The sequence below is a fragment of the Camelus bactrianus genome, chromosome 17 (assembly GCF_048773025.1).
Source record: "Camelus bactrianus isolate YW-2024 breed Bactrian camel chromosome 17, ASM4877302v1, whole genome shotgun sequence".
NCBI classification, from domain to species: Eukaryota; Metazoa; Chordata; class Mammalia; order Artiodactyla; family Camelidae; genus Camelus; species Camelus bactrianus.
In genome coordinates this window covers 43,122,697-43,699,412 of record NC_133555.1, presented here as the reverse complement: position 1 = coordinate 43,699,412, position 576,716 = coordinate 43,122,697, and the positions used below count along the sequence as shown (strand labels likewise).

The following is a 576,716-nucleotide window of genomic DNA, read 5'->3' as shown; positions in this document are numbered from 1 at the left end:
AGGTGCTTATAAAACAGCCTTACAAAGGGTACACATGGAACACAAGGCACCTTTAATCCCAATGTCCTTCGGAGAATATATCTATGAAGTGAGGATGTTCAGTTGTTACATGTGACTTTGAAATGTCCCAAATCTTCACCCATTGCGCAGTCCCCTCTGATCACAAAGACCTGATGATGGCTGGCAATTTAGGGTCTTCAATTTGCTAGAAACGAGTACAGATTCTGATGAATGGGATTAGCACAGCAATATTCCATATGCCTCCAAGTTAGCCAGAACTTGTCTTTTTTTTAATGACAGTGAATATAAATTAGAAGTGTCAGACCCACTAAAGTTCATGTTCTTGTGAAAGTTCACTATGAAAAAAAAAAAAAGATATGCCCACTCAGGATCCTTTGGCAAAAGGCCTGAGGCATCATCATTTTTCTTCACTTGTATGAAGGTATTTTTGAAAATCTGTGAACAACTTCAATATTGAGGTCTTTTCTGAGGCTCACACTTTCATATTGTCAACAGTTTCATCTTTCCTCCATTCAGCAGAATTTTTTTTCTCTTTGTGAATTTTCTTTTGAAATTGCTGAGCTATTATCAAGGTATAGTAAACAGAACTCTTCTATGAAGAATGCCTGTTTCAAGTAGGCCCCCAGGCCTTCAGACAGGACAATGGCACAAAATCCGTTAATTATCATTTCTCAGACTGAATGGGGTGAACTTTGACAAAGCACACTTGTAGAAAAGCTATCTTCAATAAGCGCTTCTCCCCACGGGTAGGGTGTTTGACCCCAGGGAACGATACAAACACTAAAGGTATTTTTTCCTTTTTTGCTTATATTTAGAGAGTAATTTTTAAATAGATTACAGAAAGATGTAATACGCTAGAGTGGCTTGCTTCCCTAGCTGAGCTCTTAAAAGCACTCCAGATTGCTAACAATTATAATTATACCTTCATTCGTGGATATTGGAAATAATAGCACTGTTACTACAATGACTGATACCTGCACAAAAATGTAGGAGGTTAAACTGGGACTTTGGAGTGGACACTAATGATGGTTGTGTTGAAACTGACTTAGGCAATATGGAACCTGTGTATAGTAAGAACATGTTGTTTTAATGCAGAATAATTTAAGAATCAAGTGCAAACAGGACTGACCACTCATGAATCATTGATGATGTAGTTAATAGTAAAATAAACTAAAACTTTAGGGAAATTGTCAAAGAATTCAAACATAAATGGTGCTTTTTGTTACTTGACCATCTGAGACAGATGTTTCAATTCCTCTTCACATAATTTCTGTGTACTTAAGACTTCTGGGTTAAAAGAAAAAAATTATCAATATTTTGGTTTCCTTAATTCAAAATCTGTACTTGTCTTGGCATGTAAATAATTTAAAACTTACAAAAATAAGCTTTCTATGAGCCGGCTCCTTTGACCATGAACTAGACTTGAAAGTGGTTGTAGTGGGTGTCTACTGTTTGATATTCAACCCCTCCCATCCTCCATGGCCCACCCTCCCACACACACATTCATACACAGACTCACACACATGCATGCTTTTCTTTCAAATTTACTTGTGTCTCTACCACAGTCATCACACCTGTCTTACTGACCACAGGTGATTGGTACAGAGGTGAATACAAGCCAACGTCAGAAATCATCCCTGGCATTTTTATTTCCTAGATTTAAACTAGAGCTAGAGATGCAATTCTCTCTAGCAATAAAGCCTGAAGCATGAGACTAATAACTCAATGTTTTTTTCACTTTCATTATCATTTGTAAGAAAGAATTCCAACATATTTAAATGGTCCTGCAGAGAAAAGCAAAAATGAGAGACAGAATGAGACTCCTCTGAGCATTTAGTCCAGAAGCTCAGCTTGTTTCCTGACTGCCTGTGGTTATAAAAGACATCACAGTATCTTTACAACTAATGCCAATATTTGCTTATCTCAGCTAAAGTTGGCTTTCTGTATTTTCCAAACCAAAGAGTCCTGGCTAATCCAGTAAGAAAAAAAATGCTTAGTTCTGAATGGAAGGAAAATCAGTTTTGGTTTCTGATAGATCTGAATTTAAATACCAGGTCAAAACTTTGACTGGTCATGTGTTTTAATGTAAGTTACTTGTCCCTCTAAACCTCAGATTTATCTTTGATTAAATAAGAAGTAGGTATAATAGTTCCTAGTTTACTGTTAAGACTAATATGTCACAAGGTATGAAAATTTGAAATGATAGTCCCTGTCTCCTTTTTTATCTAGCTATTTCTAAAATGATCTAAAGAAAAAAAAAAAGACATTTAAGGTGGAGGAAGAATGGAAGTGATTATTTTCCCTCTATTTCTTACTGATTTAAATGATGAGGCATTTTTCTTATAAGTTGACGAGCACCTATTTGTATGCTCCCAATGATAAAAATATTTTTTACTCAAAATTAAATTTCACTGGGTGCAAGTTCCAAAAAATACTGAATATATCATATTTGGATAAACAGAATTCTATGGAATGACTTGCTAAACAAACCAGCAGTAAGCTCTGGAAGAAAATGACCCAGGAAAAAAATAAGCATCTGTAATGTTTCAGGAAAGGAAAATGCCAAGTTAAAGTGAATGGATGGCCATGCCCAGAAACTCACTTTGCGCTCCAACTTTCAGGCTTGGGCAGCAGCCTCTCAGATAATGTTTCCTGCTCATCATGTCTTGCAGAGTGACTTTGTATATTTCACTTAGTCTCCTCCTTGCCTTCCTGGGCTTTCTCCACAGAACAGACGTAGAAAACTGAATACCACCTGGTGAAGATGAACGAACAGTGTGGCGCTGTCTTTGCCAGAAAAGGCGGTGTGAAAAATGGGGACTTGGCTGTGCTGGGGAATGGGGTTTTAGAGCCTTTGATGACAGAAAACCCTTTTTCTTATATATCAGGACAGTCATGGGTGTGCATCACAGAGAACAGGGAATTGATAAACTGGTACCTGCTGTAAACTGATACAATGTCAATTACAGGTAAATAAACTTACCTCACCACTTGACTTTACAGTGGGCAAAATTGTTTCTCATACCTGAGATTACCAGCCTGGGGTAATAATTAGGTGAGAAATTAAATTATCTCAGAGGGCTTACCTGTTTTGCCCAAAGTCACAGCCAGTGAGTGCTGAGGCAGGTTTCAAAGCCAAGCCTTCCAGATCCAGCCAAATTTTATCATCTCCCCAGTGCTGTCCGTGCACCCAAGCACCTCTGAGTCAAGCCACCCCAAGAAGCCCTGAGATGGAGTTTGGGTAATACTCTTTCTTCTTCCACACTGTCTGTTTCCTCTCAGAATTTTCTTCTTTTTATTCCTATTGCTGTTTAATGTACATTCCTTCTCTGCCTTCCTCTCCTTATATTTTTGCACTTTTCTCTACTTTAAAGGTATCTTTTCAACGTATTTGAACAGCTGTACCACCACTGGTTTTCACAACAACCTTCTAATGGAAGAACACCCAATTTTCAGCCCCATTTACCTGTGAGAGAAGCTGATGTGCAGAGATGTTCCACGATCACACGCAGCACAAAGGCAGTATCAGGACCAGGGTCCCGGATGCATGAGGGCAGGCAGAGCCTTAGTGCCTTTCACTGTTTTAAAGGCTTGGTAAGAAAACTAGTTTCACAGCCAGAAAGCAGGTTGTGAATGTGTTCCAGTTCATCCATTCACCCATCCGTCACTGTTACATATCTATCTAACAGAGACTGTTCTTCCTGACTCTGAGATGACAGAGGTAAAAAGATCCAACAGTCCCTGCTATTAAATAACTCACATGTCATGTGAGACATACTTTGGCAGATCGTATGGGGGAAATAATGAAGAACAAGTTGCAGTTCTAAAGAAGTGTACCACCTAGGGAGGAGGCAGGCAGATGCACTTATTAGCGGGGAGGTCATTCGAGGTGAAAGGCCAAGACTTGATGCTAAAGGACTTGGATTGTGTGTGACGTTAGGCAAGTTACTCTCCCTGAGATTTTAGGCGGAGGAAATAGCATAATGGAGGGGAGGGGTATTTGGGTCAACAACAACGTTAAGTACTGTGAGAGTTCTAGCCCTTCCATCCTTTTCTAAATGATGCTACATAAATTCTCTATCCTAGCTCCTACTACAACCCCACCCAGAATGTGGAAACATTCTATATTAAGTTTACATGCATGAATAACATCTACAATAAAAGCTATTAAGTCCACTGAATTCAGTATTCCCAGATCATTTTTATATTGCCCTTTATGCTAATCGGTGCCCAAGGAAATGTATGTGATGCAGAATCTGGAAAATATAGCACCAAACCAGACAAAACTAACTGCAGCACACAACACAGTGTAAATAAAAAATCAGTTGCCTTGTAGAGTCTTCTTTAGACATACTACATTTATTGATGTGCTAAATGAGGCCAGATGAGCAAGATAAATACTGATTAAGAGAACAGAATTGAATTTTAAATTCCAGTTTAAAAAAAAAAGAAAGAAAAAGAGCTAATAATGAACAGTATTGAAGGAATTGATAAGAACTACTAATCTATTTTTAAATACTGCAAAACAGTATTACTCTGTGTTAGATCACTCTAAGTGAGCAAATAAATAGGAAATAAGGGGAAAAAAAGAAAAAAAACACACACAGACACACTCAAAAAACGAAATAGGAAATAAGGTTTACATTTTTCTAGGAAATTGTTGATCTTGACAGTGAGTTTCAAAGAATACTTCTTTTGCCAAAATGGCCACATTTTATACTGACATTGCTGGCCCTCCTCCCACCCCAGACACACTTTTCCATCCATTGTCATTTCGGTTTGGTCATGTTTACCCCCCAGAAGATTTCATCTTCTAAATCCAGAAAAATGCAAACATTTTCACCAGGGTTTCCTAAGTATAAGTTCTGCCTAGGCTTTAGGAGCAAGCAGCCTGGAGCTAAGGATATTTAGGCTCTAAAAGGGAAGAATTGGGGGAATATAGTAAGTATGTTTTAAAAAGTGAAGGATTAGCCTGTGGAAGAGAGATGAGTTTTGTTATCCCGGGCATCAGAAAATAGCCTCAGCACCAGTAGACGAAGGTGGAGGAGGACAGTGTGAGGAGGACAGGGAGAACTTCTAGTGATGCAGCATGATTCAAGCTGAGCGGCGTGGAAGTGGCTGGTTCCCGGTCTTCAGAGGCATTTTTGCAGATGCTTAGTATCTACTGAGTTGGAGTGTGTAAGAAGGGATGAAGTGACAGCTGAAAGGGGGAAACAGAGCAGCAATTTTGAAAACTGTGGGTATTCAACTCATTTTTAATACTTTGATGCCAAAATTGAACTTGCATTCTAAGGTTTTCACCACATGGAAATTAAATGATTTGGATATTTATCCTGTCCTGGCCTGGCACCAGTTGTGGGACCTGAGATGAGTCACTATGTTTCTATATAGGTCTCTGTCTACTGCTGTTGTACTGGTCAGGGTTCTCCAGAGAAACAGAATCAATAGTAGGTGAGATAGAGGAGAGAGAGAGCTGATAGAAACAGAGGTAGAGAGGTAAGAGAATTTTTATTGTGGGAATTGGCTCACTTGACTACGGAGGCTGAAAATTCCCAAAATATACTGTCTGTCAGCTGGGGAACCAGGGAAACTGGCGGTATAATTCAGACAGTCAGAAGACCTGAGAACCAGATTCCTTTGTCTGAGGGCAGGAGAAGATGGATGTCCCAGCTCCAGAACAGAGAGAAAGAGAATTTGCTTTCACCTTTCTCTTCTCTTTGGGCCCTCAATGAATTTGGCTGTGCCTGCCCACCTTGTTGAGAGTGATCTTCTTTATGCCGTTTACTGATTCAAATGCTTCTGGAAACACCCTCACAGATACATCCAGTAATAATGTTTTACCAGCCACCTACACATCCCTTAGCCCAGGCAAGTTGATATATAAAATCAACCATCTCAAGTGTTTTTTAAAAGGTATACTATTTAACACAGTAAAATCCACCCTTTCTAGTGTGTTGTTATGTGAAATTGACAAATACAAGCAGCTGTGTGAGCACCACCACAGTTAAATTATAGAAAAGTTCCATTACTCACCCACTGAACTCTCAGGTGTCCTTCTGTGGTCAACTCTTCCTCCCACCCCTGGTCTCTGGCAGCCACTGAACTGTCTTCTGTCCCGATAGTTCTACTTTTGCAACAGTATCATATAAATGATACCATACAGAATCACACTGTTAGTAATCTTCTGCGTTTGGCGTCTTTCACTTAGCCTACTGCTTTGGGATCATCCTCGTTGTGAATAGTTTGTTCCGTTTTACTGCTGAGTAGTAGTCCCTTGTATGGATGGACTATGGTTGGTTTATCCATCCTCTGAGCCGGGAACCCTTGGATTGTTTCCAGTCTCCTGCGTGAATGGACACTACATCTGCATTCCAGCTGGGAAAATATGAGAGTTCCTGTTGTTCTGCATTTTTACCAGTGGTTGGAATTATCAGCTTATTTTTTTCATTTTATTTTAGCCATTCTAATAGATGTGTGGAGGTGGCTTCTTCTGGTCTTAATTTGCACTTCTCTAATGACTAATGATGCCGAAGACTTTTTTATATCTTTACTTGTCATTCATGTATCTGCTTTAGTATAATTACTTTTTCATGTATTTTACTCATTTCAAAAATGTGTTTTATTTTCTTATTATTGAGTTTTCAGGGTTCTGTATATACTGGATGCAAGTCCTTTGTTAGATACATAATTTGCAAACTTTTTCTCAGTATGTGGCCTGTTATTAATTCTCTTAACAGTGTCTTTTGAAGAGCTACTACTCCTAATTTTCCTGAAGTTTAATGTATTAGTTTTTGTCTTGTGCACCTCGCTTTTGTGTTATATCTAAAGAAGTCTTTGTTCAGTTCAGAGTTAAAAAGATTTTCCCCTTCTGAAAGTTATATAGTGTTAGGTTTCTTCTGAAAGTTATATAGTGTTAGGTTTTATGTTTATGAACCATTTTGGATTTAAGTTTTGTATAAGGTGTGATATATGGATTGCAGTTCATTCATTTGGCTTATGAATATTCATTTATGCTGGCACCATTTGTAGAAAAGACTATCATTTCTCCACTGAATTACCTTTGCACTTTCACAGAAAATGAATTGATCATACATGTGGCTTAATTCCTGGACTCTTTATTTGTTCCATTGATCTGTATGTTTAGCGTTTTAATGGAATAAACATATTAGAAAAGTAAGGAAAAAGGAAAGGAAGGAAAGGAAATAAAAAATGAGAGGAAAGAAATGAAAAGGAAAGGAAAAATATAAGTATGTACCTCTCGATAAGAGCAAATACTGTTTCAGGAAACTTCTTGTTTAGTTAAATGTGTGTGTAAGTATGTGTAGTGTGTGTGTTTATTGAATCATCATGTATAGTACTGTGACCTTTCAGCCACAAATGTGACAATATTGAATTAGATGCTGCTTCCTCCCGTATCTAAGATCTCTAAGATTGATACCTGAGTTGGTCTCCTTCTCACCTGTAAATACAGTGTATATTTTTGCAGGAAACATAAAACAGCTGAAATGATGAATCTATAAGATTTGAATGTATATGAGATAAAGAAATGGGTGCTGTGCTCAATAAGGACCATATCCTCATGTAGAATATCTGACACTTGTTTTACATGTATGCCTTTAGTAAAACTAACCTCATCCCTTTTATTTGCTTTCTGTGATCAACTGATCCATCGATAGATAGATAGATAGATAGTCTCCCAATTCTACTTTCGCTCTTTGCAGTGGTTCATGAAGGTGGCAATTCCCTCTGCCTTTCCCCCAGCACATCAAGATGAGTATGATCTCACTGATGGTATATAAGCTGAATTATCATATGACAGATTCAGAGAGTTTTTTATTGTCATTTAACTTCTTTTTTTTTTTTCTGTGAATGAAGTACTATCATGAGCACTATGCTCTTTTTCATTCTTTCCTTTTTAATCTTTTAGATGACTAGATTGAGCGTGCATGCTTGCAAATTTGAAGGTGAAGCCCACACCCACCATGAAAGGAACCTGAGTTGCTGAGAATTTCATAGGGTGAAACTGTCATTTCAGCTATAGGCAGTGTAACACTGTTCATTTAGGTAATGAAAACTCAGCTTAATTCTTTTTTTTTCTTAGTTAATTTAGGTTTTTTCTGTTACTTACAATGACATAGCCATCGTCCCTTTGACAGCACCCTGATTTCCCCTCTCATCTGTACGTGATTCCATGGACTTCCCCATCTTTATAAATCGTAACACTACACTGCTATTGGTTTAGACCAATAGGACTTGGAGTCAACTTTGATTCTTCTCTTTCTGTCTCCTCATTCAACCCATCAGCAGAATCTCTCTATGCAACCGTTGCAGCATGTGTAGAAATCACCTTCTCATTTTGTGAGCCTGGTCTGAGCCATTGTCATCTCTCCTGTGGATTGCTACAGTTACCCTACAGTTGGTCTCTCTTCTTCCACACTCTTCCACACTTGCTCCCTTAGTTCATTTCTCATCAGAACAACCAGAGGGCGGCTATTTGAAATAAATACTACATCACCTCACCCTCTGCTCAAACCCTGCCAAGGGTGCCAGTCTCAGTATATCCAGAGCCCTTATAATGGCTTTCAAGGTGCAAATTTTTCGGATCCCTGGCATTTCTCTCTGTCATCTCCTCTGTTTTCTCTCATTCTCTGATTTCCAACCACCCTGGCCTGCACACTGTTTCCTTTGCCAGTCACCCACTTACTCCAGATGCACTCATAGTTCACTCCTTTCCTCCTTTCAGTCTCTGCTTAAATGCAAACTCTACTGAGAGAAGACTTTTTTTTTCCACTTACATAAAATATTACCCCTTCCAACACTTCACACCTCCTATACTTTGTTTCATATTTTTCACAACGCTTAACCTCACAGACGTTAGCTTTTTAAATTCATCTGTTGACTCTCTTCCCTCAAATACAGCAGAGCTTTCACTGATGTATCTATAGCACCTAGAGTAGTGGTTGGCACATATGGTACCCACTCAAAAAGCATTTGTTGAGTGCATGAATAAATGGAAAAGAAGAAGAAAATGGGTTGTATACTTTTGAATCATGACTACCTCTAATCGCGGTCATTTCTACCTGAAAGGTCTTGAGGAATTTAACTTAACGTCTGACCCTCAGGTTCCTCCTCTCTCGAGTGGGCATAATATTACTTGCCTGAGGGTGCTGATGTGAGAATTAAATCAAGTTATCCTAGTAAAAATGTTCAGCACAAATTCCTTCCCAAAGATAGATTCAATAAAATTTTGATAAGTCACAGAATGTTGGAAAGAATGTAAACAAAGTCATCTAATGATTTTGAGGGAAAGTATCTTGCAAGATTTTCCAGGCTAATGACATGAGTAAATTCAGATCATCTCCAAGCATTAAATAGAATTCACAATGCCTTAATTCAATTCTCCAAAGCATTAAACATCCATGATTAAGGAAATCTGTGTGTTTTATGACTTACGAAATGAATGTATTTCTTATAAATCCAAAGCATTTGGCTGGAGGCTTGGGAGTCTTTTTGGCTTTTGGCTAACCCCTGGAGAACAATCTTGGTAGAGAGAGGTTGGCACTTTCCGACGAGGACCTTGTCCCCCAGGAAAGGATGCTATAGTTTTTAACATGCAGAGAGGACCCTTTATGGCTGTATTCACATGGAACATGCCTCCCTTGGGGGTGCAGTCATCTCAGACCTGAGTTGCCTTTCCATCACAATAATCTTGAGATATAATTAATCTGGAAATTTTCCTGTCATCCCTAACATCCTTGTCAGTCTTCATCTCCTCTGCTGGATTCTTTTCTCCCTTACCTCCTGACCACACTCTTGTAAGTCTTTCTGTTTTGTGTCCTTAGCTGTGTCCACTTCCTCCATCCCAGACTTACCATTGTGCCCAAAGGAACCCATTTTTCTTCCTTAACATCTTGAAGTTTCTCTTCTCCTTCCAGAATTAACATATGTTTTTCTCTAACGAGGACCTTTGCCCCCCGAAGTTATCTCAAGCCTGTGCTGCTCACACTTTATCTCAGGCTCTGGAGGTGGATAGGAATCCCTCATTCTTTTTTTGTCATAGGACTTTATGCTGCGATGGAAGTGTTCTATATCCATGCTGTCCCACGTGGTAACCACTAGCTAAATGTGACTATGGAGTACTTAGGAAGTGACTTTTTATTGTATTCAATTAATCTGAACTAAAAGGTCAAATGTGGCTAGTGTCTACAGTATTGGACATCACAGTTCCAGACCCTTTCTCCTCCACGCTCCAGTAAAAAGATACTTTTGATTCTAGAGATATCACCCTCTTACCCTTCAACCTCTGTCTAATTCAGTTAATCAGCTGAATAAATAGACTAATTCAGTCCTTTGTCTTCTGGTTTTCTGTCATTATTCCATTTCAAGACCTACCATTGCTCTGGGTAACCTCAACTTTTGCACATGTAACACTTGTTCAACCCCTGATGCCCCGATTCTTCATACTTTTACATTTGATATAATTTACTCTACTCCATAGGTTACTCATGCCTGAAATGTTAAATTCGAACTACGACACCTTCTGCCAACCATGCTACATAGCTGAGAGGAGAGAGCTTAGATAATGACCTGGTTTGCCTCTTAAATGGCCCTTCTACTAGCAGGTGTTCCCTGGTGCTTCAGTTTATATTTGAGAAGTCTTCCTCTCTACGAGTCACCACACGCCTGGTCTATACTATTGCAGCACTTGGTACTGTTCCAGCACAATTCGCTGTAGCGCTCAACAGCACTCACTGTAACTGCCTCTTGATAGGTACACACTTTGTATCTGATGAAGTGTGGTGCTTTGCTTAAATAACAGTTTTTTCCCGTTTATTTATTTATTTTGGTTTGTTTTGGGGGGAAGGTAATTAGGTTTATTTATTATTTTTTTAATGGAGGTACTGGGGATTGAACCCAGGACCTCATGCCTGCTAAGCACACACTCTACCACTGGGCTATACCCTCCCCCCGTAACTGTCTCTTGATTTCTCTATCTTCCCGCTAGAACACGGGAAAAACCGTTCTTATTCATGTACTACTACAGAGCGATCAGATGAGAGCAGACACAAAGAAGGTCCCAATAAATGTGTGAAGGAAGGAGTGGATGAATGGATTCATTTTACTTGCTGAAGGGATGAGGCCCAATAATTTATAAGCAGATCCCTGAAAACTACCTTAGATTCAGAGGAACTATGGACCATGAACTGGATAGAGAAATAGGCCTGTGTTCCATCTCCTGGTGATCACAGAGATCCAGGCTGGATCACAGATGTATCAGAGTAGTTTCTTCTTAATGAGGATGTGTATTTATAACCAGAACTTTACCGACCAGATGAATTTTCTAGGTGATGATTACTAATTTCATCAGAATTGTAGCTATTGCAGAGTTCTTAACCACTCAAGTTCCACAGCTTTTACTAGAATTTACACTTTTGGATTTTCTTGGTTGATTTTTTGTTTGGTTATTTTTAAAAACCACTTTGTTGAGGTGTCATTGGCATATCAAGAGCTGTATATATTTAATGCATACAATGTCACGAGTTTGGGGATAAGTATATGCTGTAAAACCTTCACCACAATCTAGACCATAAATGTCCATTACTACCAGAAGTTTCTCCTGTCTTTACTTCTTTGTGTATATGATAAGAGCACAACAGAAGATCTATGCTCTGAGCACATTTTTAATTATACAGTACAGGTTTGTTAACTACAGGCACTATGCTGTGCAGTAGATCTTGAAGACTCGTTTATCTCACATAACTGAAATTTTGTTCTCTTTGACCAGTACCTCCACATCTCCCCCATCCCACCCACCCCTGGTAACTACCATTCTACTGTCCGCTTTTATGAGTTTGACTATTTTAGATTCCTCGTGTAAGTGGGATCATGTCATATTTTTGTCACAAAAGTGTATGGGTTTTCCCTTTTCTCTACTTCCTCATCAATACTCAGTATCTATTTTTTTAATGATAGCCATCCTAACAGGGGAACAGGTGTCAGGTAATATTGTGGTTTTGTTTGTATTTTCCTGTTAATTAGTGATATTGAACACTTACATACCTGTTGTCCATTTGTATGTCTTTTTTCAAGAAATGTCTATGTGGGTCCTTTGCCCTTTTTTTATTTGGGTTATTTGGTTTTTGTTTGTTTGGTTTTAGTTTTGTGGTTTTTGGGGGTTTTTTGTTTTTTGTTTTGCTATTGAGTTCTATGAGTTTCTTGTATATTTTGAATGTGTCAGATAACTGATTTGCGAATACTTTCTCCCATTCTGTAGGATACCTTTTCACTTCGTTGATCGTTTCTTTTGCTTATAGAAGTTTTGTTGTTGTTGTTGTTTTAGTTTCATATAGTCAGACTTACCTTTGTTTCTGTTGCCTGTGCTTTTGGTCTTAAATGAAATATTGTTGCTCTAATGTGTTGTCTTGGCTTATTCAAGCACAATTGAACAATGCCTTGTTCTTACCAGGAATTTAATATGGTTTCCGTGAATAAATGCAAAAACCAATTTCAGATGAGTTAGAATATCTCTGTCATCTGATCCCTCTACTTTTACAATACTAATAGGTTTAAGATTTCTTTCTTTCTTTTTTTCTGAATAAAGAAACAGACATACTATACTATTTAAGTCTTTGGTTCTGTGGGACCAAGACAGGCCCTTGCTGGTTCTTCCAAAATGTCAGCTCTCCCTTTTTGTACTTCATGGCAATGTGTTTTTAAGTTCTAAGGAGGAATGCTACTTAGGATATTTTCACACAGCGATCTTCCACATATCCACAGGAGGAGGAGGAAGCCTTTGCAAGCTCTAATAATTTCTTAAGAAATTTTGAAAATTATGTTTGTTCTTTGTATTTTATTATTATTATTACTATTGTTATTATTATTATAGTTTGAAAGGAAATACAGTGATCTAACTCCAGTTCTAACCCCACTGTTTCAAAATACCCATCTTTATCAAATAATAAGAATTGTAAATCATAATAACCTAAGATTTTGAGCATTTCCCTTGGAAAAAATCTCTGTTAAATGCTCTGTAATTTATATAATTTAATTATCACATCAACACATAAGTTGAATATTAATATAAGCATTTTGCTGATAAGGAAGCTGAAGCACAGAGAACTTAAACAACTCTACCAATAATAGAAAAATTATACATTTTGGTTGTGAATCCACTCAGTTTAGTTCCAGGGCCCATGCCATTAACCATTGAGCAATATTCTCCTGTGTGCATTACTTGAGTCTCAGATATCTTTTATCCTCTAGTGCAAATATTACATTGTCTTAACTATCATAGGTTTATAGGTTTTGAAACAGTGGAACATCTGGTAGGGCAAGCCTTCTCTCATTGTTCTCTATTATTTTTAAAATACTATTCTATATAATATTTTACTCAGTAATTGTATATTATGGGTATACTCATTTAGAATCAGAGAATGAAGCTCCATAATATAGCCCATAAGGATTCTGAATAGTACTATATTGGATTTATACATTGTTCTAGATAAAATGCTTTCATATATAATTTTGAAGCTTCGTATAAGCAGTATGGTATGTCTCTTTATTAAGACATCTTATATGCTTCTCATAAGGTTTTATATTCTTCTTTATTTAGATCGTCAACATTTCTGGATAATTATGTTTCAAAGAATTTGGTAGTATTTTTGCTATTTTGAATGGCATTATTTGTCCAGTAATTAAAAAAAACAATATTTAAATCAATACACTATTGATAGAATCTATAAAGACTATTGATTGTTCAATTTTAAAATAATTTTAGATTTAAAGAAATTGGATCGATATAGAAGAGGAACATCCCATGTGCCCTTCCCCAAGCTTCCCTTCATGTGAGCATCTTGCGTGTCCATGGTACAGTGATAGAAACCAAGGAATCAGCATCTGCACAGATACTGTCAATCAAAGACTTCGTTGGGTTTCAGCCATTATTAAGGGCCTTTTTCTGTTCCAGGATCCAGAATTGCATTTAGTTTTCTCCTTCATTCTGTGACATTTGTTTTTCGTTGTCTTTCATAACTTTGACATTTTTGAAGAGACCTGAGCAGCACCTTTGTAAGATGCCCTCAGCTAACATGGGCCTGCTAATTTCTCATGATTAAATGGGGATTATGTCTTTTTTGAAGAACAGCACAGAAGTGACATATCCTTGTCAGTATATTATATCAGATTGCATGTTGTAGACATGTCTTACTACTGTTGATATTACTGCCATCACTTGGAAAAGGTGGTATTTAGTGGGTTTCTCCACTGTAAATTTTCTATTTCCCTATTTGTAATAAATAACTATCTTGGGGGAAATACTTGAGACTGTGCAAACACACTCTTTCTCCTCAAATTTTGGCCCACTCATTTTATCATCCATCATTAAATCTTGCCTATAGCAGATATTAATGTGGGGTTTACTTATAATTTTTTATTCCATCATTCCTTCTACATTTGGAATTCTCCTTTAAGGAGGAGCTGTCTCTCTTCTGTATGTATGTATGTATGTATGTATGCATGCATGTATTTATTCAGATATTTATTTATACCAATTTGGATTCATGATATTGGTTTTCTCCATGGTGTTTAGTCCCACACTATTACGGTTTATTTTCTTGCTCAAACTGTTCCAGCTTTGTCTCTTGGGGACACTTCCTGGTTGGCTCCTGTGCCCTTTTTGGTAGGTCCTCATCCCTTTTTTGAGCACTTCCTTACTTTCTTGTACCACAAGATCTTCCAGGATCCCTGCCTCTTCTTTTAGGAGCTCTGGTTCTGTGTGTTGTCTGTTGATACTAAATTTTAGTGTAAGTGTTTATTTAAAAAAAATGTTTAGCAGGATATTTTCTATTATGAAGTGTATCGTGAAAAGTTTCCTAAATATTTTTTATCTTAATCTCAGTTTATCGCCCTCTTTCTCTATCTCCATGTTATAGATAATCTAAGAACATGAATGTGGATTGTGAATGACCTGGATTACATACTAGGGAATGGCAGAAAACTTGAACTTGGTACAGTTCTTCTGATTCAGCATCGTGCTCTCTGTCCACACTGCTGGGCTTGTCATCGCAGGAGGCCTGTAGCACCTGCTCACCACGGTGTGTTAAGCACTTGAGGCTCTGTTCTTTTAAAAGCATGGTGTTTACAACTTCTGTAGCTGCCTGGAAGCTCCCGCTGTGGAGTCCTGACACCAGGCCCATCCTGTCCAAGTTCATATACCTGGTATCAGGTAACAAAGAGAGTCACACTCAGGTTCGCCTTGCTTTGAACAGTGCCCTACCCCGCCATCCCTGAAATATGAATGATCTGATATGTTACATTTCAAACGTTTTTGGTGAAAAACGTTAGCCACTGGGTATCAGAAAGCCTTGAATTTTGTATAAGCTTTGATCAGCCAATAACTTCAAAGAATTACTTGAGGAAGTATGAATATTACAACCTCTGCTTAAGTTACAGACTAAAGATGGACCCCTTTTGTCTGCATCTGTGTATGATCTTCTTAGGTTCAAAATAGTAGCAATAAAAAAGATGGTTCAGGGTTAAAGAGCTACAAAGAAGAGGACACACACACACACACACACCAAGTTTATTGTGGCTGTTATTTTCTGAATCTGTAATAGTTGATGTCCTGACAAGGGTGACTTTATTCCAGAGATAATTTTGAACTTGGTACTGTCAAAGCACCTAGGATGTAGGTCTCTGTAGAAATTTCACAGAATTGGCTCCAAACAGGAGAAACGAATCAATTCTATAACTTGTCAAATCTGAGAGAAATACAAAACTCCAATGTATTTCAACAGCAGCACGAGCTCCAGAGTATGACATTCGCCACAGATTTTATAAGTCACTGAATGTTTTTAATTTTGGTTTCCTCATTATTGAAATAGTTTTAGCAATACTGCCCCCAAAGATAAGGGTTAAATCAGATACTGGAGGCAAAGCCTGGCGTGGATGGACTGCTCTGTTAGTGGTGGGGAGAGCTGCCAGCCTCATCATGATCGACATGAACATCACTGTCATTACTAATATTAACGTTAATTGCAGCCTCTGATGTTTGTGCCTGTCTCTAGACTCAAATTTGGATCTCTTTCTCCTTCTTTGTGAAACAGATTCCACTGACCTGATGCAGCTACACGAGAGATCTTTGCAAATGCTTTGCCAAGACCTGAATTTGGTAACTTGGATGGTGGCGTGATTGAAGAAAGGACAAGAACCCACTTCACTCAGCAACACTTTATAACACAGTCTAAGAGCGGACAATTTCCTACTCATGACAGTTTTATTATTACATCTTTCATCTCAACAGGCAGAATAAACACAACCTTCATAAGAAGTGCTCCAGGTAGGCCAGAAAGTATTACACTGACTTCTGACACAGGAAACACTGCCATTATTAATGTAATCTTGTCGTGTTTGTTTTGTGCTTTGGAAAACCAGCTAACATATTGAATATAAAGTTGTTCTGTAGAAATGTTAATCATCTGTTAAACTATAGTAATACAAATCAGTCTCTTTCCATTCTCTAGATCTTGTTCTCTTTGCCCTACAAACCTTCAGATTATAGATTATTCATTCTTTATACTGAGGAACATGTGACTTCTGCATGAGATTAGAAAACATGCTGAAGTCTGCCTTAAGGTATTCACATAAAAAAACATTTAGTGTAAATTCTCTCATTTATGACACACTAAGGTAAACCTAACACTGAAGAAAAAGTTTTAAAAAATCAATATTATTCTTATCCCATCCCTGTTTGCTCATATCTTTAATTCCATACTAAGGATACAACTCTAGGATTAAAGTTACCGATTGTAGGAATGGACACTGCTGAGACAGCTGTAGCATAATGATTACTCGGTTAATCTTTGAGCTCTGAGTTGGGTTTGCCTGGGTTCATATTCTGCCTTCTTCCCGACCACGTGACTTAGATGAATTATTGAACTTCTCTGTGCTCCATTTATGCAACAGATATTTATTGGGCTCTAACTATCATCTGGCACCTTAGTTCTGAGGATATAATGTTCTATGAAAGAGATAAAAATATGTACCCAAGTAATACTTATTATATACGAGAGGGAGAGATCAACAAATTATAAAGAAATGCATGTCAGGTGGTGTGTCATTGTCAGGGTTCTCCAGAGAAACAGGACCACTAGGATAGGTGTATATATGTGTGTATGTGTGCATTTGTATAGTGAGCAAGGGAAAGAAAGAGGCAGAGAGACAGAGAAATTTATTTTAAGAAATTGGTTCATGTGATTGTTGAGGTTGGCAAGTCCAAAATCTGCAGAGCTGGTCAGCAAGCTGAGGCCCCAGGGAAGAATTCGTGTTGCAGCTGGAATCCAAAGGCCAGCAGGCCAGCAGTGCTTTCTTTTTCGGGCGGTTGTGGGGGAGAGAGAGTCTTTTTTTAAAGGTTTTAAATTGAATGGATGAGGCACACCCCGCCCCCGCCCCCCCCCCCCCCCATTTTGGAGGGTAACCTGTTTTACTCAAAGTCTACTGACTTAAATGTGAATCTTACCTAAACAATACCTACCACATCTTTGACCAGGTGCCTGGCCAAGTTGACACAGGAAATTAACCATCACAAGCCCATCCTTTGTCAACTTGGAGTGCAAACACACCTTCTTAAGCCTCACTTAATTTTGAAATAAAGACAATGACAGGGTTATACTTCCACTGGACATGACAGAACGATCCTGCCTACAACCGAAAATGCACTAACCCTTTCCCAGGAGAGGACACAAAGGGGTTTATCCTTTACTTGATATCGTGTAACTTAAATACTGTAATATAAAGTTAGTACATGTCATATGATAATGAGTAAGAGACGGAAGAAGGCAAAGGTATTTGTTTCACACACACACACACACACATTCATAACAAAATAAGGAAGAAATACTCAGGACAGTTGAGATCCCACTGTAAGTGGTGACAGGATCATAGCTGGTATTTATAACTACCTTCTTTCACGGTCTGTTCCATACTTCCTTTGGCCTCAGCAAGCACCTCAGTTGGTCATGGCTCCTTACTTGGTGAAGAAAAACTTTTAAAAAATCAAAATTATTCTGTGCAATCCTGGTTTTATCACATTCTTAATTCTATGGTGAGGATATAATCCTGTAATTTAAGGTGCTGATTTAGAGGATGATTTAAGAATGTTCATTCCTGGAGGGTCTATGCCACTAGTACTCCTGCCTGAACTGGGTTATTGTAATTTTCCATTGATTTTAATCACGAGGCATAGTAATACCAAGAAAGATACCCTGAGGGGGTCTCTTGTATTCCAAACATGCTGTCCCTCACTGCCATAATTAAGATGTATCACCCCAGCCAGCACAGTAGCTCCTTTCTTTGCCTATTGAATTGGAGAGATGAGAAGCTTATAAGAGCCAGGGGACTGTATTAACTCCAGGTATATACATATATACATACGTATGGAATTGGGAATGTTGTCATAACTAGATAAATTGAGGGAATATCTTTTAAATCCAAAAAATACAAAATTCAACAGTATAATTAAAGAATAATACACCATGACTTTATTACAGAGTTAAGGACTTTCTTCCAGAAATGCAAATGGCAATGTATACCCTGATAAAAAGAATAAGTACCACTGAGATCAGTTATCTGTAAGTCACCACTTGTCACAAAGCCCAGAAAAATTGTGAACTTACTGCACTTTAAGAAGTGCATATGGGAGGAAAAAAGAATAGCAGACCTTTAATCCATTCTCTTTCACAGGGGGAGTCCCAATGAAAGAAAGAAAGAAAGCACAAAAGAAAGTGACCAGTCAAATATTCTTGTAGACTTTTAGTGAAAACCGACCTGAAAACAAGATAATGCTGTTTGCTGGTAAGGAAGACTTTATCTGTGCGATTCTGTTGTCAGGATATACCTGGTTATCAAGGATTTCTTTTGGAAAAGAGCCTGTAGATCTGCAGCACGTGGGTCCATGTAAACTCTGTATCTGAGTATAACATGGAGATATTTCACAACTGCACACCTTGCTCAGAGACCTGTATGTTTGTCTAGACTTAGAGGATGTCCTGATGCTGAAAAGAAGGGAACTGCATGTCCTTGGAAGTCCTAGATGTCTCCCTGCTTTACGTGCTTTGAGATTTGTATTTGTATCCTTGTAATTAGTAAAATTTGATACTGGGTAAGGTTTTGATTCATGTTAGTCTTAAGTGGCAATCTGATCCTTTGTATTATCTCAAATACAAAAATTATTCTGGAAGAATAAAGTGGGAGAATAATCCATGGATTTATTTTAGAATAATTGGAAATATTGACTGGCTATGCCGGATAGCAAATATTATTTTAAATCCATTGTACGAAATTGGTTAATATTGGATGACACAAACACAATAGAGTCAAAAATGGTATTTTAGATTACCTATAATTCAGTAACTCCTATTCGTAAAAGATACCACTCAGCAAGCAAAAGGTAAGCCTCAAAATGGGAGAACATGTTAGCAAGATGGCATATTTTATTTTATGCACTTGTGCTCACTGAGAAAATTAATCACTTTGGAGATTTGATTAACAAGTTCATTTTTAGTCAATCTCATGCTTGATGGTATACTTTTTTATGGTATACATTTATAAAACAGCCTTTTAAAAACAGATTGGAAAGTCATATTCAATTTATTATTATTAAATTTGAAAAACATCAAGTGAGTTTCTTAAATAATGTATGATCTTGCATTTAAAATATTTATGATAAATCATTCGCAATTACAAAAATAACTCATTGCTATGAAGTTAGAATTTTAAAAGATTTTTATTTCTCACAAGCAGTGTGAGTGTCTGTGTTCTTTAAGGTATAGTTGGTCTAATGCTTCCATGATATACCACGTTTAGATGGTTTCCATGGAGACAATTTCTGCTTAAGCTTAGGTGACAATGTAATTTAATTTTAAATGAGTTGAAGGAGGAGATTGTTTATAAAGTGAACAGTAACCATATCCATCCAGCTAATCAGTTTTAAACCCTCAAGTTGGTGGAATCTTTTTTTAGCCATTTTTATTCTTTTTTTCCTATGTCTACTTTGGCCCCATGTCCTCCCTCTTTTTTTTTCCTCTCCACTGCTTCCCATTTCCTTGCCAGTTATCCTATTAGTTTCAGCTTCTGCTTCCACCATTTACTTCTTAGTGAAAATAATCTTTTAAAATTAGTATAAATTATACAGAATTGCTGGAAAATAGGTTTAATTTTTCTAAATGTAATATGTCCTTGTCTTGATGATTTAGTTGTTTGTAGCATTTTACGGTGAATGCAGATACAGAGGACCACTGGGATTACCTTTTCTAGCGTGAGGATTGTTTCCCTCTTACCTCAGCCTAGAAAGAGAAGCTTCAAAAATCCACCTGGGGAGCTGGACAAGTGTGTGTTAGAGTTGGAGGGACCCAGCAGAGTCAGACTCACACCCTAGTAATAGGAGGTTAAGAGGCTGGCTGCTAAAGTCTGAGGCAGCAGAGATGAGATCTGCGATTTGGGAACGAGTTAATTTGCACCAAGAGTAGAAGAAACTTGCAAGTTTTCTATGGAGCAGGGATGGAGAGAAAAATGCCTGGTTAAAAGACAAGGAAAGAAGTAAGACTTTGTGGGCAATGGGACCCCGAGTGAGAAAGCCTGTTAAGAGGTGAAACTGTTACTCAACCAAACTTGGATCCGCTTGCCTGCACATACACAGTACAGCCAACCTACTCACCCTGGGTTGTGGTGAAGCAAAGTGCAGCATTTGTTGCCGGAGCCAGACAAGGTGTCCAGGGCAGCGAGTGCGTCCAGGGCAGCTAGTGCTTAAAAGGCTCAAACTCCCTGTGGAGGCTTTCAGAGAGAAGTTTTTAAAGACAGCGTAAGGGAGAGGGGCTGCGGGGTATGTGATCAGCTAGCAGACATTCTTCTGGTTGGTTGGTGAGGTCATCAGGAGTCAACATCGTCAGCCTTCTGGTTCCAACCAGTCTGTGGTGAACATGCTTGCGGGTATGCGTACAGTTAACTTCTTCCACCTGGAGGAAGGCAGCAGGGGTTCAGTGTCTGCAAAACAGCCCAAAGTTATCTGCAGCCCCTGAGGAGGAACTAAAAGTCCTTGACTTTCTTTAATGACTAAACTATCATTATTTTGTCTTGCTTGACTGTTTTCCTTTCTTTCTGCATTTTCTCACTACTCGAATTAAATGCACCTTTTGGAACTCAGGGAAGCCTAGGAGACTAAAGTTTTCCTACAGACAAGAGGCAGGTGGAGGACTTGGGGGCTGGAGAAACTGTTCCGGGAAGCCTCCATAGCTTGCTGCTTGGTTACAAAACTGTAGCTAAAAGCGTGAGTCCTGACAACCAAAGAATCTGCACGTTAGAGACTTCCCTGGGAAAGGGGGAATCTCCCAAGAACCAATAAAATCACCCCACAGGAAACAGACTCAACTATAAACATGAGCTTCAAGAGGGTAAGAGAGACAGACTTCAAAGGGGAATAATTCAGTAAGACATTCTGTATCCTATATCCCCGTCCCTCCCAGTTCAGCAGTGGAGGGGTTGGGAACTGAAGCCGAATTGGGAAGCAGGAGGCAGGAGGGATTACACTGAAAAGGTCAAGCTTGTCCTCTATTCTCAGCAGATTTTAGACTGTCAGTGGATCTGATCTGGTTGAAAAGAGAAGCCTTGACTTTAAATTATTTGAGAGGACTGGAAATTAAATTATTTTTCATTTATTGAAGTATATAGTCAGTTACTATGTGTCAGTCTCTGGTATACAGCATAATGTCCTAGTCATGCGTATACATCCATATATTCATTTTCATATTATTTTTTATTAAAGGTTATTACAAGATAGCAAATATGGTTCCCTGTGCTATACAGAAGAAATTTGGTTTTTGATCTATTTTTATATATAGTAGTTAACATCTGCAAATCTCAAACTCCCAAATTTATCCCTTCCCACACCCTTTCCCCTCTGGTAACCGTAAGATTGTTTACTATGTCTGAAGTCTGCTTCTGTTTTAGAAGTAAGTTCATTACTGTCCTCTTATCCTTTTCTTAGATTCTACATTTGAGTGATATCATATGGTTTTTTTCTTTCTCTTTCTGGCTTACTTCACTTAGACTAACAATCTCCAGTTCCATCCATATTGCTGCAAAGGGCATTATTTTATTATATTTTATGGCTGAGTAGTATTCTGTTGTATAAATATACCACAACTTCTTTATCCAGTCCTCTGTTGATGGACATTTAGGGTGTTTCTATGTGTTGACTATTGTATATACTGCTGCTGTGAACATTGGGGCGCATGTATCTTTTCAAATTAGAGTTCCCTTTGGATATATACCCAGGAATGGTATTGCTGGATCATACAGTAAGTCTATTTTTAGTTTTTTGAGGAATCTCCACTCTGTTTTCCATAATGGCTTCACCAAACTACATTCCCACCAACAGTGTAGGAGGGTTCCCTTTTCTCCACATCCTCTCTAGCATTTATCATTTGTGGACTTTTTAATGATGGCTGTTCTGACTTGGTGTGAGGTGATACCTCACTGTGGTTTTGATTTGCATTTCTCTGATATTTAGCAATATTCAGTATTTTTCAACATGCCTATTGGCCATTTGTATGTCTTCATTAGAGAATTGCTTGTTTAGGTCCTCTGCCTATTTTTGAGGGAGGTAATTAAGTTTATTTATTTGTTTACTTGATGGAGGTACTGGAGATTAAACCCACGACCTTGTGCATGCTTATCACCAATTGAGCTATATTCTACCCCCTGTTTTTGGATTGCATTGTTTGTTTTTTTATTATTAAGTTGTATGAGCTGTTTATATGTTCTGGAAATTAAGCCTTTGTCATTCACATCATTTGCAAATATTTTCTCCTGTTCCATAGGTTGTCGTTTTGTTTTGCTTAAGGTTTCCTTTGCTGTGCAAAAGCTAATAAGTTCAAATAGGTCCCATTTGTTCATTTTGGCTCTTACTTCTATTGCCTAGGTACACTGCCCTAGGAGAACATTGCTAAGATTTATGTCAGGGAATGTTTTGCCTATGTCTACTTCTAGGAGGTTTATAGTGTTTATAGTCTTATATTTAAGTCTTTAAGCCATTTTGAGTTTATTTTTATTTCTGTATATGGTGTGAGGGAGTGTTCTAACTTCATTGATTTACATGCTGCTGTCCAGTTTTCCCAACACAGCTTGCTGAAGGGACTGTCTTTCCTTCATTGTATATTCTTGCCTCCTTTGTCAAAGATTAATTGACCAAAAGTTTGTGGTTTTATTTCTGGGCTTTCTATTCTGTTGCATTGAACCATATGTCTGTTTTGGTGCCAATACCATGCTGTTTTGATTACTGTAGCTCTGTAGTATTGTCTGAAGTCTGGGAGGGTTATTCCTACAACTTCATTTTTTTTTTTTTTTTTCAGTATTGCTTTGGCAATTCTGGGTCTTTTGTGATTCCATATAAATTTTAGGATTATTTGTTCTAGTTCTGTGGAAAATATCATGGATAATTTGATGGGGATTGCATTAAATCTGTAGATTGCCTTGGGCAGTATGGCCATTTAAACAATATTAATTATTCCAATCCTAAATTATGGAATATCTTTCTATTCTTTAATCATCTTTAATTTCCTTAATCAATGTTTTATAGTTCTCTATGTATAAGTCTTTCACCTCCTTGGTAAGATTTATTCCTAAGTATTTTATTGTTTTGGATGCAATTTTAAAAGAAATTGTTTCTTTGCTCTCTTTTTCTGATATTTCATTGTTAGTGTAAAGAAATGCAATTGATTTCTGTATGTTAATCTTGTATCCTGCTACCTTGCTGAATTCTTTTACCAGCTCTAGGAGTTTTTGTGTGGAGTCTTTAGGGTTTTCTATATATAGGATCACGTCACCTGCATATAGTGACCGTTTTACCTCTTCTCTTCCAATTTGGATCCCTTTTATTTCTTTTTCTTGCCAGATTGCTGTGGCTAGGACTTCCAGTATGGTGCTGAATTAAAGTGGTGAGAGTGGGCATTCTTGTCTTGTTCCAGATTTCAGCCGGAAGGCTTTCAGCTTTTTACCATTGAGTACTATGCTGGCTGTGGATTTGTCATAAATAGCTTTTATTATGTTGAGATGAGCTCCCTCTATATCCACTTTGGTAATAGTTTTTATCATAAATGAGTGTTGAATTTCATCAAATGCTTTTTCTTCATCTATTGAGATGATCATTTCATTTGTGTCCTTCTTTTGTTGATGTGGTTTATCACACTGATTGATTTGGATGTGTTGAACCATCCTAGTGTCCCTGGGATGAATCCAGCTTGATTGTGGTGTATGATCTTTTTATGTGTTGTTAGATTCTGTTTGCTGATATTTTGTGGAGAATGTTCATCAGGGCTATTGGCCTGTAATTTTCTCTTTTGGTAGTGTCTTTGTCTGGTTTTGGTATCAGGGTGATGGTGGCTTCATAGAGTGAGTTTAGGAGTATTCCCTCCTTTTCAGTCTTTTCAAATAGTTTGGGAAGGGTCAGTACAAGTTCTTCTTTGCATGTCTGGTAGACTTACCCCAGTGAAGCCATCTGGTCCTGGACTTTTGTTTCAAGGGAGGTTTTTTTTATTGTGGATTTTCATTTCTAGTGATCAGTCTGTTCAAGTGGTCTATTTCTTCTTGATTCAGTCTTGGTGGACTGTATGTTTCTAGAAACTTGTCCATTTCTTCTAGGTTGTCCAGTTTGTTTCCATACGGTTGTTCAAATGTTCTCTTATGGTTTTTTGTATTTCTGTAGTATTTATTTATAATTTCTCCATTTTCCTTTCCTATTTTTAATTTGTGTTCTCTCTCTTCTTGATGAGCCTGGCCATAGGTCTGTCAATTTTGTTTACTCTTTCAAAGAACCAGCTTTTGGTTTGATTGATTTTTTCTATTGTTTTATCTCTATTTTATTTATTTCCTCCCTGATTATTTCTTTTGTTCTGCTGACTTAGGTTCTTTGCTCTTCTTTTCCTAATTCTTTTAGGTGTTGGGTTAGGTTATTTATTGTAGATTGTTCTTGTTTTTGGAATGAAGACCTGTATCACTATGATACTTCATATCACTTCCCTCTTAGGCCTGCTTTTGCTGAGTCCCATAGATTTTGTGTGATTGTGTGTTCACTGTCATTTGTCTTAAAGTATTTTTTAATTTCTTCTTTGATTTCATCATTTACCTATTGTGTTTTTAGTAGCATATTGTTTAGTCTCCATGTTTAGTTGGGTTTTTTTCTCACTTGTTTTTCTGTGGTTGATTTCTAGTTTCATGCCATTGTGGTCAGAAAAGATGCATGAAATAATTTCTATCCTCTTAAATTTGTTGGGGCTTTTCTTGTTCCCAAGTATTTGGTCTCCTCTAGAGAATGTCCATGCACACTTGGAAAGAATATATATTCTGTTTTGGGGGGGATGCAATATTCTAAAAATATCAAACAAGTCCAACTGTTCTTTTGCCATTTAGTATCTCCATTTCCTTATTGATTTTCTGTCTGTAAGACCTGTCCAATGATGTTAATGGGGTGCTAAAGTCTCCTACTATTTTTATTTTCCCACCAAATTCTCCCTTTATGTCTGTTAATACTTGCCTTATATATTTAGGTAGTCCTATATTGGGTGCATATATGTTAATGAGTGTACTATCCTTATCTTGTATTGCTCCTTTAATTATTATATAGTGTCCTTTATCTTTCTTTATGGCCTTTGTTTTAAGGTCTGTTTTGTCTGATACCAGTATTGCTACTCCTGCTTTCTTGTCATTTCCATTTGCATGAAGTATCTTTTTCCCTCCTCTCACTTTCAATTTATGTGTGTCCTTCACCCTAAAGTAGGTCTCTTGTAGGCAGCATATTGGAGGCTCTTGTTTTATTATCCAGTCTACCACTCTATGTCTTTTGATTGGAGCATTTAGTTTATTGACATTTACAGTGATTATTGATAGATGTGTGTTTTGCCATTTTGAACTTAGTTTTCAGTTGATTTAGTATTTCCTCCTTGTTCCTTTCTTTTTCTTTCTCGTTTGTGGTTTGATTCTGTGTGTGTGTGTGTTATCTTGGTTTCTTTTTGGTTTTTGTGACTCTGTTGTATGCTTTTGATTTGTGGTTACCCTTTTTTTCAAGTATATTAACCCATTACTATATCTGTTTGCTTTAAACTGGTAGTTATATAAGCTCAAACACATCCTAAAAAGAATGAATAAAAGAAAAAAATGTATATTTTCTTGCTCCCCTCTCCCACCTTTTACAATTTTGATGTCCTATTTTACATCTTCATGTTCATTCTCTTGCAGCTCATTATAGTTATCACATGGAAATATAAATTGTTAAATTGAGACTATTCTAATGGATGGAAGGGACCAATGGCATTCTTCGGTTACCTAAGGTAAACAGGAAGGGGTGATGTTTCTTGGCTATGTAGTCACTCAGGGACACAGGAAAAACTAATCTTAGGAGCAAGTTCAGAAAGAACAATGGAGTCTAAGAGGAGTGGTGACTTCAAGTCCTTGTATGATGCTATCTTACTTGTTCTATTTTTTTTCATTCACCAGAGCCATTAAAGAAACATTCCATTTTTTTTAAAGAAACGATATATTTATTCATGGAACAAAATGAATGAATCACAAAATAATTATGTTAATGAAATAATCCAGACAACATCACTATGTGCTGTATGATAACATTTATAAACTTTCAGGTAACAAAAATTTATACATAGCCACAAAAAGTACATCTGTGATTTCCCGAAGCTAGGGTCAGAGGTAAAGTGGGATCGTAAAGGGGCATGATGAATCTGAATTATTCCATTTTAAGCCATCAATCTTTTAGCCATTGCTAGAAAAGTATTCATCTGTTATTTTAGAATTCAAAGGTTTATTTATCTACCCCCTAAATTTAGGGTCCAAGTGATTGTCTAGCCTTTTTTTTTTTTTTTACCATTCTTAAAACTTATTTCTGGTTAAAGTTGTTTTTACTTTGCAGATGGTAAACTATCAAGTGCTACTAAAAGGATAATTATGCTAATCTACTATTTCCATAAATATGGGCTTCTGGATAATTTTTCTTTTAAGTGTTAATTTACTAACAGAGCAGACATGTCATATAATCAATAGAGCAGCATGTTACTGCTATACTGACAAAGCAAAATGCAATATTTGCAAAAATTCTTAATAAAATCACTAGTCTACATAAGACAGGCCACGTTTCCAGAGTGATATCTCCAAATTAGTGCTTGCTCTATAAAAGGGATTTGATGTTCATAAACAAACAAATCATTCAGAAAGTACCTAGTAAATATGGACACACATCACTCTTCTCGAATATATTTAGTGAATAAATCAAGGTTTAGCTTAACAGGAAAGCAAGCAATTTGGTGAATAACAGTGTATCATCTCAATATTTACTAAGACCCTGTTGGTATGACAAATTCTCATTTATTTTAGATAGAGGAAAAAAGTGAGACTAAAATTTTCAGTGCACTAGATGTGCGAATAGTGGCGGTCTTCTGTATTTCCTTATTTGATCTTTCCAAAACCTGTCTCTAAGGGAGTTGTTATTATTTGCCTTTGACCAGTAAAGAATACTTGATCACAACAAATTCTTCAAGTCTCGTTTTGCTTGATAACTCTACAAATCTCAAGAAGTACATCTCCAGCTCCTTAAAATCCCCTCTTTCCTTGGCTTTGGAAATACTGCTCTCTCCTGGTAATTCTACCTCTCAGGGTCTTCTTATTCTTTCTCCCAGTCAGATTCCTGTTAGGTGCATAGTTGAAAGCTTTCCCAAAGAGATAGGGAACAAGAGTAGAGCATCTATGATCACCACTTCTACTGTGACTATACTGCAGCACCCAGCTAGTGTAATATGGCAAGAAAAAATATGAAATCAATAATAATTGAGAAATAATATGTATTTTTGTCTAATGATATTAATGTGAACATAGAAAAACACAAAAACATTAACAAACTATTAGAATTAATAAGTAAAGGTAGCAAGTTTACTATATGAAACTTACTATAAAATTATAATTCTATCAGCAACAAAAAATAGGAAATAAATTGCCTAAAAAATACCATTTCAATCACGTCAAACAGCTCAAATAAAAGAATAAATCTAATGGAAGTTGTGTAAGCCTCTGACCCACAAACTACAGTCATATAAAGAAAAAAATTTTAAATCTAAATAAATAGATGGTCATGTCATGTTCAGATGTTGGAAAACTCAATACTGTTATGATGCAACTCTCCAAAAAATTGATCTATGAACTTAATGAAATCTCAATCAGCATCCCAGCGGCATCGTTAGAAATTGACAGATCAATTCTAAAATGCAAAATGGAATGCAAAAGTTCAAGACTATCAAGGAAAACTTGAAGAGGCAGAACTAATTTAGAATGATTATGCTACAGTCTATTACATATTAATTTAAAGCAAAATTTTTATACCCTTTTTTGTCCAGTTAATTCTCTGTCAAATTATAAATCTGACCTTAAATTCTAGACTTCTCAGAACCCCCAAACAGTTTGGTACCATAATTCAATATTTTCCATTGTGCCAGTAATCATCCTTTTTTATATGTTTGTTATTTGTAATGCTTAAAAATATAAATATTTCAATTATACAGAAAATCCTGTAATATGCATAACAGAGCTAAGTAATCAGACTTAACAAATATTAATATGTATTAATTAATTTTAGTATTAACACTATAGTCTAATAATCTTATTATACCTGTATATTTACATTTGTATATATATAATCACATCTAATGAGAAGAGCCTAAAGAGGATGTGAAGCATTCTACAGTGTCAAACCCACAAAGAATTATCCAACCCAAAATGCCAATAGTGCTTTTGAGAAATCTTCACACATACACACACACACACACGCACACGTGTGTATACACATACATGTATTCTACAGTCTCATTCCTCCTTCGCCCTGAGGGCTGGGATTGTACCTCTAACATGCATTCTAATCTTTTATTTTTCCTTCTCTGTCTCCTGCTATATAATTCTCACTGCAAAAGGCTCACCTTTCGTATTTCCTTGTACTGAATAGTACAAAAACACTTTTAAGGAAGAGGCGGGGATTGGTATTCTTTAAATATCTAGATGTTGTCAGATGCTTTACTTAGACTTATCTCACAATCCCATAAAATTAGCACGTTGATTTCCATTTTCTAAATGGGGAAATTGAGGTCAGAGGGATTTAGTAGCAGGGATCGGATACATAGCAGAGTGATGATTTGAAGTGACAAATGCCTGCCTCCCAAGTTCGCTGTAGTACATCATGTTGTATGGTTGTTGTTAGGACCAAAAGGAGGTGTGGCTGGGATGATTTACTATACTTTTATTATATAGTGTATTATAAAATTATAGGGAATTAGACCAAAGTGAGAAATTAGAGGTCAGCTCTATAAAAGATAGAAATGTGGGTTGAAGGCCAGGGACCCGTTGGAAGAGAATAAGGATTGTAGGAACTGGGAGTGAGGAAGTCTGGAAGGGAATTAGAAGAAAGGCCAGTCACTTCTTTTGTTGTTTGTGTTCTTTGTTTCACTCTTTTTGGAACCTTGAGATCTTGTTCCATCAGGTATAGTTTCTCTCGTTCTTTCCTTCTTTTGGCAATTCCGTTTCTCTCTCACATAATCTAGCACATAATCTAGACAATTGGGATAATAAAAATTCATAGGGTGGCTGAAAAATGAAATGAATTAATATGTAGAAACCACTTGGCAGGACTCAAAAAGTGTTAGCTTTCATTATTGGTCAGGCAATTTTTATTAGTTTTCACTTAGGATGTTCCATATTCCTCCCAAATGAAGTTCTGGCCTCCAGAGTTGCCTACATCAATTATTCTACAGCATCTAGTTTATAAAGTTCCCATCAAATTTACCATATTCTTCCGTGTATTATAGTTGTATGAATTTTCATGGTTGCTATCCAGTGAGAGAACAAGCTTCTTGCTGAGAGATGTTGTATTTCAGATAGCTGTACCAAGAACTATTGCACCGAGAAGAACATCAATAAATACTTGATGAATGAACTAATGTATGCCAGTAGAAACTATATTACCTTTTACTCAGACAGACTTGAATTTAATGTCAGTTTCATCCCTCACTAAGTAGTTTTCCGTCTCATATATAAAATTAGAATAACAATGCAGAAGCGAAGTGAGAATTAAATTTAAAAATGTGTGTGTACACGCAAATCATGGTACCTGGTGTATGAAGGTGATAAATACATGTTAATGTGCTCACACGTTGCGTAAATATTCGGTGAATATGTATAACATGTAAGAATGTTTTCTTCCATGAAAAGTGAAGGAGTCCATCAATTTTCATTATCAATTTCTCTAAATTGTCCAGTATAAGAACTTGGGGAACATACTTTGGTATTGACACTCCGTTTTCTCTGTAATGTGCATTTTTTAATAGTTAATACCTGTACTGCACCGTCTGCATATTTGGAACTCTTGGTTTATCAAAATATTCAGGATGGCTGATGAGTGCCCAGATGACTGTAATGAAGACAGCATTAGAATATGTCACCACGTAACACTGACGACCTTTAGCGAGGAAGTGAGAGATGCTCAGTGTGTTCTCAAACCTTACTAACAAGATGACATTATTTAGATTTTTGTTTCAGTTGCTTAGTTACCAGTCTCTGTAAATCTTTTCATGTTGCTCATAAGAGTTTTTTTTAAAGGAAGCATCCACAGTTTTCCACTTTTTTTTAATGATGACACACATACATACAGACTGAAAGAATAAATCTCTCTTCATAGGGAAGGCATGATTGGAGAAAAGGAATTGTAGGTGATTGGAGGGAGTGACTTTATCTAGGTAAAATTCTGGGGAAAGAGAAGCTAATAGTTACAGAGTATTTTGGAAGAGAGATGAAACAAAACCAAAGCAGGCATTTACCAGCAAAAGAACATGGATTGATACATCCTAACATCACTACAAACGAAACTGGTACACATTTATTAACAACAGAGATAAACTTCTGTTTGGACAGTGACTATTTATTTGATGATTGTTTTGTTTATTGGGTGTTTTTCTCATTGGTTTGTCTGGAAAATCATTAAAGTTTCTATCCTCTGAACATCAGTTAAGTCACTTTTGGTCCACAGGCAATAGAACTTGATTAATACCTCTGACTTAATTTTTTATTCTTATATAACTGAGATTGAAATTAAAGGAGATAATAATATTCTTATTGTGGTAAACTACACATAAATAAAAAATATGTTATTATCTTAACCATGTTTTAAGTGCACAGTTCAGTGGTATTAACTCCGTTCATATTATTGCAGGACCGTCACCACCATCCATCTCCAGAACACTTCTCAGGCAGCAAAACTTAGTCTCTATACCAATTAAATGACAAATCTCTATTTTCCCCTCCTCAGAGTCCCCAGTAACCACCGTTCTACTTTTTGTCTACTTCTTGTCTACTTTCGCTCTCCGTACTTCCTATAGGGGAAATAATACAATATTTGTCTATTGTGGTTGATGTATTTCACTTAGCGTAAGTCCTCGAGGTTCATCCTTGTCATAGCAAATCTGATCATTTTATTCCTATTTAAGGTTGAATAACATTCCACCATATGCATACACCACATTTGGCTTACGCTTTCGTCTGTTGATAGGCACTTGACTTCCTTCCACATGTTAGCTTTTGTCAATAATACTGCTATGGACGTGGATGTACAAATATCTCTTCAAGACCCTGTTCTCAATCCTTTTTGGGTGTAACTCCAGAAGTGGAAATGCTAGCTCACATCATTCTTTTATTTTCAGTGTTTTGAGAAACTACTCTACTGTTTTCCATAGAGGCTGTACCATTTTACATTTTACATTCCCACCAACAGTGCATAAATGTTCCAGTTTCTCCACATCTTCATCAACACTTGTCTTTCTTTCTTCTTCTTCTTCTTCTTCTTTTTTTTTTTTTTTTTTTTTTGTTGTTGTTGTTTTTTTGTGCTTTTTTTTGATACTAGCCTTTCCAAGAGAACATCTGTACTTTTCCAGAAGTCTTCTTCTTCGGGTTCCATGGTTCTTAAACTGGGGGAATCAGGGCGTGCCAGCCTGAGAAAGTTTTCTCTTAGTACTGATGAAGAAGACTGGGCATACTAGGCAGACATTAAAGGACATTTAAGCCCAATAATATCTTTACCAACATACATACATCCACTCATATTTACAGAGATAAACGAGAGGAAATAGCCAGTCACACAGTATTTAAGAACAGTGAACAAGTATGAGACTTCCCAGAACATACAATTTCCCAACTAATAACAGTTTCATTCAATTTGTCAGGGATGATCGCTCATCTGTCTCAGATAGTAAAAGATCATAGAAAGATTTCCAGGCAGAGAAAGGTTTCCATTTAAACAATAAACTCTAGAAACTCTTTCTAGGTAAATGACCTGAAATCTATTCTCTAATTATGACAAATAGGAGACAGCAGCACCACACATTGAGCTCATCAGCACCCTGCATCTCCACTGGAGACAAAATTCAAAGATCATTCATCATTCCAATTGTATTAGCCACCATTTGTCTGCATTATTTTAGCATTAACCTTTCTCACCTAATATCTTTCAACAGAATTTACTTTAAATAGCTCAGCGAGAAGATGGCTAACTTCTTTCAATTTATACATTTGGTGGGGGGTTAGGGGTACATCTAAAGTGACACAAATTATGCATATTATCATTTAAGCTAAAAGATAACCAGTAAAGACTTGAGGATAGCTTGTATCTGATTGATTTGTTTTAGGAGGGGATAAAAGAGACAACAGTATCACATATAGTATGTGATACTTGTATATGTGGGTGTATATGATATACAAACTCCAGTGCATAATATAAAGCATGTAAAATTGATACAAATATGGATGCAAGGGCCAAAATTTAGCTATCAAGTATTTTTTCCCAAGTGAAGACTAAGTTGGCTTCTTTTGCCAGAATAATAACTTTTGTAATCCTTTCTATCTCCTTCTTATTTAGTTAGAGAAGAGGTGACTGGTTGATGGAAGGATTTTCTGTCTCTTAAAGTACTGTTAGGGAGATAGGACTTACTAGATAGCACAGGCGTGCAACTGATGCCTTGCTCTGGTATGAAAAACAGGCAAAAGAAATAGAAGCTCTAATTAAAAGCTTTTGGAGGATTTAGAGTCCAATCTCTTAAGGCACACTTTTTTTTTTTTTCTAAAAGGACAAACAGTAAATGTTCTATTCAGTTTCTAATTCAGTTCTATGGACCATGCTGTCTTTGTCACAATTACTCAATTCTGCCGTTGCAGTTCCAGAAATGTCATAGATGATGTGTGAATGAATGGATGTGGCTGTGTTCCAATAAAACTTTATTTACAGAAACATAAGGTGGGCAGGATTTGGCCTGTGGGTCACAATTTGCTAACTCCTGTTCTATCCTATGGCATGTTGCCACCTTCTGTAGTAAAAAATGTTTTATATTTTTCATCCCAGGAGACAGGCAACAAAGAATGAAATAAACCTGGATTGGAAATACAGGAAGCTTTAATGACATAGAGGTTGTGTTAGTAAAAAATATGCCTATTGCGTTCACAATTAATACAGTGAGTGTCTGTGTGAAAATATGGTTCCTTTACCTGCGCCATGTACAATGTATGTCAAGGTCGTAGAGAGGTTATTGGAGAATCAGACATCGAGCATAACCCTTATCTCCTACCAGATTTACACTTAACCAGATATTTATGATGGGCCTTAGGACAGGATGCTCAAGACATTAATAATCCAGTGCACTTAGTATGTCTTGAAAAGAACAAGTCCAAAGGAGAAGGTACAGTGTCTCCAGGCTTATGCTGTCCTTTGTGTCCTTGTTGTGAGAATGGAGAGGTTCAGAATACATGTGTGTCTGCTGTAGTGCCATACATGAATGTGTGAAGGTGTGTGTATCTGTGTACCCATATCTCTGTGTATTTGTGTACGTCTGTGTGTGTGCATACTTGTGTATATTTAAATACACAGTTACCTTCGCATAATGCAGGGCTTAGGGGTACCAACCCCCTGCATAATTGAAAATCCGAGTATAACTTATAGTTGACCCTCAGTATATAGGGTCCCTCCATATCCACTGTTCTGCATCTGCAGATTCAACCAACCATGGATGCTGTAGTACTGTGGTATTTACTGGTGGAAAAAAGCGGACCCCTACCAATTCCACCAGTGTTGTTCAAGAGTTATTTGTGTGTATTTGTTCCAGAAAAATCTCTGCAGTACAGCAGACTAAAATTTACAGAGCTTTTGGAGAAAATAAAGTAGATGAAAATCATTAAAACCCTATGAAACTTTGTAACCTCAACACTGGAAAAATTTTAAAAATCAAAATAAAACAAAAACCAAGCACAGTTAAATCTTCACTGTCATCAACATCATTATCTCAAATATGTCAACCACCAGATCCTTTGCAACCTTCAACTGGGCTTCTTCCTTCAAAATGAGGTCTTTGAGGTCACTGGCTTGGAAGAAAGTTTCTTTAAAACTAAAAATCTAATCTAGAATGTCGGTGTTTTCACATTCAATTATTTTAATCCTGGGGGAAATATCTTCGCAGTTTCTTCGTCTGTATTCCCAGGTTCTGCATATAATGTAACAATGGAAAGTGTGGCAGGTTTTCAAGCCACTAAAACAATTGTATTTGTTTTCTGTTGCTGTGTAATTAATTATCACAAATTTATGTATTTGAGACAAGGCACATTTATTACCTCACAATTTCTGTGGATCAGAGGCTGACCAGCTAAGCTAGGCTCTCTGCCCAGGGTCTCAGGAGACTGCAGTCCAGGGGTCAGCCAGGTTGTGTTTCTTTGGGGAGCTTGGGATCCTATTCCAAGCTCACATGACTGTTGGCAGAATTTAGTTCCTTGTGATTACACGGCTGAGGACCCCTTCTTCTTACTGGCTGTGTTTGTGGGCTGCTCTCAGCTTCTAGGGGCTGCCCATAACTCCTTGCCATGTGACTCAGCCCCGCTCACTACACTGCAGTTCCTTCTAGGTTAGGAGAATCTCTACTCCAGTGTCCTAAGAGGAAGTCTTACATGACATGACTTAATCACTGGAAATACTATCCCATCACCTTTAAGATACTCTGTTTACTTGAAGAAAGTAACAGGTTCCAATCACATTCAAGAGGAAAGGATTGTATAAATCTGTAAGTCATTGGGGACCACTGTAGTGTGTATTGGCCATACCAGCCAGCCACTACTTTCACTAAGAGAAGGTACTTTTGTAGGACTTGCGCCATTTCAGATTTGTTTTGATATATTGCTGAGTCTTTCTCTTTACATGTGAGGAAATTTACCCTTGAATGTTTCAGGTCACTAATGTATTGCAGAAAACTTTGTATGACCCAGCATACTTTTCATATTATAATCACATCCCTCCTCTGTTTACCAACTGGGTGTGAGGTAATTTGGATTAAAAAATGCAGCAGTGAAACAGCTGTATTTGTCCCACCCTATACTCCAGATAGACTCTGAGTCCTAATGTAACGAGAGAGTGGGTGACAGAAACTGAAAATTTGTCAGGCAGTGGGTATCAATGGGTTGGATGGGATGAGGTAGGATATGTCTTGGGGTTCACTGGCTTGACTTGTTTCATACTCCCTTTATTGTGAGGATTATGAGGATGGAAGGAGTTTTGGGGGCCAAGAAGGTATGTTGCAGGATGTAGGGCTGTATCCTAGATACAGTATGAGAAAAATTTAAACACAGTGTATCTTTTTTTTTTAAACTGTTTTAAAATTTGTTTTTGTTTTTGTTTTGTGGGGGAGTACTTGGGTTTACTTATTTGTTTTATTTTTAGAGTAAGTGCTAGGGATTGAACCCAGGACCTTGTGTACACTACGCATGCACTCTACCACTTGAGCTATACCCTCCCCCCTTCTTTTTTAAATGACTATATTTTTAATGCATGGCTGTGGAAATTGAGGAAACATAAATACCTTTTATATTAATTCTTGTGTTTCAGGTTAATAATGTTAATAAATAACTTAAGGAAATATCAGTTCTTTAGCCTTCCTTCCTCAGTTCTCCCTTGTGAATGGTTTTATATATAGCTGATGTTTATTTTTTATCCAATCTCTAAATATCTGTTTTATAAATGGCATCTTTAATTCCGTAATATTAATGATAATTGTTAACATATCTAGATTCAATTATACCATATAATTTTGACCTTTCATTTACCAGGCTTCCTGTTTATCTGGTTTGCTCATTTTCTTGTCTGGTTTCTGGTTTTTTTGTTTTTTTGTTTTCTGTAGGAAAACTTACACACATTTTAGTGATTATGCCTTTTAAAGTAATCTCTTTTTATTTGCTATTGTGATAATTTTTCTCTGTATTTTTGTGCAGTTCATACAGTTGTAGATTTATTATTTATACTGCTTGAAACTCAGGGCATCTCTTAAACATGAGAATTCCTGCAATTAATTTTCAAAAACCCTACCCATTGTCTCTCTGATTACTGTCACAGCATTGTAACTTCTCTTTCTAGGCTCTGTGTATTTGAATCTTTCTTCTGTACTTTCGTCCTCCCCTCTCTGTACGCTATGTTTCAGTTTTGATTTTTCTTCTAAAGAAATTCAGTGCAATTTAAAAAAAAAAATCTGCCTCTTCCCTTTTGTCATGATGTCTTTTCATGTCTTTAGTTTCAATAATTCCTTTTATTTCTTCAATCATTTAAAACAGAAATTTATTATATTTTCATACAGATCCTACACTCGGGGTTGGATACCTCAGGAGAACGTTTTAAATCAGTCCCACAGGAGAAATACAGAAGGAGAAGATTCCTCAGTCAACCTGTGCTAGCAGGTAGGCATTTTTTCCCCGTAGCTCCTGTGTCCCTTTGTAGGTTCCAGTTTTGGACAGGGGTCTCAATTCCAAGAGCACACCCAGAGGAAGCCCCTGTTTCCTGTCCACACGACATACAAGGGCGCTGAAACCCAAAATCAAATTTGACAGAGGCAAGGACCTACCTACCTTTCTTCCCTTCCTCTCCAGCCCCCAGGGCAGTAATAATAAATAGATGCTTAGAGCTCTGGTGTTCATTTTCTCTTCTTTTCGCACCTGGTGATTTACTTTTCTTATTTAAGTGCTCTTTTATGCCTTTAAAATATGTTTTTGTTATGTTTTACCCGGCGTACCTAAGTATTTGTGGCAAGAGTACTTTCAGATCATCAGAGTGGAAACATTCTTTGTCATTTTTCTGCTTAAAACATGCTAAATTAACATTATTTTGCAAATTTCTTTGCTGTCTGTATTCCTGGGAGGTGACCCTCTCCCTTGTCTACTAACTTTAATATTAGTGCATTTCTTCAAGTGCTTCGTATGTTTCTGCAGTCTCCCCTTCCGCTGGTATTGTTTTCAAGGTCTTTATGCTGAGCTGCGGGGATGTTCCTAGGGCTTAGATTCGAGCTTTCGTCTACAGAGGCCGTATATATTTTATAGGGCTGATTTTCGGCTAATGTCTTGGCTTGGGGTATTCACAGTTTTAGTCACTGAGGTGGGCACTCTGCACCTCGGGCTAGTGCAGGCCTGTGTCTCCCAGCCTTGGCCTGATGCAGTGTCTCTAGACCCCTTACCAACCAGGACATTCATGGTGTTGCTGCTGCTCCTTCTTGTCTTCTTTCCTGGTGTTCATGGGGGGAAAATGTTATTACTTCTCCACTTTATGTGGGTTTCCTGTGAGTGTCCCACCCAAGGTATGTATCTTTTTCCAGTAAACTGAGTTTCTTTTGGCTTCATCTCCCACTTAGAGTGATGGTTTAGAGGTCCACTATCACTAGTGGCGCTTTGAATTTCCTACTTGCTTCGGAGAGTGTGTATCTTATAAATATTTCTTGTTTTATTTTACCTGGCATTTATATGTGTAAGGAGTAGGAGGGAGACAGAGGCTTCCCATTCAACTCAGTTTGCATACTAACCAACCATTAAAAAGTAGTGAATAAGGAAAAACACATATAAGAAACCACAAAGAGGGGACTCCTGCTTCCAAGAAGATTGTTGTAAGTACTGGCAGCTCATCCATCCTACATCTAAAAAAGCCCCAAAGATACAAACCCAGGTACATCACATCATTAAAGAAACCATCTTAAAGATGTAGAAGCAAAGGCGGGGAGACTCTTCCTGGGTGAGCTGACTGAATTAGCCATTGCCAAATCCAGAGATGGGTGGAGACTCAATTTGTCACAGTTAGTGTGTCTTTACTAGGAAAACAATAAACTAGCAGAAATGTGATAGCTACCTAGGCTGGCGTCCCAGAGTGAAACCTAGAACATAGCTAGTTATCTCCAAAATGCTTTTGCTGGGACCAGGGGCAGCACGGGACACTGGAAGCCTAGAATAGAAAAACAGGTCAAAGTCTGTCTCAAGGTCTGTATGAAGGACACAAAGCCTCACTAGAAGGGGAGCCTAAAAGGGAGTTAAAGGGAGTTTCTTTAAACTCATCATAGGTGTTTGTCTCTGGAGAGAGAAAACCAGAGGTGAAGGCAGTCCAACTAAACCTGCAGCCATCCTCCCTCTGGCTCAGTTATGGATTGAATAGAGGTGATCAGCCACCAACCCTGTCTCCCTGATGAAGGAAACAGTAAATTCTGTGTGTGAGGGTGAGAGAGGAGTCATGCAGAGCCTTTTCTTTGACCACAGTGAAATTAAAATAGAAATCAGTAGCTGAAAGTAAGTTTGGAAAACAAGAAACACATTTTTAAAAAAGCCTCTTGATCCAAAAAAAAAAAAAAAGAAAATTCACAGAGAATTCTTTTAAATTTTGAATAAGAGAAAAAAATTTAGGTTACATATCAAAACTTGAGGGAATGTGGCTAAATTTATAACTGTAAATGCATATATGAGAAAAGTAGAAAATCAGTTATTAAAACTCATCTTAGGAAACAAGAAGAATAAGAGCAAACTCAATATCAAAAATTGAAGTAAAGAAGAAAGATTAGAGCAGAAATAAATAAAACAGAACACAGACATGCAATTTAGTGAGCAAAGATTAAAGTAATAAAAGTAGTAACATTGAAAAGCACCTGGCTGAACTATTCAGGAAAAAAGAAAGGCAACACAAATTTCCAGTATCAGGAATGAAAAAAGAAACATCACACTGCAGAAGTTCCAGACATTAAAAAGTTAGTGAAATATATTACACATGACCTTATGCTTACTATTCAAAAAATGAGTGAATTGAAAAAAAAATCTTTGAAATAACTGAACTTCCTACTTGGATAAGAAGAAATAGAAAATGTGACTATTCCTAAACCTCTTTAAAAAACAAATTGATTTAAGATCTTTTCTATAAAGAAAACTTCAAGATGAGATATCTACCCTGGTGAATTTTTTTAATCATGTAAGAAAAAAATAGTACCAAATCTTTTACAAAATCTTTCAGGAAATAAATAGAGAGAACATACTTCCCCACTTACTTTATAAAGCTGGAATAATGCAGACGTAAGAATTTGACAAGGATATTATAACAGAAGAAAATTGGAGGCTGATCTATCTCAGGAAAATATACAGAGACTCCAAAGTATCGTCAAATAATAATGAAATTTAATCAAAATATTATGAAAATTTTATATAAAGATATTATCATGACTCAAATGACATTTATTTCAGGGATTCAGGATTGATTTAACATTTGAAAAGCGATCGATGATATTAATCACATTAACAGAATAAAGGTAAATAAATCTAACCAATTCAATAGATGGAGAAAAATGGTTTGATTCAAAACCAATTAACAACAAACCTTCCAGCAAAGTAGTAAATTTTAAATTAAAAAATGAAACCTTGTTCATGTGACACTCAGAAGCTTGAAATTTCTTTTTATTCTGGTAAAGTTGAAACTCATGCATTGTGACCTTTGATCTTTGCTTAGCATTTTGACAGCCTCAGATGTCACTGGACTCAATTATCTCACTGAATCCTCACAACAACCAGGCAAATTTGTCCAATTCAATTCAATTCACCTTTATGGGCATTCACTTACCACCAAATTGCCAGCGCTGGACTTTTAAGATAATTGTCATCAGTATAGGGAAGGAGGCAAAGAAAATGAAAAGACAACACACAGAATGGGAGAAAATGTTTGCAAATCATCTATCTGATTAAGGACGTAGGTCTGGAATACACGTATAAAGAACACTTACAACTCAATAATAAAAAGACCAATAACCCAACTTAAAAAAGGATGAAGAACTTGATTAGACATTTCTCTAAGGAAGATATACAAATGGCCAACAAGCACATGAAAACATGTTCATCGTCATTAGTCATCAGGGAAACGTAAATCAAAAGCACAATGAAACATCACTTCCCACCCACTCTGATGGATAGGATCAAAAAGTCAGATAACAAGTGTCGACAATGATGTGGAGAAATTGGAACCGTCATACACTCCTGGTGGGAATGAAAAATGTGCAGATATTTTAGTTTTTCAAATGACTGAACTTAGAGCTACCTGGTGACCCTGCAATTCCATTCCCCAGTGTATACCAAGAAAAATGAAAACATGTGTCTACCAAAAATTGCTCACAGTCAAAATAAAAGCTAAAAGGTGGAGACGATCCAAATGTCTATCACCTGATAAATGGATACACAGATGTGGTGTATCCATAAAATGGAACAGCGTTCAGCCACAAAAAGAGACGAAGTGCTGATACGTACTACAATTTGGATGGACCTTAAAAACATTATACTAGGTGAAAGAAAGCAGTTGTAAAATTCCACATATTATATGATACCATTCACTTGAGTGTCTAGAATATGAAACTCTATAGAGACACAAGTAGATTAGTGGTACTTAGGGCTGGGAGTGGGTTGCTTAGGGAGCTATAACTAAGGGTGATAGCCAAAGGGTTCTCTGCGAAGTGATGAAATGTTCTGAAGTTCACTATGGTTTTTATTGCACATACTTGTGAATGAGTATAAACTGTTGAATTCTTCACTTTGAATAGTGAATTGTATATGACATAAATTATATTTCATTAAATGCTTAAAAAAGGAATGTCATATAATTGGAATTGTCAGCAAGAAAGCAAGCACGGTGTTTGATACAAAGCAAAATAATAAAGCAGTATAGTGAGTACTTCTTATTATAAGGTATCAAACCCTGGCGTCTGAAATGGGCTTTACTGTGAAGCCCGTGATCACTAGTTCTATGACTTTAACCGCCAGAGGCTCTTTTGTCACTTGAATAATGGAGAGATCATCACCTACTTTAAAAGTTGTTTTTAGAATTAACTGAGAATGTGTGAATATCATTTGCACAGTGCCTGGCACATAGCAAGTTCTCCACAAATGTGTTAATTTCCCATTCTACCTCCCTGTTCTTTTATAGTGGAGTCGCATGAAAAGCACCACAGTGTCACATGCAAGGGAGTAACAACTTCTGTCAAAAAGGGACCAATAATGTTTCCAAGGGGAGTGAGCTTGGAGATGGGTTGAAGAACGCTAAGAGGTTGGTAGGGGCTGGGGAGAGAGATGGAAGGCAAAGCAAAAGAGGCAGACTTCTCCTGGAGCAATGGGGTGAAAGTGTGTGAAGGATATTCAGCATTGATCTTCTGACTCCAGTGTGAAGCATCTCTACAGCAAAAAGTGGAAATGTAATTTTCTTTCACAGTTTCTATAGGTGGAAACAGTTGTCATTTATGACCCAGAGCCTCATGATATCCTAATTTTGAAGTTAATCCCATTTTAGTCAGAATGATAGGTCCTGACTTTACATTCTCTCCCCGAACCTGCCTCAATGAGACTGTGAGCCTCAGAGTAGGAACTATGTCTAATTTAATACCCAGCAAGACAAAAATATTCATGATCAGAATAAAATGTATTATTTAGGTAAAAATTGTAGAAGATGCATTCATAAATCCTTAGTGCTTTTAAACTGTAAGCATCCTGAAAATGTCTTAAAGAACAAACCATTTTAAAACACATGGCTAGCTGAGACTCTTCAAAAAACCAGGGTTCTTTCCAAATGTTTGGGATGAATAAGAGTGTAGTTTCCGATGCATTTAGAGAGGGGAGGAATGAAAAACAAGAGTTGGTATCAAATATTCATTGGGATATGTAATGCAATGGTTTCTTTCACAGCAGCATAATATTGTAATTCCCCTCCTGTGACTACTCAAAATATAAAATTCTGCAGCAATTCTGAGAGAAGCTCCTTTATAATAAATAGATGATACCTGTGCCTGCCTTTGTAAGAGCACCTAATGGTAGTGCTTCAGTGTTTATCCCTCTTCGCTGCCATAAAAGCATGTTTCAAACATGCTTTTGAGGCTGAATGAGGCTGAAATGTTCAAAGACACCTGACATCTTGAGGCAAGCATATTTAAAAATTATTCCCAATAATAATGAAATCCTAAGCACAAGGTCAAAAAAAAATATGTAGAAGTTTTCTGCAAGTTTATTTCACAGCTTTCCACACACGTCCACAGATGAACAGGGCTATGATTGTGCTCAATGGATTATTCAAAATACATTATCCTTTACATGTTTCAAACGTGTCACTTGAAAGATGCTGCCTGTACATATTCTTAACAAGGTTTTGTGCATGTGCGTTTTTTCTTTGTTTGTATCTCTGTGTGTATGTGTGTGTGGTGTTTGTTGGGAGATGGAAACTTTAGCTAGTTTGCATTCTCCGAGTGGTTTGTTACATTTTTTCCTTGCCTCTTTATTATCTCTTTCTTCCACAATTTAATAAGTATAGTGTTTGGAAATAAATCACATTTTAAATGCATGTTTGTATCATAAATTATATTTTAATGTAACATTTCAGTGGCATATTTTATCTTAATATCATATTTAAGTGTTAAATTTGGTTTCGTCTGTAGTTGGTGTGATTGGTGGCCTGTTTAATCCCTTTGCCTGGACCAAGGCACCCATCCTTCCCTCACCTACTGTGTGTGATGGATGCTAATGACTCCCAGTCTCCTCCTTTCTGGACAGTTGTCCTCGGATCAAGGGAGACATCTCACTCTGGATACCATGGCCCTCATCCACTTGGGAGGACAATGCCTGACCCACATGAGTGTACAAAGTTCTGCCCCTCTTACCTAAAGGCAAGGACAATCATGTGGTAAAATCTGGGTTCCAGAGTGCTTCACGGATTAGACCGAGGCTAGACTTGACCTGAGTTGCCATTGCTCAGTCCTTTCCTTCTTTCTTTCCTAGTCTCTTCCTTCCCTCTCAGGTTTGACCCTTCCCAAGGAGGAGCCCCTTAGTAAATCACTTATAAGCAAATTCCCATCTCAGCCTGTTTCTGGGAAAGCTGATTTAAATCACAGTCCCTCCAAACCACTATTTATGTTTAGGTATATTTGTTCAGTGCTTATTGAGGCTTTATTCTGGAGCCAATGGCTGCTTTAAAGACTTTTTTTAATCCCCTCAACAATCCCATGAGGTGAGTGATACTTCTTTGTTTCTGTACATCCTCATATCAGTTGAAATGGAGCCAGACCAAGACCTCCTCACTAGCACAACAGTTACACACTGGATTTCACGCAGCCACTCCCTCAGGAAATATTTATTGAATGTATAGAAGGCACAAAACATAAATGACTCTAAACATTTTTAAGTCTCCGAGGATAAAATCCTGAGAAAGAGCCATTCTTTGCCCAGAGACTGGGATTTGGGGAGTTACCAGTGTAAAGAAAACACTTCCACAAATTATTAATTAGTTATGTTATGTATTTGTAGTTGTTATATTTTCCAAGCAGTAAATGTACAAGATTGTATGATCATGTAAAATAGGGTTTCTCCACTAGCCAGAGGTATCAAGAGGAATCTTAGATGGGTAAGGGTTATTCAAGTGAAGAAGAGGTTGGTAAAGTTAATTCAAGGAAAATAGATCAGAATATTTGAAATACCCAAGGCAAAGTGGGATACACAGGTACAGGCAACATAAACAAGAAGAAAGAAACATGAATTGAAGCTTCAGATGTCAACAGGTGCCACAGTCACACAGGGCAGGTGCAGAATGGTGAACTTTTAGAAACGATGGAATGTTATCAAATAGTTGTAAACATGAATGTGTAAGCATCAATTATCTGTTGCAGTAGCTTAGGAAGAAAACAGTCTCTGGATCAGGACTTCGGTCTTATGGGCTAATTCCTATGACCACATTCAGCCGGCCCTGTTCACCAGCCATTGGCCTTGCTGGTCTTCCTTGGTTGGGACACTTTGATCCTCCTCCTTATCATCTCATCCTCTTAAACTTGTAACTCATCTTTCAAGAATGCTCTTCCACATGGCTTCTCTCTCGAAAAGGGTACTGTATTTCTTTCCACAATGGCTGTGTTCTAAGAGAGGAAATACAGGAGGAGGTGGAGATCATAAGTGACAGTCGCTTCTGCCATATCCCATTGATCAGAGAAGGTCACAGGGCAGCTCAAGTTCAGTGGATGGGGAAATAGCATCACCTCTTGACAGGCGGTCCATCATGCATATTATATATATAAGGTTGGAAGGTCTTGTTGGCAGCCATCTCTGCAGAGTTTCATACATGACATTAAAAAATACGTTATTAACTTTTGGGGGGTTTTCTGTGAAAAAAATTAGTTACAGAGCCTAGAAGAGACCAGCTACAAAATGTAATTGAGCCTAGAGATAATGGTGGCTTTGTTTAATAAGATGGGAATAGAAAGGCAAGGAAGTGAATTGCTTGTAAAAGAAAAACTTAAGTAGAATTGATAGTACCAGAAAAAAATAGAAATGTCTTTGGTGAGAAGATAGAAATGTATGTGAAAGGTATATATTATTAACGTCAAATTGTTTATATAAATGTCCACTTTTTTCCCATGGGCCTCTGATCATATAGGTGAATTTTTGCAATTTGGAATTATACTGAATCACTCCATTCCTAGAAGTAATTCTTAGATCTGGTGGAAATGTAAATTAGCATTACAATTTGAGAGAATTTTAGTGTTACAATTTGGGAAAAATTTGAGAATATTTTTCAGAAATCAAGGGGCACATACGTGTTGACCCAGCAATTTTACTTTTAGTCGTATGTCCCAGAGAAAACTTTCCATGTGTACACAGAATAGAATGTACCAAGGTATACTTTAAAGCACCATGTATAATAGAAAACCAATGAAAATCACCTAACTATCCTTCAATAGAAAATTGGATAAATAGATTACATTATATACATATTACAGAATATTCTTCAAGCTTTCGTAAGAAGTAGATCTATATGAACTATCATGAAGTAGGACTTATGACATATTTTAAATGAAAAAAATCTTCAAAAATCTTCAGTATTCATTGTGTTTATTTTGTCATATATTTATATACATATATATAATTTACATGGCCAGTGAATGTTACTAGAAAGTCATAAGTGATATGCTAAAAGAAAAGTTAAAAGAGGAATTCTATTTCTACATTATATATTTATTGATTGTTTGGATCTTGAAAATTTATGCATATGTGCTCTTTTGTAAACTCGAGAACGATAAATAAGGAGGAACGTTTTGTGTTAAAGAATTTTAATTTGAAGTAAAACTTTCTCTTTTTTGAGTCTCCGAAGCATCCGTATATATACTCTTTGGATGCATCAACCTTCCTTGGTCCAAATTTTATATTTCTCTCTTCTTTTCATGTTTTCCAAATCTTGTATTACTCATTACAAAATTATTTCCTCTTGAGTGTATAACTGGTGATGTAGGAGAAAAGTTGGACGGTATGCATGCCTTTATGAACAGATTTGGGAAATGAATACTCAGAACCGCAGTTCCCCAGTTCACTTTTATTTCAAGTTAATGAGATTATGCACTCGATAATTACTTTCATCCAGGTCTCTCTTCACTATTACTCAAAGCTAATTTAAAGATATGAATTACTTTTCCTCTCCATCTGAGGCAGTAAGAGAGGTGGACCCTATCCTTTAAAAAGCACTTGAAATCTTCCTTCTAAAAGCATTTCAATTTATCTAGACATGTGTCAGTGAAGTTTTAATTGTTCCCATCTGCTTTCCAAAAGTGGAAGGGTCACCTGTTTATTTTGTGAAATATACTTCTTGAGAATTACTCTGTGTCTAGTCTCCCAGTAAGCCCACCTTCTAGATGGTGGCATGTAGTAATAGGCTGCTGGACCCCATCACTACAGTGCATTTGCATACAAGAATGTTAAATATTTGGGAATAAAATTAACCAACAAAAACCATTACAATTTGATATATTACATAAAGAGTAGCTCTTGCCAGAAGAACATGTTTAGCTTTGCATGAAAGTTGGCCAGTAAGATTAAGTCTAGTCATCAGAATTACATTTTGAAAGTTTAAAATTTCCAATTTGTTGATTGGGTGAAATGTTTTCACAGATGTCTTCACTGACTTCTCCTTCAGCCAGACTGTTTTGACCAATAATTTTCTTATTGCTGAGGAATATATACATTGCAACCATTCCCTCAACAGTGTATGTTTGTATGTATGTATGTTATGTATTTTGAGGGACTTGGTATATTTCCAAGATTAATTTATTGTATGCTGTGAGATAGAAGAAATGTCCAGCCTGGTGACTCTCTTTTAGGTCACGACAATTAACAAACAATAAAAGTAGACACTGATCAAATGTTAAACTCTGATTATAAAAAAAAAAAGATCTGTATTAAGCAACTGATATGAATTATTTATGCTATCATTCTCCAAAGTAATCTGTTAGGTTTTATGAAAAATTAATTATGAAAAGGAGCTTCACCAGTCAAATTACTTTGACAAGCTCTTGGATTAATAAAGTTACACAAAGTGTAAAGGGTCCTTTAGGGCAGGAGCACACAGTATCTAAATATTGCAATACTTTTGGTATAATTAAAGGAGTTATTCAGCATTTGCCACTCTGTAAATGTGGAACTCTTCCAGAGACCACTACTTGGAAGCAGAATTTGGGAATCATAGATAGATAAATAGGTGGATAAAAAAAAAAGAGATAAATTGGATTTGTGAATAAGTTTAAATAACACTACCCTGCCAAACATTTTTTTTGAGACTTGTTATAAAACAATCAGGCAAACATAAATAAGTAAAATTAAGCCATAAAAATGTCTTTATATTTGAACACTTCAAAAATTGTATCAATCAATGGTTACTTACAAAATTCCATATTATAACCTTACTTTGAAATTTTGTACCAAGAAGATAACTCCCTATCTGGTTACTTCATATCCTCCTTCATAAGATAATTAGGTTTCTCTCTTTACAATGTCTTCCAGAAAAGTTAGAACTAGATTTCATATTCAATCACTTCCTAGATTTGCTTAGGAAGTGACTGCAGCACAGAGAAGTCTGAAAGCAGACAAAGAAAAACAAAACATTATATATGTAAGATAATTATTTGAATGAATGCTGACTTCTTAGAAGGAAAAAAAATCATGGAAATCAAAAGACAGGAAAACAAGAGGTTTACAATGCTTAAAGAAAGAAAGTAACACTGCCAATTCATAATTCAGTATCCAGTGAAAAGATTCTTCAAGAATGAAAATGAAATTAAAAACATTTTCAAATAAAATGAACTAAGGGAACACCTGCACCCCAATGTTCATAGCAGCACTGTTTACAATAGCCAAGACATGGAAGCAGCCTAAATGTCCATCAACAGATGATTGGATAAAAAAGATGTGGTATATCTATACAATGGAATACTATTCCTCCATAAAAACTGACAACATAACACCACTTGCAGCAACATGGATGTTCCTGGAGAATGTCATTCTAAGTGAAGTAAGCCAGAAGGAGAAAGAAAAATACTATATGAGATCACTCATATGTGGACTCTAAAAAAAAAAAAGAGAAGAAGAAGAAGAACATAAAAGAACAAAAAAACAGAAACAGACTCATAGACATAGAATACAAACTTGTGGTTGCCAAGGGGGAGAGGGATGGGAAGAGGTAGACTGGGAATTCAAAATTTGTAGATACTGACAGGCATATGTAGAATAGATAAACAAGATTATATGGTATAGCACAGGGAAATATATACAAGATCTTGGGGTAGCCCCCAGTGAAAAAAAAAGTGACAATGAATATATGTATGTTCATGTTTAACTGAAAAATTGTGCTCTACACTAGAATTTGACACAACATTGTAAAATGACTATAACTCAATAAAAAATGTTTTTTAAAAAAATGAACTAAGGGAAATAATCACTAGCAGACCTAAAATACAATAAGCACTAAAAGATGTTCTTCAGTCTGAAGGAACTTGGTTGTCCAGGAAGCAGTGAGAAATATCATATATGATTTTAAAAAACTGGGTAAATATTTTTGCTATTTCTTTTTCTCTTAAACACTTTCAGATTCATTGATTGGTTAAAAGCAAAATTTTAACAGTGTTGTGTGTGCTTTACATTGTATGTTGTTGTAGTACATGTAACTACTCTAAAAGCTTGTTTCTTGGTGAGATGCCAAGGGTAGGAGAAGACAAGTGCTTCTGTTGCAGCAATAGCACAGGCTGGATAAATTTCAAAAAAGCAAGTACATTTTCAGATCTTGGATTTTGGCTAAGGATTAGGTTTATCTCTGACATATGACCTCTTCTGGGTAAAAGAGCAAACGTGTTCCGCCATCATGCAGGGCTAGTGTGAGAATCTGGAAACTTGAATGGTCTGAAAACAGGACTGGTTTTCCCCAGTGAACATCTGCCAAGTTTCCGGCCACTGTGGGAGCCTGGGGAACTTGGCTGGAAGCTTCTAGGAGACAGAATCTTTCAGTCCCACAGTATTTAGGAGATAGAGGCTCGCTATGGGTAGGGCTTGCCTCAAACATGTATTAGCTTTTCCATTTAAGATTGTGTTAGATCAGTGTTCTCAGAAGCACAGCCTGAAACAGAGATTCTTATGAAAGTGATTTATTTGGGGGAATGGTTCGTTCTTATAAGGGGAGTGAGAGAAGCAGGAAGGGGCAGGAGAATCAGCTACAGGCATGTTCTTGGCTGTGGCTGGCTTGAGACTAATCTCACAGGAGCACTGGAGTGTGAGTTCTCCCTCCTTGAGGTGGGATGTCTGTTTTTTGCATCCTCATGTCCATTACTCATTGATTGCTGCCTGTCCCTGCTGGAGTGAAGGGGACCATCCTCTCTGTCTTGCATTCCTAGGGAAGATCTCTAAGAATGGAGGGCAGCTCTGAGGCTGTTGGGGTCAGCACTCGACCTCAGAGATGGACGTACTAGTCTTGTGCAGGAGATCTGCATGGGGCATTGCAGCATCCACTAGAGATAATTATTAGCTTTTCTATGTGTGCTCTTCTTTGATCTTGTGAAGATAAGAAGAATTCTCAGTATAAATATGCTATTTCCTTCCTTCTAAACCATGGGTGACCTTGGAGAAGCACTCACAATTTCAATACACTTTCTATCCAACACTGTAAAGGAGATTCAAAGGATTATTATGAAATTAATAGCCCCCAGAGTTGAGGAAGGGTTTATATCACTAACTACTTGTGGAAGTCCGCTTCTTTTTTGTGTGCATGAGGGTATGTGGATATATCCAAAATTACACATAAACTACATTTTGCAGTAAAGTAATCACAAACGTACCCAGTTTTCAACACATCATATAGTATTAACATTCTAATTATAATGACAGTTGACTGGGTGTATGTATTTCTGTGAGCAATTGTAAAGAAAATGTCTTATTAGTTTGTTTCACTGCTCTTGGTTTTCAATAATATTGTGATTTTGCTGACAGAAACTGATTGCTGAATTGATTGAGGTATCATGGTTTACACATTTTTGTGAACATGTGAAATTATTTTACACTCTTTTTATCCAATAATTCCATTATGAATTAATTACTTTTCATGTTCCTGCTGCATAACATAGCATTTTCCTAAGCATTCTCCAACGTGTACCCCACCCCACCTCCCACTTTTTTTGCGATAAGATTCTGATGGTGCATCTTCAGAAAAGAACTGTATTTAAACAGTAATTTATGAATATAAAGAGTTGATAAATATATTTGGATCCTCCCAATGTAGAAACATATAGGTGTTCATTTTAGTATAGGAAGATCAATGGTCTTCAAGATGATCTTGAGAAGGAAAAGGTGACCACGTTCAGCAAATACGTTTTTTCCTTTTTTCTTTTCTCCAAAAATTGGCCTCAACACAGCAGGAGGATTTTATGTGATTCTTACATTTATACATCCTGTTTTAGCTCTCTGACATTCAACAAATATAATTTTGCTTGCATTCTAATTACTACTTAATATCTCAGAGCCTCTCAATTATGTGTTTTGCTTAATAACTGTTTAACTCGATTTATTTTACAAAATGATTCAAAGAATGTGTCACTAGATTTACCATATATGGAGTTTGCACTCTCCATTTTGGAATTCTTTCATTAGTAAGAAATGGTGGCATTGGTGTCAAAGAAAACTGTTAAATTAATCTTTTATACAGAGGGTTCTATTTCAATTTTATGTTTATTAACAACAGAATTAAAACTTCAATTCTCATTAGAATGACTTAGAACTGCTAGGAGCCCCAGACTCTGTCTGGGTGTTCTAAGTGATACCTTTCACTTGAAATTTGCTGTCCCAGCTATGGGACTTTAGGAAGATTTCTTACATGGTCTGACCATCATCATTCTCTGTAGAAAGCTCTGTCTAGTTCTAATACTTATTGGTCAATGTTCTTCACATAGTAGAAATCAGGATTTGTTCAAATGCAATGAACTTTGTCTCAATGAATAAAACGGATGCATCTGTATATAAAACTGAAAGTTCAGAAGTAGTGCACTTATAGAGTGACTCAGTGTATTAACTATTTCTTCAATGATATGCTTGCTTTTGTCTCTCCTCTCTGCAAAAACTTTTGGGGTAGAGTATTTCTAATTGAAGTATAGGAATAGATACCCCGACCTCTTGTAGATCCAGAATAGGAAAAATCCATCTTTCCTAAACCCCCATAATTCATGTTACAGTGACTATTTACTTAAACTGGGTACATAATCAGAACTAGTTCTTCAGGCAGGTAAATGTCGTGTGTTGATTGATGTAAGATTAATGGAAGAAAACCTGTCCTGGAAAACATGGTAGTTATCAAAGGCTATCGGAAGTGTGTCAAAAGGAAACAAGAACTGATTTGAAAATCTCTCACCAGTCAAAGATTAGATAATTTAAGCATAAAAAAGAATGCTAAGGCTAACAGTTCTGAAAGAGTGTATCACAAGACTCATTTTCCCTGCTTGCCTCCTCAAAGTAGAACTAGATACCGTAGAAATAATTCAACAGACAATGATAAAAGAACTCTGAAAACTTGAAAAAAGAAATGGTGGACTGGCTGGAGACCTCAGAACTTGAGGAACAATGTAATGTGTTCCCTAGGTTTTTTGTTTTGGGTTTTTTTTTTATATGTTTGTTTTTTGTTTTTGTTTTTCCCTGTGCGTCGGGTGTGGGGCTCCTGATAGACCTAAAACCTGAAACTGCCAACAGGCATAAACAAGAAGTCTGCTGTCTCTGGCCAAAAGGACTATGAAAAAGTAGATCCAACAGTGACCTAGTGGGGAGCCTAACCCCTGCTCAGCATCCAGGTTACCTCTGGCTTGGCTGGTCACCTGCAGCCCAGGTGTTAGTGGGGCTCAGCTTCTCCCTACCTTCTACCCAGTGGCATAGGAAGACCCAAGCGTAGGAGCTCCTGACTCCCCTTCCCCACAACAGTAGGTGGTCCAGAGACACCAGATGCCAGACATGCTGAGATGGGAGTGGTAAAATCTCCTCCTCCGACTGTGGAATTGCTTTTTGCTTCATGTATACTGAGGCTTTGTTTTTAGGCACATGTTCATTTACATTGTTACAACTTTCTAATAAAAGTCTTCTTTTTTATCATTTTGAAACTCCTCTTTATTTCTTACAGTATTCTTTGCCTTGAAGTATATTTTATCTGATGTTAATATAGCCAATTCAGCCTTCTTTTTCCTTCTATTTTTTTTACCCAATATATGTCTTTACATTTAAAATGCATCTTTTATAGACAGCCCATTATGAGATTTTTGTCTTTTATATACTCTGATAATCTGTCTTTAAATTGGAGTGTGTAGGCCATTAATATACACTGTAATTATTCACTTCATTAGAATTAGGTCTATCATATTATATATTTTTTACGTCTATTTTTGTGCCTCTGTCCCCCATTTCTTAACTTTTTTCATAATTCTTCTTAAAATTTTTCTTTGAAGTATAGTTGGTTAACAATATTGCAGTGGTTTCACATGTACAGCAAACTGATTCAGTTATTTTTTTCATATTACATTTCATCATAGTTTATTGCAAAATGTTGAATATAATTCCCTGTGCTATACTATAAATCCTTGTTACTTATCTATTTTACATATAGTAGTTGATATCTGCTAATCTCTTACTTCTAATTTGTCTCTCCTTCCCTCCCTCCTCCTGTTGGTAACCATGAATTTGTTTTCTATGTCTGTGAGTCAGTTTCTGTTTTGTATATTGATTCATTTGTGTTATTTTAGATTATTTGAATTATTTTCTATATTCCATTTTAATTTACCTATTGGCTTTTTGACTATAGTCTTTGTATTACATTTTTAGTGGTTTTCTCTAAGAATTAAAATATGCATTCTTAAACTTTCAAAGCCCTCTATCAGTAAATATTGTACCACTTTACAAAATATGTGAGACATCTGTAACCATATAAGTTTCTTCAGCTGGCATCCTTTATGTTACAGTTGTCAAATGTCTTACATTTACATACAGCAAACATTCAACACGACAATGTTAAAATTTGTGTTTAAATAATTATATATATATATTGAAATATATATATTATTTGAAATTTACCCAGTTATTTACTATTTCTGATGTTCTTCATTTATTTTCATTTCTTTCTAAAAGTCTATTTTCCTTTCTGGTAGAATTTCCCTTCAACCTGAGGAACCTCTCGTAGCACTTTTTCCCTCAAATATAAGTCTGATGGCTATAAATGTTTTTAATTTTCTTTTTATCAAAATGTCTTTATTTGGCTTTTATTCCTGAAAGATATTTTTACCAAATACAGAATTCTGAAGCATCAGTTTTTCTTTTTCTTTAAAATTTGTGTTCCATTTTCTTCTGACTTGATGACAATACATGTAAAAAAGAAAAGAAAAATAAACCCTAAAAATACACAGTGAGCATCAGAACCAGACTCAGATATGACACCTATGTTGGATTATTAGAGTATTTATAACTATGATTAACATACTAAGGGCTCTAACAGAAAAATCAGAAATGTGAAAGAATAGATGGGTACTGAAAGTAGAGATGAAAACTATGGGAAAGAATCAAAAAGAAATATCATTAAAAAACCCACAGTAACAGAAATAAAGAATGCCTTTGATGGGCTCATCAGAAGACTCAAGGGAAAAAATCAATGAACTTGAAAATAGGTCAATAGAAATTCCTCACATTGAAAAGCAAAGAACAAAAAGGATTTCTTAAAAAGAAACAGAACATACAGTAACTATGGAACAGTATCAAAAGATGTAACGTATCTGTAATTTGAATAATAGGATTAAAAAGAGAATGTAACAGAAAGAATATTTGAAGGACTAATGGCTGAAAACTTTCCAAAATTAATTTCAAACAGCAAACCAGAAATCTAGAAACATAGAGAACACCAAGCAAGATAAATTCAAAACCACCAATCAATCAACAACAAAAAAACGACACCTAGATATATCAACCAGCCTACAGAAACAAAATAGAAGAGCTTAAAGGAAGCCAGATAAATCCTAGAATTTTATATCCAGTGGAAAATTATGTTTCAGAAGTGAAGAAGGGAAAGGCTCTCTTGAAAAGCAAAAATCAAGGGAATTCTACTTTAAAGGAAATGTTAAAAGGAGTTCTTCAGATGGATGTTAAATGATATAGGTCAGAAACTGATATCTTAATAAAGAAAGGAAAAATGTAAGAGAAGAAAGTGAATTTAAAATAAGATTTTTTTTTAATTTTTAAATGATTTGAAAGATCACTATTTTTATCGTTTCTCGGCCTTTTGGCTAAGATCAAGTGTAAAGATAACTATTTTTAAAGCAATATAATAGTAATAATAATAATGATAACAATAACAAGTGATTATTGCACGTGGGTATGTGAAATGAATGACCACAATATCACAAGTAATGGGAGGAAGGAACTGGAAATAATCTTTCATAAGGTACTTCTATTATAGGTGGAGTTGTATAGTGCTATTTGAATTAGACTTGGATAATTTAAATAAATGTACATTGTAAACTCTAGAGCAACTGCTAAATTTTTTAAGACAAGTATAATGATACAGGAATCAATTCTCTAAGAAGACACAGAATCCTTCATGTATATAAACCTAACAGAACATCAAAATACATGAGGCAGAACTGGTAGAACTGAAAGGAGGAGCAGACAAATACACTATCAGAGTTGGAGTCTTCCGCATTCCTCTTTCAGTAATTGATAGATCAAGAAGGCAGAAAATCAGTAAGGATACAGGTGACTTGAACAGCACTATCCATCACCTTGACCTAATTGACATTTATAGGCTCCCCCTACCAAGAGCAGCAGAACACACATTCTTCTCAAGCTAGCGTGGGATGGTCACCAAAATAGAACACATTCTGGGCCATAAAATATGCTTTAACAAATTTAAAATAATCAAAATCATACAAAATGTATTTTCAGACCACAATGGAATTGAACTAGAAATCAAGAACTAAAATAGCTAAAACCCTCCTCCCCACATACTTAGAAATGAAACAACACATTTCTGAATAAAACATGAGTCTAAGAAGAATTCTCAAGACAAACCAAAAAATATTTTGAACTAAATGAAAATGAACGTACAAGTTACAGGGTATATAATTGTTATCTGCCAGAGGGCCAGTCTAGTTAGAGCTTACTTGGTCATTAGATTTTAACATTGCTTCATAGAAATATTCTCTGACTTGGTTTTTAAGACAAACTGTGTTGTCTGACATTTATTTGGTAAGTTTAATTTTTTCATGTATATCAAGATTACTGATATATTTGTTCTTCTTGGATTTTAATTGATCAGTTTTTCTCTGCTACTTTCATTTTCTACTTCTGGCCTTCCTGGATTTATCAAATTTTCATTATTTTCTCATATTCTTATTTTTTAGTAGTGCTCCTAATAGCTAATATGATACGATATATGTGTCTGTGTGTCTAATGTAACTTAAATACAAATTAACTTTATAGATCCATAATTAATATATTGAAGTCCCTTGGTGCTGGATGTCTTTCTGATTCAGCATTTTTCAGATTTTAGAAAGGTGATGTAGCACATAGCACCTATTATGTGTCATGTAACACCGGGAGGACCATCTGGCGCAGCATCTCAGAATGACCGTACCATCACCGTGTCTGCACTGACCGTGTGGCTGTTGATACTAAGTAGGGCAATAAGGACTCTACATATCCTCACACGTTTGTTCAGTCCACTTTTTGCTGCCAAATTAATTTTACTTCAAATTGAGGGGAAAGATTTTTTAAATAACTGTCATCTTTTTTCATATTTCACAATATCAGATTAAAGGTTATAGACCCGAATTCTTTTGCAGTACATGGACCAAAAAAAAAAAAAAAAAAAACAACAACAACAGCAACAACAAAAAACCCAGACCAAAACAAAAGCACTTTGATTTGAATGTCCCAAATCTATCTTCTATGTTACCCTTTACTAATATTTTAGTTTTATATTGAATTCAAATTCCCCAATGTAATAATTACTATTTTTACAACAACATTTTGTTTAGATTTAGCAAATGTTGCCTATTGTTTGTTTACCATTATTTCCTGCACCCCATTCCCTTCTTCTGTAATCTTCGTTCGTTCTGAGGAAAATATCTTAGTATTTCTTCAGTTAGTCTGTGACTAATAAGCACCTCTAGTCTTTGTAAGTCTAAACATGCTTTCTTTTTCACCTTTATTCTTGAATGATAGTTTAGTGCTCCCTAGACTTCTAGGTTTACACCTTCTCCAAATGCCTTAAAGACAAGTGTTACATTAGGTTTCCATTTTAGTTGATGAAATGTCTTTTGAGTCATGATCTTTGTTTTATAGAAGTTTGGGGATTTTTTTCTGATAAATTTAAAAATATTCTTCACCCTTGGAGCTCATTTGTATTTTCAGTTTGAAAGACTATACTTTTTATGTCTGAATTTTCTGTTTGGTACTTCTTAGGATGTGCCTCTATGTTTCTGTTCTTGCTTTTAAACATCTTTTTCTTTTTTCTGTTGATCATCTGAAAGCCTTTTTCAGATTGTGTTATTTCAAGAGCTTACACTACTAATCCCTCGTGTTTAAAGGGTTTGTTGACCTCTTTGGGTATTACTGGGTGCATCAGTCCAGCCTCTGCTTCCCTACTGCTATCCCTGAATTGATTCTGCACATCAGAGCGCACGTTTGCTGCTATGACCTCCATGATCAGTGACGTCCAGCATCAGCACCATTCCCCTTCCACATTCACCATCACTGCAGACATAGAGGCCCCAGCGGCAGCCCCTTCTCACAGTGTCAAACATGGAATCAGTTATAAGCAGATCAATGAATACTTTCCAATTTCACATTATCATCAATGTTATTACAAATGAACACAGAAATGCTTTCCCCTCACTGAGTCGTTTTCTTTTACATGGAAACCATAACAGAGTGTTTGTACCTCACGACATTAGAACATTTGATGAAATATATTTAGAGTTTCACAGAGAGACATTTTTTCCCTCCAAGAAACACATATGGGATTTCTTGACAGTTCTTAGGTCATGAAGCTTTCAAGTAATATGTACTATACTCAATCCAGGGCTACTGTTCGCCTTTGAAATTTTCACTCTGTTACTGAATTTGTCCTCATTCTCAGGGGCTGTGGAGAACTCATTACAAATGATCATTTGTGCCCCCACCACCCAAAGCCCTCAAAACCGCTGGTCAAAAGATGTGCTTGTTTGTTGCAGAGCAATTTTTCACATAAATGAAATTCTTTTCTCAGAAACCTCTTAGACCTCTGGGTATTGAAATGCAAATAAGGGTTACTTTAGCAAGTTTCTTCAGGTCAGGAATATTCAGATATGTCTCTGAAATCCCTCTACATGTGAGCAAAAGACATTTTCTCTCCTAGATTTGCTTAAAATCTTGTAATGAAGAACGATGGAGGAATTGAGTGTTGCAGCACAATGTAAGTGCTATCATAAAGTGCAGATAAACATTACCGCCAGCCAGACGTTCTGAGTACAGAGGTTCACTCCCTTGCAGGACATGTCTCAGTGGGGCTTCATTTTATATTTGCATTTTGTTTTGTTTAGTAGCCACCTCAAATGACAGACTCATTAAGCTAAAAATTCAAAATAATTCACCTGTGAAAATGTTTCACTACTGCTCTACTGTGTACCCATAGTCATTTTCGGGGAGGTGGGGAGGTAGTAAAAGAAAAATAGAAAGTTACAATGGAAAATTGTAACAAGATTTATGCTATCCTGGTTCAACTGTGAATGTAGTTTCACACATTTTTTTCTGGCTTTTATTAGGCTCAGTAGTGGAACTTACAAAGTACAATGAGTAACGTAACTTTCTATTACTACATAGAGCTGTGTTACAAATTGTCATTTAATTCAGACAGGCATTATAACCAAAAGCAAAAATAAAGGTGTCTAATTTTTTGATGAATAAAAAGTCCTATGAAAGACAGGAGTGTGAAATATGAATAAGTTGCAAGTCTGGATATTCCAATAGAGGACTGAGGAAAGAAGAAAATCTGATAACTAGCATTCATTAATTCATTCATTTATTCAAGAAATATTTATTAAGTGTCTGTGTGGACCAGCTCCTGTTCTAGATGCTGGCGAAGCAGCAGAGAGCAAAACTGGTAAGAATCTATGTTCTTCTGGGACTTAGGTTCTAATGTGAGAGAAAATAATGAAACATTAGCCAGAAAACATGTGGATTATGAACGTGGTCAGTGCGATGGAGAAAGTTGAAGGAAGGAAGTGGGAGTGTCACCAGGCCATGAGTCTACCTGGGACACTCAGGGCCATTCCTCTCTGAGCTGGTGCTGTTTTGAGTTAAAATCCAGTGGAGGTGAGGGATGCAAACCATAGGTCTATCAGGAGGGAGAACATTCCAGGGGAAGGAACAGTAAGTAAGGGCGGGAACTTGTTTGTGCTGTTGACAGACGGCATGGAGATTACTGTGGCCCTAGGGGAGTGAATGAAGGAAGGCAGTGAAATGCAAATAGAAAACTCAAGAGGTTTTTTTTTTTTTCCTCAATATCATGGAGTCATTTCTAATGTGAACCTATTGCCTTAGCATAAATGTTTCTGATTGAAAGGACTGAAGTGCAGATTCTACCTTACCCCGGAAGCTAGCCTCATCTCAACCTACCAGTCCGATTTCTCCTTGTTACCTTCACAACACTCTGTGCTCTAATCTGACGGAATTCTTGCTGTCCCCTAAACTGTCCATGTTCTTTCTGGCCTCCAGTCCTTCCACAAAGAACTTCCTTTGCTTAGAAGGTTTTCCTCCTCTCCCTCACTTTAGCCCAAATAATAGTCTTTCTTAAGAGCTTAAATAAATACAGAGTCTCCTTTGGCTCTTCTTTCCCCCTAGAATTGGTTAGGCTTGCCTCTGTGTGCTACCATGTTACACTGTGGTTAACCCTTTTATCACTTCAGTCACACTGTATGTTAAATGCTGGTCTGCTTATACATGTGCGTGCGTGTGTGTGTGTGTGTGTGTCTTTTCCTATATCCACCCCAATTCTTGGCACAAAGATTTATGAATAAACAAAAAATTCATTTTGCCTTAAAAAGCATGATTATGATTATTTTCACCTAAAAAAATCACGATAAACTCCTTTTGTAATGAAGCTGTCCACTTTGAACTTGGGAACATTATCATATTTAAAAAATGACGTTGGAGGAGGAGGGTATAGTTCAGTGATAGAGTGTGTGCTTAGCATGCACAAGGTCCTGGGTTCAATCCCCATTAACTCCACTAAAAATAATAATAAAATAAACCTAACTACCCCTCCCCCCAAAAAATTAAAAATAAATTTTAAAATGACTTGGAGTTTACTTCTTTAGCATTAGAAAAAGAAAACACACAAATCTAACTACTGAGAAAAATCTTCTGAGAAAGCAATGAAAGCAAAGCAAAGTAGGTTTGCTGCTTGACTTGTGTATCTCAGAGTGAAGAATTCCACTTGAGAAGGAGATGCCTCTAATATGATGGCAGTATTTCTTATGTATTCAAAATATGTCCTGCATCTTACTGAATGCTTACACTTCCAAATTGCCGACACTGTTCTTTGTTGGAAGTACTTGAGTTTTTAAATTACATAGATAAGTATCCTCAAAAACGTGGCATAAGGAGGAAGAAAGTAGCTCCGATTCTCTAATATTTTCATTCCTAAATTAAAATGTTTCATGTAAAACATACTCTTTTATAGTGGCTGTTGCTTTTTCTTATTTCAGCATTTTCGGGTATAGCTATATAGTCTTGCTGGTTAATGCTATAAAATGGTATTCTAAGAATCACAGCCGGAGGGCTTCTGTTGGTTAAATCTATTTCATGCTTTCACTTTCTTCCCTATCTTGTTATTTTGGGCAAAGGTGAAATCCAAACTAGGACCCCTGGAATTAATAATGTTTGCATGTCCATAAATAATTTATGCTGGAACATGTTGACTGCTTACTAAAATATTGCATAGCATTAGCAAAAATATACTGTCTGGGCCAAACATATGACTGGTATGAATAAATAGCTCAATGTAATGCATGAATAAAAAATATACACATATATATTTTTACTGACAGTGATCAAATAGGGATGGTTTAATATGATTCACTTTACATATGTATGTAATATATATGAACATTTATGTAATTTAAATATATGTTTGATTTTGGTTTTGTTTTTTTAGGGTGCAAAATACATTTTATTTTATTTAAACTTTTTTTATTGAGTTATAGTCATTTTACAATGTTGTGTCAAATTCCAGTGTATGGCACAATTTTTCAGTTATACATGAACATACATACATTCATTGTCACATTCTCTTTCACTGTGAGCCACCGCAAGATCTTGTATATATTTCCCTGTGCTACACAGTACAATCTTGTTTATCTATTCTAATTTTGAAATCCCAGTTTGTCCCTTCCCACCCCCTGGCAACCACAAGTTTGTATTCTATGTCTATGAGTCTGTTTTTGTTTTGTATTTATGTTTTTTTTAATTAGATTCCATATATGAGCGATCTCATATGGTATTTTTCTTTCTCTTTCTGGCTTACTTCACTTAGAATGACATTCTCCAGGGACATCCATCTTGCTACAAATGGCATGTTGTCGGTTTTTATGGCTGAGTAGTATTCCATTGTATAAATATACCACAGCTTCTTTATCCAGTTATCTGTTGATGGACATTTAGGCTGTGTAATTTCTCTTGCTTGCTTGCTTTTCTCCTTGCTTGTTTTTGTTTGTTTCCCTCTGTGAAAGTACTGAGTGACCAAATTCAGTTTGAACTTAGAACCCTGGATTCCTTTCTACTCTGTTCTAGTTGAGCTAGTAGTAGTATTTGCAATAACTTATATGAAATGTTATTCCAGTTTCTTTCAGTTTAACTTCTGGAGAAAATCATGAGGGCAGTGAATAGTTTCCTAATACCAGGTCTGAAAACAGCAGGGTACATTTAAGTCTGTCACATGGATAAATATTCCTAAAGTCATCTCTAGGCGATGAACCTCCAGAATCCCTATATGATCTTGTAGCTATCACCCAAGATTGCCTGATACTACTTGCAATGCTTAAAGAATCTCTTTTCAAAACATTCAAAACATCGTGGAATAGATGGAAATGTTCATAACACATCTATGTTGCTCACCTATGGCAAAATAATAGCAAAGGAATCCAGCTGGGCAGTTTGGGGTGTCTTTGTGTGGATCTTTGCACACTAAACATTGAGTCTGTTCAGCAAATATTGCCCAAGGTCAAAAGAACTATCCTAAGAATTATTCATGGTCAGTGCAGCCAGCTGCACACCACAGATCTAAGAGCTGGGTGCAAGGAGGTGTCTTCACATGCCCTTCACATATGTATGTCAGAGTGTATTTTCAACCTATATGATTCCATTTATACGATGTTCAAAACCAGGCAAAAATAATCTAAGGTGATAACATTCACGATAGTAATAACCCTTGAGGTGTGCCTATAGTGGGGGTGGGGCTGTGAGGAAGCCTTTGTGGATACTGGAACCGATCTGCATCTTGATTTTGATGGCAGTGATGTGAACGACCTTGGCGTCCTGTGAAAAATGCATCAACCTGTATAGACTTTAGATGGGTGCATCTTGCTGTATGTAAGCTTTATCTCATGCTCAGCCTGTAACCACATCAACCTGTTTTGGAACCCACCACTCCCTTTTGTTTGCTAGGAATAGAAAGAGAGCTCTGGATGGCAAAACAGGTTGACGTGGTTATAGGCTGAGCATGGTCAGGTCTATGATCTGAAGACAGAATGGAGGCTAATGGAACCAGCTTAGGGTGGGTCAGGAGGCACCCGAAAATAAGAAGCAGAGGAGGGAGAAAATCTAAATGAGCAACGGGAGAGCAGGAACCAGATATCAAGCTAAGGAGCAGCAATAGAGAACAGACAAAAGGGAGAAGGCTCAGGAGGTTTACCCTCACACAGAAAGAGGGAGATATATATATAGTAACTGAAGGCAGGAGGGCAAGTTCCAAGAACTGGAGTCAAGTTAAACACAAGATCTCCTTCTTGAGTAGAAAGGGGCTATCCCCTGTTTTACTTCTACCATGTCGACTTTCTGAAGTTTGAAGGAAAGCACTCCCACATACGCCTGCAGGGTGTACCACTGGATAAATACATTATGAGCATTTGAATGCGCCAGGTCGAGTAATCATCATAGTATCATCAAGAGGTTAGCACTTCCCTCAGAACTTTCTCAGTTTCATAACCCAAGTTACCCCAGTCAGTCAGTCAGGATAGAAGATAGAAGGTAAGCTATTAAGGAGGCACCTGCAAGCAACCAAGCTGTTGCTGGAAATATAACTGTGGCGAGCACCTCAAGAAACACAAGATTTACTTAGATAGCCAGTTCAAGTGCTATGCCTTCATCAGTATTGAGTCTGTTCATTAAATACTGAGCATGATGAAAAGAATAAACTCCCATTCCTTATGTAAGAAGTGACTATATATGTGAAATGGCATGGAAAAGTCCATGCTTAAAATGCAAAGCAGCTTTACAACTGCTACCCAAGTAGTTGTTAATGACATCCATCCATCTTGCTCTCAAAAGTGTCTTGTCTTGTGTGATAAACTGTATGGTCATCCTGCCTACCCAGTGGGTCACCCTACCTGTGCTGCTCACGTGTACATGTACATCATTTTAATGACTATCCTATGGTATTGCAGTGTATTGCTTTTCTCTCTCCCTATCAGTGGCAGTTTCTTTTTTGTACTTTGCCATGTTTTCAGTGAATATTTACTGAGTGACTATATGACTCATTGATAAAAATAGATGATTTCTATACGTTGGTAAAGTGAAAAGTGAACATGGCCAGCCAATATGGGAGAAGGATTGCCTTGACACGTCAGGAAGCTGGGTGGGGAGAGCTTAGGCCAGAGGTGCAAAAGCAAGTGACCACCATAGGCATCCAGAAGAAGCATTCATTAGCTAAACGCATTCTAACCCAGGAAATTAAATATCTCTTAGACACTCCAGGTTATGCTCAGTAAAATTAATGATCCGCCGATAGCCATTCATCTATCTCTTTTCAAAAATAGATAATTATACCATCAAGTTCAGGTCAAGTAGCTTGTTAAGTAGAGTTTATCTGGGGTGGAAGTGTGGAAGAACGGGAAAACCATCCATCACTTGAAGCTGTATTAAGAAAGTTAAGCTCTGGCTGCAGGTGTGTGCTTCATCAGCACGACTGCATACTTTTCTTAACATTTTTAGCTTCAAAGACTCTTAATGGAAACCCAATATGTGTTTATTGCTGACACATGTTAAAAATCTTGCTTATACAGTGCATGGATCTCTCTCCAAAGCCAATAGTCCTACATTGTTTGTTTCCTAATTAGCACAGACGCTATATGAAAAATGCAAGAGACATCTGCTAGGTGGAGAGGCCTATCAGTTTTAATTGATTTTTTTATTGTCCTGAATGGTCCAGAGGTACTGATGGTTTTGACTTGTCTTGTAGATTCCTTTAATGAGCACATTTTCTTGGTGCATTTAACATAACTAATTTAGAGGGTTTTTTTTTTTTAACAACTTCTAGGTTCATCTTACATAGTAAATGGTGGCAGAATTGAATAGTAGCAATCATATTCTTTTCTGCAGTAACCTAGAGTTTGAAATTAAGTCAAGCGATGTCATAAGTGTCCTGATATCAGAAGTGCGTAAGCTACGTAATACAGAAAACTGGTTACCGAATGCTCAATCAACTCTGAAGACCTCTATGCAAATATAGCACAATGGACACAGGCAGGATCCCTGGATAACTTCACAACTCCTCCCAGGTGTTTAGCCAGGCCAAGATTCCAACTGATGTTATAAACTGGTTTTCCATACAGGGCACCACTTAATTATCGCACAGGCCTAAGCCCCTAGAGGTTTCTTTGGATTTTTTTTCTCCTTTTGCAAGTTATCTTGAGTAGTCATTTAGAAACTTTATCTTTTCCACTTATGGAAAGAAAACTACCTTTTTTGGTCTGCATATACTACATAGAGAAGTTATAATTATTGGTCAAGTTCTGGCAATTTTGGAATGTTCTGTGCACAAGTTATTGTTTGACTTTCTGGACTGGTTGCTACAGACAATAGTTTGACTTGCTGGATTGGTAACTGCAGACAGTAGGTTGGATTCCTGGGTTTAAGAGTTTAAAGAAGGGAGTTGTAACATTTGATAATTCTGTGCTGGTTTATTTACCTGTTACTTCTCATCCCCATACCCAACTCTATACCCCACTCTTTTCTGCTGGGACTAGAAGCTCTCAAGCTGGTATGTTCCTTATTTCCTTGCCTGCTGATTTCATGTGAGTTTCTTTCACTAGGAAGCTTGCATGAGATATCAGAATATAGGAGGCAAAATAACGAACAACAACAAAAAAACAGCTTCCTGCTCTTGGCATCAGTCGGATAGCAGTTACTTGCAATCACAGGGACAGCATAGGCAAAGATTGTTCCTGGACTCTAGCAGCCTAAGAAGAGGCGATACTTTTCTGGGAGATTTTTTTAAAAAGGCATCTTCAGTTCCACAGCAGCAGGAGAAGACTTTCAGACTTGCAGAGGTATCAGGCTTTTGATGTTCAGGAATCATCCTTTTTTCCAGTCCTCTCCCTTACTTTTTTGACCTAACTCTTCCTAATCTCTATCTCGATTTCTTTCTGCGGTTACATTCCTTATTTCCTTATGCTGATTTCATGTCAGTCTCCATATATATATTGAGAGAGAGAAAGAGAGAGAGAGAATTTACTTCTATGTACAAGATTCTAACCGATACACTTACAGGTAATTCTCTGGGGCAGATGTTAAGATTTTTAAAATAAGCCTTTAATTTCATTTAATATAAATAGAGTTTATTAATATCAGGTATTTATTATGACTCAATAATGATTGAACTCACTCTTGTCAACAGTGTATTGCCCAAGTAGCCAGGTCACTGAAAAATTTTAACTCTTTATCTCTACTCCTGTGATGAAGATCATTGTCTGTTTCAGGTTTTTCAGATACCTCACAGAGAAGTTCTTCTATTGATTTTCCTAAAGTCTTGCTGTCCACAAACAACCACACTTGTTCAGCAAAGCAATCCATAAGATACACTTGGCTACTCTGGAAAACAAAAGGTGGTCTCCTTTGTTTTTTGATGATTCTCCTTGTTAATGAACCAAATACAATTTTAGGAGATAAGGATTTTTGCTGTTACATCAGCATCCTTTTAAAGCCCCATTTATACAGCACGAGGGTTCTCTCTGAAAGAAATGTGCCATGTGAAGAAATGTAGGTTTTCTAGTTGCCTTTCCTTTCAAATCTATCTTTCATGCTTTGAAAGAAAGCCAAAAAAAAAAAAAAAAAATCCTGTCTCTACCTCTAGTTCTCTGTCTCTTATACACACACACACACACACACACACACACACACACACACACACACAATCTTACTTCATTTCACACATTACACGAGGCTTTTTTTTTTGTATTTAGTAGGTTTTCCTGATTTTATTTTCATCAGAATATACATCCAGGGTTCAATTCCAATAAGATTGAAACAAGGTGTGGGTAGAAGGTAAGATGGCAAGTTTTTGCAGTAATCTTTTCATTAATAGAATCCAATCCCCGCACGTGTTGTCTTAGGAATAAAGCTGGTGTGACAGCAAAAGTGAAAACAACTCATTTCTTTTCAGCCTAATCGACTTAGGGAAAGCAATAATCCTTTGCTAATTTCTTCCATCAGAGCAAGCATATGTTATAAAGAATCACATTTAGAACAAAAATAAGCTACATTAAGTACCAAGAAGTAAAACTGAATGGTTTGCTTTCTGAGCATTATCAGGTTTTCAAGGTTCAAAGAAAAGATCTTTTTGTATGGGGCTGTGTGAACTCTTTTTTAAACAAAGACCGCAAATGCTTGAGAGATTTCAACCATGCTATTTCAGATTATTTCAGTGTGATACTGACTTCATCCCTTACGGACTGTGTTGTTTCAAAATTAAAATCTAAGTCAAGGCAATTTGAGTTGCCAAAAAAAAAAAAATTGTGGAAAAGTTTGTTTCAAGTGAAAGAAATACGTCACATTGTGTCAGCTGGCTTCTCCTGCAAAGCAAACCATCCCCAAACATAGTGCCTTTGTCTTAGCCTGCTCAGGCTGCTCTATCAGAACATACCTTAGACTGGGTGGCTTAAATGAGAGGCATTTAATTTTCATAGTTCTGGAAGCTGGAAGTCCAAGGTGCCAACAGACTCAGTGTTTGGTGAGAGCCTACTTCCTGGTTCATAGGTGGCATCTCCTTTCTGTGTCCTCACGTGGTAAAAGGACCAAGGAACTCTCTGGGGTTTCTTTTATAAGGGCACTAATTCCATTCACGAGGGCCTCATGACCTAATCACCTCCCAGTGCCCCCACCTCCAAATATTCTCAGATTGGAAATTAGTTTCAACAAATGAATTTCAGGGGAACACACACATTCAGTCTATATAACCTTAAAACAAGAAATATTTATAGAGATCAGAAGTCAGCCAATTATGGTTCATTGGCCAGATCTGACCAGTAGCCAGTTTTAGTACAAATCACGAGGTAGGAATGATTTTCACTTTTTTTTTTAATTGAAGTGTAGTCAGTTTACGATGTTGTGTCAATTTCTGATGTACAGCATAATGTCTCAGTCATACATACATTTTCCATTTTCATATTCTTTTTCATCATAGGTTACTGTAAGATACTGAATATAGTTCCCTGTGCTATACAGTATAAACTTGTTGTTTATCTATTTTATATATAATGGTATCTGCAAATCTCTAACTCCCAATTTTAAAGGATTAGAAACAGAGAAGAATATGAAAGGGAGAAGACATAAGACTCTCAAAGCCTAAGTTATTTATTATCTGGCCCTTTCCAGAAAAACTGCCACCTCTGAGTTGGTGCACACTTCCGTTGGTCAGAAACTTGTGCTGGTCTCAGCACTGTGGTGCTCTTGGTTTTTACTAGGCTTCATTACACATCCAAGGTTGGCTGCCTGTCAGTTCCATGGCTCGGTGTCTGTTGACTGGGAGGCTGGTGGTAACGTGGCTATGTGTCCCTTATCATCTGTTAAGTGACCCAGACTTGTTCCCATAGTGGCTGGCAGAGCTCCAGGGAGTACAGAAGTACACAAGGCCACTTGGAACTGTCCCAGCCTGACTTTCTTCACATTCTCCAGACCAAAGTAAGTCACCAGACCAGAGAGCGAGGGATGTGTGGCCGTCTTTGCAGACCGCCCCCTACAGAAACCAAGGGCGTCAAGAGCAGTGGGCCTTAACCTGGATCTGCAGTGAGGAAGAAGAGTGCTCTCAGCACTGCTGCCTCTGCCTGAAGGCTCTCTTGCTTTCAGATTCCTCTTTTTTGCTTTCTCTGTCTTGGTCCTTTGTCTCTGGAGTGGTCTCCATGCCTGCTTCACCCTTAGCCTTCTCAGGCCAAATTTCTCTGCTTCTCTTTACATAGTTGCCAAGTGCTTGTTCCAGACTGGACACCATCAGCTCATACAGTGCTTCTGGGGGAGTTAAGAAAAGGTGTCCTTTTTTTCTGTTAAGCACACTTGGCGAGTGAAATCCAGGCTGAATTTCAGACACAGATGCACAGGATAAACCTGCAGTTGTTTTCAGGAGCCCTTGTCCCAGCCTGTTTCCAGATCTCTATGTCTGCTCACTTTGAGTATCAACTGAGATGGACTCTGGAGAGAATCTGATTGTGTCTTGTTTCAAGTAGCTATTCCCAGTCCAATTATTTGAGGCTCACAGGGTGACAGGTAGCATCTGGGTCCCCTCAACTACCTCCCCTGGAAGAGGGCATCAGCACAAGCTCTGAGAAACAGGACTGGTTAGATTTTTAAAAGGGAATGTAAAGAGGAAGTGAGGAAAAAAGAAAGGCTTGGGCTAATGAGTATATTTTTCTGATGAAAATTGGAAAAACACTGAGTTTTATTTTCTATTTACCTAGAGATTGTAAATGACATGATAACACATTCCTATCTCTGCTGTATACTCTATATGTTATTATATCAAAATAATATATACCATGCTTAGTCTAGAATAAGCCCGGTTAAAGAAATAAGTTTTGCTTCCATAACTTTCTCATCAGTGTACCTGAATATTGGTGTAAAATTTTATATGAGTCTTCTCAATTTATGTATCATTACATCAATGTCTGGAGGAATATAATTACTGGGAAGTATAATAAAATAACACAAAGATGAGCTAAATGTTACAAGACATATCACTTTGCAATGAAAACTGTGTAAAATTTACTAGACAGTTTACTCAAGCATAATTTCACATAATTAAAACATACTGTAAGAGGGGAGGGGAAGCAAGATGGCGGAGTAGAAGGATGCTTGTAGCTCACCCTCTCCCACAAATACACCAAAACACACATCTACGGACCTACTAGAGCACCTGCCGAACTCCAACAGAACATCGCCCTCTTCAAAAGACAAAGATGCCAAAAATCTGGTAGGAGAAAAGTAAAAAAGAAAGAAGAAAAAGCAAAACAGTGTGGGACCGGTCCTCGGGGACAGAGTGGCAAAGGAGGACTGGCGCTCGTTTGCTGGGGCTCCCCTCTCCAACGGAGAGGCCAGCGGGTCAGAGGGGGAGCCTCCGAGGCTCAGATCTGCCCCAAGCACCCCTTGACCGACAGAACTGAGTTAAACGGGCACAAAGGGTCCCCGCGACACCCAGCCCGAGACGCGAGCTGGCAGCTGGGGCCGGGACAGGCTGCCCAAGCCGGGCGGAGGACGGGGGCGGCTGCACTGAGGCAGCCCTGGGGGACACGCCGTGGCTGGGAGGGAACACGGAGCAGAACAACCTCGGCCCCCCATAAACTGTGAAAAAAGCAAAGCAACACAGCTGGTGTGCCCTGGGGGGAGGAGCGCCGTAGCCTTTGTCTCCTCAGACCCGCGCTGCCATTACTGGCACTTCAGGCGAGAAGAGAGGCGGGCGCAGCCACAGCCGCCATCTCCTCCTGTGCGCAGCGCCCAGGTTGGGGAGGGGCCGAGACCTGAATCTGCAACCGGGGGCTCCGCAACCTCCTGGGCAGGACTGAGACTTGTTTATAGCCTGAGGCAGATAGGATCTTTCTGCCCTGGCACCTCAGAGAACTTGCGCCACCAAGACAAACAAGGAGCTGAGATTTGGCACGGAGCAGAGGCAGGGCCGTTCTGCGGTCTTCCCCGAGCCCGCCTTCGGAGCGTCAACCCGAGACAGAGCAGGCAGCTGCACAGAGCAGCAGAGCAGCCGGCGTCCAGAGAGGGCGGGCAGCCACCCACCTTCCTGGCAGGAATGAAGCACCTGACCACAGTGCTGGGAGGGGGCGCGATCCGCCCACCTGCCTCCCTCCAGCACAGCATCTGACTGCAGCATTGGGAGGGGGAGTGACGGGCCCACCCACCAGGTAAGAACTCAGCTCCTGACCCAGTGTTAGGAAGGGGCAGGATCCTCTAGCCAACAGCCGCTGGGAGCAGCACAAACAAGGGCGCCAACATAGGGCCTCTGGAAACAGCAAGCTGAGTTCATGAAACAGAGCAAAGATACAAAGACCTCTCGATAAAATCATTAAGAGCACACCGTCTCCAGGAGAACTCAATAACTGATACTCTTTAAGCCACAGTGCCAGAGAGATATGAGCAATATGAAGAAGCAGAGGAACAACTCCCAATTAAAAGATCAAGAGACATCCCCTGAAAGCACGATCAAGGAAATAGACATTGATGGCCTACTAGATCAAGATTTCAAAAAAGGAGTGATCAAAGTACTGAAGGAACTAAAAGAAATAGGGTTTAGAGATATAAAATATGTCAAAAATGAAATAGAAGCTATAAAGAAGAACCAAGTAGAATTAGTAAACTCATTTGCTGAGATGACAGCTGACCTAAAGGCTGTACAAAGCAGGCCAGATAATGCAGAGGAACGAATAAGTGACCTAGAAGACGGGACAACAGAAAGCACCTAATCAGAACAGCTGAGAGAAAAACAAACAAAAAACAAAACAATATGAGGGACCTATGGGATAATATAAAGCATGCCAATCTACACATTATAGGGGTTCCAGAAGGGGAAGAAAGAACAAAGGGGATTGAAAAGGTATTTGAAAAAAATCATGACTGAAAACTTCCCAAACTTAAAGAAGGAATCAGATATCCAAGTACAGGAGGCTAAGAAGGTCCCAAACAGGAGGAACCCAAACAGACCCACACCAGGACATATCATAATCACGATGGCCAGAGTCAAGGATAAAGAAGTGATCCTAAAGGCAGCAAGAGGACAACAAACAGTCAGTTACAAGGGAACCCCCATAAGGCTCTCAGCTGATTTCTCTACACAAACACTACAGGCCAGAAGGGAGTGGCAAGATATATTCAAAGTCCTGAATGAAAAGAAGATGCAGCCTAGGATACTCTATCCAGCTAGGCTATCCTTTAGACTAGATGGAGAGATAAAGAACTTCACAGACAAGCAAAAAGAGTTTAGCAACACTAAACCCATGCTAAAAGAAATATTCACTGGTCTACTCTAAATAGAAAAGAAGCAGGATGCTACAAAAGTGAGAAACTCATAACTGGAAAGGAGATAAGTGCCATGAATTACAAAAAGAATAAACAAAATTGTAAAAGAAGACATCTAAATCATTAAGAGTGGGAGAGGGAAGAATCAAGGAAAGCCACTATGGAAAACAGTATGGAGATTCCTCAAAAGACTAGGAATAGACTTACCACATGACCCAGGAATCCCGCTCCTGGGCACATATCCAGAAGGAACCCTACTTCAAAATGACACCTGCACCCCAATGTTCATAGCAGCACTATTTACAATAGCCAAGACATGGAAACAGCCTAAATGTCCATAAACAGATGACTGAATAAAGAAGAGGTGGTATATTTATACAATGGAATACTACTCAGCCACAAAAACCAACAACATAACGCCATTTGCAGCAACATGGATGTTCCTGGAGAAGGTCTAAGTGAAGTAAGCCAGAAAGAGAAAGGAAAATACCGTATGAGATCACTTATGTGAGGAATCTTAAAAAAAAAAAAACATAAATACAAAACAGAAACAGACTCATAGATATAGAATATAAACTTGTGGTTGCCAAGGGGGCAGGGAGTGCGAAGGGGCAGACTGGGATTTTAAAATGCAGAATAGATAATCAAGATTATACGTATAGCACAGGGAAAAATATACAAGATATTGTGGTAGCTCATAGAGAAAAAAAATGTGACAATGAATATATATATTTTCATGTATGACTGAAAAATTGTGCTCTACACTAGGATTTGACACAACATTGTAAAATAATTATTACTCAATAAAAAATGTAAAATAAAAAAAGGTTTTTTTAATTTTTAAAAAGTGACTTTTTTGAAATAAAATCACAATGAAAATGAAAAAAAAAAAACATACTATAAGATCTGCTGTGGGTTTTCAACTGATGAAAACATTGAACGGGTTCTGAGTAGGAAGACAGGCAATCTACCTAGTACAGATTTTCTTTTATCTCTCCAAATTCTGTTGGTACTCTTCTGAGTGATCCGTGCTCTGTTTATCCCCTTCCTGCTGGTGCTGAGAAGTCAGTATCCAGCTGCTCTTAAGCTCTCCAATTCCGATGGTCACACGTGACTATCTTCAGCTTCTAAATGTATTATTAAACCACAGTGTGTAGCTTTAAACTACATACAGTATGTATTTAGGGAATCTTGTTTCTGCAAAACACCAGGCACGCCCTCTCATTCTGTTTGCTCAGCATTGTCTAACTTGTTGGGGGAGAGGAAAGGAGAGACTGTACTTGGTTATCTCTTCAGCCAAGAAGGTCAAGAGCTCCTCCAGACCAATTGCTGTGGTTTTGTACCCTCTACCTATGGTAGCAAAATCTCAGCGATCTTACTCTCACAGCGTTCCATGGCCTGCGTTGCATAGACTGGACCCATTTTCATTTTCCTGTGTCCTTTATAAGTTTTTCAAACTACTTTAAGGGTGCTGAAGGGTGAGGGTTTTTTGGCAAACAGACCTGAAACTTTGGATCCCAGTTCTGTGACTTATACAGCTGGGTAAAGTATAAATAAGACACTTATGTGCTCTAAATCACCAATGCCACATCTGCAAAATGGAAGTAAAATATGTGTCCCATAATGCTGTTGGGAAGATTAGAACAATTTTAAATTACTGGAAAGTACTTCATTGCACATTTTAAAGTCTGTATCAGAGAAATCCTTTTCCTTTTTCCCTTTAACATTTTCCCAGAGGTTAACCAGAGACTCTGCAGCTAACAGACAAGGCATGAGCATTTTGATACTATATAAGGGATTAACCTCTCCTTAAATGCTGCATCTTCATGAATCAACCACCTGTAAACGAAGCCCAACACATCTGACCCCACCATTTATTTTTTCTCAGATTACAGGTTACAAAGCATCCAAAGGCAGGCAGCCCAGTATTAGTGCAGAGGCTTCCATGATGCTCTTTGGCACGTCTGCTCTGCCATCTTTAGCTCTTGGTCACAGAGTGGCTATGGAACTTCTGGGCATTGTGTCTGCATTCTAGGTTGGAGGAACCAATGTCAACAGAACCTGTCATTATGTATCTGCATGAAATAGCCTTCTTGCATGTCCAAGCCAGTTGCCTTCTGCTCAAGTCTCATGACCATGCCTATACAATTTTTTGTGTGTTGTCTCTTTTTTAAGGTGATCACACTGCCTTACCAAATAATGTTGGAATTCTGTTAGCAAAAGGGAAATGGAAAGTGGTTATGAGTAGGTAACTAGCAGTTTTTGGACACAGATGCCTACAGACTCAAAGTCTACTTGTCCAGAAACATATATCTCACCGATCTTCTGATGAAGCCGTAATTATGATATTCTCCAAGTAGAATAGTTCAAACTCTGGTAAATACAGTGATGAGTCAAGTTCTGCTCAGGGATTGGGTTGTAAGGGAAAGATACGGATCGTCTCTGTGGAAGGGATGGTGTTCCCTTAAAAAAACGAACACAATAGGACAGCTCCCACACAGTAGATGTAGAACTAGGAAGTATGATGGGGTATCAAGGCTAAGAACTAAAACGCAGCTACAAAGGAAACGGAGATGGTCTTAAGTTTTGGGGCGTGTTTCCCCCCCTTAAACTGCAAGGAGGGTCAGAGTAGATTTACTATTTAAACCAACCTGTATATCGGTAGAGTATTAAGTCTTTGCAGAGCCTGATATGATGGTGTGAGGAATAAAGTCATGAAACAGCGAAAAGAACGCTGGTCCCTTACAAGTTTTCCCCACTTCCTGACACGGGATGAATTAGCAGTTCCTTCTCTCAAAGGAATTGCTCATTGTAACTCCAAGAAGTGTCTGGTGGCAAAGTAAGAGGTGGCTCCCAGGAAGAATGATCGTAAGGAGCTTGCAGGGGGTGGGCTGCAGCTAGGTAGACAGAGTTGAGACAGGCTCCCTCTTTCCCAGGATATGCTAGAAGGTATTTCTTGATTAGATGGAAGCTGATGATGGGATACAGGAGTGATGAGGTCTTAGAAAGAGTCAAGATCTGGATATCAGACCCTGAATTGCCATCAGTAGGAAGATGACCTCATTTCTCCTGGTCACAGTGTCCACTTCTGCTAAATCAAGGCATTATACCAGATCGGCCCCAAGTTCCTTACCTCAGTTTTTTTTTTTTTTCCTAGTAGTTTAAAGTTTAATGTAGATCTGGCAAGACTGGAGAGGGTCCAAAATGCTGGCAGGGTATGGGATGAGCTGCAGACCACCTGCGCCAGGTTGCTCTCCATTGTGGTTTTGAATTGGTTCATCTGGCAGCAGGAGAGAGTACTTCATCTTTGTGCATGTGCACAAGAAGTGATGGTACCAAATAGGTCATCATCAAGTAAGTGTCCTTCTGTTTCCCAGTGGAGACTCTGTTTCATTCATTCTCTAACTGTGTGTCAGAAGATACTCTGGACAAAGCCATGTAGACACAGACTGCTAGAGAAGGCTGGCTGGGATATCATTAGCTATAGTACACATCATAGAAAAATTGCCACCAAGATTTTATTAAAGTGCATATGAAGGAAAATTATGTTTATCTGGAGAATTAAGATGTCCTTGGGAAGGTGGCCTTTGAACTGAGCTTTAAAATATGTGTAGGGGTTTCATGGGTACAGAAGGTGGATGGTGCATTCCGAGTTGAGAGAAGAATGATTGAAAAGCATGGAATTATTTATGATTTGAAAGATTAAAACAGACAGGTGCAGTGCCAGATACATAGTTTTAACTGGGAAAACACTTACAGGTAACTGTCCTTTTTCCTTCCTTCCCTCTTCTTTTCCCCTTCCTTTGGTTTCTTTTTTAAGATATAAGTAAGCTGATTCAAGGAAGGAGAAGGAATTTAATCTAAAATCCCATTGCTCATTAGCAGCAGCTAGAAATTGTGCTGATTCTTGACTTCCAGGCTTCCACTAAAAAAAAAAAAAAAAAAAAAAAAAAAGAGATGGAGTAGATCATGAAGCACCTTGAATTCTACAGCAAACAATGAGACTTACTACTGTAGGGAGTCAGGAGCCAAAGGAATAGCACAACCTGGCTTGGGGTTTAAAAAGGTAATTCCAGAACTCATGAAAAGTATATGACTACAGCTGTGGTAATTATCTGGGCAGGATCTAAGGAATATCACTGAGAAGGGATGGGAGAGGTTGGACACCAACACAATCAAGAAAATTGCCTAAAGAGCTGAATGCCCCATTCATGGGACCTGCAAAGCTTTCCCACAATAAACCACCCGCTATAGGTCTAGTTGTCTATGTGACTCTGCAGTGATGTGGGTGTCACTATGTAAGATCCTAAGGGTGTAGAAAGTAGAACGTGTTTCCTCTTCAGTTTCCATTTATTGGAGAGAAAGTCGGCATACTGAGAGAGTGGTCTTGTTAAATACCGTTTCTTCGTGTTATTTTGATAGAATGCAGACTGGGTAAGATGAGCCTGCGACTATTGTTTCCACTGATACACATGATTGGATACCCATCTCCAGCCTCTGTGCTGAGTGGTTTAATTATTCCCTACCTTCCCTCCCTACTGTCAGATATATCAACCTTCCCGATTCTGCTATCATCCCCATCAAGCCAAACCTCTTTTAGTTTCTCCTAAGTGTTATCTCAGAAAATTAATATATGCATCAAGACCAAAGAGAAACAATGGAATCCTATACCTAGGAAGTACCAGTGACTGCGCTAATTGCTCAGCTCAGTCCTACGTCATTTTATAGCCTGTCCAGCATGCTACCACGAGTCATTCCCCCAAGCATGTTTCCTCTCCTTCCCTAGCTGGTCCCATACTTCTAAGCTTCTGTTTTCTAATTTGGATGAATGAGTGAACTTGGCTGAGGCAATGCATTGTCAAAGCTGATTTATGTTGTTGTCAATCCAAACTGCTTAGCTCTGCAGCTGAAACTAGCCTTACATGCCCATTGTTCAGAGTTCAGAAAAACACCGTCTGTTCTATTGTTCAGCCGTAGTCAGGGTACAGAGTCCCTGTGCCGTCGTTCTTTTCCGCATGCATCATGCTTCCCTACAATAACGGGTGACTCTGCTGCAGAGGGTTTTGGATGCCTCACAGAAAAGCACAGAGCAGTTCTTACAAACGTGCAGCAGTGCGCTGGAGGTGGAGGACGAATATCTGAAAAGCTAGATAGCTCCTAGTCATTTTTATTTTCACGGAATGCATCCAAGCACTAACGAGAGACGCCGGTTTCTTTTTTTCATGATAGCATAAGCCATTAAAACTGTAGGTCTCCTTTTTCAGACAAGACAAAAGAGCTGCAAGTCAGAAATGTCCATAATGAGTGCCCAGTCATTGTCTGGGTGAAGCCCTGAGTGATTCATCCGAAGGTAAAGAACAGGCTTTTTCTATATATGCCTTTCCTGTATCAATCAGAACCCAGACAGGAAACAAAACTATACTCCAATTAGGATAATTTGAGAAATATTTACTTATAAATGAGTTGTCAAAGGTTAAAAAATAGGAGAGTGCACTGATCTTGGGAAATTTTGCTGCTCTTACCACCCCTAGTCCTGAGTGAATGGGGTGGTTACTGGAATCTAGAAGCAGAGAGCTCGGCAGAGGAGTCCACCCAAGGGGAGGAGTGGCTTCTGGCCATAGGACACGGCTAGCCCAGAGGGAGCCTGAGGAACATGTAACTACCTACTCTCCTCTCCTTCTCACATTTACGGGGGCCTCCCGTTGGCTACACACAACCAGGAAGCAGAGATGAAGACACTGCCACAGCTGTAATGGTTACAAATCAGCCTCCGAGACAAAAGTAAGATGAAGTATGGAGAGGGTCAGTCTGAAGAGGCAAGCAAAGGATGTAAATTATTTGTCAGTGTTTCCATTCCTTATGTTCTCCTTAAAGTCACCTTCCCTGGGTGACTGCTCTGAGTTCCACACTCTTGATGCTGGGTCCCCTCAGCACTCCTGAGTCTGGGGAAGCTGCTGGCAGATGCTGTATCTCATGTATGCTGCTGTTTAGAAGACTTCATAGCTTCTTTTTTTTTTTTTTTAAATAGCTTTATTGTGATATGGCCCATGTACAGTAAACAACACATATTTCAGATGTATAATTTGATGAATTTTGGTAGATGTATAAACCTACGAAACCACCACCACAATCAAGATGGCTAACATTTCCATCACTCCCGAAGAGGTGCAAATTTTGAACTCCCAATTTATCCTTTCCCACCTCCTTTACCCCGTGGTAACTGTTTGTAAATAAGTTCATTTGTGTTTTTTTTTTTTTAAGATTCCACATATAAGTGATATCATATGGTATTTTTCTTTCTCTTTCTGGCTTACTTCACTTAGAATGACACTCTCCAGGTCCATCCATGTTGCTGCAAATGACAATATTTTATTATTTTTTATGACTGACTAGTATTCCATTTTATATATACACCACACCGTCTTTATCCAGTCATCTGTCGATGGACATTTGGGTTGGCTATTGGGCATTTGCCTTTGCTATTGTAAATAGTGCTACTGTGAACGTTGGGGTGTGTGCATCTTTTCGAATTGTATTTTCCTCCAGATATATGCCCAGGAGTGGGATTGCTGGATCATACGGTGAGTCTATTTGTGGTTTTTTGAGGAATCTCCATTCTGTCCCGTATAGTGGCTGCGCCAATTTACATTGCCACCAACAGTGTAGGAGGGTTCATTTTTCTCCACACCCTCTCCAGTGTTAATCGTTTGTGTACTTTTGAATGATGGCCATTCTGACTGGTGTGAGGTGATACCTCATTCTAGTTTTGATTTGCATTTCTCTAACAATTAGTGAATATTGAACATCTTTTCATGTGCTTGTTGGACATCTGGATGTCTTCTTTGGAGAGATGTTTATTTAGGTCTTCTGCCCATCTTTTGATTGGGTTGCCTGTTTTTTTGATATTAAACTGTGTGAACTGTTTGTATATTTTGGAAATTAATCCCTTGTTGGTTGCATCATTTGCAGATATTTTCTCCCATTCTGTAGGTTGTCTTTCCATTTTGTTGATGGTATCCTTAGCTGTACAAAACCTTTTAAGTTTAATTAGATTCCATTTGTATATTTTTGCTTTTATTTCCATTGCTCTTTAAAATTGTGTACATCTTGCTTAGAGATATGGAGCTTTCTCCTTGTAGCCAGCTGAAATCTTGGAAAGTGAGTCATTTATAGTAGGCAGCAAGAGTTGGAACAGTGGCCACTAGGTTGTTTAGGGTTACGATAACAGCTGCTGGACTAGAATGATTTATCTTTAGCCTCGGCATTATTCAGAGACTTCATATTACATGGGAGCTGAACACTCCACTGAATGGTTTTGGATGAATTTAATAACAATTCTGCAATTCATACCATTAGGCACAAGAGTAGTCTTAGGGGTGCTTGGTCCTACCTCTGCTGAAGGAGAGGAAGGGATCATCTTCTCCAATGAATTCTCCTTCTCCTAAGAGCATCTTTTTTACTATTATACTATTAGGGGACTGAAAATCCCATCTTTTTTAAACAAATAAATGCTAGCATTGTATGAGCAGCTTGGCGTGCATTTTGAAGATCTTCCCTTGCTTAATGACTTGATAGAATCCCTGGCCTTAAAGATGAGGGTCTCATGTTCCTTGCTGGTTTTAGTAACAGCTTAAATCACAGTTGCTTTTAGCAATGCCTGTATTAATGAAGCAAGAGCCCATATTTCCCCCGTTGTGTGTGGAAAGGTTAGGCTCAAATTCAAAGTGAACGTTTTGTTAGCCTTCCCTTAAGCACTTTGAAAAACATCAAATATGAAAATCCACCAGGAGATGCAGAATCTATTGTAAGAATGATCTTTTTTCTTTCCATTTTATAAAAAAAATCGAACTGAAGAAACTCATGGAGTTTTCCTTTTGCAGTTGGCTTTCAAAAGTTTCTCAGTAAAATGTATTTTAGAAAAAAAAAACAGTGAAGTCATTTTTTTGAGCTTCTTTCTTCCCACATTTGTGCTAACGAACATGAAACAATCACAGCAATGAATTAATTGCTCTAATAACATCTCTCATAATCACATTTTTTCAAGAACAAGGGTATTTTTCCTTCTTGTGTTGAAGAACAGCCAATCGAAATACAGAGGTAATTGTTCTAAAAACTCCTTGCTCTCCCTTTTAATATAATTATTTAAAATATCTAGGGAGAAAAACTAAGACACAATCAGATGAGGAATTAATTACTCTTTTAACTTTGCTTTTACTCCGTTTCATTTATTCACAGTTCTGGAAGGGGCCCTCCTGAGGTCATCATTCCATGTATCTGCCACCTGTCAAGGATGCTTCTAAACCATGCAGACAGATGGGCAGTCTCCTGATGGTTTTGCTCCACCATTTAAGTTTCATTTATTTTTCTTCTTTCTCTCTCTTTCATCATCCCTTGTTCTGCGCATTATGGGCTATTATTACCCAGAAGAATAAATGCGTGTATATAGTTTTTCCATTTTCATTCTTCTCCAGTTCTTCCAATTTCTTAAAGATAATACGTTATGTCAAAAGCATACTTCGTTAAACCTAGAACTTATTTTGGGGAAAGTAGCATATCTTCAAAAGTCTGTTTCCTTTTTGAAGATGTGAACTGAAACATTGCAAGCTGTATAATGAGAGCACTCAGGAAACACTCCAGGGAGAATAAAAAGGGTAAAGACACATGTTGGGAATATTGCATCTTTCCTACCACTGGCCATAAATTACATTTTGAACAATGACATTTATTGGTGAGATTCTTTAGCACCCTGCATGTTTACCACCTTCTAAACATTCCCTTTGAAACATTTTAAAGAGAATAAAAAATAGTCATTCAAAATAAAAGTCACTGTGTTTTTTAACGAGTTGCAGTAATATGCTTTTGAAGAAAATTGTCAAATGAGTGAAAGACACTTTAGGAAAAAGTCCTCTAACTCTTGTCCCATAAAATGAATGACCATTTCAACTACCCATATCCACTTTCTCATCCTTTCTCCTTCTCAGTATTCACGAGTCCAGAGTTTGAATTAAAAACTGAATAGATGTAAGTTACAACCTTGGGTTCACATCTAGGGCCATAATCATTCTGATTTTGGAGAGGGTTTTGAGGTGGAGTCCAGATAATGGTTCTCTATCCACAGACACCATGTAGTCAAAAGCTCCCATGGAACTAAAGTCTAAGGGTTACATATTTCATATGTCAATCTAGATTCATGTTTAAAGACATGTGATATCTCAAGTGTTGCCCTCTACCAATCTTTTGCCTTTGTGTGTGATTATTCTCAAGGGTTAATCCCCTTAGTGATACTACAGTGTCTTTAGCACTGGCTTTTATTAGTTCATTTCTCCACCTGAGAAATTGCAAAGGGAAGCACACTGGAGTTGGGTTCTGTCTGTTGGTTTAAGCTGATTTGATATCAGACCTGCTCCTGAGATAATGAAAAGAGCTACATCAGCTTTTGCTATGAACAAGCGCCTCAGAACACAGTGGCTTACAGCAGCTATTTTCTTTAGCTCAGTTAGGTGAGATGTCCTTTAAGAAGAGGAGAAGGAGAAGACAAATGGAAATACACACAGAGAGGAAGAATGTGGAGTTGGGAGCGGTGCTGCTACATGCCAAGGTAAGTCAAAGATTGCTGGAAAACACCAGAAGTTAGGGGGCAGGCATAAGGTAGATTCTTCTTTATAACTCTCAGAAGGAACCAACCCTGCTGACCCTGTGATTTCAGACTTCTAGCCTCCAGAAATGTGAGAGAATAAATGTCTGTTGTTTCATGCTTCCAATTTGTGGCACTTTGCTATGGCAGCTCCAGGAAGTGAATACGTGGTGGTTTCAGGGTTCCAAAGAGGCGGAGGAGAGAGTAAGCCCAATATTCAAGCAATTTTCAAGTCTTTGGATCACATTTGCTAATGTCCCATGGGCAACAGAATGTCACATGGTTAACGGAAGACTAAAAAATTTAGTCTCCAGCTGTTGTTGAAAGGAGCCGAAAGTTGCATTGCAAAGAGGTATGAAAATACAGGAGAACACCTGGCTGGTTTCTGTCATTCCATCTCTGCCCACTTGACACGTGGCCTCTACCCTGTGATCCGTGGGTAGCACAAGCTAGCATACGGCTCAACTATGCCCCTCAGTGCCTGTTCTCTTCAAGATGCTATGAAGGACATTATAAGATTAACTGGTAAAAAGATCACTTGAATTGACTCTTTTCATTTTCTTTTTTTACTGAAGTGTAGTTGATTTATAATGTATTACTTTCAAGTACACAATATAGTGATTTAATATTCTTACAGATTATACTCAACTTAAAGTTATTATAAAGTATTGGCTATATTCTTCATGCTGTATGTTATATCCTTGTATCTGATTTATTTTATTTCTTGTAGTTTGTACCTCTTAGTCCCCTCCCCTTATTATTCCCTTCCCCACTTGTCTCCCCACGGGTAACCACTAGTTTGTTCCAAATATCTATGAGTCTGTTACTGCTTTGTTATATTCATTCCTTTATTTTTTAGATTCCACATATAAGTGAAAACAAACAGTATTTTTCTGTCTGTATCTGATTTCACTGAGTGTAATATCCTCTGGGTCCATCCATCTCAGTGCAAATGGTAAAATTTCATTCATTCCTTTTTATGATTGAGTAATATTCCATAATGTATATATACATATAAATGTATGTGTACATATATATATATATGTTGGATCATATGGTAGTTATATTTTTTAATTTTTGAGGAACCTCCATACTGTTTTCCATAGTGGCTGCACCAATTTACATTCCCACCAGCAGTGTACAAGGGTTCCCTTTTCTCCACATCCTCAAGAATGTTTACCATTTGTTGTCTTTATGATGATAGCCATTGTGACAAGTGTGAGGTGTTGCCTCATTGTGGTTTTGATTTGCATTTCCCAGATGATTAGCATCTAGGTAGTTGGACTCGCAGACCAGAAATACAGACTTTGGGTAATGAACTGCAATTTAGATTCCCATTGGACATTTGACTGAACAATTACAACCAAACTCTTGTAGTTACCCTATTAACATCTCTTAGAAGATAAATTAAACCTGGAAGTTTCCTAAGGTCATACCTCTGTTTCTTTGACCTTTTGTCTTCTTCTCACATAACTGTATCAGTTTCACAGGAATGCGTAAGTAACAGGTAACAGAGCATCTTTGTCACTGCCAATTTCTTTTGGTGCACTGGGACATTAAGGGAATATTCCCTACAATTTCTTATGTATTTTTGTTCGGATGATGTATCTCTCACTAAGTTTAAACTTCAAAGGACTTTGTTCACTTGAAAATGCTATGAAGGATATTATTAAACCAACTAATAAAATTGTTACAAGGATAATAGGTTGGACAAGATTATTTTATCAATATACATTTATGAATTTATCAACTTTACTCTGATATGTAAGAAAATATTTCCATTCTTGGAAAATCTTCATTGAAGCATATGAGATAAAGGGTCATGATGTACACAGCTTATTTTCAAATGGCTCAGAAAAAAATAGGTAAACATACACATATAGGAAATGTGGTAAAATATTAACAATAGGTAAATAGAAGTAAAAAAAATAGTGTTCTTTTACTACTTCTACTTTTTGCAACATTTTAAACTTTATTATTTAAGTTATATATATAATTATATTAATATATACACAATATATTAAGACATGGTAACATATATTGAAGTTATATATAATAATTGAAAGTTATTTCTAAATGTAAAATTTAACATTAAAAATATTTTGTGTTTTCACAAAATCAAATGGCAAACAAGTCTTGTTGACGCCAGTTTCACTTTGCTTCCTTTTTAACACTGCACCGTTGTTATTTTTTTTCCCTCTGGGAAGAAGGTGACATCACCTTCTGTGGAAAGATTTTTAGCAGGTCAGCTCCATTTTGGAAAGACCAGCTCCTCATGATTTTTTACTCATGCAGAGGGTCTAAGTAGGCAGGCAATCTGTCTGTCAGGCTGCACCAGATGTCCCAGCTATTAAGTTGATCTATGACCCAAGGCCCACACTCTCTCAGAGGCAGGCTAATGGCGGAGAAAAGCAGGTGAGTAAAATGTCAAGAAGAGCGGCAGTGAGGGCTGAGAAGAGTATGCTGATTCGCTTTGTAAACAGGAAGATGGATGGAAAGTAGAAGCATTATGTTCAATGGTCCTCACTGAACATGAAAAATCACTTTTTCTATATTAGTAAATGGCATTAGGTATATTCATACATCCCTTTTATCACAGCCAACACAGTCATGCAGTCACAGACCCGATGATAAAAAAGAAAAATTGTTCGTGTCTTAAATATCTTTTATTCGATAACCGGTTTGTCAAGAAGGCTCAACTTGATGGGGCTTAAAGGTGAAAGAACTTTATTTTTTCCATCACTACTTTGTTGAAGTTCCCATTGCTATCCATTAATGATATCATACGAATTCCACAGCTTCCCATTCACTGGCAGTTATTAAAATTTGGTCCATTTCAAAGCTTCAAAGTCAAACTCAATTTAAAATTCATTTCTTCACCATCCTCTACATAATCCCCCAGCCCCCCAGCCCCAATCACTGCTGCCAGTGCAAGACTGGGCAGAGATGCTGACTGTGGAGTGAGAGAGTGAGATTTTTGTTTCTGAGACCCATACACCTCTTCCAATCCAGCTTATCCAGAGAGCTGCAGCTGGAAAGAGAGGGAGGCACATGTGGAATTTCTTCTTAATTGACAAGGCAAGGTTTTAGTGACCTGTGTTGTCCTCAAAATGGCAGACCTGTAAGCCCTGCCTCTCTCAGATGCATGTTTAACTTGTTACATAGTGAGTGTTACATTGTGGTTTCTCCACTTCACCTTTGCCTGATCCTGAGTCAGGAGATCTAAGTAGAACCAGGTGACCCAAGCTCAGCTACCATTTGACTTATGGGAAACTCATATATTCTTCCCAAACTGCCCACCGCCTCTCTGCCAGGTAACTCTCTCTTCTTTTATCTCCACATAGCCCCAGCAGCAGATGTGCATGTCCCTTGCCAAGCAGGTGTCCATCCAAACAACGGAAAGCCATCTCCCTCCCCATCTTGCAGCCACCCTTCGTCACTTGAAGTCACCTTTAACTTTATTTCAGAAGGACGAGCTGCCTCACTTTTTTTCTATCCACAAACCTTGAAAGACTGCAAAGTCCAAGTCAATTATGACATGATTTTGTATTCACTGTGGAGTTCAGATAAAATAATTTTTCTTCCACATTCTAGTCCAAAAGTGCCCTGAAAATTCCTTGTGGGGAACCCAGAATGCCATCATCATTAGGCAGTAATAAGGCATTTCTTCCATACCTCCATTCTTGCTGGGGTGATGCTGCAGTGGGGGTAAGTGGGGAGCTTGGACTTTCGTCCTTGCTGGGACTAATGACCCCTACTCACCATCCCACCCATCCGCTCCCCATTCCCCACTCCTCTATGTCAGTGGAGACCAGTCCCCTGGTAGTAAGTATTAAGTGTTTATAGATATTTCTATACTTAGCTATTTAAAACTTTATTAAGCATAACTTCTTACTGATGTCTTTAAACCATTAAGATACGAATCATTCTAGCTTCCTTTCTTTGCTCACATATGAATTACCACTCCAGGGGTAAGAAACCTAGCTACCAGCCATCCATTTAGTTAGTTGTTCAGTTTTAATATATATGTATACTGGTTTCCGGCATAAACATAGACAAACAGAGTAGAGAGCCCAGAAATAAACCTACATCCATATGTTCTATTGATCAATAGATATGCCAAGAATACACAATGGGAAAAAGATATGTATATTTAGTTAACTGAATACACAATGGGGAAAGGATAGTCTTTTCAACAAAGGACATTGAGAAAACTGGATCTTGATATGTGAAATAATGAACTTGGATCTTTATCTCACTACATATGTGAAAACCAACTCAAATTGAATTAAAGGCTTAAACATGAAACTAGAAACTGTAAAATTCCTAGAAGAAAACATAGGGGGAAGACTTCATAGCACTGGGCTATTTACAATAGCCAAGATATGGAAGCAACCCAAGTGTCCATCTACAGACAAATGAATAAAGATGTGTATGTACGTGTTCATATATATACACACACAATGTAATATTACTCAACTACAAAATAGAATGAAATTCTGCAATTTGCAGCAATGTGAATGGACCTAGAGAATATTATGCTTAGTGAAATAAGTCAGACAAAGATAAATACTATATGATAGTGTTTATATGTGGAATCTAAAAAATAATAAAAATGAATGTGTATAACAAAATAGAAACAGACTCACTGATACAGAAATCAAACTAGTCATTACCAGTGAGAGGGAAGGAGGGAGGAGCACAGTAAGGGTATGGAATTAAGAGATACAAATTACTATGTATAAAACAGATAAGCAACAAGGAAATATTACATAGCACAGGGAATTATAGCCATTATCTTATAATAATTTTTAATGGAGTACAAACTGTAAAATACTGAATCACTATGTTGTACAGCTGAAACTAATATGACATTGTAAAGCAACTATACTTCAATTTTAAAAAAGACAAGAAAATTAAACAAAATTCACATAGATCAGAAAGGAAGAAATAAAACCATATGTTTTTGCAGATGGCATGATAATCTTCATAGAATTCTCAAAAATACACACACACACACAAAAACCTTTTAAAACTGATAATATAGTTCATCAAGGAAACAGAATACAAGATCCGCATATAAAACTCAACTGTATTTCTATATATTAGCAAGGAACATGTGGAAACTGAAATTAAAAACAAAATATGATTTATAATGGCTCAAATAATGAAATAGTCAGGTGTAAATCTAATAAAAAACATAGAGCACTTGGATTTTGAAAATTCACCCATAATATTTTACTTAGCTATTTATGCTTCTGCTTTCCCACCTTTCAGTTCTTTTCTAGATCTTGTTTAAACATTTTTGTGTGTCAGTATTAACCATTCTTATTTTAAAATGTGACAGATGATTTACAATGAGATCAATAAGTAGTTGAAATAGTGATACGCGTGTCCTTGGAGGTTTGGAATGTAGAACTTAGTTTGGTAGTTAAACACCTTTTCATTATTAAAAAAGCCGGTTCGGGCAGTAGAAGCTAGCACGGTCTCATGGCTTCTCTGTCACTGGGAAGGTTAGATGTCATTGTGACTAGAATCTTCAAACTGCCTCAGAGCTTTCTCCATGATACATCCACATCTTCTACTAAACGTGCTTGAACTTTATCCCTGAGAGAAGAGGGGGGAAAAAAAAGAAAGAAAAAAAGGACGGGGCACTAATGGAAGAAGTTAAGTTGCATGTGTGGGAGGGATGTGACTCAGATTCAGAGATGTGTCTACTGACTCATGACGCCTTTTTCCAAAGAATTACCTGCTCATCCTCAGGACAAAGAGCAGTCAGCTAATTAGTGTCCTTGAAATCCCTCAAAGAAGGAGTTCCAGTAACTGTGACCTTTGTTTTACTTAGACTACTTGATCTCTCCCTCTCGTGGGACTTCAATTTTTGCTTTGTTTTAGTACAGTTTATATAATCGCACCTTCTAAATTATACAATCCTTAAAGGCAAGAGTGTGGCATTATACCTGTTTATGTCCTTTGTGGGCTCGGCACAGCCAAAAGGCTTTGCTCATAGTAAGGGCAAATATTCAAGGAAAGAAAGAACTCTTTATTGCCTATATGCAAAGAAAGCACTGTGTTGTATCCTGGGAACTACACCAGTGAATGAAATAGTCATTTAAGTGTAGAAGTTACGTATCAAAATAAATAACCATATATGCAAATGTAAACTTACAAAGTCTATAACTAATACTAAGGACAATAATTGATTCATATAATATGACTGAGGTGGGAGTGGGAATTATGCCAAGGATCAGAAAACGGCATCTCTGAATAAGTGGTATTTAAATATTTAAGTTGAAATCTGGTCTGAGGAGTTCTCCAGGTAGAAAGTAAAGCAAAAAACATTCTTGCTAGACGGCAACAAGGAAAAACTTCTGTAGAAGGTAGCCAGGGGCTTGAAGGACTGAAATAAGTTAAAATTGGGAGTTTCTCTCTCCACTCCCCACCCCCCATAATCCTTTCCTTTACCTCCTTGTAAGAAGTCCTATCCCTGGGAGGCAGCCTCATCCTTGTTACATCTGAGATCTAAAGCAGCTGGGAACTTCTGTCCATAGTGAGAAACACAGACCTGTAGCCCCCGATTGTCTGAAGAAATATTTCTTTCTGTTAAAAGAAAAACTTCTTATTAGTCCAAAAATGTTGGGAGATTTAAATAAATAGCCAGGTGACTTTGATGTAAAAACTGTTGAAGTATATCCTTTAGTCTAATGGTATTTTTGTCTTCAGTAGGTGACTGCTAACTTTCACTGCCCTAAGCTACAGCCTAGATATTATTTCATGTCATCTTGAGAGTTTCCTTTTTCTCATTTGACAGTTTTAAATCAAGTGCATTAAAACTCTTTTTAGATGTGTTCAAAGTAGAAACAGAGTTAACGAGCATACCACATCAAATTTTAGGAGACCAAAATATGTATGTAAAAAGATTTACTGTGACCGAATTTTATGTGATTTGAAATTAGTTATTGATGAATGTACAGTAAATTGCAGTTTTTCCACATCCTTGATATTATCAAAACCATTTCTCTTTTAAATGACATCTTAAAGACTTTATCATTAAGAAAAATAAAAATCTGTTGAAACCCTAATCAGCCTTGGTATATCCTATAATAACCATACCTGCTATTATTATTATTAGCTACTGATGTTCCGAATAATTTGAAAGCATAAAGAAGATACTTTTGTCACAGTAGAGGTCAGGTCAAGCAGAATGAACAGTAGGCTAAAAAAATAGCACGTTCTAGAGAATTGTGATGACAGTAACATGTCCATTTTCCGTTTCTTTTCTTTCTTTTTTTTTTTTTTCAGTGTGGGAAATTATCTAGACTACTTTTTTGTATTTGCTTTTCAAGTAATTGTCAAACAAGGCCCATAGCTTAGTGTCCTCATAGAAACAGCAGCCCCTATTAGCTTTCTGTTTTTCCTTTAACCATGGTTTACTGGGATGAGTTTGAGAGAACGGAGATGGAAATTGGAGTGGGGAGCACTACCTGAAGCCTGAGAAAACATTTCCATTAGAAATCATCCTGTTCCACATTCCAAAACCCGTCAGGAAGTTATGTAAGATGAAAATCTCATCTACATTTGACAGTGGGTTTTAATAAATAATGGATTTCAGTACTGTTTATTTAGGTTTGGAATAATTTAAAGATCCCTCACTCACACAGGGAGAATATGGTAAATAGATAAGAGTGCTTTGAAAATAATGAGTATAACTATTTGGACCTCAGTATTTAACTAATTTCCACTTTTACCTTGCTTCTACACTTGTACTGTAATTCACAGGTGAATTCCTCTTTCCTTTTACAGCTAAAAGAAAAGAAAGTAGAGATAAGTCAGATAATTTCACCCAGAAAATTCCTGGTGCCGCCATGAACATTCAATATTTGAATATAGGACACTGGAAAGGGCAACTGGGTTCATACTTTGAAACTATCCCATTTCTCATGGAAGAATGGGGAAATAGCTACCTTTATAATCAGTTCTCCTCGACACTCAGGGTGTGAATGAATCACACATTTTGAATTTTTGCTTCACATGTTCTTCAAAATTTTAGGCTATGAGCTAAGAAGAGCAAAGAGATAATTGGATGTAAGTAATATAATTTTGAGTCATACCTGAACATTTTCATGGCTGTGAGACATTAAGTAAGTTATTCATGCTTTTTAGGTGTAGGTTTTCTCAACAATTAAACTCTTGAATATTAAACAATTAAAATTTGAAAAGTATGACTTCAAAATGATTACTTCAGTAAAGTTGCAGGGTACAAAATTAATATACAGAAATATACAGAAATGAGTTCCGTTTCCTTACACTAAAAACAAACTAACAGAAAGAGAAATTAATAAAACTATCCTTGCTACCATTGTATCAAAAAGAATAAAATACCTAGGAATAAATCTAAGGGAATAAAAGATCTGAATTCAGAAAACTGTAAGACATTAATGAAAGAAATTGAAGACAACACAAACAGATGGAAAGATGTACTATGTTTATGGATTGGAAGAATTAATATTGTTAAATATTACCCAAGGCCATAGTACCCAAGGCAAGCAGCAGATTCAGTGCAATCCCTATCAAAATACCAATGTCATTTTTCACAGAACTAGAACAAACAATTCTAAAATTTGTATGGAAACACAAAAGACCACAATGGCCAAAACAATCTTGAGGAAGAACAAGACTGGAAATATCACATTTCCTGATTTCAAATTATACTACAAAGCTACAGACATCAAAACAAAAAATACTGTACGATTTCAATTATACATGGACTCTAAAAAAAAAAACAAATGAACAAACATAGCAAAACAGAGTCATAGATACAGAAAACAAATAGGTGGTTTTGGGAAGGGCCAGAGGGAAGGGCCGTGAAGGGATGAGTAAAATAGATGAGGGAAATTGAGAGGTACAAACATACAGTTAGAAATTAAAGGAATCAAGGGTATGAAATATATAGTGTGAGCAATATAGATAGTAACTATGCAATATTTTTGTATGGTGACAGAAGATAATAAGACTTAGCATGTGCCATATAAAAATATCAAATCACTATGTTGTGTACCAGGAACTAACGTAGCTTTATAGGTATTTATACTTCCAAAACAAACAAACAAACAAACTCATAGAAAAAGATCAGATTTGTGGTTACTAGAAGCTGGGGAGGGGAACATTGGGTGGAGGGGGAGTTGGATGAAGGTAATCAAAGGGTTCAAACTTCCAGTTAGAGGAGAAGTGAGTAGAAGGGATGTCATGTGTAACATGATTAATATAGTTAACACTGTGTGTTATATACAAAGGGTATTAAGAGAGTGAATTCAAGAGTTCTTACACAAGGATAAATATCTTTCATTTTGCATCCACATGAGATGATGGATGTTTACTAAACTTACCGTGGTGATCATTTCATGATCATTAGGTAGGTCATTATTCTGTACACCTTAAACTTACACAGTGCAGTATGTTGGTTATATTTCAGTAAAACTAGGGGGGAAAAAGCCAATCTGTATTTTCCCCTGCTCTACTTCTTTCAAAAATGTAACTTTGTCTTGGTAGCTACAATTTCATTACGGTGGATCTAGTTTTGATTTTCCTTTTTGCATCTTATTTGGGATTTGTTGGCCTTATTAAATCTTTCTTTGGTGTTTTCATCTGTTTTGGAAAATTCATTGCCTTTTCTCTTAAAATACTGCTTTGATCACATTTTATCTCTTTCTCTTTTTTTAAATTAGGAATCCATTTGGAGTAATTTTCAACTGTCATTACTGTCCTTTCCTCATGTTTTCTAGGTCTCCCTGCATTGCATCCTACTAACTTTCTTTTTGTTTTATTATATAACAACTTAACTGAAATGTAATTCATAGACCTTATAGTTTACTAATTTAAAGTGTTTTAATTCAGTGGCTTTCAGTATATTTACCGAGTTTTGCAAACATTACCATAATCCATTTTAGAAAATTTTCATCAACCCAAAAAGAAACTCTGCAACCATTAATAGTCACTCCTCATTCCCTTCAGACTGATCCCCAGCCAGAGAAAACCACTCGCCTACTTTCTGTCTCTGTAGACTTCCTTATTCTAGACACCTATTAAAAATGAAATCAGGCAATGTGAGGATTTTTATGACTTTCACTAAGTAAGCATGAAGTTTTCAATGTCCATCCATTTTTGTATCATATATCAGGACTTCATTCCTTTTCAATGCCAAGTAATATTCCATTAAATGGAGATATATATATATATGTATATGTATATACATACATACACACATACACACACATACACATACATACATACCACTTTCATTTATCCATTCATCAGTTGATGGACTTTTGGTTTGTTCTCACTTTGGGCTATTAGAAATAATGCTACTATGAATATTAGTTTTGGGCAGCCCCAAATTCATGTATTGAAACCCTGACATCCAGTATCTCAGAATGTGGCTGTATTTGGGGATAGGGCCTTTAAAGAAGTGAATGCATTAATACACAGCTCTCCACATCCATTTTAGACTTACAGAATAGTTAATTCTGGTTATCTCTGACCTGGAAGGTATAATCTTTGGAGCTCTTAGGCTCTCTTGAGGAACTGTCTCCTACTAGACTCCTCACTTTGGATAGGTGCTAGCCTTGCATCTCTCCCCTCAGCAGCCACTGAAATTTAAAACAGCATTCACGTTCCATTCATTTGACAAATGTCCTTAGGAGAAAGCTTCTTTAGGGCTTTTTAATTCTTTCATTTCATGCATTTGTATAGAGACCATACTCCCCTCTTGTTGGCTTATTGGTGCCTTTAAGATAGTCTATTCTTTTGTTTTAATTTTGTACTACTCTTTTGTAATGGTTTCATCTGGAATGTCGGGGTGAGTAACCTAAGCTGCCATATCATCAGGAACAAGACAGTTATATCTTTTAATTTTTCCTCCTCTCTGGTCTTTTAAAAGTGGAATCTTTAAAACATTATGTTGTAATACATATTGCCACTACTGAATCTGTATTCTATATCTTCTAACCCTTTTAAATTAAGTGTTTCATATTTTTATTTATTTTTGTTTATTTTTACAGCAATACCTAAATTCAAATTTTTAATTTACTAATTCGTTCATTAGCTAAGCATAACATGTATTTTAAATATCTTCTGAATATTTAATGTAATATATTTTTTACATAGATAATATTTAACCTTCATATCCTACTATAAAAACCATTTTGGATAATGCTAATATTATCATTGGTCCCCATACTTATGCAAAAGTCCTGTTCTCCTTGTCACCTCAATGCTGTGTTCTTAGCTGTAAATACTTTATTTTATTAAGTTTGTTATCTCCTCCTTCCATGGGGTGACTCTCCTTGACTGGTCGTTGATTCTTGTTTGAGCATTCATTATGTTCTTGGATTGTCAGTCAGAGCTAACCATAACTACTCACACAATCAGCCTTTACAGAGCAGTAGGTCAGGCTGCTGGTCTATTTCCTATGGTATTGGAAAACGGAAAGTTATGCTAGTATGTGGGAATCCTTGACAGATCTTATTTGCATACATGCACATCCAGTTTATCAAACACTGGGAAATTGACCCAAATGCTCCCATTTATTGATCTTTCTTAATTGAAGATAGCTTTACTGTCAGTACCAAGGAGACAAGAGGGAGTCTATTCAGAAGACAATTCACCTGGCGTCCTCTAGGGGAACCCAAAGTAAAAATCCTGCAAAATCCTCTATGTCCCCTCCTACTCCCAGTACCTACATCTTTAAGTAGGAAGCAAACACTTATTGTATTAATTAATGAAGTCCTATCTTCTTTTCATCTTTCTAGGAATTCTGAGCAATTCCTGAAACACAGAGAAGTCTACTTTTCACTTTCCAGCAAAAATGATAATTAATTAATTTATTTTAATAGCTTTTGGAAGAAAAGAATAAACTATAGCATGAGTCAGGTCTAATAACTTTAAATCAACATATAACATATTGAAATCAGTAGAAGATAAATTAATGTATATAGAGCATGGATCTATAAATCAGTGAGTTAAGGGTAACTTATTCAATAAGTTATGTTGGTACAATCATTTAACAGTTTGAAAAATTAGGAAAAAATTTTCAGATCATCATGCATAAGAGGCTTCTTTAATCATAAAATGAACAGAAAAAGATTTGACTGTAAAAACTGAGTATTTCATACATCAAAAATAACAGAAATAACTGCAAAACACAGAATTGGGAAAATAAATTTAGAACTTAAGTTTTCACATTGGAAATGCTTGATAAACAAATAAGTACCATGCAAGGTACAAATATCATATTTGAGAATAATTATTTCAGAAAATAGTTGAATATGGTGATAGTATATGTTGGTGTCAACTGGTGAAACAGTTAAATAATAATGGTAATTCAATGATAATTCTTATGATATTAATGTTTAAAAAATTAACTTCTTGTACATGAGTCAGTTTAAACATATCAGATGAAAGAGTCCCTTTGACCTAACATCAAAAATATAAACCATCCAGTAAAAATATTAAGAAAAAATATACACATAAAAATAACTAATATTTGGAAGAATTAAAAGAAACAATAGGAAAATTAAAACATACTTTATTTTGGACCAAGAAGAATGTTATAAATATGTCAGTTTTTTTTCCTAAAATAAAAATGTCTATGTTATTATTGCATCTGCAATGTAATAATAAATATTATACCCACTAGATGAAAGGAGGTATTGAGGGAAGAGACTGTAAATGAAAAAAAAAAATGTAAACATTACTAAAGATTATCCAAGAGGGTATGAACTCCCATAAAATATGAATGATGGAAGAAGTCTAGTTGTATGAAATATTAAAAAGTTAATGGTATTAAACATAATTAAAGCAGATTAATGAATTGAACAAGGGAGTCTAATAATAAGTACATAGGAACTTAGAATATGCACTTCAAAATCACTATGGTAAAGAAAACTATGCAGTCAGTAATGGTGGGTACCAGCACTCTAGAGGGAGATTATGAGGCTGGGTACTTTGACTAAAATCAGGAAACAAGGGCTCCAAGTTTTTAATTAAATAAATATGAAACAGCATTAATCGTGGAATAATTACTTAATCTTCAATACTATACAAGCTTTACCCCTTTGAGCATGTTTGGAAACCTAGGAAATATAAGAAAATAAAGCTACATCAAAATGCACATGATAAAGTCACCTTCTTGGCAAAGATAACACCATAGCCAAAATCAAGTACAAATTGAAAAAAAAAAAAAAGGAATTTCAAACACGTGATAGACAATGAGCAATGTCTTAATATCTGATAATCCTTACAAATCATAAAATAAGGCTGAATTTACCAATGTAAATAACATTTGAAGAAATGATATTTTAGACAATTCACAGGGCAAATATCAATAGCACTTTTAAGAAAAAAATAGTCAACTTTATTAAAACTCCAAAAATGATCAAAGTAACATAAATTGAAGATATGTCATTTTTCAATGAAACACATATTTAAAATTATAATACTCAGTGGGGCAAAAATGTGGGGAAAAGAGCATTTTCACTTACACGTGGTAAACATGTAAACTAGAACGACTTCTATGGATGGTGATTGATCACCACATGTCAACAGCCTCAAAAAAACTGAACTCAGTTTGACCCACCAATTTCACTTTAATTAATTCATCCAAATATTAGAAGTATCTTAGTTCTTTATTGAACAGCATTTATGCCACTCACCAGGATGAGCACATGATTAACATCACCTTTCCCAACACATGCAATAATACCACTGTGAAGTAGGAAACTCCTCGTCTCCTGGTTTTCACGTGCAAACACCGAGGCTCAGAAAAGAAAAACGTATTTCTCAAATGTTGCACAGCTGCTTGGATTAAGAAGCAGCTGCTTTAAATTTATATATTATATAAATAAATAAATTTACGTAAGTATATATACATATATACTTATATACATGTAAGTAATTGTATGTATATATGTAAATACATATATCTATCTCTGTTCATATAAGCTGTTTATATATATATTATCTGAAATTACATCGTCAGAAAATGACTTTATAAGCAATGGGAAGCATCTAAGTGTTTTGAGTAGATGCAGGACAGGGTTAAAGAATGTGTGTGTGTGCGTGCATGTGTGCATGTGTGCATGTGTGTGATGGTTAAAATTGTGGGACAACACCGGAAGGGTCTGACATATTACAAACCGCATGTGAGGAGACATACTTAGAGCCGGGACTGTAATCTGTAGTATTATAATAAATTCTGGGAAAGGAAGAGAGAGAAAGCTTGAAAGGGGTTCCACAGTATAAGAACAGACTTGGTAATTTTTTGACTCTAATATTAAAGGGACCAGAAAAGTGAGGCAGAAATCAACACGATTCATACCCAGAGCAAAGTTTTCTGAAAAGTTTTTTGGAATATTCCTGAGTTTCTCCTTTGATAGTGGTGATACTGAAGCCAGAGAACCAGTTCCTTCCGAAGACATACATTTAGGCAAGAGTAAGAAACGAGTGGGAACTCTTGGCATGGTTGGTTTTTTTTTTTTAAATCTTTACGGGATTCTAATGTTTTCTGGCAAGAATTACAATAATTAGAGCGATGTAAAACAAAAGGAGGGCTTCATTGAATTAGCAATTTAAACCTGTGCTATAGCAGCATCATGTTGAGTTATTACTCATCCTTGCTAATATAGCATTTAACAGGGAATTACACTGTCATGCCAGACCAGTGTTAAAAAAAAAAAAAAACCTAATGGAGCATGATGTAAAAGCTATTATAAAAGATACTGTTAGGAGTGTATGCAGGCTTTCCAATATTACTATTTTGAATTTTCCCACAGGTATCTTCATCAAAGTTGGGGTGGGGTTCAGAGAAAATTGAGAATGGAGAACAGAATTTGAGTGTCTAAGTACTATCTTGAATAAGATTTCAGTGGAAGAACTAAATTATTTTTGTCATCTTTCCTTGGGAAATGTCAAGATGTGTTTTGAAATATGATGCTTCTATGAACCTACTGAATTTTTCTTTCATTTTTTTTACTTTAATGCAATATATTTGGATTCTAGTGCAGGTTTGTTAATGGATTGTTCTTAAACTCTTTGATTGTCCCTAAATGTGAAGTATATTGTTAATCTAAATAAATAGTTTATAGGGAGCCAAGTGGACCCAGTGAGCTGGAGATATGGCACTTAGTTTGGATCTGTAGCAGATGATCCCTGAGTTGTTTGCATCTGTGTACAGGGGGAATTACCTAACCTAACAGCTGGATATCGGCTGATGCTGGGGTAAAAAGTGCTGTGAGTTCTTTCCATGTGTCTAAAGAGAAAGATCACCCATGTTTGGTTTCTCTGGTGATCACTTAGTTTGGTGATCTGTATGAATGAGAAAAGTTGAACAAATATTTGATGGAAATTTTTTTAAAAGTCTTAGAATTTCAAGACTCAGCTTTATCATTATATACTCAAAATTATCTCCTTTGTTCCCCTTCACCTAGCCTTGAAAAATGCCATTCCCATTTCTCTGAATTCCTTTCTCGTGTTCCTCATCCGAGCCCCCCATTCTTACAGTCCTTACACACCAGCTGCCACTTCAATCCCTTTGTTTGCACTGGGACTGCTGCCAGCCTCTGCCTGACTTAGATTCAGCTTTGATGGTGCCAATTGGTGTAATTCAGGGGAAGACTCCTTAGGAAAGAGAATACAAAATTGCAAATAAAATATTAGACATGAAATTAAGCCTTTATTTAGAATAAGAAAATAAATCATGACAAATATATGCTTAAAAAGTTGACAAATGCCACAAACATTATAAGTACAAAAAAGTATTGTTATGAACTGTCTATTATTGCTCTGTAATGCTTTTCCATGCATTTTTGGCTATATATTGGTTGCTTGATTGTCTCTTTATATAGGAATTTTTCTGCACTATCTTTTATAAAGAGAATAGATAGATAATTCAGTACTTTCCCTAGTATGGTTGCTTAAAATCTGTTGTTATTTGTAGTAATAATATAGTAGATGTAGAAGTTTAGGGAATTTTCATTCTACTTTGTAGCTCCTTATGGATAATACCATGTTTTATAAATGTTGTCAAAAAACTTTATCAAATTTATTTTGTTTATGTTGCAAGATTATATTTCACATTTTCTCATGCAATGACTTAAATACATTTTGAAATAACTACACACATAACTACTTTGTTGCCAGTGTCCTCAATTTAGTAGCACATGAAAATTTTGTGTTATCTGCATTGATGTCAATATTTGCATCAAATCAGCAAGAAATTTAATATTTTTCAATGTGTTCTCAAGTTTCATGGTACTTCATTAAGAAGACTTCTCAAACAATTTGATTCTATTCATTGCTTCCATTTTAACGGGAGATTTTCCTCTTAATGAACTACTACTTTCATATGATCTAATATTTGGAGAAGTCACATTTGCTTCTTTATATAAAAATGTTTATAATTTCATTGTTTTGGTGGCTTTACTTTATCATACATTTTAATCTGAATCTTCTTTTTGTTTATTGGTTAAACACGAGAAAAGAAGCTACCATTCATAAGAGCAAATCATAGTTTGTAATTTCTCAGTTTATTTTTTAATTGGAATATTCATTATCTTTCCATACTACAGTTAAAATAGTGTAATTCCAAATAAGCTTCTTCTAAAGTGGATCCCAACAATGTGCAGTGCTACTACAGCACTATCTAACACATGGCAAAGTATGAAAACAGTGGCCTAAACCAACGCAATTAAATTATCTTACTATAGAAATTTTTTTATAAAAACCTGTGAACACACATATAACCATATTGCTAGGGCTCCTACCAGAGCCTTAAAAGGGGTTTATGCAAGAGTTCTGTATCTATGTTTTTGTTTTAGATGCCACATGAGTGAAATTATACAGTATTTACCATTCTCCATCTGACTTATTTCATTTAGCGTAATACCCTCAAAATCCATCCATGTTGTCACAAATGGCAAGATTTTATCTTTTTTTAATGGCTGAGTAATATATACGTGTATGTGTGTGTATGTATATATACATACTGATATATATCATCTTTATCCATCAGTCAGTGGGCATTGGGTTGTTTCTGTATCTTGCCTATTGCAAATAATGCTGTGATGAACATAGGGGGAGCATATATCTTTTCAAATTAGTGCTTTTATATCCTTCGAATATGTACCCAGAAGTGGACTAGCTGGATCATATGGTAGTGCTCTTTTTAACTTTTTGAGGATCTCCATGCTATTTTCCACAGGGGAACCATGAGTCCTTTAATGTCATCACAAATCATCTGCCTCTGGTTCCTCCCCTTTCATGTGATGTAGCTTTTAGTCTGAAAAAGAGAATACAAAGGTTGGTTGGGCTTAGAGAAATTTAAGAAAAAAGTCATTCATCTTGTCAGAAGTGCATCAAAAAGTGTATGTGCAGCAGAGGAGAATATAAGTGAGTATGTCGTTGGGTAGGAGCATAAGGGTAGCGAGAGTAAGTTTGCAGAGGGCTGAGCAAAAATATGAGAAGGTAACGGAGAGCAAGCATTTACATGCATGCACTCAGAATACTTTGTGAAGGTCTTACACTGTGATTGGGAAAGTCTGAGAATAGTCTGGGTCTGTGTGAGAGTGGGAATGCGTTAAGAATCTGAATGAGTAAGGCTATGAATGTGCAAAAAATGTTGAATGTGGCAGAATGTTGCTTTGGAATGCGTTGAACAGTGGATAAGTAAAATAAAGCAAGAAATAAACAAACCAAAAACTCCTATTAACTGTACTGATTTCAGATCCTCTGACTATCACCATGACAACCTACAGTAGATTAAAAAACAAAAAACAAAAAAACAGCCAGAACATTATCAGGAAGGAAGAGAAGTACAAACTACCAATACAAACATTTCCTCCCATTTTAACATGTATTGCATTAGATTTTGCACCATCATTTTTTCAAAATCTTTGATTTTCATTTTGCTTATTTCATCATGCATGAGAATTTGATTTTTTTTTTTCAGATTAATACAGTCGCTCTTGATACCTTGTCATGAAGGATATTTAACATGAAGAGCAGATAAGTCCCCAAATTACGTAACTCTTCCGTATCAACCGGAAGAAAGTTGCAGGTAGGATATTCCAGGATAAAGTGGAATATTTGTTATCACGAGATATGCTCTCATAGAAGGCTGCGGAACCCTTGGAAGACAAAAGTTGCACATACTAAGTGCATCGTCATGATTTTGGTCCCCCCATTTCAGAAAAATTCTTATTGAGGTTCTCAGAATCAATCTCTGCTGCATAAACCAGAAATCCAACTATAGTTGCTTAATGTAGACGGACATTTATGTCACTGTAACGTCAGCTAAATTCAGATGTAAGCAGCGTTGGGCTGGTTTAGAAGCTTTAGGCAGAGACCAGGCTCCTTCATCTTTGCCATCCGTAAGTCATCAACGGCAGATTAAAGTGGCACAAATTCTTTGCGCTTCTCCCATCGAGAGACGAGGTCTGTGTCTCCACTCTGCGAGTCTGAGCAGAATATACGACTACTTTGAATATCAGAATATGGCACAAGTGACACTGTGCCAATTTCTAGGCTCACACCTCAAGGTACTGTCAGTTTCCACTTCCTCATTCTTTAAACTTTGCTCTTAGAGTTCTGAGCTGTCATGTAACAAATCCAACTACCCCATTTGAGAGGTCATCCAAACAGGCTCTGAGACATCTTGGAGGAGGAGAGGGCCCAGCTGGGTTCTACTTTTTAGCCACTCTTACAAAATGCCAGAAGTTGAGAGTAAGTTAACAAGGTTCTTGCAGACTAGCCCTGCTGCCCATGCTCTCACTCAGGTTGTCGGCTCAATTCAGTTCATTGTAGTTGTAGGACTGAGGTCCTTTATTCTCAGCTGGGGGGATTCTCTCAGCACTTTGGGCCGCCTGTATTCCTTCTCACACAGCTCCTCCATCTTTAAACTAGCAACAGTGAGTTGAGTCCTTCTCATACCTTGAATCTCTGACATCTTCTGTCTTCTGCCAGAAAAAGCTCTGTGCTTGAAGGATTGATATATGAAGATCAGGCCCACCCTGATAACACCTGTACTGCCTAATGTATTAGTACAATATACTCACAGGATTGATTTCTCATCATATTCACAAGTTCTGTGGATTGGAGAGAAATGTCTTTAAAAGAAATATTTTTTAAATTCTACCCAACACGCAATTCAATGTTATAATCATTTTTATATGAAATTTTCCACTAAATTGTTCACAAAAATATAGGGTAAAAATAGATATTGGGGAATAACCTTGTTTTTGATTTGTGCTCACCTGGCCTTTGTGGAGTACAGCATCTTTTCAGTAAGTCATCAGGTGAAGGGGTGGTAGGAAAGACAGTCTCAGGCAAAGTTGCTCTTACCTACAGTGGTGTACCAGAGTTTGCTGTTGGGAGTTTAAAAGGGAACCAGACTGCACCGAGGGAGCAACCACAGGCAACTGCTTCTCTCTTTGCAGTTATTGTAGTTGGCTGTGCACCCACAGGCAAGATTATCACACAGAGTGTACCTGGAAATGTTCATGGGTAACAGCTAGAGAACTCCATACTTGCTTTGTCACTCCAGACCTACCTTTCATTTCTTAAAAGTAGCTGCTAAATATTATCCTATATTACTTTTTACATTTTTTTCAATTAAATGGTTGATCATGTCCTTTAATTACAAAGGGAAATTGAAGGAGAATGTTATTAAATAGAAATGGCACATTAGTTACCTATAATGAAAAAACTCAGCAGACTGAATAATGGGACTTCAGCAGGCTCAGACGACAATAGGTAGATTGGAGGCCAGAGTTTTGAATTGCTGCATATAATAAACTTTCCTGTGAGTCTGCTTAAAAAAAGAATTTTTTTTTTCCTGGCTGCACCTGAAGAGCTCTAAGTTTGTCCTCCCTTTGACTTTGAATCTCTGTGTGTAGTGGTTTTCAGAAATTAGCTTTTATGTGATCAAACCACTCGTTTTTGATTCTGGATTCAAAGCTTTTGTAATTATGTTCAGAGCACTGTAAAAAAAAGAGGGGGGGATAAATACATCTTTAATGTATGGAGATTGGGAGATCAGCAGCCAAGTGAAACTGTAGCACAGGAGAAAGTGTGCAGGAGGTCGGGGGAGCCGCTGAAAAGAATAGAAATTAGATGCTGTCAAAAAGGGGCGAAAGAATCGGACTCATCCTAAGAAAAGAGCTGCCAAAGAGGAATTTAGTAATACATCCCTTTATTTGTGGAGGCAGAATATTAGACACTTACAAGAATGTAGACAATTTGAAACCTGGTAATACCTACCACCTACTTCCCCACCTACCAAGTCATCAGAAATCCAATTATTGGGTATTTTAAAAGATCCTATTGCATCCACAGCATTTACTGGGTATAGAGCAGTTCACATTATATTTTTGACTATCCGTGACTGAAAAGGAAGAGGCACGTACAAGGTAATTTAAGTTAGGTTATGGGAGTTTTATTGACCTCCAAAATAAAAGAACCAAGAAGCTGGAGAATTTAAAACTCTTCTAATTAATATGGTGTGAAAGTCAACGTGTATCTTGGAGAAAAGGTTTTGAAACAACTGTGTTTCACATTTGATGGGTTTTTTTTCTTCGATTTCTGAAAAATGTACCTTTTTTTTTTTTTTTTTTTTTTTGCAATAAGCCCCTTGGCATATGCTCATTACCAGGGAAAATAAAACAGTTATATGACTAATTAGACTTCACCTTATCAGTTCAGGAAAAGCCTGACAACTCGCCCCTTGTTATCATAAACTAATGACGCCGCCCCACGTTACAGGAAGCATCAGTAGTGGTTCATTATAGCCGCGTCAGCCTGTCCTGTAAATGTCAAGAGATTAAAGGTGAAAGCGTTAGCTTCACATTTTTTGTAGATGGATTTTTCAAAGTTCAGTGTGGTCAGATTACTTTAAGATGACAGTGACAGTTTCTTATGATACCAAAATGTCTGATAGAAAAGTCTACATACGGATTCAAAAACTTCTATTTGCTCTTGTTTGGATTCATGTCAAGTACTCTGTTTCATTGATTTCTTTTTCTTTTCTTTCTTTCTTTCTTTTTTTTTTTTTTTTTTACTGTAATTGTCTACCGACAGAATAAGGCAGTGTTCTGAGTTGTGCAGACAAATAGCCAATTTTCATGTTTCTCAAACAGTTGATGGTGAATTAACTTTGTGTGCAACACAGTACTGTAATAACCCCCTCACACACAGACACACACACAGACACATACACACACACACACACACACACACACACACAGAGGCAGGCACAATTCTTTTAAGATGTGCACAGCTTTCAGACAGTCTGCTATGCTAGACTTGTTCGCCTTAGCTCAGTTCAGCATCTCCGAAATTTTGTGGTTAAGACTATCTTTCTGTGTGTAACTTGTTGTAGAAATAATGTTCCCTGAAACAAACTATGGGAAAAGCTGTTTTAGATTATGCTTACAGAATACTTGTGACTCATTCAGCCATCCGTGGAAATTATTACCAGCTCACTGGAATCAATTTTTATAATAATGATTTGAAAAGTCTATAGTAACTGTCTCACCAATCTGAGGCATTTACTGGTGTTGAAACCCTTCTCCTCCTCTAGCTCCCTAATGGTTTTTTCGGATTCAATAGGAAGTTAGAGATGAAGTTAGGCTGGGTGAGTCTGGGATTCTAGAAAATTTTCCTCATGCAGAAAATGAAGGAGGTGAACTGAACTGTTTCTAAGATCTTTTGGAGCTTGAAACATGATGTCTTAGTGACCTAACTCTTGTGATTGACAGATTAATGACAAAGAAAAGTCACACTTAATATATGCTTTACTTCATTATTATTTCAATAGCCAGTTATCTCAAAAAAAAATATCATAGATTAAAGGAGATGAGACACATGAAACCACGGGACAAAATAACAACCATAACAGGAGATGAAAAAGAGTAGCTAATATTTCTTGAATAGTATTACTCCCCCCAAAATATTTCTTGAATACCTACTAAGTGTAATACATTCTTCTAAATATGTTACATGATTATTTTACCTAAGCTTCACAGTGCCCCTTATTGTGACTGGCTACTAATAGTTCCCGTATTACAGATGAGACTGAATCTCAGAAAGTTTATGTAAACTACTCTTAAGCTTATACCTAAAAATGAATGTTCCATTTGGGATGCAAATCTAGATCAGGCTGATTTCAGTATCATTTTTTTTCCCATGTTATTATGCTGATATTAGCATAGAAACAACACATTTTAAGTTAAATGAGAGGGAGGAAATGAACGAAAATAACATTCTGAATGAAAAGTACTAAAGAGAACTTGCACGCAGGCACCCATACTACCCACCCCTCAGGTAAGACCAGGATAAACATAAAACCATTTAACTTTTTAGGATATGTTTTCAGGGAGCCGGAATTATGGATTAAAAAAATACTGAGCTGAACATGTAATTTGTATTCCAACAATCAGATTACAAGAGCTCATTTTGTTTTAATTTTCACTTCTCATACTCATATTTTCATTTATTGTAAAAACTGTCTTAATGTTTAAGAAACTACAATATGTCAAAAGAGAACAGAAAATGATGTCATGGCTTTTGTTGAATTCTGGAGGAGTACAGACTACTAGGACAAGACTGAGGCCACTTTGAGGGTGAAAGTAAATAAAGTAAAATAAATAGCTTGTTTTTAGGCATTGAGAAAGTCTTTTTAAAATTTTTCAATTCAGAAATATGATTGCTGTCTTACTGAAGAAGACACTATGAGCATTTTTTAAAAGCAATTACCTATACATTTCCTCTGAATAAGAAGATTTTAAAAATTCTGTCAGTAATACTGTTAACTTTTCAGAGCAAAAAATAAAAGAGCATTTATTTCCAGGATGGTGAGGAACTAGAGAAGCAAATAAATTTTTCACTGAGATGTTATTTGGGTTGCGAGGGAAGATGTCATGGTCATAATAGAGTGTGGTAAAGGGTTAAAATAAATGAGAAGAATTTTTTTTAACCCAGAGGGAGAAGAAAGCCACAAGAAAATAGGTCCACTAATGAATGAGGAAGGGCATGAAATTAATGATGACTCTCAAACGGCTGAGTTATTGAACTCATTTTTTAAATCTGCCTTTAACAAGAGAAATGAAGCAAAGAAATACAGACAATTAAGGAGTAATGAAGACATTGCAAAAACTGCTCTAGCCAACATGGAGATAAGGGAATTCCCTACTTGGCAATCACTGGAAGATGCATATCACCCTGAGTTACTTAGGGAGTTGGCATATTTACCGATCCACGCACATTTATTCTTAGAAAACAAAAGAATGTTCACACGTTGGAGAATATGGAGAAAATGGACATTTGAAGGGTATTAAAAACTTCTGCCCAGGAAGGCCGCTATCAGCAAAGTTAGCATTAAATACCCCTGAAAAATACTAAGAATGGGGAACTGGCAGATTGCCTTCAGTATGAGTGAAGCAGGCCATGTGAGTTCATAGTTTTGCCATCACACACCCACAAAAGAAATTGAAACAAAGAGAGCAAAAGTCAAGCATTTGGACATTAGGATCATTCCTGACTCGGTGAATCACCCAGTTGTGCATGAAATATTAATCATTCAAAGAAAGCGATATAATCATGGTTTGGGAAATAGGTGAAAGTTCATCATGAGAGGTGAAAAAATATGGCGAATTATATCAATGACTAGGGGGCTCAATATGGGCTAATACTGGTTCTGTTTTGTTTTTTAAAAAATTTTTTTTTGATTAGCAAAATGATTAATGAATTGTTTAAAAGATTTTTAAATGGTGTTCTCCTCATAAAGTATGAGAAAACATGCAAAAAGTACCAAGAGGCAAAAGGATCAAAGCAGGACTATAAATCTTGAAGTGGAGGCTTATGCTAAAAGCGGGGAGGTGGGTGGGCTGAGATAAGAGTTCTCAAGAACTCAAGGGCCTTATCTCGAGAACTTGGGCTGCATCTTGAAGTTCAAATGAGACAAAAGTCCGACAGTGTGACTGCAGTCATGATGAAAGAGATCGCTGCTTTTTTCCCCTTTGCTCTTAGCTATCCTTAAATTTTCTCACTGCTAGAAAGACTAGTTGGTGTCTTTTCTCTTTTAATCAATAAGCAGAATGGAAAACCGTGCATACTGAAAACTGCAGACTCATAGCCATGCCATGGGAAAGAAAAAGTAGAAATGAACACAAGAAACCCTGACGATAAATGAGAAACAAGAACTCAGAACTCAGATGACCATGAGAACCCAGGTTAGCTCTGGGCTTTAGACTTGTTTGAAGATATTTAGGGAAAATGCCCAAAATAGAAAGTGTAAAGATTAGGAAAAGGAGATGAAAAATCTTTTAACTGACTAGGTGCAAATAAACACCGATTAACAGAAAAGTGTAAAATCAGAAAATTTGAGATGGAGCTATAGCATAGAACAAGCGGTGATGAGTTGACGTTGCAGAGGAATAACTCATCAGGCACATCACGCACACTTGCTGTTGCGTGGGAAAACTAGGATGTGATTGCAGTGACTTAACCCAGCAGAGACTCGGTGAGCCTTCTGATGCCTCTTCTCTTTTGCTCATGAGATAAAAGGGTATTCTGAATGCCCAGTTCAAGTGTTTTAAGTCTCTGCTATTGATGAAAACTCATCACTTCTCAAAGAGGATGCACTATATATTTTCCTTCTTTTATATATAACCAGAACACCTCCTCAGTGTTAATAGAGCTCTCTGCTGTCACACATTTGCACTGTCTGACACACTGACCATTATCACTACCGCTTGCATCATCCCTCCAGGGCAGGCATTGTTATCCAGGCATCACAAGTAAGGAGAATGACAGCACCTTTAAGTAGCATTTCCTGTGTCACTCAGCAGTGAGATGGTGAGGCCGGCCAACAAACCCAGGTAATAGGGTCCCAAACTCTTTCTCCTGCTCCCCCAGCGCTCCACACTAAGGCTGACTTAGAGTGCAGAATATTCTTGTTCCTCTCACTCTCTGTAAAATCGGTGGTTCCGTCATTCTGATATTGTCCTCAATTGAAAGGCACTGAAATGGGCTCTTGTCAGAGTCCGTGATCTCAAATGAAAGAGCCCAGAGGGACTGCTAGTAATGAAGACATTTCACTCTCCTAAAAGTTCTATGTCAAATTGGTCGAGTGGTCACAATTCTCATCATGGCCTTTGATGACCTGCCCTTGGTTCAGGGCATTTTCGGTAACTCTGTGAACATAGCTACTGTCTGCAACTTCCGTGGCATGACAGTTACAGTTTCTGTGCCAAACAGCTATGTTTTCCCTGAATGAAACTCTGCAAGAGAGATAGGGGAGTTTTGTGCATATCCTTTGCTCAGCAGGTCTGTTTACACATAATACACAGGCACCTCATCTTCACAGCCTGTGATTTCAGATTCTTAATTCGAGGTTTCAGGTGTTTGAACCAGATATCAAATTACTCAGAACATTTGTTGATGAAGACTTTGGTAATGTCATTAGGTTCCCTAGAAGCTCAGTGTCTTCCTTTTTTTTAATTGAAGCATAGTCAGTTTACAGTATTATGTTAATTTCTGGTGTACAGCATAGTGATTCATATATATATATTCCTATGCATATATGAATTCATATATATATATATATATATATATATATATATATATATTCCTTTCCATATTCTTTTCATTATAGGTCATTACAAGGTATTGAATATAGTTCCCTGTGTTATACAGTAGGACTTTGTTGTTTATCTATTCTATGTATAGTAGTTAATATCTGCAAATCTCAAACTCCCAATTTATCCCTCCCCACCTACTTTCCTCCCTGGTAACTGTAAGTTTGTTTTCTGTGTCTGTGAGTCTGTCCCTGTTTTGTAAATAAGTTCATTTGTGTCCTTTTAAAAAAATTAGATTCCACATATAAGTGATAGCATATAGTATTTTTCTTTCTCTTCCTGGCTTTCTTCACTTAGTATGATGACCTCCAGGTCCATCTGTGTCTTGAGCATAGCTTCAAATGAGAACATAATATTAATAAGCCAGGTAGTTAATTCACTCACTCATTCATTCATTCGAAAAATTACTCTACATACATGTGTTAACCTCTGACAGTGTATCAGGAACTACATCCAGCCTGGGGCACAGCACAAAGGCACCTGTCGCTGGGCATCCTTATCCCCTAACTGGTAAATTAAGAGACATTTCACAAGGATTTCCCATTATTTGTCAAAACAGTAACATTTACTGATGACTTACCTATTACATAAAGCAAATTCAAGGGCTTCCTTTTAATAATGTGTTTTTCACATCTGTATTTCTAATATGCTGCCTTAAACATAGAAATAATTGCATTATTGAGCTAGAATAAGAAATAGCTTGCACTGTGGAATACTCTTTTGGGAGTATGTTGCATAAGTGAACTTTGTGGTTAAAACAGAGAAGTAGTAAAGTGGAAAAACACTGGTTGTTGGGAACGCACGTGTATACAGATGCGAGCGCAGCCCCAGCAGTGTGTCACACAGAGCGCCATGGGAGCAGAGTAGGCTGGACAGAGTTCACTACAGAAGGTAGACGTGGAAGAGGTGCGTGAAAGGGGAATCATAATGGCAAACTCTACCAGTTCAGTAGCCTCAGGCAGGGAAATAGATTGGTGTCATGAATATAAGCAGTGGTTCTGTCTGAATGGAATACAGAGTTTGTGAGTAAAGCACTGGAATAAACTGAGGGGGGGGTGTCTGAGGACATTTCTGAAAGCGTGGTAAGCATACATGGACTACATGGTAGGTTTAGTCATTGGCTGGCCCACATACAGCCATAGGAAAGCTCAGGGTATCATCATTTTCACAAGACTCGTTTTGGATCTGCAGTTGTAAGCTAGGTGCTCTGGGGCAAAGCAGCTTCCTGGTTCTCTGAGAGTCAGCGCTCAAGTCTGGGCAATGTTAAGCCCCAAGCTGTAGGTGGCGCTACTTTCAGGGACAGTGAAGTCTAATTCACCACCGTGTCCATCATACACTGAAGGAAGTATAAACTCCCAGGGCTTCAGCCTGAACCATTCTGAATGCTGTGCCTACACGATGCCTTGGATGCCTTCTGCAGCTCCCATACACTTTTCTGTGGCTTTGAGGCTTCGACTCCTCAATTAGAAAGATTCTCATAGGTTCTTAACCCCTTCTCTTTGAGCGTATTTGCATTAACTAAAATGGGGCTTTTACTCAGCTACCTTTCTGAGTGGAACATCTCACCTGTCTTAGGAGGAGCCTAGATGTTTTGCCATGGCTCAGGTTTCTAAAGTGCACAGGAGAAGGTTCTGGATTTTTAAGCAAATTACATTTAGCTCAGGTGAGAAAATCAGGTAAGCCAGTGGGGAATGATCTGTTCAGGAAAGCCTGCACAATCAGAAAGATTCTAGGAATTATGAAATCAGATACTCTGTAAGAGCAATAATAGTAAACAGACATGAATCCTAATTGCTAGTCATTAATGCTCTGGTTTTCCAGGATTCCAAGATGTCTGTATAAAATCAATACTTATGAAGGTTTATTTTGAGGGACAAAAAGAAACATTTACTATTTATTTATTTACTATTTATTATTTATTTATTATTTACTATTTATTATTTATTTATTTACTATTACTATTTACTAATACACTATAAAATCTGGTAATTGAATATACATAAAATTCTATGTAAATGCAGGGGAAAATGGCTTGTAAAACCCCTTCTTTGCTTCCAAAGAGGCCCAGTTTGAATACTAAGCCCTCATATTTTTTGTGTTATGGCTATAAGGAATTCCGCCAATTCCCCAAGTGCCAAAAATCTGTATTATTCCTTCTATTTTGCTTGAAATGTCCTTGCACAGCCAACATGTTCACTCACTTCGCTAACCCCTGCTCACTTCGTAGACTACAGCTGAGATGTTACTTGTTCCCGACAGCCTGACCTGACTCACCAAGAGGGGATTAGGTGTCTCTACTGTGAGATCACATACGGTGCGTGCTTTCCCTCACTTCAGTACATGTCATGCTATATTCACTATCCTTAGTCCCGTGTTCCTTGGTTACCAAAACCTGGAACATGGCTTGGCCTCATCAGTGCTCATAAATACTTGTTGAATGTCTCAAGTAGTTGAACAAATGATTGACTGGATGAATGGATAAATCAGTGAGTTGAAAGATAGATAGATACTGGTTTCTGGCTTTCGAGTATGACTTATACCACTGAGAACGTTATTGTGTGTGAAAAGAACGAAGTCAAGAGAACTGAGTCTCCGATCAAAAGTAACGTAGAAAAGTTAATACTCCATTTTTTTAAAACTTCATTCAAATATTTATTAAATGTCTACCTGTTATGTCAAAAGTGACCCATAATTTTTAAAAATATATTCATTCATTGGACGACTTACATAACAAAATATCCTTGTTTTTTTGCTCCAATAATTTGCTGCTTGTATATTTTAGAAGCTAATAATGAGCTAAACCCTTAAACAAAATTGCTGGTTGTAGTTATAGGACATATGTTTAAAAGCCTGAAAACTATTTTTTTCTCTTTTCTCTCAAAAGAATTTTAAAACGAGGGAATAATTGTCAAACTAGGCCCAACGTGTACTTTGTGAAAAATTAAGCTGCATATACAAATACAAAATAAGTGATTACATGTAAATAGGGAAATCAACCGCCATTCTTTCTGTGTGGAGATCTCACTCGTGGCGCGGTGATCAGCATTCCCATCAGCCATAGACCTGGGGTTAAAACAGAGCTCTGCCGGTACGTGAGATGTTACTGTAAGCTCTCTCATCCACCGAGAACTACAAGAGTTGAAATACTCTGTTTTAGTCGAGAAATTTTTATAAAGTCAAGGAGCAACTGGACACATGTAAACAGCAATATTTATTTTAAATTACAGCTGAGTCTCTGGATTTCTAATAAAAAAAAATCATGTAGAAGATGGAGAAAGGTTTCTGGATGGAAGGAGCATCCCTGAATACGCGGGACTCCATTTCTTATAAAGCCCTTGACTTGTGGGTACCAGAGTGATCACTTTCCCTGATTTGAAGTTGGTTCACTACTTGTCCAAAATGATTTACTCATAGCACTTGCTATACTTACCAAGGTGAGGAAATAAGCAGTTTTCATCCATAGAAACACATGCCTATCTAGGGGAATTCATGCAGTGTCTTTATCAGGACAGGGACAAAAAGAGGAAGAAAAACAGAGAGGATACATGTAAAATCACTAATATAAGTGTTGAGATCTGCAGCCTGAAGTAGATTTGTATTATCACTGCTTATAAATTGCGTGGTATTCTCCACTCCACCTAGAACCAATTTCCAGCTTTTCTTCCATGTATTTCTTCCAGTAAGACTCCTCTGACTTTGGGTTGTGTTGTGCACATTAAACCTTTATTTGTGTTTGGCTTATTTCATGAAAAACACAATTTTACTTCCACTGAGGATGATGCTTATTTTCAGTAGACCTTCTGAGTTTCTAGAGTGACATGTAAAAAACCAAATCTCACGTGGATCAGGAGAATTTTAAAGATGCCATGATGTCTGGCAGGACTATGTAGTCAGGATCTAGAATGCGTATAGCCTTTCTCAAAAGAGTAGAACTGAGTAAGACAAAACTAAAATATGCCATGAAATATTTCACAGTCCAGTTCCAGTTCATCCCCCTCTTCTCACCTGGGATAGCATCACAGCATACATGAGAAAATAAGCCTTCCTTTGTGATCTTTACCTTCAATTTGTAGACATTTGTCTTCGGAGGTCTCGTAATCTTTTTCTTGAGAAGTTTTGGCAGATTAGATCATCACGTACCTACTTAGGATTAGGGGACATTATCCAGATGGAACCAGGTACTACTAACATTTTGACATTATACATATCACAGCCTTCCCTTTTGTACAGAATAAGTAGATGAGAAAAAAATTAAGGAAAATATATTTTCTATTATCTAAATAGCCAAAAGGCAGTGGAATGTGAGCTGTGTTAATATCTAGGGGAAAAGAAATCCAGGCTGTAGAAAGCAAGAATGCATGAATCTTAAGATGAGCGAATACAAGGAATGTTTGACAAATAGTGCAGAATCTTATCTGATGGGAGAGGGGAAAGCACGAGGAAGAGAGGAAGTGGAGGCTAGACTCTATAGGAACATGATGCCTTTGTAAGGATTTTGACAGTTGCTCCAAGTAACATGAGAACTCAATGAAGCATTTTTTTTTAATTGAGATGAAACTCATTGCTTAAAATGATCCATTTTAAAGTGAACAGTTGAATGGCATTTATATTACAATTTTGTGCAACCACCACATCTGTCTAGTTCCAAACATTTTAACCAATCCAAACTAAAATCCTATACACATTAAGCAGTTATTCCCCATTCCTCTCAACCCCAGTCCCTGGTAACCACCAATCTGCCTTCTGCCTCTACAGATTTACATATTCTGGATATTTTATATAAATGGAGTCCTGTAATATGTAACCTTTTGTAACAGGTCCATCCATGCTGTAGCATGAGTCAGCACTTCATTTCTTTTTCATGGCTAAAATATTCCATTGCATGGATATACCACAATCTTGTTTATCCATTCATCTGCTGATGGACATTTGGATTGTTTCTGCCTTTTAGCTATTGTGAATTGTGTTGCCGTAAATATTCATGGACAGTTTTTGTTTGATCATTTGTTTTCCAGTTATTTTGATGTATACCCAAGAGAGGAATTGCCTGGTCATATGGCAATTGTGTGTGAAACTTTTGAGGCACAAAATAAACTTGGTTTCAGTGAAGGATTTTTGGTCAGAAAGGGACCTGATACTTACGATTTTAAAAAATTGTTCTTACCGCTACACAGAGAATAGATTGCAGGGGAGCAATTCAGGAAAGAATTCAGAATTAACTGCAGCCAACTGACTGAGAGATGATACTGCTTTGAAGCAGGATATAAGCAATGGAGAATTGAGAGAAGGGCTCCAACTTGAGATATTAAGGAAAGCCAATGGGATTTGTTAATGGTTTGGACATGTGGGAAAGAAAGGTTGCAAGGATGACTGTAAGATTTCTGGCCTGAGGAATTAGAAGATTGAAATCACCAATTCTAAAAGGGAAACTGAACTGTAAAATAGTAGGTTGAAGGGGGGAAACCAAGGTAAAACTGACCTGACTATTGTATATGTTAAATTAGCAATATCTTCTCAACATCTCTATCATATACCTATCATGATGTAACTAACCACTATGAAACTTAATGCCTAATTTGGTTGTGACTCTCTATGCCAGGAATGTGGGCAGAGCTCAGCTGAGTAGTTCTGCTGGCCTCAACTGGCATCACTCACGTGGCTGAAATAGGCTTTGAGATTAATTGGAATCTGGTTGATCTAGGATACCTCAAATAGGATGAGTCATTCTCCACTTGGTCTTGTCCTCCAATAAGCTAGCATAAATCTTGTGTGTGTGTGTGTGTGTGTGTGTGTGTGTGTGTGTGTGTGTGTGTGTGTGTAAATTTCAGGGCAACAAGAGGGGGGTTGAATCTTTGATGTCTTCTGTGTTCTCAGCATGCAACTTTTATAGGTGTCCCTTTTACTGATGCAATTGGTCAAATAAAGTCACAAGTTCAATCCTGATCCAATGGGATAAAGAAGAAAATTCCACCTCTTGACAGGGCCATCAAGGTCACATTGCAAAGGTATGCAAATCAGGGAAGAATTGGTGGGTTTTTTAAAAAATAATTTACTACACCATCAAAGTGGAGATACTGAGAACATATTAACTTCTATGCATCTAAAGTTTAGGAGAGAAGAGAGGGCTGGAAAGTGAATGTAGATTGATGGAGAGGAAGATCTTTCCAGGTTGAGCTCTGATGTTGTCCTAAAATTAAAAATCAGGAAGGTAGAAAATGGAATAAAATGAATTAGATAATTAGTGAATTAGATGGATCGATCACTGAAGTAGGACACCAAGAGAAATTTACATCCAAGACATTAAATTTCGCCTTGAAATACACCAAAAAATGACTATGCAGTTGTTGTTTATGTCATAGATAATGGTTTTTCTGACAGTTTAGTATCTTTGAAGTTATCTGACCAGTTTGTCATGGTGACTGTTCCCTAGCTAGCCCTAGGCTAAGAGAGGGGTTAGTGGTTTATATGAATACAAAATTCTCCCTGTACTAAGCTCATTAAAAGATCTGCACTTCCATTAATATCCAGGAAAACTAGGCCAGCAATTGTCTGCAATGCTAATGGGAGCTATGAATTTGAATTTTCATTGAAGTAATAAGGCCATGTGTTTTAAACACTGGTAAACCTCAGCCGTGGAGGCAATTGAAAGACATTCATTTTATAGCCAGGTTGAAACGCATAATATTTATTAAACATCTTTCTATACATAAAATCGTTGTGGGTTCTCACAATTATGCAGAATTGAATAAAGCACTTGATCTTGTTTCTCAAATGGATTGCCATTTAAATGAGACAACATAGATGAGATCATACATTTTATAAAATGCCAACGGTAAGGGAAGAGTGATAATGGTCCCGCAAAGACATATGGATGTGAAGCACAGAAAGATATACTTAGCAATAGAGGGGAGAGGCACAGAAAAGAGTAAGCATGGGGGAGGGGGGACAGAGCAAACTCCTTACCAACTCGTAGTATCTATAAACAAATCTCTTGGTCTAGTAAAAACTCCTGCTGCCACTTAGGGTTTCTACAATTTGCCAGGCACCCTCCTAAGTACATCTACGTCAAGTTACTTAGTCTTTCTAGCAACCAGTAAGGTAGGAGCCATTTCTCGTGCCTACACCACACCCAGTCGGTCCTCTCATGTGCACTATGCCAGCACCTCTGCACAAATGCGTGCTGTGGTGGCTCCTTGCGTTCCTACCTTTCCGATTTACCCCTAAAGCCTTAGCCACTCAGCCATCATGCAGATGCCACTTGGAAGTAACGGCCCAGCTTTCCTCCCTCTGGAGGGATCATTTTGGACAAGCATTCCACGTGGTTCATTGGACAGTCCCGGGGGTGAATGAGCTTTAAGTGTTCGCCACAGAAACTGGCTCAGGGATGCTCCTTTAGTTGCTTTCTTCCCTTCCTGTTTCAGTATCCTATTTTTCTCACTGTCCTTTCTGCAGTTACCTCCCCCATAAACTATCTGCCCCTAAATCCATGCCTCCGGTGCTGTTTGTGTAGAATCTAAACTAAGACAGGAACAAACCATTCCACACTTGAACAGACAGGAAAATGAGGTTATAAAAATGTAAGAACTTGATCTAAATTACCTACAGAAATGATTAAGATCCAGATTGGCCCCTGATCTTCCATCATTAAGTAAAACTATCAAAATCAAGGATTTCACTATTTAATTGCTATAGATAAATCAAATATTTATAGACTCGACTATGAAATTCTGTGATTCTAAATTATAATTCTTATGCATAAAATAAGGAAAGAAATATTTCCTTGATAAGAATTTAGGATCTAAAACAGTGAACTTTCTGGGGCAGAAAAGCTCTCTTATTTCTCTACCATTCTTAAAATAAATTACTAAAGAAATATCCCCATATTTTAATCTCTGAATGTTTGTTTAAATTTACAATGCATTGAAAGACCTGAATTTTTGGATTTCTAAGAAGTATTCTTTGTGTTCTCTTACTCTTGCTTAAGGTACTTCCTCCCAAATTTATGGGGACTTCGATGATAATTAGAGCCTGCATTTGTAGGGAATTTTATTCTTTAGAGTGCTTGCACATATGTTATCTCATTTAACTGTTGCACTCAGAAGGTGCATGGAATCATTGTACAGATGAGGAAACTTAATTGCAGTGATTGCATCTTGCCCACACTAATGCACTCAGCATATGGCAGAACCAGGTAATGAATTCAGATCTTTTTGGAATGTAAGGCAGGGCTTTGTCTACTGCTGCATAGCTATTTCTGAAGTTGTTTTTACTACAACCCATGTTGAGAAAAGCAGTAAAGAATGAACTCTCTGGGTGAGCCATGTGGAAAGGAGATGGTTTGAGTGACTTTATAAATAGCTGCTTCCCATTAATTGGTATGTTTTATTCTCTGCATTTCCAAAGCATGTATAGATGCATGAAGAAGATTCGTTCTAATAGAACTTACACGAAAGAAACATGGGGTTGCAGTACCAAGTACTCAAGATTTAGAACCTAACAGAAATAAGCAGTTATGCAACTCTTCCCCTGGTAATTCCTACCATGTATAGTTCTTCAATCTCTTGACTCTCTGCTTATCTTTGAAGTGGTGCTGATAATACTCTATCAAATGAAAATATGAATGAAATTATCTTTGAATCATAAAAGAGTCAAATCATTCATTGCTGTGTGGTTACCTTTTGCTAATTTCAAGCTGCTGGCTCACAACATACTTGAACATGGAAGAGAAGAATCTGTGTATGAGTAGTTAGCATTTGCCCTTTCTTAAAAGTCAGGGGAAGCGCTTTTTAAATTAGTCTTTTCCATCTGAGCAGTTGCAGAGGGCAAGATTTTCTGTGTTTTTCATCTCATCACCCCATCTGAGAAGTGATAAATCCTTTAAATCTGTGTAACATTTTCATGTGGTCTTAACAAGTCAACAATTCCTAGCTCTTACAGCTGATCTACTGTATCCCAAGCTCTGTTCTGATCTGTTGACATAATGTCTCCTTCCTCTCTACAAGTTGTTGATACTTTTTGTAAATTGTGGTTAAAAAAAATGCATAACAAAATTTATCATCTTAACCATGTCTAAGTTTACAGTTCTATAGTGTTAAGCATATATTCACTTTGTCATGCAACTATCACCACCATCCATCCCCATTACTCTTTTTATTCTATAAAATGAACACTCTACACCTGTTAAACAGTAATGCACCACTCCCCTCTTCCGCTAACCCCTGGCAACCATCATTCTACTTTCTGTCTCTTTGAATTGGGCTATTCTAGGAACCTCCTATAAGTGGAATCATACAGCATTTGTCTTTTTGTGACTGGCTTGTTTCACTTAGCATAGTGTCCTCAAGATTCGTCCATATTATAGCATGTATCAGAATTTCCTTCCTTTATTGAGGATGACAAGTACTTCATTGTGTGTATATATCACACTTCGTTTATTCATTTATCCATTGATAGACACTTGGGTTACTCCAACTTTTTTGCTGATGCAAATAGTAATGCTCTGAATGATTATGCAAGTATCTCTTTGAGATCCTGCTTTCAATTCTTTTGGATACAGAGGTGAAATTGCTGGATCCTGTGTTAGTTCTATTTTTAAATTTTTGAGGAACATCTATACTGTTTTCCATAGTGATTGCACAATTTTTTATTCCCATCATTGGTACATAAGAGTTCCAGTTTCTCCATGTTCTCACCAACACTGGTTATTCTTTTTGTTTTTAATAGTAGCTATTCTAATAAGTATAGAGATAATATCTCATTGTAGTTTTAATTTGTATTTCCCTAATGATTAGCAATGTTGAACATCTTTTCATGTGCTTTTTGGCCATTTGTACATCATGTTTGGAGAAATGTCTGTTCAAGTCCTTTGCCCATTTAAAAAAAATATGGACTACTTCCTGCAGTTTCATGTCATTCTTGCACAGCAGCCATGGTACTCTTCTCTGTATCTTTTCAATTTTAGTACATCTGCTGCCAAAGCATGCACCTAAGTGGTTGTTCCTAATGAAAATTTTCACTGTCATATTTTTGTCTTCTCAACAAACCACTATCCACCGACTATGCACCTACTTCCAAAATTTTTCCCCATGAAAACTATAGAAGAAAATTTATATGTATTCTTAAAACTTATTTCTTGTTCATGTTCAAGTCATCAGCTATTTTCATTTCTTTATCCCATTGGTAGTCTTTGAGTTTTTTGGTTTTGGTTTGTTTGGTTTTGTTTGTACTTGTTCGTGTCACTAGGTTTGAAGGGAGGAAAATTTTAAAGTCTGACTTAACCTCTGCCACCTTAAACAGCCTGATCAAAGTAGAGACGAGTAAGGAGCAACACTTCAACCTCGCGTCTAAAGGGGACATAAATCCTGTTACTTTTTTTGTTTGTTTGTCTTAATCAGAAGTTCTTCATTTTCTCACCATTGATGTAAAAATTATTTATGCTTGCACTGCAAGCAACATAAATCATTAACACAAAAGAATACTAAGCAACCTTAGTCAATATCACTTCTTTCTGTGAGACACAGTGGAAATGAAGGAATACAACTTGTCATTGAGCAGAAGTCTCAGAAACATTTATCCAGGGCCTCATTTATTTAGCTCCAGTCACACTGGTCTTTTTATTTTAGGACAAATCAAGCCCTTTCCATCCCAAGAACTTTGTACATCTTTTTCCTTGTCATCATTTCATCCTTTTCATTGAGGTCTTAGCTTAATGGCGCCTCCTCCAAGGCGCCTTCAGACAGCTAAGCCAACGGTGCTGCCTCCTGACATTCGTCTTCTAACATCGCATCCACTGTATCTTCTTCCCAGCACAAATCACTTTCTGAAGTTATCTTACTAATAATTTATTTGTATGCTTGTTCATTGTCAGCTACCTAATAATTTATTTGTATGCTTGTTCATTGTCAGCTACCACTACCACCTATTCAAATATACGTCTTATAATTGCAGAAGCCTATTTTTTACCTCTACACCCTCAGTGCCTAAAGCAGTGCCTAATTAATAGCATATGTTTAATAAATATATGTTGAATGAATACATGGTAACAGTGTCAGTTAGCAAACGTTTTTCTGCAAAAAAACAGTTAGTAAATATTCTAGGCTTTGCAGGCCATGTGGTTTCTGTTGTAACTCTTCAACTCTGCCACTGTAGTATAAAAGCCGTCATAGATAATACACAAACAAATAAACATGATTGTGTTCCAATAATATCTTATTTATAGAAACAGGTGATAGGTTGGGTTTGGCCTCTGGGTCATAGTGTGCTGTTGGCTGAAGTAGATCATTTGTTGTCATCTTTGGTGTCAGGGCACACTTCGATGTTGATTCAGATGCTAGTGTTTGCCAAAAAAATTGTTAGTAATAATAAAGAGCCAAAGATAAATTTAGATTTACTCCACAAATACAGAGAGTAATTAAGGTAAATATTAAGGGGAATATTGGCATTAAAAATAGCAAGAAAATGTTTGAAATCACCTTTAGTGTGCCTCAGAGTCACCGGGGATTGCTGCTCTGCACTCACAGAGTTCCTGATACAGTCAGTCTGGGGTGGTGCCTGCCAGTTTGCGTTTCTATCTAGTTTTAGGTAATGCTGGTGCTGGTGGGATAGAGGCTGGAAAGTGGAAAACAGATGCATGTTAATATGTGATTGACGTGATAGGAGTGAGGAATTAAGGCGTGAATCATGGTAGGGGCTGTGGAAATCATAAGGCACAAATGAGAGGGAATGATCCAGAGGAGTAGCATTAATGAGGATTAAAGATCAATTGGGTGTACAAATAAGGGGGAAATAGGGACCATATGACTATAACATTCTTAGCTGGGAAAACTAGGTAGATGATCAATCCATTATTTGAAGTATGGAACCTGAGTAGTAGGTTTGAAGGAAAGTTCAAAGGTCTTATTTGAATATGGCTTGTTAGTGGTTCCTCCATTCATCCAAGTGGGATTGTCTAGGAGGTTTTGGGAAATATGGGTGAAGCTCAGGAATGACATATACATATACCAAGATATATACTTTTGGTAGCAATCAGCAAACGAATGGTCATTGAAGCCACAGGAAGAAGGTGAAGTAGTCCCTAGGGGATGTGTAAAACAAGAGGAACAAGTTTCAGGAATTCTAAACTATGCCAGGCTAACTGCATTTTCTTTAACAGAAGTACTTGGCTAGTAGTCATATAGCTGCACTTAATTTGGTGTGACATTGCCTGACATAATGTTGGATAAAATGAGCCACTCCCTTTGACATTGTATGGTATTAGTACATGGTTGCATGAATGTAGGTAAAGGATGCTGACACAAGAGCAGAGCAAGTAGAGGATGGCTAATGGTGTACCAGCAGTTTCTTCCCTCAGCTGCGTCCCATTGGCAGAGATGCCAGGATGGATAAATAAATGCTTTTTCCATAAAACTGAAGGAAATGTGCTGAATGACAGAATATTCATGGTAAGGGGAAGTGAAATGTTAAATCATTTCTTACCAGAAGAATTTTTTTAAAAACAAATAAGTCCAGCTCTTCTTTAAAAAAAAAAAATAACAAAAAAGAAGAAAGGAGGAAAAGTGAAACAAAGAACAGATGGAAGTAATATATATCAATACCAAGATGGGAGGCAAAAATTCAACTGTTTATGTAATCTCATTAAGTGTAAATGGACCAAACCTTCCAATGAAAAGGCGGAGAACTTCAGACTGGTTTGACAAAACAGTCAAGACTGAATTGAAGCCTATGCTGTCTACGAAGTAAGTTGGAAACAAGAGGATAGAAAAAGATATGGCATGCACACTGTAACAATAAGAAAACATATTAGACAAATAAGATTTCCGGACAAGAATTGTTATCCAAAAATAAAGTGGGACATTTTATAGTGATAAAAAGAGCAGTTCACCAGGAAGATATACTAATATTAAATGTGAAGATACCTAATAGGAGAGCCTCCAATGTGCACAGTACAGAAAGTATCAGCCTTAGTGGAAGAAATAGGAAAATCTGCAATTAAGCTTATTGACTTCATTCCCCTCTTGTAGTCATTAGTCGAACAACTAGACAAATAATTTTTAAGTATACATAGTGGACTTGAACAACACAAATAGCCTGAACTAATTGATATCTAAAGAATCTCTTCCTTAAGGATCAAAAGCCCCAAGCTTTTGGAGGAAAGGCAGCAAACTTCTAAGAGTTTCTTCTACATTTATCATTTTCCCAGGCATATCAGGAACAGCTATTGGGATATATGCTCTCTTTGGGGCCTCCATATATTTTGTAGCCCACTTCCTATTGAGAGCTATTTTAAGCTTGCCAAAAATTAATAATTTTTGATGAGGCTAGTGTTCTTCAGCAACTTGATTTCTTCAGAATCTTATTAGCTTTCTGACTTACTTACTTCTAGTCAGTTTCATGTGTGGGCAACCACACCAAAAATTCCTTTTGAAACTGTTCTCAGATAGTCTTTCTTTTCCTCACTTCCTAGTTTCCTTGACTTAATAGCAGCTACCTTGAGGAGATGAGGCCTAAATAGAGGACATTACAGATGTGATCACTTTACTGAAGAAAGACTTCTCATTATGTCTTTGTCAAAAAAGAAAAAAAAAACTTTTAAAATTGTATCTCCTGTTATTCAGTATCTAGCATCTGTCAATTTTTCCAATCTTGCAAACCCATAATATGTGATCTCTCTTTATCCATGCATTTCTCCTTCTAAACTGGCTGGCTTTTTTTCTTTATGTGTTGCCAAACAGATCCTATGACAGCTAACACATATTAAAATAATCTATCTATAAATCAATAAAAAATGTTTTAAAAAAATAAAGAAAGAATGTAGGAGAAAGAAAAAAATTAAAATTATAAACAAAAACTTAAAAAAAAAAAACACCTCTGTCAACATTTTTCCCCCAGCTCAGTAATCATTTGATCTGTTTTTCAAGTTACTGCAGCCAAGAGGTTTATCAAACATTTTGCATTTGGACAAATGGATGAAGAGCCATCCAGTTTATTTTATGTGTTGTCTTGTCATCCTCCATTCTATCACTGGGACAATGCTGCACATTGAAGAATATTATTGCAGTGGCATTCCAGTTCTGGCATCACTTTCTGCATTAATAAGGATAAGTCATGCTGGCTGCTGAAACAAGTAATACAGAATCTCATTGTCTTTCAACAGTTAGGGTTATCTTGTGTATGTGCAGCAGTGTGTACGCATGTGCCCAGGCACAAACCGGAAACTAACCCTGGGCAGCAGAAGAAGGTGTGAGGGTATGAGGTTCTACTCTACAGAGAAATTCTGGGGCCAACCCCTTCCATGCTGTGGTTCCATTATATTCAACATGTGGTTTCAACATGACCCTTGTATAATTGAGCTGGAAGGTGGGAGAGAAAGGGGAAAGAAGTGGTTCAGAAGTGGCACACACTTCCACTAATAATATATTGATAAAACTAGCCACCATGGTACTTTATGTAATAGTTCAATGTGGAAAACAAAGAGCACACTAGTGTTTTTAACAGATAATTTCATGTACAGAATTGTTTAAATGGTTACTGAAAGACTAGAAGAAAACAGTGTGAGGGAGAGAAAATGAGGGGAGAGGGAGGGCGAGGGCAGGGGAGGGAGGAGAGAGAGGGAAAAGGGGAACATCCAGCTCTGGCTTGTCCTGGTATCTCTGAGAAGACGGATCTCAGAGGCTGAAAGAAGCTAAAAACTGGAACCAAGTGCCACTTAAACCAAGTACTGCTGCCAGGTGGAAGAGCTATGTTGCTTACAGGAACTATACGCCAACCAAGAAGGAGCTAATCCCTACAATCTCTACTTCTTCTGCCTAGTTCTCTTACTGGCACAAAATAGAAGGAAGCCACCTTAATAGGAAAAATGTAATTGTAGACTCCTGGCCCCAGCATCAGATGACTCTCTAGGAAGTGTGGATTTGGAATTGAGCAACAACAGTTTAATAAGTGGCACCTTGTTTTCTGATCTGTTGCTTATCCAGGTATCCTTGCATCTTGCCCCACTTCTGCTATCTGAGAACTAATAACAGTGACTCACATTATTACACAGAGCATTGTAATTAAAAAGTCAATGGAGTCTCAAATGAAATTCCTTAAGTTCAGATCTCTAATTGGTAACACAGTCGACTGTGGTTACACCAGAAGGAATCTCTTGCACTGCTTTTTCCAGCATATGCATTTCCCAATGCTCTGCATACTTTTAAGGATGGATTTCATACTGGGGGCCCTGATTCTGCCAGTTTTTCCCCCGGTGATGATCGTTGGGTTGGAAAGCCAAAAACGTGATTACTCATTATCTCATTCAAGATAGCATCTTCTCCTGGTTGGCTTGAATTCTGCTCATTTCCAGAGCTGGTTTTGTCCAAATGTCCAATTTCTAGTTCACTCCTGAACAATGTATTTCATGAAGGAAGTTCCACACCCAAGATTATTATATTTTCCAGCTATTGACAAAGTAGATGAGTTCTGCTTAACGAGTCTGCCATTTGTTTATTGCTGTTAAACTATTTCCAGATAATGATAATTTTATTTATTAAGTCACGTGATTTTGTGGGCCGGGAATTTGGGCAGGGCTCAGATGTGCAAGCCTTCTTCTGCTCCATGTTGTATAGACTGGAGCCTCAGTCTGTAGACTCAGTGCTGTTTAACTGGCAGCTGGGTTTGTCTGGAGGGTCCCAGGTGGCTTCATTCATATGGCTCTTGTCTACAAGGCTGGACCTCAAGGTTTGTGAGATCATAGGGATTCTTCAGAGTATTTCTCCAGCAGGATAATGGGGCATTTTACATGGTGCTCAGGTCTCCAAGTGACCAAAAGAGAGGCTATCAGTTGTCTTAAAGGCTAGACTCAGAAATGGAATAAAGCCGCTGTTGGCACAATCAGGGCAAAGGAAGTATTATTTCCTATGTCTTGCATAGGAGGTACTTTTGTAAAGGAGGCACCTTGCCACATACCTAAGCATGCAGACAGAATTAATCAGATTAGCGTATGTTGATGAAGAGACTAATGAGGCATTCTTGAGCAAGTCAGCGTTTTCAGAAATAGAAACCAAGTAGAAACTGGGCTTGGAAACACAAAGTTCTGCTCTTCTGATACTTTCACTTCTAATGAGAGGAAAAATAAGAAACATTACCCATGTGCTCGAACAATTTCTCAAACAGTGGTCTAAAATTGTCTCTAAATTTGGAGATTGCAAAATTGAGCACAGCCATACGTGAAACTTCACATGTGTGCAACCAGGGGAAAGACTATTCAGTTCAAACATGTTTAGATTCCATGCTTTTCTCTCAACAATGCAGAGAATCTGTGATTTTTTAAACAACGGTATACTCATAATCTAATTGGGGCTGCAAAAATCTTATGTCTTTTACCTTCTGTCTGAAGTGTATCCACCACCCTCCCCTTGACTTGCAACACCATTAACTTGTTCCTTGTTTCAGCTCACTAAACCTTCCTGATACATCCCCATCTTTCCTTTAAGAAGCATATTATTATCATTATTATTACTTTGCTTTAGTAAGAGGTGGGAAATAGTCTTCATTATGTAAAATGTGATCTGTGTGGCGTGCTTCTAAAAGTAGAATGTCTGCCAAGTTCTCTAGCAACTTTCCCAGTGTATAATTAAGTAGTCATTTAAACTATAGTTTATGTTTGTGTGAAGGGAGAGTGTGGAACTCAGAAATAGAAGTTGTTGTGGGGTGTTTTTTTCTGTATTTTAAAATTATATGTTAGATTCTAGTTTTGACAGCTATAGCTTTTAAGGTAACAAAACTGAATTTTCAGTTCTATTAACATGGTGGCCAGGATGACCAGAGAAACCCCCTTGATACAGAATACCGAAAAAGTCCTGGATGAAATGTACAGTCTAGTGTGAAATAAGACAACTTTCAGAGGCTAGAGTCTGAGAGAAAAAAGCAGATTTAGAACAGTGCTGAGGATTGATTATTACATATTTCCTGGAGCATCTGATTATCTCTGATGGCCTAGAGCTGAATATTAAAAGGCTATGCTTTTGCGGTAGACTGGGCAGAAGGCCTGAGACTTATGCAATGCAGGTGGATTTGACATGAGACTTTGGCATTAAATCCGTATTTCTGATACCCAGACTGACAGTGAGCTGAAGGAAAAATAATACAGAGAGAGGTGAACAAGATATCTGTGTGTCTCATTCTTGACTTTGAATGGAAGGTAAAGTAAGACAATGTATATGAATTGTGTGTAATTTCAAACAATTACTTTGAAAATTGCTTAAAAAAAGACCTGGTCCTATATAGATTAGAGACAAATTTAAATATCTGTGTAATTAAAATACTCTTAAAGGCAAAAATTTAGTTTAAGGTCATTCCCAACTAGTTAAATGCAGCCAACTAAAGAGTGGAAGCAATACAAATACCCTCTGGAGAAACACAGATTAACCCCAGGAATCAAAAGTCTCTTACAGATGGGGTTTCAATAAGTGTGATTTCATAGTAGCAACAACAACAAGAAGGAAAAAAAATTTAATCCAATATTCAAGAAAGCAAGCTGATATTAACAGAATATAATGAAAGAAAAAAAGTGAGGTCAGATACATTTAGAAAGCAGATCTTGAATTTATCAAAGAGAAAGTATTTCATTTAAATATATTAATATGACTAAAGATCACATTATATACATGAAGGAATGAGTAAAGATTAAACTAACAGATGTATTTATAAAAGACCAGAGTAGCTCTTTTAACAATTACAAGGAATGTGTATATCTAGTTTTAATTTTAATCTAAATTTGTATATACACAACATATATGTAATTGGAAAATCAATAAACACTTTAAATAGCATATTAGACACAGTAGCAGAAATAGTAAAGTGATGATACATCTGATAACACAGCAGACTACAGACGGCAAAAAATATATGACATGTTAAGTGACATTGATGAATGAGACGTCTAAAATAGAGACACATTCAGTTCTGAGAAAGTCTCAAGTGGGAAGAATTAAACATAAATGGAAACATAAATGTGTATTTACCAATATTAAGGAAAGAAATAAACCATCAGATTCAGAATGACCCAAACACCCCCTAAACTCGAACTAAAATTTAAAAATATCAAAGTAAAGTAAAACAACAAAAATACCTACACCAACACATCATAATTTAAATATAGAACAGCAGAGCAACAGGAACTACAAGTAGCCAGAGAAGGTAGCAGATAATGAGAAAACGACAACAAATAAACTGAGAGCTAACTTGCCAAAAATACCAAAAGAAGGCAGAAATCAATCTAATAGTATCGTTAAAATGTAGAAAGAAAAGAATTATGAATCTGGATCACATATTTAACCTTAGGTGAACATAGATTACCTTCCATTAATTTAAATGTTTCATTTACTTAAATAAAATGTGTGCACACGTGTGCCCATGTGTGTAGCGTGTTTGTAGAGGTCTTACACACATCCTTTAGATTTACTTTGATTATTTTTATGCTATGCCTAATTATGGCTCTTAAACTTACTCTGTGATTATTATTGAAATATAAAAATTTAATCAGTATTTGTGTGTTTGCATAGCATTTCATCGAATTGCTAAATTCAAGTTTAATTATAACAGCATATCTAAATTTTTTTGTTTGTTTTCTTTTATTTAGTCTACTGCCTTCACTGTACTGGCACAGATTTCTAGTCCAGTGGTGAACAGGCCATTCAAAATAATGTTTTTGTAAGTCATTTACAGATACTCTATATAAAATTAATGAGATGCTCTTTTATTTCTGTTTTTCTAAGAATTTTTAAATAAATTTCTGATAACTTGTATCAAAAGCTCTTTTTGTATGTTTGGGATGATCATATTATTTTGCATTATGTCCATGGGAGAGGTAGAAGTAGGTCTGTCTTCCTCCTCATTCTAATGTCCTTGTCGGGTTTTGTATCAGATTTCTGCTGTCCTCATACAGTCACCTAAAGACCTCTAATACCCGTCTGGTAGGATTTACCACTGAAGGTGTGTTAGCATGGACATTACTGTGTAGGAATAACTTACTTATAGAATCAACTGAATAGTTGTAGAATAAGTTGATATTTTATTTCTTTTTATGTAAGTTCTTGAAATTTATTTTTTGTCAATTATCAAATGCATTGCCAAGCTTCATAATGTTTTTGCATCTTTTTAATGTTAGTGGAATCAGTATTTATGCCCCCATTTTTTTCTTCCAGATCAATCTTTTTAAAAAAAAGTCTTCCTTGCCAAGAGTTTATGATTTTCAGTGGTCATTTAGAATATAATCTTCTGGCTTTTCTAGTGTTTTTCCTATAATATATTAATATCTAGCTCTATTATTTTCTTCTCTCTATTTTAATTTTCTATGCTGTCTGCTGTAGATGATTGATTTTAACCTTCTTCCTCTTATGAGATATGCATTTAAAACTATATATGTTCTTGTATCCACATTTTTAGCTATTTTCCAACCTTTAAAATAGACTATTTATCTTTTCCTAAAATTAATGTTTAAAATATTGTCTAATTTTCATTATTAGTTAATCTTTTACCCACTCATCATTTAGAAGTGTATTGCTTAATTTCTGATTTTTTAAAATTGAAGTATAGTCAGTTTATGATGTGTTAATTTATGGTATACTGCATAGTGTTTCAGTTATACATGTTTATATACCTTTTCATAGTCTTTTTCATTATATGCTATTACAAGCTATTGAATATAGTTTCCCTGTGCTGTACAGTAGGACCTTGTTGTTTATCTGTTTTATATATAGTAGTATCTGCTAATCCTGAACTCCCAATTTATCCCTCCACCCCTTTCTTCCCCACCAGTAACTAAAAGTTTGTTTTCTATGGCTGTGAGTCTGTTTCTGTTTTGTAAATAAGTTAATTTCCAATTATTTTTTATTTTTTCTGTTACTCTATTTGTTACCAATTTTTAACTTAGTTCCATTTTCATAAGGGAACTTCCCAACAGAATTGCAGTCAGTTGAAGTTTGTTCAAACTTGCTTTGTGGATCAGCATATTGTTAATTATTGTAAATGTTTTATGTGTGCTTGAAATATATGTATTCTACAGTTTTGAGGTGTATAGATTTATATGGCAGTTACATTTATTCATGTTGCTCAAATATAGTACATGATTTTTTTGCATTTATTTAATGACATACAAATGTATGTTAAAATTACTACGGTCAGAAAGAGGAATGCAAAGAAGTACAATGAAACTTACAGGAGTGGTAGATATAATCATTGTGATAGTAGTGATGGTCTCAAGTGTGAACACACATGTTAAAATTTATCAAAAGGTATAGTTTTAACATGCCAAATTTCTTATATATAAACTGTATCTCAGTAAAGTTCTTAAAATGAGCCACTATATTTTCCATTATATTTTCCTACTTAAATCTGTATATGTATATCCCAATATGTATTGACAGATAAATAAATAAGTGCATAAGTAAAGGATCAGACAAGTGTGTTTCTAAGAATACTTCCAATCTGTAACAAATGTCCTCCACTATGGTTCTCGAGGGGACAACACTTTAATGCCCTAAATCATCCATTGTGTTTAATGAATGAACTTCTGTGCATCTAGACAGGCATGAATTTTGCACTATACTCAGGAGAACTTAGAAAGCTGTCACTCAAATTTTTTGTTTTTGTTGTTCTAAGACTCAGATAAATAATTCTGGTTGAGTAAGGCTGATAGAGGCCATAATTCAAGACTCTATTAACAGATTTGCGCAGCTGTCTTAGTACTGTATGTCTGGGTGTAGAGCAGTTATGTTTAGTGATCTTCTTCGTCCGGTGACCTTTTGAAGAATTTTCTTAATGGCAGACAGAACATAGTGTGCTGACACCTAAAATGAATAAAATAGCTACTGGCCACTTCATTTAATTATATTAACTATAAATTTAATAACTCCCCTCAAGAATATCTATAAGTATTTCCTTTAACAAGTGTTTCTCTAGTTTTGAATCTCCTTTACCTGCGTAAAAAACCTTGGACTTTTTGCACTGCCCTCAGTAGGTTTTGTCAGTAAGGAAGAAACTTGATAAGATTCCACTCAAATGCAGCAATCACTATTTGTTATTTTTCAATTTAATTTCATTATAAATTAACTTATCTCCGCACAAGTAGCATTAAAGCTAATAACCCTAAAAAGGATTAAGATTAGAAAGTAATGCTGCCAGTGACAAAGCTCATTAATGGCCCTTATCACTACAAGCTGATGAACTACATCTCGGATAATTGGCCTAATTATAATACATTTGTTTCTTTAGCCAGGTATTCCTTGCTTCACTCTGCTAATTACTTACGGGTCTCAGTTTGGCCAATTAAATTTCTCTTCCCACTCTATCCATTTCTAAAATAGATAGCATATAGCTGGAATGTCAGTATACCTGTGCTGATGATAGTTAAGAATTGCTTCAAGGAGACAAGAAATAGAGAGACAAAAAGAGATACTTCTATCCTAGGGTGTAGGCTGTTAAAAAAAAAAGATACAGAGTGAATAATCATTCTTTTGGGGTTTCTACTTATTTCTTTTAAGTGGAGTTGCTAAAATTTATTTAAAACCAAACTATATAAAAGACCCCTGATATATTCTAGTTTATTCATTTTCATAAAGCACTTTAGTTATTTTATTTTCACAACAAATAACAGAAACATCCAACTAAAAGTGATTTAATGACAAGAAAAGTTAAATTATTTTATATCAGAGGTAGGCAGGATCTCACCTACTTGGCTAACGCTGATGCTGGCAGGTGATATTCTGCAACTCTCCCTCTAACCTGCTAGAATGAGGAGGCATGCCCCACTGGGAGCCCTGCCCACACCCATGCCAACAGCTCTGTGCCACAGCAGTGGGCTGGACAAGAGCCCTGCCCACCTCCACACCACAGGAGGTGGGCACGTGCCTGCCACACAGGGGACTTCCCTCCGTGCCCACCTCTGGTGTCCAGGGGGCATTGCAATTCTAGACCCCATGGGACACCTCCTACACAAGGCCACTCCTTCAAGACTGGGAGGGGTAGCTGATTTGCTGCTACATGGAAACAAACATAGAGGTTGAGGCAAAATGAGGAGACAAAAGAATAAGACAAAACCTCAGAACAAGATCTTAATGAAACAGAGACAAGCCATCTATCTGATAAAGAGTTTAAAGTAATGGTCATAATGGGGCTCACCATACACTGCAGAAGAACGGATAAACACAGTGAGAACATCAACATAGAAACAGAAACTATAAGGAAGTACCAAACAGAAGTCACAGAGCTAGAAAATACAGTAAATGAACTGAAAAATACACTAGAAGTTTCAACAGCAACCTGGATGAAGTAGAAGAACAGATGAGGAGGCTGGATGACAAAACAATGGAACTCATCAAGACAGAGCAAGAGATAGAAAAAAATAAATATTAAAAAGTAAAGATATCTTAAAGGATCTCAGGACAAAATCAAGTAAAACAACATTTGCCTTACAGGGGACCCAGAAGGAGAAGAGAGAGAGAAAGGATCAGAAAAACTATTTGAAGAAATAAGACTGAAAACTTCACTAGTCCCATCTGGGGGAAGGAAACAGACTTTCAGGTTTAGGAAATCCAGATAGTTCCAATTAAGAAGAACTGAAAGATTTGACACAACATTGTAAAATGATTATAAATCAATAAAAAATGTTAAAAAAAAAAAAAAAGAAGAACCGAAAGAGAGCCACACCAAGACACATTATAATTAAAACAGGAAAATTTAAAGATAGAGAATCTTAAAAGTAACAAGACAAAAAGCAGCTTATTATATACAAGGAAATCCTGTAAGGTTATCATCAGGTTTTCTTCAGCAGAAAATTTGCAGGTTAGAAGAGAAGTGGCATGACATATTCAAAATACTGAAAGGAAAACAAACAACTTTAACCAAAAATTCTCTACCTGGCAAGGTCATCATTCACGACTGAAGGAGAGATTGAGTTTTCCAGATAAGCAAAAGCTAAAAAAGAGTTCATCACCACTAAACCAGCCTTACATGCCTTACAAAAGCCTTAAGAAAAATGTTAAAGGGACTTTTTTAAACTGAAAAGAAATGGTAGTGATTAATGATAAGAAAACATGCCAAAGTAAAAATCTCAGTAAAAAAGGTAAATATATATTAAAGGTAATATTAAAGGTACTTATAAAGTAAGTATGAAGGTTAAAAAACAAAAGTGGTGAGATTAACTAAAATTACAATAATTAGATAAGGAATGCATAAAGTAAAAAGATGTTAAAAAAAGGTGACATCAAAAATATAAATGTTGGGAAATAGAAAATGTTTACATTTTACGTTAAAAGTGTAAAGTTCTGGAATGTGTTCAAATTTGCGTTGTTATCGATTCATAACAGACAGCTTATATGCATAGGATATTTTATGTGAACCTCATAGTAACACAAAGCAAAAAATTACAGTAAATACGCAAAAGGAAATAATAAATAAACCTAAACATAATACTAAAGAAACCACAGGGAAGAGAGAAAGAGAAGAAGAAAACAGAGAGGGACTATAGAAACAGACAAAAAACAATCAAAGAGCAGTAAGTGCATACCTATCAATAATTATTTGAAGTGTAAATGGACTAAATTCTCCAAGCCAAAGACAGAGAGTGACTACAGAGATTTCTTTAAATGCGTAATAGTCACATTTGGCTAATGTTTACCATACTGACAATGCACATAGAGCATTTCACACTTCACAAGTAGTTCTGGAAGAAATGCCCCAGTGAATTTCTCCTTCCTGAACAAATCTCTGAGAAGCAAACAGACTGGAATGGCCCGATTGGCTAACCTTTGTCCATCTACCCACTTCCGAGGCCAGGGAACAGGGATTTAGGGAGGCACTGTGATTTCTGGCTCCTGTAGACTCTCAAGAGAAGATAAATAATCCAAGTCACTACACATTTTCAAATACATTATGCTTTTTTGGCGCAACAGCTTTCTGAGACGGATAGTTACTGTACCAGTCTTAGAATGGAAACTGAGACTCACAAAGACAAAGAACTTACTCAGGTTCACTCTGCTGGTAAATACCAATGCCAGGTCTTAAATCCAGCCCTTCTTAATCCAGACTCACTGTAGCCTTCACAATACATCACCCAGTTTCAGCTCAAATATTAAAGCATTAAATATACAGTATACTAACAGAAAGAGACAAGTGGGAAGGTAAAGGATTTGGTTAAAATAATAATATAAAGTAGATTAAATTCATCCAGTTTTATATAGAGACATATGAATTTTTGGAAGAATAAAATATGCCCTGTGAAAGTAGCACAGTCACTTACACATAGTAGGTTCTCAAAAATGTTTGTGGCTGTGTGCTGCAGGTAAGCTTCAGAGGGCTGATGTGGTATTTCCCACATTCTATAAGTAGTGGCCTGTTTTTCTTGGAAAGCAGATGTCAAAGTTAGGGCCTAAGAAGAAATCAAGGGACAGATATACCATAAAAGTCATATTTATCAATCTAGTGGCCTCCTTTCAGGTTTTATTATGTAGGGGTCAGTGTCAGTGGAATATGCAGGCTGACCTCAAAATGGCCATAATTTAAACTATAAAGTGAAATATCCCCATTACAATTTGCTGCTCTTCATCTCAACGAGCAGTGTCCGTAACCAAAGCACATGACATGTGAGATCTGGCGCTAGTGGAGTACGGTGATGACCCGCAGGTTACCAAGCTCCCTGAACAACCCGTTCTTGTTCTTGGCAGTGGTGTTGACGTAGCTGCGGAGTGTGCTGACCGGAAGCCCACGTCTGTAGAGGGTTCCAGGAGAGGTCTGCTCACGTGTCAGTGGCTGGCCCAGGAACATACTTAACAAGGAACTAACTGGAAAAAAGGGGGATAGCACATTAAAGTATTATTACCGTAAGAGCATGAAGTTCATCACTCCAAAAAACTTGCAGTTACTCCTTCTTGGAGTATGTTTCAGGAAAATATTTAGCTGAGAGTGTTTTGCCAATTAGGCTGGAGAAAGGAATATCACAGACAAAGAAATCAGTGAGAAAACTGTAACAGCGTTTCAAAATGCATGCTACGGTAAGAGTGAGAAGACAGAGGACAGGGGTAAGAGACATTAGCAGTGTGGTGAATTGATTCATTCATCCAACCACAGTGAAATATCTGTTAGCAAGTCTTTGAGATGGTAGGTCAAAGAGATGGGGGGAAAAAAACAAAACAAAAACCTGATGTCTCTGTTGCAAGAAGTCACAGACTAGAGTGGAAAAAGATATGATACCTCAACAAATGATAAAATTCACCAGTAACTTCCATGTGGTAAAAATGGTGATGCGGAAGAAGAAACAAAGCATGAGAGTGAGGACGAGGACTGTAGGCCATGTAATGAGAACTGACCAGGCAAAGCAGCAGGTGCCCTGTGCCAGGAGACAAGGGATTGGCTTTTCTGTGCAGGTCTAAGGTGCGGGAACAGTCATGGGCGCCGAGGGTACAGAAAGAGAGACACAATTGAGATCAATACCAAGAAAGCCAAGAAGCTTATTTTTAGTTAATTTTAACACAAAATATTGCATTTGAAGTACCAGGAAAAAACCATGTTCCTACTGATAACGTAGTGGTGAGGAGGGAACATTTATAGCATAATGAACATACACATTTCAAATGTTATGAGTGGCAACCTGACATAAATTGCTTATTACCTTTAGAAATTCGTGATAAATATAATGGACACAGCTGTATGTCATATGCAAAAGTTGTTAAGAGAGTAAATCCTGAGTTCTCATCACAAGGAAAAAATAGGTTTTTTTCTTCTATTTCTTTAATTTTGTATCTATAGGAAGTGATGGATGTTCACTGAATTGGTTGTGGCAGTTAGAAAAAGTAATTAATTCATCAATTTAAAAATCATGCACTAAAAGGGGTCAAGTGAGGCATTTTTGTGAATAAGGAAAGTCAAATATTATTTACAAAAAAATAGGTGCAGGTGGTGAGTCCAGGCGGCCCCACACGCACATTGTGATCGCCGATGACACATTTCTCCTCAGTCCCATCTTTTTCCACTGGTGTGGAAAAAGAAGTAAAAATCAGTGCACTTACTATAGTCCTAGGTGACAGCGAGACGTTTAAAAAGTATATAAAATTAAGAAAGTAGCTTAGTTACTTAGCATTTTCTAAAAACTGAGAATATGTTCTACGTGTGTATCCTATGTGCCAGGCATTATACTCAGGCAGTTCAAAGACATTCGAAGATAAATAGGACATAGTACACTTCCTCAGAAGTCCAATTAAGAATAAAAACACACACATTGACAATTACGTATGAAAAAACTAAAGGCTTTGTTAAAAGCATTTGTCTGTTTACAAAAACACTTTTTCTTACTTTATTCCACTTGATCCTTATGCTAACGCTATGAGACAGCAATTTAGCAATCTTAGAATTATTATCCCCATCTTGTGATACAAATGAGGAAACTGAGCCACAGAGAGGTTTATTGACTGGACCATGGTTAGAATTTTGCAGAACAAGAATTTGGATAGTAGACTGATTTCAGCATTTAAGTAACAATAGTCTTCCAAAAAAGAAATGGATTTTTTTCCCTTATTATTGCAATGGTGAAGATACAAAACGAGACAAAGTGTTTCTAGAAAACCAAAAAAAAACCCAGTCACATCACTCAATGATTCAGTAAATTATCTGGAAATGTCATCCCCATGATGTCATTTATCTGCATCGTTCACCTTGTTTACTGATTCAGCCAGACATTTCGGCATGGCCCCAACATAGACTGACAGCCTAATGTATTGGAAAATATTTCACCCAAGGCTCAAAATGTTCACTTACATGATCTGCCCAGATTGCCGTGCTGCCACTAACACATTATCCTAAAATAAAAAGTATCGGACAAAGGCAACAGGAGAGTATATTTCATCCAGATGGTTAGTAAATTATAAAAATTAGGCTTTGTCCAGTCTTATTTGCATTTTAATGAAGTCAGGGAAGAGAGAAGGTAGTGAGAGTGAAAGAGACAATGAGGGGTCTCTGCAGCCCTTGCTAGGTCTGGAACTCTGGTTACCTTGCAGAGAAACTCAGATACATGTTACGTTGGTTGTTCCTTGCATAACTTCGAATAACTTAAATCTGAAGATTAACGTGAGGGGATGCTACCAAAGGTTGTCCTCAGACTTGATCATCCCAAAGTAAAGAGATAAAGAAATGGATATTTATCAACTGCCTACTGCATGGTGGACCCCTTTACTCATTTAAAACAGTGTAATATAAAGGTGCATTTTCAGATGTGGAATCTGAATCTCAAGGCAGTTACATACCTGTTCATGGCCAAGCTGGAATTAACGATAGAGGAAGTGCTCCCTTAGATCTGGGCCATTCCTGTGATGCTCTTCTGCAGAGGGCTTCTGAGGGTCCTGAGAATGATGCTCACAGAAAAGTGTGGAGGATGAAAGCTGACACAAAAGAAGCAGGGCGACTGAAACACGGAGGAAGGAACAACTCAGGATGACGAAGCAATGAGTGAGTCTGGGAGTTGGCATTAGATGGTGATTTGGGTTTGTACTCACAACTCAAGGATTTGAGGGATCGTGGAAGCAATACAGTTGAACTACACGTTTAAAACTTGAATTCCCTCCATACGGGTCTACTAAGCTATCATCCAGCTGAATAAGTGCCCCTGCTTCAGGCTTCTGCATTATTGGACACCATACCTGTTACCTCTTGTGCCACACCTCACATCCTCTCAACCTCCTCATCCTCCACCCCCTGCCTGCCTTTATCCCATCCACTGCTACAGCAGACAACTTGATGCAGGGGTAAACTGACCATGTGTTGTCTCAGCTGTCCATTTGTATATATGTCTTCCATAGGCATTCTCAAAGACCACAGCCATAGACCTACAGGACCCCTGGCACCCATTCATACACAAACGAGGAAATGTTAGGGACGCAGCACCTCTTGTGGTGCCTGACGGATGGGGCATGGGAGCTAGCAGATACCAGCTCCCTCCCTTGAGCAGGAAATCCTGAGGCAAGTTATCCATGACTCCTGAGAGGGCTCCATCAGGATGGAGTCCAGTTGCTAGAGCAGTGACCTGCTCAGCAATGCACGCTTGCATTTGCTTTCTCTCTTTTCCTCTTCCTACTTGACTTTTTCCCATGCCTGTTCCCTTAGATTCCTTCCTAAAAATAAACTAACAGCATACACCTTTCTGTCTGTGTTTTCTGAGAAGCCCAGACTGAGAGAGGGCACTCATGAGCCAACATGAGAAGAGACCCTTTCCAATCCTGACCTAACACTCAGGGCAGCCTCAAGGCTTTCTGTCCTCATTTACTTGTGTCTGATTAATTTCTACATTCTTAGCACCTGATTCAGACTTTAAGCCCATAAAAGAGAGTCATGGTATCTAATCAGTGGATAGACATAGGAAAAACCAGTGGAACAAACGTAGCCAAGATTAATGTGCTTAAATTAAAGTAATCTCTAAAGTGGAAGAAAAGTGCCCAAGGACTATCTTCTAAAACTAGTTACAAAGTGGGAAAATGAAGAGGCATATATTTTATCTAGTCACCATGATTACACGTTAAGGCTCCAGTAACCGAACACTAGTGCATAATCAATGTATTATTAATCATAAGAATACTGAGTTTTAAAATATTTGATGTTTACACTTTGGGAGCATATTTTAAATAAACAGACTTAAAGACTGGTAATAAAATCCATAGGGGTGCACTCTTTGGATATAGAACCTGATGTGTGAAAATAGGAATATTAGGAAACTGTACGAAGTAAGGTAGAATTCTTGGCATATTAACATATATATGTCTATTTGTTTCTACCCAAGAAAGACAATTTCTAGACTTGGGTCTACACGTGTCCACGTACAAGCTAATCCTGTTGAGACTGGGATGTTATTATGAAAAGATCTCTGAATTTGACACTAGGAAATGTCTACTGGACAATAGCAACTTACCATTGGATTGAACACCTACCAGCTGCAAGCCAGTGCAGTAAAAATGGGTATATTCAAGATCCTAGACTCAAAAAATGGAATTAATTGGACTTTGAGTCAAAGTACTTGGCTTGAGTAGTTTAGTAGCTATGTGTCTTGGACAAGTCACAGACTGTCTGAGGACTCACTCTACTATCGATAGAATAGGGTCTTAATTCTTGATCTGCCTGTCTTACAGGGTTGATGATTGTATCAAATGAAAAAATGTGTGATCAAGGAATTTTAATCATTGAATATCATGTATATTTGAAGTATGATTGCTGACGTGAGCCCTTCCAGATCTAGCACAAGGCTTGACGTTGATATTTTCCAGGCCACCCTGGAGCACGTTACTGTAGAAATGTAGCTTTTTCGATTGAGTCCTCAGAAGATTAAAAAAAATAATTCAAAGGCTGAAGGGACTGATCTACAGGGCGAGATTAAAGGAGGACATACAGTTCATCGTTGTGTTAGGCAGTGCTTGATGGAGGGTCAAGGCTGCAGACAGATTTCAAAGGGGTAAACAGCGAAGATGAGGAAGAATTATTTCAGCTGAAACAAAAAGAAATAAGTAAGACCACGGAAAATGAAATGAAAAGTATCTGGATACCAGAAAATGATCAAAGTTCTCTTATTTCGAGTCTTTCAAGCTAACATGAAAATGCCTAGATTTTTCCATCTTTACTCCATTTTATCATTTAGGTGGTCTCCAAAGACTAACATATATTTCCTGATACTGCTCTTCCTCCCACCCACCCCCATATTAGGTAGATGCCTGTACTGAATTGGTATCTTATCTAAGTTCAAGCATTCATGGGAGAAAATCATCACAAAATATATTTTTTTAAGGTACCCAATTGTTTTCCACTTGCCTTTTCTTTTTTCCCTTACCTACCATGAACTTTTCATTTCATAGTTTCCTGGGGGAATGCTTCTGTGAGTGTACAAGTGGAACTAATTGAAAAGATCAAATTTAATAGAATTTAAACTTAGTGAAGGAGGAGATAAGTTTAGTTGCTGTAGTATCAGGGGAGGCATGACAAAACCAAGTGAGATCCAAGAAACTAAACTGCTCTGTAAATGCTATCAAGGCAGATGACTGTTTTCATTTAACTTGAAATAAGATAGAAGTAATTCAGTATAATTTGTGATAATTTTTTCCATCCAAAGAGGCACACATCAGTATTTTTTCCTGGTGAAGAAATTTGATCCAAAGTGGGAAGAAAAATATTAAATTATTCTCTTTCTGGGGGAAAAAAAAACCATGAGACTACACTTTCTTAAGAATCAATAAATAGTTGGCATTTCCCTAGATCAAGGCAATAGTTTATGTGATCTTCTTTAAAAGGATCAACCATAAGCAGAACCGTGGCACTGAGCTGGTTTGTCTCCAGCATCACTTCGAACATACCCTAAGTCGGTCTGAGCCTTGTGCTTCTCTTTTCACATTTCTGGGAGTAACTTAGATTTCTCCTTTGGCTACATCTCACTGGGCAAGGGCCTGCCGACAGTAATACGTGGTGATGAGGTCTTGCTGTGCAGATTAGAACAGTCCCATGTGTATTCTGTTTTTCCAGGAATACTAGGAATTTTGATACCTAACCCAGTGGGTTCCTCCTCCAGCTCCCATTACACTAAAGTCCTCATGTTTTGGTTGTTTTGATCCTAGCATCTTCATTGCCATCAAAATTAGCCATTCTGTGACTCATTCCATCTGGGAACTGTCACCTTCTTATCTGTAGGGGTTTCATCTTTAATCGCAGTGTTGCCAATAACTAGCTGTGAATTCTTGCATCAGTTAACCGCCCTCTCTGACTCCGTTTCCTCTTGTGTCTAATAAGACAGGATGATCTCAAGCCTTGAGTCACATGACTTTAAACAAGGATTTCTCAACTTCCGCACCATTAGCACTATTAGCATTTCGGGCTGGATCATTCTTTGTTGTAACAGCCCCTGATCTCTACACAGTACGTGCCAGTAGCAAACAGCACCTCTCCACAGACATCAAAAATGTCTCTAGACATTGCCAAATATTTTCTGGGGGGTAAAATCACTCACAGTTGAGAGCCACCGTTCTAACTCAGTATTAAGGAAAGCATTTCATCTTACAAAATGCTAATGTAGGCTTCATGCAATCGACTTGAGAAGCTGACGTAAAATATGAATTGCATGTTTAGGACAATTCCGTTTTCCCCTTACTATTCCTGCAATATAGTAGAGGCTGTCTCTTCCTTTTCTGCCCTGTTTAAACGCTGCTTCTGCCATCACCAGAGATGGTCTGATCAAGGCTTCCCAGACAGCGTGTGCCCTGAGCCAGCCAGTGTCCCCCCGCTGGTGCTGCCACATCAGTGACAGTCTCCTTTCGTGGTTGTGAGCAGGCCACCGTGCTGCAGTGTGAGTCTTTGTGACAGCTGGCCGTGCTCCCTTCTGCCTGAAATTCTACCTGCAAATCGATCCTGCCCCACACCTCAAAGAGGTTCCTGGTTTCCTTTTGGTGGTTACCCCTCCGTGAGAATGGGTGACCGTGAAGGGGAGTCACATCGGTGAAGAACTGTTCCTCCACCTGGACCGTGTCTAAGAGCTGCCATGCCGCTGGGTCCTCTCAGTGTCCGCATCTCTCCACTGTGCTAGTTGGAAAAACTATGAATTATAATCAGTCCATGTGCAGCCTAATGCTATGAAATGCATATTTTAATGTCCACGTCTTATCTTTACACACAGTTTTGGTAATTTAATTCAGTGGATGCTCTGTGAGGTGAACATTAAAAATTATTCATAACCATATTTGATATATTTTCTAATAATAACCATCTATTACATCTATCAGTACGTGTTGAAGACATAATAAAAGCTTTATTTCCATTTTGCCACAGTGTCAACCTTTTGTACTTTTGAAGTCATTGTTTATTTTCTTCGCAGAACACTTTAAGAGGGATTTTTTTTTCATTTGCATCATCGGGGGCAAAATTGTGTCATAAATATAGTTTCCGGAAATGTGATGTGAACGGATTCGTTCAATGTGACAGGCCATGAACTATTTCTGATACGTCGTGCAACTTCTCATATGCACACTAATGTCTCTTAGCATGATTACAGGATTTAATAATTCAGAATTGTTTAATGGCTTGCTAGTATTCCAGAGCCTGCTCCAAGGGCAGGCCAACTGGGACTGGACTGTTATTTCATTATCATTGCGGCCCAGCCCAGCCAGGGCCACGCTGAAACCAAGAAAGACATTTTGTCATTTACCAGGCACATGATGAGACCCTCAGTCTGAAATATAAGAAGCAGAAGTCTGTATCCAGCCACTCATGTCTGTTGTGAATTCCTTAACCCTACGTGCAAAGAACTGCCCCCAAGGAATGTACAATCTAGTGAGAGAAGTAGACTAAGCACGAAACACATACAGGGGGAAATGCAGTGACAGTCCACAGTGTACAGCCCCATCCAGGCCCCGTCCATCCCTAGACGGGATGGTCCACGTAATACTGGAAAATTAACCTTGTCATAAAGAAGGTGACACCAAATGAGATTCATTTTCAAGCAGCAACAAATGGCTCCATCCTTAAAGTCCAACTAGACTATTCTCCATCTCAACAAAAGGGCACTCAAGTTTTCCTGGCTGCTCTCAGATAACATTTTTAAAAGCATCTTTAGTGAAATATAATTCATGTGCCATAAAATTCACTCATTTGAAATGTACAGTTCAGTGAGTGGCCTTTGGCATATTACATCATTAAATTTTTTAAGCTGTAACAAAATGTTTGTAACAAAAATTGCCATTCTTACCATTTTTAAGTGTACAATTCATTGACATTCATTATATTCAGTATTATTCAACCATCACTTTTGTTTCCAAAACTTCTTCATCACACCAAGTAGAAGATCTGTATGCATTAAGTAATAACTCCTCCTTTCTCCCTCCCTCCAGTCCCTGAAGGAGGGGTCTAATCTGTTTTCTGTCTCTATATTTGGGTATACAGGAATGGAACTGCTGAGTCATATGGCAATTCCACATTTAGTTTAACTTTTTGAGGAACTGCTAAATTGATTTCCATAGTGGCTATACCATTTTACACTCCCACCAGCAATGCATGAAGGTTCCAATTTTTCTATATCCTTGTCAACATGTTATTTTTTTATTATGAACAGCCTAGTAGATGTGAGGAAGTATCACATTGCAGTTTTGATATGCGTTTATTTTCTTTCTTGATGTGTGTGATATATATATGTATATATATATATATTTTTTAATTGAAGTATAGTCAGTTTACAGTGTGTCAGTTTCTGGTGTCATAATGCTTCAGTCACACGTGAACATACATGTATGCGTTTTCATATTCTTCATCACCATAAGGTACTACAAGATATTGAATATAGTTCCCTGTGCTATACAGTATGAAGTTGTTGTTTATCTATTTTATATATACTAGTTAGTATCTCCAAATCTCAAACTCCCAGTTTATCCCTTCCTACCTGCTTCCCCCCTGGTAACCATAAGTTTGTTTTCTATGTCTGTGAATCTGTTTCTCTTTTGTAAATAAATTCATTTGTCTTTTTGTTTTTTAAATTCCACATATAAGTGATATCACATGGTGTTTGTCTTTCTCTTTCTGGATTACTTCACTTAGAATAACAATCTCCATATCCATTCATGTTGCTACAGAAGAATAACAATCTCCATGTCCATTCATGTTGCTACAGATGACATTATTTTATTCTTTTTTTATGCCTGAGTAGTATTCCATTGTATACTATGAAATACTGACTTCTTTATCCAGTCATCTGTCAATGGACATTTAGGTTGTTTTCATGTCTTGGCTATTGTACATAGTGCTACTATGAACACTGAGGTACATATGTCTTTTCAAATTAAGATTCTCTCTGGATATATGCCCAGGAATGGGATTACTGGATCATACAATAAGTCCATTTTTCAGTCTTTTGAGGACTCTTCATAATGTTTTCCATAACAGCTGCACCAAACTACATTCCCACCAAAAGTGTAGGAAGGTTCCCTTTTCTCCACACCCTCTCCAGCATTTATTGTTCATGGACTTTTGAATGATGGCCCTTCTGACTGGTGTGAGGTGATACCTTAGTGTAGTTTTGATTTGCATTTCTCTGATAATTAGCAACATTGAGCATATTTTCATGTCCCTGTTGGCCATTTGTATGTCTTCATTGGAGAATAGCTTGTTTAGGTCTTCTGCCCATTTTTGGAGTGAGTTGCTTGTTTTTTTATTATTAAGTTGTATGAGCTGTTTACATATTCTGGAAATTAAGCCCTTGTCAGTCTCATCTTTTGCAAACATTTTCTCTCATTCTGTAGGTTGTCTTTTTGTTTTCCTTATGGTTTCCTTTGCTGTGCAAAAGCTTGTAAGTTTAATTAGGTCCCATTTGTTTATTTTTCCTTTTACTTCTATTACCTGGGTAGACTTCCCTAGGAGAACATTGTTAAGATTTATGTCAGATAATGCTTTGCCTATGTTTTCTTCTAAAAGTTTCATAATCTAGTCTCATATGTAAGTCTTTAAGCCATTTTTAGTTTATTTTTGTGCATGGTGTGAGGGAGCATTGTAACTTCATTGATTTACATGCAGCTGTCCAGTTATCCCAGCACCATTTGCTGAAGAGACTCTCTTCACATTGTATGTTCTTGCCTCCTTTGTCAACAATTAACTGACCAAATTCTGTGGGTTTATTTCTTGGCTCTCTGTTCCATTGAGCCATGTCTGTTTTTGTACCAATACCATGCTATTTTGATTACTGTGGCTCTGTAGTATTTATTGTCTGAAGTCTAGGATGGTTACTCCTCCAGCTTCATTCTTTTTATGCAGTGTTGCTTTGGCAATTCTGGGTCTTTGTGATTCCATATAAATTTTAGGATTATTTGTTCTAGTTCTGTGCAAAATGTCCTAGGTAATTTGGTAGGGATCTCATTAAATCTGTAGATTACTCTGGGTAGTATGACCATTTTAACAATATTAATCCTTCCAATCCAGGAACATGGGATATCTTCCATTTCTTTAAGTCATCTTTGATTTCCTTAATCAATGTTTTGTAGTTCTCTGCATTTAAGTCTTTCACTTCCTTGGTCAGATTTATTCCTAAGTATTTTATTTATTTATTTTTTTGGATGCAATTTTAAAAGGCATTGTTTCTAGTTGACTAGAAACAACTAGTTGAACTAGTTGTTTATTGTATTCTATGATTTTTTTGTATTTCTGTGGTGTTGGTTGTAATTTGATTTGCATTTCTGTAAGGATTAGTGATGTTGAACATCTTGTATGTTTACCGGTTATGTGTGTACCTTCTTTGGAGAAATGTCTGTTCAAATTCTTTGCCTATTTTTAAAAGAGATTTTCTTTTTGTAGTTGAGTCGTACGTGTTCTTTATATATTCTGTGTATTAGCCCTTTATCAGAGATATGGTTTCCAAATATTTTCTCCTGCTCCGTAAGTTGTCATCTCACATTCTTCATAATGTACTTTCAAGCACAAAGTTGTTAACTTTGAAGTCCAGTTTATCTTTCTTTTCTATCGAATAACTTTGAATAAATCAGGCATTAAATAGAAGATGTCATTGGGTACTTGTAGTTTCTACATTTGTTCAGCAACATTATTTTGAGGTTATTCTTCAGACTGCTTACCAAAAACTTCAGGCTTGTGTTAGAGTAACCCAAGATAATGTCAGGCTTTCCAGCCAGATAATCTAACATTTTTATACTTTTCTTTTATGCAGCAAACATTATTTAAGTATACCAATGGCTAAATACTGCATTAGACACTAAGAGAAAACAAGAGATAAAAATATTTTTGATATTAGCCCTACTCTGAAGGAACCCACAGATTATCAGAGGGAATGGATGCATAAAGAACCTCTCAAAAAGGAAAAAATGCTACCATTGACACGTTACAAAGTACTAAAAGAACAGAAATAATAAAGTAACAACATAATTAATTCCAATTGTTGGAGGAGGCAGAGACATGGCATTTAGACAGGATTTTAGATTTACAAGATGGATGATAGGAAAAGAATATTTACTCTAAAGAGGCAAGCTTGATCCAGGTGTAGATCACTGCCCAGTTTATATATTGGTAGCAGCAGTCTGTCTGAAGCCTATCTGTACTCAAAACCTACACTGTTAACAACTGTATTCTGTTGTGGTTGTTACAAGTGAAACTTGCCCTCAACCCTATTGCACATCTAAGAAATTGCAAGCAAGGCTACCTGCTCATAGACAGGAGCCTCTGAAGCACAAGCAAGACATGGAACTCTTTTGAGAGAGACTTTAGATATTATCACTGGTCTGTGAAAACGAATTCTTTTGGAAATATGTGACCACCTAAACCACAATTAAGTAATAAATTAATTCAAAATTTTGTACCACAAGTCAGCATCTCTCCTCTCCCTGTTATCCTTGGCCCCTGCATTCTTCACGTGGGTAACACGTACTTTCTACACTTCACTTAGGACTCCCACCCCAGTAAGTCAGCTGTTCTGCTCTGTGGGTTTGCCTTACCCCGTCCATGGTGCTGATGACATAGCATTAGATTTGCTGTTTATTGTTTTCGTACCTCTGCTGGATGTGAGCTCTGCTAGAACAATCCTTGGAAATTGGTCTATTGTGTTGTAGGCATTCAATGCAAATTTGTTTGATAAAACCATGAACTAAAAATATCTCATCACATTATTAACTGCTGAAGACAGTTGCAGATCTCTTAGAGTTTTTTATGCCTCTGTAGAAACACTTGTAACTTGTTCTCCTTTCTCCCTATTTTTTTTTTTCTAATCTTCTTATTACCTTCTCATACTTTTATGTCTTGGGATTTGATATTTTTTGGCTTTCCATTGTTAAGTGTCCCTCTTTGCTTAAACATAATGAAAAGTGGGAGTTTTACAGTTTCTTGGACTATCCAGCTCAGGAACCTGGCTCATCTAGAATATGAATTTAGATTTTTAATGATGATTATGGAGTTTTTTCTCTCTTATACTCACCATATACTCCTTTGATATTTTTGGAAATTTGATTCTGAAAAATTCTTCTTCTCTCCTGTCCTTTCATCTTATTAATAAACACTCATCTTTTGTTAGTCCAGTATACATTTATTTTTGTCAGTAATGTGAAAAGTACTTTGGTTGATGACACTGGTGATTAAAAGGCAAGTAACTGGACATGCAGATGCTCTTCATGACCTTACTTTCACATGGGAACTAGACAAAACATTCACATGCACAGTATGTGATAGAAAATATATATATATAATTCTTGGCCCCAGCCAGATTATTCTGAAGATATGATCTTGAGGAAGGAAAGTGAAAGTCACTTGACATGAGATATTTACCAAAAAGAAGAATGACAGAATAGGTGCTCTAGTTCGGGGAGTGAAAAAGGAGGGGCACTTTCCTTTTTTGCCCTAATCTTTCATATGTCTTCCTTTGTGGAGGCAACTACATTTCCTTGACCAGACACTGTAGAGAACATTTCAAATAGGATAGTATCTGTATGCTCATGGCAAAAAATATATATATGTCTATAGTTCACTTCCTGCTTTAGGATTCTTTATTTCATGCTTAACTTCTACTCTCCTTGTTGCTTCAGTTCACCTGTATTTTCATTGAGCTCAGCCTAACTGTTACTTGAACTTGGGTAATTCAGAACTTCAGTTCAGCTCATTTCCCTAATAGCTCACTTCTCCATCTACTCGGGAATCACCCACCAGAACACCTGGAAAGAAGGGTTTCTCCACTTTACTTGCCTGATTCAGAGTCAGTCTTCGGCTCCGTGCTTTGGAAATATTAAAATCAATCCAAGCCATTTCTCCAGCTTATACAGTAACATCCAAGGAGTGTTCTCAGCTGGAATTTCCAGTAAACATAGACTGAGTCTTTCAACATTAAAAACAAAACAAAGCAACATGACATTTGAATGTTAAAGGCAGAAACCATCTTTTCATTGCTCTCGGGTTTCTTGGTTATCAGTTTAGGGTTTTTAAAATTCTATACAATCTGCTCCTCAGAAATCAAGGACCTATTTTCTTCTTGTTATTATGTTTTTTGACACACAAAGCATATCTCAAGTTTGATTTTTTTTTTTTCTGCATTTAAAGCCATAGTCCTCTAGTTCAGCTTCATTTTCTAGCTGGATCCTGAAAGTGTCAAGAGAATATCTTTTCCAAGAAACAGGAATTCCTTAATCTTCCAACTTTTTAAAGAAGTATTACATCTTCGGCCTTGAGATTCTTACTTTGTTTGCACAAAGAAATTCAATTTTATTCCTGTTAGAGTAACAACTCAGTGAGTTGTTTTTTGTTGTTGCTGAAACCCAAAATTGAATGAATGTAGAAAACCTCAGAATTAAATGTTTCTGTCAGTGAACATGTAACTGTATCTTGAAACCTTTAGGCTTAGAAAATACTCAGATAATATTTCACTTTGAGAAACTACTTTTTAATTCTCATGTTACGTTGTAGTTACTTGTTTTATTTGGAATAAGTTGAAACGTACCTTTCAGCGTTTCTGTTGGTTGTATCATAGGTATTCGCTTCAGACGTACTACGTATAACCTGTAACATAAATAGGAGAATAATTTAACAGAAGGCTGTAGCTCACATTTGGGTTAAGTAGAGTCTAGGAACCTAGGTCTGTCAAGCTACACATCTTTAACAGAGAAAAACAACCTAACCAAGTATATTTCAAGAAAACAACTAAAGGGGTAGAATAGATGCTTAAAATTCACCGTTATTTCACTTCTTCCCCTTTTCTGCCTTACCTACATCTCCACGCTGTTGCTCATGCTTTAACACAGAAATAATGAACTCACCATACTATGTGCAGTTCCTAAATGTGCAGATTTTGCTAGTCTGACATGGCACCGCTCTGTTTTACCTGAGCCCCAGGCAGCAAGAAGGTTGAAGAAAGAAAGAAGATGCACCCTCAGGTTGAATGGATGGAGCACTCTCATGCCTGAATCTTTGCTATGATCTGTAACAAATGCAACTTGTACTCTTCATCCCTAATTCTTCTTTTAAATGAAGCCCAATACCAAAGAGCTATTTTTAAAGAACTATTGCTGGCCAGCTAGCAACATGTTAAAGGAATCCATCATTTTAAGCATTTGAGAGTGCTGAGTGATGCCCTTTCTTGCCTCGTGAAGCGTGGATAATACACAGAATGCTGACTAGAAACCCTGCCAATCTGGTACCGCCAGATGGTTGGGAGATAGGAATTTATCAATTGGATTGCTACCTTTACCAAATACATCATACTTCTGCTGGTCATTTTTCTTCTTATAATACGCCTCATTAAGTAAACATTTTTAAAGATGCTTGGATAAAAGTGTGCATAAACTGGTCTCTAGGTGTCCTGATTGACTTGCCTCAGCTTCCCCATGAGTCTGACTTTCGCTTGGGGATTTTCTCAGGTCCTTGGACACTCCACTTCTGCGAATCTTTTAGACATGAATAGCACATGTGTGTCCTCTTAGGAAAAGTTGGGGAATATAAGATTGATTTTGGAACATTAAATTCATCTTCTCATGCAGTGTCATTGAGTTAAACCCTTTGATATCTTTATGCCCCAGATCGGGTATAGCTATAAATAGCTGTGGTTAGCTTTTGCATATATGGGATTCAAGAGATTTTGTTAACAGTTAAGTTGAGGTAAGTTGTAAAATTTCAAATAAACTAAATGCAATGCAGTCGTACCATATAATCACATTACTATCATTATCCTATTACCAAATAATTAAGTGACATAAAGTGACAGTGGCATAAATTAAAGTTCCTATTTGTAGCTTAATGTACCACGTGCCCTCATTCAGTAAGATGGATGAAAGTGAAATTGAACTTTGAAGTATTATGGCTATTAGCTTTCATCATGGAATGTGAAGAACTGACCATCACACATCCAGCTGAGCTAGATGATGAACTTTCTTCTAAATCTAGTTCCACAGCTTTGAATTCAATTTTTCCAAAAATTTGATTTAAATAACTGATGAGAACTTTGGACCCCTGATATCATCTGTTATTTTCCTGGAGCACTAAAGATAAGTCATTAAGGTCAGTTAATGGCGGAGCATCTTGGGATGAACAACAGTGGGGAGCAGTTGTCAATCCTAAGTCTGATGGACCTGTAGGGAGAGGGAGTTGGTACAGCACAGAGAGCTGTAAGGCTGGGCTCCTGCTGGGGCATGTGGCCTGTGAGAAGGAGATACACCCAGAGCCAAACCATGACTCAGGAGGAAGAGATCCATGGGGCAAGATACCCAAAACTATTTCTCTTCCTTGTCCTGATCATCTCTTTGTGCCTCCCATTGACTGGACACATCCTGAAATCAGACAACAAGGATGTAAGTTTTGGGTCAGACGCCCAGGTCACAGAATAGAGTGGGGACATAGGAATGGTAGAGTAGATAATTGCAAGTTGCTAAGAGAGTAAATTCTAGAAGTTACAGAAATTCTAAATTCTAAGAGTTACATCACAAGAAAAAAATGGTAACTATGAGGTGATGGATGCTAACTAAACTTATTATAGTAATCACTTTGCAATACATATCTATGTTAAGTAATTATGCCATACACCTTAAATATATAGTTTGTGTGTCAGTTATATCTCAGTAAAGTTGGGAAGAAATAGAAAAGAAGGGGAAAAAAAGTAGATTCTGTGTGGCAGACTATTACCTCGGCTCAAGGACTGGGCTGATTCATAACAGCAGATGGGGCTGGCATGCATCCTTCCCCATTGTAGTCATGAAGGTAAATTTTGCCTGATTTACTTATTACTGTTTATAGAAATTCCATTCATAGAAATACAAAGCTGACTTCTGTTCTCCAGGCCACATATTCTGTAAGCAAAAATAGGGTTACATCAACAGCTTCAAAGTAGATTTTTTATACAACCCACCTAAATATCCATTCTGCAGTATCTCCATTTCTGTTGAAGAAGCTCCTACTTTATGATATGTGAGAGCTTATCAGGACTAGATTGAGGCAAATGAGGCACTCACATCAGAGGTACAATTTTAAAGGGTAGTACAATCTCAGTAATCAAGGTAATTAATATCTTCATGCAATACCTTAGTGCAATATTTTCAGTTACCAAAAGCAACGCAAAAACCCATAATAAATAATCACAATTTTAAATGAAGGTATGATTCAATCCTGCCCTTAGCAATGTTGCCTCACTTGCCTTCCCCTAAATCTTGTCCAGCGGCACAAATAGCTTTCTTCTTCTTTTCCCCAAACTGCACTGTCATGGCAAAAGTTTATTCTAAGTAAGAAACTAAAACACACATGAGACAGGAAGGAGCACAAATAAATAGAAGATAGAGAAAGGATAAGGTCAATTTTAAAGAAAAGTGACATTAGATTATAGCCTAATAGACAGAAGATTTATGAACAGCATCCCAGAAAGGCTCAAAGCTGAGTCACAAATGTAGAATCAAAAAAGTTTCAGCAAATGTGAAAAAGAAATCAGACATCAACAAATGTAAGAGCAAGGAAAATCTGACAGAGAGGAGTATATGCCTATTTGGGGAGTTTTTCCTAAATTATTTTAAGCTAACAAGTGCGCTTTTGTTTCACTCTGTTTTATAGAAGTAGGGCATTTTCACAGTTAAAAATTCAAATAATTGAAGAGACATACGATGAAAACTTCAAAAGAAAAAGCAAGTGATGAGAGAGATGGACCAGGATAAATAAATAGGACAAGAAATGCTACACAAACAAGAGAATAAAGAGAATAAGAAAGAAAATCTTAATTTGATAGATTCTAGGCTTATTGCATAAGTAAAAAGTAAGAACAGAGTAGAATGGAAAGTAGCAAATAGAAAGCAAGAAAAACATCTTAAAAATTAACATTGTAATTGCCAAAATCTTTTAAAATATTTAAGACATGGGTTGAATAAATGCATTTTTAGAGCTAGCAATTAAATTATTTATCTGGAAGGTAAATTCAGTCATATTCTCAGAATCCAGATAACAAAAAGGCAAGGAGAGCTTGTCAGAGTAATTCAGATGAGCTGCCGTGTGAAAGAACTTGGCCTAAAACTCAGCTCCTGTAAGTCAGCTCTTCTTGACCACTCTTCTCTAATTCAGGCCTCAGGAAGCCAAACTTCTTCCATCGTTGGCTCACCGTCTTATGGCTTCCATGTTGCATTGGTCTTTGCCAGTGACATCAACTTGTACCAGAAGCGACACACTCAACTTCATTAACTTCCCATCAACCACAACTAGTCACGTAAACCCTAACTACATCAAAGAGCTGTTAGGACATGACGTTTTACTGTTTACTGTGTTGTGTTGGAAAATGAAATGGTTTAGTGACCGTGTGACCTTGTATCTGCCACAGGAGGTAGATAACTTGAAAGGAGAATTTAGAAGTTTGGGGAAATATCTAAATAATCCATCAACCATCTAATAAGAATTCTACCTGGAGAAGGGCAGAAACAAATGAAAAGAAGAAACCATAAAATGAATTAGAAGGAAAGTTTTCTGGAGTGAAGAAGCAATCATTTAATTGAGGTGACATGTTGAACGGAGAGCAGGATTAATGAGCAGGATTAATTGTCCACGTGTACATGCATTGAAATTCCATAACCTCAGAGACAAAGCAAAAATTATGAACGCTCCCAAAGGGCAGCAGAAAGGTATTCACAAAGAAAAGACTATGTAGACAAACATCCATTTTCTCAAAAACGGTGAGTGTAGAAAGGAATGGAAAAAATGTCCTAAAATTCTAGAGGGGGGAAATCACATATAAACCTAGCATTCTATCCCCAATGAAATGTGAGGACAAAATAAAGATATTTTACCTATCAAAGACATTAGGACTTTCATGATCAAAGCACACTTTATCAGCACATTGATCAGGATGTCACTTTAGCAAAATTAAAAGAAATGTAACATAGGGAATGACATGGACCAAAATAAACAATGACAATTGAGCATGAAACAGAACAGGAAAGCTAGAAAACACTAAAACATAATCTTGCACATTAAACTACAAGTGTAATCATGTTGATTAACTTCAAGAGCATTTAGGATATAAGGCTTCATTTTCTTCTACATGATTTCACCTACACGATTTCATTGTTTTATGAATGAGATATACATGTCCTTAATCATTATATTATGAATTCTATTACTGTTTTTTGAAAATCAAAATACAGGCAAAGCACAGATAATTCATTGTATTTAACAGACAAGAATGTATGTGTATAAACCTTAACACAAAGTACCATACTTACAGTAATTAGAAAGAAGAGGGAGAGGTGGAGGAAATAATGTCTTTCTTTTCTATAATAGCAGGAAATTAGTAGGTACTTTCCAAGTCTGATAAATCAAGAAATAGGCATTCAAGTTTCGTGTTTAATCCTAGAAATGTCAACCTTTGCAAGAAACACAAACAATAATCATATATTCAATATATTGCTGGTGGAGATTGGATGGGAGAAAGTGGGAAAATGGGAAGCAATGTATGAACAGATTTTCTAAACAGGGAGCTAATAAAGCTTGTCTAGAAAACAAGAACCAGAAATGGAGGTGTACATATATGATGTTAAAATGGTAACCAAAGGGAGACTAGAACCAGAATTTTGACTTCTTTTTTTTTAGGAAATGGGATTAAAGGAAAGGTTTTTTTTTTTTAATTATACAGAAAAATTTAGGATTTATATAAAGTCTATTTTAAGATTCTCTTAAGCCAGATAAAGAATATTTGAATAAGTGGTATAAAAGGTCTAATTTGGTGCTAGAAAATATTCATATTTTAAAAAGTAGTACTCAACACTAAATTAATCAATAAATGTTATTTTAACTACTAAAACTGATTGTAAATTATATAGAAAATTATACAAAGTAAGAATGCCCAGAAGCAAGGTATGTCCTACCAGGTAACAAAATCTGTTATAAAGTTGCAGTTAAAAGAATGTGTTAATATTTCAGGAAGACACTCTTTAAAACACAAAATAAGGCACAGAAATAGACTCAAGTAAATATGAAGATATAACATAAAATGGGATTTGTAATTCAAATCGAATGGAAGGAAATGGATTAATTAACAAACTGAGGTACAAAAACCGGAGAGGAATTAAAGCCAATTTACCTTACTTCTTGTTCCAAGATAAAATTTTAATAAACAATGATTTATGAGAGCATGAAAATACTAAAAGAAAATGTGTCAGAACTCAGAAGGCATAGCAAAGTGAGAAAGTGAGAGATGACCATCTTGTTTTTTAAATATGAAGCATTAACCACAAAGTCAAAAGACAGATGATGAAATGGGGAAGTAGTTTTCAACACATACCTTACAGAGGGTTAATTATAGCTTTATATTTATAATCACACATATTCCTTGACATTAATAAGGAACAACAACTCATCTCGAGAAAAAATGAGGAAAAGATATGAAAAGGCATTTCACAGAAAGTAAGATAAATACAGGAATTCATATAAATATATAAAAATAATTTCAATGCAGTCATAATTAAACAAATGTATTTTACATTAACAATGAAATATCACTTTTTACTAAAGAGATTGGCAAAATATAAAATGTTTACTTATGTAAGTGCTGCCAGGTGTGGACGGACTTAATTCTTTCATCCAGTTTCGTGAGAGTATAAATTTTACTTGGAAATTTAGCATTGTTTATCAGAATTTTAAATGTGCGCTCCCTTTGACCCAAATTTTGCTTCTAGGGTCTCTCTTAGAGTAACATGTTTTGTGTGAAAGGCTAGATGTTTTTAGGAGAAGGGTACTCTGTTCATTTTAAACCACTCTAATGTAATTTTATCTTTCAGTACAATCATATTTATTTCGGTCTTGTTCCTTAACCAAACCAATGCACGTATTTCCTGAAGAGTGTTAAGTCAGGGCTGGGGTGGGATGAGGAGGTAATTTGGCATTTTCTTACTGCCAGTGACTTCAAAAAATTCACTCTTAGCAGTAAAAAACATTCTCTGTTAAACAGCTAGAAGATGAGGATCATCCTAGACATTATATATATATGGTTTCCAGTTCTTCTATTCACTCATCAGAGTAGATGATCTTATTTGCATTATGAAGGAAAGTTTGCACACCAAAGGGGAAGAGAGATGACCAGATAACATGGTGGCATATTTGGTATAAGAAAGGAGTGGAGAGAATTTGCATTCCTGCCATGGCTGATGTCTATTTCTTAGCCTGGGGAGAAGAACTCACTATCACCTTATGTTAATCTTCAGGTCAATGCAGTTAGTTTCACCCTGAGAAAAACTGCTGTCTTTAAATTTATATAACTTAACACCAGAAGCCAGAAGTCAGCAGAAGTTAAATTTAAATTTGTAGAAGTATTCTCTTAATCGTCTTGCAGTATAAGAAAGATAAGCTTAGAGACTCTACTTTGAAGCCAGACAGAAGAAAATTCTCCTGACCAAGTTTGCTCAGTGCAGTGGAATATTTACATGAAGGAGATTGGTTAATTCCTATTTATGAAAGTCTGGGTACCAATTAGGATTCTTACAGCCACAAATATCTGAAAATCCAACAGACATGGCTTAAAGAAATAGGAATTTTATAGCCTCATGTAACAAAAAATGGAGAAGCTGACTAAGTCCAGGAGCAGTTAATAAGTTGGTTCAATGATGTCAAGGCTTCTGATCAATTTCTCAGCAACCTTCTCCTCAGGGAGTAAGGTGGCTGCCAGCCAGTAGGCATCATATTCTAGAAAAGGAAAGGGAATCGTACATTTGTGTTTCTCCTTAAGAGTGAAAATAACTTCCCAGTAGCCCTCATAACATGTTTTTGTGTGTGTATCTCATTGACCAGGGGTGTAGTTCATGTTTATATCAAAATACTATACCAAAATAGTATATCAAAATAAGTCACTGGCCAAGTTTCAGGAATCTTCACAGGTAGTTCAATTTAATCAACATTCAATGTATGCGTTTGAAGAGAAGCCCACAAACACGTGAGACCAAGCCTGAGCAACCAGAGTCTGCAAAATTAGTATCGAATCACATTTCTTTTTTAATGCAGAAGAGCAAGGGAGGACTCCTCAAAACTTCTTAAAATTAAGTTTTATGTTTCCAATTCATTTCTAATACAAGTTCTGGTCCCAAGTTTTCAAAATCGACACATTCCTTTCACATTATGTTGGTAATTAACTCTTACAATGATATATCTTATAAATATTTTTAAATTATGTAATTGGTTTTCTAATTCTGATTTCTATACCGATGGGACTAAGATTGTTGGCACAGTCCCCAAATTAACCACGGTTAAATACAAAAGTCACTCTCATCGCTGAGATGACACCACATCTTGTAAATTTCTCATTTCAGTAAATAATTAAATAATATTAATCAGCCTTTTTGTTCACTCCTTTTTCAAATGAAGTTTTAAATTCAGGTGCTTCTACAGTCTCAGTTAATTTCAAAACCTCGGGCCTGAAGAAGCCTAGTAATTTGGAGGGGGAAAAAAATCCCTCTATGGATTTATTTTATTTCTACTGATTGAAATATATTGGTTTTTAGAGGAAATGTCTTTTGCTTCCAAATTATGTACATTGTGCAGCCTCTGTATGTATTTTCCAAGTGATTTAAATGAATTTGAATCAGCTCATTAGGTTCCAGACTGGTACTGAACGTAATGACTCATTCCTAAATTAATATTGTCTACCCTGAACTACTCCTGTCTAAATCACTTTAATCACTGGAAAGATTCATACTTTTCAAAAGGACAGCCAAATTCAAATGAATCCTGCAACAGTTCATTAGGTAATGATGTCATTTATGGTCCCTGGGTCAGCAACTGTGCTCCTGCTTGGCTTTAAAAATGGACTGACTGTGAGCAGATAAACAGGTACTTTGTATGCGTTTGACGTTCGTACATGCACAGAAGGGAGGCATTGTGCTGGCATGAAATATTTCAGTTTGGGACATTGCTACGTCTCAGATCCAGCCTCATTTCTTTCCTTTTCTTAGCTTAGCAGCTTTACTGGACACATGTTCCTGTCTTTCAGAAGCAGTTCATGTGTCAGATGCTTTGTCACATGTCACTGACACCAGCACGTTAAAACGGAGGTTTTAACTGGACTCTAGCTTGAGCACAGTACAAAGCACGCTGTTACGAAGAATGTCGTATCTGATATCCAAATGAAAGCTACTTCAGGAAGATCCTGGAAGCAACAGACCTGATTGCAGTCCTATGCAATAGCAGACAAACAATCTCAGACTTCCTTCTCCCACTGTCCCTTGAAATTAAGAACAACAACAATAAAGGACCAAATGGGAGTTGTTAGCATCTTAGCACATTGATGAGTAATCTTTGAAATCACCGTGTTGAGTGGTTCTTGAATGTGTATCCAGGAATAAATGGCAGGCTAATTCCACATGAATCCAGGGGAAAAGTCCCTTGTCTGCTCCTGGGAGGCTCTCCTTCAAGTGAGATGCACGAGACTACTGACTCCTCTAAGTTCCCAGTGCGTGAAAAAAGACAAGAACTTGAACTGAGGTCTTAATAGTGGGTTCACTAATGTACTAATCTATTAAATCATTCAAATGCATTTAGTATGTAAACTGTCTATCTGAATCTAATGTAATCTTTATAACAATTCTGTGAAGTAGTTTTGATCCTCTTTTACAGATAAGAGCATTTAGAGATGTCAGGTAACCTTCTAACACCTTAGAATGTGTAAGGAATAGAGATGGGATTCAAACCCAGGTCTGTCTGATTTTAAACAATTCCCGTTTCTCTATTTTCCGATAGTTCCCTTGTTGCCAAGACGGGGAAAGGTAGAGTGGAAGATGCAAAAGGTCCAGAAACCATTACTTGTACACAAGGGGCCTCACCCAATATTCTGATGGTCCATTGCTATGTAACAAATTATTCTAAAACATGGTGGCATAAAACATCCATATTCTTATGCTAACATATTATGTGAACCAACAATTTGGACAGAACACAGTTAGGACAGGCGATACCTGCTCCATGACTTCTGGGATCTCAAAGCTGGAAGACTCAAAGTGTGAGGTGGCTTAGTAGCTAGGGCTAAGAATCACTTTGGGTTCTCTTCATTACGTGTTTGATGATGGATGCCGGCAATCTGCTGGGAGCTCAGCTGGAATTCTCAGCTGTGATACCTACATGTTGCCTTTCCACGTGGCCAGGGTTTGCTTGAAGCATGGAGGCTGTGTTCATGAGGGAGCATTTCAGGAGAACGAGGAAGAAGCTGAATCACCTTTTTATGACCCAGCCTAGGAAGCCAATCCATTTCACTTCTGCTTGGGTCACAAGCCTACCTAAATTCAAGAGGAAGGAATGTATAGACACATCTCCCAGGGAATGGAGGGTCAAAGTGGCATTGAGGAGCATGAAGGCTAGGAGTTAATGTTATGGTCATCTTCTGCCACACCCTCTACCTGAATAAAATCATGTAGAGAAGCCATTAGACCAGAGAGAATGTGAGTGACCAAATGCTACAGATATCTCCATAGGCTTACTGATAAAAGGCCCCTGGTAAAACTCTAGAACAGAATTTCATTTCATTTTATTTTTTATTGAAGTATAGTCAGTTTACAATGTGTTAATTTCTGGTGTACAGCATAGTAATTCAGTTATATATATATTACTTTTCATATTATTTGTATTATAAACTGTTACAAGCTATTGAATATAGTTCCCTGTGCAATACAGTATAAATTTGCTGTTTATCTATTTTATATAGAGTAGTTAGTATCTGCAAACCTTGAACTCCCAATTTATCCCACCATCCTCCCTTCCTGCCCCGGTAATCATAAGTTTGTTTTCTATGTCCGTGAGTCTGTTTCTGTTTTGTGAATAAGTTCCTTTGTGTCATTTTTTTTTTAGATTTCACATATAAGTGATATCATATGGTATTTATCTTTCTCTTTCTGGATTACTTTACTTGGTATAATCTCCAGGTCCATCCATGTTGCTGCAAATGGCATTATTTTATTCTTTTTAATGGCTGAGTAGTATATATACAACTTCTTTATCCAGTCATCTGTCAATGGACATTTAGTGGAATGGAATTTTAAACAGCACATTTAAATTGCTATGCAGGTGAGCAGGTAGCTATTTTTCATGTGATCCTTTTCTTTCAATCAGGGAGTTTTTCTTGATTCTGTACACTCTTGTGCACAGAGCAAAATATCTCAAGTAATTCTAGGTTTCCTTAGGCGGAAAAGTTGCCCATATTTCTTTATATTGAATAGAAAAAAATAATTTGAGGAAAGACAGTCTTATGTGTTGCAAAGGAAAAGCCCACGTGAATGTGTGGAATGCCAGTGCTATCTGAGAGAACACAGTATTAAAAACCATAAGAAATGGATTCAGCTACAAACTTGTTTTGTAATAACTTTTTTTAAACATTTTTTTATTGAGTTATAGTCATTTTACAATGTTGTGTCAAATTCCAGTGAAGAGCACAATTTTTCAGTTATACATGAACATACATATATTCATTGTCACATTTTTTTTCGCTGTGAGCTACCATAAGATCTTGTTGTTTTGTAATAACTTTTGATTCGTTTTTTACATAGCTCACAATTAGATTAAGATGTGAACCCCAGAGATATTTCTATAGTGTGACTCTGAAGTGCAGCTAATGCATTTTCTCCTCTTTTAGGGATGATTAAAATAGAAATTAAAATCTCTTTTCAACCTGCCACAGCTCCAAAGTTATCCAGGCTATTTTTTGTTCACTCTGCCAACTGGAACAAGAGTGACAAAATACAAAACATCTATAGGGACCTAAGACGTGATGGTGGTAAGAAAAGTATCTGGTGAGAAGCAGGAACATTCTTTAGACAAGGAGTGTGCCCGTCCAAAGGGATGAATATGTGGGATGTGTACGTGTGAGAAAGAGAGAAAATTATCACCGAGATGCAGTCGGAGTTCTGCCGAAGTGGAGTGGACGTTCTCATTCTAAAGAGGACGCTAATCATTCAGCTGCCTTGTGGGAAAATGACCCCAGTGTTTCCTGGTATACTGAAAGTTTTAAAGAAGCTGGAAATATAGATTTTAACTAAAAATTATACCAATTTTTAAAATATTGATGGCAAATTCATTTTCTATAGCATACTCTAGGAGGGGAGGGCATTCCTTCTTATTCTCATCTCAGTAAAATTCTTTGAACAAGGGTCTATTTCTTTTACTTTCTCCTCTTTTAGAAATGATCACCTCACTGTGTTTGGAAGCCTTCATGTATAAATCAATGTCTTAATCGTGAAATGTCTTAAGAGTGGGACCGACTGTACGTTATTCAGTCGTGTATCACTGCCAACCAACATAAATCTGGCGCCAATATGTTCCTAGTAAAGAATGAAAAAAAAATATTAGGATGTGTTTCAAAGTTAGATGACTTATCCGACTTAATCTAATTCCTAAATGTCAAGGAATTGTCTTCAAGCCTGAAATAACCAAGAATAGTGAATTGTATGAGTCAATCTTTGTTTCTTGGTCATCCCTGATGGAACATAACATATAGTCAGTTGGTCCAGCTGGGTTGAAGTAAATTTGCTTTTCTAATTTTTAATTTCTGAAAAATAATGTATAAATGCATCCTCATTGAAAAAGATTCAAAGAAAAAGACTTAGACATGCTGATACATCAGTGTCTCCCTTCTACTTCCCCAGCCCCAACCCCTTTATCAGGGATAATTGTTGCTTGCATTTAGGTGTGTCCCTTTCTACTTCTTTTTCTCTGTGCTTCTGCGGGCTCATGTCTGCATCGCATTGATTAAATATCCACATGAATCACTCTAATACTGTTCTGAGATCATCGTTTCACAAGTTTTAAAAGTTTCCACTTTTAAGTGGAAAACTGTTGAATTGATAAGTGTTGAACTGCTTTCCTTTCTGTACATATTCTTTTCTGAGATTGTATAGTCTCTCATATTGCCATGTATTTAAAAAATCATTTCCATATTGATAAGTATTTAAGCTTTTCTGAGTATTACACTTACAAACAGACCCGCAGTAACAAATCTTACACATGTATCTAGGCATGTGAATGTGTTTATATGATACCTTTCTAGATGTGTTGTTGGTTTAAAGGAATAAATCCTTTAAAATATTCAATTCACTAAATATTAAATTTCAGTTGCCAGAGCTAACGAACATCCCTTTTAAAAGCTTAACAAATTTAATGTCCCACTGTAAGTAGATGAGAATCTCTGCTTGCTCACCTTCTAGTCAATACAGACATCATCACGGCTTATGAATTTTTTTAATTTAATGAGTGAGAACCCATAATTTATTATCAATTTATCTTTCTCTGAATGCTAGTGATTTTAGGTATAGGTTAATACACTGCTGATCACTTTTTTTTTTCTCTCTTTGTGAATTACCTGTTCCTATTTGTTGAATTATCGACGGGCTCTTTTATTGATTTTTATTACTTTTTATATATTGTACATATTAAGCCATTATTTCTTAAATATATTTAAAGTGTTTCATCCTACCTATACACTTGGCTTTAAATTAAAATTTTAATTTATGCAGGTTAAAATGAGAGAATTAATGTCCGTCTATCTCTAACACTTACTAGCTATGTGATCTTACACAAGCTACTTAATCTCTCTGCGTCTTAATTTCCTCAATTAAAAATGGTAATAACCGTACTATTTGGGCCTTCTGAATGCTGAGCAGATTCAATGTGTTAATACACATAAATCAGGTAGTACTGTGCCTGGCGCACATAAGCAGTCAGTAAATACGAAATGTTATAATTTCAGTGAAGAACCCTGCTTAGTATTCATCAATAACCCTTCAGTTCTCATATCTTTTTAATCACATTTGTGTTGGTGTTCATAAATGATCCTGACTTATAGTTGTGTTCTATACTGAGTTTTATGAATCCTGTCAATCTCATAGAATCAACTGAGCAAGGCAACATATTTCATCAATATTTTTGTTCCAGAAAGGAGGAGGCAGGGATTGATGTTTGAAGATGACTCAGTTGGTCCCAGAGGTTCTCGATTTCACCATCTCTTTAGGAAACATTCCACAACTGGATAAACACATCCATAGCCCCAACCCAACTTTTCCAGTCAATGCTAGTGACAAACGTTTGTGAGCCTGAGAGATGATGCAAGACAGTTGAAGCTATCATAACTGCCTTTCATTCTTCAATATAAAAATATTTCTCCTGAGTGAGTAGAACATAACTTGTCCAATATAAAGGCTTTGGATGAGGTGAGAATTCATTGCCAAAGTCCCACCAGTTTGACTCTTTATCATTTGTCATTCACTCCCAGCCATACAAACTGCTTGGGATGGAAAATACAGATGTGCAGCATTATGTGGTCACAATAAAAAAATCTCGGAGATCTAGCCATTAAAGTAAATTCCACAATATATCTTTATTTTGATGAAAACACTTACTCTGAAAATGAGGTTGATCTATTTCTATGTCAACAGAATAGAAGGGGAACTCAGAGAAGACACTGCACAATATTAAAGCCAGGCAAAAGAAAAATCATTGAATAGAGCCCCTTTTGAAAAAGGGGGAAATATGGAAGTAAATGCTGACCAACTAATAGTTCTTGATTAATGGCATTTGTGATATTTTGGTGAAAGAAAGAAGCAGAATAAGGGGAGATGGAGTAAAAGACAGTGGAGGAGACAATATTTGGAAAATACTGATAAAGGGAAGAAAAATGGAAATGAAAAGATGAAGAAGAATCAGAAAATAACTCATAAACTCAAGGCATTTATCTTTATTTTCTTCTCCAGTCATTCATACAAATAGATAGCATGTTTTCATTTTATTTTATTCTTCTCTTTTATTTAATTACACCACTCCTTGAGGTCTGCATTCTTTCTGATTAATAACCATTATTCAAGACATATTTTAGAGGGAAAGATCTTAACTGAATATAGTGGGAAAATAATGCTTGCAAATTTATCTCCCAAGTTTATGCCTGACTTTTTATGTCTCAAAGCAAAAACTCCATATAGAATCAGCATACCGTAATATTCTGCTGTTTAAAAAGAAAAATGTCGTTCTTTCCTGCTCGTTGCCAGAAGCTTTAGAGTCCCAAACTGCTTTGTGCTAGGTTATACAATCACACTTCTTATCATTTCTCTTTATACACAAGTCTCAGAGTTTCCATTGTTTTTGTCTGAATGTGGGCAGTAGCATTTACCACCACAGTTGTCCTTTTTCCATTCTTTAAGAGAAAATAAAAAATGAAACTTGGGTTAAAACTTCAAGCAAGTTAAATTAGTATGTTGAGAAGCTGGCTTCTCCTGAAGAATGTTTAGTTATGATATCTGTCAGACAACTTTGTAGTTTATGTATTAAAAAGAACGGTGTAATTCCATATACTGGATAGGTACTCAAAACACTGTGATGGGATTATCTCCCAATGAAATAATAACTTAATTGTCACTCTCAATGAAATTTAATTAATTTTCATTTTAAATTCTTATTCATTTTTTGAGAGGAAATAACATATACTCTTTTTTAAACTTTCAGGTTTTTTTTTAAACTTTCGAAAGTTTAAGTTATGTAGAACTAAAAAAAAAAATTTTTTTTGTCAGTGTTGAAGCATGTCACTTCCAGGTATGTTACAGTAGACTTGGAAGTTTCATTTAGCTGATGAAAGGAACCACAAAACCTGGATACAATACTCAAATTTTAAAGGCATCAAGAGCTCTAAGAAAAATATGAACCAGTGAACTAAATTCCAGACAGGAGAGAACCATTCAGAGGTGAACTGAAAATCCCAGCAATTTTTGCTCTGGTAGCATTTACTAATTTTGCTTGTAGGTTAGCTATTGAGAATTGTGGCTCATCCAGGCAGAAGAATTGACCTCAGGAAAGAGAAAACAAATCTGTCACCAGTTATGAGCTAAAGTCAGAAAGAGTAAGAATGGGGAGACCTCCTGGACTGTCATGCACTCTCGTAAAAATTCTGCTTCCTGAAGCTGGATAGCAGACTAAAGAAATAGGCTTAAAAATTCTGAAAGGCAGAAGAGTGTTCTGGTGTTTATGTGGGGTTAAAAAAGAAAAAAAAAAAAAAAAACTTCTATGAAGAGGGGCCAGCTAGCTAGCAGGTGAAATCCAGGCTTGGCCCTGGCAGAAAACCTCAGACCTTAGAAAGAGGCAACCAGAGATGCCGTGACCAAAATGATAACCTAATTTGTATTGAGGTCATCAACCCCAGATTCTCTCTGCCTAACAGAGGATGGCATTAAACCTGTCTGGTTGAGTATTACATAATGTGGAGTCTCTTTTGGTTCTTTTTATGCAATCAAAACAATAAGCTTGAAAAATATCAAGACTACATGACTGGCAATCAGCAATTTAAAAAACAGACAATAGAACAAGACTTGTGGATGTTGGAATTAGCACAAGATGTTCTTTAAAATAATTATCATAAAATATATTCATGAAATAGGCAAAGTATGAGAGAATGAGATAAAGGGATAGAAAATTTCAATCAAAAATTGGGACCTATATAAAACACATTAAATAGACATTTCTGAACTAAAAACATACATATCTGAAATTAAGAACTTTAATAGATGGACTTAACAATAGATTGGATACAGCAAGATTAGTGAATAGAAAAACAGATACATGATAAAACAACAAAACTGATACACAGAAAGAAAAATCTATTATTTACATAAATGGAGTCTCAGAGGGAGAGAAGGCAGAGAATGTGGCAGTAAAAATAGTTGAAGAGATAATGGCCAAAAATTTTCCACAGACTAATTTCTTCTAGTCACATAAATGCAGTGATCCTAAATTTGAACAACATCAATGCAAACTCAAAAAGTTCACTAAACCCCAAGAAGAATCTATCCAAGTCTTATTGCAGGAAACCTTAATCTACATGAAATCTTGGTAGCAGCAAAACAAGAAAGATACATTATTTTCAAAGAAGCAGCAAGACTGAAGCTTACTTTTAAAATAATGGAAGGCAGAAAATGATGGGATGGCATTTTTAAACTGCTGAAAGAATATGAGTAGAATTCAATATCCAGTGGGAAAAACATCTTTCATAAATGAAAGTAAAACATGATTTTCAGGAAAGAAAAACTATTAATTTATATTTTATAATGAATCTATTAGAAAGGAGGCTGAACAACGTAGATGCATTCCTCTGAAGAAATTAGAGAAAGATAGTAATTCAGCTCTTAAACATATGTAGACAACCTATGAAATTAATTAGATCTATAAATACTTAAAAGACTGATCAATAAAAGAATGAAAAATCAGGTTGCCAATATTGGAAACACAAAAAGAAGGCAACACTATGAGCGTCAGACATCACTGATATTATGAGCCACTTAATGAAAGTAATTTATAAAATTAAATGCAATGGGTATTTTTCTGAAAAAAAATAAACTATCAAAGTTAACAGAAGTTGAAAATCTTAATAATTACATATCTGTTAAAGAACTTGAATCTGTTATTAGAAACATCCCCAGACAAAAAACCCCAGACCCATATGGCTTCAACATGAGTTCTTTCAAATATTCAAGAAAGAAATAAGACTAATATCAAACAAACATCTGGAGAGTAGAAAAAAGTGGGAACCCTTCCTAACACTTTTATAAGACCCAGGGAAGCTCATCACCTAAGCTTCACAAGGATGTTAAAGGAATGGAAAATTACAGACTAATTTCTTTTAGTCACATAAATGCAGTGATCCTAAATCCAATCCTCAAAAATCAGATCGAGCAACATATAAATAGGATAATATATCACGAAACGTGTGGTTTATTCCAGGAATGTAAGGTCGGTTTAACATTTGGAAAAATGCATACATATGTTCACCAAAAGATGTGCACATGAATATTCATAGCAGCAGTATTCATAAAGCCAACCTGGAAACTACCCAATGGCCTATCAGCAGTTGAATGAATAAGTAAATGGTGGTATATTCACACAATGCAACACTACAGCAATGAGAATGAACAAAATATAGCCACTCACAAATATAGTATTGAGGGAAACAAGCCAGAAAGAGAAAAGTACCTATTTAAGAAGCAATTTGCATAGCGTACAAAAATAGGCAAAGTAATCCATGATGTTAAAAAGTCTGGATAATGGCTCCCCTGGGGTGGGAGAAAGATCATGATTAGAAGGAAGCAAGAGGAGGGCTTCTGTGTGTCGGTACATTGTGTGATACATTTGTGAAATGTGTTAAGGTTTACACTTACGCTGTGTGCACTTTAATGTATGTATAGTCAGTTCAATGCCAAATTAAGGAATAAACGTATTCTGAATGGGAAAGATGCCTCACTTCAGCACTGTGTGTCTTCCGAAAAAAAAAAGCAGAACATTTAGTCCCCTCTGCCACCTCACCCCTCTCCTCGTCAACTTGATTATTCTGGTGACAACACTCAAGAAAAAATAAGTGGGGGACAAGGTTGTGGGATGTGGAGTATTGGGACTGACTCATTTACTTAATCAAGGACTACCTTTCCTTTTCTCAAATGATTATAGGTTTACGTTTTCAGCAGGTAAAATTACTCACTACAGGATGAGACAGAAGATATCCATCGATCTAAAGAAAAATACAAGATAAGACTGGGGGGAAAATAAACTCTCTAACAAGTCCATTAGAGAAGTAGTTTAACTTTGAACAGCACCATTTACAGAATCAATCTTATAATTTACTCTTTTGGCAGATTTTCAAAGTTTTCAAAATATAGCTAGTTTTATAATTCAAGCCCCACAGCTGTGGTGCTGAGTTAATTTTCTAATTTCTTAGTTAAGAGAGTCAATCTGCATAAACAGCTTCTGAAACAATGGTGGGATATTTCCCCTGTTAAATATCTGCTTAAAGGGGAGTATTCTTTGATCTGTGACTTATAAGGAAGAAAAATAATGAAGCTAAATACAGGTCATTCAAATCAACACATATTTCAGAGCATATAAAGTGTGCTGAGTCCAAGCACTAGAAATGTGGTAGTTAGTATTTTCACAGCAGCTACTAATTTGTATATAAATCAATGAAAGCATAGAATAATAATTGAAACCAATTATATAAGTAACCGAATACATAGGAAAAGAAGAAGCAAGAATTTAAGCTCTTAGTATAGCAAATAACCAGGAAATGCATTAAGATACATTCCTCAGATAGAAAAAAATTAAAATAATCCTCGTAAAAGAAACAGCATTTTGCAAAGTGTTGTGCTTTCGTGGGAAAAAAAAGGGAGGTAGTGTTGACCAGTAAAGGTGGTGGTTCGAAATACATTGTAGAAGGCCTTGACTTGTATATGTCACCGTAGACAAGGGTTTCAAGGGCAGAACCATGATGAGATTTGCCTTTGAGGGAGATGACTCAGGCAATAGCTCTGAGTTGGTTAGGGGCTAGCTGACCAAGAGCAGTGACTGGGTAAACAGAGAATGCCCAAAATGAAGTGCACAGTAGGGCCAAACATTAAGTGATGTTTGGAGGCCAAGTTCTCAGTCTTACTGGTTTTGTGTGTTTGTTCATTGTTTCCATTTGTTTTGCTGATCTACAAATTATGGAGTCCTGGTTTCAGGTCTGGGAGTGAAAATATCTGGAAATCCTTCCAGTATAGCTGTAATAGTCTTTATTTAAAAAAACTTTATTTTCCAGTTACCTCTTTTTCTGATGTACTGTGTGAACATTCCCATCAGACTTCCATACACAGTTGTAGACAATATGGGTGTGCCTTGCTAAGGATGCTAAGATACTAAAACCTTGTTTTTAATCCCATAATAATGGAAATCATGCATATGCCTCAAAAGGAATGAACCATTACTCTCTTGGCTCATCACTCCTCCCCACTGGACAGATGAAGTAATCTTTCAAAACAATATGTCAAGCCACTGCACTGGCTCACCTTACTACCAGTTCTAATGTACTGATATGATGCCATTTAAAGCAAATCATACAAACTTAACTGCATCCTATGAGGAGCTGAAACAAGTTGGACTTTTATCTTAGACTATGAGCTCAGTCTCCCAAGAACCGAGTGGAGGGCTGGCCACATAGCAGAGCGCCAGCTCTTATTGCACTGGGCTGACTGGCAGAACCTGCATCTTTTTAACATACCAGAAGTTTCTGTTTTGGCGTACTATCTAGAAGGACTCTAGAAGCTGTGACTTCTACAGACTGGCCAAGAGCTAGTCCTAGTATAATGTTCATGTCATTACGCTCTTCTTGAACTGAAGTTCTTAAGGCCTGGACATTGACTTACTAAACTTCATAGGGAGTGGCTTTGTCACAGTGCAGTAGAATGTCATACAGGAATATGGAAACCAGAATTTCATACCTGAGTCTATTCAATACCTGGGTTAAGTCACTGGCTTCTTGGACCCTTAGATTTGGCATTTAGGTACATCCTTCTCCCCTTTGAATTACTTTTTACCTAGGGATTTCTGTGAAGGGTTGCATGGTTGTTGGTAAGACTCTTTGAGATTCTTTGAGGAGATCTCTCATGTGAAGCCCTATTGTTTTCTTAAGTCGGAGTCTAGTGGAAGGTTCTAGTTCTAGTTCAAGAAATTATCAGCAAAATAATACTCAGAAAGATACAAAGAGCAAACATCTAAAAATTATGTATATGAGGCACATGGTTCCCTATTTTTCACACTTACTTTCATGTAGGCAACAGTAAAAAAAAAAATCAGCTCTAATGAGGAAACCCTCCCTTAAAAATTGTCGCTTTTGCAAAATGAGAGTTTCTTCTAGATCATTAAGAAAGCCATCAGAGAGCTGGGTTTTTGTAATGATAAACATTAAACACTGATGACTAATTTCTTTGGTCTAGTTTGCATTTTTTTCTTCAAAATCACAGCAAAAACGCTTTATTTTTCTAATTCTGTTGACGTCTTCTTTATAAAGATATTTTCCTTTCAAATCACTCTTGAGATATTAGTTTAATTGCATCAAATAATTGAACTATTTTGCATACACAAATAGCATTTTATTACTTGGCTGTGATATGGCTTCCATCCTGTTAAAAAAATATCCATTGTAATCTAACTGACACAGAAATTAGATAAATGTTAGTTCCAATTTTAAAATCAAGGCACTATTAATACTTCCTAGATCAAATATTGGTAAGCCTATTGAATATTCATTACTTTTCAGATGTCTGATCTATCTAGACATTCATTGCACTCTTTCCCTTTCCTCCTTGATCCACCACTATATCCGCTGTTACATTCACTGTCATTGACGATGGAGTTGGCCAGCTGCCTACTCCTTATGCCCTTCTGCAGGATTGCTTGTTGAGTTTCCCTTTTCGAAAGCAAGGAAATTCTTGGCCAATGAAATGAGAACAGAAGGGACTCATTTCACCAGGGTGCGATCCATCTCCCTCTTCTCTTTATCTCGGTCAAGTTGAGCAGCCAAGTTTGGGGTGGTGACTCTTCCCACTGGAAAACAGTGTCTCCAGAGTGTAAGCAAGAAATAAAACTCTGTCACTTCAAAGACAAAAATAAAAGGAAAGTGGAAGTGCAGGAAAAGAGAAAGGCTTAAAAATCACCCCAGCCAGTAACATGCTATGTAGTTGGGTTGTATTTCTAGAATTACTACCTGTCCTCAAATGCTCGTGAGCTGAAACTTGACAAAGGAGATAAGCCATTGGCTGTACTATTGATTTTATTCACCACATGCATTTTTGCCTTGTTGTCCCAAATGTCCATCATTATATATCGTCTGTGGCTCCTAATACAGATCCATGCACCATGGGCAAAAGTTGGCAATTATCATCCATGATGATGCCATGGTGATGAGGATAATGATGAAGAGGTTATGTCATAGAAAGAGTCCCCAGCAAAAAAAAAAAAAAAAATTACTACGTGTACCAAGTCCTTCTAGAAAATGAGCATGTGCCAAAAGATTTCACACGTTACAGAATAATGAGTCTGGGGTAGACAGTGGTATAAATTGCAGTGCAATTTATGTAATGTAATATAACGTAAATATGAATTTTATGGCCTATAGTTTGGCTTAAAGCTGCTGTTATTGAATGTAAAGTGCCCCTGGGTACCTGCAAATTGCAATGCTTCAGAAATGGAATGTGGTGGGTCCTTTCTCTTGAGATAACTTTCACAGGCCATCAACAAAATGGGCCTACCGATGGAGAGAGGGTAGCCTCTGGGAGGCAGTTGCTAATGTGTTTCTGGACCTTGGATGAGCTTCTTATTTTGAAGAGCTATTGCCAATATCTCTTCCCACCACCAAGCTGTCAGGAGCATTTTGTAATCGTGCTTAGACTAGTACATTTGTGGATATGTCTGCCTGGCTGTTTGGATGATGAGATCACAGGCCTCTGTGTAACTTGAGTAAGAGAACTGGAAAACACTCCTACCTTGCTAAGTGGTTAGGAATTTTTGAAAAAATTTAAAAGGGAAAGAGGAAGGAAAGAGGGAAGATATTACATGACTGTATATCAGACTTCCTTAGCTAAAATAAATCCAGATTATCATTTTAAAGCAGCAATACCTGATAAAAATAAATACAAAGCATTCATAGAATTAAAATTTTACTGATAGTTGCATTAAAAATTAAAACAAAATGGGAGGAATTTTTAATAATACATTTTGGTCAATCCAAAATGATATCATTTCAACATGTAATCAATAAAAAACCCTTTGTGGAGCCATTTACACTTTTTTTGTGCTGTGTGATCTGGGAGGTATTTCACACTTGCAGCACATCTCAGCTCAGGTTAATCACACTTCAGGTGCTTAATTGCCGCATGTGGCCAGCAGCTGCTGTATTGGACACTGCAGCTCCAGAACTCATTATACAATCAGGCCAAAGGTGCCCAGTTAAGACCACGTCACTGCTCAGCTTCTACTACCCCTGTCTTATCTTGCTTTTCTTACCCATTTCTCCCCCAAATACATCAGGTGCACAAAAATCTCAGGCTTTGTTTCTAGGGAGATTGACCTAAACCAATGTTTAGTAAAAGTACTTCGTACTTAATGGTGAATCAGACAAAGTTCTTCTTCTTTTTTTTTTTTTTATTGAAGTAAAGTCGATTATAATGTGTTGATTTCTGGTGCACAGCATAATGTCCCAGTCATGCATATACATACTTATGTTGTTTTCAGATTCTTTTTCATTAAAGGTTATTACAAGATACTGAACATAGTTCCCTGTCCTATACAGAAGAAACTTATTTTAATCTATTTTTATATATAGTGGCTAACATTTGTAAATCTCAACTCCCAAATGTATCCCTTCCCGCCTCCTTTCCCCTAGTAACCATAGGATTGTTTACTATGTCTGTGAGTCTGTTTCTGTTTTGTAGATAAGTTCATAGTGTCCTTTTTTTTTCTTTTTTCTTTTAGATTTCACATATGAGTGATATCATATGGTATTTTTCTTTGTCTTTCTGGCTTACTTCACTTAGAATGACAATCTCCAGGTCCATCCATGTTGCTGCAAATGGCATTGTTTTATTCTTTTTTATAGCTAAGTAGTATTCCATTATACAAATATACCACAGCTTCTTTATCCAGTCCTCTGTCAGTGGACATTTAGGTTGTTTCCATGTCTTGGCTATTGTAAATAGTGCTGCTATGAACATTGGGGTGCATGTATCTTTTCAAATAAGAGTTCCCTCTGAATATATACCCAGAAGTGGGATTGCTGGACCATATGGTAGGTAGGAATCTCCGTACGGTTTTCCATAATGCTGCACCAAACAACATTCCCACCAGCAGTGTAGGAGGGTTCCCTTTTCTCCACACCCTCTCCAGCATTTATCATTCATGGATTTTTGAATGATGGCCATTCTGACTGGTGTGAGGTGATACCTCAAGGTAGTTTTGATTTACATTTCTCTGATAATTAGTGATATTGAGCTTTTTTTCATGTGCCTATTGGCCATTTGTGTGTCTTCATTGGAGAATTGCTTGTGTAGGTCTTCTGCCCATTTTTGAACGGGGTTGTCTGCTTTTTTCTTATTCAGTTGTATGAGATGTTTATATATTCTGGAAATAAAGCCTGTGTCAGTCGCATCATTTGCAAATATTTTCTGCCATTCCATAGGTTGCCATTTTGTTTTGTTTATGGTTTCCTTTGCTATGCAAAAGCTTATAAATTTAATTAGGTCCCATTTGTTTATTTTTGCTCTTATTTATATTGCTTGGGTAGACTGCCCTAGGAGAACATTGCTAAGGTTTATGTCAGAGAATGTTTTCTTCTAGAAGATTTATCATGGTTTGTCTTATATTTAAGTCTTTAACCCATTTTGAGTTTATTTTTGTGTATGGTGTGAGGGAGTGTTCTAACTTGATTGAATTACATGCTGCTGTCCAGTTTTCCCAACACCACTTGCTGAAGAGACTGCAGACTTCTTTTTGTAATACTTCATCCTTGCCATAACTCTTGTCTCCTTTTTCCTCATTACCTACTCATTTTTTCCATATTCCTCTTGTACTGGAAAATATATATTCTGTATGAATTTCCATAGTCAGCAGCAGTTACCTCTTAGTGTCCATTGAAAAGGAGATTCTAAATCACTTGGTAAAGTAACAAACAATAAAAACTTTTGATTTAGATTTTAACTTCCAGTATGGAGCTAACCTGCATGCAAGATGTTTGCCACACTTCTGTCTCTAGAGGGGGCTTTGCCTGTTCTTAATTTCAAATGGGATCCCAAGGCCAGTTATAGGGTTCAGTATGAGTGATAAATGTACTTAGATAAAATGTCAAAACAAAAGCCCTTTCCAAAGACAAGGTTCAAAAAAGAGAAAGAGTTTGACAATTCCCTGTGGGATAAATTTGAATATATCCTTTAGTTTATTCCTTTTTAATATTGCTCACTCGAATTCCATTATGAGGAAAACCAAGTATTTGGTTCCTCTCATCAATAGGGAGCAAAATAAAAGAACTTTATAACCATTCTCCTTTTTGTGTAGCCTAAGCATAGTGATGGACGGATGGCTAACTGTTCCCCAGATGGCAGAAAATTGGCTAACAAGGAAAAATGTGATGCATCCTCAGACAGCAATGGATTCTGGGATAACATTGAAGTTGTCTGTCTGTTAAGGAGCTATGCAATTTTATTATATCATTCCTTTTTTTTTTGCTTGTTTTTTGTTTGTTTATTTTTTAGGCTTGAGCAGAAACAAACTGGCAAGTTGCAAACTTGCTGACTGACAAGTTGGGGAGGACATTGACAGCATTTTAAAATCAGTTCAGTTCAAAAGACATTGAAAGTAGAGAGAAAGGAAACTCTTTCAACCATCTGTGAATTAAAGTCCAAATAGTTCTGCAGTTTGTTCTAATGCTGTCTAGTTTGTGGTAATCTCAATGCACTTTTTCTAAGGAATTCTTCAGACTTGTTGATAACGGGAGAAAGGAGGGTTGGTGAATACATGTTTTTGTTTATTTGTTTCATCAGTAAAGACACTCAATTAAAATAGAGGGCAAAGAAGATAATACAATATGGAAAAAAAGTGAAAAAAGTAAACTAAATTAAAGCAAACCAAGTTGTTTACTGGGAGGCCAGAATATCATTATGAATGAGTATCTTAATTTGTTCAAGCTGCTGTAACAAAATGCTGTAGGCTGAGTGGCTTACAAACAACAGAAATTTACTTATCATAGTTTTAGAGGCTGGAAGTCCAAGATCAAGACACTGATAGGTTTGGTGTCCAGTGAGGGCCCACTTCCTTGTTCACAGACAACCAGCGGTCTTTCCGCCACGTCCTCACATGGTGGAAGGGGCAACCTCTCTTGAGTTGCTTTTGTAAGGGCACAAATCCCATTCGTGACGTTCCACTTTCATGATCTAACCACTTCCCAAACATCATCACATTGGGAATTAGGTTTCAATGTATGAATTTTTAAGGGGACTACAAATATTCAGTCTATAGCAATAAATAATCAAACTTGGAGTTGGAAGATTGGAGTTCTCATCATAACATGTGGCCTTGAGTGAAACATTGGGTCTTTTGGAGCCACATCTTCAAATGGGGGTGTTTAGACTAAACGCTTATTAAGCTCCGCTCCCCATCAGTACTATGGTGCAATGGTTCTAAGTCAGCCGGTATGAAGAAGGTTGCTATTGTACGGCTTCCTTTGCCCTGATTGGAGGTATATTCCTGGTCAGTAGGTATGGTGGAAAGAGTTTTGAGGACAGATAAATCAAAGTTTAAATTCTATACCTACCACTTTAACTATATGACCTTGAGCAAATTACTGGCTCATCTGAAAAATAGAGGTAATAATACCTACTTCCCAGAGTTTTGCTGGTGTCCTTGAACAATGTCTGGAACAAAATAGGCTTTGGGAAAAAAAAGAAATCTTTTCTTTCTTTTCAGTTACTAAGAGGCCATTTTTCTGACACATCTGCCTGGTACAGGAGAAAAATAGTTCTCCACAGGAAACTGGCATCTTCCTTAGCCTGTGCAAAGCAGTGTGGGTAGAAGAGGGGAAACAGGGCTTCAGTCCACACCTGGGAAGCCACCTCTGAGGCTCCAGGGGAAGGCATGTTTTATAAAAGATCTCCCCATACGGCCGGGAACCCAAGGGGACCCCACGGCTGTTTAGGTAAATAAGCAGAGAGAAACAAAGAAATGTTGTTCCTTATAGCAAAAGAAATGCAGAGAAATAATGCAGGGCACCGCAGGGGAGGAGGGGGAGGAGAGAGAAGGGAAAAACCAATGCACAGATCTGTCTGACTCGTCAGTAGGAATCTCGGCAGCTTTTTCATGTGGGATCAGGGCACAAGTGACTTTCAGCAAGGTTGGCGTTTTGATCCAATGGCAGAAGAAAAGACTTGGAGCTTTTCCACATCAAAATGGCAAAAAGAATACTGCCTTTTATTTCTCATCATGTAAAATACAGCCATTGGCATTAACGTCCTCCTTCTCTGGCACTTTTTTAGTGGCGTGTGAGCGCATCGAGTTGTGATGGTTTATTTATTTATTATTGTTTTTGCATGTTTTGTCTGGATAAAGTTAGATGTCTTCTATGTCAAATTACCATTATGTTGAATATCTCCTGTTTAATGTGTCCAGGCAAATAGCTTTTTTTTTTTAATTTGAGCAATCTGCATATGCATATTGTTTCTCTATCTTATTATAATACTGTTTGGGAAGGCTGATTCTTGAATACCTGATGGGAATACAATTACCCTGGTGAGGTCTGGTTTAAATTATCAGAAAACTTTCTAAATGTGTTTACATGCTGGTTTGTATAAATTAATCATTGGAACAAGAGTTAAGGATTTAGCAGAAAGGTTGTATGTCTTCTTAACTAGATCTCCTTGTTTTCCTTTTACATGTAGTGCCGGAGTGTTCTCTGTTTACTCTGTGCTGTGTCTAGACTGCTGACGCCCTGTCACAGAGGGGGAAGTAAAGCAGGAGGGAACCGATGTTGAGGGGAATTACTTCAAGGCAGAAAGAGGTTGAGCACTTTTAAAGAAAATCTGATTTTTACTGAACATATCAATATTAAATAGAATTTCATTACTTTTCATAAAATTTATTTAGCATTAAGCACTCCATTTCTAACATGAGCCTTAGGTTAGCTGTTTCAGATTAATGATAAGCTGCTTGAAGAATAATAGTCAGTGATGAGTGAAGGAACGTAGGTTGTCCGTCATCCTGTATAATCATTCTTCCATGTATTCATTCATTCAAGAAAACATTTACTGACCACCTGCTAGATACCAGGCAAGGAGCCAGAGGCCAAACATGTAGTGACAGTGATGACACAGCCTGTGTCGTCCAGGAACCCCCAGCTTAGCAGGACAGGTAGATAAATGAGCAATTACCATTGACTTTTGCGTGGCTCAAAGCTGAAGAGCAAGCCCCCTGCTAAAAGCCACAGTGTTCTGACCGTAATTAATATGCCTTGCTCCTCCTTTCGGACACATACAGATCTTTGGGTTTTAAAACCTTCTTACGTGCAGAAAGACACGAGTATGCTGCACTCTCATTGAGATTTGTCTTGCACTACCTGTGTTCTAATTAGTGCTGTTCCTATTCTGTAAAAATGCCAAATAAACTCAAAGGAAGAGAGGAAGGGAGGGGATGGGGAAAGGAGGGGGAGAGTCATTCCACTGTAGTTGGAATGGACAGGACTTGGGGTCAGAAACATCTAGAATTTAATTCCCTGTCATCAGTTTCTGGTTGTGTGACTTTGAAGGAAAAACCTTTAAGCTTTCAGGGGCTTATTTCCTTATTTATACTACAAGGAAGGGGATACATATGCCACAGGGTTGCTGTGAGGATTAGAAGAGGTGCTACGTGCGTGAATACTGGCAGAGCTTATAACACTGAGATACAGTCGAGGCAGGAGGTCCATGTGAAAAAGGCACAGTCCAACATACGCGTCAGTATTGGACTGCGTAGGTCATAGAACTGAGTCAGAGTCCCAGTCGCCATCCCTGTTGAAAGCCTTCTTGGACTGCTCCATCTGTCCAAATTCTACTGAAATTTCAAAGCGCAGCTTTGGCTCCCTTCTGTCGTGGAAAATGTCCTTTCATATCCCAGCCCCCCTAGAGCTCCTTTTTTCTGAGCAACCCCAAATCAAGTCCGTCATTTGTGAGATGAATAAATCCACGCCCGGGGAGTTTAAGGTGACAAGCTTAATGGAAGAAATAAGAACTAGACTCTGAAAGACAAATACTGCATGATATCATTCATATGTGGAATCTAAAAAAGACAACATATCAGTGAATGTAACAGAAAAGAAGCAGACTCACAGATGTCAAGAAGGAACTAGTGGTTGCCAGTAGGGAGAGGGAAGTGGGGAGGGGCAAGATGGGGGGGTTACAAACTACTGGGTGTAAGACAGGCTCAAGCATGTATTGTCCAACACAGAGTAGAGCCAACAATTTGTAATAACTATAAATGGAAAGTAACCTTTACAAATTATATTTTATTTTATTTTTAGCTTTTTTGTTGGTTTGGTTTGGGGGTTTTTTTTGGGGGGGGTAATTAGGTTTATTTATTTATTTATATTTATTTAATGGAGGTACTAGGGATTTAACCCAGGACGTCATGCATGCTAAGCACGCGTTCTACCACTGAGCTAAACCCTTCCCCCACTACAAATTGTATTTTTTAAAAAGACATTCATTCAAAAGAGTGTCTTGGTGAAGAACATGCACAGCCTGTCCCATTTGTCATCATAAATATTGACTTATGTGCAATGTAGCCATTTAATAAAAAGCTAGTGTTAGAAATAAGAACTAGAGTCCTTACCATCCTTTGCTAAGAGAGTGCATCCTTAAGCTAGTTAAGAGCTCCTTCTTCCATCTGTGGAGCGGGGGTAGAACTCCTCCTGAGTATTCAGCGAACAACTGAGTGTCCATAGCGTGAATTTAACTGAGCTTGGCTTCCTTTCTACATTAGTTCCTAAGGCTACCGTAACAAATGCCTACCAACGGGTGGCTTAAAAAAAGGAAATCTGTTTTCTCACAGTTCAGAAGCCTGGAAATCCAAAATCAAGATGTCAATACAGTTGATTCTTTTTGGAGGTTCTGGGGGAGAGTGTGTTCTGTCCCAGCTTCTGGTGACAACAAGCGAGCAGTCCTTGACCTTCCTTAGCCTGTAGCTATTATCACTCCAGCCCCGTCTCTGTCTCCACCTGGTCTTCTCCACAGTTCTTCACACTTCTGTGTGTCTCCTTGGTGTCTCTGTTTCAAATCTCTCTCTTCTTTCTCTAATAAAGGCACTGTCACTGGATTTAGGGCCCTAATCCAGAACAACCACTTTTTCACCTGATTTTATCTGCAAAGGCCTATTTCCGAAAGAGGTCACAATCTGAGGTTCCTAGCAAGGGTGAATTTGGTGGAGGAGGACTACCCAAAGCAATGCACTTTAATTCTGTTGCCCTCCCCGCAGAGCATCTTACACAATGTTGGGCATGGAGAAGGTGTCCAACAGGAAGTACGGGGTTATCATGAGCCTGAGATTTTCTAAGAAAATCCTTGACTCCATAGCCAAAGACTATATTTCTTAATCCTCAAATATGCTGTCTGAGAAAATCACTCAGTTATTCACAGACCAGAAGAAACCATTAGCACGGCAAGTCTGGAAGTGGACTGTAAAACCCAAACCCTACTTAGTATTGGTGATGGCAAACAGCATAAAGGCAAGAGCCAGGAACACTTTCTGCCTAAAGTGTACCCCAAGGCCAGAGTTTCTTTATACTCTGAAAATGGGCCTAAAAGCTAGAACTGTATCCACATGCAAGCAGGAATAATTTTTCAAGTGAATTAGATTTGTTTTTTTTTTAACTCACGTCTCAATACTTTCATTTCAGCCATAGTCTGTGCATTCTCTGCCCATGGTGTTGTCAGTGTCCTTTCCACATTTGGAGGTTGTGAACTACAGAGGACTGAGTGAATCCTAGCATCCTCTTTATCAAAGATGGTGAGTCCATACAGTTTTTTATCTTGTCATCACAGTTTCTCTTGTGAAGATGTAGGAGCATTTGAACATCTAACCCTTCTGGGGAATTGCAAAGATATGCTTTTGCAAGCTGACCTTTGCAAAAGCTGTTTGTGGTTTAACAGCCCCTCTCACTTATCCTCCAAAACACCACCTCTGTTTCTAAATATTGTAGTGGAACTTGCTAATATTAATGTTTAAAACAATATATGCAGACAGTAACATGTTGAGGTTGAAAGTTTATTATTGAATAAGGGATTCAGCCTAGGAACATATTCTAACAATGTATTCATGAGGGTAATTCATATGGAATATATAGGACCATCTTTGGGGACTGCTGATAGAGTTCATGCCTTCATTTCTGGCCTAAAATCTACAGTCCTTGGTATGCAAAGCAAGGTCTTGCATGATCCATTTCTCATTTGCCATCTTCCTGCCTATCTCTGCCTACTACAACTCTTTCATAATTATCCATCTCTGGAAACTGATGAATGTGGACCATTCTTTGCATAGACCAAGCGCCCTGATCTCCATGCCTTTGTACGTACTTAGTTTTCTCCCTGGGATGTCTTCTCTTCCTTTGGGTTATGTGTTATGTGTAGTGAAAGATACATGTGTTTCCAGGAGAAAAATATCTGTACTGTGTCTCTTAAGTATATAAAATTAGATTAATTATAGTTCTTGGTTATAAACAAAAATGGGACACTAGCTCACTGAATGAGGAATGGTTAGGTAGGTGTCTCCAGAGGTGGAAGGAAAAGCTCCCAGCTCCACTCTTCTGCCACTGCCTTGTGTTGGCTGCATCGCCAGAGTGTAGATGTTCCAGTAGAAGAAAACAGTCACTTCTGTCATTCTTTTCTAGGAGAGAAAAGAAACTTTCCCCAGAGCCCCCAGCAAATAGCCAGTCACATTGCTGTGAATAAGATTGTGCCTTAAACTCCCCATTTCTGAACCAAATACCAGATTTTCAGAATTTCCACAGTCTAATTATTTCAGGTAAATAGATGTTGAGATTTCAGCAGATAAACTTTCTCCTCTTCTGAAATGTAACTGTTACCTACCAATTAACCTGTGAATCCTCAGCCATTCCCTCCTTTATAGTTCTGTGGTAGGGTGCATTACTATTATACTGTTTAAAATAATTTTTGGTGGAACAATTATGTCACTGTCCATTGTTACGCATATAAATGTGTTTGCAAATAAAGAAATGTCAGTATTTGATTGTGGGATTTAGGACCATGCTATCTAGGAATCTGTGAAGACAATGGAAATAGCTCTAGTGAATTAATTGATAATACAAAATTTATCCAAGCTAAATTAATGAATAACAAAGGCAAATTGACTATTGATATTGTAACTAAAAGGGAATAACTCTTCTAGACAAGTATGAAACACATGCCATTAATAAGAAATATTGTTTAAAAATATTCAGTGACAAATACCCACAAACAGTGCTAGCCTGTCTCTGTTCAGTTGATGCTGGAACATGCTGGAAAGATTATTAACCCCCCAATATCAGTTTTGACATTGGCTGTTGAGGTAGGCAGTTTACTGGAAGACAGAAAAATGTGATTCTCATCTCACTCCTTAGATTTACAGGACCTGAGACCTTGGGAAAGTTACTTAACTATTCTGAAGTTTTCCCAATTGAAAAATTACCTGGCTCACATACAATCACATGACACAATGCACACAAAGTGTTTTGTAAATTGTATAATGAAGATCTTGCCCTATGATGACAATGATGATGATGATAATGATCACTATTATTATCTGGTACATCAACTCAATGAAAAGTTTCTGAAAACCTGTCCTTTATCTGTCCTCTGTTAATTACAAGGAATATCATCTCTTCCAACATGTACAGCTTAGGAGACATATGAACAAAAGCCTACATTTCAGGAAGGTGTTCAGATCCCATGTTTAAAGAACAAGTTGTTCAGGACAAATCAGTGTGATATAGACGCTAAGTACAGTGTTCTACAGCACCTTACATTACTGCTCAATAAACGTACTCAAAATTCTGCATGCACTTTCCCTTTCTAGTCTTGTAAAATCTCCAGATCATCCTGGACCACGTCATATCTGTTATTTCCCAAATACCTTAACTTTATCCCTTCCCCTCAGACATTACTGTACCTCTTTCATCGTCCTTCATCCAGATTACAATTTTCTTGATGGATTTTGGTTCTCCCATGGTTTCTCCTTCTGACCCACCTTCCCTGATTTTTTTCCTGCATGGAATGCCCCTTCTAAAATTCAACTTTGTCATCGTTTCCTTCCATAAGCACTTTCATAACCCCTTATGGGCTATGGATAAATCTGTTTCTTAACTGGCTTACATGGTCCTGTATCTGACTTCTCAGTCCATTGCCACAACTCTCACATGGTGAGCACCAACCCATCCATGTTGGCCGAAAGTTGCAGTTTCCCTATGAACAGTCTGCTTTGAAAGCATCTTTTATTACCCCTTTCAACTGAGGAGCATTCATCATTAAGACTTAAATGAACCTAATCTCAGGTATTTACGTCTTCTCCAAACAGGACTAAGCTCTTACTCTTAGAGGATTCTCCTTAATGTAATCTTAGTTTTTAATGTTGAGTACTACGCAGGGGCCTGCACATCCACAATGACTCCAGAAACCTCCCTGAAGTTCTCAACACGCAAAGGACTTCAGCTATAACAGCAAGAAATAGCACACTTGGTTTTAGGGAGCAGAGGGTCCTAATATACATCCTCAAAGTCCCTCTTTACTGACTGTTCTGGCTAATCATAATGTGAGCCATTTGCAGTCCCCTATGAGATGCCAAGTAATTTCTTTGCAAATGACGCACAGGGGACAACTAGGGAATGAATTCAGGAAAACGATTCTGCCGTATTTTGTACCTGCAAATATGGGATAAAGCTGTGAATAGCATCATTGGAGGGTTGCAGTGATCAGGAATTTCAATTTTAAAAAAGTAACGCATTGAATTTCACCCAAACTTTTATCCACTGCTTCTCAAGTAGGATCAAAAACTAAATGCAGATTTGGCATTTTACATCAATCTGTATTTGACTTAAGACTATACCAAATAAAAGATAGAGCTGAATATTTTTGTTCAGAGCTGGAAAACCTACACTTCTTTTCAAAGGCTTGTAACTGAAAACTCGCTTCTATATTTCAGTCAAAGTTTTCTAAAAGGAATTTTTCTTCCGGCCAGAGATTTTACAAGAAAATGTTCAAATGGAAAAAAAAAAAAAAAAAAAGAAAAAGGGAAAGCTTTTAACAGAAAGTTAATAGGGTGGCTTAAATGGAACCCGAGATGGAAGCAGTCGCCCCCTTAATGTGACTCTCTATGGAACTTCAAAAGGAAAGACAGCGGGACAGTCACGCACTAAATGCAGGGATGAGGGTGGGCTGCTGCTGTCATGAGCTGGGGATGGTTACTTCATTTCTGAATGTATTTTCTCTGCAACTAAAGCAGTTGCCTGTGGTATTTAGATTATTTAAGCACCAAAATAGTCATTGGCTGGAAAATTAGCATGCCTCTCAGTGGACCCTGTTCTCTGCTTTGCAGAGAGGACAATCAGGTCGAGTTGTCAGTTTTCATCATAGAGAAAATGTGCTCCTAAGAACACAAGATATTAGAGACACTTTCTTGTACTCTCAGAAAAATACCTGATCGTGTGACATTTTCCATTCTGTTTCCAACCTTTGTCATGACAATAAGAGCTCCAAATGTGACTGTTGGTTATCTAAATGCCACTGATGGTCCTTTACGTGGATAAAAATGAATGTTGATGGAATAGCCACTTGTTGTGTAAACAGTGTAGCTCTCTGCTTGGTATGAGGCGACACTGAATATTATTTCAGCCTGAGTTAGAATTCATCCTTAGTCTTGCCCAAAGCCTGAAACATAAAATTCTGTTGAGTATTTTTACTGATTCATTCACTTTTACTGATTCATTCATTACGGAATCTACCTGTCATGGGCTTTTTAATTTGGCTTCAGCTCTGTTCATTGTTGAATAATTTTGTATAGGAACACAAAATACAAAATCTAATAACCCAGTAGAGTTTTTACTCAGAATAATATTTATCTGCACTTGATGTACATCTAAATGTTTAATAAGGAATATATCTAAGCTATTGCTGCTATATTCCTATTGTCATCGAAACTTCTCCTAACCAAAAAACTCAGAAGGGGCACAGCCAAGCTGAGCTCTCAGAGCCAGGGAAAGAATGTTCCACTGACTAAGAGCAACGAGAGATGGAGGTTCAGTGAGCTAGATCGTGGGCTAAAGAAAAGCCAGATCCCTCTTTGTGTGCCAAGGACAAGCTCAGGTTCAAGTCAGGAGGGCTCAAATCCAGGTGGAAGCAAGAAAGCAGACATGTATAGAGAGCAGAGCACGTTCAGGGGGAAGTGCAGGCCTCCCAGTGGTATTGCTGTTGGTAGAGTGGTATAGGGTATCTTAAGTGGCACTGTCTGAAAAGGCACAGGGATAGAGCAGGTATGAACTTCTTTATTCAAACAATTGTTTGGAAAAGAAACAGCCAGACCTGAGGGTATCAAGGAGCAAGGGCTGAAATCTGTGCAAGGGTATCTTTTACTGCTCACGCCAGTTACTGACTGTACATCCATATGCAACTGTGGCCCACGCCACAGAAAGCGACTTCCTTAAGGAAGTCCTTCTGAAAGTGAGCTTGCTACACTGATTACAGAGCTTGAACTTCACGTGAACTGTTTACCTGCTGTATGACCTTGGGCAAAGGTGTTTGTTTGTTCTTAACATCTCTTCCTCAGTTTTCTCATTTCCCAAATGGGAATGATAATAGTGCATCTCCCATAATGTTATCATTAATATTAGATAAGTCAATGTACGTAAGTAGATCATAGTTCTCAGAACTAACGGGTACGTGGGATGACAGGAGCGCCTGGCATCTGGAATCTCTCCAAATACATCTCTCGTTTTCCCAGCTTGTCTATTCTGTCCTACTGCCTGGCATTGCAGGAGAGGGGGTAGGGGGGGATGTGCTATCAGCAGAAGGAAATTTTTCATAGTCATGTGATACTTATATCCCAGAAACCTTCAGGAGGAAGAACCCTAAACTAAAAATGAGATAGATTGAATGAAGATTTTAAGAACCAAATGTTTTTAAACACACAGCTCAAACCCAGTCAAAGACCTCTCCTTGGTTTTCTGACAGTAGAAGTCTCATGCCCTCTTTGGTGAAAAATAGTATTAACTCTAAGTCTCTATTATTTTTGTTTAAACCCAATGTGAGAATACAATAAGGAAAGTATGAAACATGTAGAAGCTCTGAAAATATGACACATAGGTAAAGGTAAAAATTATATAATAGAAGCAGATCCACAGAAATTCTAATATTAAAATTTAAAAACAATGTATCGAAAATAAGTATTATAAATTTGGTGAAGAAATTATTAAAAATGAGCAAAAATGGACCAATGATGAAGAATTACAGCAGAGGAAAATGAAACGGGAAAGTAAATGTATAGAAATATGTATTATATATGTATGCATATGATATAGGAATATTATATATCATTCTCAAATCATACGGAAAAACTATAAAGCCCTAATGAGAGAAATCAAAGAACAAAATCCACTGGAAGGTATTCCACATACATGTTTAGGAAGGTCAGTATTGTCAGATATCAGTTCTTAACAAATTATCTATAGATTCAACATAATCCTAATCAAAATTCCAGCAAAGTGTTTTGTGGATATCAAAGAACTGGTTCTGATGTTTATATGGAGAGGCAAAGATTCCAGAATAGCCAACATAATCCTGAAGGGGAAGAGCAAAGTCCAAGAACTGACACTACCAATTTACCAAAAAGCTACAGTAGTAACCAACACATTGTGATACTAATAAAAGAATAGAAACATAGGTTGAAATAGATGTCCCAGAAAAGAAACACACACAAATATAGTCAACTGATTTTGTAAAAAGAGCAAAGGCAATTCAATGGAGGAAGGATAATTTTTTAAATAAATGATATTGAAACAATTGTACAATATCCAAATAAACAAACAAAACAATCTAGACACAGACCTTACGCCTTTAACAAAAATCACCTTACAAAGGATCATAAACCTAGATATAAAATCCAAACTATAAAACTCATTAGAAATAACATGAGAAAACCTAGGTGACCTCAGATTTGACAATGACTTCTTAAACACAACACTAAAATTCATAAATTGGACTCCATTAAAATTAAAAATGACTGTTCTGCAAAACAGAGGAGAATGAGAAGACAAGCAAAACACATTTTGACAAAGGAGAGAATATTTGCAAACAAGCATTTGCAAAGGACTGGTATCCAAAAATATATAAAAACTCTTAAAACTCAACAATGAGAAAGCAAACAACTAGATTAAAAATGGGCCAGACACCTCACCAAGTAAGATACACAGATGGCAAATAAGCATATGAAAAGATGCTCCACATCATATGTGCTTAGGGAGGTGCAAATTAAAACAACAAAGTGATACCTAGAGAGTATTATGCTAAATGAAATGAGACAGAGAGAGAAGAATACTGTATGATTTCACTTCTATGTGGAATCTAAAAAACAAAAGAAATGAACAAACATGACAAAACAGAAACAGTTTCATAGACACAGAGAACAAATGAGTGGTTGTCAGAAGGGACAGGGGTGGGAAGAGGAAATAGGTGAGAAAAACAATGTAATATCACTGCACATCTATTGGAACAGTCAGAATCCAAAACACTGATGACACCAAATGCTGGTGAAGATATGGAGCAACAGGAACTCTCATTGATTGATAGTGGAGATGCAGTATGGTATAGCTATTTCAGAAGACAGTTCGGCCACTGCTAACTAACTAAACATGCACTTACCATATGATTTAGCAACCATGCTCCTTTTTACCCAAAGGAGTTGAAAACCTATATCCACACAGAAAACTGCACATGAATGTTTATTTATAACTGCTAAAGCTTAGAAGAAATCAAGATGTTCTTCAATACAGTTCTATGCGTCTCTGTTTTCCTCTTGCATTTGTCATCTTTGGAGTATATTTAGCCAGAATTTATTAACCAAAAAAAAAAAAAGAAAGAAAAAAGTAGTAACAAATGTCTCACTAGGCATTCTGGGTTTAGCTTCAGACATGAGAAAACAGTGGAGTTTAATAATACTCCTCCTGGAGTCTCTTCTGCTGAGCAAGAGATCCTCTCCATCGCATTAGCCCTCCAGACGGTTCTCCAAATTCTAAATTTACTATTAAGAAGGCCAAGGCATCTAGACTACGAAAAGAGAAAATAGGTTTATGATGATAATTTACTTGCATTCATGATTTTTTTCCTACTCAGAAAGGTAGCTGAGTGTCAGAACTCCATAGACCCTGGGCCCACAAGAAGCCAGGCCTTATCATGGCACTCACAGCCCCTTACTAGCTGCAAGTCCCTCAATGTCTGAGCCTCAGTTTTCCTTCCTGTGAAATGGGATGCTGATATCTACCTCACAAGCTGTTGTGGGAGTAAATGCAATGCCTGTTAAGCACCTGACACATACAAAAGGCTCAGTGAACCATAATTTGCATTGTTATTGTTACAATACTAATCATTACTACAGGAAAAGAGTTTGTCACTGTTCAGATTCACATACTTTTGGTAATGGCTGGGCTTCTGCCCAGGACAAATTACATACTGCTCTTAGAACTGCCAGTGGGTTGATGGGTAGTATATTTACTGTAATCACTTTAATGCTTTGGTGGCTAACAGATCTCTTGGGATACTTGGTTAAAATGCAGGTCTCTGGGTTCCGACTACAGAGCTTTTGATTCATAAGGCCCTGCCATGGGACCTGCAGATCGAAGTGGTAAGAAGCAATCTTCTTATTCAGGTGATTCCAGGAACATAATTGAGGAAATACTGCTTTGGTTCCACAGTGAGCCCTGTAGTCTACATTTGTTATTTTATTTAATCTTCACAATAAATTTAGGGGATACAAACTGGAAAAAATCAAGCTGAAAAATTTTAGATCTATTTAAATATATCCAAAAAAAGAGGGTGTTTCAAACCATCGCTTAACCTGCTCACAGCAGTTCTGTATGGAGGAGTTAGAGGCTTGCCAGACCTTGGCAGAGGGTCACACGTCAACTCAGGTTTGCTTAATCTGGGTCCTCTTGAGTAATACCCACCAGGTCCTCAGAGATGGTTTATCTAGGGGATTCTGACGCACAGAGCAGGCCTCACCAGCATTTGAAACTGTGCGGCCACACAGGGCTCTGCATGAAGAGGGCCTCTGTGTTTAGAAGAGTCCTGTGCTTGGTTTAATAATCTGCTGTTGCCATCTTGAAGTTTTCAGTAATTTTTGAACAAGGGGGTCTCGCATTTCATTCAGCGCTGGGCTCTACCAGTGTGGATCTGATCCTGTTGAGAAGCTTGATGATATCAACAAGTTAAATTACTCTCAGGTGCCAAGTAAAGGAACCGAGTCTCACATATGGGTTCAGAATTTCAGATGTGGGTTCGTCCGCCCAACATCACACTGGTCAAAATGAACAGAGCCAGAATTCAAATTCAGGTTGGCAATTGGTCATGAGACCCTGATTTTGCAAGTAACTGCAGAGGTCAACTGGGGAAAGGTGTGCCTCCAGGAGAAGGCGCCAGGCAGAGCTGGAATCAAAGGGCCTCAGCTGAGTGGGCAGGGATGACTATTCTTTAAGTCATGGTAACTGGTCCTGGAAAAACACAACTAGCAAAGCTATGCCCTCCATCCTGATTGAGTTCTGCTCAAATTCTTCCTGCCGTAGCTTTAAGCCCATTTCCCTGGGCTGCTGCCCCAGGAGAGCGAAAGACATCCAACCACATTCCTTGTTTTCATCCTTATTTTATCTTATTTATTTATTTATTTTTATTTATTTTTCGAGTGAGAACAAAGCAATTTTATTCGTATTTCCCTTTTACATGCGGATCCTGATCAGAAAAGAGAGAGATAAGACTGGTTTTGCACATTTACTCCAAGAAGATATTCGGGCCCACACTATGTCATTTATACAGATTCTCATATTAGACTCATTCTCACCACTCTGACTTCTTGAACTTGACTTTCAGCAGGGGCACCCTTATTTTAGACTTAAAGATATTACTTAATTTTGGTCCTACTGACATGATTAAAGCAGGGGGAAAAATACATATTATATCTTTTTATATGCACCACCGTCCTCCTTTGTTTTACATTTAACCTGCAAAGCATGGCAGGATAAACTCCACCTTTTTCTCCTTCCTTCATCTGCAATGGCATTTCTCAAGGGTATTTTTAAAGTCCAAATGGAAAAAATAACACAGCCCTCTGTGAAAGAAGAGGAAAGAAATGCCAAGTGATTAAGAACTGTTTTACCTCCCCCCCCACCCCCGCAATCTCTATCTGAAACAAAAGCATTTGGCTTTGTTTCATTTATAAGTAGAACTAAGCAAACTCAGCAACACCTATAACTTTCAAGCCCTAAACTTCTCTCCCTACAAATCAGAAGTACAGTACAGACCTTACAGACAAAACGGGAAGCTAACACATATGAGATAGTGTGGCGAGGAATGGGCAACGAGAAATTTGCAAGCAGATAAAAGTTTGGTTTTCATGAAACATTTGAGAATTGTGTCACCTCGGGATTTTTTTTTTTTTTTCTTGAGCTTCTCTCAGTCTGTTTCTTCATTCCAGAAATGGCAATTGTATTAGATATACCAGAAGTTAGGTTTTAAATTTAAGTACAGAGGGGTTGGGAGTGGATAGAACAGTGTTATTAATTACCCTTGCTGGGACATGTTGGCCTGTTGCACTTCCCCCTGATTAGGGCTTGCTTCCATCGTGGGAGCTGGTGGTGGGAATGATGGCAAAATGAGGAAGTGAGCAGGGCTGAGAACAAACCAAAACACCGAGGTGTGTGGGGAAAACCAGTTGGAGAAGGGATTTCAGGCTGGTTACCAAGTGAGGAGGCCAGAAGAAGGTTTGAAAGCTGGAGGAGCAGAGCCAGGGGGACTCTAAGGGCCAACCTGTCTCATCTATATGGATGGGGCAGGTCCAGGATTATTTGCCATATAGCAAGCTTCACCCTCACTCCCAGTTCCTGGCACTTTAGAAACTCCTGCCAGTCCTTTGCAGTTATACATGAACATTGTTTAGTTACCCGGGGAAATACTATGTCTAGGGGAAGTGTCCAAGGGGCGAGTAGGACGCCTGTGACCTTGGATGACAGTCATCCTGGGAAGATTCTCCCAGACAGTGTTCTTAAACTGCAGCATGCATCAGAATCTCTTGGGGAGGTTCATTAAAATTCACTGCAGGGCCCGTGGTCACAGTTTCTGATTCACTAGGTCTGAGGTAGGACCTGAGAATGAACATTTCTAATGGCTCGCAGGTGAGGCTGTTGCTACTAGTCCAGGGAACACATTTTGAAAACCACTGCTTAAAGAAATTAGTTTTAAACTGAAATTGGAAGCACCTGTTAGAGCTCTGAGATTAGCATATGGATGACTATTGATAATGTATCTCATCTACAAGTGTCCTGTTTGCAGTGTCCAGCTCCAAGTGCCATCAAACTGTCATCGGAATTTACTGGACACTGATGGTTCCCAAAATGCAGTCTTAAAGTTGGTATTAATCTTCCAAATTTGAAATCTTTCTTTTTATGTCTTAGGTGTTTGATCCCCCCTCCCCCCGACCCCCACTTCAAAGGCCTATTTTGCTTTGCTTTCAGCAAAAGTTGCTTAGAGAAAAAGGGGTAACATCTTTACATGGGAGTATAACCTTTTAAAAACCATTACAGAACACAGCTGAGCCTCTGAAAGGTACATTAGGAGGACAGCTGTGGAGGAGGCATTTTTAAAGAAATCTTCAAGCCTACAATTTGAAGGCCCTTTTAACCACCTCCTGTGTCCCAAAGACCTCAAGCTTTCATTATTACAGATAAAATGATGTCTCCAGGTTTTTCCTTTGATTGCCTAGAACTTTGACATACCAACACATGAACTCCTGTTTATTTTTTTTTTCTTTTTATTTCGAACTCCTTGGAGCTGTACTTCCAGTTAGCTCTAGGCAGTCTGCAGTTAATGCATGTGAGGATGGTCAGTGGACCCTGACCATCTTTCAAAAGAGTGAAACAGCATTCGTGTGACATTAAGAATATTGTCAGAGTGTGAAGCCTAAAACAAGAATGTGATATCCTGAGTAAGCTATTTAATCCTGTCTATTATTTTCATCTCAACCCAGTGGGTTAAGATGGCAGATTTCTGTGGGAATGGTTTGCTTAAACTCTGGGGCAATGCTGATACTATGCTTTGCCATAATTCATAACTAGACAGGAAAAAAAGCATGAGTCTACTGTTGTGGTTCTATTGGATGAAAACCAAGGCTTAGTAACCGGTCAGTGCAAGATACATTTTGGTCTAGTATGCCTACACTACATCTTGTTTCCTACCAAATAGTCAGGCACATTCTCCTCTGATTCCTTAATAGATTCCTGTAGCAAATAGGCAGAGAAACAAGCTGTCAGCAACTCTATCAATTTAAAGAGAGCAAGAATTGCAAAGTGTTATTTCCTTACCAGCTTTTCCAGGCTACCAGATTATTCTTTGTGTGCCTTGCAACTATCAGAGCTAAATATGATATTTACATTTTTTAATAGCAAACATAGGATGGGCAGGAACTAATCAAAATAGATGCTGGTTATGCACAGCTAGTGTGGATATCCTGGAGCATATTAGCTGAGTATCCATTCTGTTTAGAGTAATGTTAAACCAGAAGAAAGCATCCTCTTCATCATTATCTTTATCACAACCACTGACATGTTTTGTGCTTTTACATTTTGCAGTACTGGTTTAGGATCAATATACAGGGCTAAGCACATCTCCTGCCTCCCCACCTTCTATCCCTTAATTCATGTCAAAGTTGGAGTATGTTGACTAAAACAAATAGACGGTCAGATAGTTCTCCAGCAAAGACGAGATTATTCAGGATCAGCAGAGAATTACAATTCAGGGTCTGCAAACATGGCAAGTCTTGTGCAAATCCCCGCAGGTCAAAGGAAGGAGAACTCTTATAGAGGGGAAAGGAGGGTGGGAGAGCTGTAAATGCAGAGTCCTTGGCTTTCCATACACTGAGTTCTTGCCAAGAAAGAATAGGAGTCTTTTGTCTTCCTGTTGGGCTCCACCATTACTGCAGGGCATGAGAGCTCCCCAGTTTGGCCTCCCATCTCTATTTAATGGAGGTCAGTTTATTAATGTTTTACAAGAATAGATGCTGAAGACTCTCTAACAGATGAAACTTTGATAGGACCCAGCTGTTTATGGAAACATCTTAAAACAAACTGAGAAGATGTCTGTGAAAATGGCAGTAGAAGATAGTAACTCCACTGGTACTTTCAAACTAGAGATTACAGAGACCTGGGTTAGGATGAGATTAACCTGGGAGTAGTTCATCAAGTGGCCCCCACGTTCCATGCAGGTTCTAATCAGCCAGGGCAGTATGTGAGCACTGGGATCAGTGAGGCAAGCAAGTGCTCTCTGTAGGGGGAAAGAAAAGAGGGAAAAGAGAACAGACGTATGCAGACATAAGCTAACTTGTATGTGCCCATGTAGAGCATATGTCCCTTCCTTCTTCCAAGATTGGTGAAGGTAGATCAAACTACATACAGGGGAAGCCAGTAGAATCTCAAATAGAAAGATGAGTGCATAAGTAAAGACAAATTCCGAACAAAGTCTATGAAAAAGTGATAGAAAGTGACAATTATGTGTCTCAGAACTATAGATACTGCAGATAAAATAAGACAACATCATGAAAAATGGTGTGCCTATTTATTCAACAACATAGCCAAAATGCTCAAATTCTTTGAAAATGCTCCTGGCAAAAGCTGAAATTAAATGAAAAAAAAAGAAAAAAAGAGGCCCTATATCTGTTAGAGAAATTGTCAAAAATATTCCCATACAAAACCTTCAAGGCCAAATGATTTTACTGGTGAATTTTACCAATTATATTTAAGGAAAAATTAATATAAGCTGTACACAAATGGTTTCGTAAAGTAAAAGGGAGAGAAACATATTCTGACTTGCTGTATGAAGCCAGAAAAATCCTGATACCAAACCCGACAATCACAAGAATACAACTATTAATCAGTATATCTTCACAAAATCTTATCAAATCATATTCAACTTATTTTAAAAATGGATATTATGCCATGATTGAACAGCATCAATCCCAGGAATACAAGATCAAATTAATTTTGAAAAACAAATAAATTTCACCGTCATGACAGGAGAAAAACCAAATGCTCATCCCAACAGATGCAGAATAAGCATTTTTAAAAATCTATCAACCATTCCTAATAAAATATCTCAGCTAGCAAACTAAAACAGGAAAACATCATCCTTAACCGTATAAAGGGCACAGATAAAAGACTTACAGTTAATAAATAAATTAATGATAAAAAACAATGCATGGGAACAATAAGGTTGGGAGCAGACAAAGATATTTCCTCTTTTCTTGGACAGTGTGTCACCAAGCAGGACCCTATAGGACAGAGCCCTCCCCCATATCCTGTGCTGTAGCTCCTCTCTGAATGATCCAGATAATAGTATCCCCTGCATGTGTCCTGAGTTTTTTCAATGCTCAAAACCACCACCAAATTGAAGAAATGAACCACTTGATGATTGTGAGCACGTGGCACTCAGAGATTGATAGTGTTGCCCGCCCTGTTTCCTCACCACCAGCCAATCAGAGAACTGCGCACGAGCTGACCACGTGCCCCTCCACCCCCTCCCTCACCTGCCTTTAATTAAGCTTTGCTGAAAGCCTTCAGGGAGCTCAGGTTTTCCTCAGCCAGCTCCACCTCCAGCTCCTTTCTCGACCCTAGGGGCCCTGCTGGCAACCTCGCTCTGCCCCAAACTTCGAGGTTTCGGTGTGTTTGGCCTCACAGTGCGTCGGGCACGGACTTGCCTCCGCTAACAGTTTTGGTCAAGCGGGTCCCAGAGTCTGTGCCCGCCGCGGGTCGACCCCGGCCCGGGCCCCTCCCCCGGGTGGCAGCAGCGGCCGGGGCTCACTTCGCTCAGGGCGTCTCGGAGGGCCCTCCCCGAAAGGCGCAGGCCGTCCCGGCGCGAGGCTGTTTGGAGCCAGAACCTTCCAGAGCTGCGTCCACACGCCGGGTCGCCTGAGGGTGAGTGACCCCAGCCCCCGCAGGCTGGGAATTCTCTCCGCTGTCGGGGCCTGTCCGCACGGGGAGGGGGCCGCTCTGGGCTCAGGGCCGGCCGCTCCGCGTCCTGTTTGGAGCTCTCCAGGCCCTGCTGTTTGGGGGCCCCGGCCTAGGAGTACAGGCGGAATTTTTAGACGACGTCTCCTCAGGTTTGCCGTCTGTGCGACCGGAGCTGCTTTGCGGCTTGTGCTTCTGTGGGCCTGGTTTTGGGGTGAGCCACGCGGCTTGCGCAGGAGGGAAAATCCCGCCCGCTCCTTCCCGGCGGCTTCCCCGGCGGGGCCGGCGCCACGCTGGGTCCGGCCTCCTTCCGGAGCTGGGCTCTGCGTTTGGAGGCCTCCGTCTGGGCGTGGGAGTGGAATTTGGGGGCTACACCTAGTTAAAGCTTTGTTTGTGGGACCGTGTTTGTTGTTTGCACGTGTGTCAGAACTGGCACTGACCGGTTGAGACGTCTCTGAGTAACAGGATCACGTGTGAGGACACCAGGGTGTCCTTCCTTGTTGGTTGGCCTCGCCCGGGGCAGAGCCTTGGTCGGGACTTTGCCTCGTCCAGCCTCGTCTCTGAAGGGGCGCTGGTTGGGGTTCTCCCCTTTTGGGCTGGCGGGGCTTTGGTTGGGAATCTCGCTGTGGGGGCTAGGGAACTGTGACGCTGAGAGACAGCTTTCAGTTGTTTGCTTGGTATTTGGTAACATCAGCTGTGAATAATTGTGTGGATGATCAGAGCTCTGTTCCATTTTATATATATAGTCTTCCCAGAGTGTTATTTCGCAAAACCGGGAGATCTTCAGCTATGCTGCCTTAAATGAAAGAAAATGATATTTTTATTGTAACACTTTGTGACCTTAGGACTCCCAGATATCGGGAAAACAATGGCCCTAATGACTCTGCTGTTGTATCAAAGTGGGCCTTCTGCAGTTTGGCTTTTATCTTGGGTGTGTCCAAAGTCTGTTCTCTCTTCCTGGTTGTGCTGAAAGTGGGGCATGCGAATGTGAGTGAATATATTTATATATATTTTATTATCCATTACTGTTTTTTCTTTAAACTGAAGTGGATATTTGGGAACTGGAAAAAAAAAAACAAAACTGAAAATAGCCACGATGTTTGGGTTTGGTATAACAGAGGAGGAATTTGCGTTTCACTTCCTGTGCCTTTGAGATGTAAATGATCTACCTGGGCTCACAAGGAAAAAAAGGTTTTTTTTAAAACTCAAGCAGGAAAACAGATCTCTAGTTCTGTCTTTATGTAAAAATTAACATGTAAAAGAATTCTATTTAATTGACTTAAAAGTAAGCACTCAAATTAAATACTTCTAAGTATAAAAGAAGCTAGATAACAAATTTCAGGCTCATGTGATCTAGGAAATATTCAATACTAAGTTAATATCTGATATGAAAGCTAGTTTAAGCTTGTTGGTATAATCAACCCAGACATCTCTTTTACTGTACCTAAGTTTACTGAAGGTCAGTGGGTTCATGTTGTTTCTGTTGCCGAGTTTGTCTGCAGGAAAATAAATTTTAGTTAACTTGCTATGATAAAATGCTTATAAGTAAATTAAATGCAAATGGCATAGGAGCTTTTCAGGTGAACTCTTTAGAAATAATTCTGTTTTAGGAATGTCTACTTAAAAATGATCTCTCCGTACATTTGGTAACTTGAAATTTTAGAGTTGTGCTAACTTAAGTTAAATAATGGACATTTATTATATAGCTAGGTCATTCCCAAACAAAATAAGAAACTGAAATATTTACTAAACATTGGCTTCCCTTTACAGAGAAACTAAAGGTGTTTAAGACTATTAAATATTTTCACTGCCACACTGAAATATTTTCTATAAACACATGTTTTTAGAAATTATTGGTATTTATGTTTGCCAATCTACAGAATGCTAATGTAAAAGACAGTTCATAATTGCTTACTTCTTGGTTTTCACTAGAAATTAAGGTTTATGTATATATATATATTTATTGAAGTACAGTCAGTTTACAATGTTGTCAATTTCTGGTACAGCACAATGCTTCAGCCATACATGAACATACATGTATTCGTTTTCATATTCTTTTTCACCATAAGTTAATACAAGATACGGAATATAGTTCCCTGCACTATACAGTATGAATGGATTTTGTGAGAATCCTCCGTATTTCAAAGTGAGAGATACTCTGCCAGCGTTCAGTAGGTGTTCTGTGCAATTCAGTGGGTTTGTAGATGTAATTGTTGGTGTATTTGTGGGAGAGGGTGAACTGTGAGTCTAAGGTGCCATCTTGACACCTCCTCTAGAAATTAAGGTTTCTAAGAATTGAAGATTCTAATTATATATGTCATTAAAGCTATACAAAATAATAAAGGAAACATCAGTATACAGTAGGAAAGTAGGATATATATTTTGAGTAAAAAGCATGAGGAATGAAACTGCTTTTTTTAAGTAAACAGTTTATAGAAGGGGAGACCTAAAGGAATTTTGTGCATGGTCGGGCTCAAATTAGATTTAAACTTAATTAGTTGGGGGAGGGAGTTATAGCTCAGTGGTAGAGCACATGTTTAACATGCATGAGGCCATGGTTCAATCTCCACTACCTCCGTTAAATAAAATAACAATAATAAATAAATAAACTTAATTACCTTCCCTCCCAAAAAAACAAACAAATAAAAAAACTTAATTAGGTGAATGAATTTTGTTATTAAAAGTAGTGTGGTGCAGGACCAGATTTGGCTCCTGTCTGTTAACAGAACAGGTTTACTAAGAATGCTTCTGATAACAGATTGTGTGAAACTTTTTGATATTTTTGACAAACTTCTTATCAAATTCTAATTAAAGTTATTTTGACTTCAACTAACTTTGGAGTGCTTCGGAGGGCCCCTGAGGCACCTCAGAGAAAAATATTTAACTAGGATTGGTTGGCATGTTAAAATACACAAAAAGAATTGTCAAATGAGTGATACGAATGTTATTAATGTAGATATTCCAGAAATTATATAAAGTTTCTGAAATTTAGATATGTCTTGGTACAATGTTATCAGTCATAATTCTAGTTGTTATAATAAAATGTATGTCACAGTGACTTGATTAACCATCTTTGTCAGAAACGCCATAGTCAGATCTTTAACCTTGCCTTTTTAAGTCTTTTGTCACTTATAGACAGCTCAACTGATGCTTTGCAAAACTGCTTCATCTTCAAGAAGATTCATAAAAAGAAATTTTTGATAAGTACAGGTTTCCTTTAAATCATACTGCTGAACTGGGTAAAATATTCAAAAAGTCTAATGAGGTAATAGCTCAGTGGTAGAGTGCCTGCTTAGCATGCACGAGGTCCTGGGTTCAGTCCCCAGTTCCTCCATTGAATAAATAAATAAACTTGATTACCTCCCCGCAAAATAAAGAAACAAACAAAAATCTAGTGAAAACTCCAATTTCCTAAAACTGTCATTAAATAGGGTTAATTACGTAGGTTTGAGTAAACTGATGAATATGGTTATAATTTTTTGGTTTTGTCTGAAATATTACTAGGTCTTAACTTGTGTTTTTTAAATTGAACTGTTTACCAACTATTTGTCTCCCTATCAGTATTGAAAGTTACTGTTTTACTTCCAACCGCGCTGTTACCCCCAATGTTTGGGATAGAAAGAGAATTCTCTAACGGAGTTGTCACAGAATATAACTATCATGATGTGTAACAATGCTGGCTGTAAGACTATTGCTAAAAGCACTTGTACAGTGCTTGTGTAACAATTGGGTATAAGTGATAAGATGTATGGCTTATAAATTGTTTCCCCACTGACATACCTCTGAGCCTGTTCACGATATCTAATTAGTTTTCCCTCAGCATGAATAACCAGGCAAATATAAAGGAGGCCCAGCACCGAGGGACATGATCTGACCCTGGGGCAGGAGCCATCACCCCAGCATGGAGGGATGGGTATTCTGATCCTCAGTGCTTTCTACTGAAAGATTTGTAATCAGAAGGGGGAAATGATGGGGGAAATCTGCACATACTGAGGTATGGGGATGTCGTTCTGGCTTATACGCAGTTTAACTTAATGATCAAAGTGTCCTGTTTTATGACCTTTTTGGGTATGCATTGTACATCTGCTTTTGTCTGGAGGAAGGGAATGCATTTGAAAATCCAAATGGAGTAGCTGTGATTCAGACATTCAAGGTAAAACTATGTGGCCATCGTGGATGTGGTTTCAAACATGTTTTTGTATTGTTGAGAACTTGAATTTTCTGAGCTGTGTCTTACTCGGGAGACCACCGACCGTTCTCAAAGCAATGTCTGCTGGCAGCTGCAACCTTATAACCTCAAGGTCTCTTCTTTGAACTGTTAAGTCTTTAGACAATAAAATTGCTTTAGATCAGATGTTAGCCCAAAAAAACCCACCATGTAATGACCAATAGCTCCTGTTATGTATATGTTTTTTAATACATTTTTATTGAAGTATAGTTAGTTTACAGTGTTGTGTCAATTTCTTGTGTACAGCACAATACTTCATTCATATAGGAATATACATATATTCGTTTTCGCATTTTTCACCATAGGTTACTACAAGATATTGGATATAGTTCCCTGTGCTATACACTATAAACTTGTTGTTTATTTATTTTATGTATATTAGTTAGTATCTGCGAATCTAGAACTCCCAATTTATCCCTTCCCACCCCCTTACCCCAGTAACCATAAGTTTGTTTTCTATGTCTGAGTCTGTTTTTGTTTTGTAAATAAGTTCACTTTTCTTTTCTTTTTTTTTTCCTCTTTTTTAAAATTCCACGTGTAAGTGATAACATGGTATTTTTCTTTTTCTTTCTGGCTTACTTAGAATGACTTTCGCCAGGTCCATCCATGTTGCTGCAAGTGGCATTATTTTATTATTTATTATGGCTGAGTAGTATTCCATTATATAAATATACCACAGCTTTACCCAGTCATCTGTTGGTGGACATTTAGATTGTTTCCATGTCTTGGCTATTGTAAATAGTGCTGCTACTATAAACATTGGGATGCATGTGTCTTTTTGAATTAAGGTTCCGTCTGGATATATGCCCAGGAATGGGATTGCTGGATCATAGGATAAGTCTGTATTCAGTTTTGAGGAATCTCCATACTGATTGCCATAACGGCTGCATCAAATGACATTCCCACCAGCAGTGTAGGAGGGTTCCCTTTTCTCCACACCCTCTCCAACATTTATCATTCATGGACTTTTGAATGATGTCCATTCTGATTGGTGTGAGGTGATACCTCATTGTAGTTTTGTTTTAGATTTCTCTGATAATTAGCGATGTTGAGCATTTTTTTCATGTGTCTATTGGCCATCTGTATGTCTTACTGGAGAATTGCTTGTTTAGATCTTCTGCCCACTTTTGGATGGGGTTGTTTGTTTTTATCTTATTAAGTTGTATGAGCTGTTTATATATTCTGGAGATTAAGCCCTGTGAGTCTCATCATTTGCAAATATTTTCTCCCATTCTGTAGATTGTCATTTTGTTTTGCTTATGGTTTCCTTTGCTGTGCAAAAGCTTTTAAGTTTAATTAGGTCTCATTTGTTAATTTTTGCTTTTATTTCTATTGCTTGGGTAGACTGCCCTAGGAGAACATTGCTGAGATTTATGTCAGATTGTATATGTTAATATCACATCAGAAAGAGGTTAAAACCTGCTCAGATAAAAGTACACAACTGACTACCTGATACAAGTCTTCCCCAAAGTGCCAGGTCCGGACTGGCTTTCAGGCTTAGTCTTCTGAATTCCTCAGAGAATGGGGAATGAGATCCATTTTATTTTTATAATGCTTTTAAATCTAAAAAGAGATTATGGTAAATAGTTATCTCTGGAGAGGATGAGTTTTGGGGTAGGGGTAGGAAATGTATTTGGTCTCTACCATTTTATTGACAGCCATACCAGCACAATTAACTTGAATTAGAAAACATCAGATCTCCAGAATAAACACCTACAATTCCTCGGTACCCATCTCCTTCCTCTCCTTCTTGGGTTGGTCTTCTGGTTCTCATTGGCTTTCATAGTTGTCTTGACTTTTTAAATGTCCTGTTCTCATAGACTTTATTTTCTCAGATCAGACGCCTGGAATTACAGTCATTGGTACCCATGAGGATGGGCTTCCTGGGACTAACCTCCAATTTGGTGGAGTCCTATTGAAATGCCAATCAAAGTTCCAGGCAGCAGGGGAAGAAGGCTTCCCTGGAGCATTTATATTCTGAAATGTAAATTATGGTTTGCCTTGACTTCCACTGCAATCTTTAAGATGTCCTCCTCCCTTTGTTCAGAGAAAATTCTCAGTGCAGCTGGGAATGCTATTTCCAATTAACGGGCAAATCTGCTTGTAAGGAAAGCAAGACTATTAAATTCTTGGAGTTAAACTTAGAGGGTTTTTTCCCTCACAGGCCATGTCAGCTTCACTGTACCTTGAAAGAATCAGGATTTTGGTGAAATATGATACATTCAGAATAAAATAAAAATTTACTAGGAATTATACCTATTAAGGCTTAGGAATCATGAACAGGCAACTCATGCCAGCTTATTCCTGTTTGTCTACCATCTTAATTAAAGACTGTTTTATTAATACAAATAGATGAGTCTATTTTGTAATTCAAGTTGTCAACTTAAATATTTATTTTTTCTCTAAGAGATGTTAGAAATAATGAGAAGTAATCTTCTTTGAGGAAAATCAAAGTTATATGTACTCACTGACACATAGAAACACTGACTTCCCTGTCTACATCCCTTTTGTGTCTTTCTCCATTTGTGGCCGGCTGAACTATTAGCTTCACAACTCATCCCTCCTTCTGGATGCACCTTCGCTGCGTCATTTTGCCATCTCTTTGACCAAGGTAGAACCATGTTCATTACTGCCTGATTTTGGCCAATGAAATATTTGCAGACCTGACGCAATCAAGACTCAACGAAGACTCTCCTTGAAAATGTTCGACAACCAACTCTCACCTTATTAAGCAGAGGGTGGAGAATCAGTTGTCAACAACATGAGGGAAAACCTTCTGATTTGTTACATTTGCTATTTTCCATGGTATCAATAGTTCACTGCTGCCAGCTTCAGGCTACCCAGGAGATGCTGCTGAGTCAACTCGGGAAAGAAACTTAGAGTCACATACCATTTATAGTATTTCTACCACACAGAGAGAGTAGACCTTAATAACCTTAATATTCTAAATACTAAGAATGCAGAAAGACAATGAAGGTGGTGCATTTTGAATATTTATCTTCCTTTATAATTTAATTAATTTTGACCATATCCTCTTATAATTTAAATTTTAGTAATGGCTGTTTTTAACTACCAACTCACAAAAGGCTGAAAATATAACAATGAACTCTTTATAAATAAGTACAACCCGCTGTAGCTCACCCCTGCTTGAGATGAACTTTGCAGGTTGGCCAGCTCTCCTGCACTTCTTTCAACAGCACTGAGAAGAGCATGCCTAGCCAAGGCCACTGGTTCAAGGAGGATACACACACAGGGAGCAGTGTCTCCCAGCTCACTCACTGACCTGCAGTGTGAAGCAGAACCACAGGTGCTGCAGATCCACGGAAATGAACAGTTGCTACTTGAGCCGACTGAGTTTGGGGGTCACTGGTTATATAGCATGATTGGAGTGGTACATGACTAATATCCAAACTTCCTTCTGAAAGGTTAAAAACAATATATTCTTGTTATTATAAAAGCTAGCATGATATTTATTATTATCTAAACCTATCATTATTATATGTTTTTGTATTTTCTGTGGAACTTAGTCTAAAAAGATATAAAGGTATATATATCCTAGATCATCTGGCTGGCCAGTTTATTGTCAGAGATTATCTTGTAAGTTTAGTGACTATGTCTAATTGGTATTGGTGATTATTTTGATGCGCAGTGAATATCCATGGTAACAACATTTAACTATTAATGTGTTGGTAAGCAAACCAGACTGACAGAGTAGGGCCTGTTGTAATGCCAACTTGATCAAAGTCACCCCGGGCCTTCAGCTGTATTAAATGACCAGTAACATACTCTTCTTTGCACAATGATAGTTCACAACAGAAGGATGGTCCCACAGGATCCAACTTCTGTGTTTAAGTTCTTTAACAAAGTGAGACATTGTTTTGACATCATACACATGGCAATGCAACCAGCCACTAGAAATAATTTTACTGCAGCCGTCTTCTATGAAAAGAATAGAAAGGAGTTTAGTATGCAGTGATCTGTATGCAAAATGGAGATCATTGCACACAGTGTATCCATAGCTTATGGACAAATAATAGTTTACTAATGGTTTAAAAAAAGGAGAAAGAGCACTTCCCCATCAGTAGGACCGTACAAGTATGCTAGCCTCAAAAGCACGTGTGCATCAACGAGCAATTTCATATTCACATCACAGCCAAAACTTTTTGTGCCAGAAAAATAGCACTTCTTCCAACTCTCAGAGCTCCCACCCTGGTCTGAGTGACCAGCAACCCCCACCTGCCCCCTCCCTGGGCACCACCACATCTGCCTTGTTTCCTGTCCTGATCTTGCTAAAACAATTCAAATCAGGCCACTCCTCTGCTCAGAACCTGATGAAGCCTTTCTGTCTCACTAAAAGTAAAGGCACCATTTTCTGAAAGGGCCTCCGAGCCTCCCCAGGATCCTTCTCCCCATTCTCTCATATCCTGAGAGTGCAGGTCACACCCTGGACGATCAGGCTCCATGCTGCTGGGGTGGAAGCTTTTGTTCTTGCCATTCCCGCTGCTGTGAGTTTGCTTTCCACATTAGTACTCCCACGGTCTTCCTTATATCCTCCAGGTTTTAATAAAATCAGTGGCTCAGTGAGGCCTTCTCTGACCTATTTACTTAAAATTAAACACACTTCCTTGAACTTTCAATCCCCTTCCCTTCATTACCTGCGTCAATACAAATATAGTAAAACTGTATGTTATACTAATTTATTCTGTTTATGATCTCTTTCCTTCCATGAGAATATAAGCTCCCTGTGGGCAGGAATTTGGATCTATTCTGTTCACTATGGTATTTTTAGGACCTAGGACAGTGTCTGCACGTAATAGACACTAATTGCTTAAAAAAATAGTTGCAGATTAAATAAGTCCTTGATTATAAAGTTGAGGGTTTGATGAGATCATCTATGTACAGGATTTGGCACTGTGTCTTTTTTATTACATAGAAACTTCCCCCAAAATATTAGTAACAATCATAATTTTCTTTTTCTTATTGAAAGTCAAATGTAGGTGATAACATGTAGAAGAAGAAAGTGTGGCTTAAAACTTAAGAGACAGGCACATTTTAAAGTGTTCTAAATAAATCTCCAACAGACCTGATGATTTTTCAAAACTATTTGAAGCTTTGGACTTAACGTTAGAAAATAGCAAATTTCAGATTCGCTCAGATCTCTTCTCCATTTAAATTCTCAAGGGAAAGTAAATAAAGTGACAGATGAAACAAATGTGATGAAAGGCTTACATTCTTGGGTACTTCTCCTTATGTTCGAACTCAGTGAAGAGCTGACTTGTCTCTGAATCCTTTGCCAACAAATAAACACATTTTCCTTTGCTGGCTCCGGTTCCTACCCGGCTCAGTAACTCCGCAGTGTTGCAAGGCCCTCTGGTTTTTTCTTCTGTCCCTCAATGAACTCACTACTCACGTGTTTCTAGCTGTTGCCTGAGCTCAGATTATATCCAGTTCTCTTTCAACGGTTGTACGTTCCTTGCTGTCTCTAAAATATCCTTATATCTAAACATCATAACTCTGCTAGGAATATGAAACTCTCTCACCAAGATGTCAGTTGCCCAAGTGGTTCTGCTGTCTTTGTTTCTTCTTTACTCTTGTTGATGTGAAATGCTTCATCAAAGATCTTAACTTCTTTTTCCCTTTGTAATAATTCGTGGATCTCTTGTGTCCCTTTCTTTTTGCACCTGTGTTTGCAATAGAGTGTATTAAAATACATTTCCCATCGTTTTCTGACTGTTAATGCTATTATACAATATATCTGCTATGTAAAGTATATGGAGAATAAATGCCTAATATCCATAGACCTGGAAAAAACATCAGAAAGAAGTTGAAGCCCCTTGTGTACAAATCTGCAAACATATTCTTTTTCTACAAATGACAATTCATTTCCTGAATTTATTTGTTTCTCATGCATGACTTTTCAGTATTAAAGTTTAAACTTGTTTATATTTTCTTCCTTAAACAAGTACTTTTTTAATATATTTTACATTTTATGTAAAGGTTATCATGCTGTTTTTGCTTTCAGAATTACTCTTTGGTGATTCATCCATGGTGATGTGTGTAGCTCCAGTTTATTCTTTTTCACTGCTGTAGACTATTCTGTCACAGAAATAGACCACAGTTTATTTTTACAGTTTGCAACAGACTCGTCTGGTCTCCTTATTGCTGTATGCTTTAATGTCTAATCTACCTGACAGCCTCAATAATCTTTCATACTTGTCTTCTGAGTTAGTCTCTTGCCCAGCTCAAGAACATAAGCAGCTCTGCATCGCCTGTAATAACAACACTAGTTCTCCTACAGCTAGAATTTGAGACTTCACCACATTATTTCAATACCAACATTCTCCGAAATATTTTCTCTATACCTTGGTGAAACCCATCCTATTTCCATCTCCAAATAATATCCAGCTACAAGTACACCACAGAAAACTAGCCATCAAAATAATTTTTTCTTTCTTGCCTTTAGCTGTTTCCTTGTTATTTTAAAATAATGATTTGACTCAAAAATATGGTTTTTCATGACTTATACCTGATTTAAACCTGTTCCTCTACTTGAATCCCTAACTTTTTCTTTCTTACCCCTGTAACATGCTTCTTACACAAGTGGTCAGTCATACTTATCATGTAAATATTCTTTTTCATGAATATGCAGTAAAGTACCCATTCTGTTCAATAATTATTTACCAGGCATCTGCTGGGAATGGGTGGAATACAAAGATAGGTACAGAATAAAACCTAGCCTCTGTCCTTGGAGACTCAGACTAATTATATGTCCATAAAGAGACAGGGACAGCTCAGCGAGTCAGTATTGTGTGCAGACTTTCTGTAAGATGTTATGTAAGTGTAGACAAAGGCTCCTTTCCCGTCTTTTGGAGAAAAGGAAGAACAGGCACGTGGGAGCTAATAATACACGTGAAATGATGGACAGCCAGTGAAGAAGGTGGAATGGGATGTGAATGGAAGTCATATCAAGCAAAGAAAGAAACATGAACAAAAATCTCATGAACTATAAACCACATCACATACGTACAATGTGCAGTGGAAGTGGCAAGTTTTGAAACTTGAGAGTGAGGCAGTGATCAAACATTGTACTTCCCTCCTGGGAGTGTTACGAGACTCAATGAGTTAACATATATAAAGTGCTTAGAACAGTGCCTGACTCCCAGTAAACACTCTATAATTGTTAGCCAAATGATAGAAGGCCTTGAGTGCCAGGTGACAGGATTTGGATCCTGGAGGGAGTTTGAAGGGTTTTACAAGAAAATGGCATGGGAAATTTTGCTTTTGAGACAGAGTACTCTGAAGGCATTGTGAAGGGGTAAGACAGGAGGCAGGGAAATTAATGAAGAGGTTGCAGTTTCTCCTAAGAGATGGCAAGTCAAGGGCAGAAGCAGCAGCAATGAAGATGAGGAGGAGGTGGCTTCAACAGCCTTTTAAGCTGGCAAGTACGGGAATTGAGGAAGAAGCAGGTAGAAGAAGGTGTCATCAGTTGAAACAAAGAAACTCTCTTTGATTTGAAAGCATTTCCTGCTCATTCCTCACTAAACTGTCTAATCCATGGTCCTCAGGAGTGTGCATGCTCAACAAACGGGGCTGATTATGACTGAGACTCTGAAACAATGCTCTCTAATGAGCTGTATTATGACATGTGACATTAATGGATCATGTGCATTGGAAGTGGTGACAGCAGTTATTCGTCCAGTCCCACAATCATGTGTTTTGCTACTTAAAGAAAAGCAGGCATTAACTTTCAAAAACGAAAACATGCTTCTGACAGTGATTCCTGAATTGAGACTGAAAGACGCTTGTTTTGATTGAAACAGTTTTGTCTCCAGAATCGTATCCTAATTGTGGCTGTCAGATTCATGTTCTTTAATTGTTCTGTGAGATGAATACATGCTTTTTAAAGGCAGTTTTATAATTCCCCTCAAAATACAATCGGGAATGTATCATTGCAGTTTCTTAACATGGAGACCAAGGCCTAACTAGCCATTTCAAGTCAATAGCCATTCATTCAACTTTCTTTGCCTTCTACGTTTGCTATGTGCAAGGAAGTGTTTTAGGAAGTGGTAAAACAAGTATAAAAAGCAAAAATTCCATTTTGCATTAGGTCACAGTTAAACCAGAACAAAAGACAGCTGAAGTAGAGAAGAACCTGATTGCGGCAGAAATATGCACAGGACAGGAGCATAGTCTGCTAACCGTGTGCGGTCTAGGAAAGGCTGGAGCACTGCAGGGCTTTACGGTGAAAGTGGGAAGACCTGAGGTACGTTTTCAAGAGAATCTCTGCAGTGTGGAGAATAAATTGAACAAAACCAGTAAGTGAGGCAGAGAAATAAGACATGCAGCTGTTTGATTGCCTAGTTGAGTAGGAATTAGTACCTTTACTAAGGCAGTGATACAGAATATGGGGGGAAAGAGAGGATGGCCGAAGACGCTTTGGAGTGGAGCAGAAGACAGTGGTGTCCTGTTGAGCAAGCGGTGGTCTAGGCATGTGACTGCCATGGGAGCCAACTGGCTGGACAGTTACGTGTCGGGGGAGGTGAGAGGCATGGTGGGTAAGAGCAAGCTCAGCCTGAATTTGAATCCTAGAATTTCTGCTTGTTTAGCTGTGTGTCCATGGGCTTGTTAGCTTATACATTATTCTCGCCCATCATTTTTCATGTCACAATAGTCATCAGAGACCTTTGTCTCTAGAGGAAATTAGACCAGTCCGGTTGCATCAGTTACCATCCCTGGAGCGTTACCTCTCTGGTGTCTACTTCGAGGTATTGTGGGGATCTAGTAAGTTAAAATATGATGGTGCTTAAAACAGCGTCTGACTCAGGAAGCACAATGTGAGTGTTGGGGATCATTATCTTATTCCAGCATCCGAGTACATGGTTCTGGTAGCATCATGATGCAGTTCTCAGAATTTTCAGACAAGCTTCATCTTGTACATCGTAAACGTGGGTGATGCTTTCCTGCCAGGAGAGAGTGGCACCTAGGGAGAGGCTGGCACTTTGCATGGCTCTGAACACCCTAACCTTGCTCCTACACACCAGAACGTCTTTCTCCCTTTTAATTAAGGCCTTACTCAGCATCATTCAGAAAGGCCCCTCATGCTTAATCTGTGACTCATAGTCCAACCCTTTGAACAGTACAAATGTTTCCTCTGTAGGAAGGAACAGATGCTCTGGTGGAAAACAAGTAGGGGGTAAATAAAGCAGGGAGCGTCCTAAATGTGGTGGGAGTTGGGGCTAAAGAAAAAGATGGACTCTATTTTTTATCGTTACTTGGACTTTGGTTTTTATACTAGCAAAATGCCTTGTTTTAATTTCTGGGTTTTTTTTTTTGAGGGGGGAGGTTGGAGGAGGAGTGAACTTGCTGATTCTGTAGCAAAACGTGGGCAGGGGTGGGGGAGTGGTTTAATTTGTTGTACGGACTTGGTACCTGGCTACAGTGTTTTTTATGAAATCTATTTGGATCCTATGCTGGAAATTTGGAAGCCTATGTACAAAAATCATTTTTTACATTTTCATAGATTAGCTTACACACAAGTTTTCATAGAGATGCTACCTTATACAAGCCCCTTAATTTTCACGACATAGCAATCATCAGAGGCCTTTGTGTCCGAAAAAAAGAAAAACAGCCAGATTTGCATCAGTCGCTATCCCCTGGAGTGTGGCTCTACCATAGGATGCTATACAGGGTGGAAGGGCTTCTCTCCAGGTAGCAATAAAAGAGTTATCAACTCACACTGGTACTCCTCTGGGACCCAGAAAGAAAAAAAAATAATCTGAGTCTGGCACCTAGGTACTTTCCTGAGCGGGTTGTCATGGCAACAGGGTATAGCAACTGTTCTCAGGATTCTGGGACCTTGGCAGTCCTCATGTGTTCCTCTGCCTCAGCTTCTATGTATGCACAGACATATGGGCACCGGAACTGGAGCCAGGGTTGAGACGAGGATTTGGAATTCATGCCAGGATTCCTCTGGGTTACAGGGGACCTCAGCCGACCTCATGCAGTCTAGCTTGCTCGGTGCCTCCACTGAGAGCATGACCTATCTGGTTCCATTGCCTGCTGGGGCTCAGTTGCTCCAGCTGTAAAATAAGGGGCTTGGACTCGGCCAGCGCAAAGGTTAATGTCAGCTCCAGAATGTTTTGAATCTCAGTAATTTTATACAGTTTGCTTTTGGAGTCTTTTTAAGTGAGCTTGAATATGCTGTTGGATTGAAAAAAAAAAATGACCTTCATTAGTATTATTGATGCAATTATCTACTCTTGATCAAGGACTTTATTCAGGGAAAGCAGTAAACTCATCATGTGTAACATACATATTTAAGAAGGCAAGACACATAATTACTGTGTGTGTACGTGTGTGTGCTCACAGAAGCTTGTGTGCAAGGATATGCATGTGACTAGCTCTCTTATAAAAAGAATTTAAGATTTTTTTTAAAAGGCACCAAAATAGGACCTCTGAGAGAGTAGAGATACTCCAATATTCATGTATTTTCATTCTTTCATTAGTGGTTTCATTTATTTGATTCATGACTGTATGACATGGAATGCTGTATTAACTGTATGTGTGTGTGTGAGAGACTGTATGTACCAAATAAGGCTGCAGCTTAAACTGTCTTCCTCTAACATTCAGAAATGGCTGTAATTTTTATGAGCTCAGTAATTGCATCAACCTTGCACGTTATTTTATCCTTTGCACTTTGGACAGTATTTGACAAATGGTAGATAACTAGTAAATATTTGGGGGATGAATGAATGACTGTATCAATGAAATAGAGTAGGCCTAGTTGAGTTTCTTTACATCTGCTAAAAGTGGCTCTTGGGAAAGAATACTCTAAGCGTTACCATTGTCTGTTGCTGTGTAACAAACCTAAAACACAGTGACCAAAAAAAATCACTTAAAATTGTATGCTGATGAATTCTGTAAATCAGGAATTCAAGAAGGAAGGTACAGTGGCTACAAAGGAGGTGACTCTTTTCTGCCTCTAATGTGGGGAGCCTCAGCCGTGATGACTAACTGCTGAGGGCTGGAAGATCTGGGGCTGAGGGATCCACTTCCAAGATGGATTCCTCACTTGTAAGTTTGGTGCCTTGAGCAGGGATTGCTGGAAGTCATGGCTCAGCTGCGACTGTTGACCAGAGCTCCTATGTGGGGCTGGAGTTTCTCTCAGCATGGGGACCGGCTTTGGAGAGGAAGATCTGGAGCATCAAAACAGAAGCTGCAGGACTTCATTTGACTTAGCCTTGAAAGAAATAGTGTCACTTCTGCCATATTTTATTGGTATTAGGTGAGTTACTAAACCCAGTTCAGACTCAGGAGTGACAGTGCACAGTCCCAGTTGTACTGAGATGAGTGACCGGAGGTGGCAGGGAGGCTGGCAGAGTACTAGGGACTCTTAAAAAATATGACGCCAGTCTGATTTTCGTTCCTTTGTCCTTGGTCTGCGTTCTCTCTGAAAGCTTTTAGAGTGTTCTTTGTGTCTTCTTTGTTCTGGGATTTCAGCTCATTATGTGGAAGCATGCATTTCTCCTTATTAGTCCTGCTTAGCATTCTAGAGTCACTTCAATCTTAGGGTTTTTTTTTTTTTTTCCTTTTTTAATTATGGGGAATTTATCTTGATCAGATACTTCCTACCTTCCACTTTTTGATTCCTGGAACAGTATTCAGTTTTTGGCACTCCTACTTTGATTCTCCCTGGCTTTCCTTTTATCATGAACTACCATCTTCTAAGAAAATTCTTTCATCTCATCTTTCACCTTAATAACCAAAGTTTCATCTGTGTCTTTCTGGATATTTGTATGAATACCAGACTCTTCTATTGAATATTCTATTTTATCTGCTAAGTATTTGATACCAAAAGATTTCTGCTTGTTTCTAATTTAAGACTTTTCCTAACTTCATGTTGCCAATATGTTCCCCTTTGGAGGTATATTTATTGTACTTACGTAAAATAATCATCTATTTGATTTTCTTTTTTCTGCAAAGTGTCTGTAACTTTCTGGTGTCTAGTCATTTTCGCCTGAGTCATTACTGACTTGATGATAATGTATAATGTGATAGGTCTAAGGTCTGAGCTTGGTGTGCGTGCCAGCTGAGGACAAGGAATGAGCCCAAGACACCACAGAATGACTTGGATGTTCTTCTGTACTGTCACACTCACAGGCAGTTCTGCTCGTCAGGAAATCACCTCTACATTTTAAGAAAAAAAAAAACACATGTATTATGAACAGTTATTTTCCATAGCTGTTACCCTTCAGCCATGGGAATTAGAGGGAAGGGGCTAAAGTAATAAAAACTCAAGAGTTGTTTTTATAAACCCTTCACCCCAACAGATAGTCTGTGCTGCTTTCATACTGACCGCTCTACACTAACAGCCTGACCAATGCAACTTCTGTGGGAAAAGATCAGGAAATAACTCTTTAAATGCCTCAACTGCCTCAAGTCCACAGCGCACTCCACTGCATACATGCACACACACACACACACACACACACACACACAGCCTCACACACAACAGAGCACGATGAAGGCTTCATGTCTTCCCTTAAGCCTCTCATCCTTTTATTTCCCTAATTTCTCTAGGGTTGATTTAAAGGGAGGAGGCCAGCAGCCCATGTTAATTTTCCATCTCATCAAAAATGGAAAGCTCCTTCAGTATTTTTTTCTAATTAAATATATTTCTATGTAACATAACAAATGATAGTGTAATGTAAATATAAAATGTAATAACAAAATATCCTTTCTCCTAAGTGCTCCAGCCATCAACATCTCCAGTGATAGAAATTTCACTTCAGATACAATAATAATCCTATTTATCATCATCACCATTGTTTTCATAGTTATTATTATAAACACTCATTTATTCGTTATTTCCTGTGTGCTATATTCTGTAATAATTCCTGAACATACATAATCACTAGAAATCTAGGACCTCTAGATAGTTTCGTTAATAAAGTCATATGCAAAGCTTCAGAATTCAACGGTCTAAAATAAAATAAAAAAGAAAAGAAAAGCAGTGAGGAACCCAGTTCTTGATCCTAATCTGTAAAGACACAAATGGAAGCTTCTGATAAATCCATCTCTTGCTTCCTCAGCTGTTGGCCCTCCCACATTCTCCAGACTCTCGTCCCACAATCTCCTCCCACCACTGCTTTTTTTTTTTTTTTTCCTTATTGGCTTAACTTCTTTGCTGAGTTCTTCCCATTTTACTCCTGAGTCTTAGGTCCAGTTCTTTTCATCTTAGCAATGGAAACATTCTCTTTGGTAGATTTAAGGAAGGGAACATCTCTGAGTGATTTCTCATTAATACATTTCCATTACATACATACAATTTCATTTGGCTCTTAACTATTTCTCATGTGAGGACAGCTAGTCTCAGAGAGGTCAGATTGCTTGCCCAAGTTATAATACACTGTGTTGAAAATGAAGAAGTGAGGGTTTAGAGACAGATCATCTGATGGTGATGCCCAGGCTTTTAACTACTCTACAGCATTGCTACGCTTCCTCCTAAGGTACATCCCTAAGAAGTACACCAAGGTTCAGACTCTCACATACACTCTCTTCATTTGAATGCTTCTGTCAAGGGAGACATTGTACTTTAAAGAACCTTTCGGAGCGCTTGAGTTTGCTTCTGCTTGCTCAAGTGTATCTCCATTCCCAGAGAGCTGCTCACCTGAGGTCACCAAAGCAGTTTTAGTCTACATAATTTAATAGATCCGTTACCAGTGTAACAGCTATTAACAGCCCATAGTAATTATTCAGGCAAGGCTAGACACTCTTGTACTAAGGCTTTTATCATGGAATTTTAAGTCATTAGATTAATAAATAATCAACTACCTACCAGCAGTGTTCACTCTGAAAGACCGCACTTCAAATGCCCTGGTGCGTTATTAAATATAATTAAGTTATCCAACTGCAGAACCAAAGCAGCATTTCTCAGAATCCTGCTGTGGCCTTGAACTTACAGCAAACTCAAGAAACTCAGTGCTTTTTGTCTGACACCAGGATTCAGTTTCTAGTGAAGTTAAGAATGAAGTCTGTCTGCTCATTCAAGAGACACCCCTGCAGAACCCTCCCTACCTGTAGACATATTTGGTAAAGTGAGGAACCAAAAGGAAAAAAATGGGTCTTGTATGATATGATACTTTTGTACCTGTGGGCCAAATCTCTAACAGCAGAGGAGAAGCAAAAATTTGGGACAATGACCTAGAGAATCTCTTACCTGCCTTCCTAAGCAATTGCAGTCAGTGTAAAGCAGAAATAAACCAGCTACGTTTTCATTTCTGAAAGGAAATACAAGGAGAATTGAGAACACTCAATTCCAGTGTTCAGAATCTGCAAATCTGTGAAGAGTTTAAGTCCAAATGGCAGGCTCTTTTTATTTGTTTGCCCTCTGCAATATTCTAGATCGAAACAGTTGGCTACCCTGGTACTCAGTAGCTAATGAATGAAGAAGAAATGAACTTTTTATTTTGGTACCATTTTTGTTATTTACAAAGTAAATGCACTTTACTGACATTAGGCCCTAATAAAAGTGGAAGGAATTCGTACTATTGTCGCTTTACAAATAACCAGGGCACACAAAAAATAGTGTGGAGGAAAAAACATGGGCTTAATACTGATAGTAGACCTCATTTTGGCAGAAGCTTAAAAATGAGAAACCAAAAGTGATTGTACAGGGGTAAAAAAACCTGAACAGTGTGACCAGTAAGAATTTGCTTTAGCGTGTCTTAAAATACAGTCGACACAGGAAGTTCACAGTAATTAGCATTACCTGCTTATAAGGAGCCTGGTGCTGACCTTAGTTCTGTTATATTGAACTGTTGCCATGACCTTATAAGGTAGTCACTAATTTCAGGTTTCTTGAAGGTCACTTTGTTAGGTCATAAGCTTTGGCCTGACTCCAGACTCCAGAGTCTATGCTCTAGACACTATAACATATGCGAGATGTTAAGGGAAAGGTGCTGTGGGAAAATTCAAACAGGTATTGCTCACACAGAATCTTGGTTAACGGGCAGGCACTCCTATGGACTGAATGTGTCTCCCCACAATTCATGTGCTGAAGCCCTTAACCCCAATGTGATGGTTTTGGAGGCGGGGACTTTGGGAAGAAAGTAGGCTTAGATGAAGTCACGGAGGGTGGGATCCCCATGGTAGGATTAGTGCATTTATAAGAAGAGGCACTAGAGTCATTCTAGAAGGTGGTTATCTGCAAGCTAGGAAGAGGACCTCACCAGAAACTGAATCTGCTGCCACCTTGACCCAGGGTGTCCCAGCTTCTAGAACTATGAGAAATAAATGTCTGTTGTTCAAGCCCCCCAGCCTATTTTCTTATTTTCTTATAGCAGCCTCTGCTGACTAAGGCAGCTGCTGGGTGTCCCATGTGTGTTTAAGTATGTGTGTGTTTGGGAAGCTGTCTGAGGAAAGTGGGGAGTTCCAAGTTCAAGATTTTGGAGGAAAATATCAAGCAAGGTTAAATAGATTTTTTTTATTGCAAACCTTATCAGAGACTTGAATAAGGTGAACAATTATTTTGTAAGAGGGGAGTTTTGAGGGTAGGGTTTTCCAAAGATATTTGACTTGGACTGTCCTTCTGGGAAGGAGCATCCCTTATAAGTTGCTTTCACTTTGCTCTGGCATCTTAGGGTTTAACCATCTCTGAGTGGATGGCAGCCAGAAGTTCACTACCAACAACAGGTGCACATGTGCCATCAAGATGTCCGTTTCAGCCTGTCCCCTAGCGGTCACACCAACCTCTGTTTGAAAGTACGGCACACATACCAGCTTCAGCCCTGAGAGAGCTGGAGAGAGAGAGAAAGGCATGAGGCAGCCAGCTGCAGGAGCAAGCGGTGGCTCAGAGAGGCACGCAGAATCACGGGCGGTCCTTAATGGGCACTCGCTGCCCCAGCAGAAGGGAAGGGGGAGATTTAATGGAGCTCGCTGTGTCTGTTGCTGTGCAAGTCCCATCTCTGGGGAAGTGACTGGCACGGCAATGTCAGATGTCAGTGGTGCAGACATTTGGCAGATGTGGTGGTGTTGCATTTACCAGAGTGCCGTCTCTGAGAGAAAATCCGAATGCATGAGCGTGAGAGTGTGTGTGGATGGGGCTGGATGTGGGCATATGCTGTTTCTTAGATCCATTGCCCACAAAGCATGGGCAGAGTTTAAAAGGTGGAATTTGACATGGTATTTGCTGCACACTGATACAGTTTAATTTTTACAGTCGCATTTTTTTAAGCCAAATCCCCACACATACACACTCGCACCTACATGAAAGAAATCAAATTGCCCCTGGCACCCACGAGAAAGAAGTGCTCTTACTCTGCTTCCAAAGCAGTTGTCAAATCTCCGGTAATATCTCAAACCAGAGCCTTGCCTTTTATGTGACAAGGACTCTTAAAAGCCTGATAGCTTGTTCTAGGGGGAAAAAAGTAGAAAATGGAAAGATGGAGTTTATTTGAAGTTGAAGTTGAGAGAAAAGGAGAGGCAGAAGATTCATACACATACATGAAACTTCATCCTCATTCTGCCTTTCTCTCCTCTGTCAGGTGGAGTGGTGCCCCCAAGTAGGGCTGGACTCAAAGCAGGTGCTCAGAGTACTTGAACTGGATTAAATTAATTGAGTTGAGTCTAATTGAATCAAATAGAATCAGATAGATTCCGAGTCTTCACCTCTGTCCGAGGAAAGTTTATTTAGGGTTGATCTTGGACATAAGGATGCACCTGAAGCAAATGGGCAGGGAGATTTGTGTCCCAGGCAAGAGTTGCTAGCAAGCAAGAAGTCTATAGGTCCTTGAGCAAGAGCAAGATCAGAAGCAAAATTTCAGATAGACAGATCTGAATGAGAAAATAACGTAGAATTTTATGTTCAGGGCAAACTTTGTTGGTGACGGGGCTGGGTTATTAGAGTAGAATATTTATGATGGTCGAGGGATCGTAACCAGGGGCCCTGATGTTCAGAGGAGGCAGCCCATCATGGGGACCAAGATATTCCAAACTTGAGCAGAGGTGACCAAGAGAACTCTTGGGCAGACGAAATGAGAATAAGTGGGTGGTTTGAGGCACTGATCTTGAAAATCCTCCCCTCTCGTGTAGTACCTAAGCCAGAACACAAGTGAGATTGCTGCTTTCCTGTGCAGATACGGGATTGAAACACATGAGCCAAAAAACCCCACTTGTATTCATATTAGCTCAGTTGATTTTCACAAAAATAATTGCTACATTATTTTTGCTACTTATTTTCACATTCAGAAAGGGGAACTCGTTTGAATGTGGAAAACAGTGCAGCCCTGCACTTTTGTATTAAATAAATCACAGAGCTCCAAATCTGGCATGCTCTTGGAAGATAAGAATCCATTTTTGCACCTCAAGTCTGTATTGTATGGGCCCCAGAGCAATTATAAATGTGCTAGAATCATTTAAAACTCTCCAGCATTGAATGACCCTGGGCCAGCTACTGCTGAACCTTCCGAACCTTCCATTCTCTCTCTCTGTCTCTCGAGAAATTTTGCCAAGAGTAATTGCCAGCACTTACCTGATGGTCACTCTGTGACAGGTACTGTTCTAGATAGCGTGTATGAATTCACCTTTTTTAATCCCCACAATCTCCCAGTAATTGACTACAACAATCTCCATTTTAAAGATGAGAAATGGAGGTGTGGAAGGTCACACTGCTCCTAAGAGAGGACACCAGTATTTGAATCCAGGCCATCTGGTTTCTATTTATTTAGCCAGCCAAGTATGCTTCCTCCCAGGTAAAGTAATTCTTAAGTAGTATAATAAAGGTGAAATGCAAAACAGGCATACAGTAAGACCCATAAATGTTGTTTTTCCTCTGGTCTTGTCCAGGACTTACCTCCTAACTTCACCCCAGATTACAGTCAGGGGAAGAAAGACTGCAGCATAGGTGGGTGTTGACTCCCCTGGTGACTCTGTCAGAACTCCAAAGTCAAGAACCTTTTGTTCCGTGAACCCACTTCACAGTTTTATAGCACTCATCCCCCGGAGGTTCCTTCTGGACTTCTGACTTAATTCAAACGTGAGGGACTGCAAGGTGTTTTGCTCTTGTTCTTTGAAGAGTTCTGTTTACAACGCCCCTAGGAGTTTATGATTATGTCAGACGTGTCGAGTTTGGTTGAAAATGGTTGGGGGTCTCTGAAGGCTGTTTTCTTCCAGTGTTTGCTTGGATGGTCACGGCCTGGCTAGGTCAGCAGATAACCTCCTGACGGCAAGGACATTCTGCTTCTTGAGTTTCTGACTGTAATTTCCAAAGCTGAGGTCTGAGTGTGATGTTCCACTGCATTCTGGTCCTTTACCTGCTAAGCTCACGTGCTCCATCTCTGTGTTGCCTCCTTCTTACCCACTGGGGCTTGTCTCAAGATAGCTCTGGCATTAATTATAACTTTCACCGGTGTCTTAAGACTGTGAAAAATGTCAGGTCAATTCAGAACCACTCAATGTCCCCCCAGATTAGGGTGAGTTTAAAGGTTTGAGTGGCTTTTCTTTCATAATCAAAGATGAGAACTAGACTTAAAAGTGCCATCAGTTTTTTTTTTCATAGCTATGTAACTATAACCTCTGTGCATGCTTATGAACCATTTCAAAGCAATTTAGTACAGTGGAAAATCAGAGAAATAAGTTAGGATGAGTATATCTATGAGGAACTTAAAGATTCATGTTTTATTTGAATAAAAGTAGAAAGTAGAAATTCTGTAGTGTTTTAAAAGCATGAAGAGAATACTGCCTCACTACCCCCATGGATTATGACACTTCCAGTTGGACTTTTTGGAAAATCCATTAGTCTCTGAACTGATATTCAAACTTTTATAGCTGCATTTCATGGGGAGGGGATTCGTACCTGTTTTTTTCCGAGATCATTCCAATGTCTTGTGACATAGTGAATTAAATGTACAGAGCTAGAAAAAATAGATGTGAATTCAATGTTTATGTCTATACTGAATGGAAATTTGGCCCATGTATATTTTTTTTTAAATCATTCATTCAAAGCCCTTTGCTCAGTGTGTGAAGTGTGCCAAGCACAATGCCAAGGTGCTAAGAATGGTATGAAACCTCAGATCCTTTCCTTGGGACCAAAGTCCTCGGGAGGAGCCTTTCACCGGCTCTGCATCGATTCCTCCGCTTGCGAGCCTCTCAGGCTGGCCATCTACTCCCGTCGCTCTACTTTCTTGTCACTCTAAGTGGCTTCTCCAACTCTCACCTGTCCCTCCCTTTCTCTGGACTTCACTGAAGGTAAGGAAGTGATGGGATGGGGTTTGATACGTTTCTCATGTCTGGGAAGAATCTAGACTCTCTTTTAGCATAATAAGACTCACGAGTGACAGGTAGAGAAAATTCATCATCACAATGCAAGGTGCCTGATCGAATGCTTGATGCTCCTGTATGATTTCACACATCCGTGACAGCCTCAGCCTTTGCATTCCTCCATCCAGGATTAGAAACAGACATGGTAGGTATGATTCCCTATCTTATGTTGAAGATCTTGCACCAAAAGAGTCAGACTTGAAAGTTGTCAGGAAGGAGGAGAATGGAGGGGACCACAAGAAGAAGTGTGGAGCCCCTTGCTGACTTAAAGCAGGTGGCCGCTGAGTATACTTTCAGAATCTAGAATGAAGGTCCTGTGCTAGGGAGAGAGAAAAGTCACGTGTACGCTGAGATGGCAAAAGCGGTTTCAGAATCTCTAGCATCCAGTGGACTATGTGTAGCTTGTAATTTAACTTTTGAACATAAGGTAAAGAACAGGTTAAACATGCTTTAGGAACCTCTTTGTGCCCCACTGCCTAACAGTTTTATAGAATCAGTACCACTCTGTTCCTCTGTGATATAACCAACCAACTCAATAACCAACTTTTCAGGTTAAGATGTGAAAGTCAGTCAACTTTACTAAGCTGTGGATAATAGATTAAATACTACTTTGCCAAAGTTAAAGAAGCAGGTGCCTTGTAAAGGGAGGGAATTAGCATGATGGTACCAGAAGACCTAAGTTAAAGAGAATTACAGCAAATATCAGTTCAGCTCTGAACTTTGCGTAAGGAAGAATGAATGAAATAAACCATGAAGGTATTTAACAGGTTAGTGGAGCCTGATTGGTGGCACAGAGGGAGGGAACTTTAAAGATTAAATTATTCCATCCCATTTATTCTGATGAATCTGTAAAGTTAACTCTCCAATTGAAGTTAATTGCAATGGAAATTTAACATTATAAATCAATTTTTCCCTAAATATTTCTTGGTGTCATTGGCTCAGAAATATTTAAATACAGTGCTCATTTCTGCTTAAGGATCCACAGCTCATGGGAGATATAGCTGCTGCTGCTTCTCTGAGGTCTGGCATCGCCCTAATTTTCCTATTTTCTTACTTTGCACAAATCCTCAGTTTGGGCATTTGCTAGGGTAGAACCTCTTTTAGTACACTAACATTTGTCCCTAAAGTGAGAGGGGATGCTTTTCAGTTCAACACACTCCTTTTTTCACTTAAGATTTTCTGAAATGGATTAAGAGAAATTTGCTCTGAATTTCAGATTATGTAAACTGGATCTCAGGTTACTTAAAATGAAATAGTCTATACTGGCTCCAGAGTCCATAATCAATCATTTTGACCAAGAATATAATTGAAAATATTTCTATGTACCATGTAATGTTCTTACAAGATCAGCTTGGAAGACAGGAATATGTTCTGGGAAAACCTTGCTTCACATCTGTAGAATCTCTCAGATGCTTACCATTATTTAGGCCACTATGAGGGAGAATTTTGTTTTTAACCCTCAAATTATGCAAATATCCATCTTACCAGTGGGTCTAGTTTATGTCCTGTGGATCCTGAGCGACTCATCCAGCATATCTGTTAGGCATGGAGGCTCCATGAGTCCAGGGAATTGCAGACTCACCCAAGAAGGAACTTGACAGACCTGAAACAACCTGCAAATTGTTTACATAGGCCATCCTGTAACCCCACTGTCTTGGAGGATCCTTCCACATGTGATCTTGCAGACCAAGAGAACACTCCCAAGGTCTCAGGATCTACCTAAACGCAAGTGAACATCCTTGGTTCAGTCTAGCTGAAGGCCATCCAAAACTGGACCATATGTCACAAAACAAGAGCAGGGTTCTCCCTAATCCACCTTTATTCTGTGTTGGCCTCCAGTACGATGTGTATAGGGAGATTACCTATATTTTTATTTTAAGGATTATATTTTGAGGGAACATATAAGGAGCATTTTTACAGAGTGACTCTAAAATTTCTGTATCTTTCATGCAAAGTACCTCTTCTCCTCCAAGATTCTCAGGAAAGTAATACATAACTCTGGGATTCAGAATTCCACATTTTCCCAGGCTCTGCAGGTGCCTGGTGCTCCAATGCAGATACCCAAGTAAGGGATAAGTTAGACCAGGTGACTCAGACTTAAAAGTCTAAGTAGGTCTTCATACATCTTCACTCTCCTTTTCACTTTCCACATTACCCCCACCACAAAGGAAGGAAAATTAAGCAAGTAAAGAAACAAACAAATGATACCCAAACACACAGAAACAAAAAACACTGAATCTAAATGTGAGGCCAGAAACCTCAGCCATGTCTTCAAAGATAGTTGGCTTGGGCCAGATTGGGATCTGAGCCCGTACTGTCACCGAAACCTCGGAGTGAAAAAGAGAGGCAAGAGGATGGTTATCTTTCCCAATGAAGGTGTACAGTCTGCCCAGATCCAAAGCATGACATTCAAGAGAAGGAAGGAACATGGTCTTCTTTCTTCAAGGCACAGTGACTCCACCCTGCCAGGAGCACAGGACTAACCAAGGCTCTGATGATAAAATGGGCAACTCTATCTGTTTTGGTTGGAGAGTTAAAGGCAGGCCTGATACATGAAGAGAAAGCAAATTAACCTTGGAAGAATGCCTTCTCTTTTCTTTTAATCCACTTAGCTTGATGCTCAAGCTTATGTTTAATCACCGAGGGGGCAGTCAGAGGATTCTCAAGATGTCCTGCTTCTATGATGAGGCGTTTCCCCAACTTTGATCACAGCACTTCTGTATTTTCCCCGTTGCCATACATAGTTCAGTACAGAACAACCACGACAGCACAGCCCAAAGGAAAGACAACACACAGGAGAGGATTTGCTTTTCCTTTCACATATATGTTAAAGGCAGATGTGGCACCCGAGCCTTTTAGTTGGACTAATACAGACACCCCAGGGTCCCACAATGGGAAATAAGCAAACCCAAGTTCAGTATGTGTGAAGTGTCTGTGAATTGTCCCATCCAAGTACTAACCAGGCCCGACTCTGCTTAGCTTCCAAGATCAGAAGAGATCTGATATGTTCAGGGTGGTATGGCAGTAGACCAAGGTGTCTGTGAATTCTAGATTGAGGTTACTGGCCCAGATGAGATCAGACTAGAGGATTGTCAGTTCCAGAGCTGAAGGAAAGCCTTCTCTGTACATAACCAGATTTGTTCTTTATATTCCAAGGTGCTATTTCTGCAAGTGCTGTCATCCCCAAGTAAAATTCCACGCTGGGGGCTTAGATATAGGACACAGAACTGCGGTTGGCCTTTCCCCAAACTGTCCCTTGGTCTTTCGTAAGTAAGCACACCTAACATCAGCACATTTGCTCTTTTTCTTTTCTAATTGTTTCTTCTTCTTTCCAAGGCAGTAATTTTTTTCTTTACCACCTGCTAACACTGAAAGATGTGGCGATGCTAGAAAATAATATAGGAAGCTAACATTTGCTCCCTTTCATACTGAAATCTTTTTCTGTTCTTCTCATTTCCTTCTTCCATTTTCCACCCCTCCTTCTACCTGTCAACTCTCGATTTCTTTTCCGAGATGTAATACATTCCTTAGCTGCTGTGACTGTGGTTCTCTCAGTTCCTTCACATGTTAGGCTGTATCAAAGAATGAAGCAGGAGTGTAGCTCCCATGGAAATAAAGAATAATTACTGAAATTTTTGCTACATTCCTTATGTTACAGTCTCTTTCTTTCCTATGATTCAAGGACATGCTTATTCGTAATCTTTTATTTATTTTTCCTGGATGTTATAACACCTATTTTGTTCCCTCTTGAGACATTTATCAGGGTGTATAATGTGTCATGCCAAAACTTAATGACTTAAAACAGTAACCATCTGTTAAACCCACAAGTCTATGCATCATGAGTTGGTACTGGGCTCAACTGAACAGTTCTACTTCTCTGACCAGGGTTGGTTAATCTCAGCTGGCCTCATCCATTTGTCAGGGATCAGCTTCCATGATGGCCCGGATGGAACGACTTGTTTCACTTGCCCTCCTGCAGGCTAGCCCAGGCCTGCCCACACGCAGTCCAGGGTAGGATATCCCCAGGCTGAGAAATGCAAGGTCTCTAGAAGCCGAGACTCAGATCTTGAAAAATGACATTTGGCTGCATTTTATTGAACAATTCAAGTCAAAGTTTAGAAGATGGAAGGAGACTTAGACTCCACCTTTTGATGGGAGGATAGAAGTTGGCAAGCATTTTTGTGATCCACCACAGAACAGTGGAGGTGGTTCAGTGCAGCTCTGATATTTAAGGTTGGAGTCAGAGCCCATGTTTCACAACTGATTAACTCTGTACACGTTGCTCACTCCTCTGCAGTTCCATTTCCACATGTAAAATGGAGGTAATAATAGTGTGTATGACGTAGAGTTCCATTTCCACATGTAAAATGGAGGTAATAATAGTATGTATGACGTAGAGTTGTTTAAGATAAGTAAGAATTTATACTCACATGTAATATGAGCATAGCACTGTGCCTGATGCACAGTAAGGAAATGTATTTGAGCCATTGCTATACTATTATAATTATTTTTATTATTAGAGCTTTGAGGTGTGGCTCTTCATTTAGATATATGATGGATAATCTGTAATTTTTTCAAGGCCTTGTGAATTACATTGAACCCCACAAGCACCTTTGATTTGAAGAAATATTATTCTTATATTTGTTAACCACAGACATACTTGACCTTGGGATGGTAAATGTAACTTTAATCTCCTTCTGACTGCATGACAGATGCAATTTATTGATTTTGGCAACTTTTTCCTAGGTTTTTCTGAACAGACCTCCAGAAAGCTACTACCAGTTGACCAAGGGTGGTACAATAGATAAAAATATTCTTATTATACTAAAGAGGGGGTCGGAAGGCAAGGGCACACTGGTAATTAGTCTATCTAACTAGACTAATTAGAACCATTTAGTCAATCTAAAGAAAGAAAATAAATTGCAAAAACAAAGACGACTCTTCATAAAAGGTCACCAGGAAAAGTCAGGCTAATTATGAGAGTGCAGCCTGGCTTGTGGATAAGAATGTGTAGGCACCTATTCTGGACATTAGACAGATCATAACCTTATCTCCGTTCATACCACTGACTGTCACTGAGTCCAGGTCAAGGAACAACGAATAATAAAATATCGTATAATGTTTAGAAGATTTAGCAAAGAATTTATTCAGGAATGACTTTGGGCAAGCCCCTTAATCTCTCCGAATCTGATTACTCATCTGTTAAATGGAAGTAATAAAACAGAGCTGCTGATAAATTCAGGACTCCCTGGGGAGGAGTTGTAAAGAAACCAATTATGACACTTGTAAGAAATAAGACACCAAGAACGCAGTTCAGCTCTGTGTCTACAATATAAATATTAGGATTAAAAACATGTTTCCAAATATTTTAGTGCCGTGCGTCTCCTAGACACAACAGTCAGGAGCGGGTAGTTTTTTATAATTTAATTGAACATTTTTGATACTTTATATTGCTGGGGTTCAGGAGGACTCTTTAAGTGGTCCTGAGTGTCTTCCCTTAGATGAGAAGGAAAACTGCCTCTACATTTCTCCTTGCCCTCTCTGACTGATGATTGACCTGATGGGCTTCGCTACAGTTAAGGGGGCCCTTTCAGTAAATCACAGCCACACAGCTACGTGTAGGATGTGAGGACTGCCTTGTATACTGAGCTGTAGTGTTCACGCCACCTCAGAAAGGGAGGCTTTGTGGCTTTCTCCAATTTATAAGTAAGTCTTAGAGTGAAGTGCTTTTCCCAAGGTCATGCAACAAGTTGCTTTTGAGGACTTGCTCTGGCAGCAACTTTTTTTCCCTCAGATTCCTACATTAATCCATAGTACTCTTAGGGGAACATGACCACTTGGTAAGTTTATAAATGTCATTGTGTGATTGCAGAAGTGTCAGATGGCTACTTAGGTAAATATTTTCAATACAAAATACTGATGGTAAAATGTAGTTAACATCCCCATTAAACAGAAAAAAAAATTTGTTAAAGTCATATTTTCTCCAGTTATATATATAAAACTTCCATATACTAAGTTTTATGAATAGAATCATCACTAATTTAACAGTGAATAGGGTTTAGAATATTCTTCTGTTCATCTCTGTGGTGGGATTATTGGCTTTTATTCCTAGGACTTCCAGAGCAGTCAGATTATATAGTATAAGATGGTGATGATGATGGTGGCGGTGATGGTCACCATTGTTGAGCTTCTAAGTGGCACTTTGGAATTGCAAAATTCCTTGATGTCACATTATTTTGTACAGCAATCCCAGGAGTTAAGTCAGTACAATCTTCACTTTATAATTAGAGAAAAGAGGGATGCCAAACACCAAAAAAGCCTAGTAATAGAATGTTAGCTCCTAGCCTCGCTTAATACATGTCAAGAAATATAACTGTTTAAATGCAAAAATAACACTCATCTACCACCATTTCAATTGCTATGTATAGGTATGAACGTGAAAGAGCCTAGAGGGGCTTGAAAACATCAAGTTCATAAAGATTTATTCAGTAATCCAAGTTCAACGTTAGGTTCAAAGGATAAGGAACATAAATAAGAACAGATGCCTTGAGTCCCTGACAGCATACAGTCTACCAGGTGAGCAGGAGATTGACCAAACATTCAAGCAGATAATACATTTAAGATTTCAACTACAACGTTGGGAGGATTTGGTTCTGTGAGAAAGACAGAGGACCTAACAGGCTAACAGAGCCTGGCTAGAGTCCTGGTGGTGGGAAGGTGCACTGCACCTGTGGTGTGGCTTGTAGCATCTGTATGACCCCTGAGGGTCTTTGCCTTTTACCCCCAATGAGAACACGTTTTGACTTACATATTATCATAACTTCTCTGGCTGTTATATTGAAAATATAACAGAAGAGGGTAATGGTTGAGCAACCAGCAGCTCTAATGGACCAATTAGGAGACAACAAGACAGATGATAGGTAACATTGACTTGTTCCAAAATTGTAATAGTGAAAATAGAAGGAACACATCAAATTCTTGAAACTTTTCAAATGTAGAGCCAACAGAATTTGCTGATGGGCTGTATCTATTGTTAGGAAATGTGTATACTATTACACCAATGAATGGTGCCCCCACAACCTACCCCAATACAGAACATCTATTCTTATTAATTATTTTGTGTACAAGAAGGGAATAGAAATATCTTATATAGATGAAATTTGGAGTTCAAAATCTTGGGTTTGCATCCTGGCTAAGTCAGCTGTGCAAATCTGGACAAATTATTCCATCCTCTGTTTTCATTGCTTGGTCATGAGGATTAAATGAGTGTCTAGAAGGAGTCATCAGCTTTAAAATTCAAAGAAAAATGCACAAAGGAGAAAACAAAAATAATAGTTGGGGGTTTATAGTTAGAACATAGTTTAGTGCTTGAAATTGGCTCAGTAGATATATTTAACTTATGAAAGACTATAACCGAAACTAGCAGATTAAAACATTGAGAGCCAGTCTTCTAAAATGTCAGTCCTCTCCACAGATCATTATTAGGAGCCTCCAGTGTGATAAGGAAGCGTATAAAAAGGGAGGCACGAAGACTTAAACAAAAGAAATTATGATGCAAAATCCTTTCTGCCTTGTCCTCATGCTTAGACTTTAGTTTGTGTTGAGAGAGAACAAAAGAGAAAGAGAGCAAAAGAGATGTTGTCTGGGGACATGCTTTCAATGCTAAGGTAATTTCAAAAGCAGTTCTTTATTTGGGTCACTGCAGTCCTGGATCTGGAACTCAGCTTCACTAGTCAGGAAATCTGATGATGTCTTGGTGCTAGAGCTGACTCAGAGGAAGTGACTATCTTAACTGAACTCTCAAGTGGATGATAAACAAACCAGGAAGCTAATTTAATTTTTACGGCTTTGAATTGACCCAATTTTTCATGTCCATTGAATTACACATCTCTCTAGGGTAATCAGAAGCCATATTAGACCAGAAGGCATCTGGTAAGCCTGATATCAGGACAGAGGCAGTAGGAAGAAAGGTTTGGGGCATAACTCATCCATTCAAAGCCAGCTGAAATGTTCTTGCCCCACATCAGCGTATCTTTGCAGGATGCAGAATGTTCATTGCCTTGTCCAGTGGCTCTCCCTTGGGCAGTCTTCTACGGTCACTGACTACTTCCTTCTCTTTGCTTATCTTTCTTTGAGCACAATTCAAACATCCTTCTTTATTTGTGGTCAAAAGCATATCAAGTTATAAAATACACTCTATGAGTAAGTTTGGGAGTCAGGCAGATCAGCATTTTCTTGAGTTGGGTGACTTTGAATAAGTTAAACAGCTTGATCATTTTCTTGGCCTGCTTTATGATATGTGAAAAGCAATACCTCCTCTTCGGTTACATTGTGAGGATAAAGAAAATAAGACACTTAGTTCTATGCTTCTCACGTTGTAGACACCCAACAAGATGTAGAAGCTGTTTTCTCTGTTTAGACTGTTCTCTCTCTTTCCCTCCCCCTTTCCTCCATCTCTTCTATTCAGCTATTTTGTCCCTAGACTCAGCTATGCCTTGTTTTCATATGCCCATTCAACCCCTTTAAAATGCGAGCCTCCAGTGATCATGTGCTGATACCAACACTTGACAGGTAGGAAGTGACTCTTAAGAATCACATGCATTTGAATATTACTTAATTTGTTCAATATATCAACTAATTTGAACTTAATAGAGATTAAAACCTGAAATATCGTATTAATTGCTGAGTGAGCATTTCTTTGTTAATTTTTACTTTAGTAGTTACAAAAGTGTAAGAATTCTGAGAAACTCTAAAAAAGAATTCTAACAAAGTTAAGAGAACTAATATAGACCATGACTCCCAAGGGAAACTGTGATCACCGTGAAGATCAAACAATCCCAAAAGAGAGAAAAGAACAACTGGAAATACAAAGAATAATGAAATAACAGGGCTAAGCAAGGAGAGGGAGTGCTAGATGTGAATAGTCAACAAACTATGATCCACATGGAAAAAAAACGGGAGAAAAAAGTATCACAGCTGTGATCTAGGTAATGCTAGATATTGGGGACACAAGTTAACGACGGCAGACATACTCACTGAATGTTGCTGAGGCGGAAGATTCTCCCTTAAGTCACTCACTGTCCAATATTTGATATGTGGTCTGTTCTGAGACAGTTTACTTGTGAAGCAAATTCATACACAATGCAATTTTGTAAAAGTGACTGGGATTAATTTATCTCAAGAATCTAATCACAGATAACTGTGTGCTACTCTTACAGGAATTTAATCATACACTCAGTAATCTCAGTATTGGAGAAGACCCGGATTGTTAATTGTCTTTACAATTTAAATTTATCAAGGGCATTGAGGAGTACCTCTGTTATGTGATGGTGGATCTGTGTACTTTAAACTAGATAGAGCTAGCTGTTTTTCCTATTGTTAATGCTTTTTGATATATTAATATTGTTACTACCACTCATTGGGCCCAGTGATTAGAACAGATCATGGTGGTGTCTGTTTTATTCATGTATTGTAATTGCTTAAGTAATAGCTTTTTTAGTTGTGACTTCAGATATTTTGATACATTTCACCTTCTGGAGGTTTTGCCCTGGGCACTTTGACTGACACAGACTTTGCCACATCTTCTCAGTCATACGTTTTATGACTCTTCCTGAGAAGAGGTCATTTTTAACACATTACTACCTTAATTCAGGTTTTACCTGGGTTTGACTTAACATTCTGCGATTGAAATTATTTTTTCCATTTTCTTAGAACGATCTATATACCATGAAGTGTTTCCCATAAAGGTCACAATGGGATCAAGTTGAAACAAAAATGATATAACTAAAAAGATAATATAATAGATTCTGGCCAATATGGATAATCTAAATAATATAAAATGTATATGACACTTTAAGGGAGAAGAGCAGAGTGAGGCTTTTTGCAAAATACTAAAACTGGGCTCTTCACATTTTGCTTTGAGCAAAAAGAGCAAAAAAGAGAATTGTGACTCCTTTAGTTACATTGTCCTCGATGGGCAAAAATCAGAGTACACATAGATATTCCCTTGGAGCAGCTTATCTGCTCTTGTGGGGAGAACAACTAAGACTAATCTTATTTCTGCATTTTGTGATGTGGGGGTGGGAGGCTAGCTTCACCTTGAAAAGTCAACTTGGAGGATATAATATGACAGACACATTGCAGTCAAAGCACTCCAAGATATTTAGACTAGGTTTTCCAAATTTTGCTCCTGATACTCCTCCTTGTGAAAGTTTTGACTTTAAAAGTTCAGACATTTTTAAGTTTTATCCTTGTGCAAAGCACCTCTGGAATTTCTTTAATGTAGCTTGCAAGCTTGTTCTGTATTTATTTCAACCTTGCCTAACTCAAAAGTAGCGGAACAGATTGTGCTTAGATCGGGCAAAAGCAATTACCAAACCCTTAGACTAGGGATAGACATGGTCCCAGAGATAATCTGGGGGGAAGAAGCCACGATGGCACGTCAATACAGGGTTATTAAAGGTTCCACTGACAGCTTTGCAGCTTTTAATGCTTCCTAGCGCAGATCTTCTCATAAGGACCTGCAATGTCACTTCAGAAACTGGGCAGCACATTTTACACTCTGCATTAACTTTGGTTTTAGCATATGCTTCTGGTCCTGTGTTCATTATAAATTGTAACAGCAATGAAAATACTCAGTAATAAATATTGGCTTAGCACTTGAACGTTGGCAACGTGCTTTCATCCTTATGTTTTTCCAGTAGATCCTTACAACTCCATGTGTTGTAATTTTTCTTTCTTTTAACGGATAAGGAGCCTGAGATTCATCAAGTTAATAAAGTGACCCAAGTCCACTTCAGCTCTTCAGAGGTGGAATCAGGACTCTAATCCAATTCTTCATTCATTGAACTATTATATCATGAAAGCGAGATGAAGGAGTTGCAGCGATGCACAAGACAAGCTGAGTTTGTTTCTTCATCAGATAGACACCCAACAAGGTACACCAAAAAGTGAGCATAGAATCATGACTAATTACACGATTACAAGTCATGACGTTCTGAAGGGAAAGGTCAGCACATTCTGAGAAGGGAAAAACACAGGCACCTGGTTGAGATTAGGTGGCCTCTCCGAAGAAGATGCGCATGCATTTAATGGAGGCAAGAAGGCGTTAACAGGCTCTAACTCTACAGTTCATGTTCAACATTCCACTCAGATGATGATCTGACAGTAACATAAAGAAATCTCAATATTAAAAAATAAGGTCCTCATCTTTGTCTTTATTAAAAAAAAAAAAAACACTACTGGTTAGTAGTCAAAACGCCCTTTATCTTTAACCATATCCAGGCTAATAGGGCAGAATGTAGTTACAAGAATATCTTTGTTTAGGAAGCATTTCTGGATTCTGAAACCAGAAGGACATGAGCTCATGTAACACTTTGGTCTCCTCTTCAGACACTTAGACCTGCCTTGGGTGTAATTAGTTCTGCCAGGTTACACTGTCCATAAGAGCAGAGATCAGGACATTTCCACCTTTGCTTTCTCAAAAGTGTGCTGCTTCAGCATTTGGTGCTAACTGAAGTGGTGGATGGAGATACAGAATCTGTGCATGGGAGAAATATGTAAGAAGCAACATGGTGTAACAAAAAGAGGAGGGACTGTCGTGTCCCTTTGGTTTAGATTCAGGTTCTCATCCCAACCTGTCTGACCTTGCTACTCCAACTTCTCTGAGCTTTGAATTCCCTGTTGGTCAAGTGGCATCTCTCTTATAAGGCTGCTACGCTGTTTTGGAAGAGAAAACACAATCTACATGAAAATAAGATGGATTGATTCAACTGCTCACCAATTGGTAGCCACTATTAAAGTCTAATAACTCTCTTTCAACTATGGTTTACCCATCTCCTGGAGCTATCTGGAATTTAGTTAAGGAAAATGGGGAGGGGGAATAGAATTCTGAATATTAAGTTATTAACATACTATGTAGATGTGTGTGACATATCAAGATACAGTACATGGTAAAGATGCTAAGACACTATGATCTGTTAAGCAAATGACCAGATAAGGATTATATTTCACTCTGAAAAATTAATTAGTATAGCATTCTTGTCCAATCAAAATGTATTATGATATGAATAATATTATTTCCTAGATTTTTCAGATTGTAATTGTTTTTTAAGATTATCTTATAATGTAGGAGGACTACATAAGACTGAAATCACTCAGAATCTTTCTACATATATTAAATTACCTTTCCCTTATTCCTGTAAAGGCATCTTTAATACCCACCATCCCTGGTGCATTTTCCTATTGGCTTTGTAACTGATGAGAGTAAAGGAACCCACCATGTCAATCCCAGAGCCCTTCTCCGATCCACCAGGTCGGGGTAGGGGTGGGACAGTCAGCTACAGGAGCAAAGGGAGAAATGTGAGTTCATGCTGTCAAGCCAAAGCAGGGATGTTAATCCCCAAAGTGCACGGAGAGAAATTAGTAGTCAAAATCATCATAATAAATATCCATCTTCCATGTTTCAAACTCACCAAAGATAACATGAGCCAGAGAGACTATAAACAAACAAAGAACATGTTTTTAGTAGCCCATTATTGTCCCTTCAGTACTAGCTGTATTTGCCCTGGGAGAGAAAAACAATACTATAGACTTACTTAAATTTAAATTGCTTTTAACTGTTGACATAATATCTCCACTGGGACACTACTGCCCACCTGGAATGTAGCAGGCAGTGGTCTGGTTACCATCATCATCACCATTTTCCATCTCTCCCCTCTCCTTTTGAGATAACAACTTTCTGGGGTCACATTCAAGTAAATGGGAGATCACGTGTCTCCAGCCATCCCTGGTGGTCTTAATTGTCACACACTGATAGACCCCTCTCTGTTAGCGGAGTGCTTTGATCTACACATTTCATGCATTTGGGTGCTCTGAGCAGCTTTTGCTAATAGAGCTCACTTGGTGCTTAGCTGGTAACTGCAGGAACTGCCCTTCCCATGTTCCGCTTTACAGAGGATGGTTCCTATTCACCTGTCTGATTGCAAAATCTGTCCATGAACCTTTTCAAGGACAATATTTTTCTTCTTCTGTCAGTACCAACAATTGAGAAGGGTGCTGAAGTCCTCAATACTGATGATTTGTGAGTGACAGAGTACAGGAAAAGAGCCTCAAGAGTGGAACAGTACGCTTCAAGCTCCTTAATGCCATTGGAACAAGATATTTGAATGGAGGGTACCTGACTGCATGTCTTCCTTCTGTGCAGTGACCTTTGAATTCTCAGTGTTGTTTATTCTGGGCATGTGCAGTGGTCTGAATTTGTGTTAGAAGTACCAGGGGAAAGGGAACCTTTCAAAATTTGAAAACTAAAATTGTGGCGCAGGCCCTCCATTGGATTTAATGAAATTAGAAACATGCTACTAAAATGGGTTACAATTGTTCTCTGGCCTTGTGAGCAAAGTAGGTCAGGTGAAGAGTGGTCTGGGTTACAAATACCTATTAACTCTTCAGGTGGACAGGACAAGGAGCCTTGTGTGAATCAGCATAGACTGTTCAGTGAGGCCCATGTATGTGTGTGTGTATGTGAACGCACGTGCTCTCACCCTGATGCATGCATTGCCTTCCTCTCCAAATGTCCTTCCTTCCCCCTTGCCCTCACTGCACTTGCTGCCTGTCTACAGTCCACCTATTTTTAAAGCTCAACTAAACATCACTTACTCTATACAGTTAACCTGGTCATCTGCCACTGGAAGCAATCTGTTCCCCCTTCAAATTCATTGTATCTGATCTGATTCTCTCTAGGGCCTTTTTTTTTTTTTTTTTTTGGTCTTATGTTTAAACTTAAGAGTGAACATAGTTCACTTATTTCCCAATAGGACAGACTATCCTAACACCCATATTTGACCCCTTGCTGTCCTTCAGAAAATGAATGGAAAGCACTTTGAATGTCATAATGCAAATGCTAGCCCTGACATGCGTGGCACAAATAATAGAGAGCAGTATACCAGGACCAAATGCAAGTGCTCAAAACTTTCTAATTTCCTGAAGAATCTGACTGGGTTCTTTAAGCACCAGTGGTACTTCAGCGGAGGAAGTTGTGTTTATGGAATCATAATCTGGCAGACAGTTCAGCCCAGCTGGCCGTTTGCCTTGCTTGTAACTCTGCCCCCATCAAACAAGACCCAGAGAAGCAATGTCTTAACTGCAGTGGGGATTCCAGAAACAAATAAACCAAGGATCAGATACAAAGGCCAACTTGAGAAAAAGACTTCTTAATTCTTGGCAAAAGATCTGTGGCTTATTTAATATTAACTCTGGGTATTTTGGTAATATGTGTTCTAATTTGTTCAACAAACTCTTATTGATAATTTTGCTAGGTTCTATGGGAGGGAATCAAACAAACAAAAATAAAGAGGCATTTTTGCCAGCAGGTGAAACAGTTGGAGATATATATATATCTATATCCGTATCTATATCTACATATCAATCATTGAGTGCATTGTTACTTTTTAGGACAGTGCTGTCTTTCAGAGCAACCAAACATGAACCTCGTAGTCAGTGTTATTCCTTCCCTGCCTTCAGCATGTATTTAGTTGCCGCATTCAATTTCATATTTTGCCCACTTATTTGTTTATTTTTGACTGCTTTGTCCATTTAAATATGTTAGCAGTGGATTGTGGGGACTTACCTAGTATGTGTGATCACCCTTTGAATATGTTGTAATATCCTTTCTATGTGATAATGCTTCTGCCACGTTTCCCTCCAAAATGGACATTTCTGGCTCCTGGAGTCTGAGCATTGGAAACCTACTTGAGTGGCACTTGGACCAGATGGATAAGCGCCCTTTTCAAGAAGCAGACAAACTGATCTGTATGTGTGTGGTAGCCTCAGCCCAGGGTCAGGAGCTCGCTAAATCCTCATGCAACAAACAGCAAGTTCTTCTCCTGGGTAGCTCTCATTTTACAGAGTAGTGTACTTATTTGGTTGGCTGTGTTTTGTTGATTTTCATTATTTAGATGTTACCTATTGTTTTTAATTAAGACTTTATGTTTTAAAGCAACTTTTTATTCACAAGTAATTGAAGAGGAGGTACGGAGACTTCCCATATACCTACTGCCTCCACAAATGCAGTCTCCCCCGTTATCAACAACACCCACCATGGTGGTACGTGTGTTACACCTGGTGAATCTGCACTGGCACATCTTAATCACTCAAAGTTCATAGTTTACTGACGGTTCTCTCATGGTGTTGTACAGTCTGTGGGTTTGGTGAATGTATGACATGTACCATACTTGTACCACCATTACAGTATCATACAGGTTAGTATCCCTGCCCCAAAGATGCTCTGTTCTCTGCCTATTCATCCTTCCCTTTCTTCCTCAACCATTGGCAGTCAACCAGCATTTTTACTGTCTCCATAGTTGTGCCCTTTTTAGAAAGCCATGTAAGGGAGATCATGCAGTAGGTAGTCTTTTCACACTGGCTTCTTTCACTTAGTAATAATACATTTAAGGTTATGTTATGTCTATTCATGGGTTAATAAATAGCTTATATATTTTTATTTCTGAATACTATTCTGTTTTCTGGATGTAGCACAGTTTATCTCTTCACCTACTGAAAGACATCTTGGTTGCTTCCAAGTTTGGGCAATTATAAATTGGGATGGATGGATGTTGTCAACTACTTTGGGTAAATAGCAAGGAGCATGATGGCTGGATCTTATGGTGAAAGTAAGTTTGGTTTGTTTTTTGGGTTTTTTAAAAAAAAAAAAAGCACCAAACTATCTTCCAAAGTGGCTTTATTTATTTGCATTCCTGCCAGCAATGAATGAGACTTCCTCCAGCATTTAACATTATCAGTGTTTTGGATTTTGACCATTCTAATGGGTATGTGGGGGTATTTCATTGTTTTAATTTGCATTTCCCTAGTGATACATGACTTGAAGCATCTTTTCATATGCTTATTTGCCATCTGTATCTATTCTTTGGTGAGGTTTCTTTTAAGGTCTTTGACTCATTTTTTAATCAGATTGCTTTCTTATCATTGAGTTTTAAGAGTTTTTTGTTTGTTTGTATATTTTGAGTAGCAGTCTATCTGATATGTCTTTTGCAAATATTTTCTCCCAGTCTGTGGCCGGCCTTTTCATTATCTTAACACTACCTTTCACAAATCAGAAGTTGTTGATTTCAGTGAAGTCTAGCTTATCAGTTATTTCTTTCATGAATCATGCTTTGGCATTGTATCTAAAAAGTCATCAACATACCCAAGACCATCAAGGTTTTCTCCTATGTAATCTTCTTGGAGACGTATAGTTTTGTGTTTTATATTTAGGTCTGTGACCTATTTTGAGTTAATTTTTGTGAAGGATGTAAGGTCTGTCTAGAGTTATTTATTTATTTATTGCCTATGAATGTCCAATTATTTCAGCACCATTGTTGAAAAGACTATCTTTGCTTCATAGCATTGCCTTTGCCTCTTTTTCAAAGATCCTTTGACTATATTTATGTGTCTGTTTATGGGCTTTTTGTTTCTGCTCCACTGATCTGTGTATGTTTTTTTTCCACATACTGCACTGTCTTGATTACTGTAGTTTTATAGTTAAGTCTTGAAATCGGGTAGTGGCCATCCTCCAATTTTGTTAGCCAATGTTGTGTGGGTTTTCTGGGTCTTTTACACCTTTATATAAATTTCAGAATCAGTATTTTTGTATTCACAAATTAACTTGCTGGAATTTTTATTGGAATTACTTTGAATCTCTAGATCAGTTTGGGAAGAACTGACATCTTGGCAGTATTGAGTTGTCCTATCCAAGAGCCTGGAATTAATCTTTCTATTTATTCTTTGATTTCTTTCATCGGTGTTTTGTAGCTGTCCTCATATACATTGTGTGCATATTTTGTTAGATTTATACCTAAGTATTTCATTTTAGGGGTTGCTAGTGTAAATAGCATTGTTTTTCATTTCAAATCCTACTTGTTCATTGCTGGTATACAGGAAGGTAAGTAATATTGGCATATTAGCCGTATATCCTGCAACCTTGCTATAGTCACTTATTAACTCTCAGAGTTTTTAATCACTTGTATTGGATTTTCTACGTAGACAGTCACATCATCTGTGAACAAAGAGGGTTTTATGTCTTCCTTCCCCATCTATATACCTTTGCTTTTCCTTCCATGCCTTCTTGCATTAGCAAGGACTCTAGTACATTGTTGAAAAGGAATGATAAGAGGAGACATCCTTGCCTTGCATGTGATCTTGGTGGGAAAGCTTTGAGTCCCTCACCATTAAGTATGATATTAGTTATAGGTTTTTTATAGTCTTTATTAAGTTGAGAAAGTTAGACTCTATGCCTAGTTTACCGGGAGTTTTTATCATGATTGTATATTGGATTTTTTCATGTTTTTTCTGTATCTATTGATAGTCAGACGAGTTTTTTTTTTTTTTAGCCTGTTGCTGTGATGGGCTACATTGTTTTTCAAATGTTGAACCATCCTTGCATACTTGATAAATTTCATTCATTGATGGTATATAACTGTTCTTATATATCCTTGGATTCAGTTTGCTAGTATTTTGTTGGTGATATTTGCACCTATTTTCATAAAAGGTAGTGGTCTATAGTTTGTTTTGTTTGTTTTGATAATGTCACTCTGGTTTTGAAGTTAGAGTAAATCAGGCCTCATTGAGTTGGGAAATACTCCCTCTGCTACTATCCTCTGAGAGAGATTGTGGACAGTTGGCATAATTTCTTCCTTAAATATCTGGTAGAGTCTGTATCTATGTTTATATTGAGCTCTAATCAATCTGATTTAGGGCTGGACTTGTATATACATCTATTTACGGTTCATCGCTAGTCAGCCTTCTCAACTAATAAGTCAGAAGTTCAGTCTGCGGCCTTGAATTTAAAAGCACCTGCTTTTATAAGAATAGAACCCATGGCTTTAGTCTTTTCATCATCTTGTGCATTCAGACTCTGGACTTAAACCCTAGCTCACGATTTAAAATGTATGACCTTGAATAATTTCCTTAAATTCTCTAAGTCTCAACTTTGTCTATAAAATGTGGTCTGCGATACCATCATTGTCTTTCTCACATAGTAATTGTGAAAGTCAAATATGTTAATTTTTATAGAAGTGCTTTATAAGTTGTCTATATATTCATATACGTGTGAAATAGGCGCTTACATGCACTCAGAATATTACCGTGAAATGCAGTTGCTAAATGACTGTCTGACTCTGGAAGAAAATAGTGACTCAAGACTCACAGTTCATCTGCATATACACTGTCATGAGGAATATTTGGATGTCAAATGTCATTATTAACTTTCCCCATTGTCTATGGAAAGTTCAAGCAAAGCTGCCTCAGGTGCCTTAATGTAGGCTGTTTACCCCTCTAGCTATTCTGACACTCCAGCCCTGTTTCTTTTCTATAACTTGTCTTTCATTTCTGTGAATTCTAGAATCGTTTCTAGGCTGCAGCTGAAAGATAATTTTTCTTTTTTTTTTGGCTAATTTATAGATACCTAACAATTGCATTTAAGAGGCACCCTCCCTATGCTCCCACACTCCCAGATTTGTCACTAGTGTGAGGCTAACCTCTCACAATCAGAAGCCATCTACGAGATACCTGGCAGGCCTCCCTGTCTGCTCCGTTGGCTCTCACGTGAAACACACCATGAAAGGCCCATATTCTTTTGCTAGAAAACACCCCTTCCTGCACTTTAGCCTCCTCTTTTCCATTTGAAATTCAGTGAGCCTGAGATAACAGGTCCCTGAAGGGGCATCAATGGAAATATATCTGTCATGTAACTGGGGAGGCTGAGGCACTGGGAGACCTGAGTCTTTGGCCTATAACCTTCTGTCACCTGCGCAGTGAACACAGGAGAAATCTCCTTGTTAATGGCAGTGGCTAAATGAGGAGCGCATGTATAGTATTTGCTGGTGTAGGATTTTTCATTTAATTAAATCTGAGTCTCTGTCTGCCCAGGGGACCTCACTGATAAAGGGAGGAGGCCGAGAAAGCTTTGTCGGTATTTAAGTCCCACAATAACTTTTCCTGATGTAATTAAAGTCTGCCTGTTGATTTCAGTACTCAGGGAAGGTTATTGTTTTTGAGCCAACACTGTATCGCTGCTTCGGATTTATGGAGCAGCTTTATTAGTCCTGTGACCTTGGGTAAGTCACTTAACCCCTCTGACTTTTGGTATAAAACAGAGTTATTAATGCCCACTGAACAGAGCTGTTGTCAGGATTACACAAAATAACAAACATGAAAGAGCCTCATTACTCAGAAGGGGAACCCACCTGCAGTAACTCAGTTCGTTCCTACAGTACCAGTGGGTGGAGGATAGACCAGTTTGTTCAGCGTGTGTGTGTGTGTGTGTGTGTGTCACAAATGAGGATTCCGGTTCAGAAAGCATTAAGTAAACTGTCTAACATTGCAAAGCTGAGAGATTGCAAAGCAGAGATTTCCCTCTGGCTGTTTTGACACCCATCAGACCTACATACTTTTCCCGACACTAAAGCCTGACCTCGTTCAGGAATCTCACATTGACTCTCAATAAGCATATTGCAAGAAATCAGACATCTAAAAAAGCAAACAGGAGACACAAACTAAGAGGTACAAACTATTAGGTGTAAAATAAGCTCCCAGGATATATTGCACAACATGAGGAGTATAGCCAATATTTAATAATAACTGTAAATGGAGCATATAACCTTTCCAAATTGTGAGTCACTCTATTGTGCAGCCATAATTTATGTAATATTATACATCAACTATACTTCAATTAAAAAAAAAAAAACTTAAATAAATAAATAAATAAATAAAAGCAAACAGGAGACAATTAGGAATCTGTGAAACCTGCCCTGGCACTGAGAGTGCTCACTTTGGAGAAGAACCAATGGTGTATGGAGATGGTTCACACTGTCTTGAGACAGCTAACTGTTAAATTGTTAGGAATTTCATGAGCCCATTGTTAAACACCATCATTGCTAAAAATTAAATTACATAAAGCCAGCTAATTAAATTAATACTCGAAACTTATCACTTTCTAAACATTTTTACCATGTTTTGCTATTATCTGTCTTTTCAAGTGAATTGTAACCGTGAGGTTGACACAATGGTCACTTGGCTGCATGTGGGCAGAAGCGATGGCATGTCCCTTCTGATGTTAGGTTATCAAAGACTGCAGGTTCCGTCTTGGGTTCCTTACCCTCCATCTCTTGGATCTCTGTCTCCGGAGAAGCCAGCTGCCATGTCTTCAGGACACCCAGGCAGCCTGTGGAGAAACCCATGTGGCAAGGAAATGAGGTCTCCAGCCCATCGCCAGAGAGCAACTGAGACCTGCCAAAACCACATGCGTCTGGAAGTCTTCAAATGACTGCTGTCCCAGCTGACAGCTTCCGTGCACCTCAGGAAAGACCTGGAGCCAGAACCAGCCAGTGAAGCTGCTCCCAGTGATCAATAACTGCTCCAGTAGCAAAGCATCTAAATATCCTCCAACCTGCTGTCTGCTTTTAGAGGGATTCCTGTAGAAGTCAGGAAACCCCTATTTTTCCCTAAACAATACAAAGTTGTGGACAAACCAAAAATTACATCCAATTAGTATAAATATTTGCCCTTTTATATTTTGCTAGTTAGTAGGTTCAGGCAAAAACAATTAACTCTGCTGTCTGAACCTACTGAATGGGAGGGGGAAGCTTATTATTTCCAGTATGAATTTAAATCTGAGATAACAGCCTACTTGACAATCATTTTTTTTTCTTTTTCAATATGAAAGGGATAAATTATATATTCCTTGAATTTGAATCCAGTTTATCTGAAGGGCTTCTGGTACTGGAATTCACTTATAGCATGAAGTAAAAGTCTATGATTCATTAAAATAAAGATCATATGAAGTAAAAAAGAAAACAGAGAAATTAAATTCTGTATAAAAATAGCTGTACTTTTAATACATAACAAGTAGGGAAGATAAAAAATCAACAAGTCTAGATATTTGTGGAGTTTTTTATTTGGCTCGAAGTATTCTACTTTAGTATTTAATTCAACATTAAATAGTAGTTCTACACAATCTTCTCTACTTCTCTGGAGTAAAGTGATCCTCAGTGAAAATATTTCTGGGCAAAAGATTCTAATATTGATGATGTAGTAAACAAAGTCTCACGATGATGCAAAAATCTTTTTCAGTTAGAGGTTTTGTTCGTCTGCATTGTCTGTTCATTTGATGCCGAGTTCAAGTGAACCTGCTTCCAAGACTAACATGTATGAATTTTAATAAAAGGTGAAGGTGTTAGAGGGAAAAGGAGTTATTCCAGTGACAAATGGGCCCTGGTTTCTCCTGGGGAGAAAGTCTTAGAATTGACAGTCCTGCTGAAGCCCAGGATGTTCCAAGAGGGTAGATACACAGCGCCTTTCAGGGGCTGCACTGAGGAAGCAGACATGCGTAGAAAACTGTACAAAACAGTGTGTATGAGGAAACAGGAAATGGTAGAATCCCTGAAAGGTAGACTGGTGTGGTGGCCAGTGCACGCCAACCCTGGCCATGAGTCCACACAGATTGAACGGCCAGTGTCAAGCTCAATCAGTTTCTGAGATCAGGGAGAGCTGACAGAGGTGGGACTTGAATGACTAGAAATATGATCAGTGGTGGCACGGATGCTCTGGCCAATGGTGTTAAAATGGAGAACAGACTTGAGAATCTCCCAAGCAGACAAAACCATGTAAGCCACACAAGCAAAACTAAGTCTAGCTTATTTCATGAACATAAGCACAACTTAACTCAGGTTGTTTCTTGTAAATGCCAGTCATAATCATAAAAGAAACTTGTCATTTTTCTAAAATGATGTAAGATCACTTTTAACAAATCCCTTGCCATCTGGAAACTCCCCATTGTAATTACGAGTCATTGTAAAAGTTTAACAACTTCCTTATTTTCATTTTACATTGTGTGATGTCATCCTTCTGGGCTTCACATTCGTTTTGGACTTGAAGATTCCTAGTTTGTGAACGGTTCTTTTCTGTACGATAAACTCTTACTAAAATGCTATTTTACTGATCTGGCTTTAAATTTTACTATTTCTGGATTTTTGATGATCTGGACACTTTAAAGCCCAGAGAAACTGGAGACTTGCCCCTAGAAGCAAATAGCCAATGAGAAAGCGCAGGCTCAAGGTTAGGAACCCACATCGCAAGAGGACAAGGGAAATACATGGAAGGGAGAGGTTCAGTTCAAAAATGCCACACCCAGTTGTCTACAACTCTGAGGCAAAACTATCTTTGAATAAAAACTGGATTCCTGTAGTTGAACAATGAGTCTCTGGTCTATGAGTCCCCAGTGTAACCAAATAAAAACAGTATGAAAAAACACAGGAACTAATACTCAGCATGATTCTTACTTCTACCAAGGAGGTAGAGCCATTTAAGTAAACTACTTGTGAATGATGTATGTAAAAATTATGCACTTACAAGTAACAGTTAACTTAGGCACTTACATGCAAGGCTGTAAATATGTGCATTTTTACACATTAACTTCTCTCCCCTTTGTTACGCCCCACCCGACTCTGGAGTTGCCAGTGTAATAGAATCAAGGTAGGACCAGTCTGGAGTGTTTAGCCAGAAGTATAGGTTTAGTTTAAGTTTCCCAAGACTAGCTCAAAGAGAACTATTTCATGTGGATGTAAACATTGCAATAGACTTTTTATGGTCCCTTAAAATTCAGCCCACTCTTCCTTCATTAGCACGTTGAGGGCTCTTACCAAGAGCTGCAAGAAACAGACAGCATCTGATGTTTATCTTTGGAGGTCTTCCTGGAATACTTTAGCATCTTTTGGTAAAATTCAGCACCTTTCAAATAATATTGAACATGTTTTCGGATGGGTTGTTGACTCCTATCATCTCAGTTTAGGAAAAATCTTTCATAGTAGCATCCTCTGAAGAATTCTAGCACTAAGAATGCCCCAATCAGAGAAGAAAACATACAACTTTAAGTCAAAGTGAAATGTACAAATAATGCAAAATGACAGTGTAATAAAATGAGAAGAAAATTCAGAGTTTTTCAAGTAACACAGAAATCCAGAAAGCTCACTTGGGCACAGAGGGCATCCCTCCCTGCTGAGCCAGAAAGCAGGCTATGCCCAAGATGCTGAGTGTACCATGGCCTCATGCTGTTGTTGCCAGAGCTGCCCTGGTGACTGCCTGTGAAAACATAGTTTAGAAGATGCCAGCTGACTGTCCTCAGAAAGACATCATTAGTTAATGAAACTGTAGCTATTTAAGCACCTGTAACAAGTAATAGGAATTTCAATTCTACTGATAAAAGGATATTATTTATAATGAGCCTCACCACCAGATAAGTTCTGAATGTGGAGGGCTAACCATTAAGTTGTGACTTGGAACATTACCATAAATTCTGAGCTGCACATGCTGATTACAAGGACAACCAGGATGTCAAGAAAGCACGAGAACTAATGAGCCTCCCTGTAGGAATATTTCAACTATGAGGGAAAATCTTCTTTGTTTGTTGGAGTAGAAATAGGAGGTGGGAAAGTAATTCAGGAAGGGGACGTTGTCTGTTTGTTTGTTTCCTCTGCACTAATATGGGTTTCAAAGGAGGAGAATCCAATGGCTTTTTAATATTGCTAAAATGTTCTGCATTTTTCCTCTAGGAAATGTCAGTAGCAACTGTAACTTATTAGAAAAGTCATTCCGTGATGTAAAATGGCTAGGATCAGTGCTCCTTGGCCTTGGTGACTTTTTTTAGATCATTCTCTTTCCCCAGCCACTGAAAACCAGCTTTAAGTTTAAGATCTTCATATACTATCCATTACCTTAAGTTGTTAGAGTAAATCACCAAGATTCAGGCCGTTCAGTCCCTTTCTCAAAGATTTTAGCTCCAACACTACTGTCATTCCCCGTTAGACTCTGCCAACCATGCCCCTTGGTGAGGACAGTGTTCACATAATCTTCCCACACAATACTCTCTGACTTCCTTGACCTCCTCTCTTCAAATGAACTTATCCTCCACCCTAAGTCTTGGTCATACCCAAAACTGCATTGCCAATAATAAAAATCGACCCACAGTTTCAAACTTAACCTACTGTCTCTCCAGTTCACTTAATTCAGGACCCAACAGCAGTCACTCTCCAACCCCACAAGGACCCGTGAACCTTTATTTATTTATTTATTTTAAATCATGCCACCTTTTTTTCTGACTCTTACCTTCTCATGCTTTCAAATGCTTCCTCATACAACATCAATTCTACAGTCAGTTTTATATCTTTAGTTAACTTTTTCTTTATTTTATAAATTTTCTTATACTCGTTTGCAAAGCCAATAACACCAGTAAAATGTAAGTTTCCACCTCTTCTATGCATCCACTCCCAGAGTTATATATGGTAGGAAAAAAACACAGGTGTGCACTGACTGGTTGTAGCGGCTAATCTGAAGTGGACCTGGAATGCTGCCCTGCAGGCACTGTCTGTCCCTCCAGTCTCGGTTGTCTCCCACTTCCTGAAGCATCCTCTTCCTATCCTCACCCTCAGAGGATGACCTTGCTCCCTCACTGACAAAATGCAACCAATCAGAAGAGAATTTTTGCAAGGCACATACTCATATTTGCATGCCAACTCCCACGCTGCAAATCTTCCTTCCACTCTGATTACCATGGCTGCCTGGTTGTGGCCTTGTTTAGGCCCTTTACCTGTGCCCAAGGACACATTTCCTCCCAGCCTCCCTGGAACATCGATCCCCTTCACACCAGCGGTCTTTCCCTTCCTATCGCTTCATTCCAATAAGTAAACAAACATAGTGGCATTTTTCTGTTTAAAAAATAATATATATAACTCTTGATCTTACTTATAACTCTAACTACTGACTGCTCATTTCCCTGCCATCTTTTAAAACAGAATGCCTCACGTCTTTTATATTCACTATACCTCTCCTGTCTTTTATATTCTCTCAACTCAGTCTTTTGCCCCCAGCAGTCCTGTGAATCAGCTTTTCTCAGATTCCTCTCCGACCTGCACATTGGTAAATCCCATTTTGTGTTCTCACTCTTCATAATACAATATAGTAAGTAGCCACATGCCCAGGTGTGCCTGGAACAATCACTATTTATACCTCTTGTCCTACTGTGGGTATTAATCATGCCACTATTCATGTTCACAAGGGTCCCATTCTCTAAAAAGAGAAGAAAAGTGAGGGATTCACGAAGGTGGTTGGAAGATACGAATCTGCTGAGGTCTTCAGTTCTGGTTAACAGTACTACCCAATCTTGCTTTAAAACAGTTCTATAAAACTTAGTATCTAGCAGAATAGATGTATTAATAGGCATTATTGCAGAAAGTGCCAGGTCCCAGTGGCCACTGAGAAGCTGTGGTATCATAGGCAGTCACTTAATATCTCTGGGCCTTTGTTGTTTCATTTTAAAAATAATCCAACATACATGTACAAGCCACCAACTCTCTGGGCTTGGCACCTCTCCAGACAGCAGGCATTGCATTGAATGAAAAAGTTATACTATTTATGGATCTTGGAGCCTCATGGGGAAAAAAAGGAAATAAATCAGCACACGGATATTAAGTCAGATAGTGTTGAAAACTAGCAAGGGAGTAAATCATAGACAGGGCTACAGTGATAGGGTAGGGAAAATAGAAATAAAGAGACCCAATACAATGGGGCCAGCAGTAGGTTAGACAGACAAACACGTTTGAGCAGCGTGGAAGCAAGTGCAAAAGTCCTGAGGTAAAAGCATGCTTTTAGTGGACCAGGGACAACAGTGAGGCCAGGGTTGAGGCCTGGTGAACAGTCGGGAGATGGAAGAAGACAGGGGTGGGGGGGAGGTGAGAAGAGAAAGAGAAAGTCAAGCACTAGCGGAGCCGTCAGGGCAGGGTGCGGGGGAGGGCTTCGGAATTAAAACTTTCAAATGATGCGTACCAGGCCATCATCCAGGCTGCTGGGTAAAGGCTTAAATGTAGAGGTGAACAGGGACTGGGGGATTCTTGTTTGAATCCAGGTTAGAGATAATGGTGACTTGGAGGAGAGTGATAATTGTAGAATTTGTCATAATGTACTACAATTGTGGATGTATTTCCTGAAGAATGTGATGTATGATCTGAGAGGACATGAGAAGGCAAGTTTTTAGTCTGCAGAACTATTCAATTTACTAACATAAAGAACAATGAAAAAGAGCAGGTTGCAGACTAGTGGTTAAAAAGACAGGAGTTGTACAACGTTTAGGTGTGTAATATGAGTGTTTTTCTCTGTATATAAGTGGAAATTTAAGTAGATAATCTTGTCTACATTTCTGCAGCCCTGGGGAGGAATGAGTACTGGTGATACTGGTTAGCACCCATCAGCATGTGACTCTCTTATGATGGAAAGAGGCATTCATTGGTCCCTAATCCAGCTCATGCATTTTGCATGCATAGTTTTGTAATTTTCCTCCCAAGTTTTCTTTGGGAAAACTCTGTAAAAATAGAAAACTTTCTCTCAATACATTCCTATTCTGTTTTGGAACTAGATGAGTAGTTTGATATATTATAGATATATATATGTTATTTTCATTTGAGTCAAAATTTTATACACTGAAATAATTACTCATTCAGTTTTATGAAATCACACAGTAAATTCATGTAAGAGACTTTGGAACATACCAAGGTTTTCTGATGTAAAAACTCTGTTTTGTGTTAGACATTCTATTAGATGGTTCACTGTACCCCTTGTAATTGGTTTTTAGAGCCTCTACCACTTTACTCTTTCCCTTGTAGATATGCTAATAGTTAGCAGCACCCCTTGCACAGCACATATGACCCAACCATGGCTCTTATCATTTCTTCTGAGCTGAAAGTCAGATGGACAGCCGAGGATTTTGCACAGCTCCATGACCCCATGTCCTTCCGTTGGGGAGACTTAAAGTATGTGAAAGAAAATAACACAATTTAAAAGCAGTGATTTCTGTGAACACAATAAATTTTCATTTAACTCAAGACGTGTGCTTTGGGTTATAATTGGGAATTAAATTCTTTAGGCTGCTGCTCACTCTGGTAAATGCTGGTAAAAATGATTCTAATCAGTACAGTTGAACAGTGGAGTTTTTTCTTTGTTTCTGAATCTACCAAACTGACTTTAAAATCTCTGCCCTACTTTTTCATGAGGGTTAATGCATAGTTCCACTGTGGAAAAAAAAAATTAAACACGAACAGTTGTGGACAGTTAGTAAAGGACAAAAAATAATATCTAGTATGCAGAAGCAATAATGAGACGCCTTGGATGGACTATATTTAATTGTCTAAATCAAAAACAAATTACTGCTGTTCCCTTGAAAGCATTTCTTATCACGTGAAGAATAGGGACCGCAGTAGACGCTCTGCACTTTGACATCAGTAAAATGCCTGTTAAAGTGTGTCATGAAATATGACCCAGAAAATTGGTTTAAATTGACTTGCAAGAGGATGCAGTGCATGGGTTAGAAACTAACTCGTGAGAAAGATGCATGATCATTAAAACTGTGGCCGCTCTGTTTCAGGTCCCGATGTAGGTTAACCTTCTCATGAGGGATATTTCCATCACTGTAATCTGCAAATGTAGTCATTTAGGAAGTGCCAGATTCAAACTGGTAGTCAAATGGGCTGTATGTTGAATTAAAGATGGCCACGTGTTATCTGGCAGTCTGTCCATCAAGACTTGAAGATTGTCCCCTCCTCATGAAAATGAGAAGGGTCTGTGACTGCTTTGACGAGTAGTATAGAGCTGCGACCTTTTAATAATTCCTTGGCCCAGGACTAAAATCTTCCACTTCTATCTCCTTTGGGTTTGCTGCCTCTGGGATCTCAGCTAATTCTGTGAGAAATCCAAATTACACAGAGAAGGCCTATATGGATGCTCTAGGAGACAGACTAGCTGAGTTCCCAGCTGACAGCAAGGATCAGCTACCGGCCTTTTGTGAAACTATCCAGCTCCATAGAATCTGCACAAGGCCAGCCCTGGTCACCATCAGTATACAACTACACAGGAGATCCCAAGCAAGCAACCCCCAGATCACCCCAGCAACTCATAGAACTGTGAGAAATTAGAATGAATTTGGGGAGCAGGAGAGGTCATCCCATGGCAATATATACTGATATATTTAAGTCCAACCTTTAAATAGTGACAGATGTGGCATTTAAGAGTAGAATTATAATCCTTTAGCAAAAGAGGATATTCTCATTAATCGACATTAGAAAGCATTTGAAGATGCACATGCAGATAAAAATCTGCAAACAAATATAATCCCTACCTCTCAAAAAATCTTTCATAAACTTATTTTTAAAATTTTCTCTTTGAAGTCAGTGGACGGGGAAGAGAGCTTTCCTGTATCTATTATATAGTTGGACTTAAGGTGAATATTTGGTTATATTTTAGTATCTAAAAAGGGAATGTAAAAAGGCTAATAGGATTTATTTTATTTTCATTATTTTACTATATTTAGATGACTTTATTATACAGATCTCAGATTATTTTAATTGAAGTGTAGTCAGTTTACAATGTTTTGTCAATTTCTGGTGTACAGCATGATGTATCAGTCATACATATGCACACATTTGTTTTCATACTTTTTCATTATAGGTCACTACAAGACATTGAATATAGCTCCTTGTGCTATAAAGTATAATCTTGTTGTTTATCTATTTTATATAGAGTAGTTAGTATCTGCAAATCTCGAACTCCTAATTAATACCTCCGCTGCCCCTTGTACCCCTATTAACCATAAGTTTGTCTTCTATGTCTGTGAACCTGTTTCTGTCTTGTAAATAAGTTCATTTGTGTCTTTTTTTAAGTTTCCACATGTAAGTGATACCATATGATGTCTATCTCTTTCTGGCTTACTTCACTTAGTATGACAATCTCTAGGTCCATCCATGTTGCTGCAAATGGCATTATTTTATTCTTTTTATGGCTGAGTAGTATTCCATCGTGTGTGTGTGTGTGTGTATCACAACTTCTTTATCCAGTCATCAGATTATATTTTTAATAGCCATACTGGAGTTAAGCTGTATTTAAAGTTATAAGAAAACATTCCAAAACAAACCAAAATTTCATGTGTGAAAACACAGTATACACCATTTCAAAGAATAAGTGTGATTCTTGTGAAACAATAGCCAAAGTAGGAATGAATAGTCTTTTTTAGCCCATAGTAGGCACTGAATAACCTCCTGTTAATCAATTGATTAATGGCCTGGCCTGTGTATAGAGGTTCCATGTCATGAAGACAGACAACTCCATACATCTCTTCTTGCATCATACATACCTGCATCCTGAGTGCAAGGAAACGCTTCAGGCCGCAGACACACACATTTATATAAATCAAAACCTGGAGGATTCTTTTAAGTCTTTCCATCATCAATCATTATCCAGCTCTCTGACAGTTTATGTCATAGCATTAAATGTCTCTGTACAACCGGGGTCTGGACTTTAGACATGGTAATTGATTTAAGACTGTCTCCGATTGTTTCAAGAGAGAAGAGAAAGAGAACTGAGTTAACTTCTTATTTTTTTTCAGTGCCCATAGCAAACATACACAGGAATTAAAATGCTGACATTTAAGTATCTCATAATACTTTAAGAACTAATTTAGATTTTCTTTTTGCAAAATCTTTTGAATAAAAAAAAAATAATTGGGAAGAGCAACCAGACACTTCAAATAGTGTGAACTTTAAAACTGCCACCTGCGTTTTAAAAAAAAAATCTTTTTCTCTCTTCACTTTAGAATTGCAATCAGCTTAACACACTCCATAACCAACTCTGAATGGGGTTCATGCCAACATTGCAAATTGCCAGCTTATCAAGACTCCTTGCCCTCTTTATCTGTATGCTTCTTGGCTTTTTTTTTTTTTTTTCTCTTTTTTTTTAAGATGAGTTTGAAAGAAAAGAGAGTGGGTTTGTGTAGAAGGTTAGGCTGGTAAGAAGGATGACGAAGGGAGTAATGTGGGAACATCAGAAATAGATGCTTTCTTGGCATTCTTTGCCTTTTGCTATGTGTGGGGGATTTTTTAAAAAATATTTCCATCAGAGTAAAGAGGACTCACATAAAATTAGAATAAAAGAGAATTTCTCCTGCTGACGTTTCCTTTAGCCCAAATATGCTTGAATCAGAGGGGAAATAAAACAGACTTTTCCTGCTTTCTGTACAGACCTTTTTTCTCTGTTTTTAAGTAACTGCTTGTACTGAACCTTGGGATACCCTCTGTGTTGTGTTTTGTGTGTGTAAGTATTCTTTAAGGCACTTCACTCCTGGAGTTTCAAAGTACGTGGCAAGGGTACCGAATTGGGAGACATTTGGCAGCAGATTTGGTTCACAGTAGATCTATTAGATGGTGAACGTGACTGTTTTGGAAGGTTTCCTTGACTCTCTGCTGGGTGCTGAATCACAGTGATTACCAACCTAAGTGAGCCAAAGATGAATCTGGGAAAATGAAACAGGATATAGAGATCTACTGCATTTCAAGGTTAAAAAAATGTTTCTTGAGAGACTGAGACATAAAGAGTTAACACACCAATTTTGGGTCCCCAAATTTCACTAGTGGATTTTATCTAAGGGCTAAGTCACAGTCTCACACAATCTCTTCCAGGAAAGAGAAAAAAGGAAATCCTGACCAGTTTGCTTTATGGGGCCAATATAACCTGGAAACAAAAATATAATAAATACATTACAAGAAAGGAAAATAGAAGGCCGATTTAAATTTACTCTAGACATACATAAGGTGCATACCACAATTTGTTTTAGAAATAACACTATTAAGAGAAAGCAATATATGGACAGATACATTGTGTTTGGAGAGTCTATCTCAATATTTTAAGATGAATTGTCTCCCCGATGTCATTTATATGTTCACGGATGTAACTATAGCAATTGCTGTAATTACAGGAACTGTAACCAAAATACCAGCTGTTTTGCTGTCATTCAGCATGAACCTGGAGTTTCTCCCATATGTAAAGTGTTCAGTCGGCATCTCCCTGGGCCACAAACTCACAGAGACCCAAGAGTTAATTATTCTACCGTGAGCTGGCTAAGTGGATGTACTGGGAGTCTGTTTGGTTTATTTCACACATACAAGTATACGTACGTATCTTAATTTAAATCCTCCCTGCTCTTAAGACATTTCTTTCTGAAGAGTTTTTTGTTTGTTTGTTTTTTTCCCACCAATCTACTTGGATCAAAAGACCAAAAGAACAGCCCTAATTATATCTACCAGATGTGACAAGGTATAGTCTTTTTGGTTTATTTCCCATTGATTTTTGGATTATGCCTCCACTAGAGATTAGAGTGAATCACAAACTCTAAAAATATAGAAAACTTTCAACATTGACTTTCAAAAAGTAGATAAAGGAAAGAAACAAGTTTTTGTCCTCCTTTGGTATGGGTACTGCAGCGCTTGGAAGTGGACAGTCTTGTCCTTAGATTTCTTGGGCCCATCAGGGAACCAAGATCAAAAGCTAATTGTCACCTTGAAAGCTGGGAAGACAGCTGCATTCAGAGAGATACAGCACAGGGATCTGCTTAGCTGGAGAAGAATCTGCTGGAGAAAGTTGAAGCCATAAACTGATAAGAACTTAAGTAGTAATTTTGGTTGAATTACTGGAAGCTGAGAGTGAAAGTGAGTAAATCCTGGGGGAAGCAGTTTTAGGACAGCCTAGACTCTTCCTTTAGGAGTCCCACCAGGTTCTCCAGGTGAGGAAAGAAACCCCCTCCCTGGAAGCCCTGGCGGAAGTGGAGAAGAAAAACTGCAAACTATACCCAGACCCTTCTCCTGCTCTCCATGAAAGGACTTCACAGGAGTGCAGGTTTGGAACCTTATTCCAGCTGTTTGAGAGGAAGTCCTCCCCACTCCAGCCTTCATGATAGAAAGGGTATAGAATCCATATTGCTTTTTTCTTCACCTCAGATAGATTGATAGAGGATGGATGGGTGGGTGGGTGGATGGGTGGATAGACAGAGATGTAACTTTAAATGCTTAAAGTTTAAGCACATTTTAAAGGTGAAACAGTTTATTTTATCTGAGGCTTATTGAGAGCCACTAGACTGAAGTTCTACATTTCATAATATAATTATACTTATTTCCTTTTATCTATAAAAAGTCAATATTATGTGTTGAATTTAGTACACTTGGGTAACTAATAATGACAACATAAACAAATTATCTTTCTTTTGTTAACGGGATTTGTTTGAATGGTTCCAGCAAATTTCTGTTTTTCTCTGATGAAGTAATTTAAAAAGTCTGTACTGTAAGTGAGAAAGCATGAATTGTATACATTGAAATTTGAGCCAACACAAAGTACAAAGTTAGGACAACAAACATCACACAGAATTCCATCATATAGAAATATCCACTCAATATTTGAACATCATTGCACTTATCACTTTTGCATATATGGGTAGAAGATAAATTTTAAAATGAATAATGTACATGAGATTTCTATAAATGTTGATGAATTTTTACTAGAAATTAAGGATAGGTATGGCCACCAAATATGGCAGACTAAACATTTTTAACTTTGCAGTCTCTTAAATATCACTGAAAAAACAATATGCACAAAACGGTCATAAACTTTTAAGTAGAAAGAAAACAAGAGTAAAAATAACAGGAGATAAGTATCAACAAAATTTTACAGTTTAGAGAACCAGTGTACAGGGGTTAGATCTTTAGTGTGTAGAAAGCATAAAGATGAACCTCTAGCAAAACAACAAAACAAAACAAACACAAGTTGAAGGAATGGGGACACACACACACACACACACACACACACACACACACACACACATACACACACACATGGAGAAAAATATAAAGTTTCATTATCACACAATTCCAAGTGGTTGCAATAAAAGACGGGGGTCACATAAAAATGATCAGTTATGAAAATAACATGAAACCTCTTAATGACAATAGTAAAATTTAAAAATCAATCAGGCAGTATTTAAAATTAAGAGAAATAATGTAAATCCTAGAATTGTATCCATACCTATTCAAACTATCACTCAAGGGTAACGTGAAAAGTCTCTAAAAATTTTTCCTTTCATGCCCCCATTATCCAGAATTAAATGGAGGGTTGTTCTGCCAAAGTGAGTGAATCAAGAAACAGGAGGATATGCACTTTAGAATCATTGTTTTCAAAATATAAGACTGGAAAGGGCATTCCTGGATTTTTTTCTAAAGGGAAGTAAATCCCAGAAGGAGAGTTGTAGGGCAGATATGGAAAGAAGGTGGACCAGTTGAGATGTGTCAGTGTTTAGTACACAGGGCAGTGTGGAAAGGTGGAAATGTGTAAGAACATTACTCCTGGGTTCAGCTGTCAATGATATTTGTAATAGAATATAATTTGTACAACGATTTAATGAAAAGCACCCAATATCTACATGGTGGCATATTGGGAATTTGGAAGTAGAAAATTGTATGAGTGGAAGGAGAGTCTACAGAGCTAAGTTCTCATTTTCTTATATTAGGAAGAACAAGCTAATATGTGAAACTAAACAATGAATATGTCTTATGGAACCATGAAAGTTAAAAGCAGCCCCAAAAGAAGGTGGAAGTGGTAACTTCTAGGGTGTGGGAAAAGAATGTAGAGCTGACTGGAGAGGAGAATATTATGTTTCATTACGTACCCTAGAGAACAAATTTTAAATATTTTGCAGATGTATTAAGGAATTAAAATGAAACTAAAAGGATTGCTCAAAGTCACCTATATGTTTTTCCTAATTTTACCTTTTAATTTAAAACATAAAGCTTTAAGTGAAATCTAGAATTTAGGGTCATTCTACTTTTTTGCTGCTTCAATACTAGATGATTTATTGATTCCCTAATAATAGCAGTAACATAACAATAATAACTCTTGAACTGCCCCCTACTAGCCTTCTGTCCTCCATGAAATTTTGGTTAGTGACATTATTTTAACAACACCATAATGTATAGAATTTATATTTGGTTTTCTACTCACATTCACAGAATGTTTTAGTTATAGTTTAATATTTAAATAGGCTACTACACATGGCTAGTTCTTTCACCGTGACTTGGACATTTTTGAGTTCCTTATTTTTATTTATCTTTTGATTGTGTTGATTTCATGTTATAGGTTTTTTAATTATTATTATTCCAGAAAGGCTCACCTATAGCATATTCCCTAAACCCTTTATGTTTGACCTTGTCAGATTCTCATTTCTACAAGTGAAGCATGACTCAGTTTTGGATACAAAATTTTTGTGTCACATTTTGGTTTTGGTGGTAGTGATTAATAGGAAATCATGTTCCCCTCTGACGTGTGGATGTAAATCTTTATCGCCTGAGTGTGGTCTTTTAAATTGGAGTTTTCTGTTCTTATTTCTCTTTGTTTAATTTTCATTCCCAGAATAATGTCACGTGTGCTGGCTTTTCTTCTCCTTTGTCGCTTTTCCTTATCCTTATCTACTTACTCTCTTTCTCCTTTCTTTGCTCTTGTGTGTATCTTCTCAGAGTTTTCCAGCGTGTACCTGACAGGCTTGTTCTCCCATTTACTTTTCTTCCACTGATGTGGCTTTCACCGTTGTAGTAGATTTATTTTTCTTTTCCATTTCTTTCCTGGTCTTCTTGAGCTCATTTTGATCACCTTTGGTTGTCTTATCATCTTACTTTAATTTATCAACATCTCTTAGTTGATCTCTATTTTCAAGGAAAATGTTTTCATCACTTTTCCTTAGCACTATGGGAGACTATTTGAACTCATTTGTCTCCTGGAGTAATTATTCTCCTGAGGTATGCTTTCCCTTTCATTTTGTTCATCCTCTTTTTCTTCTTCTGATTTTTATAAATTCCAATGTCTGTGGATCTAATGCTGGTGCCATTTTGATCATTATAAATATGGAATTGGAGTATTCAGCTACACGATAGAAAAAACTGTAGGGAATGTTGGAGGGGTGTGCCCTGGGGTAGTCTGATATGTATGGTTCTGTTAGTTGCCTAAAGTTTGTTTTTCTGGGTTTTTTTAGATCAAATCTTATATACCCTGTATTCTGAAGACACATTTCCTCTAGGTTTTTGCCATCTGGATGGTTTGCAAAGCTCATGAAGAATTCCAACCAGTTACTTTAGCCTGTGTTGTGATCTGGTGATTTTCTTTGTCCCCTTCGCCCTTCACGGGGAAGCATTTCAGTTATGTCCCACAACCACGAGGCTGACTTATAAATAACTAGGTGAGCCTTCAGTTTCTTTTCTTTCTCTTCCAATTACCTGCCATTCTCCACTCTTGCGTTCATCCTGTCCATGGCGGCCAGTAGGATTAAATCACAGACTCAGAATAAAGAAAACCTATAGCAGAGGGACTTTTCAGTTGGAAACTGTAGAGACAAAAACATCAGAAAACTTCAAATTTGGAGCCGTGACTGATGTTTCTGCTTCCTGAGAATGATGTTTTGCTTGATGTATATTGATTTCACAATATATTATAAAGGTAGAATCTACACTGAACAGTGTAGCTATAAGCTGGTGAAGGGAAGTTCTTAAAAATCTTCACACCAGCTACTAGCATAAAATGTATGCATGCCGTCCTCGGAATCAGTGAAAATGTATCTTCCTGGATGAATGCAGATACTGGCTATCACAAGAACTTTGTCCTGAGAGTTATTTTAGTTCTCATGCTTGCTTCTGTGGCAGTCAGTATATACCGTAGGATTCTTGGGTTGCTAAATATGGATGATCTGGGGATTTTAAACATGCGTGAATTTCATGAATTTAATTGTGCTTGTCTTCCATCTTTCAACTCAGCTAGTGAAATCACTCGCTTTTAGGTCTTAGGATGTCGCTTTGAGATGATGACCAGCAAATGGGTGCTCTCAGTGAATAGTGTAAACATGAGACATGATAGCTCAGTTCTTAACACAGGGTTTGTTCCCATGATACTTCTCAATCTTTCTGAAGTGATGGTTTCCTAAACTTCCTCTTCATTGTCTTTATTTTTTTTAAATTGAGTAATAATCATTTTACAATGTTGTGTCAAATTCCAGTGTAGAGCACAATTTTTCAGTTATACATAAACATACATATATTCATTATCAAATTTTTTTTCATTGTGAGCTACCATAAGGTCTTGTATATATTTCCCTGTGCTATACAGTATAATCTTGTTCATGTATTCTACATTTTACAATCCCAGTCTGTCCCTCCCCATCCCCCTCCCCCTAGGCAACCACAAGTTTATATTCTATATCTATGAGTCTGTTTCTGTTTTGTATTTATGTTTTGTTTTGTTTTGTTTTGTTTTTTAGATTCCACATATGAGCGATCTCATATGGTATTTTTCTTTCTCTTTCTGGCTTACTTCTCTTAGAATGACATTCTCCAGGAATATCCATGTTGCTGCAAATGGCATTGTGTTATTGGTATTTGTGGCTGAGTAGTATTCCATTGTATAAATATACCACCTCTTCTTTATTCAGTCATCTGTTTATGGACATTTAGGCTGTTTCCATGTTTTGGCTATTGTAAATAGTGCTGCTATGAACATTGGGGTGCAGGTGTCATTTTGAAGTAGGGTTCCTTCTGCATATATGCCCAGGAGTGGGATTCCTAGGTCATGTGGTAAGTCTATTCCTAGTCTTTTGAGGAATCTCCATACTGTTTTCCACCGTGGCTTTCCTTGCTTCCCTCTGCCACTCTTAATGATTTAGATGTCTTCTTTTACAATTTTGTGTTTATTCTATTTGGAATTCATGGTAGTTATCACCTTTCCAGTTATGAGTTTCTCATTTTTGTAGCACCTTGCTTCTTTTCTATTTAGAATAGACCTGTGAATACTTCTTTTAGCATGGGTTTAGTGTTGCTAAGCTCTTTTAGTTTTTGCTTGTCTGTGAAGTTCTTTATCTCTCCTTCTATTCTAAAGGATAGCCTTGCTGGATAGAGTATCCTAGGCTGCATCTTCTTTTCATTCAGGACTTTGAATATATCTTGCAACTCCCTTCTGGCCTGTAGTGTTTGTGTAGAGAAATCAGCTGAGAGCCTTATGGTTCCCTTGTAACTCACTCTTAGTTTTTCTCTTGCAGCCTTTAGGATCATTTCTTTATCCTTGACTCTGGCCATCTTGATGATGATATGTCTTGGTGTGGGTCTGTTTGGGGTCTTCCTGTTTGGGACCCTCTGAGCCCCCTGTACTTGGATATCTGACTCCTTCTTTAGGTTTGGGAAGTTTTCAGTCATGATTTCTTCAAATACCTTTTTAATCCCCTTTGTTCTTTCTTCCCCTTCTGGAACCCCTATTATGTGTAGATTGGAACACTTTATATTATCCCATAGGTCCCTTATATTGTTTTCATTGTTTTTTATTTGTTTTTCTCTCAGCTGTTCTGATTGGGTGCTTTCTGTTGTCCTGTCTTCTAGGTCACTTATTCGTTCCTCTACATTATCTATCCTGCTTTCTGCAGCTTTTAGGTCAGCTGTCATCTCAGCCAGTGAGTTTACTAATTCTACTTGGTTCTTCTTTATAGCTTTTATTTCATTTTTGACTTATTTTATATCTCTAAACACTATTTCTTTTAGTTCCTTCAGTACTTTGATCACTCCTTTTTTGAAATCTTGATCTAGTAGGCCATCAATGTCTATTTCCTTGATCGTGCTTTCAGGGGATTTCTCTTGATCTTTTAATTGGGAGTGGTTCCTCTGCTTCTTCATATTGCTCATATCTCTCTGGCACTGTGGCCGGTGGGCGGGCGGGTTACTCCCCATCCTGATGCTCCAGTCAGATGCTGCACTCAGGCGAGGCAGGTGGGTGGATCGCGCCCCCTCCCAGGACAGTGCTCAGGTGCTCTGTTCCTGCCGGGAAAGCAGGTGGCCGCCTGCCCTCTCCCGGCACAGGTTGCTCTGCTGCTCTGTGCAGCTGCCCGCTCCACCTTGGGTCGGCACTCTGAAGGCAGGCTCGGGGAAGACCAGGTAACGGCCCCTGCCCCTGCTCCGTGCCAAGTCTCAGCTCCTTGTTTGTCTTGGTGGCGCAGGTTCTCTGAGGTGCTAGGGCAGAAAGATCCTATCTGCCTTGGGCTCTAAACAAGTCTCAGTCCTGCCTAGGAGGTTGCGGAGCCCCCGGGTGCGGATTCAGGTCTCGGCCCTGCCCCTGCCCGGGTGCTGCGCACAGGAGGATATGGTGGCTGTGGCTGCGCCCCGCCTCTCTTCTCAGGAGAAGTGCCAGTAATGGCGCCGCAGGTCTGAGACAAAGGCTGTGGTGCCCCTTCCCTCAGGGCACACCAACCTTGTTGCTTTGCTTTTTTCGCAATTTATGGGGGACCGAGGTAGTTATGCTCCATATCCCCTCCCAGCCACGGCGCGCAGCCCCCTGCGGTCCCCTGGGGCTGCCTCAGTGCAGCAGCTCCAGTCCTCGCCTGTCTCGGGCAGCCTGGCCCAGCCCCAGCTGCCGGCTTGTGTCTCAGTCTGGGTGTCGTGGCTACCCTTTGTGGCAGTTTAACTTAGTTCTGTTGGTCAAAGGGTGCTCGGGGCAGATCTGAGCCTCTCAGACTCCCCCTCCATCCCTCTGGCCTCTCCGTTGGTGGGGGGAGACCCAGCAAACGAGCACTATTCCTCCTTTGCTGCTCCCTCCCAGCAAGATCGGTCCTGCACTGTTTTGTTTTTTCTTCTTTCTTTTTTCCTTTTCTCCTACCAGATGTTTGGCGCCTTTGTCTTTCGAAGAGGGCGATGTTCTGTCGGAGTTGGGCAGCTGCTCTGGTTGGCTGAATGGGTCCGTAAATGTGAGTTTTAGTGTATTTGTGGGAGAGAGTGAGCTACAAGCGTCCTTCTGCTCTGCTGTCTTGCCTCTCTCTCCCAGTAAGCATGATCTTACATTTTTAAGTTCTTTTTCATGCTATTTTCCTTTATAAAATTCTTACATTTCTCCTATTGCTCAAGTGATATATGCTCTTTTCTCTACTGATTTGTAAATTATCAATTGTATTTTTTATATTGACTTGTAAATTATCAATCTTATTTTTTATATTTTAGTAAGAGCTACTTTTAATATAAAAGGAAGATGCCTATGTACCTATGTATTTCTACAAGTATCAAGAGTAATTGATCACTTAAATTTACTCTTTTTCACATTATAATTCCCTATGGCTATTTTCCACATTTAGTGTAAGAATGTAGGATTTCACAGAAGATTATTTTCATATTTTCTGCCTCCTATATGTTTTCTTTCAGACATTATGTCTTATACTTCTGTGGTCTCATACATGATTAACAAATAATAAAACATTAGTTCTGTTTTTATAGCTTTTGTTGTCCATGGTTCTTTTTACCCCCAATGCTCTGTCTTCCCCATTTGTAATATTTTTGTTTTGATTTAATCCTTTTGCCCACTGTATTACTTCAGGTAACTCAGAAAAGGAATGAGAATAGTAAATTATTTAAACTCTTGTATAACTGTGAATTTTTTCTCTACTTGGCATAAAAGTAACAGCTTATTTGCTACACAGTTTTATCCCTCAGAATTCATGAAAGTTTCTGCTTTTTTTTTTTTAAAGTAGTACTTAGTGTTGCAGAAAATTTTTGTTGTTAACAGTAACAGTTCTTCTCTTTTTCATTGTACACAGTCTGGTAATAATCAGTTTTTTTTACTTGGTGTGTCTCTGTTGGGGTTGGGGGTGTGTGTGTGTGTGTGTGTGTGTGTGTGTGTTTTCCTGTCTAGATACTTAAAGGAAAAAATGAATTTTTCTAAATGTTAATGTGTGTTAGTCTCTTTTTCCTCATTTTGTCTGAATTTTAGCAATTTCTATTAATAAATATTGTGGGATATGGCAGTGGTGGCCAGTCGGTGACATGGTGATGCATAAGTTAGTAAAAGAAGTTACCAGAGATTATGTATGGGAATAGTAAGGAGTATATTAGGGGGCACTGTCATAAACAGCGAGCCACACAGATGAGGGATGCCTGTGTGAGCCCCGAGGGCTGTTTATGGGGGTGTCTTATAAGGTAGGGTCACAAGGTGCCTGATTGCCTTGTGCACTAGTCTCTGATTGGTTGTAGGTGAGGTAAGAGTTTTAGGGTCAGTGAAGAGCAGTGGGGTTTATGACTCTGATGTTGTTGAGCTAAAACAAGCCAGCCTGAGCTATTGTGAGATTAGGGGTGACCCAGGGCTACTAGTTTGTTAGGGCAAGCACGCCCAGTAGAGAATGTATTTTATCTGTTGGGGGATCACAGGCAGACAGCTGAGAGCCGAGGAATCGGGGTCGTTGGACTTGGAAGGATCTCAGTTAGCCCAGCAGTAAACACATCTATTTTTATCCTCAGAAATGTTCAGTATTATTTATTTGAATATTTATTTTCTTCTATCTTCTTTACCTATTTTTTCATTACATGCTCACACTGGCCTTAAAAGCAGATTTCACATTGCCCTTTACAGGCTAGTGAACTGAAGCACAGAGAATTTTACAATTCTCCCCAACTGATCAAACTACAGTCTTCCTTTCTTTTCTATGAGAAAAGGAATATATTCAGTTAACATGTTTTAAAAATATATATCTATGGGAAAAGTAAAGCTCGGGGTAATTTGTGTTAAGCAGTGTCACACAGTATATTGGGGGAAGGGGGAGATGGGAAAGGAGGGATGGGGGCAGGGCACAACCAAGGAATGGCACAGCAACTGAAGAATCCACTCCCAGCAGACCGAGGGCCAAGATGACGGGAGAGCTGCCTCCCAGTAGACCTTGAGCTTCATTATACGCTCGCTGTCATATATTAGCAGCTAAATGACACACCCACAGGCGTCATCACAGTTCCCAGGTTGACCATAAAAGGCCAGAAAGTGGGTGATGGCCCAATTCCTGGGAATCCTCGCCCCCTCCCCAAAGTAGTTGGAAAAATTCTCCCATTTGTCAGCATGCGAAGCTACCGAGCCCATAAAAACTAGCAACCCTGCACCTCATGGTCACTCTGTTGTGTATTTGCGACGACCCACACTCTATCTATGGTGTGTTCATCTCTCTGAATAAATCTACTTTTACTCAACTATGGCTTGCTCTTGAATTCTTTCCTGCGCAAAGCCAAGGACCCTCACTTGATGGGGTGCATCCCAGGGATTCGCCTGGGACCTGGCCATCCTCTCATGCCCAATTTTCCTGTATCACTGTAGCTCCCTAAACATGGGGCTATCTTTTCCAATATTTCTTATTTTTCTAGTATGTAATACTTTCTTAAAATTTATTTTTCTGAAGTGAGCCACAGGAGGGAAACTTGATTTTCACAGCTCAAAAGGGATGCATCTGAGGATGCACCTTGGAGACTGGCAGCCTCAGTGGATGGGACTCCCACATCACCTGCAAGGAAAACAATCACTTGTGAATTCCCCTGCATGCAGCTCTGCAGCGTGCTCCTAAAGGCAGGCTGTTCTTTTTTAATCAGGAGTCTTTCCAATGGCAAAGCAGTCATCAGCTTATGCAAATTCCTGTGGGTACAGAAAAAGGGACCTTTTAAGCTGCCTATTACTTTATTATTGCTGAAGGAAAGAAAAGAGAAGCAAGAAGGCAGAGGGGGTGGGGGAGAATTAAGGATCTAATAACAGTGAGAGCTCGCTGCCCAGGTTGTGTCTCTTGCTGTGTTTGAATGATTTTTCTTTGTTGACAGCCTTGCACTTGGCTATTTTTAGCATCTCTTTAATAATTGAGCTGTAGCAATTGTGCTCAGCAGCTGGAACAGGCTGGGAAAATAGCAGCTCAAAGAAATAGTGCAGCCGGGTCATTATTTAAGTCAAGCTACATTAGGAGGCATACCTTTCTCAAAGGTAGAATGCTGAGGTGCAGGGAAAAAAAAAGTTGAGAAGAGTTGAAAGAGAGAAAGGCACAATGAAGTGGTAAGTAGTTGGTGTTTTGTTTTTCTATTTTTTTTAAAACTAGCCTGAGAAGATGCCCTGTTGGATGGATACTTTTGATTGTAAAGAAAGTGGAGCAGGAGGGCCTTGCTCCTTAAGTGGCAAACAGGATGGAGAAACTGAGGTTTCCAGCAGAACTGATGCTGCCCTCATTCCCAGGGCAGGACAGAAAAAGGACATTCCTGCAGGACACCAGGGACCTGAGACAGGGTACGTGGCATGAAACTAAAAAGTTGGAAGAGGAAATTTTGATCACTGATGGAGCAACCAACTGATGAGGAAAGGGTGACTTCAGGTTCTCTGATGTTTTTCTATCCTGGATGGAAGTGGGCCAGCAGTACACACTTTTGGAATATACAATTACATTTTTCGAAGTCCAGTTCTCAGCACTATCATTAAATACCTGATTCAGGTCATTCAGGCAGTAGGTGTAGGCACACCCTACACCTCACGTCACCAAAATTTTTGACTTGGCATTGCTGGCTTTCTTCCAGGAAGGACCCACTAAGCCCAAAGTGACATGGAAACTTACCAAATGGAGACTTAATAAGGGCCCACATGCCTGATCCTGGAGATACTCAGCCTGAGTAATTCAGGCAATCTAAACAAACACCTGAACAAACAACATAAATGGTAAAGGGTGTTGCACCCTCTCCCCCAGGGACCTCTGCTTGTTGCTCTCTGAAGTACCCAGGTAACAGTGTCCAATGTACATTTCCTGAGTTGTTTTATAGGTGCTAAAACCCCCATCAAGTGGAAGAAGTTAACTACTTGATGACCATGAGCACATATCCCCCAGGCCTACTGGCTCCTGAGGATTGAGAATGGTAACCCCTGTGACAGTGCCCTGTTACCTGGCCATCAGCCAGTCAGAAAATTGTGTATGAGCTGATCACATATTCTGTGACTCCACTCCCTCATCTTGGCTTGAAAAATGCCTCCCTTTCAAAAATATTATATATCACTTATATGTGGAATCTAAACACACAGACACACACAGATGAACTTACTTACAAAACATTAACAAACTCACAGACATAGAAAACAAACATTGTTACCAGGGGGCATAAAGTGGGGGAGGGGTAAATTAGGAGTTTGAGATTTGCAGACACTAAGTACTATATATAAAATAAACAACAAGTACTATATATAAAATAAACAAGGGGTAAATTAGGAGTTTGAGATTTGCAGACACTAAGTACTATATATAAAATAAACAATGTATAGCACAGGGAACTATATTCAATATAATGAAAAAGAATATATTTATGTGCATGTATGACTGAGACATTATGCTGTACACCAGAAATTGACACAACATTGTAAGCTGACTAAATTTCAATTAAAAAAAAATGCCACCCTGAAACCCATCGGGGAGTTTGGCTTTTTTGAGAAATAGCTGCCTGGACTCCTTGTCTGGTGCCTTAACGATAAACACTGCATTTTCCTTCACAACCCAGAGTCAGTAGATTGGCTTTACTGCACATGGGTGGGTGAGTGGACCCAAGTTTGATTTGGTAGCAGAATTGCTTCTGTCCTCCTTTTTTCTAGTTTGTGTGTGTGTGTGTGTGTACACACACACACATATGTGTACACACATATGTATTTCAGGTTTTTTCCATTCTAGGTTATTACAAGGTGTTGAATACTGCTCTCTGTGTTATACAGTACACCGTTGTTTATTTTATGTGTTGTAGTCTGTATCTGTTGATCTCAAACTCCTAATTTATCCCTTCCCCCACTCCCTCTGCCCTTTGGTAACCATAGTTTGTTTTTATGTCTGTGAGTCTCTTTCTATTTCGGATATAAATTCATATAGCTTCTGTCCCCTTTTGGGGAGGCAGAGAATGCTAAAGATTGACCAGGTTGTGAGTTTTCTTCCTCAGCACATCATACATTTTGCCTCTTGCATTTCCCCCTTTGCCCTTCTCTTTGCTATATCTTGTCTTCATTACCCACTTGTTTTCCTTGCCTACCTTCCTTCCTTCTTCACTGCACTTCTCTCTGCCTTTTTGTTTCCTTCCTGCTTTCCAGCGGGGTTGTAGGCTGGAGCCCTTTCTTGGCTGAGCTGGGTTGGTGTGACATTCCATCCAGTAGAGGTCAATGTGACAGAGGAATTTCCATGTCTACCCAGGCAAATACCCAGCCCATCAGCACAATGTAGGGAAGATGAGTGGCCCAGGATTGCTTCCCTGTGGGCACCTGTGTCCTTTCATGAACAAACTAGCCATTTGCTTTAAAACCAGTTTTCAGGAAATTTGAAACAGAAAGACAGGGTCAAGAAGAAATACATTTCATGAGTTCCTTAGACCTCAGGGTAACTTATTAACTCATGCTTTTTTCTAAATAGAAAAACAAAAAACAAAATGACCAAAAGGAAAGGTGGAAAGGTCTGTTTAAAATGTGTGTCCTGACATACAGATGTAAATGCCTGACATATACTTTAGGTTGTCAGGATATTTAAAAAAAAAAAAAAAAAAGTAATAAACTTAAACAACCAAAAGAATCAAGTTGTATCAGGGTAAAATCTGGCACATATCAGAATTCGCTTTTTCATATCAATTTGATACAGGAAAATGAGGCACGAAAGGATAGCCACGTCCCAGGCCCCAGGTGAGTCCATGGTATGCGCCCCATCAAGTGAGGGTCCTTGGCTTCGTACAGGAAAGAATTCAAGAGTGAGCCAAGGTCGAGTGAAGGCAGACTTGTTCTGAGAGATGCACGCTCCATAGACAGGATGCAGGCTGTCTCAGGAGTCCAGAGAGGCCACAAGGCATGGGTGTGGGTGTTTAATTTAAAGTAAAAGTAGAGCATGGGCCTTCTCAGAAGCAAGAGAGAGCGACCATGAGGTGCGGGGCTGTTAGTTATGGGCTCGGTAGCTTCATATGCTAAAAAGTGGGAGAATTTTTCTAATGACTTTGGGGAGGTGGAGGGGGAGGGAATTCCCGGGAATTGGGCCACTGCCCACTCTCTGGCCTTTAATGGTCAGCCTGGGAACTGTCATGGCACCTGTGGGTGTGTCATTTATCTGCTAATATGACAGTGAGCTTATAATGAGACTCCAGGTCTACTGGCAGTGGAATCTTCTGCCATCTTTGTGCTAATAGCTGTGTCATTCTTTGAATGGTTGTGCCCTTTCCCCTCTCCTTCTGTCTCAAATTCGTTCTATAATAATTGGTATGTAACGGAGGAACAACTGGATAGATTGCTTGGCTGAAAAACACTTACAGTAGAAACTGTTGACTGAAAAAAATAATTGCACAATATGAAGGTTATGAGTTAAGTTTTACTTGGAGCAAAATGAAGACTACAGCCCAGGAGACCAACTCTCAGAAAGCTTGAGGAACTTCTCCAAAGAGGCAAGAGGGGAGGTTGGTATATATGTGATTTGGGTGAAGCAGGTGGCGGGGGGGCATGTGTAATCAGGCACACATTTTAGCAGAAAGTTGCTGCTCATGACAGAAAGGTCGCTGCCAGTCACGAGGAGCAGATGTCTCCAGTAATGATTTTAGTGCTTTCCTAGATATGAGGAGATGCAAGAACTTGGGCTCATAAAATCTTGTCCTGAAAATATCTGAAGGCCTGTTCTGCCACTCTTTCCCAGCACACATAGTGCCTCATTCCTGATCTTTGCCCTGAACTCCTTTCAGGGAGTGTTGAAGGTCAGCAACTGTGGCGGCTGGTGACTTCATTCTTTTAGTGCCAGAGGACAAGTGGCAATCTTAGTTGGCAATACAAAGAGGACTATTGTGGGACACAATGGGGTGGCCAGTCAGTGAGCCAGTGACATTCGGGTTGATAAAATAATTTACCAGAGATAAAAGTATGGGAGTAGAAAAGAGTTTATCAGGGTGCACTGTCATAGACACCAGTGGGCCACACAGATGAGGGGCGCCTGTGTAAGCGCCGAGGGCTGGTTGTTGGGGTCTTTTATAAAGGAGGGTCACAAGGTGCCTGATCAGCTTGTGCACAAGTCTCTGATTGGTTGCAAGTGAGGTAAGAGGTTTAGGGTCTGTGCAGGGCGTTGGGGTTTATGACTCTGAAAAGGTAGGCATTACCTGGGGTGTTTGTTAGGGGAAACATGCCCAGTAAAGAAAGTCAGACATCTGAGAGCCCAGGAGTGGGGGTCATTGGACTCTGAAGGACGTCATTTGACCCAACAAGGACTAGGGGATATGTGTAGGATTGTCTTTGGAGTGTGTGTGTGTTTCTGTCTGTGAGTGGCTCAGTGCAGCAAGCATGCAGGTGCTGTCTGCTGGCAGGCAGGCAGGCAGGCAGAGATCGCCAGTACCACTACACTTGCAGACATTTAGGAGAATGCCAGTTTTCAACTTCACAGACTTGGGAAGGGTCCACTGCAGTAGCCAATTGGATCCATGAAATTGAAAGTGCGATCTGATGGGTTGGGAGGGATTAGAGTTTCAGAGGGGGAACTTGCCCTCTCAACTCCCTGACTCCAGCCACAGAATTCAGTTGCACCCTATATCACTTTCCTAGCTTCCTGTACAGATCGCCATAGACTTAGTGACTTAAAACAACAGGAATTTATTGTTACACTTTTGGAGGCAAGAAGTCCAAAATCAGTATCACTTGGCCTAAATCAAGCTTTTGGCAGGGCTGAGTTCCCTCCAGAATCTCCAGGGGGGTTGGTGGGTGACGAACTCTGTTCTATGCATCTCTTTCAACTTCTGGTGGCTCTTGGTTTTCTTTATTTTGTCATAATTCACTCCTTTCTCTGTCTCCATGGTTGTGTAGGGGAGCCAAATTTGTCACCCCCAAATTTGTGTCTTTGGCATAAGAATCAACTTGGGCTGATTATTTTTAAGAAGTATTAGACTCAGGAAGTCGTTCTTTTTACCTCCCCCTAATCTGCCTAAAGATTTTAAATAAAGGGCCTATTCCCAGAATACAGAGTTATCACAAGAGTTATCTGCAAAGGGCCACCAAGTGTGGTGGGGGAAACCTGGCAGGGCTTAGAGATCAGAGTCCACTGTGTGGCCCAGCAAACGTTAATTTACCAAACATTTGCTTTCCCATCTCCATGTGAATTGCCTTCTTTCCCTTTTGAAGTCCCAAACCACTACCCTCAACATCCTCTTTTGTCTTTAGCTGAAGATGGTATTTGAGTGATTTGTCCATCTTGGTGAGTTACTCAGTTTTCCTGGGTCTCTCCCCTGTATAAATGTTATTAAAGTTTTGTTTGATTTTCTCCTATTAATCTGTTTCATCAGTTTAATTCTGAGACACATCAGAAGAACCTAGAAGGATAGAAGAAACTTTCTTCCTCCTTGAACAGTTGCATTGCCTCCCCTTCTGTCAGATTTCTCTGTGTCACTCTTATAAGGACAGTTGTCATTGAATTTAGGGCCCATTCAGATAATTCAGGATAATTTCCCCATCTCAAGATCCTTAACTTAGCTGTATCTGCAAGGCTTCTTTTTCCTAAGTAAGGTAGTGTTTATGGGGGATAGAATGTGGACCTGTCTTTTGGGAGGGCCACTAGCAGGACCACTGGACAGCCCACTACACACCTTCTGTCGGATAAATGCCCGGGTCCTCAGATCCACGCAGACACCACAACACTCTGAGACATGTTACTTTACTGGGTTGGTTCTTTATATGATGATGATAATAACAAAAGCAGCTAATACTTCCTGAGTGGTTGGCACTGTGCACATGCAAGAGGGTTATGTTTTAAGCTGAAACATGTGAAATTGCTAACGTTTGTAAGCTTTTGACTCAGAAGCAGCAATTTCATTTGGTTTATTCACATAACTTCACTCATTTAAAACTCATATTTATTCCATTAGAAACCTAGTATTATTACCCCCATTTTACAGAAAAAGGAGTTGAGGTAGAGGATGGTTGGGGACACTGAGAGTCATAGAGGTAATTGTTAGTAACATCAACATTGACCCCAACAGCCAAGTTCCTAACCTCCAGCTTTCCTCTGACTCCAACTCGGCTTTTCTCTTTCTGTTTTTGTACATCATGTATTTCCGTGGTTTACGCCAGATGGTGCACTGGGGTCTATTCCTGGTTCTTGAAGGTGATCATGTCATTTTGTGCATTTTCTTAAGTCTGCATACAAAGGGGAGAAAAGGAGATGCAGCAAGGAGATGCAAGATGCATGAAGGAGGTGAGGGGGAGACATGCAAAAGATAAATAGAGTTAAATTGGGAGGTGAAAAGTCAGTTGGAAACAAGAGTCTATCTGTGATCACCGGTCAGAAGTCACACACCCTGCAGCCCTCACCCCAAATGTGGCCTTTAGAAACTTCCCTGAGAGCCATCGGGGGGTGAGGGTCTTTTGACCATGAGCCACTCATACTTTCTTGGCCCTGCGGTAAACCTTTCTGTGCTCTAGACTCTGATATTTTGGTTTGTTTGGCCCTACTGTGCGTCCAGCACATGGACTGGGGTTTCGCCACATGTTGAGCAGGGCTCCAATACCAAAAGCCATTCCAAAGATTTATTCCACCAGCTATGAAGACTCACAAACCCCCACCAAGCTGCACGTGCCCTCCCAGGTACTAGACACTGAATATTCAACTAATGGAATTGAAAAATGAGGAGAGAGAGGAAGAAGAAATGGCTCATTCTTCATGATTTTTTAAATCCTGAAGAAATATTCAACAATCTATAAGCCTGTGCTGGATTCTGGGGTGCACACATCAGCATACACAGTCCCTTCACTTACAGATTAAGAAGCAAAAGAGATAAAATGAGACAGTCACCACCATGGGTGAGACGGGAGGAAGGTGAGAGAAGGTGGAAGAAAATGTATGTGTGTGTGTGTGTGTACAGACATGTGTATTACACATATAAATACACACACAAGCTAAACTTTTGATAAAATTGGTATTTTAATAGTGAAAAAATTTAAAGAAGAATAAGCAAGGGAGGGGTTTCTACTCAGTTCTACACTCAACTGTGTTTCAATAATTTGTAATAAAGACAGTAAGTCACAACCCCACAGTAGGAAACATGTAATCTTTTTTTTTCTTCTTTTTTCTCTTCTCTGTCTTGTGTTTTAGACAGTACCAAGAAATGAAGATTAGGAATGTCTGGTCCCCTGAAAACCGATCTCTGTAAAGAAGCTATGAATACGTAGGGTGCAGTGCTGAAAACAAGGCATGGGGATGCCCCCAAACGTCACCTGTTTATAATGTCAGCTTTCGGGAAAATTGTATCTCTGCCTTCCATTAAGACATAGTGATCTTTTTCTTAAATACCATCTGCTCAGAGAGGATACCTGCTGAAAGAAACTGTTACTTCAGTTCTTTGACATATGCTTTGTTTTTGTTCTTGTGGGGACTGATTACTTTCTATTCTTCCTTGCAAGCAGCAAAATTTTAACCATGATACTTGACTTTTAAGCCGCTTACTTTTTTTGAAAAAGTAATAGCATTTTTCCTACTGACTAAGAAGCAATGTGTATTCAGTATAGAGAATTTAGAAATCTGAACAATTAAAAAGGAAAGGTGAAATCATCCAGTAATCCTAATATCCAGAGACAACCACTGTTGGTATCTGCTCAACTTCTTGCCAAGCTCAAACTCCTTTGTATTTATATAGAAATGTTATAAAATGCAGTAATGGTATATGGAGACTATTGGTCTTCATCTTTATGTTTTACATCAAAAGAATGTTTCCTGACCTTAAATATTCTCTATAGTGTGATTTTTCAGAATAAGATTGTTCTCTATAAATGTATATAAAGGGTTCTCTGGAGAAAGAGAACCAATAATATCTGTCTGTATCACCCCCCAACCCTCATCTTCTTATCTGTCTACCTATAGAGACATTCATTATTATAAGTTGGTTCACAGCATCATGAGAGTTGGTAAAATCTTAGAGCCAGGTGGTACAGGAGGCCCAGGAAGAGCTGATGTTTCAGTTCAAAGACAGGAGGGGTCCATATTGCAAATGTAATCCAGCGGGAATCAGCTGGAGAATCCTCTCTGACACAAGGGAGCTTTGGTCTTTTTGTTCTGTTCAGACCGTCAGCTGATGAGATGAAGCCCACCTGCATTAGGAAGAGCAGTCTGCTTCACTCAAAGTCCACTGATTGCAGTGTCAATCTCATGCAAAAAAAACCCTCCCAGAAACCCCAGAATGATACCTGACCAGCTATCTGGGTACGTCATGATCCAGCCAAACTGATGCATACAATTAACCATCACAAGCTGTATGCCTTGATTTATTCAACCAAATTTTATGAGTGAATATTTAGGTGATTTTTAAATACATGGAACTTTCCAATCAATCACTCCTCCTTCACCCATGATAGACACTAATATTTTACCACAGAACTCTTCCTGCTCAGAATGGAGAAACAGCTTTTTTAAGACAAAGCAACTATTGGCCCCCACTGTCAGCCGGAGTTGATGTGTCACCAGAAATGTTTCCTGTTTCTCATTCACTGTGTCTCTAATCAACCAATGTGAAATCATGATCTTTCCCCACCTCCTCTTCCTCTGAGGTTATACAGTACCTGGACCATCACTGCCTTCAGCACATCCTACTAATAGGGTCCTTCTTGTCAGCATCTCCTGCTTTAAGTGTAGCAGGTACAGCTTACCAGGATGCAGTGCCTAGCTGTCTGGCCGTTCCTTCCCTACTTCTTAGGCCTGTTTCCCCCCTGATTCTTGCTTTGAATTAATTTATTTTAAAGAGAAGATGAGGGGATGGAAGTAGAAAGCACTGTTGAGGCATGGAACATTAATATTCAGGCACCTCAAAAAGCAATGCACATTAGGAGAAAGAGTAGGAGAGGTCTAGTGGGCATATTATTTTTTATTATTTGGTTTTCTGATTATTTCCTCATAGCAAAACCGTGGAAGATATTACCAGTTGTCTTTCTGACTCATACACTGCCACCCACCCACCTCTCAAATTCTCTTTTGTGAAGAAAAGCCTGCTTATGTCATGAAGAACATTTCAGATTCACCTGTGGCTGTGTTTTACATTTTAATCCAGTCCAATTGACCTCATTGCTAGAATAAGTTCATTCCAAATTCTGGAATTAGGTTTTCTATCAGTGTCGGAGAGATTTTCGTCTTTATTCATATTTTCTTAAGTAGAGAAGTTGAGAAAGACCACTTCCAAGCCTGCAGATCAGACACAATTTTAACCACTGGCATGTGTTTTAAATATGAATTCACAACACTGTTATCTTGCACTGTATGCCCACGGAAATCCAGGGAGGCCAGTGACCTCACAAATTGAAGTGACTTGATAAAGTTATTTCTTAATGCTCTATTGTAGATTTTACATTTTCAACTGTAACTAATTGCATTGAACGTGAAATCTAATTAAAACCTCATTGTACCATCTGTGTTCTTTGGTTAAAGGACATGTACTATTAAACAAGTGTTGAAAAGGAAGTATTGAAAGAGTTACTTAAAATTCAGTTCCTTCCAGTCTCAAAGGCTGGGTGGTGGCAGTGTAGTGTCATACTCCATTGTCATATCCAGTCTTTTAAAGCTCCCCAGAGCCATAGCTAATTTTCCTATTAGTTACAGGCTAGAGATTGCACTACCAAATTAAATCTCACAATTTCAGCAATGGGGAGAAGAGTGAGAAAAATTATGCACAAACACACCTGCATATACACAGGCATATATATGTGTATTCAGGAAGAAAGAATGAACCTCGGTAATGCACACACAACAGTTTTCCAAAAAATTACATCTTTTCTATTCTCATAGGATGTAATGCAATTAGAAGGATTTTGTTTAACTGGGGAGTTTGGGGATTTCCTCTGCCAGCAAATGGGCCAACCCCTTAATAATCGTAATTTCTCTGTGTTACATGGTACAAGTCAGAGAGTAGAAAAGGAAGGAAACCGAGAAAGGATATCATGGAGTGAAATCCACACACTGACAAAAAAATTAAGTGGCTGCTTTAGTTTAACTCACACAAGCCTGGCCTGATTTAGTTTTTTCTCCTCTAATGGTCACGTGATGCCTACCCCCAAAAAGTCTTAGCTGAAATGCTAAAAATCATTTTCAGTGTAAGTTTTCTGTCTCTTTGTAGAAAATCTAAAACATATGAAGACATTTCTTTTTTGTAGATCTTAGATTTTAAAAAGCCCTGGGGTGGCCTCCAGTTTATTTATATACCAGCAGCTGCAATCATGACATCAAGATGCAATAAACCCATCTCTCAGTAATACACGCACCTGTTGTTAGAGAAAGAAATCTAGGGCAGGCAGGCAGGGACTTCATATGCGTGGGTGCCAAAGGTCTCTGACACCTTGTGACACATCCTCTTAACCCACCTCTGGCTGTAGCTACAGCTGCAGGGGGCAGTTCTCTGCAAATTCAGGCTCACCTTGCACAGCTAGCATATACCAGCAAGTACCAGGGCCTCTCTGCATTCTGCCAAGGGCGTTCTTTGTGGTCCTCTGCTGGTTGGGCCCAGGCTTGCAAGCTCATTCTGGAAGGACGCCAATTCAGTACCCTAGAAGTCACCTTCATCTAGGGAGTGGCTGCGGCTACAGCTACATGCCCAGGTGTTCCATCTTCAGGAGGGCAGTCCTGGGAGGTATTCCACCTGTTCTTCCGGGGGTCCCAGTGAAATTCAGTCCCTTTTCCCCAAGAAGGGCACTGTTGATCCATCTTTACCTGGCTTTTCTTCCTTTTCTGTCCCATTCTCTGTTCCCTCTTTCCAGCTTCTTGGAATCGCTTCTCAAGTCAGCCTCCAGTACCCAAGTCCTCACCTTGGGCTCTCTTTGTGTGGAACCCAAACTAAAACAATGCCCTGTGGTCTGTAAAATTTGGCGAGATATGTATTATTAAATAAATGCAGTTTTCTAGGTGAAAAGGATGGTATGCATGAAAGTAAAAGCAGTGTAAGGATGTACACATATGAGAGCCATCTCTTTAAGCATGAATGAATTTTCATGGAAAGGCAAGGACTTCACCAAAGGGAACAAAACACAAAATCAGTTGATTCAGAAATTTGACTCTTCTCTTGGGTCTTCCTTGAAAAGGAATTTGAGCAAATAATTGGTCTCAAAACAGCAGTTGATTAAGGTTCAAGTCTTCTAGGTTATTTGGTGTTACAAACCAAGCATAGTAAAAGAGACCAGATACTTCACTGCTTTTTACTGCTGCTTTCTGCCGCTTCCCCTCTGTGCCTCTGTTTCCTCTGCTAACTATGTAATAAAGACCTGTGATGCTTCAGCTAGATGCACAGAATTTCTGGTGAAAACAGCGAGATATAACCGGTGCAAACCTTGGATCAGATCACAGTGTCCTCCGATGATTATAAATTGTGAGACAGTGATTTCGTTAGTTGGGGGTTTCTTTTCCTTAACTTTCTGTAGTTTCCTGGAATTTAAGTCAATATAGTCAACATCCTGAAAGTGACTGAATTTGAAGGAAACCAGTAGTATGCTGGATTTTAAGAACAAATTCACATTCAGATCGATGATTAATTAACAGATGACCATAGATACAGGAAGAGTAAGTCTTGCTTTGAAAACACAAAAGGTCATTAGTGAATATTCACTTTCTCTTGAAGGTTGCCTTTTTAGTCTACTGATAGAGGAACAAAATAAGGCAGTCCTCGACATAAAATACGAGACTGGTCTGCCTTTAGAGACCATCACAGTTCCTGCACCCCATGTGGAGGAGCTAGTGGAGCTAGTCTCACTTTCCGACCCTAATTGATTGGTAACGGTTGCCAGATTAGCCATGTTGAGAAGGATTACAGGACTTTGTGCAAACACAGGAGAAAAGACACTGAGATAGATTAATAATGCTTGTCATGGCCTGAATAGGAAGTGTTAGTTTACATAGAATCCTTATTCCAACCTTCACTTCTAGAAGTCATGAATTCTTACAATGTTGGGATTTATATTTTGAGAAAATAATTAACATTTTTAAGCTAAAATAAAAAATAGCTAGTTAGGATTAATGTGCTGGCTCTAAAATTTCTGAGTATGGTTTATCTGAGACACCTTGGACATCTTTTTTTTTTTAATTGAGCTATAGTATATATAGCATGAAATAGAAAAATCTTAAGTTTACAGGTGAATTTTTGCATGAGTAAACGCCTATGTAACCATCACCTTGATCACCTTGACTGAAGCACCCCAGAAGTTTCCCTTGAACCGTGTCCCAGCCAGTAACTCCACTATTCTGACTCTATAACTATTGATTGGTTTTATATGTTCTTAAACTGTATAGAAATGGAATCATAGAATGTACTTGAACATCTTTTTGTCAGTATAAGTTTATTATCTGTCTCTGTGCTGGTAACTGATTATTCACTAGGTTGATTGGGAGCCTACATATAACAAATGGAAATACATTGTATTTTTTAAAAAAGATTGTTATGGAGAAAGGGCTGTGTTAGATCCTATGCAGATCTCTAATAATTCAGTGGGCTACCTGTTTAAGACGGGGCTCAACACACCTGCACCTTGAAATGGCTTTCTGGGAAAGTGTATACTTTGAAAAGCTCTCTCTATAAATAAGTAGAACTGTTAGATAAAATATAACAAGCAGCCTTTTAAATTCATAAATGACCTCAGTAAGCCTCCAGTGAAAATTGCCAAGGACCAGGAAGGGATAAAGAAAACTGAAAACCAAAAAAGTAATTTCATAGTGTATTTCTGCTTCCCTGTAGTCAGGGGATAAGAGGAAACCCCAGTCCACAATCGGGAAGGGGAGATGGCTAATTCTGCCCTTTCACGGTGTGGCCTTAGTATTGAGACCTTCTCTTGAAGCAGGATACAGTAAAATAGTCCATGTGCAGTAGAAGTGTAGACTAGAAAAAATACCATCCAGCTGGCACAGGGACATGACAAAGAAGGGTGTTAGAGACTGAGCGGGCTCTTTGCAGACAAAAACAAACACAAAATCTACTTAGAATTTACAAATGTGCTAGCCCCCGTACCTGGATTTGGCATTTCAATTTATACAGCCTGTGTGGTCTGGAGACTTTCAGCAGAGGAACTAACATAAACATAGCTTTCCTCATGGAGCGCTTGGCAGAGGCAACCCCACACACATCATGGACCTGCCCTTCTAAACATGGGTTCAAGTTCCAAATTACAATTGTCAGATAAATGAATGAATAAGAATCCAGATAAATATATAATAATACTACCCATGCAGTTTTATTTATTAAGCAATCTATTAAAGTGTGATTGAAAAGACTAAAAAAAAAATACTGTAAAAAATAGTATCAGGAAGGGGACAAGAAAACACAGTTCTATAATTAAGTATATGTATGTATATACATATATGTTGACAGACAGTGTAAAAGTAGAAAAACAAGGTGCTGAAGATATGCTCCAAGTTGTTGGGAACTTGAACAAATAAAATATAGTCCTGAAAGAATTTATACATTTTATTGAATGCAGCTAACTCAAGTTGGGGCCTAGTAAACTGACAGTAAAATTCTCTTCTCGTGCGTTGGTCTGGGATTTCCTTACATCTGCAGAAATAAGTTTTTAGTGGAAATGATCATTTGTCTATTCCATTGTTTCTTGGAAAGGCTGATTTCTTTCAAACAATCAGGGCTCATTAATTTAGACTACTTCTTGGACAGTCCAACCAGAATATTCAGAAATAACCATTCATTCAAAAAAGATTGCATAAGCTCTTATAAGAACCAATATACTTTAGATTTTGGAGCATCTGATGTTATAATTTATTAAATCCCGTTATTAAGAAAGAGTGACACCACTCTCCATAGTTAAATATAGTAACTCAAGCTATACCAACAAAGAGGTACTTAGTTTTGGAATTAACAAGACGTTTTTAAAGAATTTATACCCTTTCCTCATTGACTTAGTTTCTTTCTTCTGTTTTAATTGCCTTGGACTTATTTGTATTCAGTGACTGAATGCTTTGACATTTTGTTGATGTTAATTTAAGTAAAAGATCTTTATTCTTTTGCTCCAAATCAAGTTGCTTCTGAGAAATTGGTTTCCAGACTCCAAATTGTCTTAACTTCCATCTCATTATTGTCAGGATGGCTTCAGACCAAAGGAGGAGGAAAGTCTTTCTTAAGAATCAAGAATCTAGACTCTTAGGCATTGTTTCTGCTCCTTAAAAACCTACACTAAGCAACCTTACAGCTCTCAAATCTACTCTCTGTTAAACAGAGGTCCCCTGGGATAATCTCAAAACATTTCATCTAGAGCACTTTGAACTTGTCCCTAGTTGATAGGAAGGATTGCTGTATCCATCAGAGAAAGGATGCAAGCGTCAGTATGTTAGGAAAGCCTGAGTTCAATATAGAAATGTGAATGCTCTAAGATTACAGAAGCGAGCTCTTGAGAAGAACAGATGAGGGTTAACAAGGAAAAGAGTAGTTTACTGTGAAGGATGATGTGTCCACCACTCTTTCAATTATTTATGTTCCCAAAAGCTAAAGTTATATTTTCAACAAAACCATCTCCCTTCCCTTTCTTTCTTATAGCTTTTTTTTTTTTTTATCATTTTCCATTGCTTTAGGATAAAGTTCAAATTTCTTAAAAGGTACTATAGGGTTTTGCAATACTTGGCCCATAAATATTTCTTCTAAAGTTGAGCTTAATGCCTTAATGATTGATAAAACAGTACCCAATGGCAATCCTTATCTTCAGCAACAAAATTGACAGAACAGATGGAATCAGCGAAGGAAAACTGTGAGATATTTGAGCTTTGTGACAGACCCACAGGAAAGGTGACATGACCCTGAAGGAACTGAACAGCCACTCCATAGGTGTGTTTATGTGTGGTGTGCATTTGTACCATCTCCCCCCATTCTTTGACTTCAGCATGTTTCCCAGTTCCTCAATGCAGTGTGTCCTCTTCTACCATAGTGCCTTTGTACATACTCTTACCTTTACCTGAATTTCTAAAAACTCTCTCTCCATCCTCTCATTAGTTAACTATCTATTCCTTTGGACCTCAACTCAATGTCTCCTTGCTCAAAATAGCTTTCCCTGGCTTCCTAGATGAGATTTAACCTCAACTTTGCAGCATTTCAAAGCGGCATAATACCTCTTCTCACGAGTGATTAACATAATTGTAATTTTCTCTAGTTTACGTGACTGTATGTTTGATGTACATCTGTTTCACTGGGTTGTAGGCTGCATCCAGCCTATGTCTATTCTACTTATTTCATAAGTCACACCCTGCAGTAGGGATTCAATAAATCTTTATTATTGAATTAATTTATCATATCTTTACCACAGTGTTGTTTCCAATGACTGTCATACAATGTGGATAGTTACTCTGTTATGAGAGAGGAAAGAAATAATTTGATAAGATAGTGCTACACTATCTGCACCATGACAAAGGGCTTCCTGTAATGTACAGGAGTCTTTTTGGGTCTTTCAGGGACCATGAGGTCTTTAATTTCCATGATGAAAATTATAGCTTGCCTGATTAGTTTTTGTCATCGCTTATGACCAAGAACGAGATAACAAAAAAGGGAGAATTCAATGTGGGAGGGAATAATGACACAGAAGCAGATTTATACCACCTTCCTCCAAAACCTAACAAAATACAGTACATCACTATAAGTTTAAAATGTACCAATATTATAAAACCACATATGACTCAAATTTTACTAACGAATCAGTAAGGGCAGATGATCAAATCTTTTATGATAGCCCCATAAGGAAGAAAGTGAATGGAGGGAATCCATTTATGGGTCAGATGTAAAGAAACTGAAAGCGCCTTTAGGAAAAAGTCAAACAAAAAACAAACCTACCACCGTGGATAATTAATGACTCAAAGGAGAAAAAAAATTCTTTAATTTGCCGTTTATTTTGCCATAGCTAGAAGAAATACAGGAGTGAGCACAAAGAAAGTTCTCCCTAATCATTAATAAAAACACATGAAAAATGCCTTCTGAAAATCTCTTCCGGTGATGAGTAAGCATTCCATTTCAAAACCCCAAAGCATTGCCTGTCTTCTTTCTTTTACTTCTGCTCTGCTGCTCTTGGCAACAAAAAAGGAGAAAGAAAAGCAGTCTTTAAATAAGACTCAAAGATGATGACACACACAGGGTCCAGACAAGGTGAGAGACGAGTCAAGGAAGACGACCCAAAGTGTATCTGAAGAAATAAATGGTCTGCGTAAAGATACGCCTATGTTTTGTTACTTTCCAAGTAAAAATATGATAGACCACAATATAATGACATTGGTAAATAATAGCATGATGAGAACAACTTTAAAACCCATCTACTTGGAAATATTTTCAAACACCTTTGCAAAACTTTTGAATTGCAGAGAAAAATAAAAATCCCAACTGTACACTATAAAAATAGCAATAATAAAGTCTCTGAATAGGAAACCGAGTGAAAACTGCGTAAATAGACATTGCAGAGAGTGGGTTGTTTGGCCTGGAGCATCTCAGCACTTAAGCCTACAGTGGGGCCAGGTCTTGGTGCTAATGATCCAAGCAAGATGTCAGCCTCCCGGAAGGTTCACACAGCTGAGTACTCCCCTGCCAACAGCCTTTATGTCCCCAGGGTGAGCCACAGCTGCCTCCATCACCCCAGGAAACCCTCCAAGACCAGCAGGCAGGTCTGGCCCAGGCTTCTATGAAATCACTACTTCCACCCTTGGTCCTGTTGCACGTGAGATTCTGTGTTCACCCTTTAACGGCACAGGCTCTGTTTCCCCTGGTCCCCTGGGGCTCCTGCAGTTAAGCCCTGCTGGCCTTCAAAGCCAAATGCTCTGGGGGCTCCTCCTGATGCTGAACCCCCAGACTAGGGAACCTCACTCCTGTGGCAGAGCCTCTGCAGTGTCATTGCCCTCCAGTTTGTGGGTAGCCCACCCAGGGGTACGGGACCCGATTATCCCGATTGCACCCCTCCGTCCGTCCCACTGCAGTTCTTTCTTTTGTCTCCAGTTGAGGAAGATCTCTTTTGGTAGGCGCCAGTCTTTTTTTATCGATGGTAGTTCAGCTGTCAGCTGCGGTTTTGTGGTGTTGGTGAGAGGAGGTGAGCTCCTGGTCCTACTCCTCCACCATCTTGACAGGAAGTCTCTCTGTTTTTTTAATACGTATTCTTTGGTGTCTACTTTCTCACAGTCCATGTTCGGGAGTTATTTGTTTAGAGAGGTCTAGCTTAGTTATCCATTTTATTGCTAGACAGTATGTCTTTGTGTAACCACACCACAATTTGTTTACCTGTGTTCCTGTTGATAGACGTTTAGGTTGTTTCCATACTCTTATCACAAACAACAGTGCTATAAGCGTTTCTGTACCAGTTTCCTTCTGTTCACTGAGTGTTCCTCCAGAGTACATGCCTTCAGTGAGGGGACTGGAGCTAATGGGTCCTTAGGTGGGTGCATTCTCCCCTTAGGTAGACACTGGCAAATTCTTCTCCAAAGTGAAAAGTTACACCCTCAGTAACAGTGTGTAAGAGTTTCTGTTGCTCCACATTGTCACTAGCATTAGATATTGTCCATCTTACTAATTTTGCCAATCTGGTTCATGTCAGAGTTACCTCACTTGGAGTTTTAATTTCTTGAATGCTAATGAGGTCGAGCTCCTTTTCATTATGCAGTTTAATTGATCTCACTAGGCCTCAGTTGCTTCATTTGTAAGATGAGAGTAACAGTATCTTCCTAATACCTGAGGATGCTGTGAGGGTTCCGAAGCCCGTACTCTGCGGGCAGCGCTTGCTAGCTAGGGCCACTGTGCTAACAGTGACGTGATAAATTAGTAAACAGTGTGCTACGCAGAGGGAAATAAAAGACCTTGCAGAGTCTTAAACGCTTGCATCGTTGAACAAGAAAGAGAAAAATGGATGACTTTTTTCAGAATCTTTAGAAAAAGATTACTTAGTACACTAAAATTGAAGAAAGTTAGGATAAAAGAAACACATAAATTAATGAATTAGGAAATGGTAAGGTAATAAAAAGTTGTCTTGATATATAAACTCAGATATTGATGATTTTTAAAATCTATAACATCTAGCTTTTGGAAACAGATTTAAAAAGGGAAGCCAATCACAAATTAGTAAGAAAAAATGCAAATAATCATATCTTGAGAAATAGAGAAAATATTATTTTAAAACCATTTGTGAAGTTGTAAAATCTGGGTATACTTTTTAGAAAGATAGAAATCAAATTAAATCCAAAGGCTACTAAAATGCTTTAGAAAAAATATTCAATAACCATTTCTGATTATAAGTCATTAATGGAATAGAAATAGATGGGTAATTTTGATATGCCCCCTCTCTCATTCATTCACAAACACATATCCAAACACATCCAAATGCCTAGAAACATTAAAAAAAAATGTCCAGGAATATCACCATGACGTATCAGCATTGGGGCTCTTCTACTCAAAGCAATTAGTTAAGCCTATGAAATAAGAGAATATTGGATTGACACAGACAAAATTATTTTTATTTAAAGATGTTATGAATACATGACTTGAAAAACACATGAGAGAAAAAAAGGAAAAAGAAAAGAAAAAAATAGGAATCCAGTAGAGTGGCTGTTACAAAATCAATATACTTGTTTTTTTAACTTTTACTTTTTATTGAAGTATAGTTGATCTACAATGTTTCAGCAGAGTGATTCAGTTATATGTATAGGCTTTGTTCCTTGGCTCATGGTCCATGCCCCCACCTTCAAAACCAGATCTGTAGCATCATCAAATACATCTCTAACTCTGAGTCTTCTGCCTTCCTCCTCTACATTTAAAGAAACCTTGTGTTTATATTAACCACCCTGATAAATCAGGATAATCTTATTTTAAAACCTGGTTAGCAACCTTAATTCCACCTGCAACTTTAATTTGCTCTTGCTATGTAAGGTAACACACCCACCCATTCTGGAGATTAGGATGCAGACATCTTTGGGGAGACATCATTCTGACAGGAATACCTAACTACCCCTTATTTCTGATATACAATCTTCCGTCAAATCCTATGGTTTTTACTTCTGTCAAATCTGAAAACATTTAGCTCGACCATAGCGAAGGCTACTCAAAAGTCTCTCCAACTCTTGGTGCCACCCTAAAAATCAAGTTTTTGCTAACCAGTGTGTTAATTTCAGAACAAATTTTGCATAGCATCTTCTCCGTAGACCCTTTATTGGTTTCTTATTGCTTGCTGTTCTTAGTCTACAACTCAAGATCCTCATTATGTTCCCCAAGCTCAGTTTCACTACAGATCAGAATCTAATGAAGACCTTAAAAAAAAAAAAAAGTCCCGAGGACTTTGAATCAGTCAGGATCCCAAAGAAAGCAGAGGGCACATTCAAATAAGGATACTTTAAGGATGGCTCGTTTACAAGGGTTTTAACTGCCAAGATGTGTATAAGCGGAGATAAATCAGGGGTGCAGAACTGCAAGGTGGCAGCAGCAGTGCTGTTACCACCATAGGTGTGAATTGATGAGGAGTGGGAGAGGTTACTGGAACTCGGAAATAAACATTTTACATTGAGCAGGCTGCCTTGGGAAAAAGCAGAGGCCTCTCTCAAGGGAAACTGTCAGCCTGAAGCCACCCCATCAAGAGGGAATACACTCCCTGAACCCCACAACCTCCACTTCTCTGATCCTCCAGCAAGTCTCCCCTGTGGTCACACAGTACCAAAAACCAGTAGGAGTAGGAGCCCTCATGCTTAGCCCAGCCTCCCAGGACAAAGTGTGGGATGGAAAGTCATGGTGGAAGGGCAAATGAGATACCTGGTCCAAGAAACAGATTAGGTGAACAGAAGTTAGTGAGTTCATATGAAAAGTAATGAGACTTTTGCCTGGATACAGGGAATCAGGGCGAACACCCCGATAGCATTGATTTAGAAGTATATGCTGTAGGCTGCAATGGCAGGATCTTGAACAGGAAAATAACATTTCAAAGCTAATAGCTCAGGAATATCAGTTTGGTCATTGCAGGCAGGGTAAATGGGAAACCAGGAAGTATCAGTCGGGCTTGAAAAAACCATAAGCATAAAGTTTAGTATGGGGGCCTTAGGAGTGGAAGTAAGTGGTTTACCCTGCTAGGATCATCTTTATCCAAGTATCTTCGAGCAACAATGCCATTACAGTCTCGAGGCATTCTTTTTCCCTAGAACACTTTTAAAGGGTAACAGTCACTTTAAGGATGTAGATACAAATTGCTAAATTATCCTTCAGAATGCTTGAATTGATGTATACTTCTCACCCTTTGGTATGAAATTGTCAGTTTCCCCGTTGTCATCGCTCTTCTTCTTTTCCAATCTCATAGGCCACTGAGAAGTTCCTTTCGGTTACCTTAGAATGCCCTATGAACATGTCACCACACTTACCATATTTTAAATCTGTTTCTGTGTCTGTCCTAGGACTTGAAGTACCTTTCACTTCAGTGTCTCTATTGTCTGTGTAATTTTCTCATATTTTCTTCAACGTAGGATCTCTGAGACTAAAATTGAAGAGAAAATCTCAGAGGAGGGAGATTAAACAGATGACATTCTTAGGACCAAATGAAAGATGTCACATAAATACATGGATTTGATCAACAAAAGAATTTTATTTAAAGAAAATAGGTTTGAGAGACCAGTAAGGACAAAAGCCAGATCCCATGGCATCCCTAATAGAGATAAAAGCAGGAAAAATTAGGTAGGCAGTGAGTGTCAGGGCAGGAAATACGTTCAAGATTAGAAGGACTGGTAGGTTTGGTCCCTGATTCTGATGATAATCTATCTACAAAAATGCAAAGGGACAGAAAGGCAGGGTAACAACAGGAGGTGAATCAGAGTGAAGTGTGTGGTTGCGTGAAATCCCAGGGTAAAAGAGTTGTTTTGGTTTAACTGGGGAAGATTCAGAGGAGAGATCATTAGTTAGGAATGTGGGGATGTACTAAAATAGAAGACAGAGAAGATTAAAGTAAGAGAAAAAGCTAGTACCTGGGAAGTATACCCTTGTCTCTAAACCAAACGGAGAAAACCAGCATCTCTATACAAGAGCAGAAAAGGTAATGAAGATGTGAGAACTGGGTAAAACAATGAAGCCGTAAGTAAAGAACACAGTCCTCTGAGAAGAGGCAAGTGTCTTCCACTCACGAAGAGGAATAACTTGAGATATCACAATTTAAAAGCTAAGATCCTTTTGCATCATAACCAAAAAATAATCTTAATAGTCATATTGTTAGATGGTTACTTTACTTATAATTAACAGATGTGACCTATTTTAAACAAACCTGTAACATCTGGAATATCAGTTTACTCAATTAACATCTAATATAGAATTTAATGACGTTTCTTTATTTAAGCTATTTCTTCTTAAGAAAATAAAATAGGGAAGGAATTTATTAATAAAGACAAAGTGAGATGAGATTTGTTTATAGACATCCGAAGTCTCCCTAAGATGGGAAACCTTCAGTTAATTCCACTTGCACATCATGTTCATTTATACTCAGGACAGATTGTAAAGCCCCCTATGGAAAAAGCTTATTGCAGTATTATGCACTATATCATAGACATTAGTCTGCAGGCTGCAAAATTGGTATCTTATTGACTTGGGGTTTCTTCGCTAGGAAAAAAAAAAACAGGCAATTAAAATAGAATTGTGCATATGTGTGTGTGTGTGGCCACTGGCGAAAGACTTCGCAGCCGGTAGGGCATGAATACACCTGGGAGGGGTACCAACTGTGGTTTCTGAGCCAGGTATTCCAGTACACATAAGAAACTCACTCAGGCCAGAAGTATCAAAACTGGACATTAAATCGTGAAGGGCATCCCTTATCTCTGAATTGTTGATAGAGTCTAAGATTCTGATTTAGCTGTTCTTGCTTTTGTCACTTGGTCTCATGTTACCTTTGCCCTTCACAACAAGCTGCCTGATTCCTCAACTGTTCTTCTAAGGGAGAAGGCTAATATTCACCTCCTCTTCCCCATGAGAGAAAAGGACCTTCATTTTGATACCTGCTTATCAGGGCATCAGTTTCCTCTCAGTTTCCCACTGCACTGACCTGAGTTTCTCTGCTCTTTACCTAGTATTACTCGTTCTTTTGAGCATCCTTATTCCTGATAGAAAGATTGTGTCTGTGGTAAACCAGGGCATTTCAAGTTTGACCTCACACAAACGTCCAGTGATACAAGCTTGCTTCATACACCCCTTTTCCAGCTTCCTCTGTCCTACTGCCTCTTTCAACTTTATTATTTCCATCAAAAGATTTTCTGTTCCTCTGTTTGCATGAACCACAAAAATAGAATCAGACGATAAAAACTCTAGAACAAGAGACTTGGGAATACACCTACATCTTACATTGGAAGCTGATATATTGTGAATGTAAAATTCCTTCAGTTGGTACCGGTTGTCTAGAGAACCTAATTGATAAAGATAAGGTGGTTCATTTGTACCCAATGGGAACGTTCCGTGATGGATGAATGATGTCTGGTTCAGTCATGGGACTGCAGTGTGAGGTCACTTGTACTGGAAATGATGTACTCTGGTCTGGTCCTCTCGCGCCTTTTTATCAGTTCAAGGATCTAAGGTTCCAAGAGTTTAAGTAACTGACTCTCTAACACAAAGGTAGTGGATCTCACTGATGGGGAAAGAAATCAGATTGTCTGAGTTCTAGGAACACAGTGTCCAGGGGTCAAAGGAAATCTAATTCCAAGGGTCACATTATCCTTACTTCTCCCTTGTTCTAGCAAATCACATCCACAATTTCTTCAGACTTTCCCTTCTTTATTTTTATCCTTTCCAGCTCTTGAGTACAGTCTTTTCTTCTCACACAAACGTTATGTCAAGCTCCTGGTAATTTTTTTTTTGATCTTTCACTGATTATTGCTCCATTCAGTCCTGTTCTTAGCACTAGATAAATCTTTCTAATACACTATTACCATAATCTTAATTTCCAGCTTTACAATCAATCAACAGTATAAATATTTCCAAGATAAAATTAATTCCCTCCAACTACATTTTAAACTCTTTTATGATGTCAAACTACCATTTGGGAAAATGTACCTCCTGCTGTGATCCAATATGCAACATACTCACCAGCTATTTTGGTTTGTTACATCTCTAAAGATGGCATCCTGTTTCTACAAAATCCTTCACCTAACAAAATCCTTCGCCTGTTTTCTCTACCCAGTTGTCGTCAACTGCTTCTCCACCTCTTTCCAGCTGCTCACTTTATTTCACGGTACAAACATCCACAGACACAAATTCACACTTTACTTTTACTCAACAGAAGTCTCACCAGTGCTACAGGGGTCAGCTGAAATAACTAGGAACCAAGGCATTACAAGAGCACCTTGGCACATGAAAAACCACAAAGAGCGTTGTCCCAGATCTACACCTTACATAGTAAGAAACCCAATAAATATTTTTCTAATAATGATTTTGATACAGAAAAAAGTTGTAGATACTCAGTTTGGCCATAATTTTATTAGCTTGAAGTATATCTACATACTGATTTTTCTCCCAAAATAGACCCTTTAGAATCCCTAGACAATTCTTTTCACTACTTTTCTGAAATTGATCAATTTCATCCCTGGCTTGTTTGACAGTCAACAAGGAAATTGAATTGCTTTTGAACAAGTAAATGGGTTCCCACTCTTTTTCCTAGTTGAAAGAAAATACTTATTTGCAGCACAAATAAACACCACACCTATCTGTTTCCACAATATAAAAAATTACTTGAAGAATTCACTCAACTGGAAAATCCATTGGGGTAAGAAACTACACACAAGTCCAGAAAATGTGTTAGGGTAAAAAATAAATCTGACAGTGTTTGTATCTATTTATTTCTTGTATCATGGACAGCTGAGGCACCAGTAGTTCAAGTTATTTTAGGCATCTCTTCACCATAATCCTGGGTGGGGTGAGGTTGGGGAGAGTAGAGGAAGTGAGGGGAAAATCTAAACTAGATCATTCATAGATATTATGACTTTTTTTTAATTTATTGTTATTTGTTTTATACTATTTTTATTTTAATTAATTTTTTTAAAAGTTAAAAAATACTATTAGTTAATAATGGTTAAATTCTGGGTGCATGTAATTCCCCAGAATCCTGTAGTTTACCTGTATCCTTTAAATATCAGGCACTATGTCATTTTCAGCCTTTAGGAAGCATATTTTCATACACTGTTTCATGGGTCATATCATGGACTCTGCATCATGGCCGTCTACCGTGTGGCCAGCTCACAGTGCTCTCTCCTGAGGAGACCATTCTGCTCAGGCACCTCTCTGTTCTATCCCCCTCTGCCCATAGTCACCTGTTCTCTGTGCCTACCAGTGTCAACTGTGGGTTTTTATTTTTCCTGAGCACTCTGCTTTCATCTGGAGTCTATCGATCTATGATGTACTTGCTATTAACTAACCCAAGGGTTCTCCTGATATAATCATTGAGTACTATTCTTCTGCAGCAGCCATAGGTTTGGAAATGACTTGTCAGTTTAGGTATTCCAATTTTAGTTCTCTATTTTATGTTTTCAGAGTGAACACTGCTTTACATCACCATCATCAAAATAATATATGGTCCTTAAACAAACAAAATACAGTAGTACATGAGGTATGAAGTGAAAGTGTATCTTCCCAACTCATCATCCTTTAAAACAATTATTTTAAAATTAACTGCTAGTAGCTGACTTTTAAAGTGTGTGTGTATGCATGTACATATATATGAACACTTGCATATATGTTCATATTAATATATTTAAAAGTTTAATTGTAGCAACATACATAGACATAGTCTTCTGAGAATATCTTTAAATATACTTAATTTAAATTTTAATATTTATATGTCAGTATGTACAGATCTAAATTTCTTTTTGTGAACTTCAGCAGGTTATATTAACGTACCATGATTTATTTTACTTTTCATCTCAGTAAAAAATACCCTTTTGTTCAGAAAACATACAAGCAACAAGAGAGTGGAGAGAAATATTAAAAGTATTGGAAAAATCCACCAACTTAGAATTCTGAATCCTACTAAAGTATGTTTCAGAAGTGAAAAAGATATGCCAAGAAAGGAGGGAAATTAGAATTACATAAAATACTCAATTAATACCACGAAAGACAGAAGAAAAGTGGAATACAAAAATTGGGGGGGGGGAACATTAACAAATAGAAAATAGTAACAAATATGGTAGAGATTAATCGAACTACATAGGAAAACACTTTAAATACCAATGACCTAACACCCCAATTAAAAGACACGTATGGTCAGAGTAGAATCAAAAAACATTACCCAATTGTATGCTGTCTATAAGAAACTCATTTAAAATATAAAGACACATACAGGGATGGAGAAAGCCATGCTGACACCAAAAAGAAATTAGGAGTAACTATTCTAACTTTAGACAGAATAGACTTCAGAGCAAGAAAAATCACAAGGGATACATGTTGAAAGAAGTAAAGGACTATGAACAGCTCTCCTCCCACATGTTTGTTAACTTAGATGAAATGGACCAATTCTTTGTAAGACACAATCTACCTGAAAATCATACAAAAAGAAATAGATGATCTGAATATACCTATGTTTATTAAGAAATTGAATCAATAACAGTAACCTTCCAAAACAGAAAACAACAGGCGCAGATGGGTTTCCTGGTGAATTCTACCAAATATTTAAGAAAGAGATTACACCAATTCTGTACAGTCTCTTTCAGAAGACAGAGGCTGAGGGAATACTTCCTAACTTGATCTAGGAGGCCAGCGTTAATCTAATATTAAAACCACAGACATTACAAGAACTACTGATGAAAATCTCTTGTTGATATTAATGCTAAGATCCTCAGCAAAATATTAGCAAATAGACTCCCAACAATGTATACAAAGAATTATACATCACAATCAAGTGGAATTTACCCCAGGTATTCAAAAATTTTCAAACCTCAAAATTAACATAATTAATGAAAAGGAAACAAAAGGTATACAAATTTGGAAGAAAGATATAAAACTCTTTGTTTGCAGATAACATCATGGTCTCTAGAAAATCTGAAAAAAATCAAGGGGGAAAAAAAGCCCCTGCAACTAGTAAATGATGAAATCAAAGTATCAGAATATATGAAAGTCAATTACTTTCTTATGTAACAACAAAGAACAAGTAAAACTAGAGATTTAAAGCAATACCATTTCATTAGCTTCCCCCGAAATGAAATAGATATAAATTTAATAAAATATGTACAAAATGTATAGGAGGAAAACTACAAATGATGAATTAAATCAGAACTAAATAAGTGAAGAGATAATCCAGGGTATGAAAAACAAGACCCAAGATTGTCAAAATGTTGATTCTTCCCGGATTGGCCTATAGATTCAATAGAATCCCAATCAAAATCCCAGCAAGTTGTTTTGTGTATATTGAAAAGCAGATTCTAAGATTTATGTGGAGAGGCAAAAGACCCAGAATAGCCAACACCATATTCAAGAAGACCAAACTTTAAGAACTGACACTTCCAGACTTGAAGACTCACTATAAAGCTATATTCATCAAGACAGTGTGGTATTGGCAAAAGAATAGATAAACAGACATAGGAAAGACGAGATACCATCCCACACTAATAGTATTTCATCTTGATTTTCAAATATACTATTTTTAGGAGATTATACATTTCTAGAACGATTTGAGAGAGACTAATAACAGTGGAAGAAAGTTTAAAATTTTCTAAAGTGCCCAAAGAAATATTTCATGGACATCTATCTATTCCCTGGGTAATTATTTATAAATGAGTGAAAACAAGAAACATTAGTTTAAAATGTCTTTTCTGAAATAGGTAATGTATTACAGGAAACACATTTGAATTTTTTAAAAAGGAAGATTATTGCTAAAATTCTAAATCTTGCTTAAGAAATTGAAAAGTCTGCATTCTTTGCTGGTCCTCAGTGATAAATTCCAGTGGATTCTGTTTATTTACTCAAGAAGTGCACACGATTAGAATACACAAATAGAATCTACTGGAAACAACAGGAGATGTTGGATTCATGCTGTGCATGTGTCTAGAATGTTATTTCATTAAAATACACATAATTTATTTGCAGAGATAAGTTTACAGTGATGATTAGTTGCAAATAAAGTCCTCAGCCCAGATAGGTTTATGGATGAAGTCTATCACACCTTCAAAAAATAATACCAAATGCAACATTAAGTTCTAGAACATAGGACAATGCCTGCTTTTCCATTAATGTTATACAGTTAGCTTAACCCTAACATAGAATTAGATTAGAAAAATAGCCCAATAGGAGATGTGAAGACCAATCTCAACTAGACTATTCATATAAATAAATTTTAATTAAAAACCGTTGCAACTCAAATTTATATTGCATACTAGTAATAAGTAGAATTTTGAAAGAAGTCAAAAGTTGTTTGACATAAGAAAACCTACTAATATAATTCATTCTATGCATAATTCTTAAAAGGAATCTTCTCATTAGTTTTTTAAAAAGGACATTTGATAACGTTTGACATATTTTTTAAGAAAATCCTTAGTAAACCTTAGTGAGCCAGCGTGGAAAAGATGCTACCTGTGTAATAAAGACGATACCAGCCATGAGGCTTAAAACTTCAGTGAAGAAGACAAACATTAATGATAAGAATAAGTGTTAAATTGTTTCTGTTCTAGACACTGTAGTGAGATTTGACCAAATAAATTTAAGAATGAATATATTTTTCACAATTTCCTACACCCTTTAAGTGCCATTTGCTTATAGCTGATATCCATAATGCCGTCCGTAAATTCTAAAATAATGCCTTCTTATCATCAGATTAGACTGGTATTCAGTATAATGCTGTGTGAGCTGTATTTCTGTCCCCAGCAGTCAGCAGAGTGATCTCAAGCTCTCCCTGACCACCATTCACCAGTCAGTGACGTCTGTCCATGCATGCTCAGTATTCCACACCCTGACTCCTTACTTAAGAGTCCCTTCTGTCTTGCCTTCTCCTGTGCTGTGCTCCTCCCATTCTCCCATGGATCCCCTGCCTGAACCTCCTCTTCCTCTCCAGCTGTCTCCCAAGGGCAGCTGCTCTCCTCCTGTTATATTCTCATTTGGCAACATTATGCCTTCTGGTGGCATCTGCAGGCAGGTAGCCTCCCAAACTGCGTGGCCAGTCCTCATGCCTCTCCAGCATTCCACCTGGAAGCCTGTCTGCATGGAAATCTAATACGGAACTCCAAAACATTTATCTTTGAAGTTCACTATAGGCTGTTCAAAATACTCCCTTCTGCCAGTAATATCCCTCAAAATTTGCATCACAGTGCTGGTTCCTCTTTGATGTATTTTTCCATCTTCAGTTATCTTACCATAATGACCTTTTTTTCTCCATAATGACCTTTTTACATATTTTGTTCTGAACACTAGGTTGTATCTCACACACACACACACACACACACACACACACACACACACACACGTATGTCTTTAACTTAGCATCGTATCCAGTACATATCAAGAATGCACATATGGGTTGAATGAGTGAATGAAAGAATTAACTATGTAGAATCACCAGGCCATTTGCTTATTGGACATCAGCATGGTTCCATGTCAGGAAAGAACTATGAGCCACCAGTTCAAAGTCATTTATGATGCACGTACCGCATTTCAGCCACACAACTCTTTGAGGACACAGAAATGAATAAATCATAGGCCTTGCCCTTGAGGAGCTCATAGTCTAAAGAAAAGATAACAGGCCTATAATGTACATCCATAGTGGATCTGCTTCAAGAGGAAAATTATTTTCTATTACAAGAGTCACTTGCACTAGCCGTGAAGTCCTGTCTTAATTTAAATCCTCAGCAGAATATCCATCACATAAATGACAACTTGGGGAAGTACTTCACTTTGGAGTGTATGCCTAGATTTTGAATTTCTGCTTCCCCTAAGCCCAGTTCAGTGGATGACAGTGGATTGATTCTCACATCAAAAAGAACGCAAAGCTATAAATACTTAACCTTTGGACCCAGCTACTGCTGGAAAAATGATAAGCAAGTCTTAGGAGGGGAAAAGAGTTGCTTGAAATTCTACAGTTCTTTTAATCTTGTGAAGCATGGGATATAAATCAATAAATAACAATAACATCAAGAGGTGCAATTACATTTTCTCTCCACTTAAAAACACTGGGAAGAAGTCCTTGGTTCCAACAGCTTTCTTCCTTTGAAGTAATAACAGACTGAATCTTTACTTCTAGAACTAGGGCAGGAGTCTGGGGCTGGGTTAGTGTCCTTTCACTGAGTTAAAAATATTCTATCAAAAATAAGTTGAAAAATAAGTCTACATCAAGGGATTTTTACCCCCAAAATTTCTCAAATTAGAAACATGTACATCTTTAAAGCTATGTCTTAAATGGCTTGAAAAAGTGGGTATGTGCAAAAAATCATAGAGATTATTGGAATCTCAGAGGTCAAGTGACTTATTTCAAGAGAGGAAAAAGTGACTTACTGAAAAAAAGTAACCATATTGCTTTAGGTATTATAATTCTGACCTAAGCACAAAGAACTCTGCTAAGAATTTATCTGAATTTGGTACAATATTATCAATAACATTGTTTTTCCTTTTGTAGTTAAGCAGTTCCCTCTAAGATCGAGGTATTTTATTTCCTCAATTTAGAAGAGTTGGGTCCTTTCCCCTGATTGATTTAATCTTTAAAAATGTAATAAAATATACTTTTATGAAATAAACCCCATCACACTATTCAATTTTAGGTGTAAAATAATATGCCTAAATATTCATATATAAAGTGTTCAGTGGATGTGTGCTCAGAGTTCAACAATATAAGTTCCTTCTTTTAAAAAAAAAAAAATTGTTCTTTCAGTTAGCACCCGTATTGTTAAACTGGGAGGTTTGAGGGAGGGTTTTAAACTAGTATAAATCCTGAAACTCAAGGATAATAGGAACCAAGGAGGAAGGGAGGATTCATCAGCAGATTAAGTCGAATGGGTTGGAATAATAAACAAACATAGGTAGAATTACATCAGTGACTGATGAAAACTTTGCCAAATTATTGAAGATTAGATCAGGGCAGATACCGTGGGGAATATGTGCAGTGATTGCCAGGGCTTGCTTTTATAGAGATGTAATATTTAGATGCACTGACTGTCTCTGACTGAAATCTTCTTTATCTCATTAATTGCTTTTTTCAGCCATAATGAGCAACCAGACCTGGAATTTTTAGGTTCATTCATCATGTGGAAAGAGTCCTAAATGGTTGTTCCCTGGTTAAATGATCCTTTTAAGGAGATATAAACAGGTGATGGCAGCAACCTCCCCTCAGTGGAGAGGGAAACTGATCACCAGTGGGCCCTAATCTTACCTCTTCCTTCATGCCCTATGGGGCTGAGGTTTTGGCTGAAACAAACTGTGATTCAGAAGCTGTCTCTTGTCCACCTATATGTTTCTTTCTTTCTCCCTCTGTCTCTCTCTCTCTCTCCTGCCTTTTGATTGTAAAATAAAACTCAGATATGGAAAACCAGACGAAACAATTGAATAGTGGAGTGAACTATAAAGCCAACAGTCTTATATTAAGCAACACTCAGATCAAGCAGTAGAACTTTGCAAGCAAGTACAAAAAGCCCTTCCCTCCCTCCAAGTGTAACCCTTCTCTCAATGTTCCCTACAGCCTTGCCTGTAATCACATAATCAAAAACACACACATGCTAAAAAGGGAAATAATTAACAAAGCAAGGCAAAGACATTTGGTGGAATACTATGCAGCAGTTACAAAGACTGAGACAATCATTCTGTAAATGCTTTATTTGTGAATGTGCAGACACAGTCCTAGCTTCTGGAGATATGAGGGTGAACAAAGTAAATAATATTCATGTCCTTTTAGAGGAAATGTTTGAAGTGAGGGAGATAGACAATAACAGACAAACAAAGAAATAAGTAGTATGACTGTAGTTAATGGGACTATTTTGAGGACAAGAGATGGAGAGGAGAGGAGGGTATTGTCCAGGGAAGGGCTTTTGGAGGCGTGAGCATCTGAGCAGAGAGCAAAGTAAGTTGGGGGAAGAAAATTCCAGTCAGAACAAAGAGCAAAGTCAATGGAATCTTCAGACAAGAGAAAGGCTAGAGTAAAATAATATCAGGAGATAAATTGAAGGGAAGGAAAGCTCAGGTCCTGGAGGGGCTCAGAAGCCATGATAAGAAGTTTGGATTTTACTTTAATGGCGTTGGTAAACAGTTGGAAGATTTTGATCAAGGAAGTGACCATCATATTTATGTTTCTAAAGATCATGTTGACCTTGAGGAGGAGTGATACTTAGGGGGCCTCTTGCCTCAAGTTTGGAGAAACATCATGGTGAAAGGAAGTTCTGCTTAAAATGATAGGGAAAGGTCTTCAAGGCATATTGTTGATTAAGAAAAAAAGAGGCAAAACATTTCTAATGTGTGATCTTAGTTATATAAAAATAGCAAAATTAGTACTTTCAAACCACACAATATACACTGTATTTGTGTGACTCTATAAATGCTTATTTAGAAAGCTCTCAGGAAATTCAGAGAAGACAACACACCAAACAGACAGGAGAAATAACTCTGGGAACAGAGTGGGTTTGGCTGTGGGTGGGGATGAACCATTTTTGAATGACATATTTTTATTTTTATCTCTGCAACAATAATGCATTCATTTGTTGATTGCATATCTCATACACAAATTATAAGAATTATATCACTGAATCAAGCAGTTGGGGTATTGCTAAAATAAAAATGATAAAGGTTTTAACTGCTACCTTCAAAAAGATAAATATTTCAGAGAATTGGTGATTGGGAAGCTTGAACTAAACCTGATAATTTTACATTTACAAATTTACTGTCAAATTATTTTACCACAAAACTAATTTCGGAAAAGATTAGATATACATTTACGTGAAAGATGAGTGGGCTGTTGAGAAGGTGTGAGAACACGAAACAGATTTATGACAGTTCGTGGAGGAATTTTGATTTAGAACTGCAGATGGTGAAGAAGCAGAGAGGAAAGCCAGTTATCAGAGTACAGGATTCAGAAAGAGGAGAATCCTGATGTGGACCCCGGGCTCCTAGTTTCTAAGAGGTTGATGCAGGGCAAGTCACTTCATCTCTAAACTTTCATCTCCTCTCTGCTAACATGTGGCTAACCATTTCTACCTGCTAAGTTTAGTATAAGAATAGCAGAAGGGAGGGAGAGGGAGGGAGAGAGAGAGATGGTTATTTCAACCACAACTGACTTCAGTAGCTTCTACCGCACAAGGAGGTGGCATTTGTCTCTGGAGCAGTTAACCTTTTGTTTAGCAAATCAAAATGATGAGACGTTTGGCTGAAACAATATTGGCCTCCAGGCATGGTAAGAAAAGAAAGTTTGTGAAATTTAGAGGATTACATTGCCCTATGCAATAAATAAGAATTACAAGTTTCTAGGACTAAAGAGATGCCCACTAGGATGAGGAGGATGGAACTGCCAGGGTTTCAGCTTAAGGAGAGTAGCTCAGGGCTTTTTAATAACCAGTCTTAATCCATTTACTGCTTGTGTTGCCATGTGACACCCATAGCCATTATCCACAAATTTCAGTAAAGGGCCACTCTAGGAAAAACCCTTGATTCTTGGGACTTGGGTGAATGGATGCTGGGAAGGTGTGTGTTTGGGGACATTAAATAGTAAACAACATGTAAGATTCCAGAAGGAACTTAAGAAGAATTATGGGTTTCCTGTCAGGTGCACTACCATTTTCCACCCATGGCAGTGTGTCTCCAGGTGGCACCCGGGTTGCATAGGGTGGTTGAAATAATGCAGAGAAAGCCTGGTTCACAACACTGAAGAGAAGAGTGCTGAGTGAATGTCACCTCTGAGGGACCCACAGAGCAGAGCAGACATCGCTGCTCATTGGTTGGGTTCATGATCCTAGTTTAGCCAACAATGTCAGCACCACACATTGCCACTGGAAAATGTAGGAAATGCACCAGGCCTCAATTTCCTTATCTCTAAATTCTGGATAGTGTCGACTGAAATAAGTGCGCAGCCTAAAAGTTAAGAGTTATGTTTTATTTGGCGGGAGGACTGGAGCCGGGATGACAGCCTCTCAGATAGCTCTGAGGGACTGCTCCAAAGAGGTAGGGGAGGAGCTAGGATATATAGGAGCTTTACAACAAAGACCAAGTAGTTGGAACAATAAAAGATTGCTTGTTATCTAAAGAAAGCCAGGCATCTCAAGTTAAAGAATTTAGTGCTTTTCTGTGTATGGGAGGAAGCAAACATTTGGGCTCACTGAATTCATTCCTTTGACAAGCACCTAGCTATCTAGGGCCAGTAACCCTTCCTTTCTTATTCTGAGTCCGCTCAGAGGGCACCATTGTGAGTGGCTGCAGAGGCGGGGCTGCAGGCCTGTCCCCACTGGGGGGTGGCGGCAGCCGCTGATGACTTGATGTCAGCATTCTTTGTTTACTGATACGGTTGCAGTATTTTCACTCACACTGAAGTATTTTTGTTCACAATAGTAATTTCAACTTACATATTTCTGTTTTGTGAGATTTGAACATTAAAGTTAAAATTAAAGTTAACATACATAAAGCGACCTTAGAACAGTATCTTGGATGCTAAAGTAAACAATCAATATTATTAAGTATTCATTTCCTACACCTATTGTACTGCAAATTAATCTCATAACATTAATTGCAAGACATTCTGGAAAGAGCAGTAACCCCAGGTATCCATTCTGCCGGACCATATATTCACCGTGGGACTCTAAGCCCTGTGCTCCCTAAGTTAAATTGCTTCATTTATAAATCACGAACTTTGAACCAGATGATCCCAAAGGTGGATTTCCATTCTTACTAGCAAAATTTGAATCTCTAATCCTGTATAAATATATCCATCCGATGCTGCAGTTCACCTGCACTGTCTTACATACAAAGACAGCCACACTTTTTTTTCCCCATTCCCGTTTATCTCCTTAGCAGAATTCTCCAAAGGCTCATAAACGTAGAAAGTAACTTTTTATCCAAGCTCTATATTTTTATGGAGATGGCTTTGTCTTTGTGAGTCTTGGGTTGCCAGTGTATATAAATGAAGGTTTTCTTGGAAGAATGGGTAGTCTTCTTGACTTGGGATTTGACTCAGCATTGCCAGAGTCAGAGTAGGGACAGAGGAAGGAGGGAAGAGGAAGTCAGGAGAGGAAGCACTGCTGGGCTGTGCGGGTCACCGCTGTGAGGCATCTTGGTCCCTGGAGAGCAATGAGGAAACTAGAGGCTTCCGGGAATCTGAGTGGGTTCAGGTTCTGATGGGAAGAAGGAAGTAAAGGGAAGGGAGGGGCGAGAATTTGAATGGGGCAGGAGACAACTCCTGAGTTTTGCCTAAAACTAAGTAACAGGAAAGTGAATCAAAGGTGATTTAAAAAAAGAAAAAAAAGTCGTCTTCACACCGAATGCACCAGGCAAGAGAGAAGTATGTCCTGAACTAAGATATTGGAAGTAGAAGTGAAGAGAAATTGATACAGTGAGATAGTTCTGCAAGTAAAATTGATAGGATTTGCTGATATAGCAGATTGAGGGTTTGGGAAAAGGAAGAATCAAGGATGATGTGGTTTCTGATTTAAACAACTGAGTTGATTGGTGCTATTTAATTAGGTGGGAAAGACTAGAAACTAAGCACGGGAAGGAAAAGAAGAAGATTCAGATTCCCATATTATACCAGGTTATTTGATATTTAGCTCTGAATTCCAAGAGAGAAGTCAAATGACAGTTTGATAAAAACTGTGGCATACAGAGGACAAGTATGAGACCGAAGTATCCTTCTGGTGGTCCACACAAGGGTGACATTTTAAAGCACCAGAAAGGGTGATCATTTGACCCAAGTTAGGCCAGCTGGGGCTTTCTTCCCTGATATTTGAAACTTAGAGGAACAAAAAAACTGAAATACCCGGTTTCCACTGTATCCTCATTAGGGTGCTCTGAACAGTTGGGACCACACTCTGTTTCTTACTTCTGTAACTGCCTTGCTTCCTGCCTTGTTTCTCTAACCTTTCATCGGTTCAGTGAACCCCTGATAGTCTTCTTCGGGAGGTGGGTTATTTTGCTTAAATGCACTAGGTTTGAGTGTCTGTTGCTGGCAATCATGGAGCCCTGACTGGTTCAGTGGACAAATTTCCATCAAAAGCCAGATGAGAACAGCTTGAAGGGAAATGTAAATACATTGGAAGCTGCAAGGATTTTAAAGACCAACAAGGAGGAGCAACACAAAGAGGTTTCATTCATCCAAACCCCAATTGCAAGAAATGTGTCCCTTTTATTTCTGCCAACCAACCTTAACCTGTTCAGAGGCCCCCTTGCATCTGAATGACAGATTACCTGATCTTAGTTATTAGCCACTTCCCCCTCCAACCTTGAGATATACAAGAAACTAGATCTTATTTGTTGGCAGAAGAGAAAGGAAGAGCCCCGGTTTCGTGTGGTCTCCACCATCTGTCCCTTGGGCACCTCCCATTGGTCCACAGCACTGACCACAGATGCCGCATCACAGCTCTCCGTCTGTCATCCCTTCATCTAAGGAGCTTGATGCCAGAGCACACCTGTCCACAGTTCCGTCCTCAGGGCCCACTTCTTGTAAGAAGCTCAAATTTCATGTCCAGCCATTTCTACTTCCCCTCGTCACAAATACTGCTCCCTTTCTGCCCTTGGCCACTCTGGGCAATCCAGATTCAATATAATCCCCATCAGTTGGCCTTTAGAACCACAATACTGACTTCTTTCTTGTAGGTGGCGGTGGGGAAAGAATTGCTAACACCGGTTTTGTTGTTGTTGTTCCTAACAACATGCCCTGTTAAATAGCCAGTGCCGCACACACCTCACTGTGTCATCATTTTGTTTGTTGATGATTGTAAAATCCTTGAGCACATGAAAAGTCTGATCTCTGTACAACCCGTTCCCAGTTCCTGGAATTAACAAATACTCAATAAACACTTGTTAAATAGAACCCCACAGAAATCCACTGTGTAGACTCCTCTTAATGTCTTTGCTCAGTTCCCAAGAATAGCTTTTGTGGGAAGTCATAAAAATGCATTGATGAGTAGATAGCATCCCCAAACCAAGATTTTCAAGTGCTTTTCAATAATTAAATTCTCCGGAACAATTTAAAGCTTGCATAGTTTTCTCTCAAATACTCTCTAGAGACAGCTGGTGCTTGCTGGGGTTCACCGGCTTCATTACGAGTTCATTTTCCTCTCTTCGGTGTTGGATGTACTGGCTGAAGTGAGGGGGAGGGAACGGGGATGACAAATTAAACAGGTGGAGTCTGCAAGGTGGCAGAGCCCTCACACAGATTAGTGAACAGTCGGCTTTGCTCTCAGTCATGGCCACGCTGGGCTTCAGTGTTCTAAATGAAATCAAGCAAGTAGTTGCATGAGCCTAGGGCAGTATTTAGTGTCTAAGGTTCTGAGGTCAATTCAGTTAATGAGCAGGCTTCAGCAACTCTATTATATGTTTTGTGCCTCATTTCTCTCCTTGGATAACAGGATTTATAAACTGCTGTCTCAGTGGGAAAGGGTGGAAAAAATCTTCTGACTTTCCACGTGCCTAACGGCACATAGACCATGCTAGAAGTTGAATCCAAAGCGGCATGTGACTTGCCCAAGTCAGAGTTTAATAAAAGTAATCTGGGAGCCTTTTCTATTTTTATCCACTCAGATCCCTGAGGCTTTGTCATCCTGTTAGAGCTACTCAGAACTGACTCTCCACCCCCATCTGTAACCCATCACAGAAACGCCTTTCAATTCTGAACCTTCCAGGCATGGCTTTTTTTACCTCCTGCAAGAAATCTTTTCTTCCTTAAATAATGTCTGCCCCATTCCTCATTAGGCACTAGCTGGCTATAGTATCACTGTTGTTATAGCAGTGATGATCATTGACTATAGGAGAAAATTGTGTTTCTTGGATGATAGCTTTGAAATCCTAGGAGTGATCCCTGGTGACAGTTTCAGATTGTGCACCATGGGCAAGGGGGAGGCACTTGGTGATCAGAATGGACATTTGGGAAGAAGTGATGAGAAGGGTTGCCTGACTCTAGAAGACATTTCAGTGTCCTGTCCTGTGAATAGGAAATGCTTAAAACCACCCTTCACTTTGAATAAAAGGCATTACATACTTGTCAAAATGTAAAGGATTAAATGTCTCACACTCTGCTGTTCAATGGAGATTCTCTCAGGTTTCTGAGTTTATCCTCCCTAATAAATAAGGACTAATCATTAAATAGAATTTTACAAGGTAAGGAAGCTGCAGATCATAGAGGAAAAAAAAGAGAAATGTTATTTTCAGCTCCGCCATTGCCATATCGTGTTCTGGCATCGTGGAGTTTAAGGCCTGCGTGATGCACTTGAGGGCTGTGAGCAGGGAGATTCTAATGGTTACTATACCTACTCCCACCTGAATTTGAACAGTTTGAGTTAGTGTGTATCTCCTGTAAATGCTTTGTAAATGGTTAGTGTCATGTTACAACATAGGATTCTTGTCTTTGTTACATATTTCAACCCAGATTAACTCAGGTGGTAAATTGAAAATAGAAAATGATCAATAATCCAGAGCCTCAGTTGGCCTCACCATCTCTTATTTAGAATAATCAATTAATAAACCGATTATTCATTCATTCAACAAATAATTATTGAGCTGGTTTTATTTCTAGTCACAATTGTAGGTACTGGAGATTCAGCAGTGAACAAAATGTGCAGAATTTCTACCCTCTTGAAGTTTGTGTGCTAGGGGGCACCATTAAGCATTGAAGATACTAAGCATTAGTTTGATCCACATGGTTGCAAGAGGAGAAGCAGCACATAGTAAATCACTGATCCAGGCACGAAACTGCTATTTTGTGGTGACATTTAACCCAAATAGATTTGCCCGGTTAGCAAAGCTTTGACTGACTGGGGGAAGATGGCGTGAGTACATTCAAGGGTAGGTGTGTGCAGAGTTGGAAAGATGCGGTTGATTTAAATGCTTGCTGTCAGAAAGGAGACGAGGTGTTTGTTTGTTTGTTTGTTTTTAGCTTGAACTTATGTTTCAAGTTGGAATCTCAAGTCACTGAATTATGTCATCTTAAAGCTGGAGGGGTCTTCCTAATCTAAGTTCCTCTTTATAAATACCTCAACAATTAAGCCCAGACTTGGCCAAGGAAGTTATTTACAAAGAATCTCCAATGGTGCTTAGCACCTATCACAACCTTAATAGACATGTATTTCCATATTTATTTTTGATAAATGATGGACTCTTGCAGGATTATGTTAGTTAGGGCACTGGCATATTCTACTCAGAGTGTGATAACAGATGTGCTATCCATTTATTAATGTGTTATGAGAACTACTTCCCCATGCTATCCCTGCTGTCTGGGGAAGGGGTCCTGCCTAGGAGATAAGAGATCTGGATTCTAGTCTTGATGTAAAACCTGAGCAAGTCATTAAATTCTTACAATTTAAAAGATAATATATTTCCTGCCTCTTTTGTGTAAATGTAGTGAGGTTGCCTGAAGTTATGGGTGTAAAAAATTTTTTTAAAATAAAACACTGTAAAACTTTGGACTAATATTAAACAATCTCAATACTCTACAGTCACAAAGACTTGATGATTTATGGTTGGGTCAGTCTTCACGGCCTTCAAACTTCCCCAATACCTCTTTCAGTTACATCCTTCCTTTCAGTGAAAGAGACCCCTGGGACCAACCCAAAGGGTCATGAGGACAGGCTCGTGGCCATGCCCACTATGATGACATTTCGTCAACCCTGATAATGGTGCCCAGGTTTGAAATCCAGCTGCAGCTATCATGGTGATGCTGTTGAGCCTCTAGAAGCAGCTTTCATATTTGTGTTTCAGATGAATGACTTTTGGAAAATACACGTCTCCACAAAGTACAGAATTTGCTGTAAGGTACATGATTTGGGGTCAGAGTGATCCTGTTCCTTATCCACTACAGTCATGGGAGGATTCCAAATATTAAGTGCCATAGTGAGCACGGATACACACAACAGCAACCCTTGGTTTTGTATTTACCTGGAGGACCAATTTGATATTAATACTTGCACACTATTCATGGTGGATTTTTTTAAGATGCAAGCTAATAAATTTCCTCTGCTTCCTCTGATCTGTTTAGTCCATGCATATTTGAATCCTCTCACCACCACTATCCCCTTCGCCTTAGAACTTTGCTGTTTTGAGAGGATAATGGACACATTATTATATGTGGTGAATCCAAGGCAACTAGCTGATGGAGTTGGCAGCAATTTTGAATGACTTCTTTGCCTTTGGCATTTTTCAGCAATCCGTTGTGGAAGTTGTAACATAATACGGGGTAAAGATACAGAGCTCATTTACCAGTGTTTCCCCAAAACCTGTATATGTGGTTTCAAGTTCATTATTTGATGTTTTGGGTGGAGTTGCTGCCTCCTGAGGAATATGCATCAGGTGTTGTTCTGTAAGATTCTCGTCTGCTCTCACCAAAGTGTGATGACACAGCTCAGTCCACACTGAAGTCAATGTTTCATTAGGTATCTAGGAACTTCTTCTGTTCTATTACTTGCTAGAAAGCATATGGAGCCATAAAGTGTCCCTTGACAGGGCAGAAATACATCCTGAACTCCGAGTCTTGTGCCACAGCTGCTAAGGTGACAGGTTGGTGAGGTATAAAAAGACAAAGCATATAAGACTAAAACGTCTTTACATTCCATGGGCCAAGAGGAGTATGTTTATTATTTGACTTTCTTATTGATAATGTGAGAGAGAGTTCTAGGTAAAACATCTGCTACCTTGACAAATTGATTTTTGTTTGTTTCTTTGCTTTCATTAATTGAGCAAAATCAAGTCACAGATGGACAATAAACTATAGACTGGACTGAAAACTACAGACTTTTTTTTTTTTAACCCACTGCATTTGTAAAAACAATTGTCTTACAGGACACTAACCGAGTTTTTGTTTGTTTGTATAACATGGTTCCCTAGAGAAAACAAAACAAAACTCTTCTTAGCAGTCATCTTCTTTTATTTTTTTTATTGATGTGTGGTTGATTTACAGTGTTGTGTTTGTTTCTGGTGTACAGCATGGTGATTCATTTACACATGTATACATCTTTAAAACAAAGACCCCCCACACTAATAGAATCAGAGAGGTTTAGATGATTCTCTGGGACAGTTTTTTTCTTCCACTTACTCTTATTGTGAGTTAAGGGCCTTTGCTCTGTTCTTTCTTCTACTGCCCCATCGCAACCCTTCTGAATGTGGGTCAGTCTCCCCACTTAACCCCCTGCAGGATGAGGGCAGGCCCTGTCTTCGGGTTGGTTGCCTGAGCCTTGCAGATGGAGAGCTTTGCCCTGAGGGATAACTGAAAAAATTAAGTACATTTGGGTCAATTGAAATATTTATTTCATCCAATTGCTATGAGAGTTCCGATAGTTGGTATGAAGGACCAGAAGATGTGAAGACTTTGAGACTCGTGGGAATACCCTAGGCAAAGAAAGATTCTTGAGTTAGAAGAGGACAGTTTAGATATCAAGAATGAGCCATGCTTGGAAGGAAGGGAACTAGATATGGGAAATTTTCTGTTCATACTCGAAATTTGCACTCAGCTTTCTGTTCTGCTGGGATTCTAGGGTTGCTTAGTTTTTGACTTGACAAGAGACCTAAGAAAGTCACCGACCTTGGGAGAGCTCAACAGGTAGCCTTACAATCAGGTCATCACATGCATATGAAACTTGCTAGTGTACAGGGACTGGATGAACATATTAGTCATGTAGCTCTTACTAAGTAATACATCATAAATATTAGAAGTGTTTACGTAATTTTGATCATGCTGCATGTTAGAGGCCCAACACTCGAGTCTGGATTGCTTGAAACAAGAATTTTCAGCTATGTAGGTTAAGTAAGTCTGGAGACCTAAATGGATAACATGATGGCTGCACTTAGTAATACTGCACTGAACACTGGAAATTTGCTCAAAGAGTAGATACCAGTTGCTCTCACTACACACACACACACACACACACACACACACACACACACACACACAAATGGTAAAAATATTAATTAGCTTGACTGTAGCAATCATTCTACTAGGTATATGTATTTCAAATAATCACGTTGTACACCTTAAATTCATATAATTCATATTTAAAGTAGAATGAAATAAACAGAAATTTAAAAATAAAGAATTTGCTATTAATGTTGATAGAAGACATTATAGAAGAATCACTTCTCATAATTAATGACAGTTTTAGACATTTTCATGAAAAAAGGAATTTATACTTATTAAAAAAGTGAAAATATGAATAATTCACAAAACAAATGACTTAGCGCCTAGTATCTGTAATAGTTAAATTTACTATTTTGCAGGAAAAATGAAGACACATACTTTTGATAGTAGTAGAGAGTAATTTTTATTTTTTTCTAAACTGCCTATTGTTTTCAAAGTTATTAACAACATATATTAATTTCTGACACAATTAGGAAAAACCTTTAAAATCTTCTTTGGTTAGATTTCCTAAAAACTGTCTCTTCATGCAAAGATCTTTGTGATTCTGACAAAAATCATTCCAGATGACTAAATGTCTTTATGTTCACACAGTAACAAAGGGCTTTTTATTTGTAACATTCAGCTGTACGCTCCTGGCTTGTACATTGACTATTGTGATGGGATTGGCTCTCTAGAATCTTCCTTCTGAAGCCTTAGGCCTTAGGTAGATTCCTTTTGTTAACTCAGAATGTATAAATAGATGGCCATGAATCTGAAGATCCCTCTTCATAGCCTGATTGATTCCATCTCTTTAATTAAGTCAAAAATAATCCATTTTTCCCAGACATGACTTTCTGAAAACTTTTCCAGTTTGTATTTTAACACTGCTGTTGTTTTATTAACCCTGTTGGTCCCATCGTAAGTGAAGTCTCTGAACACTATGTACATGAGAAAACCTTATGTCTTGCAAGCCCAGTAGGATCAGAGAAAGGGGTTGGGCTGCCAGCTGCTTGCTCCACCCTCCTTAGCTGTTGATATTACTGATCTCTTCACGGCAAAGGTGTAAAATAATCAGCCCTGATTATTAGTGGTCCTCTTTTTCACTCAATTATACCACTGTGTGTCCAGAAACTCAGTTCTCCCCTGGTCAAGTCACCATCTTTCAGCTCTTTTCCTTGGGCAGTGTCTCAGAAGTTGTGTCTTACTGCTCCAACTCCCATCAAAAATCACCTGTTCTGTAACACCTGGGGAACCCTGTTCCCTGCACTCCCTGCTAACTGCATAATCCAGTCTTCTAAAACGTGTCCAGCAGATCATTTAATCATCACCAAATCAATACTGACCATCTATGTCGTTTGCCTTTAGACATGTAGTCTCACACTCAGGAAATTATCACTACTCCACTGCCAGAGGCCTGAGAAAGTCCTTAAAATTATGTAAACACAGATTGGCATGGCAGCTGAAAGGGAGCTTAAAGATGAAAAAACGCTAACTGCTGAGAGGTTACAGCACCTGGTCAGCAGAGAGTGGCAGAGCCGTGGCTAAAACCCTAAGCTGAGTGTTTTTCTCATTCCTCCATTCCATTTACCAAAAGCAAGACTGGACAGAAAGGGGTGGGACCGCTGGGCTGGGTGAGAAGGACTAAGAGGACAGGAAGGCGCTCAGATGCTTCTGTGGAGTTCACAACTGACTCGAACGGATCAGACCATTTCTTAACTCTTTCCATTTAGCCAAACATCAACATGGAAAATACCTTGTAAGCTGATTTCTTGGAGAATCAGGGAGACACAGAGAGAGAGCGAGCAGCTATGACACAACCATACATCACCGGGGCCAGAATCCCTCTACGCAGGTAGCCGCCACTTTTCTAAATCTTGGTCGGATACTAAAAGCTCATCCTGTGAATGTCAGAGCTTTTCTGGTCCAACCCCTGTTCTAAGCCACACAGCCCCTTCCTTTTGCAGAGCAGTAAGTGAGATAACTAGTAAGCAAAGCATAAATGCTGGCGGGCACTGCTGGAGGAGCGGAGGTTCCCCGTTTCACCTTTAATAAAATGTGTTCAAACCTGTTAAACAGCATCAAGACATTCCTACAGTCTCATTTCCTAAGGTTTAAGTAATTCTTAAATATTTAACATAGTATTTTTTCAGACTCCTAGAACCCCAGAATGCCCATGGGCAACTTTTAATAATAATGAAAGAAGGAAAGTGAAGGTAGCCTATAGAAAGGTACACATCTATCCTGATGTTTCTCCTCCTTCCTCCCACCTTCCTGCCTTCAATCTGCCTTGTGTCTTGTGGCCATCACTGTTCTCTCACACTTGGACCACCCTCCTGATTTCTCAGCAGAAGCTGAGAGCTTCACAACCTGGTCTTTGTCAACCTTTCTAGACTCACTCCTGCCGTGATTCCTACCTATGATGAGATTCAGCCACATCAAACTGTCCAGCGTGCCTTCTTCACTTTTATGTCGAGTCCTTTGCAGACACCGTGCCTCTTCCTTTACTTGACAGTACTTACTGGCAACCACTAATCCCTTCCGCTCCTCCCGTTAGCTCCACATCCCTGCTCTCCATCCATAGAAGAGTTCCACGTATTCTAACTAGCTTCTAACCGTCCTCGTCTCCTGGCATATAGACCTTTGCTAGTCTCCTCCTGCACTAAATCAGGGCTGACAGTGGATGACTTCTGAGATTAGTCATTAGGGCCACTGGGCCTTTTGTGTTGTTCTCTTGGATTGCTTGCTCTGGAGAATAACGGATACTGTGTTGTGAGGGTACTCAAGAGGCCCACATGGAGAAGAGCTGAGCTCACAGCCAGCAGCAACTCAGCCGCCATGTGAGTGAGCTGCCCTGACAGCACGTCCCCCAGCCACAGCCAGGCCTTCAGGTGACTGCAGCCCTACCCAGCATCTGACTGTGCCTCACATTAAACCCCGGGCCAGCTCTGCCCAGCCAAGCAACTTCCAGAATTCCTGATCCACGGAAACTGCAAGAGACAGTGCATGTATATTGTTCTTCTAAACACTACATTTTTGAGTCATATTTCTTACACAGCAATAGATAACTAATATGACAGCCCCCCCCCCCCCGGTAGCTATGATGGTTGCCCCAGTGTGGACTGGGTGTTGCCTTGCTGGGATTCCAGGCTTTCAAACATCCTACTAAGCACATTGAACCTTAGGCTTGGCTTACTTGGTTTTCTTGTCTATCTCGCTCATGTGCTTCAAGATGTTTGAGGAATTATCACATTCTCTTATCTGTGGAGGCTGTAGCCACAGTAGAATTTGATCATTACGAGTAACATATATTCTATAGGGGTGAGACAGAGCTAATAATCTCAATCTTGCCATCTATGATAAAGGGAGAGAGAGGAGGAAGGTCGCCTAATTCTCCTGCACTAGGGTTTTGATAAGCATAAGGCATGTAACTGAAGTTTAAAACCATGACCTGCCTAGATAGCCCCCCTGCAACATACGGTGATAAAAATGCCTCAGCAGGAATCTTCTAGATGCAGATTACAGATCAAACACACTCATTTATCTTTTTCCCGATAAAATGACTGCATGACAAAGGGAGACAGAAGACAGATAGTGGAGAAGAGATGACGACTGACTTGTAGAAGATGTGGAATGGTTGACTGGGAATGAATGACTCAGTATAGCTGGTAAAGTTATGCAGCCGGAGGACTGTTCTAAAGTTTGAGCCAAGAGCACCTGGGTCTCCAGCTGCCCTCCACACGCCGTGTAACCAGGCCTGCCCCAAAAGGCAAGAGACTCATTCTAGGATGAAACCAAACAGGAGGGGATCTGGGGGAGTCACATAGGAGGCTGGACAGCAAGTGGTGGCTGCAGGAAACTGGGCGGAGGGGCTTATAAACCTGCACGGGTATGGGCGTAACAGCGTTTTATCCCTGCCTTACCCTCTCTGTAGAAGCTCATGCTCAGCCCTCCCCACTCCCACACATACACACAGAGCTTACAGTTGGCAGTTTAGTGCCTCAATCTTTAATAGAATAGGCGACCAATAATCAAAGACATTTGGTGAATGCCTCAAAGGTGAAAGGTCTGAGAACAGAGCAAAATATAACCAGAGATCACAAAGGAAATAACAAGTTATCAGAAAAGGAGAAAAATCCAGGAAGTGGAACAAAATGTCCAAAACAAGACTTGACCACTGTTATTCCCAAAAAGATAAGAGGAGGTACTGCATCCACGAGACAAGAAGAGGAAACAAGCGCACAGAAAGAAAGACAGCAACCTAGAGTGTGAGAAAGAGGGGTCATGGAAAGAACATACACATAACAGCACGTTTTCAAACCATCGACACAAGGGCTAGAAGATAAACTCAAAGAAATCTGCTGGAAAAATTGTAGTAAAATACGAAGTGGGAAAATAAGAGAAAATTAGAAAGTTAGGGAACCTATACATGAGGTCTAAAATCCCACATATTAATCCAGCAAAAGAAAAGAGGGCCAATCCTTGCATTGGACTAAAGAAAGAAAACTGAACACACTCAGCCGATAATAATACGGTATTTGAGCTAAGTGAAGGGAGCAGGCATCAGCTGGGTGACCACTGCTAGGGGTTTACAAAGATAACTCTGTTTCCTTCACAGCTCCGCAGGACAGGTACCCTTTCCCTCAGTGTGCCTATGAGATCAGCAAGTTGAGGCACTTGACTGATTGCTGGTACATAGTGGAGCCCGAGTTAGAGCAAGTATTGCCGCCAGTGCATTCAGATGCCTCATATCCTCCCCTAATTTTTTTTCCCCAAAACAGGCTAAAGTTTTGAGTGTTCCATTTAAAAAATACAGATATCATCCCTTCGTAATTCTGTTAACCAAAGGCTGCTGAAGAAAACATCAAAAGAGCATCACAGAAAAATAACAGTGGGGAAACAGATCCTGCCCTGGGTTTGTCTTTTGTAATTCATAGCCACTGCTTTGCTTCATAGTCCTCACACACTTAGGAAATGTGTTAGGTAGATAACTGTTTATCCCCCTTTCCTAGATTCATCTGGAAAGGAGTTGTGGGCTCCTGCTGGCAGAGATTTCAAGGTACACACACTAACGAGGGACGGCCAGGACCAGCCAGTGGGGGAGCTCTGCTCACTGTCTCCCTACTTTGAATCTTCTCTTTTTTCTCTTCTGCCTTATGGCTTATATTCATTTTTACGTAGTAGGTCTACTTTCCTGTTAATTCTCATAGTAGGTGTGGACATCTCAGCCGTCAAAGGAGGACGCTTGAGAAGGCTACAACCACAAGTCTTGTTCCCAAAGGCTCCATGTAGCAACTGGGCTAAGAGCAGGTTCTCAAACCAGTAACAAACTTGGGCAATCAGTGTGAGACCTACTTGGAAGATACTCAATGCCTTTTATTCTCTAGATTCTAGAGAGTTTGCCTTAAACAAAACAAAACAAATGGGGGTAGGAGGAGCTGTTCTATTGGCCCCTAAGCATGGTTCACTAAAGACTTGTGTCACATCCTGAATGAACCACTGTCCTATGGCTCTGTCATCGGGCCACCTTTTGTCCACTCCGGACACAGCTCAGCAAGATAGAATTGGATGACCTAGCCACAGTCAACTAGAATGAATGTTTGCTTTGTCGATCAGACTTAGATATTTTGGTTTGGATAGAGTCAAACAAATACGATTTGGGCCTCTTGACCTTGGAATGAATTCTATTCGGATCATGCTTTTTAATGTAAATTTTATTATTCTCCACTCCTCTTCCTGCACTGTACTTAGCATGCCTCGCAGAGGGCTTTGGCATAACTAGGTGGTGTTTATTCCGACAGAAATATTACTGAGCATATAAATATTTCAGGATGCATTTGCATACCGCGATAGTGATAATACTAAATTTTAGACCCAGCTCATAGAATGGGCTACTCTAACTGCGCAGTTTTATGTTTCAGCTCATTTAGCGTGGGCCTAGACAGATGCTGTCTTAATTACTCCAAAACAATTTTCTGCTGTTTGAATATTTAGTGGCAGTTTCTCTGAGTACTTAAGATGCTTTCTCTGGTGAAATAAGTGTTTATAATGAAAGAGCTGTTGTTTTCTGATGACCCCCAAGCCAGTGTCCCTTGGCTCTTGTGGATGTGAGTATCGCGTGCCATGTGATTTGTGGCTTCAAGTATTGACTCGTCCCCACTTTGTGTGTTTTGGCATAAACAATATATAAGAATGCTGGACAGGCACTGCACCGAGGGGTTGTGATGAGTCCGGCCAACACGTACTCAGTGACTGCTGAGGAAGATGGATTGCCCAATAAGCTACCTGGTGCTCTGACAAGCTATACCTTGGTGTGATAATCCTGTTTAAGATCTTGCTACATTATTCATGACTTTTCTCTGTGACTAATCTTTGCATCCTGCTTCTGTTATGTTTCTGCCTACATTCTCAGAGGTATGGAGACTATTGTTTTATGATGAAGATAAAGCCTTTCATTAATTTGTCCATGCTTTGCAGGGAAAGCAAAGGAAAACAATGATCTCTGGTGGTCCACTGTTCACAGACTGCTCCCTGCAGCTGGTAATTTCTACCGGCTACAGGAGAATTAATTGTACATGAGGTGATAGCTGGCTTAGACTAGGTCTCTGTCAAATGCCCATGGAAAAGGAGATTAATTAAAAGGCTTCTGAACACATACCTTCTTCTTAAAGCACCAGCCTGGTTCTCCTGTGTTATGTTTGTTTATGAACAGCTGGTGGGTATATGGCCATAGACACACAAATACTGCTGCCCTGCAAGCATCCATATCCCATTACCTTTCAACATCAGCAACATTGCAAGCATAAGGTTAGTTAGCACAGAGATGCACTTAGGGAATCACAGGACAGAAGCTGAGAAGTTTCTCAAGAATTTACCAGAATAAGTCCTAGAATATAACTAAGAAAATAACTCAAAATAATAGTGAGAAAATAATTAAAGGAATTACCACGCTATACTAGAATTAATTCACTTCATGCAAAAGAAGGTAGTAAAGGACAGCTAGAGAAACTAAAAAGATAGAAGATGCAAAGAAAACAAACAGTAAAATGACAGACATATATATCCAATATTAATCATAATGTTAAATGTGACCAGATTAAACACTTCAACCAAAGGCAGAGATTATCACACTGGATTAAAAAATAGAATCCAACTATTTGAAGTCTGAAAGACACACACTTGAGTTTCAGAGGTAGAAATAGTTTGAGAATAAATGGATGGAGAAAGATGTGTGATGCAAATAGAAGCCATCAGAAAGCTGGCGTGGCTACAGGAATATCTGAAAAAACAGACTTCACAATAAAATTAAAATGTCACTAGAGCTAAAAAGGAGCACTTTATAATGATAGAAGGGTCAATCCTTCAGGAAGATATAACGATTATAAACATGTATGCACCTAATAACAGAGCCCCCAAAATACGTGAGGCAAAAACTGATAGAATTGAAGTGAATACAGGCAGTTTAACAGTAATAGTTGGTTATTTCACTACTCCACTTTTAGTAATGGCTAGAACAATTTGACAGAAGATGAACAAGGAAATAGAAAACTTGGACACTACTAGAAATCAATCAGACCTAAAAGACACCTTGAGAACACTTCACTCATCAATAGCAGAAGACACATTTTTCTTAAATGCACATAGAACATTCTCCAGAAGATGTCATATGCTACAAAACAAACCTCAAGAAATTTGAAAAGATTGAAAACATGCACAGTAACTTCTCCCACCACAATGAGATTGAGAAATGGGAAATGAGAAATCAACAGCAGAAACCAAGTTAGCAATTGGAAATGAAATAATACCCTCTGAATAACCAACAACTGAAAGACGAATCAAAGGGAATTAGTGAGTACTTTGAGGTGAATGACAATAAAAACACTTTATAACTAAACTTAGGGGATACAGCAGTGCTTAGAGAAAAACTTACAGCTCTAAACCCCTATATGAAGAAAAAAAGATCACAACTCAGTAACCTAGCCTTCTACCTGAATATGCTGGATAAAGAGATTAAGGTGCATCTAATGAAAGAAGAAGAAGAAAGGATATGATCAAGATTTGAGTGAGAATTAATGAAATAGAAAAATTTTTTAAAAAGAACAATCAAAAGTTGATTCTTTAAAAAAAGTCAACAAAGTTGACAAAACTTTAGCTAGACCAGCCAAGAAAAAAAGAAAGGGCTCAAATTACTGAAATCAAGAATTAAAGAGGGGCATTAATACGGGCCATATGGAAATAAAAGGGGTCATAAGGAAAGACTATAACAGTTGTATGCCAGCAAATTAGATAGCACGAGTAAAATGTACACACTTCTAGAAAGACACATGCTACAGAGTCAGTGAGAAATAGAAATCTGAATAGACTTTAACAAGTGAAGAGATTGATCTGGCGATCGAAAAGATTCTCACAGAGAAAAGCCAAGGATCAGGTGGCTCCAACTGTGAATTCTACAAAGCAGAAAATAATGTACATATTTCATGTGTAAGATATATATTTTTAAATTTAAAAAAAATCTATGATGTTAGATAAATATATAGGTATATACTGTATATTCATTATATATATTTGTTTAATTAAGTTATGCTTGACAAAATTGTAATATATTTAAAATGCACATGACTCAATGTAGGTACGCACTATAAAAGGATTCCCACAATCAAGTTAATAAACACAGCCATCATTTCACATATTTACCTTTTTTGTTTGTTTTTTTGGTGAGAACACTTACATTCTACTCTGAGCAAATTTCAGTTATACATTATAGTTATCAACTATAGTCACCATGTTAGACATTATGTCCTCAGAGTTTACGTATCTTTGAGCTGAATTGAATGTTCGTACCCTTTTACCAACCTCTCCCCATTGCTTCCAACTCTTAGCCCCTGGCAGCCACCGTTCTACTCTGTTTCTATGAATTAGACTTCTGTCTTTATATATTTATTTATTCTTAGATTACACAAGTAAGTGATACCATGCAGTATTTTATCTTTCTCTCTCTGGCCCAGTTCACTTAGGATAATGCCTTCCAGTTTCTCTCATGTCTTTACAAATGGCAGGATTTCTATCTTTTTAAAAGCTAAATTGCATTGCATGAATATATATTTCTTCTTTAACCATTTTCATTAACCATTCCTCTATCAAAAGATTCTTAGTTTGTTCCCATGTCTTGGTAATTGTGAATAATAACCTGGCAAAATTATGAATTATTTTGTAATTTGTAGGTAAAAATAAGTTTTTTATTTTATTTATCAATCCAGCAATATTTGGCAAAGATGTAATGGCAGTTAATTTACTCTGTTTGGGTCACGTTTGGATTAAATTAAAAGTTTTTTACATATAATACTTGATTTTTATGCACAGTAAGTCAGAACTTGCTTGGTGGTGAAAATCATCACCACAGAAGCAACACTAATGCTGCATACTTACTTGATTATAAGTCTTAGTATTATGTTTTTAATAAGGTATTAAACTTTGAGGCATTTGTAACAAAGAACTGTAAGACTTCAAGAACTCCATCTCTCTTTTACACCCAGAGTGATCTTTAGTGTAAAACTGCATAATTGTTAAGACCTCAGAATTCTCTGCTGCATTTTAATATAGGATCTGTCATTAGATTGTGTATCTCTGTCTAAAACACTAATAGAAAAATCAGAATTGGTTTACACTAGTATGCTACCTAAGTAGCCAAAATGAAAGTTAGGCAATAGTCTGTTAAGTTAGGAATCATGTAATTTTATTTGAACCAAAGGATTAATGGTATTACAGGTGGGACTTAAAAACATCAGTCATTGCTTTGGGGGTGTGTGTGTGTGTGTGTGTGTGTGTGTATGTGTATATAATTTTTAAAAAAAGTGGCATCAGAAAACTTGCTGGGAAAATGGGAGTGGTTGGTCCACAACACAACCTGTCTTTCCCTAGTTAGCAAGGATGAGTTTCTTAGTGGAGCGGATTTATCACACTGAAAACACTGGAGGGCCAGAGCTCATGTGTTAGAGAAAGTTAGCTTTGCTCAAATATTTGAGCCCAGTCAATACAGGAGGAAGGAAGCAGAGTGGAAAGGCCCTGGGAACTGTGGCATCATGAAAAGGGTGACGGCTCTAATATGCTGGGCCCCAGACTGTGCGAGTACAGCAGTAACCAAAGCAAAGTACACTGGTAGTTATTGGGAGTTTACTTTATGTCAGGCAGTGTGCTGAGAACTTTATACACAGTAACACCGAGGAGATATATCCTCCCATTCTGCAGATGGGAAAGCAGATGAAGTAGCACGTATAACTTACTCAGGGTCACAGCTAGCCAAGATTCTATTGCATGTACGCTGACTCTCAAGTGTAGGTGCTTTAACGCTACCCTTCACTCAGAAGTGAGAGACTCGCGTGCTCACTGGGGCTGGGAGGTGATGCAGGTGAGTGATGTGAGGTGTGCGTGAAAGCCCCAGGAGTGATGGAGCAAATACGCAAACAAAGAAGAGACCATCTCTCGCATGTCCCTTATAAAGGCTTTATTTTAATTTGCTCTGTTTCGTTCTTTTCCCATTTATGTTTACTAGCCAAAGATAGATTCAGCATACAGTTTGCCAGTTGACAGCCTCCCAAAGAGGGGTTGAAGTTCGAGGGCTCTGTGCAAGTCAGACCCAGAACACCAGTCTTTTTATTTTTTTCTTCTGAGAAATAAGTGGATAATCTCCAATTAACACCTGCATCAACTGCGAACAAAGAAGTGGGTGAAACTCCCAGAGCTTGTCCTTTCTCTCTGTGTTCTGTTCACACTTTCTATTTCCAGATGCACCCGGCATCAAACAAACAACATTTAAGAGTCTGCTTTAATTGGCAGAATGTCAGCCCTCCAAGCCCAAGATTAGGACTGTAGAATTCAAAAACATAGAGGTGATCCTCTCTGTTTCCCCCTTCACCCTACCACGAGCCTGTGAAGTAGCTCGTCCCTCCTCAGGCCCCATTATGTGGAACAGAATGGGCAGGGTGGGAGGCGCTCCAGGGACTGCTTTTCCTCAAAATACGACACAATCAGCTGAAACATTGTTTCCCCAGACTGTGCCCCGTACTTAACTTTCCTAAGAAACTCTGTGCTCACTCTTCCCCCTGTTGACTTGTCCTTCTCACAGGAGGGAAAGAAACCAAAACTTTATAGCCAGATGGACCTGGGTTTCACTCTTGACTCTCCTTTTAAAGGCTACTTGTGTGCAGGTTATTCCATTTATGAGAACTCTGGCTTCTTAACTGTAAAATGAATAGTACCTGTTCAAGATTGTAAAGGCTAAACGAGTTCAAGCCTGTACACGGCAGTTGTTCCGTAAATAGTTCTTGTTATGATTTGCTCCACTTTTCAACCTACCCAACCTTGGGCACCCAACTCTACTGCTATTTCCCCCATAAAATCTTAAATTCTCCCAATAGACAGAAACTTCCTTTGTTTCTCCTGTGTCTAAAGTCCCATATTTTTCCTTTTTATGACACCTCTTTCAATAGGTAAAACAGTTATATAATTTCAATATAATAAAATAGGTGTACGATTTCTTTTTTCTATTTTACGTTATGATGTTGTAAAGGTAAAGCCCTATCTTATTCACCATTTATACCTGCTGTTGTTCAGTGTAGTATCTTGCTGATAGAAATGCCTCAAAAACATTTATGGAATAAATTCAACACTCTTTCAAGCCTTTCATCAAAGCACACCTTACAAACATTAAATTGCATAATTATAATTGTACAGAGTGATGACAAGATGCAAAATGAACCCATCCATGTAAACCACCACTAAGGTTTAATAACAGAGATTACTAGCACATCACTGTCACTCTGAAAGCCACCTCTTGAAACTTGCCAATCATAGCTGCCACCTCCCATACTGATGACCACTATCCCAATGTTTAACACCCTATGGTATTTTAGTTTGGTCTGTGTTTTTAAGATATGTATCTGTTTATGTATAAGCCATATGCATATGAGAGTGTTTAAAATTTTTTCTGATCAACAGTACTATTGATATTAGTACATGTCACTCTGTGTAACAGAAACTCCTTCACTGTAATTGACAGTAGCATTTTATCCTATGACTATTCAACAGTTTATCCATTCTCGTGTCAATGGAATTTCTGATTATTTCTTATGTTTGGGAATTTAAAAATACATTCCGGAGTAACCCATGGGAAAAAGAAGGTATCACAATGGAACTTAGATGCCATTAAAGCCATGCTTAGAGTGAAATTCATAGCCCAAGATACATACATTAGAAAAGAAGATTGCTTAAACATAAATAATAAACAATATTTATACTAAGAATTATTTTAAAAAATGCATTTAATTTTAGGAAAGTGGAGAAGATAGAGAAAGAAAATAGTAAAGGTAAGCTTAGAATATAAAGAAATAGAAAAAACACATCAGAAGGCATTGACAAAGTCAAAAGGACAATTCCTTGAAAGACTATTAAATTGACAAGTCTTGGTAAGAATATTCAAGGAGCAATAAGAGAAGGCTCAGTAACAAATCTAAATAAGAAAAAAAGGAACATAACTACAGATCGTACCTTTATTAAAAAAAAGATAATAATAGAATATTCTGAACAACTTTATGGACAAATTATAGAAAAACATAAATAATGACAAAAATTTTTTAAATGTGAATTTATTTAAAATTTCTATGAAGTAGTCAGGAGGGGATAAGAAAGTGAAAAAAAAAATTGCCCTTGGTTTGAAGGAGCCTACAATCTCATAGTTTATCTGACAGACACACAAATTTATAAGTGGTAGAATTTAATAGAGAATTGGAGCCATACAGACGTTATACTGTGAACACTTCTGAGTTCCCATAAAGTTTTTTTCCAGAGCTAAATAAAATATTTTTTAAGTTGATAGCATCCAAAAACTGACAAAATAGGATACTGCCCCCACCAAAATTGAAGGGAAAATGGAAACTGAGAGGTGAAGAATTTAACTTTTCTTTGAAGCTGTTTACTGATCCTGAAAATTTTAACTTTCCTTTTAACACTATCCCCCGAGAAACAGAAAAGGAACTAATGATCCGTCCTCACACAATGTGGGAAACACAGTCCTACAATTATCTCATTCCCTAAAGCACTACATCCTTGGGATAAGACCGAATCAGGTTATCTTGGGCATCTTTATAGCCTAGTTTCATATAGACTGGGCAGTCCAAGGAGCCTCATGACTTGGATTTAAGGTGGTCTAAGATAAATAGTGCCTTCAAGTACTTGGGGAAAGCAAGTACAGATCCTCTGTAGAGGATCACACCTTTATTCATAACATGATACCATCTCTAAAAATAATTGTACAAGTATAATGAAGATGCCACATTGAAGGCAGCCACAAGAACCCAGGCAACAGAAACAGACCCCAAAGGCTTGAGGTACTGGAGCTATCATAATCCTTTTAATAAAGAGAAAAGAAGCTAAAATCATCCACGTGTAACAAGAAACAATAAAAAGTAATAGATGCTGTCTTATGACTGATTATTCAGAAGAGAAAGAAATTTCAGCTGGGAGAATGACGTTGGCTTCCTGAATGTGGCAGGGTTTTAAGTTGACCTCGGAGGATTTTTTTTTTTTTTAAAGGCAAAGAGTTAAAAGTGCCATTCAGATTGGAGAAATCTCCTGAGTAAAGACATGGGAGCCTAACAACAGTAGTTATCTTTTACAAGTAGACGCTACTCCAATTTGGTGATCAGAATATATGCAAAGGAGGGCTGGAAATAAGACTGGTGTTGGAATTTAGAGTCTACAGTGACTGACTGGACATGATTGTCACGACCGCTTTTCCCACTCTTACCCTTAACCACTTTGCTGACCAAAGACTAAATGCAGTTTATCATCTAGCTTCGCCATCTAGAGGACACTTAACCCAATTATCACAGGTGACCAAAGGACGATCTTGAATAATCTTCTAGAAAGAGGAAGAAAGCAAAACTCAAATTACTGCAAACAACAACAGCAAAAACTAAGAAAAGCACTGGATCATGAACCATCTTAAAGTTTATCTAAAAACCATTGTAGGTGCTGACAAAAGACAACTGTCAAGAAGCTAAATTCTTCAACATGTTCATGTTATGGACAAAGGAACAAAGCATAATTCAGGGTTTGAAGGGATAACACATACCTAGATGTCTAGGTAGACAGATATGGCTGTTTGCTATTCTGGATGTAACTGCCTGGTTAGGACATGAAAATGTACTAAGATCAAGCAGTCTTTTCGATATATCTTTGCAATTTCAATGTTACAGAGGTGATGAATAACAATGATTGTATACTTAGAATCAAAGACTGTGAATGGAAGTCATCTTCAATGGAAGAATAAAAACAACTTGGAAAAGACAGATAAAAATATGTCCTTGTCAGCACTGAGAATTTAGACAAATTTCTGGAAAATAACAAGAGGATAAAAACAGATGGATGGATAAACTTGAGCAGGAAGAAATAGCCAATAGTGGTCATGGGGAGTGACTGAGAGAGATAAGAAATGCTCTTTGAACAGGAAGATTCAAAATTGGAGAGGTGAAGTTCAGACAGTCTGAAAAGACAAAACCCAAAATGGTTCATTTAAAAACTATGGAACAGTTTTATCAATCACCACATCTCTGTTTCCCAGTCCTTCTGTATAAAGAGTTATGGATACAGCTCATTCAACCTGCAGAGTGAAATGGAAGGGATCCCCTCAGAAGAGATAAGATCATCTTCCTGAGGGAAATGAGAGTGCTCAGTGGAAGTGTGGACAACCTGCTCTGGAAGAAATACTCCCAAATTCTAGTGACTTAAAATGGTGATTTACTCATTATGATTTCCCTTGAATCTGCATGGAATTAGGGCAGGGCTCAGCTGGTTGGTTCTCCAGCATCTGAATCTGCTGGGATTTGCTGGCCCCGCCAGCAGCTAGGCTTAGCTGGAAGCCTTCACCACGTGCCTGGTGCTCCTCCATGCTGGGTCTTTCTCTCTCTCCTTTGTCTGTCATCTTCCAGTGCTCTTCCCTGAGATGCTCTGCAGCATGGAGGTTGAATTCCCAGAGAGAGCCTTTCTCACTGACAAGCCCTGAACCAGGTGTGAGGACAAAACGAAGAGTTAACTCAAATATAGACTCAGACGTTGAATTTCCATTAACTTTCTTGGGGAAAAAAAATGAACCCCAGCAAAATAAAACAAAGTAAAATGAAGAAGAAAGAGAGGGAGGAGGGAATGTGACAGATTCAACTCAGGGATCCAGTGGACCAACTCAAAAGGGCAGTGAAAAGAAATCCCAGGTTAGGTTACAGTGTTGATCAACTGTGATGGTTATGTTTATTCTTAGGGAGTAAAACTGGGCCAGGAGGGAAGGGAGGCAAACCTTTCATTCTCATTTAACAACATCACTACAGATCAAATTAGAACCTCATGTTTATATTACTTTACAGAGCAAATAAAGCTCAAAAAACTTACAAATAGCTTCCCCCACCCCAAATACCTTTTTAAATACCAAATATAAAATCCGTTTTAAGGTTCTTAAGCTTTTGAGAGTCCTCATGTTCTTCTCACTTACACTTTTAGGTTGGTCTTTGATACTATTTGATATTATTTGAGATTTTCATTGTTTCCCAGGTTGTGACAGAATGTAGGTTTCATTTTTGTCACTTCATCTGTCTCTTTTGGTCTTTACATTCCCCACCCCCTCCCTTTGGCCTTCCTACCACTTAGCGTTTCTTTGATTACATGTGAAATTGCTGACTGGAAGACATTGCCCAGGACTTTCCTGTGCTACCTTTCTGACTGTGCACTCATTAAGAAAACTAGGCTTCACAAAAAGTACAGCTTTATTCAAAACAGGAATGTGGGCGATCAACAAAGCTGTTCATTTACAACCATAGTAGATGGTTCACATTGAAGAGGAAAATAAAAAGAAAAGAGGGAGGGAAGGAGGAAGGAAGAGCGGACGGACATAAGAGGGATAGAATCGGCATTGGAACATGTATTTGTACCACTGGTTGTATAGAGCGTCTTCTGATAAGATAGCTTTTCTCTAAGGAACAATCTGTGTTTTGTGGACATTATTTAATTAAACTTGATGGCATTCACCAAGCTGAGGACAGTAAGAAATTTTGTGATAGGACAGAATTGTTTTTCACTGAATGACAGCAAGGCTTTCCATCGTATTCTCCTTACTCTCTAGCTTTGGGTCTGCTCTTATACATTATATAATTAAAAACCTTCACCTTGCAACCTTGCAGCCCTACAGACCAAGCTAGGAAGGTCTCTAGGACTTTATGGAGGAATTAAGCATGAAGATGTTTTTATTTATATGTGTGCCATGTGTATGTGATGATGGTGAGGCTCTCCTTGCCTTTTACAGTAAGCTTGAGGTTATTTTTTGAATTGGAGTAAAACATGAACTATGTAGTCAAGTCAAATCTGTCTGACTCCTGTACTTACTAGGTTTTCCTAGTCACAGGGGAAGAGTGACTACCTCACAATTAGGGAAAATTTAGTTTACTACGCAGTGTCGAAACATGCTGTCAGTATACTGATGCAGATTAGAAACTACTATTAAATATCTGAGTGGCAGATCCCAAAACCCACACCCTTTGTATTAGTTGGTTACTGCTGTGTCATAAGCCACCTTCATGCCTAGTGGCATAGAACAACCACCATTTCTTCAGCTCATGATTCTGTGTGTTGGAAGTTTAGCCTCAACTCAGCTGGGCTCCCTCTGGAATATGTTGCTTAGCCGCAGTTCAGACAGATAGCTCTGCCGCTGAGAGTTGACCAGCTACTGACTGAGGTGAGAGGGAGGCAATAGAGCCATGTGTCTATGCCCATTCTCCAGGATCCTCCCTGTGCTGGTTCTCAGACATCTGGCTGGGCAGACATCTAAGAGAGTCAACATAAGAATGGAAAGCTTATTTTTTTATGGCCTAGACTTGAAATGGCCACTTACTCGTGTTTGCTGCAGTTTACTAGCCAAAGAAAGTCACAACCTGTCCAGATTCAAGAAGTTCACCTCTTTTGGGAGTATGGGAGGAAATCATAAAAGTACTCAATTTATTCATAATAAATTTAAAATTTTTTTAAAGAATGGGATAAATAGAAAACTATATTAAAGTGGTAGATTTCAACCCAACCACATTGAAAGTTGCATTAAATATAAATGATCTAAATATTCATTTGATTATCAGACTGGGGAAAAGCAAGACCTAAGAAGTTCACCTCTTGATGGGAAGAAGAGCAAAGCCATATTACAAACCATCTTTGACACAAGGAGTCAAATATTTGCAGCTATTTTTGCACATTATCCACATTCTCTTTATTACTGTTGTCTGATACTGCCTTTAGGGTCCTTCACGAGTAAAATACAAGACAAATCACACATTAATTTTGAATATTAGGGTCTCCTCAGAAACGATAAGATGCTTTAACATTAAAAACCTATTTTTAGAATTCAGTGCATTAACCAAAGAATAAAGTTTAATATCTAATTAAAATTTTCTGTACTTAGAAAGTTTCTTTTGTCATCACAACAATCCCTTGTACAACACTGAGTACTTTATAATGATTAACTTATTTAAATAGTAATAAAAATACTGGGATAGAAATGCTATAAATACTCCTAATTTGCAGATAAGGAAACTGAATCCTAAACAGTATAAGGAACTGTTCGGCATCACACAGTTAGAGATTAGCAGTAGAGGGAATAAAGCCCTGCTTACAAGTTTAAATCCCTTTTAACTTGAAAACACAAGCCCCTCCATGACGGCGGGCACCACTCCAGTAAAAAGGTTTCTCTGTATTTTCCCAATTCCCCTCTCCCTGCTCAGTTGATAATCTTTAAGAAACAACTCTTGTTTTCTGGGGAAGATGACTGAGGCCCACTTTGCAAGGTGCTATCTAGAACAGAGGTGTGGCGTGCATGTCCTCAGAAAGCTAACAGACTTTGAAGCCTTAAACTTGGGAACCAAAACCATTGAAAAATTTAGAAAAGGTTAAGAGTGAAATTTGTGCTTTGGGTTTTAGAGGAGATGAGATCGTACAGTGGATCCAGGAAGCAAGAAAGTTTGGTTCTAAAACATTTCATGTATACTTGCACCAGTTGGAGATAGGGAAGCTAACATGTCTGTCTTTGAGGAGGTAAATATCTGATGAGTTCGTCCACTGGTCCAGCATACTTCAGTGCCTTTTGTTTTGATTATATCGCTAGCCTGCCCCTCCTACCTGTCTCATTGTGGTCCTTTTTCTATGTCTTTGGATGTAGAAGATCTTTTCTGGTAGGTCTTTGTCTTTTTCATAGATGATATTGTTCTGCAGATGGTTGTAGTTCTGGTGTGCCCACGAGAGGAGGTGAGCTCAGGGTCTTTCTGTGATGCCATCTTGGTTAATACCCCAGTGCCTTTTGCTTTTATTAGAGCACAGCCTCACTGAGTAACTGAATCAGAATTAGCAACCTTGATTTGGAGCCAAGAGAATTTATGAGGATTGGAAGAATGAGAACATAGAAGGAATAAATAAAGTATCCATTAATTTACTTATTTATTCATCAACCAAAAAGATCGCTAAATTCCAGACAGCCCTCAGTCTGATGGTAGAGAAAGAAAGATTCAAGTGAAAATGTTTATGTACCAGATTATTATTTGGGTAAGACATAGGTAATTCCTGAGATGAGAAAGACAGCCTAACCCAGAGAAGAAATTATTTTTACTATTGTTATTTTAACTTACTATTCACATTAGATGCTGAGAAAACTCAGGTTTATGAATCATTAATTCTTCCCTGAGTGGACATGTGGTTCCCCTCATGAGGCAGCATGTGAGCAAGATCTTAAAAGAATGAATAGGGAAAGACTCTAGGCTGCCTTCTCTCGATACTGATGTTGTGTTGTGAGATGTTATTATGTACCAACCATTGCTAGGGCTCTGCCTTGTGTAACAACAGAGGCACAGCATGAAAAGTAAAGGGCCACAATTATTGAGTTCTAATCATGATTGCCAGGCTTGTTTCCTTAGCTTAGGGAGTTAGTTCTAACAGCTACAGAAATCAATGAGAGACCACGCTTTGCTGTAAGTCTTTCAGACAGAGCTGCTACTAATTGCTCTGTCACTGTGGGTCTGACTGTGTTATCAACCTTACTTCTCAAGTGATCCTGTTCTGGTGTAATTCTCCTTTTAACGGCTATTTGTACAAACAGCAGAGCCAGAATGGCCCTTGGAGACATCTTGTCCAGACTTTTATCATTGGAGCCCTTTCTCCAGACACAATTCTCTTTAACATGGTAAACAAATCAAAGAGGAGTGCTTGGCTCAAGGAGCCATTGTGTGTGGCCTGGCCTATTCAACCACTGCCCAGACTCACAGCTGCAGTGACTCTGGAAGAAGCAATAAGGACACCCTGTCATCTGATCAAAGATAGTGACCATTGTCTTGTCTAATACTTAATCTTATAGGTGAGGAAATGGAGACCCAGAAAAATTGATGATTTGAGGTCACACAGCAAGGAGTTTCCATAGCTAAAACTCAAAATTCATGGTTACTTTTTACTTTAATGTTGTTAACTCCCAAATCTCTGTAGTAATAGATATCAAGGAGTGGGCACAAAATGTAGGATAGCGTTTTGGCCTCTTAGAATAAAACTCATTTAATTGTTTCATCTCCTCACATGAAATAATTCACAGTACGGTGAATCTCAAAATCTCAAGTGCTTATGAACAACACAGAATCCTTGGCTCCATTCCAGCATTAATAAATTAAAATGTCCTGGGTCAGAATGAGAGACCATATATTTTCACGACACTATCCATGTGATTCTGATGTAGCCTGTCAGAAAACAGGGTTAATATTTGTCACTGGACTCAATGTTCTAAGGGTGTTGTGACTCATAAAACTTTGGAACTTAGAACATCACGTGCTGAAGAATTTATGAGTTGTATTTAACTTACTACAGGGACACGATGACTTGAACTAGGGAAGAATTACACAGAGAGATCATTAGCACCTCTAGTCTAGGTGAGCAATGGGCCTTCCCACCTGTCTTGTGCAGGTTTCTGCATGAAACTCATTAGTCTGACATTATCCCCAGGCCACAGAGTCCAGTGGGGGAGACCATGGAAGCCACATCAATAGTCTCCTTCAGTTTTCCCTCCAGATGTAAGCATCTGATGCTAGGACTCTGTTCCGGGAAGATTTTTTTTTTCTTTTTCTTTTTTTTTTTTTTTTAACATTTTTTATTGATTTATAATCATTTTACAATGTTGTGTCAAATTCCGGGAACATTTTGACCTCCAAAATTAAGCCTACTAAAGATCTCTTGGGAGAGCTCAATATGCAAATGTATTCTACTTTTACAAAGTTTAAATTAGAAAATCCAAATTCATCCAAAGTAGGTAAAGTAGAGATACCTTTCTATATAAAACTATGAATTTTACAGACTTCAGAGAGATCTTGGAAATCAGTTAATCTCCATTATTTTCACAGAGATTGATTAGGGCTAAGGGACCCCATACCTAGGTAGCCACGGGGCTTGGCCTTGAGTCAAAGGCCAGCAAAGAGTAAAATTTTTTTTAAGTGCATAAATATTTTGAATAGTGTTACATGGTGTACAGAATTTTATACACGTGAAATGTGAAACAGGTCAGAGTAAATAAAAACAAAAGAGATAGGAGGAAATCTAATTCAAATTAGACAACAGATTACTTGAGAACCTTCTAAATTGTCACTGTTATTTTTCAACTTGTGTTTATTGTAGATCAGTTTTGGTGCACAGTGGTTTAAGAAAAGGGATTCATACTCAGTTTGTCAGCAAAGGGGGGAAGAAAAGCAGTGAGACTTGAACTTGCTTTTTAAGACACTGATTTGAGGTGGAAAATTTTCTACAAAGAGCAAAGGGCCAGCATACTAATGGCAGTGATTCTAGGGGCTGTTCTAAAAAAGGCTTGGTTCTTTAAGCAGACATGCAGATTTTTTAACCATAACTCATACTTCTGAGCAAATGCGTTTTATACACTGAAGTGCAGCTTTTGACAAAATTCATGGCTCTGCCTGGATATGCCTTTGGCTGTGGTTTAAGCAGTTGCCTCTGACTCTTCTCAAGTCCATCAGCTTACGAAAGAGATGTGGAGGGGCCAACTCTGCTTCCCGTTGAGGACAGAATCAAGAGATCGTGCCATCCTTCCCGCCTTCCCTCCCCCTGCTGTCTCTTTTGCAAGCCCTTGCAGGAGCAGAGGGCACACAGGACATGCTGCTTCTTATGGGGAGGTGGTCTCAATCTGTGTGCCAACAAGGGCCATGTATCAGCTTTGGAGCCAAACAGTACTAGGTTTGAACCTTGCTTTCTCCTCTGAGATCTTGTGTACATTATTTTATAGGTCTGATGTGCCATCTCTGGGCCTCAGTTTTCTCTTTTATAAGGTACAAAAGATAAGAATACAAGCTCCTACTCAGACTGGCTGAGTTCATTTATTTTTCTACCTAGAGCAAAATAAGTTCTCCTTAATGATCAGTTTTCTCCTCAAGCTTCAACAGAGATTCCATTCCAGAAGCATTTCCTGAGCTCAGGATTCCACAGATCAGCAATGTGAGCTGGATTTACCTGGGTGGTGTGTTACAGATTTGGTTGATCTTGGCTGGGCTTGCTCCTGTAACCGCATTTAGTTATTAAGTCACCCAGGGCTGTCTGGGACAGTGGGGCCTTTCTCCACATGGGGAGGCTGGGTTTGTTCCTCTGGAAATAGCAGAGGTACCAAGAGAACAGAGTGGAGGTTGTCAGACCTCTTGGGACCCAGGCTGGGAACAAATTCTTCTGCCACATTCTTTTGGCTCATCAGATCATAAGCCTAGCCCAGAATTAAGGGGCAGAAAACCAGTTCCTTTTCTTGATGGAGATGCTGAAAGAATTGGTACAACATTTGCCATCTACCAAACCAGGTTGACTCTTCCTGGCTACAATTTTAGTTCACAGAAGGAGCACCGTACTGCATGACAGGATGCTTAGTTCTTAGTCACTTCCCTGAGTCTAATGCAAGGCAGGGCATTCATATACCAAAGCCTTGTTATTTTATTTTCATTTATAATTTCCTCTCCTTGTGACTCATCCCACAGCTAAGACAAGCATGGACGCCATGCATTTATTTATTGGGGGTTGGGGACACCTCTTTTTTTCCCTCTCTGACAGGTGTCCTGGGATATCCTTCTGGAGTGGCAATCTGGCCCTTCGTCTCATTTTGCCAATCTGATCACCCTAGGGTAGGGCGATTTAACAGGAGTAATTAATCATTGTGTTTTCTGAAATTGGAAGCCAAGGCACATTAGCCTCATACCAGAGAGCATGTATGCCAGTGAGGGGGTGATGAAGGAGTGTGTGTAATGAGAGAGGTGAGAGTCTTATAATTAAGGAGGAGCATAAATAATAATGAAAGTCATTAGTGCCACTCGGTTGAAAGAATGTCATAAATGTAATTGGGGCATTAAAGTGAAATCCATTATGACAAACATTAACACATACAAAGGAGGGGAAAATGTGGTTATCTTGAGTTTGACAGATAGCTTCGGCTTCCAGTGGGGCCCAGATGGCATTCAGGAAAATGTTATGAGCAGTTTTATTTTAATATTTTTGGTTATGTGATATTTGGGAATCGAATGACACAAACACATGAGGAATTTTCACATGCCTGGCCTCGAAGCGGCTGGCAGAGAAGAGAGGTCACCGAAGGCAGCAGAGGACTGGAAGACTTCCATTTCGGCTGCACGACACTTCTTAGGTGTTGTGATAACTCAAGGCATATGATGCAGTCTGGCATTTTTCCCCCTCTGTGAAATTCCCAGTTGAACCAGGCATGCAGTTTGGATGCTATCTTTAAAAAATAGCAAAGTGTGGGGCGAGCGACAGGGATGAGGATGAGGACATTTAAACAATTATGCAGGAAATTATATGATGCTAAAATTGAACATGGACAGACTGTTCAGTGGCAGGATTCCCACTCGTGCTGAGCTTTGCAAAGGAGAGAGGGTTTTTTTTTTCTTTCTCTCTGGGACTGTAATTTTTGAGCACGCAAGAATTCAGAATATAAAACAAAAGAAAAAATTTAAATAGTTCTAGAGATGGAGACAAATAGAAATAAGAAGGCAGTTGTAAAAAAAAAAAAGAGAATTAAGATTTTGTGTGTGTGTTGAAAGAGAGGAGGTGATCAACGATGGCAGTGGTTTGGAAAGAGATATGTTCTTCTCTGGGGTTTCTTTTCAGGGCAGGACAAGCCCAAGGGGATTCATTCTCTGCCAACAGGGGTATCATGAGGACTCAATGAATCTGTATACGTTAAAGCATACTTAGCATACTGACTGAGAATGGAAAACCCTCAATAAATGGGAGCTATAATAACTATCATAAGTGTTACCGTATGTCAGGGCTGCAGGAGCCATCCATATATGGGGGGAGTCTAGATTATTCATGCATGATGGGGGAGAGGGAGAGGCACACTGACATCTGCTTCAAGCCCACTGTATGTAGAGAGATGTAGATAACATGTTAGCTCATCTGATCCACATGGCAAAACTGCTTAGGAGGTATCATTGCCTATGATCGAGGAGACAAAGGATCAGATAGTTTAACGCACATAAAGCAGTTAGAATGGTCATAATAAAGGCTCAGTAATATGTTAGCTCTGATGATTGCCACACTCGAAGTCCCACAGCTAACCATCAGGAGAGTCAAAATTTAAATCCTTTTCCCTTCAATGATGATTCCACTCAGTGGCCTCTCACCTGCCTCACCTGGACCAGTCCACACCCCCAGAGATGAACATTCCATCGTGAAAAGGCTACGGGATATGATGGAAGGCCTTTGAAGCCTGGAGCCAGAAACTCCAGTTGAAATCCCTGCTACAGTCCATTGGATACAGGGTTTGTATGGTGCACATGTAGTCATGGTGCCCAGAGTTCACTCCAGAGAAGGACTGGTTGCCCCAATTGCTGGGAAGACTGTTAGCAGACAGTCTCCTCAGTCCTTCAGGGATCATTTCAGTTGTCGAGAATCACCTCCTACAAGGTCATGGCCCTTCCTGAGATAGTCCATACTTGATAACTGATGGCTGTGGGAGGATGAAGGCATAGACATCCCTATTCAGTAGGAACAACTCAGGGGGCCATTATAGCTCTAGGGCTTCGTGTGTATGTGTGTGTGTGTGTGTGTGTCTGTCTGTCTGTCTGTCTGTCTCAAAGGCATCAAAGGGCTTACAGGACAACTGGACTTCTCCCTCCTATCCCCTTTCTTTCCCTTCTCTTCCCTAAGTATGGGCCCCCACGTGCTCTTTGCAATAAACATTCTGCAGATTTAACTCTAGTTCAGGATCTGCTACCTGGGGAACCAAGTGGAGACAGCTTTTAATATGCAAAGGGAGGCAGTGCAGTCATTACTGAATAGGTTTCTGTGAGGATCTGAGGGGAAGTGTTTAGCCTATTCATACAGGAACACACTTCTGAGCACATAAAGGAGTTTCAGAAAATGTCACTGAATCGGAAGCTGAACTAACTGAAGAAAAAATGATGAGCAGGTATCATAATGTCAGCACTGAGCAGGACCATTCAGGTGCTGAAGGATTTCAGTTAGCATCTCCATCCCACCATCCTGCATTCAGTTTCATCCCCAGGGAGCTTGCCAGGAAGCAAAAGATATTGTTTAAGTAACAATGTCTTGCTGAACTTGCTCCGTGATGTGCTCTGATGCAGAAGAAACCCATTTAAAATGAACTTCAGAGGTGTCAGAGAAGAAAAGAGAGTCACAAAACAACATTTAAACCTAGGAGGAAATGTAGAGAAGAGGCTTGTGTCTTGATTTAGGAAGCCTGACTTAAGAGACTAAATAATAAGTAATAATAATAAATAACAATAAGAGAGAAATTGAGAAACAATCAGAAGCTAGAGACTGGCTTAATTTTGTCTGTTTGCTTACTTGTTTTTAAAGTGCATTTTTATCTATTTTAAATTAGATGAATAATATATAAATATAATCTCATAATAAAAACAAGGAAGCAAAAGTTGGTCTTTTAAGGATATATTCCTAAAGAACTAGATTCTAGAGGTTTACCTTTGGGAAAAGATTATTAGTGAACACATTTTTTGCTTTTTAAATTTTTATTAGTGTTTTAGAATTTTCAATTACTTTCTGCATCTTTTTTTAACGTACAGTTTTAAGATATGTTATTTCTTCAGACCTTTGAAAATTATTTGTAAAAAATTGTAGCTTATCTAGGAATTAAATAAGAGGAACTTCACATTTGTAGCAATATTACCCTTATATTTTCTAAAAGTATTTATTTTTTTATATATTGCTCCTTATTTTCTTAAAGAGTTAACTGATTTTCAAAGAATGAATTGTTTTGGGAAAAAATAATCTCTGTTATAATTAAAATTAGAGCAAATTTAATCATTATCATTTTATATTTTAATTTTTGGTTTAACCACACTAATTTTTCTATCTTTTTCAATTGGATGTTAGATAGTTATTCAATTATTTTATCTGTCTGTATCTCTCCATTATTTGTAGGGCTATGAAATCCCCTCTGAGCACAGCTTTAGCTACTTCCCACTGGCTTGCTAAAAGGTCATTTAAATAGTTTTTAAGTTCTGCTATTGCATTTTAACCAATTTATTATTTAAAAGTGTTAAATTTAATCTCAACATGTTTTGGAGGGCATTAGCCCTCCAAATTTACATATTGATTTATACTTTGATTTAATCAGGGTTAGAAACTGTGTCTGCATTTTTAAAAATTAGAAATAATTCCTTATTGCCTAGCATATAATCTGCGTTTATCATGTTTCCTATGTTTGTAAAGAATGCATATTCTTTCTTTGGAAAGTATGAGCTGCTCTAGAGAGCTATTTGATCATATTTATTAATTGTAATAATAACTCTCATATACCTTTACTATCTTCCCCTCTTTAAAGAAGACATTTCATAGTGTTTCCTACTATGAGTTCTCCCACCTCAGCTTCATATATTTGTGAAACTATTGCAAAATCTCTTTTGTGTCCTCAAAATTACATCATTAGATATGGATTCCTTTGCATCCAGATGGATTTTTATTTTCAAAAATTTTCTCAAGAAATGCCATGAGCCTTAGAAAAGGTGATACTTCCAGCTGGCCTGCTAATCACAGGGTATTCACGCCATCTCTCTCCCCTCCAGGGACTTTGATAGACTTGGCTAATTGATCAAGGTCTTCCTTCCTGCAGAGTCCAGATGCCACCTTGGAATATACTGTTCAAGTCAGCTGCTACCAACTGATCACGGTTTGCCCTCCAGTTAGAACCTATTTGCCCTCCCTGCTTAGAACATGATCAGTCAACACAAGAAAGTAAAATTGACTAACGTTGGAGGGCTACCTCAGATTAATACTTTATCTGTCAAGCTATTATTCGTAGCAATTTGCCAATACTGTTTAAAGTGGGAATTCTCAAGGTAAAAAGTATCCTTGAGACCTTCTTAAAATAATTATTTGACAAAATCCATACAACCAAGAGATGAATCAAAATAAACCCTGCATTAAAGAAACTATGGTAAAGAGATCCATTAAAATAAGATGAAACAATTATAGTCACAGGACAGAATATTCATAATTTATACTCTGACCATAGAAATGAAGAATGTTACTGGCTGGAAATAAGTTAAACCCATTGATCTGTGATTATTAGGAGGATATTGTTGGGGAAGGAAAAAATTTGTTGACGTCATCTAATCTTCTTCTAACCATATTGGTAACTGAACCCTTTGCTAAATCCTGATATTTGCTAGGAGGAATGGCTCTTATCTGTGGAAGAGTCTTAACAGCATACCTCTGGGTTTTAGGATTGCTTATGATGCACAAGACTAGTACAAGTGGATTTATGCAACATAATTCCCAAGAAATATTATATGAGATATATGACAGTCTTGAATATCAAATGAAAATGTTTTGTGACTGAAATGTTTTCCACTGTGTAAGATTCTGGCATATTTCAGTTAGAAGCCTCATTTATTACTCTGGTCCAAAGACCTCTTGTTCCTGTAAAGGAAAGAAGAAACTGAGGAACCATGTATGCATGATCTCTGGGACCTCTCTCTCTCACTTGGGATATTTTCTTCATCAGATAAGAAGTGTGGTTGAACTGCATTACCCAGTACTTTTTGAACACAGGAATCTGAGACATAGTCCAGTGTTATTAAGACTAATAAAAAATCAGAAGAGAGAGACTAACCATAACCTACCCTACAAGGCATTGGCTTAGTGTTCAGACAGCAGGTGAGAGAAGACTGATAAAAGAGGTGGCAAAGAGCAAAATGTTTGGTAAAATTATTATGTACAGTCACCTACGAAGCAAATCACATTCCTTTCACCCATGAGGGCATAGGAAAAAAGTACAAAGACAGAACATATTAGTCTTGTGTGCAGAATATTATTGGATTCTTTGGCAAAATGTTAAAAGAAAGAGATGTACTCCAGATAGAATTCACTTGTTTCCAAATAGGAATGGAAGAAAGCAGAGGTTCTAATGTTGGAAAAACGTATTGCTTCTACAGCCTATTTAAGATGGTATATAAAGAGGTTCTGAATGGAAACAGACCCAGTAAAGCTGATCATTTGATTAAAGTGATGCAAGCAAAAATCAAAATAAGAGTGTAGCCTACATATTGTTAAAATTTTTCAGTGGATTAATGTGCCTTGGGGAAAAGAGTTTGACCTTCACACCTATTATTGTATTTTTTGTTTGTTTTAATTGAAGTATGGTCAGTTTACAGTGTGTCAGTTTCTGGTGTACAGCATAATGTTTCAGTCATACATATACATACATGTATTCCTTTTCATATTCTTTTTCATTATAAGTTACTACAAGATATTGAATATAGTTCCCTGTACTGTACAGTAGGACCTTGATGTTTATCTATTGTATATATTGTAGTATCTGCAAATCTCGAATTCCCAATTTATCCCTTCTTACCCCATTCCCCCCAGTAACCACAAATTTATTTTCTGTCTGAGTCTGTTTCTGTTTTCTAAATAAGTTCGTTTGGGTCATTGTTTGTTTTTTAAAGATTCCACATGTGAGTGATACCATATGGTATTTTTTCTTTCTCTCTTTCTGGCTTACTTCACTTAGAATGACGATCTCCAGGTCCATCCATGTTGCTGCAAATGGCATTGTTTTATTTTTTTATGGTTGAGTAGTATTCCATTGTATAAATATACCATTACTTCCTTATCCAGTCATCTGTCGATGGACATTTAGGTTGTTTCCATGTCTTGGCTATTGTATGTGGTGCTGCTGTGAACATTAGGATGCGTGTGTCTTTTTGAATTTGAGTTCCCTCTAGATAGATACCCAGGAGTGGGATTGCTGGACCATACAGTTGAACCTATTTTTACTTTTTTGAGGACTCTCCTTACTGTTTTCCATAATGTCTGCACCAAACCACATTCCCACCAGCAGTGTAAGAGGGTTCCCTTTTCTCCACACACTGTCCAGCATTTATTGTTTGTGGACTTTTTAATGATGGCCATTCTGACTGGTGTCAGATGATACTTCATTGTAGTTTTGATTTGCATTTCTCTGATAGAGATATTGAACTTGGAATGAATATTATGGTATTTGGGATTGTCTCTTATGACAAATAAGGTTTGTTTTTTAAATGTGTGGGAAGAAGAGAACAGAGATGCATGGTGATCATTAGGATGGAAAGTTACGGTATTTACATATGTCTGAAATTCAAAAAAATCAAGGACAGCTGAACTTCGTAATTATTGTTTGTCTAGGTTGTCTGATGATTCAGCAATGTTTGCATGAGTAATAATGTGAAGACATACATACTGTATAAATGAATGCATACTTTAACATTTGCTTTTCTTACCTTCACTTTAGAGAAAATCAGTAATTATGTTGTTATTCAGAGTTTGTTCCCCCAACTTGTATTCACGTATCAATAGTCATATAAAAGATTAAAATAAAGTAGAAATATACTCAAAGTGTAGACAATTTGAATATGAAGCAAATGTAAGCAATCAAAAAATATAGAAGACATATTTTCAGGAATGCTATTTTCCTTCTAGAGTATTCTCTAAAAATAAAAGTGAAAAAAATCAAATCACTAATTTGAACAAAATAAATTAATTACAAGTAAAATAATGACTATTTTTAAAATATTTAAATCAAATTTATAACTTTTTAGACATACAACTATTCACAATCCTATCCTTTAATGTTCATCTAGTTGCCAGTGTCAACAATCAATATTGTCTTTCAGGCGTATTGCCAATTTTATCAAATAAAAATGCAAGGCATCCCATTAAATTTGAATTTCAGATAAACAGCAATAATTTTTAGTACAGGTATGTTCCAAATATTGCATTAGGACATACTTATTCTGAAAATGTTACTCACTTTTTAAATTTAAAATTCAAATTAAACTGGCTGTCCTATATTTTATCTGGCAACCCTAATATATCTATAAATTTAAGAATAATAGCATTTGCTTAATATTGCACCGCATTCCAGAGCCAGTATATGTAACTGTTGCAAATAGTATGATGATAGTAAGTAAATACCTGAAGAGGAATTAATTGAAAACTACAAGTAACAGCAAAACAGTCACTTGGCAATTCAGGGAACATATTTCAATATATTTTAAAAAACATTAAATTCACACCCCGAGGATAGATTAGACAAGTTAATTAATTTGTCTTTTCTCTTACCTAAGTGTTTCCTCTGCTCAAATTCTGCCCGCATTCCAAAGCAGCATCCACCTTCATATTTAGCAGTAAGGCAAGGCATTTTCAAAGTAGTCAAACGTAGTTGTCTTCTGTCTCTAGGCCGTAGGAAGGAGGATTTGCCCTGGCAGCTGAGACTTGAAATGCTGCTAGTTTTGAGAGTGGAGGTTAACAGCCATGACTTATGCTCTACCATGCAAAATCCTTCATCCTCAAACTCTGTTGGACCGATGTATTCTTTAGTGTGTGTGTGTGTGTGTGCGCGTGCACGCACACGCTCCTGCATATGTGTGTTCTCATAAAATCTTGGGCTCTTGAACACCTAGAACCCAGTGCAAACATCCCTTATCCCCATATGTAACATGAATAAATTAGACCTCAGATACACTTCTTTCTCAATATCCATGCTCTGACAGTTCCTAGTCCACTTTGTAGACCCCGCTTTAGTCCACGTGACCAGTCCTGGGTGATGGACTGTGAGCAGAACTTTGTGTCGTATCTGTGCCACGTCAGAGCTGGTGTGACATCCTTCAGCTGTCTCCAATCATAGCTGCTGTTGAGGTGGCTGCACAAGACCGTAGGGCTGCCATTTGTGACCAAGTGGAGAGGAGCCCAGCACTAACCCACATTAGATACGGAGCAAAAACAACAAGAACACTAAACGTTTGTATGAAAAAAGACAAATTTTGGAGGTTTTTTTCTTCCCCCAAAGCATAACCTAGCAAAATTTGAATAATACCAGTTCCGTACTTTAAAGAGCTCTCCATTCCAAGACTATGTATCCAGTTGAATTTTTTGATAATAGTAGTATGTGCTTTTTAAATTTACATTTAAATATTTAATCAAATGGAGTTTTATTTTAGTCTGGCATACAGCATACATATTTAAGGTTTCATTTAAAAAAAAAACCTGTCCAAAGTTAATTAGATAATCAATATATTTCCTCAATAACTTCCAATAAAATTTTTATCATACACTTGATCAGGGGTCACAACCATGTTGTGCATGCCAAATCTGCCTGTTTTTGTTTAAATAGAGTTTTATTAGAACCCCATCCTGCTCATTTGTTTGCACACTGCTGTGATGTGACTGCTTTCATACTACGGCAGAATTGAGTAGTTGTGACCAAGACCATATTGCCCCAAAGCCTAAAATATTTACTTTCTGTAACTTTAAAGAAAAATTCATCAACTTCTGCACTAAATTTTTATGGCTGTGTGGTGTAAGGTCTTAAATCAAGTCACAGTATTATGTGCCTCCTTGACATCTGGTGAAACCAGGGGAACCTCAAATGGCCAAACCACAAGTTCCCCACCCACGGATGCCTCCTGGCCAAACAACCTTCCTTTCTGAAGGTGCCAGGCACGGTTCCTGCCTATACCTGAGGAGGTCATGTCAGTTACCTGCCAGTCCGAATTATTCAAACATGCTGATCACGTCCTCCTGAACATACCAGGGGGTATCCCGCGGACTGGCTACTACACAGTCTACCCCCCACAGCCTTCAGTGGGTCAGCCTTTTCCTGAGTGCAGCCTCAATGTGGCTCACCTGGCACAGTGTTTTCCTCTCCTGAAGAAAGATGTGGACATATGTGACTAATAAACTGCTTATCTGTTCAGTGGTAAGTATTCTCTGCTTTGCCATCCCCATAACTCCAGTGCAGGAACCCCTCCATCACCAGTGCAGTGAATAGGAAATGATTAAGACTGATTGTCTCTAGACTTTTTAGTTTCTTCCTTTGCTTTTGTTATAAAACAACGATTATATAATGATTTAACACTGAAAATATGTTTTATATTATTTTATGATTAGTAAAGATTTTAGGCTTTGGGGGCAATATATTAACATATTCCATTTAAATTCCTCTGGCAAATCTTAGACATTTTTTCTTATAGATAAAAATATAGAATTATTTTTAATCAGTGAAATCCAATTGAGATCGTAAATGGAATTTCACACACATAGGCTGCTAGGGAGAATACTGTCATTTAAAAAATTTTTAAGTACCCTCAAAAATTTTTTAATAATTTAATCTTTTAAGATTATTCTTAAGGTTTTGTCTCAATTCTTTATTTTTAATGCTATTGTCATTAAGTATTTGTGTTTCTTTAAAAAATTTTTAAATAGGTAATCACTTGTATGTGAGGAAGCTATTTAACTTTGTCTTTTTTATTTGTAAATGAACTTTTTAGTTAACTTTTATTAACTGTGTCAGGAGGCTATTCCATATAAAAAAGCGCTCGCAGAGAGTTTTCATTTCACTCACAGTATCATGTAGAGCAACACCCTTTGAATCTGCTGCTTTAAAACCCCGGTGCTTGCTGCCATTTTCCACAAGCCTCAGGTCATGTTCTGTTTCATTTTTAATTCACAGTCTTAGAATTTGACCCTATTGGAGAGCTGCCTGTGTGGCCATGTTAATCTCTACTAACTTTTATTTGTCAGTGAAATAGTTTGGAGTTTTCCATTCTTTGGATTCATTCAACATTCTTTAACAGATTTTCCTTTTAGCCACTCAGGCTCCGGAGGTTGTACCCATTGTATTTCTGAATTTTTTCATGTCTGTCTTCATGAAGTCTAGAGAATATTTCTTACTGCCCAGTTTGCCATCTTCCAAGGCTGCTGTAACATCCTCTTTGTTAACTCCTTCCCTCTAGTGCATGGAATCACACCTAAAGTAGTTTTTCAACTTCTTAAGGGATGAACTTGTGAGCCAGCCACATTAAGAACTTATCAGGTACACTGCTTTTAGGCAAATGAGACTCTGAGCAATAGAAACACTGTTTGAGATTCCCCGTGACTGAATCTGAATCTTCTCCTTGTGTCAGTCTTATTAATCAGCACGGGAGCCCAGCATCCATCTGGCTGAATGGTCACTCAGCGATCTCACTGTCTATTCCCTCCTACATGTTTTCTAACCTGGTTCAGAAATCACTCAGCAGGTTTATATATCTTTTTGGCTCACAGCACTATTCTCCTACTCCTAATAAACCTGTATATCTGGACAAGTTTTACTCTTTTATTGTTTAATTTTTTTCCTTTCATGACCACTTTTCTGCCATAACTAAGCACCACACAGGAGATCATATTTATCATGCAGTGTTCTTATGTATTACTCACGTTCATCTGTCTACACCCTCCTTGATATTGCTGCCAGTATTGTCCATCCAATCAGAACCTTCTGCTCCTGGCTACCTTTTATTTAATAACCCCTCAGTTTAGGTTAGAAACTTCCTGTGTTCTCTAGTAAATAGGACAGGTTGTTCCGAATTTTTTTACAAATTTTCTGTGACATATGCCAAAATTTTTTCATATGGGTGGAACATCCCCAAGTAAAATGTTTAAATATTTCGATATACCTTCTTACCTTCTACTCAAGTAAGTTCATTAGAATGCAAGTATTTTGAATGGCATTGTTAGAGAAATGACACTGATTTTAATTTATTTTGAAAGTAACTGGCAAAATTTGATATTACAATATTACTAGTAACAAATTGAGACACACTTCACAACTGATTACAATATTCCGGTGTATTGAACTATGGTTAATAACCACTGAGCACAAAAACAAAACAAATAAACAAAAATTCTTAAACATTTTTATCTTAATCAGAGAGACTAGCTTAGATTTTATCCATCCTATGTTGGTAAATAGATCCAGTGGGAAGATGTACAAAACACTTCAAAAGGTCCTGAGAAATGGTTGCTCTATATATACATACAGTTAGTGAGAGGGTTTAGTGTCTACTGTCTTCTAAGACTGAGAGCTGGTGAGATGAGTTCCTTTTCTTCTATTCTTGACAAAGTGTATTCCCTAAAATCTATCCAAGGTGGATTTCTTGAAAAATATATATACTTGTGTTTCAGAGAGAAAGATAACAGCATTCAGATTTCATCAGAAAAAATGAGGCATGTAGTAAGCCTAGAAACGAAAGTGAAGACAGCAGTCTATGATGTACCCCCGCAGTCTACTCAACACCAGTTTTAGCTTCCTTTTCCCGTAGAAGATGGAAAGGAACCGTGTGAATGCCTAGGCTCCCTTAACCTAAACGCAATAATGAGTCATCATTTTTGACAATGGGATATATGCAGAAGAACCTGGGCATGGGTTTCCCCATCCTCAGAAGCAGAGTTTTATGAGTGATCTTTTCTTCTTTCTCTTCCAAGTTTCCTCTTATTTCCTGGAACTCAGAATACTGAGACCTGCTTCCTGTATTGCTGACTAAATTCCTAGCAGACAAAATGTCTCTCAGATAATAAAAATAATTTATGGGGAATAAAAAGCAGATTTTGGAAGGGAATTGATTCTTGTATTAAAGAACTAGCATGGCTTAAGTTAAATATTTTTTTATGGCTTGCAGTTTGAGGTCAATCAAAAGTCAGCCCTGTATGGCAACTAAAACTCTAAATAAAATGAAACAAAAAACATACGGTTAAAATTCTGAAGGACCAATGCAAAGTAAAGGGAGATTTCTGGAAAGAACAGATTCTTTCCAGAAACAGCAAGCCCCAAATTCTGTCTATAAACTCTTCTAATATCTCTGGCTGATCCCTGAACCACACATGCCCTAAATAGACTGTATGAAATTAAAGAGAAAGAAAAAAAGATCTGAGATTTCAGCTGCTGACTTAAATATTGAATGTGCAATTTGAGCACACTGCTAGTGTCAATCACCTGCTAAAACAAAGCTTAAAAGCTTTATCATCTGCTAAAACAAAAATATCAACACTCTTTATTGAATCAAAACAGAACATAGAATCTTCACGGTGTAACATTCACATGATACGATACAAAATTGATTGACATACAAACGTACAGAAAAATGTTACTTATTCTCAAGAGAGAGAAAAAAGAGTCAATGAAAGCCAACCTCCAAATAGCCCTGATTTTGGAATTAGTAAAAAACTTGAAAGCAGCTATTAGAACCAAGCTGAATGAGCTAAAGAAGAATATACTTGTAATGAATAAAAATACAGGAATACTCATAAAGAAATAGAAACTATAAAAGAATAAAAAGGAAAGTCTAGAACTGAAAATTATAACATCTGATATTTAAAAAAAATCACTGGGAAAATTTGCTTTTAATTAGCTAAAGAGAATATGTTTTGTTTCTGGGTGAATTTAAGACTATATAAGAAATGAGTTTGTGGTGAATTTAACACTCAGATAAAATAAGCTACAGAGCTATCAACAAAACATGCCAGAAATTTTAATGTGTATGTGTGTGTGTTAATTATATATATGTAACATATATTTATTATATTTGTATAATATCTTTTCTATGTTATATTTTATTATATATTTCTTAAAACATGCATTGGTGGGTGAATATATGTGTGTGTATATATACACACATATTAGTATACAACATATACGTTCATTGTATTATATGATATCTATGTATACATACACATGCATATGCATGTTTTAAGAAGCAGGCTAGCGCAGCTAAAAAGAAAATTTTTGAAGCTAGATATGCATGCTACTAAAAAACTGCTGAAATATTTTCATATATATTATATATGATGTATGCTATAACATAATAGAATACACAATATATTATAAATGTGTGCATGTGTAAACATAAAAGATACATGAATTTTTGCCTTTAACCTGGTTTCCATACACCAACCAAAAAAATATTACTTTAAAGGGTAAATTGTCAAAAACAAAGTATGTTTTATTATGTTAATTCAAGTGATAGTGTTATATAGATCTTTTGGGGAAAGAGTGATTTATGAGCCTCTTGGTCTTTGCTAATAAAAACTTAAAAAAAAAAAAGAAATGCAGTTAATTTTACTATGGCATACTAAATACATGCTGAAGCCTCTTCCTTCTGGCCTCAGTCCACAAAAATGACAAAACTGCATAAGGAAACTAAGAAGGGGTGTCATTAATGTGTTAGTACTTATGAAAAAGGAAATACAGATGGAAGAGGGAATTAAGGAAGTTATCCAAGTCCTTTACTAAAAAAGTAAGGAAGAGTTTCAAAGGGGTTTCAGTCTCAAATGTGGTAGCTTTCTAATGTTAGCATAAGTTCAGCAGCAACTGAAAAGGTGGCAGCTTGCAGGACCACAGTTGGTGTCCCTGGTTTGATACTGACATTATGGCCTCACCCATGTACCTTCCCTCTCCCTTTTTTTAAAGGTTGTATAAGGAAAGAAATAAAAGGTACATGACTATAGCAGCCAAGAATATGTTTTTAATGTGTGGGAGAATGAAATGCACAACTATATACTAATAATCTGAAGATGTGGAAGAAAAGTAAAAATTTTCTTGGAAAGGATAGTTAAAATTTTAGCACAAGAAGAACTAGAAAACCAGAATGACAGAAATCATAGCTGAAATTGAAATGTATCCTTAAGTTCTACCTTGTACCAAGCCATCAAACTCAGACTTTTAAGATAGATAGTTCTTCTTTTTATTTAGACATTTCTGGAAGATCAAAAATCATGGGAATTCAATTGTGCATGAACTATATGATTTTAATTATGCCTCTAGTATCTGACATAGATAAGAACAACTCAACAATGGAAAACTATATGTCAGTCTAATTCAGGCACATGTAATAGAATGTTGGAAAATTAACAGAATAGAAATTATATATATACACACACACACACACACATATTCTATATATATGGTCATTGAACTAATATTAAAAAAATCAACGGGTAGTTTAAGAAGAATAATAAACATACTGTTAAAAATGGCAAAACTAGATATGAGGAAATCATACAGAAATCTGTGTAAAGATAATAAAATTTTGTGGAGAGAAAAGCTATAGCTCACATCTTATATGAGTCACAGAAAAAGAATTTTTAAAAAGGCAATAATAAAAATGAAACAGAATATGTTAATTTTTTTTAAAACTCATATTTTTGGAGGAACTAATACAAAAAAATGCTGGCAATATGATTTTAAAAGTAGGTAAAAGATGCTATAATTAAACAACTTTAGAAATGCAGCCATAATTCGAAATAATACAGATGTTTACTGAGGGACGTTAAAAAAACAACTGAAAAATAGAAGAGATTCACCATAGTCACACTTGGAAAGACAAAGCAAAGATGGTAATTCTCTTTGAATCAGTCTATAAATTCACTGCAATTCCAATGAAAGTAGCAATAAAGCATTTATTGTATTTTCCAGGCTATTTGTAAAATTCAAATGAGAGACCGAAAGTACAGTAAAAACTATAGCGAGGACAATTATTTAAAAGGATTCTCAACATGAAAAGATAAATATGTGAGGTATTAGATATGTTAACTAGATGATGAGAATCCTTTCACCATGTATACCTATTATCAAATCACCACAGCGAACACTTCAGATATCTTACTTGTGTTTGTCAGTTACACCTCAATAAAGCTGGGGGGAAAAAAAGGAAGAGTGGGCTCTTGACTGGAAGGCATCAAGCCTTAATATAACACATCGGTGATTAGAACAGTGTGATATTGGTTAGATGAAAACTTAGTACTATCAGTTCATTTTTAGAAATTTAAAAATAAAAATGACTGAGGCTTTAAGGTAGAAATGACTTACTCAAATCTCATAGTGATGTGGTTGATTCAGGACCAAATTTTTGACCTCATGAAACCCATTCTTGACCTTTATTCCCTGCAGTATGTGTTGCACCTGCTGTTTCACTAGCAGAGGTTATGAATCAGGGAATCTAGGTTGTGTTCTGGTAAGAAAAATATGAGAAATTCAGAGGCTTAGGACACTATATATCTATATCTATATCTATATCTATGTAGATATAGATATATTCTTGCTTACTTTGTCTGATATGGGTCCTCACTGAAATCCACTCCACACAGTCACTCAGGGACCTAGTCTGATGGAGGCTCCATCTTCATGGAGATGGACTGTAGGACATCTGCCTTCCCCTGTGGCTGTGGGGAGCCAAGGAGAACCAAGGATTGCAGAGAGGCTTCTTAGTGCCTCAGCCCAAAAGTGGTACACCAGTGCCATTCACATACCACTGGGGAGAATTTGTGTCTGAGCCCCACTTGACCACAAGAAGGCATGTGGGGTCCTCTGACCAGGGAGTGAAGAACTGTACGTAGTGAGCCCTGGGTTACAACTGCGTGTGGTGATGTGGAAGTAACTGAATTGTTAGGCTGATGATTCTTACCTGATTACCATTTTTAAACATATTCCTGACTACCTGTGTCTGTACCTTCATCCTGAGAGTTGAAGGATAAATATGTAGTAGTGTGTGTCCAGTCAGTGGCTTTGGCTCTGTGTGGTTGAAATGATCAGCAAAAGGAGGATCCAAACAATGGTTTGGAGGCTTGTTCATGGTTCTTAGGGATGTGCTTAATTTCTTGAGTGAAGGAGACTAGAGTTCTAGTCCACTAATCATCTGTAACTTCTTGGCCTGAAAGGGTTTACTCAGTTTCCTCAAATATTTACCATTTTTCATAGGAAAAAAAAAGTAGTATCTGTGTTAAGGGAAAAGTCTGAAGCAAAAAGATAGTAAACTCATAGAATTTTTATAATTCTCTTCCAATAGTAAAACTTTTGCCTTAATTTAATACAATTCAATTAAAAATAGACGCATATGAATGTTTTATATGCTTTTAATGATATATTAATTTTTTATTCTATATAATTTATATCAGAAAGGCAAAGGTCAATCAACTCTTTACTAAAGATTAGTAATCAACGTGAAAGATATTCTGAAACTAATACAGCGTCTTCAAATGTAGCCTTATGCCAAAAATGTAAAATAAAGGTTCATTTGATGAGCAATTCAATGTAAGGATTTACCCTAAAAGGATAATCCTCTGATTTGGAAACTAGGCCCTTCAATAACTTTCACTTACATGTAACACATGCAGGTGTTATATTTAATAGGCTACTCTGCTGTCCTTAATATGTTGATATAGTCAATGTCGTGGAAATAATCCCCAAGACTTACTCTAAAGGAGAGAACAGGGAGCAGATTATAAAATAACATGCATTTTTACAATCCATTTCTGCAAAATACACCCATGTATTTATGGAGATATATGCACAGAGATTAGCTAAGCACATAAGTGATGGCTGTTGGGGTGGTGGTATTTTGGGAGATTTTAATTTCGTTCCTTTTTAATTTCGATTCCCACATCTTTTTTTTTTTTAACAATAAGTCTCTCTAGATTTTACAAATGTACATTTATTTTCAAAATAAAAAAAATCCTTTAGAGAGTAACTTTGGAGAACAAATTGTACATTTGTGTAGGATTACAAATCTGCATATTGTTCTTCTTTAGATGCTGGATTTGGCCGGCAACTGGGTTTCCAGTAAGATCATAGAAATACTGAATTTTCAAATAGTCATTGAAATATTAACACTGTGGATATGTTTTCCCTTTTAAGCAAACACACATGCGCGCGCACACACACACACACACCATTTTAAGTTATGAAGAACAGTTAAAAATGCAAATGTCCTATACTTCATTAGAGGTGCATGGTAGCTGTTTTATTCTAGTGGCTAATACATAGACCTTTTACTGTTATCTCACTGTGGAGAAGCCAAATATATTATCCTAGTTCGGAATAACTTGGTAACCTTTGTCTTCCTTTATGTGGAAAAGGGAGCAGCGTCCATTGTGGAGGAAGATGCTGTATCTCAGGACCAAGAATGTAAAACTAAGGGCAGGCTCACCCCAGCATGTTGGCAAACGTTAGGTTGTGCTCTGTATCATGCCTTGCATTTCAAGTGGAAACCTTTTTCTCTCTTCTTCCCAAACATGTCCCTCAGGCTTCAGCTTCATTTCTGTTTTCAATTCTGGGCTCAGTTTTTTAAAAATCAGAAACATCTTTTGTGGTTTCCATAGGAAGTTGCAAACACTTCATGCTGAAGGAGGTCCTGGAGGGCAGTGCTGGCCCCAGCCAGGTAGAGAGACCGCTGGATATACTGCCCACACACCTGCTCTACCGTCAGAAAGAGTCCCTGCATCTGTGTCCTGCTGTCTGCCACACCCTCCTCAGCCAGGCCACAGCTCCCTCAGGGCAGTGAATACAGAGAAGGAAGAAGCACAATGCTCTGGGGACCAGGACAGCCCCTCCTCCCCGCCCCAGTACCAAAGTTGTGTCTAAATGCTGGTATTTCTATCCCAAGAGATGCTGCAAAGAAATACAGTGTGGTCAACAGCCGTTCTTGTCTTTTGATGCTCATTTGACAGTGACAGGTTTCCTAAACTTCTCTTTAGCTGTTTCTTCCTGTTTCTTCTGTTTGCCCTTCCTCTGATTTAGCTGCATCTCCATCAAAACACTACAGGCATTCATTTTTGAGGAAATTTCTGGGTTTGCACTCTCAGCAAAGCATCACAGTGTGTATATTCCGGCCAGTGTTCATTTATGGTCTGCCGGTGAGAACACCGAGGGTTCATGGAGATCATTTTCTTCCACTGCACCCAGCAGACTACAGAGGAAGCATGGCTGCCCGTCAAGGGATCTGTGCCATGGGAACATTTGGTTTCTAGTCTCCGAAGTCCTCTTTGTTTTTGATCATGACATTTCTTCATTCTCAGATGCATACGTGATGTAACATTCTTTGTTGATGTTCTGAAATGTGTTTTAGAGTTATTTTGGCTTCACACAAAATAAGAAGGGGAACTAAACTTTTCTGGTTAAAATGTGACTCTTTTCTCCCCCTCCTCCCCATCTTATCCCCCTGCGTTTCTGTACCAGGCATATTTGAATGGCTTTAAACCCAAGCCTGGGATTTAATAGACCCTAGACTGTTTTGCTGGGAACCGGGCAAATGAGAAGTCTCTCTAGGGGGCTTGTGGGCCTTTGTTGTGGTGGGGGAGAATGCCCTAAAGGGGAGTTCCTAGCAGCCTAATTGTGGAGGAATGATGGAAGTTCAGCAGCATGGAAATTGTCCTTCTCGCTTCAGCTGAAAAGGTGCTTATAGAGGTAGCTGGGCTATTTTAGCAATTTGCCTTATTTTGAAAATCCAATTTGAAAGCTTCATTAAAAGGGCACTAATTGAGTGTCTTCAGGGAATATGTGTTTAAAGGAGCTTGTCGACAATCTGAGATGTTTGCCAGTGTGGATGGAGGTGAGCTCAACTCCCCAGGCTGGGGGTTATCTGTTTACACATATGCCCTTTCATTTCAAACATGATACCAAATACATTCAAAAGCATCCTGACCAAGAGAGTAACAGCACAGGCTCCTTTGCCCCCACGACCACCACCACCCACCCCTAAAGGTAGGATGCTCTCAGCATGGAAACACCTCTGCTGTGGGCATCATAGTTGTCATCCAGAAGGTCCAGTAAGGTAGACGCACTGTTAGTGAGTTTCGTGGCAGTTAATACGTAACAGGCCAAGGGCCTTAAGGAATAGTAGCTGTTTCAGATTCTTCAAGGAAATGCAAATCCTTTCCGAATGCCTGGAAGAGTGACTTACTGCTCACTGCCTGCCTAATAGTCCCAGAAGTATATTTCAGTCCCACATTGGGACCCAAAAGTTAAAATTGGAGAGCTGAATGCTAATGATCTACATGGCCTCAAATAAACCTGAACCTTCTCTAGTTCCTAATTTGTTGATTAAATATTACGAGAAAAGGTAGAAAAGATTAGCTGAATTAAATTGTTATTCTTCTCTGGGATGCTGTCCTTTTTAAATAAAGGTTAAAGTCTGAGAAATTGCATTAAGTTTCATCATCAGGCTTGTCTATGCACTGTAAAGATACTGAAACCTTCTGTCTTGTTCTTTTACATAATCACTGGAGTTAGTAGTTTGAGTTCTGATTGAGTTCCGCTCCCCCCCCCCATTCAATGGTTATAAATTCTAATCCAGTTTGTAGGATCAAGTTCGTGTGTGTGTATGTGTACTTTCACAGTGAAATCTGATTCTAGGGAAGACTGTGTTAAGAACAAGCTGTTAAAGTTTACTGTTAGTGGATTATTCATCCATCCATTCAGGAGATGCCTAGGTGTAGTCCTGTCAAGAAGGGAAATCAAGTACACTGACCCTATCTCCATGCAGTCCCAATTGTGTGAATTCAAGACAGAGCGCAACCTGGTACAAAAATTTCCCCCAAAGGAAACTAGGTTCTTTTTACAACATGACTTGAGATGAAGGAAAAGAAAGAGAATTAGAAATAGTTTTTATGAATTTTCCCGTGAATCCCATATGGCTGGAAGGAGGGGAGAAATTCCTGTCAAAATGCTTTTGGAGAGGACTGAGTAGAAATGCTCAAAAAGTAGATCAACATAAGGGTCTCGAATGCTTTCAGCTTCATTTGCTGAAACCTCACACAGCAGATTTATCCTTATTCCAGCACGAGCTGATCCCTAAGGGAGACAATTTCTAATATTTGGGAAATAATGATCTATTCATCAAAGACCAGTACAACCTTATCCTAATTTTTTTCATAGCATTTACTAGAACTACACATATCATCTGTTTGATACTTTATATCTTAGCATATATGAACATGGCCACAGCTGTTGAGATTACATTGCTATAAAAAGTGGAAGGCACAACCCTGAATAACTGTTCATAACGTTTGTCATCAGGTATGGATGTCAATAAATGGAACTAAAAGGACACGGACGTTTTCATGACATGGTTTATACTATTTATTTGTTGTCTATTCATGGGGTTACTAATTGCAGCTGGTAAAAGTTGATTTTTCTCCTCTTCAATTTATTGTGGGATGGGGCGTTCATTGCACCAGATCCGTAGTTATTCAGCATCTACAATTCAGAAGCTGAATTGCTGGATACTGTCAGAATGAGCTTTGGCAATTCCATGCAGGCGTGTACAACTATAATTTTGCTTCACATTAATAACAGCCTAGCGAGGAAGCCCAGAATCAAATGCCTTGCTCTCAGCTGGGGGCAGAAAGCCAGAGTGATATATCTTGGCTGGCGACCTATAATGTTGGAAAAGTAGGCTCCAGATTCACCCAGGAGGGGTGGGCGGTGTTCCGGAAATGTATTCCCATTCCTCCACTATTCCCCCCCCCCCCCTTTTTTTTCTTTTTGGTAGTGTGTGCCTTGAAACAATGGGAAAAAAAATGAATTACAGATAATAAAAATAGCACATCTCCAGAACAAACGGGAAATGCAGCGCTTTAATTTCTTCGGATGTCAACTCTGTGCCCTGCCCCATGCCCTAGCCTGCCCAGGTTTCTGGGGCACCTCTGCGAGTCTAAATCAGCGCCCGGGTGGGCGGCGGGCTGGGCAGTCGCCCACTGGGAGTCCACTTGGCGCCGCACACCGAGACTTGAGGTCCTGCTCAAAGCCGAGCATCTCAGAGCTCTGAGGCTTCAGCTTCGTTTGGGTGGAGTAAGGTGTTATTGTTGCGGGATATTCTCTGCAGAGTTGGCTTGGATAGTGAGCACCGGAGCAAAGGATTGTGCAGGGTTGGCCAAGTGTCCACCAGAGTCTGGAGGCGCCCGGGAGAGGTACGCGGGGGGCTCGGCCGGGGCGGGGAGTGGGGAGGCGGCATGGAGGGGCAGGGGGCGACGTACCAGTTTTCTCTCTGATGAATGATGCTCGTGCGGCCGCGCTGGGCTCATGCGCTTTGTCTCCAGCCTGGGGGCCGGCTAGAACTGCCGGTGGGGGATGGATGGCACCGCGAGCACCAGGCGCACAGGGCAGGTGCCCGCGCTCCCACTTGGCCAACTCCGGCCGCGCCCCGTGGCTCAGGCCCGTCCCCCACAGGCTCCCGGCTGCGGCCATCTCCCGGGTGTGGCGGGTCGGGGGCTGGAGTCTGCTGGCCGAGCAGCTGCCGCGCCACATGCCACCGGCGCTGCCTCCAGCTTGGGGCGGGGACCGGACGCGGCCGGGGCGCGTGGGAGGGCAGGGCGCTCGGAGGGGCAGACTGCGGAGGCGGGGAGCGGGACACCCGGACCCAGGGACGCCCTAAGCCGGCTGGCTCAGGGTGGGACTGAGAGTGACAGAGCTTCGGACAGGTGGGAGCAGTTAGACAGCTGGAGGCACGGAGACCAGCAAGCAGGGAGAGGGAGGGAGAGGAAGGGGAAGGAGAGAGAGAGGAGGCAGAGGGAGAGAGAGAAGCAGCCTCGTGCTCCCTCCCTACAGACGCCCTCCTCTGTCCGAGGGAAACGGCCAGGGGCACTGAGTGGAGAAGCGAAAGAGATGAGGGTGCAGACGACGACGGGAAGAGGCATCCTGCCTTGCTAGTGGGACTGCGAGGTGCGGAGGAACTGACAGGCCGAACGCCGGCATAGATAGACCGCACAGCCCTCGCGAGGGGCGGTTTGGAGAGCGAAGCGCAGGAGTGCAAGAATCCCGCGGCCGGCTGCAAGGCTGAGCGACAGGCAGACAGACGTGCCCGGGGACAGACTGGCAGACAGGAGGCGGGGGCACGTTCGCTCTCCGCAGGCAGCTGGGCAGAGAAGGCGGCGGCGGCGCCCCGGAGCGCGTCCGGAGCAGCGAGGAGCAGCAGGGACCGCGGCTTCTCCCGCCGCTGAAGCCACCGCTGTCCCCGCAGCACTGGCCGCTGCAGCCCAGCTGACGCCGCAGACAGCTCTTTTTACTAGCAGTTAAATAAATCGACCAAAAATAACAGTAATACTAATAAGCCAAGCCAAGCCAAACCAATATAGCCAAATCGATCAGTGAGAAACAATACTATTAATAAAAGCCAAAAACTAAATCAAATCAATCAAGGCACCAAGACGCTGGGGGGATATCCACTGTTCAGTCAAGGTAATAATCAAGGTCTTCCGACGTGAATGTTTTTTGTGATTTTTTTTTCCTTCTCCTTACTGTGCTTTTCTTTAGAATTGTTCCCTGCCTGCATTTCTCCTTCGTGTTTGTAGAAATCTGCTATTATACATGTATGGTACTTTAATGTTTTCTCAAAGGAGGGGTAAACTCCCCCTCCCCCAAATGAGGCAAAAATAGTAAGCTGGGAGAGAATTGAAAAGGGCAAGTCTCTTCATTGAGCAGTCTACAGTGATTTTTGCAGGTTTCTCCCTAGAAAGTTTGGGATGCTCTTGTTTCATTTGAAAGAGGCTATGCAAGGGGCCAGAAGTTGTCACCTGTTTGTTGTCCTCACAGGGCTTGAGGTCCTGGCTGCCAAGGAGTTTCAGGGGAAAAGATGTTCAGTTTTATTTTGAGGTGTTTGAAATCTGTATTTCATTGCCAAGTCCAAATTTAATGTCTTCCATTTCAGGTCGTAGATATGATGGTAGAATTGTGTTGAATTAGACAGGTGTTTAGAAAGTTTCTTCGGAAGAGAAATTGACTCACGGAATATTTATGCATGGAAATAGAGCTGGAGTGAATGTGATTGCTTTCGGCTCCTGGGGTTCAGTACTTGATCACCTCTTCATGACACAGGATAAGGACAGACACCAAGCCTAAAAGGAAAAACTAAGAAGAAATTGAAAGTTACAGGGATGGGAAGCTAGTAAGTACACTGTAAGGCTGGTAGAAATCACTTTCTCAAGAGTGTGTTTAGAGTGCAGATACCCATTTTAATTTCTGATTAAATGACATTCAAACAAAAATGATGTTCCCAGAGTTGGAGTGAATCTGTAGATTTCACTCAAAAGCTGGATAAATCCAAACAATCTCTACCTCCTCCTCATTCACTTTGGAGATCAAAATGGCTATGATTGTTTTAAGAAAACAGAGAAATGGAGATGACAGGATATCATTTTTCATTCGGTGAAAGTTTGGAAATCTTTGACACTTTAAGATAAATGCACCTACTCCTTTGATCCTCTGCATTTGTGTTACCACCGGGTTTGCATGTCTTCATAGGATTTTAGTTCATGTCATTTTCACAGGAGACTGTCATTTGGAAGTGTAGAGCTCTAGCTGTGTTTTGTACAAGTAGCCGACTAGTCTACCACCTTGGCAGTAATTGTTTCTGCTGCCCTTCTAATGTGGATCAAATGTGAGAAATTATATATGTACTCTTCACAGGTTTATATGGATTCTTAAGGTATGTATTTGTGTTCTATCCTGTATTTCCTTTCTTACCACTTTCTTAAACTTCTTATCACTTCAATTCACAGAATATTTTTAAATTTTCTGGACAGTGAGTTTAGACTGTTCTTTAAGGAATATGCTTCCTCACAAAAGATGCAAAAGGCTAATAACCTACTACTACCCTTGCTTATTAATACTATTATCTCTTTTAAAGTAATTTGGTTTAAATGCAATTTTAAGACATTTAGACTGCTGTGCGTAGATGTCTTAATTTACCCTCAGTGGACATGATTTTTGTTATCTGACAGTGTAAGTTGCTGTAGATGAATGACTGTTCCACAGAACACTTTCTTTAGGTGAGGCATATTTAAAGAAACTTACGTAGCTCTAGGAATTGACTTTCAACTTCTCAGTGACTTAAATTCACTACGCACTGATTTCTCTTTTCCTGTACTCAGCTCAGACTGAGACAGGTTTGTGTGTGCCACCAGATTTGCAAATTGCTGATCTCCCAGTGACTTTCCCTCTTAGATACCAGCTGAGAATGGTTACCTTGAGAACTGTGGCGTTAGCCCTGTTAGAGCATGCTCCACTGGGGACTTCTGTGCAGTCTATTTTTAATGCTATTTAATGAAGGAGCAAGCACCTCACTCAGCAATACAGGAAGCATGATGGAAGACAGAGCAGTGCAAGGTTATGGATACTGCAGAAGGCTTTTTGGAAAGATACAGACTGGCTACTGGATATGGTAATTTTATATAGTCCTAATGTACTAACAGAAATCAATTGATTTTAGTGAGAGAATTACACATGAATAGTTTGATATGTGTTTCCATCAACCTCTTCAGTAATTCTTAGAAAGAAGACTTAATAATTTGAGTGCCTAAAAACTTTGGGCAGATAGTAACTAAGGAGTTCCTTCACATATACTATTTTTAATACAAGCTGTCAGATTCTTGGGTGGTAAGTGCAGAAATAATTTCAGATTGCTAAAATATTGTCCTCGGGAAGGGTTTGGAGTTTGTAAAATGCTCCGGGCATAAAATGAGTAGCATCCTTCTAAGATACGATGAAAACTTGAAACTCTGCCTTGTAAATTTGTTTTTCATTTCCTTTTATAAACCTGAAGTCTAGGTCAAGGATTGTGACAACAAAGTGAAGCAGGAAGTTTTGGTTGAACTTGATAGAATATTTGAGTTGTTTTCTCTCCTTACTTTGAGATAAGCACAATAGATTATCATACCGAAGGTTAAATATTTTTAAAATGTAGATAGCACAGGCAGCACTGGTAATTTTTGGAATCTCATAATGAGGGGGGACATATCTTATAATGCGTAAAACATATAAAGCCATCTGTCTGCAACATTTGCATATACGCAGAACACCTGTCTCGAGGTAGAAAGTGAGTGTGTTCAACCAGAAAGGTCTCTGCTGTTCATTTTCATAGTAACGATGTACTACAGTCCGGTTACTTATTTGTATAGAGTGAAGCTAATTAGAAAAATGCCTATGTAGTTTCAAAAGTAATAAACATAAGGGAAAGTGAGAAGTTTTGATTAAGTGGGGAAGTGAGTCATACAATTGTTGTTAAATGAAGCTGTTAGAACAAAATGCAAAGTTGTTCTGTATCTTTTCAAGTTTCAGGAGAAATAATTCCCCTTCCTCCCCCTGCCCTCGCCCCCCCCCCCAAATAAACTACCAAGGGAAATTCACTGTGAAGAGATAGTGTTAATTTATTGCTGTTGCTGCTAGTGTTTTGCACCTTGTACTTCTAGATGGAGAAAGTCATCTGCATGGTTTGTAATACTTCCCTCAGTGGTCATGCTCTTTGGACCACAGTGCTGATGCCTTTCTCAAGATTCTCCAGGCAGTGGGAAGTCTCATCTGAATTCAGTGTGTATTTTGTCTGTGGACAAGGTGGTGATAAGCTACACGGGTAGAGGGTGGATGAGTCAGCCACTGAAGATACAATATACAGTGTAGCCAGAAGCGGGTATGACTGAGCATTCTCATTAGGATGGGGAGACAATCTGAAGTCCATACGGTTGGAAATTGCAAGTGAACCATTTGTACATGAGTTAGTTTAATTCACATCGGCTTTGCGACAAGGTTGAGAAAGAACATGGGGCTTAGAAGTGATGTCGACACTGAAAGCCATTTCTTCAGATGGTAAGTACTGGGACCGTGCTAACTGGTACCACACAGTGGTCGCCTCTTTAGAAATGGGTGCATCTCTAATCTGAGAAAGAACTGGCTTCCTTAAAAATGCATTATGTCATCTGGAAAGTTCTGAACATGTTTTCAGCCAGTGATGATGAATTTATAAAATACATACTTCCTCTCTTTAGACAAAGGATCTTTATTTTTTTAGGAAATTGGTGGTTCCAGAGGCTCTACATTTCGGCTGACTTTTGCTTTCCTTTATTTTTTACTCTCACATTTAAAGTTAAATATGATAGATGACTACAAGCAGTGATATAAGTAAATGTTGAAGAACTACTGAAAGTGTAAGAAAAATATTAACAAGCTATATCTATGACTGGATTTGTTTTTCTCAGACTATATTTTCTTCTGAGTGCTAGTTTCCTTTAAGGTATATTCATGCCAAGTTGTAATAAACTGTTTTTTTTTCAGTGCCTCAGAGTCTTATAATTTAAATCAGTTTTGCTCGTCTTGGATTAAACTTGTCCTTGGATGTTAAAAGTATCTGTTACTTGTATTTACGTCACAACCGTTTTATTTCTGTAAGGATTAGATGGGAGGTGAGATACAAAGTATTTAAATTGCATACATTAATATAACGTGCTGGATGAAGCTCTTGAGATAGATTATCAAGTTTATTCAGAATTTTAAAATTTTCGGTAGCATTGTTATCTTGTGCTTTCAAAATCCTCTGTAGTCTGGTGATACTTTCGGAAAACATAAAATGCCCGTATAGCATCTTGAATGTACCTTTCTCTAAAATTACTGGGACATATCTGTGCCCTGGGGAGTAGTTTTGCAGGTAAATCAAAAAGTGAATTGAAATAATTACATTGGGACAATTGAGGGGGGATATCGAAAAAACAAAAGAATTGTCTTATATACACCAAACTGACTGTACTTTCAAACTGAGCCTTTAGCATCATATTCTATTCTGTTCTTGCTGCCAGCGTAGATCTTAGTATCACCAGGTGGAAAGACTGTTAATCACAGTCTATGGCCACAGTAGATCAATATTTTAAATACCTAAACATACATTCCTCAAGAAAATGTCTTCTGGCAATTTTTTTTTGGTAACCTCTACTTAATAGACATGTCAATGCCACAGGTTATGTAAGATTTTTCAAGTTCTGTAATCAAGTGATATCTATTAGGATAAAATTGCAACTGTGGCTTATTAAAAAGCCAGAGAATTAATCCAGTATTTTCTCACTCAAGGCACAAGTTCATAATTATCCCTCCGTCATAAATTCATAAGACATTTTTAAAATAATATACTCTGCAGTTGTTCCTTTTTTCTAGCAACAGAAAAAATAATTTCATTTTCTTCAGGTAGAGGGGCGAGGTGTCCACTAATAATTAATCCCTTTAAAAAACAGAACTCTTACCATTTTCTCACCTTTCACCCGCCTCAAAATGATACAGTCATTCTTAAATTAAAAATTTGTTGTGGATCACACACAAGATATCAAGATTTGTGTTGATAAAATCACTTCTGTAAATAATAACACTGGTTGTAATACAAGTAAAAACAATGGTTTCAGTTGAAAAGAAGGATTTAAGATTTTTAACAGGGAAACAATTACGTCACTTTTTATTTCCAGTATTTTGGCAAATTTTGTGGAGATTTATTTGGCATACTGTGGTTAATGTTTCTATGCAAAATCCATAATACGATGTACAGTCTTTCATCAGCGGGGTTTTTTGTTTGTTTGTTTGTTTGTTTTCCATTGAGGTGAACTCAGAAGGCTAATTGACTTGGATAAACCCAGTAATCTCTCCCTGCTGTCCACACCAGACAGGACATCCGTGTTTGTGACAGGGACTTCCAAAAGAACTCGGTGATTTCTCAGCCTAGTATGTAGTGCTGGGACTCTTAATAATGGATACGCGTTCTTCTGCACCTGCATTATCGTTAGTTGCCTCTTTACTAAACAGTAAACACTTAAGAATGAGGACTCTAGGGAAGCAGAAGCCAGAGGAATGGTGCTCGATTGTCCCAATGTGTATTTAGCAGATTTTCTTCTAATTGCCAAGATACAGTACTCACTTTGAAACAATCTAATCCATAGAATCATACGTTAAAGGGGGGAAAATGCATATTAACCTATTTTGATCTGGTTGAAATGGAGAATCAACACCAATAATTGAGGTAACCTATTTCAACATCTTTAAAGAATAAAATAGAACATCAATTTCTAAAAGTGTTATGATCCTTCAAGTCGACATATAATATACCTTGACACGTCCGTCAGAAGGCCCAGCTGTCATCTACTTTTTGTCACTTCAGTTGTTTTCAGGTGATTTCATCAGTGTCACCCAGATCTGGGAGAATCCAGCCATGGGTCAGCAGGGAAGGGAGGAGGGGCTTGGCGACTCACCGAAATTCAGGGAGTTCATGTAACTGTTTAACTTACTTGCTTGTACACGCAGTAGGAAAGTAAAACGCTATCAAATTGTTCTTGCGGCTTTTTATATACATTTCTAAAGCCACAAGCTCAAATCCCCACATGACGTTCTAATATTTATTGATAAGAAAATATCTATACTCTGCATCGACATGTTTTTCTTAGCATTTTGCTTGTTAATGTGCATGCAGCTTTGGTGGAAATCCCACCGTTGCTGTCATCTGACTTAATTTAATCATCAAAGAGCTGTTAGAAAACAAGTAGATTCCATGTGCGTATGTGACAGACTCAAGATTTCAGCAGACTTTGCAAGCTTCACGTACTCACTACATCTTTAAAACTCAATTTAAAGAAAAAGAGTGTCAGAAAACCTTTTGGTTGGAAATGGCACTTTCTTTTTTTTTTTTTTTTAAAGAAAGAAGATTAAGATTTATAGTCAAAAAATGACTCTAAGCCAACGAAGTTGTGTTCATAGTTGTGAACGTAGTTGTGTTCAAACTGCAGTTGTGCTCTGCCAAATGACTCAGTTGTCAGGGCTTCACAGTCATGTCTGTGATCCTGTTTATTTTATCTGGCTTATGGGAATGACTGAGCTAACCCTTTTGAATTATAGTTTTGTATTTGTTTATTTTAAATTTCCTTGGATATGGTGGTATTCCAAGAATTGTAGGAAATTACCAAACAAATGGCATCACACTAAAGACGAATTCAGAAATCCCCCTGGGAACAACTAGTTGGTATTAGTGACGCGTCGTTTTCCACCCCCCCCACTCTGGTGCTTATTTAACTTCGGTCACAGCACGTATTTCCTTTGTGAAGATTAAAATCTTTCTCTAGCCCTAAAATTTTCATATAATCACAAAAGGAGTTTTGGAAAGATGAAATAACACCGCATGCCGTCATGATGCGTGCACACTATGGTTAAGCACCCTAAAGGACAGGACGCCTTTACCTCTGATTATTATTATAATTATTATCTTCATCCAGGACCATGTGTGACTTAGGTTTTAGTGTTTTTGTTTTTGTTTTGGAGCATCAAGAGGTGGGAGAATATATGTATTTAAATGTGAGAGAGTGTATATATTTTTTAAAAGTATACATATTCCAGGAAAAAGAAGTAAATATCCTTCCGATAGGGATATTATTTTACCGCACAAATGATCACAGTGTCTGCGTTGTTTGTCAATATGATGTCCGAAGCTATAGATAGATATTTTGAACTCAGGAGCTTCTGATCCAAGGTCAGGTTAAAACTAAGAAGGGGTGGGGAGGGTATAGCTCAGTGGCAGAGCGCGTGCTTAGGATGCACGAGATTCTGGGTTCAACAAGAGTAAACAAACAAACCAACCTAATTATCCTCTGGCCCTCCCCAAAAAAGTTAAAAATAATTAAGGGAGAGGTGTAGGCGGGAGTATGCTGCAGCTGATCTGAGAGGGAGCAGGTGACTGCTGTGCGCACTCAGGGAAGACTTTACGCAGAGGTGCGAGGGCCTCCGTGGGATTCTGCAGGTCAGAGGAATGTCCGAAATTTGGATTAAAATAAAAGTTCCGGAAAATAAAGTCTAAATGTGGTGGCATATCCAAATCTCACTGCTCCAAATTTTGCCTCGATAAATACACAGTTTACCACCTGAACAAGCAGTCCGGGTGTTTGGTTTCCAAGTAAATAAGGAGGAGTGTGTCTGTGGCCAAGACTTCTCTGTGCCTCATATTTTCTGCAGGTCTAAGAGTATAGTTACACCAGTCAGATCTAAACAAATGACTGGTTATGGGACTTTTGCAATTTTGTTAATTCCTCATTGCTGCAGTCTTCTCATTTATAATGTAGGACAGATGAGGCCTACTTTGCAGGATGGAAGCAGAAAGAAAGTACCTGGCTCCCAGGTATTACTCACTACCAAGAAATCATCATCTTTCCATATAATAAAAGTTTAGAGAGAGATTTAACTTGGTTACATGATTAAGAAAAACTTCTAAGATTTTTTTGGGGGTGGTGGTAATTTGGAGCACAGCTCTCCTCTGTTTCCACCCCATGTACATTTTTGCTGGTTAAAATCGGAGACGAGCCTTACTCTCCCTGTGCCTGTGCAGTGTCAAAGGCCAGGCCGAGGCAGGAAGTGCTCTCGGAGGTGTGCACGGTCTCAGGGTTGAGGGGCTTGATGTGGTCGTCATCTTCTGTCAGTCTCTCGGGGAGGGATGGCCCACTTCAGAATTGCCTGGAGGTGAACGTTTAGGAATTTTTTCCCCAGAACCTTTTAGTTGTGTAATTTCTACCATCCCAGAGGGTGGCTGAAGAACTGAATCATTGAATATGAAGGGACTGAGTGGATCCACGAAGGAATAGCCCCGAGCCCTGCACTAATGGCAAGAGGCAGGAGCTGCAGGTCTGGGTGGCTTGGGAGCTGGAAGCGTTTCCCAGGGGCCTCTGCGACGTCAAAGCAGCCGGAGGGTCGGGCCTGCTGGTGCGCTCTCCCGCGCGCCCCCCCCCCCCCCCAAGGCTTCGCTTTCCTGCCTCCCATCACTGTGTGAGCTGTGTGGACTGGGCAGCCGATAGGCCCTCTGGTTCTAAGTACCTTTACTTCTTCTCCCTAGAATGAAGCATTTTGGCACCTGTGTGAAAATAGGGGTGGGGCAGACTTCTCTCACAGTGGGGGTTTAATCAGTTAGTCCCCGGTCATAAAGTGGAGAACCGTGAGTCACTTTTAGTCCCGGAGCTGAACCACGCGAAGCAGTAAGTTCATCAGATAATCACATTGTATTTTTTACTGTAATTAAATTTCAGCCATTCTTCTGAGAGTACAATTAGAAAGTTATCCCGTGAAATTTCACAGACGGCATCTGAGAATAGATGTACAATTCTTTGGTGTTCTGATACTTGCTGGAAAACAAACAAGGGGAAGGGTAGATAGATTATATATGTATATATACATATACACACATACATATATAATATGTTATACATATAACACATTTATAATATACACATGCATGATAAACATACATCATATGCACATATGCATAGAGGTATGTGTATATATCTAGAATATATACATACATAATACCTACATATATAATATATGTATGAAAATATATACATACATAAATAATATACGTACATATGTACATATATGTATATCTAGAATCAGCATAATAGACATGCTTAAATACTAGTCATTTAACTAACTCTCATTAAGGGAAAAAAACAAATTTAGCTCAGAAGCATACAGGTATTCCTCCGAGATGTTGCAGGTTCAGTTCCAGACCGACCACCTCAAAAAGTTAATATACAATAAAGCTTGTCTCGTGACGTTTTTGTTTTCCCATTGCATATAAAAGTTATGTTTACACTATACTACAGTCTATTAAGTGTACAGTGTCATTATGTCTTTAAAAAAAAGTACATACCTTAATTTAAAAATACTTGATTGCTAAAAATTGCCAACCGTCATCCCATACTTCACTTGGTTGTAATCTTTTTGCAGTAGCTGTGACATGAAAAATCACTGAGCACAGATCACCATAACACATGATGATAAAGAAAAAGCTTGAAATATTGTGAGAATTACCAGAATATGACACACAGACACGAAGTGAACAAATGCTCTTGGAAAAATGGTACCAATCACTTGCTTGACGTAGTAGTGCCACAAAATGTCATTTTATAAAAAACATGGTATCTGCAAAGCACAATAAAATGATGCACAATAAAACAAGTTCTGCCTGAATTTCCCAATACATTTGTTTTCACTGTCCTTAGCAATTCTTGCCTGCCTATGGGAGATGCTTAATCAGTTTGTTGAATTCAAAATTGACCTGTATATTGCTGATGACCTCTTATATTCAGGATTTAAAAATGAAGGAAAGTTTTAATTTTTTTTTTCCCCCAGAAGTTTCAGGCTAAGTGGATCTGACATTCATCTTTCTGAAAAAGAGAACAAAGAGATGCCCTTCTGTGTAGAATCATAACTTCACTAGGGATGATTTTGGTTTCTCCAGGGAAGTTTCTCCTTCAGATCTCAGGCAACAACTCGGGCTTCTACGGCAATAACGAGGTCCCTAAAAGCTCAGTCACTTCAGATGAATACATAGGTCAGTTTTCCATTTGCGTGGAATGAAATTACAGTCAGCACTCAGTGAAGGTGGTCTCTGGAGAGGAGATGAGGCAAAGGCAAGTTCACAAACCATTTCCAAATGGCTGGCACACAGAGCTAGACATCTCCCGTTTACTGGAGACATGCCCATGGAGAGATTAACATTGGTGAGGATGTGGGAGGAAAAGTCTCCTTCCAAGAACTAGGCAAGTAGGCAGTGATGGATTAGAAGGCAGGGGTGAGGGACAGAGGGGAAGACTGACAAGCTGGGGGCTTCCTGACCCGTCTTCCTGCCGTGAGCAGAGCACCTCTCACGTCGCTGCAGGAGAGTTGCCCTACTCATTCTGCTATTTAGCAAACCATTTAGTCCGCTGGGGACCACGGGAACTGCATTACTGTCTGATCCCTATCTCTCGAAATAATCTAGTCCAAAAGGAAGGGATTCAGTGGATGAAGAGTAGAGTGAGTTGACTTTCTTTTTTTCTTTTTTGTTTAATTTCGTTTTTTTAACTGAAGCATAGTCGGTTTACAATGTTGTGTTAATTTCTGGTGTACAGCATAGCGATTCAGTTATACATACATGTTTTTTCCTTTTCATATATTCTTTTTCATTATAGGTTATTTCCTAATTTAGCTTGTATGTTTTAAGATATGCTGCCTGTGGTTCTGATTGAATGAACTTCTCCTCACCCATCCGACCTCCCGAAGCAAAACAAAACCTGGTGCCTTAGAGAGCAGAGGAGGACATTCTCTTTCTTCTCTGAGGCTGTGGCAGGCTTTAGGAATATGTAGAAATCAAGAGATTCTGACACAGCTGGTATTTTTCATTAGGGAGCCAGAAAAGTATATTCTAGACCAGACTGTATCCAAGTAGAACTTCCATATGAGCTGAATCGAGGAGACTGAGTTCTTGTGTGGGAGTCAGCAACCTTGCCTTTGTATCCAGTGCCACAGTCATTCATTTATTTGTTCATTCTTGCTTTTCAGATATTTTATTGAGGGGTTCCTGTATGTCAGGTCTCATGCTAAATATTTGGAAAATTTGCCATGTAGGGTTTTGTAGGCGTTTGTGAGAGATAAATGCATTTTAATATTTTGAACAGTGAATTGAATGAGAGTATAAGGAAACTCCAAAACGACAGATGGACAATACCTTGGATGATAAAACAATCCGAGTTAATTTTGACAAAGTAGAGAAAACCTTTTTTTTTTTTTTTTTTTTTTACCAGTAAATTTAATTAAGAAAACTGACAAGGAGTATACCTCGAGGGTGGAGACCATATCGTTTCCAGAAAACAAACAAGGAAGAAACAGCACCACTACTGGGGATACGTTCTGCTGACGGTGATAGACCACAAACTAAAACCATCAGCTGGGACATCCTCTAACAAGAGAAAGTAGATCAATTGATTAAGACAAATGTGTAAGGAATTGGAATGAGCTATTTATGTTCTTTGCTGAATTTATAAAATCATGCATTTACAATATTACTAGAGGTACAAGGAGCAGGCAACAGATGCAAATTTAATTGTAATTATGAACTGCAAACAGAGTTCAAGTTCATATCAGATCGAACCAATGTATCTGTTTAGAATTAAAAAGTAAGTTTTTCTAAAAGCAGCTTATTCTTTGAATTTGTTGCTAGATACCACATTTGTGTGTTTGAAACAAGAAAGTGAAATAGTTTTAGAATTTTTTAAACATTCTTAAAAGATTAAAAATAATGGCCATGATTAGAAGGAGATGGGGTTACAAACAGTTCTGTAGGGAAACTTCAGAGCAGAAGGTTTGGTTTGTGAGTTGCCTGAAGGATGATTTTTCTTTTTAAAGGATACAGTTCTTTCCACTGGTAGAGATAGAGTTAAAGATTTAGGTATTTGGAAGCAGAGGTATCTGGATACATTGTCCCAGACCTGGTTCATATAAAAATAGCTTGCCCTCAACACTGAGAAAAGTACTTACTTTCCAGTAGTTACCTATAAAGCAGCAAGGCTACACAAGATTTCAAAAATCTCTTCCAGTTTTCAATTTTCAGTTATTCAATGATTTTCTCTGGTATAATATTCATCAATCAGGTTTCTATTGCATTGTCAATAAATTTTGGTTGTAATTCTTTTTTCTTAGCCTTAAAATAAGCACTAATGCTATAGAATGGGAGTGAAATGATTAGAGGCTGCCAATCTTCTGTCATACAACCAACTTATCAAGAACAGAATAGTTAAGAGAAGAGGATATGGGGTCCCAGACCTGGGTGCAGATTCCACTCTGCAACTTGCTAGCAAATGTCTCAAGTTTTCTAAACTTTGGCTGCCTCATAGCTAAAACGGGCTTGTTGTTAAGAATTAAAGGTGAAGTGCTTAGCCCTGTGCTTAGTATTAATTGATTGATTTCCTGGTGCTCGTATTTTCCATTTGTTTTAAAAGAAAGAAACATGACATTGTATCTACACTTTTTAGGGAAGCTGTCATTACCTTTGCTTGATTCCATAGGCCTCACATTAAGAAAAAGCATCCCCTGAAGGTCCCTCCCAATCCTGAGAATGTTTTCATGACGTGGCAGGTATCTTGGGTGTTTTGCTCTTGCGCAGTTGGAGCCCATTTTCAACACAGCGATACCACACGTGATACACGCTTCCCAGCCAGTGACTCAGAAGGAAAGGTCATCTGTTAATACCTAAAATAAAGGCATTTTCTAGAAGATTCTGTTTTGCCCTGACAGCAAGGTTTGACTTTTAGAAGCTTAGATGGACGGTAGGGGTCTTGAGAGATTCAAGGTCTGCCGTCCTTGGGCCTGGATGATTTAGAATTCCACGTGTACACAAAATTTCACACAGTGCTTCATTAATGATGACTTGTGTTGGGTAAGAGTGTGGCTGTGATGCGTCTTTACAAAGAAAGTTAACTAGGCTTCTTTTTCAACCCTAGATTTGTCTAGAAATAGTGTAGAGCGTTTAGTCTTGGCACGCTTCCAGGGACAATTTGGGATTTTATCCAAGAACTAGGAATTAGTCCAAATAAAATTGCGGTAGCCTTTTGATTTTTACACTTTGCAGCTAAAACCAATAGCTCTATCCAACAGAAGGCCATTTGTATAATCAGAAATTCGCCCCACGAATCTAGCAAGAGAAAAGAGCTCTAAAATCAATTTTTTTTTTCCCCTGAAATCACTAGAAACCATTACCTCATTGTTTTGACCTGGCTGTGAAAATAGATTGGTTTTGATGTTTTAGGAAAGGATGAGGGGATATCGCTTGCTTCACTGTTTATAGATTAGATCCTCAGGCTCAGGCAGAAATCAAATGGTTTGCACTGTTAGTGAAGGAATTCACAGGGGTGAGACAGACCCAGACCTGCGAACTTGAAAGGCCTGATAGACTCTAACCACATATTAGTGAACTGACCTAATGCATTGAATTGAGAGAAAGTCAAGTTTTTGGATATTCCTGCTGAAGTACTTCCCAAAAAACAATGAGGAAATTTTAAATGAAAGGAATGTGATTTTTTTTTTTTCCTGAGCTTTTTAGGGAGGCTACTGAGTGGCCATTTGTGCAGGAAATCTGTGCTTATTTCTGTACTGATTGGGTCGTTAGTGTCATTTGTTCTGCCTGTGGGAGTTACTTCACTTGGCCCGTTCCTTCTGCCCTCTCCCTTACCCTGTTTCTCCAGGCAGAAGTTTTCCTTAGTACAGAGATCCAAGATTTCTGTAGCCCTGCCAGTATTATTTGCTGAAGCCACAGAGACCGTGATAAGGAAAAGTCAGTTTTCTTCTCCTGATTCTGATTTTATCTTTGGATCATTGTTGATCAAAAGCTGTTTGTGGCACTGTAATTTTGGAGAAATAATTTGTTTCATTGTTTCTCAGTGTTAATGTTAACAGACATTTATGAGCTGCCTCTCTGGCAGAAGGTCTCAGGTGCCTGTGTAATGACCATGCCCGTCTCCTCTTGGTTGTAGTCACAGCTGTGGCAAAATTTCTGTTGTCACCTACTTAGGGATTGTTGTCGCAGGGAGAAGAAGGATGTCTATTTCATTCTTCTGTAAACTTTTTTCTTTGTAGTATGACTCACACTATGGTATGTAATAGCCGTGTGAAACGCAGATGGTTAGATCTAATCCAGGCATCAGGAATTGAGACTCAGGATACAGTGGGAGGGTGGAAGGATATGTGTGGAGCCATGAGAAAGAAGACATGGACATTAACTTCCGAAAGCAGTGAAGAGTGGGTGGGAATTTGCACGCATCTCACATCTGTACTTGTGGCTGCCATCTGGGGCAAGGATGGGTTCTCAGCTTCTGATTTCACCTGTTACTGGGACAGCTCCTCCTGGTGTAATGGAAAGGCAACAGGCTTCAACTCCAGGTGACCAAAGTTTTAATTCCACCCCTGTCTCTCACTGAGTTGGTCAGATTGGTTAACTATCATGAGTTTCAGTTTCCTTGTTACAATATGTGGGCAACAAAACTTTCTTCATCATATGTAAAATACTTGCTATATAATACAAGAGTCATATCCATTCTGCTTCCTCCTACAGGGCCTGACTATTTATCCGTTTAAAACATTGAAACCTGTAAGAACACATGCACTGAAATGATGTAGCAATACTTGTTAGGAAATTCCACAGTTGGAGTCACAAGTATTTTATCTGTCCACAGATGACTGAGAAAAAAGACAATTATTTTGGAGGGTGGTGGGATTTTTTTTGCATTGCCTTTTATAAGCTGCTGACAATACGTATCACATAGTTAAGGAAAAGAGTAATGGAAAAAAACAAAACTACACTACCTCTAACCTGTATCTTTACTCACCATCCAACTTAGTCTGAAACAATGTCATTGATTTAAGGGACCCAGTGGTTCATACTTAAGTACAAATAGATACCCAGAGATAAGTGATTAAGGAAAAACATTTTTTTAGTAAATAGATAATGGTTTTGAGGATACTTATTTTGTGATGAGTGGAGTTTAAAGAATTGTCTTTCCATTTTATTTTTCTCATGGATTCATGAGATTTGGGCTTCTAAGTGCATGTTTGATGGTACTTTTGTAATTCTTTGTAGTTAAGGTATATATTGCCTTGCTAGTCAAGTGTGTGTCCTAAGTTATCCATCGATTAGGCTGGGGAAAGGTTTATTTATACTCTGCCTTCTGTCCCACAGAGAAGAATGAACACCAAGTAAATAAACCTATTTTAGGCCCACTGGCCAACACTTATTTATGATTTCCTCATATTAAAGATGAAGTTATCAGTTTTTACTAATGTTTCCCCTGAGATTGTCTTCTGGAAAACTTCAGTTAGAATTAGCCAAAGTAAGCTTTCTTGATAGATTGTTTGTCCTCAAATTGTTTTCTAGCAAGCAAACCCCAGACACCTGGAACACCCACACTCGTCGTTTGCCTGGGCTTTCCGTGTGTTCACATAGATGGCGACGGTTGCTTTTGGCAGATGTACGAGATCAAAGTGGCCTTTTTGTCCTGTTGCCCTCAGGGAGTCAGTTTCTCAGATGCAGGAAGTGGTGAGGTTAACAGTAGTTTCAGCCCTCTCCCGAAATAAAAGTTAAGTGTAGCCGGCATAATAAACCTATTTATTAATTATTTCTCAAATGTAGTGGCTTTGTTAAAACATCTAGGCAGAGAAATTTAAGAATTATGCTTACTTTTTTGTTAATTAAATGCTTTAATTTAATTTTATTAATTAAATGCTATAATCAATATATATTTACATATAAATGTTAATTATATAATATATTTAATAAATTATGTACTATATGTATTGTATATATCACATACATGTACATGTATATAAATTTGGGATCTTGTTACAGTATGAAAAAAGTAATCTATTTTTGTGAGACGTGTGATGGGGTGACTGACCTAAGCTTGCTGCTTTTCTACTTCATTTTCCTTCTGAATTGATGTATCTCACTGCTGATGAGCAACAGCCCACTAAGAACAGGGTTACAGAACTGAGTCAGTGAAGAGAGGAAACTTGCATTTGCCCCTGCTCTCTCCCCATCAGTGCTGATAAAATGGCAAGATGGAAGTAGGAGAGAGGGTGATGAATTCATTGTTTCAACTGAGGAGTCAGAGATTTCTGTACATTTTAGGTTTTGAATCCATAGTTCTGCCCCGGTGACCAAAATGCACTATATTATCTGTCTTAGAAATGCCAGTTGGTGATCTAGTGCTAATATTTTTAACACAAAGGAGCCATTTTACTTTTTAAGTGACTCCTGTTACACAGGGAAGTGTGTGTGTAAGTAAGTAAGTAAGGTCATCTCCAGGGGAAGTCTCAGTCTGTGGTCTTCCTTTCTGTCCTGCCCAGGAGAGTTCATTCCAGAAGCAGTGGTCCTGGAACCTACACAAGCGTCAGAAATCACCTGGAGAGTTTGTTCAAATCCAGATTGCTGAACCCCACTATCTGCATTTCCAATTTAGCAGATCTAGGGTGAGGCCCACGTGTTTGCACATCTAACAAGTTTCCAGGTGATGCTGATGCTGAGGGTCTGGGTACCACAATTTGAGAACCACTGATCTAAAATAGAAAACTTTTCACTAGAATCTGGAATTTGCCTGATGTTTCATAATCTGAAATGTTAAAGGAATCCTTTAAAGTTGAAAATAAACCAACCTCAGAATAAATTTTAATTTACTCTGATTTCAAAGTTATTTTTTAAACATAACATCTTAAAGGAAGAGATGAGGATTGCAAATTCCACAAGACAGAAACAGCTTCTGTGTTGGATGATTATAAGAGGATGCAAGTTTTCCCATGAGTCATGTTCTAAGAGTCTCACATGTAGGATATAAAATCATTGGAGATGGAATAATCCCAAATTCACAGGATTGGGTATTCTAAGAATCAAGAAAAACTTTAAAATAAAAATTGGTGAGCACTAGATGTTAAAACTACAAAAACAGAAACATGTAGATAAAGGTTTATAACAGCTTTATTTATAACTGCCCCAAACTGGAAACAACCCAAATGCGGTCCAAAAGGTGACTGGATAAAACAAGATATATCCACACAATGGAATATTACTCAGCAGTAAAAAGGCACAAGCTGCTAATACTCACAAGAATTTGGACAGACCTCAGGGGCGTTACGCTGAGTGGAAGAGTCTAATCTCAAAACATCACAGACTTCATACCCCCATTCATGTAACATCTCACAGCAATAAAACTATGGTGACAGAGTAGGACAGGCTAGTGATTGCCAGGAGCTATGTCAGTGTTGGGGTGTGATTGTAAAGAGATGGCATGAGGAAATGTTTTGGGTGATGAAACTGTTCCGTATCCTGATGGTGGTGGTGGTTACAGATTCACAGAACTGTACAGCCTCCTGCCCCTCAACAAGTCAAATTTTTTATGTGTGAACTTTAAAGTTAAAAAAAAACTAAAATCAGAACAATACTATCTTTTATTTATACTGACTAACTGGATTTGCATGATTATATGAGGTAAAAGCATCAGTGTATTTAAATAAATAAAATGCTTTATCTCACGCAAAAGGAAAAAAATAAGATCTTTAGGAAAAGAGATCTTCGTAAATGGTGAAGGTCATTTGCTGCAAGCAGCAGTCCTAGGAAAGATTTGGAAATTGGAAAATCCTGCCTGACATAGTCCTGGCCTGTGTCCCCTCTGAGGACCCCTCTCCCGTTTCATCATTTGTGCTTTTTCTTAGAATCCTTCTCTGTAAGCTTTGTTGCCTTCAAACTGAATGTCAAGGGCAGATTCATTCTTCTCATTTGTACTAGCTGAAAAAAGACTGACAATCCTCGAACTGCCGTCCAGATACCTCCCATATGTGTGCATGAGCCCCCAGAAGTTGCCATCCATCCACAGTGATGGCTCCTCTGAGCCTTGGAGGGATACCAGTCCCATTTTGAACTAGCTCTCATTTTTAGAGACACTAATGTCTCTAAAAGTGCCTGGAAGGTCTGGGTTTGTGGAAGTGTTGGTGATTTAATACCAGCCAGGCTGTAATCAGGTCATATCAATAAGTATCTGTTGAGTGGATGCAAGTGTTTGTCTCCATGGAGGATATTTAATATATAGTGCTAAGTAGACGTGAAATACTCTTCTGAGTGCTTAACTGCATTAACTGGTTTAATCCTCACAATCATCTGTGAAGTAGGATCTCTTTTATCATTTCCATTTTCAGATAAGAAAACTGAGGCACCAAGACACTTAAGGAACTTGCTCCATCAGTGGTGGAGTCAGGCTTGGAGCCCTGGACGTCTGGCCTCAGAGTCCAAGCATTCTCACACCTGTCCTGCTCTGATTTTTGTGGTGGTGTGTTTTTGCCTGTATTTTCTCCTTCCGGGACAGGCTGATGTTTGTGCTAATGGTGCATTTCAGTTTACTTGTGACCCACTAACCCTGAAGTCATTCATTTACTCTTGTACAGAACTGACCTACCTTGTTGGACCTACTAGTTAGGACATGCAGATTCTAAGTGCTGGAACCCAGTCACCGAGGATGCCTCTGGTTATGTGAACCTCCCAGTATGGTCACCTGTGTGGATGCCGTGGGCAGGGGGAGAGGGCGGCTGAAATGCCTGGTGACACCAGAAGCGGTGTGCTGCTTGTGTGGACGCCGACTCGTGGCCAGGCTCCACGGTACTGTGTTCTGTCTTCTGGTCAGGCCTGAGTGCTGGCTGGTTAAATCAGAAGTTTGTCTAAGAAACCTGCCCCTGGCCTGGGGAATCTCCTTTTCCAACCACCTTGGGTGAGCAGGGAAGAACTTGACTTTGGGATGCAGAGAAGCTTCCTTCTCCTCACTCATTCTCTGATTCAGTCTGTGGAGCAGACAGAGAAGAACAAGAATCCAATCCTGACCTTAGAAACACAGAAGCTTTCCTGATGTTCATTGCTAACCAGCTCCTTCTCATGGTGGACTCTGGCCCTTTTCCCACAGGAACCTTCTTTATCAGATGTGATCATCCAGTCCCAAAAGACAGCTGGGGATTGACGTTGCACCGCCATAGGGCCGGTCCATTCCTCAAGGGAAATCTGCAAGCCTGAACTTGAGCATGGTGGTCAGGATGAGAGAACTCTTGACTCTTAGAAACAGCCCTCCCCCAGGGTTGGGGTAACACTTGTGAACCAGAGGTCATGCATCTGTTCTACAGTCACAGGGTCCTCTGTAGCTCATTGACATCTCACTTCCAAGATTTTATAGGGTCAAGTATTGGGTATGCATTTTTGTATTGTAGTGGGACATCCAAGGTGACTTTACTGGTGAAAAGTAACTGTATGTTTCTGACTAGGGAGAGCAGAAATGGCCCTTTCTTACGAAAAAGATGTAGATAGTGTGTGGTTTGCCATCTTCTTGAATAAGGACCCGTGACTGTATATGTGGCATTGCAGTCATGCCTCGGTGAACACGTACTGAATGCACAGATGGAGGAATCTTATGAGAACCAGTGGACAGAGCAGGGGTTTCTGAGACCAACATCTGAAGAATATCAGTGCCATCTGACCTTGGGCAGGGGACCTGTCCTTTCTGAACTGCGGGTTTCTCTCCTTCCTTCCTTCCTTCCTCCTTTCCTCCCTTGCTTTTTCCCTTCCTGCCTTTCAAAACACGTACGAATGAGGTTAGTGGTAGTTAAGCTTAGAAACACTCAGTGTAAAGTGTTTCTTGTAGCGTCTGGCAACTAGGGTGACACATGGCACATGCCAGCGATTATATTTTTAGAGTATGAGTTCATGCGTCTGTGTTTCGGTTGAATTAAATATGAACAACAGGAATTTGTGACTGTTACTATCTGGGTAACAATTTTGTGATTTACTTTAAAAAAGTGATAAGGAGTTTCGGTCTCTGGTCACAAAGGGAGCCCCCAGGGTTCTCCTGGTGACACGTCAGTGAGTCTTGTGAGGAAGTAGAGTCATTCCTCCTCTGAGTTTCATTCCAGTACAGCCATAGAAGCAGGTATGTCTGTGAAATGAGGCACTTGATGTCTTTAGTGGCTGTCTTTTAGACAGGTTCTTTTGGAACTGACCCTTCTGTGGCCCCCAGAGTCTGATGTGTGTGGCTGGACATGTGCGGGCTGAATTTCGAGGGCACAGCAAATGTCATGCACGTTCTGTGTGGAGAGAGATGGAGGCCAGGCCAGTCTTCTGCAGCTGGGAAGAGCAATTAGCAGCTTCGTGAATCAGGGTCTTGTTGACACAGTTGTCCAAGATAATCATTTGTTTGTTTTAACTAAGATGCTCTGTCTTCCTCAGAGGCATCAAGCCTGATATTTAAATGATAAGGTCTTTGGATCTTACAAATAATGTTTGGGTTTCACAGGAGGAATCCTGCCACGGCCTGTATTTTCTCTCGCTGACTTTGGTACTCAAGACGTGAGTTACATGTATATTTCAAATTATTTTTCAGCTACAGAAACATTATGGGATCTGTTCCAGTAACTTTGTTGATATAGACCTATTTTTAAAAATGTCTTTTATATGAACTCGCAGCCCACATACATGACTGTGTGCACGGACACACAGCCCACAAACACCTGCACACACGGGCGTGAAATACAGTTTTGCCAGATGAGTCATAGCCTTCCCAAGGGTACTGTGCTTTAATTCTTACCTGCTCTATTCTAGTGCATTTCACTGTACTCCATCCCATGCCATCTGTGTTCTCTTTACTTCCTTTAAAAAATTCAAGTTAAAACCAATGATTTGACTTTCTGATTTACTAACAAGTCACAACTTATAGTTTGAAAAACACAAATCTACATATAAATTTACTTATGATTCTATCTTCTCTCCCAGCATTTGCAGAACGGAGTGCATCTGGCATCTCCTGTCTTTGTGATCTTCAGCTCTGGGTGATCTTAATACAGTGATTCAAATATGTCACTCTTCTGAGTTAATGCCGATTAGTCCCCCTTTAAGACAATAATGACCTCTAGTCCCTCAGTAAGTGCTTATCAGTGAGTCAGATAAAGTATTTTGGAAATCATCAGTATGAGTCATTTTAAAACTATATCCAGTTTTCCCAGGAGGAGAACTTCCTGAATAAGGTGTCAGTGTATTCCTAGGGAATGTTTGCTGGTCTGAGCTGTGTGGTTTTCACGTAGCCACCGCACACAAGGTTGGGTTTTGTTCTGTTTAAGACATGTTTCAAAAATACTGTACTATGAATATAATATAAATAGTTAATGTTTTAAACAGTTAAAAAATTAATACAGCTTCCCTGGGTAAAATGATTAGAAAGCATTCACAGAAGACACGTATCTTTTTAGAAACCGTCATTAATTAATTTCCTGTGATGTTCCAGATGCTGTGGGGGTTCCTGGAGCCCCAGAGATAAGCAAGGCATAGTCCCTGTTCTGGGGGCACTAACAGCCTGACTCTCAGGTGACTTCAGGACACTATGACAAGTGCTGAAAGGGAGATGTGTGCCCTGAAGTTCAACGTTAGCACAGAGGAGGAACAGACTGTGGAGGGTGGGACAGAGCCAGGGATCTGGTGGGGAGAAGGTACCTTCTGAGTCTCATCTTGCTGGTAATAGACAGGCTTAAAACAGTCATCCTTTGCTTGTAAAATTAGTGTCTCCCAAGGAGGAGACCTTTGGAGAACGGAGGTGGCTGGGGTGTGGCCCCGGTTGGTGGAGGGGCTTCCTGATGACGGTGAGGCCTGGATGTGTGAGATGCATGTTCGCTCTTGTAATAAAATCCTCAGAAAGCCATTCTGTGACAAGTGTCACAGGTGTGCATTGCACCATCTGCTGGCACAGGGAGAGCATGAGACACAGTGCCCAGGGCCGGGTGGAAGTTCTAGCCCTGACAAGCTTTCTTGGCGTCCTTCTCGGGGTTCTCAGGTCATGGACCTTGACTTCTTTTTCTTTTTGTCTGAGTTCAATGCATGGGGTGGTTTAATAAATCATGTAAGGCATCCCTTCTAAGTTACTGAAAATTCCTTTAAATGTATGCATTTAAATGCTTCTTTTCAGTTTCTCAAGCAGAACACGGGGGAGGGGGCTCGTCTGTTCACACGCTGAGCGATGAGCAAGGTGATCTGTAGCACTGTAAAGGAGGGGCCGGCCACCAGGGGACCACTCACGCGCCCCCACCTTTGTTTGTTCTTGACTTCAGCTTCTTATTCTGGTCTAATCCTTCCAAGTGTGAGCAGTGGGACTCTGCCTCCTACGTACATACCCGAAGTGCACCTGCCCACTTTTAACCCTGCTCCTCTGCCCTTCAAACCACCCTGGCCTCTGGCTACTGCCCGTGCACTCCTGTCTGATCTGTGCTGCCCCGTCACTGGAGAAGGGCCTGGCTCTCAGGGAGGCTGTGAGGAGGTTGCTCCCAACTCTTCAGTGTGTATAACAACTTAAGATAATGACAGACTTTATTCTTAAAGTTCACGATGTGGCAAATAATTGCCAGACTCAAAAGGAGAACGATTCATTCTTAAGGGAGGACTGGGAATGAATATTCCCTTTCTTACTGGGAGTGTACCACTCCCTTCATCTCTTTGGATGAGAGGTCGTTTTTTTCAAATCATGGATTTGTCTATTCTGTTATCCTTGGAACGGAGTGAACTACCTAGTGAGGCTTCATCTGGAATTCATTGCTTAGCATACTTAGCAGATTGTAAATTTCTTGAAGGCAGGTGCTGGACCATATCAGTCTTGGTACCGCCGACAATTCCTAGTAGACTGGCTCTCACCTAGTAGAAGCTGAGTAAATAACTTCATCGATCTCGATCGCATTGACAGATTACACACATGGTCACACACACATGGATTGTCTGGGCAATTAAATTGGGACTCTCCAAGACACTAAATATTTTACTTAGACCTATTTAAATACACATCTTCTCAGCCTTGTAAAGCATCAAATACAGAATACGACTTAATTTTCTCTTATTGATTCATTGCCATAGTATGAAAATCAGTTATTGAGAGTGATTGAGCTGTGTTCTTGATAATGATTCTTGCTGTTAAAGCCTCACAGACAGACAGCCGCGTGCGCACACACACACAGCCTGTCCACAAACAGAAGTGGTGAAGGATGCCACACAAAGAGGGAAAGAGAGAAAGTGACGCTGTGGGTCCTCGCTGATAAAGTTGACAGAATGCGGCTCAGCCTCGAGGACCATGAAAAAGCGTTGGCTGCTGTTGGGATTGTTTAGGCTGCTCCTTGATTAGACTCTTCGAAGGGCTCATGTCCCTTCTCTGCATGGAGTCACACAGGGAAAATCAGAACATTATCCATTTCCTATGGCTAGCTATAAAATTTTCAATATCAACAATATTCAATTCTAAGTGAACTTATGAGGTCCTGCCTATTCCCTGAAAGAGTAGTTTAGACAGACAACAGTAATGAATGTTTCCTGGGGTAAAAGTGAGGCATGGTCCGTGCCTTTTAACATGTTGTGTCACCTTGAGCAATCTTCTTGGCCCCGCTGAGTCTCAGTTACCCATCTGTCTAATGGAAACTGTGACAGTTAGTTATTAGTGATTGTGAGGGAGAAATGAGATAACTTGTAGAAGCTGCTTACCATTGCATAGGCATTAACTAGTATGTTATCGTGATGCGTTTAATGCTCACTGTGTATCAGGCATGGTGTTAGCTGCTGGTGGTTTTGACGTTACACTTGGGAATGTCACTTTCAGAGGTGCGTGCAAGTAGACGTGTGTTACCTCTGAGGTTAGAGGACTGTGTAACCTAATAGTGGCCTCTGAGAGTTGGAGGTAAAAAATAGGATGAGATTTTGTTTAGAGATGAGAATTCACAACTTTGGGGAGAGTCGTGGATTGTTTTCTAACTGTCCAGAATTAAGAATGTGTCCACGTAAGAATCGGGCACTCAGAACTACAGATTGACATACAAATACATACAGTATGTACACATTTTGGCACCTTTATAAATATTGCAACATTTGAATCGGTAGTGAGGTGTCTGGGGTCAGAGAAGAGGATTTGGAGGACCTAGTAAGGGTTTTAAGCCAACCAGTGATTCAAAACCCATACCCTGGGCTGTCTTACCGCAGCAGTGTGACTTGAACCTTCCAGAGGGAAATCCTGATGTGTGGCAGACAGGGTCCCAGGAGGCGACCTCTGAGTCAGAGTTCAGTGTGCGGGATGTTTACTAAGGAGAGTTCTTGGGACCAACACCAGTGTGCAGGGAAGGGAGCGGAAGTGGATAGAGGGAGAGAGAAACCGCAGTTCAAACCAAAGGATGAGATGAATTGCGGGGGTGCTCTACAGCTGGAATGGCCTTGAAAGTCATGCTAGGGTTAAGGTGGCCAGGGTTAGGACAGTCCCAGCTCAGGTGCTTATTGGATATGGACCGTCACAGTGGAGTGTGTGGCACTGGGTGACTCAGACCCTGCAGCTGACGTGCAACGTTACCCCTCACGAGGCGGCAAGTTGGGGTGGGGGCGTGCAGCTCAGTGGTAGAGCATATGCTTAGCATGCAGAAAGTCCTGGGTTCAGTCCTCAGTACCTCATTAAAATAAATAAATAAACCTAATTACCCCTCCCCCCAAAATCAACAAACAAAAAAAGAAGCAACAAGTCCTTCCTTGAAGAAGGTTTTATGTCTACAACCAAGGTTGATCAGAAAGATAAAGTCAACACCATGATGCCCCAGAACAAGTATGTTTTAATGCCTACCCCAGTCGCGTAAAAATTGTTTCACATCACTCCTCAAGAGAAAAGCCTTAACTAGATGTGGGTCAGGTTTTTCAAAAAAGCCTTGGTTCTAAGAGGTTTCTCTCCCATTTTCCCTAGAAATAATTTTCAATCACCTACAAATCAGTATCTCCCATCAGGACTGAAGCCCAGTTTTGGTGCATAGAATTTCTATCTGATATTATGGCATTATTTTATCCCAGAGAAAATGTTATATATTAACATCTTTATTTTGGAAATCTTCAAAACAGGCACAGAAAACTAAAGATAATTGAGTCCCAAACCCCCACATATGCCTTCATGTCTGCATTTGCCCTTCTCCTTCTGGAAGGATTTTTAACAGCACAAAGCAGAACCTCCCTTGTTCATTTGAGACAGATCCGGACGAGCGTGTCCTCAGAGTAGGGTGAGATTTCACAATGTTTGAAGTCACAAATGTCTCTTAATAGCACTGACGTGAGCACAGTTGAAGTTGTCAGATCCTTGGTTCTGGGAAGCGCCGTGCTTACCGCCCCCCAGATCTTCAAAGTAGCACCGGGCCATCCATCCACTCACATTTCCACTGTCCTGGTTCCACAGCAAGGCTAGGGGAATGAGATTTGGATCTGAAATGCGTGCTGACGCCTGAGGCTGTCTCAGTGTCCGTGGCACCCAAGAAGGCCACGCCGAGAGTCACAGGCCAAGAAAGGTGCAGGACATTGAACTCATGTGCTTCGTTGTCATAATTATGTTGTGGTTCGGGGCCTCCTCGAAATTAGTGGACCTGCCAACCTCCTGTACCCTCTGTAAATACTTCAGTCCTGTGTAAAACCAAAATCAAAATTTCTGTTTGGGAAAGGAGTATCGTAGGGAAATTCTGCAGAGACTGTCTAGTGCAATATTGGCCGTTGGGTTAGAGCCCTGTGACTGGAGCACCCGAATCTTTTCTGATTCCTTTGCAAGTTCAAGTCCCCAGGTGGGTCTGCCAGGGTATTCAGGATGAGGTCCCAGCCCTGAGGCTGTGCTTTGTGGGGAGAGCTCTGTCCTGGGCAGAACAGCCCTGTCTCGCCTGGGAGTGAGTCAGCAGTCCACCCCACCCCCTCCTCCCACCGCAGATCCAGCAGGAATTTGTTGGTTGTTTGGCCCCAGAGCAGGTGGGGGGGGGGGTTGTGGCGGTTGCATTTCCTCTTTGAGGTGGGGGCTCAGCTGTTTCCTTGGTCACGCGCCCCTCCTAAGTGCTTGGAGGAGGCAGGAGGCCAAGAATACAGCTGAGACTTGAAATGCTGCCAACTCTGGGCAGCTGCTACTCTGTTCTCTGAGCTGGAACCGACTCCAGCCTGCAGTGTGGCCTGATCTGGCTTTGGGGGAGGGGCCCCGGAGGAGTGTCACTTGCACGTTCAGAGTGACTTGACCCACCTGCTATTTGTGTGTCTACGTGTGCACATGTGTGTGTGTGCTTGTGGCTTAATTTAAGTGACACTTGTCTGACATGCAAATTAGATGAAGAAATTTAGGTCAGTGGAAAAAAACCAGACTTTCACTCTTTAGGGGTGGGGGTCAATGGATTTGCAGATTTTAAAGGAATTATTTTAAAAGATGAAGCTGAGGGTACCATCCAGATTCAAGAATGTAGGCATTTAATACAAGCACGTTTTGGTTTATATTTTTGTCTCTATCTGTGCACAAAAGCACAGGAAGGGACATTGGACCCAGAGCAAGAAGAACTGAGTCCTGGTTGCTGTTTGACCTTTACAAAGATAGATACATTATTCTGGACTCTATCATTGTTTTTGGCCTAAACTTTCTATTGATTTGTTTAATATGCTCACCGAAGGCAATAAATCTCTCTGATCAAAGTATGAGAGTTTGGAGAAGCAAAACAGCTAAATAAGTGGAAAGTTTGGGACAAAAGGCTAAAAAGTCAATTTTTTAAAAATCCCCAAATCAAAATGTATACTTAGCGTACACACAGACACACATTTCTAAGGCTCTATTTCTACTTAGCAGTAGTTGATGGGTCTTTAAAATGGCTTCCCATAAAGTTGTTTTATGTAATGTAAACATATCCATTGGAGGTAAGAGATCATATCAAACATTCAGGATTTTGTTATTTACTATATTTGAGAAACAAACATCGCATGAGTTCATGAACCTACCCTCCTATTTAAAAGCATTGCTGTGGACAAAGAGCCACTTTTAATGAACTCTACCCAGTTTTTTAAAACAATTAATACAAGTTCCTCCTCAAGTCTGGGTCCTCCAGAGGGCAGGGCTGGATTCTAGTCATCTTTGCACCCCTGTTCCTATAAAGGTGCTTGTTAAAAGTATGTAAAACAAATGAAAAGGTATTCAGTGTATGCTGTTCATTAGTTTCGCAAGGAAATGTGATGATAATGATGTGTGTGGTCACAGTTTTAAAAATTGCCAGATCCTTGCTCTCAGTGTCACAGCTCAAAGGAGCTTTGCCCACCTTGTCTTCCCAGACCCTGAGCTGCAACCTGCCTCTCCAAGACCAGTGGCTGCAGTCAGGAACTGTTTCAAAGTGACAGACCTACAGATGGCTGCTCAGTAAAAGGGACCATAGCTGGTGTAGATGGGGAAAAAATGATTACAGGTGTCACCAGGCACCTTCCCTGAACCCAAACCTACAAAGAAGGGAATCACATTTCTTTTAATGAAGTTACAGGGTCTCCCCACAAATGGTTAAACTTTTTGGTTGATTCCTTGAAAGTAAGCTTAGAACACAATATTCAAGTCAATGGCTCCATATAAAAATATCCTTGAATTCTTAAGAAATTTTAGTCCAGTCTGACTTATAATTGTTCTTGACTTTGGTTTTAATGCACTTGAGTTGTTTTGATTTTGATATTTATCCCGAAAATAAAACATATTTTATGGTCATTTAAACATTTATCTGACTAATTTTGAGATTGTTACGGCATTATTAAAGTAGTTCATACAGTTGTGTTAAATAGTTTGGTTTGTGTGTGAGGTATTTTTCTTTAGTTTTATCTTGGATGTTTATTTAATACACGGAATTTCGTAGATTTAATTCCTCTTATTACACATCCGATTGGATGTACTTATTCTCTGCTTTTGGTCTTACTAACAATGCCATGCGTTGTCTTTGTATTCACGTTTTCTGATTGAACGGGTAGTTTCACTGCAACAACAGACGTGCTTGGTGCTGCCACTAACACTGAGAGTAGCCTATCTGAACTCGTTCAGTATTTTTTTATCTCTTCTAAATCTTTAAGGATGCTTTTTCTGCGTGTTAAACCGAAGTAGGTTCATTGGAGAAGATTTAGAAAGACTAGGGTAAGCAAGCACCCTCAACTGTCCCGTGGTTCCCTCCCAGGAATGGCCACGGGCATCACGCTGGCAGGCTTTGAGCGTTTATTACCGGGCGTGTGGTGATGGTTATTCTCACTCATTTCAAAGTGTTGTGGTTAAAGTTGAAGTCCTGGGACCCGTCTGTCAGAATGAACTCTGGCCCCATCTTTTCCTAGAATGAAATCTTAGCTCTGATATTTAATGTCTCTGTGGCTCAGTTTCCTCTCCTTTAAAATAGGACATTTAAGAGTTAATCCTTTTATCCTATATTATTTTAATCAAAATAATGTCAAACGCAAAGTATCCAATAAATGTATTGGAATTCTTTTAATTCGACTTTGTTTACGTTAGCATGTAACTTTATTTTGATGTAAAGTTTACTTCTATCATAGTAAAAGTAGTTTTGTTTCCCAGTGTGATTTATGGCAGTGATAATGATAATGGAGTAATAATTGCAAGTTTGGAAGTGTGATCTCAGCAGTTTTGCATTATGACTAGGACTATAATCTCTTGATTTGTTGAATTTGTGTATTCAATCATTAATTCACTAAATAAGTGCTTTATCAAATCATGACTGAACACCAGGTGTTTCAGTACAATAAAAATAAAGAGAGTCCTGGTTTTTAAAGAGGTTATGTGAGAGATAAGTAACTTACAGATTCTTCCAGAAGATGCAAGAATCTTTTTTTTTTTTTTTTTAGTGTCTCTTGGAAGCTGGGTTCTCTTTGCTTTACTTCTTCATAGGTTTTGGAGAGGTGCTGGATTAAAAGAAGAGAAAGAAGCAATGTTAGATTTTTTTTATAGTTAATTAAAAGAAAGTGTAATCTAACCTGAAATGGAGCTTAAATTGCACAAAACCTTAATTTATAGTGAAAATTTGAAGGGTATGTATACAGCAGCACTCCAAAACAACACATTCTGGAAGCTAGCAAGTGAGTAGTGGTTTTGACAGCATGTATATTCTTGAGTAGACACTGATTTTTAAAAGGCAGACCTGTATACAACAGGATTGCAGCCTTGGTTACACTTAGTTGTGACTGGAGCATCCCTGTACCATCTCTGAATTCGTTTTTATCCATTTGAGGGGAGGAGTAGTCTTAAATATACAAGTGCTCATTTCTGCCTGAGCATATCTACACTAAAAAAAAGAGAAAAAAGATGAGACCCTCAAAACCTTTTTTAGGGGGAAAGCTGTGAGTATCTAATAAATGTTGTGTTTATTGCATTCTTCATATATATCCGAGATGTGAGTGAGTGTGTGTCTATCTGTGCATATGAACGTGTATCTTTAAAGAGCTTGTATTAAGACGGTAAATAGGCCATGGTAAATACAATATCAACAGCTTATTACTGCTGGCCAGAAAACAAACTTTTACTCTAGTGTTTATTTCAAGAAAAGGCTGCAGTTATCTTTCAAAATCCACTAGGAGACCTTCCCTCAAAGTTTAGCTATAATGGTTTAAGGAGAATGAAAAACAACAGAAAAAAAATTTCTCCTAATACGCACATACAACTTCTGAAAAAAGAAAGTATTTGAAAGTGCTACATCATAAACATTTTAAGAGAAAGCTTCCTACGTTTTCCACCAGCTTTTTTTCTTCTTTTTTTTTTTTTTTTTTTTTTTAAGGTAGGGAGGTAATTAGGTTTACTGATTTGGAGGCACTGGGGATTGAACCCAGGGCCTCATGCATGCTAGGGATGCACTCTACCACTGAGTACCCTCCCCGGACACAAAATCAGCCATAAAGCCCAGGCCCCTCAACCAGGTTGTATCTAGAGAAAGTCAGGTGATAAAGCAGGTCTTGCTTTCTAACCAGAGCATTTTTTAAACAAAATTCTTCCAAAATTGGCTGACCAAATTCATGTATAAATGATACAGCAAACGAGGAGTATCTAGATAGGCAGCTATTCTTTTTGGTTTTTGAGTGTCTCCTGCAATTTGGCTCCTTGGGGAGCCAGTGGAGGGAACAGGCAGTGTTTTCTGTTCCTGTGTCACTCTTGCCTCTCTCCTTCCGGAGTCTCTGAAGCTGGGAAGAAATTTCAGCTTGACCTGAAATTGGCGTCTGGGGCACGTCTGAGCCCTCCATAGAAGTGGTCAGGCCACAGAGTTTCCAGAAGGAATGCTCCCAGAATTAAGAATGTCCTGTCAGGTTATAAGGGTAGCTTTGGACCAGAGGGGATTTCAAAGACATGGGACTGTACAAATTACACATGTGTTCTGTCTGCCTCTCTCTCGCTCTGTACACACACATACACAGACACTCGCGCGCGTCTTAAATCTTAATATTTAAATGAGGATACTAACAATGCCTTGTAAGGCTAAAAGTAGTCACTCATGTTAACATGCTTAAACTGTTGGTTCTTATAGATTCAAATTACTTTTCTTATTATGTACGTGACTTTTGAGGCAACGGGATCCAGTCATGTTCTTTGAACTTTTTTTTTCTTCAGTGAAATTGGATAATTGTTTGACATGCAGAACGTGTTATTCTGTATCCCATACTTCAACAAATACAAGAGAATGCCCTTCCTGTTACTGTTACTGTTTATCTGTAACAATGAACCATCTTGTCTCTGCTTAGATGTTAGTGATGATGAGTGAATGACTCTTTCTGTCCTCCTACCTGTAAATCTATATGTGAAAATTAAAGCTTGTTTCAGGCTTCATCATGGGTTCTTCCAAATATTCCATGTTCTACTTTCACATGTTAATTTTGCATGTTTTTTTCTGAGAGTTGGGCTGGCTTGCCTGCCTGCCTCCCCTTCCTCCCTCCTTTAAGTATCATTATGAGTAAAGAAAAGTTATGATTTTTCCCCACTATGTAATTTTCCTCATGTTTACCACTTAGACTTTTTATTAAGGAGATCGTACCTACCAAAAAAGCTTCACTTCTGAGCGTGCCTTGCTATATATCATGAATGCAACTAACGGCTTCTCCTCTCTTATCTGTGTTTACAGTCTTGAAGGTAGCACAGATAAGCCAGAAACTCAAAAAAGCTCCGTGTTGCACATTACATAAGATTGACAGATATTTCATTTCCATGTATATCCAGTCATCAACCTGATTCTTTCCCAAATAATTTCAGCCTGGCCATTTCTGTATGTGTAGCTTGGATGCACAATCTTGCAAACTTTTAACACCTGCATCACTTACATTTCTGTTCTTTGATTCAAGCCCAGATTTCCAGCCCCCATTCTAGGGATCAAGTTGGTTGTTCTACTTTGTCGCAAGGATACTACATCCCATTTGATTTTTAAGTTCAAGGCTGTACATTAGAGACATCAAAGCTGCATGCATAAGCTTCATGCCTTTCTTCCTAAAATCTGTTTGCCCTGGTCCAGCCACACTTTCCTTTTTTGAAGTCTCTGAAAATTGTGTGCTTCAAGACTGGTTTGTTCCAATCTTATGACACATATACAAATCTAATAGCCCCTTTCCGACCCTTAGCTTAAGAATTATAGAATCCATGAACAGAATGACCCCAAAGCTCCAACTTCGCCTTCAGGAATCCTTAAGGAATTCTTGCACCCAGCTTACCCCTTTTCTTTCAGTATTCATTTCAGTAACCATTCAGCCCTGGGACCCCAGGCCAGCATCTCCCATCACCTAAGTTGAGACTGACCATGTATCTCCTGAATTCCATCAATAATTTCTGCCACTTCCTTTATATAGAATGGTTTGATAACCTACTTCTTCCATTTTTTTCCCCCACATCAGGTAACTCTAGCTGACTCTAATAATTCACAGAGCTTACAGCCGCTCATAGTTTTATAAGACTATCAAAATGCATTAGACATTTAAAAACATAGAGAATTATGAAAAGCAAACCCCCACTTTCCTCAACTCGGGTTTCTCAGGATTGAAGGGTCTTGCTGGAAAGTTCGAACAGGAAGCATCCAAAGAGAAGAGTCCATCAAAGTAGAAGGCATTCACCTGCCAGATGCTGTAGTCTGGAATGCAGCTAACTCTTTAACTGTCTCTTAAGTAAGAATGTTTCATTTAAAAAAAAAAATGAGCCTTGAGGTCAGGCTTGGGGTAGGGAGATGGGGGAGACATCATCGTGTCTGCCAAGCTTTTGAGGTAGGGAGTGGTCATGTGATTGCAACTCTGATGTTGAATGGCAGCCCCTTTCTTTCAAGTGACCAATCGCACCTCCCTTTGGGTTCTGTGGCAAGCAGGGCATGTGGGGTCTGATCAGCATGGCCACAGATGGCCCAGCCCTGGAGGGGCGCCCAGCACAAACAGGCACGCACGCTTTCATATGTCTTAAGTAGGAAATTACCTTCCGGCTAAGCCCTGGGACACATGGCAAAAAAAAAAACAACTAAAAAACAGATTCTGCTCCACCAACGAGTTACAAGTTTCCTGAAAATGTTTCCTTCCTAGAAATAGATCCATTTCTCCTTCCAGCACATTGGGAGGCCTTGCGTTCTTGTGTGTGTGCGAAACTGTCTACAGTGCAGGAGACGCTGGCCCGCGGTCCAGGGAACTGAGGGTCAGTCTTCTGCCCACGTTCATCATCTGGAAGACTTTAGAACATTTACGTTTAAAGTGGGATCCCTCGGTGGCTTAAAATAAAGGCTTAGAGACACCGTCTTGCATATTGGCTTTCATTTACTAGACATTTGCTCTCCCTGAGGCCCCGTTAAGTCCTCTCTCTGGAGACTTGTAGCTCCATTCACTCCCAGTCCGCTCCCGTCCTCTTCCAGGAAAGGAGGCATCACGTGAGACGTGGTTTCCCACCTCTTTCTATAGCACTTGTGGTCCGAACCCTTTTCCCGCCTGAGTTCACACGTGTCCTGTCGTGGTTTTGTTGGTACTTACTCCCCTGCGTCTATGGTTCAAATAGACTTTCTAGAGATTTCATTGTGGTGAGGAGAAATTCCGATGCAGTGTTGCTAGCCGTTAAAACCGAAAACACTCCGATGTCAAATGAACTCATTTATCCTACATGTCGAGTGCATCTTCTCACAGGAAGTCTGAGGAGAGGAGGAATTACTTATCGAACACTTAACGTTCTTACCTTGTAAACATGTTGATCTCAGCACAGTGGCTTTTTCGTGTTCATGACTGCATTTGCCGGGGCATCGATACGTAATTTTGGGTAGCACTATCCTAGGCAGGGTGGAGAAAGAGGAACAACAAAAACAGGGGAAAGAAAGAGTCCTGCTTTCAAGAAGGGGCCGACTCCACCCACAGGATGAAGGTAGAACATCCTCTTCTTTGTGGTTCGAACACTGGGGCACCTGTGTGGGTGGCACGTCACCCTGAGAAGGGCAGTGACACAGGTGAGACCCCCGATGAAGTGAGCGCTGGAAATGGGATGGGAGGGACTCGATATAATAACTGAAAACCTGGAGTTTGAAAGGAAAGAGAGGCACTACTTCTATATATATATATTTTTTTAGCCTGGAAATGTGAGCAAGGCCTCGTGGTCTGGCCAGTTTAATTGTGACAAATCATACATTTGATTGATACCACAGATTTTTTTCGGGAAAGTTATGAAACTACCAACGACCTGAAGAAACTGACCTCCATGTCCATCTTCAGTTCAGGGGCTCAACTCTTTCCTTTTATCGTTAATGAGAACATCTGTCCATTGTCCATTTTCTGGTAATTACATCTACTAGTTCCCTTAAGATGGCGTTCAAATTAACTTTTGCAAACAGAAGACTCTGAAGAACCCATAAAGTCCCAGGTTGGCAGCGGTGTGTATTGTGTGTAGTGTGTGTCCTCTGGGTTGCAGTGCTTTGCTCCCAAACCCCTTTGTTGAATTCCCTAATAGGGCTCCGCTAGGGGCAGGGTAGGGTAGCTCCGCCAGGGGCAAGCACCATCTCTTTCGTTTCTCTAGTATCCTCTCCAAAACGCCACGCCGCTGTTGGTGCTCACTGGGTCAGCTGGGGCTTTCTCTCTGGATGGATGGGCCCCCCATCATGGATACCATGGAGCTCACACAGGCCCAAGCCCTCTTGAGACTCACCTGTCCACAAGCACGTCATGGTTTTGCACATTGACCTTTTAGTGGCTGTTGGGTGTTTTCCCGTAACATTGCCTTGTTGGTTAATAGGGCTCCGAATGTTTAGATGCCTTGGCTCTTGGGTGGAGAAAGCCAAAAAATGGTCCAGCGACCAAGCCAGCACCGGTTAGAATCCAGGTGGCATTCAGAGCCCCCTTTCATTAACTGAGTCAGCAAGTCCTCCTGTGTGTCAGGCCCTATTCTCAGCCCTGGAGTTAGTACAGAGGTAGAGCACACAGGCAAAAATCTCTTGTGTAGCTTATGTCATGGGGTGGGGAGGGTGATTATTACAGCTTGGCTCAAATATTGAGTCTTTTAAAGAGCGACTCATCTGAGTTTCTCAGACCTGCAGAGTTCAGTGAGTGAAGGCGCCAACAGCCAGCTGACCTAACACGAAAGAGACCAGCTAAGTAGACAACGGGATGCCTTCCCCACCACAGGTAGCAACAACGAATAGTGCCTTGGACGTGAGGATAAAATACAGTAATCTATGGAAACTGCTCAGTCCAGAATCCGCCGTGTGGAAGTAAAACAATAAACATAGGTATTGGTGTGGTAGTTAAATCTGGTAGAAGAGCTCGCTATCCGTTTTAGCGCACAACTGTAGCCCAGAGCCAGGAGCATACCTAACATGCCCTTTGTTCTCGAGGCTCCTGACATTCTCTGGCTCCACTGGGGATGCAGCAGGCGTGCACCTCTGGTAAATCTCTCTCTCCTGCCGCTCCCCGCCTTGTGGGTGGAGAGCTCTCCTCCTGTAGTCATAGACCCTCAGGCCTGCATTTTGACTTTTTATTTTTGGAAGCACCCTAATTCCTTTGCTCCCCTGGAAGACCTTTCCATTCTTCTGCTGTCATAGGGGGTGGAGGGAGGCAGAGCTGAGGTCAAGGGTGGGTCATTTAAACTTCGATTATTTTTGATTAGGTTTAGGAATGATGTCAGGTTAGCAATCAATCTGAAAAGGTGACATTAAGGCACAAAATATTCATATGCGAAGGCACCAAATGGTACCCATTAACCTAAGGAAAAATGAAGACATGATGGCAACGGAAACCTCTTATTTTTGCTAATTTATGTAAGGAAAGAACATGAATTTTATCACCATTTCAAAAATCAGAGTAACAATTTATCAATCTATCTTTGCTTTCACTCATTTTCTCTAAATGTCTCCTCCCTTCTTCTTTCCTGCGAGAAAGATTTTAATAGCACAAACATTTAGCTCACGCTCTGGCACCCAGAAATGCGTCACATTTAAGTTTCATTGTTTTGGGAATGACACATGCTTCTTTCACTTCTTGTAGGAATAAAGGAGAAAAGCGTGCATGACAGATATGCTGAATAAAATTAATATTTCTCTCCACTCTTTTTTTGGAAGTCCCTCTTCTCTTCATGATGAATTTTTTTAATCATTTTGAATTCTTTAAGCCAGAGTTGAAAATATGCATTTTCTGATAAATCCTTGTTCCATTACAAGGTGTCTCCAATATATTTAACTGCACATAAATAATGGGTTATTTTCTTGGCATCCAGATCTTGCAAAAAAGGACATTTTAAAATATTGTATTGAACAGAATTGAACTGAATTTAGAATTCAGACGTTCTAACAGCAATGAGATTAATAATGTTCAAGCCAAAATATTTCACGTGATCACCCCCCCGCTTCCCTGAAATAGTGTTGTTTGTCCCAGGAGATCATAGTACAGTGATACCGAGGGAAATATTTAGGGTCAGTGTGCAACTTGGTGGGATTCTTGGAAGATCTAACTGCTTAGGAACATGGGTGTTTGAACAAAGATGAGATCATTATCAACAAGATCCCAGCAGGGCTCTTTACATTCCTGGAAAATTTGTTTTAGTTATGCTTGGAATGAAAAGGCAACTTCCCAAGTCTGAGATTCTGGCTTTTTCCTTGAAGATTAGGGAGACACTCATTTCTAAATGTTACATGTGTTCTGGCACCAGAAGTTTCTAATGGATTATTCCACATTAAAAAAAAAATTATAACGCCTTCCTGCATACCCTGGGCGCACTCTATTTGGGAATCATGCAGACATGTGATTTCCTGCATGGCCTCTGCAAAGACGGGTCCTGCGAGTTGTAGAAGTGGAAGGAGGAAACTGGCCAGATGGCTCGCAGGTAACTGGAGGTCATTCTGAGAACTGTGGCTTATGGACTTTGAGGAGTTTCAAAGAGCAAGGCTGAGCATGATGTCCAGAAACCCACGTGTCTATATGATATTAGGGATAAAATCGAGGAAGAAACACACATTCCATTATCAGACAAACTGTTCACGCCATTTTTATGCAGTATTTTCTGGTTCACGGGAGAGGGAAGAGATAGCGGTCTAGGGGGAAACAGTGTGTGGGCGTCTCTGGCAATATCCCAAGAATTAATTGCACAGATTAGCTGAGCCCGGTCTGTATTTCTAATAGGGCCCTCAGTCACTGGAGGAACACAGGGTTTTAAGAAGAGCTCTGATCCCTAGTCAAAATGACAGTGTTTTTGAGCCAGCTCTGCCGCTACATGGTTGTGGATTTGTCCAAGTTGATGGGTTTGGTATCAGCTAGACAAGCCGATTTCAGGGCTCTTTGCAGGGCTGTGGTCCTGAGTACTTGCACTTATTTTCTAAGTTTGCACCTGGCTGGAGGTTTATGATGCCACCTTGTATGTGAATACTCATGCCTAGACGCTTAGTAGAATGAGGCAGGAAACATAAGATGCCAATTAGCCTTGCATGGGTTTTGAAAGTTGAGGCTATTTTAAAATCCTGGGACTAGTCCTGGTAGTCACATGGTCAAACCCAAACAACCCTTGGTGCTGTCTCGGTCTTGGATTGCTTTCTCACGTGGCGGCAGGACCATTGGCCCTGCTCTCTGTGGCATTTATTTTAGTCAGAGAATTCTCCTTATCTGCAATAAAAAAAATATGCAAAATACTGAGTCAGTGATGTGATGGAGCTACAGATCCACTGCTCCGTTCCCTCCAGCTCACTCACCCGGATGACCGACAGCCTGATGTTTGGATTGCATGAACACGTGCCCAGAGTTGTCTTTTTCAGTTAGAAGTAGTTTCTGTTACCATTTGTGGATGACGACACACTGGCCACACGTGTACTGATTCTGGCAGAGGTGCAGCGGAAGATTCTCTGAACATCATCACACCCTAATCTTCTGTTCTTGCAACATAAACAGTGGATGGTTAAATAGTAAACTTTGCTAAAGACTAGACTGCTGAGATGAGAAGGGAAACCTATTTGAGTCAAGTACAAACAGAGGCAGGTTACATCCGCCAAACTTGTCTTTACACGTACGTGTTATCAGTACATCAGAAGCAGTTTTGTAAGGTAGAATACTGGTTCCTCCTCCTGTACTGTCATTTTCTGCTTTTGATCTGCTTGTGTGTCTGTTGATTTGTTTACTTTTGTTTTATATCATATTCAAGAAGAAAAAAGGGTTTTTTTAAAGTTTATTTGACAAAATATACATAATATTTATTTTTAGCCATTCTTAAGTGTACAGTACTAAGGCATTAAATACATTCACACTGTTGTGTAACCATTACATCTATACTCAGAACTTTTTCACCATTGCCAACGAAATTCTATACCAATTAAATGATAACTGCTTTCTTCCTCACCTCCAGCTCCTGGTGGCCTCCCTTCTATTTCTGTCCCTATGAATTTGCCTTTTCTAAGTAGCTCACGTAAGCGGACTCATACAATATCTGTTCTTCTGTATGTGTGGCTTATTTAACTAAGAATGTTTTCAAGGTCCATCCACGTTGTAACATGCATTGGAATTCCATTCCTTTTTCAGGCTGACTAATACTTCATTGTATGCGTGCACCACTTTTTGTTTATCCAGTCATCTGTTGCTGGATATCTTTGGCCATTATAAACAATGCCACCATGAATGTGGGGGTACAAGTATGTGTTCTAGTCTGTGCTTTTGATTGTTTTTGGATATACATCTAGGAGTTGAATTACTGGGTCACATGGTAGTTCTGTGTTTAAAAGATAGGTTATGTTTTTTCCTCTAATGCTAACTTTCAGGACAACACCAAGCAAAGCCAATTCCTTGTTCTCTGAATATGTTTTAAGCATTTGAAAATAGCTACTTTGTCCTCCATGAGTCTTCTTGTCTAAACTAAAAGTTCCAACTGATGCAACTGTTTTTTAGAACCCAAAGGTAAGATCTTACATCAATCCTGGCTACGTTTCACTTTATTACTTCACTCAGTTAGTTCACCTCCACATCTGTGGGGATATCCAGATATTTACTATGGAATCCAGTACATTAGTCAGCTCTCCCAAGTTCCCGTCTTCCTTCCTTTGAAATACACTAAGAAAGTATTTAAGAATAATAAAAGCAGAAGTCGTCTTTATTTTGCAGTTGATGAATAATGAGAAAGAGGATACTGAAGATAAACATGTAGCTCCATTAGGAATATTAAACTTTCATTTTGTTTTATATTTTTGGAAAAAAGTATTTCCTGTTTTTAGATTGTGTTAGAACATCCTTGCACATAGTGGAGATTCAGTAAAGACTCAGTATAAAAATGAAGAATTGAAACATTGGCCTTTCTCCTTCAGATGTTTTTATTGAGACCAGACCTGTGTTATTTTTAATGGCACTTGTGATGATTGTGGGGCTGTTCTTGTCTCTAAAGCTTCAACATCAGTTATTTCCATTACTGAAAGTCTGCTCAGTGTTGATCTGGGTTATGTTTGTGTCGAGTTTCCTATAATTAAGGAAGAAAACATGATATTCTACCTATGAGCTACTGTATGTTTATAAACTGCCCAGTTATCAAAGTTCAAATAAGAATATTCATGTAAAATAACTTCTGTCCCTAAAACCCTTGCATGAAAATTCCTTTTCCTAAATATCTTCCTAGGTTCTTCCTCCAAAACAGTTGTCCGGTTATTTTGGCATTTGCATGGGTGGTTCATGAATCTTACAGAATGCCTGTGCCTTGAATTGACCAAAAAGAGTTCAAGTAAAAGGGTAGAGCTCCTGGTTGAGTGTTTCTTATACATGTATTGAAAGAGAAAGTAAACTTATAGGGAAATTTCTTACTGATTTGTTTGTTTTTTTGTTTGTTTGTTTCCTGGGGAAAATTTCAAGCTTACTGAAGAATTAGTCTGTACACTCTATTCAGGTTGTGGTTGCTCTTATTTCTGAAAGGATTACATTTCAATTACATTTCTTCTCTCTTCTCTCTTTTTTGGGAGGATCTTCAAACTTACTTTTACATGTCTAAAATATTTTTTAAAACTTTAACAGAATAGGATGTGTTTCTGGTTTTTAAGGGGTGGCAGCATTTAAATACCTCATGCAGCAAATTGATGTATCACTTAATATCACTACCTTTCCAGTGGGTACGTTTGCAGTGCTGTGACCAGCTGGAAAAGAAGAAGGAACAGTGCTTAAGGGAGAAACATTTTGATTTTTCAAATAAGTAACTCTTGATTGAGCATCATAAAGAACCAACACTGATTTGGGATAAGATCAGTCATCCTCTGCTCATTTTTAGTAGAAGGACTGTGATGAAAGTGACTCAGTGTCCCTCCCAGGTTGCTGACAGAATTTAACTCTAATGTCCCATTTTACATATCCTCAAAGAACTAAATCACTGCTGGAATTTGAATCAAATCCCGACCTTTCTTTCCTCATATGACAGCCTACTGATTCCTGTATGTAACGCAGAGACACACACACCCACGAATAGGACATGCCTATTTTATTGGTGGAAATGAAAGACAGAATATTAAGTATTTTGCACTGTGCCTGTCTCCTCTCTCCCTCTCTTTCTCATCCCCACGAACCCGCAGTTGCTACTATTTTCAACTCTAAAATCAGCCCCCCAAATAAGAAACAAATATAATGTGAAATGGTCATTATCTTACTCATTTTCCTGATTGTAAATAACTAACAGCAGTGTTGATCAATTCCCTGTAGCTTGCAGATTGACTGCCTTTGCTCAATATCACCCCCTAAATTACAGTTAAAATACTATTTCCTCTGAAAGAACTGCAGTAACTTTTCCTTTGTGCGTTTTTATAGAGTCTCCTCTTTCCCCCTGGCCCTACCCCTCCAACTCTAACAATTGACACTCGGCCAGAATATCTATTAACCAATTGTTGGATAAAATATATTTGTGGAGAATAGTTTTGCTGCTTTGTGGAACATGGGAGAAATTGGAACAAATGAAGATTATATGGCAGTGGGAGAGTCAGTTTCGTTTGGGGAACAGAAAGCTGGAGTCCAGTTGATTCCCTGGCACTGCTTTCTCAGCAAAGAGAACAATTTTAATCAGTTACAAAAATATTTGTGATCCATATGTTCCTCTCTGCTCATTCCCATATGCCCATATTCTCTTTTATCTTGGTAGATGATGACTTTATGATTCAGGCATGCAAGAATAATACTTTGCTGGCTTTAGAGCTCAGTGCTATTTCAAAACGTGTCCTGGTAATTACGCACACACATAGATCCAGGCTGTTCGCGCTTTGAGATGGTTACGTGAATACCAGTTTGTTCTTTCTCTTTCTTCGTGGAAAGAATTATATCTTGCATCCACCTACTGGGGCTGGAATAAGGCATCTGAGGCTCAGATTTGAGATTTGAAAACAGCATTGCCTTGCACCTGCTGGGGTAACTGCCACTGTGCAAACATGAGCTTCAGGAAGAGGAGACAGAAAGGCTGCGGTGATCGTTGATAACTTCATTTTCTTTGGGAAAAGGAACACAGAATCCAAAAAGCGTTTGGTAATTCCTTCCATCACTGGCGCCTGTTCTAAGGCATATTAGATAATGGGTTAGCTACTTAAATAAATCCTAATTTGAAGGCATGATGACTTCTTTTTAATATCGCGTGTTAGTCATAGTAGCCATGGTGAAAGAGGTCAAAACTAAAAAAATTCATGTTACCGTTGATTAGAAATGCCATTTTGGTCCAAAATTCATTATTGCTTCTCTCTCAATAGTTATATAATGTTTAACAACAAAAGATATGCATTCTATGGCCAAATTGTCCATTTTAATAAGACAAGAATAAAGCTAGAAATTGTTGACTATGTAAGTGATTGAGTTTTCAACAGTTGTTTTCGTCTTACACAGCAAATGGTGTTGTAACCCAATATGCTGTTAATCTAGCCGCAGTCAAATTCAACGAGGAGCCAACTGTGTTCATTGAAACCTGGGAGGGGGCAGCAAGGGGGAGGCAGGGAGGGTTTCTAAACTTCAGACGAAATAACTGAGATGCATTTAGTGTTTTCAAAGCTGAGTACATGGTGGAATGGGTGCGAGTGGTGTTGGATACAGCAGGTGGGCACCAGAGTAGAGTTGCAGCGAAGAGAGAGAGATACAGCTTGGTTTTGGCAAATGTTATTAGGAATCCGTCTCTTTGTTTGCATTCAAGCTGTCTTTTCCGCTGCTCCTGTAGGAGTTGTGAGAAAAAGAAAGTGCACGTTATAGCATGGATTGTTTTCAACAGGCTCAAAGTTTGCAAATCTGTTGAATCCCTCTGACAGCGTTTCTTTGCTGTCAAACAGAATGCCCAGCTGGCGGTGGCATTCCTAATGGGGAGGGAGGGGACGTAGGGACTGTGTTCACCCAGCAACGAGAATATTAGGAATTCTTCTTGCCAAATGGTAAATGGAGGAAAAAAGCGCTCTCTCAGCAATGCCATTGTGAAAGTTTTTCCTTTTTTTTTTTCTTTCTTTCTTTTTCTCTTTGTATTGTTTTCACTTTTATAGATAAAGCCTCATTAAATCAAAACCTTTAGATATGCTTTATTAGGATAATTTTCATAAAGAACAGCGTCACGGAACCAGCATCAAAGTGTATCATATCGATCTATAATTAAGACAAAGGCTTTGGTTAGAAAAGGAGGCAAGACTTTTTCTCATAGGTGATCTTGATTCTCATGGAGGCAAACACACAAGCTTGTGTTTTTTTCTTTCTTTTTTTTTTTTTTAATATAAAGTGCGAGGTTTCACTAAAAAAGGTTAAAATTGAAGTGAGTAATCTTCGGTGCATAATGCAATTGTTAATTTTAGCTCCTTGCGTGGGTGCCGCTCCGACTTGAACAGCCGGCTGGAGCCTTCATTAGAGAAGAAGCCGGCAGCTTGAGACAGGTGGAGCTGCATCAGGCTGTGAACGTGATTTGCGGGAAACTGGTCATTAGTGTTAGCAACCCAGTTCTTATTTATTACGTCCTTCGCCCGACCACAATGATTGCCATGATGATTATTGACTGTTCATCTTTTTTCAGGTTGACGATGTGTCAGGCTGTGTAGGGGAGTCGCATGGAGATGGGCATCCCGAACTGTTGACGGGGACATGGGACTCCAGTTACCTCTGGTCCCTTGTGTGGATTTCCCCGGTGCAGAAGGACAGAAGCCACTAGTCAGTCGCCAGGACCTACAGCAGGAATTCAGCGCAAAAGGTAAAGGTCTTGTCATCAGATGGCTGTCACCTCATCTGTGTATTTTTTTTGATCATTCTATAAATGTGCCATTGAACTGTTCATCAAAGGCAGCCCAAAAAGACAGAATCTGGAGTAGGGATTCAACTGGCTAATAGTTTGTAAAATTGAGAACTTAGTGTGTTCATTTCATTTTTAAATCTGGCCACGATCTGTTTTTATTGAAATGCTCTGGAAAAAAAAAAAAGCTAGGGCAACAGAAGTCCCATCTCCTCCCCCTACTCAGCACATTGAGAAACAAGCTGTTTGCCCCCCTGGGAAAGAGAACTTTCTGTGTGGTTAACTACACTGGTCCCCGGTGTCACTGCAGTGAATACACCAAATGGAACATCCTCAAACCTCCCCAAGCCTAAGACCCTTGCTCACTAGTCCCCTGCAGACTCAAACCACCCTCCTTGAGGAAAACTTGGCCTTTTACATTCCCACAATCCTTTGCCAAGTGAGCCTGTGTTGTTCTTAATGGTATCATTAGCTACCATCTGTCCTGTCATGGTCGGTCTTAGCAGATTTGCAACAGAAATTACTGAGTTTTAGATTTTTCTCATGCTTCCTAGGTCCAGTTGGAAATAAAGTTACTGAATGAGTAACTGGTAATTAAACACTCCCAGAGAAACATATCAAGATGCTGATTTGTCCAATAATAATTACCACTGTAATGACTGGGAACCAGACAGTCATTCTTTGGGGATTTTTGCAAAAGAACTGACTTTCTCGGATACAGCATCTCTTTTTCTTTTTTCTTTTTCCTTCCTTCCTTCCTCCTTTCCTTTTTCTCCTTCCTTTTTTTTTCCCCTTAAAAAAAATGAAGAAGAAGTAGATGCTAAATCATTCATGAGCCTCGTTTGACAGCACATCAGAAGGGGAATTGTCAGGGGTTTTATGCAGGTAGGGAGAAAAAATAATACCAACCTCACACTTTGAAGAGCCATTTCCAGTCTCCGTGTGGTCGTCTCTTGTGAGCCTAGTGTATCAGAGCTGAGTTACAATATCTTCATTAGAGCCGCTGGCCAGAGACCTCCTTCAGCCGAATCTGTGAAACACCAGCAACCCACAGGGGCTTGGGAGACAGCTTCTGCTTTTAATCATGCAGCTGCCAGTTTGAAGCCTAAAACTGTTGTCCCTGAAAGGTTTATTGCCAAATTTAGACCCTATATTCATACTGAATTACTACATCTTAAATCGATTTCTGCCCCTTGTAGAGTGTCCCAGACCCCTTATCCCCAGGGAAGTATGTCCGTGGCTAAACCTTGCACCTCATGTTTGGGTCATCTCAGAGGTGGTTCAGATCTCCAGCACAACCTCCTGACTCAGAGGCGGGGGGTCATCTGTTCGGGAGTTGGGGAAATACTCTGTTTTTCCTTCTCTCCTATTCTGCAGTGGGGCGTGGGGACTGGGAGATGTGTGGGACTTCCGTGTCTCTATTTAAGATGCTTTGAGCCACTTTGATGGCAAGGTGATTTCACAAGTATGTGTGCATGTGTGTGGAGGGGCGTGGCTAGGACGTTGGAATCTGCCTCTTGGGTTTGCCCCGGGTACTTGATTTGATCTTGTTTGATTCTCCTTTTGTACACAACCGGCCAGGAGGCTGGAGTTGCTCATTTGTTTCTGAGTACAAAGGGAGACATCAAATACCTGAAGAATAATGGTAAATACTTCACCCTGCACTGACTTAACTTTTTGACATCTTAACCTTGTAGGGCGTCAAACCTTGTTAGTTTAATTTGCATCTGGGAGGATGTCTGAGCCAGGAGACCTGAGTCAGGCCATAGTGGAGGAAGGCGGGCCTGGACAGGATGCGGCCACTCCGGAGAATGGCGTGGTTAAGTCCGAAAGTCTGGATGAAGAGGAGAAACTGGAACTACAGGTGAGCCCAGAGAAACCCCATTTCTCATAGCACTGTGTGCAGCCCTGGCTTTCATTTGTAGGGTACTTTGAAGGTTGGTCGGTTGGTTGGCTTTTTATAGTTTGACCAGTAAAATGAATAGGAAATCCATAAGACAAATCCTGGCTCTTCCCAATAGTCACTTTTTTTTTTCCGACCACATGGTGCATTCTGACCAAAATGCCTTTTGAAACGGGGAAAAAAAAAAATCTCAAGAAGATATTTAATGACTAAATTTGCTCACAGCAGCTCCATATTTAACTTCCAGGTCACCTCGAAGAGCTGTGGAGGGCTGCTTCTCCCGAGGCAGCTTTACACTAGCTGAGTTTTATTTTTATCTTTTGAACTTACTCATTTTTATTATGATTGTAGTTGTTGCTTTTAATGGAGGTACTGGGGATTGAACCCAGGACCTAGCGCATGCCGAGCATGTGCTCTGCCCCTGAGCTCTACCCCAACACTAGCTGATTTTTAAAAATGAGTTTGTGTTCCATGGAATGATGACAACCAGCTCATGACAGACAAAGGAAAATTGTCTTTCACCTTCCTGGGCAGGCTAAGCTTTAATTCTTAGCAGAGAAGCCTAGAATTCCCAGCCAGAGAGAGATAGAGAGAGAGAGGGAAACAGAGAGGCAGGAAGGAATGGAGGGAGGGAGGGAGAGAGTTCTAGAAGGGGCAGGGGGGAGACTGGGAAGGATTGACGATACTGAAAAAATGATATAATTACATACTCATGATTTACGGGAGAAGGAGATGTGGTAGAAGGCAAACAAACTGTCCTTGCAAATAGCTTGTATCGATTTCCTTTGAACCAAATTGAGAAAGTGTTAACTCTTTTTATATAAAAAGTGAGCAAAGGCAGACAACCACATATTGGCCAAAAGCCTTCAAGGCTGGCTTTTGCCCCCTCCAGGAGCCGCTGTAAGGAGAGCACACTAAAAGCTAAATGGTCAGAAGCGCGGGGGGCGAGGGCGGGGGCGTCCCCCAGGCGATTCTGATGCCTTGTTGCTATTACTACTGATTTCTCAACTCCACTGACACCTTTTTCTCTCACTCTCTCCCCGCTCCCCTCTCCTGGTTGTTGGTTTACTGTGTGTTTGCTTGATTTTGTTTCTAACGTACAGAAGCGCCTGGCAGCTCAGAACCAAGAGAGAAGAAAATCCAAGGTAGGGTCCTGGACGCTCCGCCCTGACTCGCTGTCCTGGGTGTCAGCTGCGTATTTCACGTCGGGGTCAGAGGACCGGCCAGCACAACTCAGACGCTTGTGTGTGCGTCCTGGCTGCGCCGGTGCTGACTGTGTTCAGTGGGGTCCTGTTGATAGCTCTCTTTCTTTCTCGCTCTGTATGCTTCTTAGAGCATTTCTGGTTCACAGAGTATATATTTGATCCTGTTTTCACACTGGCAGATTTGACGGTGCTTTTCAAATGAATAGCCGCTTGTTTTCTTTTCATTGAACATAAAGTTTGGGGGAAGTGTTTTAGTCTCCCCAGTTGGTTTCTGCCTTGAAGTAATCAGGTTCTGGGCTCTACGACCCAATCTTCAGGTTTTAGGACATTTTTTCAGTCCAAATAGCTCGCAAACTCAGTTTTAGTGGAAATTCATTTTTTGTCATCTTTTTCTCCTTATGTTTTCACGAAACAGCTGTAGTGCATTCTTTGTATGTTTCCAGTGTGATGGGCACAGTTTGCTGAGTGTTCCTTAAATTCACCCTTTCACATTCTCCTCCGCTTGCCTCCCCATGAATGCAGGGGTCTGATGCTTTGAGCCAAGGAAGACATTGCATCCCTATGAACACAGGGATGTGATGCTTCAAGCCAGTGTAGACAGCACTGAGCAGAGGATTTGAAGCTTGCTTGCTTTTAAAAAAAATCTCATTTGGGAAGGTCGGGAGAAAGTGGAGATGATTTGACAGCCTGAGGCTATTTCCTGTTTGTTTTCTTTATTTTCCTTTCCTTCCTGTTTCTTTCCCCTTCCCAGTCAGGAGCAGGAAAAGGTAAACTGACTCGCAGCCTTGCTGTCTGTGAAGAATCCTCAGCCAGACCAGGAGGTGAAAATCTCCAGGATCAGGTATGTATACCCCCGTCATGATCCATCACTGCATGCACGGGATCCACCTTGTCTGCATGAGTATGAATTTGGCTTTAAATAGTGTTTTGGGGGAGCAAAAAAAACCCCAAACAGTTGAAGAAGGAAAACGTTTTCTGGCTTCATCCCCTGTCTATGAGGCATTCTAAATTAGTGGAACAGTCTGTCACAAAGTATCACCTTTGTTTTTTTTCCAGACCCTCTGAAAACTGCAAATGGAAAGGAATTCAAAAGAATTTAGATTAAAACTTAAAATGTAAGCACAGTAGTGCTGATTCTCCTCAAAGGCTCTCTCTTGATAAGACTGAACCAAATACAGTCCTAAATATCCCATCTCCTTCCGTACTGGAGATCCTTACCTCTCACCTCCCCAAAATGCACTTGCCTATAAGAAACACGACTCTCGGGCTCTTGTGAAATTTCAGAAATCAGTGAATAAGGTGCATTGAGCTTTGGAGATAGACTATTATGGCCTTTGGTGGAGATTTCTCAACTGGAAAAATTGTCCAGAAATAAACCTGAGATGATGGTGAATCTAACTTACTATTATTAATGTACTGCTGCATATACTCACACATAGTTTTGCTCCTTACAGCAAGACTATTAAGCTCTAAAAATTCAGATTCCAAGAAAACCGTTCTGTGATGAAACAGGAAACCTCACATATTTATTTTTGTTTGCCTTCTAGGCATCGTATTAGCTTTTATAAAAATGGTCTTGCTGCTGGAATTTTTCCTTATTTTCTCAGAGGCTGAGAGCAGTCAAGACAAAAGTAAAATGATTTATCTGAGCCCAGAGGAGGAAAAATTGATTAAGATGGCATTATTTTTTTGGGCCTTCTTTTGCTTTTTTTCTCCTTACTTTAATTAAAAGACTCTAAATTCTCCTTGTGGAAACAGAGAGCAGTGAGAGCACTTTCTTTAAAAGGACCAAAAATAAATTCGTTATAGACTTTGTCCTAGGAGTATTTTTTTCCCCGGCCTCATTTCCTTAACACGCCACCCATGTCGTCAGGCGTGGACAGGCTAGCTTTCAGTAGCCGTCACTATGTTTCATACACAAGCTTTACTTCACTTGGGCTCTGAGAGACGTGTGGCTTTTGTTCAGCATTTTATGTGTGCTTCTGTTTTCAGTGGAGATTGAAAAGGGGGGAATAATGTGAAATTGCAGCTTATGTTCTTCCACGTTGAGTGATGGCTCGTAACATACTGCACACGATACATGTTAACTCTGCAGGATGACAGACTCTGGGAGAAGTCATGCCCCCATTGTCCCCCACTCCTAATGCTAGGCAGAGGAGGACAGCTTTTAGAGACTTAATCTGCTTTTTATCCCATTTGACAAGGTCAGGAGGAAAGTTTTTAAGAACTCATCTGTATCATAGTGCCCGTCCTGGACCTAAGTCTAGCTGCTCCATACAATTGCTGCAGAGAAATAAGAGGCAAACGGGGCTTTGTTCCTGCAGGTTCCAAGCTGAGTAACCAAGACTAGCTTTGTAGGAGAGAATTAGAGCTTTCAACCCTCTCTTTGGACTGGCTGAGGAGTGGTGGGAGCAGGGGGCTGACAGAAAATACCCAGACACACATAAGCAAGTAGCCGTGTTACTTTTTTAGAGAATAAAGCAGCAGACCTTTGGGCTTGTAAGCAATGCCTTCTTTAGGTACCACTGGCACTTCCAAATGTGGGAACTGAATCCCAGGGAACACTGGCAGAAGTATACAGTATATGGATTGTATTGCTTCCCCAATGTTTGTATATTCACAGTATTTGGAAAACTGCCTTCATTTTCCTGCGTGGGAAAAACTCTTGCTACCTGTATTACTTGATCTCAGACCCATAGCTGATGGTTTAGTCTGTCCTTAAGTTAAAGGAATTTTGCTTTTCTAATGTTATACTATTTACCTATCAGTGTATTACTGCAACTTGAATCATTCTTTTACTGTTGTTGGATATAAACTTATCCTGTACCAATGTATTTATTAACACTTGTATTTTATTATTGAGCATATCAATAAAAATATTAAAAAATCACAGATTGCTTTTTACCAACTCTATAGCACTTTTGTGTGTTCTTTCAACACCATAATGTGTAGAAAAGACAGGTATTTTTCTGACTATAGCATCTGTCAACACATGGTGTGAGTTTGTACTTTTTTTTTTGTGGTAAATGATGTCCATTAGTCTCTGCTCTTGCATTTGTATTTCCAAGCCTTTTTGATTTTAGATTCAAATTTACAGAGGCTGGATGGTTCAGTCGGTTTTTGAAGAAGCAATGAGACCCCCATGGCTTGGTACCCTCAGTCTCCCCTGCTGATCACCTGGCAAATTAATTCTTCTTCACCCTCAGCCAGAAATGGTCCAGCTGTTTCATTAGCAAGTGGATGCAAATCATAACCCTAAAGTCTGCCTGAATCTTTGCAGACTAAGACATTTCTGTCCCAAGTCATGTGATAAAAGGCCCTATAATCAAGTTACACTCAGTTTTACATGTTTTGCATTCGTCCACCCCCACGATAAACGTGTGGATATCAGGACCAGTTAAGATAAATATTTAGTGTGAGACTGTGTTTTATTTCATCCTCTATATCATGCGTCTTTCCCACCGTGGTGACTTTTTATTTCCAGCCCAAAATACAAAGGGAGCCCCTCCCAAAAAGAAACGTAGCTTTGGAGGACTTTTTCTTTTTGCTTCTTAGATTAGCTAGGTTTACCAAGACCCATTCAGAACCCCAGATTGGCCATAATTTGAGGGTGCAGAGGCATCAGTTTAGTCACATGTAGAGGAGCATTAGTTCAGTTTTTAGTGAGAAACACTATTAGTCATTGGGAACATTTTTTCCTGCATCATAAATGTTAATGTCACTAGTGAAAGAAAGCTTTCCCATCAAATGAGCTCTTACATAAGAACCAGTGGGCTTAATGTTAGCTCATTTGTCATAGTTTTAATCATAGCACAGTTTTTTCATAAAACTGAAAAACATAATTTGGCTCATTCTTCTTCAAAACAGTGAACATACTATCCACCAAATGCCTGATCTATGAGTTAATGCAAAATGATCTGTTTTTAGTGCAAAATAAATAAGTAGAAAAGTGGATCCAGTCCCAATAGTGTAAATGGTCAACCAAGCATCAGTTCAAGAGAATCTTACATTTTGAAAGAATTAACCGATACCAGAATTTAAATAATATTAAATATTTATATACTGTTGATGGAAAATACAGTTCTATTTTCTACCTTTTCTAAAAGACAGTGCTTATTGTAACTATAAATTATGGTGATTTATTAATAGCATTTTAAAACAGTGTGTAATAATAATTCATACCCAGGATTCCTGCAATTACATATCTTGGTTTTCCATAGTGATAGAAATCATTGTTCATGTAGTTCTAAAACAGAAATTTAATTGTAAATTGGCTGATATGGCCTCTATTTATGTCTGTTCTATCTGTAATTACGATTCGTAATATGTCTGTCTGTGTTTATGCCAATTTCTCCTTACAAGGGATTACAGAAAACAATTGCAGAAGCCTCTTTTTAAAAACTTTTTGAGACATGACAGTAGCTGTGATACAAGCTTATTGATGATCAAGAAATTTTTTTCCTAGGTGTTTAAAAGTAAACCTGTAGAGAAAGTAAGAGTTGTGATCTACGGGGATTTAACTTGCTTAAGGTTAATATTCATGAGGCAGAGTTTTAGTGCCAGATATTTCTCATGACCTTCCATTGACTTCGGAAGTTTAATTCACCTTAAAGGGCAATTATTTTTCTGACAGGTTTAATTTTTTAAATTTAAGGGGAAAAAACAAACCTGCACCTGGCTTTCATTTTCCTGTTCTTAATCATCTCCATACAAAATGGAAACCAGACAGAGATTCTTAAATCCGTCCCTAAATTATTATATTTTTTCCCCAACAGGATTCAATTCATTTACAGCTTTCCAGTTTTCCCAGCCTGCAAGAGGATGATAAATCTAGGAAAGATGACTCTGAAAGAGAAAAAGAAAAGGATAAACACAAAGATAAAACCTCTGAAAAACCCAAGATCAGAATGTTATCAAAAGGTGACTGTGAAAATGTTTCCTTAACTTACTCAATTTGGACACACAGATAATTACAGAATACATTCCAGATTTTACACGCATATTCACCTCCCACCAAACTCTACGTATAATTTTATATGTGGACGTATGTGTGTGTGTAAAAGGTAATGTGAACTTGATTGTTTCTTTTCTGTTCGTGGTGTCATTTCTGTGTATTGACAAAGGTTATCTTTAGGATCGCATGTTTCTTTGGATATTCATTTGGAGCACCTATTTTCAATGAGAAGTTTGTACAATGCAGTAATATAAATCTGCTCTTAATTCCAGTTTATGAGTCTAACTAACTTGAATTGATGAACAGTAATGATACCCAGTTTTATATCCTAACTTTCATGCCTACCTTAAAAGATGGGTAGTGGATGAGCAATTCTCAGTCAAGAAGTGATGTTGTCCCAAAGCACGGATCAATGGAATACATGATTACTATTTTATCTGGAACAGATGGATTTGGTCTCTGCAATCTGTATGTTGCCCCATAATGCCTCATTTAAAATATACGCACTTCTACTTCAATGAAATTCTTCCCCTAAGTCCTTCTTTCTAAAACCCCAAACTTACAATCCAGACTTTTCAAATTGCCTTACATATAATTGTACAAAACTAAAAGAAAACAAAAGTAAAAACAAAACTAAGTTGAAATGAATTTCATGAATTAATAGCTTTGCAGTAGACTGTTTTTTTTTCTAAATAACAGAAAGACTAGGGCATCTGATCAGCTGAGAAATGACAAGTTCTTCTAAGGTTATGCTCTGTAACTATGTACCTGCTTATAATGATTGTCTCTGCTGCTGAATATCTAAAATCAAGATGTATCCAAGAGTAAAGAACTACGGTTCCTAAAATGGCTTTAGAAAGTAAGCTTTTAGCCAGCATCAGAAGATTTGAAAGACTTGGAAATATTCAGTGCCCTCCCATACTTTGTAACGATGAATATTTAGATAGTCTTGTAATAGAACTTTCAGTTTTTGCCTTCTCTGTTTTAAGAAAGAGGGTTCCATGGGATCTCAAACTCTTAAGAGCTCTCTCTGTGGGCTGGGAGTACATCTCCCTGTCATAGGAAGGTCGTGACCTTGCTGACTGACAGCACAGAATGAACATGTGGCATTTGACTCCACCCACCCACCCACCCAGCCTTTGCCCACTTCCTCTCCTTTGACAGTTGGATCTTTGCACACTCGGAATCAACTAGGTGTTCTCAGTGCCCGAATCTAATTTTCATTCTGATGTAATGTTGCCAGGTTGCCAGTTTTGTAACATGTATCTTTGACACCAATAGCTTCCCCTAAAATTTACCTGAGTGTCAGGGAAACCCTTTTCTACCCCATCTCCCCATCCTGTTTCTGACAACTCCACCCTGCTGTTTGTTTCAGATTGCAGCCAAGAATATACGGATTCCACAGGCATAGACTTACATGAGTTTCTGATTAACACGTTAAAGAATAATTCCAGGTAAATTATTAAATAAACCTCTTATTTTTAGAAAAGTCAAGTAGAATATCACAGTTAAAGTCATTAATCCAAACACTTCTAAGAAGAGAGTTGTAAAATGCAGGCACCTTCTCTGATGTCTTAAACTATGTTTTGTATTTTCTTTTCTGCTAATAATTTGCATGTTCACTGTTTATAGATAGTCTTAATTCCTGGGTACTTATCTAGTGAATAAATTATCATTTACAAGTTTTGCTTTCGTGGTCACAAAGAGATACTGATGAAGAGGGAAAATAGAGAATAAGAATCAATGTCAAATAAACCAGTTATGCTTCAAAGCAGTTCTAAGACCATCCACTTGGGCTTGGCTTTGTTGCAGTTTCTTATTAATTCTTACTAATTCAAAATATAAAATTTACTTGATGTGTTTTATGGAGCATGTCTTTATTAACATTAAAAGCTACAAAAGTTTCAGAATTCCAAAATACTTCACAAATGCGATGAGAAGTAATCTTAAACAGCATGTTCCATATGAGAAGAGTTAGATACTGACTTACAGCCACACGCATGTAAAGCATCTTTTCCATACACATAAATGAACTTGTTAAGTCTTTGGGAACGGAAAGTACATAAAACCTTTTCATTTTAACATTTATTTTGCAGAGACAGGATGATACTCTTGAAAATGGAGCAGGAAATTATTGATTTCATTGGTGACGACAAGTACGTTAAATTGCAATGCTGGTTAATTAATCTGATGTGTCTTGGTTTGGTATTTGGATTCAATTACTCATTCTGGAAAGATTTAGGAATAGATAAGACATTATTTAATATGTTTGCTGACTTGTTAAATAGAGGTGCTATTAGAAGTAGGAGCTATGTGCTGATGGGAATTGTTGCTTAGACCATGTGTGCTCTTGCTTGTTAAATTCCCGATAAAATGGCTATAAACAGGGGGCCCCTGATTAGCATAGAGTAGCAGTAACAAGAAGCGACCCTTTTCATTTTTATTGTAGTTTTATAATGCGCTCCAGCTGGCTGTAGTCAGTTATGTCTGGAAATCATCGAGCTGCTTTCAGTGTAAACCTTGTCATGACACATGTCCAGATAGGCATCTGCAGTCCCACATTATGGCATATCATTTGTCCTGTTCCTGGCTCCGCTGATAATGTATCCTGGACTAAAACAGAACACTTTCCAGTAGACATGAAGTTTTCTGTGATCTGAGAGATGTGCAGCTGTGAAACAAAACCACGTAACTTAATCAATACATCTATCATTGGAAAATTTGTCTGGAAATGAGGACATCGAGTGATGCCAGAAATGAAATAAGCTTGATGGTTTGGATGAAAGAGAAACGATTTTGTGCATGTACCTATAATATGTGCTGCAAGCCAGAAAGGGAAACGCTGATTCTGCTGTTTCTTGTATTCCTTTCCAGTAATCATTATAAAAAGTTTCCGCAGATGTCTTCCTATCAGAGGATGCTTGTGCATCGAGTGGCAGCTTACTTTGGGTTGGACCACAATGTGGACCAAACAGGGAAGTCTGTTATCATCAACAAGACCAGCAACACGAGAATGTAAGCCCCTTCACCGTATTTACTTAGCATTTTCTTTTTCTCTTGTGGATTCATTTATAAGAGCACAGTATAAAATTCAAGGTACAATGGCATTTAGAATGTGCAGTGTTATTTATCTCTTGCTCTTATCAGTAGTCATGTGGCATTTATCTTTGGAAGATTATCTGAGGTTGATACAATTTAGGCAACAAAGTGTATTTATTCCTGGATCTTTTACACAGCTCCTGAAGCACAGTTCTCTTTCTTCCGTCAGTGATCTGTGTGCTTACGTACAAAACATGGAACGCTTTATGTCAAATTAAAAATAACAGACATTTTAAAAGCAACAATGACATACACAGGATAATCGTCCTTTTCTTTCTTTTTCTGGTTTATAGACATCTGTCTTACTGTGGTTTCTAGAGTAACAAAAAACTGCAAACCTAGGGACAGAAGTCCTGCTTCTAAGACCCAGAGCTTGCACTCATTAGCTGTGTGACTTGCAGCAAGTCTTTTGAAATTTACTATCTCAGATTTTCTCACCTGTTAAATGAGAGCTTTTGAGTGCATAATATCTAAGTTCTAGCTCTAAAAGGCAGATGGTTGTTTGGTTTTGCTCCTTTCAATAACTGTTTGCTTCTAGCTCAGAGTCTTTTCATGGTCCCACTGAGTCACAAAAAGTGTAAGCTGAGTAATCACTTGCTTTGGAAATTTGAAACCGTCTCTCTTGACCCCCTGTAACTTTTAAGTACCGTGCAAACCACTTTTATAGCACAATACACATTAAACTGCAAAACTGTCCCTATATAAAAGCATTCTCATAAAACATCTGTGTGTTATAATTTCCTTTTTACAGTGTTTGGTAAATTGTGTAAGTTGCATGGTTTTAGAAATGCTGTGGCAGTGAAGGGAACTTTTGTGTCAAGCACGGCAGCACGGTTGAAACATTTGCTGCTCACCGGATGTTGGGGCTAGTAGGGATGGAGGGATGGCTCTTCCTCTGCTCAAGGCTCAGTCTGTGTTCAGCAGAACGAGCGTGAAGGTCACAGTGGAGGGAACTCAAGCTGGGAGATCTGGGACTGAGGTTGGCTATTATCTCAGGGACACTGAGCTCTTCACTTCTCTGGGCTTCACATTACTTATCTATCTGCAGGAGATTTTGGAATGGATAATGTGTAAAGGCCTTTGAAGCTTCTGAATTACTGGTTCCTGTGGTTGCTTTCTACTGTGCTGACGAAATGCATCTTAAAGTTTATCAGCTTTCCACTTCGTCTGATTGCTGGCCCATGTACTCCTGTTTGAAACAGTAGTAGGAAGGAGAGGTCACTGTCCTTAAACCCTTCACGTCTTCACTCTCCATCAGTTACCCCCAGTTGCTGCTGCTGTTGCTGCTGTTGGTTTTTGCTCTCCACTCTGGTTTGTCTCCTGACTTTCAGATCCCATGATGAGGGGACACACTGATTGCAAACTAGGCAGGCAATTGACTATGTCCTTTTAATTTCTCCTTTTTCGGTGTGAGACCGTAACGACGTGGAAAATCCCATAGATCAAGTAGATCGATGCGGTTTCAACTAGTAGAGATAGTGCGTTCATTTTTAATTCACACTGGCTTTGCAATCACAGAGTCGTAAGGGTCAGTACCTGTGTTTGAGACCTGTTTCCTTGTAGGACAGTTTTTGAGAAAATTAAGCATTGTATAAAGATTCTTGATAAACTGAGTGATGGCTTTAAATTTGCTCTGTTTGATACAGCGGTCACTAGTTACATATGGCTATTTACATTTTAATTTAATTAAATTTAAATCCAACTTAAGCTTTAAGATTCACTTCCTCAGTCAGGCTAACCACATTTCAAGTGCACGTATTAGAGCATGTGTGGAACCTTCCATTATTTCAGATGAGCTCTTCCTGAGGTCCTTGTGATTCTTGCAAGCTCCTAAATACCACATCATTTGTCCCTTAAGCCTTTTCTTTTCTAGCTAATAAACATCATATATTATCATCTTATTAGACTTCTTCACTTTCAAAAGAGCACTAGTTTTTTGTTTGTTTCTTTGTTTGTAATGGCCAGTTTCCAACAGACCCCACGTGCTTCTACCTTCAGAAGAAGAGAGCAGGTGCAGGGAACTCCTTCAGGTGTGGTTGCGACAACACAGTGCCTGGACTAGTTCTGTCTCTGCCTAGTTCCTGCTCTTGCCTTTCACCTTTTACTCCCCACCATACAAGTCAGATTATTCCCTAAACAAAAAGCCAAATGACTGTCTGTCATGGACAATCAAGGTATTTCCCAAAGAGTTAAGCTTAATGCTTCTTAATCCACAGCCATCAAGTCCTACCGTTCCATTCCAGCCTTTCTAAACCGTCCTCGGATTTCAGTCGCTCTTGCTGGGGGTCGGGATGGAGGTGGGGGAGGCTGATGTCTTTTAGAATAAGAGAAAAGGATGAGTTAAGTGTCCTTTTACAAATAGTAGCAAGTCAGATTTTCAGAACCTGAATCACTTTGGGCAGTTTTAGCAAAGGAGAAATGTTGTTCTTTGGAAAGGCATATGTTTGATTTCTCAAAGTCTGTCACCACGTTCTTGTGGAGTTAAAGTTCCAAATGGAACTTCTGTTTGAGTTCTAGCTGTCTTGCGTTTCTTTGATCTCTGAAAATGTCAAGAGTTGTGCTGTCGGGGCAGTTGGTGCGTGATGGTAGTGGGCACCGGATTGCGTTAGGTGTCTTATTAGGTAACAGTGTTGCCATTTATATGGAGGAGGGAAGCTGAGGTGGAAGTTCCTCAGACGGCTCCTTGTGGGTTTTGTGTTTTGGGAACACCTTTTCCACGTATGCAGTTTCATGCTGCCACAAAGCAGACATATGAAAAATATGTATTTTACATGGCACTGTAGCTCAGAGAAATGCAGGAAAATGTGGATGGTGGATGCAAAGATGAACTGAAGGGCTGGGGGAGAGAAAGTGCTTTCTTATTTAATTTTTAATTTTTCTTTTTCACTGACACTGCGTTGGCATATCAGGTGTTCCTCTGACGTGGATGCAGGTCAGCTACGTATTGGCTGGGAGTTATTTGCAGAATCCCCCTTTTTTCTAGATTACAGGCTAATTATGGAATGTGACTTGAAAATAGTAAGTTTTGCATGGAGAGAAAATATTTAAGTCATGACAGCAGACATTGAGGATTATGTATACACATGTGTGTCCACTATATGTCCAGTATATTCTCTAATATTCTCAGATACACTGCATCTGTCCTCTCATGATGGAGAAAAAATTGTCTCAGGACAGAATTTTCAGTGAGTAAAGAGGTAGAATCTCTTATAATAGCATTACCCACTGTTTTTCATTGCACTGGGTACTTTACCTCTTATTTAATGTGTATTATTTCATTTAATTTTAAAAACATATTTATAGCCTAAGTTATTAGAGCCTCATTTTACAGATAGGAAATAAATCACAAACTCAGGTTCAATTTTGGACTCACAGAGAAGCAACGGCTTGGATCTAAACCAGTGTGTCTAATGCCAAGAACAATTTTCTTAAATAATCTTAACTCTCTTTAAAGCAAAAACATCCAGAACATCTTGAGCAGAATCCTCAAGGTTTCCTGGATTGGTTGGGAATTTCAACTCTTTTAAGTCGTTTGCTGTCTGATAAGAAACAATAAATCAGAGAAGATCTTTTTTTGAAGATTAGTTCAGTGATATCAGTAAAGAAGAGATACTTCCTACAATACAGGCATTCTCGCCAGATTTGCTGCATTTATCACTGCTACAAGGTGTGATTTGGTGGGGGGGAGATGCAGTGTTTGGGAGGGGGTGATAGCCCTTCAATTTAAACTCCTATACTACATTTCAATCCAGGTGTTTTTTTTGTTTGTTTGTTTTACAATAATGAAAAAGCTACACTTTTGGATAATGTCCATGCAGGAGATGAACCTATCCATTGTGTTGTTACAGAATTACTGCTACAATTACAATTGAATTGTCCAAATCCATCTTTTCATGTCATAGCCACAAGAGCATGGGGTTAAGGATGTAGCAGTGCAGAAGAGTAGGAAATAATGATTGCGTTCACGTGGGATACACTCATCCACGTGAACTCATGCTGTTTAGAGAATTAGCAGAGGAAAGTCCCTTTACCTTCTCACCGCTGCATCCTTGTTTCTCAGAGCCAGCCAGGGGCAGAACCTGGGAGTGTATGTGACCTGCAGCCACTCAGCACACCCTTGGTCCACAAATTGTGTCTTTTTTTTTTTTTTTTTTTTTCGTAGAGGGGAGGGATATTAGATTTCTTAACTTATTTTAATGGCGGTCCTAGGGACTGAACCCAGGACCTCATGCATGCTCAGCATGTGTTCTACCCCTGAGCTACACCCTGCCCCCTGCAAATTGAGTCTACATGGTTGGGGATGCCTCTCCTTAGAACTTACTGCCTTTTTTGTTGTTGTTGAAATAATGAATAGGGGTTTTGAGCTGAGGTTAACCATCTTGTGTTGTTTCAGTGTTTTGGGGCTCTCTCTCCCCTGTTTATTGCCCGAAATGTCTTTCACTCCGTAGCACTTGTAAATTTTTTCTATGGGAACTCTTTGTTAACTGTCAAATTTAGGAGGTAACACCAAAGGAACCCCTTGGAAATCTTGGGCAGAGGTATTAGGGTCTGTGCAGTTTGGTACTACAAGAGATATTTATAATGTAGTTAGGCTCTATATTGTTACTTTTTGATATTTAGAATTGAAGCTAAAAGACACTGCTTTTTAAAAACATAATGCAATGCTACAAATATATGGGTCTCTTTTTATATGAGAAGTTTTGTCCTTCTCTTTCTCTTTCTGATCTTCACATTCTCGCTTTTCCTTATTTGTCTATGTGTTTAGCCCAAAGCAGCTCATTGTTCTTTCATCAGGTAATTTTTACACCTCCTCTCCTTTTCTCCCTCCTGGAGATACATGGTACGTGCTCATGGTGTATCATTTTGGGACTAGAAACCATCTATTTGCACTAGTGTTTTCCAAAGGGCCACGATCAGTCACAGGCAGAGAGAGCCCCATGTGTATCTGAACATCTTTGCATATGTCAGAGTAACTGTTAGTTCCAGATAATTTGCATGTTACAACATTGTCATCTCTTGAATATTTTTTTCTTTTGTCTTTCACATCCTCCCACTGTCATTGCCTCAAATCCCCTATTCTAAGAGCACAGAGCAAGGAAAGGAAATGGCAAATCCACTGGGGAGAGAGGTTATGAGCCCTGGTAACCATGAAGCAAGAATAGTGGCTCAAAGACAGAGGTCTAGGGTGACACCTTAGAGTCAAAGTGCTCAAGAGCACAACAGCCGATTCCTGAGAAGGTGGACCTGGGCATCTGCCTGGAGAATTGAGTGGTGTGTAGTGACTGCAGCAGTTGGCCTGTTTGTTTCAGAAAGGAGGATTCACGGAGCTGGCTACCTGGTGGTGCTAGTGTTCTAGCACTGAATGAAGCTTCTGTCTTGGTGCTGCAGTGAGGCCAGTTGACTTTGCTAAGAATCCCTGAGGTGATGGATAATGACTGCCCCAGATGCAGTCTCCTCACTGCTCAGCGGACAGACCAGGGAGGAGCAGCCGGCAGTGCATCAGTCAGTGGACATCTGTTCTGCTTAGTTTCCTGAAGGGGCTGAGGTTTAACATGAGTCATCAAGTTCTTGATCCCTAAGCATTTCACTCCCTGCAGGTGATTAATTGCACTTATACCAAAACAAACAAACAAAAAAACCCCAGGCTTTTCCTCCCACATCTGGTATCTTTCTGTTCCTTTGGCTGGGCACCTGAGTAGCACCATGAATAAACTGAGCCATGTCCTGGTATGGGTTCTTGCTTAATAATCCTCTAAGAGGACCGAGCATCAATTTATTTAAGTGCCTCTTGGAAATCAATGAGTGGTTGGTTGTCATCCTGTCATTTCTAAACAGGGTAAATTTCCTCTGCACCTTGTATAGGAATAAGGTTGAAAATGATCTGACTTAAAGCCAGAGGTCAGAAACCTAAGAATCTCGTTACTCTCAGGAAAACCTGGACGTTTTATTTACTGAACAGACAGCCTAGTTCCTTCAACAATGCTCCAGCTCAAAGTGAAGACTTATTTATTAACCTTGGCCAGACTCCGTATCATTTTTCTCAAATACATTTTTTCATGTTATTATTCTTAAATACCTCCAAGAACATAAGATTCTGTAGGTGAGACAGACATAGATTGTGAGGAGAGAAAATAAGTGTTTCATGCTCCTTTCACAACTTGAAATTATTTATGGGCCTTTGAATGTTGAAAGTATAACATACTGTTTAGTTCTGGAAATGAACCATACATACAGCTTTTATTACATTAATATCCTTAATATACTTTTGTTTTTAAAAAGAGCTTTTCCATACAGTAATTAGCACTTTCAAAATATTTATTTATTTATTTATTTATTTACTTATTTATTTATTTACTTACTTACTTATTTAGCTCACAACATTCTAGGTAGATGAAGCTAGACAGACTATTTTATACAGAAGAGAAAACTGAGACTCATGTCCTAACCTTATCTAGTCAATTCACAGAAGATCCAGGCTGAAATCTGCTGCTCCCATCACTCAGCCATGACTGAGGTTTGGGAAATAAGAACTAATGTTAATAGAATCAATACTCTGAAATGATGATAAGAACAAGAAGGTAACCAAGTACTATTCCTTCATGGGTACTCACTGTTTTTTGTTTTGTTGTTTTTAAAAAAAAAAAATCCTAATTTGCTTTAAATTATTTTTTAAAAAGTAAGTAGAGCACTCAGTTAATGTTACCACTGAGATGGATGCTAGAACTATGATGTGAAACTCCAGAACCACAGAACACAGTGGATTAAAACTTGGCCTGACATACTTAGAAGCAAGATAAAACCCAGTTCCACGTTCTTACATGGTGTCTAGTGCAAAGTGTCTCCCAGGCGTTCGGTACCATCCATTCAACAAAAGAAGTGTGGGATGTGGAGCGTTCCATCTTCTGCCCATAGTTCATTGGAGGAGCCAGGGAAATTCTGATCAGGACTCTGTGCGTGTGTGTGTAAACACATCCTGTGTAAGTACAAGCCTGAGTGTGTAAGTGTGTAGAGACAGCATCTGTATTACACAGTCTGAGAGAGTTTAGAGAAAGGTTCACTCTCCATGTCCAACTACATATAGTATTTTCCTGGGTGCACAGTAGTTTTGGAGGGGCCAGATTACAGGGGCTTGGTTCTCTCCACCCACAGCCCCTCCTGTCAGCAGCAGAGCTGGACCCAGTTTCTGCAGCCTCCCATTTGTCACTTCTCGATCCATCTTTAGGATGGGCAGTTGCTTCAGCATTTGGACCTTGGGGAACATTGTAGGTGGACTCGAAGGCCAGAGTCTGGTTGTACGCAGTGAACAGCTGATCTTCTTGGTGTCATTCCTGTGTCTTGCTAATCTTAAGGCTTCTGTTAGTGGAGAGGCCATGAGCATGTTACCAGGGCGTTAGGGAAGACAGAAGTGGGGTGGAGAGTAGAAAGAAGTTGGGGTTCATTGGTTGAGGGTGTTTGGTTTCCAATTTAATCCAATTCCAATCCAATTTAAATGCTAGATTATAATTACTGGCACAAATCTTCAAGCAGTAAATTGGAATCTACCAAGAAAAGCGGCTATCTACCTAACACATCTTATCCCATGACTTCTCTACTTCCCATCTCTCAGCCTTCCTGGGTTCCACAACGTTCCCAAGGGAGCATGGCCCCCAACTGCCCGATCTCTCCCTCCTGCTCTCTTGCCATCACACCAGGAAAATGAAAAAAAAAAAAGCATTTTTTTACATATACAAAAAATATTTGGCAATTCTCTATCATTTAAGGTGCACTGATCACTGTGGACCTTCTCAGCAAGTAAAATATTATATTTACATATAAGCTTGAATGGAATCCTTTTATGCACAATGTTATGTAGGCAAAACTCCTTTCATGCCAGGAAATAACAATCATATTCAGCAGTTTCCAAAAAGAACAGTACTTTAATAAAATTGGTAAAATTGCCTCATTTGGAACTCATGAATCCAACCATTATTTGAATATTATAGTACAGATTGGTTCAATCCTAATTAAGGTTAACACTAATGTCATTGTTGGTTCAATATTCACTGGTCTACCTTTAGATTTTGGCTACTCAGAAACATATGAAGATTGGTAATAGTAGCTTATTACATTTACTGACTGTTTTACTGGTGGGCTTGAAACTTTACTTGCATTAGCTTGTATCTCATTTAATCTTCCCAAGCACTTAAAGGTGAGTTTTGTTACCTTCCATTGCTTACACTAAAACAAAGAATACCCCTCCCTTAGGGATGTTAAGTAAATTGCATAAAGTCACAGGGTTAGTAAGCTGCAGAGCTGGAGAGACACAATAATGCATGTTTTGAAAGGACAGGCTTTTATTATGCTTGCTTATCAGCACTGATGTGTGAATTGTTTAAAACTTAGTCTAATTATTAAGACCACAGCTGTGTTAAATTTCGTGTGCTGGTTCACATCGTCTTCATGCAAAGTTACGGGGTTATGTGCTAAAAGCACTGTATTTTGAGGGGAGTGGAGCTTCAAGTTATTGGATACACCAGTGCTACTATCTTTTAATTTTTCTGGAATATTGAAGTGAAAGGATGGAGAGCTCAAAGAAGGAAGAGTGTGCTGATAGTCAGGCCCTCTTTTTTTTTTTTAATTTTTTCATTTGTAGAAATTCTCAGTATATAGGCAGACCTGCAGAAATATGCCTGTCTTATTACGCTCAGTAGAGCCTCCTGACGCGTATGGCTCTCTGGCTGCATATTACATATGGTGAAGTTACTTACCCAGCACGTCATGGACTTCCTTTGTTTTGCCGTCTTGAACAATGGAACTGTGGGTTCATTTCTCGCTGTTCTCTTCGGATTCAGTCTTAGAAATGGAATCGCTTTACAGGCAGATTGTCATTGTTAAGCACATAGCAGTGGTAGTAGTTTAAGAGAAGATGCTTTCCTGGCCTTTGTTGTCTTTGAGTATTCTACTCAATTTTGTTGTTGTTTGTGAATAACTTTATGTGAAAGGAGGGTCAAGGTGTTTCCTATGTTAGTCTGAGTGTCTCTGTTTCAATACACGCTTTACAACAGGAACGGAGAAGAATACAGTGAATTTGTCAAAGGTTTAGACAGTTGTGAACATGAGTTTGAACGATGCTAATAAAGGAAGCTGGATACTTAGCACCACGTATACTGGATTTGTAAGGTGTAGTTTCATTTAAGAGAATAAAATAGTATAAAATGACAAGATGAGAGTGGCAATTGGGAAATATGTAAGAACATAGGACTTTGTTTTTAAAATAAATACCACTTGTAAATATTTTAATCGAATATTTCCAAGTGTTAAGGGAGTGCTGCCACTAATTCTTTTGACTATTAAAATATTTTTGGTGGCCGTCTTACACATCAGAACATTTCATCCTGTTGTGCACAGTGACCTGTCTTTGTTAAGATACTTACACATATTGATGACCGCCTTTCAGTTATTTAATGTGAAATTCAAAGACTTCCCTTGTGCTCCTCCACATTTGGTAGAATCGAATTATTCGTTTGTGTGTATGTGAGGGGAGGAGTGGGCAGGGATTAAGCTGAAATATTTGGAAGAAAAGCTTTACATTTGGTTTTCAAGAAAATGGCAGTGAGAGTAAACCACTGAAAAGACTTCTAGATCGGAAGGATTTTTAAAAGATAATGAAGAGTGCACATCTATTTTAAGTGTCAGGTGAAAAATAAGTCTAACATTGGAATCGGTTGACTCGAAGACAACGTCTGGTGGTCTTACGCAGTATTTCGCGCAGCCAGCCTGCCTCTCACTGCACGAGCTGTGTCTAATAAGGAACAATGAGGAGTGAGTTCCCACTTTGGGGAGGTTTGACTGGGGATCCCAAGCCAGGGTGGAGACGCCAGCGCCGCTCAGCACACAAGAGCAGTGAGTGTCACCGTAGATGCCTGCTGCGAGTTGTGGGAAAACTATTTTTAACCTTAAGAAGGGAAAACTATTTTTTTTTAATCAGGAAGACACATTAAATTCATTTTCTCTGCTTTTTGATAATGTAAAAAGCAAACTAGAAATAATAACTCGTGGACTCAAATCCTCCGGGAAAGAAAAAGAGATTTAGGCATGGATGATGTATGGCCTTGAGATGCGTGGCAGACTCCAGTTATCATTAATCTAATAAATACTGTGACTTTTTGCAGCACTGAGGAATTTTTCTTAGAGTTGCATCCTCATATTGATACATTAAAAGTAATTCATTACCATTTTAAACAGAGGTCTGTAATGTATTACTTCCGCCTTATTCATTTTATAGCTAAGAAATAATATTGCTATGAGGTTAAATTAGTGGTAAAAAGGATTTTTAAAAGCTATTACTGGTAATTTTTAGCATGATCACATGCAGTACCTCAGTTGTAAACTGTAGTTTGCATGAGTTTAAACTGCAGATTACCTCTTCCCTCTAGGTAAGCCTCTATAAAATCAACCTGGAAAAAATCTTACTAGGTTTATTTAATTCCTTTTATGCAGAACTCAGATGGTTACTTTATAATAATCTTTCAAAACACTTTTGGAAAGGGAAGGGATAAGTAATTTGGACTATGAGTTTCTATTGTTTGAAAACAAATTTAAGCAAGATATTTGAAAAGCAATTGTAGAAAAAAGGTGCACTTTGTATAACTTATATCAGAGTTACAAATATTGTTGCTCTAAATAATGTTTACATTATTGATTAGAACAAGCTCCTTTGACTACTCTTGCTTATGTGAAGGATGTATTTTTCCTGAGTATGTCCTGCTATGAAATGCAAATAAGCCAGCACTATGAAGAAACGCAAGTGAAATTTCAAAAATAATGGTTGAACAGCTCCCTCATAACTATAATGACATGTTAAACTGAGAAGTTCCAAAACTAGAAAAGCTAGAATTCTGATGTCTACCTCTTTTCCCAAGAGACCCTCCAATATTAAAAACTTTTCTTTGATAACATGATTATTTCTGGTCGACTTGAAACAAAACATAAGCCAGACTTTTAAAGATGTTCCTGATGTTCTAAATTTGAATTTAAGCTCTTGCTCACCAGTCTCTCCTGTTCTATGATTTAAACATTTATGATTGCATATGTTACTCAGTGGCTCTTTGATCTGTCGCTGAATTATAGTGATTTATATACAGCTGTGCTAAATTTTCATTAATTTATACATTGACTCACTTATTCATCACCCGCATACCAGGCAAGGTTCTAGACACTAAGGATTCAGTATTTAAAAGGCAAGACAGCAAGGACCTATAGTACAGCACAGAGAACTATATTCAATACCTTATACTGCCCTATAATGAAAAAAATATGAAAAGAAATATGTGTATATGTATAAATGAGTCACTATGCTGCACGCCAGAAACTAACACACTGTAAATTGACTAATACTTCAATTTTTAAAAAATTGAAAAATAAAAAAAAATTTTAAAGAAATGTTAAATAGTTTTTAAAAAGCAAGGTCCCTACCCACATGGAACTTGCATTCTGTGTCTGGTTAGTTGCTGAAATCTCACTCTAAATGTTTTCTGCTTAAAGAAGACTAGTCTGAAGCAAATTTCTTTTATGCTGTTGAATCAGAAAGTTCACATTCTCAGACCGTTTCATTTCTACAGGAACATTGACAGATGTTTAGCAACAAATACAAGAAATATATCTTTAAATATAGCAGTAAGCAAAGCATTTCATTCACTGGAGTTTATCAGACTTACAGAGCTTGGGAATGTTAGGAGTGGCTGAATTAGCACTGATACAATCAGCGTTATGTATTTAAGTTAATATCCTAATTTCATTTGCTACATTAAGAAATAATATAACAACAATCTAAGTGGTTGAAAATGTTGGGAAACTTTAAAGAATTTCCTAGAGAATTGTTACCATTCACAGTGACCGATACCCATTCATGCTAATCTTGTAAGACTTTATAGTGTCGTAAATAACTGAAGTACCCTGTGATGCAGATACACCAAAATAGGTTTACTGTCTCTACTGTAAATAGCCTCTTCCCTGTAGAGTGCAAGTTTACTGTGTTCCCTTCATGTTCTGACTTTAAACTGTCACATCCGCACTTCCGGACTGTTTCATTGCCTTTTAATTTGGGTGGAAAACTTTTGTGTTGCTGTTGGAGATGATATGATGCAGGGTTTTGTTCTTGATCCTGAGGTGTGAGGCCCTCCAGCCACTGTGAATGATGTCAGCAGAGACAGACGGAATCACTTCTCTGCAAGGATGTGCATAGGCTGTCTGAAGCCTTGGCTAGTGGGCCAGTCTGTAAACTGGGGTACAGAGTCACTGAGGAATGGTCACTTAATGTAGAAGAGGCAAAAAATATTTGCTTCTACTGTGTCAGCGTTCTGTCCCAGGGATTGAATAAGAGAAGAATGTCATTTTGCAAAAATTATACACAATTCTGGACGCTATTGCTGGTATTCAATTTTCTGGTTTTGTCTGCTCACCAATATTACTATAACTTACGAACATGTATTTAAGGAAGGAATGCTCTCATCAAGATTTGAATTATGCACTTTAATACCTTTGTTTTCAACGTGCCGTTTACTTGTCTTGGAGCTGTAGGGAAACGATGTGATTCCCTTAATTACTGGTCACCCATATTGAACAACAGAGACTGTGATGCGGCTTGCCAACAGCTGAATGCATCCTGAACGAACCCAGGAGGGACAGAAGACCCACTGGGCTTCAGACTTAATGCCTCAGATGTGAGAGGCACTTTAATGAGTGCCGTAAATTACAACAGCTTCTAAACGGGGCTGGACATTTTAGCCCTTCCTCTGGGATGAACCCAAGCCCCAGTCATTCATTGAGGTCTTTGGTGCGCAGGGACGATGGCAAGACATCACCAGGGAAGCAGAGCCCTTTCCTGTAATAATACAAAATGATTAAGAGGGCCTAAAAAGAAATCAATTCACTAATCAATAGTGTGTAACTGCTTGGAGCATTTTCCCCATGCTAATCAGACTTTAAGTTGTTTAAACTAAATATCTCCAGTTTCCCCAATTACCAACCTGATTTACAGGACATGGTTGAGGATGTCAGAGTCAACTGGAGCCAGATTCCAGAGCATTTGTCGTCAGAGAAAGACAGAAATAACTCATAGATGGTCCTCTCTCACTATAGGGTCAGAAGGCCCCTGAAAGGGAGGCTACAGTAGGAATTGTTCTCCTGGTTTGCAGACAGTGGTGAATTAGCGTGATAATCTCAAGTTCAAAACCTATATATTTGTTTGAGAATACGGGTGGGAACTTGATTCAGTTCAGGAGTGATGGAGGTCAAAATAACTATGGAAAATATCCATACACGATGTATTTTCAGGCTTTTAAAATTTGGTTTTAACTTCAGCCATGGTGAACAGCATTGCAGCAAACAAGACTCCGAATTCAAAGGAATCAAAGGTATTCTAACAATACTGTAAAATGATGCCATGTGACCTGCCTATATATTTATTGCCAGCAATTCTAGTATCAAAACCACACATCAACATTTTTTTCCTGAGTTGAATACCACTGTGGGTGGAAAAAAAAAAAAAAGCAACGCTAAGAAATAACTTTCTGCCGGGGGAAAACCTTTTTTTATTGATATGTTTTACTTTGCTGGCAGACCAGAGCAAAGGTTTTGTGAACATTTAAAAGATGAAAAAGGTGAAGAATCCCAGAAGCGGTTTATCTTGAAGCGAGATAACTCTAGTATTGATAAAGAAGACACTCAGGTTGGTTCTCAAGTTTGAGAGTGGATGGCATTGTTTTTGAAGGTGGGCTGACCGATGTCCTTGTTGTTCTTCTGTTGTCCCTTCTGGCTCTCCCAAGTCTCCCCTGCCTCTGATACGATTGTGCCCCGCCGCCTCCCGCCCCCCCTTCCCCCCTGGCATTCGATGGGCAGCAAAAAGCCATGTCCTGGTCTCGCTTCAGCAATGGCTCTGTGTGGGGCTGCATGGGTGGTGCTTGGCACAGTTTCTGTTGCATGTGTGGGGGCGGGGGCTGGGATGCCGCCGGCTCCGAGCTGATGGGGAAGAGCTTTGTCAGTCGCATTTCCAGATGTCTGTGTAACTACGGCAGTCGTTCCACTCCCTACAGCCTTGTCCTTCAGTTGTGCACACACTGAGCTGGATTTTCAATACGGACCGATGAGCAACTGATGTAGCTGTAAAGAACAAACGTTGTTATGGTGAGGACAGGTGGATTTTGCAACTCTCCTAAAATAAGTCTTCACGAAAAAGAATCGAGTTCATATTTTAGTCCCCCACCGTTTCTCCTCCCCATGTGTTCTATTGTCCGTGTCTGCAGTCTGCTTCTTTTGCATGAACGGGAACAGAACTCCTTCCTCACGTGTGTCTTGCTTGTGACAAAACATCCTGTTGTTCTGGAGTAGCCTTATTCACGGAGCCTCGACCAGGCTAGAGAGACCCTCTACCAGATTCCTTCTCTGGGTGGAGGGGGTGGGTTTCAGGGTGATTAAGAAGACAACCAAGTACCTGGAGAAAGAAAACACATTTTAAACGATGAGGAGAGCAGTAGAAAGTCATATAAATGCATTACCGTGACACTTTGTGTCTCTGACAATCAAAATAGTTTTTTTTTTTGAAAATGACTTTGCTTTAGAATTCTTAAAGGTAAGACAATATGCATCTCACTCAAGTTATTATTTTAATTACTCTCCATGAGTCACCGTGAGCCAGTGTGCACATCTCTGACGCACCTAAAAAAAAAAAAAAGTTCATCATTTGTATCTCGTTTCCTCCCACCGCCACCACCACGGAACCACACTGTGGCTTGAGTTGACTCTGAAACATGTGCCTGTGTCGTGTACTTTGTGGGTGTTTGTTGGTTGGATGGATAGATGGATGGATGAACGTGGTTAGTGCAGAACATTTGGGGAGAAGCGGCAAGAATGAGAAGGGAGGACAGTTGAGATGCAGGAAGTGGTTCCAAGGGAAGGCTGAGGATGTCCTCATGCTGGGTTCTTTGAATTTTGACTTTAGACTGCTTGATATCGACCCTAATCAACAGATAGGCTTTTTGAATTTAGTTTCCACTTTCTATCCCAGATGTAACTCACAAAATGTCGCTGAGTGAATAAGAAAACAAATCAGGTTGGAGAAGTAGTGCCTACCTCTTCCTGTCTGCCTGCTGCTTTCTTTACCCCCTTGCTGTTTCTCCAGCCCACAAGTTCTAAGAGCCATTTCTTCTCTTAGCCACCTTAAGCTAGCCACTTCCTCCTTTCTCGCCAACATTCCAGCCTCCTTCTGAGGCATCAAAATCACACAGGTTTGCTAAGGAGACAGAGCCCATCACTCATGAACCAGTACATAGAGGAACTGGCTGAACACCGAGCACACCCAAGAGCTTATGTTCCAGAAACACCAGTAGCTACTTGAATCCAACAAGGGAGCGACCAGGGGCAGCAAACATCTCCTGCCATTGCGTGGCACGCACACACGCCACCCACACTCCCTGCCACGGCTTTCTGGGGGACCCAAGGGAGTAAGACTCTTCAGGCTCCATTTGTTTAAGTGAACATTTATTATTCTCAGCTGACAGTTGCTTAAACTGCAGATTTCTAACAGCTCAACTTGGATAACCCTCCTGATTTCTTTTTTCTGTTCAGCAAAACAGAATGCATCCATTTAGAGATGACAGACGAAGTAAATCAATTGAAGAGAGAGAAGAGGAATATCAGAGAGTGAGGGAGAGAATATTTGCACACGATGTGAGTAGTTGTTTTAATTGCCTCTTGAGTGCGGTCCTTCCATCAGCAGTCAGGCAGCTTCGTTCCCCAGACAGGCAGCTGGCAGGGACCGAGGGAGCTGGAGCCAGGGAACAAATCGAACGGCGGCAAAACTCGAGGTGTGTCTGGAAGAGGACCTGGTTCAGGGAAGTGATGGAAATGTGTCCAGAGGTTTGCATGTGTTCCTAGGATATGACCTGTGTGGAAACAAGAGATGTAATTTTGGTCAGTAAAGTAGACTGTAAGTACACAGAGAGGTTGTCAGATTTGAAGAAATTCCTTCACATTCATATTAGCCAGCAGATAGCACATAGTTGTCTTTTTCATACCAACATTGTGTAGAGGAAAGAATTACAGAAAAAAAGAGAGGAATCTGTTGACCACGTGGACATGCACAGAATTTTCTGCATTCTTAGCAAGTATGGGCATTTTATTACCAAAGTTAAATAATACTCTTCATCTCCCACCACTCCAATTTCAGATCGAATCAGTTCCTTGAACAGCTGTCAAGGGAATCATCACAAAACAATCTCTTTGTTCAAATCCCAAACAAAAAAATGGGGTTGTGATTTTTTTTTTTCAATCCTTTACTCATTGTGACCAAATTTAAATGCAATTAAATTAAATAAAAAATAAAAGGTGAAAAAAAACAAAACTAACTTGATTTTAATGCAGTAAAATGAAAAGGGAGAGCAATTGTCAGAGGTTTTCCATTCCACGAAATCATTTGGTAGCCTCCTAAAACGCTGTGATTTCTTTCCTCCACAGAAGTACAGTCAGCAGCTCCTTTGTGTGGCCTTTCTGTGGCCTACACCTCTGGCTTCGCTAAGTGAGGTGGGGTATCTGACCTCCTGGGGTAATTTGCTCCTGGAGGCTGTTACAAAGCCTGCCCAGAGACCTAGACGTCCATGCTCAGAGTGGAGGGGACTGCTGTCCTGAGGGTTTCAGCCCAGGCCAGTTTCCCTGAGCCTCCCGCTGGTGCAGGATCTTGGACTGTGAACCTGCAGAGGAAGCAACACTGTGTATTGACAGGTTTCTGTTATCTCCTCTAGACACTCTGCCTTTCTTGGATACATTAAAACAGAATTTTGAATTGCATAATCTGGCCCAGAGCTGGGAAATGAGAGTGTGAGAGAGGGAGGTTGGAGTAGCCATAGTTGGATGAAGTCCAAGTCCAATTCTAGAAGATTCTAGAACACCCTTTTATTATGATCAGAATTATTGACAGTGCAAAGGACAGCCTGACACATGGTAGACCTTTCATTGTGTTTGCTGGATACAAGAATGGAGTAATGAGAGGATCTATTCTAGTTGTGATAGGTTAGGGTGCCTACCATGGACTGGAGATAGCATGGTCCTGTCTGATGACCTTCAAAAAGAGAAGTTTTTCTGAAGGCTACTGTATTTTTTATTCTCTCTTTCTCTCTCTTTCTCTCTCTCTCTCTCTCTCTCACACACACACACACACACACGTTCCCTCTTAGTCTGGTTCTGGCAAATCATACAATTTACGACTGAGTAGTTACATCAGTAAAGGAATACTAATCACCCACATAATGTACAAACAACATCATGCTTTTTTTTTTTCTTTCCAAAGCTGTGTCACATAGCCAGGTGACAGCAAGTGCCATCACCGCTGCCTGCCTGCAGTGTGGGTGGCACATTCCCTGTGGTGCTTCACTTCCACGTTCTCACGTTCAGGGGGAAGTCATCAAAGGGGGGCAGTCAGCACGACTCCCTTCACACACTGCATTTCCTTACATCCCTATTAAGGAGATTAATAGCAAGGGACCCAGGTTCCAGGGTAAATATTAGAGGCAAGGGTTCCTGTTGGAAGCCTTCATGGCCACATGCTATATTAACTTTTTTTTTTTAACCACTAAAAGCAGACTTCATTGTGAGGAGTGTTTAAATGCACAGCTATTGTCACAGCCTTTTTCTTCCTTGAAGTCACTGGGCAGCCTTCTCTCCAATGCTGTGGCCGCTTGTCCCTGTGGGAGGAGAGGTGTGAGCTCCTATCATAGGCTCTCTGGTGGCCAGCACATCTGGCCTTACTAACTCAGGGGGAATCCGGGCTGTTTCTGACTCTACTTTTCACCTGATCCCCTAGGGCAGTGGTTTTTTTTAAAATTGGAGTTCCATACCTAGAGTACACTCATACAGGGCTTCAGAGATTAAATAAAATCCATGATCTCATCTGCAAAACACAATGTTCATGAGCATACGTACATTTTTCTAAGAACAGGGCTTCTAGTGTTTATTGTTTTCTTAGAAGTTTTCGTGGTGCTTAAATGACTCAGAGCCCCTTTCCTAGAGGAAAGATGAAGTGCCCCGTGTCTGTCTTCCTGGTGTGAGAGTTCTGGTAGAGACCGTGCAGTCACTCCACTGGAGTTCCCTGCTTTAGCTATGAATTGCTGCATGACACATTATCCCCAAATTTGGCAGCTTAAAACAAAAAGCAAACAGAAAACGTCTCATCTCACAGTTTCTGTGAGTCCAGAATCTGGGAGTGTCTTAGCTGAGTGATTCTGACTCAAGGCCTTCCGTGAGGTTACATTCGCGCTTCCCGCGGGGGCTGCAGCCCTCTGAAGGCCGGGTCTAGTGGTTCTCTGCTTCCCAACTCACTCACGTCTCCCTGCCGGCTGAGCCAGAGACCTCAGTTCCCCCTCAGTGATGTGGGCCCCTCTATAGGCTGTCAAACCTTCAAATATGGCAACTAGCTTCCCCCAGAGCAAGTGGCCAGAGAGAGAAAGAAAGGTCCCAGATGAAGTCATAGTCATTTATAACCTGATCTTGGAAGTGACGTACCTTCCCTTCTGCTCTATTCTGTTGGACACACAGACCAGCCCGGGTGCCTATGGGAGGTACCACACGGTGTGCACACCAAGAAGCCAGGGTCACCGGGGGCCACCCTGGATTAATAGGGTATTCCTCAATCCTCTGCTAAATCGAATCCAGGACGGAACAGGAATATGAGCTTTCTCGAACACATACAGTAACAAAGACAGGACACTTTAGGGAACCTTCATCTATGCAATCCCAGATCCCAAAGGATCATAACTACCACCCAAACTACTGAGGTACCCAATACAGTAATTAAAGTATATTAACTCAATTATAAAACAAATGCAAAGAATCCAGCATAAGGAAACTGTTACATATGTCTAATCATTTTCTTAACTGGTCTTTAATTTAGCATCTTCATAATTTAAAAACTTAGGTAATAAAACCAGCTTCCTTTGCCAATTATTAAGCAGTGGAGTAGTTCAAACAGGTTCAAATATCAATATATTTAAGTAGGATTTTTTTTCTGCTTTAAGTTACAATGGAGATTTATAGAATATGTCTTGGTATTTACCCTTTAGCATAACCCCAATTTATTTTAAAATTAGAAGTGTTCTTGATTATCTTACAAATGTATCTTGGTGTCTAAGGGGTGTGTGTTTGTGTGTGTGTGTGTGTGCTTTTTGTATATGGTTGCACAGTCAGAATATTCAGATTACTTGGGGATTTTTCTAGAAAATTTTTTTCAAATATAGTTTGAGAACTTTGGTATCTTGAAATAAGACCAGTGTATTTATTATTTGAGAACTAAAGTGTTGTAATTCAGAGCACACAACAATTTAGTTCTCAGTAAATAAATGCACTTTTGTAATCAAAAATATTTGAAATATAACTTATTTTCTTTGGCAAGAATTTCAACTTATTTTTATAATTAATTCTATGCAATGTTGCTCGCTTTAGGAAGGTTAAGTTGATAAAGCAGTATATTTGAGAAAGCCATGTTTTGCCTGGAGGGTAATTTCCGAAGGATATTTATGTATAAATAGGAATTCAGGAAGGACATCATCTTTGCATGTGCTGGGATTCTTCCTCAGGGAGAGCCGATGGGATGAGGGTATGCAATGCCATCTGGATTGGGGGTGGCATGTGAAAGAGATTTCTGTAACCTATTAGGCAAAAACGTTTTTCTCCTTTAAAAAAAGAGCCCTTTGTATCTCAGAATGCATATAAATGACAGCTCGGAATGCTAGGCTTAATTACTCTGACAGTTTTATCCTTCTCTGCTATTAAGATGTGTAAGTTATTAATACTATTTTTAAAAATATATATACATTTTCATCAGTCACTGAATCATAGCCCCTGTCTCTGTCTTATTTATGAAAATTTGGTGGATGGATGATGAAATGATTTTTAGGACTTTTCCCCCCAAATCAGAAAGATGCTCTTGAGATGGATTTGGGGGAAATCATCTTTGACTTGCAGGTGACTTATTTTTTAATTCAAGTGTTTGGGCTGCTTAACTTTTCCCCCAAATGCTACTGGATTAACAAGTCTGAAGAGGTCAGCCTGTCTTTAATCAAGTCTTTCAAAGAAATAGCTGAGTCTCAGTCTTTCAATACCAACCAGAATATCCTAAATGTAACTGACCTCTTTCCCAACCCCAGGAGCTGAGAAGCAGCAAAGTATTACATTCATAGTGGACATCTGACACAATCTCCCTGTCTTTCTTTCTTTTTTTAATTGTAAAAAATTGTCTTGGTATTTCTTTATTGACAGAGATTTGAAAGAAGGTGTTGTTTTTGTTTAGTTTCCCTCCTTCTCCCTTTTTCCCCTTTCCTTCACATACCATGACTTGGCTGTAAGTGGTAGGGAAATGAAACTAAAGAAAATACAGACAGTAGAATATTGAGCTTTCTTTAAAGAGATCCTCATAGGAACATCAGCGACACATCGTTTGTATTTGTTTCCCTTCATTAAGCATCAAAAAAAAAAGATTTTTTCTGAAAAACCTTTTTTTCTTAATTGACTCTTTTGGACTTCTGCTAAATGAAAATTTTTGCACACTTGATCTTCAGGACGCATGTTAAATGCACAGAGGTTAAAACAGGTGGTTCTAGAGATGCCCTAACTAAAATGCTCAGAACACTGAGAGAAATGGCATGCCCAGATCTAGCCCTTCGGCTTAATGGAAGGAAATGATTCCTCCTGTAAAATGGAGAAAGACACCAATATCCTGCTGGCCTCCCCTAGCAGTGGTTACATTAGCAGCGTTTTTAATTCAAAAATTCCATTTTGAAAGGTCATTATTATTTCTTTAGTTTTAGTTTATCTTAAAATGGACCTGCCTGTTAAGCCTCTGTCCCTTTAGCAGATGACTTGTTGATCATTTAGAAAACCTACACGTATAATACGGTGTCTGTGTTTACCTTTAAAATCTTAGTACTTTGAAAATAGTTTTATGTTAATTCCTAAACACAGTCATTGTATTTCAGGACCATTGCACCCTATTTTGTTTAGACTTCTGTTTTTCCGTTTATTAAAACTTAATGTGATCTGCCTTTCCCCAGCATGTAATGACTATGGAATTTCATCTCCCCTACGTTGTATATTAAACACAAGGTAGATAAGAAGTGAATGCTAGGGAGCAGAAGCTAAGAAGAAAGTCACTGTGTTTTCTGTGTGTGTGGAAACTAAGATATATTAGCTTGGAGCCTCACATTCCTTCCCCGTGAATTTCATTTTGTTCTCACTTGTTTTCTGCGCCCTCCCCCCCCCCCCCATATTGATTGATGCCTTCTCTTTAATGTTGAGAGTCTGGCAGGCAATCTGTTTACTCAGTGAGCGCTTATCATTGCCAGGTAATCATTTCAGGAATGTAGCTCTATGGCTCTCCCATCCTCAGGTGGATCGTGCCAAGTCTGCACGCCCTGCCTTGATGCAAACTTGTCCCTCTTGGCTCTTGCTGGCGGCTGCATCTCCACAGCCCCGGAGGAAACCGCTAGCTCAGGCTCCCAGGTGCACAGGTGTCTCCAGCAGTTTTATTCACATTGACCTTGATGCTGAACGAGCTAAATCTGTTTGAAAACTGGAGATGCTAAGATGGAGGAGCGCTGCGTGAGAGTGGTTTACACTTCTAACCTGTTCTTTCCTTTTTCATTTCCACGTTTTCTAAAACTGATACCTAGTTTCTTAATTTTTTTTCCTCTTAGGGGAAAAGTAGCTTTACAGTCAGGCAAGAATCTGGGCTCCCTCAGCGTATCCAGAACATCTGATACAATGCCTTTTTTTTTTTATTTTTCAGTCAGTTTGCTCCCAGGAAAGCCTTTTTGTGGAAAACAGGTAAAATGAAATTTGCTTTTTCATGTCTTTAGAGGAACAAAATCTGTCATGTGTGTCCTGTATATCCATAGATATATATCTCTCTCATATATAAGTGTGTGCTTGAATATATGTATAAATAAATACATATATCTATGCGTACGCACATATATATGCACACATATATGTTATTTAGCATGTCTAAAAGCTACTTATTTTGGTCAAAAAAATCTCTCTCAGTTACTTCCGAACATAAATTTCAACATTTTCCTTATTTGAAGTCTCAACTTCTGCCTTCCAAAGGTGTAATCCTGTTACCTTCCCCTGACGTTAAAAAGTATAAATGTTGAGACCACACAGGAAATTGCAGTTTCATTGGCTTTACTGATTTGGCTGCTTAAAGTTACTTGTGTATTTGGTGTTATTGGCCACTTCCTGTGCCCCGTAATTATGTGTAGCTGTGCAAGTAATTGTTTGAATAATACTGTTTTAAATTTCTCATTCTGAATAGTCTTATCAGTCTTCATAAAAGGCTAACTTGGAAAACTTATCTAAGCCGATCTAGATTTACCAGTGTATCTGGATGGGTGTTAGCAGGGGAGGTGCTGGTTGTAAAATGAATGGGTTAAAATATTTATACAAAGTCTTGAGTAAAAGAGCAGAACTTTTCAAACTTAATATGTACCTTTTTAAAAAAATTCATTCGAAACAGATACAGATATTAAAATGCTCCATTGATTTAACTGCAGATTTTCAAGGGGAATTAAGGAATTCCACATTAGCTGTACTGATCACAGTTAAGATGCATCACAACGGGCAACTTGGATTGGAAATATGGTCTCCATTTAAAAAGTGGTGGTTAATTTCATTTCAGGTGTTGGCTTAATGGGTGTTCTGTTATCAATATAAAATTTATTAAAATGGAGGCTATTTTATTAAATTCCAATACCTACAGAAAATTTACACTGGGCATTAGAGATGATTGGTTTTTAAAAATGCTGTCATTCATATTCGCAGTTAGAAATCTTCAGCTGAATAACCTCTCATAGAAGAAAGGATGAAAGTAGTGAACAAGTCTTTATAAGGCGTCAAAAGAACCATCAAAAATCCGTAGAGATTTAGACAGATGTTCCTTACAGTTAAAGAATCTCTGAGCGTTAACATCTTAGGGATGATTCTGAAGCATTCGAAAATTCTGTATCCTTACCGAAAAGATTGAGCGTTTAGAATTCCGTTTTGTAGGATGCCTCATTCCCTATTCTTCTATCCATTTTCCCTACTTACTCTTTAATCTTATTCATTCACTTGTGTTTTTTATTAAAAAAGACGGCTAATGCACTTAAGTGTCTCTAATATTCAAATTGGGTTATATTCATCAACACAGTAATTGGTCACAAATATGCATTGCATATATGAATGAATCTGAATGGTCCCCAAAAGCAAAAATCTAATCGAGTAGATCCCATACAAAAATGAATATATTTCTTAGATACTTGCCTTTAGATGCCGTATTTCACTATGCCCCCAAAATAGAAAATAACTGTAATGTGACCCAAGGGAAAAAATTGCAAATAATATATTTAATGGATTAACTATTATATCTATATCAGTTTCTTTTATTCTCCTCTTGTCTTCCATTCCCTCTATTCTTTCTTCCCTCCCTTCTCCCTTATCTAACATCAGTGCCTTAATCTTAGGGTAGGGAAAAATAAAATCCTAAGGTAGGCTGCCATTCATTTACTAGGGCAAAATTCAACATCATGCAAATAAACCCTAGTGTGTAGGGGTGATTTGCAAGACAGGTGTGCTATAGTGGATTACACATGCTTTTAACATAAGGCATTTAGTACCCTTAGATTTTACATCATAAAAACCATGTTTTTCATTTCCAGTAGGCTCTTGGAAGACAGTAACATATGCAATGAGACCTATAAGAAAAGACAGCTCTTTCGGTTGGTATGGTTTAATTTCTTAAAACTGTGTTTTCAGATTATGTGGGAGAATCAATGTTAACTATAAGTGTATTAGTGTAAAATATCTCTGTTCATGAAATGAAATATGTTTGGTTATCTCTGTAAAGCTTGTTACAGAGCTAGTGTTAAAGCCATATTGAATCATGTGAGATTCGGGGCTGGGGAACCACTGCTTTGTATCCAGGCCTTTAGAGTTCTTCCTCTTTTTTTTCTTTCCCCCACCCGGGCTAACTTTGGCAGCACACTGATCTCACATTCCCGAATCCACTTTGCTGCATTACACTGAGTTAAAGTTTCTCTGACAGGTTGCAGTTGCATACACATTCCGAGTCCTGGAAAATAAATCAATGATAACTCTATTTGAGCAGTTGATTTTTAGCCACTACTATCCATCATAATATTTCCAACAATATTTTTTTCAAGCACAGATTTTATTTCTAAAGAAAAATAGGGGATTGTTTTCAATTATAATGAACTACTTAAATCAGGACCTGTGTGGCAGGTAGGGAATAGATTTTATATATATATACATACACACATATACATAGAAAATATATATGTAATTTTATACTATTGTATATAATAAAATATATAAAATTTTATACGAGGCTAGCGAGTGCCATGAAAGCAGAGGGACTATACCTGTTCTCATGTTACTTTATTAAATGTATCTCTAGCCTCCATTATAGGGCCAAGGATACACAGTGCTATGTATATTCATATACATATGCATTATATATATTCAATACCTAAATACCATGTTTTTAATATGCTACTGCTTTTATGAATATTAGGGTTCATGTGTAGGAAAGGCAAAACAAACTTCTTGATTGCTTAGAAGAAAGAAAATACCCCCAAAAGTAAATGGATTCTGTGCTCAGAGCATATCTTTCTGCTATAAATCTAGACTTTGGACCCTCATCATTGGAAAAGTTAGAGTAATTTCTTCTTCCTACACTTTGGCAAAAACAAAAAACAGGATCTGTTTTTTGAAATGTCCTTTACTTTCCTGGGTTGCACCACACATCTGATACCTTCCTCCTGTATCACTAGACAGGTAATTTTCAAGTATGAAACCTTGCATTTTCCCCCCTGGAAAACTCAGAAGGATTGGACTTCACTAGTTCTCCTGCGCTCAGACATCATGACCTGGTTTGTTTAGACCAATGTGGAAAAAATACGGGTTCTTGACCCCTAGCGGCCAGTTAGTTTTACGTAGCCCCAAATCTCGTCCCTAGCCAGAGACTATCTACTCAGGTCAGCCATCCCAAATATGGACGCTGTAACCCACCAAGATCACCAAGCACAGACACTCAGGCATATAATTTAGCTCGAAGCCATCCGCACACTGATAAAAGCAATTCAAAGTGTACATCATGCCTAACTTGGTTTAAAAAGATACCATATTCAGACAGGAAGGAAAATAAAAGTTATCAGTTACGTTAATTAGCACAGAAACAGAACTTAGAATATGTGCTTTATTATGACTCGAGTCAAATTACATACAAGAGGGCCGACTCCTCCTGACGACCAGATATCTCAGTATCACTGTCGTGCTGATCAGTGTCTTCCCAGTTTCCAGTGGAAGGGGACCAGGACTGGGCTGAAGAGGGGTGGGAAGGCACTTATTTTTCTGTATTTTTCTATGATGCCTGTGATTCTACACCCAAAATGGTATAAAATTCAGTTCTGAACCTTACCTTGCCAATGTTAAGATGAATGATCAGTAGAGAGAGTCATAAAAGATACTTTTTTGGATAAATATCTGGAGGTCATAAATTAGAATTAGATGCATTATTTTGAATCTCATTAATGCTGACTCTCTACAGCAACAACTTAAATTCCATTTTTGTTAAATGCACAGATCTTGACTTGGAATGATGATTTGAGCCAGTGGAGTAGAGGCAGAAGAAGCTGAGGAAATCTTAGGTTGCCGTGTTGGCCGGAAGATGTGGCAGGAGTCTGGAGGAACTCCCCAGGGTTTAGGAAACAGCTCTACCAAGATGAAGAGCGCAAACTACCGCGCACTAAAATGCACCTAGGAACAGTGGTGGACATCTCCTTCGCAGAGAGGTTGGGCCACACTGGCACTTAGAGGAGGTCTGAGTTCCGCCTGTGGAGGTGCAGAGTTGAGGAGAGAGTGTGTGAAGCACAATTAGTGATGATCACCATCATGTGGGGCATTCCTTCCGGACGTACCTTGTGCTGAAGCTAAGGCCCACCTCAAGTCTTTTCCTATAATATTCTAAATGAGCTACAGGGGAGATTATTGTCACATCCCTGGCACATTCACAATTGCTAAATAATGATTTAGTCAGGCTTTGTCAAGGGTGGGTCAAGTGAATCAGAATTATGTGAGAAAAGAATGAAGTTGAATTTGGAGATTGAAAGGGAAACAGTCAGGAATAGAGCACCAAGCCCTTGAAAAGGCTGGTTTTTCTCCACCCGACTTCCTCTGGGTGCTTGAATTTCACAGGAGTTTAAGTCACCTGGCCATTGCTGAGTGTCTGATACTTGCTACTCACAAAATGGTCTTTCTCTAAATGGTCCTTGTTTCTATGGGCCACCATCCCTGAGGTGCTGAACACGGAGAGAATGTTTGTAAGAAAACCTTGAGGGAGGATAGCCAGGCACCGAGTGCCTCTTGTGAGTTTTCTGTTGCCTTCTCTCCCCTCACTTTATAGAGTTTTTATCACAGACTAGCTATTTCATTTTTATTATCTCTTGAATCCATTACCCTTCTTAAGTTTTCAGGGAAGAGAAGAAAAGAAAAGCTCAGTAAGTAAAGCTGAAGCAAAACCTGAAATTTTCTGTTTACTTTCTGTACAGTTTGGTTAGTGAGTGTTCCAGTCAGACCCACTTATTTCTAGCTCCCAACAACCCACAGCTGTCTTTAGAAGAATATAAATGTTAGTAAATCTACTGTTCACATCTGTGAGGGTTGGATCAAGATTTGTTTCCCATTGCACAATGATACAAAATTAGGGCTTAGATCTATTGCCCATGATTTTTGTCCCCTTTAGTTGTTTATAACCCATGAGAATCTTCGAATGGTTTGATGATCCATTATTTCCAGCGGCAGAAAAGGCTTTGAAAATATTTAGCGAAGTTACTCTTTAAACAGTTGGAAACCAATGAAAATGCAGATTTCATCCACTTTCTCTCTAAAATACATGCAATTTTGCACATGGCTTAGAAGTACTCTGGAGTCTTCAAAATTCACTTCTGGCTATTGGACCTCTTCCAATCAGTTCCTTTTCTATTTGCATTTTGAAAAAATGTGTCGTTTCACCCATGGAGCTCTTTTGTGACTTCCGTTGACCTCCTTGGAAAGTTTCGTGTCAGTGTAGTGTCCACGCCGTTGTTGCTATCACGAGTTTCTCTATGTGAGAGTGATGAAAGGGCTCTTTCCTCTGCCCCTGAAGGTTAAAGTCACCGGGCAAAATTCGCACCATAGGTTAACAGAGGAATTTATAATTTCTGTGCTCTCTGCCAAGGCCTGAATGAATTCAGATCTAGATCTCATTAAGTTAGAAACTAAGTTAGCAAATGGCTTCTTTGGAACTGTGTGCATTTCCCCATGGTCCGCTTACTTAACAAGCTCAAGGGAAAAACAAAACTCTCCTTCCCTGGGAGTTGCTTCTAGGATCATCCAACATCATAATTACTTTTACACATTGACTCATTGTTGATGTGGGTCAGGAGAACTTATCCCCCTCTCTCCTTTCCACAAGAGAAGGTAGCAATTCTGTTTTGTATTTTTCTTGTTTGTCCTTCACTGGCAGAGGGGTCGTGTGACATTTCTAGGTTTGGTTTTCCTGTTTGTAACCTGAGTGTCACGTGATGTGTTCCCTGTCTGTACATCCATGAGGTGTCTGTGGCACTGTTTGCGAGACGGCAGGTGTCAGAGAGAGGGTTGACAAGGAGAGTCTGGTGTAGACGACTCTTACAAGAAAGGTCCCGCTCTCTGTCCACTCTGCTCACGGAATCTAACACTGTCCTGTGCGTCTTTCTGGCGGCTGTGCTCCAGGGGCAACAGAGACGGCTCAGGGAGGACGTCTGGGAGTCGGCAGAGCAGCTCGGAGAATGAACTCAAGTGGTCCGACCACCAGAGGGCCTGGAGCAGCACAGACTCCGACAGCTCCAACCGCAATCTCAAGCCTGCCATGACCAAGACGGCGAGCTTTGGGGGCATCACGGTGCTAACCAGAGGTGACAGTACGTCCAGCACCAGGAGCACCGGGAAGCTGTCCAAAGCAGGTAGTTAGTACTGAGTGGGTTTATGTGTCCTGTGATCGTTTCAGGATTCTACCCAAGCTGTAGAGGCACCTCTCTCTCTGACTTCCAGTTAACTAAAGACGATGATGTGACTTACGGGGAAAAGCTACCAAGTCAGAACGTGCAATTTAAGTAGCAGTATGGGCCCCCGCTAGCTGTGTGCCAGGTCTAGTCATGCACCTCTCAAATCTTTAGCATCCTTACCTATAAAATGTAGGTGGTAATAGAATGCAGACTTGGCAGACTATTTAAAGTTTAAATGTGATCATTTATATAAAAATAGTTACCAAGGCACCTGCACAAGGCAACTATTTAACAAAGGTTAGCTGTTTTTTTTTTTTCAATTTACTATGATGATTTATTCCTTTAAACCACGTTGTGAGGTAATTATGATATTAATAGTTTCAGTTCTTGCTTTAGTACACTTCTTTTTTCCTCCGTAACAGAGGCACTGGGGATTGAACCCAGGACCTCAGGCACACCAAGCCTGTGTTCTCCCGCCAAGCTTGTGCTCCACCCGCAGCGTGCGCTTAGTATGATCCAGGGCAAGTTACTTAACCTGTTTGTTTCCTCATCTGAGAAAAGGGACCTATGCTTCAAGGTTATCCCAAAGGCTCAGAGTTAATATACACAAAGCAATTCGAATTACGCCTGCAAGTTACAAGCCCGCAGTAAACACTAGTTCTTGCTTATTTTTGTAATTTCTATTTGATGTTTTTGTCCCTGCTTTGCAGATAAGGAAAGTGAGCTTCAGAATGCTTTCAATTTTTCTAAGCAGCTAGGCGCATGCATCTTTTTTTTCCCCCCTGTTTTCTTCTGAATGAATAGTGATCTTTTGACGTAGGTAGTTAGGTTTGCATGGCCAGGCTTTGGGAAATGCATGAGGATGAGAGATCTAGGAGAACCATTAACTTGGAACAACTTGACGCTGACAGAAGTGTCAGCACGGTGAGGCCCCTGTGAACCCGCACAACCCCCCCGCCCAAGCCTGCCAGCATGAGCACTTGTCTCCCAGGAGCCCCTCACCATTATTTTCAAGGTATTTTCAAGTGGCCACAAATTAAAATATGAGAAAATCCCAGGAAGTTGACAGATGACAGTTCAGTAGCCCTCCGCAAACTTAAGTTCCTGACGTTAGCATGTACTCCCTTCTGGCTTGGGTTTGGCTTTGCCTCAGAGGTTTGGAGGCCCTGACTCTCTGCCTGGGTTGGGGTAGAGAGTTGTGATCCAGTGTTGTGCCCTGGGCGTCAGGATACACTGCTGGTGCGTTCGGTGTGTTCATGGCCTGGGTATGCAAGGACTGGGAGGCCAGGGCCCTGCGGGGATTGAAGAAAGGACACCACCACCCAGTGGTGAACAGGGGCTGCCCTCCATCATGAATACCTCCCCAACCAGGCTTCCCACCAGCGCTGGGGGAGACTCTGTGAGATCTCAGCTCATTATGCTGATGCCTTAACATAATTATGTTGTTGACAAGTGCTTCCTAAGAAATTATCTTGTGTTTTCCTACATAGGCAGAAAATTAATAGCATTTAGTCACAGCCACCACATATGTATATACACATATATATAACGTATGTGTGTATATATACATACATAATCGTGTGTGTGTGTATATGTATTCTGCTTAGAAAGATTCAGGTGGGCTCACATATCCTTCTGTCATTTTTATTCACCAGCTGGTGAATTCTTGATTTCTCGGTCTAATTAATTGCTCTTATATCCCACTATTGCAGCAACTGAAGTCAAGAAACTCCACTGTGGTGCACTTGAGCTCTTGTAAACTAAGAAAGGTTAAATAGTTTTAAATCTCCTTCAAACGCAGAAACCGAGTACCTTAAATGGTGCACTTAAAAATTCCAGCACACCAAAAGAGCTCTTAAGATTTTTAAATTAATCCTCACTTTCCATGCACCAACCCCCAATCATTTCCAAAGCAAAGCTCTCTGGAAACATTTAAAATGCTTCGAGAATGCGAAAATGCCACGTTCTTTGAAGCATGATGAGAAATTGTAAGTGGTTCAGACATTTTTTTTCTTTTAATCTAAGTGTCTCTATTTGAAAGCTTGTCAAGGTACAGGAGTGGAAAGGAAAAAAAAAAAAAAAAGAAGCTCCAGATAGGGTGTCAAACAAAATTCCAGTTTCCAAGATGGTTTTGTGAAGCAGAGCTGTCAGTCTTGCTGTCACAGAGCTTCAGAACAGCACACGTTTCCCGGTTTCACCGCACTGTTCACGGTGGAGCTGCAAACTTTGCATGACCTTTTAGAAACTGAGTCTGGAGCTGTGACATTTAAGTTACTCTTCTCCACCCCCAAGTACATAGGTTGTAGTTTCAAACAGATAATAAGGAGACTTTTTCCAAGTGGGAAACATGTTTTCCTACATTTTGGGTAAAGTGTTACTAAAGTCGGAGTGGACGAGCACAACCTCCCGAGATCCGGGCTGTCCTTCCCTCAGTGCGCCCCCTGCACCAAGCACGGCAGCGGCCACCCATCAGAGCGCCAGTGCAGGCCTGTGGGTCGACGGTGTCATCACAGCCGCACGGGGAAGAGGACTTCAGTGGTGTCCACAGTGCAGCCTCGGCTGTTTCTCGCCAGTGACCCCCTGGTTGAGAAATAAGACTAGGACATCTGTTTCCACCCTGGCCACACCGTGTTGTTTCGCTCGTGTCCCTCCCTCTCGATGTCCAGAGCAGTGCTTCTCAGCTTTGCCTCAGGACCCCAGGAAGGATTTGGTAAAGTTCAAGTTGCTTGTCCACAAACCACGCTTGAGAAACCACTGCTCTGGAGAAACAAAACAGCCTTCTGTTTGGTTTTAACAGTGTTACCCGGCCGCTTGGCATCTTGTTTTCTGGGTGCAAGGGTCACCTTCCTGGTCCACACCCCAGAGGGTTTCTGGGGCCAGTGCACGACTCCTCCTCTTTCCACAGCCTCCTTTTCTAGTGTTCGTTGTCACCACTACACTAGCGCATCCAGGATATTCGCCCTCCTTGTCATTTCAGAAGCTTTAGGTTATGCTACTGAACTCTGACCCCTGGATCTGGAAACATTTTCTTGAATTCAGGAAAAAAAAATACTTCTGGCTTAGGGTCCTTATATAAGAAAAATTGCATCTGACCAGTTAAACAGGCAAGAAGACTTTACCCATAATCCAACAGAGGTCAAGACTGCTGCAGTCAGAAGTGGGAGACCAGACAGCCTGCTGACAGGAAGGCAGGCTCCCACAGAGACTGGCAGATAAGGGTGCTAACGTTTTTAATGATTATACTTCTAAGGGATGGCTCCCAAGTCCTTTAGAAAAGATCTTCCTTTGGGGTGAGGGGTAGGTACAGCTCAGTGGTAGAGCACATGCTTACCACGCCTGAGGTCCTGGGTTCCATCCCCAGTACTGCCATTTAAGAAAAAGAAAGAAAGAAGAAAGACCTTCGTAGGTACTACAACTAGTAAGTGGCCAAGAGAGGATATGCATCTTAAAGGGACAGAAATGTTGTAAGAAAAGGAAGGTGCAGGGCCTATTGTCAGAAGAAACTTTCTAGAGTGTAGTTAGGCTGAGGGGAACTTTAAGGCCATCATCATTTAGTCTGTGGCTTACTACAAACGAGGACATTGAGGTCTAAAGAAGTCACTTCCCATCTTTCTTTCCCTTATGATCTCTTTTCCAGTCTTTTCCTCCCATTTTCCCCCTTTCCTTTTTACTGTTTCTGTCTTGAGTGTTCACCTGCAGCTCTTACCCACCTGCTCTGATGTCTTCTCTCAGCACCTCCCACAAGCTGCCCCTCAGGGTCCAGCTTCAGTTCCTGAGCATCCTACTGTGAGGAGAATTGAATTTCTGTGCAGTGTCTCCTAGAACTTGGTCCCACCTGGTTCTTGCTGGAATGACTTTAGGGTAACCATCTGACCTGCAGGCTTGGAGTGTGGTCAGTGAAGTTGCTTTGTTGGGTGTGAACTCAGACTCCACCGCGTGCTAATTTGCACTTGGGAAATTTACTTAACGTCTCTGAGGGTCAGCTCTCATCTGCCAAATGAGGTTGCTGTGAAAAGTAGATTAGATAATTCATATAGAGCGATTAACCCAATGCTTGTCACACAGATGTACTGTTTAAATATTTGTCACTATTATCATTAAGTCCCTGGAAAAAGGAAACCCAAAACACTTGGAACTCTTAGCACTCCAAGTGGTAAAGTTCTCAAATATTAACTTTTTAAATATGTGAGCACTTCTAATCCTGTGGCTTTTATCACCATCGCTGATATCCATTTTTTATTAAGAATTTCAGTAATTCATACTGCTTTACCCAACTCTAGGTGACCTGATGCTTATAAGCTGGTCAAAGCTGGTTAGATGCCAGCCAGAAAGGCTGGTTACTAAACAAGGCTGCCTGGTGACTGCTGTGCCCTCCAAGGAGGTCTGCCTCCTTTGCAAGTATTCGGAGTTTAAGCCAAATTTACTTTTCCTTCCTTCCTTCTTTTAACCTATGGCATCAAATCATTTACATTGTCTTCTCCTTGTTCTGTTGAAGCTGCTGCTTTTTCTCAGCCCATAGAAGGAGATGATACTGCCAATCGGGTGAATGGCCATCTTCCAAAAGCCAAAATGAGGTCATTTTTTGGATTTTATTGAGGCACATCAGTCTGTGGGCATCCGTCCCCGCCACCAACACAGACGCCCAGGCCAGCGCTAGCTCAGCCCTCCAGCCAGAGTGAGGAGCTGCCTTCTTAGTCCAAAGTCTTCCTCACCATCCAGCCCCTCAGCCTGGACATGGGCTGAGTCAACTGCGCATGACCTTCAACATCTAGAGGCAGGAAGTTTTATTGTATTTACTGTCATTGCTGTTGTGATCGACTGCACTAGCGTCAAAGTCGAGCTGTAGCATCAAATCATATGCCGAAGTCCACAAACGCCTGGCATAGTTTGCACTGGGGCTGTGACTTCCAGGTCAGACCTGTCAGCCATGTAGTCTCAAAACTACTCTTAGCGTTTTCGAATTTCCTTTTAGATCCTTTACTTTTCTCCTCATACATTATTCAGAGCCTCATCACCACTAGTTAGATGGAGCGTCCAGAATTAACCTGAAACTTCATCATTAGTAATAATCAAGTCACAGAAAAAGCCAGGAAGACTCCTCCCCGAGACCGCTGTGGCAGTCCCTGGTATGTGCACACGCGTGCTTTCAGGAGGCAGTGCTGGGTCGCGGTTAAATCTGGATCAGTCTGCCTGGTGCACGTGCCAGCCCTGTCCTCGCCTGGCTCAGTGAGTCGGCTTGTGTCACCTGCCTTCTGTCTGCTTCAGTTTCCCCATCTCTATAGGCAGTCATAATTCTTACCATTACAGCGTTTACCCAGGTGCTCACACATCCTACGTGTTCAGTAACTATCACTGCCCTCTTCCTCCAAACTGACCACACTCTCCAGTGGCCCCTCTTCTCTGCAATCGCATGTGTCTTCCTCTCACTTATTTTAAAAGGTCTCCAGTTTCATTTAAGAACATATTTTAGAATCTTCAGAACAATGTTAGCTATTCCTTATATATGTTAACCTTTAATGACACAGAATAATGCATTTTTAATGACACAAATCAATAGTGTGGGCTAAAAGCTTGTAACATTTCTTATTCTCTATTCTTGCAACCTATGATAATCATTCAGCCCATCTGTTAGTCTGAATTCAGAGACCCAGATATTTTGCTTGGTGCATTTTCTCTCTGATGCTCTGCTTAGTATTCAGGGCTCAGAACAGCCATGGTCACGGGTGTAGAGCTGCTTGGCTCCGGTTGCAGCGAAGGCAAGGGATGTAGCCAGTGCTTTTTGTTTTTTGTTTTTGGTTCACATTGGAGGGAGAGGGAGATGATTGGTGCTGGGTTCCATCTTGGAGGCTGCTGCACACTGACCCAGTTGCCTACATGTTTGAGAAATCCGCAGTCCACAAATCTCTCCATGATTTTACTCTTCCGTGTCATCTGAAGGATGCTCGATCATTATCATGAAGGCCAAGCCCTCCTTGGTTCATCTCTTGGTCATATTAATAAGATTCTGTGTATATGTGAAACGCAGTAAGATTGTAATCACTTCCAGGAGGAATGAGCCAGTGAGCTATTCTGTTTACGTAGAAGGGAAGAGATGGTTTCTGACCACAACCCTTCAAAATTCAGCTTTATGGATGGTGGAGAAACAGGACTTTAGAACCATCTGCCTGACCATAGGACTCCTCCTTAAACTGCAGGCCCCCTCGCCTCCAGCCCAGTCCTTTTGTTCTCCTAACTCCAGCTCCCTGGGACATTCCCATGGCCTCAGTTACTCAGGGAGACAGGCGGTTTCAGGCACTGGAGTTCCCAGCTTTAAGGCACCACTTATTTACCAGCTTATCACCCTAATGGCACGTGAGAAGCCGGGAAGAGAGACGGCTCCTTCTTCCTCTGTCTTCCCGAGAATTTGACACATCTGAAAAAGATGCAGCAAATACTTCAATAAAATGCGGACCCCAGATAGGGGAGGGACATTAGTTAATGTGATCCCGCAGTGCTCACCTCAGATTCACAGCGATGGACTGTTTGCAGTCAGCCGTGGTTCCTCCCCTCGTCCATGTTGAATGATCTACTGATCTGTGTCTCTGCCGCAGGTTCTGAATCTTCCAGCAGTGCGGGCTCCTCGGGCTCCCTGTCTCGCACCCACCCACCTCTGCAGAGCACACCACTAGCCTCGGGCGTGGCAGCCAGTTCCCCCGGCTGTGTGAGCTACCCGGAGAATGGAATGGGGGGCCAGGTGGCTCCCAGCAGCACGAGCTACATCCTCCTTCCACTCGAAGCGGCAACAGGCATCCCGCCCGGGAGCATCCTTCTCAACCCGCACACAGGTCAGCTTGCGGCCTCTGCTTTGGCAGAGGACAGGTCAGGGGTTCGTCCTTGCATTTGAGCTTATACATTTGCCAGCAAGTGTTCTGGAAAATTCCTGACAGGAGAGTTTGGTGCATGAACTGTTGTGTGCGGTCTTGATTCAGGAAGAGCAGATCTATAGAGAGCTGGAATCTTTATATTGATCTTGATATACGGATATAAATCCAGATGCTCCCCACAGATACCCACTTGTCTCTCTGTCCTCTCTTCCCTGACCATGGTGTGTCTCGTGTATTCCCAGGAGCTAAGATCAGAAACTGTGGAGTGATGAACAGGGATGTACCAATAGAAATTTTATGTTTCTTTGACTAAATCCTTGGTTAGCTTGGTGTTTTGTGTCAAATATGTTTTTGCATCCAAGATATTTCAGGAACTTGAGACATCAGCTGCAGCACATGGCAGATTCTTAACTCTAGAAATTGTCTTCCCACCTCAGAACCCCACTCAGCTCCCACTGGGAAGTAGGGAATAGCAGGGGCAGAGAGGGTGCAGGGAACGACTTCTTATGGATGTTAGGGATTTCAGGATTAGACTGGTTTGGGCAGGGTTTGGAGAACTGGTAACTCCATGATGATGGTTTCCTTCATGAGGAGTGGCCATTGTTTTCCTTATTTGTAAGTTTCTCTAGCGGTGAGCCAGCTTCCACACTGAGTCAAAGGACCCAGAGCATGGAGCAAACGGACTGATGCACACCTGCTTCGTGGGGAAACTTCTCAAGCAGAGGCGATTCTGCCCACACCCCCAAGGCCATCTGGCAATATCTGCAGATATTTTGATCTTCATGACCTAGGGGGGAGGGGGCTGCCACTGGTCTATGGAGGTAGAGGCCAGAGAGGCTACTAAACATCTTAAAACGCACAGGACAGCCCGTCACAGCAGAGCATCCAGCCCGTGACGTCGGCAGTGCCGGGCTGGGAACCTCGGGTTAGAAGGTGACATTGACCAGCCACTTCTCTACACACCTTTCTAAGTGACTGAAGCCAAAAATGAGTTTTCTCAAAATATATCTGCGGTTTGGTTTAGCTTATTCCAGAGTGTTTGCTTGCTTAGCTAAACTTAAAGATGCGAAACTGGATGAGAATCTTGTAAAAGTGATCTGACCTCCGTCTTCTCGCATGGCCAGGGCTCCCTAGTGATTAGGAAAATCAGAGACGCGTGAGGATGGTAGTCAAATAGTTACTTGACTGATTGCCACAATTTCATGAAAACATCAGGCACATTCTCAAGTCACAGTATTTGATTGAGATGTTTTGAAAATGCCAGAAGCTTGAGGGAAAAGAAGGCATAATTATTTTATTGAAAACCATTTGAAAGCTCTCAGATATTTCTAAGGAGAATATTAGACCGCTTTTATTTTTATTTGGGTCATTGTAAGCACCATAAAGGAGACTAAAAGAAAACTAGGATCCTATTCATTACCTCTGGGCGCCAATCAAAGTATGATCTGACTCTGTTGGCTTGAATTCCTTCACTTCTAATTGAGACGGGCTTGTAGACAGCAGGACATGCTAAGCATTAGTTTGGAGTGGTGTGTTTTACGCAGAATTGCAAAGTGTTTCAAAACAGCTCAAGAGTATTTTTTAGGCTAGAAGGCAGGGATGTGATTTGTAATGACTGCGTGGATATGCATGTGTATGTGTATATTATCTGTAGTCTTGTTTACAGAAAAAGAAAGAAAGTGCTTCCTCATGCCAAGTCTCAATTCTTATTCACTGGATTGAGTAATTTAGAGCTGTAGCAAAATATCTCCTTTGCAAAAGGATCCTAACTAAGGAAGAGCATCTAATAATACTGGTAAACAGCATCTCCAGATACACGTCTCTGATTTGGCAAATGCTAGACATTAAACTCTCCCTAGACCAGGAGGACAGTGTATTCATACGTTGTGCACCATGATTGACTTGTGGGACGTAAGGTGCATCATGGTGTTTCCTCTCTTCCAGAATGTGTTTATTTCTGTAACCTGGAAATGTGCACGTGTATGGATGTACCTGTGTACACACATATCACATATTACATACATATCTGTGTATGTGTGCATGTCTGTCTGTCCAGCTGTCTAATCTCTCGTATGACTCTTGAAACCAGAAATTTGCCTCATTTGGGTTGGAACTCATCTTTCTCAGGCATTGCTGTGCAGCCCTGGAATCCACACCTCTCACGCTTTCCTAAATACCCTTCTGCCAAATACGTGGTGGCGATGCTTCGGTATTAGAATCCAAGAGTATGAGACTACTTTGCTTCTTGTGTGAATTGCCCTTGGAGCCATGTCCTTGTTAGCAGCACACCTGTGAGTTCCTTGTGGGGACGGGTCATTCTGGGCTCTAGTTTTTGCTTCCCTAGAGTGGACCACGAAGTAGCCTTAGGCACTGTGCTCAGACACAGGTCCTCAGTAATTACATAGTATTGAAACACTGTCTCCTATTCACCATGTATGTTGCTCTGGGTAGTAGAACGGTTCTTCATCTAGTGTCATGTATTTGAGAATGTGGCTCATGTGTAAAACTGTGATTGATAAGATATCTGTCTTAAGCAGGAATAAGACAAGCAATAATTTGAAATACTAAGGTGCCTGCCAGTCGTTTGTCTCCTAAATGAAACAAAAGTGAAACTCCTTTGTCAGCACGATTGCCCGGGCTCTCCCTGGGCACTGACTCTGGCACACTGGAACCAACCCCACTCACGTACCCACACACCGTCTTGCAGTTCCCCAGGGAGACCGCAACTTTTCATTTCATCTGGCTTTATACTCAGCTCCCGCGGGTCCATTTCTAGCTCAGGACCTGCGTCTGGCTGTTCTTCCTTGGCTCTCCAGGCATCTGGGTGAGGGAGTCGCTGCAGAGGCTTTCTCAGCGTTATCCCTGGACCACACCTTCATCCTTGCAAGCCAAGCTTGGCTTTGACTCTTGAGCTTGATCTTCCTCCAGCTGTCTTGGACTCAGCCTCCTTTTGGAAATTTTTAGCTGAAAGCTCGTCTTCGGCTATTTTCTTGTAACTCAGTGCTGTCCCGAGATGCCAACAGGCATCAGCACCCCTCAGGCGCTCGCCAGTGCCCCTGTGTGTTGTTTTGCCATTTTGCTTTGCCTTCCTCTGCTCCAAGTTCATGAACATGAGATGCGGGAACACGCCATCGGCAGGGACTTGACCTGGGGCCACCCTTCAGGGCTGCTCTCTTTCTGATACTCACTCTACTTTTTTGCTTTTCACAGGACTTCTATAATCAGCTTATCCTAACTGCTTCCACCTTTTGCTTAAATGCACCGTGAAGTTTTTGTGTGCTGTCTATAAACATATCTTTTCAAGAACTGAATTAATCTTTGCTTATCCATAATCATCAGTTTTCTTCTAATTGGATTGCTCGCCTTCCAAGGATGAGGAAAGGAGAATACTTCTCTCATCATCCCCTCTCTTTTTAAATAAATGCCCTTCTGCCAGGTACATGGGAGCCATGCTTTGATATTGGAAACCAAGAGCATGTGATCACTTTGCATCTAGTATGAACTGCCTTGGGTTCATTTCCTTGTTTCCATCACATTTATAAGCTCTTTGGGAGAAGAGGTCATACTTGAGGTTTTTTGTTTCTCTTTTGCATCCCTGGAATGGGTAACAGAGTCTTAGTCACTGAGCATGGGCTCCTTCAGTGCAGATTAGTAACATAATATCTGCTGCACGTTACACACGTCGCTGTGGATAGTGGAGACATTTTTCACTTACTGTCGCATATTTGAGAGGAACAAGCGGTCTGCATGCAGTCCTTTTCTCTGCCCTGGCTCCGCTCTTGGCCCCCTGGCTTAGCTCTGTCGCCGCCCTCTCCCAGCCTGTGCCAGCACCCATGCGGGACTCACTTCTGCCCTTCTGACTTGAAAACCTCTGCTAAGTCCAAGAGTCCTAGAGCCAGCGAGCCTTTCTCATTTGGTTTCCAGCTGCTGTCATTCAGACTAATTGCCTGTGTTCAGTCGTAATTGCATCTGGATTGGTAGACGAGGTAGAACACAAAAGAGGCGATCATTGCCTGACTTGAAAACCAATAGTCACCTGTCCCGGCCCTCTTAGGAAATTGTTTTGTTGGGTTTTTTTTCCCCCTCTTCCCTGGCATCCATCTGACTTCTTTCATTTTCCTCACTTCTCCCCATTGTGCATTGGTGAGCATAAAATCAACGTTTTATACTCTCTTCTCTTTCCAGAAGAACCTACCACCTGTCTCTACCCCTGGTGCATCCTTAGTGCTTTTCACATGCGGTTTTTCAGACACATTTCTTTCTTCTGGTCCACGGCACATTAATAATATTTTAAATGGAGGAGCTGAGACTTCTCAAAAATGACATCGGAATATTTTGCAGTTACGTTTTCACCATGAGTGTGATCAGTTTTTCACCCCTCCCTCTAGTTCTCACTGGGGTAAATCAAAAGTCATAGAAGATTCTTTTCTTTTCTTTTCCATCTGTGTGTGTGTGTCTGTAAGCACAGAGTGAGACTGATTTTGAAATTATTTCATATGAGGTTGCTGTGGTAATTTTTTTAAATGTTAGGTTAAAATTTTCCTCTTACCTTTATAAGATATGGAAAAGGAGAGGGGAACAAAGATTGAAAACACCAAATGGGCTAATAGATTTTTGAAACCTGAGCTATTTTTTCATGCTTTCCCATATTGCTGGGGTTTGCAGGGAAAAAAAAAGAGTTGCATATTTTAAATTCAAAAGTTACTTTTACAAAAAGAAAAATAATTTAAAACAATAAAATGTAGCTACAATTCAATGATAGTGATAGGAAAACAAATGCCTATGAAGAACATCTTTTTTAAACCTAAATTTAACCATCGTTCTGTGAAGATAATTTGGGCACATTGGCTTTTCCATCACAGCACATCGTGATTAGTTGTAAAACTGCGGTTAGGACTTCCTTGCTTCTGGCAGGTATGTTCATGCATATGCAGCACCTGCGGTTTCTTGTTGCTTACACACACACACACACACACACACACACACACACATAACACATAACACATAAATATATGGGCTGAGAATTGGGGGAATGCTAAGCATTCATATCAGTTCCTCATTGAGCTGAAAACAAGTCCGTTGCTCATTACATGTGAGCGTTTTCCTGGCAGCCTCTGCATGTGCCTCCCGGGCCCATCCCAGTTTACTTCTGGAATGTAATTTATAGAGTACAGAGGTGAAGTGCGCACACGGGGCGTGTGGCCTTGGTAAACGCTTATGTGTGTGACACCCATGTAAGCGCCACCGAAATGAGACCCAGATCCTGTCTGTTCTCCCAGTAGGTTCCCTTGTGCCTCACCCGAGGTACCAGTCTTCTGACGTCCACTGCCCTTGGGAAGTTTCGCCTGACCTTGAATGGAGCAGAAATGGCATCATGAGGTAGCTAGACTTTGGGGACTGGTTGCTCTCTCTGAGCACACATTCACTGATTGACTCTGTTCCTTAATTTTTTTTAATTTCATTTTTGGTTGAGGGGGCAGGTAATTAGGTTTGTTTGTTTTTTGGAGGAGGTACTGGGGATTGAACCCAGGACCTCGTGCCTGCTAAGTGTGCGCTCTACCACTTGAGCTACACCCTTCCCCCGGGCTGGTTGACTCAGTTCCCATTTCCGTAACAGTCTGTTTTTGTGGTTGAATACCGGACTTTTTCTTTTTTTCACTAGAATATTGTTTGCTTTGGGTCAGTTTCTCTGTTTTCCCTCTCCGTCTGTTCCTGTCCGTTGCTAGTTTTCCTCGCACACCTGGGGGCCCGGGGTCGTCCTTCACGTGGATTATTACGGAGTGAGGCTGACTGCCCAGCCGTCACATGCGCGTGCGCTTCCCCTGGGTGAGGGGCTTCACGCAGCCCTGCAGACCAGAACGGCGCAAGGAGAGGCTTTAGAAGTCAGGGCTTGGGAGGAACCCAGCAAGCTACTCTGCCACCTCCTTGATGCCCAGAGGAGGAAGACCCCCCCCCCCCACTTTCAGGGAGGCCTGCTCCTGCCAGGCCTGTGCCCAGGTTCCTGGAGACTATTCCATGCCTTCAGCTTAGGAACCAGCATTCCTACCACGCCCCTTCCCGGTGGGCTGTGGGGTTATGGAAAAGGGAAGAAAGGACTCATAAACAGTCCACAAGCCCTTTGCCCATCTTCCTCTCCGTGTTCTGGTTCTTCCTTTTCTACCAACCCTGGTGGTGATTCCACCTTAAAACGCAGCATCGACCTCTCTTGACTTCTCATGTGTTGGTTGATAATTTTCAGTGATGGTTGGATTTTGTTGGTGGTACCATGTTGTACCAGGTACTTACTATGCAGACTTGCATAATTCACTTATGGTGTTTGGTGTGCTGGGAGGTGAAGGGACCAGGGTCATTCCCTGGCCATCCGCCTCACTGTTTAGCACACTTCTGATCAAGTCACTTGGGCTCTCTGAGCCCTGTCTTGTCTCTAACATGGACTGAGATTGCGCATCTGTGGGGAACTCGGAAGAGCAGCCACAGGTGTCAGGTGCCTGTTGCCGCGCCCATCACACTGGAAGCCTGTTTGTTCTCCCTTACCTGCCTTTCCCTCCTCTTCTCCTCTCTTTCATTTGCTGCCTTTTACCCTCCTCCTTTCAGCTTCTTATTCCTGTAACTTTTCCTGGTGGTCCTTTGTTTCCTCTTCTGAAATATGGGGAGATGGTACCTTCCTCCCTCACGATGGCTGATGGGGTCCCCGTGATACCATTTGGTAAATCAGGAAACACTCCTGCAATGGTAGGACCAGTAAGAGTGAACCATGCCATGACTTCAGGAGGCAAGATAAGGTCTAGTTGCTTGGCCATGATGAGACGGTTCTGTGCCAGGCTTGGTAGGCGTCACCTTCAGAATCTCAGGCGCCTCCCCTGTGTACCCCTGCTTGTCTGTTTGGAGAAGTGTGTGGGTAGATGTGGTCTAATTTTGCTGTTTATGTATCTGTGGAGCTGATCATGACTCTGAGTGGGTGACAAGGCCAGTGGAAGCAAAACAGATGCATTGGTATATAGTGAGTAAGTGAATGTGGCTGGAATAGTGTAAATGGAAAACAGCCCTTACCTCTCAGTGGACGCTATGCCACTGAGGCTGTGAGGTTCCGAGCAGCCAAACACACGGCTCGGTGAAGGTGGCTTCTCCACAGGCCTCCTTTACTGCTGGCCACTGGACATGGATCCACTTAGCTTTAGCAGATCGCCCTGAAGCTGGTGGGCTTACTTGCTGCTTCGTCAATTGCAATGGGCTTACATGGGTATCTCGCCTAACTAGCTGAGTCATAGACACCCCTGGGTCAGGGTTCTGGTGTCCAGGATTTCCACCGCCCCGCCCCTCTCCCTTAGGTTCTTTTCTGAGCACCTATAAAGTAGAGCGCGAGAAGTTTACCTCAACCGAGGTCTGATTCCTTTGCAGGCCAGCCCTTTGTGAATCCTGATGGAACCCCCGCCATCTACAACCCCCCCAGCAGCCAGCAGCCCCTGCGGAGCGCGGTGGTGGGCCAGTCCCAGCAGCAGCCGCAGCAGCAGCCCTCTCCACAGCCCCAGCAGCAGGTCCAGCCACCCCAGCCGCAGATGGCAGGCCCGCTGGTCACTCAGGTGAGGGCTGGAGGGAAGACGGGCGGGGAAGCGGCGGGGACGAAGGCCACACCAGCCTCGGAGCAGTGGTGCCTCGGGAAGAGGGGTATTCTCCATCGATGCCACCCCAACCCACTCAACTCAACCCACCTAGAGTCCTGGATTGCAGGTTGGCAGGACTTCATTTCAAGTTTAGGGAGAAATAAGTGCCCCAACCAGTGACTTCCATGGCGAGGCATGGTCCTTGGGACAGTGAATGACACATTTTTTCCTTAGATCTGGAAAGATCTTTTGTGTGTGTGTCAAGGAGCCTGTCTTAGGGACCAAAGTCAGCCCCATCCAGGCCATTGTTACCACCTCGCTCACCCATTCCCAACGCAGACCAGCACTCGTGTCTGCAAAGAGCCAGTGTTGGTGCTTCAACAATGGGAAGACTAGAAACCAGCTTGCTCCGAGGTGGCCTGGCTGTTCTTTCAGCAGTTAGAGAGACAGAGCTGTCCTTTTCTAGGGTGACAGGTGGGAATGTCCCCAGAAATCTGAAGTGTTCAAGGTAGGTTGCCAGGGTGGACCTAATCTTTTTGGTTTTTTATTACTTCTTAGTCCTTGGACAATACTTTTAGACCCAGGAGATCTAACTAACAACAAAACATGAAAAGTGTCGCGATAACTTCTCTTTTTATTGAGTGCAAGATTCTTTAAAGTCGATAGTGTGTTAGAATGTTTGCAAGTTTCAGCATATGATTTCATATCTGGGCCACAAGCCTCCCTCAGGCTGGCTGGTGCCGGTCTGCCTGGCTTTTGGCTTCCCGTTGGTGGCTGGTTCTCCACTCCGGAGGGCGTTGAGGCAGGAGGACCTGTGAAGGGTGGTGGTATGTTTCAGATGCCATTGCCTTCCTGTGGGATTTCAGCCCCCACTGCTTCCCTGTTACCTGATCAGTTTTTTTCCCTCCTGTCTGTCCAGGGGCTGCAGGCTTCCCCACAGTCAGTGCCATTTCCAGCTGTCTCTTTCCCTCCCCAGCATCTCCTGCCCATGTCTCCGACGCCGCAGTTCCCCATGGTACTGTATCAAGTGTGAATGGCTTTTCTCCTGGTTTTACTAGCTTCCTGTGCAGGGCTGGCTGATGCCTGTTGGCTGCCCTGGGCTGACTGTGACAGGGGAGGTGGTGTGTGAATGTCTTATCCCAGAGCATTGCAACCCCTCTCCAAAATAATGGTTTCCGTTTGGTCATCTGTCCATGTTCAGTGTGTCCGCAACCTGGTACCCTTTTAATAGTTTATGAGTTAAACAGGAATTGTATGTCCACAGAGGGAGAAGTCAGGAGCACAGAGACACATGAACTTGGTGTGAGGCTTTGGGAAATATCTTAAAGTCAGTGTCCACATGGTGACCATCATCACCCTATGCTCCTAAGATACAGATGTTCCTCTAGTTTCCTGATCCTCCCATCCCCTCTCATTTCCCCTCCAGGTACTGGGTCCTTTTGGACCACAAAAGTGAGCATTTAATTTCAGGCCAAGCCAGTGAATAAATATTCCCTAATATGCGAATGAAATCCCACCTGGCCTGTTGGCACCAGTCTTGACTCCATTTTTGAGGCAGTCACAGGCGGTACAAGTCCTCCTGCCTCCTCCAGTGGGCAAGTCCCGGGGTTACCGCTGGGAGGAACCCCAATTCCTCCCGCCTCCTCCAGTGGGCAAGTCCCGGGGTTACCGCTGGGAAGAACCCCAAGTCCTCCACGCCTCCCTGTAATCCCAAGGATCCCCAGCCCCAGTGGAAACATAACAACTCGTGTCTATTGGAAGAGGGAGATGTGGGTCATGATGTCAGCCGTCTCTGATCCCCGGGGTGATTAAAATCCATTGTCTCCTGTTATGTTCTCTTGTGCTGGACGGAGAATGCCTTTGTTTTGCTTTTTCCAAATGGTACGCCCTCCTCATCCCCCAAGGACGAGCATGTGTCCTGTGTCTGCCACTCCCATTCCTCAGCCTATCTCGCTCATGTCCTGGTTTCTTTCTGTGGCTTTGCAGAGGGACGATGTGGCCACGCAGTTTGGCCAGATGACCCTGAGCCGGCAGTCCTCCGGAGAGACTCCCGAGCCCCCGGCTGGTCCTGTCTACCCGCCGTCCCTCATGCCACAGCCCACCCAACAGCCAGCCTATGTCATCGCCTCAACAGGCCAGCAGCTCCCGGCGGGGGGCTTCTCAGGCTCCGGACCGCCCATCTCCCAGCAAGTGCTCCAGCCCCCTCCCTCACCACAGGGCTTCGTGCAGCAGCCTCCACCTGCACAGGTGAGTGCTGCTTCTCACGCCCGGGACCCACAGCTCATTTGTGGTGCGCGTTCCCCTCTCTTTCCACATGGAATTATCACCAGGCCAAGCCGTCTTGCCCTTCTGGTCTAGATGGATACCCCCAACCTGCAGGATCCAGTCTGTCCTTTTCATCAGTTGTGCAAAGTCTTGGGTCTCCGAAAGTAAGTTTAATGAAGCAGAGCCAAGTGGCCATGGTACCTGGGGAAATGTGCCCTCTTCCAGGCTCCTGGTGCAGAGACCGTAGGACAGCAGCCCCTCCTGCGATGTCTGGCTCACCCCAGTGAGGGAGGGAGAGCCCGCTCCTGGGGGCTTTCAACTGTCTCTTGCTGCTGCTCTGGAAACGTGTTGTTTCCTTTTTTTAATCTGTTCATAAGCATTTTCCGGAGCAAACCCAGTGCTGTACCTTTACACTCATTCCTCTGTGAATATAAAGGAGGCAGCCAAGCCCCACCCCTGTCCTTTCCCCAGGGAAGGCCGAGCTCACGTGTGCGCTCTCAGGGGGTCATTAATCATATTTAATTGACTTGAGCGTGTAAGACACCACAGATCACTGATTTTTACTGCCTTCTCAAAGACTGATTGTGTGTTACTCTCCACTGCCAGACATCTCTGGGGCTCTCCTGGGTATCCCTTGCAGAATATTGCAAGTGATTACTGTCAAGATGTAAAATGCACAGAGGCGTTTTCTGGTCCATTTTCAAGGCATGCATAACCCCAGCAAATTCCGTCCTAATTATGAAATATTGCATCGGATGAGCTGTTTAAAGTATAGTGTCACCTTCATATCATCTAAGGCACTGCCTTAACATCTTGAATAAATTATTTTCTTTTCCAGCCATGCAAAACCTTCCACCATGAAATGATTTTCACCAGTTGTTCATTTAACGTTGAGCGATAATTAACAGTTCATCTTCAGTTGCCTTCTCTGTAATGTGGTAGTGTCACTGGTAGGATTTAAGGAGATGTGAAAAATCATTTTAAGTTACAGGAGAAAGGGCCTTATTAATATATTAATTATTTTACTAATAAATATTTTAAGGTTAATTACTGAAAAAATAGTTTAGCTCTTTTCATCTAAATAGCCGCTGAATGTTTACCCTTTTTTTTTTTTTTTTTTTGCTGTCAAAGAGAAGAGTTGGCAGAATGTTTAATTGAAGGTTTTTTTAAAAAGATGTCTTTCCTTGATCAAGGAATTTCAGTATTAGTGCATGTGGAAGCAAAGACAAGTCAGAACCCTAGTGTGTCTGCAACAGAAATGCTTTCATTCCCTTTTCAAGAGATTTAAAAATGGAGGGAAGGGGGAAAAAAAGACAAAACAGATGTCCGTGGTTTGTGAAGAGCCTGGACATCTGTGAGCTACTTTGTAAAAGAACCACAGATGAAGGTACAGGATGTCGCCCCTAGTGATTTTCAATTTAGTGAACATTTAAAAATTTGATTACTCAGCTATAGAAGGATGAAAAGAACACTGGAGATACAGTCCAGGGACATATATGGGAATATGTTCAACTTACACAGAAAACAAACCAATTTAATAACCTGGAAGGTCCATTTTGTCTGACTTGCCATGTTTGCTTTCTTGAACGCCCGCTGGAAGGGTGAAGCAGACCACACAGACCAGGCGAAGAGGGATTTGAGGAAGAGCAGTGGGAGAGGTGTTTTTTTTTTTTTTTTTTTTTTTTTTTTTTCAGTTTCTTCTCCATTTATTTCCTTTCTCTCCTAATCCACTCGTTTTTTGATTCTCTATGTTTTAACATAGTCGTTTGAAGATAGACATTTTCTCCCCTTTGGGGTGTCCTTACTCCTTTCTTCTACCCGAATCTCCTTTCCATCCTGATCCCCTAAGATTCCTCTTAGCCCACCTCAGCCCCCTCAGCTGCAGGGGGGATGAGGGTGGACCCAGTGCCCGTTTCCCACCTGCTCCGTGTAACTGGGGGCTCTGATTCCTGGGAGCCGGCCAGTGCTTTACCTCGGAGAGGTGTCGGGCGCAGGGACCAGACCTCTAGCACAGCCTGTCAGGGCATCTAAGGAGGTAGGACCAGGAGGGGGAAAGGAAAACAAGAACAAAACAAAAAAACAAAGCATTAAAAATGAGGCGCTCTCTTTTTTTTTTTTTTAAACAAGGAGTTGTACTCATGTCCAAACAACTGATGTTCACCAGGAAAGGTTGCATTTCCGCTGTTCCCCACCCCCGGACGTACTTTTGTGTTTCATATTGAATGTTCAGAGGAGAAACCAAGGACTGGCTAACACGTCGATGAGCTGGTATTGAATAAAGACACAGTTTTCCCTAAAGGAACAAAATGCTTTTCTTCCTAATAAATATATAAGTATGATGCTCATGCGTAAAATAGTTAATAGTTGTTTTTTTTAATTCTTAATATTAGGAAGTATCTGATGTGAAATGTAGTTAACATTTAGTGGCAGCACAGTTTGCCAGAGGACCACTAAAACATTACTCCAGAAATATTTCGGTTTTTATTGTTACAAGTTGTTTTACAAAGAAAAGGAGGAATGGTCAGATCGCATCACTGGGAACAACACATGCAGTAGGTGGGTTGCCAGATACCAACCCGGGTTTGCTCTCGACTCATTCAGCTTCATACTCTGCGGTGTGTTTAGTGCTAGTCGGGATTACGACTGGGAGTGATTCCGCGGGACTGTCCAACCACTGACCTACACTGACAGTCTTCTCTTGTTCCTGCTCTCTTCCTAAGGCAGGAAAACATGCTACCTCTGTTTCAACAGTAAGATTCTGGTAGGAAAGTGGTTCCTATTTGACATGCACGTATCAGAAAATAAAACAGCCATAACAGTCACAGTTCGGAAACAGCTGGCTGTTCTTACTGTAAGCATATCACACGTGTAGGCTGTGTATTGGCACGCCTCTGCTTACACATTAAGGAAGGTGATAGAAGAAAAATTAGAGCCTGGGAAATAAAAAGTAAAGAAATAAATAACTGATTAGTAAGAAAATAGCCTTAATGTAAATGACCTGATGCAGAAAAGAAAGTCCAGGTCAGGAGGCATTTGCTTTGAATCTTATTGGAAGTAATTAAAATATTTCCAGCCATTCTCAGTCATTAGAAAGCGACAGAAGGTGACATAAACTATTTTTAATGTATTTCCCTCTTTAGACTGAATATCCTTTTTTTTGGATACTGGCTACGTGCCAGTCACTCTGCAGAGTGCTTTGGAGGACTTGCCCATGTTTCATAACTTCATTCTCTGGTTCTTTTAGGCTGGAGATCAGCAGATTTCACATCTTACCTGTGCTTCCAGTAGAAAAACGATTCAAGTTAAATTATCATATTTAAAGCTATCATAAAAATTTATTGCTGTTGTAGATGACTATTTCATTCACTCTTTTTAAAATAATATTTTAAAAGTTTTTTTTCTTTGGTTCTCCCCCCCAACCCCAACAGAGGTACCAGTAATTGAACCCAGGACCTTGTGCATGCTAAGCGTGTGCTCTCCCACTGAGTTGTACCCTCCCTCTTCATTCACTCGTGTTTCATTTAAAAAGCAAAAAATTCAGTGCTTTAAAACAACCACCACTGTATTGCTCACGTCGAGGTCAGCAGTTTTCACAGAACTTGGCCAGGACGGCTCATCTCTGCACCATAGGGTGTTGTCCCAGGCGGCTTGACCAGGGCTGGAACATCCCAGGTGGCCTCATTCACGTGCCAGGACACTGGGGTCACCCCTTGGCTGGGGTGCCTCTGTTCCGCACACAGCCTCTCTCTCCAGCTGGGGAGCCCGGACCTCTTTTCCTGCTGGCTGGGCTTCTCTCCTCGAACAGTGGGAGCTACAGGTCCTCTAAGGATCGGGCTTACAAGTCTCAGAAGTCATCATTTCTGCCTCATGGCGTTGATCAGAGCCAGCTCAGATTCAAGGCTTTGGGAAGTAGAGTCCCCTCTCCATGGAAGCAGTAGCACACAGGCATGGTGGTCATCACTGCAGCCTTCTGTTAACCACCTTGTATCATAAGATGACAGTGTATTTCATGTTGAAAAAAAGTGAATTTCCGGTTCTCATCCCCTGCCTGTTGCACCCTTTCTTCCACAGATGCCTGTGTATTATTATCCGTCCGGCCAGTACCCTACCTCAACCACGCAGCAGTACCGGCCCATGGCCTCGGTTCAGTTCAGCGCTCAGAGGGGCCAGCAGATGCCGCAGACAGCACAGCAAGCAGGTACTTGGACTCTTGTGTCCTGTTCGCTCCTCTAACCCAGGTACCCTGCGCATATCTCTCAGCCGCCCTCCTCGGGTGAGTACCCAGGCTTGGCAATTGAAATCGGCTCCTTTCCCTCCTCCGGAGAAAGATAACGGAGCGTTTGGTTAACTCGGCGGGAAAGGAACAGGTCTGGTGAGGTGCCGCCCACGTCACCCCAGCATCCCAGGCGTGCATGCTGGACACAGTCTCCATAAGTGATTTTGGGGTCCTTAGTGTCTTTTTAAGCAGGGAGATAGCCGCATCCCTATCTTCCCAGTTCATACTGTTCTTTGTTTTTTTTCCTTTTCACCTTAAAGAGAATCCTCCCCGGTTCCCAAGCCTAGGGGACCAATTGGGTTGTTTCTATACCATCCTAAAAAGCACTGTGTTGAGAAGAAGGCCACGGACACAGCAGCCCGTGTCCCCATGGAACACGGACTCCGAGGCTCCCTGTCTCCAGGGCCACACGCCCCACGGCGCCGCTGTGCAGTGGGAAGGGGGGCCGATGCACTGTACGAGAGTGAGTAGCAGGTCTCACAGTGAACCGGTCTCTTTCCCTACTGTGTCACACTCCTGACGGGACGCCGCGCCCCCGGCCGCAGCAGGAAGCCAGCGGGGCTGAGGGGCCCGTGCTAGGGAGAGGTCTGTGTCCTTCCCGCCGACCATCCGGCGGGGCAAACCGCTGCCAGTCCCACCGAAGACCCCAAGCGGGGGGACTCTGCCTTCCGTAAGTAGGGCGTTAGAGCGTGTCTCCCGCTGCTGCTGGTCCGGCCTGGTCCGCCACCTGTCATCTGACTGCTGCACTGAATAGGTGTACGTGCACACATATGTGCGCATATGTGTGTGATCTGCACAGGATATGTGCGGTGTTCATAAGCTGTGACACAAAACGCTCTCCTTACCGAGGATGAGTGCCAGTAACCGCTGGGAGGGCACTGATGCTGGTGCTGCTGGCATTGCGTCAGATGGAGGCACCCCTTCATCCCTCTGTCTCGTGCATAGCTGTGTGTTCTTTTGTTCTTCTCAATGTTTACTTCAAGTCCGTGGGAGAAGAGAGTCGGAGAGCAGCCAGCCAGACTCTGTCTTGTTTCAGCACTGTATTACTTTGGGAAAGAGTATATTTTTGACCTCTGAATTGACTTGACACTTTTACAACAATGACGGCACAAAAGAATTTCTAAGTGTTAGTTATTTTAAGACAAGCATTTGGCCATGTTTTCTCTGATTGTTGGAAAATGTTACTATCTCGATTATTCAGATGGTCACTGCTGTCAATTTAGAGATGCACTCTAGCAACATGTTTGCATTCTGAACTGTCTTTTTTTTTTTTTCCTGCTAGTGTTTATCTGAGAGTTGATTAATAATCTTGTAGCTGTTGGTCCAGAGGGTATAGCAGAGTTTTCCTTTTGGTTACCAGTGCTTTTGGAAAAAGAAAGATGCCGATGATACCTAGTCATAATGATTTCTTAGAACTTCATATTGCGTCATGGTTTGAGAGTTTTCTAGAGGATGTGTCAGGCTCATGTTAGAGGAGAGTTGATACACAGGAATGCAGATGTGCTGGAAGCCACTGTGCCTGTGAACTCTGGATCTGTGTGAGCGGCGATGAGAGCTGGATGAGTATGTTAACTGGCCAAACCCCCCACCACCTTGACTGATGTGTGTCCACACAAGGGACAATCCATGTGACCTTTTTTTACTCTTTTTAAAACACTGGGAGTACTTCAGGGGTGCAGAAGCCACCCTCCTCAGGGAGACCTAACTGGGGGCCACGTGACAACCTGGGGGCTTTGCCTTGTCCCATGCCCCCACACCACCAGGGAGCCGCCACCCCAAGGTGAGATAATGACACATAATTAGAGGAAGGCATTCTAAGTCAGTATCTTGCCCAAAATGGAAGCCAGTGCTTCAGATGGCAAGGGAGTGAGTGGCAGCTACTGCGTCGGAGGGGGTGGGGTGGGGGCCGAGGACGGGAGTCCGGTACCTGCACAGTGTCTGCCCTGAAAGTGACTTCAGGACACATGTGCGGACTGAGGCCTCTGAGCTCCGAGTGTGTGACCGCCCCATCCGGCAGCAGGCCCTCACATCCCCCTGCGGTTTCCACTTCTGGCTGAATTTGCTGAGTATTTGGAAGGCAGATGGTGTCTCCTGATCTCACTGAGACCCACCTCTGCCAATAAAATCCAAGGAACATAGCTCAGAGATGGCCCTGTGGTGGTGGAAGGGACACAAACAGCGACTTCCCACAGGGACGTAGTGGAGTTATTTGGAGGAACAACTCTAAGTCAATGGACTAGTTCATAGAAGAAAGAGCCTCTGGAGCCTGAGTGTTAGCCAGTTTATCATAACAACATAAACACACTTACTAGTTTGGCCTTTATTTACTGGCATGGATGACCATCTGGAAACTAACATGCTGTAACTAAGCCAGCACGCCCACGTTACAGGGGCGGATAACCTTTCATTAATTATTCAAGTACACAGTTTGGCTCAACAGCAGAACAAATCGGGAACCTGGACATTTGCCTCCCGACTCACATGGGCTTCCATGTTATTTTGCAGAGCTGGTCAGTAACAAACGGCAAAGAACAGCTGAGTCGTTTGTGCACAGATCGCACATTTGGAAGGGGAAAAAATAGAATTCCTTTTGGATCATGTCTACAACTCCAAATTCCCTTTTATGTTTGACTTAAAAGGCAATAGATATATATACGGCTTCATTCTTGGCTGTCCCAAATCTTGGACAAGTCCTAAAAGCAGCAAAAAATGAGCTTGTAAAATTCTATATGCTTCCATAAATGGGCATTTGGTAATGAATAAATCCTGGTTTTGGTCTTAGAATAATACTGGTTTCATAAAATGAATTAGGAAGTGTTTCCTCCTCTTCTGTTTTTTGGAAGAAGTTGTCTGAAATTGGTATTCAGTCTTCTTTAAGTGATGGAATTCTCCAGTGATTCTGTCTGGGCCTGCTTTCAGAAACAGAGTATTTTTTAAAGTATTATTTGAAGATAATGTGTGGAGCTTTTAAATTATGAATTCATTATGGTTATAACACAAGACTATTCACGTTATCCATTTCATCTTTGTTGAGTTTTGGTAGTATGTGGTCATTGAGGAATTGGCCCATTTCTTCTGAGTTGTTAAATTTATGGGTATAAAGTTGTAGTATTTCTTTATTTTCCTTGTAATGGCTGAAGGATATGTTGTGATATCATGTTCCATCCTGATATCAGTAATTTTCAAATTCTCTTATTTTTGTAAGTCTTGGCAGATATATCAATTTTATTGATCTTTTCAAAGAACTACGTCTTTGTTTCATTGATCTTCTCTACTGTTTTGTTTCAAATTTATTGATTTCTACTCTTTATTACTTTCTTCCTTCTGCTCAGTTTAGTTGTCTTTTGCCCCACGTTCTGTCATTTTTTTGAGGTAGGAAGTTAGATGATTGATTGTGGGCCTTTCTCTTTTCTCATGTACGGATTCAGTGCTGTAAGTTTCCTTCTCAGCCCTGCTTTGTCTGTGCCCCACATATCTTCATATGCTGTATTTTCAGTTTCATTCTTGTGTATTTTTTCTTTCCTTTGAGATTTCCTCTCTGACCCGTGGATTCTTTAGAGGTATGTTATTTAATGTGTAAGCGTTTGGAGATTTTCTTGTTGTATTTCTGTTACTGGTTTTAGACTCATTCCATTATTGTCAGAAAACATACAGTGTATGATTTCAATTCTTACAAAACTGTTGCAGTTCATTTTATGGCCCAGGTTATGGTCTGTCTTGGTGAGTGTTCCTTTAGCAGTTGGGAAAAAATGGGTATTTTGCTGTTGTTCAGTGGAATTTCTATACATGTCAATCAAATCCTGTTAGTTGATTTTGTTGATCAGATCTTCTATAATTTGGCTGACTTTCCGTTACTACTTCTCTCGGTTACTGAGAGGTGGATATTCACAACCCCAGCTATAAGAACTTCCTGAAGTCCTGAAACAAACCTCAAGACAAAGGTTGCCCCACCATATCCCTGAAGTCCAAGAATGGAGGGAGACTTTGAAATGATTTGGAGCATGTTATCATCTGGTTCCTTTCCCAAATAAATAAGAAATGCTTCATTTCCTAAAAGAAGCTAGAAACATTCCATAGAAACAGTCTGGAAGGCAGAGGCCCCCTACCCCATCACAGTGTGGTCTGGGTGAGCTGCTTCTGTAAGCTTCTGCCTGCGTTTCTCACATGCCAGACATTCAGCCCTGTTGTTTAATGCCAGTAATACGATGTTTAGGTGTGGGTAGAAAAATCATGTAGGGAACTGATGACAACAGACAGAATATAGCAGAAGAGTCTGTGTTCTCAAATGTCTTGAAAGTAGAACACTAGGAGGAGAACGTGGCTTCCGAGCAGAGCAGAAAAGGGGAAAGACACGAAACTTGAGTGACCCTTAGATGAGACTGGGTTAGAAGTGCAGTGGAACGTTTGGTGTGGATTCGGGAAACTGAGGATGCTTCTCACCTCTGCTGTTTTACAAATCCCATTCTCTTCCACTTCTCCCCACTCCCAACCGTCTGCCAAATGACCCATGTTGGGTAAAAACCAGTTTCACAGCATAAAAATGACTGCAGAGAGAAAGGACCCCTCCCCTCCCAAATGCACTGTTTGATTTGACATTATTTGTATTTCAGGCATAAGTCTCATATTTCATAGTCAGCATATATGAGCTTATGGATTATAGCTAGCAAGCATTTAGAATTAGCATGTTAATGTTTGCAAATCCAAATCTTGATAGGAAATAAAAACAGCATGATTCTGCTACCTAGCAGGTACTCATAGGTGCTGAGAGAACGAATACGATGTGTGCCTGATTTTATGTCAGCCTGCACGTGGAGTGTGTGTTTGTGGGAGAGAGAAGAGATTGTGTCAAAGTTTAAATCATGAAATGAAAATCTCTCAGCCATCCAATGTAAATTTCAAAGAGAGCAAAACTGTAATTAAATGTTATGAAATCAAGTAGAAAGACGCCTTACCAACCGATCCACACCAACAAGTGAACATACACGTTTTTTCCAAAGTTCAAACACCCAGGGACCCTGTCACAGGCCCTTTGGGTCACTTGCAGGGGTACAGTGTGTTTGGATTTGCGTGTGCTTCGCGATACGGGAATTTCTATAAATTTAAAGTCCCATCAAAAGTCATTTCAAGTGACTAGTTTTGAAAGTGCTCTGACAGCAGGGACTAACCAGGCCCTGAAAATCTCCTCAGATCACCCTTTGTCCGTGTGATTCTTTCCTTCGGTCATTTTAGTTGCTGTCTGAGTGCACGGCAGTGGAATGGACTGGGGGCGTCCCTGGCGGGAAGGTGGGCTCATCTGTGACACGTGTATGTTTGAAACTAGACCAAAGCCTCTTCTCCTTTCCTGACAGGGAAGCACGGAACTTCAATAAACAGCAGAGTGTTAGGTTTTTGTCTTTTAGGAGAAATATTTCTTGTTGCAATAGCATATTGTTCATAATAACAGCTCCTAGTGAGAAAGAAGATTATTGCCTCTTTAATGTTGTTCTGAAACACATTTGGGATGGGACAAAATGTACCTTAATGGAGTCTATAAATTTATTTAACCTGAGCAGTTGAGTAAACTTGACAGTGACTCCTGTATTTTCAGTGTGACTTATTAAGCAGTCAGTGTAACTGAGAGGGGTTTTATCTTTAAAAACCTTTTTTCCTTCTTTGTTCTCAGGATGATATTCCTCACCTTGACTTTTCCTCTCTTAGGATGGGCTGAGATGGGGAGTGGGAGCATCAGCAATCAGAGCTAAAGAAAAAATTCGGTACATGAGTGTGACCAATAAAAGATGCTCATTTACAGACAGTGGGACTTCCTCTTTTTATCTGAAATTGTCTTCCCCAAATTTGATGAGTCTTTTAAAAGGTGTATTTGTCTAATTACCCTACATAAAATTTCCATACATTTTAATATTTAAAACCCCATTAATCTCTGATTTTCTTTTTTTAGTTAGAGAAAAGATGTATAGCCGATAATCACTCAGAGAAGCAATGCAAAAGTTTTTTACACTTGACAACTCAGTGGAAGTGATTGCACTCTGAATGTCTGTGTTAGTATGTTACTAAGGGCAGAGGGGTAAATAGTCAGAGTTACACAAGGATTTAAGTGTCTGAGTTCTGTTAACATCAGTGGAAGTCACATGGATAAATCCTTGTGGAACATGCTGTTCTGAAAATATTAGCCTGGAAAAGGTTTCTATGGAAATGTTCATGTGTCTCTTTCATTAATTAGTCTAATTCTTCCATTTGCAGAAATGGGAAGGAGAAGTATTAAGCTGGGATCAGGAGAAAGGTTAACACTATTAGGAGCTAGAATACATTAATTATGTTATTTTTAGGTCTGAAAATCTTACAGGTTCCCCAAAACAACAAAGATGGCTAGGTTCCCTCTGTTCCCTTGGAGGTTCTAAAAGAGGGCTTATTCAACGTGTTTGAAATAGTTGCTTTAGCATTTTGCAATTTTATGTACCTTTGGTGTCGACACATCCATTTACTGTGCAGTTAAGCACCACCAGGATGCGGAGTAAAGGCAGGAAATAAGACAGGCCCCAGCATTATGTTTCCTTTGTCATCTGCAACAGAGAGTGGACAGCATGGCTTGTTTAAAAAGAAAAGGGTTGGATTAAAGATAAGAAGGAAAGAAAAGTAGCAAGAAAAGCATACAAACACATGTTTTTTGAAAACTCTAACATCATTCCTGCGTAGTTTTCCTAAGAGAATCTGAACGCATTAGAAAAATCCAAAGAACCCAAACTGCTTGTTCCCACGTGCTAGATTTGCCTCATGCTTTAAACCAAAGTCAATTAAAAGAAGTTAGGCTGTTTTGTGCCAAGAGTAGTCTTGACCCTCCCTCTTGCTTTTCTGTTCATTTCTTGTGAATTGGTTGCCAACAATTTCTGCTGTTACCTGTCACCTAGATCTATGAGTGACCTCATTTTTCTTTAGAAACACTTTTTTAAAAATTCCTCATGGTCTCCATTTCCTTCCCCTCTCCAAATCTGTTTTCTTATTTTATTTTCTATCTTTAATTCTTAACTCTGTATACGTTCTCTGGACACCCCCTCTCTTTTTTTCCTTTTCCTTTCTCCTTATATTAAACAAAAATTTCACTCCAAGCTCTGGGTAGTTGGTGCTTTTCATCTCATGTTTTAGTTGTCTGCATTTGCCCCTTTATTTTAATTTATCAACCTTATTTTTTTTTTCCATTCTACACCTTCCTCTCCACTAGGAGACAGAAGACTGCATTCTTCCAGAGACATGCACAGTCTAACATTCAAATGGCTAAGAAGAACGTGTTGTATTCTCCTCACATAGAACAGGAAGAGTTCCAGACCGTCTTTTGTTCTCGTTGCTATCCCTAGGGTCAGCGTGAAGTTAATCCTCAGGGTTTGTGACTTCATTTAGAAATCTGTAGTGGAAAAAAAAAAAAAAGGTATAGAGCATCTTGAATTATGTTATCTTTATCTTGCTTCCCAAATTCAAAGCTGCCACGGTACCCACAGGAACAACAAAAAAAATACAGTTAGGCTGGTGTTTAAATGTGTCATTTCCAAGGGGTTCGCTGTTACCTAAAAATGTTGGTGTTTTTCTAACTTTGAATAGAAAACAATGTGCAGAACACTCACGTTAAAGGACGCTACCTCCAAAGGACATAGCCCTGAAATAGGTTGTTCTTTAAACTTCTTGCTTTCCACTGTCTTCAGACGGTGGCTGTTTTCTGTAGGGACACCGACATAAATTCAGCAGAACCAGTCAGCCTGGATTCACCGTATTCACCGATTCCAAGTTTGTCCCCTCCCCAGACCATCAGCATAAGAACAAAATTTTAATCACTCCCTCCAGCTCTGAAATGCCCTTCTGTCCCAATGACGGCAGGTAAACATGATAGTTCTGGGTCCAGGCAGGAGTGACGATCAATCACTCAGGAAGCCTTCAGGATTGTAGGAGCCTCGTAAAGTTGGTAGAATTCTAAAGGAGGCACAGTGGCTCACGTCCCCTCCTTAAAACAGACGGGGGTCGCGTGCTTACAAGCAGGGTCACTAATCGATCTGCTGGTTACAGCACGATTCCACGACAGAGGCGAGTCTGCACATGTGTTCACTGGAAGAGCAGGGCGCAGCAGACTTCACACTTCGCACTTCGGTTCCTGTTCACGTCCCTGAAGCCACCCCAGGCCCCCTCCCTGCCTCCATCCAGGCCCGAGTCCCAGGTGTCAGCCCGCCTCCCCTGGCTGCAGCGTGGATTTTGCTGTCCTTCCCAGGACTGCCACCCATCCCTACCTGCCTGCTGACATCCTCTCCCTGGTTCCCACACCACTTCCTGGAAGGCACCTGGAGACTCATTAAAATGGCATTTTTAACGTTCTCCCAGATGCTCTTGCTCTGTCGGGTTTTTTCCTGTTGTTTTTGTGTTTGAAGTAGGTCCAGAACCACTGCACTTTTTATGAGCCATTGGGTGTCCTAACTGTTTCAAGAATAAAAAATAAGTGGCAGAAAGAGGAGTCAGAATAAAGCCAAAAGCAAAATCCATGCAGGATACTGGACTGGAGTGCGTATTTCGAGGGATTGTAAGAACAGGCGGTAGGATCTGTCCAAGCGGGTTTGCGTGCCTTTTTTCCCCCAAGGAAAACAACTGGTAAACAAATATTACTCTAATTACTCATCTGCGAGTGGACAGTGTTAACTGGACTGCGTGGTATCCTTTATAGAGGTCAGAGGGCTTGAGGCTCTCTTTAGTGAATTTTGATGAAATTTCCACCGTTGAGACCAACTAGATCTATCTGGTAGGAAAGGCTCAGTTTTTACTGGGGACGTGAGTCAAAGAGAGTAATCCCAGGACAAAAAATACATCAGAGAGTAAAGCTCCTTCCTAGCTGGAAACTGATGCAATCGTTAGCAAAAAGAGAAGACAGTTATTTTGCGTGTATAACTTTTTATAAATTGTGAGAATGACATAATACTTACAGCAAAGGAATTTGGGGGGGAAATATACAAAATTTCCATGCTAACAGGACGATGATTTTTTTTAAATTTTTGTCTATTCTTTCTGTTTTTGAGCTTATGTCTATGCATGTTACAGGCCATACTTGTACTGGAGTCATAAATTGTGCCACCTCATTAATACAGCATTCTTATTTCTTGAAGGCACCGTATTATTTTATACTTGGGTGCAATCTGATTCTCCTAACAGTTCTTTGACATTGTATTTTTAAAGAAAATTGTGTTTGCAGTTGACATGCATGTTTAAATACAAAAAATTCAGAATAGTCTATAAAACCACTGCTAGGACTCGTAAGTGAATTGAACAATGTTACAGGATATGAGGACACAATATAGGAATCATCGTGTTTTTATATACTGATGGCAAACAAATGGAAATTTAAAAACTCAGTTTGTAATGTGTGGCATAATTGTAATAGCCATGAGTCATTCCGCTCCCAACCTTGTAGTTCTGGGGGGCCTAGGACCTTGCCTCAGTCACCCGGGACCACTCAGGGGAGCCCCAGACACCCCCAGATATCTTGCACGGTAACAGCCATTATAACATAGAATGTTTCCCAGAGCAGCCGCCGCACTCCTGGTTTCCTCCTTTGTAAGAAAGTGTTTGTCAGGGAATAACTCAGGCCTTCCAGCCTCTCATTTATCTGTCTTCTGTAACTGCCATATCCCAGGACTATTTCATAACAAACTGTTGTTACTGGCTTCACTGTTCTCTCCCCAAACAGGGACGACTCCATAGACGTTCCAGGGTATTTCTCCACCTTCTGTCAATTGCTTTTGTCTCTTTGGTTTCCCATTGTTGGAAAACAAGACAGCATTCAAGGAGCTCTCACTCTTTGAGGTGGAGCCCACCTCAAGTGTCTCTGTGGACGGGCCACACAGAGGAGACAGTTTCCTTGGCAACAGGACCGTGGGGAAACAAACGACATGGCAACATTGGCTCCCCACCCCCTCCCTGGAGCCCGCGGCACTGCGTTGTCGGGCACAGAAGCCGCACTTGAGACAAGAGCCAGTCGCTGCTCCAGGTCCGTTTGGCCAGTGGCTGCAGGGCCCCACTGCCAGCCGCTTGCTCCGTTTCCTCATCAGTGAAAACAGTGCAGCTGTGACATGGGCATTTTTCCATTATTGCTTTTCTAGACACCTAAATAGAGAAAGGGAAATCGGGTTTTAAAAAGTCTGTGTGTGTGTGTGTGTGTGTGTGTGTGTGTGAGATTGTCCACATGAACTGAATTTAAATGACTGGTAGCACTTATTTTTACGCTTACTTTTCGTTCTGAAATTTGCATAGTAGGTGTTTTCTGAACTCCGGCAAGATTTAATGGCATGTTTGGTGACTGGGGTGTAAATTAATGTGTTCCTTTGGCAGCACCTGTGACATACTTCTAAGGGTACTTCTAAATAAGCCCCTGTAAGCCTTTCTCCCCCTCTTAAAAATGGCAAGACAAATATAAGCACATGGATTTATAAATAGGTGAAGCCAGGGAGTCTAATTTCAAGACATCATTCAGCAAGTGTGGGGACCAACCAATGTGATTTCAAGTCCTAAGCCTTTGCTTTGCCCTAGGAAATCAATAAACCCCCATCAGTCAGGATCTAAAACTCAGCCTCTTCCCAATGCACTTTCTCTCTCTTGTCTGAATTTTTTCCTTCCTCAGAACAATGATGGAGAATATGTGCATAGCGTTGTTGATTTCTAAATTATCCTGCTGCTCCGTTTGTCGGCTGTTGCAGGGTATGTCATGTGCGGTAGGTTTTCTCTTCCTTTTCCAGGTGATCGACACCTGTTCAGCTTGGAACTTTAGGAACTTAAAAGTTTGCCAATGGATTTAGTGTCTCTTATTCAGGGACAAATTCTCAGCACAAGTAGCAAAGATAAGAGAATTAGGATCCGCCCTTTTTGTGTGTATGTGGCATAAACACCTGGCATTCATCTCTCACCCTCCTGGAGGTTCAGAGTCCAAGATCAGGTTGTCAGCAGGGTGGTTCTTCTGAAGCCTCTCGCCTTGGCTTGCAGAAATCTCCCCATTCTTTTTAAAGTCAAAGAATTGAAAAGAAATACGAAGTCCAGAAAACCTGTGCTCTTTTCCGAAGAGTTCTTGTAATGTTGACAAGATCCAGCAGCACGTTGGATGGCTTTACATCCCGCGGCTAGAATTAACCAGAACAGAAACAGCCACCCTCTGTTGCTTTCCATTTTGAGCCACCGTAATGCTGCAGGAAGCACATTATACCTTCAGGAACTAGACGGCTTCTATTAAACATCGCATCGTACCCACGTGTGTTTCTAAGTGGAGATTAAACACCTGAAAAGGACGTACCAGGATTTGTTCAAGAGGCTGTGAAACACAGAGACACCAAAAGCTCTCTCTCTCTCTCTTCTTTCGCCGCCTCTGTCGTTGCGTTTGCTGCTGGTTTGTGGTGACACTAACTGACTATAAATTATGTGAATCCGTAATGCCAGCTCTCGGCATCCTGCGAGCTCTCTTCCTGTTCCAGTTCGCACTGGTGGCCCTGAGGGTCTGCGGGACTGTCGGGAAGACTGGCTCCTTGAATCCCATACATTTGCCTGGTGGTGACAGCCAGCACTTGTACAGCGACAACTGCCATCTGGCTCCTTCTGCTAGATTTGTAGCGGAAGCCTCTGCTGGGTACAGGGGGTGTGAGAGTCTCCAGGCAAGCCAGAACCTCTGTGAAACCACCACAGACGGCTTTATTCTGGGAGCTAACGGGCATGGGAGGAAGAGCAGGAAGCAGAAACATAAATCAGCTGGGGGTTGATGTCGGCTGGTCTCCAAGGGACTTGAGATGAATTTCACTGATTTATTAGGACCATATTATGTAGCTGGACCAATTTGGGAGCGTTGTAAAAGCAAGTTGAAACTAAAGGCATTAACGTCCCCATCGTGAACCTGTGGGTATTAGCTCCTCTTCAGGAAAGGTGGTGACGTGATGTAAACGAGCGTTGGAAGAACGCGCGTTCATCATTCTTAAATCACTGTTTCTCAAGAGGTGTTCTGTCTGCACCAGGGTGGAGAGGGGAGCTTCTAAAAACTGCAGAGTTTCCTGAGTTGCTGAGAGCTCGGCCCTCCTTCTCCCCAAGGAGCACTCGAGCACTCTGTTTTTGTCGGGAGGGTGCATTTCTTCAGTGTCTTTAAAAGCTTTCTTCTGTATTTTAACTAAGTGCAACCGGTTCTCATGCTCAGATCAGCTTTTCCAAAATGTACTCTCAAGCAATTACTATGCCATTAATATTTAAGAACCACTGCCCTAAAGCCCATCTACTTTGAGAATTCCTCTGATTTTTCTTTCCTTCTCTGTTCTCTAAAGAAGCCTTGTGGGCAGGCATACCATCGGGTTCACATCGGGGGCAAGTTTCCTTCCGCGTCTTCAAAGATGTGTATGTCTTCAGGAATGCTATCAACGCAACAAATGTTCGCTTTCTCTGTGTTTAGGGATGTGTTCAGAGACGGTGAAGACGAAGAGGTGGCTGTGTGGTTGGGGTAGGCAAGGGACATGAAAGAAGTGACATCTGGCCAGCAGTTTTGATGACTTACAAGGCAAAACTACCTATAAACCAGCCGCACGCCCTCTGTGCCTGCGTGGGTGTGTCTTGTTTGTGCGGCAACGTGAGGCGGCTGCAGAACTGCTCCCAGGAAGTCAGGGTCTTTCTGCTGGAGAACAGCCTTCCTGCAGCCCCTGCTTCTCTCTGTGCCTCGACGCCGTCAGCAAAGTGGGTGCTGTGGTCTAGTCTGCTTTTAAAGAGCATGTTTTAATCTTCTCTAAGGGAGAAATAATCTAAGAGGAATTAAGAACCAGTGTGATTTTTATTATCAAATGGTGGATAGTGGAAGCTGAAGTATCGTGGGTTTCCTGTTGGTGGAGCCTGGAAAGACTGGCACCACGGCCACCAGAGATTTTCACGTTGCAAGCAAGAACTTTGTTCAGGCCCATCATGAGTTCTGTTTGTACAGGTTTAATTTCCATGCGGTTCTGGAGTCGGGCGTTCATTGATATGGCACGTGTCTACCCGGCCCCTAGTAGGGCCCGGCAGACACCCAGTGATGCCTGGAGACACACTGAAGCCACTTGCATCGTCCGTCCACAAATCTACTCGAATCTGTTGTGATTTTACAACGTGTTGAAATAACAAAGAGCTTTTCCAAACACGGAGCCCTCAACACCAAAGTCAAAATCCATGGTAACTGCACACCCACCTGCACATACAGGCCCAGGGAATGTAGGTCATTATTCTGATGTGTAAATTTTTTTTTAACTCCTAAAATTGATTTTACTGTTACACATAATGTTTTCCCCAAAAGTTAATTGTTATTTCTTCACATATTTTTAAGCTAAAATTACGGAGCTGTTCTGCTATGGGAAAGTTTTTATATGTGTTGGTAAGCAGATAGACTGCTTTGAACACTGTGAAAACGGTGGTGGTGCTGGTAAGGAGGTGCTGATGTTATTTCTCGGTGTTTACTTGTTTTCTCTTCTACGTTCGATCACTAATGATGGCAACAGGCCCTGTGCACAGGTGTGACACTATTCACGTGTGACACACGGCTGTGATTCTCTTGTGTTATTAGTATATTGAACCGTCAGTCTGAAACTTTCAGGTCCTCATATGTTTTCTCTCATTAAAATGTCATCTTATGTCTGATAAATACCAGATTCGTCGAAGCCCAAGGGTTGGGGAAGGAAATGCCCCTTGACCTCTCCCTGCCAGTTGATCCCAGTTGTGTTGATGTAAACCTCACAAAGCAGGCACACGGTCTATGTTTCTGAATGAACAAATGGCAAAGTTTTCCAAGATAATAAGGCCAAGTGTTGGAGAAGATGGTTCTAGGTGTCTGATTTAACTCTCGTTTAAAGAGCTGCATGTGTTGGGGTTTTGTGACGTCTTCATTTAGCCAGAAGTTTAAAACCAGGTTTGGCCTCTGGAGCCAAATAAAAGATCGACGAGCATCGATCCCCAGGATCACTCAGTTCCAGTGGGGAGAGGTCATCGCTCCTCTGTCCCTCGAGGACTTCTCTGACTAAATGTTACTGAGTCTACTGCTCAGACAGACCAGGTTCTCAGAAATTCTTTTGAAATACTTTTGAAATAACGACTGGAGAAGTGAGTCAGAGGACTCGGTAAGAGACGCAAATACAGCACCCAACAAGTGAGACGCGGCAGAGGAGAGCCGCACGGACACAGGTCTGAGATGAGTGGTGGCGTGGCTTTCTAAGCCTGTGACTACGCAACTAGGGGCAAGCAAACCTATCAGAAGGCCTCAGATGTAATTAACTGACGCACTTCGGTTGGATTAAAACCCCAACGCTGCTGACTGAGTGTTCTCACACTTGCATCATTCCCGCCCCCTCCCCCAGGAAGGTGGATGCTGGCATAACCTTAGGACAGCTCATCAGAGAGTCAGCACCTTGGTGTGACTCGAAATCCTGTGGAGGAAACCCTGCCCAGAACGGCAGATTGTGCCTCTGAAGAAGTTGTTTAAAAGTCTGGCTGTATGAGTAGCACCACCTGCCTCTCACTGACATGCCCACAGAGGGTGAGGGGTGGGTGGTGGCTGTCTCCCCGACCCTGCTTTTCCCTGCGTAGTCACGTCCACGAGGGAAAAGAGCTCTTACCTGATCCTGTGGAACCACATGGAATTTGTCCAGTCACCAAATGGTAACCCAGCAGTTCTGATTCGGTGATCACAAGTCCTTCAGGGATCACCGTAAAATCTAATAAATTTTACAGAAATGAACATAATACACTTACCCTGAGTCTGAAGTCATAGCTGACATCAGCAAAAATTTGGAGGCCTGGGTAGGGGCAACCCTCAGTACCAGTCCAGGAGTCATGTGTTAGTTAAGTGGTACCCTTTCCACATTTTTTTTGTATCACCTTCTAATATTTGTGGAAACACTCAAAAATTGTTCATTAACAGTAAAATTTTGCCCATGACTATTTTGTAGACCAAACAGGATTTTCAGAAGAAGTTGAATTGCTAAAGGTGACTAAAATAAAAAGGTAACATTTTTAAAAAATTTAACCTGTTTTAGGAAATTAAATGTTAGTGTCTGCTCTCGTCCCACGAAAGAACACGGTAGAAGTTTTAATCTTTGTTGGTAAGCTAAGGAAATATAAGGCTGATGAAAAAGAATGGTTGCGGTCCCAGTGAAACCTCTCAGATATACTTGTCAAGAAAAATTAGAGCTGTTTTATATGCTTATGTTGCATGATGAATAATGGCATTTTTAGAACTGTTTATTTTTAATATCGTGGCTTTGATTTTAAAAGCTGGTGGCTTGCACTAGAGATGAAACAGTTGTGGATGGGACAGTAGTGTGGGAGCAGATTTCAGCACGTCTCTTCTCTGTGGATTCCTTTTTGTTTTCTTTCCAAGGGCTAATGGATGCCCTCGGTTTTCCAGGTTAAACTTGGACCTTGAGGTGGTTTCCTCCATGCGTCCCCATGGCAAGATGGCAACGTAGGTAGAAGTCAGGAATTGATCTCAGAAAGGGGCACACCTGCATCCCTAACTCCAGGTGACCCTCTCAAGCACAGTTTTCTTTGGTCACAAAAGAGGTCAGTAGGAGTAGAGAAACACTGAGCCACAAAGGGTCCTTAGATAATGGGTTTTTTGGGGAAGGGGGTTAGTTTTCTGTTTGCCTATGTATGCATTGTGTTTTTCTAAATGGTTGTAGAGAGATTAATGTGAATTTACCACTGCTACTAAAATATTATGATTCTCTTGTTTGTATATGAACAGTAGAAATATATATATATCCACACACAGAGAAATATTTGTACATACATACCTAGGCATACACCTTTTTGTGTATATTTTTATAACTACTTATTGGGTTTCAGCAAGGAGTTTAACACTCATTATTTCCAAAACCACTTCACTTCTCACGATCTGAAGTAACTGTCTTTGTTCTGTTGGTTACATACAAATCCACAACATCAGAATTGAAAAAGAAAATGATCCTTTTAAGTAACTGAACTTAAGTTTTGGGTAGAAATTTTGAGGAAGTAATTTCACTTTTCCCACCTTGCTAAACAGAGTCTATCACTGAACATAACATTGTTCTTACCCTAAATATCCCAAGACTGTACTTCTTTTTGCTGATTTACGTGTGTCAAAATCCAAGCAGGATTGCCTTGGCCCCGTTTTTTTCTTCTACTCTGATTTGGGTTGAGAGAGTGGTTACAGAGCTTGTTAGAAACGTGTCTGAGATTGATTCTGAGTGATAAATATGAAGCTTAGCTAGGAACGAAAAGCTTGGGGTTTCGTGCAGAAATGCTGTAACATGTGGTTAGCAGGGGCCTCTCTTTGGCCCTGGGTCCTTCTGTTTATCACATAAGTGAAGCATCAGTGCCCTGAAAATTAATCACCGCTCCTCCTTGTCACCTGGGCAGAGCTGAGAGACAATTTTGTGTGCTTTCTTGCCAAGAAATAAAGCTCAGCCATTCCAAGAAACAAAGAGGTGACATCAAAATGTAAATGAAAGTAGAGTGCTTTCAGTGCTTATTAAATTAATTGAGTGTAAGTGGTTTCCTCCTACTGAGATCAAAAATGAGAAAGATGGCAAAGATAAAAATTAGTCCTTTAAAATAGATTGGCCTCAATAATTATTACACATACATAATTTGTCCTGTGTAATGGAATATTAGAAAGAAGAACTGAGAAGTTAAGATGACCTGGCTTCAAATCTCTACCGTTTATAGCTGTGTGACCTTGGACAGGTTTACCATCTGCCTCAGCGTTCTCGCCTGTATAGCGACGATAATCCGGGGACCAGCTCATCGGTGTGATTCATGCAGTGATGAGAGCAGACGGCTTACATTGTTGGCACTAAGTGTTTGATGCATGGGTCCCGATGACTCTGGGTACCTCAGTGAGCCTGGGGAAGAAATGGGCACTGACTCTGAAGACTTTCTGCACTAAAGTACCTCTTTACTACGTAGAGGGAACATCTAAGCTCCAGTGCAATGAAATGTTCCATTCATTGATCTTCCATTAGGAATTTAACTTTCTTGGTTTTAAATGCTTGTTACATAGCTGGAGTCATATTATTATTATTATTATTATTATTATTATTATTATTATCATTATCATTATCATTATCATTATCATTATTATTATTATTTAAAGAGGAAACTGGGCATTTTGAATTCTTTGGTAAAATATAGATACATGGCTCTGTCAAGTTCCATCCTGGAACCCATTTGTAAATCTCCCCCAGATGTGGTTTTAATGGCACACATGCTTAAGCTAATGTTGAACACAGTATGAGGGTACCAATCTCTTTACTGATTCAAAAAAAGAGAGAGAAGCTTCGCCATTAAAAAACAAAAACACTATCACAAAATAAAACAATCAGCCACTAATTTGTCTCTTTGCCTACCCTAGATGCCACTGTGGGTGAGGGATTATCATGGAAAGCACATCCTTGCTATAATTTGGAGCCTTTAGGCATTGGATGTGCCAATTGCCTTCACTTGGATCTGGTCTGTAATTTATCACTGGAGTGTCCTACCCTGCTCAGATGCGCCCTTTGTGGGCAGAGACAAAGCTAATACACTTTCCAAGTGTATTTGAATTGCTTCAATAAATCACAGCTGCCACTGTGAGCGGTTTTATCATTGCCACAACAGTAAGTTATCTTCATGCTTTACAGACGCAATGCTCTCGAAGACTTTTATTTGTGTAAATTGTAATGCATCATAACCCATTTCCTAAAATAAAATTTAGGAAACTATATATATATATATAATTTTTTTAAGATGCAAGGAAATATTCCAAAGAAACCATGTAGGGTCACCAAGAAGTGGGGAGTTTTTCTTTTGCTTGTTTTTTATTAGCAATTTATTGCTTTATTATTACTATAATGATGTGCACATCAAATGCTTGCAGGAGGGGTTAAGCCTGATTTAGCGCTTTACTGCTGTAGTGTCTCAGTGAAGCCAGTCTGCAGAGAAATAGCACAGACCCAAATGGTTCCTGTGGGGTCTGCCAGGCATGGGATGGAGGAACCTGACGTAGCAAATCTCCATCTCTATTGACAACTCTGTTGGCAGCCAATCCGGTAAAGCAGGCTGCCGAGTCAGAGTTTTTGCCAATGGTGATCTCTAGAAATGACTTCCAATTTCCTCTTTTATTTCACAGTGACCGAACCCGAGTTCAAACCTGATTCGAACCCGTTAGGCTTCTGAGAGGGAAAATGTATTACATAACAGTATTATGCCCAAAGTTCCCAACGAGGGAAACATAACCTCATTTTAATACTATTTTCAGGACTCTAATCAGCATGATGGACAATAAAGCGTGTTCTTTTTTTATTGGCTTGACTGAATAACTGCTAAATATTTATAAACTAATTTCCCATCACTCCTTCCGTGATAAGAAAATACTTTTTGTTTGTAATTGCCTCAATAGCTCACTCCAAGCAGAGAAAACGTCTGTAGAGAAGCCAGGTTTCATAATTAGAAACTAATTTATTTGTTTCGAAGCCAAGTGCTTCCCCGTGAGTATTACAGTATTTGAATTAGCCTTAGTTCTTTCTGTCCTTATTATCAAGAGGGGACTTACATGTCCTGCCATGGAAGTTTAGATTTTTGCATCCGTCTCTTGAAGTTTGCAATGCTGTTTATTTTATATCAAAGTGCCCACGAGCCATTATTAAGAACGTCATAAACCCCTTCTTTTTGCCTATTACAGGGTTTTTACACCAGTGTTTTCCATCCTCTCCTTTCCTGGTTCCGTGCCCACCAGGTCTTAAACATCAGCGTCCACGGCGGCCTCAGCCCCCCGCCCCCCGCGCCGTCCGCAGTTCCCTCAGGAGGCGCGCCGTGCGTTTCATCTTCCCATTACTTCCATCCGCTTGTAGTTCCAGGCCCCACCAGATGCCTCCTTGCCTCTCTGGTGCCTCATCCAGGCAACGCCCCCGCCGCCCCAGCTCCAGGCTCGTGCGCTGCTGGACACCCGCGCATTTGTGCGTGCTGGGCGGGGAGGGGGGTGCGTGTGGAGTTAGGACTTTCGACTGCTTTAAGTAGATAGAGTCTCTCTCTCTCCCCTTCCTACTTCTTTTTCCCATTCCCTTCTCTTTGAATTCATGGAAAGGAGCTAATTTCCTGTTCCCCAGAATGGATTCAGTTGGCAAATTCTGCTCCAAACAGTTAAAGCAGAAGGAGAAATAGCATTTTTGGAAGATGTGTTAATTTCCAGAAAATAGGGGACAGTGCCTAACACTGAGATTTTAATGATTCATTTTCTAGAAAACCAGTTATTTATGGGACCGTCACCGCTTTATAAGTAGCCATTTAAAAAAGAACGACAACTGATACATGGTGTTTGTAATGTCATTCATTTTCATAGCTGCCTATCTTTGGAAGAAAAGAGCCATGCTAAAAAAGGGGCACCCCCTCCTGGAGGGCATGGAACTGTTGGGAACACAATTGGCAACGTGTCTATATAAAACCCCATTCATAAATTTGCTTTTAACTAAAAAATTCATTTAAGCATGTGGAGATTTACATTTTCTCAAGTGCTTAATTGAGCATGACTCACTCTCATGTATTTATCTTTTCACGGAAGGGCCACCTGCATCCTTTCCTAAATTATTGCAATATTACAGCATTAGTACTATAATTATTTTATCATTAAATGCTTGCAATTTATTATCATATTGTCATTGTGTTCTTTCAATCCTGGCAGGATATTTTTCAATATCCTAAGTTCACTGTACAGGCATGGTTTACTAAATAATTAGGAATGCTACCGGCTTGAGAAAGGGCTAGAATAAAGGAATTTCTCCTTTGGGATGTCTGCCTTTGTTAAGCCCAGGTGGAAGGTAAAGGGAAATGATTACTTACCGAGACTCCAGGAAGAAATCACGCGTCCAGCCTCTTTCTCTCTCTCCCTCCCTTCCTCCCTCTCTTTAACTCTATATGATTATATATCTGAATCTTGAGAAAGTAAAAATTAGCTCCGACTGAGAAAGTAAAAATCTGCACAGCCGCTCATCAGGCTGGAATGACAGACACAGAACAGCCGGGCACCGTTAACCAGAATCGTGTCTCCTATGGACGTGGAAGTGTGGTCACAATAACCCCCTCACCTGAGTGAGTGCTGCCCTCCTATTCACTGAGAAATCTTGTCCTCTTAAATTATGGTCGGGTGAAGCTCTGTCAGTGAGGACTACAACTCCCCACCCCTTCCAGGCCGGCCTAAGTCACCGTGACGTACAGAAGCAGCCTTGATTGACATCCCGTGTGCAGGGGTTCAGACAGGCGCTTGCGGACACACCCCACACCTTCCTTAATATTGTGTTTGCAGAGGAGATGGGCTCCTGGGCACACTGTGCGGTGCAGACAGGGATGTCAGCTCCTCGACACAGCCCTGCTTTGCTTTCAGCCTGTGGAAACTGCATCACTTAAATGCTCTCTAAACTCTCTGTGATAACTGTATTTTCCTCTGTCCTTTGTTGGTCAGACACCCCAGAGTTCCTCTGCTGTGTGGACTCCCTCACTGCAATGAGTAACAATTTGTCAGATTATAGGTTTTTTCTTGGTAGTTTTAGGCTGATTGTGCTGGGACAGTCTCTCTCCGTCCTCCCAGACCCCTTTGGTGATCATTTGATGCAAACTTTCTTTGCTGCCTGCCTAGAAGAGTATACATTCCTGTATCCAAAGCCATACTCCCTTGCCAAGAAACAGAAAAGGCAACTCGATAAGGAAACAGCGTGGGAGGAGAGGCATTGCTTAGCAAAGCGTGTGGGAATTTGGCTTGAAAACTCACAGAAGTCCCTCCCTAATTACAAAAATAAAAGGTGTACAACTCTGCGGGCTTGTGGGGGCACGTAAACCACGAAGACGAGGTTTCACACCCCAGGTGATGCAGTTACTTAGGTTTGCCACGTTGTCGCAGTCAAGAGAGCCCGTGACACCCGTGCAAATATAAAGACACTAGAAAGGTGCACAAGAAGCATTTATCGACTGAAAAATACTCATCCGAAATGTGCATCCTCTTGGTTGTCTCTGGGATTAAAACCAGACCTGTGTTATATGACGTTTCCCCAGCACAGCCCCAAACTGGGCTTCCAGGTTCTCTGAAAGAAGGGGCCTCTAAGCTTCTGGGTATCTAAAATTACTCCTCCTGCTCATTTTTCTTCACCAGTGTGGCCTAGGAAAAAGCGGCTCCATTTTACTGACACAGTTTCGTTAAGGGTGTATATGAGTGAGACCAGTAAAATAGCTCAGCATCTGAGTCTCGGGAGTCCCATGGTGCTTTTATCGCTCAGGCTGCCGCTGCTGTGGGAATGGCAGCCTTTCGGCGCCATGACCTGGGGCCAGAGCATTAGGAGTAGCCTGGGGTTCTTAGCACCAACAGCGTTTACTGTTTATGGTGAAACAGCTCCTCCCAGGGTTTTAGAAGACTCTTACAGAATGGCCTGGCCAACACCCAGCCCTTGGAAGCATGAACGTATGTAATTAATGAGTTTTCTCAGGTGGGCAGTGACTTAGCCAACTTCCCTTCATGCTACAGTTGCTGAGCATCATTTTTGAGCCTGGTAGGTGGATGGGCTGCAGAAGAATTAAACGTAAAATGTTAGAATCAGAAACAGTGACCCGCTGACTGTCTTCCCAGGCCACGATTCTTGATGCCCTAATAGGCAGTTTGTGTCATGTATGTGATTTATGGGACAATGGGGACGTTGTGTGTGGGCTTGCGGCTGTAATATATGAGTTTTGTCAGTGAACATTGTTTGGTGTGGCAAACAGAATTAACTCATCATCAGAAAAGACCCAGGATTTTCAAAGGGCAGCAGGAGGATGTCTGTCAATACTGGCAAAACACGAAGAAGGTTGTGAATTGCGCGAGCTGGAGTCGTCCAGCCCTCTCACTCCTCACCTAGGAAACTGGGTGTACTGAGTTACGTGCTCTGCCCAAAGCCACAGTGCTCATCTCTGCAGGACTTGAGGTTCTACTGGGAGAGAATTTCTTTTTCTCTTACTTTGGTTGGATACTGCCTCCTCCTGAGAGCTGGAGTTGCACTTAGCCGGACGGAAGGTCGGAGGAGCTGAGGACACAGCTCAGTCCCCTTGCCGCTGCCATCGCCTCTTTCCCTGGGTGACCTCTGGGGTCTACTCTCTAGAAACAAGATGTCTGGGTGGAATGTTACCTAACGTTGAGCTGAAAATGCTGTTTTATCTCTCAGCTTTCATTCACCAATAACAATACATATTAAGCATCTGCTGTGTGCAGGAATTATAACTGCATGGACCATGTGGGTAAGCGAAGGGGGAACAAAGATAAGGAACACAGAAGTGAGTGGTCTCTTAAAGGGATTTCAGTCAAGAGGGAGAAAAGGGACTCAAAGTCATCGCATGGACTGATGCGTACACAAAGTATTTTTAAGGCCTTAAGCATTATATTATATTCAGATCAAGAGGATTTTGTTATGTTCTGTTTGTTTTCTCCCAAAAGATACTGATCTAGTCTGACCTTAACAGACTCTGTGGAAACCCAATTCACATCAGGCAAAAAAAGTTTTTAAAGGAACCTAATACCAGATTGGGTTCAGGTTGAATATTATCTTTTTAAGGAACAAATGTAGCTGTTCTTTGAAGCCATGAAAATCCTAATTTTGGTTGCAGCTTGTTACTACATCCAGTTAGAAATATAACCTTTGATGAATTTGGCAAGTTGAATTTGAAGTATTCGGAGGCATGTGTTGAAGTATCCGATATCCAATATCAGCTACTGTTGGAAGTGGGATAAAAAGAAAGGCTGTTTAAGTGGGACCCATCTTGCAGAGCTTCCAAAGTCTGCATTGGAATAATTAGTTACTAAACTATCTTCAATAAAGCAATCCTGTTTAAATTTTAGAATGTTAGAAGAGATCCTAAATAGATTAAATTTAGCTCAGGATTCCAGCTTGACAGTCACATCTATGGCAAGGAAACCAAGGCTGAAGTCACTTGTTCAGAGCCACACCCCTGAGGAGGAGTGTGAGCTCAAGGCCAGGTGGCTGTGCCATCGGTCAGTGACCAGCACAGCCGGCCTCATCTGAGAGGTCAGGATGTGTCCTGCGTTCAGACCTGAGACCGTGGCCTCCTGCCTGGGCCCCAGTCTGATTCTCCATCACCTTTCACTTTTACCTTCCTCAAAGCCAACCTGTTTTCTTTCTGGCCCAGTGCATTCCTCTCTACTAGATAGAATCCTCCCCTCTTTTTATTCCACTTTATTTTGGGCAATCAGCTGTGTGGCGACCACAGATGTCTTAGCTGCAGATAAATTAATACAACTCTGGATGCCTGCGAACAGCTGCCCAGGCTGGGTGAGCGCGGCCGTCAGCCTGGCGCTGCGGGTGCGAGCCCCGCGTCACAGGGCGGTTCTCTCTGCCTGCAGTGGGCTGCTCCTCGCAGTTTCCTTTTTATGGAAGTGACATAAAAAGGATTTTGTATCTTAAAAAATGGCTTTCTTAGCCATATCCTCATCCTAAGCATTGAGTTTATTATTCATGGGACTCAAAACGGTGTCTCGAAAAATGAGTAGAAAGTGTATCATCCTGAGGTTAAAGCACGTTATTAGAGCGCCATGCCTTTGGGGCAAACCCTGCGGGTTCTGTGCTCTTGGCAGGAAGTGAATTCCTAACTTCCGATCTTTTTTTTTTTATGTTATAAATTAAAACGACTTGAGTGCTTTCTGTCTGTCATGCCAGACAGTGTGCTTGTGGGTGTTTCAGCCGCATCCTCACCCGAACCCTGTGAGACTGATGTCATCCCCCGTAGCACCGCCCGCACCTTACAGGTGATGGAGGGCAAGGCTTGGCAGGAGGAGTAGCAGCCCTGGGAGGCACAGGGAGTCTGTCTCCCAAGGCTGGTCTTGACTATGACCAGTACTGACTGCCTCGCATGATTTGACATTTGTGCCTACAGAATACAATAGTAACCCTCTTTTGCTTTCTCCCCACGAAATGTTCTTACTGGTCTTAGAATGGGCTGTTTGCATCCACAGGGACATCATTAGGTGTATGGCCTTGGGTACTAGCTATCAAACAGCAGTTCTTTCACACCTGCGTAAAGCAGTGGTAATCATCTATTTTTTTAAACTTTTTTTATTGAGTTACAGTCGGTAATCATCTATTTTTAAACTGCTCAGCTACGTTCTTCATCATGATCTTGTTAATAATGCCAGGCCGCTGAGGAGTTATCAGTCATGAAATCTTATCATCTAAGCTTTCCGAGGGCCCTCACCTGCTGAAACACCAACTTTCCTTAATTAAAATTTTATTCTCAAAAGAAACAGCTCTATGTGTTTTTTAGTCAGTTAATAATGAAACTAATTATCGTGGCTCTGCTGCATCTTTGGCTCCATCTATTTAAACATGGGCATTTGTAGCCTTGTGTTCCCTGGCCGCGCTAGGAAGGGAACAGCGTCCGCTAAGCTGACGTTTTTATTGGGAAGTTCTGCCCACTCCATCCAGAAGTAATCACTTTTGCAAGACAGTGTCCACGTCCAGCCTTTGCTGGTAGTTATATAAATGGGGAGTCACAAAAACCTAACAGCCCAGGAGGGTGTTTTTATTTTAATGTGTCTGAAGTAGGATGGAGAACATCCCCCCCAAATGTGCTCACCAATTTCATAACAGATGAGAAAGGATCTCCCAAATGACAAGCAGTTAAAAAAAAAATGGCTGGAAATATTACTAAATGAGAAACATTTGAAATGTTGTACTTTATACTTTGGGGTGTCCGTATCAGGACAGCTCTGCTTCTGTAGTCAGCCCACAAAGGCTTCTCCAAGGAGCCTCTCTCTCCTGCTGCTGGTCTCTCCTGGATCCGTCCTGGGTGCCTGAGCTTGTCTAAGGGACATGACATGGCTCTTCATCAGTGCAGACTTACTCCTCATGAATTCCTCAAGCCCCGCCCCCCCCTCCCTCCCTCCCTGCCACTTCCTTCTAATACTTAGGATCTTGCTGGAAGAGTGTATTGAGAAGTTGACTCTGTCTGAACAGTGTTATATTTGAATGATAAAGGAGAATTGTTCCTCTCTACCCTAGAGCAGGAGTTTTAAATTTTGGATTTTTTGACCGGGTTTCTGGAAGGGAAGCTTTATGCAGAATGTTTTTTGTATGTGCTCAGGGAAAATGGACTAGAAAACGGGCTTAGGACTTGCATTATACCCTGTATGTAAATGCAGTGTTTTCAGTGGGATCCATGGCTGTTCTGTCAGTGGTCTTGGTCAGTAAACTTCTCATGGTTACCACTGTTTTACTGCCCACTTTTCCCCTTTCAATGGCTAGTGAGGAAATTTATAGCAATTCCCCAAAACGTGGACATAAGGGCTTCTAGAAGTTGGTGTTGTTAAAAGCAGTAAATGTGTCAACTTAAAGAGGATTAATGCATCAAATGATTGTAAGCACCCCTCATCCCCCCCCCCCCCCAAAAGAAAGGAATTGAGCAGACGCATTCTGAGTGGGAAGCTGTTGGTACAGATTAGATGAGGGAGTTCGTCCGTGACTCACTCGGTCAGTCTTTTTGGCAGTTTTGAACCTGGTTATCTGCCAAACTAAGGTAAATAGTTTCAACTTGAAGCTATACATTGTTTATGCATAAGGGAGCACTGGTTCAAGATAGGAAGAGAGAACAACAAACATTGCAGTGCAGTTTAAAAAGAGCACAAAAAAAGAGTGCAGTTTCTCTAAATTCGTATCAGTAAAAATCTTTACTAGATTGCTAAAAATGTCTATTTATGTATATGTATACATGTATACATATGCAGACACATGTACGTGTGTGTAAACATTGTGTGTGTTACACCTTTTTATAGTAACTGCAGAATTTCTCATCTGAACCCACACTCATTTGAGAGTGAAAAGGAATGCTATTAATAACTACACTAGAGTCACTGGAATTAACAGACATATGTGGCCTATATATAAATGCAATATTTGTCTCTTATTTAAAAAAAAATGTTAGAAGTGAGGGAGTTAGATTTTAACCTTTATTCTGTGTCCCTTTGGACAATATATATTAAATAAAATTGATGATTAGGAATAAATAAATAAATACACTCCAAAGTTTGAGAGAGGAAAATAATGACATTTATATCCAATTTGGTTTGTTTGTTTAGGAAGAGTCAAGGCTGTCTGTCACCAACCGTGGGTTCTGTGTGGGTACGTGCTTGCAGGGATCCTTCTGTCTTACCTCATCAATTGGAAACAAAACACGAAAATCATCAAAACTAGCCAGTTGATTGCTAATGCATGAAGTGGAGCATTTCCAAACATCAAGTCAAAAATCATTTTTAAAAAATCTAGTTTGGTAAATTGTTTTTTAAGTAGAGGGACTGGGGATTGATTCCAGGACTTTGTGCAAGCTAAGCATGTGCTCTTCCACTGAGCTGTACCCTCTTCCTCCCTCCCCACTTTGATACTTTAACATGCCTTTCACTGAAATGCCCATTTTATTATTCGTTTAGTCCCCAAGCTCAACATTTTGAAAGACACTTGTTCACAAACCATAATTTTTTTTTACTTACATCATTAAATAGGAAGCAATGAAACATCATGGGTCACTTGTTAAATGGGGCAAAGTAAAACTGGTCCAGATAAATCATGAGGGCTATTAAATACTGCACTTGAAAGAGAACTGTAACACAATCAGTAATACGTTCATTGGAAATAGACTTTTCTCCTAAAATCACTCACTTAATCATTGAGCACAAAAAGATAGTACAAAATGGTTAGGTTAGAAACATTCATAAAGTGGAAGGGTGTCTGTCGTTCGGCAAGCATCTCAGGAGGTCTGGGTGCTGGGATGCGCTGTGACAGCCTGAGGCGGCGGGAGGTGGGTCCCCAGGGAGAGCAGCCGCCCCCGGGAGCTGAGAGGGCACTGCTGCTTTTATCCATCCGTGACGTGATGCGAGGGGCTCCGTCCAGTAAGTCACCAGGAGAAGATGGAAAGGCATCTGCGTGAACCCAGGGTTCCCTCAGCCCCCTTTGCTCTGAGACAGCGTTAGATGAAGGGGAGCTCTTTGTTCTGAGTCCCCTGACGCAGCCCCTGGCAGGGTGAGCACAGCTTTGATTAAGAGACAAGACAGCGGGGGACCAGGTCTGTTGCTTACATGGGAACAGAAAGAGGCCTCGCCTTTCTGAGTCTTCGGTGATAAAGGCGAAGCAGAGCCTCTACTTGGCTGTCTTAGAGTTACAACCCAGGAATCGGTGTTCCGCCCGTGCTGGGCGCCTGGACCCGCCTGCCTTTCCAAATGGCCCCTGCCTGGGTGCGCGCTCCCCAGGTGCGACCAGCTGGCCTCTCCCACCCCTGCTGCACTGGGCGCTGTGCCTCGCTCATGTTCAGAGCTGCTTCTGCTGCCTTTCGCTACACGAGATCAGACTTTGCATATAAACCAAGGTCAGAAGAGCACCGCCACTGCAGCACCCACGGTCGTGTCCGCGTGGACGGTGTTGCATGACCACGCTGGGCTCACAGGCAACGTGCGCTACTGGAGCCTGAACCTTGTCAGCTGGAGGGAGTGGTCCCAGGAACTTCTCTTGTCATTTGGGGTCCTTCCTGGTATTATCAACGCCCAGTTTGTTCTTCGTTTAAGGTACAGTTCTGCAGGGAGTGAAAATACTGTCATTTGCATAGCATCATTGGGAGGAAGGATGCCAACTATGTGCAGTAAATGCCACGTGCGGAGGAACGTGTGAGTCGTGTTACTGGACATCTACTTGACCTTCATAAAAGCCTGGGGAAATTGGGAAGTGGTAGCACCCAGTTAACAGGCAAGCAAAACAAAGTTCAAAGACAGCAGATAACTTCCCAGTCACCAAGCTAGTGGGTGGAAGAGTCAGCGATCAGCCCCTTGTCTGCCTGATTACAGAGCCCGTGAGTTTGCTATTAGGAAGCAGAAACTCCTTAGATTTCTCACCAGAACGCTAATTTGAAGCCCCATTTAAGTATCCTTTCATACTATTCTGTCTTGCTGATAATTCCTTTAAACACTTGAAACAATTCTGGCGACATGTATCAAACCTGAGACTAACATACAGCAGAGCATTTTCTAAACCAAACCTGCTTGGGGAACACACAATCCGTTAGGCTCATTGTAGAAATAAACTAGACCCTCCTTCTTTTCTTTTTAATTTTCCCTGAAATATCTTTTGCCCATTGTTGTCCCTTTGATCTCAGCCACCTGGTTCTGCAGCCAGCCAAAGAAAATGTCAAATTCCACAAAATGAACCATACAGCTTGAGTTGAATCATAATTTAACTTTTTTTTTCTTTGGCAAGGTATTTAAACAGTAACGTTACTTTATACATAGTACTTCCTAAGTTGTTATTATCAATTCCCTCCAAACATTGCCATTTCCTCAAAATGGAAAGGCAAGCACTGGGGTAGAGTCAAATATCCTGCCCTAATCTCCAACGATGTATGCATTTGAGAGTTAACATTTACTTAATTGCTGAAGCAGTCATGCTAAGTGCGTAGTCTGACATATTATCAGGTGTTCATAAAGGTAATTTCTGAGGGGCAAAACATCTATCAAACCAAGAGACTACTCTGCTAAAATCATTATCCAGATGTCTTTAAAACCTTCATCTGATCAGGACGGCGCAGCAGCTTGGGGAGTGTGGCCTGGCATAGGAATGCGTTCCTTGCACTTTTTGAAGGGAAGGAGGTGCTGATTACTCTCTGCTTGCCTCTCCTCTCGTCACACAGCCATTCTCCATCCTTGTCCTCTGACCCACAGACTGCATCTTCAACATCCTTTGTCCTGGGGCTTCCAGGTGGGTTTTGCTAATGGACGTCGTCAGCAGCAGGAGCTGGCGCTGGGGGGAAGGGAGAGCTCAGGCTCTCCAGCCGGCCCTCCCTCCCTGGCCGTGCAGCTGGTAGTCCATGGGGCCCCTTAGGCACCTACTGGCTTCTGGTCTCACTGGCTCCTCCCCTAAGACCTTCAGGCTGAGGGGAGAAAACACTTCTTCCTGTTGTTGGGCTCTGGGTACCTCCCTCTCCTGTTGGTCCCTGAACTTGCCTATGCATTTGGCCATGCTCTTTATTAACATCTCCTCAGCTGAATCACTGGAGTGGAATCCTGTTGCCTGCCAGGACCTGGAGCTGGGGTCGCAGGGTGCGTATCGAGGGGAGAGAAATGAGCAGAATGACTGACATAATTCAGGCCCTTCTGGGCTCCATGGCCCTAAACAACCTACCCAATTCCTTCTGCTTCATTTCCATCCTCTGTAAAATGAGACTGATAAAGGCACCCACTTCTAAAGGGCTGAGCTCAGTGAGCACAGACAGGTACACGCAGTAAAGATACCATTAGCTTGGATGAAGAAAGGGGAACGCGGGCGTCCCCTGGTTTGAGTTGGTGCAGGCGTGCTCTATACTCACCCACTGCATGACCTCCTGGGAATGCTGCCTGTCAGTGACTGACTGCTGATATCTGTATCTCAACACTGGGGTGCAATCGGGCTGATGATTTCAAAAGAGATGATTTGATGTTGTTTTTTTTGCAACTCATGATACGTCCCTTGAATCTCCAGACTTTTATTTTCTTTCCGCCTGACGCCCTCCCATGTTTTATCTCAGAAAGGTCTGCTGGGAGCTACTGGAAACAGGTTTGTGAGCTCCAGTTTAAATACACAAGGCATATCCTCCAAGCTCGTGGTGGTAATGTAACAGCGGCAGAGCTGACACGTGTGGTTGGGAAACAAAAATATTCTTGGTCCGTCTGTCTTATTTTGAGGAAGCACTATAGCATGGATGCTGGCAAAGTGACTAACAGGGAAATGGGACGTAGTCCCCAGTCGATGACAAATTCTGTGTGGGATCCTGCAGGTGCCTTCTTAGCTGTCTGAACCTCAGCTTCCTCACCCAGAGCTTGCCGGCCCAGGAGACTTCCATGTCCATTGTCCACTCAGGCTGCATGGCTGCAGGCTTAGGGGGTCCAAGGAGAGACAGAAAATGAAGGAACTCAGCTGTATTCTGGATGAGGGGAAGACAGAAGGTCCAGGCTTCCTGTCTGCTGTTCTTTTATGCCAGATGAAGATGGAGGAACAGTTGCAAGGGAGCATCAGCATCAGTCAGCAAACTCGCAGTTACGTCCAAAAGATACGAGGCTGCAGAAATCCGGTTTGGTTTCCCAGATGCCTCGCCAAGTGCTAACAGATAGATCTGAGAATGCCAGAGGACGTCTCAGGTGCATTTTCTTCCCCTCCCACCCCGCTTTCAAGCCCCACCCCGCATTTCCTCCTCCTTTCCTTTTTGGGGCCTGTCCCTGCGTCCATCCTCCCCATAGCATCAGATGGAATTAGAAGACTGTGCTGGGCCTTCTTGATTTGCTGCAGGAAATAATTCCTATTTTCCAGAGGCAAAGGGGTAAGAGAATAGTTGGCATCTGGTCAGCTTTGTCTTAATTTATAACCATCACAGCAGAATAATTTCCCTTTGGCCACCTTGCGTGCCTCAGCAGGGATCAGGGCTCTCTGTTCTGAGTCCATTGCTTCTTCATTCTTTTCCTTCAGGCTTTTTGCTTGTTGGCTTGTTTTCCATTATGTGGCACTGTGGGAGTCATTTAGGGTGAGTGCAGTGAGGGCGGTTTCTTTATCAACATCATCAATAAATGTCCTTGAGGCATTGAACGTAGAATTCGGGGCTAGAGCCGAGATGCTTAAGATTCACATCCTTTTCCAAATTATAATCTAATCTGGGAGGCAGGACCTCAATGAGTAATACAATTTAAGTCAAGTTCATACTAGGTGGAAAGTGCAAGGGGAGGGCAAAGAAAGGGCAGCCAGGCACACTGGTCGTTGCCAGATACTCAGTCCCTGGGATGTGTCTTACAAGAGGGGTCTTAGGACTGACACCTCTTAAGGAAAGGATTGTCCCCATTTTACAGATAAGGAAAATGAAGTCAGAGGGGGAGAGATGGCCCCCCAGAGGGTGTGAGGCGCCAGATCCCATCACCCACTCTATGAAGTGAATTAAACGAGAAGGATCCAGGAAGAAGGTTTCTAGAGAGCCGAGGCCTGGTAGTGATTCCAGTGTGGTCCCCAAACCCGCAGCATCAGCCTCCCCTGGGAACTTGTCAGGAAGGCACATTCTCAGGCTCCACCCAGACCTACCGAATGAGAACCCCTGGGGGTTGGAACCTAGCCATGTCTTTTCACTGGTTTACATAACCAGCTTATTCAGAGACAGGAAAATGTTGCAAACCATTGACCAGGGGGAGTCGTCCCCGCAGGGCGGGAAGCAGGCACTCAGAGGTGGAGCGAGATAATGAGGCAGGACTGAGCGGCAGGAACCTCGAGAATCCAAAGCTGTGAGAAGGCAGCATGCTAACCTCATTGGGAAGCATGGGCCTGGCTGAGCACCCTCTCAGTCCTTCGGTCCTTCTAAGAGTAGCCTGGTGTCCCGCCAAGGACAGAACTCAGCTCCTCAGCTGGTTCTCCTTGACCCAGTGTGTTTGCATCAGCTCATCACGTGGAAGACAGCAGGCAACAAAGGCTGTGACTGTCTTAGAAGGTTCCTGCTCTGCTGGGTGCTGATGAAGCGTTTCACCATGATGAAAGGGTTGTTACTCTGGCCTGCCTTGGGGGGAGGGGAGCCGGCAGCAAATGATCTGAGTCATCTCTCTTCCTACCCTGGAGCAGGCCATTAAAAAAAGGAAACTGCTTTGTCATGGTGGAGACAGCCTGCCTTCGAGGCGTGACTGAAAGTTTTCACAACAGACCGCTTGTTCTTCAAGTTTATTTTTCACTTTCATTGCTGTGCAGTAGGATTTCAGTGTGACCATACCCTCCCATCCCAGCAGCTGAAAAGGGAAGCACGTTTGTCTTTGTGTGGCCAGGGCTGAAGATTTCTAACTGTTGTCTCAATCCAGATAAAAGCCAAGCTTTTAAATAACAGTCCTCCACGTGGTGATATTAAAGACTTTCCTTGTTGCTGTTAGCAAGGATAATCAGAATTTGATTATGTAGATGAACAGGAAGTTATCTCTTTGTTACTTGGAGTTGGGATATTATCGGGTGCCCAGTGACTTTACTGTGGGGGGACCGGCTGGAATATTGATGAAGAGACAGAATAACTGGGAATTAGAAGTAATGTTTCCTAAAGTCTATAGTGAAAACTTTACTAATGTTTATCCCCAAATTTTCTTAGAAAACATTGGTTATGGGTAGAATCATCCGTTTATACGACGTTTGTTGTGTGTGTGTGTGTGTTTTTTACTTGAAGTACAGTCAGTTAACAATGTGTGAACTTCTCGTGTACAGCATACTGCTAGTGATACATAGACATTCATATATTCATTTTCATATTCCTTTTCACCATGTTACTACAAGATACTGAATATAGCTCCCTGTGCTATACAGTCTGAACTTGTTTATCTATTTTATATATATTAGTTGGTATCAGCAAATCTCTAACTCCCAATCTATACCTTCCCCACCCCCACCCCTGGTAACCACAAGTTTGTCTTTTATGTCTGTGAGTCTGTTTATTTGGTAAGTTAGTTTTTCTTTTTTTTATTTAAGATTCCACATAGGAGTAATATGTATTTTTCTTTCTCTTTCTGGCTCACTTCACTTAGAATGATGATCTCTGGGTCCATCCATGTTGCTGCAAATAGCATTATTGTATTCTTTTTTATGGCTGAGTAGTATTCCATTGTATAAACATACCACACCTTATTTAACCAGTCATCTGTTGATAGACATATGGGTTGTTTCCATGTCTTGGCTATTGTAAATAGTGCTGCTGTGAACACTGGGGTGTAAATGTCTTTCTGAATTAGATTTTTCTCCAGATATATGCCCAGGAGGGGGATTGCTGGATCATACGGGAAGTCTATTTTTAGTTTTTTTAAGGAACTGCCACACTGTCCTCCAAAGTGACTGCACTAATTTACATTCCCACCAACGGTGTAGGAGGTTTCCTTTTGCTCCACAGCCTCTCCAGCATTTATCATTTGTAGTCCTTTGAATGATGGCCATTCTGACTGTTGTGAGGTGATACCTCATTGTAGTTTTGATTTGCATTTCTCTAACAATCAGTGATGTTGAGCATCTTTTCATCTGCTTGTTAGCCATCTGTATGTCTTCTTTGGAGAGGTGTCTGTTTAGTTCTTCTGCCCATTTGTTGATTGGGTTGCTTGTTTTTTGATATTAAGGTGTATGAGTTGTTTGTGTATTTTGGAAATTAGTCCCTTGTCTGTTGCATCATTTCCAACTATTCTGTCCCATCCTGTAGGTTGTCTTTTTGTTCTGTTGATGGTATCCTTAACTGTGCAAAAGCTTTTAATTAGGTCCCATTTGTTTATTTTCACTTTTATTTCCATTACTCCAGGAGCTCATTCCAAAAATATATTGCTGTGATTTATGTCCAAGAGTGTTCTGCCCATGTTTTACTCTAGGAATTTTATACTATCTTACATTTAAAGGTATAGTCTGTGGTAGAGTATGTGCCTAGTAAGCACCAGGTCCTAGGTTCAGTCTCCAGTACCTCCATTAAAAAAATAAACCTAATTACCTCCCCCACCCCAAATAAGAACAATTTTAAAAAATACATCTTTAATATAAAACAAATTAAGTTGAATCCATTTTGAGTTTATTTTTGTATATGGTATTAGAGAATGTTCTAATTTTGGTCTTTAACAGATAGGGGTCCAGTTTTCCCAGCACCACTTACTGAAGAGACTGTCTTTTCTCCATGGTGTATTCCTGCCTGCTTTATCGGAGATGAATTGACCATAAGTGTGTGGGTTTATCTGGGGGCTTTCTATCCTGTTTGTTTTGATCACTGTAGTTTTCAGTATAGTCTGAAGTCAGGGAGCATGACTTCCCCCAGCTCCATTCCTCTTTTTAGGATTGTTTTGGCTATTCGGGGTCTTTTGTGTCTCCATCCAAATTTTAACTTTTTTTTTGTTCCAGCTCTGTGAAAGGTGTCATTGGTAATTTGATAGGGATTGCACCGAGTCTGCACATTGCCTCGGTAGTATGGCCATGTTAACAGTATTGATTCTTCTAATCTAAGAACACAGTATATCTTTCCATCTGTTTATGTTGTCTTCAGTTTCTTTCATCAATGTCTTAGTTTTCAGAGTACAGGTCTCTTGCCTCCTGGGGTAGGTTTATTCCTAGGTATTTTATTCTTTTTGGTGCAATGGTAAATGTTACTGTTTCCTTAATTTCTTTTTCTGCTACTTAACTGCTAGTGTATAGAAATGCAACTAATTTCTGTATATTAATTTTGTATCCTGCAACTCTGCCAAATTCATTGATGAGTTATAGTAGTTTTCTGGCCGCTTCTTTAGGGTTTTCTATGTGTAGTGTCATGTCATCTGCAAATAGTGACACTTTACTTCTTCCTTTCCAATTTGGATTCATTTCTTTTTTTTTTTTTTTCTCCGACTGATTAATATTATTTTGGAGGTCCAAACCATAGCAAATAAAAGTGAGAGTGGTCATCCTCGTCTTGTTCCTGATCTTAGAGGAAATGCCTTCAGCTTTTCCCTGTTAAGTATAATGTTAGCTGTGGGTTTGTCATATATGGCCTTTGTTATGTTGAGATACATTCTGTCTCCGCCCACTTTCTGAAGTTTTCATCAATGAATGTCGGAATTTTATCAAAAGCTTTTTCTGCATTTATTGGAATGATCATACAGTTTTTACTCTTCAGTTTGTTACTGTGGTGTTTCACACTGATCTGCAGATGCTGAAAACTCCGTGCATCCCTGGGATAAATCCTGCTTGATCATGATGTCTGATCCCTTTAATGCACTGTTGGAGTCGACTTCCCTCTATATTCATGTGTGCCCATAATTTTTGTGTGTGCGAGATCTTTGTCTGGTTTTGGTATCAGGGTAATGATGACCTCATAGAATGAGTTTGGAAATGTTCCTTCCTCTGCAATTTCTTGGAATAGTTTCAGAGTGGGTGTTAACTCTTCTCTAAATGGTGGTAGAACTCACCTTTGATGCTATCTGGTCCTGGACATTTGTTCGGTGGGAGTTTTTAGATTGCGGATTCAATTTAAGTTCTGGTGACTGGTCTTCACAGTCTATTTCTTCCTGGTTCACTCCTGTCGGATTGAACCTTTCTAAGAAATTGTCCATTTCTTCTAGGTTGTCCTTTTTCTTGGTGTATAGTTGCTCATAGCAGCCTCTTATGCTCCCTTGTATTTCTGTGGTATCGGCTGTAATATCTCTTTATTGATTTGGACCCCCCCCCCTTTTTGATGATTCTGACTAAAGGTTTATCGGTCTTGTTTATCTTTTCAAAGAACCAGCTTACAGTTTCATTGATCTCTTGGTGTATTTTTAGTCTCTATTTCATTTATTTCTGCTACTAACTTTAGGTTTTGTTTGTTCTTCTGTCTCTAGCTGCTTTAGGTATAAGGTTGGGTAGTTTACTTGAGATTTTTCACGTTTCCTGAGGTAAGCTTGTATTGCTATAAACATCCATCTTAGAACTGCTTTTGCTGCATCCCAGAGGTTCTGGATCGATGCGTTTTTGTTTTCATTTCTCTCAAAGTAGTTTTTGTTTCCTCTTTGATTTCTTCAGTGATCTGTTGGTGGTTTAGTAGCATATCATTTAGCCACCATGTGTTTGCAGTTTTTGCAATTGTTTTCTTGTAGATGATTTCTAACCTTAGCATTATGGCTGGAAAAGACACTTGGTATGACTCCAGTTTTCTTACGCTCACTGAGGCTGGCTTCGTGGGCCAGCATGTGGTTGATTCTGGAGAATGTTCCATGTGCACCTGAGAAGAATGTGTGTTCTGCTGCTTTAGGATGGAATGTTCTACAGATCTCAATTAAGTCCATCTGGTCCAATGTGCCTGTATTTCCTTATTGACTGACTGACTGACTGAATGCTCTGTCTGATGGGAGTGGGGTGTTAAGGTCCCCACTGTTACTGTCAATTTCTCCTTTTATGTCTGTTAACACTTGCCTATTATAGTGAGGTGCTCCTCTGTTGGGTGCATATATATTTACAATGGTTATATCCTCTTCTTGGATTGGTCCCTTGAACATTATGTAGTGTCCTCCTCTGTCTCTCGTAACAGTCTTCAAATTGTTTTGTCTGATGTAAGTATTGCTACTAGCTTTCCTCAGGCTTCTGTCTGCGTGGAGTATCTTTTTCCATCGCCTCACTTGCAGCCTGCATGTGTCTCTGCCTCTGAGGTGGGTCTCCTGTAGACAGCAGATACTGGGTCTTCTTTTTGTAGCCATTCAGCTAGTCTGTGTCTTTTGTTTGGATCATTTACTCCATTTACATTTAAAGTAATTATTATGATGTATATTCTTATTGCCATTTAAAAAATTGTTCTGGGTTTGTTTTTGTAGGTCTTTTTCTCTTCTTTTCGTTCTCTCTTCTTGTGGTTTGATGACTAGTGAATTTCCTTAAACATGTGTTGTAAAGCTGGTTTGGTAGTGTTGAATTCTTTCACCTTTTGTTTATCTGTGAAGCTTTTGATTTCTCCATGAAGTCTACGCAAGAGGCTTGCTGGGAAAAGTATTCTTGGTTATAAGTTTCTCCTTTTTATCACTTTAAGTGTATTGTGCCCCTCCCTCCCTTCTGGCCTGTAGTTTCTGAAAAATCAGCTGATAACCAACCTTATGGAGAGTTCCCTTGTATGTTATTTGTTGCTTTTTCTTGCTGATTTTAGTGTTTTTCCCTAAGACCTGTAAATCTGATTACTGTGGACCTTGGTGTGCTCCTCTTTGGGCTGAGCCTGTGTGGGACTCTCTGCACTTCCTGGACTTGGGTGACACTTTCCTTTCCCAAGGTTATTACCTCTTCAAAACTTTTCTCAAGCCCTTTGTCCCTCTCTCCTCTTTCTGGGACCCCTGTAATGAGTATTAGTGTCTTTCATGACATCCCAGAGTTCTCTTAAACTATCCTCATTTCTTTTTATTCTTTTTTCTGTTCTGCAGTAGTTATTTCCACTAATCTGTCTTCGAGCTCATTGATCTGTTCTTCTGCCTCATTTAGTCTATTCTTGGTTTCTTCTACTGTGTTACTCATTTCAGTAATTTTATTCCTCAACTCTGGGTATTATTTATGTTTTTCAACTCTTTGCTAAAAACTTTACTCTGTGTATCTCTGCTCCTCCTGAGTTCTCTTAACATCTTCACCATCATAACTCTACACTCTCTCTCTCTCAGACAGAGGGCCTGCCTCCTCATCCCTCATTTCCTCTTCCGGGATTTTATCTTGTGCCTCGGCCTGGGAGATGTTCCTCTGTGCCTCATCTTGTCTAACTTCCTATCTGTATTTCTAGGTAGGTCAGTTCCACTTCTCAACCTTGTGGAGAAGTGGCCCTCTTGTGAGAGATGCCCTGTGTGTCCCAGCAGTACATACACTCCCCTCTTGTCACCCAAGGGCCAGGGCAGAGTCAGGCCTGTGTTTGTGGGTAATTCCACAGGCTGTGGGGTGGCTGTTTCCTTATTTCTGGTATCTGCCCCCTGGTGGGTGAGGCTGGACTAGAGGCTTGTGCAGGTTTCCTGGCAGGAGGAGTTGGGGTGTGTCTAGAGGCGTTTGTGGCTCAGGAAGTCTGCTGATTGGGGGGGGGGGGGGCTGTGTTCCCACCCAGTATGTTGTTTGGCCTGAGGTTTCCCAGCCCTTAAGCCTACAGGCTGTTGGATGGGGCTAGGTCCTGGCGCTAATGACCCAAGCAAGATGTCAGCCTCCAGGAAAGCTCATGTAGATGAACACACTCGGAATGTCTGCCACCAGCTTTTATGTCCCCTGGGTGAGCCACAGCCGTCCCCTACCTCCCCAGGAGACTTCACAAAACCAGCTGGCATTTCTGGCCCAGGTACCTATAAAATCACTGCCTCTGCCCTTAGACCTGGCGCGCGCGAGATGGTGTGTGCACTTCCTCAGAGAATGAATTCTGTTCCCCCAAGTCCAGTGGGGCTCCTAGAGCTAAGGCCCCCTGGCCTTCAAAACCAGCTGTTCCGGGGTCTCCCATCCCAAAGCTCCCCTGGGCTGGGGAGCCTGACTGGGGGCTCAGCGCTCTCCTGTGGGAGGCCTCTGCGACCTCATTACTCTTCAGCTTGTGGGTCGCCCACCCGGGGGGAATGGGGCCCGGTTATATCACAAGCGCACCTCTCCTGCTGTTCCACTGTGGTTCCCTCTTTATGTTTCCAGTTCAAGAGGATCTTTTTTGCTAGGTTCCAGTCTTTTTCTTCCCATGGTTGTTTAACAGTCAGTTGTGGTTTTGTCGCAGTCACAAGGGGAGAGACGAGCTCATGGTCCTACTGCTCTGCCATCTTGACCAGAAATCTCGACCCCGTGACTTCTGACCTCATGATTATCCTGTTCTAGCAGCAGATCAAAAGCATTGTGTCACTGAAATCATCCATCAGAGGGAGTGTGACTGTGGGGAATTAAAAGCGTCAGCTCCGTCTTGACTTTGCCCCCACCTTAGTCCAGGGAAAGAACACCTCCAGGTGCCTCAACAACAATTTGCTGCCACCCGGCCCCAGGTAAGTGTGTCCGTAATTAACACCGGAAGAGGTGCAGACACGCGAGAATGCCACCTGGTCCTCCAAACCACACAGCCTCATTAGGAAGGTAGAAAGCCTGTGAGTCTTTCATGCAGCTCTTCTCCCTCTGGGTTGTGGAAGCTCTCTGGCTGTCAGCACAGCACTCGGGGCCAGGAAAGTTCAGAGAATTACTTCAATAATATGACAGCCTCTTCCATTTAAAATGGAATTCAGTGCTGGTGTCCCTCAGAGGCATTCATTGAAATTCTGTGCATGATCCATTCCTGTAGTCATTTAACGGTGTCTCTCATGTTTGCCCTGATTTAAAAAAAGAAGAAAGAAAGAAAGAGAAAGAAAGCCAGCTTTGTACTTGCGATAACATGGAGCAGGATGGAGTAACTGTGAGGAAGAGGCCCCCGAGCTTGCAGTGATAGGACGGTTCATCTGATGTGTACGGCCATTAGAAAATGACCCATGCGTGGGTGTTCTCAGGGGACAGTGAAGAGGCTTTTAAGAATTACACTCTGTGCAGTATGAAAGCTAATGAGCAAAAGAGCAAGTAGGAAGACAAACGATGGCTCCAGGAAGCCTCGTTTCACTTCAGCTTTCCTCAAATTCATTAGGACGGACTAGCCCTCCCCGGGCCAGGCGCTGCACCCGCTCCGTCCCCAGGCAGCATCCCTGCAGCCCACCCTGCTCCTGGGGAATTAAAACCACCACATGATAAATGGTGAGGAAAAGAAAGAGGATAGATGCAGACACTGCCAGTAAATGCAATGAAGGCAAACGTTTACACAAAGCTGAAAAAAGGTCACTGGGCTTCAATAGCCACCCCCCCCCCTCCAAAAAAGGGCAATTTTTTATACTCCCTTTTTTAAATTTTTTGGACTGTCTTACAGTCTCTTCATATAGAACAAAAAAAATAGTGTCTTATTGTGAGGTCCAGGCTAAGTATTTTTATCCTATGTCTTACTTTTTTGACATGTTTGAAGATTAAAAAAAAAGAAAAATGCCTTTCCAATCCAACCTGTACTGCTTTCTTTTTTGGTGCAGGGGAGAAATTAAGTGTTTTTTTAGAGGAGGTACTGGGACTGAACCCAGGCCTCGTGCATGCCAAGCACGTGCTCCACCACTGAGCCATACCCTCCCGCGTACTGCTTTCTTGTTTTAAAAAATCCTATGTAGGGTTTTAGGTCACATAAACTGGGAGGTTTACACAGAGGCAAAATGCTTCAAAAGATACCCACCTTGCTTTTCAGAGCTGACCCCACTTAACCTCCGCTCTGGGAGCCAGCTCCGAGGAGCGGGAGGACAGCGTGTGAAGGCCCAGGAGTCGGGGGCCTGCCTTGGGGCCGCGGACCCCCGGGCTCTGGGAGGCCTCTGTGCCTGTGGAGCTGTCCGGGTGTCTGCCCTCCACATGAGGGCATCCAGCATCCCGAGTCCGCTTCTCTGAAACGTCTGGTGGGTGGTACCTCTTCCAGGAAGCCAGAGACACTGTGACATCATACAGCGTATCTACTCCCCGCCGCCAGCGCTCCTGGGAGCGCTGAGGTGCTGCAGGCAGATGAAGCCAGAGAGGCCCCCTGTCGCAGAGACACTGCCCTCGTAAAGCCGTAAGCTGGGGAACGAATCCATGGTGTTCACAGAATTAGCAAGATGATGAGCGCAGTCTCTGAACTCCCAGAGTACAGCCATCTCTCAGTGGCCAGGGGGTCGTGACTTCTCCAGGCCTCTACGTGACAGGCCAGGTGGCTTTGCAGTTTCTGTATGTCTTCTTTCACCTACTTTTATCTTTGAAACACCATCAAGGCTCTTTTTGTCTCCAAAGGCCCACTGACTTTCCCGGGGTGGGGGCAGCCGGTTGCCTTCTGCAGTCACGTAACAGAACTGATGTTACATTTCCTGTGCAGGTAAGTATTTCTTTAACGTGGTATTTGAAGAGCACGTTGAGAAAACAATCCGGAGTATAGACAGTCTTCAACAATTGTGCGGAGGGCCATTGTTTTAAATGGTCCTAGTAGCTGGAACAAAGTATCCACTTACTAGAAACTGATCAAGTAAAGGAAGGGACCAGAAGCCCTCTGACTCCCCCCACCCCACACAAGCTGACCATCTGAGTGACATGAGTTGATACTGACCGGGTGGCTATGCCTCACCTTCAATTTTCTTTTGTTCTTCAACACTAGCAAGATCTTGTTCAACAGACTGTGGGTCATAACTCTTGTCCTCTCTCCTTCATTGTTTTAACTGTTGAGAAAACAGTTCATGAGCTGAGTACCTGCCACACTCCAGGGATTACGTTCAGGTATGAGAGGTATGCGAGCTGGGAGAATGTGGCCCGTCAGAACACCATAGCTTAAATTCTAACTCTCCCTCCTCCTGGCTGGCTGACCCTGACAGGTTTCTCCATCTCTCTGAGTCACAGTTGTCTCTTTTGTCAAAAGGAGTTTAATCTGTGACAGCAGAGTCCAAGGGCTTAATTTGTTGTTTGGATCAGAGTAAGTCATCAACAAACAGAGCTGGTTAGCGCCCCTGTAACGGAAAATCTTTCAAGAAGATGAAAGTGTGGAGGAATTGATAGGAAACCAAGGAACAGAACCGGGCAGATGTAGAAAATAGTGCACTGTGTGAACTATTAAAAGTCTGCGAAGGGTTAGAAGCCAGTCCTAAATAAGCATTTTTCTTTTTTCGTATTTTTCACCAGCAATGCCACAGCTGAACCACTGTAATTCCATCTGCAAACCATGTATGAAGGGCAGAGTTTGAATTGAGAATCAGTTTGTTGGTTCCTTAGAAACCTGGAGCAATATGTGTACATTGGGTCATTCAAGATACAAGATGTTTTATATTGAGTAGGTTATTAACTTTCATCATTTGAAAAGACGGTCTGCCCCCTATTAAGAATACTTCACTCAACACAACAGGAGAATTACACGGCTTGGGCGGACTTGACTTGGGGGGTGATGAGGGCTGTCCAGTTCTCAACGACTTTGCTCTGTAGATATTTGTATTTGTCCTCCTAACTCACACTTCAAACTTCGTAACTAACAAGAGCCAGGGAGACAAAACCCTGAAAGTACAGGCTATGACTGTGTCGTTTCACTCACTTCTAACGTGCTGACGCTGTTACAGAGTGCTCAATTAGAACTTAACTTAAAATCATGGCCCTCACAATCTTCAATTTTTAATTCTGAATCAGTTTCCATTCTGATTTTTCATAAATGTGCTACATCAAGAGAAACATTTCCTGGACAGAATATTCCTGAATTAGCCTCAAACTACAAATAGTATGCAATTACCGCCGTATTTCAGGTGAAACAATATTGAATTTTCAGATTTGTAAGATCTGGACATTTAAAATTTTATAATCTCTCAATCTCAATCTTAGTAGAGCTTCCTCTTCTACTGGCTAGGAGGCATTTGTCCATTCCTATCCTTTTTAACCCCAGAAAATAAATGATGCGTGTGACTTGAAAAAGGAACGATAAAAATAGTCGACGTCTTTACGCTCTTCTGCAGGGCAGACACTGTTGCTGTCTCTGTTTTGTAAGATGCATTAGAGCTTGCTAATCCTCCACAAATGCGAAAATCTGATCATTTCACCACTAAGAACTGACAAACTGGAACATATTTCTCAACAGATGAGATGATAAGCAGGTTCCCAGCAGCACTGCCCTCTCCGCCTTCAGGCGGACGGTGTCCCGGGCAGGCCCCGCCGGCCCCCTCTCAGGGCACTGTGCTCACGCTTCTATCGCCCCATCCCTGGACCGGGGCGAGGATGCCCCTTCCAGCCTTCCACCTCCAGGACCATTCTGTTCTGCTGCCTACCTTCTGTCATATCATGTAAAGATACGGGTACCTCCAATTAAACCGCTTCCAGTGTAAATTTCTTGCCTGGAGAGCAAACTGAGGAGTGAATGGCATTCATGAATATAAATTGGCCTTTCCTTACACTTAAGTTTTCCTTTGGAAAATGTACAGCGTTCTTCATTCCCCACGTAAATCTATTTGCCTGAAGTATATGTACTGTGGGAAGCCCTGTGCAGAGTGGGTGGCCCACTGCTGTGCACGAATGCACATTTAAAGTTCACAAATCATCAGGCGGGGGAGGCCTCCCTGCACGCCACAGAAGTGAACTGCCCCCTCCCAGGCCCTGCACCTTTCCTGGGATGACACCACCCGACCTCCTCCCTTTCCTTTCCTTGAGTATTATTTGATACTAGCTTCCTTTTCCAAACAAGATGCTCCGTATTCTGTTCACCTTAACAGCTCTGTTATCAGACTTATCTTTCCCTTCACTCCAATTTTGTTTTGGACAGATGGGGGGCAGTAAGCAAACATACCATCTCTCCATGTGAGCCACCGTCCCTTCCCTGCCCGCCCCCTCCCCTCTTTTCCTCTGCATACTGGCCGTGCGGCTTCTGCCACGGGACCGTGGACCAACTAGGCTATTACCCCAAGACCAGATATAAGTCAGGGTTTTAAAAGACATTTCTCTCATTTTCAACCTGTACCTTGAATCTTCAGCCAGAAATAAGGCTCCCTTCTGTTGTCCAATGCACAGACGTGAGAGTGTGCTCACACGCCTGCTCTCTGCTGCCCCCCAGGAAGCGGGGAGGAGGGCTGTCGGGCACGTGCATTCAGACCGAGGTATTTTCTTACGTACGTAACAGTTCTTGCGCCAGTGAATTGGACGTGCCCAGAAAAAAAAGTCTTCGTAACGGTAAAACAGCAACAGCCATTTTTCAGGGTCAGTGGATACATGAATTAGAGTGGGGTATCTAAACGGAAAATAAAAGTTTTTTGCAACTAATGTTCAAAGAAATTTCTCTCTTGCACATAAGGCATCCTGGGCGGCAGAATGCCACCCTGGCGTGGCCTTTTAAGGCACAGCTCTTGTTCCCAAGTCTGATGACTTTTCTGTATTATATAAACTGCAAATACTGTTCCATATTGTACACAATATAGAACACGTGTAACTCCTCTGAGCCGACGTTACTGGTATCAAATAGACCCGCAGAGCATATGAAAGGAAGGCCTGGACTGTGAACCACAGACACAGCGCAGCTGGGGGGAAGATGGTCATCACCTTTCATGACAGTCTTAATATGTGTGGTGTCTTTGTAAGAATTTAAAGTCAGTCAGTAAGTTAACTATGAAAATGAAGTCAGGTGAGTAACGTGAACATAAAATAATGGGGCACGTGACGAGGGTCAAAGGATGACTTCCCAGATGACACGCTTGGTCTGCTTACCAGTGCGGGCACGGGCGGGCTTCCCCACGGGGCTGGTCCCCACTCTTGGTCTACTCTGATTCAGTGACTATTCGCCGGCCTTGGTTCTGCAGTATTTCTAGGATGAGTGAAAACATTTTTCTGTCAGAAAAGGCTCTCAAAGTGTTGCCTGTTTTGAAGAGTATATTATGATTTTCACCCTTCCTCCGTTCAAACTCTCCTAGGCACTCCAAACACAGGCTGTTTATAAACAATACACATTGATTAGGAATTTTTCTTTACTCTTCATTTCTATTTTAAAAATCTGGTTGTAAAACTGTGTTGTAGAATCTTTAAAATCCTAGATTTTCTTCTCTGAGAAATGTACTAAGACAGGGGTCCCACTGACTCCTGGGCCCACAGTACAGTTAGTATGGGAGCTGGAAGGTTCTCCTTGTGCAGCAGGAAGTAAATCTGTTTCATTTCTCTATCACCATGTCATTTTCACCTCCCATCATAACTTTCTTCCCAATATTTATACAAACAGTTCACAGCCTGCAGCCTGCCTGCATTTTAAACCACGTCTTATGGTACGGATTAAAATAAGAAAGAAAAGAAACCTTACCAGTTGGCCCACTGGATGGAAATGAACAGACACAGTCTTTAACTGCTGTATTCTGTATTATCTAGTATATGGACATGGTCGTTTAGTGGAGTGTTTTGCCAGAATGTCCTCAGGAGCTAGTGGTGAAACAGAATAAAAGCAACGACATTTCACTCACTGTTGTTTTTTCCTACAGCAATGAACATCGAATTATGTAGGGTAGTGACTCACACTGTTCAGTAGGGCCTCGGAAATAGAATGCGTCCTACGTTGACAGGCTGTTTGGAAATCTCTGTGTGAGTGAGGTAGTGCAGAAAAGTCAGAGGGTAAGAGAATGAGTCGACTTAATTAGGAAAAACAACCCTGATAATGGGAGACTTCTCCAAATATCCCTGCTGCCAAAGCAGAAGCCAAATACGAAAGGTGTAATGTGCAACTGTCAACTGACGTCTGCACCAGGAGACATTCACCACGTCACAGCGTGCTCACTGGACCCTTCTTAAGGACAGAAATATCAGTGGATTTTTTGGAGTCATCATGGTCCACTCTAAGCAGCAAAAAATGATCTGTAGGAAACAAGCAGTCCTGATACGGGCAGAGGCTGAATGCTGGGAGGCTGCCCTGTGAACAAGTGCTCTTACCCCAAACGATACTGTCTTCATTCTTCTTGGCACAACCAGTTCAAAAGGTGCTTTTCTCTTCACAGGTTACCAGCCGGTGCTGTCTGGTCAGCAGGGGTTCCAAGGCCTCGTGGGGGTGCAGCAGTCACCTCCCAGTCAGGGCGTGCTGAGCAGCCCACAGGGGGCTCCCGTGCAGAGCGTGATGGTCTCCTACCCAACCATGTCCTCTTACCAGGTGTGTCAGGCGCTTGGAAAACTGTGCTTTATAAAGTAGAATTTGCCAAAGTAGAGTCTGTGGGTCTGTCTCCCAGTCGGGTGGCCTGCTGGGTGGGTGTTGGGTACAGTCACTGATGTTAGATTTTGAGTCAAGATTATAATAATAGATATAGAAATAGGTATTTCCCATTTTCTACCTAACTACAATGGCTTTTGAATTCCCTGCCAAGTGTGGTTCCGTATAAACTTTCCATTTATGGGAAAAAAAATTCCTTGGAGTGCTACTCCTCCTGAGCTTCGGGCATTCTATTGAAATGGCACTTACTAGGAGAAAGTCTCCGTGACAGATTTTCCTGTGTTTCTGTACACAAAGAAACTGTAGTTCACTGCAAATGTAAGTTACAGGAGACTTTAACGTGGCATCTCAGATTCAGAGGGCGTTTCTCCGACCTAACAACTGCATTTTCCCGACTAAGCCCACAATGAGTATTTAAAAAGTGCCCCTTTCTGTACTTCATACCCTGAAAAACACGGGGAGTGAAACCGAAGGGCTAGGGAAGCACTACGTTCAGTTTAGCTGCACCAGGTACTTCTGGCCCCAGAGAACCGATCCTCGGTCCTCCTGCACTGACAGTCCTTCACAGTGCGTCGGTTTGTACCTCCAGCTCCGTGAGATGTTCTCTAACCTGCAGGATGGGAAGGAGGGAGGTCCCTGGGACAAACGACCCTTTTACACCTTGAATGGCTCCAGGCCACTCTGTCTGCATAAGACCAGAATGGGAGCATGGCCTTCCGAAACTGAGAGAAATCCAGAATGGGAGGTCTAGCCTGTAGTCCCTAGAGCCTGGAGCAAGGCAGGAAGGAAGGAGGAAGGAACTAACACTTCTGAGCATTTACTTCTAGCCAGACATGCCCCCAAAACTGGACATCATCCCTGCCATCTTTCCTGTGGCACTCTGAAGTAGGCGTCATTAGGCAAATGGAGTTGGAGTTAGAGAATCAGAGAGGTTGTCCAGTGTTAAACAGCCAATAAAAGGTAGAGCTGATCTATGTACAACAGCCAAGACGCCAAAGCAGCCTAAATGTCCAATGATAGGACTGGATACAGAAGTTGTTTGTGTGTACATACATGTATGTATGTACACACACACACACACACACGCATACAGATACATAAATACACACATGCTGGAATACTATTCAGCCACAAAAAATGAAATGCCATCTGCAGCAACACGGATGGATCTGCAGATTGTCATGCTGCTTGAAGAAAGCCTGAAAGAGAAAGAAAAATACCATATGATATCACTTATATGTGGAATCTAATAAAAAGACACAAATGAACTTATTTACAAAGCAGAAACAGACTCATAGACTTAGAAAAGAAACTTATGGTTACCAAAGGGGAAAGGCGGGGAAGGGATAAATTGGGAGTTTGGGATTAGCAAACACTAACTACTGTATATAAGATAAAATAACAGGGTCCTTCTTTCTACTGTATATACAGCATAGGTCATTATATTCAGTACTTTGTACTAACCGATAATGAAAAAGAATATGAAAAGAAATACACGTATCTGTATATAAGTAACTGGGGCCCTGTGCTGTGCACCAGACAGCAGCCCAACGCTGTGAACTGACTGGACTTCAGTAAAACAAAGGCAGAGCAGGCTCGGTGACCTGTCAGGTCTAACCCAAAAGCTTGAATGTGTTTGATGACATCCCTGTAGCTCAGTGGAAATCCAAAAACCACCTGTTCATCCAGGGTTCTCTTCTGTGTCTCCTGACAGGTGCCAATGACCCAGGGTTCTCAAGGACTGCCCCAGCAGTCCTACCAACAGCCAGTCATGCTGCCTAACCAGGCGGGCCCAGGGCCTCTCCCGGCCACGGGGGTGCCCGTGTACTGCAGCGTCACACCGCCGACCCCTCAGAACAGCCTGAGGCTGCTTGGCCCTCACTGCCCCTCCAGCTGCAGGACAAACTGTGCCAGCGTGAGCAACGCCGGGTGGCAGGTCAAGTTCTGAGCGCCCCGGCTGTGGTCCACTTCTCAAGACGGTACTCACGGCCTGGAAGGGAAGGGGAGCAAGTGGGAGAGGCCGCCGGGGACTCAAGTATGCACTCCACATGCAAAGGACTGCTGCTGGTATTATGTTTAAAAAAAAAAAACCAACAACAAACAAAAAACAAAGACTCATACACACGTTAGCTGGTTAATGGTGCATATTTCCATCATGTCTGCTAGGTATGCCTTTATAGCTTAGCTAGTGACATGAATTCATCAAGGTAAGATTTTCTCCTACCACTGATCACCACTGTGTAGACGATAATATCCCTAATTTGGATTCTTAGTTTTGTACTTTGTGTTGAGTTTGTGATGCTAAAAGTATTTACAAATTATATACTGAAATCACACTGTACCAAAGCTGTAATGGAAAAGAAAAGAAAGGATGAATGGAAGGAATAATTTATATACACCATATAGAGTTTTCTTTTTTTAATGGATATATAATGTATTGTAGTGTTTAATGAAAATAAAGCTATTTGACCTTACGGAGGAAGGTCATGTTTTTACCACCGGTTTGGTTCACTCTCTGTTTCAGTACGTGCGGGCTTATGGCTCACTGTTAGCCCCTGTGGGAGCTATGTCATGAGTAACGCACAGAAAAGATGCTCCGGGGAGCTGCAGGGGGACCGCCCTCACACTGGTAAGCAAACACTGAACTGCAGTTCCCTGAAGTGATGCCAAGGGGTCCTGGAAATAAGATGACATCCTTCTCTTTCCCTGACTTCACGTTTTTAAAATGTGTAACTTACTTTTAGTTTTAGGGCCACTGAATGCGTGTAGCTGTACTTCACTAACAAGGAGAAGCTGTGTCCTGGCTAACGGTGGCCCTGGACCAGACCCTGTTCCACCTTCATCGAGGCTCATCGCACACCTGGAAAACAAGAAGTCTTCGTTCAGAGGAAGATGAGAAGGGAGGGGCAAGGTCTAATCCCACCCATTACAGTGGACGCACAGTGTATCCAGTGTAAACCGTCACTAGTGTTGCCAGTGAGTCAGTATCTCAGAGGAGCTACTGTGATTAATAGTTGTCCTAATATTTTAAAACATGGTAAAATATAGCAACACTTCAGTTACAAAGACAGAGCATTCACACTCACACACACACACACACACATTCAAAGCTGTTCCTGTCTAATCTCCAAATGTTTACCTCCCTGTAGATTCTGAAGGTAAAACCGCTTTATTACAACCTTTGAAAAATAGCAACAGAACTCTGAGTATCACCTTTGGCCTTCCCTGGAGAGATTTAATAGGGCAATAAAACCCACAGCTTTCCCTTGGCGCTGATGGTATAATGACTAACATTTTGTATTTTATACGCTCTGCCTAAAAACCACTGTTAACCAATGAGAAAGATGTGGAAAATGCAGCTGGTTAATTCCTGCTGTTTCTCGTATTACCACATTCTCTCTGTTAGATTAATCTCTCTATATTTTTTTCATATTCATGTTGTTTAGCTGGAGATAGAGTTAATAAGCAGCTAGTTAAAATACCTATCAGATTACGATTTCTTACTGTAAGACTGTTTTGTTTTCCCTTTAAAAGTGAAATTTGACACATACTGCCCTCAGCTTCCTTCCTTGTGCAGTCTGTCCCATTTCCTCAAATCTTAGTCTACTCGTTGTAAGTAAACCCTAACTATGAAAAGCATTCTAAAAAGAAGATGTTGCATTTTTTTAATTGAGCCATTAAACCACAGGCTGAGTCGCTATTAAACCAACAGCTGCCGTGGGAAGGAGCAGTGTGTCTGCCTGGTACCTCCCCCTAATGGAAGGAGGGCCGCTGACCAACACAGATTCATTCTTGAAATACATTCTCCACTTAGCCCTCTGATCTTGGCAGTGATCCCAAACTCACGGATCCAAACATGAGTATGAATGCGTATTTTCTTTGCATACCATTTTGGGAAATTGTGAGCTTTTCTTTAATGATTCTTAGAATGACTGAGCCTTCTTTCCCAGGAATTTGAGGTAAAATCATGTGAAGGATAAAGACAGGCCTTCTTTCTAGTTGGCTACCAGGTGTGTTAACACGTTCAGATTTAGACGTTTGATCCTTTGGTTACTGCTTGTCGCAGACGTCAGCAAGGAGAGTGGATTAGATTTGAAAAGGCTCTTCGTTCAGAAACCAGAGATGAACACAGTCCTAAGGTCTGGCACTGGGCTACTGATGCCATTGGCAATGCTGGGTTAAGTCAGAGGAAGTTCTAGCTCTTAACTCTCAGTAATTCGATTTTTTGCACAGCCCGGCTGTAGCAGCACAGAGCTATGAGCGCCCCATCTTAGGCTGCACCACTGGGCACAGTTCCGATGACCTGTCAGGACAAAGTAAATGAAGACTAAGCTGAAAGTGGAGGCAGCCTTGGAGACCAGCCAAGTCTCCATCAGGACATCTTCAGTATCGATACCCAATAGGCAGTGAAATCAGGTACCATCTAGCTGATCCCTCTCCTTTAAAAGAAAAAGTGGCAGGAACATTAACCCATTCTGGTTCAGAAAGCATGTTTTACTTTCCGTGCTTTCATGGTGGCCACCTCTACACAGGACCAGAAATCTTTGTTTCTTCCTGTACTATTCTGCCCAGAACCCTCTCTACTGAGAAAGTTGTTTTCTTTAGGGCTTTGACATTATTTCTCAAGCGTTCTCGGCTTTAGTGTTTGTTTCAACTCCAAATCTTATTATTACTTACTTTCTGTGAAGCTTTGCAACCTCCACTCTTCTCCCAAAGGATGTGTCACTATTACATGTCATCAGTGGCAGAAGCTCCTCCCTCTTGAAGCTGGGCTCCCTGCTGCCGCAAGCACCGTGCCCGCACTGGGGGTGAGCCGCATCTGATGCCCTAACAGAGGACTGGCTCGGCTCCTAGGCTTGAGGATGCTTCCTTTAAGACAATAATACAACCGACTCCCTGCCTGCAGAAGCCCTGGGGGTGCTTTGATATTTGTGTTTGTCATTTGACTGGTTTTGTTTTACTGCTTTATTCCACACTACTCTCAGCATTGTCATAGAAAGGGAAGAGGTCAGATACTGAGCAAACAGGAGAAGGCGTAAATCTGAAGGGGGCGAGTCCTGAAACTGTATGTGATGGATGGTCAGGGAGCAACCCCAGCAGGCGCTCATGACCCCGTGTGTGCGGCACCGGCCAGACCGGTTCGGCTGGATGGCCTGCCGAGGAGGCTGCTGTCTGAAGTTCAGGACCTACCTCACTCCTTCAGCGCCTGGGATGCACGGGGATTGCCAGCAGCAAGGGGAGGCGGGTGGTGAGCGTGGATGAGGACACAGTAGACAAAGTGTGGAGTACAGAGATCCTGGAATTAAAAAGAGGGTGGCTTATTGTGAAGTTCTGGCTCATGTGTCCTGTGAAGATTCAGAAGAATGTCCCCAGAAAATAGATCTGGTTAAACGTGCGGCAAGGTAGGGCCTCCCAGACAGCCTCAGCCAGTACTGAGCATGACGGGGCTTACTGAAATAAAGAGCACGTTGTGTATGTGTGTTTATATGCAATATACTGTACATGTGAGGTCAAATTTTAAGAATCCTACCAGATGAAACACACACATCATGACATTCAATAGACGTGGAAAGCAAGAGATCTCGGTTCTGGGCGTAAGTAAGCCTCCCCTGCCCCCCCTCCTCACAGCAGTGTGTTCTCCCCTCGCCCCGTTACAGGTCACAATGCTCCTTCATTCACTGCGCACGTGCCCTGGGTGTGGTCGCCTTCTAAAGCAAGCCCCACGCCCACCCACTCTCATATGACCTACAAGAATCATAAGTATGTTAACATATTTTAGAGGCAAGAGCTGCTTCTTCTAAAGGTCCTGACTGACAACATGGCAGGGGATTAAGATGGAACTTCAAGCAGCTCTGCAGCTGAAGCTAGGCTCTAGTACTCACGAGTCGTGTCCTATGTGCTCTCTGGGCCTGAGCTCCCTGTCTCAACAGGAGCAGCAATGGCTGTTGTAAAGGATGAATAGAAGAATTCAACTGGGTACTAAGTGTGGTAATTATGGCCCAATAAAGTGTGTATGTTATCACCACTGCTACAACTACTGCTCCTACTATGAGTACAATTCTAAAGAGGGAGTCTCACCCTGCAGTTGCTGCCCCAGTAACTGAAAATACATTAGAGGACAATCTGGCTCAAAATCAAGGGCTCTGTGCCCTTAGAAGCAAGGATGACAATGCACATTTCAGGTTAACTGTGACTGAGGGATGGGGGAGGAAAAAACCACACTTTCACAAACATCCAAGATACAAAGTTGGTTAATCCATGGTTCCAAAGAGCCCCAGCATTACCTCGTTGGGTTCATGAAATGCAGTCGCTTGCCAAGGTGGATTTCATTCTTGTTCAGTGTGATTTAGATTGAGAAGGGTGGGGGGAGTGCAAGTGAGAGAGAGACTGAGAAAGAGACAGGGCACAGCCCCGCCACCTGTGCCATGCAGGACAAGATTACAAGTACTCCGTGCCAAGTACAGCAGGATCTGTGCAGGAGTTAGGAGTAAACACACACACACACACACACACACACACACACACACATACACGTGTCTTGTTTGACACAAGGGGCGAAAACGAGGGAAGAACTCTCCAGAGCTTCAGAGACATGGACAGTTTCATCTAAGAACTCAGGGAAAAACTGGCAATTTCAGTTTTTGGTGAGTAACTTATTTGTTCAGCCTCACAAAGCCCATTTTTCTTCCTGATTGATCCCATTTTCAGATAGACTCATCACATGTCCAAATGCAATTGCGTAAATTGAATGCGTGTGGCTCACAGTCCAGTTTACATGGTAGTCTTTCAGCTCCAGAGACCAAGCTAGTGATTTTGTGGTCATCACAGCGACTCAACCTGCCACCACCCAATACCCAGGACTCATTTGTTCTCATTAAGACATCAAATTACTGACCACATGTGCCACTGATGCCCATGAGTTGTGAAAAGCTGTAAAACTAGAGTTGGGGGAGATGGCTCTTAGGCTTTCAAAAATAATGGTTTCTGAGTCTTGCCGACCTGAACTATTCCCTCTTCTTTATCTCGCTGTTGTCCCAGACACCAGTGTCACAGTAACAACCTCAAAGAGCAGGTCAGATCCAGCAGCACCCGGGTCAGGAGTCATCTCTGGCATTTTGATTCTCAACAAGTGGTTGGTAGAGAAGACAGCACTGGAACTGGCTCCTCCAGCATCTGCAGGTTTTCTATAGGAAGGGCCCTGATGGAGACAGTCCAGAAGAAACAAAGCAGCATGGACAGGGGGCAGAAGGAGTTGGGGGAATAGCAAATAACTCTACATCTTTAAGCATCAAGTTTCTCTAGTCAAAATAATGCTGCAAGGCTAACAGATCTACCTTTGGAGGTTCTTGGAGAAGAGAGAAAGAAAAGAAAGAACGAAAGAACTAGATTTAGAAAGAGGGGACTAGAGAGGAAGGACAGAAGGAAGGAGGGAGAGAGAGACAGAGGGTAGGGGAGAGGTATAATAAAAGGGGTAAAAAGTTTAAGAGGACTGCACAAACAAGTCCAAGATTGTGAAGAACGTCTCAGATTACATGGACACTCACTGCCCTACATGTGTAATCTGTCTTCTGCAAGTAAAGCAAATATTTATGATTATTGGAAACTTTGGTTCATACTGGAAAGTAGAAAGTTCTCTAAATTATGTTCATTTACTTTTTCTAGCCTACCTTTGTAACTGCTGCAAAGGGGAAAAAAATGACTGGGAAAAATTTTGAACTCAATGCAAGAGATTATCTGTCACAAGTGAATTTTAATCGAGTATGAGGGCCCCTGCTTGGGTTCTGCCAAGCAGCTGCTTAGGGTCACTCCGACCCCGCTCCTCCCTGAAATCTGTCAGTAATTGTCCGTCTTACATGTCAGGGTCTCTGCCTAGTGTTCCAGCTTCACTCAACTTCATCTGCGACTGCCCCAGCTTGCTTAGTAGCAACCACGCTGGCCTCCTTGGAGTTGGTAAAACAAAGCAAACTGAACCTTACTCAGTACCTTCAATCCTTAGTCTCTTCACTAGAAATCCATTTCCTTGAACTTGACAGGACTTGCTCCATCTCTCCTCATTCACTTATCTCAAATGACATCTCTCCGAGGGAGAGAGACCTTCCCTAGTAACACTGGCTAAATCAGCCACCCAGTCACTCTACCCTGCATCGCTGTCAATTACCTCTAGTATTTCCAATTATCACATTCATTCTTTTGGCTACAAGTTACCTATTTTGTAGATCATGATAACTGACTATAAAGTTTAATGGAAAGACCGAAGACCCTCACGAAGCATCCAAACACTGGAGAACAGTGAAGATGGAAGAGTCCCCACTGAAGGCAAGGCTTCCTGTGAGACCACACTCATCAGGACAGCATGGTACTCCTGACAGAACAGACTGACAGATCAGCGGCACAGAACACTGTGCCTGGAAACAGACGCAGGCAGAACCTAGCTCCTCACTCCTGAAGCGTAGGCTGAGCATAGTAACGTCCTCAAAGAGTCCAGACTCGGTGAGGACAGACACGGGGACCTCTGCTGCGGATAAAGCTGGCACACGGCTCAGCCAGGTCGCCAGGCCAACACCAACAGTGGTACATTGTGTGGGGAGGGTGCACTTGACATGATGCAGTGAAGATGGCACTTGATCCAGTGATCTCCTCTCCAAACCCACAACCTCAGTCTCCTTATGCAGAAAACTGCAGAAAAATCTCATTTGAGGGGTATGCTACGAAGTCCCTGAGCATCAACCTTCAGAACTGCAAAGGTCATCAGAAGCCAGGAAGGTCTGAGAGACTTTCACAACCTAGAGGACCCTCAGGAGACAAGACTCTTAAATTAATGCAGTATCCTTATGGGATCCTGAAACAGAAAACAGACAGGTAATAATCAAAGTGTGGGCTTCAGTGAGTAAGAATCCATTGACACCAGTTCACTGACTGTGACAAGTGTGCCAGACTCACACAGGACAGTAACCACGGGGGCAGCTGGGTGTGACACACCTGAGAACGCTCTGCATTATTTTCTCAATAATCCTGTAAACCTAAAACTGTCCCAAAATAACATTTCATTAAAAAATACAGCAAACTCTACAGTGTCTTCCTTTGTGGAATGAATATGAACATAAGAACGTCAAGAGCTTTTTAGGCCTCCAAAAATTAAACAAACTGACAATTGAAGCATTAGTGCTACCCACAGGGATGAGAACGCTGTCCCTGTTGCGGTCCCCCACTCCGTGACGTGCTTCAGACCCGCACGCTCCAGCACGCTGGGTCGCTGACCTTCCCTAGAGACGTCCCTGTGTGCCTGCTCGTCACGGCCTCCTCGTGTTTATGTAAGTTGCTTCTTGTACCTAGAATGGCTCTTCCCCACTAGCAGTGAGAAGGCAATCTCGTCCAGTATCTTAAGACCCATCAAGAAGGCCGCATCATCGTCCATCAGCTCGCCCCTAATCCTCCAATCTCCCCAGGAAGGAATAAGGCTCCTGGATTCACAGCAACTGTAAGCATTTTTCACAGTGCCTTTCACTTGGCATGAATTTCCCCCTCATTTTTGTCCGTGTCTTTATCTTGTCTCTGAAAGACAGGACTTTGATTACAAGGCTGATTCATCTTTGTGTTCTCTCACAGCCCCCTGCACACAGCAGAGGGTTGTTCAGATGGGTATTCAACAGATTACCTGCTCAATTTATAAAGGAAAAAGCACGGTTCGGTTCTCTTAGATTATATAGACATTCTCCATTGTGTCTTAATTTCTAACCATACAAGATAGCAGGACCCTGACAGATTAATTTTCCATGAGCAAGGCGATTGATGTCAAAGGGGGAAAAAAAATCAACATGGGCTTCACTTCTGATTTTGACACATGTGTTTTCTTGGGCCTCTGGGCATCAAAGTCTCCCCTGAAAGCTTTGATGCATCACTTCACCACTAACGAAGATCCTCTCCAGACCCTTCTTGTTCACACATCCAGCTTCCCCTAAAAGATCTGAACAAATGACAATTGTTTCCTGTTCCAGCTCATCACTCAAGATGCCTGACAGCATCCGATTTTAATGAACGCCACCAGAGCCTGGTCCCTGGTACGCAGCTCCCCTCCTCTTGGCTCACGGCCCACGCTAACACCGCTTTGACGATGTGGCTACAACAGAGTCTGCTGAACAGATGTAATCCCCAGCTACCCTCCATTTAACAGTCAATCAACTAGGTGTTCACGCACTTAAAACTGTTCTCGACTGTCTGGAAAATTCTTAATCAGATCGATCTGCTGTTTGAAACACGTGCAGGGGTTATGTTCCCTGTTCCACCATCCAACATTTAAAAAGTGCCTCATTATCTATCTAAATCAAATTAAATTTAATTCTGAGCCTGTACTTCCCTGGGAGGTAAAAAAATTTCAAGCTCAGTCACATTTGTGGGTCACCATTCTGGGGGCTGCAAAAAATTGTTGAGTCTTAATAGTACTGACACGAGATGGGAGTACAGGGTGGATGAGTTCAGAGATAAATTCATTGTCATTAAATGCTCCTTATCTGAACTCACAAGTCACCTCAAAAATAAATGCCTTCCTCCTGATTCTTACATGGGCATCTTTTGAGGGAAATCTCACTGCTACTAAGAAGCAGCTAAGTCATTTGTGCAGCTCAGTGGGAAAACAAAATTCAGGGCCTTTTGTTTAAATTTATTAGTAATTACAAGATAGTGAAAGCAGAGGGTTTTTTGTTGTTGTTGTTGTTAAACTATAATTGATTTACAATGTTTAGTCAATTCCTGGTGTGCAGCACAGTGCTTCAGTCATACATGAACATACATATATTTGTTTTCATATTCTTTTTCACCATAAGTTACAAGATATTGAATACAGTTCCCTGTGCTGTACAGTATAAACTTGTTTATTATATATATATATATATACACACATACACACACACACATATATAAGTATCTGCAGATCTCAAACTCAGTTTATCTCATCCCACCTCCTTCCCCAACTGGTAACCATAAGTTTGTTTTACAAGTCTGTGAGACAGCTTGTTTTGTAAATAAGTTCATTTGTCTTTTTTTTTAAGATTCCACATTTAAGTGGTATCATATATTTTTCTTTCTGGCTTACTTAGAAGGACAATCTCCAGGTCCATCCATTTGCTGCAAATGGCATTATTTTACTATCTTTTATGGCTGAGTAGTGTTCCATTGTATAACCATACTACAACTTCTTTATCCAGTCCTCTTTCAATGGACATTTAGGTTGTTTCCACGTCTTGGCTATTATAAGCAGTGCTGCAATGAACACGGGGATGCACGTATCTTTTCAAATTTGAGTTCCCTCCAGATATATGCCCAGGAGTGGGAGTGCTGGATCATAGGGTAACTCTATTTTTAGGTTTTTGAGGAATCTCCACACTATTTTCCATAATGGCTGCACTAAACTACATTCCCACCAGCAGTGTAGGAGGGGTCCCTTCTCTACACACCCTTGGAGAGGTGCTGTCTTGAGTCTCTGCCCACACAGGGCTTATCACACAGCCTGCCAGCTTCCAAAGCGGGTGAGGAGGGAGGTGTTGAGAGGTGAGCCTTCGCCATTATCACTTGCAGTAACTCTCAGAGGACAAGACGGTAAGATGCCAAGATAGGAGAAAATGCTCTCAAACTAAACTGAAACATCAGCTTTAAAGAGCTGATAGAGGAGAGAGGAAAGGTCAGCCAACAATGCCTCTTCCTCAGCCAACAATGGCCAATTACAGACGACCCCAACTTACAGCGGTTTGACTTACGATTTTTCAGCTTTACAACGGGTAGAAGTGAGATGCATTCAAGTAGAAACTGTACTTTGAATTTGGGGTTCGGACCTCCCGGGCTGGTGGGAGGCAGTGTGCGCTGGGAAGCAGCAGGGAATGCAGCTCCTGGCCAGCCACGTGGTCACTAGGGTGCACAAGCCACCCACACAAGTCAGTGTTTGTACACGTTAAGCCCAGACCGCCATTTCGTTTCCCGCGTTCAGTACAGTGTTCAGTGAATAATGAGATACCTGACACTGGATTATAACACAGGCTTTGTGTTGGATGATTCTGACCAGCTCTAGGCTAACGTAAGTGTTCTGAGCATGTTCAAGGTCGGCGAGGCTGAACTATGATGTTCGGCAGGGGAGGCGTATTGAGTGTATTTCCCACTTCGAGTAGGTTTATCCTAAGTCAAGGAACATCTGTCCTGAATTGTGCTGGGCAGGTTGAAATGCCCGCAGAGTGTGGCTGAAGCCAGACCCACCTGACGCCACAGCTCACCTCAACCAAAGCCCGGTTTTCTCATTCTCTAAAACAAGGATAATAAGAGAATTTTATTCGGAGCTTAAGGGATGATTAGTGAATTCACATGAATGACAGACTGAGTGCCACGACCTGACACAGGAAAACATCTCAATAAATGGCAGGACCACTGCACTTATTTCTGTTGAGGACACTAACATTAATTCAGTAAATATTGCCTGGGTGCTAGTCCAATGCCTGCGAACCACGGCGTCCAGAGAGAACAAGGACGGGAGAACCAGGCAGACAGGAGGGAGGGTGGGGCGCCTCCGGAGACTGAGGTGTGTTGTCCCTCTTCACGGGTGGCTTCGGTCGGGTTTTGGCTTCTCTCTCAAATCAGACCCCAAGACAAGGATTCAAGGGCAAATGAGGCAGGGAAGAGGAGGCAAGCAGCCGTGGCCGTGGCGCCAAGCAGGGGCCGCTCCGGGAACCCAGCTCCCAGCCGGCTGGAGGGCCTGAGCATGAGCCCCCTGCCCCACCGTCCACTGCCGGGGTGCCTGCCCACGCGGCCCCATCGGGGACTGGGTGACAGCTGCTGTCGCCGGCATTAACTCCCCAGAAACTGAGTGTGCTGTGAGACAGGAAACAGCCCGCAGGCAGAGAAGCTCAGGTGTTCAGGATAAGCAGTCTCTGAGGGACGAAGAAAGGGCTACAGAAGGGGGAAGTGGCAGTGGCAATGGCAGCATCTGACAGAGGGTCCATATAAAGGCGATACTTGCGTTTATGCCTCAAATGCTGGTGTTCTTATCCTGGTTTTGTTGGTGTCTTCTGGGACCCCAGGGGTTGATTATAGTTCTACTTAGTAATAATGAAATACAATTTGGATCAGCAGTGAGACATGGAAAGATCTGTACAAGATATTTTGGAAGAGATACCAGAATGGAAGACAGATGGATTTCACGGATGCCAGGCTGGGGGACACATCCCGGGGAAATTGCCCCGTCTGAAAGTAGGCCTGGGGCACTGGGAGTGAGAAGCAGTTTCACTGTGGTACAACAGCAAGACGGTACCCGTGCACCAGGCAGAAGGATGTGACTGAGATCTTGAAAGTATCTCTCCCACGAGGCAGGGAGTGGAACTTTCGTGGAGCAGAACTGGAGTGTCGACTTGTGTGCCACTCCTGCCCAAAAAAGCTGACTCCACTTCCTGACACCTTTCTGTGTCTGAGGATCTAGTATTACCTCACCTATCACAGCCTCCATGTGAAACAGACTGAAATACCCCATCCAGAGAGGACAAGTGACGGGCCAATAGCAGGGAGAGCAGATCAAAGCCGACGCTCTTTCCACCCACCATGCGTCCCCATCTTTTGGGGAAACCACCCCATGCCATGTACTGAGCTGGGGACTCTTGCCCAAACAGCCTCTGTTAATTTTAGGCCGCCATTTCCCGCAGGGAGCCAAGAACCCAACACTGATTCTACACAGTTTCTCTGGACCACGGTTTCCCCTGACCTCCCCAACGCAGTTTCCCTTCCCACCTGCACTACGCTGGGTCTGAAATTAATTTTTACTCTTAACAGGTATACCGAACTTTCCATGAACTTAGGATAAAATATGTAAGAAAGCAGGTTTTTCCCCCTCCAGAATGAGAAAAGAACATGTTTGAAGTCATTGGAATTGAACAATGTTCAGTTGTTACTTACGTTACTGAGACTTTCCGAGGGATAAATGTCGCTGTGAATGCAGCTGCTCCTCCCAGCTAGGAGGGTGGCTCCAGGCTTACTGCAGCATGCTGTGTTATAGAGGGAAATGCTTTGATGCAGACTCCTGGGAAACAGAAACTTTAAGCTGCACTTATTTTATAATGCAAACTCTTATCTATCTTACTGGCAGATTAGTGGTTTAGATTTCTAAATACCACACTATTCAAATGTCAGATCTGCTCAAAATAGGGTTCCTCAAGCACTAATGGTGACTGGTCATCACCAGCAACTGGAAAATGTGTTACACCGCTGATTCCTATGCGATGCTCGAGAGAGTCAGGTTAATAGTTCAGGCACTCTGTGTGTTTGTGTTTTATAAACTAGCTAGATGATTCCTATGAAGGTAACTCTCAAAACAATGATTAGATCCATAATTAAATGAGATTACTTGTGCATTTGAAAAATATTTTGGCAGTATGTATTAATAAATTTGACATAACTTTACTTCTGGAGATTTAGTCTATAAAAGTTAATTTAAGATGGGAGTAGCCCATGTGTGGGATGGTCAGGCACCCCAATGTCTTCTTGAAATAGTGGTAACCCCGAAAAAAACAAAATGTCTAAATATAGAAGAATGTAAATTTATGCAAATTATTTAACCACGATGGAACTCAGTTTCCCCAAATGCAACAGTAATAATTCTTACCCAACAGGATTGTTAAGATGATAATATAAATGTCTGTGGAGTGCTTGCTCAGTATCCATTAAATGTTAGTGTCCATGCTTCCCCTTCCCCTACACCCATCAAGACATTCAGTCAATAAAGTAATGTGTACCAGCTATTACCATTCAGAGATGTTTGCAGCACAATATTAATTGAAAACAGGGTCCATAACATAACTTCAGTACGAAGCAGCTGACAAGTACGCGTCGTGACCTACTGCGTTTGAGGCACTGTGTGAAGAGCTCAGCAAACAGGGATTAATGAAACGACTCGGACTCTTTTCTGACAGAAGTAAGTTTGTCTTTTTTTTTTTTTTTTAGATAGACATACCGTACGCTATCACTTATAAATGGAATCTTAAAAAAAAAGACAAACTTATTTACAAAACAGAAACAGACTCACAGACATAGAAAACTTATGGTTACTGGGGGGAGGCGGTGGAAAGGGATAAATTGGGAGTTCGAGATTTGCAGATACTAATATATATATAAAATAGATAAACAGCAAGTTTATACTGTATAGACAGGAATTATATTCAGTATCTTGTAGTAACTTACAGTGAAAAAGAATATGAAAACGAATATATCTATGTTCCTGTCTGACTGAAGCATTGTGCTGTGCATCAGAAACTGACACAACATTGTAACCTGACTATACTTCAATAAAAATATAAATTAAAAGAAAAAAGAGAGGACGGAGAAGATGGCAGAGTAGAAGGACGCTCGCAGGTCACCCTCTCCCACAAATACACCAAGACCCACATCTACAGACCCACTCAGCCAACCAGAGCACCTGTGGAACTCCGACAGAACATCGCCCTCTTCAAAAGATAAAGACGCCAAAAATCTGGTAGGAGAAAAGGAAAAAAGAAAGAACAAAAGGCAAAGCAGCGCGGGACGGGTCCCGCGGGGAGGGAGCGGCAAAGGAGGACTGGCGCTCGCTCGCTGGGTCTCCCCTCTCCAACTGAGAGGCCAGCGGGACGGAGGGGGAGCCTCCGAGGCTCGGATCTGTACAGAGCAGCCCTTGACTAACAGAACTAAGTTAAACGGGCGCAGAGCGTCCCCCCGACACCCAGCCTGAGACGTGGGCCGGCAGCGGCGGGCACGGCCAGGCTGCACAAGCCGGGCGGAGGACGGAAGTGGCTGCACGGAGGCAGCCCCGGGGGAACGCAAGGGGCTGCGCGCAGTGGCTGTGGGTGCACAGGGCAGAACAACCTGGGCCCTCCATAAAACAGCAAGGTTGATGTGCTCTCGGGGGAAGGGTGCACACCCCCATCTCTGAAAACCCGCGGAAAGTTTTCGGGGGAAGAGAGGCGGGGCTCAGGCACAGCCGCCATATCCTCCGCGCTGAGCACTCAGGCGGGGGCGGGGGCGAAACCTGCATCCGCACCGAAGGGCTTAGCAGCCTCAAAAGCCAGACTGAGACTGGCCTGCAGCCCGGGGCAGATAGGATCCTTCCATCCTGGTCCCTCAGAGAACTTGCCCCACAAAGACAAACAAGGAGCTGGGTTTTGGCTCGGAGCAGGGACAGGGCTGTCCCTTGGTCTTCCCCGAGCCCACCCGCAGAGCGCCGACCAGGGCGGAGCGCGCAGCCACACAGAGCAGCGGAGCTACCGGCGGCGCAGGTAGAGCGAGAGCGGCCCCCCGCCTTTCGGGCAGGAACACAGCCCCTGACCGAGGTGCTGGGAGGGGGCACGACCCGCCCTCCTACCCGGCCAGTCTGCAACATCTGACTGCGGCATGGGGCGGGGGGGGCAGCGACTCGCCCGCCCACAGCAGAGAGCTGCACCTGACCCAGTGTTAGGAGGAGGCGCGATCTGCTTGCCGACAGGTGCTGGGAGCAGCACAGAAGAGGGCGCCAACGGAGGGCCTCTGAAAACAGCAAGCTGAGCTTCCAAAACAGGACGAAGACAGAAAGACTTCACATTAAAAGCACACAGACTCCAGGAGAACACCGACAAACACCCCCCCCCCTTTATTTTATTTTTATTTTTTTTTAAATCTGTTTTTACCTGTTCTATTTTCTATTACTCTCTTAATCTTTACTTCTTAATTCATTTCTATTTCTCTTGGGTTTTGATGTCCTGCTATTGATTAGACACAGGTTTCAAATACATCTATTCATCCCCCCCCCTTTTTTTGTAAAGGTTTCAAAAGGACGTCTCAACCCGATTAATACTCTGCTTCAACTCACTCTTCTATTATTCATTACACACTGTTTTCAAGCCCTCTTTCTCCCTTCTTTTAAAATTCTTTCTCTCTCTTATTTTTTCTTTTTTTCCTAAGTTCTATTCCTAAATAGGCATCAGATAGATAAAATCCTAAAGGACCAAAATAAACAACTGATACTCCATAAACCACAGTGCCAAAGAGGTATGAGCAAGATGAAGAAGCAGAAAAACCTTTCCCAATTAAAAGAACAAGAGAAATCCCCTGAAAGAAAGATCAACGAAATAGACATTGATAGCCTACTAGATCAAGATTTCAAAAAAGGAGTGATCGAATTGCTGAAGGAATTAAGAGATAGTGTTTAGAGATATAAAATAGGTCAAAAATGAAATTGAAGCTATAAAGAAGAGCCAAGTAGAATGGGTAAACTCATTGACAGAGATGAGGAATGATCTAATAGCTGTGCAAAGCCGACTAGATAATGCAGAGGAACGAATTAGTGATCTAGAAGACAGGGCAATAGAAAGCACCCATTCAGAAGAACTACAAGAGAAGCAAATAAAAAATAATGAAAATAGCATAAGGGACCTATGGGATAATATAAAGCGTCCCAATCTTCACATAATAGGGGTCCCAGAAGGAGAAGAAAGATCAAAGGGGATTGAAAAGGTTTTTGAAGAAATCATGACTGAAAACTTCCCAAACTTAAAGAAGGAATCAGATATCCAAGTACAGGAAGCTCAGAGGGTCCCAAACAGGAAGAACCCAAATAAACCCACACCAAGACATATTATAATCAAGATGCCAGAGTCAAGGATAAAGAAATGATTCTAAAGGCAGCAAGAGAAAAGCAAAGAGTAAGTTACAAGGGAACCCCCATAAGGCTCTCAGCTGATTTCTCTACACAAACACTACAGGCCAGAAAGGAGTGGCAAGATATATTCAAAGCCCTGAATGAAAAAAAGATGCAGCCTAGGATCCTTTATCCAGCAAGGCTATCCTTGAGGATAGAAGGAGAAATAAAGTTTCACAGACAAAAAAAAAGCTGCAGGAGTTTAGCAACACTAAACCCATGCTAAAAGAAATATTGAAAGGGCTATTCTAAATAGAAAAGCAGCAGGATGCTACAGAAAGGAGAAACACACAACTGGAAAGGTGATAACTCATGAATTACAAATAAAGTAAACATGAAATTATAAAAGAAGACATACAAATCACTGAGAGTGGGAGAGGGAGGCAGGGAAATATAGAATATTTTTTTCTTTCTTTTTTAAATTTTTTTAACAGTAGGATGGGTTTGAGATCATGTTACTATCAGTTTAATAAAAACGGTTATAGTAATGGGTTGATAGATTTACAAAAAAGGGTAACCATAAGCCAAAAATTCACAAAGGAGTCACAAAAATTAAATAAAATCCATGATAATACAAAGGAAAATTACCAAACCACAAAAGGAAGAAGAAAGGAACAAAGAGAATATACCAATTCAACTGCAAAGATAAGTTCAAAATGGCAATAAACACACATCTATCATTAATTACTGTAAATGTTAATGGACTAAATGCTCCAGTCAAAAGACACAGAGTGGCAGACTGGATAATAAAGCAAGAACCTTCAATATGCTGCATACAAGAGACCCACTTTAGGGAGAAGGACACATATAGATTGAGAGTGAAAGGATGGAAAAGGATATTCCATGCAAATGGAAAAGCCAAAAAAGCAGGTGTTGCAGTACTGATTTCAGACAAAATAGACTTTAAAACAAAGGCCATAAAGATAAAGAAGGACATTTTATAATGATTAAAGGAGTGATACAAGATGAGGATATTACACTCGTTAATATATATGCACCCAATATAGGAGCACCTAAGTACATACAAGAATTAGTAACAGAGATAAAGGGGGATATTGATGGGAATACAATCATAGTTGGAGATTTTAACACTGCATTAACATCACTAGACAGATCTTCCAGACAGAAAATAAACAAGGCAACAGACAAATTAAATACTACAATAGAAAAACTAGATTTGGTGGATATTTTCAGAGCATTACACCCCCCAAAAATAGGATATACATTCTTTTCAAGTGCACATGGAACATTTTCCAGGATCGATCATGTACTTGGGCACAAAAGAAACCTCAACAATTTTAAGAAGATAGAAATTATCTCAAGCATCTTTACTGACCACAATGCCATGAAACTGGAAATCAACAACAGAGAAACAAAGGAGAAAAAAAGGAAAGCATGGAGATTAAACAATATGTGATTGAAAAAACAATGGATCAATGAGGAAATCAAAGCTGAAATTAAAAAATACCTTGAGACAAATGATAATGAAAGCACAACCACTCAAAACCTATGGGACACAGCAAAGGCAGTGCTAAGAGGGAAGTCTATAGCGATACAGGCCTTCCTCAAAAAAGAAGAACAATTTCAAATAAACAATTTAACCCACCACCTGAATGAATTAGAAAAAGAAGAACAAAAAGCCCCAAAAAGCAGCAGAAGGAAGGAAATAATAAAGATCAGAGAGGAATTAAATACAATAGAGATAAACAAGACCATAGAAAAAAATCAACCAAACCAAAAGCTGGTTTTTTGAAAAAGTAAATAAAATCGACAAACCTCTGGCCAAACTCATAAAGAAGAAAAAAGAGAGAGCACAAATTAGCAAAATAAGAAAGGAAAATGGAGAAATTACAACAAAGAAAATAGAAATACAGAATATCATACGAGAATATTATGAAAAACTATATGGAACCAAACTGGATAACCTAGAGGAGATGGACAAGTTTCTGGAAACATACTGTCCACCAAAACTGAATCAAGAAGAATCTGAACACTTGAACAATCCGATCACTAGAAAGGAAATAGAAATAGCAATTAAAAACCTCCCTACAAATAAAAGTCCAGGACCGGACGGCTTCACCGGGGAATTCTACCAAACATACAAAGAAGAACTCATACCAGTCCTTCTCAAACTCTTCCAGACGATTGAAAAGGAGGGAATACTCCCAAACTCATTCTATGAAGCCACCATCACCCTGATACCAAAACCAGGCAAAGACACTACAAAAAAAGAGAATTATAGGCCAATATCACTGATGAACATAGACGCCAAAATCCTCACCAAAATTTTAGCAAATAGAATCCAACAACACATAAAAAAGATTATACATCATGACCAAGTGGGGTTCATCCCAGGGACACAAGGCTGGTTCAACATACGCAAATCAGTGTAATACATCACATCAACAAGAGAAAGGACAAAAACCACATGATCATCTCCATCGATGCAGAAAAAGCATTTGATAAAATTCAACACCCATTTATGATAAAAACTCTCGCCAAAGTGGGTATAGAGGGAACATATCTCAACATAATAAAAGCTATATATGACAAAGCTACAGCCAGCATAGTACTCAACGGTGAAAAACTCAAAAGCTTCCCACTAAAATCTGGGACAAGACAAGGATGCCCACTATCGCCACTCGTATTCAACATAGTCCTGGAAGTCCTAGCCACAGCAGTCAGGCAAGAGAAAGAAATAAAAGGGATCCAAATTGGAAAAGAAGAGGTAAAAGTGTCATTATATGCTGATGACATGTTACTATATATAGAAAACCCTAAAAGGTCCACACAAAAGCTACTAGAGCTGACTGAAGAATTCAGCAAGGTAGCAGGTTACAAAATTAACGTTCAAAAATCGGTTGCATTTCTTTACACTAACAATAAATCAACAGAAGAAGAAAGTAAAGAAACAATCCCCTTTAAAATAGCACCCAAAGTAATAAAATATCTGGGAATAAATCTAACCAAGGAGGTGAAAGAATTATACACAGAAAACTATAAACCATTGATGAAGGAAATTAAAGAAGACTTTAAAACATGGAAAGATATTCCATGCTCTTGGATTGGAAGAATCAATATTGTTAAAATGGTCACACTGCCCAAGGCAATCTACAGATTTAATGCAATCCCTATCAAATTACCCAGGACACATTTCACAGAACTAGAACAAATCATAATAAAAATTAATATGGAACCATCAAAGACCTAGAATTGCCAAAGCATTACTGAAGAGAAAGAAAGAGGCTGGAGGAATAACTCTCCCAGACTTCAGACAATACTATCAAGCTACAGTCATCAAGACAGCATGGTATTGGTACAAAAACAGACATATAGACCAATGGAACAGAATAGAGAGCCCAGAAATGAACCCACAAACTTTTGGTCAACTAATCTTCGACAAAGGAGGCAAGAATATACAATGGAATAAAGACAATCTCTTCAGCAAATGGTTTTGGGAAAACTGGACAGCAGCATGTAAAACAATGAAGCTAGAACACTCCCTTACACCATACACAAAAATCAACTCAAGATAGATCAAAGACTTAAACATAAAACAAGATACAATAAACCTCCTAGAGGAAAATAAAGGCAAAACATTATCTGACACACATCTCAAAAATTTTCTCCTAGAAGAAATAAAAGCAAGAATAAACAAATGGGACCTAATGAAACTTACAAGCTTCTGCACAGGAAAGGAAACCAGAAATAAAACAAGAAGAAAACCTACGGAATGGGAGAAAATTTTTGCAAGTGAAACCGACAAAGGCTTGATCTCCAGAATATATAAGCAGCTCATATGACTCAATAAGAAAAAAATAAACAACCCAATCCAAAAATGGGCAGAAGACCTAAACAAGCAATTCTCCAAGGAAGACATACAAATGATCAAAAAGCACATGAAAAAATGCTCCATATCACTAATTATCAGAGAAATGCAAATCAAAACTACAATGAGGTATCACCTCACACCAGTCAGAATGGCCGTCATTCAAAAATCCACAAATGACAAATGCTGGAGAGGCTGTGGAGAAAGGGGAACCCTCCTACACTGCTGGTGGGAATGCAGTTTGGTGCAGCCACTATGGAAAACAGTGTGGAGATTCCTCAAAAGACTAGGAACAGACTTACCATATGACCCAGGAATCCCACTCCTGGGCTTGTATCCAGAAGGAAATCTACTTCAGGATGACACCTGCACCCCAATGTTCATAGCAGCACTATTTACAATAGCCAAAACATGGAAACAGCCTAAATGTCCATCAACAGGTGACTGGATAAAGAAGAAGTGGTATATTTATACAATGGAATACTACTCAGCCATAAAAACCGACAACATAATGCCATTTGCAGCAACATGGATGCTCCTGGAGAATGTCATTCTAAGTGAAGTAAGCCAGAAAGAGAAAGAAAAATACTATATGAGATCGTTCATATGTGGAATCTAAAAAACAAAAACAAAAACAAACAAACAAAAACAAAGCGTAAATAAAGGACAGAAATAGACTCACAGACAAAGAATACAGACTTGTGGTTACCAGGGGGGTGGAGGGTGGGAAGGGATAGACTGGGATTTCAAAATTGTAGAATAGACTACACTGTATAGCACAGGGAAATATACACAAAATGTTATGATAACTCACAGAGAAAAAAATGTGACAATGAGTGTGTGTATGTCCATGAATAACTGAAAAATTGTGCTGAACACTGGAATTTGACACAACATTGTAAAATAATTATAAATCAATAAAAAATGTTAAAAAAAAAAAAAAAGAAAGAAAAAAGAAAATGCAAATTGTAATTGGTATAGTGCCCAGCTACACAGCCACTCTTTGGACTGAAGAAGGCTCACACGGGAGCGAGTGCAGTGCCATATCCCTGGGCCTTACGTTTGCACATGCTTCCTGAACATCCCAGCTTCTCTCCTTCCCTTGTCCCACACAAACACGCAAGGCCACCACGAGGGCAAATTCACACTCATGTTCCACAACTGAAGGCAGATGTTGCCTTCTTGAATCCTGTCTTTCAAGTTCCCATGTGTTTTCACTGTGCTTTTTAAATGCCTCTCTCCTCAACATTTTGAGTGTATGTATTTTTCTCTTTAAGTCTGGGAGCTCCACCAAGGCGGTCTGTCATCTTACTCATTTCCTTAAGCTCAGTACTTAACTTGGATCCCAGCACACACAATGGTTCAATATGAAATAATGAATGAACACAGGACCTGGTATCAGCATCTATGACACCGTGACACTGGGTCACCTAAGTCCCCGACGCTTGAGTACCTCTCTCTCTCTAACTGAAGGAGGTGACTGCTACTTGCTCCTGTCTCCTCTACACTGCTTTTCTGGCGTGTAATCAGTTAATCACTGCAAAACTCTCAGAAGATAAGGGACATGGAACAATGCCAGATGGCAACCAAGTCCCAAGGCACCCCGAGGCGGCCTGTCAGTCAGTGACATCACGGAGTGCAGCTTCCAGCACCAGACAGTCCGACAGCTGCGGAATCTCGTCTGTATGTCACGCTGGTGTCAGCGATCCTGGGGCCTCAGCTATGATTCCTGCTCATTCATGTTCATAATCTCAGCTCTGCTAGCACCTGTTCGGATGTATCACTGAAAGGTGAACATGTAACACCACTGCATTTGGCTCTGATATTCAATTTCACTTGTGTTCTTTATTTATCTGCAACAGTTGCAAACCTTTTATAGTCATGAATTCTACCATCACAGGAGGAATTCGAGGCTGGGATTGTCTAGGAACAAGCTGACACTAGCTCTGGAACGTGATGGTCAACTCTAGTCATGTCGTCTCACTTTGAATAATCAGATGTTGGATGAAAAGCAAATATGGCTGCTTAAATGCAAATAAACTTACAAATAAACACACATAAATGCACTTCCTAAAACTGTACACGCTTCCCAATATTTCCATTTCCTAATATTCCCCCAAATTCGCTGCAACAGTGGACCCTCCAACCCCCATTCAAGCCACCCCAGCTGATCCTGCAAGGAGCAGAGCTGTTCCCATCAAGCCCTGCCCAACGTGAAGATTTAAGAGAAAAATGTTTGTTTTTTCAGCCTCTAAGTTATAAGGTGGTTTGTTACACTGCCAGCGATCACTGATGTAGTCCCCTCTCCACTCCTAATTCCTGCTCTTACAGCCAGACATTTTAAACTTGTTTTGCTATTTCTTCTGGAAGTTGCTTCCGTATTTCTAGCTAGCATCATCTCAATACCAATTAAAGCAAGTTACGCACACTTTCTGAGGCTCAGTTTATCATCTGTAAACAGGGGTAGCAATTACAGCTTTGTCACTGGTTCTCCTAAGGATTTCCTGAGACCATAAACTTAGACACATAGTACAGGAAATGGCACAGGGTAAGGACTATATAAAGTACAATTTTTAATTAGGAGAAAATCACATTTTCCAAGTCAATGTAGACTAATCAAGAGAGTGAAGACCCATAACAAGGATGCACATCGTCAGGGTCTATCTAAATTTAAAATTAGCATGACCTTGAAACAAGAGAGTCAGGCACAGCTGAGTCGGTTCATATATGTTCATGTAGCTATTTCTCGATTTTTAAAATAGTGGACAAACTATACCATAGAAGATGACCACTTAGCTCTCTTACAGTGATTATGAAGGCATTCCTTCTCCACCTCCCTGCTATGGTACCATCATAAATTTTTATTTAACTAGTATTTACATTATAACCTTTTAAATAATTTTATATCTGATCCATATTCTATGATTAACCTATGTCCTTTTTTCATTTTTGAAGCTATTTCTTACAGCTTTCTTGTTCTGGTGAATATTCTATTACCTGCCATTAATTCATAAACAAATGCTTTGCTTTAAGCATTCCTCTGACTCTCGGCTGCCTGTCCAAGTTTGCAAGTGAGTTACTAAAAATCTTCCTGTCACTGCCCACAGAACCTTCTCAGGGCTGCCCTGGCATGACCTCTCCTGCTCCTTCCTTCCTCCCTCCCTTTTAATCCCTTCTCCATGGCTGGGTCTCCTCCTCTGTGGGACTTTCCAGGACCTGCCCTCAGGCATTGTCTTATGATTTAGTCTAAAACAAGATGTTGGAAGTAGATATGATATAAAAGAATAATAGGACTTGAGACTCTTAAAATCAATTTGAGTTCAGTAAGAGAATTCCTCTTAAATTGTGAAAAAAAAAAGTATACACACACACACACTCTACATACGCGCATACACAGATGTATTTTCTTTCACATTGGTGGACTATTCCCTTTTGAATGGATCATGAAATTAAATCAGACTTTCTATTTTTCTCTTTTGGTAAGTTAGCTAGCATTCAATACGCCAGGAAACCTGCATAGACCAATGAGGCAACCCCCATCACGAAGAGTCAGGTAGACAAGCTCGCTGTCTCTCTGCTTTGCATTCTACTTCTTCTAAACGATAGTGGACCTGTTCGTCTTGAAGAAGGATGTTCTTAGAATCAAAATGGTTAGCGATCTCCTAAGTTACAGAGAGGGCTCTACGCCCCCTTCTCATGCACTTTTTCCCCATGTGAAATCAGAAGAGCGCAGCGGGGTCTGTATGCTGTTCACATACTACACCCTCCATCCCCTTTGGCTGAAAGTGATAACAGATGGTGTTTTCTAGCAGAAAAATCAACCTGGGCATCTTACAAAAACAAGTTCTTCAAGTGTAAATGGCTTATTTTATATTCTCTTTCTTCTTCTTTCTCCCTACCCCCTCCTTCTTCCTGCTCCCCCCACCCTCACCTATAGCTCCTGTACTGAAACCAAGTGCAAAGAAGGTATCTGTCTATTTAAGAGCTTGTAAAAGACAGGCAGGAGAGTGTTAACTGCTGCAGACTTGGTGATAAAAATCAAATATAGCGTTAACACTTGACTCTTTTTTTCATCCATAGCTGCTTCTCTGTTTTAGAAATCCCAAACTGATTTGTCAAGACAGATCAAAGAGACAAAAAAAAAAAATGTCTACTGGGATTACTGCTTCTGAGGGTGAACAAAAGACAGACAGTGAGTTACAGAGAAGGAAAAAGGGGTGGGGGGAGCATGCTGTCCCAGCTTCATTACTTTTTAGAAGGCCTGCTAATGACGACCTTCACCGCCCTCCTGATAAAGAGAAGCTACAGGGTTTCCACCTTGCCCTCATCTCTCTGAGACTTACCACAGCCTAACACCTTGCCCTCTTGTTTTGAGAGCCCAGAACCCTGAGCGCTTCCAGTTCTTTCCTCCAGGGCACATAACGTAAGGCAGCAGGTGCGATGGTCTCAATACACCCTGAGTCATCACGAGTAACTCTCTGAGACTCACCGTTCTCATCTGCAAAACAGGTACCAGTATTCTAGCTGGGCGTTAGTGTGGCTGGATTTGGAAAACAGAGAATCCTGTCAACCTCACTCTAGTCAGATGAACTGTCGCATACATGTACTCATCTACATTTGTCTGTCTGGTGTGGGGGTGTGTGTTTTCATGTACAAAAAGAGAGAGATGGAGCAACAGGTTAAAAGGTAGAAAGGAAAAGAAATAGAAAGGCGAGGATCAGGATGAATATCCTAGGATGTGTGTACATATATATCCATGTATTTATACACACAGAAATAATGTAACTGTGCAATAAAACCAGCTGTGAGTACAGCAACACGACGGGAAAATACCCTTAAAAGAAACACTTTCCTTTGCCTTTACAGGGCACAGGGTTGAACACAGCAAATTTAATCCCACCACACTGCCATTCTGTCTGTTAAAATGTGAGCGCCCTGTAAAAGGCAGAACAGGAAAGGGTTTGGTTCTTAACTGTTCTTTTCATGCTCAGTCTTCAGGATCCGTCTTAGGTCACTTGATCCAGAGACCTGAAAGACACTTTTGTTCTTATCTCAGAAAATATAAATCTGTATACAGTGTGAATCCAATATCAATAAACATTTTGCTAATTTTGATGAGATTACCCTTTGTGGATTGTAACTGGAGTTCGCCACCTAATCCGTAAAAAAAGGAGTCTCTCGAAGCATTTATTTATGTTTTCATTATTATAGAAGGTGAAACACAGTAAGAACCAACCCCCCCACCAAATCCCTCCAAACTTTGTGGAAGAGATTTTCACTCCTTACAGCGGTTTTGTGGGACGAGAGTCGCCACTACCAGACACTGCACATGGAACAATGCGTGAAGGTTTAGCTTGGTGGAGGGAAAGAAATGAAATCCTCAGATGGGAAACACAGAGAAAGGCCAGCCGTGGCAGGTGGGCACAGGGAAAGGAACAAATGTAACGTTTTTGCCGTGACTGGGAGACATCCAACCAGCTCTACTGCAGAGCTCCTTCAAGGGACACGACGACGTATGGGTCAGCGAGCGAGCCCAAAGGACTGGGAAGGGAGGCGAGTGAAAGAGATGACCAAGGGCCTGGGATCAAAATCCTCTACGACTGACGCTGGCCTACAAGCAGCTGAACTCAGGACAATGAAGACCAGGACTCTGAGCCTGGCCGCGGTGCCAGGCATGGAATGAAGATGGAAGGCCCTTGCTCAGGCATGCAGGAATGCAAAGGGTCCATAAAGCCTGAATGCGCCTGAACAGGAGAAGACTTGCCACAAGTCATGACCGAGACAATCTGCTACCAGCTGAGTCACGTGAGGAACTCAGAGTTGCTTCACATGGTTTAATAAAATGCAGGAGCATGACATTTTCCAAACCTGAGATTTTGGAGTCAAGTTTATCGCAGTTACAACATTTATTTCGCATCTAGGAAGATCTAGAGAGTAAAATGAGAAAGCAGGTGCTGTCTTTTCCTAGAGGAGATTACAGTCTAGCGGTCATTCCTAGCAGCTATGGAATGAGCCAGAGACGGGCGGGGAAGGGGAGATGAAGGACACGTGCTGGGTCCTGAAAGAGGAGTAAGAACTTTATTAAAGGACAAGAGGCTGGAAGGTACTTAACAGAGGACATGAACACTGTCCGTGTCCATCATGAGTAAGTGTGTAGATGTGGATATATTTTAAAGTTGATAATAAAGAAGAAAGAGAAGATGCAGATAAACCTAGCGGAGTGAGCAGGAGCAGATCCTGCAAGGCCTGGCGGGATGAGAAGCGGGTCTGCTGTATAAAACGACCACAGAGTCCCGGGGGGGATTTTCAAGCAGCAAAGCAACCTGGTCAGATCTGTGGAGTAGGAAGAGGTGGGGGGGGTAAATAAAGGCGAGAAGAGGAGGTAAGACTGGAAGGAACTCCAGTCCAGATCTAAACTAAACGGACTGGTAGAAATGGATGTGGGAAACCTGGGAGGTGAGTTCAATACAGCGTTTATATTGTAAAACTCAGTCGTGTTCACTGCTCTCTTGCTAGAATCTGGCATATCGTTCCCAGCACAAAGTAGAAATCTAAGAAGTACGTTCTGACTAGAAGGAGTAGAAGAGGACCCCAGTATCCCACCTTGATAACTGAAATAAGGAACTCAAGAGTGGGGCTTTGGCCAAGATAATGGGTTTGATTTTGGACCTCTTGAATTTGAAGACCCTGCAGCTCATCCAGGTGGAGAGGTCCTCGATGCAGTGAGATGTGTGGGTCAGGGACTCGCACGGAGGTTGGGACAAAGGAATATCACCAAGAAAGTTATTCCCCCAACACTCCGCACTCAGAACCAACTGACCTGGGAAGCCAGATACTAGCCAGCAAGGTTTCTGGACACAGTCTTGCTAAAAAGAGGGCATACTTACAGAGATTATATATTAAACACTGACTTTTCAAAAGATGTATTTAAAAACACACTGGTTTTTAGACACTTTTTGATAAGGCTATATTTAATTAAGAATATTTTCTAAAAGTATCCCAAAGGAGTTTTAAAGATAAATGTATCTCTTTTTGTAATTATATACTATTCCTCATACATTAGAAATAAAAGTTGCTTATAATGCTCACTGATTTTCAAGGAAGGGGTATCAGGGTCCAATCACATGGTAAGACTTTTTTTGCTGAGTATGACCAACAGTATGCTTCTGCAAGCTTAGCATGGTAATAGAGGAAAGTGAATTCCTTAGTTATATAAAAAGGGAAGAATTTTAATGAATAAGGGATGGTGAGGATGTGAGAAGGTAGAATATGAAGAGCAGAGATGGGAGGAGAGGGCATCCCTATGAATGATACATCCTTCTCTATAATTACAGGTCTTATGGAAGCAACCTATATGCCTATCGACAGATGACTGGATAAAGAAGCTGTGGTATATTTATACAATGGAATACTACTCAGCCATAAAAAGAATAAAATAATGCCATTTGCAGCAGCATAGACAGACATGGAGATCATCATTCTAAGTGAAGTAAGCCAGAAAGAGAAAGAAAAATACCATATGATATCATTCATATGTGGAACTAAAAACAAGAAAAGAAAAAGAGGATACTAATGAACTTATCTACAAAACAGAAACAGATTCACAGACACAGTAAACAATTTTATGGTTACTGGGGAAAAGTGGGTGGGGAAGGATAAATTTTTGGAGTTTCAAGATTTGCAAAGGTTAACCACTATATGTAAAAATAGATAAACAACAAGTTTCTTCTGTATAGCACAGGGACCTATATTCAGTATCTTGTAATAAGCTTTAATGAAGAAGAATATGAAAACGAATATATGTGTGTATATGCATGACTGGGACATTGTGCTGTACACCAGAAACTGACACATTGTAACTGACTGTACTGCAATAACACAAAAAAAATTAATTATAATTACAGGTCTTGAGGAAATCGGTGAAGGGCCTGAGTTTTAAAGTTGTGTGTATCTTGTGGCCTTGTGTAAAGTTTTCTGTGTCTTGATTTATACGGCAGAGTATAGATATACAACAAGAGGATTTAGGAGCACAGAAGGAGAAGGGGTCCAGGTAATAGAAGGAATTGCTAGCAATCTTCAAAAGGCTTTGGATAATCTCCAGTGGGAGAACTGAGTCTTGAAGCAGTTGAATCATGAGGAGACCTGAGTTCACTTCTGAGTTATACCTCAGTAATACAATCCCATTCATGAGAAAAATCTCCTAATATCTTTAGGAACATTTATCTATGTAGAAAATCTATAATTAAAGAATGTTACTTCACACTAGCTTTAAACATTGATGCACTAAATCTACTAAAACCATAAATTGTATTATGAGTCCTTAACATTTAGATCACCATCTGTTCAGTTCTCTCCACCTTCATGGTCCTTCTATAATATCAGGCTTGAAACAGTTATCTCATTTGGGAAAAATATGAGCTCAGAGAAAATCAAGTCAGGGTTTTAAGACAGCACTAACACTTGTGGAATGAGTTTATTCATTTCACATAATTTGAATTAACTTCTCTGTTAAGCTGTTATGTATAGATGTTGAAGATTCAGATACATAAATAAAATTCTATCCTTGCATTACCTATGTTCCATGGTTTTGAAGATCAGGGCAGGGAGGGAGAAAGAAACAGCAAATACTAGTAAACTTGAGTGCTAAACTAAAATATCTTATCTAGAATGCACTGGGAGCAATTTAAGATCTTAAGCCAGGAAATGGTCAGAATTCAAATTTACTAAGACCAGTTCTGCAAGTTCTGAAATGGGCATCCCACTTGCAGCAGAAGTCCAGGTAAGACGTGATCAGAGCCTGAAGCCAGACTGCGGCAGTAAAGGATAAAAGCAAGGGCTACCTGGGACCAGCAGGGCTCTGCCACTGTCAGAACCTATGTGTGAGACGGGACGTGGAGGCCTCAGCGACACCCAATTTTCCTGCAAGAGTAACTAGATGGATAGCAAAGTCATGCATAGGAATAAGGAATACAAAACTGGCGAGCAAGGTGAAGGAAAAGATGGTGAATCCTGTTCTGAGCATGTCACTTAAGTTGCCTGTGGGTCATTCAGGTGAAGTTGGCAGGTGGATGCTGAAGGTCTGTAGGTCAAGGGAGACTGAGAACTAGAGCCGTCAGGTCTGCGTGTTGTCCCCGTGCGGGTGGTACTTGAAGTCATGAGAACGCCTCGAGGTGGTTCAGGGAAACGAGGTCTACTGAGAGGAGAGGTTTCCCTGAGAAACATCAGCACTTGGGAATTTCAACCAATGTCCATTTCCATCCTAGAACCTCACCGCCAACCCCTATAAGTGTCGGGGAATATTAGGGGATACAGTGTCGGGAGGGCTGGATTATCAACACACTAGGAATATGCATGGTAAATGGACTCTCCACATCCTTGTCCACATCTGCACGTTCTTTAGCTTGTGTCGTTATCCTTAGAGCTAAATCCTCCGTGACTTTTCTTTGTCAACAGCTTGTTGAAATATCTCGCCCACTGATGTTTCCAGTTAGGTTATTTTAGGTATGCATTTTTAATTCATTCATGGAACAGTCTGACTCCATTCCTTAAAATATTTGCTGACAACTTTTAAGCCTGGCTTCTCCATCTTACCCTCCTGCCCCAGCCTGCAGCCACTGGGGTGAAGTTCAAACTACGTGTAGGAACCCTGCCTGACCCCATCCCTAAACCATAATACAAGCCCCAAGCCTGTCTCCTTTGCCTGATTCTCTCAAGCCATTTTCCATCATTAAGGAGCCACCTCAATCTCATTATGAGAATGAAAAGATCTGTTCATACCCTTTTGGTGCGCGCGCGCGCACATGCACTCATAGCACCATCACTGTCAACATCCAAACCAAATGTTGGGTAGTGTGTATCTTGTCTCCACTGGGTGGATTAATTTCACCGTCATTTTAGTTGCATCTTCTTAAGAAGAAGAAATAAACACAAACATGCAATCCACCACATTTAGAGGAAGCCTCCTCAATCCACTGATTCTGGGTCACTGGGTTGTGATTAGAAAAAATAATGTGAGCGTATTTGCTTGCCACTTGACATGGTCCTCTGCAGAAATTCCAGGTGGGTGAGAATAGCCATAAATGTATACTTCTGTATTACATTTTGATATATGGGAACAGGCAGTTTTCTTAATTTAGGGGCTGTGCAGAAGAGGTGAGGGATCAAAATGGGCTGTATGCTGCTCTAATGAGCTGCTTTCCAGCATTAGCTGCACTCAGGGAGAACCTGTGCTCCACGGAGGAACTGACAACCCATGAGAATTTAGAGTGTGGGTTACAACATGGTCAGCTCTGCTCAGGGTCCACGATAGGAGATAGATCCCTCCTGGGTCCACGATAGGAGAACACAGTTTGTTTTAGTCCCCTCCCTCCACTGTGCTCAAAGTATAATGATGATCTGAGCATTAAGTGAATGGGATAATAGCAAGAGAAAACAATGAGAAAATGTGCTTGAGAGAGAGAGAAATATGAAGAAACCCTTGATCAAGAATAAATAAATTTTGAAGCCTGTGACTTTAGGTGCACACATGTTGGATCTGTTTTGTGCTTTGAATGAAGCAGATGGGAGAAATTCCACCTATGGGGGAGGTGTGCTGAAAAAGCAAAGCCCCATGAATGTCAATCAAACGGAGTGCTGCAGGACACCTCCAGGGACTATCCCAAAGCCCCCGGGAGATGAGGGAGGCAGGCATGAGTAGTTTTTAAAAGCTCATTTAATAGAGCCATTGTTTCTATAATGAAGGCTACAGAATTTTAAGCTGGACAAAAGCCTCTTGGCTTGAGGCTGCTGCAGGGATGGGGCTAAAAGCAGAAAACTAGTCTAAAGGAATGAAGGGTCAAGACCAGATTGTAAATGGACCTGAATGCTAGTTTTTAAAGTTTGCAATTTGTTTGGTAGGAAACCGATGAGGGGAGGGGCAGCTTGGATATGCAGGCAAAAGAGTAGCATGGTCAGGATATAATTCAAGAAGACAGCTGCGTTAGCCCACAGAGTGTTTCGAGGGGGTGATGTGGGTTTGACTATGGGGAGAGGCTGGTAAGGAGAGAACCGAAAGGGTGAATTCTAGATTTCTCGCTTCAGCATAAAGTGGATGTTTGCACCATCAATAAAGAGCAGGAAGATCCTGTTTATTGTTTGAAAAGCTAAAAAATAAAAGCTACCATATATCAAAGGTTATTGGGAAGAATTAATACTGTTAAAATGGCCATACTACCCAAAGCAATCTACACATTTAACGCAATCTCTATAAAATTACGCAGGACACTTTTCATAGAACTAGAACAAATAATCCTAAAACGTATATGGAATCACAAAAGACGCAGAATTGCCAAAGCATTACTGAAGAAAAAAGAATGAAGCTGGAGGAATAACCTTCCCAAACTTCAGACAATACTATAGAGCTGCAGTAATCAAAACAGCATGGTACTGATACAAAACCAGACATATGGATCAATGGAACAGAATAGACAGCCCAGAAATAAACTTACAAACTTTTGGTCAATTAATCTTTAACAAAGGAGGCAAGAACATACAATGGAATAAAGATAGTCTCTTCAGCAAAAGGTGTTGGGAAAACTGGACAGCAGCACGTAAATTAGTGAAGTTTGAACACTCCCTAATAACACACACAAAAATAAACTCAAAATGGCTTAAAGACTTAAACGTAAGACAAGACACTATTTACCTCTTAGAAGAAAAAATAGGCAAAACATTCTCTGACATAAATCTCAGCAAATGTTCTCCTAGGGAAGTCTACCCAGGCAATAGAAATAAAAGCAAAAATAAACAAATGGGACCTAATTAAACTTAAAAGCTTTTGCACAGCAAAGGAAACCATAAGCAAAACAAAAAGACAACCTGCAGAATGGGAGAAAATATTTGCAAAAGATGCAACTGACAAGCGCTTAATTTCCAGAATATATAAACACCTCATAGAACTTAACAAAAAAAGAAACAACCCAATCCCAAAAATGGGCAAAAGACCTAAGCAAGCAATTCTCCAAAGAAACATTCAAATGGCCAACAGGCACATGAAAAAATGCTCAATATCGCTAAATTATCAGAGAAATGCAAATCAAAACTACAATGAACTATCACCTCACACCAGTCAGAATGGCCATCATTCAAAAATCCACAAACGATAAATGCTGGAGAGGCTGTGGAGAAAAGGGAGCCCTCCTGCACTGCTGGTGGGAATGCAGCTTGGTGCAGCTGTTATGGAAAACAGTATGGAGATCCCTCCAAAGACAAAAAACAGACTTACCTTATGATCCAGCAACCTCACTCCTGGGCATATCCAGAAGGAACTCAAATTTGAAAACATACATCTACCCAAATGTTCATAGCAGCACTATTTGCAATAGTCAAGAATCTAAATGTCCATCGACAGATGACTGGCTAAAGAAGCTGTGGTATATTTATACAATGAAACTACTCAGCCATAAAAGAGAGTAAAATAATGCTATTTGCAGCAACATGGGTGGACCTGGAGATTTTCATTCTAAGTAAAGTAACCCAGAAAAAGAAAGAAAAATATCATACGATACCACTTATATACGTGGAATCTAAAATAAAAGACAAACGAAGTTATTTACGAGACAGAAACAGACTCACAGACATAGAAAACAAATTTATGGTTACCGGAGGAGGGAAGGGATAAATTGGGAGCGCAAGATTTGCAGATACTAACTAATATGTACAAAACAGATAACAAGTTTATACTGTACAGCACAGGGAACTATATTCAATATCTTGTAGTAACTCATGGTGAAAAAGTGTATGAAAATGAATATATGTATATTCATGTACGACTGAAACATTACGCTGTACATCAGAAATTGATACAACATTGTAAACTGACTGTACTTCAATTAAAAAAAAAGATTATTGGGTACCAGGCAATGCATAAAATACATACTTTTATTAAATTCTCCAAAAACCTTGTGGGGGGGTGGATTGTTCCCCTATTTTCTAAGAAACTAAAATTTAGCAAGACTGATGACTTCTCTGAAGCCAACTAGTTCATTAACTTGTGGATACAGAACTGAAAATTTGTCTGATTTCAAAGCAACTCTGATTTTTGCTATTTCACCCATTGGGCTGCATGCCACAGCCTACAAGGCCTGCGCTCGCCCAGCTTCAAGACCAAAGAAAGGGCCAGAGTCAGCAACAGAGGCATCGGTGGTTCAGTGGGTGGGGGAGCTTCCACGTCTGAGACAAGGTTCTGGAGTGATACCCCACCGTGGTGGCGGTCTTTGCCCCGGAGGGAGGGGAAGGGTACCTGTTATAGGGGGAACTGACATCAGGCTGGCTCATTGGTTACCAGGGAAACTAGCAGAGGGGCATGCTCCTTTGATAAACAGACTGGAGAGTTCTGACCTAAAGCTAGAATGATCATTAGCTGGGCCTGGGGCAAGTACGTAGGAAGCTCAGTCACATGAGCAGGCGTAGGTGAAGCAGGCACTGGTTGAGCAGAGGATGCACCGAGAGTAAGAAAAGAGCCATCCTGGGTGGCCTGACAGACAGCCCCTAAGACTGAGTTATTTTGATGGCTACGGGGCAGAGGTACCTGTCCTGCTCCGTTACTCCCTCCTTCTTTCCTTCACTGATTCATTCATTCACAGAGCAACAAGTACTGAAAACATTACATGGGGCAAGGTCTCTTGTCCAGACTGTTTCAAGCAGGGAAAACAGATGTGGCTAAGTGATCTTATTTTGCCTGTAGTGTCCATGCATTATGTGCTTTTCCACTCTGGCTTGAGGGATTATAACAATAAGTAACAAATAAAGAAATAAATGTCAGCTATTATTGTCAAAAGTCACAGGAGTGGTTGTATTGGTAGTAAACATCCGAACACTACTGTGTTAAAACTCATGTTTAAAATTTCACTATTTATAGCAACAATTATGACTTCTGAGATGTAATCTTCTTGCCCAGAACTGGACCTCAAAATGAGGCTTTGTAACAGCAAAGATAAATGGCTTTGCCAGAGGCATGTGCCAGGGAAGTGACATGCACAACTCCTAAAATTCATAGAAGATTGCTTCCAGGGACATTCCAGACTGAATTCACTCCACAGGGACATCTGGCCAAGGGGATGAGTAGCAGCTGAAATCTCATCCAAACCCCCCTTGCCAGGCATCCATCTTAGATCCTTCTTCTAATTCACATGCATCCTCTGTCCACTCACTCAAGCCACACATCAATGTAGCTCTGTCCCCACAAAAGGAGAGAGTGTGACTGCAAATTCTCACAAAGGTGCCTTGAGAGTTAGTGGTGACCACAGCCGGTCTGGATGCCCATATGTGGACCCTGGCTCTGCAGGTCCTGATGCAGGACAGACAGTACTATGTTACCCAAGACTGGCTTTTTAAAGGTAAAATTCTAAGTCTATATAAAACTGCATTTTCAAGTTGTGTGAATTTGGGAATACAATTAGAATTCTCTTCATTATTTCTAAACAGTTTGCTTTTGGGCTCTTTGTGACGTTTTGAAGGTGCAATGGATTGGGCAGGACTGAACAAGGATCAAGGAGGGAGAATGAAACTTGGTACTAGGGATGCCATCTCATTCCTCCTAATTATTATTATTAATGACAATAATGTCACACAGTTATGTCTGGTCTTGCTACAGCCGTAAAATCTTTGCTACTATTTTCAAACTATAAATGAATCATGGGTTGGAACTTCACAGTGGGGGCATTCTGAGGGCTTTAGCACACATCCTGAATGGAAAATGCTTTCATCTCGTTAAAAAAAAAAAAAAGTGTCTGAATTCAGGTTCTCATGGCAACACATTCTGAGACTAAAGACTGTGCCAACACAGCGCAAACCATCTAGAGGTACACTTACAAAAGGGTCACTGCTGGACCATCAGCCAACAGAAAGCAAAACACAGACAGCAAACAAATTCTATGCACCAGGTAGGATTCCTGGGCTCCTTTTACTCATGTCTCTTGGCCTCTCTGCTGGAGTTACCCGCTCCTGCATTTCTCACCGCTGCCCTCGCGACCATGAAACCTCTTCTCACCCACCCAGTCAGCATGCTTCCCATTTCTTTCAGGTGCCTCTTTGAAGCTTATCAAAAACCACATTTCTCACCGTCCTTTTAATTTTCTCCTTAAAAAGCCTCCAGAGCTAAAAATCTCTGATTGTGCTTTTTTTCTGGTTACTCTAAAGTGGTGTCGACAGACAGCAGACATGCCAATGACTGTTTGCAGGTTAACGAGTCTCAGATTATTCACACGGCCAGTCAATCTTACGAATTCCCTCGGGACTCATCAGGACGACGGCCAGAACCCCAAAGAAATGGTGCACATCGCAATTTCAACGTCTCAGGTGGCGACCACCTAAATGCTCTGATCTTGAAAAGTCACGTGTGTGTGTTAATGGAGAAGTCTCCCTCTGATCAGGGGCTCTGAGCACGGTCACGGCGGGTAGCAGCGCTTCTGGTAACGGCAGCCCAGGCAAGTCAGACCAACTCTCTTGCTGAGAACAATTAGAATCACTGGAAGTAAAGCCTGCTCAAAGACACTGAATGGGTAACAAGCCTGAGAAGAATTACCAGAAAAAAAGGAAAAGGAAGAAACGAAAATTCACAGAGATATGAGTGAGTTGCCGCGGGAGACATCATTGGACACGCACGTGCAGTGGTGACAAACAACATCGTGAGATCCTGTGCAGCCTTCAGTTCCCCCTGTGGGAACACTACACGGCCACAGTGCAGTATCACCACCGGGAAGGCGACACGGGACAGTCCACTCGCCTTCCTGACACTCTGTCAGCTGTACATGCACTCCATGTGTGTGCATTCAGTTCACTGCAAGTGTATCACACGTGTAGATGTATGTGACCCCTACCACAGTCATGACACAGAAAAGTCCCTTACAAGGATCCCTCATGCCATCCTTTGGCAGGCACAACCACCTCCTTAATCCCTGACAGCCGCTAACTGTTCTATGTCTCTGTAACTGTATCATTTCAAGATACTGCATGAGTGGAATCGTACAGGATGCATTCATTTCCTAGGGCTGCCTTAGTACGATTTCCCACGGGGTGGCTGCAACAACCGATGTGTACTTTCTCACAGTTCTGGAGGCTAGAAGTCCAAAACCAGAGCACTGGCAGGCTTAGATTTCCCCGAGGCCTCTCTCCGACCTGCAGGCGCCTGCTCCTGGCTGTGTCCTCATCTCCCGGCCCCTCTGTGCCCACACACCCCTGGGGTCTTCCAGTTCTCACAAGCACATCAGTCACGCTGGATTAGAGCCCTGCCTCAGTGGTCTCATTTTAACTCAATCATCCCTTTAAAGGCCTTATTTTCAGACAGTTACCCTCTGAGATACTGGGAGTGGTGGCTTCAACACATGGCCCTAAGGGAAGGAGAGGGACCACAATTCAACCCGTACCAGAGATTTTTGGAGGACATTTGCCCTTAGCATGATGACGCTGAGATCCATCCAAGTTGCTGCGTGTATCAATAGTTCTTCTTTTTTGAGCTGAAGAGCATTCCATGGTATGAGCACACCACACTTTTCATAACCATTTACCTACTTGAAGGCCACTGGATTGTTTACAGTTCGGCACCGCTACAAATACAGCTGCTGTCAACATGCACACGCGTTGTTTTTGTGTGAACATAAGCTTTGATTTCTCAGGGATAAATGTCCAACAGAGCAACTGCTGACTCTGTGGTAAGCAAATGTTTGATTTCAAGAAACATCTTTAGTTAATAAGAAACTGCCGTCCTCTTTTCCAGAGTGCTGTACCATCTTACATCCCCACCAACCATATTTGAGTGATGCAGTTTCCACATAAACTCACCAGAATTTGTGTTGCTGTTTAATTTTGTTATTCTGATAGTGATACCATGTTGTAGTTTTAACTTGCATTTCTCTAATGGCTAATAATGTTGACCATTTTTTCACGAGCTTGCCAGACGCATACATTTTTCAGTGAAATGTCTGTGTTTTGCCCATTTCTAACTGGACTGTTTACTATTCAATTTTAGTTTCCAATTATTTCCTCCTAGTCTATTGCTTATCTTTTAACCCTCTTCATGAAGTCTTTCACAGAGCAAAATGTTAAATTTTGAGATGGCATGACTTATCAAATTTGACACAGCAGCAGTATATTTCTTACTCAAAGGCAAACGTTTTATCTCAACTTTGTTGATACCCCCCTCCAGCTACTCTAGATGTAGTCAGGAGAATCTTAAATCTGCTGATGTTTCTCCAAGTTGTAAGATGTGAACCAAGTTCCAATAGTCTCCAGTTCACCAAAGACTCCTTCTGAGATACACTGGTTTCCCATCTCCAAGAATCAGTATGGAAATAGAAAAAGAATGCTATGAATTGGTATAACAATATTTTAATTTTCATATTTGACCCCATTTCACATAGATTTTATTCCTTCCCCAAATTAAGCTCTTGCCCTAGAGTCAGGCAAGGATTTTTTCCTACCCTTTTTGTGTAGGTGGCTGGCCCTAAAAGAAATCACACACACCCCCTTGGAATGGTGGTTTGAGTACAGCCACTCCAGCTCTTGAAGAAGAGCTATACTGTGATGATGCATCTTTTGCAGATTTTTTTCTTCTTTCAACACATTTGTTTTTAAATCTAAGGTGTGTGCCTTTTAAGACATCATACGTTTGGGACCTGATGTTTTATCCTGTGCAACCATCCCTTGTGAGCAGGATATTTACGACACCCACGTGTGATGCAATTATTACTATGACTGGATTTACACCTGCTGTTTTCCATTTTCTTTTTAAAAATTTTTCTCATGTCTTTTGTGTTTATCTGTTCTTCTCTTACTGCTCTTTTTCCATTAATTTCTGCTGTTAAACAATGTTTATTTCTTACGTTGACTTTTACTGTTATTTTGAACTATTTTCCTAATGAGTGCTCCAGGGAATAAAATATGCCTTTTAATAGATTACAATTGACTTCAAGAACACTAGTAACAATCCAAATAAAACAAATTCTGCTCCAGTAAGTCTCCTTTTCTTCGCCATACTTTGTCCTTTCACCACCATACGTGTTAGACCTGTACTTTTTATATACCAACAATATCATGTGATAATTATTGTTTTATACAATCTTATTACATCTTTAAAAGAGGTAGACAAAATATATTTGTAGAGTCTCTTATAATTATTCACATATATTCAGCTTTTCAGCTCTCCTCTTTACTTCCTATGGATACAAGTCACAATCTGTTGTCACTTCCTTTCAGCCAAAAACCTTTTTAAGACCTTTATTTACTTTTTCTTTTAGGGCAGGTCTTTTAGCAACAATTATTTCCATCTTTGTTTATCTGGAGTCTTTATTTTATCTTCATTATTGAAGAACAGTGTTTTTTTTTTCTCAGAACTTTGAATATGTTATTACACTGTCACAAGGACGCCATCGTTTCTGCTGGGAAGTCAGCCATTAATCATCTGTTTCTCCATTAGATGAGTCATTTCTGTTTTGGTACCAAAAGTCATCTTTTTTGACTTTCCACAGTTTGGCTATTTTCAGTCCAGATATTTTTTAGTTCATTCTTCTTGGGGTTCACTGCGCTTCTTAGTACTAGGGGCTCATGTTCATCACAAACTCAGGAAGTTTTCATGAGTTTTACTTTTTAGGTATTTGTTCCCAGCCCTTTTCCTCCCTCCTCCCCTTCTGGGACTCCCATCACATGAACACTGGCACGCTTGACGGTATGGCACTGGTCTTCGAGGCTCTATCCATTTTCCTTCGGTCTTTTCCTCACATATTCTTCAGATCGGATGATTTCTGTTAATCTATCTTAACATTCACTGATTCTCCTGCCGTTTCAGATCTGCTGTTGAGCCTTTGTAGTGAATGTTTCAGTTCAGTTATTACATTTTCAACCTCCTATTCTCCATTTTTATAACTTTTATCTCTTTTTGAGATTTTCTACTTGCTGATGATTCATTGTCATTCTACTTTACTTTAAAGGGGGAAGTTTCTTTTGTTTCATTACTGTATTTATAGTATCTTCTTAGAATTATTTGTCTTCAAAATTCAACATCTGAGAACACACAGAGGTAGTTTCTATTAACTCTTTTTCCCCCCTAAGTCTGAGTCACACTTCTTTTTCTGGGAATGCCTTGCAGTATTTTTTTGAATATCAGAACTTTAGATAATATATTCTAACAATTCTAGTCTTCCTCTGATCCAAGGGTGTTTGTTGCTGTTTTGTTTTATTTGATTGCGTGTAACTTGCTTGGATAAAATTTGCAATGCCAATCTCCCCCAAAGTGTGTGGCTGCTAATGCCTTTGCTCTTTTTATCAAAAATTCTTATTTATTTGTTTAAACCTGGCTCCCCCGTGGTTGCCACCATGACTGCATAGCTGAGTGTTCAGTTCAAAGGTTGGTCAGAAGTTCCACTCAAATACTCAAGTCACTAAGGCTTCCACTCTCTGCTAATGGATTTGTTCATAAGCTGTGGTACAAATTCACAACTCCGGCCATTTCCAAGTCTTCTCTGGCTTTTACTGTGTGCTGGACTCACATCTACTGCACATAAGTACAGGCTCTATCAGTCAGCACAATGCCAGTAACCTGGGTTCTGGCACAACCTCCTGTCTTTCATGAAATGAGACGAGACTATCAGGCTCCTCTGAACTGTCTTACCTTCAGAACTCCTTGGACAAATCCCCTGGAGCCCACCAGTCAGCTGTCTGCACCCCGAAGATCAGCACTTGGCCTTCCTGTCCACTTGCTGCTGGGCTGTCACTTTAATCATCAACGCTTCCATTCAAATGCGCCCCATCTGGCAGCAACAGTGAACGTCATTACTCCGTAGCCCACCTGCTGTGGTGGAAAAGCCACACTGAGCTTGGTGGAGGAAGGAGGCGGCACCAGGTAAGAACGCCACATAGTCGTATTCCTGGCACTCCAGTTCAGCATTTTTTAATAAAGACATTAGTTCGTTGTATGCCTTTAATTGAATTTCTGGAGCATTTCAATGGTTCTTTTGGACCATTTCCCCCCAACTTTTCAGATGCATTCTAGGGAAGTGACTTTTCAACTTTCTCACACTATCAAGCCAGCAGTAAGAAGTCCCTACCGCTTTTTAAATCATCCTCTCGGTAACAGTTGGTCTAAATTACTTAGCCTGTTAACACCTCCATACATATTTTTTCCTTCTTTTATTATGGCCCTTTCTTTTGTCTTTATGTTTTATGTACATCTGTAAATATACCTACAGCTGTTTTTTGTTACCTTATCTGACAATCTGTATCTTTTAATGTGATATTTTAATGCATTTTTATTACTGTGACAACAGCAACATTTTTCTTTCTTTTCATTTGCCTTCAATTTTCTCTTTCTTTTAATATATTGCGGTTTTAATTCATTTTCTACTTTCCGTCTTCTTCACTGGTTTGAAAAGTTTAAATTCACCTTACATTTCTTTAATGGCTACTTCTGATTAACACACACAATTTAAAAAATGAATCAAATCAATATACTTATAATCCTCTTAAACTACTGTTTCACAAGAGCCTTAGACAGTTTGAACTCCAAACACTGCCTTCCATTTTTCATGTTGTGTTATTTTTGGTTACCAGTGATTCAGACATTAAAAATATGTATTGTCTGTATTTTTGGACCCTTGTGAATTAGACATTAAAAGTGTTATTCTCTGCTGTCAGTACTTGCTAACATTTACCCATGGATTCCTTGCCTCACTGTTCCTTTTACATCGCAGAGAACCTTTAAGATTATTTTCCTTTATTCTGAAATCCCTTTTGTGAAATTCTTAAGGTTAAAAAAATGCATTTCTATTTCTCTGACATTTCTTTATTTTGTTCTCTTTGAACAACCTTAGGCTTCTTTCAGCACTTTTGTGATATCACTGACTTACCTTCTGCATTCTGTTTTGCTGCTGAGAAAGCAGGTGTCTCACTTCTCTGTAGATAATCTCTCTTTCTTTTTAAACTGGCTGCTGACAGATTCTTTCTTTTGGTCGCATACAGCTTCACTACCATGTGGTCTAGGTGTGGACTTCTTTATCATGTGAAATTTCTTGTGCTCTTTTAATATGAAGTTTTGTGACTTAATTTCTGAACAATCTTTGCTACTCTCTCTTTTTATTTTGCCTGCCCCATTCTCACCACTATTTGGTGATCACAGACACAGAGCTCACTCAAATTCTGTCAGTCACATTGTCTATCTGTGTGGTGTGCACGTAGCTCTGTACAAGCTTATCACGCAATGTTTCCTATAACCACCACTGCAGACAAGTCCCCTAGGTGTACCATTCCCACAAGGCTCCTCTGCCACTGCTTTATACCACGGGTCCCTTCCTTTCCATCCGAAGTCCCTTAATGAGTTTTGAATGGTGCGACGGCCTTACATATCTGGCATATGTCCTACTTGGTCTTACTGTACTTTTTAAAATATATTGTTAGATATAATTTGATAATTTTTTTGATAATTTTTTTTGAGGATTGGTACATCTAAAGTCATCAGAGATATTAATCTGTGCTTTTCTTTCTTTAAGCGGTCTTTTGAGTTTGATAAAAGGAAAATTTGGATTTCATAAAGCCAGTTAGGAAGTGTTCCATCCTCTTCTATTTTCTGGAGGTAACTGTGTAGAATTAGTGTTAATTCTTCTTTAAATGTTTGGTAAAATTCTCTAATGAAACCATCCGGGTCTGGGTATTTCTTTTTTGGGAATTTTGGGGTATACATTCAATTTCTTTAATAGCTATAGAATAATCCAGGTTATCTATTTCACTTGGCTGAATTTTGGTAGTTTGTGGTTTTTAAAGAATTGGTCTATTTTTTCTAAGTTATAAATTTTAGGGACATAAAATAGTTGGTAGTATTCACTTAGTATATTTTCAATGACTTCAGGACCTGCTGTGATACCACCAGTTTTATTCCTGATACTGGTGATTTGTCTATTTTTTTTTTAATCTTCGCCAGTCTTGTTAGAGGTTTCTCGATTTTATTAATTTTTGAAGAGACTGATTTTTGTTTTATTAATTTTCTCTACCGTTTTCTCATTTTCAATTTCACTAAATTCTGCTCTATATTATCTCCTCCCTTCTGCTTATTTCTGGTTTAGTTTGTTCTTCACCTTCTAGTTTTGTGGAACAGGGACTTAGATTATTGGGCTAAGGTCATCCTAACATTATCATTCAGTGCTGTAAATCTGCCTCTCAACTCTGCTTTAGAGTTCTCTTCATCCCACAAATTTTGAACTGTTGTGTTTTCATTTTTACTTATTACATTTATTCCCTTTGATAACTCTTCTTTGACCTATGGGTTATTTAGAAGTATCTTACTCTATTTCCAGTTATTTAAAGCTTTTCCCGCTATACTTCTATTATTAATTTCCAGTTTGATTCCATTATAGTGAAGAAACATACTCTATATCATTTCAAACTTTTGAAATTTGTTAAGGTTTCTTTTATTACCCAGGATATGGTATATATTGGTGAATATTCCACAGGCACGAGAACAGATTCTGTGTATTGTACTGGCGATGGGTGAAATTTTTAGCAATGAAGTATTTTATAATTAAGTTATGTATAGTTTTTTAGACATAATGCTATTGCATACTTACTAGGCTACTGTACAGTGTAAACATAACTTTTATATGCACTGAGAAACAAAAAAATTGTGACGTGCTCTACTGCAATGTTCACTTTATTGCTGTGGTCTGGAATGGAACCCTCAATACTTCCAAAGCATGCCTCCACACCACACGTTCACACATGCGCATGCACACACATACACAATGGAATATTACTGATCTACGATAAAGAAAGAAATCCTGCTATTTGCAACAACAAGGGCAAATCTTGAGGGCATTATACCAAGTGAAATAAGTCAGACAGATAAAGACAAACACTGTAAGATATCACTTATGTATGGAATATAAACACAGTGGCTGCCAGGGGCTGAGGAGATGTTAAAGGGTATAAACTTTCAGTTATAAGATGAGTAAGTGCCAAGGATCTAAGGTACATCATAGTGACTGTAGTTAATAACACTACTGTATATTGGAAAGTTGCTCTGAGAGTAGAGTTCTAATGTTCTCACCGTAACAACAACAAAAAAATGATAATTATGTGAGGGGAAGATGTGTTAATTAACCTTACTGTGGTATCAAATCATCACACTGTACAACTGAAATTTACACAACGTTATATGTCAATTATACCTCAAAAGAGCTTGGAAAAAATTAACTCCTCAACAGACTTTCAGACTCTACGTGAACAAATCGCTGGCTACTTCCCTGAAATTCTCATGAAACTCTCCTCCTTATTTTCTAAATTCTAACTTCTGTGGCTTCTCTCTGTACTGCAAACACGCCAAGCTACCTTATGCCCTGGATATTAGCATCTCTCACTTCACAGACACTCTTTCCCTAGAATTTTCTGAAAGATTCTTTCCAATCTTTCCAGTCAGAGCCCAATTATCTTCTCCAAGGAACTTCCTGGCCATCTAGTAGTCTCAAGTAGCCTCCCTTATACCTACTCATTCTATTTTTCCTTTCTGCTAGCATTTGTCACTACTGTCAACCACAGTACATAGGTATTTGCTTGGTTATACGTTTATCATTTCTTGTTCTTTCTCCTTAGAATGTAATCCCTTACTGGCAGAAGATCGATCATTTTTATATTCCCTGATATATTCTCCCTTCTTAAAAAGAGCCTCTAGGTGTAATCAATGTTTGTTAAGTGAATGAGTGAGTGAGTGTCTCTCATTTCTATTCAGCTGTAAGCCTACTGAAGTATAGGACTTGCTTTATTCACCTACAGTGCCTGCTGTAAAGCAGATTCTCTATGTTGAGTTTCTGCTTAATCATTACACTGATACTTGCCATTCTTGAATACTGCATGAAACTATGCCAATAATTTAAGTGGAATAAAAGTAAACTCAGACTGCAAAAGGCTCGCTGTGAACTGGTTGTTCAGTCTGATGGGTTCATCCATACCAAATCAGTGTGACTCTTCCCCCAGGCGTAATTTTGGGAAGTATCTTCTAAGCCTCTCTTTTTCTTCCTTACCTCCTGACTCCTTCGCCTTTCTTGTCTCTTTTCTCTCTCATTCCCTTTTCTGGGTAATGTATAAAGTGGGGTGTCAGGGACAGCTGGATCCCTGCAGCGCTCACCGGGCACTCGGGCATCACAGGCGTGCTCTCCATCCCCAGGCCGGTTATGTTTATTATCTCTACACAAAAGCAACGTCGGTGCCAGTGTAGTGTCTTAGGGGACTTCAAGTGATCAAAGCTTTCTTCCTTACACTAGGAGGCTTTCTGTATTTAAATAAGATGAAGAGGAAGGTGAGAGCAGGGGACTCGCACGTTCCCCAGCTGGCACGTCATCTTCCTGCTCCTCAAGTGGGGCTCCTGGTGGTAGGATCACAGTATCCACACAGGGAGACCCCAAGGAGCACGAAACGTGAATGAGAGCTGACAGTTCATACACACTGGCAGACAGCTACAAAATGCGACTTGACATTAAAAGCAGTTTAGAAGTCAGTTTCTCCTTCACTGGAGACAGAATGTTCCAGTCTATTTCTGTGAGTCAGATGCTGTTTGAAATATTTATCTGTGGAGAGAAATATACTTTCATAAAAATCCTGACTCTAGACATGTGTTTTCTATCATTCAGCACAATCTAATGTAATTCCTCAGAAAATCTGGGGCCGGCCCATGTGGCCTCACCAGCTTACCTCCTTCCCTCCTTCATGAGACATTCACACGGCATATTTTGCCTTTACTGAACTCACCACTTTCATTCTCTCCACTGAAAGGACACGTGCTCTGTGAAATCGTGACCCACCCTGAGCTGTTAAGGACAATGATATTCCCATAGCCTGTTTGGACATTCCTCTCTCCAGTAGACGCTGGGACCATGACCGTGTCTCCATTGTATCTGCAGAACCTAGAACCATGGCTAGCTAGGTTTATTTACTGAAAAACATTCAAAATAAGTTTAGGTGCATGCTGAGTTTGCTGTTTCCTAAGTTGGTCATTGTATTATAACGCCAAGAAACGATTTCCCTCACAAACCAAATGCTGAACATGGAAACACCAGAAGCTGACTGTTTCCTCACCTATGAGACTGCATCCTCTTAAGAGCGGGGCATTGGGTCTGAATTTGTTCTCTATGCCAGCAGCTACAGAAACGTCTGATGCAGAAGAGGCACTCAGTAAATACTGGTTGGAAGTATAGATATAAATACAACATTAAAAGAGGGACCATTAGTATAAAACTGACTCAGAACAGATGACTTCCAAAAATCACAGTCTAATAAGTTCATACTGTATTTGTAAAGTAGAAAGAGAAGGAAGAATTACTTCAGGTTAAGATTCCTCCCCTTCGCCCCCAAAATTGTTGAGCTATGATGATGCTACAAATAGAAGGGGAAAAATCAGTGTTCAAGGATGAACTGAAGCTACTAAAATTAGTTAAAAGATTTCAACCTCAAGTTAAGCAGTTCTTGGGAACAGTATTTGCTTTCATTCCCTAAGAGACTGAATACTTGCTGAATATCCCTGTACTACTTTTTCTCTACTCTCAATTTCTGCAGCAGAAACTTTTAGACTGGATTCAGGCTTTTGATGTGTTGTTATTACTAGCCCTCTAGTATAACTCGACTTAGCACGAGGCAAACCAGGGCTAGAGGTAATGAACCGAGAGTCATTTTCGAGCAGGAGTCAGTCTCAGAGAAGTGGTAATACTTCCTCAGGATTCCTAGAGGAGATTCCTTTAATTTAAGCAAATCATCCATAATCGTACTTCCATTCTCCTATTTAAAGTTTCATTTTTAAGCTCTTGCTGAGAAGGATCCACAACATCAAATGGACTTAAATGTTTTAGCCACAAATTTCAGGAATTTAAGTTCAAATGCAGCTATTTCAGGAAGGAGGGCGAAGACAGAATCAGCTGAGAACGTCCACTTGCAGGCACACAGGAACCACTAAGCCAGAAGCGTAGTACTCATGAGAGCCCGGGTACAGGGAAGGATCAAGGACCAGGGACGGGAAAGGAAAGCATGATGGAAGAAATGGCAAAGATGCAATGTCAAAGACCTGGTGTACCGTTAAATTTTATTTTGTATTTTAAACTAAGAATGAAGAAATGTGTGCCAAAACACTGAGAGCTTTGCATTCCCTCCTTTAAACTTCTAAAAGTGGAATTTTGGAAACTGCTAGAGAAAACTGCACGATGTCATTCTGGTTCTGAATCCTGGGGTCCAGAGGCACCAAGATCACACAGCTGAATGAAAAGTAGGCAACACTATAAAGTGAATATAGCTGGAATTGGCTTCACTGGATACGTTACTGCACAGGTAACCTAGAGGTGATGTGAGGGAATCACCAGCCTAAGACTGGAAAGATGGTTAGCCTTTGGGGTATTTGCCTTCATTCTGGGTTAGAATTTTTTGCAGTTAAAAATCTTCTACCCAGGTTCTCCCAACTATTCTTCTTGCCTAGAGGTTATCATAGAATGACTGATGTTTTAAACATCTTTGAAGGAGAGGTGTTCAAGTTACTTATACTACAGGACCCTAATGTCCTGCGGTTCAAACAACCACCTTTTTATTCCTTGGTTATCTAAGTTATTACAGTAGTATGCCTGACTGCTAAAACATTTTGTAGGAAAAAAATGCCTCCCTCTTTGGGGGAAAATACACCAAGTCACTAGAGATTAAAATCCCATGAATCTTTAATCAAAAATAATAAAATCAAAGCTACCAACAAGTTGACAGGGGAAAAGCAATGGAATAAGTTTATATTTTAATTATCAGGAACAAAAAATATTTTAAAGAAGATCAGGAACATCTGAGATCTATGCATAAAACATAAGATATGTGATGCTTTGTGAGATAACATTATACAAAGTTTTTGAAAAATAGTACAGTAGACCTAAATAAAAAGAAAAATACTATGCTCAAGGATTTGAAGACAAACTAGAGATGTCAGTGCTCTCAAAATTTACCCAAGATTTAATCTAATGCCAATAGAAAAGCCAACAGATACTAAGAGAACTTGACAATCTGAATCAAAAATATATATGAGAAAGTCAAAGGCCAAAAAAAGAAAAATACTGTAGGAAAACAAGACAGGGAAAAAGACAAAGATTTATTAACAAGGTAGACTAGGTTTAAAGGCTATTGATTAAAATAGCATGATTTTGGCTTAGTGGTAAAACAATAGGCCAACCAAAGGAACAGAGTAGAAACTTAGTTTTTGTTAACCCTGGTACTGAGGACGATTGGGGGGAAGACGGGTTACTCAGTGAATAATGCTCCGTACATCAGTCGTACAAATGGGAGAAAATGAAATTCCAATTCCTGTTTTTTCAAAATTAAATGTGCAGGGCAAAACTAAAACACATTTAGGAAAAATATGAATTATATTTAACACACAAGAGTAGAGAAGCAGTCCTTACAGAAAACAGACTAATATTCAAATCTGACTATATTAAAATGAGTAACATCCACTTCCGAGAAACTACCATAAAGAAAACGAGGACATGTCACATACTGTTTGTGCCATATTCAACAAAAATAATACTCTTACCTAACATAGTTAGAGTCTCCATATGAAAGACACAAGAAATACAGTAAAAAAAAATGGATTAATGACTTAAATAGGTGCTTTACAGAAGAAGAAATGCAAATGAATTTCCTGAGTCGTCCAAAAGTAATTAAAACAAGAAATTTACAGTCATTTTTGATGTGTAGTCCCTCAAGGCACCTTACAGGAGCAGATGCCAAGTTCCCTATTGAAAAATCTAACTATATTCAGTATCTTGTAATAGCCTATAGTGAAAAACAGGGAAAGGAGTGTGTGTATATATATATATACATACACACATATACCTAATACTTATTATATACATGTATAACTGAATGATTATGCTGTACACCAGAAATTAGCACATTGTACGCTTACTATACTTTAATTTAAATAAATAAATAAAAACATTTAATCCAAGTAAAGAGCTTATCTTTTCTCAAGAAAGGAAGAAAGAAAAATTCACACTACTCCAGGCCTCAAAGAATTCTCATGCATAGAGTAACAGCTCACAGGAGGCGGAGAGAACAAATAACAAATACATAAAAATAAGGCACATAAGAGAGTCATCAGAAATAACAGACATCACAATCAGAGTCTAAAAATTGCAGATACTGACTGGAATCATCTAAACCCCAAAATAAAATGTTTAGTCTTTTTTCAAGACTTGAAATTATAAATAAGGAGCATAGACATGTCGGAAGTTTTTTTAAATACAGTACTTAGAAATAAAAAAAAGAGATAAAACTGAAATAAAACACTGAACGTACAGAAAATGTAATCTGAGATGGAAAGTGTCAGACGCGAGGTGGGGGAAGGAAAGCAAAGAAAGTCGTACATATGGATGTATATGATGACTGATCAAACAAGAGTAATTACTGTTGAAGTATTTTCACAAAGGGGTGAGGAAAATGATTTATTTTATAAGTATGCATGCTAAGATGCGAGACTTTCCCACTAAAATAGAAAAAGCATATAATTTATAAAACATTGAAGAAAAGTTAGAGTAAGGAAAACATGAAATCATTCTAAAGAGAGAAAAAGAAATGTCTTTTAAAAGACAGCTATTGACAGAATGTCCATGAAATGTCCAAAAAACCTGCAAAGCACTGGTATTCCTGCAGAGCATGTTACTGATATGAGCACTTCAGGTGTTCTATTAAAAACAGCCTAGGGCTCAAGTGAGCTGGAGTTGTGCAGGCAGTTCTCCCGATCGCTCTTCCTCAAGTACTAATGATAAAGGACAAGTGCAAACAGGATAAAATAAATTAGACGAAAACAAGTGCACTAGCTAATAAAGAAAATAGAGTTCAAGAGAGTAGTTATTTATTTTTAATGGTGAGCCAAATGCCAAATCTCCTGAGTTCAAACTTTGTTGACTGCTTCGCATCTTAGCAGCCTCAAGCCAATTTCTTAGTGCCTAATTTTCATCATGTGTGAAGTTTCTGTATCTATGGTACCTAGCTCCTGTTTTTGATAAGTCAATATTTGTTTATGGATGGTGTGCTTATAATAGCTACTTGCCTAGAGTCAGCACTCAATAAATGCTAGCTCTTGTCATGGTTAATAGTTACATACTATTTTCAATACAAAAGTGGCCATTTGAGGATCTGCCTACAGTTTGACCTAAATTTCAGATGTGTGCATTTTATGTGTGGCCTGTTTTTCTTTTAAAGTCACTCATACAACAGCTGTAATCCCATTTGTTAGTAGACAAATAAGAAAAAGAAATTTAGCTGGTAAACAGCACACAAATGATTTATTATGACTATTGACACACATAGTTGAGCTTATGTTTTTGTTCAATGTTATAAAGCCAGCTTTGAGCTGGATATTCTGGTAAGATGTGATAACATTATAATTAAGTTATTGCTTTCCAGGTAACAAATGTTCTTTCTTTGTTTTTGTTTGCCTAAAATATCTGGACATTTCTTTTTCAATCTTCAGCTCAGTTTCCAGTAAAATATCTGAATTTAAAAACACATATCAAATGATTTTCAAAGATTATTCAAGAGGTAGCTGTTTTATCTAATGTACAAAATCCAAAACAGAGTCAAGGAAAATGAAGAAACAGGAATATATTCCAAACAAAAGAACAAGATAAAACCCCTGACAAAGGCCTGAAGTAAATGGAGATAAGCAATTTACCTAATAAAGAGCTCAAAATAATGGCCATAAAGATGCTCACCAAGTTCAGAAAAATTATGCATGAACAAAGTGAGAATTTCAACAGAGAGAAAATATAAGAAAGGACCAAACAGAAATTACAAAGCTGAAGAATACAACAACTGTTTTGAAAAGAAAATCAATAAAAGAGTTTAACAGCTGGTGAGATGAAATGGAAAAAAGGATCAGCAAACTTAAGACAGGGCAGCAGAATTCATGCAGAGGAGCAAAATGAAAGGAATGACGACTGCTTAAGGGACTTATGGGATGACATCAAGTCAACCAACATTCACATTTCTCCTCTGAGAAAGAGGAGAGAGAGAAAGGGACTGAACATTTATTTGAAGAAATAATGGCTGAAAACTTCTCTAACTTGGAGAAATAAACAGATGTTCAGATTCAGGAGGAACAGAGTTAAAAACAAAACAAAACAAAAGATGGATCCAAAAAGACACACACTAAGACACATTATAACTAAGCTGTCAAATTTCAAGACAAGAAGAGACTCCTAAGAGCAGCAAGAGGAAAACAACTTGTTACATAAAAGGGAACCCCTTAGGAGTATCTGCAGATTTTTCACCAGAAACTCTGAATATATGGGGCCACTCCCTTCTGGCCTGCAATGTGCTGAAAGGAAAAAAAAACTGCCAACCAATAATATGCCACTAGCAAAGTTGTCCTTCAAAACTGAAGGAAAGGTAAAGAGTTATCCAGACAAACAAAAGCTGAAGAGCTCATTACTACCAGACTGGCCTTGTGAGAAATGCTAACAGCACTTCTTTAAGCTGTAACAAAAAGGGTGCTGAAGGGAAAACCTATGAAAGTATAAATCTTACTGGTAAATATTTATTTAAATTCAGAAAAATCTAATGTAAATGTGGTGGGTTAATCACTTCTAAATCTACTGTGAAGGTTAAAAACCAGAAGTAGTAAAAGTAACTAACTATATTAAATGGTTAAAGGATTTTTTTCAAGATAAAAAGATGAAAATTGTGACATTAAAAACATGTGAGGTAGGGAAAATGTGGAGCTCTGGAATGCATTAGGATTTAAGTTGTTGTCAGTTTAAAATACTGTAATAACACTAAGAATTTTATGTACACCTCATGGTAACCACAAAGCAAAAAACTACAGGAGGCACATAAAAGATAGAGGACTCTAAGAACACTACTACAGAAAATCAAGTGACAAAGGAAGAGAGCAAGAGAAGGAACAAAGGAATTACAGAATACCCAGAAAACATTAGTAAGTTCATACTTATCAATAATTGCTTTAAATGTAAATGGACTAAATTTTCCAATCAAAAGAGGGAGTGGTTAAGTGAATTAAAAAGCAAAACTTAACTACAGTCTACTTGTGTAGGCTTTCCTGTCTCAAGTACATTTTTTTGCATTTATTGCCTGAGGTGCATTTAAGTTACACACTTACGTTTTAAGAGGGTGCTACAAAGTCATTGTCCTAAAAATCAATTATGTCATACAGCAGTTTAATGCCTTTTGAAACAATATTAGATTTAGTAACAACTTTTGAAACAATGATTTAAAAAAATCATCTGATGATTTATTTATGGGGAATCAGGTCCACTGTTGTATATACAGCTGATCCTTGAACAAGGGTTTGTATGGGTCCACTTTTACATTGATTTTTTTTTTCAATAAATACAGTACTGCTTGACACTTGGCTGGCTGAATTCTGCATGGATGGAAAAACATGGATACAGAGGGACAAATGAAAGCCAGACACTGAGCAGGAGACAGCGCTCCTAACCCTCACACTGTTCAAAGGCCAGCTATGTTATCATTATGCAGAATCCAGTTAATACTTAATTGCTTTGCATTCAAAACCTGAAAAATTCTACCCCTTTGTATGCATTGGGAATTCTTTTAAAGCATATCATGAAGCTAGATTTACCTTCCTAGGGGGGAGATTCATTCACTCATCATGTGTACTAGACTTCACAGAAGAAGTTCCTGTGTTAAAGAGAATGAAAAAAAAAAAAAAAGCTACACTTGTCCTTTCAGCTAAGAATGGGGGTGCGATTTAGCTTCCATCAGTTAGAAATGCTTGCTCTAACGTGACTTTGAAATTAAATAAGGAGACTAGCATAGGTGTCCATTTTGCAGGTACTCATTTCCATGGGAACATCCAGACCCAGAAGACTAGAAATTCTGTTGTAATTTCTGGTAACCCACATAACAAACAAATAAGGTGACAGATTTCTAAAACCAGTGATTCTAGTAACAGCTTTGTCTTCCCCAGATTTTAACCAAGGTGTGTTCCTACAAACTGGCACAGTTGCTTTGTGAGTCCCAGCTCTCTAAGGTGAAGGAAGCAGTTCCGCTGTTACTTGCTTTTAGGAGCCAGCGTGTTGGGTTGTTCTGAGAGTCATCCCTAGAGACGTAGCCTGGAGACTGCTCCCCTGGCTTTTCCAACAATTTTGTAAACCTCTAATTCTATGAATTATTTTTCATATCTGCTTAAACTACCACGGGTGTTTCTTTTCTCTACAACTGAGCTCTGACTAATGTAGTATTTGGCACCAGAATTAACTGCAGACAAGAATGGCATCCTTCATGTGCTTATTGAAGGCACCCAATGTTGTGGACCAGTTAGATCTGGAGATGGGATCTTGGAGAATAAGGGTAGGTGAAATCTTAATCATGAGTGGACACCAATGACTGCTGTTGTTGTAGAAACATATCTTTACTGAAGTAAATCAACATGGCGCTGGTACCTGACGTGTAACTACTGATGGATAAAATGCTTTCTCTCTCTCTTCTTTATACTGACAAGCAGAAAATAGCAGTAGTATTCTGGAGAAATCAGTCTACTTTACTGTCTTGCCTCAGTGATATATCAACTGCCAGATTCTCATAATTTGCTAAGTGAAATAAGCCAGACACAAAAGGACAAATATTGTATGATTCCATTTACATAAAACATCTGGAATAGGAACACTCAGAGACAGAATGCAGATAAGAGGTTTCTAGGATCAGGGAGGAGGGCAAATGGAGTTATTGCTTAATGGGTTCAGAGTTTCTGTTGGGGGTGATGGAAAAGTTTTAGAAATAGATAGTGGTGATGGTTGCACAACACTGTGAATGTAATTAATGTCACTGAATTACAGACTTCAAGATGGTTTAAATGGAAAATTTATGTTATATATACTTTAACACAGTAAAAAATTTTTAAGAAATTGAAGTCCATCTGCTGGCTGTGGGGTGCAGTCCGCATTAATGCCTAGCAGCCTTCCATACACAAATGAGATGCTCTCATACTCTTCAAACTCTGCTTGTTAGAGCCTGGGTAAGGTGGTTCTCCCTTCAGAGGTATTCTGGTAATTTCTGGCTGTTGACAGTGTTCCTTGGACATACATACTGCTTCTTATTGGATAAAGGTTATTGCAAGCATCAGTTGCTCTGGAATCTAAGAGGTTTCTCCTTCCTCAGTTTCCATTCAAATGCTGCATTTTCTTTGTATATTCTAAAAATTTGATTGATTGTTTGGCTTCAAGAAAGTAGGTAAATTAAACCCAGCAGACTATCTCACATGCTTGAGCTTTAAGACAGCTGAGGAACACGTGGTCTGAAATCCACAGCCCTTTCAATTAACTTGGTGGACTCACTTGGATCTAATTCTAAGAAAACTCATCTAGTGGCCATCAAGCTGTCAATCAGAGACCCTTGAGTGAAGAGATGGGAGAGCAATAGGATTAAAGTAAAGCAATTACATTTGCCAAGTAGAAGACTTCAGCTCATGAAAAGAAACAGCAACAAGTGTTAACAGATCAGCTGAAGCTTGTGTTTATGTCAATATTTTTCATCTATAGCTCTTCTGGAAAAATTCATAAAGATTGTCTTTTTTTACTCTTATGATCAAATAAGTCCCTACATAATCTGTCTGCTATTTGGAGTCTACACTGTTTTCATTTATGATGGGGTGGAAGAGTCTAAAGTTTCTGGTGTACACATCTAGCTTTTTTTTGGGTGCACACTATTTTTGAAACACACACATCTCCCATTCCTCATCTATTACAGTCCTTACACATTAAAACACCTAAAGATGCAAGGCAGGCCAGCAGGACACATGTGTAACATGTAAATTAAAACAAAAATGAGACTTTGTTGTGCTGTATTGGTTACATGGGGGTATTCTGTTCTAAAAAATAAACTGTACACTTAGGATATTTATTTTTTCTTATGGCTCTTATATTTCAACAAGGTAAAAAGGTCTGGAAAGGAAGAGCAGTAGAACAGTATTTAAAAAGAGAGATGCCAATTTATGCCCTTACAGGTTGACAAACATTATGTAACTGAGATGAACCAGATACTATCAGGGACGTAAGGAGAGGCAATACCTCTTACACACCTTGTGGGGAGATAAACTGGTGCCACGATCCTGGGGAAAAATATCTGGCGCTGTTCATTGTGGAGCTGAGGATGCTCAAAGTCTAGGACACAATTCCACTCCTGGAAATAAACCAAGAAACTCACATTCTGGCCCACAGGGGAACGTGTATAAGATGATCAGTATCAATAACAGGTCTCTGAATCTGATATTAAGAAACAATTAAATGAGACAGTGCTTGGGATAGTACCTTCCATACTGCGGATCACATAATGCATTACTTAATGGAAAACAAAACAAAATGAAACACAGAGGATGACGGGACACACCTGACTGGATTTAAGATGAAATGTGGAAAGAACTGAAGCTACCGAATTAAATATTGCTTCATTAAGTCCATGTTCAGACGTAAATAAAATTTCCCCTTGACTTCCAGGCTTGTGGAGCAAAGTGGAGGACATATGAAAGCAAAAAACTACTACTGGCAGAAGACAAAGTGCATGAAAAAGATAATGAAGCCTGACACAATTCAGGTTTTTAAAGCGTCTCCGGAGCCATGGGAAACCTCAGAAAGTCATTCTGGGCGATACGGATGCTGATGGCCTGAAAAGCCACCAGGGCAGGCAAGGACTCGTGAAGTGACAAGACAAGCAAAGAAAGTATATTCAGCTGACAGTGAGTGGCAGAAGGGTAATGAAAAAACAAAGCCTTGAAGCTGAAGTTAAATCAAAGAGGAATAGTCCAGGAAGAGGCAAAGAGGACGACACTGAGGTTCAGCACCCCTGCCCTGCCCAGGCCCATCAAAGGGTCTGCAGCTAACTTTGTGTTCTTCATAAAGGTAACCTCCCCAAATTTTATAAGCCCAACACAGAAGCCCAAAGTGCCCCATTTGTTGTCTCCACTCTAGAGACGTGCTCCGTGGTGGTTTGGTCCTGCTGACGTTGAGAGCAGAGGAATTACAGGCATTCTCTGTCCAGTCGTGTCACCCCCACGGCTGTATGGAGACATACAGAGAAAATGTGCCAGGGGTCAGCTAACACTCCCATAGTTTCTTCCCCTCACCCAAGTAAGTGCAAAATGAATGCTGTTAGGGGCTGCCAGAGAGTGAACTTAGAGCAGCAGCAGCCAGGACAGCCAAGGAGAAGACAGTCTTTCACCCTGAGTCCCGCACCGGGGAGGAAGGGGATGAGGGGGTGACGAGGGGTGCTACAGCCTCTCCGACATGTGTCGTTTACTGAATTAATTACACAGCCCAACTTTCTCCTGTGTGCCCTCAAGTAAAATCTAAAAGAACCAGAATCTTTGAAGAGGACATCAGTAGGTCACTAGTCAGATTCACATTTAATATCATGAGGACTGACTGCCTTTCTATGTGGGTTGTAAAAGGACCACTGACACCTGTGTAATTGCTATATTTGGGCCGAGATTTTCAGCATTCCACAGACCTGGGAACCGGTCTGGCCTCCTGTGGGGTCTGATTACTGTGCTCAGTTAGCTAAATAGATGTGTAATCTGTAACCGCGGGCATAAATTACCCATTTCACAGCCTGCTCCAGAGCATGAAAGAAATCAGGGAGAGACAAAGATTCTCTTTCTGTAATTCCATGCACTGCGGGCAAGTGGATGAAACAGCTTATGTAGCTCATTAATTAACTGAGCTGACCCCAGAAAGGTAATACACAGCAAGTGTCCAGCCAATCCAGGCAAGTAGATGCGGAGGTGACCTCCGGACTGCAGCTCAACTTAACGGAATTCACTGTCATTTAGAGCCCTGCTACCTTCTCACAGTGTGGGCCTGTGCCAGCCACACCCGCACCACCAGGGAGCTGGTCAGGATACAGATTCTTGGGCTCCACTCTTGCCCGGCTGAAGCAGAATCTACACTTAAACACCCCGAAATAATTCATAGGCACAATAAAGTTTGAGAAGAACTAGTTTAAAGAATGATCCTGAGATGATAAAAAACTGCCACCCAAGGCTACCTGAGATCTAAGCTCACTGTTGGGAGCTGAGAACACACGCGGTGCGCTATTTCACGCTTGCTCTGGAATCAGGACCAAAAGGATGCAAACGCTAGATCACCCTTTACCCACTGCGCGTCCTTGGGGAAGCTGTCGCCCTCTGTAGCTTCAGTTTCCTTGACTATGAAGTGGGATAACAGTCTTCCTTTCTTCATAGCATTGTGATATGCATGCCAAGCTCAGAGCACGGGGCCTGCAGTCAGCCCTCAATGTAAGTTCATCCTCAACAGTATCATTTGAGGGGACAGGTACTTAAGGCGTGACTTGAGAAAGCAAAACTGAATCCAATGACCTCTGCTTCTAGCCTTGATTCTACAATTGCTGACCCTCTGCCTGCCTCCTCCTGGCTCAGATCTCTGCAGGAAACACATGGACTCCCTCGGTGACATTGTCTGGATCCTCAATATGTCTCTTACCTCTTAACGTAACTGGAGGACTAGCGCATTTTTCTAGCAAGCTTTTTATCTTTTCTTTTTCTTCCTTTTTTTTTTTTTTTGAGTGCAGATTTCAAAAGTAGGCCAAAGTGGAAAATGTGCTTGTCTTCCTACAAATTATTTGCAATTCAGCAACACACGGGTCCTCAACTGGACCATCTCCACACTTGGGCATCTCAAAGGAGTGGACATACAAGGAGAAACCCGAAAACATGGGGTATTATTTTTATTATTATTATTATTATTATTATTATTATTATTATTATTATTATTATTATTATTATTATTATTATTATTATTATTATTATTATTATTATTATTATTATACATCTGGTTAATCCCAAAGCCCAGAAAAGCCCAGGTTTCTAAAGTCCATAGAAAATAAACACTTTGGGGCTGAGGGGTGGTGTGGGGAAGTTCCTGACAGCTGGTCTCAGGGGATAAGAAACCATAATATAATGCTCCATAGAAACTCACACAGGGTTGACCCACTTCTACCCCTGACTTTTGTATCCTATTTTCTCATCCAAGTCTTTGAAATACTCTCTCTGTTCCAGAAAACAAACAAATAAGCCAACAGAACTCTTACAACCACAAGAGGATATCAGAACAAAAGAACTGCACCTACTTAGGAGAGCACAGATGAAAGAATTCTGGGCAGTCATGAAGGGAAAGGACTTGGATCCTTTAACTTGCATCCTTCGTGCTGCCCTCACTTACTCCAGCGTACAAGGAGTCAAATCATGTCTGCTTCGTAAGATGGAGGTAAAATTCTCACAATGTACATGGGAGCAGCTGCAAACTTTTAAGTCAGTTCTCAAACAGTACAGGGCATTAGAATGACCCTGTGAAATGCCTTTTTCTGGGTTCCAACCCCGCTGATTCTGATTCAGCTGGTCTGGGAAGGAGTCTAAAAACTGGCCTTTCTAACGAGCCCTCGGTAATGCTGATGCTGCAAGTCCATGGACCACACCTCCGGTAGTACTGGTCAGGAGCGCATGCCACATGTTCATTTCACTTCTTTTCTCCTTTTACTAATAAGACAAATACAACCAAGGAGAGAGTCTAAGCTGTCCTGGTCAAGGCCTTTTCCAGTTACTGCATGTGAATATCCTAGTTTTCATTTCTACCTGTACCTGTTAATATTAAATGTGTGTTCCTACAGCCAAGCCCGACCGGTTTGCAGGATTCTGGGTGGGGTGGGTCTGGAGGTCACAGGGTGCAGCGGGAGGAAGAGGGTGGGGCAGGGCTCAGTGCTGGAATCCCTGCTCTGTCATCCCTCTAGTCACATGGGCTTAGTCAAGTTATTTCATCTTTCTGTGCCTCATTTTTCTCTTGTTGTTTTAGAAAATGGAGATCCCATTAGCACACCCCTCTGGGGATTTTGTAGAGATAAAAATCAATCAATATAGGAAAAGCATTTACAATAGGATTTGGCACCAGAGTCCTTCAATCCAAGTTAGGCATGACCAGAGCTTAAATGTTGAGATGCCTCTGGTCTGAACAGGTCCTAGGTCTTCACTTATTAACAGAGAGGGAGGCAGAGAAATCTCTTGAGGTTACATGCCCGAATAAATGGTAGGCTCAAGGCTTGCTCTCCGGGCTTAGCCTACTCACAGCCTTCTTTGTCAACACGCACAGGTTTGGAGCAGAGGGCTTGCTGAGCTCTTGGAATCCTCTCTAGACACTTCCCAGAACACTCTCCTGAAGGTCCACTGAACTCAAGATGGATTTCTTTGAAAATAAGGCAAAATGATTGTCAGGAGGCTCAACTATACACACTTGGGTGGGAATACAATCAGATGTATCCATCTCTGCTAGGGCTACTACTGCCATTATAAAAGGCCATGGTGGTAAGAAGGCCCTCCATGGGAAGGGCAGGTGCCCGTTCACCCTGAGGATGCTGACCTAAGGATGGGGCAGCAGAACACAGAGCTTCCCTCCACAGAACAGTGTCAGGGACTCACTGTACAACTCTATGGACAGAACTATTTCACAAGAACTCCGCATTCACGAAGGAAGCCTAAGCACACAAATCCGCCTTTCCTCCTAAGAATAAAACAACCGATAACGCTTAAGGGAATGGAGGAGAGACCACCACTATGTAAGCAAGTACTACGTCTGTAAAGATTAAGAACAGTTGGAGTGCTGACAGATCAGGCAAAGTAACCACTGCCCAGCCTGCCAGGTGCTGGGAGGAGTGACGGAAGAGATGGAACGTTCCTGCTGTAGAGGTCCCAGGGGAGCTGCACTGGGGCTGTGGCCCAGGCTGTGTGAGCAACCGTGGTACAGAGCACCCTGCCCTGGGCAGCAGCACTGCCTGCCCCACCACGCCTCTCCCAGAGCACAGACTCGGGGGCAGTTTGCCACAAACAAACACACAAACAAAAGACAGGTCTTCGAGAAGAAACATGAATAAAATGACAGGGGAAAGCGAGAGATTGATGCTTCATGGGAAAAAAAAACCCCAACACTGCTCGTTTTGACATCTGGGGCATCCTCGTCATGTCAGCTCTACCCCTGGCTCCTGCTGCCAGCACAGCGCTGTTCTGCCCCCACAGCACCCGGTCACAGATCACACCGCTCAAGGAGGCGCTGCAGCAAAGGGTCTTATGCAAACACTTAGGACCCCCAGGTAGGTGAGGAGAATAGGTATAGGTATATGAGATGCCATGCGAAGAGAGTAAGAAGCAATATTTTTTAAGGAAGAATCAAATAGAAAATAATAGAAACAAACAAGTTACCAAAATAGGAAATTATATTTTTGAGGTGCCTTTAGATTGGGACCGTGAAGGGCTACAAGGTAGCAGATCTAGACAGGCAGACCCTCTTGGGTGACCAAGAATTGAAAGTACCAGTGGCCTCTCCCCAGAAGCAAACTTAAATGCAAAAGGCTTTATTAGAGATCAAACAGCATATTTCATAAAAAAGAATTTCCATTCACTGGGAACATGCAGCAAACCTAAATTTGTAAAGTCTCAAGTTACATGAAGACAAACATGCATTAAATTTACAGGAGAAATTGACAGATTCACAATTGTAGTGCAAGATTTCTAAACATTTCTATGTTCCACGAGATTGAGAAAGAGATCACATTTTACATCACTGTGAGCTCTTAGCTGGTGAAAAAGATCAAGATAAAGAAGTATACTGTGTAAGACTCAAAGGAAAAAAAATGAATCTTATTCATATGTGATATGAGTGTACTAGAAAATCTAGTAATTAGAATTTTAAAATGAGTTAAATAAAACACACAAAATAGCCTTCAACAATTAGTAAATGACATCTTATAAGGTTCTTTACAAGAGAAATAAATACCAAATATGTAGTCATAAATCTAATGAAAAGATTTGCAAGAAAAGGGAACAAAAATACATAAAGCACTCAGTTTCCTAGCTAAATTGTCTCTTCCAGTTTGTATGAACATTCAGAGAGATAACTGCCTAATTTTAGTTAAAGGAAAATGCCAAATGTAGTACCTCCTCAGGATATTTATGTGGTGGCAACTTTTCAGTGAACATGGAAACTTGGCAGTTTTCATCTCAGAAAAAAAAAAAACTAGGCAAGTGCAGTATTGCATTAGACAGTGAAAAATACCGAGAATATCTGACATCAAGTACTTTTAACTTTGGGTTGCAAAATCAGTATGCACTAGCAGGAAACATCACAGATTAGAATCTCAAGATACGGTCGCTAGTGGGGCCCATTGCTGGTCAGAGAGGAAAACATAGGTTGCCAAGGTTTTGGTTGGGTTTGTTTTTTTTTTTTGTTTTTTTTTTGGTTTTGGTTTTTTCTCCCCACTCTGTCATCCCAAGTGTCCATCATGCCAGAAGGTCCCAACAACCACTGCTGCTTTCAGGTGACCACTGTCTAGGTTGCAATTTCCACGCCCAGATGTCCAGGACACAAGCCAAGTCAGTTACCCACAGCCCCAGACACTTGGCTTCACCCAGTATCAGGGTATTTCCCCAACATTCTGATCCTAAAGGTAAACACCCAAAAGGATGGTATGTGTCACCATAAACAAGAAAACAACTGTCCCTCACTCTCCACAATGGCCCTTGAGGAGGACAGAGTAGCTCATTTTTTTTTTAAAAAAAATTGATTTTGGTAGAGTCACCATTTCCCAGGAAACTAAACAATACAACACAAACCTAAAACACTTTCACCTTCACTTCAAACACAAGCTGTCACAAGGTTTTGGCAGCTCTATACATTAAAATTGCTCTCCAATCTGTTTTTGCCCATTTCTCCCCACCTCCAGGGCTCCAGTACCAGCCTCACTTCCACTCTGGATTGTGACTGCTGCAAGCGAATAACCCTACTTCCAATCTCCAGCCCAAACTGATAGAGCAGCTTCTCTAAAATACATCTGATCCATCTATGGGTCCCTACTGCTACGGGGATAGCATTCCAATTTCTCCATATGTCTGTTTTTATGCCAATACCACACTGTTTTCATTTCTGTAGCTCTGAAGTACTGTCTGAAGTCTGGATCAATGAAACAGAATAGAGAGCCCAGAAATAAACCCACAGACCTATGGTCAATCAATTTTCAACAAAGGAGGTAAGAATATACAATGGAGAATAGACAATCTCTTCAGCAAGCAGTGTTGGGAAAACTGGACAGCAGCATGTAAATCAGTGAAGTTAGAACAATCCCTCACACCATACACAAAAATAAACTCAAAATGGCTTAGACTTAAATATATGACAAGACACGATAAACCTCCTAGAAGAAAATATAGGCAAAACATTGTCTGACATAAATCTTAGCAATGTTCTCCTAGGGCAGTCTACCCAGGCAATAGAAATAAAAGCAAAAATAAACAAATGGGACCTAATTAAACATATAAACTTTTTCACAGCAAAGGAAACCATAAGTAAAACAAAAAGACAACCTATGGAATGGGAGAAAATATCTGTAAATGATGTGACTGACAAAGGTTTAATTTCCACAATATATAAACAGCTCATACAACTTAATAACCAAAAAACAAACAGCCCAATCCAAAAATGGGCAGAAGACCTAAACAAGCAACTCTCCAGTGAAGACACACAAATGGCCAACAGGCACATGAAAAAATGCTCAATATCATTAATTATCAGAGAAATGCAAATCAAAACTATAATGAGGTATCACTTCACAAGAGTCAGAATGGCCATCTTTCAAAAGTCCACAAACAATAAATGCTGGAGAGGCTGTGGAGAAAAGGGAACCCTCCTACACTGTTGCTGGGAATGTAGTTTGGTGCAGCCATTATGGAAAATAGTATGGAGATTTCTCAGAAAACTAAAAATAGACTACCCTATGATTCAGCAATCCCACTCCTGGGTATATATCTGGAGGGAACTCTAATGCGAAAAGATACCTGCACCCCAATGTTCATAGAAGCACTATATACAATAGTCAAGACATGGAAGCAACCTAGTGTCCATTAATAAACGACTGGATAAAGAAGCTGTGGTATATTTATACAATGGAATAGTACTCTGCCATAAAAAAGAATAAAATAATGCCATTTGCAGCAACATGGATGGACTTAGAGATCATCATTCTAAGTGAAGTAAGACAGAAAGAGAAAGAAAAATACCATTATGATACCACTCATATGTGGGATCTACAAAAAAGAAATCAAGAGGATACTAATGAACTTACCTACAAAACAGAAACGGACTCTCAGACTTAGCAAACAATCTTATGGTTACCAGCAGAAGGGAGTGGGATGGGATAAATTTAGGAGTTTGATATTTACAAATGTTAGCCACTATATATATAAAAATAATTTTTTAAAAGTTTCTTTTGTATAGCACAAGGAACTATGCTCAATATCTTGTAATAACCTTTAATGGAAAAAATATGAAAATGAATATATGTACACCAGAGACTGACACACTGTAATTGACTGTACATCAATTAAAAAAAAAAAAAAAAACTAGGAAGAGGAGAATCATTAAGTGGCCCAAGGCCTCATCACTGGTAGAAGGTCGTCTTGTCTGATTCCAATCCCCATTTGTTGGGCTGATTTTCTGCGGTCCCCTTCAGTTATCATGCACACACACACAAGAAGTTTGTTTTCATAAAAACCACAGAGTGTTTGGGTCAATAATTCAGTGTTACCTGCAGGCCTGAGACAGTGTGTCAGATACTTTTTTCTTTCCTATATCCCATCTCATCAATCACTTGTCTTCAGTGAATTTTCTGTTCAAATTCTAATTAAACCGCAAATCGGTGGTTTTTCAAACTTTTTTAAGTTGGTGAAATCCATTTTTAAATGAAAGCCTAAATGAGAAGCCTCACCTTCTCTTCCTCAAAGACAAGGTGCCCTGAACGTATTTCGGAATACAAGGACTCCACAGAACACGGAATTTGAGAGCCACTGCTTTAGACAGGAAGTTTACGATGGGAAACAAATGTGCATGTCCAGCTGTGAGTATTCTGGTTTCCCAGAAGCTCTGTCTTGGAAACATGGCGATGCCCCTGGAGGAAGGGTGACGGCAGCTCAGTCTGTTGAGCTGCCACAGCAGCAAGTAAAGGAAAACGTCTTCTCTAAAATTTCAACTTGCAAGATGGGAGAATCACCTCATTACCCCTGGATGCTTGTTACAGCAACTCAATTGTATGGTGTACAAATGTTTCTGTGTCATAAAAATTATGTTCTCTATATATCATATTGAAATTGAACTAACCTCATTCTTACAATAAACTCTTATAAAATCACATGGATTTGCAGCTCGAGTCCATTTGTCTTCCTGATCCATTAACAGCACATTTATCATCAAATGAACCTAAAGTGTTTGCTGCTGTTTGCTTTTCCAAGTCTGGGGTGACCAAAGTGCTGACATTAGCTGGTGAATCTTACCATGATGGGTGCACAGGAGGCTGGAAAGATTCTCTGAAGGAGGAGAATAAGAGATTCAACAGCAGGCAGAAATCAAAACAGAAAATGTAATCACTGAGTAAACTTAGCCTTTGTAATAGTGTCTCTGCAAATGTGTGATGGCAAACACAACCCTTCTTTTTGGCAATGAATAGGAGTGAGCACTCTTTGAGTGTTTATGCCTTATTCTCCATCAGTGGGTTGTACTTACTGATTTAGTCCCTAGAGCCTGAAACAGAAATAAACGTTATGAAAATCGTTTTCATTTGGAGATAAGAAAAACCAAGAATTTTGTGATAGATGCCCCTGTTGCCTTGCTTCCAAACTGTTATACAAAAATATAGCAAAGGTACTCAGGCCCTTCAACTTGGTGGGTCAATCAGAGAGACTTTTCAGAGACTGTAATGTCAGATGTCATCTCTCTATGGGTTGCTTTGGCCATTACACCCGTACGGTCCCTTTCACGTTTAAAACAACACAAAGAGCAACCAACAAACCAAAGAAGTACTGACTCTTCTGTTTCTTCTGATAATCACCCCGTTTCTTTTTTCATAGCCAACCAATAAGCCATCTCTTAATTCATTCTCCAAGTTACTGGCTTCCTCCAGGATTCTGAACCTTGATTTCTCTTTCTACTCTCATGTAAGTATCCCCTTCCAAACAAGAGCACAGAATACTGTATTAGGAACTCAATGGAGTCCTTGAGACTTCAGACTCTTGGTGTGGCCCTGAGCTTGCCCAGAATTCATGGAGTTATATCAGAAGCATCAATGAGACAGAGAGGGCACGAGACACCCAGGCAGAGTCCCACTGAGTCATAAATTCTGAGGGCAGAAGAACGCTGGGGAGAACGATGCGGAACCTAAATGAGGTACCTACCCAAGCCAGCATTTGACGACCACAGCGACTGCCAAAAATAAACTCTTTAGCCTAGAAGAGAAGGCCCAGCCATGACTGTTTCCATAGCTGCTTCCTTCCCTCCTTGCCCACGCAAGGGTGCTGCATCTCTGAAATTTCAAAATAAAACTCTGGTAAACCAAACATTTCTTTCCTCAATTTATCTGGATCTGTAATACTCAGAGGGACCCACACAGAGCAACTCCCAAACTAGGCAAGACCTCTCTTCCCCAAGAAGCATAAACTGCGTGACAAAAATCACGTAACTCCAGCATGATGAAGTGAGGGGACCAACACATTTTTTCTCAAAAGCAACCAGAGAGCTAGACAAAACTATCAAAAACAATTATTCAGTGCTCTGGAAATTGTCCAAAGATGAAAAGCAAACCGAGATGCCTTCATTCACAAAACTCTTGAACTGATGATAGCAGAGCATCCTTGCTCTGCCCTCTCCACTCCGTGTGGTCCTTTAACCCAGGCAGGGCAGGCAGTGTACAACAGCAGCTCTTCTTCCCTTGCTGAAGGAGCTTCCTTAAATAGTACATTGTCAGCTGAATGGCGACTGGCTGACGCCACTAACCTCAAGTTATAGTCCTGTTTGGGACAGGAAATGGATCAACAGACTAGAAAGGGATTTACAGTGAGTTCTGGGAGGTGAGACCACCACAGGGGCCTGAAATCTCTCCATGTATCCTGGGTTAACAGAGGCTGTGCAGGCGTACAGCAGAAACCTGAACAACTGGAGGGCAGATTGCAGAGAGCCTCTGGGAGGTTTTTTGAGGTGAAGCAAATATTCTAAGACTGGACTATGGTTATGGTTGCACAACTCTATAAATGAATTGAAAGTAATTGAACTGAATATTCACAGTGGGTGAATTTTATGGTATATAGTGTACACCTAAATAACGCTGTAACAAATTCACATGATCCATAAAAAATGCATAATTCAAAAACAGAGATCGATCATTTGTACAGACCAATCACTAGAAGCGAAATAGAATAAACAATAAAGAAACCTCCCTGAAAACAAAAGTCCAGGACCAGATGGCTTCATTGGGGAATTCTATCAAACATACAAAGAGCTCATACCGATCCTTCTCAAACTCTTCCAAAAGGTTGAAGAGGAGAGAATACTCCCAAATTCATTCTATGAAGTCACCATCATCCTGATACCAAAGCCAGACAAAAACAGTACCAAAAAAGAAAGCTATAGGCCAATATCACTGATGAACATAGATGCAAAAATCCTCAACAAAACATTAGCAAACAGAATCCAACAACATATAAAAAAAGATCATACATCATGATCAAGTTGGGTTCATCCCAGGGACACAAGAATGGTTCAACATATGCAAATCAATCAACATGATACACCATATCAACAAGTTAAAGGACAAAAATCACATGATCATCTCAACAGATGCAGAAAAAGCATTTGATAAAATGCAACACCCATTTATGACAAAAACTCTTACCAGAGTGGGTATAGAGAGAACATATCTCAACATAATAAAAGCTATTTATGACAAATCTATAGCCAGCATAATACTCAATGGTGAAAAGCTAAAGGTCTTTCCCCTAAAATCTGGAACAAGACAAGGATACCCACTATCATCACTACTATTCAATATAGTACTGGGAGTCCTAGCCAGAGCAATTAGACAAGAAAAAGAAATAAAAGGGATCCAAATTGGAAAAAAAGAGGTACAACTGTCACAGGCAGATGACATGATAATATATATAGAAAACCCTCAAGGCTCCACACAAAAACTACTAGAGCTAATAAAAGAATTTGTCAAGGTAGCAGGTTACAAGATTAACATACAGAAATCAGTGGCATTTCTTTACATTAACGATGAAATACTAGAAAAGAAAGTAAAGAAACAATCCATTTTAAAATTGCATCCAAAAATCTAAGATACTTAGGAATAAACCTGACCAATGAAGTGACAGACTTATATGCAGAGAACTACAAAACTCTGACTCAGGAAATTAAAGATGACTTTAAAAAATGGAAAGACATCCCACGTTCTTGGATTGGAAGAATTAATATTGTTAAAATGGCCATACTACCCAAAGCAATCTACAGATTTAATGCAATCCCTGTCAAAAATATCCAGGACATTTTTCACAGAATTAGAACAAATAATCCTAAAATTTATATGAAATCACAGAAGACCCAGAATTGCCAAAGCATTACTGAAGAGAAAGAATGAAGCTGGAGGAATAACCCTCCCAGACTTCAGACAATACTACAGAGCTACAGTACTCAAAACAGCATGATATTGGTACAAAAAACAGACACACAGATCAATGGAACAGAATAGAGAGCCCAGAAATAAATCCACAAACTTTTGGTCAATTAATCTTCGACAAAGGAGGCAAGAACATACAACAGAGTAAAGATAGTCTCTTCAGCAAATGGTGTTGGGAAAACTTGACAGCTGCATGCAAATCAATGAATTTAAAGTACTCTCTCATACCATACACAAAAATAAACTCAAAATGGCTTAAAGACTTAAACGTAAGACAAGACACTATAAAATCTCTCAGAAGAAAACATAGGCAAAAGATTATCCGATATAAATCTAAGCAATGTTCTCCTAGGACAGTCTACCCAAGTAATAGAAATAAAAACAAAAGTAAGCAAATGGGGCCCAATTAAATGTAAAAGTTTTTGCACAGCAAAGAAAACCATAAGCTAAACAAAAAGACAACCTACAGAATGGAAGAAAATATTTGCAAAAGATGAGGCTGACAAGGGCTTAATCTCCAGCACATATAAACAGCTCATACAACTTAATGAGAAAAAAATAACCCAATCCAAAAATGGGCAGAAGACTTAAACAAGCAACCATCCAATGAAAACTTATGGATGGCCAACAGGCACATGAAAAAGTGTTCAATATTGCTAAATTATCAGAGAAATGCAAATCAAAACTACATTGAGCTATTACCTTACACTAGTTAGAATGGCCATCATTCAAAAGTCCACAAATGCTGGAGAGGGTGTGAAGAAAAGGGGACCCTCCTACACTGTTGCTAGGAATGTGGTTTGGTGTAGCCATTATGGAAATCAGTATGGAGACTCCTCAAAAAACTTAAAATAGACTTATCATATGATCCAGCAATCCCACTCCTGGGTATATATGCAGAGGGAACCTTAATTCAAAAAGACTCATGTTCATAGCAGCACTATTTACAATAGCCAAGACATGGAAGCAACCTAAATGCCCATCAACAGATGACTGGATAAAGAAGCTATGGTATATTTATACAATGGAATACTACTCAGCCATAAAAAAGAATAAAATAATGCCATTTGCAGGAAAATGGATGGACCTGGAGAATGTCATTCTAAGTGAAGTAAGCCAGAAAGAGAAAGAAAAATACCATATGATTTCACTTATATGTGGAATCTAAGAAAAAAAAAGAAAGATAAGCTTATTTACAAAACAGAAACAAACTCACAAACTTGGAAAACAAACTTACAGTTACCAGAGTGGGAAGGGATAAATTGGGAGTTCGAGATTTGCAGGTACTAACTAAAATATACAAAATAAATAAACAAGTTTATACTGTATAGCACAGGGAACTATATTCAGTATCTTGTAGTAACTTATGGTGGAAAAGAATATGAAAACGAATATATGTATGTTCCTATATGACTCAGGTACTGTGCTCTACACTAGAAATTAACACAACATTGTAAACTGACTATACTTCAATAAAAATATACAAAAGCAAAGACCTAATCTATGAATCTGGATACCAAATCAATCTGAAGAAAAGATATTAAGATAGACCTTATTTAAAATGTTTCAAATTAATAGCTATGTTAATTTTTTACAGAACTATGAAAAACTGTTAATTTTTTAAAATACTGTATAATGGAAATTTAAGAACGGCACTATTCAATATAACTTTTTGCACTGATGGAAATCTATAGTTGCACAGGCCAATATATGCTCCTACTCACAGGTGTCTTGAAATGTGGCTAGTGTGACTGGGAAACTGAATTTTGTATTTTATTTCATTGTAATTAATTTAAATTTAAAAGCCATTTTGACTAGTGGCTACTTTATGGGATAGTACAAGTGTAGAAAGAGCCCGAATATACACGTAATTTTGTTTATGAAATATGGTCATTTCAAAACAATAGAAAAGTAAAGGATCATGTAGAATATCTTCTTAAGGTTTCCAACTCAAGAAATGCAAATTAAGGTAATGTGATACTACACCCAATTAAATTGGCAAAAGAAAAAAAATCGCCCATTATTAAACAGATTGTTCACTAATAGATGGAGAAACTTGGGATTTTGATTTTTAAGACACTGCTAATTGAATTCTCAAAGAATCTGGTTTCTGGGGGAAAGCTGGCTGTGCATATCAAATAATTTAAAATTATGCTTTTAGTCAACTCACAGATCCCATTTGCAGGAAACAGCCCTATAAAAATAATCTGAAACGAGCATAAGTGTGCTCACTACTGTGCTTACAATAACAGAACACTGGTAGTAATTTAAACATTCAAGAATACAAGGCTAGTGAAATAAATTACACCACTGTATTGGTAGTATTATATTTATTTTAATACTAACTGAACTTAAAATGTTTATTGTTTGTTAGTAAAGGCAAAGGTTGGCTGTACAACATTGGAAAATGTGATTTCACTTTTGAAATCTCCATGTCTCTTTATCAGTCTCTGTACCTAGAAGCAAGTGAGGCAGAGGAGCAGCAGGGCTCATCTATGGGTGATGAAATTATGAGCATATCAATTAGGGCTCTCTGTTGGCAAGCACAGAAATCAATTCCAGTTACATTATGTGAGTGCTGTTTATTTAAGAAGAATGAAAAAAAACAGATTAAGCCATATTGGATCCAACCGAGCGGGAAGGGAGGGAGGAGAGACAGGGACAAAGGAATAGGAGAATTACGTAAGGTACAGCTCTGTAACAGCAAATGTGCAACTCTGAAGGCCTCCTGACGCAGACATTAAGCCTTCAGTTGCTGGACTATAAGGTGGTCTAATGGATCTTTGGAGAAGAGCAGCGAGAGTCAGGGGTGTGGGGGAGGCATCAGGGACCAGGGTAATAGCTACACAGCAAGCAGTACAAAGGTGTTTCAGTAATGAAACTACCACTACGGCTGTGCCCAGGCAAACAAGCTACCAGCTTTGCATCTATAACTACACATCCTATATTCACTGTTTCTCTTCTTCTTGAGTTCTCTGTTCTATTGGTTTGTTAGAAGCATGTTTCAAATATTTTTCTTAAGACAGAACAAAATATGTGGATTATGCTAAGAATTCTTAAAATACTTCAAGTTAGATAGACAGAGTAGATAGACAGGGATATAAAATTAGAGATAAATTTGTCAAAAAATACCTTTCCTGAATTTAAGACACTCTTGTTTCCATTTTCTTTTTAATGATATATAGTTTTCCTCTGGCTTATAAATGCAAATTTTGCAACTGAGGTATCTGATAGCAATCAAATATTCTGTTTCTTTTGCAGGTAACTTCTGGCCTGGAAGTTCTACAGTTTTTATCCTTAGAGAGCAGGGTTTTACCAGGTATGTCTGGCAGACTGTGCCTTTTCTGATGAATTTATTTATTTTTTAAATGTTTTTTCTTTTTTGTTGTTGTTTGGGGGAGGTAATTCAGTTCATTTATTTATTTATTTTTAATGGAGGTACTGGGGATTGAACCCAGGACCCTGTACATGCTAAGCATGCACTTTACCACAGCTATGCTCTCCCCTGCTTCTGATTAGTTTAGACTGGGACTCTGAACATGTTCAGTCTGAAGACCCTGATCCCATTGCATTAGTTGCTCCTTCCCAGGACTCTTTGTTATCTTTCCCTGTTTTCCCTGGTCTCTGCAAGATAGCACCCTGGGGATTTTCAAAGTGCCTGGCCATGGCCTCCTTCCTTCTCAGTACCATCTTCAGGACTCCTATTCCTCCACCAGGAGCAAATTGGTTTGACTCTTGTCCATAGACTGTGCTGTCTCCTACCAGAGATGCTCTGTCTAGATCTGGATCCTATGGCCCAGAATAGTCACAGTTACTTCCCCGTAAGATGTGAGGGTCTTGGGGTTGTGGGAGGGTCATCCACAGACAACAACAAAGCATCTGTAATTAATGGCCTGGAGAGCAGAGAAATTCCTTCACCCACTTAAGTAACTTTAGAGTCTTCCTTTTGTGATTTTGAAAGATCAATTTGTAGCCAAAGTGTAGAGGAGAGTGACAAAAGATGAATGGCTAAGATTGGAGTTTGCTTTACAGTGTCCTACAGCGAGTCTATCCACCACCCTTGCTCCAGAAAGAATACATTGATGTTAACTAATATCTCTTTTTAGTGAGCACAATTTGTTCTCACATGGAGGGGTTTCTTGGCAGAGATCCCTAGGAAAAATGTATTATTTTTTCCATCTTTCATTTTTTGCCTTCATTAGTTTCCTGTAGTGCTTCTCCCTGCACCTCTTTTCAGTTTATTAAAGCTCATCTTGTGGAAATTATCTTACACTAAAGAACATAAATAAACTTTTACTTAGCAAGCTGTGGAAATCAGGGATATGCAGCAAAGATGACTGAGCTCATTAAGCGGCGAAGTCACTAAAGCTGTCTCACTCATGACTCATCCATTTCACCGATGCTTTAACAGAACAGGAGGCGCCACTTCTCCCTGGGTCATCAAATTGTTCTCTACAGGTGTCACAACAGACAGAAGACAGGGCAGGCCAGCCCAAGAGCCCTGGTATTTCAGGAGACCCAATGGGAGTGTCATCCCTGACAGCTCCAGGTTTGTGGATCAGTTCTCCCAGGCTCTTCCCTTCCTTCTCCCTCGATAAGGGAGCAGAAAGGGGTGGTAAGAGGCACATGAGTTTAGGAGATCCTCTGAAACGGGAGTTTCAGACTCAGCACTTGGTGGGAACTAGTTCAGGGGACCCAGAAAGCAGCATCTCTCATTTACGCTGTGCACTAGTTTATTTCCACTATGAACCTGTGTTTACAAAGTTAGCTCAACACTGATTCTACCGCTGGTCCTCCTGGAAGCATCCTTTACTCCAAATCGTTGAAAGAACTTGGAATACCTATTGTCACACTTTTTGTTCAAGTTCTTATAACAGGAAATATGCAGAAACATTTTTTGACTCTGAGTCAGGTAAGGAATCTGAGAGAGTGTTCTATACACCCGTGGGAACAGACTGCAGGAAATTATCATCCGTAGTTATGTAAATTAATGGCAAATTTTCAGCTTCTAAATCACATGGAGAACAGCTAGAAAAGAAAACTGTTTCAAGAGAAGTATAGTTGATTTGCAGTATTATATTAGTTTCAGGTGTACATAGTAGTGATTCAGTATTTTATAGTTCATACTCCATTAAAAGTTATTATAAGATAATGGCTATAATTTCCTGTGCTATGTAAGATACCCTTTTTTGCTTATTTTATACATAGTAGTTAATGTTTGAAGTGGACTTACTGAAAAGTGGACTTACTTAAAATACAGACTGTGTGGCATACAAGGAATTCACTTTGGTGGGCCTTGCGAGATGGGGGTGGCACCTCACAGGGCTGGACCATCACCCTCTACAGCAGCCGGTTTGCAGCGGAGCTGTTCCTCACTGGAGGTGCTGCAAGGTGAGTAGCTCCATGTAGTGATTTCTGTAACAGCAGCTAATGATTCCCTGGTAATGACTCTGGTGGAGAATCTAGCAATGCCATAATAACTAGCATTTTCTCAGCTGTGTGTGTGTCTGGCACAATTTTAAAACTTTGATTGTGCCGTGTCATCACATCTCCAAAATAATCCCATGTGTTAGGTATTATTGTTACCCATCCCTCTTCCCATTTCACAAAGGAGAAAAGAAGGACCAAGCTAAAGATCATACAGCTAGTAGGTATCAGTGCCGGGAGTGAAGACAAGGCTGCTTAACCCGAAAGCTGTTGCACTTGACAGCTACCTTCCAAGATGTCACAAGTCAGAATCACAATCTTTACATATACATCCCTGGTAAAGGAGATGATACATGAGTCAGCAAAGCAAGCAGCAGGCTGCGATTAGGAGAAGCAGGGTAGCATGTCACTGAACCTGGAGAGGGTAAAGGAAACCCTTTACGGAGCAATCAGACTTAACCAACAGTACTGATAAGGACCAGGGACACCACTTCAACTTTCTGTGTTTGGGGCACAAAAATGCAATGGAGGGTCAGCTTGAATCAGAACAAGAAACCCAGTACCTCTCTGTACAGGTTTTCTCCTCTCTATTTAGTAAGGGGGAGGGGACAGCAAGGAGAAAAGGAATAGCTAGAGTTTGACTGATTCTCTAGTGCAGAGTGGTAAATGACCCTTCTCAGAAATGACTTCATGGGGACATCAAAAGAAAACCTCAGCTAGGTGGCATGTGCCCACGTAAAGCTGGAATTCTATTACTAAAGAAAGCTAGGCGGTCCAGCCCCAGCAGTTTTAGGAGGCACTCCTGCTCGCATTCAGCGCAAACGCAGAACTAGTTTAATCAACAGATCCTGGAGGCACAAGGGCTGGATTCTTAAATTTGTTGGCTGGGAAAATAGCTGGGTGGGCTTTGTTTTATTTCCTGATTATAAAATGAATACATCTTTATCCTGGAAAATACTTGAACTTGCACAACTGTATAAAGAAATCTAAATCACCCAGATAGCTACCCATCTGAGGCACCACTGTCAGCTGACACGACTTTTTCATACCCTCCATCCACTGCCAACTTCAGACCCCACGTGAACCACTGGAGACTGAGGATACTATTCATAATTAAGGGAGGTGTACAGCTCGTGCTGAAAGCATCTAAGAAGGAAATCCTCTTTCCCCTTCTTCTCAGGCTCTGAACAACCACTGCTCCCCTTGTGATGGACAATTTGATTAAGGAAGATTCAGAGTAAAGTGGATGTGTTATCGGGGCAAAGCATTTTTCTACAGCCCTCAGAGATAAGACTGACTGGTGAGGAAATGTGTGCTGTTCCATGGTAGCCAGAGCAAAGATCTTCAGATAGCGGTTCTTTTGTTAGCTTCATGCCAAACTCAACAAAGTGCCTAAGGGAAAGAAATGAATTGGCAAGCCACTTGCTGATCAAATCTTTTTCTATTTCAGGGCTGTCACCCTTTGCGGGAAGATGGTGGGTGAAAAGGTGCCACTTCCCATCACAGAAAGTTCCAAGGCACAGAAGGTTCCTTCTCAAGGCTTTATTCCTTTGTGTCAGTAGAAAGCCCTTCTCCAAGTTCTTTCAAAAATTGAAACTAGAATGAGATGAGATCAGGAACAGCTTTCACCAGATTTTCCTCTCTGCAACTGTATAGTGTGTTTGTGTTTCTGCTGGGTGCTATAGTAACTGTACACATGTGCACATGCACAGAAATACATCTCTTTGATGCATTCACCACTCAGCCAATATTCACTGATCATCACCTACGTCCCAGGGTTATTTTAGTTACTTCTATGACAATGAAAATGAGGCAAGAGGGGAAGGGGCAGGGAAGAACCATTGAAAGAAAGACACAGCCATGGAGGATACTACATAAACTGGATAGAACCAACCAGGCCCAAGACTGCAGAAGATCTGACTTCTAGAGACCTTAAGCCCCATTACAGGCTCACTGTAACACATTAGGCTGGTAAATGACACACCCACAGGCACCATGACAGTTCCCAGGCTGACCATAAAAGGTCAGAAAGTACGTAGGGGGTGGACAATTCCTGGAAGTCCCCACCCCTTTCCCAAAACAGTTGCAATAATCCTTCCATTTGTTAGCATATGAAATTACCCCACTCGTAAAAACTAACCACCCTTGAACCCCGGGGCCATTCTGCCTTCTGAGACAGACCGCATTCTATGGAATGTGCATCTCTCTTAGAAAACTTGCTTTTACTTTACCACAGTAAAGCATATTCAGCTCACTCTTAAATTCTTTCCTGCACAAGACAAGAACCTCCTCTCAGGTAACAAAAGCACCGTCGGCTCTGAAGGGCTTGTATTTTAGTAAGAGATACAGACAACAACAAATAGTATCTAATATAATTCCAAGTATTGTGTAGCACAATGGGAGAAACTTAAAAAAGCATCATGTGGACATGATGAGATGCTTCTATTCTGAACAAGACAGTCAGGCAGAATCCACAAAGGAGGTGTCTTTCAGCAGAGGTTTGAATTAAATGAGGGGGCAAGACCATGGACGACTGGAAGAAAAACAAACCACACAGAGGGAAGAGTGAGTACAAAGGCCTTGGGAAGGGGGACGTGGGAGGCATGTGGGGAGGGGCAAATTTGCTTGCACTCTTTAAAAACCAGCATGAGACAGGCCTTGTGGCTGCAATGAGGGAGGGAAAAGGGAAGCGAAAAGAAAGACCTCTAGAAATCAGATAAGCAAAGCCTGAGACACCATGAAAAGACATCACCGAGGAATCCACTCTCTGGTTTCTCCCCACCTCTGCAGCCCTGAAGTCTGAACTCCTTCACGGGACAGCCACCATCTCTGATGATCTGGACGCCACCCACTGCTCAGCTCCAAGCCCTGTGCATGTTCGCACTTCTCTGCACCTGGACTGAGCTATCTGGTGCGCCCAGCTCCCACATGCTTCCTGGCCTCTCTGCCTCTGCACAGGCAATTTCCCCAGCCCTGAAAGCTTTTCTCCATACTGACCTGGTGAATTATGACCCTTCTGAGAAAAAACACCTTTTATGTGAGGCTTTTCCTGGCTCGCACAGGAAACCACTCTTTTCTATACGCCGCTTCTATTTCTAGCACATCTGATAGCTGCTTGTGGTAATTATTCATCTGTATTACTGCTTCGCGCACAAAAAGATGAACTGTGTGCAGTCACAAACTAGCGCTTGATCTTTAGATCCCTTATGCTTAGCACAAGGCCCCATGCATGGAAAATAATAATAATAATAATGTAATAATACACATGAATAAGTGAATGAGCTCATGAGTGCCTAAATCAACAAAAAATTGTGTGAATGGATTTGGGGTTTGTTTTACCTCGGGCCAATGATACAAAAAGTCATCACAAAATGGACTTCTCTTTCATTCTCATTCAGCCAAGAAGACAATTTTTTTCTGAACTTTTTCTTTTTTCTAATAGAAAACTGCAAGTGAAGTGAATGTCAAGAATGTTCTATGCATGGAAAATATAATAACTACATAACACACCTGTCAAAATGGTGTTTAAAATAAAATGCTAACAGACCCATATAACTGAAGAGGCTTTGTGGGAGTTGCCATTATAAAGCAGTTTTTAACGCTCTGCAAAGAAAATTGTCACCTACGTGAAACTTTTAGAGCAACTGTGATTTAGAGTTGGAGACTGAACTTGACACCACCAGTAAGCCATCTCAAACACTTCATAAAATCTGATCATTAGTTTGCAAATCTACACAATGGGCCAACTCTTACATGCTAAGGGCTGGATGGGAAGGAAATAACAGGCATTTCAGACTAAAGTTTTTCTTAAAATATAGCTCTTTACTTAGGGTAAATGTCTAAATTTAAAACAGAATGTTAAATATATGAAATTACTACGTGCTTAAAGATTGTACAGGAATAATAAATGATTTTCAACATGATTCAGTGATCAAATTAAGTTGGAAGTAAACTCCCCCCATAAAACTTAAGATACTAAAAGTCAAAGGCAGGCTTAGAAAATAAACATTTTTTCTTGCTCTATTCATGTCCAACATCTCTCGTCTCACTTTTCTTCCTCAGTAGCAGTTGTTCTATGTGCTGTTGGTCCTCTCTGGCCAGGGCAGGGACAGGGTTGTTGCAGCCGAGTCTATAAGGGGAAAAGCCTGCAGTGAACCCATGGTGGACGTGGAAATCGTGGATACGGTTAGAGCTAAGCCAGGTGATTTGGAGGTGGACGTCTAAATGGGTTACTGAATGGAGGAGCCAAAAAAGAGCTTGATACCTGGCGTTCACAGCCAGAAGTGGGGCAGGGAAGATGTGGAAAGGAAAGCAAGAGGAAACACAGCTACCACTTATTCATGGCCCCATGTTGTCAGGCACTATGTTAAGTACCAGAAGCAGAGAGCAAGCAGTTAGCCAGCAGTATCCAGGCACCTGCCTGGAGTAGGCTTGATAATCCACTGAAGTGAGTACCTGGCACAGATGGTTTGGTTCACAGGAGAACCTGCTGATGGTAACATGAATAGTCACTATTTTCTGTGACATTCATCCCCTCGATTCTCTTCTTATCACTGGTATTTTTCCTTCTCTGAGTTTTCAGTCTGTCATTCTAATCACGGGTCCCTAAGCCACAGTCATTAGCCCTCTGATGTTCTCTCATACTCTCCCTCTCCCTAATTGGCTGAGAACACTCTCAACACTTGAAACAGGATGTCTAATGACAATTCACAGATCTTTAGCCATTCTTTCCAATCAAGTGTATGAAGTCATCACCATCTGGATGTCCCACCATCACTCAAACTTAGCAGAGCCTTTTCATCACCTTCAAAGCAACTTCTCAAGATATTAAGGGAATTATATACTCGAGTTATTTTAGACATATTCTACTTATTAATTTATTCACTCTTCTTAGATTCCAGGATGGGTGATTCTAGGGTTTGTGTCTTGTCTATACAGTGTTGCTTACAACATCTACTACAAGGCTTGGCACGAGGAGGGACCCATCACTTGTTAAAGTTTATTGAATGATTTTTGTGGTTAAGTAAATATTAGGAAACTGAATAGCTAAGAAAACATAATTTAGTTAAAATATTTTGGACTGTTCAGAAAATATTTCTAGCAATATTTTCAACCCTGGAGTCTCTATGTTCATGAGTTGTTTTTAAAATATCAAGGAACATAAAACATCATATTTTGTTGAGCAAAAGATATACCTACATATATATGGAAAGACAGAATGATTTAAATTGCAATATCATTTGTAGCAACAAGCAGAAACCACAGAAATATTCATTAATGAGAGCTGGTAAAAGAAAGTGTGGTACATCAACAAAATAGCACATTACATTAAGTACCCTGTGTGTGTGTGTCTGTGTGTGTCCGTGTGTGCATGTGTGTGGATGACAAAATACAAGAAGCAGAACAGTGTGTATATTATGATGAAGATGATGATGATGCTTGGATTTACCAGAAAAATTCACACTGCACAAGAAATTGGGAAATCAGAATTATAGCTAGAGCTAAAGTTAGGGTTTGGGACAGAAGCTTCAAAGTCAAACATATCTAGAAGATTAAATTTTCACTGTATACTCTTTTCAATATTTGAATTTTTCATAGATGCTTATAATAGCTTTAAAAACATCTCCAGCTGGGTTAAGTTAAACCAAAATTATTAAAACTACAGAGAAATCTGAGACAAGGCTTAATATTCAAATAAAATCAGAGCCAATTTCAGAATATGTCTTTAGAAGATTTTTCTGGGAATATGACATTCTGGCTCAAGAGATGAAAGTGAATTTCCCTAAACAGTTAAGACCTTTTCATAATGTCTTTCCTGTTCTTTGCGGCTCACGTGACTATGAAGTATTCAATATTTTGTCCATTTTTCTAGCTGGGTAGCTGGTTTCTCCTCCTACTGAGTTGTAAGACTTCTTTATGTAATCGTGATTTACTTATTTATTCATCAGATACGTGACTTGCAAATATAACTTCCCAGTCTGTATATTGCCTTTTCATCCTCTTAAGAGTATCACTTGAAGAGCCAAAGATTTTCATTTTGAAGAAGTATAATTTACCTTTTTTTCTATATAGATTATGCCTTTGATATTGTATATAAAAATTCATTGCCAAACCCAAGGTCACACAGATTTTCTCCTATATTTTTCTTGAAGTTTTATAGTTTTATGTTTTATATTGACATCTAGGATCCATTTTTAGCACTTTTGTATGAGACGTAAATGTCAAGGTTTTTTGTTTTTTAGGGTTTTTTTGCATTTGGACATCCGATAATGTCAGCATTATTTGTCGTAAAGACTGCCCTTAATTAAATTGTCTTTGACTCTATATCAAAAAAAAAAGTATCTGATTACATTTTGTGGGTACATTTCTTGGCTTTCCCTTTTGTTCTACTCATAAATTTAATCAATTTATCCTTTCCCCAACAAAACACTGTTTTGATAATTGCAGTTGATGGTAAGTCTTGATATCGGGATAATCTGAGTCCACGAATTTTGCTTTTCTTTTCAGAATGGTTTTATCTATTCTAGAAGCTTTGCCCTACCATGTAACTTTTAGATCAGCTTGTCATTACCTAAAATAGTTTGCTATGATTTTGATTGAGATTTTCTTCAATCTACAGATCATACTAAAGAGAACTGGCATCTTAACAATACTGGATATTCAACTCATGACCATGAAGTATCTCTTCATTATTTAGATCTTTGATTTCTTTTAATCAATGTTTTGTGTAGTTTTAAACATGAAGATTCTGAACATACTGTGATGTAGTTATATATAGTTCATTATTTTGGTGCTATTGTGATAATATTGTTTGTTTGTTTTATTTCCCTAGCAGTTTCAAGTTCCAAATGCATGCTGCTAGCATACAGAACATTTGGTTTTTATGTAGTGATCTGACATCCCATATCCATGTTCATCTCACTTATAATTATTAGTTCTAGGAGCATTTTTGTAGATTCTTTGGGGCTCTCTATACAGACATTCAAGCTGTCTTTAGGTATAAAAGGTACCATTTCTTCCTTTCTACTTTGTATTTCTTTTTTTTCCCCTTTATTGTGCTGGTTAGGTTTTCCTGTTTGATATTAGATAGGAATGCTGTGAGAAGACATCCTGACCTTATTTTTCATCTTTGGGGAAAAGATCATACATGTGATCATCAGTAAGTATGAAGCAAGAGGTAGATTTTTTCCTATGTGCTCTTTTGCAGGTTAGGGATGTTTCCTTCTATTCCTATTTTGCTGAGACTTTTTATCATGAATGGATGTTGAATTTGGCAAAATGTTTCTTTTTTGTAACTACTGAAACAATCATGATTCTCTTATTCAGTCTGTTAATACTGTGAATATCAATGACTGACTTTGTAAACACTGAATTGGCCTTGCATTCTTGGGATAAACTCCATTTGGCTGTGATACTTTATCCTTTTATATATTGTTGGATTTGGTTTGTTGACATTTTATCAAGGATGTTTGTGTTTATTTTCATGAGGGATACTGAGCTACAGTTTTCTTGTAATGGCTTTCCTTTTTAGTTGAAGTTAATGCTGGACTCATAAAATGAGTTCAGAACTACTGTCTTTAAATTTTTTTTAATTTGCATTTTATTTTTTTTAAGTTTATTTAATTATCTTATTTTTTGGTCGGGGGAGGTAATTAAGTTTACTTAGTATTTATTTATTCTTAGAGGAGGTAATGGGGATTGAACCCAGGACCTCATGCATGCGAAGCATGCACTCTACCACTTGAGCTATACCCTCCTCCTCATTTTTTTTTTTTTTAATTTATGGAAGAGATTTTGTAGTAATCTTATTATTTACTCCTTAAATATTTGGTAAAATTAACCAGTGAAAAAATTTGTAACTGGTAAAATTTACCAGTGAGACACTCTAGATCTGGGGGTCTTTTTTTCTTACTTTTGAAAGATTTTTAATAAAAAATTAACATTTTAATAGACAGGGTGGGGGTGGATCAAGATGGTGGAGTAGGAAGACCCTGAGCTCACCTCCTCCCACAGGCACACCAAAATTCTAACGTCTTACAGAGCAACTGTCTATGAGAATGACCTCAAGATCAGAATAAAAGATTTTTAACAGCTAAAGATATAAAGAGCGAGCCATAATGGGACAAGAAGGAGAAGCAGAGATGCAGCCCAGTCAGGACCCATCCGCCTGCAGGGGCACCCACAAGTAGGAGGGATATTACAACCAGAGTTCCTCCTTGGAGGCCAGGGCATCTGAGCCCCACATCAGGCTTCGCAGCCCAGGGGAACTGCTCTAGGAAGATGAGCCCCAAACCTCCGACTTGGAAAACAAGTAAGGCTTATGTTCCAGAGGGCTGTAGGAAACTGAGACTCCACTCTTAAAAGGAACATGTGAAATCCCACACACTTTGAGTCCTAGCTCAGAGGCAGCAGTTTGAAAGGCACCTAAGTCAAATCCACTTGCTGATTGTGGAGAACCTTGTAGAGAGGCAAGAGGCTGCTGGGACCCTCTTCCTGGGGGACTGAGACACCGGTCGTAGCCATTTTTGTGATCTCGTTCTACTGAGCTGACTTCAGCACTGGCGGGCACCACTTTGGAATCCTCCCTCTAGCCTATTAGTGCTGGGAGCCTGCTCCACCCACCACTGAGCCTGCAGCAGTTGTGTGTCATCAGGCCACCAACCCAGCCACGCCAGGCACACAGCCTACCACACCTGCAGCAATCACATGATGCTGGGCCTCATAGCCAGCCAAGCCAAGGGCCAGCTCCAATTACCAGTGCATCCACAGTAGTTAGCCCCACCACGACAGAAGGGTGCACACAGCCCATACAGGGGACACTTGTGGAGCACTAGCTCTGGTGGCTAAAGGGAAACGTGGCTGAAACCTACAGACATCTCTGACGTAATCCACTTCTCCAACATCAAAAGGCATAATGGAGCTATGTAATACATAGAAACAAACAAAGAGAACTAAAAAATAATGAGGAGGCAGAGGAACATGTTCAAAATCATATGATCATCACATATAAAGCTTTTGGCAAAATTCAACATCCATTTATGACGAAAACTCTTAATAAAGTAGGTACAAAGAAAACATACCTCAGCCTAATAAAAGCTATATATGACAAACCCACAGCTGACATCATACTCAACAATGAAAAGCTGAGAACTTTCCCTCTAACATCTGGAACAAAACAAGGATGCCCACTTGCAGCACTTCTATTCAACAGAGTACTGGAAGTCAGCAATCAGACAAGAAAAAATTTGTTTTAATCCATATTGAAAAGAAAGAAGTAAAACTGTCACTGTCCACAGATAACACGATGCTACATATAGAAAACCCTAAACATTACATCAAAGAACTATTAGAACTGAGAAAATGAATTCATTAAAGTTGCAAGATATAAAATTAATCTACAGAAATCCATTGTATTTCTGTAGACTAAATACTACAAAAAGAAATTAAGAAAAAATCCTACTATAACTGCATCAAGAAGAATGAAATGCCAAAGAATAAATTTAACCAAGACCTGTACTCTGAAAACTATAAGACACCAACAAAAGAAAATGAAATGTCACAAATAAATGGAAAAATATACCATGCTCATGGATTGGAAGAATTAATATTGTTAAAATGCCCACACTACCCAAGGCAATCTACAGATTGAATGCAACCTCTATAATAATACCAATGGCATTTTTCACAGAACTAGAAAAAATAATCTTAAAATTTGTATGGAATCACAAAAGACCTCAAATAGCCAAAACAACCTTAAAGAAGAACAAAGCTAGTGTTATCATGCTCCCTGATTTCTAACTATATTACAAAGCTACAGTAATCAGAATAGTGTGCTATTGGCATAAAAACAGGCACAGACCAATGAATAGCACAGAAAGCTCAGAAATAAACCCAAATTTACTTGGTCAATTAATACGACAAAGAAAGTAAGAATATACCATGGTGAAAAGACAGCTTCTTCAATAAATGGTGTTCGGGAAACTGGACAGCTACATGCAAAAGAATGAAACTGGACCACATTCTTACATCATATACAAAAATAAACTCAAATGGGTTAAAGACTTAAATTTAAATGTTCATACTACCTAAAGCAATCTACAGATTCAATGCAATCTTTATCAAAATTCCAATGGCATATTTCACAGAACCAGAAAAAAAATTCCAAAATTTGTATGGAACCGTAAAAGATCCCAAATATTCAAAAGAATCTTAAGAACAAAGCTTCAGGAGTATCACACACCCCGACTTCAAGCTATAGCAAAGCTATAGTAATCAAAACAATATGGTACTGGCACAAAAACAGACACTGAGATAAATGGAACATAACTGAGAACCCAGAAATAAGCCCACACACACATGGACAATTAATTTATGACAAAGCAGAGAACATACAATGGAGACAGGATAGTCTCAACAAACAGTGTTGGGAAAAGTGAATAGTCACATTTAAAAGAATAACCCTGGACCACTTTCTTACACCTTACACAAAAAGTAACTCAAAATGGATTGAAGGATTGAATGTAAGACCTGAAAACCATAAAATTCCTAGAAGAAAACATAAGTGCTAATTTCAGTGACATTCCTCTTAGCAACGTCTTGGTGGATCTGACTCCAAACACAAGGGACACAAAAGCAAAAACAAACAAATGGGTCTACATCAAACTAAAAAGTTTATGTACAGTGAAGAAAATCATCAACAAAAGGAAAGGCAACATATTGAAAGGGAGAATATATTTGCAAATAATATATCCAATTAAGGGGTTAATATCCAAAGCATATAAAGAACTCACATTACTCAATAGCAAACAAACAATTCAATTATAAAATGTCTGAATAGACGTTTTTCCAAAAAAGACATACAGATGGTCAACAGGTACATGAAAAGATGCCAAACATCACTAACCATCAGGGAAATGCAAATCAGACCCACAATAAAATAGCCTCATTGTGACAAGTGATCCTCACACCTGTCACAATGGCTATCATCAAAATGATAACAAGTAACAAGTTGTGGCAAGAATGTGGAAAAAGGGGAACCCTTGTACACTGTGCATGGGAATGTGTAAATTGGTGCAGCCACTGTGGAAAACAGCATGGCATTTCCTCAAAAAGTTAAAAACAGAACTACCATATGACCCATATCAGAAATAAATACTTGCATTTACCCAAAGAAAACAAAAACACCAATCCAAAAAGATATATGCACCCCAATGTTCACTGCACCATTATTTGCAGTAGCCAAGATATGGAAGCAACCTAAGTGTCCAAGGATGAATGGATAAAGAAGATATGGTATATACACACACACATATGTAATGAAATACTATATATTGCTCCCTCAGCATTGAAGCCTCCCTACTTTCAAGCACCTCCAAAAAATCTATTATTACTCTAAGACCACCATTTCATAACCTATAATTCTGAAATCTTACTCACACACTCCAATGAAACCTGGATTGTGGGTTATTCACAGAGTAAGCTGGAATATATAGGAATGTTCCTTGGTATATGTGTTGGGAGCAGACTGAACTGATACAAATTCTAGAAGGAAGAAGACTGACACGTAAACTTATTAAGGTGAGTTCAAGAAGTTGTTACTTGGCTTATGAAACTCTGAGACTGTCAGCAGCCCTGCTCTTCATTTAACTTCTTGCACTTCTTTCCTACCTTGTAGATTGCATCTCTCCTGGGCGTACATTATGTCAGCAGAACATTCTGACATAAATCTTCCTTCACTTAAGTTCATAGGCAGCGTTCAGGAAAACTACCATTAGGAATTGGAACAGTGAAAGTTGAAGCGGGTGGGGTGCAGAGGGTGGGGACGACAATTACGAACTGAAGTGGAGGCATTGTTCTGATGCTGTGAAAGGTGCTTTTAAGTATATTAGTGATATTCCTGTGAAAGCCACCTTATCAATTCATTCAAAATAAAACAGCCATTATGTGGAAATTGTGACGCAGAAGGAAAGAACATAATGATCCTTTTGTTACAAACATCTAGGCAAGTAAGTCAAGATTCAATCAGGGTTCCCTGAAAGAAATGTTAAGTGTTAGAATTAATGGGTCTTTGGAAAATATTTCTGAATATTACAAAGCTATCTACATGATCTGAAAATAACTATTCTTTCTTCCTGTATAGTTCTTTTCCTCTTCCTTATACTAATAAATCTCCACAGAAGTTTAATATCTATTTCAATTAACCTTACTTCTTCTTGACTTTGAGCCCCCAATTATTAAATAGGACAGAAATAAATGGTCACCGAAACTAACAATATATGTGATTATTTTCTATTCTTTAAGTTGGGTAGTAACTAAAGGTGCTCTCTCCAAATATTTTTGCATAAATTCTTATGCAGGTACAGAGTAATATCCAACTATTTTCAAATTTCTGAATTTTGATCCTGTCTTGGCTGTATTAATAGTGTGTTGGAAAGAGTGAAAATAATGCGGATTCGAGAATCAGACCTGGGTTTGAATTCCAAGTTGAATCTATTTTGGTTGTGATACAGGGCAAGCTCTTTAGCCTCTCTGGATAATGGAGAAAATAACATCTTAAATATTGGAGTGAATATTCAATGAGATAAGATATTTCCCAAATGGATATATTATACCCAATGAACAACAGGTTTTCAGAAAAGTAACTGTTTACCACCTGCCTCGGACTTGTCCTACTTTCCTTCCTCTTCAATCTCTGTCCACTCCACTCCTTTAGAGAAGTATAGATCTGTCTAAAAAGTCCATCAATACTTGAATGAATGGAGGAAGACTGGTGTGACCTCTGACCTGATGGAGGTTTAAAGGGTACTGCCATATTTGAGAACAACTGATCAACAGCTCCTTTTCATAGTGACAGAAACTCCTGTCACAGGCTCAGGTCTCACTAGGACGCAGCAGAGCTGACGACCTCTAAGTCGGATGTCGCTGTTAGAACAAACACTGAGAGGAGAATGAATTCCTCATGTTGTCTTCTTTCTAAGCTCACACAGAAACTGCCTGGATTTCCCACTGTTTATCCCACCGCCTCATCTCCAGCTCCTAAACGTGGCTGGCTTTCTCTATTATGCATATGGCAGTAGGAGGAAAGAACTGATTAGTGAAAACAGACTCATTGTAGGCATTGTGTAAAGCATCTTACATGCATTCTCTTCTTGATCTCATAAACTAACTCCATGAAGTTGGTACTATTATTATTCCTCGTATTTCAGGTGAGAAAACTGGGACACCTGGTGACTATTTTTAAAAATCACATGAAGAGTAAACAGCACATTCAAGCACTGGATTTCATCATTTCAATGCAGAAAATTATTTTACCCTACTCCATGTTATAGTTTTTAGGGGTTCACTATAAAACCCTTGGCCCTGAGCTAAGAACCTCAAAGGGGTATCTTAGGACCAAAAACAATGCCTCACCTTCTCCTCTAGCTGGGCTATTACGATACAGCGTTAAGATGGGAAAAAAACAGGTAGTCATTAACTTTCCTTCTAATAATCCTTACAATTTTTTTTAATTGAAGTATAGTTAATTTACAATATTGTGTTAGTTTCAGGGGTACAGCAAAGTGATTCAGTTATAGATATGTATACATTTTTTCAGATTCTGTTCTATTATAGGTTATTATAAGATATTGAATGTAGTTCCCTGTGCTATACACTATGCCCTTGTTGTTTATCTGTTTTATATATAGTGGTGTGTATGTGTTAATCCTCTAATTTATCCCTCCCCCCTTTCCTGGTGGTAACCATTAAGTTTGGTTTCTATGTCTGTGAGTGTTTCTGTTTTCTCTATATATTCATTTGAATTATTTTTTAGACTCCATATGTAAATGACACCATATATTTGTCTTTCTCCTTATGATCCTTTTGTTTTTTGCTGAAGTGTAGTCAGTTTACAATGTTGTGTCTCCTTATCATCTTGAAGATGAACAGTATAATGACTCAATTCTGTCCTCTGCCTTCTTCTTCCTATTATTGAAAGGACTCTAAACATCAGAATCCTGGGTCTAGCTGTGCTTATAACTTCTACAAGCAGGGGAAGCCACTGTCTCAGGACCCTGGTTTCCTAAGCTGAAAATGAGGTTGTACAATATGGTCACCCAGATGCTTTTCAGTTCTAAACAGATTTTGACTCTATAACTCCAAATAGAAGTCATTTCTCTTTTTCATTGGCCTCATTTTGAAACCTTTTATTCACGTTTAAGACTTCTCTTTGAAAGTTTCAACAAATTATATATATACATATGTATACACACATATATTTATATATAATTACATGTATAATTTGATATGTGCCCAAAAACAAATACCAGTGCCAGGCATGCTATAAATAAACATGTGGGAGAAATGTAATCAGTTTTACTGACTCAGTCAAAACCTGGCTACCCAGAGAGGTAGACAGACTATGATAGCTGAAAGTCTACACAGGATGGTGACAATGGTGTATGACAGCACTTAAGGCATAAAAAGGGAAAAGGTGTGTTCAAGGGGTTAAAATTCTATTTGATTTCCATCCTTATATTCAAAGCCTTTGCAGGCTACTGAATAAATCCTTCTGAGTCCAGTAATTTATGCCATTAAAAAAAAAAAACGGGGTAGGGTGAAAGAAGATTTAAAATTAAGATACAGTTAAATCTTAAGTGAGCGAGTGCATTTATTGGTGAGTTATCACATTCTTGGCTCTGCCCACCTGCACAGCTGTTTGATTTGAAACTCACAGGATGATGCACACAGGAAGTCACTCAGCAGCCCCAGTATAAGAACAAGATGGTTGAGACTCTTCAAGGCTGAAACTTTGCTATTTATTCTATTACTAGTAAGTCGCACACTTAGAAATTTGAAACTGTTTCTGTCCGGATCTAGAGACCAAGCTCTATCTTTAGCAAAGCAATGATGATGATGTTGATATTAGAGAAAACAAGGTTATCCCGGGTTTCTTTCTAAAAGCAGCACTGTATTAACCCTGTGACCTAAAACTTCCTACTTCTTGATCTGCAGGATCATATCTAACTTAATAATATGTGATAACTACAAGGGAAAACTGAATACCACTTTGAAAGTGGCTCTTACAATTTACCAAGGGTGGATTTAATGTAGAGAAAACTTTAAAGAGCTTATCTGTTGGTTAAAGCTGGCAATTCTCTTGAGTAGTGTCAGAAAGCCATACAAAGCTGGCCCGATAAGTCTGATGCCCTGGGAGTTGCGAAAGCAGGCTTTTTCTTTTTTTTTCATTGTTTTTGCTGTTTGTTGCTTTGTTTTGTTTAGGCACTAAGACTTCTGGGTCTTCCCTTCCAAAGTTCCTAGGCTAGGCTTCTAAGCAAAGAGAAAGGAATGATCGTTTTACTTTGGGAGCTACAGAAATAAAGCACAATCAACATGGAGGGAATGCAGACAGGAATTTCCTAAAGAGGCTTTTATCTCCCAGTCATCACTTGAAGATAAAATGGATAAACGCTGATTACCTGGAATTTCAGGCCATGGAAATAGGTTTTAGTGAGCATAAAGAAAGTTTAACAACAATTACTGATTTCTTCCTGTGTGCCAGGCATGGTACAGACGTTATCTCTATGTAATCAATCCCCCTCTCTTTGAGGTATCCTCATTTCACAAGCGAGGAAAATTGTAACCCTGAGTGGTAGACTCACTTTCTCAAAGTAAAGTAAAATGTGTATTTTGACTTGTCTGACTTGGTGATCCTCAAGAACTTTAAAGATAAAGTTTACAATAACCCCTTGTGTTTTTCTTCCTCTTCCCTCCCATTGACAAAACTCTGGCTAACTTATCATCACTGTTTCTTTAAAGATTTTTTTTTAAGCTGATAATGTTGATAGGAAAGTAGCAGATAGTTTCAAAGAAGACCTGTTTGGTTTTCACTCTAGCAAATCCCCGCCTGTGCTCCTACCCAGGGCCTCTCCCACCTCTGCCTCCTTTACTTTGTGTTGTCTCACAACAGAGCTCATCAGAGTGCAGGATCTGCCTATCAATGGAGCAGAAGCCAGGTTGGTGGGGCGCTGAGTGTCTTGCAACACCATAACCACAGTAATTAGCCAGATGGCTGTCACGTAACTTTCAGAACCATCCACCACTCCTGATCACTTTCTCATAGAAAGCGCTCTTTGACAGGTATATCCATCTTTCAAACTGACAAATTGCAGTATCAGGTGACTTAAAATGACCAGATCTGAAAACAAGTGCTAAAAGAGGAAGCACAAAAATGGAGATGATGACGCCAATAACTCCACCTTTGAGATAATACCTCCCTCGTCGTTTCTTTAGTGCCACTTGTATCGGGGGTGAGAAACGCTTCCCTGACAAAATGACACGCTTGCTTCCCAGTTATTGAGCAGGGCAGGAAATTGGTGGCACTGCTGCTACCCTGTCCATAGCGGACATTCTCAGTTGCAGCCAAACATTTTAGAATCTGTCATTATTTAAAAATACCAACCAGAAGGCATGGCCATTTCCTTATAGCTATGAGTAATTCACTGACTATTTCAGCTAGTGAAGTCACTAAAAGTAGCAGGAAAATTGAAGGCCCTGACTTTAACACAAAACCCTTACTATTGCTGCATACTATTATTCTTCTTTTTAATGTGACACCAGGCAAGCTAATTTCCTAAGATTTTGCTTTTTTTATTTTAACT

General features: G+C 39.7%; 1 protein-coding gene, 1 long non-coding RNA gene and 2 other non-coding genes across 43 annotated transcripts; 1 reads left to right on the top strand and 3 right to left on the bottom strand.

Moving 5' to 3' along the window:
- Positions 1-115,502: 115,502 nt before the first annotated feature.
- LOC123618252 (U6 spliceosomal RNA) lies at positions 115,503-115,605 on the bottom strand. Its single transcript, XR_006726671.1, has one exon. It is a non-coding gene; the product is annotated as a U6 spliceosomal RNA (small nuclear RNA).
- A 73,515-nt stretch (positions 115,606-189,120) lies between these two features.
- ARPP21 (cAMP regulated phosphoprotein 21) lies at positions 189,121-489,093 on the top strand. 38 transcript variants are annotated; one of them, XM_074345294.1, is made up of 21 exons: positions 189,121-189,142; positions 380,901-381,074; positions 382,811-382,977; positions 384,120-384,161; positions 384,973-385,062; positions 388,997-389,141; positions 390,551-390,629; positions 391,272-391,331; positions 392,050-392,190; positions 405,874-405,982; positions 407,878-407,979; positions 414,083-414,120; positions 415,992-416,051; positions 420,103-420,335; positions 426,965-427,198; positions 434,636-434,817; positions 435,758-435,853; positions 436,825-437,085; positions 441,175-441,301; positions 486,393-486,541; positions 488,313-489,093. In XM_074345294.1, exons 3-21 carry the CDS (start codon positions 382,849-382,851, stop codon positions 488,544-488,546), a joined length of 2,511 nt encoding a protein of 836 aa, XP_074201395.1. In that variant the 5' UTR covers positions 189,121-189,142; positions 380,901-381,074; positions 382,811-382,848; the 3' UTR covers positions 488,547-489,093. The 38 variants fall into 38 exon arrangements, 33 of the variants coding, with proteins under 33 accessions (XP_074201395.1, XP_074201392.1, XP_074201413.1 ...); XM_074345291.1 differs by lacking the exon at positions 189,121-189,142 and adding an exon at positions 337,329-337,457; XM_074345295.1 differs by lacking the exon at positions 189,121-189,142 and adding an exon at positions 337,849-337,967.
- On the bottom strand, positions 468,446-486,399 carry LOC105062097 (uncharacterized). Of its 3 annotated transcripts, none has more exons than XR_012500113.1 (7): positions 485,918-486,399; positions 485,708-485,823; positions 485,125-485,221; positions 482,027-482,117; positions 481,118-481,891; positions 479,491-480,188; positions 468,446-468,985 (listed from the first exon to the last, which is right to left on the bottom strand). It is a non-coding gene; the product is annotated as an uncharacterized LOC105062097 (long non-coding RNA). The 3 variants fall into 3 exon arrangements; XR_834663.3 differs by lacking the exon at positions 468,446-468,985 and adding an exon at positions 484,385-484,651 and having other exon boundaries at positions 479,100-480,188; XR_006721768.2 differs by lacking the exon at positions 468,446-468,985 and having other exon boundaries at positions 479,100-480,188.
- A 78,669-nt stretch (positions 489,094-567,762) lies between the features above and the next one.
- On the bottom strand, positions 567,763-567,836 carry TRNAA-CGC (transfer RNA alanine (anticodon CGC)). The gene has a single exon. It is a non-coding gene; the product is annotated as a tRNA-Ala (tRNA).
- Positions 567,837-576,716: the final 8,880 nt, after the last annotated feature.

What these genes read in the sequence shown, in the direction of transcription:
- ARPP21 (XM_074345294.1), top strand. Translation starts at nt 382,849, where the DNA reads ATGTCTGAGCCAGGAGACCTGAGTCAGGCCATAGTGGAGGAAGGCGGG. An exon ending in AGCAGCCTCCACCTGCACAG is followed by an intron (nt 437,086 to 441,174) that starts GTGAGTGCTGCT and finishes TTTCTTCCACAG; the next exon opens with ATGCCTGTGTATTATTATCC. An exon ending in GCAGACAGCACAGCAAGCAG is followed by an intron (nt 441,302 to 486,392) that starts GTACTTGGACTC and finishes TTCTCTTCACAG; the next exon opens with GTTACCAGCCGGTGCTGTCT.